Source organism: Polyodon spathula, chromosome 5 (genome assembly GCF_017654505.1).
Source record: "Polyodon spathula isolate WHYD16114869_AA chromosome 5, ASM1765450v1, whole genome shotgun sequence".
Taxonomy (NCBI): domain Eukaryota; kingdom Metazoa; phylum Chordata; class Actinopteri; order Acipenseriformes; family Polyodontidae; genus Polyodon; species Polyodon spathula.
In genome coordinates, this window is record NC_054538.1 from 35,270,903 (window position 1) to 35,792,834 (window position 521,932).

The window sequence follows — 521,932 nt, forward strand, 5'->3', positions numbered from 1 at the left end:
TCAAAGACGCAGTACATCACACATGTTTTCTACTATTATGTACAGTGGATTTTACGGACACAAAATTTTGCTTGTCCTGTAGGGTTTTGCAATTCAATCATTCATGTTTTAGGTGACCCTTTGGTACACTACACTATTAGCACCACAGTCTAATCAGCATGGAGTATTACACTACTGATGATCACTGGGTGACATAACTGGTATTATCACCAGAACATACTGCATCACAGTGCAGCACAATGCAAGTGACATCTAGTTTCACTGCAGTCAGCTTCATTACTTTAGATCTCCTGATATCTGGTATCGACATGCTGTATTGCTGATAGAACAAAAAGACTGGCTAAGGACCCTTACAAGTGCATAAAATCAAGTACTTTGTTTCTTTGGCATTGACCTTTAGAGGGCGTGTCTTCACTGCAGCCTCACATTTAGTGCACCTTCCCAACACTTAAGCAGTAAGTACATTTTCTCATCTATTATGAAGATCCATAAACTGCAAGGGACCTTTCTTTTTTATAATGGTACATGCAAAGTACAGTGTCCCTTAAACAAAGATACAAGACTTCATATCTCAACTGGGAACAGATCACTGACTGTACTGTATTTATACATCGCAAGAAAAGATCTCAAACAATTGTTTTCAAAGGACACCAAAAGCGTGGTCCGTTGCCTTTAATGTGGCATGCATGTGAAAATCAGGTTTGTGGATTTTTAACTTCATGAACACAATCAAGTCAGCATGGCTTCATCATTTTTTCCCTTTGAGTATCCTAAAAGTAAGCATTGAAATGGTTCCCTGAAGAAAACTCCACTTTGATACAAGGCATTCCCACATTTTTACCAAAGGGTTTTTTTAAATAGGCGCTCTTTACATGTTATCAATAAATGTCAGTTCCAATGCAGGCAAAGACTCAACTATGTTTTTTGGGTTTTTTTTGTCTTTGTGATTTTAGTAGGCATCTGTCTCTTCAGTTACTTAAAACATTACTTCCACCTCAGCTGCTGTCTCTGTATTAGATTTAGGTATTTTTACAATTCATCAACCTTGATGGTTTCATATTGGCAAAAAAAAAAGTAGGAATATTTGACTGGCATAAAATATAGCACACATTTACATCAAGGTAAAGGCACTTCACAGTCCAAAAGAAAACATTATCGCTAATTCTTAGATGCACTTTTCAGAGAATCCCTGCAGTATAACTAAAAGAGCACTAGGATTATTAAATGTGACTTTATTTGTATCAAGTCACAATTTGTAAAACCAACATAAATGTGTAATAACTGTTAAAAATTGAAAAATGTGTATAATAGGGCCATAAAAAATACAACATGATTACTAATGTAGTAGGAAACTGAAATTCTGTATACTACTGTGAGCAAGGGCTAGTGAGCAATTATAACTGAAATGTGTTTGAAACAGTACCAAAGTTAATAACCTTTAATTGACATTTATCCATGTCATGTAAATAGCCGTGGCAGTCCAGTCAAATCCATACATATATAATAAGGCAAAACCTGCGTTAATTTTTTTTTTCTACAAAAAATATAATATCTGGTTTACAGATACATTCACTCGTCACAGTTTTTTTTAAACTTTTTTTTTAAATTTGATCTCAGCTTTGTATTTTTTTTTTTTATTTGATCTCAGCTTTGTATACATTTGGAATTTTCTTTTTGTTTCTTTTCCTTTAAGTTACCTGTTGCTGTGCTAAATGATTTATGCTGAATTAACATTTTGCCTTTCACGCTTTTTATTATTTTCTTTAGAAAAAATTGGATGTTTTTGTTAAAGAAAACATTCCACAGGAAAAAAAAAACACTTTAATATATGAATAATATATTAATAAAATAGTACTACCTAGAAAGAAATGATACTAGACTAGCACATCATTCGTCAATAGGCCTCTAGCACTTTGTAAGAGGAGAATGGCTTCACAAAGTGGTAATCTAAATTCCCGCAGTGTGGACACTGCTGTACATTGCTGTACTCTGAAAAATACTGCATCCCCACTCGAACGTCTATCACAGGCTTCCCACAGTGCTTACAGTTTAGACGGGCCTGGGGAGGGGGGGAGCAAGAAAGAAGAAATTTGTAAATATCAATAACAATACATAATGAGTAAAGACTACATGCTTAGAAAATGAAGAAGATAACACTGCATCATTTCTTGACAGTACAATGAGGTGCTTTGTACATCACCTCATAACTCTCTTTATCTGGATGTTTCTGTAACTAGGAAACCGTATGTACCGTGAATTAATATGAATTATGTTGAAGTTAAAATACAAGAACTGGTAATAAAAATTTAAACTAAAACATTCTTAAGGGCTATTCACACTATAGTTTATTCGCTGCGTTTTTTACACCCAACTATTCACTGCTATTTTTGTACTCAAGACTCTCGAGTCAAATATCGCAGGTAAGATGGGGGAACGTCTGATTATAGCAGTGCAGCAACAGCCTGTTCTTTATGATAAGCAGCACAAGAAATATCTTGATAAAGAATACAAACAAATTGTATAAGGAAATCCAAAAGTAAGCCCTATTGGTATGTTAAAATAAACACACTGTTTTAACTGCAGGTTTTTGTTAAATGCCTGGGTATATAGCTTCTAGAAAGTGCATGCCATGAGATACAGCAGCCCATTATTAAAAATAGACTGAACTACAAAACAAAATCACATATCTAATTATATCCAGTAGCATACGCAGGTAAGTGGTATCGTATTTCCAGCAAATTAAATGTCATATAACCTACTATATGTGAATTTTTACCCAATAATGTAAAACACTGTCTGTGCTGTCTGATGTTAGATCTCCAGTTCACATTTACCAGCATTTACTGTATTGTTTATTTAAAAAAAACACATCAGGATGCATCAAAACGATTGCGTTTGGTCCTCTCTGCACTTACCAATAACATTGTTGAGATTATTTGTTGCCAATAACAATTATAAATATATAAATATATACAGTATATTGCACAAAACACTGGTACTCCCCTAGGGTTTCCCGTTACTTGGTATTATAGGGTGAATCCACATTCTTCTGTTGCTTTCTCTCTTCTTCTTTGGAGCAATAACCATAAACAGCTTGCACACTATCCATACTGCCTTCAGATTATATCCTAATTTAGCAGGACAGAGTATTGACTGCTGCACTTCGTCCAAAAATGTAACCGACTTTTGTTTTTGCCAGCGAATTTCGCATTTTTTTTTTTTTTTTTTTTTAAGCGATTACGCTCTAGTATAAGAGGTAGTATTCAATTCCATAGGTTCATTTTTTTACCATAGAAAATGCAGTGAATAAACGCTAGTGTGAATAGCCCTTACAGTGGCTGCGTACAAAAATATACATTTGGAAAAGATTATTCAGTTAATGCACAAGACTTTCAGTTCTGGGTTAAATGGCAATCATTCACTACTGCTACCACAGCCACTTCATGACCACCAAAAGAAAAAAAAGAAAAAAAAAGGAATGTTAGGTTATTATCATAACACTGGTTCACTGAAATAGAAATGTATCCATTACATAATGCCATCCGTAATGGGTTAACTTTGCAGCATTATAAATGTCAGTGACAGATGCACCCTGGCACAACGCCCAAGATGTATACTTCTTGTGGAGTGACCAGTGACCTTCACAGGAGGGGGCAAGTTGGCTTGTTTATAAGCCATCTTGACTGTCTCTGCAATTCAGCCGGACAGCCTCTGCTTAGACAGGGCTTTACCGTGGGCCTTTGCTCCATAGCAGATGAACAGCTGTTCAGATTGCCTCCAACTTTTTGTTATGTCAGCATAATACGCTAAGGCCCTTATGCTTACGCTCCCTATCCAACTGAAAAGGAGGGGCTTGCAAAGCCTCCAGCTCCACCGACTGGTTGACGTGGAAGGTAGAAATACATCTGGGCAAGAAAACGTGACCTTGGTCCTAGACTCTGCGAAAAACAGACAAGCTTTCGTCACAGAAAAGGTTTGCATCACGCTCATTTGGCTGCAGTAAAAGTCAGATGGCAGTACTACGTCAAGCTGCCACTGAGGAACCTTGTCCTTAAGCCCCTTTCAAAAATTGCCTCGCCACGAAGTGAGCTCCTGGGGAGACCAAGTCGATTTTAACATGGCAAGCAGAAATCGCTGCCAAGTACACCTCCAATGTCGAGGGCGATTTCCCCTCATGAAAGAGGTTTTGCAAGAACTGCAGATTGGTCAGCATGGGACACGTAGTGGGGTTGAAGTGTCACGGCAGACACCAGGTCTGGAACACGGCCCACTTATACCCGTACTGTGTACGCGTAGAAGTAGCCCTGGCATTCTGAAGAGTTGAAATAACTCTCTCAGATAGCCTTAGCTGGCTAAAACGCAGCCATTCAGGGGCCAGCCCCAGAGTTGCAGGCTTGATGGGTCAGTGTGCCACAGTGCCTGACTGAGCAGGTCACGGCGGAGATGCATTTGCCAGAGGTGGAAGTACAGTAATTGCGATAGCGCCAAAAACCAAGTCCTCCTGGGCCAGAACAGGGCTACTAAGAGCACCCTGGCCCTGTCTCACCTGATCTTCTCCAGGCACATCGGCAGTACTGCTATCGGTGGGAAGGTGTACAGTAGAGCCCTCAGCCACATGTGGGCCGTGCCATCTACACCTAGCAGAGCCTCACTCTCCTGAATGGAGAACCAGAGGGGACAATGGGCTGAGAGGCGTCGGTGGTGATCACCTCCCTCCTGGTAACCGTCCCCAGAGCCACTCCCAAGTGCAGATCAGTTGTTTTCACCAGGATACGGTCACCATGCAGTCACGTGTCACTGTAAATAAGCAATTGGGGCTGAAAAACTTTGCGACTGAAACACACCTGAATAGCGCTCATTTGGAGGAGACCCAGGCAAAGTATCTGGAAAGCTGCTGCCATCGCCCAGGAGCTGCTGGAAGGTGGACCCCTTCAGTCTCTTGCAGAGCTGAAAAAGCACTAGGCAGGATGAGAACCTGTGAACTCTTTCATCTGGCAAAGTGGCGATCACATTGCTTGAGTTCAAGCAGATTCCCAGGTAGGTGACAACCTGGGACGGAACTAGCTGGCTTTTTGGTATGTTTACTATAAGACTGAGCTTGCCTAAATGCTCGATAACTAGAGCTGTGTGAACTGATTCCCTTGGGTGCAAGGAGTGAGTGAGAGGCCGAAAGGCAGCACACAGAACTCGTCGAAAAGTGGCTCAGTGGTAATGCAGTATTTTTGGGTACTGTCACAGGACAAAGTGCAATGCACTGGACCCAGGTCTACCACTACTAAGTCCTGTGCATGGGTGATGCACGGACCGGTACGGTGCACGACTCGGTACCAGCAGATGTGCTTGTGCGGTACCAGCTCGGGCAGTACCAGTGTGGCCGCGGCTCGGTGCAGTACCGAGGTTGTTGCGACCTTGTGTTGTGCACAGGCACTAGCGGTGAACACTGCACGGGCCGGCACGGTACCAGTCAGTGCTGGTGCGGCAGCGGTTCGGTTCAATGCACAAGCCGGGTACTGGTGAACAATGCACGTGCCAGTGCGGTTGCTGGTGGTGCAGCTGTGGCTCGGTGCGTTGCATGGGTGGGGTACCGGTGACCAATGCACAGACCGGAGCCGCTGGCGCAGCCAGTGGTATCAGGCGGGGCTGGAAGCAACCGCACAGACCACTGGCAACAACAACAGGGGTACCGCAGCAGAGCCTGTGTGTGCCCACTTGATAGCCTGAGCTAAAAAGCCTTCCCTGCGTGGTGCTAAAAGCTTCCCACCACTGCGGCATAAACACAGTGATAAGCTCTCCGATTTGGAAGGCTCCTGCCAACGGATCAGTCGGTGTTCGTATAGGAGCATGAATCAGCAAACACAACCTGGTTCCAGAAAATGCTGCTAGCTGAAAAATATCAGCAACTCATGTAGTGCACCTGGAAAAGAAATACAGTGGAGAAAGCAGCACACAGGCAGTTCCTACCACTATACAAATAATTCAGTAACAACAGACACTGTACAAAATACTATATACTATAATACTATATATTATGTACAATACAAAAGTGCACACACCAGCCTCAGCCCAGACTAGGTAGCACTAATACAAGACTACCTGGTCCCAGACAACTTGAAAAATCTCCTCACAAGGCCACGTACGGACTCACAAAGCACAAACAAAACCTCCAGGAAAACAAGCTTAAATTATAAAATTATTCAGCAATTAATTCTGCAAGGAAACATACAATCAAATTAAATACGTTTTTTAAACAAAAACTTAGCTTTTGATGAAACCATTTGAAACGATGAATCTCTCTGCAGCTTGCTCGAATCAGGCTGAAAAGAAAATGGTGCTGTCATCATGGAGTCTAGTGCCTTCCAGGAGGGGCAAAGACTGGTGTGATGACATTGCCGGTGACTGCGTGACAGCTTTGGTAAGTCTCTGAATTTTCCGGTAAACAAAGTTAACCCACTATGGATGGCATTATGTAATGGATACATTTCCTACTTGAAAGGGAACTTAAAAAAATTCCCTGGGTTTGTACTTTATGTGTGATTGTAATTTCATTGTGGGACAGAATATTCCAAGTTATGGATACCAATAAGCCTTACCCCACCCCTACCAACACTTTCAAATACTTACTTGACAGCACGGAGAGGCAGCAAGTATGTCATAAGTGTACATTGTTCCCAACTGGTGCCAGCTCCCGTCCCATCGGGATTTGCATTTAATGCATATAATTTTATGAAACCCCACTAAGCAGTCTACACAAACTGCATACAGGTGCATCAGCCTCCCTTCAAAAAAGAAAAAAGAAAGTTATTTCATACAAGTACATCAGCCTCCCTTCAAAAGAGAAAAAGAAAGCTATTTCATACAAGTGCATCAGCCTGCCTTCAAAAGAGAAAAAGAAAACTATTTCATACAGGTGCTTCTGCCCTTCAGTTTAGGTGGAACATTTCAGGTTATATTTAAACATTTTCATATTCAATGCTGCTGCAGTCAACATTTATTTATTTATTATTTTTTAAACTGGACCTCATTTCGGACTCTATCTTGTATTAAGTAATCCAACAACAGAACAACCTGGCAAACCTCATTGTTCTAAATTACGTCACACTACTAACCTGATGCAGAGCTTCATCTAAAGTATTTCTCCAAATTCAGCTGTTAAACACATATCATACATTACACTTGGGATACGAGGAAAGCAGTAAACAACCTCCTCGCCTCATTCATTGAATGACTACACTACTCAATGAAAAACAGTCTTGTTAAAAAAAGTCTGGTCATATTTGTGACGCACAGGAAACAAAATTCAGTCCAATTTTAACATATGGGATTGTTCTTCTGCTACATTTGGTGACACTATTACCATTTGCTGGATCTGAGCAATTAACTCTGATGTCACATGTGTGTGTTTGTAAATCACACTGCTGCACACACTGGCCCTTTACAGTAAAACCAATTGTAACTTTGCTAATCATAGAAGCATTTGGTTTCTTCTGTGGTCATACTAAGTGATGTTATTTACATGAAGGTTTACGTTATCAAGGTGCAACAAAGTTGTATTTAAAAATACCTTTACCCGTCTGACTCAAAGCACAAATACTGCAGCTATGAAATATTCAATCTATTTCCGTATTATACTATCACCTGCTATGCAAAAGCTATTGCATCAAATAAAATAGGTGTCCAATTAACCAGAAAGAACAGTAATTATATTTGTGCAGCAGTATAGTGCAGTGTTTCTGCAGGTCTGAAAAGGGTTAACAATGGTTTCATAATTAGGCCATTTTGTTTATGAATGCCACTGTTAATTCACTGTTGTCATAAATGGCAAACTGCTTTTATGATAAACAGGAAAACTGTCTCTACAATAGAGTACTGTCTATGCCTGCTAATCATAGTTTTCATCTACCAATTGTTTAATTTTAGATAATGTTAGGTGGTGCATGCACACAATTAAACTAAAAATGATTGCCAGGTAAAAACAATACAATCAATACCAAAAGTTCTGTTTCTGCAAAAGTCTTGAATTAATTCTAAAACACACACTAATGAAGATAAATAATAATTCTGTTGGACAGTGTACATGTAATTGAACATTTTCTGTTGATTATTTTGCTTCACACAGGCACACAAATAAGACAGTGTAGATTATTCTGAAAGGAAGTTCCCAGCGATTAATAATTGTCCAAGTTTACTTTTTCTACAATTCTGCCTGCCATGTTTTTATATTATTGGTTTAGCAATAGAACTACATAAAAGGCCAAAGGCCACGTGGGAAAAAAAATAAAAAGTACAAATTTCTACTTTGAAACTCCAAATTTTGACTTTAAAAACTCAATTTCACCATTCTACACCTAGACCTACACTACAATCTGGGTCTGGGGAAAAGCCGGAACAGACAGAACTTTGAAATCTTGCAGACTTTTCCCTCTAGGCAATACACAGTTGTTAATAGGGCTGCTACGATGAAATCAAAAATCAATTCCATTCCTCGTTATATACAGCGATATAAATACTGGATAATCGATTCAATAATTACATTTTTGTAACACGCATAGTTAATAACATTATTTAAGTTCATCAATGAAACTGCACCGAACGCCCTGCCTTGCTATTTACAGTATTTCTGCCAGACAAGCAGTGGGAGTATTCTTCTTTTCCTGCTCGTGTTAACTAGTATCTGATTTACTGGTCCCATACCAGAAAATGCTTTGTAAGTATGCCCATCTGTGTATTTAATGTAAACAAACAAAACAGAGCTTGGCACCTTGAAAACAGAGCAGGACGACAGGCAAACTGGCAAAATATGGAGCACCATTTCTGCAAAAACTATCCAGCTACTAATTTGTCAATTCACTTGTCAATTGGTTTGTCAATTCATGAATTGGTCCATTTGTCCAGAAATCCATCCATTAATTCATCAATTCATACAGTAATTCAAAAACTTTTTTGTTAATTCATTCATTAATTTGTGATTCATTAATATGAACGGCTGTACTTTAGAGATTGACAGTTGGAAGTTTGTCTGTTTGTTGGGAAGTTTGCAGGGAAGTTCGTCTAGTTGATTGGAAATTTGCAAGTCAAGCGCCGAGCAAACACTTCACACTAAAGTCCATACAGCCTTTCCTATTAATGAATTATTAGATGTATTAACAAATAAGTTTATGAATAACTGTATGAATTGACAAATTTATGGACTAATTACTGGACAAATGGACCAATTCATGAATTGACAAACAAATTGACAAATTAATGGCTGGATAGTTTTGGCACAAATGGCGCTCCATAGCAAACAGCCTGTAAATAAATTGTGCACATTGAAGAAAACTGACCATATATAGCTTGTGCTGTTTTGGAGTTTCAGAATGAACTGTTATATAATGAATATTTAACAATATTCAATTAAAAAAAAAAAAAAACGATCAGTGATGTATGCATGCTGTGGTAAGTAAATCAATTTATTATTATTATTATTATTATTATTATTATTATTATTATTATTATTATTATTATTATTATTATGTTTTAGGCAGGGATTTCTGCACTGTGTGTTTATGTGGTACAGTATTGACCAGATCCAATGTGTGATGCTGCAGCTGTCACTCAATAAAAAAAAGATGTTTTTCATAAACTCGTGTCTAATTTATATAGATTACATTCCAAAGTACTGTAATCTGCCTGGAATAAATATTTTAGTAACACTCCTGTAGTATGTTAAACTTGCTTTAGGCTTGTTGTGAATGTTGTTGTACTTTTTTTTCTTCCCCTGACGCTACCAAGTAATTACCCAATTAATCGATTGCTATTTGGAGGCTTAACTGACAACCCTAGTTTTTAATTAAGGTTGTTTTCTCAATTAACAGTGTCTTGCCCCACCATAATTGCTTATTTTTATACTGCATAGACAAATGAGACAGCAGTGGTGTCAGCAAACATTTCGAGTTTCGCCTGTTCCAGTTTTTCCCCAGACCCAGCTCATAGTGTAGTTCTAGGTGTACAATGTTGAAATTTTGAGTTACGTTTTTTTCTCACATAGGGCTGTTCCATATAGAACAGACTAAAGACAACAAACATTTTATATTGTGGAACTGCATTTAACATCTGAATTTGATTGCATCTTTAAATTTGTCTGCATCCCTGGACATGAAAAATGTGTACTTGTGAAAGGGAATTATTTGCACAGAAAAAGTGCAACAAAACGAATGTTGCAGAAAACCTTTTCATAAAAAAATTAATTGCACAAGAATGTAGGTACAGTACATCCTTCTAGAATAAGAATTGTCTACAGCACTGTACAACTAACAAATACTGGTACTTATGCACTTTAAACACTTTATCAGTGTTTGTTCTAACATTTTCAACAGTATTAATGCATAAGTACAAGGACACACTGCAGACAAATAGAAAGCGATTACCTTCTAAGTGACAGGGAACATCATATTCAATCTCATCGTGTCTTGAGGGGCTAAGGAAAAGAGTCCCGTCAACGAGTGGGAACTGCTCGAAGACAGGCAGTGTTCTGTGGCACAGGGCACAGTTGACCACGTTCCTATGGCTGGCACTGAGTGCTGCTAGGATAAACTTCCTGAGGTCTTCCCCCTGGCCAGTCTGAGCATCGTCCTCCATGCGCACATGGTAGGTGTTGATCTTGTGGCGAGGGATGTGGGCCAGGAGCTCGGAAAGGTCGAGCCGACGGAGGAACTGCACAGGGGCATCCCCAGAGGTGAGCCGGGGCATCTGCAGTCCTGCCGCATGCTCGAAATAGGCATTCCTTATCGCCCCAGCGCTAGCGGACAAGTTCTTCCGGTGGCTGTCCATGTGGACGGCATTCTTGAGGAACTCGCCTAAGTGTCGTGAGCTGCGAGGCCCACCAGAGAAGGGTGAAGAGAAGAAGGAGAAACCCAAAAGTGGGGACTGGCCAGGTGAACCACAGGGTGAGCGGCGGCCCAAGTTGTTGCTGCAGCAGGAGCCTGTTGCACCTTTCTCCTGTGAGTTCTGTCTGTCTATGGATTGTCTTCGCGGCAGTTCAAGTCCCACAGGCCTGTGTGCTGGTTTGTTCCCTGATGGATGCTTCCCTTTCTTGGGGACCTCAGGCAACTCTCCATCAACACTACAGTTAGGTTTGCCAAGGCTCTTCTCAGACAGCACCTTTTTCTTTCTGTCATCTTGCACGCGCTTCACCTGGTACCAGTCTGTGTCTTTCTTAAGGTGGCCCTGTCCACAGCGGCAGGAACAGAAGCGGAAGGCCAGGTCATACCCCTTCTTTGTCCACATGTTTTGCCTGCACTGCTTTTCGTTCCAGCTGCGTGCCCGGCCAATGCAGTTAAACTGCACCAGAATACTACTCTCCCACTCGAAGAAGCACTGCAGGTGCATCCAGTTTCCGTAAGGGCACAGCTCACTATTGCAGACCACCCTCTGGTAGTCATCCTTCTCCAGGTTGATAAGTCCACCCAAATTGCAGATCAAAGGGGTGGCGCAGGGTGCTTCTGTAAAAGCCAAAACAGTTACATAAATCTACAGTATACTATAAACAGCTTTCTCTCTATCAGTCAATCCCTGCAGAGGATACAAATATAGTACACTCCTAAACCAAAACAAACAATTATCTTCCCACTTGCTTCTTAAATTCATTAGATTTTTGTGCTCTTCTGAGAAAATTCAGTATTAAAAAAAAATGTTTTCAAAAAAAGTCTATGCTCTAAAAATGGTCTCACATTCCAGCAGTACACATGATATGGGTATCTGTTTACAGTAATTATTCAACAGATGCAAAAACGGACACTATTAACAGAAAGTTATAATCTAAGGAGATATCAATGATAATCTGTCTCACAAATAAAATGATGTTTTCAATAGAATTAACTGCCTACTTACACAAAAAATGTGCTTAACAGTTTCATCCTTGTTATGGTCTTATGTAAGTATTAATCAAAATTAGCAAATTTGGATTTTTAATTTAAAAACTTTAAATCATTCAATTTATGACACTGTTTCAAACAAAACATGCCTTTAACTGAACACTGCATACACTCATACCCTGAAAATACATCAAAACATGCCTACAGTAATCTTCTATAACAGATGGAAAACAACTTTCAGTGGAGTATGGGATTGCTGAACATACGGTTCATGAATTAAAAAAAGAAGGATTCTTCAAGCGGTTTGTCTAAGAAATCAATGGAAAAATCAAGGATAACTGACTACAGTAGAGTATACGGCATGTTTTGGATATGTTTTTATAGGCTTTGCATTATCCATGTTTTTGTTTTGTTGTTGATAGCACTTTGAGCCTCTTATTTCACTTACAAACAAAAGGTTAGCTTCAATTTTACATGTTTAAAAATATATCAAGTTGGTTCCCCCTCAAAATGTATATCTATTCAAGGCCATTATGGCAGTAGTGCCCTTTCAGCTACAACAGACGCCTGTAGGAAGTGTTGGATCCATGCATGATTTTGTGGTTAAATCGCATCAGCATGAAAAAAACAAACACAAGCACAGGGATTTCTACCATGCTAAATAATGCCATCTCATAAAAAAAGTCAGGTCAGTAGTTTAGAAATGTTTACAATACTTACAAGTGATTTTCTTTCAGGTTTTTAAAAAAAGTATTTACTGTAACTAACTTTTTTTTTTTTTTTACCACAACAAAACCATAGGAAATCATATTCGACACTGTATTACAGTGTTTATTACCATTATTTGTCCATTTCATAATAAATATAAGTTTCAGTATTTTCAGTTCATCCATAAAGCTACCAACCGTCCCGATTTTCCCAGGACAGTCCCCTTTTTATGTAGTACGTCCCAGTGTCCCCACAAGTCTTACTTTTGTCACGATTTTGGCTAGTTGTCCCATTTTTCATGACTGTCTACAGTATGTTTGGCCATAGCTCAACAGTAATTAAGCACCACCCTGGTGGACTGAAGTAAATCTGAAGCTACCAACTGGCCCCATAATCCCATAGACGGGGCAGGTTTTAAAGTTGCCCCTAAACTGAAAGTGTTAAACCTTTATAAACTTAATTACTGTGAGGCAGCATGATGACACACCTTGAATATTTTTATTTTCATTATGTACTTTATATCGGAGCTCAGATATAGAATAAAACACAGAAGAACAACTACAAAGAGTAAATCTTAGTTAACTTCAGCACACAGTGCAGCTCCACAGCACTCGTTGCAGCTTTCCAAAAAAAAAAAAAAAAAAAAAAAAAAAAATCTGCCTAACTGGCCAGCATTCTGTTTCCTGACAGTCAGCTGACAGTGGCTCTTGTAAGAACATAAGAAAGGTTATAAACGAGAGGAGGCCATTCGGCCTATCTTGGTTGTTTGGTTGTTAGTAGCTTACTGATCCCAGAATCTCATCAAGCAGCTTCTTGAAGGATCCCAGGGTGTCAGCTTCAACAACATTACTGGGGAATTGGTTCCAGACTCCCACAATTCTCTGGGTAACAAGCTCCGCACACAAAATATTATTAGACTGAGGTTTACTATCCTTGACTGGGCTAGTGTGGAAGAGTTTTCATTGAAAGAACACTAGTTAACCTGTGCAAATTATGACGTCCTGGATTTTGGACTCGGAAAATTGTTAGCTTTATCCATAAATGCAACACAGCACCTCAGCATTTTGTATGTTACGTGCAGGAACGAGATTTCTGAGTTTAGTTTACCGGTATGTTGAACTGAGTAGAATATGTGCTATTAAAATTGAACAAAAACGGCCCCATGGATTAGCGATAAAACTAATGCCTAGTGCTACATACTAATGCCATGTCCTTGCAGGCTCAACTCTACAGCTATGTTCAAAAGTTTTGCATCACCCTTTAGAATTAACTCATCTTGCTTCATAAAGTCGAATGTTATGTTAACATATTGAATTACATACTGCTTTGCAGTTTTGCACAGTACTTAAAAATTGACATTTTGAAATCTAACATGAATACTACTATTACAGCTTCCGGTAGACTTTTGCGATATCATTTGTAGTTTTTTTGATTTCATGACGTTAAATAAAAGATCTAAAATTATGTCTATATAATTTTTTGTTTTTGGTTTTTTTATTTATTTATTTTATTTTAAATTGCCTCAATCCTAAAATTCTAGGCGATGCAAAGCTTTGGCCACAGCTGTAGGCTGCTGGTTGACAATACATATATATATATATATATAATTAAGGCTCAAAGTCAGTAAAGGGCATAACCAAGACGGCCATTTGGCTAAAACTACATTGCCATGATTAAAACACATTTGATGAAATAAAAAAAAATGTAATTTGATCACTACTATAGTATACAATGACTTTGTCTCTATAATATGATTTGTCTGTGCATCCGATTTTGTTAACCGTAGTCATTTATTTTAAAAGAAAATATTCATGCAATAAATTATTTGAAAAATCTGATATATAAGGTGTAGACTGCATAACATCACAGACCACAACACAGTTTACAAATAAATCAAAACACCTTTTAGCTTGTATGCAAATAAAAAAATTACAAAAAACACCACAACCTAAACAAAATTTAAATAAAATCTACTTGCATGTCTAGCTAATAATCTCCAGAACAATTACCTTAAAATGACACACTACTGTATATATGGAAAACATGACTACATCAAAGAGCTATTTAAAATAAAAAAATAAAAAACTTTAAACAAACATGCTACAATAATGATATATCAGAACTTGTACTTCTTGTCAAACTGGATGCGTTAAAGCACCAGACGTCACTCTGGTCTTGACAGAACACGCTCTGCTCTGAGAAAAACTGCATGGAGAATCCGCTGAATGAATGGCACTGAATGAATGATGATGATTGCGATTGCAATTTCAGATGATTTATGAGTGTGAAGGGCGCTCAGGGCCCGATGACTTTGGAGGGCACCAAGGGCCAGAGTGAAAGATAAATTTGGCCGGAGGTCTCGTCCTTGGGTGCCCAAGGGCTACCTCTGTGAGGCCGGCTGGAAATACATGAACAGTTACATGCATACCAGTGCCGCAGATAGGAAGTGTCTGCGGCCACCTCCCCGAAAATACGAGCCCACCAAACCATGAATGAATAATAATAAATAATTAACACGCTCCACAGTGGCACCCTGTCACCTATCCCCCAAATACTGAATTTAATGAAAATCAGCAGCTGAGACACAGCCCATCCCCCATAGCATGACTGCACCGAGGGAGAGAGCCTAGCCTCTCCAACCCAACCACGCACCCCACAGAACTATATATGAACCGCTCAGCACTCAGGTAAGGAAAAACCCCCTACTCACATAATTTTTATTTTTTAGGGGGAAACCTCAGGGAATCCATGCGTAGGGCAGCCCTTCCTTCAGGCTCTCAGCGGTCAACTCCCGTTTCAGCTTCCCAGCGCTTGACTGAGCAGCCGAAACAAAAAGAAGCAACATGAAAGAATAACACAAACAGCTTTTATGCGCTTGCTGATTGCGTATTGGTTAAGGGTGGATTCTCCTTCCACAAAAGCAACCAAGTTTACATTTCTTCAGCGGACCTTTTTTGGTGCACCAGGAAACTACATCAAAGGAAAAAACTGCAGTTTACTGCAAAGTTTGTTATGCATAGTAAAGAAAACTGGGGTGCCTGGGTACAAGGGAGGTTTACAATCATTTTAATGTTCCAACAGCAAGCAAGAGACTAAATATTACATCCAAAAAAAGTTGAAACATGCACAAAACAAAGATAAGCACAACAAAGTAAACTGTCATACTTATCCATATTTATTTTAACCATATGTGTGTGAAAATTCTATAGGCCTAAGTGGAGCTTTGCGTTTAATGAAATAAGTCTTAACTTAGCCCCCAAGCCTACCACACAATTCATCACATTTGGAACCAGGCTTATGTTACTGTAAACTGACTTACAGTATTATTGTTTAATGTGACAGCAAGATGTTTCAAATTTGACAACAGGGGATTATCTGTGTATTTGGAGGAGGGTAACCCTCTCCAGTTTTCTAAAAGCTGTTTTCTTTTTCTTTTTGTTTGTTTTTTTAAGACAGATGAACTGGATTTCAAATGGTATTTTGTTTACAGTTACAAATCCTTTCATAAAATAACAAAAACAGGTGTGAAAAGGTTTATCCTTTTCAGATACCCAATTCAGTATTATAGAAAAGGAAATTCAAACTACAATTTTTGGAAGTGCCCATACATAACCACAATATTCTAGATCCTCATTATTGTTCAGCATACACTGCCCTTTAGAGTTAAATGTTGTGTTTCTAGGGTTAATGGGTAAATAATCTGGCTCACTCCCTTGGAGAGTGGAGAGTGAGCCTGTCCCCGCCCCTTCAGGGCCTTCTTTCCTGTTATTAACCAACCAGAAGCTTCCACTACAAACTGCCATGCTTTGCAGCCAAGAACATGCTGGGGTGAAATGACACTGTAATAGGCTTCCTGAAAGGCAAGGCAGGCAAACTGAAAACATACTTGACTTAAACTCGATTTAAAAAAAAAAAAAAAAAAAAACATGTTTGCTATGCCTGTGTTACTTTACACTTATAGTAAGACCTACATAGTGAAAGGAAGTACACATAGAGGAAGATTTATGAAATTATTAGCAGTAGCTACAACAGCATCACGGAACTCACATTGGAACCCAACTATGATTGGCTGCTGATCAGGGCAAACACTCAGACTTTAGGAAGCTGTAGTCAGCGTTCCAGATGAGCTGCGTACCTTCTGGTTTTTTACACATTAAAAAATCAGAAATAAGCACTAAATTTCGATTTAATGCGTAACAATGGAAGGCTCTTTTTTTAATGTCTGCCGCATTACCATTAAAGACTGTACAGTATTTATCAAGATTACTCACGACTTCATGGTAATGTTGAATTTTACACCCTGAAAATACATTTTACTTTCTCAGTGTTAAAAGTAGAGGGTAAGTTACTCCCAGGTGCAAAACCTTACCTGGACTGCTGCCTGTTGTAAGACTGGTGGCTACACTTGTATTATGGGTGGACAATAGAAGGTACAATAACAAAGGAAAGAAGTTGGAGGATTCAGAACTGTACTGTACCATTACTGCCATGTTGGCACCACCATGGTATACCAAAATGTGTGAAAGGATGATTAAGAGAGGGGGTGCTGGTGGGTACTGATGATAGTAACCTATCAACAATTTTCAAGTTAAAATTCTGTAACATTTTTTTCATTTTAGTATTAATTGTAAATAATTCATAGCATGCACTTGATTTAGCCTGCAGCCACACCACTATGGAGTCTGAAATTGTCAGATAAGCTCCATTATGGAAAACTATTTCCCCTAGGTCAGTGCTAACCAATTAATGACATTAAGAGATAGTGTTTTAATAGGTTCTGTCATACACAATTTTAACCAACGAACCCCCCTCCCCCAAAAGTAGCTAATTTTATAAACAAATCTTAATGTACTGTAAATGGGGGCTGAATTCTGCATAAATCTCTTCAAACAAAACATACTGAATATTCAGCGCCACTCTATATTATATGCATATGTATTGCAGCAATAGTTCTGTAATGGTAGAGATTTTTTCTCGTTTTGATTTTTTTTCATAAAAAAAAAATAAAAAAAGTTATCTCGTACCATACTAGATTAAATAAAGCTCAGTTTGCATGATTACTTGCAGGAAGTGACCTACTGTTTCACTTCCTATACCAGGCTCCCAATGAGTCCAGGCCAAACCCTTGTCTCCAGGGTTCAGTAGCTTTGTACCATCCGATGTATGAGCTCTGTAAAGGGATTAGAAGTGCACAGCAGGTGCGGTTTGTGGAACTATTTAAATTACCTATTAGCTGTTACCACGTTTAAATAATTATGCACAAAATTTGACTTTTTAGTTCCATAACTTCTCTACAGAATGCAATGTTGCTAATCTATGAAATGAATCAAGTGCAGTTATGTTAACACAAAACTACTTGTTGAAAAACTTATTTGAATCCCTAAATTCAAGGATATAGTTGAGCACATCCTTCAATTGTTAAACTCTGTGAAAAAAAAAAGCTTTTCCAGCAGTCATACACAATTAATTAATGGCAGTTTCTTGAATTATTTTGCTGTGACATGTTTCAGCTTGTCTAATATAAGTTATTCTTAAACAGTTAGGCAATCTAGCATCGGGATGAAATCTGCATAAATCTAATATCGTTGATTATGCCAATATAGAACACCTGGTTCAACTGGAACAATACACCACCAGTGGCGGAGAAAGAGGAAGATGGGCCCCGGTGCAGGACCTTATTGTGGCCCCCCCTCCCAAAACGTTAATTTAACCCTTATTTATAAACATCAAACACACCAAATCAAGTGTTCAATATTGAACTGTATTTAATTGTCAGAATGTTAGCATGTATGAAACAGTATGTAATGATAACGGTTTCCACTCACCTACTTTATTTTATTTTGCGTACATCTTTACATCCAGCACTACACTATTTTTTTTTTTTTTTTTTTAAATCATAAACAAACAGGTTTAATCACTAACCCTACCAGGATTCCCCAATTCTGCGATCACAGAAATTATTACAGAATTCACGATTCTGCACAGACATTTGCAGAAATTGTCTCACGTAGGAAATCGTTTATTTATAATTATTATTTTTAAATCAGAAATGCAGGCATGTTTATTCGCTGTAGTTTATTTTGGTGCCGGCAGCAGCACCCAACAGCTTCCGACTAAACTACAGAATTTGTATTGAATAGTACCCCAACACCTTCAACGTCCCTCGTACCAGCCTCCGGGGGGGGAGTTAGGATAATTAAGACAATAGAAATACCTGTTGAAGAGAGGGAGGATACAATCTGAATTACTGGCACCACACACCGGCAGCTACAGAGATACAAATATGTAAAATCTGCAAATATAAATGCGAAGGATATTATCATTGTTCAAAAATAAATAAATAAAAACTTTCTAACCCCTCCGGGGCCCTCTGAGCGCATGGGCAGGAGTGCAGCTACACCTGGTATTCATTAGAAGTCAGGGTTGTTGGATCACCTTGCTCTTGTATGAGACCTTGTATAATTATACTGAATAATTTTACACAAGTTGTTTTATGTACTGCTGATTACCATTTCCTCAAAGGACCCTCTGGAAACTGCTGTATTTGTTTACGGGCCCTTACACAAAGAACTAATAGGTGAGTTATTTTTTCGTAAAGTCTGTTTTTTTTTTTTTTTCTTCAAAAAAAGACTGCACTGTATCGTGTTAAAATAAAGCCAACTTCAGTCTAGATCAGTTTCACAAATATCAAACTGTTCCTGTCCATTATTTTGTTACTCTACACCGTTTTCCAATTACGATTTCCTATCAGACAGTTACACGGAGGTTGTTTTAATAAAAGTGCACAAAAAAGGTTAAAAAGTAAAGCAAGTCCCTGTACAGTCCAAGCATGTTTGGCAGATTTAAGAAATTAACACATTTTTGGATGAACAGATTCAACCTCACCATCTAATAACTGATACATATAACAGATGATTTGCATGGTTGCTATTATTGTAAAATAATAATAATAATAATAATAATAATAATAATAATAATAGACCAAAGTACAGAGTTTTTGAATACTGAGATGTTTTGCATCAGTGGAGTACTTCTCAAATTAAACAATTACGATCAAATTTAAAATTGCTTTGGTGGGAGCCGAAACAAAATGTGAGCAAAAGCTTAAGGCAAAACAAAATAAACCTAAGTCAAGTAGATAAACGTTTTAGCTAATGCCTTCCATAGCGTTAACTATGCTTAAGCCTCAAACTTGAAAAGGATCTACTGCCCCGGAACACATGCAATATTACAGTACCGTGACTGTATGTGCTCACATGAATTGTCATTGCTGGCATAGCACAGACACTACTCCATACTGCAGAACTTTGCAAGCCTATTCTTTCCGCTTTCTCTTTACTGAAAGCATGTACTAATATATACTGTACTTATCTTTAAAATTATACATTTCCGAACAGAACCTCCAGTTTGTATTCTCCAAGCAGTGTTGTTGGTCTACAGATTGCTGTACGTTAACAGAACGCTTAACACACAAGCTGTACAGATGAACAACCACAAATCACGTTCATTGCACAAAAAATGTGAGTTAAATAACATCACGCAAGTCGAAGTACAGTATGTTTGCTTCCTTCCTTGCTGGGGTTGTGAATGTAAACCGTCCACTTGTCATTCCCCTTCAAATGGGACGACCCGCACACACATAACAATAATTAAAGCAACGATATCGCTCTTACCATTACTGTTTTCATTTTGAGGTGCAGCTGTAGCCCCTAATAATGGTGTAGTTACCAACAGTGCTGCTGTTGCTGCTGCACTGGCTCCATTTTCCTGTTCATCTCCACTGCTATTAGAGCGCTTATTTCTCTTCCCCCTGTTGTTTTTCTGGTTGGGCATGGCGTTTTTGTTTGTCCGATGATTTTAAAGCTCTTTTAGCAGAAGCTAATGGCGATCATTTCCTCAAAGGATATACGATGTTTATAATCTCTATTACAGTAATTGTCAGTACTCCCATCCAGATCTGAGCAGTCGATTATACATGCCATGAAGAAGGCGTGTCTTGTTTTGATTCCGATTCAGAATCCAGAAACCCGACTGAAGACGCTGTTTTCTTCCAGTCTCAGTGACGAAACGCATGTCCTCCCTCCGCCCATTAACTGAACGTTATAAATAGGACTGGCAGGGGAAACCTTACAGTGACAGTGACAGTAACTTTATTCGTATCAAGTTGATTAACTGTTAATAGATTAATTAAAGTAGTTTAGCACATATTTGTTTTTCAAGGCTGCTATGGTAGTTGATAGACAACTTAAGGTGCTACGTAGGTTACTTTTTTTGAGAGTCAATAAAGTCGGCAAAAAAAAATAATGTTTGAACGGTATGTAACGATATGGATGAGGTTTGGTGCATTTTAAGTGTTGAAATGCATGTAAGTTTTCCAGATAGACCATATAAACATAAAGACTTTTACCTAACCAGTTCAGTTTACCAAACACCTATGTAAATGTCAATGATGGAACCATTAGCATTACTTTCAATAAGAATGACCAGAATAAACCAGTGCACAATCATACTAATTAAACTGAAAGGGGAATGCCTGTCATAATTTGTTAATGTGGGTATATAGGTATAGAGAACCAAATATGGCATGAACTGAGTTTACTTCATGTTGTAAAATATGTTTAAAAAGACCACATTCACTCTTATTTATGCTGAAGTGTACTATATCCTTAAAAGTATCCCAATACAATAAGCTCAGCAGTCTATCACCATAACTGGCAGTATAACTCCTTTACTACTTTTTCTAAATCTGGGATTACAATTGATCTGCGTCAGTAATCTGGATGTGACATTAAATCTCATGCATTGGTAGACCTGAACAGCACTACTAATGCATTTGCTATGTGGCTTATATACAATGCTATACACATAGCTGGGAAACGTTTAGATTTTAATGGGAACAGATCTTTTAGTCTGTATAAAACTTTTTAATCATTATTCCTCAATAATACAGGTCATTCTTGAAAATGAATGTATGTGTAATTGCACCTGGGATACTAGTACTTACCCAAAGTGGAGTCTATGAAGTGCAAAATAACTCCATCATGTTTTTTTTTTTTTTATTATTATTATTTTTGGAGCAAACAAGCATTTATTAATATTGCACACAGTCTGGAACAGTGGTTGTTGTTTTCTCAAGCCACCAGTAATAAGCAAATAACGTAAGCATTCATAGCAACAGTAATATTTTACAAAAAATATAAAATATTTGAAATCTTTGAATATTAATCGTTTAGAAATCTTGGGAGTTGTTACAATAGAAATACAGTACACCTAATTGAGAACTGTGTTACCTACAGTACCAAAATGTTAATAGCACCTGGTTAATTTAAAGCATTATCTTACATACACCTTAGTTGTTTCTTACTAGTTTTGTAACGTTGACAGTTTTCGGTGCAAACAAAACATGGCAGTAAATGTTTAGTTAATATAGCCCTTAGTGTTCACATTGAGATTCTTGATGCAATATTTTCTTTGTGTATCTGGTTTATATAACGTAAAAAAAAATCAATGAATTTCACAAATGTTTATTATGTCGAAAATGGTTCTTTTCCTAGCTTCAATGCGGACGGTATTTATTATTGTTCAATAAACTGGCTCACACGATGATTAAAAAATATTTTGGTTTAATCTGTAAAGACATTAGATCCACACAAAATCAAGGGCGTTGGAACTAGGGGTGCTGGGGCTGCGGGAGCACCCCTTGGCTTTGCATGGCTTCCATCATATACAGGGGTTAGTTTTGTTCAATGGCTTTCAGCACCCCCACTTTAAAAATTATTCCAGTGCCACTACACAAAATATATCCCTACTATAAGCAATATAATACAAAAAGGCCTGCAACATTATTCAAGCTTGTACACATAAACCAGGTTTGCTTGGCCTCACTGTCTTACAGTGCTTTGTTTAACCCATTAACTAGATGTGCAATTTCATACAGTGACATTGTAACACATGATTATCTCTTTGTTATGGTTTCTTACAACATTACTCACAGATAATATATATGACAAATACATATTTGTACAGTATAAATGTAATGTGCGCTTTCCTCTTTCAACATTATACACATTTTCACTGTATAAAATAGGTGACATTAAAGGAGAAAACATTTAAATACTGCTTTACAAAAATGCAAACTGCCATATATATAATTTTTTTGTATATTTAGTGGCAAAAAAGTTCAATTATTGTGAACTGCATGATCTTTCTTCAATGCAAACTGGCTTTTATTAAGTCAATACAGAGCACATTATGTGCAGTATGCCTTATACTTGAAGCAGTACAACATCCACATCATCATGGACACCTTGCAGGAGCAGCTCTCCCTGGAAAGAGATAATCTTCTTGCGTTTGGCAGCCTTTAATGTTCCTACCATTGCTTCAAAGAGGTTTGCACATCGGTCATCTCTAAACAAGACTCCAAACTTCACACTGATCTTTCCATCGGCATCTAAACCAGAAGGTAGTACATAGTCAAGAAATGGTCATCCTCTGGCACGGTCGTAAATATAAAGATCACCATGACCTACACCCCCTATATGTGCATGTAAAAGTTTGACAAACATATAACCCCTGACTGCAAACCACATTTTGTCGCAATTACATTTTTAGATGTAAAAATGTAAATGTGAACAGATAGGGCACCTCCAGATAGGGCACCTCTGTATACTCCCTGATTCTGTTAATAACTTGTTGTAAAGAATGGCCTATTCATCACAACTGAAGAAGTGGTTCTAGCGGAAATGTAAATGTGACATACAGACCATGGTCAGGCAGACAATCAGAATGTTTGGGTCATGACCAAATCTCTACTGATCCCCCTGCAATTCTGAATCTATTCTGGAATTTGGCATGGTTTGTGAGTCTTGCCTGCCTACAACTGATGTAAATATGATTGTGCAGTTTGGCACCAAGTTATTTTTAATCAAGTATGTTTTATTAATATGCACATGTCCCGCATGTATGTTACAGGGTTTACCTGGATAGTATTTCTACTGAATGTACCTTACTAGAGTTTTCTAGTGTCAAATATTTTTTTGGTTTTGTTTTGTTTTTAGGTACAATATTACATGTACTTCTATAAACTACTGTATGACCCTGTAAGTAGGTTTTACTGTATTTGGGTTATAAATGGCAAAAATGTTTCAGTAAAACTTTACAGAACCACTAAGGGTTTCAATCATGATATTCCATGTACAACTGCTGGCAAATTACATTACAAAATTGAGAGTTCTGATAGTTGGTCACAATGTGAATTCCCCCTGGAGTGAATTACTGAGAGTTTACTTAATATGAATTTACTTACTTGCGCTGCCAAGTCGCTGTATCTCTTCGACTAATAACTGTACTTCGTGCTGCACATTCATTTCTTCTGGTAATCTGAAATTCAGGAGGTGCATCAGCATACAATCTTGAATGAGTTATTACTTGGTATACTTTCCACTTGCATATCTGTTCTCTGTGAAAAAAAACATGCCATAGCAAACATTTTAAAACAGGATGGGATCTAGTTAAATTACGTACTCCAGGGGTGTCAAACTTCATTCCGTTGGCTGCAGGGTCTTCTGGTTTTCATTCCAACTTAAGCTCTCAATTAACATAACTGATCTAATTATTCCATTAATCAAATAATTTGACCAATTAAGTAATTGCAAGGTCGGGTGGAAGAAAAGCCAGCAGACACTGCGGCCCTCCAGGAACTGAGTTTGACACCCCTGCTCTAATCAGTGGTGGATCTTAATACAACTGCACTATAATTTATTGCTAATGACCTACTTTCATTGTAATTTTACTGCAATCAAATATTTTATAAGTGGGTCAATAAATTATTCTAGGAGAAAAACATCAGAATGTTTAATAGAGAGTTACAGAGCAGCTGTATTTAGATCCTTCCTCTGTCATTTCACATAGCAGTGTCTTTGGGTCAGAGCATGTTACTGGTGGTGTATGACAGGGTAAAAGGATTTAAAAGGAGTGTGGATACTTTCACTTTCCAGGTGAAATGACCTTGAACAAGATAACCTGAAAAAAGACTTGCAAACAGAGATTTCTCTAACCAAGTGTTGCACATGTTCTCACTGGCTAAATACAAAATCCATCACAATATCATAAAATATAAGATCCCCACAAAGCCATCATCTACTGGCTGAACAAGGAAACTGAGATGTTGACAGGTTGATTCATATATAACACAAGATTTAGGGTGGTAGAAAAAAGATAATTTCAAATTCCACTATACACATTGCCAGATAGTGTTGCCTGAAACATCCACCTACGAAAATATAGGAACCTGTATCTGTATATATCCTACACCTGGTCGTGCCTTATTCCTTACTTAACCAGTGATTTCTTAACAGTACAGTAGTCTCTGGCTAAGAGAACACCCCTCGGGAATCAAGCAAAGTGTTCTCTAAGACAGAGTAAAATAAAAACAATAGGCAAGTGTATGTTAATAAACTATAGTAATAATGTACCACACAAACTGACGTCAGTAAAACTAACGCAAAACAACACGGTCAAAAAGCGTAATCGCTATGTACTATTTAATCAGCTGGCGGGTGAGTTTCAGGCTAGTATCACAATGTCAGAGGCCAAAATAATGGGCGTTACTTATGGAAAAACTAACTGTCAAACTAAATTACCACAGCACCAATATACAAGGCATGCACATTATTTAAAATGGGGAAGCAACTCATCAGAACAGGAAACACCAAATTGCTCCGCAACTTATTTCTGATTCAGATTTTTTTTTTATTTATTTATTTATTTATTTTTTTTTTTTTTTTTTAAGAGCTCAAACAATTTCCAACTTTGTGTGGCAAGAGAAACAGCGGCGCATGTTACCGTTCGTTTACATGCCATTTTGTAACGTTTGAGGTGCACTCGTGGAAATTATAATACAAAACAATTCAATGACAGAAAGATTTAATAAACCAATCGGTGTCACTCAAGACACTCGCAATGACAATTCGCTTTTTTTCACAAAACAGTTCTGTATCCACTGTGAAAGAATCGCTATCGGTGCCAAGGTGGTGTTCTTTTAAGCAAAGTTCGTGTTCCTTAATATTATTATTATTATTATTATTATTATTATTATTATTATTATTATTATTATTATTATTAGTGTATTGGTGTTTTATCGGGTTTTATTAGTTAAAACCAAAAATCGTATGTATGTATTATTGTGTATGTGTATAAATGTGCATTATGAAAGCATATATTAAAAATAACATTATAAACCTGTATGCTAGGGGTACGCAGACAGTTGATAGGTCTGGAAGGGGGTACGTGACAATCAAAACTTCGGGAACCGCTGCCTTAGGCGAAGTGTTCTCTAGGCGGTGTTCTTATACGCGGGGACTGTTGTACCAGCAGTAAGATAAGTGAATAAAAAGTAAAACAATAAACATATTGGGATTTTAGTCTCTGACTGGAATTAACAGCATGGTCATGATAAGACAGTTTTGGCCACTTGCTGTAAAACTATAATCGAAAAATTCAACATCCCTTCCCGACTTCATTCCGGTATGAAGCTGCCGGTTTAAATAAGTTATTGGAACAAGATAATTTCTGTTTATTTTTCTTATTTTGTAGAATATGGTGACTTCAATATAGCATAATAGTCTTAAACTATGACATCTTCAAAACAGTACGTGAAACCATTATCTGATTTATAATAATTAAAAATAAATAAGTCGCATTAGAATTATCTACCCAACTGTATATATTGTGAAACACAATATAACCGGAAATAACCTCGATCACGACACCCAAACCGCAAGGGGCTCTATCAAATAATGTAATTTTATTTTATTTTTTTTAAAATGTATAAGCTCTGTATATTAATGTGTATTTAACATTCAAGTAATTGAACGGTAGCATCTGTGTACACACGAATAGTCACGAGATGGACTACAAAGACCGGGATATGTTTAATTGTTTTATTTTTATTTTATACAGTTAATAATTCTCAAATCAACGATGTTTTACAAACGATAAGTAAAAAATGCAAGTCTCTTGTACTTACCTGAGTTAACCGTTTTTTTCTCTTGGTTTTCAGCGCAGGTGCTGGTGGTTCTCCTGTTAACAGGAAATGGGTGAAGTCTGAAATGAGAAAGCCTTGCCATATAGCGTGTAATGAGCAGTACTGCTCGTCATGACGTCAGTATATTGCAGTATTGTGTTTTTGCACCAGATTTTTACCTATCTCACACCATGACTGCAAAAGAGAATCTTAAACGATGACGTGGAGGTGGACACTTGTTGCACAAACAGTACATAGCTACAGTATAATAAAAACACAAATGCATTAACTAGTATTAACTTCAGAGTAATACAGGGCAGGAATTCAGTTGCTTGGCTTGGGGATTTGCAAACATGCTGTGGTATTCCTAACCGATATAGAGTGCTGAATTTTGGTACTGCTGAATTTTGGTACTTTTTAACTCTAATAAGCAACTATAAATATGTGTGTTCATATTACTCACCATTAATTGACTGTGGAATTCAACAAGGCTTCTGTGGTTGTGTTTATTGCATCATTGTGTTCCCATTGCTTGTTATTGGATAGTACACAATTTCAACCCTCTACCAAATTTGCACACCTAGATTTGGAAATAGTTGGCCATTTTTCTTTACAAAACTGTTTAAGCTCTGTCAAGTTCCTTGGGGAGCGTTGATGGACACCATAGATTTTAAATTACTGTGGAACACGTCTGTATATTGGCACAGCCAACAGAAAGAAATTGGAGCAGAGACCTAAATAAGACATGAAGCATTTATGGAGGTATACTTAACATTTCCGTGCTCTACATTTCAGTTACACTATTCCCTTCTGCTGTCAACAAAAGCATTTATGTATCAGCTTTAATGGGTCAGATGGATAAAGTTTCTTTTTAGTATTTGCAAAAATAAGAATGCCTGATTTGGACCTCCTTAGAGTCAGGAAGCTGCAGTGGAAGCACTGTTGCACACATTTATTTACAACCAAGAATAAACAAAACAAAGAAACAAGGCACAGGGGCCAAAAATAAAGGGTTTAAACAAAAACACAGACCTACGCAGAAATAATAGTCACCTTTTAGGCTGGCCATTGGCCAAACTCTGCACAGGCATAGCAGATGGGAGCCTTTTCTTCTTCCTGCCATTGCTGGTTGTACCAGTCTTTCATTTATTTATTTTTCAACTGCAGTCCCACTCTGAGTCTGTAGGGGTTCCCACTCCTGACACCAGTGTGAAAGTACAGCATGAGAAATTAGACTCCGAGTCAGGAAGATGCAGTGGAAGTGCTGTTTCACACGTTTGTTTACAACCAAGAATAAAGAAAACAAAGAAACAAGACAGGGGCAAAAATAAAGGGTTTAAAAAAACACAAGAGCTGCACAGAAATAAATCACTTTTTAGGCTGGACATTGGCATTCACTGAACTCTCCTTCCCCAAAAACAGTATGGGACTTAATTAACTCCACTCCTGCCAAACCTAAATACAGAAATATACAATTTATATATGCAGGGCTCCTGCCCTGTTACACACCCATCTTTGTGTCTCAAAAGAAGGCACGTCCAACAGCCCAGCCCCACCCTGACCAAGCTGAAGAAACATTCTTAGCATGAAAGTTTGTGGGGAATAATAGCCATTTTCTATACTTTTGAGGCATAAGCAATTAGGAAATAACACTTACTACCCAGGAACAAAAATTGTATTACATAGTGTTATCAACAGCTAGAAAGCAGCTGAAGAGACAGTGTGTCAATGTCCTTGCAGCAGCACAGTCCTCCAAGTCAGAATAAGAAACTTTTATGGTTAATGCAACTCTCATGCCCAGAAACAGAACAGAACAATCTTTCTCCCTCTCTCATTTTCATCACAGTTTTCCTGTGAGTCATCTGGTTCAGAAGCTTAGCTTTGCGCTCTAACAACAATGAAGTTGACTTATCGTCTCTCTTTGTTCTGCCCTTAACCATGGTCCAATAAATAATATTTACCATCTGTCTCAGAGAAAACTTGTAAATTAACAAAAGTACCCATTGTTATTTGAGGCTGGTACATGTTGACCTGATTCACTGCTGCAGTTACCCTTATTAAATGGCTATGTAGTGGCACTACCAGTGGCGGAGGAATGGTCGGTGAAGTCAGGGCAGCTGCACAGGGGCCCACGCACTCTGAGGGCCCTTGAGGGGTCCAAAAGTAGAGGAAAAAAAACTTAACAGTGATATATATATATATATATATATATATATATATATATATATATATATATATATATATACACAGTACTGTGCAAAAGTTTTAGGCAGGTGTGAAAAAATGTTGTAAAGTAAGAATGCTTTCAAAAATAGACATGTTAATAGTTTATATTTATCAATTAACAAAATGCAAAGTGAGTGAACAGAAGAAAAATCTACATCAAATCAATGTTTGGTGTGACCACCCTTTGCCTACAAAACAGCATCAATTCTTCTAGGTACACTTGCACACAGTTTTTGAAGGAACTCGGCAGGTAGGTTGGCCCAAACATCTTGGAGAACTAACCACAGTTTTTCTGTGGATTTAGGCAGTCTCAGTTGCTTCTCTCTCTTCATGTCATCCCAGACACTCGATGATGTTAAGATCAGGGCTCTGTGGGGGCCATACCATCACTTCCAGGACTCCTTGTTCTTCTATACACCGAAGATAGTTCTTAATGACTTTCGCTGTATGTTTGGGGTCGTTGCCATGCTGCAGAATACATTTGGGGCCAATCAGATGCCTCCCTGATGGTATTGCATGATGGATAAGTATCTGCCTGTACTTCTCAGCAGTGAGGAGACCATTAATTCTGACCAAATCCCCAACTCCATTTGCAGAAATGCAGCCCCAAACTTGCAAGGAACCTCCACCATGCTTCACTGTTGCCTGCAGACAGTCATTCATGTACCGCTCTCCAGCCCTTTGGCGAACAAACTGCCTTCTGCTACAACCAAATATTACAAATTTTGACTCATCAGTCCAGAGCACCTGCTGCCATTTTTCTGCACCCTAGTTCCTGTGTTTTCTTACATAGTTGAGTCGCTTGGCCTTGTTTCCACGTTGGAGGTATGGCTTTTTGGCAGCAAGTCTTCCATGAAGGCCACTTCTGACCTGACTTCTCCGGACAGTAGATGGATGTACCAGGGTGCCACTGTTTTCTGCCAATTCTGAGCTGATGGCATTGCTGGACATCTTCCGATTGCGAAGGGAAGTAAGCATGATGTGTCTTTCATCTGCTGCAGTAAGTTTCCTTGGCCGACCACTGCGTCTACGGTCCTCAACGTTGCCTGTTTCTTTGTGCTTCTTCAAAAGAGCTTGAATAGCACATCTGGAAACCCCTGTCTGCCTTGAAATTTCTGCCTGGGAGAGACCTTGCTGATGCAGTATAACTACCTTGTGTCTTGTTGCTGTGCTCAGTCTTGCCATGGTGTATGACTTTTGCAGTAAACTGACTTCAGCAACCTCACCGTGTTAGCTGAGTTTGGCTGTTCCTCACCCAGTTTTATTCCTCCTACACAGCTGTTTCTGTTTCAGTTAATGATTGTGTTTCAACCTATGTATTGAATTGATGATCAGCACCTGTTTTGTATAATTGTTTAATCATGCACCTGACTATATGCCTACAAAATCCTTGACTTTGTGCAAGTTTACCTAGAAGAATTGATGCTGTTTTGAAGGCAAAGGGTGGTCACGCCAAATATGGATTTGATTTAGATTTTTCTTCTGTTTACTCACTTTGCATTTAGTTAATTGATCAATATAATCTATTAACATGTCTATTTTTGAAAGCATTCTTACTTTACAGCATTTTTTCACATATATATAATATATATATATATATATACACATATATATATATATGTACACACACAATGTACAAAACATTAGGAACACCTTCCTAATATAGAGTTGCACCCCCTTTTGCCCTCAGAACAGCCTCAATTCGTTGGGGCAAGGTGTCGAAAGCGTTCTACAGGGATGCTGGCCAATGTTGACTAGAATGCTTCCCACAGTTGTGTCAAATTGGCTGGTAGTGGATCTCTACTCCGAATAGCTTGTTCCATCTCATCCCACAGATGCTCAATTGGATTGAGATCTGGTGACTGAGCAGGCCACTGCAGTACGTTGAATTCACTGTCATGTTCGTGGACTGTCTTTGCATGAAAGCTGGTATGAGTCACTGTTTTGTTGGCGTGACTTTTTTGAACTCCGTAACCACTTGTACTTTATCCTACTCGTCTCTCAGTTCTTCAAAACAGTTTCCTACTGTCTTCATTGATGGCTTTGGGGTACTGTTCAGCAGTCTTTTGCAGTTATATTCATCCTGTAGTTTAGGTGGAATCTGTTGGTGCTGCTGGGTACCAAAATAAATGAAAGCAAATTATGAAAAATGTATTTTTCATTGAAAATAAAAATAATGATTTTCTGTGCAAGAAAATATCTGTGAATTTCTGTGGAATCCTGGAGGGACTAGAAAATAAACTTCTTAGATTAAAAAGAGTTTAGTATTGGAAGTAAAGACATGTGCAAAATGCAATGCAAGTAGGTGAGTAGAAAAGCTTCTTATTACATGTAGTTATAGACTGTTTCGTGCTAACATTCTGAGAATAAAATATTGTTATAACACTTGACTTGGCATGTTTTATGTTTCTAAAAGTATTACATGAAGACGGGGCCCACAATAAGGTCCTGCACCAGGGCCTATCTTTCTCTTCCTCTGCCACTGGGCACTAGAGTGACAATATAATGGTTTCAATACTGAAGGCAATAGTAGCCCAAGGGCCACTACAAACATGATACAGTCCATTGGTAGAATAATAGAATGGTACTGTGATAGGGAAGCCAGTGTTCAGGCAGACAAGCAGGAGTGTGTGAATTTCAGCTAGATATGTGCAAATAGTTCCTAAGAAAGCGAGTACCAGAGTCCTACATTGAAACCTATGAACCGAATATTATGTGAAGTATCCAAAATCCCTGTCAGACAAAGTACAGGTTTTAGTCTTATCCAATGTGTGTCACCCTCCCCCCTCACCAGCCTCATCTCACCAATGAAAACAATGGGTTAACCCAGGGGTGTCAAACTCCAGTCCTCGAGGGCTGCAGGGCCTTCTGGTTTTCATTCCAACTTAGCTCTCAATTAACTTAATTGATCTAATTATTTCTTCAATTGGACCTTTTTTTATATTTTATCAAGGTATTTTTGTGCAGGCTACACTACCTATAAAACATTTTGAGGCCTGGAGAGGTGTTAAATGTCCAATTAGTCTAATTCGACCAATTAAGTAATGGAACTGAGTTTGGCACTCCTGGGTTAAACTAATACACACTAGTCAAGCATATTTCCTTTTCAAACCCTAACATTTTGCAAAATTAAACATTAGTAGGATCCCCTCACTGCTGGAGACAGGCAAGGAAGGAAACTACCACTAACATAGAGGCAGGGCAATGTTGGAAAAAGAATTGAAGTAGTAACCTGGGATCAAATGGTCACACTTCCTTTTCCTGTTTGTGCCAGCACCCAGTTCAGTTCTCTGAGCTTCATACTGGAATAAGTCAATTCAAGTATAATAAATCATTACATATTTATTTTAATGTGAACAAATGTTGCACAGCGGACATAAAAATGTACACCCACAAAATGAATAGGATTATAACATCAAGAAAACATTGAAATGAGATGGCCGTGACTAGGGCAACTAGGTTAATCCCTGGGCTTTCTGTTATAACTGTGACGACAGGTTCAAAGACTCTCTTCAGTGTAAAAAATCTATGGGTAAGAGGGGATTAAATTGGATTTGAAAAAATCCTAAATGGCTTAAATGAAGTTAACCAAAAGTCACTATTTCAAATTTAGCACAGATTGTAGGGAAACTGGGCACAAGCAGGACAAGAGGGCACACATGGAAGCCAAGTAAAAGTAAATTCAGAATACAAAGTAGGGAGCACTTTTTAGTTTTTTACACAGTTACAAATTAATTAAATTACTTACCAGATATTGTTGTAACAGATAAAACATTATGAACATTCAGAAAATAATTCAATTCTGCCAGTGCTTTAAATGCCAGTAAATTCTACACTGAGGCAGATTACGATGTTGCTACAGTTATCTGTGTTAAAAATATTTGCATAGTCATTAAATCATTTTCAGAAGATATATACCAAAAATGAGGAGCACATAAAAGTGAGCTAAATGGGACTTTAGCGGACACTAAAAATGCGACATATGTAAAGAATGTTTTTTCACCTAGCATTCTGCACCCACTATCAAATTAGCACTTCAAATTATATTGAAAAGTATTCAAATGAAGAAAAGAGCATGGGATTAGGTGGGGATCTGGAATACTAATACAGTGCAAGCATTATAATGAGATGTAAGGATTTTGCCTTGCACTTGGGCAATTGCTGACCCTCCAAAACTTTGCACCTCCTCTTACAAGGTGCAAACCATTGCAGAAGCGAGTAGTTAAGAGCTGTATAAAACCACACACCTTCAGAGACCTGTCATTGATCTCAGGTTGGCTGCTGTGGTACACTTCCTGATGCAGTGACGCTTGACTCTTGATGAGGACAGGCATATTAAAACTTAGGGTCACTTTGTTTATGATGGTGGAGAATGTGTTGGTAAAGCATTATCATCTCACACCGCAGGTCATCCTATACACAATAGCTGAATTGCACTTTTCATCACCTGGTTGATTGTCCTCCTGTTAACACTGACAGCATTGACTTTCTCCACTATAGAGGGCCATATGGACTCTTTGGTAGTGTAACTGATGTTGGCTGTGGCTTTTCCAAATAGCCGAGTTTATGTTGAGTGACCCCAGCCATAAGTACTCTGAGCTCCTCAGAAATATTTTATTTTCTGCGCACCATTAGGACTTTGCTGTCCTTGCTCTGATATATATATATATATATATATATATATATATATATATATATATATATATATAATATATATTTGTGGTTTGATTTTGTTTGGTTTGATGAATGCAACTAAACTCTGTGCTATACAAGCACTTTTTTCCTGCTGTGCACATGTTTCTTTTGTCAAAAAGCGAGGGGGCATAGCGATACCAATTGTAACACTGACAGAAATACCATGTCCAACTAAGAGTTACTAAAGTCTCAACTTGCGCTTTCTAAACAGCTTCAGCTTCTCCAGAAACAGGTGGAGACTGGGGGAGTGGCCTCAATCGTGATTTATTTCAGTTGTGAAATGACTTCCGTTGTGTTGTGAGCTTTTTGTATTTGTGTTTTTCTGTTTTTTTTTTTTTTTTTTTTTTTTTTGTTGTTGTTTATATTTATTTATTTGCGTTTCCTGCTTTTGCTTTTGTGTTTAGTTCTGTTGTTTTTTTGTATGTTTTCAGTTTTTTTTTTTTTTTTTTTTTTATTTGTATTTGTGTTTTTCGATTTGCATTCGTGTTTTTTTCTTAATTTGCATTTGTGTTTTTCAATTTGTATTATATTTTGCCCTTCAGGGCCACCGTAGAGAAAGGCTACAACGGTAGTAGGTATAGCTGGGAGTTTGCAAAAACACTGTTAGTGAATTTACATTGTACAACAATTAATGTCGCCAATCTGACATCAAGATAATTGCACTCAGATTGTTATATTTGAGCGCCACCCATTTACTTTTAGGCATAGTGTTACATACTTTATGGGCCATATAATTTACCACCATATTAAATTTGCATCTTTGTTTTTGAAAATTAATGGGTTTCTTAAAAAAAATGTATTGTATTTTTTTCTGAAAATTTAACATAAATAAATAAACTGAAGGTAAAATTGTTATGCATACACCAAACAGGGTGGAAGCTTTAAGGACAATCAAAGGTTGAAATCTAGTTCTGGTGTTTTCTTGTGAATATGTCTGAGTATATATTAAGTACAGGTGTACTGTTAGAAAGTGGTACATCGTTACAATGTGGCCCTTGTAATGTCAGAAAGTAGTACACTGTAACATTGCAATCGGTTGGGTGTTTTCCTACTGTCCAACAGAGGTACATTTACCATGAATTACACATTATGTTTTGCAAACTTAAACTGGAAACAGACAATTGATTTATCTAAAAAGAAAAAATAATTCATGATGAACAAGACAAAACGAGAAGTCCACGGCAAAGTTGCCGAAGTAAAAAAATTGTACAAGACCCAATGTATTGCATTTGATAAATATTTGCATGCTATTTTTTAATGGTGGAAAAATATAATAAATTCAATTTAAAAAAAAAATGTAAAAGACCTTAAACAGCATAACGTACTAGAGTTGAATGGGTGCTTCCCTGCTTTCTTAGCAGAAGTTGTTTTAATATGGGTTTAAATACTGGAAAGGCAAGGTAACTCTTGAGATCATTAGAATTGTTACCCTGAAGGGGCAATTCTGTGTGGGACGGGGTGTGCAAAGTACAAGATAATGATTTTTATTTAAAAAAAAAAAAAAAAAAAAAAACATGAACTAAACAGACGTGATCATCTGTTTTTCAGGTTTAAAAGATAATAACTGTATAAAAATTATATTTACGGTATTTTATATTTTTATCCCCTTCAGTCAGTTTAACAAACCATAAAAAACGAGGCGGGGTCTGAACTAACACTTGATACTTTGCCTTTCGTGCAAACGCGAAGAGAATGTAATGTATTTTAATTTAAACCCAGGGCAGGCAGCTGCCCTCTGCAGCTGTTGTACTTCTTGGCATAGCTGGAGCAGTCAAGGCAAGCACAAACTTCAGCTGTCAGTATGCTGTTAGCTGTGGGCCAGCCAAGGAAAGAAAACAGGGCGGACCATTGCTGAGCTTAGCTCCATCCGGGTCCCTCTTCCTCCGCCTTCCCGATGACTGACTCTCCTGTCTGTGCAGTGACGTCACGGAGCGCAGGAATGGCGGCTTTGGCTGTTAGAGGAAGGAGCCCGCAGAGCCTCAAACTTTATTCCTCCTATTATTAATTACAGAAAATAAAAAAGACAACAAACTTTAAACTGCTACAGAAAGGAAAACCGTTCATAACTTTAATCAGACACAAGTAGACTGTTGCACCAATGCTAGAAGCCGGGGCTCACTTTTAAAATAAATTATTTTTTTTGTTAAATTCAATTTAAAAGTTTTTTTTTTGGTTTTTTCCCCAGACCTTCTGGTATTGTGTTTCGGTTTTTATTTCCCCGTGCTCTGCTTTACTTTTCATATTCTTTTTATGTTACAATGGAAACTTTAACGCTAAGTGATGTGGAACAGAAATACTACTCGGATTTATTCACCTACTGCGACACGGACAACACCAAGAAAGCGGCTTCCAACGGGAGGGTGCTGGAGCTCTTCCGGGCGGCCCAACTACCCAGCGAGGTGGTACTGCAGGTAAAAAAAAAATACATTCATATTTTTTATAGAAAATATTATGCACAGCAGTGAAACTTTCTACAACATTGCTTGTTTATAAAAATAAACATTATGCAAGTGACTGTTCCTCATTCTTCTGTGCAATGGTGATGCTATTTTTGAACTTGTAGCTTTTGTTTTCCCATACATAACATGTTTTGCATTGTATTGCCACTATCTGGAAGAGAAGGGAGCTCTTCGATAGATCTCTCACATTTAGTAATGGTACAGTGTCACTGATTCTGCGCCTTTTTTTTCTGAAAAACGTTTGTTTAGGCTTTGTCATTGTGCTTTTTTTCTCACTGATGTATATTGATACAGACAAATGGGAAAATGTGTTCTCATACAACAGCACAGACGTCTCACTGGTGTGGTTCAATCGCTTAGATTTCTGTGTATTTTGTCTTTGTCATGTGTGGATCTCTACCAACGCGTCAGAGCGTCAATAATATACGCAAATATCATTGGTATACCAGACAGCATGGGATATTTAAGCATTTAAAGATGAGTGACACAGAAGGAATCCGTTTTACTAACAGGCTATGTCGTGATATTCAGCCCTCCGTTGTATCAGACACACAACAACATCCAGCAACAGTCGGAGAAAAATAAATCGATTCTGTTTATTGAAACTACCTGTGAGTACATGTTATTCAATATATTGTCATTTTAATTATGTACATATTTTAAAAATGGACGAATGTTGTAAACGCCCATGTAGATTTATATACTTATTTAGAACGGTTTGCCTTCATCTATTGTCTTATAGTAGTTGCCAGATTTGGTCCCTTATGCACTCATTATTGACCTACAGGTTTGTAAGGTATGTATCAATTCTGACTGATGACTCATACATTCCATTAGGTTTATTTATTTATTTATATTAATTCTTTGAGCATACTACTCTGTTTAATTCTTGGTTATTTAGTTTTTAAGCCGTGCCTATGTAAACATAATAGGTTAATCAGATTTGTTACGTTTATAAACTAAAGTAAGGCTACGAATGACGAACTGAAATAGATGCTCAGTTATTTTACTCTAGGACTACTGTCGTGTTTTTTTTTTTTTTTTTTGCGGTTTTACACACCTTATCTACCTGGGCCAAATGATTGTAACTGTACTATAAGTAGTCCAGGTTGTGGTTCACTGGACCCTTATTTGAAAAAAAGAAGAAAAAAAAACATAAATAAATACAAATTTGAAAGACAAAAAAACCGATGGGTAGTCTGCTTTTCTTTCAAACATGTATTCATATTGGCTATAATGTGCAACATACCACTATACCCAGTTGCTTTGCATCTTGCAAAGTGATAGTGCTCTGGGTCTGTGTTTTTAGGTTGTGTTTTTTTTTCTTTCTAAAACAAAGGCACCAAACTGCTCTGGGAGCACTGAAAAAGGTTGGATAAAGGGATTCTACCTCATTAGGTTTGATGCTGGTGGAATTTGTGAATATACTGTCAATGTACAATTTACTTAAACACATTTTAAATCGATCCAAAACTAGATTGATGGAGCTTTCTAATTGAAAATGTAAGTGAAGGATTGATGTCTGATTTTAAATGAGAAAACATAGAAGACCTAATACTCTCCACAAGAACTCTTGACTTGAATTTATGGGACTCATTTGCCCTGTGATATGTGTAAGTAAATACATACAATTAATTTAACAGGTGTGAAGTTGAGGTTTTTTTTTTTGGTTTTTTTTGCAGATAGTACTGAGCAACTTCATTTTTAATAGCAATAGAACCCATGCTATTCTCATGAAGTCTTCTGCTATGGATTTCAGTTCACAATATGGGGAAGCAATTTCAGCTCCAACACAGATAATAGGTGTGTGTGTATAACACATATAATTGACAAAAACATTCACATAAATGATATGTTATACTAAGTACAATACCATCTCAGGGCACGAAATTGCTGCTATGCCTCTCAAATTTTAAAAAACACAGCAAGTTGCCGTTGGTGTCCGTCGGCACCAGCACATCTGATCTACAACCCATTCACAAACTTGCTCAGCGTCAGCTGACCCGTTCTGTTACAATTCTATTTAATTCTATCTAATCACATCTTGCGAGAAAATGACTCATTATCATAATGTATTATTGTTGCCATTCTTTTTACTGTGCACCTCCCAGCATGAAGCCACATACCATTGGTTAATGACTGGCAAACAGGGAGGGACACTGATGTTAGACTGAGCTCAGTATGACCGCACTTCCTGAATTTTCGATCACACGCGCTCACTGGCAGTGTCTCTGTGATTTTAGTAGGCCCCATGCAAACTCAAAGACTTTTCAAGAAGGAAGAGCTGTCTAAAGCTGCAGCGAAGTGTTCTAGGATTTACGTAATGTTCAGGTAAGCAATGGGTGCACAACAATTTGTCCCCGACAATAAGAATAATAATGTGAACTTACAGTTAAGTACAGTACTGCAGAAAGGACAAGATTAGACAGAACAGTCTTAAATTTGTACGACTTTAAAATGCAGTGGTGCAATACACATTAAAACTCCTTTCATGTCTTCAGTGTATATAAATTGCTTATTTATATATACATTTCAGTGACAGTTGCTGTATTCCCCCTCAAAATACCAATGCTAAAAATGTGCACACAGTAGGTAGTTAATTATTAGTTTTGCTCAGATTCTTACACAAAAAAAAAATTGAAACTGTCAAGTAGCTATGACATGGTTCAAGTAGCAGCAGCCCCATGCATTATGAAATGAGTAAGAGAGATAACATAATGGTGAACAACGCACAATCTTGAAGTGCACTGATTTCTGTTTACATTTATTTTTGTGTAATACATTCTCACTACTTAGTTCTGCTTTTTAACTAGTAAAACATGTGCTTTCAGGAAATAGGTTAGAATGTGGATGTATAAAAATAGCATACTGTTTTTTTTTTTTCCTGTGTCCTGCAATGCACCATAACAAAACTATATCCTTTGCACTGTACATTTCAAGAACTGTGAAACTATGTAGTGTCTCAAATGTAAACCTGCCACTGACTGACTCACTGCGTGACCCAGAGCAAGTCCTGCAGATGAGATGTTAAATCAGTGTCCTATTCTAAGTGACTATGCATTTTATGCTCAGTTCACAGCCTACCTATGTACAGCACTTTGTGATGGTGGTCCACTATGAAAGGCGTTATATAAAAATAAAATTATATTGTTATTACAGCCAGCTGTTCATCATTGTGATGCAGAGCACTCTCCATTGCCTGACAGAAGTGTCTATTTCTATTTTTTTTTTTCAATGCCGAGTTGTTTGTACAGGTTTTGTAACAGAGGTTTGCAAACTGCAATTGCACAGTCGCTGCAGACTGAACAACTGCTTTGACCAGTATTGTTATTAAACTCCAGCCATGAGTAAATCTTCAGCCAGTTTGCCTGAAATGCTATCTTTGTTAACTATCACTTATTTGTGCTGTTGTATCGCTAAGGCTGTATCTAAGCCTCTAGTCTAATCTATGTTTTAGTAAGTGGTGTGTGACCGAGCTTAATAAAAAATACCTTGAATATTTTTTTTTTTGCCAAATTCTTTTGTGTTTTTTCATTATGAAAGTTTGTTTTTAAATTGGATTTTATTTTTGTAACAATTGTGTGTGAATCACTCAGAAAACATTGGTTTGTGTTTGTTTAAATTCAAATTTAATCAACATAATAGGCTCTCTGTATTTCTTTTTTGTTGTTTTACGAATGAGTATGAAATCACCCTGGTGCCCTTGGGTTGGATTTATGTTTTGCCTTTTTGCCCCATAGAACTGCCTTGATGCCCCTGAATCTTTACACCCAGCGAAGGCAACGTTGCCTTGCTCTTTATGATGTTAACTTCATGGCCTGCTGTCCTCATTTAAGTGTAATCTTAAATTAAAAAAAGACAAGCAAAAAAAAAACATTTATTTGTATTTTGACCTTGTAATGTGTTTAAAAAAAAAAAAAATTCTAGTTGATATTTCAGTGCAAAAAAGCTAAATTTGGTTTACTGTACCTTTCCACTGTTAAATTTCTTTAATAATTACTACGGTATGGATAACTTATGTCTTTGGGGTAACAAATCCTATTCCTTGATCCCTTGTATAGTCATTGTATAGTGATTTGATCATGTTTTGTAGATGTGCTTGTGAGAGATGCAGGATGATAAGAAAGGAAAAAATGCCTTAATGTGGTCTTTATCAATATTGCCGTCACAATTTAACATGCAGGTGTATGAGTAAATATAAAATCTCTGCATTATTAAAGACAGGTGCTTGGACTTATACCTGAAATGTAAGGAGTAACTGCATTTTTGGCATTAACAATTTTCCCTTTTTATTATTTGTGCATTTTTTTCTACATGGGACACATTAGGTGTAGGAAATTATTCTCCCATCACCCTTAAAACCAAAAAACCTGTCCCAAGGAGGATACATTTATAAATGTGAAGAGTTCCTGCCAAATACATAGGACTGGTTTGGACTTCATCTAATATGAAAGTAAAAGGGATGTGCTTATTTTTATCTGGTTTCATTTAGAGAAAAATGGGTAGACCTACTTATTGTGATTAAACTATTTTGATTTGTTTTATTTGAAGAGTGCTTGCAGTGCTATTTACTAAAGTATTTATTCATAAGGTGAAAAACCATAAAATAATATAATTTATTAAGCAGTTAGTGTGTGTTTGTAGAAAACCAAAATGAGCAACAGAAAATTCATAGTGATCGGTAGCCTAAATGTTGTTAGTTGTTTAATTTTTAGTACTAATGTACTAATAAGATGTAATAATACATCTTTTGAAGGTCTTTAGAAAATATTTTAAATTCTGCAATAACATTTCAAGTGTTTGTCTTTCAGATTACAGAACTTTGTGGAGCAAAAAGACTGGGCTATTTTGGGCGTAGCCAGTTCTACATTGCTTTAAAACTTGTAGCTGTAGCACAGTCTGGACTGCCGCTGCGGGTAGAAAGCCTGAACACAGGTGAGTGCCATTACCTTTATTCTGCAAGGGATGATGCAGCGTAATGGGAATTGTTCCATAATATATGGAAAAGCATTGACTTAGTTCTTACAGTAGGTGTTGAAATTCTGTAATCCATGTTTGACCCATGTGCATGTTTTTTTGATAAAACATACCATTTATTTAGGATAACAGGTTTTTTTTTTTCTTAACAGTGAAGGACCTCCCTCTGCCTAGACTTGTAGTGGCAAAAAATGAACAAGAATCTAGACACACAACAATGTACTCTTCAGATTCTGAAAATCAAGGCACATACTCAGGGGTCATTCCTCCACCTCCTGGCAGAATACCAGTCAAGAAGGTCACTGGAAGTCATGAAGTGATTCAACCTCGTGCACCTACAGCAGAACTACAGGTAATGGATAGATACATGTTGTGCTCTCTTAAAAATATTAACACATCAGTCATCAATAGACTATTCTCCTAAACCGAATAAAAAGCAAGTCCACCTGCCATGCCCTCAAAAATGCAGCATGCCACCGTTCTATTTCATTTGCTTGCTTAGAGTCAAAAACATTAAAGTATATTGACAAAAAATATAATATTTCCCAGTATTGCTTTGATGCTGTTTTCCATCAGATTTACCCTGCCCTCTAATTATTTAAGTTGAATGTTCCATCCTTCTGTCTTTCCGCAGCCTGATTCCACATCTCCAGTTGTCTCCCCACACCAGTCTCCTCCAACCTCTCCCCACTCCTGGACAAAGCACGGACGGCATCCCAGTGGAGGAAATTCGGAAAGGCCGCCTGCAGCCACTGGGACAGTCTGGACACCCTTCAGAGAAGCACAATCAGGTATATAAGTTAGCTTTATTGTTCTGCATATATGTAGAAGTAAGGCTGGTTTTGTGTTCTGCTGTAAGCCAGTGGCTGTAGTGACTTCCATTGAAATTAGTTTATATGTGGTATAGTGTGTTTTTTTTTTGTTTGTTTTTTTTAAACAAATTAAGTTATTTGATTTAATCACCATGCACTTATTTTGGTAACCCCCCCCCCCTCAAAAAAAAAAAAAAAGCAAGATTTGGTGGCAACTATTGCATTATTTATTTAAGGTTTCATTGTATGTTCCTTTTTTGTAGGGAAATCATTTTCCGTGTGCATTTAATCTTCACTATACTGCCCTATAGTAAATCCAAACAGTATAGAAATTACAAATTACAGCAGTGATATTTTAGGACATTTCAATCATATTAAAAAGCTATTGATTTTGTTTGGAAAAAAAAAAATCATCCTTAATATTGCTGCTATATGTCACTTTTAAATTCAGGATGTGTTTGAATAATGGCAGTGTGTTGTCTAATATTTCCTTTTCCATTTGCTCTCCTCTGGAAGGACAAGTCACAAGTGATGGGATGTGGCCCACCCACTCTCCTTCTCCTCTTCAAGAAAGCTGGGTCAGTTTTACAGATACTCCCCCTTCCAGCACACTTCCAACAATGCATCCTGCATCACTCCAGGTAGTGCAGCACATGGTTCAGCAGACTTATTAGCTTTTTTAAATAATGGCTAAAAAGTCTTGAGCAGTTGCATTATCTGTAGTTTATTCGTAGTTAGGTTTCCAAAACCAGTAGTGCCACCGTTCTATATCAGTCTATATCATTTGTTAACATTCACCTATGTTTGCTTGGAAGTTTAGAATTTGCTTACATAATTAATATCATTGTACGCTGAACTGATAGGTAGCTTTATTTTAGTAATATTAGATCACTGGACATTTTAACTACCACTTCCTAAAAAAAAAAAAAAAAAAGAAGAAGTTAGGGTTATCTTCGGTTCATATAAACAAGATATCGAGTTTGACTCGGATCAGATGATACAGACTGCACACTGATTGATTATGCTTTCCTGTTACGAAACAACCCCTATTTTTTAGACACTGCAAGAGCTTGTAACTCTGGCACCATTTTTTTGTATTGAACATTTTAATGCTATAGTGCTGCTTTGGATGTTAATTTATTAAGGAAGACAAGCATTGAATTGACAACAGAACTGGTAGAAGACACAGATTTTGTTGTCCATCCATCAGAGGTCCAAAGCACCTTTGACCATTGTTCTATAGTCCCATTTCTGTGTTCTTGTGCATAGTTTAGCCTTTTAGTCTTGTTCCCATATGTATTCTTACTGCAACACATCCTTTAAGTCCTGATTTCAACAGTGACTTCCTTTCATTTGATGGACAACATCTCTGCTTTCTGTCAGTTATGTTGTAAAGTCAGCACTTTCTATTCCTTAAGGAAATTATCGGATAGCTGCAAATACTAGTGTTCTAAAGTATTTTTCATATTTTTTCCAAAAAAAAAAAAAAAAAAGATATCACATTGTGTCAGGTAGGATGGTTCTTATCTTTATATACTGAGTGTACAAAACATTAGGAACACCTTCCTAATATTGAGTTGCACCCCCTTTGCCCTCAGAATAGCCTCAATTCATCGGGGCAAGGTGTCGAAAGCGTTCCACAGGGATGCTGGCCCATGTTGACTCCAGTGCTTTCCACAGTTGTGTCAAGTTGGCTGGTAGTGGATCTATACTCCGAATAGCTCGTTCCATCTCATCTCACAGATGCTCAATTGGATTGAGATCTGGTGACTGGGCAGTCCACTGCAGTAAGCTGAATTCACTGTCATGTTCGTGGAACCATTCCTGGACAATCCTAACCTTGTGGCATGAGGCATTATCCTTCTGGAAAAATCAATTAGCAGATGGATACACTGCTACCATGATGCACCTGATTGGCAGTGATGTTCAGATATGCTGTGGCATTCAAACTTTGCTCCACTTTTATCAAGGGGCCCAATGTGTGCCATGAAAACATACCCCACAATCATCACACCATCACCAGCCTGCAATATTGACATGCGGCATGATGGATGCATGTACACATGTGGTTTTCTTCATACCCTAGTCCTCCCATCAGCGTGAAACAGCAGGAACCGGGTTTCATCAGACCAGGCAATGTTTTTCTAATCCTCCAGTGTTTTCGTTCCTTAACCCACTGCAACCGCAGTTTCTTGTGTTTTCCTGAAAGAAGTGGAACTCTGTTAGATCGTCGGCTGCCATACCCCATTCGTGTCAAGGTACGACGACTTGTGCATTCTTTTATGGGTCTTTCGGGACCAGTGTTGTACGGGACTGTCAGTTCATTAACTGTAGCCTGTCTGTTGCACAATTCGTGTCAGCCTCCTTCGGCCTCTTTCATTAATGAGCCGTTTTCGACCACTGTACTGCTATTGCCTGGAGATCCTTTGGGTGGTGGACCATCCTTGATACACACGGGAAACTGTTAAACGTGAAAAACCCAGCAACGTTGCAGTTCTTGACACACTCAAACCGGTGCGCCTGGTACCTACTACCATACCCTGTTCAAAGGCACTTAAACCTTTTGTCTTGCCCATTTACACTCTGAATGGCACACGTACACAATCCATGTCTCAATTGTGTCAAGGCTTAAAAATCCTTCTTTAACCAGTCTCCCCTTGATTGAAGTGGATTTAACAGGTTACATCAATAAGGGATCATAGCTTTCACCTGGGTTCACCTCGTCTGTATTTCATGGAAGGAGCAGGTTCCTAATGTTTTGTACACTCAATGTCTGTGTGTGTGTGTGTGTGTGTAAAAAAAAATATATATATATATATATATATATATATATATATATATATATATATATATATATATATATATATATATATATATATATATATAATATATTATATATATTTATTTAATAAATATTTCTATACAACTATTTAGGAGAGCACAACAGTACGAACTGTGGCCTCTGCTGCAACAGGAAATGAAATCCGAAGGCAATCTAGTAGTTACGATGATCCATGGAAGATCACTGATGAACAAAGACAGTATTATATTAACCAGTTTAAAACCATTCAGCCAGATTTAAATGGTTTCATTCCAGGTAAGTAAACATGCCTGCAAGAGAATTGTCATCTTTATACTTTTGTATGTATCTAGAGAACCAGTTGTGATACAACTTGTTAAGGATACAGCTGTCCCAGTTCTTTAGCACACATAATTAAGAGTATTTGAATATGACGATATTTTGAGGTGCCCTGTGGCTGTATTTCACATTTGCATTTTTGCATGTATCTAGAGAAACACGTATTCCATTGTGATAAAAATATTGTCTTGGACATTCTTTAGCTGAAGTTATTAAGAATATGGATATAGCTGTACGTAGGTCTTTATCGCATTCCTTCAAATTTTTAAGATGCCCTTTTTAAACCAAAAAATGACCGTGTCTTAAATTCAAATACAGTACAGTGATGCGTGTATTAAAATCGCCAACAAAAGATGACTGCCAGAGTACACAAACAGCAACGTAACTGACTGGCAGTTGAAGGGTTCCATAGTAGTTATCATGCAGAACGGACTCTCTTCTTTTCGATGTAAACAAAGCAAGCTTTCGCCCAGCGACCGTCTGTGTAGTGGCCTCGAAATGGAGCTGCTGCGTTCTTAAACAGGCGTTCCCCGGGCACATCCCCCAGCCAGTCGGGACAGCACACAGCAGCAGCGTAGCTAAACCAGCAACAGGGTCCTCCCTGCCACAAAGCGTCATTAGCTTCCTGAGGAATTCAAAGAGGAACTTTTACAATTTCAGTGTTTTGTTAGTAGGCTCAGTTCTAATCAGACCCCGCTTTTTTACTTGCCAAGCAATACCACAGTTAAGAAAAAGGGAGAAAAACATGTGCAAGTAATTGCAACCGGAAATGTGAAGCAGTGCATAACTGTAATGCTCTGTGTGACAGCAGATGGTTGTAAACTGCTTCCATATGTCGTTTTCTTATACAAGTAAATGCATTTTTATTTAATTTTTCATTTTTTCCTCAAGTTGAGGGTAGGAAATTTGGGCAGTGTCTTAAATTCGGAGGAATACTATATATACTTTTTCATGAGCTTTACATTTTTAATTTATAGCTGTGGCTAGGAATGAATGTCACTTTTATTTATTTGTTCATCTCACCAGGATCTGCAGCAAAAGAATTCTTTACAAAATCAAAACTTCCTATTCTTGAGCTTTCTCATATTTGGTAAGTATGATAAGTTAATAATTTTAACCAGTCTCAGTATATGCTATTAAAAATCTGTTTACAACCACTACTTAATAGACTGCCAAATTTAGTTTAAGGGAGCTGATACGAGTTTGTGAACTTGCCTGCTTTCCTGCCTCACCTACTACTGCTAATATCCAAATAAGCTAGTAACATCAAGTTTTCAGTGTTGCAGACATCCTTCACTTTTACCTGCGGCCGCCACGCTTTGAGATATTGCCTTCGTACTCGGGACACAGGTGTATTCTGTGGTTCTCTGGTCTAAGTCTGATCGTGGGTTTCATACAAAAAAAAAGCCATCCTGACAGTTTGTTTAGCAAAGTTGCCACCAGCACAGTGCCAAAGCCTTATCTCAGAAACTATTTGAAGTGGTGACTTCATATTTACAGGGTTATATAAACCCTTCAGGTTAAATGTGTTGCTGGCCATGAAATTGACTTCTGCCATAATATGACTACATATATGGTGACATTTAAGCACCTTTTTTATTATTATTATTATTTAAAGTTGGAACTGAAACTACAAAAGAGAAAATATTGTGAATATTAAAAGTTCATAGGAATTATTTTCTGTTGTGCAAGGTTATACTTCAAATTTGTTAATAAATATTCAGAAACTATCGATTTTCTCTTTTCTGCGTTTATAAAAAGTTGGTAAATCCATTTTATAAAAGCTGTGCCTCGTACCTAACAACGCACCCAGCAGTGACAGTATCCACGATAACCCATGCCCTCTCATGCCTTATTGCCTTATTATTACTGTATGTGATCGTCTCTGTATAATCCTGTATAAAAAGGAAACGTAAGAAATATCTTGCTAATTAATTTCATACATGATAGCTGTTACTTTTTTTTGTAAATTGCAGGTTATTAAATAGGTTGCAGTTAAAGCTGAATTACATAGTTTAAGATAAATAGTTACTGTAAAAAAAACGTTGTTTATTTTCTAGCCGTGTTTTGGGAGCCCTAAAAAGGGGACTGCAACTAATACAGCAATAATATACCAATGAGATTACTACAGCCATGGCTATGGCTCACACAAGCTTAACTGTCAACAACCCGATTTTTTTTTTTTTTCAGGATCTGTGGCATTTGGGTCATGTTGCTAGGTATTCTAACCGTTTTGATGGAAACACAGTAGAGTTTCTATTAGCATTTTAACTAAAAACAGAGACCACTTTAAAATGATTAATGGAATAATGTTGCAAACAAGGGTTATTTCGAAACTAAACGTGTGTTTTTCTTTATCAGTGTTGAACATGTAGGAAGAAAAAAAAAAGTATTTTTAAACACAAAAAAGATGTTTCAAAAAGTGGGGGAGCAACTTTTACGTTCGTGCGACCTATACATTTTTACGGTAATACAATGATTTTTACTAATAAGTATTTTTAGTTTAACTGTACGCCATTTCATGTGTGAGAACAACAACCTAGACAGTCAATTATAAATTTTGGACTTTTTCTGTTCAAACACATTTTTATAACCAAGTAATTCAGCAAGATGTATTTATTTCACTTTTGTGAGTCAAATAAACAAATTGTTGAATTGATTCACCCTAAACTGAATGAATCAAACAAATCGAGTGAGTAAAAAGAATCGAACTACAGATCACTAGATTTCAAGCCAGTAAAAAAGAGGTTTATAGCATGCCTTTCAGTGGTTGAAGCCTGGTTCCCATACTCACTAATAAATGACCACTTTATGCGTGCACTAAAACTAACGCTAAAATTTTAGTAAATATCATGTGACTACAGCTCATCTCATTATTCTGAGCTGGGTGCTCATTTAAGTACAACAGCATGCATTAGTATAATCACAAATTCATTCCGATTACCATAGTGTGAAGCACTGAATTTAGTGCAGACCTGGTTACAAGCCTGTTTCTTTAACCACTGGACCACACAGCCTCCTATAGAAGCATGTTTTGTTCCTCCATAATTATTTGTTTAACACAATTAACTGTATTATTTTGACAAATCAAAGTCATACCATTGTTAAACCCATTATGACAAGTTTATATGAATTTGTCAGACTGTATCAATATTATTCACTTTACATTTTGGGGTTAAAATATTTACTTTGAAGCTATTCTCTGAATATGTGATCAAATTAACTTCCAAATACTTAGAATGCCATAGGCTTCCAATATCCTAAACTAGTTTTGAAATCAGATTCCTCCTAAATATAAAAATTACACACCCAGCTAAATCCAGGATACTAACTTTAAGTTCTATTACCAGTGCGGTCAGGAAATTAACTCTTTCACTGCCGCATTGCTTTAAACTCTGGCCATATCACATAGACCACATGCATTAACATATGGTCTTTATAGTTGGGATCTCTCTATAAAGTCCTTTACAGCTCACCATTAAATGTTTGAATGCCACATTTTCACATTTCTATTGTACTTCATGTTTACAAACCTGGTATGACGTGCCCCTTTGATTATACTCCAGGGGATGCTTTGTTTTTGCGTTTTTGTAAACGGTGCAAAGCAGGGGTATACTATGTATTTAAAAATTCATTGTACTACACAGTTAGATCAGTAGTACTAAATTCTTACATTAATCTCCAAAGCCCCTGATACCTTAGGACAAGCTCTTGCTTGTTTTGGCAGAAAACTTAGTGCTGTTGACTTAAAACAACCTCTGACATTATATGGCTGTCATGTAAATTATGGATTTCACAGGTGATTAAGAAAAAACACTTTTGATTGGCATCACATTTGTATCTTTGCTATATTTTATGTGGTTTGGTTCATGGTTAGATAAAGGAAGTGTTTGACCAGGAGGAATACTTCTATGAAGTTTACCAACATATACTGTATTATTAAGCTTAACTGTTATGTTAGAATGCCGTGCAATTTGAGAAAATAGATTGGGTACTGTACGCAATTGTGCTGTAATTTACTTGTAACAAATACTAGTGGCCTTCGTGCTTATTTTAAGTAGCTTTGGTGCCATTGATTCAGGTAATATTAGCATGTTAAAACTAGGCTATACTTTCTATTTTCTATTGTGTTTTTAAGAGATTGCATTAATGTTTGTACTGTGTATTTCAGGGAGCTTTCTGACTTTGATAAAGATGGTGCATTAACGCTGGACGAGTTCTGTGCTGCATTTCATCTTGTAGTAGCCAGAAAGAATGGTTTTGACCTACCAGAAAAGCTGCCAGAAAGCCTCATGCCAAAACTTATCGATCTTGATGACTCTGCAGGTAAAAGTATTTTTTTACTGGTTTGGGTTAACATATTATTAATAAAAGCATACAGGATTCAGTATTCCATATGATAGGACATTTTTGCTAATATTAAATTTGGCAGATTTGGCACCTTGGTGAATTTTGACAGTTTTTGAATTGCTGTTTTTCACTTAGAATGTTTACAAAGAAATGCCACACATTTTTGCATTTATACTTTTAATTTAAACACGCAAATACATGTTTACTTAATTCTGTCTGCTAAAACGGTATCCCATTTACGGTAACTTGTTATAGCACAACAGATGTCACTGCGGCAACTTGGAGAACAACAAAGGCGGCCTTCCAAAAAATGTTACAATATTTTTTGTTCTATATGGCCCTTCATTTTAAGGTACCGGTAATTGGAAAGGATTATTAACTGCAGTAACTTTAACGAAGTGGAAGATACAAGCCAGGTATGAAACCATCCAAAATATTTAAGCTCAATGATGAACATTTCCCTGAGATACACCCCCTTTTGTAAGGGGGTGGGGGTAGTCATATTTGAAACGCATCTCATTTTGGAGTGATTTTGAGGATCGAAAAATGATGTTTAGATATTTTATTTATGTTCAGTCGCCCTATGAATGCTTCTGTACAGATAGCCAGGTAGGTCTTCTGTAGAATTCATGCAAAATAAGTACTATAACTTTAGTATTTCTGTGTTGCTGGGGGCCTTAAAATTGTCCAATTGTCAAATTCCTGAGTGATTTTTAACTGCATGTTCCTTATAAAGTAGAAGAGATACCACTTTCAAATTGCTTAGGTGTGCTCATAATTTAACTGCCTTTCTATATATAGCTCTGCTACTGTCTACCTACTTTACTGTCTGATTTAATGACAAAAATGCTTCAGGATGAAAGTATCAAAAATGGCCCCATCTTTGAAGGGCGGAAACCCCTTGTGGGACACAAGTTAACAAACTGACCTTTGGTGGGCTTATAATGAGGATTTGAAGAACTTGTGGTAAAATAATTTACCTGTCTCCTTCACAGTTCAATAAATGTACAAACAATGAACAACACGCATTGTTTTGGGTTCTGTTGTACAATATCAGCAAATAGTTTGAGATTAAACCAAGATAAACCATTAAACGTGTATAAATAAATAAATCCATAAAACTAAAACCATAAAATGTGTATAATCTTTATTAGCAAGTGATTTGTCATAGGGCTGCATAGGTACTGTTGACGTACCTCTTCTTACGCTTCTTCTTTGTTGTAGATTCTTGCAATTAAGGCCCCCAGCAACACAAAAATACTAAAGCGTTGGTACTTATTTTGCATGAATTCTACAGAAGGCCTATCTGTATAGAATGATTTATAGGGCTACTGGCATTCTAAATATAATTTTTAGATCTTCAAAATCACTCAAATGAGACTCGTTTCAAGTGTGACCTTAAATATTTGGACTGGTTTCATACCTGAACTTCCACTACACAAAATATAACAAAATCTAAATCTTGAGGTGGAAAGCTCTGGTTGAGTTGACATAGAATGACCCATTTGCTAACTCAGATTTAAAACGTAGCTATGGATCACTAATATAACACAGTGGAATGATCACAGTGTCATTTAGTAATTGTAGGACAGTATGTAACAATAAAGCCAAAAGGAAATGCTTTAAATTTGCTTCAAAATCATTTTAAACTTGTTAACACACTAGCAAGCGCTGGCAAAATTTTATATGGTGCAGAACTAATTTATTTTAACACATTGTTTATGGATACCTGCATGGTGGGTGTCTTAATAGTAATATTTACAACGTATCGGCAATAGCAATTCAAAGCACCCTTGTGTTGCAGACTTTCTAAGTAAACAATTTTGGCTGTTAATTAACACCTTGTGAAAAAATAACACAAATGCTTAAGATAAAGAACAGTCCTACAGGTACCACAGTATCAGGCGCAGTTTACACTGACTCTTGAGTTTCTGATCATGTCATAAATTCCTGATTTTGTTTTTGTTTTGTTTTTTTTAATCCATTGATAGAAATGTCTGGTTTTATTTTAAATGTTTTCAAGCAAATTGGCTTCATCACCGCCATTCTCATATCTACTTTGACACCTGCCATATTCTTTCCCTCGCCCAGCACTTCTTAAACCTGTGCTGCATACCAGACTGTCAGAGGGCGGGATCACTCACTGTATGCAATCTTCTGATTGGTGGAAGTATTATTGGCAATCCAATCAAAACCACCAAGATAGCCAAAATTTCTCATTATAGAGTATATCGTTGTGGTGTTACAGGAAATTGGTAGACTGTGGGGAGAAAAAAAATAGCTCTTGCTTTTACTGCACATGCGCACATTTCTGAAATTAAAAGGAGGGTTAACGCCAGTTGGCATTTTCTATCTGAACTTTAATCGTTGAACATCGGCTTATTTTTTTTATTGGTTACCATAAAATATAGCAAACTGTTTTAAACTTTAAAAAAATGGTCAGAATCTGTGTTGTATTTAGAATATTATTGTAATTTATTTAGTGCTTAAATATAATTTAATCAAATAGAATAGCACAGAATGGAATTTGATCCTGTAACACACTCTGAATGTTAACCATGTATTTCATGGGAGGACAACAGATGTGTCATAAACTGGAAATTCCCATAGTGTTTGTATGTAAGGTAGAAGATTTACAGTAAATCCTGGCCTTGAAATCACAGCAGAATATTGTTGTTAGTGATTGGTACGGCAGATTGTTGAGAAGCAAACCCATTTCTGCATGCTATTTGGTTAAGCATTGACAATGAATAAACAAAGCATGTTCCATGAATAACAAATGTATTTATAGATGTATTTTCCACTTGTCTTTTAGAAGTTGTTGACCAGAGTGCTGAAGTGGGCTATTCAAGCTCCCCAGTAGACGCACCCCCCAGTAAATCACCGTCCATGCCGTCATTAAATCAGACTTGGCCTGAGCTAAACCAGAGCAATGAGGTTTGAGATTTTAGTTTGTTGTTTGTTTTGACGTATTATTTAATATCACAAAAAGTAACACACTTTTTGCAGAGACACCTCGCATAGAATAGGTCCATTTAAAACTACGAGCACCTCCATTCTGTAAAGGCCAACAAAGACTTTCACTATTGTTGAGGTTCAATATAGGGCGTTTCAGAATATGATCTGTTTCCTGTACTGTATTACTTTTGGATATATGCATTTGAAAAGCATAGGAGCTATATGTCAAAATTATTTCTAGTTATCAATGCGAAAAGTAGAGGCTAAGTGGGAAAAGGTTATTAAAAGGAAGCTACATTGACAAAATGTAAAACCAAATTACTGTATTATTAATTCCAGCATGTTTGCACTAGAAACCAATAAATATAACAAGTGCCTGGATGCATGGCTGCTGTTTGCATTGTTCTTGCATCTGAAATGCATGGTTTGCAGGTCCATGTACTAATATTTAATGGGTTTTTTCAGTTTCAAAAATGAAATTTAAGTTCTGTTGTTAATACAAAAATGTGTACAAGCTTGTGGTGCATATTCCCAGAATATGATATTAGTACCTGAACATGTATTAGAAATGTAACTGGACTAATTAAGGGCAAACTGCAGTGTCTTGAGAAAGTATGCAGACATACTTAACTTTATGACCACTGAACTAGGTGACCGGGGTTAGGTGGCGCCTGGACTGGATTAGGCTGAAAGGACAGTTGAATTATGTACAGATAATTCACAACTGTAACAAGACGACATAAAGTATCAAAGTCCAGCAAAAAAGAACATTAAAATATCAAAGGTCTGTGAGTTTTAAAGAGGCAGGATACACAAATGACCTCATGAAAGTGTCTACTTAGTAGAGTGAAAAGACTAAATATCCAAGCAAAACTAAACATTTTGCACTCCATTTTTCGGTCACATTGGTAAACGAAGCTGCAACTCCGGGACTGCCTGACAGCAGGACCCAAGAAGAGAAAGCAAGCTGCAAGGGAGTCAAAGACCAAATGCGACAAGATTGACACCCAGCTGGAGGACTGCCGTAAAACAGCGACTGGATCTTCTGTGTTGCTAAGTTACAGTATCCAAAAAGAAACTGTGCCCTGCTACCTGCGTAGCTAAAGATTGAGTGAAGAGGACAGAGCAGGCAGGCGCTGTTGTGGATCCTGTTGGAGGATTGAAGACTTTTGCAGCTGTTTGTTGATCCTAATCGGGGATTGAAGACTTTGTTGCTGAATTTCTGATTTTTATCAGGATTGAAGACTTTGTTGCTGAGAGGAGAGCTTTTTTACTGGACACTGTAACAGATTGGGTTTCCAAACTAGCCAACCAAAAGTCCAACCATCAAGGAACCGTTGAGTGTAACTCCAGTTGCATTTTCCCATTATGAAACTAAATTGATTAATTGTAACACATTCACATAGAATTTAACTATTAAATATTTAGTTTGAACGCTTGGTGTGTGAAATAACTTTGTGAAACTTGATGAAGTAGCTAAGTAATCTACCTCATGTTGTTGTATGAAGAAATTATTTTAAAAGTAAACTTGCTGTATCCTTAATCTAATATACCATTAATAAGTTTAATCTGATATATTCTAGGATTGTCTGCACCATTTCAGTTTAGGGGGTGCGTGTTAGTCACTAGATATGGTCTCAGCCTGCTGCTGCTGGGTGTGCTGGTGGTGTTTTATTTCACTTCCCCTGCTAGTTGTTTGACTGCAGAGTGAGAGCTTTGGCTTGTGTTTTTTGCTTAGAAGTAAGATTTACTTCCTGATTTTTCTGATTGTTGTTTAAATATTTGTGTACTTAATAAAATACTACTATTGATTAAACATTCCTTGTGTGTAGTGTGTAAGTGTGTTCCTAGTAAATCCTCAATCTTGTAACGCATCAATTAAATATTTGTATGAAGAACTAATCAACCCAGATAAACTCTCAAATGATCAATTACAGAATTGTTCTTACAGAGTATCGAGAATGCCATGTTCCTACTCTTTGTTATTGTCACAATGTTATGTACTTACTAGGTTTTTAAATAAGCCTTCATTCTGACAAGTTTTAATTGTCATTCTGAAATCACACAAGCAGGTTCTAGTCTGCGTCATGTTTTGGTGATGGTTTGTAAGTGTTCCTTTTTGCTAATTTATCAAGCAATAAATCAATTTGTATCAAGCATAAATATAATATAAAATATTTCAATTTTTTTATATCGCTATATAATTATAATATATATTTCAGTTATTTACCTTTTTTCATCAGCTGCTGATATAAGTGAAATTGAAGATTTACTAGAAGTTCGCTTTCAGAGCAATTTTGCGATTTAGGATGATACTTGCAGCATAATGCCTGTACTGTTGTTATGATGTAATGTATCATAGGTTTTATGTTCTCTGAATTTGTTTCTTATTTTTAATTACTAACAAAGTTCTGCTATAAACCCCTTTTCCCCACTTTACTAATAGTACATTTTGAAAACTGCATTTTTGTTTGTTTGCGTGGTGGTTTTTTTTTTTTTTTTTTAATATTAATTTTGTATTGGACCTCAATCTTATCTGATGAGCTTTTCTGTAATTTGTGATCCCATGCTGATTTGTCTCTGCTCTGTCTGTTCAGCAGTGGGAGACTTTTAGTGAACGCTCTTCAAGCTCACAAACTCTGACCCAATTTGATTCTAACATTGCACCAGCTGATCCTGTAAGTCAATCACTTAGTCTGCCTGTAAAGTATTAATTATTTTATTAACCATAGATTTCTCCACTATAATTCTCTCTAAAATGCATGGGCTTATGGTAATATGCTTCTGTGGTGGTGTCAAACATGATCTTGCTTGCTTTTTGCCGCTTAAGTTAGTGAATCAAACAGTGCTCCTAGTGATCTGTGCTTGATTATTTAGTCATGACCGATTTTTTAAAAAATCACGAGAAATTACACAAACAGGAAAAAGTTAGGTAGAATCCATTAGGTTTTTATAAAATTATAAAAAACATATACACATTATATAATATATATATATATATATATATATATATTATATATATATACACATAATATATATATTTTAGATACCACAAAAATCTTAAAATTATCATAAATTTAACTAAAATACATTACTGGAAATATATTCTTTTTATCTTTATGCAACGCTGTTTGTGATGGTATTTAAGGCATCTGACTTTTTTTTTAATGACACATTCTTGTGAAATCTTTAAATAGTAAAAACAATGAAATATGCTTGTCAAAATAAAAAGCTTTTTATTTGTGCACGATCAAAGGAAAAACTGTGAAATGTGTTTTCTTACAGGACACAGCAATTGTTCATCCTGTTCCCATTCGAATGACTCCCAGTAAAATTCATATGCAGGAGATGGAGCTGAAACGAACTGCTAGCGGTAAAGAAAAAAAGTTTAAATGTCATGGTTGACAGGCACTATACAGGAATTCTCGAAGGGAGTGACCTACATAGGGTGATTCAGAAGTCACTGAACAAATAGGACAAACACATCTGAATCTCAGAAGTCACTGTCTAACTTCTGTGCTTATCCATCAATAAATGTATTAATATAATTTGTCTGGACTTTTGAATTGCCCTGTATGTTCTCATACCACATTTGTTCCCAAATATGTTTAGGTGCCCATCAGAAATGTAATTTAATTATATTCCAGGTCAAATGTATGTCTAAGCCTAAGCCTTACAAACCTTTTCACATAACGAAAATAAATAAAAGTAAAAAAAATAAATAAAAAAAATTCTGAGATGATGGTTTTAAATATAGGATAACCCAGGCAACAGGTGGCAGCTCTGTAATATCCAATTTCAGAATATAAAGTGAATACAGTATACTCAAAATATGAACTTAATACTATTCTTAGTAACACTTGTACAATGTAGAAGGTTTTATTGGTATAATATGTGTAAATGGTGATACTTCTTTTTTCTTTATTTTGTGTAGATCATGCGCATCCTACTAGTCCTTTACTTGCAAACTCTCCTGAACTTTGTGAAGAAAATAAACTAATAACCCCAATACAATTTGTAGCTGGTAACACTGTAGGTAAGTAGCAATGGAATTTCTGGGTCTACAGAACTAAAATTGAACTATTTATCAATATAAAGCTCTTGATGGGAAGCTTTTCTACTGCCTTATATTAACTTACACTATTTTGTATTGGCACATGTAGGAAAACAAACATCTTATAATGCCAACAACAACAACAAAAAAAACCTTAGAAATTATCATTAAAATATGTTGTGTTGTCACTGTTCTTTTAAGGACAATATCCCACTTAGAAATTTAAGTTTCCTGTTAAAACAGAATATCTTCAATAATAGTGAAATGCATACAGGCGATCCTCGACTTACAACGCTTCAACTTAAGACACACGGCATTTCCGACTCTCTTGCATTATTACCCTGCTTCGACTTTATGACATCGATACGGCATTTACGACACGGCGAGACGTGAGCCATGTGTCACGTGCACATGCTCGGCATCCGAACTGCAGTACTTGTAGTCGTCCTGACTTAGTCTAGCGTTTTTTGGTGTTTTTTTTTTCTTTTTTTAATTTATTTGCCGTTAACAATGTCTGATAAGAGCAATTTACTCAAAACGAAACCTAAGCTGTGAACTCTGTCACATGATGAGGGGTTTAACTTCAGGCGATCGTATTTCCTACTAGGAATACCGCATATACACACACTGAATACGTCTTTGAAAAGCCCTGAGTCTACTTTTAAACAAGCCAGGTAGGTGTCTCAGTAATATGTGCGTAATCACCGGGCTGAGTGTAAAGAGTTAAAAATAAATTTTCATGAATACAATATAAAGAGTCATTTTTGTAAAACTATCTGGCTGAAGAGTCAGGAACGTAACCCCAATTTGTAACGTTGTTCCTATTGGAAAATGTGCTTCGACTTACGACGCTTGACTTACAACGCGACTTTCAGGAACCAGTTGTGTTGTAAGTGCGAGGACTGCCTGTACCTCATTAAGCTGGTAATTGAGACATTGTATTGAGTATGATACTTATTTTATTTATTTTAGTAGATGGCTACAGTAGTTCGGATTCATACACATCAGATCCAGAACAGATTGGAAGTGCAATTACGCGGCAAAGGTTGGATATTATTTTGTTGTTGTACAATTAATTTAATATCTTGTACTTTCTTGCAGTAAAAAAGAGGTCGGAGTATTATATGTGATTTGTTAAAAGTGAATCTGTTGAAGCCTGTTCATATTTTACAGGTTTTTTCAAATCTTTTTAAAAAAAGAAGATAATTCCTCTAGAGGAAAATATACTTGAACTTTGACCCATTCGACTCCTTGAGACCATCACTTTCAATTCAAACACAAAATGTCTCGTTTTCAATCACTCGACAACACCCACGGTACTGAAATGTTCATTTAATGATCAACAAAATGGGAATAATATATTAATAATACTAGCATCACAAGGGTATCCATGTATTATAAAAAAAAGAATAGATGGGCCTCTTAAGGTTTCTGTGACAGTTTATAAATTACTCAACCTTCGGTCTCGTAATTCATGACGTCACAGAAACCCTAGATGGAATTATTTTCCTGTAACTCACTGCCACAGAGACAGCTGTAGTGGATGACGTCAGACCAGAAACAGGAACCAGGAAATAAACAACAGAGAGGTGGAATTAGGTGGAGCTGAGCGGTTGGTTTCGCTCAGCATTTAATGAATGAACAGAACAGTAAATGAAAAGGTTGTAGCAAACAAAAAACACAGGCACGGCACTTTTGCCAAATTAAAGAGACAAACAAAACGGACTACACAGACAAACACGGTGAGCTGATATTTTAACTATTATTATTATTATTATAACCTCCGTCTCCAATCCCGTTCTCCACTCACCCAACACACAACCCCGAGTGAGTGAAAACATGCTGCTTTTATGCAGCTGTTCTGAGACTCGATTGCTAATCAATCATTCAATTGGAGTCGCGGTACAACTGCACGTGAATTAATAAAGTGCAATTTGCATAATTACATTTTATGCACGTGAATGTGCAATCCTCGTGCCTAAATACAAATGTACATTTTAAACCACTTGTGTTACACAGACCCGTTTTATATCCCATGTACCAATGACTATACAGCAACATTAACACACAACATACAACACAAAATACACACAGGGGCGGGCACTTTGTCACACTCACTCACTGAGGACTCGCTAGTCCCTTATATATATATATATGTATACCAATATTAATATATATATACATGCAATAATATATTGGTTACCCTCATTTCAAACTGATGCTCCAGCAGCGTGCCGAACTGAAATTATATGTTACAGCCACACTTCATTATATTCCATGATCCAGTTGATTTCATACTGGAGAACTGAAGCACACATCACTTATTCCAAAGCAATCTCCACAATGCATTGTAGTAAGTAATGACAAAACCAAGAAGTGAGTGTGAATGTATGTGTTTCTGTACATTTGTTATCAATTTTGTGCAACTGTACAAAAGTGATGCCAGACAGCGAATCATTATTTGGAAGATTCTTTGAGACAAAGAAAAGAAGAAAGGTGATGGCTGTTCTCAGCATGATGGTGGAGACTGGTTGCTTCTCTGGGCGCTACCATGATTGATTCTGCTGGGAACAGGTGATCAGTGTAGCATTGTGGGACACACTTTACTCTTTAACATATGTGACATTTGCATTAAGTACAGTTCACTGCTGGAGCGCCATATGAAACAAGGTGCACCAGAGGCAGTCAGAGTGGCAGAGGAAGACACGCTAGTGTCAAAAGAACGTCAAGGCTACTTAATTGTTTCAGACGCCACTCTACTAGTGTACTTAATGGGGGCATAGTAAATATTTTGTGTTTGAATTCAGTTCAGCACGCCGCTGGAACATCGGTTTGAAACGGGAGTTATTTTCCTAATTTGGCCATTTCCATTGAATCTAAAGCTTATAAATGGAGAATGTGGTACAGTACATTGTTTCTGACGTCTTCAAAGACTTATTAGCAGTTGTTGTGGTGGTACGTATTTATGATCATTAATGAAAGCAAAAATGTTATTTTTATAACAGTTTGTGAAATAACACTGAAAGTGCAGAGAATACATAATATGGGGCAAATAGGTAAAAACATTTTACAGGAAACCGGTTGGAATGTCAATTATTTGACTGGCACTTACTGGTTTTATTATTATTGCAGGTCACATTCAGGTACCTCTCCAGAGGGACTAAAAGCAGTAGCTCCACCTCCACCCCCACCAAGACCTCATGCCTCACATTCACGCTCCTCGTCACTAGATATGAACAGGAGCTTTGCTGCAGTAACCACAGGTGGGTAGCTTGTAGTGTGAGCCATAGATTATGGCAGTATGAAGAGCAAGGTAATGAACAAAATGTTGTTCTGGAGTTAATTTCAGTTTAAAAGTTTACCTTTTGCTTTTCTCTATTGAATTGAATTAAGTTTATTTTAATGATTTGTTAATAGAATTTTTTTTTTTTTTTTTTTTTTTTTGGAACAGGACAACAGCAAGCAGGTGTAGTCGCCTACCCTCCTGCTGTGCCTCCAAGACCTCAGCCAACACAGGTAAATGAGTTCCAAAGCATATATTAACTTTATTGCCTAGACTAATTCTGGGATAACATTAAATGTGCCTGAGGGGTGGTTGGGTGTACAATAATAAATACTTTTATTATTTTTAAAAATTATAATCTCTGCCTAGCAGTATGTAAAATGTATATCTGCAATCCTTTCTTTCTGTAGGTTGCAGGGCCCCATATGCATCGGTCAGTGGATGGCGATGGTGTAGTGGTTCACTCTAGTACCTCACCTCAACAAATACCTGAACAGCCGAACTTTGCAGATTTCAGCCAGTTTGAAGTATTTGCGTCAGTGGCAACAGAAGAGTCATCTGATGAAGGTGAAAAACACTCTGATGCCATACAGGTCAGTGTCAAACATGACCCTTTGTCTGCTGTGATGCGTAGGGCTGTAGCACAAATCCTGTATGATTTCCATTACATGAGTAGATGTTAAAACTTCATGCTGATTTGAACTCTGCTGTCGCCAAGATAAGCTCTAACTAACGCGTAGCTTTACAGTAAACTAATGTGATCCATCTGCATCTCCATCCATTTGCGTTTCTTTTCATCTGATGATGTAGATATCCTTCTGTCTGGTGTTGATGGCTGAAGTGTAATACTGGCTCCAGGGATCAGCTTATTTTGCCTCCCAAGTGCATCAGTACACACAACGGCTGCGATGCTGCCTCCGGGGATCAACCCAGTGCGGTCTCCCCTGCGCATCAACAACCGTCTGGATTGAGCTAAGTAGGGTACACCTCTGGGGTCTTCAAGTGGGCACCTTCCGTCCTCTGTATTTCGTCGACTAGCCCACGACACCTCAAGAGGGCTCGACAATGATTCTGGTGTCCCAGCATCCTCAGCCTTTGCATCTTCTACGGCTTTCTTTGCCGCCCAATTTCTTCCAGTTTTCACACATGTTCTGCCTCCCTTACGCATTTGTTGCGTTAATCTAATGATATCATTTTCAGTTGGCGCATTTAAACTCCTTGGTTAGAGCAGAGACTGGTAGCTGCAGTATTCCTTTACTATAAAGTCCCACCCTGCTGAGGCAGCATGCAACTCCCAACCATTTCCTGACGTATGAACTGATTTAAAGCTTCCAGTTTCTCAACTGTTGTCAAAGAAACCTCATACACAGTCAGTGGCCACAGCAGTCTTGGCAGTAGACCAAACTGAAAGCACCAGTTTGTTTGCCTGGTAAAGCGCTGCTGTCTATGCTCTTCACCCTTCCGCTGCTTGTTGTCTAACATCTCCCACACAAACTGTGTCCTTTAGATCCCTATCGAACCATCTCCCTAGACTTTTCATTGGCTTCTCAGGCACTGTTGGTATTGCCTCACCATTAATGTAAAACTTTTTATGTACTACATTTAATTACAGAGATGTGCCTTGATTTAGTGGGCTTGAATTGCATTTGTAGTCTTGGTTGTCATGTCATCCATGTATGCTGTAATTGGTGGTTGTCTCATTTCAGAAGTCAAGTGCTCTCCTCCCACTACCCATTTTGATGCCCTAATAATTAATTTCATTGCCATGGTAAAAGCCAGTGGAGAAATGGTGCGTCCTGCCATTATTCCAACTATTAGGCATAGCCGTGTTGTACTGAATAAATTGAATAACGAAATTGCAAATCTCCAAAGTAGGTTTTTACTAAATTTGTTATTGTCATCGGTAAAACTTCTTAAATCAAACGCTACCCAAAGAAGTTCATGTGGCACTGAACTATATGCATTAGACAAATCCAGGAATGTCACATGGAGCTCCTTCCTCTCCTTTTTAGCTGATTGAATTTGTTGCCAGATCACACTGATGTGTTCTAAGCATCCTGGGAAACCTGGAATGCCCACTTTTTGTACTGACATGCCAATGAAGCAGTTCTTTCATAGGTGAGTTGATAATCTCTGAGCAGTAATGCTGAAGAAAATCTTGCTTTCTACATTTTATAGGAAAATAGGGCAAAACTGACATTCTTGTAAAATCTTTCTTTTGGTATAACGACTCTACCTGCTTGGCGCGATGCTCTTGGTACAACATGTTTTTCCTATGCTGCTTTCATCAATTTCCACAGGATTTGTTGAACTCCAGAAGCACTCTTGTGAACTCCATTAGGCCCTGGAGATGATAACGCCCTTGCTTTTTTCACAGCTTGCTCTATTTCTTTCCACTTATGTGCACAGTCCTCCATTTGGTATTCAGGTGAATTGATAGGTGGGATGTCTGAAGGAATTGACATAGGCTCCTGCCTTTTTTAATCTGTATGTGTTTCCTCCAAATATCTCTCCAGCTCAAATTTAGACGATTTTAGTGTGCCATTTTTTTCTTACTGGTGAATAGCTTCTTTAAAAATTTGAATGGGTCTTTTAAAAGTTAGTGCTGGCATGCTGCTTTTTTGTAGCGTTACCGTAGGCACTCAGCCCTGTGCAATGTTGCAAGCTTATCTTTTATGACCTTTTTTAACTGATTGAGTCCCTCCTTCTGACTTTGTTCTGCTCTTCTCCATTGCTTCCTCAGCGGCATCCTTTCTCTAACTAAGCATTCAGTCTCCTGCTGTCGTCTAGACTTTCTAGGAATAGTTTGTACTTTTTCCAACTCCAAACCTCTCACTTTCATATGCATCGGTGATGTCCCCAAATTTATCCAGCAGCTTTTCAACTGTTCCACTTAAACTTTCCAATGCGAAACTGAGAGCCATGTTTACTGTTTCCCATGCTTTTTTATCACAAGCTCTTGGCTATTTAACTTCAGGCTTGTACCCGTTGAAGTTATTTTTTTACGCTGGTTCGTCTGACCAGGTTCACAAGGATCATTAGGTTCATCACTAGTTGTATCCATACAAGTCCTCCTCAGGTCTATGGCAGGGGTGCAGATATCTTGAACTGTGGTTTGCTTCCTGTCGCTGGACATTCGACTGACTTCGTAAGAAGTTCTGATCAACGCGAGGCCCATGTCCCTTCTCCCTCAAGCGTTTCATTCTCCCTTGATGAATCTTCAAACCCCTGACTGTCGTCACCTTGCTCCAGCTGCAGGCACAAACCTGGACTTTCGTGTCTTTGCTAACCTCAGATCTTGAACTAGTCTTTTGTAAAGTAATCTCCATTCTCATATCCGTTTCCATTCCTAAGTCGTTAACCGCGTTGTCCAATGTTGACTTATCTTCCGCTCAGGCTTTCTCAGGGTATTGTTCTGTTTAATTTCTTAGAAGCCTTGGGCAAGTTTCTCCAGCATCCAGTTTACCTCTGTAATACTTTTTAAAAATATTTCGTAGAGATATTTTATCCAAGCCAAATATGTCCTGTAAGCTAAAGTATACAAAACATCAAAGAATTGATTGATACCTCTGTGTGTAACTCAGATGTTTTCCTGTAGATTTGATAAATGGTATGAAGAGATTATGGTCTTTCTTATATACAGTGCTAGACAGTTGTATCAGTTGTGTGTGTTTTGTGTAGCATCACAAGAGGCACAATATTATGTTTTTATAAATAGTTAAAATTCAGACATTCTGAACTTTGTCTGACCCAGTGGTCTTAAATCCAGTCCTCAGCCATCACCACCCTCCAGGTTTCAGTTTCAACCTGCCAGTGGTTCAGTGTTGGCAAATACAATTATGTACTAGAATAAGGCTGTGTATTATGGTACTTGCACACCATGTCCTGTTCCACAGATGTAACAGCATTACTGATTTTAGTCCTGTTCCTGATTTGTATAGGCTGACAAACCCATAGAATCTGCTGGTACCCTTAGAACTGCAAAAGCTGATGGCCGGGGAGATGATAAAGCAACTGTTACTGCAAACACAGTATGTACAAATTAAAAAAAAAAAAAAAAAGAAAGTGTAAAGAAAAAAGTATACGAGTATCATTGCCTTTAATTAAAATCATAAATTAAATGTTGCTTTGATTTATGAATTTTAATACGCTCTGTTATCAGGCTAAAGGTTCCACACCTCTTGCTCCTCCGCCAAAGCCTGTTCGCAGAAGATTAAAATCAGAAGATGAACTGAGACCAGATGCAGATGACCACTCACAGAAATCAAATGTCATAGCTGCTGTTCTAGCTACACAACCTTCAATTCCAAGGTAAAATATATATTTTAGTCTTAATGTTACAAGTGTAATAAGCTTTTCCACTTTTTTTAATATAATTTAGTGACCTATTATTTTTATAAACTTTCCCCAATTTGGAATGTCCAATTTATGTTTTCTCTCCTCACCGCAGCAAGTCCCTACACAGCACATGCATTCTGAGGGTGTGTGAGCGTCCTCAATACTCCTGTTGTATTAGATCAACAGAAGGTGCAGGAGACAGAGAAGACGAGTGGGTACACAGAATATTGCAGAGTAGGGAGGAGTTAGGGCAATTCCACACGCTCATTGGTATAGTCAAGTGCTGAAAATTACACCATGGGTATTGCCTCAAGGAAGTATGCACAGTCGCCTTGGGTACAACCACTTCCCATTAAAGTAAAACATAAAATAAGAACATGATATGTATCGTTGATTACACCATACTTCATATGACGATATTCTATAAATTATTATTATTATTATTGTTATTATTTTAAAGCAAAAAAGCAACTACAATAATCAGACTGAAACGTCTTTATGGAGCATATACGTTGTGCTTCTGCTATAATTATACATTAATGGATGTTACAACTAAATTATAACAATTAAAAAAACAAACAAAAAAAAAAATCCTTGACATATACTAGAACCAGTTTTCTGATGTGATGTTCTGTGGAGGGCAGTCTTCTCTGTAGTAAATCATTGCAATGCCTGTATTTACTGTTTATTGTGTTTAAAATATTATATAAAATAACACCAGGTAGGTGATGGTGTTACATTTAATACAGCCCTGATTGGCCAGAAACATTTATTGATATTGTTGTAGCAGGAAAAAATCGCTCTGAAAGCGATCAAAACGATAGCTATTGTTATCGTTTACAACAGAGTTGTCCAATCCTGGTCCTGGAATGCCAGTGTTCCTCCTGGTTTTTGTTCCAACTGTGCCCTAAATTACTTAATTAGAACAGTAATTGGTAATAATTGGTCCAATTAAGTAATTTAGGACACAGTTGGAACAAAAAACCAGGAGGGACACTGGCAGTCCAAGACTGGGATTGGACACCTGGTTTACAGACCAGAGGTGGTTGAGCTACTGATCATGGAGAACAGAGATCAGCCCTGCTTTATATCTGCTTTGAATGTGCTCAGTGTCTGGCCAGTAGGATTCACTGTTGCGCGATGAAGAGACGCAATCCCTGCCGGTTTCCCATCCCCCCCACCCTGGGAGTCTGAGCCAATGTGACGCCCCCTTCGGAGTCCCCAGCAAAGTTCGACCTCTTTGCACAGCCTGGACAGTCCAAGCTGTGTGACTCATCCTGCGCTCCCAGCGGCAGCACTTTAACTGGATGAGCCACTCTGAGACCCCCTCACTTTCTTTTAATGCCCTTCTAAAGTCAGTACAGGCTTAAATGGAAAGCTGTTTGTTTGCTTGCATCTGTAACCATTTTTTGTAAAGGACTTGTACACTTCCTAGATTTTATATCAAAGTAGACAAAAACAGCTTGTTGGGATTCAGTAAATGCTGTAGAAATGGTTTACATCCTCCTTTACATAGCCCAGTCTTTGATGTTATTCCACATAGCCATTATTCTCCTTATGGTAAGCTAAATGTATATCTTAGAATTTAATAGAAAATAAAAACTTACCAAAATAGTAAAACAAACTGATCTGGTATTGCATTGTGCTAGAACAGTGTAACTTTTTTGTTATTTTTTTTTTAAATTAGATTTTCAGTCTGGATTACCTAAATCAGGGCTTCTCAAACTCGGTCCTGGGGACCCCCTGTGGCTGCTGGTTTTCATTCCAACCAAGTACTCAATTACTTAACTAGACGCTTAATTGAAGTAATAATTTGCTTAATTAGTCCATTTAACTTGTTCTCAGCTCTTAAAAATTGCAGTTCAAGTTACTTATAAAATGTTATAGCTAACTTGAAATCTGCAACTGTTCAAGAGCTGAAAATAAATAAAAAGGTCTAATTAAGCAATTTATCAGTTCAATTAAGGGTCTAGTTAAGTAATTGAGAGCTCAGTTGGAATGAACACCAGATGACACAGGGGCTCCCCAGGACAGAGTTTGACAAGCCCTGACCTAAATGTACCCAAAAAACATCAAGATTACAATCATTTGTGTAAAACAGTGGTTCCCGAACCGGTCTTGAGGATCCACTGTGTCTGCTGGTTTTCATTCCAACTGAGCTCGTACCCTTAATTGAACTGATACTTTGTTTAATTAGTTTATTAACTATTTACTTGTTTTCAGCTAATTAAGTAAATTAGCAGTTCAATGAAGGGTCTAGTTAAGTAATTGAGAGCTCAGTTGGGGAACCACTAGTGTAAAACATGTTAGTATGACTACAACATTTTGCATGGACATTAGTTATTCCACATACTGCGATAATACAGCTGACAATCCCACATACTGTGAATGTATGGAAATGTGACCTACCTTTTGGGTTCTTTCACCTGTAATGTGTCCTTGGCGGGGGCGGGCGGGTGCATGTTCTTGACTTATTTATTTATTTATTTTATTCACAGATCTGTGGGCAAGGACAAAAAGGCTATTCAGGCCTCAATTAGAAGAAATAAGGAAACAAACACAGTCTTGGCCAGGCTCAATAGTGAATTACAACAGCAGTTAAAGGTAAGGAAAGGTACTGGATCTTTAACCTCTGAAATTCTTTCAGCAAAAATCTGTATGCAGTGGCCAATTGTATTTAATGTCTTCCCTCAGAATGGCAAAATAATTGACTAGGATACTGTATCTGAGCTGTAGTAAGCCTCCAGATTTCTGGTATAGGATGCACTGAAGCAATAGATTACAAAACTTCTAGTATTGTTTTTTCAGGTCAAATGCACATACGTTTTCAAAATTGTATTGCCTGATCCCTGTTGAAGTGAACTGCACAAAGAATGTTTCTCGCACAATTAACATGTGTGAAAAGGGTGTTTCATGTAAAAGGTTTAACGGGATTGTTGTTCTACACCAGGTTTAACAGGAATGAGAACCGGGATGGAGGTTGAATAATTTTATATTTTATTTTTTTAATTTCCTGCAGGATGTGCTTGAAGAGCGCATTTCCCTGGAGGTTCAACTGGAACAACTGAGACCATTTTCACATTTATAAGACTGAAAAAAAAGAAAAATCACTAAAAGGCATAAACTGTCCATACCCTTTGCTGGACTTTCATGTTTAGCTTTGCCACTACCACCAGCACTAGTTTGTGGTCGTCTGTTCCATATAACTCTATATATGCAAATGTTTCTTAAGTACAGATCATCTGCATACAGAAAATAATGGAAAATAACATGTTTTGTGGGGGGTAGGGGAAGGAATGTTAAAAATGGTTGCACTTTTAATTACAATAAGGAAATCTAGGTTATTGCGTCAGCGCCTTACCTTAGGACACGTTCAACTGAAATTGACTTAACAGGCATTAAAGCTACGTGTTTCCAGTATTGTTTGATTAGGAGCTCTGTGATGTGGGTTAAAGCCGTCCTCAGACTTAATCAATAGAGCACATTAAAACAAACTGTAGATGGCCCCTTTTAACTTGGTATGCATATGCAGACAATTGTTTTGTCAGAATGTGAGGAGAGTGTGGTTAAATAGGACAACCCAGATTGATCGGCTGCACACAATTACTGTTTTATCTTGTAGTGCCATGGTGGCTGATTTTTACATGCCAGTTAATCATTCATAATTCTCAAATCCTACCTTTGCTGCAATAACAATAGATGATCAATCCTGATGTGAAACAGATCACCTGTTACTAATCTTGTGATACTTCCACCAGGCTTTTTAATTTTATTAGTGAACCACAGTAACTGTTACAGCAGATTGTCTACCTTGTACAGAATGTGACCAGAGGCAACTGCAAATATATTTACTATGTTTATTATTTTGTTTTTCCCCTCATGTAGGTAGGTACTCACACACTCCTGTGTGTACTTCATAGAGTTCACAATTAGAGTCCTTAACCAAAACGGTTCTCCCTTAAAGAGTAACAGCTGTAAAGAAGGCTGTGTGGTCTGATGGTTAAAGAAAAGGGGCTTGTAACTAGGAGGTCCCTGGTTCACTCACTGACTCAGTGTGACCTTGAGCAAGTCCATTAACCTCCTTGTGCTCAATCTTTCGGTGAGACGTTGTAAGTGACTCTGCAGCTGATGCATTGTTCACACACCCTAGTCTCTGTAAGTCGACTTGGATAAAGGTGTTTGCTAAGTAAACAAGTAGAAAAATAAACAGTTTTGTATCTATCTCCACTCTACTACAGCTTCACTTGTGATGTTACCTTATTTGTATAATTGTCGTTCAAAGTCAAATCTTTTCTGTACCTTTTTGGGTTACCTTTTCTTCACCTCTCCTCTAAGCCTTACTCTTAATTTCCTGGTTTTTACTTTAATCTGTATTCTCACTGTATTGAACCAAGGAGAGCCTTTTTCCTGCTTTCAGGTTGATGTACTGTATAAGGGGTATGTTGTATATTGTATGATACACACCTTTTGATCTCATATGTAAATTTGCATCAATTGCTGCCTAACAGCAAATGTTGTATTTAATTGCTTATATTCTGGCTGTGGGATCATAAATGTTAAACTGCATGGTTGTATCTGCAGAGTGAACTATCAGCTGTGTGATTTTTACACAATAAAAACAGCACACTTTTATTTGCCTGTTTTTAACTTGTCTGTTAAGTGGTCTAAAGAATCATAATTAAGAATTAATGCATATTGCGATAATACAATATTTGGAGGAGTCTTGATTTTGAGTAGCTTGCAGCATCTTATCTTGTCAAGCGCATTTTGCTTTGCCAAAATATGTAATCGTTGGCAACACCTGCAATGTCTAGTTAAGCTTGCAGTTGGTCAGGAGATTATATTGGTATTACAGTTTTCATATTTTAATGTTCCAGATTTCACATTACTACTGCATTTGCACCAATTTATTACTTTTGAAAAAAAAAGGTTTTTCAATTCTTTAAACATGATCAAAGTGGTTGTAACAAGTGAATAAATATGAAAACGTTGCTGTATAGGTCTTGAGTGTGCAGTTTTGAAAAAAAACATGTTTTATACTTTACTTTTTTGATGCCTTATGGATTTTGTCAAGCAACCTTGTAAAAAAAAAAAAAAAAAAAAAAAGAAAAGTAGATACCTGTTTATATTAAATCCAGATGTTTCTTCTAATCATCATTTTTTGCCATCAATTGTCAGCTTGTTCCACTCATAAAACCAAATTGTTTATCCAGTAGATGGAGATATATATATACAGTTCCTTGCAAAAGTATACAGACCCCTGACCAATTCTCTCATATTACTGAATTACAAATGGTACATTGAAATTTCGTTCTGTTCGATATTTTTTTTTAAAACGCTTAAACTCAAAATCAATTATTGTAAGGTGACATTGGTTTTATGTTGGGAAATATTTTTAAGAAAAATAAAAAACTGAAATATCTTGCTTAAGTATTCAACCCCCACACATTAATATTTGGTAGAGCCACCTTTCGCTGCAATAACAGCTTTAAGTCTTTTGGGGTAGGTATGTACCAGCTTTGCACACAGTGTCAGAGTGATTTTGGCCCATTCTTCTTGGCAGATTTGCTACAGGTTGTTCAGGTTGGTTGGACGACGCTTGTGGACTGCAATTTTCAAATGGTGCCACAGATTCTCAATGGGATTGAGATCAGGACTTTGACTGGGCCACTGTAGGACATTCACCTTTTTGTTCTTGAGCCACTCCAATGTTGCTTTGGCCTTGTGCTTGGGATTATTGGCCTGCTGAAAGGTGAATTTCCTCCCAAGCTTCAGTTTTTTTTAGCAGAGTGAAGCAGATTCTCTTGCAGTATTTTCCTGTATTTTGCTCCATCCTTCAATTGTAACAAGATTGCCAGTCCCTGCTGATGAGAAGCATCACCACAGCATGATGCTGCCACCACCATACTTCACTGTAGGGATGGTGTGTCTTGAGGTATGGGCAGTGTTAGGTTTGCGCCACACATAGCGATTTGAGTTTTGGCCAAAAAGCTCTATCTTGGTCCCATCTGACCACAAAACCTTTTCCCACATCGCAGCTGGGTCACTCCTGCTTTCTGGCAAACTCCAGACGTGCTTTCAGATGATACTTTTTGAGTAACGGCTTCTTTCTTGCCACCCTCCCATAGGTGCACCATTACTCCACTGCCAGCCACTGAACTCTATAGCTTCTTCAAAGTGATTGTTGGCCTCTCTGTGGCCAACAACAATAATACTAATAATGCACACATAAAACATTCTCTAATATAAACTTCTGATTCAAGGTTTGGTAAAATCTGAGCAAACTATTTCCAGTTGCTGTGCCATCTAAAGAAGCCTCTTATTTTTCACCAATTGCAACACTGATTGCACTTTGTAGTACTGACAACAAAATACATTTGTGGTCTTCCCTTTCTGTAATGCAGATCAACTGACGTTTTGGGCCTTGAACAAATGCATTCTTTGTTGACGTAAAAAAAAAAAAATATATCAGTATTCATTTATAAATAGAATATTTGCATGCTAAAGAATGGGTGGGATACTAAGAGGTTAATATTGCATCTGTAAATATTTTACTTTTCACATACATCTATATTGAGAAGAGATGCAACATTCATTAATGCAATAATCAATTACATTAAATTACGTGTGTAAATATAATCAACAGATTTAAGAAAAAAAAAAATCTTCTCAGTACTCATAAACAGACATCCTTGATGTATGTCCAGAGTAAAACTGGCCAAGGAAGGATGGGAATGAAGTGCAGTACAGTTGGTAAACAAAAAAAATAGGCAGTTCATAAGATTTACTGTTAAAGTCCAGAACATGATCCAATCCAGATGTATGAAAATTAAATATTGCTATACAGATCAAAACCCAGGATCTGTATGCAGGGGTTCAAATGACAGTTGAATTATATCATGATCTCACACTAGTGGTTGGTAAGCATGACAATGAAGTTTGCAAGGCATTAACAGTGAAATTTAGCTTGTTAGAAAACGTAGTTATCTGGAAGATTGAACTGCATCAGATCTGTGACCATGCAAGGCGAACAACAAGTGGGCCATTACCCAGTAACTCAAGGATTTTAATTGTTTTCATGATTTAATAATTATGCCTTACATGATTTAGGGGTAGTATCACTAAGAATGCAGAGACTTACACTTTGTGTCTGGAATGTCCTCTTTGAAAATCATGTGATGGGCCACTGATGCTAAGAAGCAGTGAGTTGTCTTGCAAGTGTGTTCAAAAGGCACATGAGAGATGATTATCGAGGTGATAACCACTGTCCTGAAGTTACCAAAAATAATGGTATTTGATTTGGCAGTTCACTGAGCCAGGCTAATTGAAGAACTTGTATTTCAGAAAGCCACCCGACTATTTAACATCAGGGTCTTCACACAATACGTATAGTAAATTTGAGTGTTGTTGGGGGTGGGTTGCAGACGTATTGTTTAGCACTTCTTGAAGTGCATAAACCCCAATTTTGTTTTTGGAAAAGTTGCACCATGCATTCGCTTCCTCACCAACAGAGATTTAAGAAAGTTCAGCCACTGGGATATCTTTTTGCAAATCCTGTGTGTAATTCTTTTGAAATTTCCCAAGGGAAGTGTTGACTTCCACACTAGGACAGCTTAGCTGAGACGCATCTTGTACCTGAATCGGATATCTATTTGCTTCCATCAGGTTCTGTAAATCGCATGAATTAAATACTTAATTACTTATGTAAATATTCAGATTTGTTTAATTGAAAGTATAATGAAGGCACTGTATGTTCTTGATTCTGGTACCTCTCAGTGGCTGGTTAAGAACATTATAAGGGTTGGGTGATTTAAAGATCTCAAAAAACATACTGTACATTTTTTTCAAATATATTGTATATTAAATAACCTAAGTCTTGCTGCTGTTTTAGCTCAGATATTCACTTTTTTACCAATATTTTTAAATAACTTGGGTTGGCCCCAGTAAATAAACTCTTTCAAAGCCTTATTGGGCTATATATTGTATGAAAAGCAAAATTAGGTAGTCAACATTAGTACTAAAATGGGTCTGTGAAACTAGCCATAAATTAATGGACTGATTAGATAGTCCAAGCTTAATGCTAATTTGAGTCTATGAAGCCAGAATACATTTTCCTGTGATAGTGATTTAAGTCTTGCACATTCTCAAACAGTCCCAAGCTGAAGAATGGAACACACATTATAGTCTGAATATATTTACTATAAATAAAATATTACTATTGTTTCCATCGTGTCCGAAATCACTACACTTACACATTGCATTGTGCACCAGTTCACTCAATTCTGTAGTCCTTGATACCGATTCAAGATTAGTGAGTTCCTGGATCTCAGATGCACTGACATGGAGGCTATCATTCTTAACCTATCATTCTTCTTGTAGAGGGCTGAGTAAAGAATGGAACATGCTATATCCTGCACTGATTAAGCTTCTGAACCAGGAAACTGGAAAAGTTAGAGCTTGATCAGTATCCTGGTTTGTCTGCACCTCTGCCAAGCCCATTGAATCAAACATAAACTGCCCTGTGTGCAAAGACCACAGTTAAAACGCCATAACTGTGAGACGGGGTATCCTGTAGCTTTCGTGAGAGACCACTGGTTAACATCTAAGGATGAAAAATACAGTGCTTTAAACAGCTGGCAACTACCACTTAAAACTCAGGAAATTCATCACAGACTACACCTATCATAAATTTTGTAAAATGGTATCTCCAGCTTATTTGTATTTGATTCAAAAGAGTAACATTTCATACTAAATTTTTGCTAATCCTTGCTTTAACAGAACTAGCACCCTTTGGCCTTAATCACTATCTGGCAGGAAAGGAGGTATAAATTACCACCTTCTTCCCCAGGCAGTCAGTAAAATGCTTCCTGGGTATTCTGCCAGGGCTAGTCCTTGCAGTTTGGAAGCTTTGTTATTACATTCTTGTCTCAGGGATCTCAAATGTAGGCAGTTTGTTTCAAACTGTGGTGCTGCAGATTTTGGAGAATTGTTTTTATATTGCACACTTTGCTGTGGTTGAATTCCTGACTAATCAGTTACTGCAGTAAAATGCCATGATTCCATCATTCTTTTAATTTATAGTACCTGGGAATCTAAATCTAAAGATCTTTAGATTTCTTTGAGGTGCTACTTAGAGGAGTACAATAAGAATGATTTTGTTGCTATTTCAATAAAAGCAAGGTCACTGGTGGTTCTGTGATGTGGACTAATGTCCACTGAATTAGCTGAGACCACCATATTACATTTATTTTGTGACCTGATCTGAATTCACGTGAAGACTTATGATTTACCCTGCTGCATCACCTAGCCCCTGGTGCTTTGTAGTATTTTATCCTAGTTACTACCACTCGAGAGTTTTGGAGGTTTGGGTTGCAGTGCAGTCTTACCAATAATTCTTCCACACACTTCCTCCTGCAGTTCTTGGAGATAAGGTTTCATGTGTTTCCTGTTGGTCTTCAGAGCTTTCCCCAGAACATCCACCAGCCTGCACCGGGACTGCAGTTTTGCTTCAATGAAGTATTTGACACACGGAGACTGCTTCAGGTTTTCCAAGCCACTCGCTCCAAACTAAGAGGAAGATGAATATTGTAGAAACAAACCTCACATACTTGATATTGTAGAAATTATTTCAGAAACAACTTTAGATATCTCAATACAAATATTCTGTCCTCCTGTTTTGCTCCAGATCCACCACAAATCTTAACTATACTGTTTCAGAAATCATTTTTCTGAATCAAACCACAATAGAAACCAATAGATCTCACACTGCATAGAATTTTTTTATGTCTGCTGCAGCTGCAGAGAATGATCTGATACATACAGATGGGGCCCAAAGTCATGGGAGGACCCAAAACAAAAAGTTTGTTTTAACAGATAAGAATGTATGGAAGCGTATTAGTGCCACAGAGAAAAACAATATTTATTGAGTTATTGCAAGATAACTTATTTCTTAATAATAGTCTCAGTTGGAGTGTCTGTATCATGGATGTGCGCAGGTCGGAAGTTTGATTTGATGCAGATGAGTTGATGTAACCAGGTAAGATTTCATTCATTTTAATAGTGATATGTAATGATCACCAGTTTCACCAAATGCAGGAAACTAATGCAGGTTTTGAGGTGATTATGTACAAAATAAATTTACGTTATCTCTTGTTGATAAACAGACTGCAAAGTCCGACGGCTTAGAATTATACCAAGGTTATGGGCCAACAAGACAAAATTTGCTTTTGTCCTAACCCAAGCTCAAAGTATTTCTTGATGAAGTCTTCGTGTGTCATTTATGGCTGTCTGTTTATCAGAAAAGAGTTGTTCCAAAAACCTGCAAAATTTGAAAAATAAAAAACAGAATTCTAAGCTATCCGTGATAGAGACACTCCTACTGAGACTATTGTATTGTATGCAGCTACAATGATCCAACATTACTGTGAAATAATGCATTAAATCTTGTATTTTCCGTGGTGCTAATAAGCTTCCGTAGAATTGCGCGCAAACTGGAAGAATTTCACTCACTGACATTTTAACCGAGGCAGTGTATCTCACACAAAATAAAACAGGCTGACCCAGAACTTACTGTCTCGCTCACTTTCACGATGACACAAGTGAATTCAAGGTCAGTCAGTTCGATTTTGCTTGAATACAGCAAACAATGTCTCTTTCGCAGAGTATAAACATGAGAAACAGGAAGAAGAGGAATGCAAGTGGCAAAGGGGGGCATTAGAAATATTTTTACAAATCGGTGCTGAACTAAACCACTGAAATCCCCGACCCTGGAGAAAGAACATTTTCTGTAACGAAGCGTGTCAAAAACCATCTCTGATCAACAGCAAAGAAAGGAAAGCTCACTACGTTTGCTTTATTGGTGATTGAGAAAGAAGTAAGCCACATTAAACTGCATTTAAGGCCAGTCAGTAAAACAAATCACATTTTGACACGAAATCTGATTTTGGATCGACATTACTACAGTATCTTTTTTTATTGCTTTACGGCTTTTCCAGTCAGCTCGAATGACATACCAACACCTTATGTGATGGCAGTGAAAAGTATCAAAAGAAGAATGCCAATTAGCAAATTAGTATATATGTTCTTCAACCAAGTAGCCAGAGCACAACAAGCTCAGGAGACATCGTCCAGCTTTTAACAGATTGTTCTTGGAAAATATTGGATAGCTTAGATCAGGATAGTCAGTTATTGTGAAGGTCTGAAATTCTTAGTTACATCAAGGTGAAGGTCTGGAGCACATTTTAGCTGACCCCTATACCCATACCCACAAACAAACACATAACTACACAAAATATAATTATTACACATTTTGTTGGTTTTAGAGTTCTTCATTTGGTTTATGAGATTTTAGTCTGCCTTTTTTGTCGACTTGTTTCAACATGAGTTCTTTCCCTGCCAAACTATAGAATTATATAACTTCTGTATGTTTCTGTGTTAGGAGACCCAAACATTGTGTTTCATCATTGCAAAAACAAACGTGAAGCACAAGATGAAAACAAAAAGTTTAAAAAAGACTGTGCCTTCTCTTTCAAGTGAATTAAAATAAAAATATAAAAACCTAGAAACAGCACTCATGATAAGGTTTTAGTTCTGGGAGTAAATTACCCTCTAATTTTAACACAGAGAGTAAAATGTATTTTCAGGGGTTAAAATGCAACATTACCTTGAAGTCATGAGTAATCTCGATAAATTATGTACGCTATTTAATGGTAATGGTTGCCAACTTTCCATTTTTCCAAAACCGGACAAATCCAGCTATGGAAGTGAATCAGCCCCAGGGTGCTTTACTGAGCACAAAACCTGAGAATGCAAGTGAAGCGATCTGCGGGGAGGGGGGGCCTTGATAACAGCCACCTCCTTCCCCTGTGCTCTCAGACTGCCGCGGGCCAATTTACTGTTTACAAAGTTTCCAACCTTTACCTCTTGCATTAAATAACATAGATCATCCAGCACGTAACAGTAGTAACTTTAGTTATTTGTATTCACAGATGATCACACCCACAATAAGTTATAAACAACCAATATATTTATTGTGTCATTAAAAACAAACAGATAAAACTGTGTACTTTCAAAAATGATAAAATGGGAGAATTAAAATAGCAATACAAAACAATATAAAAAAAGGAAACCCTAACAAAAACAACAATTGGCGCAATATTCCTAGGGACAGTACTGCAAGATAGCAAACTTTTCTGCTATTATTAAAACAAATACAAATAATTGCTGGTTTTCAGCTGCTGCAAATCTGTAACTTTCCCTATATCTCTTCCATTTCAATATAAGCCTTGTGAATGGCCAAAAAGCTTTTATTCTTCTTCACACCACCTGGAAACATGTATTTCTATTCCGATAGGCTAGTGAGATAAAGTGACAATTTTATGTTCCTAAAGGCAGTATTCAGTTGCTTTTGGATGTTATATTCTCAACATGTTATTATCAACTTTTTAATTTTAAAATCCTTCCACAGAGTTCTTTGTTTGCTTACCGACATTTTTTTCCATTTCGTTACACATTCATGTACACCCCCCCCCCCCCCCCCCCGGCTCTGGGCAGCTACCGTGCCTTGCAAGTATCAGGTATGAAAGGATGTTGGCACGGTATGGGTTTTTACAAAAATCGTGGAAACATTGTGGCACACTTTCATAACAGTGACAGAACAATGGTAGCACGGTGCTGGTGGTTCGTGAAAACAAGTTATCTGCGTCCTCTTTGAGAGGTGTGGCATGCTACCTGTATATGTTGCCAGTAATTAGACAGCGTTGGTCTCACCTGGGCTTCATCTGATCATTAATTCTCTTTACTTTTTTAGACCTACTACAATAAGGTATGAAATGTGTATATAAATTGTGTACTTAAAAAAAAAAAATTACTAATGACAATTATTGGCACTAGAGATGGGAAAGATTGATGCTTGCAAAACAGGCGACAGCAGCCAACACACACAGTTTCACTTCATTTTAGCTAATATTGTTGTACATTTTGTTTCATTCATGCCGTTCACTGTATCTGCTACTTACTATCACAGCAACACCTACTGTACCTTCGAGCATCACACTCTCATAAGAACCATGTTGTCTCACAAATGCAAGTAAAAACACAGATTGGTGGGACCATCGGGAAAACCCTATGGAATTCCATGGGGGATTCAGGGATTTTGGGTATAAACTTTCTGACAGGGCCAGGTGAGGGCCTTGCCTCCCGGGGTTACCTTCATGAGAAGGGTGTTGCCATATCCGGGGGTGCTATAACTAAATATCACTACATAGCCCATTCCCACCCTGCCCAATTTGGGAGATTCACAGTGGATGGACCTGGGGTAGCGGTGGCAGTTACCCAGAAAGATGAGAAGGTACAGATTCACAAGTTTCGACTGTAAATAGTCTGTTCCTGGTCCCTCTTCTCCTTCAGGCTTCACTCGATATATTGGATGGCCCAGGTAGACAAGTGCAATGACAACTGAAACGCCGGGCCCCCCTTTCAGAGCTATAGTGGCTCTCAAAACTATTCACCCCCCCTTGGACTTTTCCACATTTTATTGTGTTACAATATGGAATCAAAATGGATTTAATTAGGAGTTTTTGCCACTAATCAATGCAAAAAAAAGTCCATAATGTCAAAGTGAAAAATAAAATCTACAAATTGTTCTAAATTAATTACAAATACAAAACAAAAAATAATTGATTGCATAAGTATTCACCCCCTTGAGTCAATATTTGGTAGAGGCACCTTTGGCAGCAATTACAGCCATGAGTCTATTTGGATAAGTCTCTACCAGCTTTGCACATCTGGGACTGCAATTTTTGCCCATTCTTCTTTGCAAAATTGCTCAAGCTCCGTCAAGTTGGATGGGGACCTTTGGTGAACAGCAATTTTAAACTCTTTCCACATATTCTCAGTTGGATTGAGGTCTGGGCTTTGACTGGGCCACTCCAGGACATTGACATTTTTGTTTTTAAGTCATTCCGGTGTGGCTTTGGCTGTATGTTTGGGGTCATTGTCCTGCTGGAAGATGAATCTTCTCCCAAGTCCCAGGTCTCTCGCAGACTTCAGCAGGTTTAGCTCCAGGATGTCTCTGTACTTTGCTGCATCCATTTTGCGCTCTATCTTCACAAGCGTTCCAGGCCCTCATGCAGAGAAGCATCCCCTTAGCATGATGCTTCCACCACCATGCTTCACTGTAGGAATGGTGTTCTGAGGATAAAGTATGGTGTAAGGCTTGCACCAAACATAGCGCTTAACGTCGAGGCCAAAAAGCTCTATTTTGGTCTCATCAGACCATAGAATCTTCTTCCACTTTCAGTCTCCCACATGCCTTCTGGCAAACTCTAGCTGAGATTTGGTGAGTTTTTTTCAACAATGGCTTTCTTTTTGCTACTCTCCCATAAAGGCCAGTTTTGTGAAGCACCTGGGCTATTGTTGATGCATGTACAGTGTCTCCCAGTTCAGCCTTGGAAGACTGTAACTCCTTAGGGTTGCCATAGACCTCTTGGGGGCCTCGCCCTTCTCGCCTGGATACTCGTTTTTTGAGGATGGCCTGTTCTAGACAGATTCACAGTTGTGCCATATTCTCTCCATTTCTTAATAATGGACTTTACTGTGCTCCAGGGGATATTCAATGCCTTGGAAATGTTCTTAAATCCTACCCCTGATTGGTGCTTTTGAAGAACCTTATTCCGGATTTTCCTTCATCTTCATGACGTAGTTTTTGTTAGGAAATGTACTAACCAATTGTGGGACCTCCCAGAGACAGATGTATTTAACCTGAAATCATATGAAACACCTTAATTGCACACAGGTTGATTCCATTTAACTAATTATGTGACTTCTAAAGACAATTGGTTGCACCAGAGCTTATTTAGGTGTGTCATAGTAAAGGGGGTGAATACTTATGAAATCAACTATTTTCAGTTTTGTATTTGTAATTAATTTGGAACAATTTGTAGATTTTATTTTTCACTTTGACATTATGGACTTTTTTTGTGTTGATCAGTGGCAAAAACTCCTAATTAAATCAATTTTGTAACACAATAAAATATGGAAAAGTCCAAGGGGGGTGAATACTTTTGAGAGCCACTGTATATGACACTTGAAATCGGGTGAATAGACAATTACATTATCCAAATAAATCAGCAAAGATTCACTTACTTGACCTCTGAGACAGCGCTGCATCAGTCACTGGAAAGTAGCGGGGGCATTGCATAACCATGCGCTCAAATTCGTATAGGCCTAGTGGAGTCGAGAATGCATTTTTCTCCCAGTCCTTGTTGTCCACTTCCACTTGCCAGTAACCACTTGCCAGGTCCAACATGGAGTACCATCAAGCCTGCTTCAGGCAGGTAAGAGATTCCTCAATGCGGGGCAGAGGATATGCATCCTTATTGGTGACAGAATTCAGCTTCCTGTAATCCATGCAAAAGCGCCAGGAACCATCTTTCCTTTTCACCAGGACCACTGAAACAGCCTATGGACTCGCACTTTCCCGCACAACATCACCTTCCAACATCTCAGCGATTAAGGTCCGAAGTTAATAGAGTAGAGGGGGAATGGTTTGGAACCGTTCTCTGATAGGAGGGGCCATAGCAGTGGGGATTTGATGCATTACAATATTAGTTCTCTCGTAGTCCATCTTGCGATTGGAGAACACATCCTCCCACTTCCTAAGCAAGATGGCCAAACGATGATGCTGCTGAGGGTCCAATCCTACTCCTTGCAAATCCACCATCAGGGCCTCCGTCAGTATGGACAGGCTCACTTGCTGCACCTTTACTCGGATTATCCCAGGTTGTTCAGTCGACAACATGACCTCCTTCTCCTGTATTTCCAAGCTGTCCACTCACAACATCTTGTCCCTAAGGCACAATCACCGACCCCTTCACTTTGGCCCACACCATCATCTCACTCTTCGGTGGTACCCGCAGAGATTCCTCCTGATGCAATCTGGCAATCCTCAATACTCGACTGCCCCTCCGCCTTCATTCCACCTTGTCGCCTTCAGGATAGGCTCTGATCTGTAAATACTGGTTACACCGCAAGTTGGCTATAGCCTCAGTTAAACACACAATTGCTTTCCAGCAAAACACTAGTACTTAACTTATGCAGCTTATAGCCCAGCTTTGAGGTACAACACCCCGCTCCTGCTTTCCCTGCAGATCTCCCAAGGGCTTATCTCCTCCCCTGGACTTTGGCAGCACACACAAGGAGGATTGCTGAAAAACACAACACACCAAGCTCAGCACGGATTACTTCTCAGCTAGGTAAACACTGGCATTTAGCAGTGTAATTAAACAGTTTATCTGTGAAATGTTCAATGCATGAATCGTGCAATCGTCCTTTTCTGGCTGTACGTTCTCTTCTCTGGTTCTTGGTGTGTAGCATGTTGTGGGCTTCCTGCGGCTGCTTGCCTACATTTCCCATCCCAATACTGCCTCTCTGCTGCTGGCAGCAGGCTGCCTGCCTCCCCAGTCTCGCTTCAGTCTTCTTGCTCCATCTTACTCCAGGCTTCAACCTGACTCCTGATCCCTCCTCCCTCACTCCCTTTGTCTTACTCTAGAGCTGCCTTTTTATAGCTCTCCTCTTAATAACCCCTTTCATTATTACTGTTTTACTGGTTTTGTGTTTCAAAGCATATACATATTTTTGTTACTGTCCTTTCTTTTCATTCTGAGCATTTGCCAATATTGTGTAAATAAATAGTCTTTTGAGTTTAATACATTTTCCTGTTTCATTTTTGCTGTTAGCAGTTCTATTTTCAGTGAGGTATATATTGTATCTCTCTGTTATTGGTCTTCTCTTATTTAGAAATAATAATTGAGAATGTATTTGATTTATAGCGCTGTTTGTTATAAATTGATGTCGCTAGTTTTTAAAATGACATCTGAATTGTTGTTGATTTAAATCTGTATAGTTGCTTCTCTTAAAAATGGAATACGTGTTGTTGAATAAAGCAATGAAATATTCAAAAATATACAGGGGTTGCTGATTTATTTATTTATTTTACCTCCAGTATATTTTAGTAGTTGTATTTCCAATTGTTTCAACATTGACCACCTAGTCTTTGCCCGGGCAGTCTTGTTATTTGGATCTTTATGATGACATTGACCGACAAAATTGGTGCTGTTAGGATCTGACATGTCTGGTTATTGACATCTTTGGCCGACTTCAAATTTGGCCGTAACACACACACACACACACACACACACACACACACACACACACACACACACACACACACATATATATATATATATATATATATATATAGTGATGGAGTGGACTCTTATCAAGTCTATGGAGGCTTTAGGACCTTGGAGATTAGGAGATGACACTTTACCATCTTGGTAAAACTGAAGTTACCAGGAGGCCATCTTGTTAAAGGTCTCCTATATTGGTTAATTTATTATTTAATTAAAGATAATGAGAAAAGGCTAATCAGCCTCAATTTATTGAGCTGATTAATAAAGTGTTCTGGTGCTTGGGGGTTGGAGACAGTGTTTGTGTGTGGACTGGGAACAAAGAGAAAAGGGTATGGTGTTAGTTACACTTGTGTATAAGTGTTTGTGACTGGTAAGCGGCTTAGGCGTCCAGCCTGGTAGTGAGGGATTGTGGCTACTTTAGTTAGCACTCCAAAACCTACCTCCAGTTTGTTTTGTTTATTTTGTTTGTGTGAAAATAAATAAATATACATCCATTGCTTTGGGAGTGCTGTTTTACAGAAAAATAAGTGAAGTCTGCATGTGGCAAATATACCCCTGCATTGTCACAACAATTGATTTTATTCTTAACAGAAGGACGGTAAAACGCGACTGACGTGTATCTGGGTATTGTATATCCGAGTACTGACTGTAGATAGAAAATTAGTTTGGGAGCTAGAGAGAGATGAAAACATATAATAATGTATTCTGAATACATTGCGTTACAACCCTGTACCTCGTAAACTGGAACCATGGATGATACCAAGATAAGAGTTTTCTTTGGTGGACGGTTTTAGAATATCTTCCTACAGATTCAGATTTGCTAGATATTTTCTGCACACACCTTAATGACGTCAACACATTTAGTCAAGGTAAAATGAGACATCAAGTTAAAAAACTCCTTTTTTACGCTATAATAACTGCATACATGAAAGCTAATTAAACTGATGTCTAAAAACTATATGCTGGGCAGTCTTTGATTCAGCTTGAAAATCCTTTAGGAAAGTCTGTCCTGACTAATACTAGAATATATATATCTTTTTTGATTCAAGTGCAAAAAAAAGGACTGATCACACACAGCTGTAATATTAATGACTTGTACAACAATGCTGACCTGTGTCTGGAACTACCAGTTAATTTGATTGAATACTTCTTTATAATATGCTAGCAGAGCATGAACAAGTTGCTATACAGTATAAATACATTGTATTAAATTCACGCCTTTACCACCAGTCTTTTCTAAACACAGGGTAGCTCTCATGTGCTGATCCTTGGATCAGAAGGCCATGGCTTATGTCTAAGCTGTGCTTATCAGATTGCATTCCTAACACAGATTGAACACAAGCCTGCTGTTTGGCACACACATTTGAGTCAATGTTGGTGGCTATTTATTTTTTGTACAGTCCCCTTTTTAGAAATCTGATCAACTTTTACAACTGCTATGAGTATATGACAAGGGATATGCCCAACAGAACCTTCAAACACTTAAGCACCACTAACTTTTGTGTTCTGATACTCTCAAATTCTTATTCTAGCTCGCTCTGTCTGATCCACTTCCTGCTAAACAAATCTAACTGACTTATACCCAACTATTAACAGACTGATGATGACAAGTAAAATAGAAAGGAGGGAAATGTCTAGGAATTTAAATGTACAATGTTAGGAACAATGGGCCCTACTTTCCACTGTGCTGTAATGAAAAGGAATGACTTATTTAAAATTAGTAAGGGTAAAATATGGTGTTAAAATAGCACTATCGGTAATTACAACTGTTTTATATTTTTTATTTTACTCAACAAATATATACATTTACATAATTCATGCCCCTTAAACACAAAATCCGGGCCATTATATGCTGGCAAAAACATTAATTGGAAAGCTTGTTTAACATTTCTAATAGGAGAGTATGAAAAATGTGTATTATTTTCACACTTGGGTAAGAAAGAATTCTTTATCCCACTGGTCAAGCTTGGCTTTAAAGCACTTTAATACAATCCACTACAGATTAGGGCACTGAGCACCGAGTGACTAACACCTGGTTATGTTGCTACAGTCAGTTATTATGCAGTTGCCTCAGATTTTACTTCTTGAGAATCAATGTAACCAAATACACTTTAAAAGGGGAATACATTACTAATACTGCTTTATGCTGAGAAATCCAGCAGAGTAAATCATATGAAGAACTTCCAGTGCCATCTCACTTGGGTGGCAATGCACAGCCCTTTGGAATTGAGGAAAAATGTATAGGGATATGACGTGTGGCAGAACTGTAGTGAAGTCCAGTTTGGTAATGGGAATGACCCCTGTGAACCAGTCCCTAGTAAACCTGCATGAAACACCCATGCACACAAGTTAAAACCTAGTTTTTACTGTAATACAGGCAGAAGTTAAAATTGTATTTGAACTGGAAGAAGAACCTAAATACCTTGGAGCATAAATTCATGTCCTTTATTCTAATTAAGCATCCCTAATAGCCTCTATTTCAACGGTCTGCGGCTGGAGCAAGGCGACAATGGTCAGGGGTTTGAAAATTCATCAAGGGAGAATGAAATGTTTGAGGGAGAAGGGACAAGGGCCGAGTATTGATCAGTACTTAGGAAGTCAATCGAAAAAAATCCAGCCACAGGAAGAAAACTACAGTTTGCAGGATATCTTGGCATAGACGTGAGGAGGACTTGCTTGGATACAGCTAGTGATGAACCTAATGATCCTTATGAACTTGGTCAGACAAACCAGCTCAAGAGAGAAAAGAACCTCAAAGGGCACAAGCCTGGAGATAAATGGCCAAGAGCTTGTGAGAAAACTGCATGGGACATGGTAAAAACGGATCTCTGTTTTGCATTGGAAAGGTTAAGTGGGACAATTGAAAGGAAGCTAGATAAATTTAGGGGCCTCCTTTTATGTCAGGTGGCTGGGCGCTGATTGATCGTTAATTAACCTAATCAACTAATCAACCCCAGCCACCTGAACATAATAAACCCAGGCAGGTAGGAGAAATTAACCCCATCCCTGCCAATTTAAAAAGGGCAGAGCTTTGCTCTGCCACAATCACATTAAGAAAAACTGAAACAAATGGGTGTTATTTTACACAGTACACACTTTAATATTCTTGGCACTCTAGTATACCACAGGTGCAGATTGGATGAAATCAAACTTAAACAAAAGATAAAAGATTGTCCAAAGTCATTGTGCATAAAATAAGAACATGCATGTTAAAAGGCACACTTCACAGGTACTTAGCAAAAGAGAATAAAAAGAAGAAATGCTAAAAAAGAACATTTGTAGTACATTTTTTGATAAATGTTGATGGGAAGTATTTATCAATGTCTTGTGAGGTTTATTTTTAGTATTTCTACTAAGGCTGTCAAGCGATTAGAAACACATTTGAATCTTAGTTAATCTTGGTTTTAATTGCATATTTAATTGATAGAATTACTGCATGCATCTCATTCGTTTGTTTTACTACTGATGCTATTATTGTATTATTATTATTTTAAGTTCTTATTATTACCTCCTATAATGTCTTGCATTGTCTTGGACCCCACTTGTCTTCTCCCATGTCCCTGTCCCTGGTCGTTCCCCGAGATCAGAAAATGCTAATATTCTTAGAGTCCCTATAATTAGTTTGAACTCTGTCGGAGATAGGGCATTTAGTTGCCCTCATCTTTGGAAATTGCTCCCGATTGATATCAGGAACGCTAGCACAATTGAGTCTTAAATCCTGTTCAAAAATGTATTTGTTTGGGTCTGTTTATTTGTAGCTGGATTACATATTAGACTCAGGCTTTTTGCATTTATTTTGTAAAACACCCTGGAATGGAGCACTATACAATGGAAATTTGTACTGCTGCTGTATTATTATTATTATTTCCAAAAAACAACCCAGCATAAAAATAACCTGTTGTTTGAACCAACTGCTAAAATCACAACAGAACTTAAAATTGTCTAAACAAAACAAAAGCATTCATTAACGGTTTTATTCTCCTTAACTGTAAACACTATTATACATTGCTCCATAATGCAGTTATATGACTAAATTTCTAAGCAAACGCTGACTGCATTCATTGTTTTGCATGCACTTGAGTATATTATTAAAATGGTGCTTCAGGGTGTGAATGCTAAGAGGGTCAAAACAGGAGTGTGATTAACACACGTTAAAAAAAATTAATCTCCAAAGAAATTCACGCAGAAGTTAACTGATTAATTGACAACCTTAATTTATACATATCTTGTGTTCATAGTAATGGATGCACAGAGATGAATAACGAACTGAAAGTTTTGATAAATGAATTGCATTATGATAAAAATGCTAAATTCAATACAGGATTAAATATGTTTACATTTTAAAACATACTGTAGTATTTAGTCTGTTTATTTAGCTACAGCCTTAACCTGAAATTTTGGAAAGTGTGCCATATACTGCACATGCTCTTAATCAGATGAGTTGGTGCTGATGTGATAGATTACTGAGGTGATCTTTCTCCCAGGATTATGTTCAGTACAAACTTTGTGTCCGTAAATTCAGATGCTGGAGGTCCGGGGCACTTCCTGAAAATCAGCCAGGTTTAAATTTTGTCTAACAAAATAACCTGTTAAGGATTTCACCCAATTCAAACAAAGATCTGCGACAGAAGAAATCAGTTAACTGAACAGCTGTTTAAATGAAACTAGGTAGTTCAATAAAATTGTATTTATATAATTTTAATAGCATTAATATTTACAGAAAAGTTTGTATTTTATGTAGGTAGAATTTGTGTTCTAGGAAGAGTCTGAATTTTAATTAAAAAAAATATGTAATGGTTTTCTTACCTAACTCTCTACCTTAGCATACAGCCATCATATTGATTGAACATACTCCTATGCATTCAACGCAGGATCAGAAACACACAATTTACAAAGGATACATTGATGAACTGAGTTCCTCCAGCTGAAAAAGAAACAAACCCGTGTTAATGACAAAAGTATGTAATGCACAACAAAGCTTAAATTACTATACTCACAGAAAAGTCAATGCAACCGATGTCAGGTTTCTGATTATGTCCGACCCCTGTAAATGCACACAGTATGCAAAAAGTTTTTACACGCAAACTAACATTTGACATCAACTTGTCCAGATTAGAGTCACTGGCCCCCTTTCTTTGGTCCTCTGGCAACTCCTCAACTTCCCCGTAGAGATCAAAGTTCAATCGAGCTAGCTTCTCCTGCATCTCCTGCACATGCTCCATCTGATCGATTGAACACTCGTTACCTATAGAGGGGAGGGAGAGAGTAAAAACAATACTACAAGATGCAATTGCAATAACCTTGGGACTGATTTGCAACATTACCGGACATGTTCAAAGTTAAATAACCAAGTCCATTCTGTTTACCAAAGGCCTGGAGTTTGCCAGAGTGGAAGTCATTGAGGAGACTGAGCAAGCCCTTTTCCATCTCTTGAACGTCAGACACGTCAGTCAGAAAGGAGTGCTGGATCGGTGCAGATTGGGTGTTTTTTCGTGCTGCACCCTGGGATTGTGTTTTCTCTCTCATGCCCCTAAACAAACACATAATAGGTCTTACCAGCGGTCCAAATAAGCTGAATACCTGCTGTTTTCACGTGCTGACAAATCCAAAATATGCACTTAATTTTAATTTAATATGTAAAAATATGCATAGTGATTTTGCTGCACAGCTCGTCTGCCTCCCCTAAAATTTCCACTAACAACTATAACTCCCAGAATACAGTGTCTTCAGTTACTAGGAAACTGTACACTAGAAAAAACAACCCAACAAACATTATCCAACTTCTGGCTAGCCCTGTTGTCTTTGCAGCCAACCGCAGTAAGAATAAGACACATTTGAAGCTACACAGGTTGAAGCGTAAACACTCCAATCCAGCTACAAATCCAACTGGAACCACTGTCAGTGGCAAATGCTAACAAAAGGTGCCTATAATATTAAAACGGAACTGTTTTATAACTTTATTAATGCATTTCCCTATTTATTTGTACGGCTTCATACTGAAGTTTTAACATGTTAACTAAGAAAATAATATAAAATATAAATAACGTAAATAATTTGCAGAGTGAGCGCGATACTGAGCCGATAAAGAACCTTGTAGAACACGCACATTGTTGTACAGTAGTTCGAAGTAACACTGCAGTTAAAATGGAAGATTCTTTTTTAATGCCTATCGAGATGACTTATGACTTCAAGGTCAAGTTGTGTTTTTACCCCCAGAAAATACATTTTACTCTCTCAGTGTAAAAAATTAGAGAGTAAGTTATTCCCACACCCAAAACTGTATCTGGAGCACTGGGTCTTACTATCCCTTTGCATAAAAATACCTATCAACATAATAAACTGTATAACAATGTATAAGACGCCAGAGTTTATATAACACTTTACTGAAACTATGATAGCTTGTATCCCCATAGAACAGCATTTCCACACACTAACGTTTAACAAGCTCATAGACGAAATCAAAAGAAAATGTATTACTGTACCTTTTAAATTTTCTTTTTTGACTTGATGTCTGTGCTCCCATACTGGTGAAGGCAGTGCTTCTGCTGGCAGGCATAGCATTTTTCTTACTATTGCCAGTAGGAGCTGCCTGGCTGGTGGAGGTCTTGGGGCTTTTTCTTTTTAACTTCTTCTCCTCCTCCATTTGGTCACTCTGTTATTGCACAGCTCCCACCTGCCTTGAAACAAAGGCACAACTGACCAGCTGGTGTTGCTTACACACCAAGCAATTACACAACAAGCATGAGAAATTAAGAAAGCCAACAATCCAACTAAACTTGGAAAACGGTAGCACACTCTGGCTGAGTTCAGACAGAAAAACAAATAGCTAATCCTATCAAGAACAAATACAATTAAACTCAAGCATGTTAAAGCATGATAATGGATTAGCATCCACATCTAGCCACATGTTAATAGAGCACTATATTTTTTTATTTTTAAAAGTGAACATGGACAGGTTGTAACTGTTCTTTCATAGTAATACAATTTGTTGGAAAACATGGATTGAGAATTGATTAGCAGGTTGCTACGCATGTGGACTGGCAGAGCTATACTGGTGTTTTTTTCTGAAAAGAGACTAATATTGCAGATAGCAGACTGTTTGGTTCAAATTGCATGTACTGCTTACAGTTGATAGAGACATTGCGTCTACAAGTTTCTTGCCCAGCATTGACTGCAAGCTAAAAAGATAACAATGCTGTGGACCAGAAGGGGTCAGGCTCTAAGACTTTGGAATGCAAAGCATAAAGGGGCTAAAAGGCTCCCAGGGACTGGCATTGGACCCAGAGGTTCTCAGAGAGATCAAAAGAGATAATGCCACTGGGATCAAAGGGGCAGATTTATGGACCTTATTTCTCCAGGAGTGTGAAGAATGCACTGAGTTCAGAGGTTGTCACACTAGACTACACACACACACACACACACACACACACACACACATACTAAATTAACAGAATAATGTGTTGTACCTTGACCATTGGTTAAGTGTCAGAGAAAGGGGAGGTGGACCATCTATACAGAAGGGTATTTAATGTCATGTAAACATTGTAATGTTGAGTATTCTGTTTGTCCTGTACCTGGGACCAGACTCCCTGCATATTTCAATAAACCTGGCAACTGATTGAAGAAAAGGACTCTGTGCATTTTCTTGAATCTACTTACTCACCATCTATTTTTTGTAAGTTACTTCACAATTTAATAGTGTTATAACATTATTATATGTAAGGTACAAACCATGAGGGGCCGTGCAGTTCCCATGCTATATACCATGCCTGAGGTGTTGATAAGGCCTGAGGCTTTAACCACCCCAGAAGTGGTATATATCATTGGAACCGCACGGCCCGAAGTGGTTTATACAGTTTATAACACGGCTACCTGTCATTTGTTGGAAGAAAAATGATTTAAATAATTGAAAAACATTTAAATTAAGACAAAATCAGAAACTTTTATTGTGTATACATCCACAGTGTAATATAGGCCCAAATTTAATTCAATTTATTTCACTTTTCGCTTATTAAAAATAAATCGCACATTAGTTTATTGTGAATTTCTGCATCAAAAGTGTCCTTTCACTTGAATCTAGAGGGCTGAGCACAAACTGTGATGATGGGCGGAGTTTCAAATGACACTAAGGAAGGAGAACAGCTGTGATGGAGACCGAAGCCGGATCTTGAAGTGAGTTTGTTAACTTGTTATATGAGGCACACATATTCTAATACGTTTTCATCCTTTCGGATCTCAAAATGTTTTTGTTAGTTGTCGGACAACTGCCAGAGTAAGTCGACGATCGAACCAGACTTTATGCACTAATCCAGCCGCGGTGTCAGGAGACAGTACCTCAGTTTCCTGCAGACACTTAAAATCCAGGCCGGTAATTCAAACCCGTCTCTGAGAAACCGGGTTGTAGAGTGTGCCACAAATCCTCGACAACAAACCTCCACTGGGTAAACTCGGACTTGCCATCCTCGCTGTTCCGCTTCAGCAGCTAGTTGAGCATACCAAAGTTTCTTCCTCTCATATGCCTCATCCACAGCATCTTCCCATGGCACTTCACTCTACCAGATGAACAAGGCGTGCTGATTCAGACCACAAGACAATGTCTGGTCGAAGGTTAGTGGTGGCAATCTCAGGTGGAAAAATAAGCCGTTGACCAACATCTGCCAACATCTTCCAGTCTCTAGCAGCTTCCAGTTGTCCTGGGAGAGGCTTGGTTTTAACACCTTTTCTTGGTGGTTGCTCTCCTGGACAGAGGAATATTGTCTTTTGTGGGTAATGCTTTGATGAAACTGGTGGAAACTTACTGGTCAGGTTATGCTTGTCTTCCAATGCTAAGGCCAAACATCGCAGCACCTGGTCATGGCGCCAAGTAAACTGTCCTTGGCTAAGACCCATCTTACATCCTGTCAAAATGTGCCGTAATGTTGCAGGTGATGAACACAAAGGACATGAGGGATCCTCACCCACCCAGAGGTTTAGGTTCTGTGATTATGGGAGAACATCATATGCTGATCTGATGAGGAAACTGATCCTGCTCTGTTCCACTGTCCATAGGTCTTGCCAACCAATCTTGCATTGTTCCACACTCTCCCATCTCATCTATTCTCCCTGCTTGGCCTGGGAAACTGCCTTTACACACCTGATCCTCTCCTCCTGCTTTTGCACCTCATTGACTACCAGCTTCCTCCGTTGCGTTGGGGTTGCCTTGCGCCATGTAGGAGGAGCTGAACTGAGACCAAAACCCCCTCTTCCATGCTGAACTTGCCCCATAATAGCTCCGATTCGAAGGGCAGCCTTAGCATCTTCCACATCCATTTTCTTCCAGTTTTCAACACAGGCGCTGCCTCCCTTACGCATTTGTCATATATATATATATTATATATATATATATATATATATATAGGTGGAAATAGACGGTATCGCATCGCAATTTGCCATGATAAATGCGATGCACATGTATGTATGACTTGCTAAAAAGCGAAACAGCTATTTCAGTTTATCTGCTTTGAAACACACGTAAAATACAGTACTGTAGACAATGCAGCAGTACTTTTTTTCTTGTCTTTTGGAAAATGTAGCGGTACTTATGTCTGAAAGAGTAGGGTGCCAATGATTTAATTCATAATACTTGTTCGTGATTGGCGAATAAATGTTTAATTGATATGCACTTCAACCATTCCCGCTTACCTCGCTGCCAATGAGCTTCGTGTCAGTTTAAAAGACGAGACGAGAGACACGCGTCAACAGTAAAAACAGAATTGTTTTTTTTTTTTTTTTTAAACACCAATTTAAATTGAAAATGGCAAGCAGTAGCAATTGTCCTCGGGTTTGTACTGTTAGAAATTGGATTTCGGAACTCTATGACGGAAATTTATGGCTGAAGTACAGAAGCGCTGATGGGAAGCATGTTGATTCTATATATGGTCAACTTTGCATAAAATACAAAGGCACATTAAGGGGCTTGTGGAATTTTAACGATTCTTTTATTAGAGGAATACAAGGCAGTGCTCTAAAAAAGGACAACATCTTAAAGCACTCTAAAACGGACTGCCTTATTCGGGCAGGGAAGTTACAGAATAGGCCACAGTCTGCCGAAGAGATATTTAACACCACACCATTAGGCCGTGCATGGCGTACTGTTGAGCTGCAGGACAGGCAGCGAGTTTCTCGTTTGATTGGCTTAGTTTACACGCTTGCAAAAGAAGAACTTCCCTTTGAAAAATTCAAAAAATTTGTGGATTTAGAAAAGTAACATGGAGTGGATATGGGTACAGCCTACAGCAACAGACAAGGGTGCAAAACTTTTTCCCAGACAATCGGTGAGGTTCTGGAGCAAAATCTTGTAGACGAACTAAAAGAAACAGATTTTTTCTCTCTGCTGCTTGATGGAGCAACAGGAAACACGGAGTTGTTTTTTGTGAAGTATATAGCATCGGACGGCTGTGTGAAAACCAGGTTATTGGGGTATGTTTACTTTAATTTTTAAAAAATTACAATATCGAATGATGTATTTCAATGTAGTCGATTATAAAAGTGATTGTGTAATATTTAAGTTTAATAATTAAGTACTGTATGATGTAACTGATCAGACTTCCTATACCATTTTACAAACTTAAGGATATAAAATCTGCAGCTGCGGAAGGGTTACACAGGGCAGTTCTCGAAACATTTAGAGAATTAGGATTACAAGGGCAGTTGGAGAGCAAGTTAGTTGGCTTGTGCGCTAATGGTGCTGCAGTGAATCTGGGTGTGAAGAAAGGTCTCATTGCTCGTCTAAGGAGAATCCGTGGCTTGTAGCAATTCATTGTCTTAATCATTGGTATGTATTTTTCAGACAAGACAGATCAGATAGTACAAATGTTGGTATTCGGAAACTCTTCATAGCCGTTTTAATTTGTGTTTTACAGACTAGAGCTAGCTGTTAAAGATGCACGAAGGGAATGTACTTTGAAGTGATCGACGTTTTGACAGACCTCTTCTATCTGTTCCAGAGGAGCCCCAAAAAACAGAGAGCGCTGAAAGAATTAGCTGACATTTTAGAAACAGGAGTTGAAAAACCCAGCCATGTTCATGGTACACGATGGCTGGAACATATACGCAGAGCAACTAAAATTCAGTCGCGGTCTTACAGTGTCATAGTGCAGCAAATAGAAAATGCAGCTGAAACTGGAAGCAGAGAGGAAAGTTCAAAATCCCTTTTCAAAACATTAACATCTGCAAAGTTTATTTTGCATTTAATGTTCTTTGATGAAATTCTCTCTCTACTAGCCAGGTTATGTCTAAATTTACAAAGCGACAATGCTGATTTTACATACGGTCTGTCCTGTGTTGAAGCAACGCTTGCACAACTCAGTCTTAGTCGTGGTGATAAACCTGCATGCAAAGAACTACGTTTGCTGTTGGTAAATGTGAGAGATGAGAATAGACAGTTGGAATTCAAAGCAGTTACTCTTAGAGATGTCAGAAGGGGTATTGAATTCTTTAAATCACACAAGGACGTGTATGTAGACGAAATAAAAAAATGTATCACAGACAGATTTGATGAATTACTGAAAACTAGACATCCAGTTCTGAGCTGTTTGAAGTTGCTGGACCAATCAGCATGGCCTAGTAATGCAGAGCAATTGCAAGTGTTTGGTAATGAGGAACCGAGCACTTTACTTGATCAGTGTGCAGAACTTTTAGGTGTGCATGTAAATGCTAAGGAAGTAATTTGTGAATGGAACGAACTTAAACAATTCAGGCTTAGGATTCTAGGGCTTCTAGACAAAGGTGAATTCTGGAGGAGGGTGATTGGCATGTATAAAACACACTTTCCAAATTAAAAATATGTTCTGCAAGTGCTTCTAGTGATCCCAATGACCAATGTCCCATTAGAGTGTTCATTTTCAGTGTGTTAAAACTGACTGGAGAAACAGGCTAGGGGAAAAGATACTGGAACATCTGCTAAGAATAAAATTGGAAGGTCCAGACCCTAAAGATTTTGATCCCACTTCAGTCAGAGAGATTTTTTGCACTCTCAGTTAGGCGACCTTCTACAAAGCCTTCTGGGTCTCAAAAAAACCCTCAAAAGAGACCATCAACAGAGGTTTTACACTTTGATAGTTCAGATGAGTGAGAAGCTAATAGTCTAAACAGAAATTTACCTGGAAAGGGTTTGCCCACAAGCAGTGATGTATAGTGATGTAACTTAAAATTAAGTTCAGCTTAGTTAAAAAAAAGTTGAGTTGTTTAAAAAAAATGAACACAAGTAATAAATGAAACAATTCAAATAAATGTTTGACAATTTAAAACAAATTTTAAAGTGTCATCACTGAGTCTGTTGCCATTACAATCAGCAGGGATCAAAATAATTCTCCCGTTGCATAGCAGTTGGACTTATTTTGGGTTTTCTGACCTGCAGACTCTTGTTTTGTTTTTTTTCAGCTTCATTTGGGACTGAACCAAACTGCTATGCATTAGGAGTCTTATTTCTAGCCCTGCAATGAATAAACAAAAAATAAAATAAAAATAATAAATAATTGCTACACAAATCCCAAGTTTTGCTACTCAAATTATATTTTGAGTTGCAGAATTGCTATACAAACAAAAAAGTTATTTCCACCCCTGTATATTGTAGCGATCTCGGTTCCCGCTGGCAGGGGCCTCACACAGGGCGAAGCAATCTCCACACCGGCAGAGGGCGGGCGTGAACCCCGGGTTCTCTCACACTAAAGCATAGCGTCGATACCGTTGTACAAAAGAGCCGGCTCCTTTGCAAGGAGTGTACATCAGGCTTATGTCTTTGTATGTGATTACATTACCTACCAGCCCTGCTGCTGCTTTCCCCCGTGCACACTACACTCTCCCCTGCAGCCTCAAGTCTGCCCCGGACTTGTTCACCAGACTACAGACAGTCTGACGAGTGCGTGCCGGGGTACCTGCATCCACTTCTGTCACCAATGTAGCGATCTCGGTTCCCGCAGGCAGGCACATCACACAGGGCAAGGCATATAATTTTTGTATGGTGTATATAAATAGTATATGTCCCGTTCCGTATAATATATCTATATATATATATATATAATATATATTTATATATACATATATATAATATATCATATGTGTGTCAATATTAGTTTATCTAGATCCAATATAGATCATCTCTAGTTTATCCACTTTTCTTAACTCTGTCTATAACTTTGTATCCATTTTTTTTTTTTTTTAAAGATTTGTTTTTAATACAATTCTTTGTTTTACATAGTCACTTTCTTTAGAGCATATTCTTCGTATTGTTATTCCTTGACCCTTTGGGATTGCCCTTTTAGTGTGTATTGGATATGCAGAGGACATGAGAAAACACTGGTGCATGTCAGTAAGTTTACAGAAGAGTCAGTCTCAAATGAACTTTCTTCAAGTTTTACCATGGTATCTAAAAATTATATTTCCTTTCTTGTCCATCGAAGGTCCACACACACAATATGTAAATAACATTAACAGCAACCTCTTCCAAAACAAAAAGCAATTAATTAATATTTAACACACAAAAATATATTCACTACGTAGACAGAAACAACATAAGCGAAAAAAGAAATGTCGGAATGGCAGCATCGACCAAACCCAACTCTAATTTAATTCTTCTAAATAGACCTATGTAAGCATTAAACTATTTATTTACATCAATTTTTATTTTTTTAACTTACATTTCCATTTACCACGAGGGCTTTACCTGCTTATTTTCTATCTCCCCATCTCACTTCCGTATTTGCAAGCTCGGCCTCAGTTTATCAATGGTGGGAGTTGTAGTCCTTTAGCAAAAAAAAAAAAAAAAAAAAAAAAAAAAAAAAAAACTCAGATTGCAGCAAAAACAAAAAAAAACTACAGCTCCCAAAATTCTATGGGGATTTTAACAGCAAAACCCACGCATGAGACAACACATGCCTCATACGCCTTTTACATGAAGCTAAACATCTCTACAACATTAAGTCGTTCGAGTCACGTTGATTCTTGCAGATCTGCTGTTATGTGCATCTGACCGATCGACTCGACCAGTTGCATGACGTACAACGCAGACCCAGTTTGCAGCCGACAGTGCTGTTAGTTGCGAGTTACAAACTATACGGTGCAAATCGTTTTGAAAGTTCAGCACCTGTAGGATCTCAGATTCTCCCTTCTCTATATATATTTTGTGTGTGTGTGTGTTTGATAAACGGTATTAGACACTATCGTGTGCTGTATATTTATATGCATAACCACTTACGACCAAAATTGAAATATTAATATGAAACCGAAGACGGCAAAACCTCAGCAACCATACTTTTGACATACTAACAAAACAATAGCTAATTAATTCAGCCACACTCGATAGTTACAAAGGAAGCTGTGCACATTGTTGATTAATTTTATTGACGGATCAGATTTACAATTAGCTGCAACAACTGATCAGGTTGTAACTTAAATCCGTAATTATATGCATCTAATCAAACCATGGTGATTTTTAAAATCAACAAAATATATTTAACTTTTGCGGTGAAATAAAGAGAATTGAAGCGGAATCTGGAATCTAGCGCCACAGCACCAAATTTGCACCCCTGTGTAAATGGAAGGGACGGGGAATTTCTGTGGTCGGCGCTTGTGCAGCGTACCAGCTATACAGAGTGAAGCAGGGTTGTCAAATTTCTGACAGAAAAATAGCGACCTCGTTATTCAAAACAAGAGCAAAACAAATAACCCATGTTAGAGTATGGGCGTTTATGCATCTTTCAACCCGCGACTCTCAAAAAAAAACTAGCTCAACCCCGCTTATTATAGGCGGACCTGGCAACTCTGGAGTGAAGAAGGCATAGAGGAGGCAATCAGACATGATTCAGGTCCAAAGTGCAATTCTTTTATTCAGTTGACATAACTTTTACAACTGTTCAACAAGACTCACTCCCCTTAAGTAGCCCCTTGCCGGCCAACAACATTACAACAATGTATCACTTGATCCAGACAAAGGCGCAGCCCCAGCATCAAGTCAGAGTAGACCCCTTTGTGTCCACCAGGCCAGGCACGCAACACAGGCACATCTAAACACCCTCAGGGTTTCTCGAGAATAGGTTGTTCTAAAATATGTAAATCTTGCTGTACTGTTAGTCAGTGTTCAACAGTAAAAAGTCACAGACATGTAAAAAATAAATAAATAAATAACACAATCACTGTAGGCAACAGTAGGTGGCAGGCATGAGCTTTAGTGAGTGTTAGTTAATACAAAAACAAAAACATGTTTGAATGGAATACACAGAAGCAGCAAGATGAGGGAGAACAAACATACAATAGTTTATGTGGAGAATTGCAGTAAATGAGGAAAACAAAGAACACCAAGAAAAAAAAGCTAGGTTAGGCTCAGCGATTTGGCACCTGCCTTTTATTTATCCAACAGTGGCTCCCAAACCCGGTCCTGGGGACCCACAGCTTCTGCTTGTTTTCATTCTAACCGAGCTCTCAGTTACTTAACTAGACCCTTAATTGAATTGACAATGTGCTTAATTAGAACCTTAATTGTTTTTAGCTCTTAAACAGTTGCAGAGCTCAAGTTATTTCTAAAATGATATAGCTAACTTGAAATATGCAATTGTTAAAGCTAAAAACAATTAAAAGGGTCTAATTAATCACATTATCCGTTCAATTAAGGGTCTAGTTAAGTAATTGAGAGCTCAGTTGGAATGAAAACCAGCAGACACAGGGGGTCCATAGGACTGGTTTGGGAAACACTGCAACAGAACTAATGGAAGTGTTCTCTCTTTTGGTTGGGTTTTTGGTTGACAGATGTGGCCACAGCAATTAATTTGCACTGTCCCTGTTGTCCCCTTTTTCCCCTCACTGTAAGATATCTTGGAGCATTTGTGCATTATACTACAAAATTGGTACACAACGACTGGTTGCAATATTTGTCCTTCATTTTACCCCCCAAAATGGGTTCCTGCAACGTAGACTGCCAAGACAGGGTTTACTGAAATTGGAAAGCATAAAATTATTTCCTGGTAAATTTATGGAGTCCATTGAAAGGACAATAATGTCCAGTTGTCAGGGTTAATGTACCATAACATTTTTAAATAAACACAACTTAAAAATGGGTTGTACTGATATTATTACATTGAAAGGGCATGTGCATGCAAGAGTGTACACTTACCTCATGTCATTACCTAGTTTCTCTACTTCTATATTATTAAACAGTTACTGCAATGTGATGATAATATAAAGCATGTGTCTCGTTTAGATTCATTACTGCATTCAGACAGCTGCTTTTGTTTTCCTAATGGCCTTAGCTACTACCAAAATAACCCCACTGTACTTTTTAATGTTAGTGGTGGTGTTGTTGCTGTTATTGAATTTCCCTTTCAATGTTTACCCTTTTACATTTTGCTCAGTAATTCTGCAGTTTACAGTGCTATAAATGTACCTTGCTTTACCATGATTAATCATAAGTTTAATAATGTTTCGTCTGATGCAACAACAACCCCACTACTACTAGTACTAATAAAACCACTACATCTCCACGTAAATACTAAAAAAAATACATCCCAATACGATATTTTCATTCTTATTATCATTTATTTCAAACCCTATGTATTTAACATGTTTTACAGTTACTCAGCTGACTAATTTTTTTCTTCAGTCACCCTGCAACTCCCGCTTCAGTTTAAACTCGTTGGAACTGTAGGTAATTTATCCGCGTTTTCTTCATGGAGAAAATTCCTTGCGCGCAGCTGAGTGATAGAGCTCCACCTCCGCAGTCTCAGGTGTTAGTGTGTGTTCCAGGCTTTCCATCTCACTCGCAGCACTAGTCTCAGTAGTTTGGGTTTGAGACTCTTTCCTGACTGCAGAGTTTGGCAGACTTTCTTTTACACAACACTAAATGCTACATTTTGCATCCTTTTTTATTAGATTTTTTTTTTAAAAGCCATGGAGGGACCTACTGTGTTTATATTACAATCTGCATAAACCTGTGCAACTTGCACTTACAATTGGACTGCATTTCACATTTATTACGTTTCATAAAGTTTCTGGAAAATGCCTTTTCATCAGAGGACAGTGGAACCCCAGCGGGTAAGCAGGTTGAACGAGGAGGACTACAGGGTAATAATAGTAGGTGATCGCGGTGAGGGTGACAAAGTGCTTGTGGATCGAGTTAAAGTTAAGAAAAAACTAATGTTTACAACTTTGGAGGAGGTTTGCTGTAACACTTTGACCAATGTCTTGCGACAGCTCTCTGATTTGTCGCGACATGCCAGCAATATTTTTCTGGAGATTGAGAGAGAAACCGGATTTGTACGGGAGAAATCAAACCGAATACAGAACCGCCTGGAAATTTTACAAAGTACAGTCTACAAGACTGACAAGAAGAAAATCAGAATCCGTAAGCTGCATTTTTATTTATTTATTTATTGCACTGATTTTGATCTCCATAAACATTTCTCTTGTTTCTGTTAGGGAAATTACTCCAATATTTTCTGAACACGTTTGTTTTTACATTTACTGTGTGTTGGTTTTGCTGTAACTGTATTTGTTGCTCGTTTGTCCTGATAGTGGTGTTTGCGTTTTGCTTGAATTGTCTAACAAATATTTAATGAAAGCAGAACACCACGGATGCTGTGCTATTAGCTGTGTTTGATTACTTTATGTTTTGATAAACTTTTGACATGAAGCACTTAAAATGAAGCACTTCGTAACTGTTTAGTATCCTTAAATTAAGGTGTCAGTGCTACTGTGCAATTTTTAAGTTGATTGGCAACCTGGGTCTGCGTTGATTTGGTAGATCGCACGGTGCCTTCTGCAGGCAAATTGCGTTTTACTTGTAAAGGCGCTGCTGTCCTAGCGAGTGCTGTATGTTAATGCTGTTTCTTTAAGGCTCTCTGAGACCCGTCAAACTTGATAGATCTTCAATCCTTCATTGACCATCTGTGTGACATAACAGCTTGAGGGCAGCTTGTCCGAAACTTTGTTTTTTTTCACACACTGGCTTTATTTGAAGCCAGCCCTGTTCAACATAACATTTAGATACTGCAGTCAGCCAACTGAAAAGCTCCCTCAATAGATGTGATACATGGCAATTACGTTAGTATTGAACATTTTGTAATGCAAACATGCTTTCTAAAATCTACATTCCCCCACTGTATGCGTATGTCTTTGTATTGTAGAAAACGAACTGTATTTCATTGTCAGGTAATATGTTTACAGAAGAACACTATATTGTTTTATGTTTGTAGTTTGTTATTAAATATTGGGTAATGAAAAATAGTGGTTTGGCTTTCCCCAACCTGTTAAGGCACTGGGGTGTTAAATCTTGTCAGAAGCCTCAACATTCACAGAATTTATGTAAAGTATACCAACAGTATACACTGCCCAATTACTCTAGGATTGTTGTGTTCCCGAGGGCTGCCAATATTGTAAGGGTCATGGTGCAAACCTGACAGCATTCCCAAAAGTGTGGAGAAACCAGTTATATCAGCAAAACAATCAACATGTGCTGTAGTCTACCTTGCAATGTGGTATAAGTCTTGAGTTGAGTATAGCCCTGACTGACAACTTAAGGATGGAAAGAAGTTCCACTTTTGCTTTGTGTACAGTGACATGTTCTTTCTTTGAGAATGTTTTGTGAAAGGAGGAGTGAGGGAGTTGGAAGGATTGCAGAACTTCTGTTTGTGTCTGAGGCACAGCTAATATCAGACTGTTGCTTTTTGCAGCTTTACAGGGGAACAGCAGGCACACAGCCTTGATTAATCACCTCAGGGCAAGGACTAACTAGCAGGTGACTGACTGGCAAACTTACAGATCCTGTACATGATCTGAAAATATCTCTGTGTTGCAAACCATCTGTACAACACTGATGTCTTCTTACTCATTGGCCTGCTATTTGTTAAACACTTAAACCTAGTGTCTTGTTTTAACATATGCAGAATTAAGCAGTTTATACATAATTAAAGGGGGTTTAATATTGTTTTCTGTAAATGGGTTCGATTTCAGAATTTAAGCTCAGTTTTCCAAAACTGACACCATGATTATATACTGTTCTCTAAATTTATGGGACAAGTATGAGTAATCTCTACCTACCAATTTGTTTCAAAGTAAAAATTGTTTGTGAAGCAAACTTTACATGTTTTGTAGCACATGTTACAATTGGTATCGGTGGCATTTACTTGTTCTGTCTCTTAGTATGCAAATTATTGGCCAGTGGTAATGTTTGTTAGATCACAAATATAAGTGGTGAATTAACTATTTATTTGGTGTATATGTGAGGTATAAAAACACGAGACAATCCTCTTTATTTTTAGTAAGGCTGATTTAAAAAAAAAAGATTTTAGAACATGCAATGCCAGAAGTGGCTAACTGCAACTGTTGATCACTTGTTGGAAATTACAGTGTAGTGTTCATAAGGAATTACAACATGCCAACATACCACACAAGGCCAACAGTATGTAACAAAATCTATTCCTAATATTTTAGTGATAGCCCCTCCAAGCGTCATGTTGGCATTTGACTAGCAAAATAAGCTAGTACAGCGGGGTTATGTAAAGTTCATAAATAGTCTCACAATTAAGATATAAGGGAATGTTCAGTATGGGTATACTCAGGAAAAGTCAAAGGCAAAATCAGAAAATACTAGTATCATGTTTTTCTTTTTTACATACAGATTATAGGTTTGAATGACAATTGCTCAATCTATTACTGTATATGCTGGTCAAAACTCGAGTATCATGCTGTGTAAAAATCCGGTAAATAAAAACAAAATAATAACATTTATATTTGTGGAATTTGACAATTATCTAACAAATATGTAGATTTTAACCTAATTTTGTACAGCTGTATGTTTGAACCTGCTGACAAAAAGTACTGAAGTGGGGCTCGTGACCCGAAGACGTAAAGTAAATATCTATAGGCAGGTGGTTTGTGGTGCGTGAATTTAATGTTTTGATAAGGCATATCAGACTTCCTATTTTGGTTGATTTAAGAAGTGTTTTTCAGCTATAGACAGAAAAAACCCTGTAAACTAATTTAGATGGCATTTCAGCCTTGAGAGTGCAATAAAATGAAATAATCACAGATTGGGTGAATTCATTATGCATGATTGTCTTCTAATAAAGTGTTAGGCAACAAGTGGATTGCCTGTGTACTTTGGAGGTGTGCTCCTAGCAATTGTCATGCATTGTACTAAAACTTGCAGTTCCGCATACTAAGGTTTTGATGCATAGTGCATGGACTTAAATATTATAACTGTTTCTTTTAATACAAGCAAAGCAGTCTCGCTTGATAGATACAGTGCCTAGAAAAAGTTTGTGAACTCCATAGGATTTTCACATATTTCAAACCTAAAATGTTATTAGATCAATCTAAGTCCTAATAATAGATAAAGATAACCTGATTAAACAAACACATGATACTTTTTCAACATATATTTATCCACAAATGATTCAGAGCAGCAATGACTTCAACTAAGCGTTTCCTGTAACTTGGTCAGTCTCTCATCGGTTTTGAGGAACTTTGGCCCATTTCTTCTTACAGAACTGCTTCAACTTGCTGACATTTGAGGGCTTCCTTGCATGTACAGCTCGCTTCAGGTCCTGCCATGGTTTATGTCCGGACTTTGACTAGGCCATTCTAAAACACGGAATTTCTTTTTCTGCAGCCATTCTTTTGTAGGTCTGCTTGTATGTTTAGGATCATTGTCTTGCTGGATACTGACTTTTGTTTCAGCTTCAGCTCACGGACGGATGGCATGACATTCTCCTCTAGAATCTTCTGATACAATGCAGAATTCATGGTTCTGTCAATGATGGCAAGCTGTCCAGGTCTTGAGGCACAAAGCAGCCCCAAACCATCACACTCCCACCACCATCCTTGACGGTTGGGATGAGGTTCTTCTGTTCGAACGCAGTGCTTGGTTTTCGCCAAACATAACGTTTCTCATTGAGGCCAAAAAGTTCTACCTTAGACTCATCTCTCCAGAGAACATTGTTCCAGAAGTCTTGTGGATCATCTGTGTGCTCTTTGGCGAACTTAAGACGGGCAGCAATGTTCTTTTTAGAGAGCAGTGGTTTCCTCCTGGCTATCCTTCCATGAACACCATTCATGCTCAGTTTTTTTCTGATAGTTGAGTCATGAACACTCACATTAGCTAAGGCGAGAGTGGCCTGCAGATCCTTGGATGTTACTCTGGGGTTCTTTGTGACTTCCTTGATGATTTTCCGGTTTGTTCTTGGAGAGATTTTGGAAGGACGACCGCTCCTGGGTAGAGTGACGGTGATCTTGAACTTTCTCCATTTGTAGACTGTCTGACAGTGGATTGGTGGAGCCCCAAATCCTTAGAAATTGTTTGGGAACCCTTTCTAGACTGATGAGCAGCGTTCCCTCTAAGGTTAAAATGTGTGCATTTTTTGAAGTAACTGGCAACAACCTTTGCACTCAGTTTACTAACTTTCGCATGTTATTATCATAACTATCAACCTCAATCGAGACTCCAGCTTCTGAGGTAAACCTATTATTTTGAGACCATTCTTACAACGCATTAACATAAGCATATTTTTTGTCTGTCTTGCAGCTGATTATCTGATTTCCCTCTGTAGAAATGAACGTCACATTAGTGCAAAGCTCGCTCGGTCACCAGCGCGAATCTACAGGGTGGGCGACGCAGACATCTGGCGATTCTGTCTCTACAGAGTGCTGCTTATGAACTTTACAGTTTTTAATTTGTCGTATAATTGAATGCTAAAATAAGTGAAGCACAATCTTCTGGCTTTATTTAGAAGTGTAAATACTCCAGTAAACATAAATAAAAATGACAGTACACTTTTAAAAAAACGACCATTTCATAACGTTTTGAAACTGGTAAAAATGTAATCAGCACATTAGTCGAAAATACACATTTAAGTGCATAGTAATTGAAGAAGACGTACCATGTCCATTTTTTTGCAAGTTTATTCATCATGTGACTTCAAAGACTCCATGTCTCTGCTGAAACTCAACATGGTGGCTGCACCAACGAAGAAAAAAAAACAATGTTTCAGTAAGACAGAGCTAAAAGAAATCTGATTATCTATATGAAGATGGTGCGATAGTATACTTAGTTTTGCTGTAATTTGTGTGATCATGTACGAGTCAATACCATTAGATATGATAATGCCATTCGTAAACACGTAGAGAATAAGAAAGCAAATAAGACGGCAACAATGGCAAAGCACTGCATTCTTCTATGCTGAAAAAGTAAGACCTAAGGTACTGCGATCAAGTTTTCCCAAAGTAAGCTAAATTAACTGCATATTTAATTATTGTTTAGTTTATTTCTTTCCACGCTACCTACCTTTTTTAATGAAGTTATAATTAGTAATTTTAAACCATGGCCATTTCTTAATTGAATTATATGCTCTCTGTTTTTCTAGCTATACAATCCTTAAAGGAAATTGATCACTTTACTGTGTAAAGGATGTAGTCACTACACTACACACTGTTGGTTTCATAAAGTCATTCTGTCTGGAGACATGACTCTCTTTAAATATTGCAAATAACACTGCAGAATTTGGAAAGAAACAATTGAGAGGATTAATTGTGTTTACATTAAAAGGGGAGCTATTTAAATTACAATCGGGTAATATATAGCAGTGAACCTGTTTTAGAGCAGCGAGTCAGTTAACATGCCTTTATCAGTGTTTCATTTATCCTGGTTATTATAATGCCAATAAAACGCTAAACTTTGTGGAATGTTGTGCATAGGATTCCTTTCACATGACATTGCTGGACTGTTGCTAAACTGTTTCATATTTTTTATTGTTATTGTAAATGACAGCAATAAGCTAAACAGGTCTTTTCAAAACATCTTTATTTGTAGACTGAACTACAGTGTCAGTGGAAGACTGTAAATGTGCCTCTCACAACTGTGCTGGACATTTGGTTTTCTGAACTGTTGTAAAATAATTCTTAGGTTTTTCTGCTTATTTAATGCCAGCAATGAGCCAAGTGATGTCTGTAAACGTAATGACAGGTTTGAAGTGTCTTCAGGTGCTTTACTTATAATTACAGCAACAAGAGTCTAATTGAAAAAAAAAAAAAGAATTGTGGTAATATTTATTAAATGTACTTATTTTAACAAGCAACCTTAAATTTATTTTCAAATTCCATATTTAATTTTTAATACATTGATAAAAAGTGGGAACTAATGGAATTGGCAATTTTTGAAAAACAGAATTTGGTATTCCCAAGAATGGAACAATTAGTAGTCCTAAAGATAGTTACAATTGAAGGCAGTGCCAGTGTTTTATGCAGTAGTATAAAGTAATTTTACACAGGCCACCAGTTAAGCATGCAGTCTGTATCGCAAAATTGTTGAGGTACTTGTGTTGGAATATTGTTTCAAAATTGTATAATACAACAAAATATATTAAAAGGGTTAATGTATAGCCAAAGGTTTCTCTTTCTAAAAAGCTTAGAGGGAACGCTGCTGATGAGCATCAATAACTTGTTTTTCTGTGGTCCTCGGAGATTTCTTTTGATCGTGGCATGACCTGTTTCCACACACCTGTATGGTGAAGACCAAACTCACAAAGTTTCTGATCTTTATATAGGATGAGGCCTCCCAGACTCACCCCTGAAGATCTACCTAATTATTTAAACACCTGACTCTAATTATCCCCTTAATTGAGCTGATAGAACCAGGGATTCACTCACCTTTTCACAAACCCTGAATTGCTCATTGTTTGTCTAATTCATAGATTGTCATCATTTTGTTTCAAAAGACATGGAATTGGTTAATATAAACACTATTGGATATTTAAGAAAAGATTTTTGGTTTTGATTCAAGAAGGCTATCATGGTAAAACTATGGAATTTCCATAATTGTCATTGGGGTCCACAAACCTTTTCTCGGCACTGTAGTAGGGAAGCATTTCAGCGGTCAAATCAAAAATACATTTTGCTGATTTTATTCCAATATTGTCGATTTAGCTTTGACTTTTTTTTAATTAAGCTGGTTTGGATAATACATTAAAACTATCTTCTCAACGTAAATATGTTGGTATTAGTGGACAGGGACAGCTGCAAGCGTGAGTCACAAATACACAAACTCTCTTATCATGTAATAATATACCATTGTAAACTTGAAAAGAGAATGAGTTGATCAGTAGCTCTTTTTGACCCTTTCTGTCTGTAGTATAGGTTTAATGTCAGTGTCTGGCCATATGGAAGGGAGTTAAAACAGACCCAAGGCCTTTAAACACAAATGCTGTGCATCTGTTGTAACATGAATTGATTTTCTGTGCATTAAATGAGAAGTGTGCAGATTGATATGGGGATCAGCTGGTAGGGAATGATGGATATTCAATAACAGAAAAGAAGAAATAAGCCACAAGACATAGTAACAGAATATTTGAGTAGGTACCAGATTATATGAGTTTTGAAAATCATTAGCAAATTGTCTCCAGAACTTTTATTGTGGTAACTTATTAGTTTCCAAATTGTTTAGGCTGTAATAAAAAACAAAAATAATACCAAAAAACTAAAACAAAAAAAGGTACTGTGTGCACCTTGTATATATTGTTAAACTTGTAAACTGCGTAAAAACAAGTGTTTTTGGCTGGTCAATGACTTAGCGGTCCAGTGGGTTAGTTAAGAGTGAAGAAAAGTTTACTTAGCACTCCAATGGGAGTTAGGTTTATTTTGGTTGTTTTTGTTTATTTGTGTTAATAAAAGTGCACTAAACTTAGTTCCGATGCCTGGGTCACCTATTTTAAAGGGTGCAAATGAACATTGTCCAAAGCTTATTGTTACAAAAAACCAATGTAAAGTCACTTAACAGGGTGTTGGGCCAGTACGGCCTGTATGCACCATGGCATCGAGTCTACCAGCCCCTGGAATTCTGCAGCAAGGGTGCGGCACCATTATTCCATGAGAAAGTCAATCAACTGATGCCTGGTTGATGGAGGTGGAAAATGCTGACTCAGATGTCATTCCAGAATATCCCATAAATGCTCGATTGGGCAGATCTGGTGACTGAGAAGGCCATGACATATGGATAACGTCAGTGTCATGCTCATCAAACCATTGGGCGATCTGTGGATGGTGGCATTGTCATCCTGGAAGACAACCCCCCCCCCGGCAGGAAAGAAATGCTGCAGCACGGTGTGAAGATGATCACTCAGTACCATTAAGTAGAAATTAACCTTGCCTTATAAGGATTTGGGAGACACCTTCCTATTTTAAAGATCAGAAACTTTGTGAGTTTGGTCTTCACCATGCAGGTGTGTGGAAACACGTCATGCCACGACCAAAAGAAATCTCTGAGGACCTCAGAAAAAACAGTTATTGATGCTCATCAGTCTAGAAATGGTTACAAAACAATTTCTAAGGATTTGGGGCTCCACCAGTCCACTGTCAGACAGTCTACAAATGGAGAATGTTCAAGACCACAGTCACTCTACCCAGGAGCGGTCATGCTACCAAAATCTCTCCAAGAACAAATTGGAAAATCATCAAGGAAGTCCCAAAGAACCCCAGAGCAACATCCAAGGATCTGAAGCCCGCTCTCGCCTTGGCTAATGTGAGTTTTCATGACTCAACTATCATAAAAAGACTGAAAAGAATGGTGTTCATGGAAGGATAGCCAGAAGGAAACCACTGCTCTCTAAAAAGAACATTGCTGCCCATCTGAATTTCGCCAAAGAGCACATAGATGATCCACAAGACTTCTTGAACAAAGTTTTTTGGACCAACCGTTACAGCAAACAACCATTTTTTAAGGATGGCATTGATGATTATCCTTAACCTTCCTCACAACTTCCTTCCTAATAGTTTTTTGCTTATTGTGAAACACTGCTGATCCAGGATGGGATTTATTGTACACTATGAGTGAACACTTCATATATTCTCCAAATCCTGGCCTACACCAGCCTTTGCATAACAGATGGGGTCTGGCAGCTCAGCAGGACCCATAGAGAACTCTCTCTCTTTCTCGCTCCCTGAGCTTTATTATTAACACCTTTTGTTTCTGACAGACCAGAGAGAAAGATGAAGGGGGGTAGGCGCTGTGATGCCTCAGCTCCTGACAATAATGACACTCTCAATTAGGTGGATGGAATCACATAGAGTGCAAACTGATCTTGAATGATGTGTTATTGCAGCTGGGCATGTAGGCGGTGAAAGTCTATTTTTTCTCTTAGAATCAGAAAAACTAAAAGCAATGAGAATGCCAACATACAGTACTTGATTAACAGTGCTTTCTGAAATGAAGCTGTATTAGGGTGTTTCTGCTAAACACTTCTCACTATCCGTTTCCTGTCAAGTTTGAACTTTGGGGTTCGTCAGGAATTAATATTAGAAATAGAACATGATAATACCGTTTTGTTTTTTTTTATTATTTTTTTCACACTACTTTAACCTGTTACTCTAGTTTCTAAAGTTTTTACCAGGTTAATATTTAATGAAGAATACATTTATCTTTTGTTTTCCAAGTTGTTTTACATGCAAAATGTGTTACTAAATTCTAATAATATACCATTGCACACAAAACAAAACAAGTGGGACAGATGTATGCAGGCCTTGACTTTCCAGGTGCTGAGTTTAATGTAAGCAGAGTCAGAGCAGGAACAGGCTTAAATAGTAGCACGTTTGTCCTCTATTGTTTTTGGATTGCAGTGAAATCTCTGGGTACTGAAATCAGTGAGAGTCAGGCACAGTCTTTTCTCTGAACTACAAGTCCTAAATCTGAAAAGGTTTTGATTACTGTATTAGTGTGTGGGGTGCTCTTTGGTAACATACTTTTTGTTTATCAGGACTTGGTTAGTATGCTTCTTCACTTGCCTTGGGATGTGTGCATTTGGCTTCTGTTGACTTGGGTCATTTTCTGTGTTTCTTAGTGAAGATTTTAGAACTGTTGTTATTGAAGGCAACAATTAGTAACAGCAAGTAATTTGACATGTGGTTCCCTTCGCATAAAAGTGTAATGTAGTCTCTAGCTGTGAGACTTCTGTGTTAGTATACTGTGGGAGTCTGCAGTAGGAGAGAGGATGGGACAATGTTGCGCATGCTCCTAGTTCCCACAGGACATTTACTGTAGCAGCCCTGTCTTCCAAGTCATCTGGGAAGTGCCAAAACAGAGCCTAAAATGAGTGGACAAATACAACTCTTTTTAAACCGGTGCTTCCCATCAACTTCAGGGACAAATCTAGGAGAAGACACTCCCAGGATAAGTGCATCACTCTTTTTCTTTCCGACTGTAATGCTACTGGTTTCCTCTTTACTACCTTGACCTTTCCAGCTCAACAGGCTTCTTTAGCTTTTCACAACCTTGCAGACTCGCTGCTAGTCTTCATAAGCTACAGTATAGCACCCAACAAACTAAACTGTCAATTTTAGATTTTTAAAGTAGTTACTGACTGCAAACTTTCTTTGTGCGATTATATTTTATTTGCTCATAAACCTGTATAAATTTCAATAACAATAAACCGGAGTTATTGTACTTAAAAGTTTGATGCCTTTTTGTTAGCTTTCTATGTCATTTAAAATCTGTGCTGGAAATGTACCCTAGCAAACTCCAGTATGATGTCATATGATATCATAATTTCCTGATAACTCTGTCTAATGAATCACAGAGTTAAGAGCCAGACATCCATTTAAAGGAGTGCCATTGGGATGAGATTTTAAGTTCCCTTGAAGAATTTTTGCTGATATAACAAGATTCGTAGCTCTTTAGTTACACATGGTGTGTCTTTCATAACTTCGAAGCAAACAAACTAACAGGCTAGTGCTCGGCACTTGCCTGCTGAAAACAAACAAATTGCTTTAAGGTAGATTTTCCTTTAGGCTTTGTTTATTTAAAAGGAGTGAAACAGCTAAATTACCATCCTAGCAATTAACAGCTTATGTTAAGAGTGTTTCACAACCTTCTACTTTACACTCTAAAACAAGGTTAATGTCTGACAGTAAAAGAAAAACAAAACATTAAAAAATATTAAGGTATTCATACTGTATAGCCAAGGGCTTGTTGCAGCAATGTTACGGGTTTGGGTTTCTTCTGGATTAAGTTAACTCCAGGATAAATAATTTAATAGCTTGTGTCACGTACTGAAAGGTAAAAAATTGGACGTGTGCCTTTTTGATTAGTTTTCTTTCCTATACTACTAGAGCAGTCAGCCTTTGTGAGACCTATTTATAAGGCTTCTACTTGGCTCAGACTTTGCTATTTGTACACTTACAAATAAAGCCTAAGCATCATATACATTAAACAGGTAGAAAGTCATAGTGTAAAATATATATTCAAGTGTCATTATGGAAATAGATAAAAGATAAGAGGTACCTAATAATAATTACTGCCTTGCAAGCCCTATTATTTAAATTGCAGACAAGAAGACCTATTTATATTGTTTAGTAAGAACATAAGAAAGTTTACAAATGAGAGGAGTCCATTGAGCCCATCTTGCTCATTTGGTTGTTAGTAGCTTATTGATCATCAAGCAGCTTCTTGAAGGATCCCAGGGTGTCAGCTTCAGCAACATTACTGGGGCCATTACTTGCAATTCCTTGTTGCTAATTAACAGCATATCATTGATTTATAGTTACAGCCAGCAGTGCCACTATAGAGCATGAGAAGCTTACTGCAACATGCTGAATTAACATTAAAAAGCTGAAGCTGCAAGCTACTTTTTGCTTATTTGTGGGTAGGGCTGAAACGGAATACATACTTTCACTTTTGTAACTGTCAGATATGGAATGGGCATGTTAATCTTGAATTGGGGAAGGGGCATAATCCATGCTCAGTGTGACTTCACAGTACCTGTAGAATGCCATCTTCATTATTTAAACAGGTTGAAGCAGATATATTTGGCTGTACCTTATTACCACCCGCGGGGGTGTACTGTGCAGAATCTCTTGCGGTAGGAATACATTGAAATAATTCTTATATTATCATTAATTAAATTGCACTCGTTGAGTACCTGGTCATGTGGACTTCTCAGTTTTATTAAAACATGCATTGGCATTTGCCATGGGCTGACATTCTTCATGCTGCAGGTGTGCTGTAAGAGAGTTGTGGTAACCTTTTTCTTTCATGTTCATGCTGCTGATACACCTGACCTTTTTTTTTTTTTTTTTTTTTTAAACCCGATAATTGTGAAAGTCAATGGTAGTTGTAATTTACAGACCTTTATGTTAAACCTTATTTGTTTCATGATTTTTCACGAATTACAAGTGTTTTTATATATATATATATTTATATATATTTATATATATATATATATATAATATTATATATATATATATATATATATTATATTATACACTAGTGTTTTTGCTTTTTGGCAAGTAGACTAAACCATTTAATGAGATTTAAGGAAGGAAAATAACCAACTTACTCTGTTAACCCACCTGAAATTGCACTGTAAGTGCAGACCTGCAAATTATGAGTCTACTGTAAAGACAAACCCTTAATGATCTCTTGCTTTGTAAAAAGTTTTTGCTTTAGCCTCACAAGTTTAGCATTTATGTTGAAAATGATCTTTAAAACTAATTTCATATCTCCCCTTATTGCCATACTGAAGAGCAGTCAGCACAGTGATTTGGCCTAATGCTTGTAATTGTTCTCTATATCCCTCCTGAGCTCTTTTTTTATCTCCATCTATTTTCCTGGTTTTCTTTTGCAGGTCCTACTTCTGCCTCATCCCAATCACAAGTTATCAAAGGACAACTCAGGGAAGATGGGTCACAAAATGACCTTTGGGAAACAAACCCCCTATTTTAGAGATGCATCAGGCTGCTGAAGCTATTTGGTCGGTCAACTTTAATTACCAAAAAAAGGTTAAAAAAAGCAGCAATTTCTAAAACACAAACTAGCTTTTAAAGCATGACCTTAAATAATGTATTTAGATCCCTCCAGTGTTTAAAATTATATATTTGTCTTTGACAACCAAAGTTAATCTTACAATGGGGCTGATTTGAAAATAAATTATTTGATAGGATTTTAACTTAATAATGTGTGCTGCCCTCCCACAGACTCTGGTGCCTCCTTGGCTCTGTATCTTCGTAGCTGGTGGTAGAGACGTTCCTCTCATCCTGTATGACAATTCTATTATCTTCTTCATACTTCTGTGCTTCCACACCAGCCTCAAAGCTGCTGGCTTTAAAACCGACACATCACAGAATAAAAAACAGAAACATCAGGTTTGACAGCTTGAAGCACCTTGTGTGTGTTTTTCAAAGGGCTTGATTCAGTATTGCCTTTTAAGCTTCTCTTAAACCAGTTGGAAATGCCTAATAGGCATCTCCAAATTCATTAAAAAACCAGAAGGTTTTTTTCACCAAGTACTATGTGTTCCATGTAGTATAATCTGAATCAATTGTGATGTGAATACGTAAAAGTGCTTTATTTGTACATTTTATTAACTTAACTAGGTGACTAAGATCAGAGCAGAGCACACTGTCCAGATTTAAAGTGTCTCTGCAATGGTTTATACTCCCAAGTTTTTTTTTTTTTTTTTTTCCCTCCCTTAGAACAAGCTGTCTGTTTAGCAAAAAATGAATAATTAAATAGTGCACTTAATGGAGTCTTAAACTTCTTGGGAGTCTTGCTTCGTTCCTGTTTTTTGATGAGGAACATGCAAAAACACATCCGGCTTAAACAAAATCAAGGCATGTCGCCAATTCGGGGACAAATCATCCATTCTTTCTGTCTCAGCATCCTGCCAACACTTCTCACTGGGGAAAGTGAAAAGCCTGACTGAGATCCCAATGCTTTCAGTAAATTTACTCCCTGACATCAAGAAGGCTGTTTGAAAACGATTGCTCGTTTCAGTCTACTCCACTTTTTACATGCTTAAAAAAACAAGTTTGTAGGCATAAATGTAAATCTTTTAATGTACTGTAACATGAACTTAAATATTTATTTCAAAGTACACTAGATTCAGTAAATGAATATACCTTTATGATTTGCAACCTACTGGTCAGATTTCTAAACATGAGACCCCACACAGATCACATAAATTTACCACATTCAGGACATGTAAGCATTGTGTATAGATTGAATAAAACTCCTACAGTATTGAAGTTTCAGATGTGTTCAGTATTACACTTACAATGGCTTGTCCCATCCCATCTCTTGAACTTGCTGTAAAGTATCCATTTTATAATAATCATTTGGAGACTACCCATGAAAATATAATTTAGCTAGAGTTTTACAATTTTCCAGAAAAAGTTGCACAGGAGATCATTAAAAAAGTAGTGGAGGGGTGTCATGATATGTCATCAAACTACCATCCCTATTCTGAGAGATATAATTAATATTTGTCTTGAGTGCCTTTCTGTTGAATACTGAAGAAAGCTTTGGTGAATGTATTATACTGCAATACCCGAGTGAACAGAAGTTTAATTTATGTGGACCATTTCATTATGCTGTACTTAGTCCTCCTGTACAGATGTGGTTTCGTAACTGCTACAGATCTATTTAGTAACTATATATGCTGTCAACCTTTGGCTTACCTGATTGATCATGCTCTGAGATGTAGAACATATATGTATATATATATATATATATATATATATATATATATATATAATAATATATATATATTATATATATATATCTAGGAGAAATCTCGAGGTCATGACACTTGAAATAATGCTGCAATTTACTTGACTTACTCCTTATCTGCTTGTTTTTATCTTCTTGGAAGACATGCTATCACACAGCAGATTGATCTGGAAATGCATTGGGTTAAAAGTTTAGCTGTCCACATCCTTTTTAGGTGTGCAAGCTTTCTTTTTGGCAACCAATTGAATGTGGAACAATATATATAATTTCCATATAGTACAGGACTGTACGCTGACTTTACTACATAATTCAGCACTGCAGCTTTATGAATGATCAAATTGATCTCTTGGTTCAGTGGGGAGCATTGGATTGGCCATTGCAGTTATCTCCCTTCCCCTTGATGGAGACTCCTTGTTAGCTGTGCCTGTTATGACCCGCCCCCCCCCCCCCCCCCCCACACACACACATCTTATCAAGAGAAGTTGCAGTCCTCTGTCTGAAACTGGATGGATCTTTGAAGGGGCTTAAGAATAAGCTGAAGGTTCCTGCTGTTGCTTGACCAGTGTGTAGTACTTTAAACAAAGTGTTTAAAGGTTAGCGCTGCTGTAAAATTGCAGGATGTTCCTCTCATCCTGTATGACAATTCTATTCTCTTCTTCATACTTCTGTGCTTCCACACCAGCCTCAAAGCTGCTGGCTTTATAACCGACACATCACAGAATAAAAAACAGAAACATCAGGTTTGACAGCTTGAAGCATCTTGTGTATGTTTTTCAAAGGGCTTGATTCAGTATTGCCTTTTAAGCCTCCCTTAAACCAGTTGGAAATGCCTAATAGGCATCTCCAAAATCATTAAAAAACCAGAAGGTTTTTTTCACCAAGTACTATGTGTTCCATATAGTATAATCTGAATCAATTGTGATGTGAATACGTAAAAGTGCTTTATTGGTACATTTTATTACTTTAACTAGGTGACTAAGAACAGAGCAGAGCACACTGTCCAGATTTAAAGTGTCTCTGCAATGGTTTATACTCCCAAGTTAATTTTTTTTACACACCCCGATTAGCATGAGTCTTGAGCTATAGTTACCTAATGTTATCTTAGGTAAGGTAATCCAAGATTAGGCCCAGTTGGGGTCTTTGAAACCAGCTGTATGTGTCAGATGTTCTCTTTGAAAACTGCTGGACACAATAATGCCTCTCATTTATCCAAAACTATGGATTCAAAATCAGCTATCTGGAAATGTTTGAGTATTGAGTCCGATGAATTTTCTAATAGGATATGATGATCAATAGGATATGATGAATTATCTAATATTATTGTGGATTATTTTCTGATTGAAACATTATAAACAGGTCCACATTTTGACCTGCCATTAACACAAACAGCTTCCCAATTTTCATCATTTGTTTTGCTACTGTATGATATTTAGGGCAGTTGGGAAGTTGGTTTAAAATGTGGTCATAGGTATTCAAAAAAAATATGCTTTTGTCAGAGCTTAACATAAAAGCAAACAATAAAATGTTTTAACAGTGTTGGCAATTTGCACAATATTTACACGATGCAGAGTACACAGACTTAAAGTTTTAAGTTACAATTTAACACTACGCAAACACATTTCTGTTGACTTTCGCTAAGAATCAATACACTCAGGATACACATATATCTTAATTTTGTTTTTAGTTGACGTTGGAGGTGATGACCATTGTAGCTGTAAGGTTGTTTAAATAAAAATGAAAACATTTATAATTGTAATGCAGACATACTATAATGTTTTTTTCCCCTTCTAAATACATTGCTTATGGAGGGTGCGGCAAACCACTTCTGTTTCTGTGGGTGTAATTGAAAAGCCCTTGATTGAGCTATTACACTTTCCTAATGTTCATAACAATGGTGAAATTGCTTGTCAGACAGCAACAGTTTCAAGGACAAACCCCATTTATCATGCCAATCAGTGCAACGGTGACCTCGACTGTAGTTGTAGGATTGATTTCAATAGCCGGAACTGGGAAATCTCACAGTGAGTGTGATAACAGTGTGCTGCTAAAGAGGGACAATGCTTCAAGATGAGCTGTCATATAAAGTGATGGTAGATTCAGAGCAGGTGAACAGGAACAAAAAGCGACTGTCAGATCAATAAAGGCACACCGTCGAGGCCAGAGAAGTGAGAGTGCAGCGGCTGTCCCAAACACTTAGTATTCATTTCATTAGGTGTTAAGCAAATATGCATATGGGAGGGTGTTCACTGCTGAATAAAATCCCAATGTTTTCAACATGTTATAAAAACATGTTTAATCTTCAGTAACAGCCCTGGTTGCAGAAAAGTGTTGTAACCTGCAAAAATATTCATTAATAATTGCAGTAAATTCTGGCTGCCTGTCTAAAACAATAACAGCGCTGCCATGGTTTTGCAGTTGGTAGAAGTGCTGCCTTTCCAGGAAATAAGTATTGTCTAGCAGGGGCAGTTAAGAGAATGGCGTCAGTTAGCAGTGCTTCCGAAGTGAGAGAGATAAAACAAGCCGAGGTAGAGTACCTTGTGGGAGGGAAGTTTAAATCAACAGTGACTGTTTCCTTGGCAATGGGAGATTGGCTGCTGTGGAAGTGACCTTTTGGGGCTGAACACAATGCAGACAGTTCTCCGGCTGAGGAAGTGGGATAAAATTGCAGGACATATGTTTTTTGTTAATGAGCGTGGATCATGAAAATGACTTTCGTTTTTTTTTAAACAGTCCGTATTTGGAATATGTACAGCTATGTTTATTGGTAGTGTTTTCCAATTTGTTTTTCTCTTTTTTTCTAATGTGTACTGTGCTTCCTTTCCAGACTAAATGGTCTACCATTGAAAATCCTGCCAAACATTTAAGTCTTGACTCCAGAAGGAGGTAACCAAAATAGCAGTGGTTTGGAAGTTTACAGAACTACATTACAAATTTATTCCATTAATCAAATTTAATAGCCTCATTTTTAATGTTTTCATCAATTCATTTTGCTTAATGATATTGATAACAATTTAATCGATTGTGTACCAATGTTTTGGTGAATTTGGTGTACTGTTCGCTACAGGTCTACGGTAGAAAATGGATTTTTGGGGAAGTGTTCGTCAAAATTAATTTGATCTGTTACCAATGGAATTTCACAGGGCTGATTTTTAAAGGCTGGGACCTGTGATGTTTTGCTGCCTGATATCTTTGGACTGTATTCAAGTTGTTTATTAGCTTTCTATTTCAGGACTGAGTGTGATCAGTGGAAGGGTCAGGAATGTGAACTTGTGACCCTGGAATGCACAAGGTCAAGGTGAATAAGGAGATATGCCTAGTTTAGCATATCACACAGTAGCTGTGCAGGACTGACATGATTTTTTGGAATTGGTAATTATTTTTTCTTGTTTTCTCCCCAATTTGGAAAGCCCAGTTATTGATTTTTATTTCAGCCCGGCTCACCACTGCCATTGACGCGCCGAATCGGGAGAGACAAAGACGGACACATGCCTCCTCCGAAACGTGTGCCGTCAGCCGTCTGCTTATTTTCACTCTGCAGGCCTGCCATGCAGCCACCTCAGAGCTACAGTGTTGGAGGACCACGCAGTTCTGGGCAACTTACAGGCAGGCCTGCAGGCACCCGGCCAGTCTACAGGGGTAGCTGGTGCACAATGACCCGAGGACACCATAGCCTACCTAAGCCCTCCCCACCCGGGCAGTGCTCGGCCAATTGTGCGCCGCCCCCTGGGAACTGCCATCCATAGTTGGCAGTGGAATAGCCTGGACTTGAACTGGCGATCTCCAGGCTATAGGGCATGTCCTACAGGACTGACATATTGCTGAAGCCATCCAAGTTACTAAAAAAAGTTAATGTAACCATGCTGTTGTGGACATCTGGATTGATTTTCACCTGTGGTTTTAGAGGAGTTACTGTACAAAATGTTTGATTTTATTTTAGACCGCACTCTACAAAGCACACACTGTGCTTAGGGAAGTGTGGCTTTGTAAGAAAATGGAACGTTTTAGACAGGGTTGATGTGAATCACAGTTTTGTGCTGTGGCCAAGAAAAAACAACAGGTCTGTAATTTAGATCTTTACCAAAACAGTTAGAAAGTGATGTGGAATGGAAGAGATCATCCTCAACACCTGCGCTAGATTAACCTGACAGATTGCAGCTCTTTAAATCTGGCAAGATTTATTGGCCGGACGTTAGTTCTGAAGTGTTTAACAATTTTTTTTTAGCTGTAATAGCAATGTGTGTAAGTCAAGAATGTTTTGCAAAATGCTTGCAGCCTTTATATTCATTCATTGTAATTATGTGTTTGTGGCACTTGATGTAAAATCTGAACATTGATTAAAATAGACTTTATAGAACTGTATTTTTAGTTTTCATTGTAGTAAAGAACTATTCCTTTTCAGCTTTTCATTCAGTTGAATGTTCATTGTTTGCAGTGAAAACAGGAATAGTTTAAATGCTTGCTTAGGGTTGGAGCTATTCAAGGATTATTTAAATTGTGTCTTCAGATCCCTCGCCCAAGAGGTCAACAGTGTATCCTGGGAGCAGGGGGATGCAAAAATATATTGTCACTTAATCCTCTAGAGTTAACATCCCATTGACGATGGCTGTCCCATTTTCTTTCCATTTAATACATGCTTGTTAGCTGAGGTGACAATGATGGAGGTATTGCATCACCATTTTTTTTTTAAATACCATCAACTGTTGTTTGGAAAACAGTATGTTTAACAACAAAATATGCACACATGACATTGAGTCAGCAGAGCGTTATAGAGAGAGCAACAGAGGTTGTTAACTGCATATTTCTGTCATTGCATAGACATGTAAAGCTCTTCTATTTCCATTGAAAATGCGCTAACAATAGAAATGTTGCACTGGATTCCACAAAACCAACTTTTAAATGTAAAAGCAACCTGCATAGGAATACAGGTTTGATATACAGCGGTTTACAAAAAAAAAAAAAATCACTAATTGTCGAGATCATTTTGGATACTGCTGTGTACCGCGTTGGCTACTGTTTAGCTCTTTCTGTACAATATGGTTGTAGCTGTTGTCAGAGTTTTTATTTTTATTTTTGATATTTAATAGCCAAGTACAATTTTAACTAGTTTTTTCTATACTGTTCAAATAAAACAATAAAATACACATTTTAAAAATACTGTTTATTATATCATATTGGAAAACTTCTTAAGTGTTGTAGCACTTGCTATACCACATCATTTTGATTGCCCTGATTTTATGAAATGAACAATGGGTTTACAACATATACTGTACTGCAGGGGTTCTCAGCCGGCAGTCCGTGGCCCCCTAGGGAACCTTGAGGAGGTTTCAAGGGGTCCTCCAAAAATAAACCAGAGAATGTGTTATTTTCCCAGTATGCTTATGACACACTGAAACCTGTTAGCTTCAGTAATGAAGATCGCCTGGTTGCAATCGGCATGATTGAAGGCAGCCTGTCTGTGAGAGAAGTTGCCCGGAAACTAGTCCTGAGAAACCAGGAAACTGGCTCTGTGAGGGACAGGCCACGTCAGGTCACCACACCAGCCCAGGACCATCACATCCGACTGATCCATCTGTGTAATCGTTTTCAGCCTGCAGCGTCTACAGCACGAGAAATTCCAGGAAGACATAACCCGCGCATCAGCAGATTGACTGTAGCTTGCCGTCTGCATGAAAATGATTTGCATGGTCGGAGGCCTTTCAGGGGTAACATGTTGACAGCTGAGAGACTAAATCGCTGTCTTATCTGAGGTGGCGGCAGAGAGAGCGATGGAGTGTTTTATTCACCGATGAATGCAGTTTTGCCCGTGACACACTTGACGGAAGACAACGTGTGTGGAGACATCGTGGTGAGCGTTATGTTGATTGTTGTGTTGTTCAAGCCAACCAGTGGGGCGGTGGAAGTGTGATGATGTGGGGAGGAATCTCCGCACATCATCACTCAAGAGTGCCTTTGGTGCAGATTGAGGACAACCTTACTGCTCAGCAATACATTGACAAAGTCCTTGAGGCAACAGTTTTTTCATTCCTGCGAGCCAATCTGGAAGTGTCGATTTTCCAGCAGGACAATGCAAGACCACACAGTGCTAGAATTACAAGTGCATGACTTTAAGAAAACAATGTCGAGGTCATGTCGTGGCTAGCTTTTTCTCCTGACCCAAGTCCAATAGAATATTTGTGGGACCAAATCGCCAGTGTCATCCACAGGAGACAACTGTGACCAGCCAACCTTCGCCAGCTGGCTGCAGCTGCACAGCAAGAGTGGTGGAACATCACACAGAAGTCTATCCAGAGCTTGATCAGGTCTATGTGTCAACACTGCCAGGATTGTGTTAATGCTGTGGTAGGTCTTACCTAATACTAACTTTGTAATGTTTTCATTTTGACTGTGTGTCATGTTTCATGTGGAAAACTTATCATGATTCTTTGATCTGTATTTTTGTTCACATTTTCTGTGATTTTTTGTTTGATAGCTATGTTTAAAATATTTGATTAAATCCAATTGGACGGCATGGTGGTGTTGTGGTTAGCGCTGCTACCTCACAGCACCATGGTCCTGCGTTCAATGCCGGCCTAGGGATCTGTCTGTGTGGAGTTTGCATGTTTTCCCCATGCCTGTGTGGGTTTTCTCCAGGTACTCCGGTTTCCTCCCACAGTCCAAAGACGTGATGTTCAGGTTGATTGGTCATTCTAAATTGTCCTCTGTTTGTGTGTGGCGTACTGTATAGGGTGTAGTCATGTGTCTGCTGGGTTAGGCTCCGACTCACTGTGACCCTGTAAAAGGATTAAGCAGTTAATGATAATGGATAGATTAAATCCATTAGACCTGAGTGTTATGTTTCTTTGTGTGTGTGTGTGTGTGTGTGTGTGTGTGTGTTGTATATATATATATATATGGTGGGCCGTGGAATTTTTATAGCTATCAGAAGCAAAAAAGTTGAGAACCCTTGCTCTACCGTATTTATTTACTTAATAGAACACCTTAGTTCAATTGAACATTCTAAGGTCAATGTAGAACATGACTCTGGACTACTCAATTTGATAATAAATGACCTGGTTGGAACATAATCCTGTACTGAAACAGACTGAAAGAATCACAAAAGCATGCCAATGAAGTACAGTACTGTAGCTCAGACTGGAAGAGGAGATGTGAAAATCATATGCTGTTCCAGCTTCCCAAAACTTCTTCCCGGCACCATTGTTTATCCTGCCAGCTGGGGACTCTAATACTTTCTTTCAGCTTTTTTTCCTTCAACACAAGTGCTTGTGTTGTTACCGGTGGTGTCTACATCATAATGTATGACACTTAAATTGCACTTCGCATGTTTGCCTAGCAGTGTTTTCCGTTGTGCAGTAATTAGGTAATGACTATTTTATTGAGTCAAAACTTATACCAGCATGAGGCTTTGGAATCAATCCTCAAACTGAAACTGGCGGATAACTAGACATCTAGTGAAAAACAACACTATGGTTTATGATCATTTATTTCAGTATTTAAATTATTTTAATTTAGTTTCCTTTTTTCCCCCATTAGTTCAGACTCCATTCCCCTGGGTGTTTATAAAGTATTTTTGGTGACTGAAGTTGAAGTGATAAAACACATGGTTCGTTGAACTTTCTGACCCTCTTTAACTTTTCAGCAGCTGGTAAAGCCATTGCATCTATCTGCATCCATAATGCCTCCCTTTTTAGTGTGAAGTAATTGTGCTGGTCTCCAAAGAATTCAGCTTCAAACGCAACCAGGCAGCGATTCTCTGGTGTTTTTCAAAGAGAAGATCAACATTTCCTGCTACTGTGCTCCATTATATTATCCCTCCACTCCATAAACAGCAAGCCCTTAGTGGGGAGGTTGGCTGGCAGAGGTGAGCAAAGTTGAGGCAGGGAGTGGAATTTAATAAGCCTGAAAATCATCCCAAGTCTGCAGGGACCAATGGACTAGAGAGAAAAAGCTTTTGTCATTTAAGCCTGGCATTAATTTAGTACTCAGTGTGGTGGCAATTTTAACACTGGCCCTTTAAAAAACACTCACAAAGTACTCCTTGCTTTGCAAGCCATGCAGTGCAGCAGTTCTGAACTTGCAGAAGTCATCATTTAATTGGTTTCATTGTGTGGACTGTATATGCCAAAGTGGTGTGTTTTATTATTTATTTATTTTTCCTTCTTCACCAGACTTTAAAATAGGCGCTGTAACTGTTCTCATGCTTGTAGTAGACAGTAGCTGATACGTTGATACTTTATTCTGGTAGCAATAAAAACACTTTTTGTATTGTAAAACAACAGCCAATAACCAGCTTCATATTAACAGGGACCGTAAATGGAAATCAGATTGTCTTTCTTAGCTTGGGAGAGTGTTGGTATTGTTCCTTTTTCTCACCTGTTACCAGTAAAAGTAAACCCTTCTGAATATATCTTTCCCATCTGTGCTTTTCTGTTTTGATGCAGTCAGGTAGCTGTTTATAATAGTGACTTTCTGAATTTATTGTAACACTTTTACCATCTGCTTAAAACAAACAAACAAATAAAAAAAAAAACTTGAATTGAAAATTAAAGCCACTTTGATTTGAGGAGAATGGAGGAGATAATAAATAGTAACATTATTTAGCAAAATCTGTGTGTGGCCCAATAAAAATGCATTAACCAATAAAAACTGGATGATTGCATTACAATACATCATTACTGTGTGCCACAAAGGAAAAGTAAATGAAACCGCTGCATTCATACCATGGAGGATGGGTGCAGAAGGCATGGCCTTGATAAAACTATGGGGTCATATGGCCTGATCCTGTAATAGCCAGCCTTTTGTGCACTGGTTAGTACAAGCAGCACAAGCCTTGGTGTTTTTGTAATAGGACTCTTTCATGGGATTAAATGCAATTTACTGTAGAACAGACTGTGGTGTAATTTTACCATTTCCCTGCTCCGAGGGCTTGGTTGTTACTGCACAGTTTGTGGTTTTGTCACCATTAGTTCAGTCACTGAATGAGTACAGAAGTACTACGAAGAACAATTTAAGCATGGCCCTATCTGCAAACACCCTCTTGCACACCAGCCTTGTAATCTTAGTTATGTTTAGAGAAAGTTGATATTATTTCCAAGATTTTAAGGAGTCATTTATTATCACCCTGGGATGTGTTTCTCCTTTTATACAGTATTTAAATGTGCTGCTCCAGTGAACTCCAGAGATATTGCCTCCAGGCCACAATATTATCACTGCCAGTTTGTTGGTGATATTCAAAATGCACCCAGAGTTGAAATGTCCATTAAGATAAATATAGCCCTGCAGATAATATTTTTTGCATCATACAGTAGTTGAATCCTCACACCCTCCAAAACTCCGGAGGAGAGATACTGCTGCAAACATTTCAGCATCCCTTTTCAGGGCTTGTTAAATCAAAGCAAGATGGGACAAAACCTGTTTGTTAATCTCAGTTCTGGGAATTCTGAAGACACCCAGGATTCTGAGCTCTCTCTCTCTCTATCTCTCCCTCTTTCTCTTTCTCTCTGGCTCTTTTTTGTTCTGGGTTTTAAGTCAACTGCTTTAAATGTGTGCGTCTTGCCAGTTTTGTAAGTAGCGTGACTGGTTTAAGTGACTGCCAGCTGGCTGTCAAAGAACAAATATTATATATAAAAGAGAGACAATGGGTTTGCTTTATTGAACAACAGATGATGAAAGCATCAGGGAGCGGTCAGCACTATTGTAAGTGACTGGAACCTCCCATATTGTTTGTTCTAGCTTGGCATTCCAAGGTTTAATTTTAGTTTTGCATATTCAGATTGTTGGTCACAATGGAGTTTCAGTACACACTGTTTTCCAGTAGTAGAGCTGGTTGCAGAACGTGGGAGGAGACCGAATGCAAACTCTGGATTTCCATTTGTTTATGTTGATGTTAGTCCCCTTACTAGGGCTGCTCTGTCTAGACTTCATGGCAGGTAAACAGCGATCTCCATCTAACCAAACCAGTGAGGCTGAGGGACAAACTAATGCTGTGCATACTCACTTGATTGAGCTGACGAGCTGCATTATAGTGTTTGAAGGGTGTTTCTCTGTGTACACCTCAACTTACAGCACTTAATCAAAAACCCAACCTAAATGAAATACTGCAACAGATTTCTAGTATGCCCTGCTTTCCATATCTGAAGTGACATCGTATTGCGTGAAGACAGTACTGATTGCTGCCCTGTATCTTTATTTGCATTTCGCTGCAAGGTTGGAAGAGACAGAAAAACAATCTGTCAGGGTCAGGTCATCAGGCATTATATTCCGTGTCCTAAACTGATAGTGAAAACCAGAGCACAAAACACCAGGTCGCAAAGTGTGATCTCTCAATGCAGGTATCTTAAGATTTGGTCTCCAAGGTTCCAGTTGAAACATCTGATAAAACATACACTTAACCTGGCTGTGTGGGTGTCTACACCTAGGCTGTATATCCTATATCTTATATGTATATTGTGATGGAGTGCTGCAGTACATTAGCAGACCACCTATAACCGTATACTGCTGCTGTACTTCTAGCGGCTTCAGAGTGTTATTGTATGAATATGATAACCTGATTAGTACCGAATCCTCTCCCCATCTCCCTCTTCCTTAGAATGTTAAACAGACAATCCAGATATGATTGGTTTAGATTTCCTTGCCATGCCTCTGGGTACATATTAACATTGTTATTTGGCCGAAAGAGGGATAATCTTGAGATACCATTTTAAGTATATACATTAGTTTAATAACAGTAGGTCATTATTTGAGTAGTTTACATTTCAGTTGTTTTATATTAAAGTAGATTTGTTTATATTACACAAGCTGCTAACAACTGATCGATACAGATGGAAACTGATCAATGCACATTTTAGTAAAATTGCTGTAAACGTAATAGACGGCGCTCATGGGAATTCACTGTCACTTTTGACATGCCATCATTTCACATAAAACAAACTGCCCAGTTTAATTGTGTTCATTATAAGAAAGAAAGGAATTAATATAATTTATTAGCATTAAAAAGCTCATTCAAGGTTTTTTTTCGCTGACCTCCAAAGCCAGTTTGTGTGCGCTTTTTTGTTGTTGTTTTTGTCTTGGATTAACACAAACAGTGCAAAACGAGCTGTCTGATTAGTCTGTGCCAAAGTAAAGCACAGAACGAACTGTTTTTGGAATGCTGATTTGTATTGCGAAGTACTGTAATACAGAGCTTTGTTTTCTAATAATTTTCACTGATTTTCCTGGAATAGGATAGGTACAGTACCGTACTTTGGTGTTGTAGACACTCATGTTAATGAAAACTACAATGTAGTATAACGACTCCCTCTGAGATATGATATTTTTACATATCTGATGGATTCCTTAAACCAATAAAATTGGAAAGGCCAGGTTCTTCTCTAATTACAAATCAGTTATAACAATAAAACTAACAAAATGGTATAAAACTACAGGAAGTTGAAATGGTTTTATTCCTCTGAATTTGCCTTTGCCTTTTCAGTGGCTTCACAGGTGTGCAGTCTTGTTTTCCCACTAAAACATACCCAGGCTAATCGTATACATTTCTACAAGGAACAACCACATCTATTTACATACCAAAATGGACTTAAAGAAAGGCCAGTCTGCCAACAGCTGTTTTGAGTTATGAATGGAATCCAATAGTGTATCCGGAACTGGGTACCGCCGTGTTCCGTGTTATTATTGAGGTGCATTTGCCTCATGCTGTGTGTTATTGTTTTCTATAAAACATTGATATCCCGTCAATTAAGAAAAGGCTTAATGCAACGTTGTCTTTATTACGCCTCCCAGAGACCCGCGCTTACAACTGTATTGTCGTATTTTCTACATTTTCTTTAAATTCTGAAATTAATAAATCAATACTTAGGTAGTAAAAGGTATATAGTAAGCTTGTGCACTAGAGAAAAGTTAGTTTCATTGCAGGAGGAACGACTTACAGAAGATGCTCATAAAAGCCCTTAAATGATCGTTGTAAGTTTTCTAGTTTTTCAAAATTTTCTGTACATTTACAATTACTTTCGTTTGCAAAAGGAACACCAGACGAATCATAATGAACATTGTTTTGTGGAATTAACTGCAGTTGTTCATTTTCTCCCCGTTCTTTCTACTCTATAACTGTGAGACTATTGTTTCTCTGAATTGTGATTTGGTGGATATTATTATGGGTAATTGTTTAAGTGGATATTAAAATCATTTACCTGTATCTAATGGGTACTGTGGCCTTTGTTTAAACAGTAACTTTTGATTGATCTTATCTGTCCAATCTAACAAAGGAATGCACTGTCTGCAGCAAGATCTCCAGACTTTATAACAGCCAGACACAGGTCTTGTGGCTGTGTAACTGAGCCACCTCAAATTGAGCCTCCAATAAAAATTATACTAAAATGGGAGTGGCTTTGGGATAAATCTGTGGAGTGTTTTGTGGCAAAGGTATCGATGAATTATGTGTGCGTTGAGCCCGGAAAAATAATATCATTGAATATTTAACTTTTTTGTTAATTTTGTGACTGGCCTGTATTCATTTTTTTACATAGGTAAGCAAAATGCCCTTTAAAGACACTGCATGTCCATCTACAGTTGGGGAATGAAATGTCAATATAAAACAAAATCAAACAAAACCAAAAAAACCTTCAAAATGCTGAAGATGAGAGGAATACAACTGAAATTCCATCAAAACAATGTGCTTTTATTCTCGAATGCTTTCTCCCTCTTACGGTGTGGAGACAAATCCAGTATTGTTCAGTGAAAAGGAGTCTGTACATAATTGACTTGCATTCAGTACAGTGCAAACATAAGGGGCTATGGCTAAGTTTGCTGCACCTGCACCAGCACCACCTGATTATAGTCCTTATTACTGTGGATCATAGTTATTTCAGTTCATTTGAGATAAATGCATTTCAAAACATCAACAGTTCTGTTCTTCTGCATCCTACAGTTGGACCACCCTGCCTTCAGAATGATCAATCTTATTCAAACCTTCTCAGTCTGCAAAATAAATTAATCACAGAATTTCTACAAAGTTAATTTATTTTCTTTAAATACAACACAGGTCTTTTAAGGAGTGTCTGCCCTTGCTAATGTACAGCATACTGTGTTGCATAGCGTTTTGTACAGTATACCAGTACTACAGTAAATGCTCTTGCAGTATGTTACACATTTACATTTTTTCTATTCAGAGCCATTCATCCAGCTGTGTTGAAACTTGGTATGGGCATTCCTGAGGGCATGGTAATCTACAGTAGGACTCCATTACTTCCTACTAGCCTTCTGTGAAATCTAGTGTCTGTTGGGGGCGATTTACAGTTATTCTTATATTATTATATTTTGGGAACTGATGCAGTAGATGAAATGTATGTGATGCGTGTGGTGTGCTATTCTACATGCTGTGGTTGAAGATCATGGTGGCTTACCTTTTCTGGTTCTGATACTTATTTTGTTTTACAAACAACGGTAACTGGTAATTTTGTATTTCTGTATAATTTTACATCCCGATGACTTCAATTGTTTGGGATTATAGGTATTTAAAGTGAATAGAAACCACAACTGAGGTGTTGTACTTGTGCTGTTGTACTGTAACATTTTTTAAAATTGCACCTTACAGTAAAACTGTTAATTTACACATGCATAACATTTTATTGCTTAATTAACTGTTAAACTATTGCAACATATGAACATAAATTGGAGATTTCTTCGAGCACAGACGTGTGCTGTGCTCAAAGGGATGTATGATTTACAGTATGTAGCAACATGCCTATTCTGTGACCGGCTGAACACAATTGTTTTTGTTTTCTGAATAACAAAAATGCATACAGTACCTTAAACATTTTGAGCTGAGTTTTGCTTCAGAAAGTGCTGCCACATTTTCTGATCGAATACTGTAATGGAAAGTTACAGCAGACTTTTGCCTCTACAAGACCAGAGGTAAGCTAATCCCCTGGGGAAATCGTTGGTTTGAAAGCAATTCAGGAGCAGGATAATCATGTTTTCAGTAGGATCTTGGCAATGCAAGTCGTGCTCCTTACTGGGAAGTTCATAAAAGAAAAAAAAAATCTAATAAACCTCACCACGAAATAACATAGAACAGTGTTAATTGTAAATTCAGTTTGCTTAGGAATTGCTTGTCAATCCCATTTGTCTAATAGATTATGATTCAAGGTAAGGCCAGACGAAAGGACAAAGGAAGTCCACCAGACTAGACAGACAGAGCTCCGAGAGAAACTCAGTCAGAGGCTTTGAATGACTGCTGTCCATCAAACCCAGTGCAAAATCCATCATTCAAGGTTTACTTGCAGCCTTTTGTGTTTCCTGCATAAGGGAATTTCCTGAATTCGGGTTTGTAATTTTAATAGAGTTTCTGAGTGAGAAGGAACACAAGGATTGCCCTGATTGATATCAGTCTGCCTGCAAAATGCATAGCCCAGCTGCTTTACTCTTAACACTGATGTTATCCTGTGCTAAAAGTGCACAATAAGTATTTTTTTTTGCATCTTGTCATTCTAGAGCTGAAGACTGTATAATAGATTTTCAAAATGTGTGTGACTGGCCCAGAGAAAAGGATTAGTACAATACAGTATGTAGACTACGGACCAATATAACATAATACAGAATACATACAATCAGAGGCATGTCTTGTATATTCTGAGGATGAATGGGGAGATCTGTTGGAAAGATTGTATGTGTGTGTGTGTGTGGCAGTTCTGAACCTCGTAGACACCAGAAAGATTGAACTGCTTTAATCCAGTTTGCTTGAGGCATTCCCTAGTCAGTCTTGAGATGGCAGTTAACAATCAATATTTGGACAGGTGGCACCAAATTAATACTGCCCCCATTAATTTCAGCTCAGTGAATACATTTTTCAAAGTCTGTAGACCAACAATTGGAACAAGTTAGAATCTTTTGTAAGGTAAAACGCTAGTAGCTGTTTAATCCACTCAGCCTCCAGAACAACTGTTGGGCCCTGATTGGCTTGTAAAATTGAAGATGAGAGGCGTCAGAAAAGCTGAAAACCAGTATTGCCTGTTACAATTATATGTATTAAATTGAGAATGATATATACTATATTTACAGAAGTCAAACAAAGGCATTTGTACACCAACATTAACAAGTCTTCTGCTTGTCTACTGTATCTGGGAATTTCAACAGATCTACCCAAATTCTTTCCAAGATGCAGCCTTTCTCTATTGTGATTGTGATGGTCACTTGTTTATGGTTTGGGAAGACAAAAACATCCGATTCCCTGAGGTTATGCCATTCACAATGTTGAATCAAGAGCTGGTCTCCAGAACGGTCTGGAATTTAGAATTTCACATTAGTGTTGCAATTGTTAGAAAAATTTGTCTGCTTGCTGCTAGTGTATTCATTGTACTCTACCGAGATGCAAACAGCAGTGCTGTGCTTCAAAACTTAAATAAAAGGGTCTTTTATTTGAAAAGAAATTGAAAAGGTTACTTTTCTTCATACATCTTAAAGACATTCTTTAAATAGGAAAGGAAAGGCAGTCACAAGAGAGTACACCATTATAATTCTTTCCAAGCGGTCTAGCACTGAACAACATTTAATGAGAAGGATTATAATAGGATTTAGGATTTAATACAGCAGGGTCTAAGACATAATAACCTTATATTACCAGTTGGATTTCAACAGAATACTTGAGTTGCAACAGATGCCTGATATGAAAAACTTTTGCAATCTGGTTAGCAATGCAGTGGTTGTAGGCTGCTTTTATACTTCTGTATGACACCTAGATTGAGGCACTTTAGAAGTACTTAAACATAAAAAAAATGTTAGGTATATTTACCTTATTTATGGTTATTATACTTGCATTACTTTTCTCCTGCAAAACAAACTAATTTGCATAATACAAAATTAAAATTGTCATAATGAATACCCATTGCATTATAAAAAACAGTAGACAGTTCTTTTGTATTCTTTTGTAGTTGTGCAGTTTATCTTGAACCTTGAATCATGGACAATGACAAGCTAAAAATCTATTTTAATGCATTGCAATCAGTTCTATGCTGGAACAAGACAAAAGAAAACAAGTTTGGAGTTTTTATAACCCCGAAACAAAAACGTACTTTTAACTCTATGCATTGATTGAAGTTTTTGTATCTGATTATTGAATTGTACCAATTGTAATGGTGTAAGCATGCTTTAAAAAATAAATAAAAAGGCATTCAAGCCTTTATGGAGCATTACTGCAAGTGCAGAGTGTATTGGTAAGTCTTTTAATTCATGTCCTGTTATTGGCACTGACACACTGTACAGCAGACTACAAGCTGGTGTGTTTTCAGTATCTAATTTATCCTTCCCAACCCGTGGTCTGTGGACAAATCCCAGGTGGCCCGTGAAAAATTTCCCATATTAGGCAACTCCTATTCAAACAAACCTCAGCCATTAATCAGAAACACTACAGGTAAGACAGCATCTCAACAAACAAACTGCTAGAATTAATCAGTCACAGGTAAAATGGATCATACTGCATTGTACTTGTAAAATGTCTGCAGTTTGTTTTTTTAGAGATTTGCAGGTTGAAAATTAATGTTATTTCATAGCAGGGTACAGTAATTTTGTCTCTGGCATTTGTCAAAAGAAGGATAAAAACATGAGATGGAAAAGTAAAAAGAGAGGTTTTTGCACATACTCTTGCTGTTTACCGAACTGAACCTCTAGCCCTCCACACACATGCCCCCACAGTGGGCTGGAAGATGGATTGTGTTGGTAGCTTCGTTTGAATGTATTTGAGTGGTGGAGGTGGAAGCCGTCAGCGCCTGTCTCTACCGGTCCTTGTAAATGGCCTGCTCCCTATGGGATGCTCCTTTTGTGCTTTTAACTTGTGCAGCCTAGCAGGACAAAGATGAGTGCAGAATCCCGAGATGTCTTCCTATCCTGATTAGTATTCATACAAAGCAGAGCAGAGCAGAGCAGCGCAGCGCGGGCTGGCTGAGGAACAGCACACTCTGGAAACGATGCCGGTGAGAGGGATCAGCGTGTGGAGCTTCAGGAGGAGGAAAAGTCCATACTCAGGTACTGCTCGTCTTTTCGATTATTTGTCATTTTCTGTCTGGCATTTTTTTGCAAAATTCAAACCTGAGGCTCATTCGGAGTGTTTATAGCTCCTTTTAAGGATGTGTGTTTTCGGGTAAATTTCTCTTAAAACAGTACCTATTCCACTTTGAACTTTTTAGAATTCTATTAACTAAGAAGTTACAGTATACCTTACCTGAATGCAAATAAAAAAAAATGAAATCTACTGTATTGTATGGCTGTATTAATTTACAGTACCCTTCTGCGGCAGAACTGGCTATATGCAGTAGTGTGAGTTTTCATAGAGTGCTGTAGTCACTTTAAAAGGGCATATTGTTAATGTATTGTAGAAAGGCAGTTTACTTTTTAGATGTACAGTATGAGGAACAAACCCCTAAATGTAAATGTAGATAGCAGCCAAGCAGGACAGGACATTTGTATGTATAAAATGTCCTTAGGCAGCACCCTGGAATGTTCTGTGTGGAAAGGGCTGGATTTATCACCACAACAGGTTTGGCGTGTACAGTCACAGTGCAGTCATCCACACTGAACACTGCCCCTTCTACTGTGCCTTGACCCTGCCCTGGAGGCAGTCTGAGGTGTGTTCGCTCTCAATGCCCTGTCGATAACTCGCAAACCACTGAAAGGTTGCTGCCAAATGATGCCAATTAGACCGCGATTTTTGAGTACAGTCCTGTCGAAAAGGCCTCCAGCAGCAATCAGATATAAATTACTTTTTAATCACTATGAATCTAAATAGTATGTGGAAAACTGGAGGTGAAATATTCTGCTTGGCAATCCACTGAGCCCCCCAGCGTCTTCTCTATTGAGGATCAGCTTTGAAAGGAAATTCCATTGACGTCTGTCCAGTCCACAGCTGAGCAACCTGCTTTTAGCCATTCACCCATTTACCCCCTTTAAAATACTCTAACTGTTGTTAGAGACAACACAACCAAATGCATTTAATTGTAGTCTTGTAAATTAGTTAGATATGTGTATTCTTCTTCATTATTGGTTTTTGTAAATCATCTGTGCTGTAATCCACCTGAGATGTGAAACTAGATCTGCTGCACAACCCTAGCTTTGTATAAAGTAATCTTTCAAATAGTGCCTAAATCACTTCTCTGTTGATCTGTAAACAAGAGGGAGCATTCCATTGTGTGGGAGGTCATGTTCTGCCATTGTTTCAGCACACAAGGCTTTGACCTCCCTCGCAACCTCATTAGAAGTGAGTGTAGTTTTAGAGTAGTGTGTACTATGACACATTTCTGCATAGATTTGTTTTTTTTTGGTTGTGAATTGGAGGGCAGTAACTACTGCCATCAGAAAAAAGTGTACTCAAAATAAATTTCATACATTTAACAAATGCGTGAGTCCACACTGAGAAAGGGGATGTCTGTACTAAATTGTCCATGTTCCTGATTACAGGGCTAAGGCAGTCCTACTCAGAAGGGCTTACACATTTCTAAAAGCGCAAAGGTCATTTAAATACAGCCTGCCTGACTAATTCTGTTCTGTTCTGTTTTTCAGTTCACATGTCTTGAAGTTTAGAGTGCTTTGCTGGGTTAAGTCCTTTAGTGTAAATGTCTTATTTTTTTATTATTATTTATTTTCAAACTGAGAAATACAGACTATGCAGTAAAATGTTCTCTTTTTAATGATGCCATAATGTACAATATTAAACTGAATAGAGAAGCAAACTATTCCAAGTACAGTATTTAAAACTGTTCCACTACAAAACACTTTTCTTGCAAATGGAGAATGTCACCCTGATTCTCGTTTCCTTTACAGATAATTATTTATATTCGTTTAATCTCACCCTTATCTGTGTCTGATAATTAGCATATACATTATAGAATGCAGACAAGTCTGAACTCCATAGTCTCTTATTGCCTGGAGTCATCTTTTTTTCTGAAGAAGAACTTCAGATGTTAAAGCCTGGACTATTTTCAATGCCTTATTAAAACATACTAGATTTACATTCAGAAGTTGCGTATTTGTATGCAAGCATGCAACACTGGGTGCCCCAGTGTTGCAAGTTTGTTTGTGCATAGTATGGAAGCTTGCAGGTTCAGAATCATATTTTAGTTTCCATCCAGCCATAATGAAACTACAGTTTTATAAGCATCTCGCTGTAAGTAAATGTAGCACATGAACTGGAATATAGTAATACTTCAAAATTTAAATACACATCCTAATCAACATTGACAAGGGTTAGGGCGGTGTGGCTACTATCACCTTCTTTATAATAACAGGGAGTGGTGAGATCCCTTGAAAAGAAAATGTTCACTAATTGCCATGGCGCCCGGCCGAAGCTATGCCAGATTTCATGATCCGATCGTTTCCGCTTGACACTAGTCCCTCTGGGAGTATCCTTCTTTGCCGAACCGCAGCCTGGCTGAATCAGTGTTCCTTAATTCCTCTTAATTATCACAATTTTGCTGTGCGTGCAGGTGAATAATGAGACCCCCAAGAACTGGAACTGAAGCTGGGTCAGAATACTGACCCACCCCAACCACACCAGATTGAAAACACTTTGTTTTCACCACAGAAGGAGAGACAAAAGCATATTGCATTTGGCATGTACCATAGACTTGTAAAGAATTTCGAACCGGGCTGCTGAAAATGAAAGAGGGGGAGGGGGAGGGAGGCACCTTCGGGCAATATTTAAATGTATACAAAATCGTAATTTTGTGTGGATTTCACCAAAAATATGCACAGACCGGCATTTGGTAGCAACTGTTACTAATTAATATAGGGTTGGTAGATTGTTGCATTTATTTATGTTCTCTCTACCTGTATTTGAAGCTGTAGTTGGCATCGTTTAACCATGGGCTGGATTAAATCGAGCTCAAATATGTTGTAGCTGTATATTCTTTAATGAAAACTGGTGGCTTTCCTCTCACTGTGAGGAGGATGTAGTCACTACACTACACACCACTGGTTTTCGTAAAATACAGATATCCTGTCTGGATACACACGGCTTGTTAAACTTAACAAATAACAAAATGTCGAATCAACAAAGAAAAGTCTTAATTATCTTATGTGTTTGTAAAAGGGCACACTATTTAAACTGCAATCTGGGGGATACAGAGCAATAAACCAGTTAGCAATCAGATAGTCGCATTGCTTTTATCTGTGAGTAGTTCTTTAGAGTGAAAGAAAGATTACAGTCAATATCGTTGTAAATCGATTTGTTTAGATTTTGTTTTTATTTGAATTGTTTTATCTCTTAGTAGTTTCACCCACTCACTCCTTAGAAATGTCTTGCATCCTTCCCTGCCTTTCTTTTATATACATCTTGCATTTCTTTTTTTAAATTTTGTAACCCCCATTACATTGCGGTCAAACGCAAAATATTCAGCTCAAAATGTAACAATCAGCAATGGTCATGGAAAACCTATTTTCTACTGGAAGCTGAAAATGAAAATGACAGTATTGTCATGCCGTGGCAAGAAACACAATTATACATCCATTAAAAAAATACGTAAAGTTTACTTTAATAATCTACTTTCCTTAACGATTGGACTTCTGTGAAGCTCTTACCGAAAACATAAAATGTCACTTTGTCTATGGAAATTATCATGCCTCACTGGCCTGGGCTATTGTAGTAACAGTTATAAAAGAGCATAGTGAATAAAAGAGAACACGACAGAGAAGACAGCACCACTAAAAATACAGTTTAGGGTACGATTTATTTGGTTTAATTAAATTAAATTAAAAAAAGTGGCATACAGAATGTGGACTGGTTCTTACTACTAATAAAAAGAAACTCAGGAAGGTTATGATTTGTTTATTGAGAAATATATTGACACATGTTAACAGTTAAAGATCCTTTATTCTCGACTGCTTAAATGTGGTTCTGGAAGTTACAGAGATTGATTTTCAATGTTTTGCCATCCCACATTGTTAAACACACAGTTATCACAGCAAAACCAGCTGCTAGGTCAGGACACATGCTTGGTGCTGATGCTGATACGATCAGTGATAGGTTGGAACAATGAACATTGCCCTCGCATAGCAATGCTGAGTGCTAATTGGTTGAAACACTAAATGACAGCACGCACACGGCAATACTACCGGTAATTGGTTGAAACGTTGATTCATGACTTTCTTGGAGGCAGTGCAAATGCTCATTCATAAACTAAAGCTAACAAGAAAGGTTGCTGGTGCAGCTAAACCGCCACTGCAACCCACTGTCGCATGAGGGGCACGGCCACACCCCCAGCACCCCCACTTCCCTCGTCCCTGGCATGTACTTAAATTGATAAGCGTTGCTCTGAGAACTGGTAAAAGGGCAGCATTGTGGTTTGTATTACAGAAGAAATCAATAAAGTGGTTTAATACAGTATTCTGCAAATGAAAAACGTATTGTTACTTTTCATTTTTACAGATCAAAAATTTTACCGTTTCCCAATTCATGTCAGAATTTTAGAATCTAATAAATGTATCAGACTACTTTATTGGAGTGTATGCTGAAACATTTGTCCGCATAATTTATGACTATTTATTTAAGAGTGTTTTAAACAAGTTGTTACACGATTGAGCCAAATATATTATGGTGGCTTCTGTATAGTTCTTAGTGAACAATATATTCACACAATACAGTAACTTGTATACAGTACAGCTGGCCTTAATGTGTGTGTAAATCAGTAGTCACAGAATATGCAGAGCATTTGGTATGCATAACAACTGAACTGTGAGGTGGTAAGACGGTTTAGTTTACATTCGTTTTCTATAAGAAGCCATAGAGTTTAACTGCCCAGTTCTGTATGGTTTCTGAATTTTTTCTATCTCAGGGTTTACAATATGATTGTTCCTTCCAGTAACTGTTATAGTACTGTGATAGTAACATAACCTTTAAAGGTGTGCAAGGATAGTCAATGGAATGTAAACACAATTTGGATTGGCAATGGTATTTAACATTTGCCCTTACTGTACCTCATAATGAAACGTTGAACTAATTAATTTGCTTTCCCTCAGGTGTTTTTTCATTTAGTATGCAAATTCAGTACCAATTCACATGCACATAATTAATATTTCCTTATAAAAAAATAAGGAAAATTAAGACAAAGACTTTCTTTTGCAAGAAGACTTTCTTCAGTAGCCCCAGCAAGCAGATTTTGGCACTTCCTTTTTTTTTCTAAATCATGTCTATAAACCTAATGTTTACCCTACTAAATGCTTTAATTGGTTTGCCTACTGGACTGGAAGAAAATTTTGTCTAATTTTATTTCAGATGTGTTTGAAATACACAACTCTCATTTAACATGTATTCCAATGGTAATTAGGCTATACAGAGAAGACTAAACATTTGAAATATATTGTGCTAAGATATAACCTATTTATTATAGAACACTCCATTTGTACAGTAGCATAGCACACACAATGAAACACAAGATAATTAATTCTGAAACTAAGATTCAGCATTAAGACTTTATTGAGGTCTGTAAACTGTCTACTGAATGACGAGCCTCTACAACTATACTGAGGAATTCTGATTAATTAAAAATCCCTTCAGGGCCTCTAAGTGGAGATTTAAGCAATTTGCAAAAAAAAAAAACACAAAACAAAACAAAAAAACTTTGAGTGTGAGTCCTCTCTTTTTGAATTACTAATAGCCATGGAATCTCAAACAAGAGTGGAACAAATGTTCATGCCACTTTACCATTGATAACTTTATAAGTGAGTTCTAAAAATGAAAGAAATTACACGCCTGCTGCTTCTAGCATTTCATACAATGCACAACAGCTTCCTGTTCAGATCTATATTACAGTGGTCAGTCCTACTGTAGCAATTTACTCTATATAGTCTTGAAGTGTAGCACAGTCTTGCAGGTGGGTACCCTCATCCAAGATCCTAGTTCTGTATCTATCTTTTGGACTTTTAGTAAGTTAAGCTACAGTAAAAAAAAAAAAAAAAAACATACAAAAACAACAAAAACAAACAAAAAATGTGATGGCTGGGTCAGTTTTCTAAAATACCACAATTCATAACGTCTATATATGAAAGCATAATAACAGATCATTTATCTACATGTTTAATGTAAATTGGTTATAACCTTCGGAAAATGTTAAGTTCTGGAAGAGCCTAATGGGATAATTAATTGTCAAATAGAATGTAACTGGCTGTGACTGCTTCCAGCAGAGGCTACTTTAAGAGATAATAGAAATACAGATTAGCTGCTTCTGTTTGCTTTTGTTTCAAAGATACCCCTCCGTTCTAAAAATATAACAGAACAAACAAAAAAACAAACATTACATAATTGAAAAACAAACATAACCAGTGTATTCCTTATTATTTTACCAAGAGCCGCTTCCATCCTGGTCCCTGCAGATTAACCACTATTGTAAAGGATGGAAAATTCATTACCTAAACAGCTGCTGCCCTGTACACACAAAGGATACCATACAAACAAAAGGCTTAGTCGCTTTAGATAAAAAGCTAAAAGAAAAAGTGGACATGGATTCCTTTTCCTGGACAGGCTTTTTTTGAAACCTATAAAGTAGACTGCTATATAAATGATAAGGCTCCATGTTGCTCTGTAGGGGTACCTCAGACCTGCCTTGCATAGGGGTGGAATGATCAATCCATTTTGTGTCCGTGAATCATAATACAAGAGATGAAGCCTCCCCAGTTGTATTTCTGTGCGCTGCCGATGTGCGACAGTCGGAAACAATAGCTGACTTTCCATTTATTTGAGCATTGGCTTTATTTAATTTTGCTTTTAAAAAGTCAATGGGCTAGGCTCCCAAATTGTCATTACTGCAATTTTTATCTGGAAGGAAAAACACACCATTACAATTCTAAAACAGATAAGAAACAACTTTTAAGACAACTTCAAAGTCTTAATTTTTTATATCTGTCTTGGTAACTTTTTTTTTTTGGGGGGGGGGGGGGGGGGTCTCCTTTCTGAAACTTGCTACTAATGATTTGAAGTAAATATCTTTGAGAGTTTAGCCTATTGTTTAGTTATGCAAAAACAATAGTTACGGAAACGCAAGCAGAGTGAATTTCTACAGTGTTGATTCTTTTGACTTCAGGGGTAAATCTCTGGGACAGGTATTCTGTGTAAACGATCCACCTCAGAGGATGTTTGTGGTTTTCATTTGCAAAGCAGGTTTGGGGAGTTTTTGATACAGGTTTGTAACAGGGTGTTTGTTACATGTGTGGGTATCTGCTGATATACGGGAGAGACACAGGTTGCCGTTGCCGTTGAAACATCACTTAAGCGTCCAGGTTTTATTTAAAATTATACAGAGGCAGGTGCAGTGGTAGGTGGCCGCCACTAGGGTACCAGCAGTGCTAGTCCTAGTGTGGGAGGACATACACACACAGTGTATATGGAAATAATAAATACAAAAAATACAAAACAAAACCCAGTGGGAAAACAGCTAATAAAACAAAAGCTGGCCAAACACTGTTCTCACTATAAGGGAAGACCCACTCCAGGAACCTTCTACACTAACGCAACTAAATTTAACTGCTGTGGGATTAAAGACCCCTAAATGATTCCTTTTTGTAAACACTAGAACCCCGGTGTACTCAGACCGTCGTTTCTTTTGTTGCTCACCCTGGCTATACATGCAGTCATGCGGAATCTCTGCAGATTTCACAATCTTTCATCTTTGGCTTGTGGAGAACCAAGAGCAAAGACACTGGCTTTTCAGCCCCTTTTTAAAGGCATGTGGCCAGGGTTAATTGATCATCAAATAGTCAATCAACACCTGGCCAATTGCTGCACATAAAACTTAATTAAGCAGGGAGGCAATTCTAACCTCCCAGCCCTGCCATATCTAGCACAAACTTAGTTTTCATATTAAACACTTTTTATTTAGAAACCCTGCCACAAGGTTAAATGACACCTCATGCCATTGTGAAACAGTGACTTCCCTAGACATTGATAAGATTGATTTGATTACGTTCTTTAGTTACAGTGTACACTAGTTCTTTACAGTTTTTGATTAACATAATGGTTATTTTTTGCAAAGCAAACTCATAAATCTAAATCATTTGAATAGGGTCAATCACCTGTGATCACTAAAAAAAAGTGAGTTGAACAATCTTAAAGAATCTTTTCACTCGGCTGTGAATTCCATAACCAGTGCAATTATTCCCACAGTGTAGTTGGTATGTAAGAATACATTGTCTAAAATACAATTATTTTGTGAATAAGCCATTAAGAATAAAAGCTAGAAGTTCCTTTTAAGTTACGGAAACTATTATTTTATTTTTTAAGTAATGTGTTCACTTAACGTTATCTAGAATAACTTACCACAGCATTTAAAAGGATGGATTTTTTTGCAGACCCGACCTACGTACCACACTTTAGTAATTTATGGGTTAATTAATCTGAAAGGGCAAATAACCTGAAAATTCCTCACATGGTGTTTCATTGACTCTGACCTTGGTTACCATCCTGATAAGGTGCAATAGACAGAGGCTCTTGAAATACTATCAGATCTCTGAAAAAGAAGAAAATAAGTAAATTATGTAGGATTTAAGAGGTCATTACTGACAGAGGCCCCAGCAATTACAGAAGTGTTCTGTGGGACTATCTTAAATCTACAGTCGCTGAAATGCCACAAGCAGTCCAAGAGCTTAACTCCTCTACTCCAGTGTGTTCTCTCATTATGTTGCTATTATCCAGGGAAAGACTGAAAGCTCTCTGTATGGTACAAGGCTGTTAGGGAGAAGGGCATGTTCAGTGGCAGACAGAAATACCAGATCCTTTTTGTACAAAGAACTGCTTGATGTCAGTGTTGTTTTTCTTGTTATTTCAGAAACTAATGATTTAGTTGCTGCTTTATAAGACTAGTCTGTCAAAGACCAGATTTAGTCTCTTTGATTTAATTTAATTTGTGTTTCTGCATGCAGAATACTTCCTCATATCTCCACAGGTTTGGATTGGATATTTTTGTAGTTTGAAAGTACAGCCCTTGTATTTTATGGCTGAAAAAAGGGCACTCTACAACAGATTTACTACAAAAGGGAAGTTTGAAATCCATGCATGGTTAGTTAGTAAGGTTGTGGCCTGTCTGGAAATCCCTCCAGTTGACAAGAATTGTAATTCTTGGAAGAGATCTTATGAGCCAGCAGCTCCTGGTCAGTTTGTTTTGTGAGGGGAGACCCCAGCAGCTGGTGTCTGGTGTGTGTGGTGAGTCAGGAAGGAAATTCCTGGTGGCTGAATAAACTGGGAAAGCATGTCGGAGGATGTTGCAGAGAACTCAATCATTTAGATTAGGAAGATGGTCATTAGGCTCCATTGTTCATAAACAAAGCCTGGGTGGATGGACAGTGAGAGGGGTGTAATTGAGTATAAAATGTACATACACATGTAATCGTGCATCAATAGGCTACAGTAACTGAGCGATCCAAACTAATAAAAGCAAAGTGTAAAAAAAAAAAAAAAAAAAAAAAAAAGATGGCATGTTTTCTTATTTACACAAAAGATGATTCTGATCTGTGAAAAGGTGGTGAATCATTTTCAGTTAAGGCACCATATGACTGGAGTATGAGTATGTACAGTTTACAGCCATTGGTTGTGCAAAATTTACAAATAAGCACAATCCAGGGGCCCAAAATGTAATTGAGAATTATAATGAACATTTGGAAATTGTGTAATTAAGCTCCATTGTTTAAACAGAGCTCTGAATTTAGTAACAGCAACACGGAATGTAATTGATTCACCTGTTCAAGTGACAACAAAGCAAATGGATAGTGGTTTAAACCTGAACCCAGATATTCTTTAATGTTATATTTTCTCATGGGCTTTATTTACCACCTTATTTTCAGCCTTTGTAGCACGCTGTGGAATCAATGCTCCACACACCTTTTTCATTAACCAGTAATTCGTTGCTGTTGTCCTTTTTATTATTTAAGGTTACTCATACTTAATAACAGTTAAAACAAAATTGTTTTGATTTTGTTCTCATGCAGAAATCAGTATTCTAAAAATCCCACAGAATATGATAGTAGCTCTTTAAAACTGGTTACAGTACTAAGTGAGATCAGGTTTTTGTGAGATATGAGAAACCCTCAGGGGCAATAATTATAAAGAATTATAGGTGTGTGTCTATAATTATATGACAATTATGCTTCACCTTTAGGTTTTACAATGGTACCATATGCCAATTAATAGCAGTTTACTGTATAGAGAAATGCACATGATTGAATGATTCCTATTAATATATGAATTATCATATTTAACCGTGAATCACACAAAAAAGGAGGAGTGGCCCATTTAATAGAAACATCTTGACAGGTTTCAGAGCTTTATCTGTTCTGATCACTCACTTGTATTTTTTTTCCTTTGATGGTAAAGGTTCCAGTCCTTTTTAAGTAAGTTTTAAATTTAGAAACTAATACAAAATATGTTCTGCTATGTAGAGCCTAGTACTGTAATGAAATAAAACAAACCCATAACACTTTTGGCTACTCTTATGTGAACCTAAACATGTGATTTATTTATTTATTTATTTTTGCATAACGTTTCTCTTTGATCCATCAGTAACTCAGCAGTTCAAAAGAAACAAAAAAAATGTGGAATTGCCCAAAATTCTTCATTGCCCATTTTGTCAGGAGCTTTGAAATGTGTACTTTTGCCCACTGCCAGTGATGCAGTATGCTAAGGAACAGCAAGGGCATAATAAATACGAGCAAGCTCTGTATGGCAGGATCTACTTCAAGTCTTTTGTTGCCAATTTCTTACTAGTTTCTGGGTAACCAGATTCAATATATGATATCAGTGTTGGCATAGCAAGCACCCAGTATGTTGACTATGGATTACCACAGAATGAATTGCTAGTCATGCACTTCTGGGTTAAATGTCAGTATATATTTGATATTTACTCTGATATGGTGCCTTTCTAAATGAGAAAAAAAGAGACTCTGTATTCCTTGTTTACAATAACTGATATATTTTACTGGCAGGATGAAATTAAGTGGCACTAAGACTGAAGAGCATGGTCCCTGTGTTTCGGGGCTGTTGCAGAATCAGCAGTAGGGTCTGCTATGAAAAGCAAAATGAGTAAACAAATATTTCATTTACTGTAATTCCTTTATTAGTGTTATAGAACGCTAATTACGTTTATTCAAATCTATTTGGAACTGAGTGGTACAGCTGAGTATTCCATGTGTTACTGTTGTTCAGCTATGTCTTTGTTTTGGTTTTAAAAAAAATTGTGTTTTATTAAGTTTTCTGGTACTATCGTATCTTGGTAAACACCTTGTGTATTAAAGCTGGCTGAGTATTGCTGGTTTTCCTGTAACAGACCTCTCCAAAGGCCCTAGGAACACACATGTAGTGCATCTGGTGTTAGTGTGGACTGGGGCCAGAACAGTTATCTAAAATGTTTGTGACTAACCAGAGGGTCTGCGAGGGTGAATCAGAGGTGAGTCACCCTCCTTTACTGCACACTTTGTAAACTGAGTACCTTCTTATCTGGCTCTGCTGTTCTGATGCGTTTAAAGTGAGTGTTTTAATAAATCTGTGTTAATTGCTGAGCAAAAGATATTCAGTTTGCGTCAGCCGACAGACCGCTGTCTGGAAGAAGCTTCCTTTGTTCAGGGAAAGACCAAGGTTGGGTGTTGCAGACAGGAAAGCCAAGCCACCACCTGTTTTAAATCTTCAGATGTTCCACATGAAATGTAGAAGTGAAGTTGATGGATTTAAGAAGTAAGAAGTGAAAGCCATAAATGAAAAATGCACTGTAGTGTAAGCTTTGAAATATATATATAAAAAAAAAGAACAAAAGAACAATGTACATCTTCTGGCCAAAATGCTACGTCACTGCAATCCCCTTGCTTGTTAACAAGAATTTCCACCTGCATTTAATACCACTGGCTAAAATGTTGAAAAAACTGCAGTTAGACAATGTTGTCAAGAATTACTGTACATTCTCTGCAGATTAGATTGCTTTGCATGATATGTTCCAACAGTTGAAACTACTGCACCATATTTATTGGGATAAATGCTACTTTTATATGGTAAGAGAGTACAAGGTAAATTATAGTACACTTGTTTAGGGTAGTTTATGTTGGAAGTGTTTTATGAAGCAGTTGTTGAAGGTTTACACGGCATGGGTATTATGTAAACAAACGATTTGGTAATCTGTTCTGCGTTCTTTACAGGGACATGACGGGATACGTTTTATGGTGCTGTTTTATATTATCTTATTAGCAAAGATACAAAGTAGCAAAATGCTGGACTACTGTATCAGTTACTCTGTGTACTGTACATGCAGTTCTCTAGAACGGGTTTATTAGCTCATGTTTTAACAAACAAGAGCTGCCATCTACTGCACATTTGAAGAACTGCGCCTTCACTTCCAGCTAGATTTGAGTACAGTAATGGCCTGTACTGTACTTACTCTTATGGGATATTATTTTATTATGTTAGATTACACTTAGTTTTGCATTTTTATTCTTTATGCAGAAATATGAATATGCCCTGTGCTTGTGGTGTTCAGTGGTCAGTTAAATAAGTATTTCAAATCTGCATTTCACTTTGGAAACTAGAAAGAAGTGTGTTGTGTGTGTTATTATTGTCAAGCTCAAGAAATAGAATGTATTGTTGTTTGAATCCCGGTTTTAATTGTGTGTTTTTAAGTGTGGTTTTTAGCATCACACCTTGAGCAGATCTGCATGAGAACTGACTGAGTTTAAAGTGCCACCTTGTGGCAAAAAAGAGAGCCCAACATACTTGAGTTGTGTGTGTGGTGCAAATCCGTACTGGTATAGATCATCTACAATAAGTTCACCATTCCTCACAATTCAGCAGAATTATTTTAGGTAATTTTATGAAAGTAACAACAAAAATATGTTATGTAACAATTACTGTGTAAAGATCCAACAGTTATTGCCTTAAAAGTAAATATTTTAGAGTTGTCAGACTTTCTGTAGTCTGTGTTTTTCTGATGTAAAAGACCTTTTTGCCTGACGCTTAGAAAGATTTGTTTATATTGTGTCTACTAGGGTTTGGACCATTTAAATAATGTATGTTCTCTGCAAATCAGACTACTTCACATGCATAATGTGCACCATTGCTTGAAACTACTGCACCATATTTATTTAGCTAAATGCTACTTCATACATTTCATGTAGCAGGCTGTAGAGTTCCAGTAAATTACAATACAAGCACATTTTGTCCAGTTACCTTTACGCCAGAAGCTTTTTATGAAGCAATTGTGGAAAGTTTTGCAGTGACTAGTGCTGGGTAAATACATGGTTTAGTAATCAGGTAATGTCCTACAGTGTGTTCTTTACAACGGGTTAACAGGCTATGCGTAAGGTTTTTGATGTTGTTATATATCATTATCTTATTGGTAGAAGAAAAAAGTTAGAAAATTGACTTTCATTATATACAGGACAGCACAGAGTTAAGGCAGAAAAATGAAAGAATTAGCATTGGGATATCAATAACAAACAGAGGCCATTAAACAGTTTGGACCATTTGAAATCCGTTCACAGCTTTCACAGAAAGAGACTGGAGTTTCCACAAAGACTGCCAACTTCTTGCTCTTCCTGTAAGGGAACAATGTTTTACCAAAACATGAAGTCACTTATTAATTTCCATGATTTCCGTGGTGATTGATGGACTAAGCTGCTTTTCATTATACAGCCTATTCTCAGAACAGGCAGAAATCTTCAAGTGGGGTCCTGATTCAGAATCTATTCAATCATTACAGCTGAGGCTGACTTGCTGTCAGATTCAAAAAATACTGAGGCTTGGAAATAAAAACTTTAGGTACATGGAAGTAAAATGTAAGTGCAAAAGTAAGTATGAAATATCCTGGACACTGAAACTGTGAGAGTATTGTTCTCAGTGGTATGCTGCTAGTTAAGAAAGCATAGACTTAGTAAAACTCTGGAAATATGTCCCTAGGTGACCTAAATAATCAAAAGGTGTACATCATGAGCATTTATCATTGTAGTAATCTAAATAACAAAGTATCCATAAGAGCTGGTCTCTAGTTAGTCTAGCCAGGAGCCCTGTGGATTACAGGGAGAGAAAAAGCACTTTCTGTACATCTGAAGTCTTTCTCAAATCGCTTGGCCTTTGTTATGTTCTATTACTTTGCTAGGAAGTCCTTGAGTCTTTACCTTCAACCACAGAAATTGAATTGCAACTCCATAAGCTGTCAATAGGCCCTGTTAGAGAAGTGGATGAAAGGCTGTTTGTTTTCCTTAGTTCAGTTGAGTGTTTGTTTTATGGTTTTCTGTGCAGCTCATGTGCTTGCTAGAACAAGAGCAGCAGCAGCACCACCACCACCACCACCTGTGCTGAAGACACCAGCTTTCCTATATTTTCAGTGTAGGCTCTGATTTGTCCTTCTAAAACATTATCAAAAGATGTGAGTTTCCTCCTAAAATTTATAACTTTGGTAAGTTTCTTTGTTTTTCTTTGTTTCTTTTTATGATCTTACATGTATAGTACGTTTCACTGCATTGGTAGCTGAATTGGAAATCCACAGTATAGTCTTACAGTAAAAGCATCAATTTTGACAGTATTCCTCTATATTCACAGATTGCCTTTATTGATTGTCTTTATTGAAAAAGTATGTTGGGCTCAAGACATGGCCAGAATTTTTTTGATATAATATACAGTTGTAGTCAAAAGTTTACATACCCCAAAGGAAATTTATAATTTCTAGAAATTTCTCAAAAACAAAGAATTTTAGGAAATAATCTTTTGTAGCAAAAGCATTGCTTTTGTGGATGAGGATTTTTTTTTTTACAAGAAATAGATGTCTACAATTATTTATTTCAGCAATTTTTTTGCAAAACTCCAAAAATGCTCATTCAAACTTGAGACTTGAGGGAGGGTGGTGGAGTTTTATAAGAGGAGGGAGAAGCGGCCTTGGAATGGCCAGTGTGCTACACACAAAGGGGAGGTAATGTGACAGACTAGGGGGAAGAGGATTGAAAAATGAAGTCCAGAAGGGGCTAAAGGACTACATCCCCCAGAATGCCACAGAAGAAAGCCAGGATGAGGTCCGCCTGGCCTATATAGTTAACAAGTCTCACATCCTTTGATTAGCAGGCAGATATTTAAACATGGAGCAGTGTTTGCTCAGGTCTGTGTGAAGGGAGAGGCTGTCAGTGCAACGAGACCTGTGTTGTTTAGAAAAAGCTAATGTGAAACCATTTTTTTTATAAGTGTTTTGTTTAATCGGTAAACTGCGTAGCCGTCCAATGTTAGGTAGTGCTATGAAAAAAAAAGTTTAGTTAGTGCTCCAGAACGGAGTTAGGTGATTGATTTTTTTTTTTTTTTTTTTTTTAATGATCTAAGTGCAGGAGGATGATGGGAAATGTAGTTCTGAGAGGTCCATGGTTAGAAGCAGCAGCATGATTTCTTTGTGTTACCTACTGGTAGGCTAAAGTAAGAAGAAAGTGCTGTAAAGGTATTCATTTGATTTTACTGCTGTATTTCATACAAAATTATTATTATTATTATTATTATTATTATTATTATTATTATTATTATTATTATTATTATTATTATTACTATCTTTTTGATAGAGCATATTTTGGATTTGGTGGTGAAGGGGTGGAGAACCAAGAGATACATACAGTACATCATGTAGTGCTATAGGTACATGTGGGTAACAGAACAACTGATGAGCAATCAGCTCAGTGAGGAAGAACTTAATGTGTAGTGTACTCATGCATTTTCAGAAGAAGCCTTAAAAGGACACAAATTACTGCCAACAAAGTCTAGGACAAACTCCAGCTCCAATTTAAGAGGTGCTTAACAAACATAAACTAGACTCTCTCTTAAAAGTCTAATCTTCTTGGCGTTGAGTAGACAAATGCCAGATGCAAGTCTGTTTGGCAGGAGATCATGGTGTTATTAATATATCTTAAGAGCAAAATGTTTTACCTCAGACAGTACTAGAATTATCTTGATTGATATTTCCTTAAGAAAAAAAAATTTAATTATTACGTTATGTTTTGATTTAAATTACTGGAAATTAATACCAGATGTTATTAACCTTTGGTTTAGTACTAAATTACATTGTGCTTTTTACAGATTCAAACTATTGAATGAAGGTGCCAGTAATGCTTAGTGAACACAGGATAAACAATAAGCAGATAACACAGATAAACACAGATAAAAGCAATACTTGTAATGACCGCTCACAGCAAAGTATTCATTTGATTGAAGTAGGTACATAAGTCACCAAATGTTTTCTATCTGGTATGGTACTGAAGATATTTTACATGCATTCTTTTTATATATCTATATATCAATCAATCAATCTATTTTATATAGCGCCTTTCACAGTGGACCACCATCACAAAGTGCTTTACAAGATGCAGTAACAACAAGAAAATCCATAATACTTTAAATACAGAGAAATGCATAGTACATAATATACAGTAAAAAACAATGCATATAATACAATACAGTGAAAATGCATAATACATGATATTGTGGTATAATACACAAAATAGCAGCAACAACATAGCAGGTAATAGCAGATATCAGGCTTAAAGAGCATGGAAAGCAAGAGTGAACAAGTGGGCCTTGAGAGTTGATTTAAAGCGAGTGACGGTGGGAGCATGACACACCAAAGCTGGGAGAGAGTTCCAAAGAGTCGGAGCCTTGAAGCTAAACAAACGTTCTCAAAGTGTGGTGCACTTTTGGTTGGGGATAACAAGCAGGCCAGAGTCGGAGGACCTCAGTTTGTGGTCAGGGACATAGCGGGTCAGCAGGTTGAGGAGGTACTCAGGACCTGAGTGATGAAGGGCATTGTAGGTGAGCAGGAGAGTTTTGAAAGTAGTCCTGAACTTTACAGGTAGCCAGTGCAGCTGGGCAAGATGGGAGGTGATGTGTTCATGTTTTACATCTGGTAAGGATCCTGGCAGCGGCATTCATGGTTTATGGTGTGTCCCAGGAGACCACCATGAAGAGAGTTGAGAGGAGACAAATGCATGACAAAGTATCTCCGCATCCAGGAGGGAAAGGGAGCAACGGACTTTGGAGATGTTTTCGAAGATGGTAGAAGGAAGATTTGACCACGGAAGAGATGTGGGTGTCGTCAGCGTAGGAGTCAAACATGAGGCTGTGTTGGCGGATGAGGTGACCCAAGGGAATCATATAGATATTGAAGAGAAGCCCCAAGAACAGATCCTTGGGGTACACCACAAGTGACTGGGTTTGTGACACCACTGCATCCTGCATGTGTCCGGATAGGTAAGAGGATATCCAGGAGAGATGGTGTCACAAGCGGCTGTTAGGTCAAGGAGGACACACGGAGTATAGGAGCACCAGCATCAGCATTAAGCAGGAGATAGAGCAGTTTCTGTACTGTGATGTGGCTAGAAGCCAGACTGTAGAGATTCTAGCAGATTGTTATCCGTGAGATGTGACTGACTACAGCCCATTTGAGAGTTTTGGAGAGAAAAGGGAGATTGGAGATAGGACGGAAATTAATTAAGTCAGCTGGGTCGAGGGAGGGTTTTTTTCAGTACTGGCATTACTAGGGCAAGCTTAGGGGCAGCAGGAACTGAGCCAGAGTCAAGGGACAGGTTGAGAGTATGCATAATGGAAGGAGCAAGATCAGAAATACAGAGACAGACAAGGTTAGTCAGCCAGAGGTCCAGAGGGCACGTGGCAGTAGTTGATTTCAACAGTAAGCTGGAGACATCAGCAATGGAGAGAGGAGAGAAAGCGGAGAGGGCTGGAGGGGCAACTGGAGGAGAGTCAAGATGGCTTGTGGTAATAAACTGGGTTTGTGATGAAAAAGAAAGTGGAGAAATCATGACAGGTAAGAGAGGCAGATGAACGGGAGATGGATCTGACTGTGGCTGGATGTAAGATTTGGTCAATGGTCTTAAAGAGAACATTGGGTTATGATTTCAGAGAAGTACTTCACCCTGGCAGTGGCGAGCGCACACCTGTAGCTACCGAGATGATCGGTCCAGATCTCTGTGAACCGTTACTCCAGACGACCTCCACTTGCGCTCAGGCTTGCGGCAGGCAGACTTAAGCAGTCGAAGTTCAAGGGCAGTTTCGATCTTTTTTGATGGTTGTGGTTGTAAGTGGAGCAACAGCTATTTATTTGTTATTTATTGATTTACTTATGCTGTATCAGCTATACAGAATATACAGTCGTATTTACTATCTAACCTTGTCTCACTTATTTTCTTGACTGATTCATATATTAAATATGTACTGCAGACTCAGCCATAGTGGACAATTAAATGGTCCTCCAGCGCCATTCTCCTGCGACTTCAGGCATTCTAGCCCCCTGTCGGTAATAGTAGTCTTCACTGTTCAATAATTTTCCACTATAGCCCTCCTTTTCAGACCATATTCTCTCTCCTCTCTCTCTCTCTCTCCAGATAGGAAACTATCAGACTATAGGAAATAAACTACACAGAGGATAGTAAACTGAGAGTATGATACTGTTATTGCTATAATGATACTGACCTATGAAAATAAGGTTTTCAGCTAATATTTTTGTATGTTAAGTATGTAAAACATTGGTGAAAGAAGAGCTTGAGTTAATTTCTTCACCTGAGCAGAATTTGGTGAGAATGTAGATCTTATCTAATTCATTTTTCAGTATAGTTTTATACCATATTTGTGTTTCAGTATTCATGGTGGATTCAGAAGTTACCAATGTATTTTATAATTACTAGGCTTAAGTAATTAATTACTGATGTTAAGTGATATATATATATCTCTCTCTCTCTCTCTCTCTCTCTCTCTCTCTCTCTCTCTCTCTCTCTCTCTCTCTATATATATATATATATATATATATATATATATATATATATATATATATATATATATATATATATATGCTTACCTACCAATTTGATGGATGTGCCTGCTTTTTATCACAGATTTCAGTAAAACTACACCCTGATTAGTAAACAATGCAGGTTATTTAAAATGAACCAATAGGACTTAAAGTTACAAAAAATTTTAAGTAGGTCATTAAAATAAATAAATAAATAAACAGGACTCTATTTGCTCTATCAGAAAGCACAGGGAAGAGAGAAAACAGATGGGGCATTTTGCATAAAATCTATTTAAAATTTACAAATACAGGCATCTTTTTAAAAAAATCTGGTAGCATGCAGAACTATGTGAATATTGAATAACACATTAAATATGTTTATTTTTTAATTGATTTAACTCGAATGTTATGGTTTAACACTTGAGCTGGACATTTTAAAATGCTATGTGTGTCTTGTGCAGTATCCAATCCAGCCAGAATAAGCACATTGTTTTGAAGTGAATATTTCCAAAAACTAAATTTGATTAAAATAGAAAGGTGACATTTATATCACTCAGTCAAAAATGACTTTTAGCAAAATGCTTACATGTTAGTGTTTAGTGCAGTCGTCTGTTCATGTTAATCAGCTGCCAGACAGCTTGTTGATGGGCACACGCTGTATGATATGAACACACCCAATAGGTCTGGAGCAGGGAATCCAATTTCAGACACTTCCCAATCCAGGAGTTAGGGATTGATATTATTATTATTATTATTATTATTATTATTATTATTATTATTATTATTATTATTAATAACTATATTATTTATTTGTTTATTTATTTATTTATTTATTTTTTTAAATTCGCGATTCCGTTTTTGTAATAATAATAATACTGTGCTTTTGCTTTTATTAGCCTAATAATTAGCGGCGTACATGCGTAGGCTAATACAATTACTCGACAAAGGAACGAATTAGTCAAAAAACACATAAAAAATTGCAAGTAAAGATTACACACTCGTGTACGCTCCAGCTCCAGCTCAGTCATTTCACTGTCTAAGTAGGGCGGCACAGCTGCCTGCTATATACCTAATAATACTGTTATTTAAAAACATAAATTTTGATAAAACACGCTGAACTGATTACATTAAACTACAAATACTTTAACACATTTAAACTTAAGAAAGCAAACGTACCTAGTAAATACTACACAATTTAAAAAAAAAAAAAAAACGTCATACAATGACTATTATTTTGTTCCTTTTTAGCCAGCGCTGCAGACTGCAGAACCACCGCCCTGCTATTTAAATATGCAATTTAGCCATGTGTGCGCTGCTCAACGCTCACTCACTGTCAGCAGCCGGTTGGGTGTTTATAGTTAACCTCGCCCAACAGAAGGGAAACGTACATCAGTACGGCTGTGGTTTTATCTGAAAGGAGATTCAATATTGTTAATTCGATTGCTAAATCGCGAAGTACTACAATGTGGTAAATAAATAAATCATTAAATAAAAATCTGTTGTCCACCATTACAGGATTTTTCTCCCATACTCCTGTTTGAAAACTGCTGTAGGGAAGAATACAGTAGTTCATTGTTGTTGCTACTGTGCATAATCAACGGTTTTCTTCAAGACAGTAAGAGTTTTAGAAAGCCCTAGAAAAACATAACTACAGTACCGCTGAATCAACAAAACAGTAACGATTGAGGGAACTGTAGGGCAATTACAGAGGCCTGGGTGCCAGGAACCACTGCCCCAGTTCTGATCTGTCTTCAAAGCTTCCAAGCTAAAACTGGATAGTAGTTGTATTTTGTGTGGCTTACCCCAAGCCTGAAAATAGCAAGCATGGTGGACACACAAAAAAAGAAATGAGCTTGGGTCCCAGAACAACCTCTTTATAAGCAGACCCTTTTTTTCCACTTAAAACTAAAAATAAAAATGGGAAGAGCCAGCCTTTAACAACTTGAACCTCTTTTTCAATACTGTTTAATAACCCAAGAGCTTAGTGGTACTACAGGTACAGTATACAGTGTGCTTCACTCTTGTGTTGTGTACTTTTGCAACTAAATACATGAATATTGCACCATTTTCACCACAAATGAGATTTGGATTAATTTTAGCAGTGTTTTGAAGTTACCATCTCTCCAAGTACTGTAGGTGTGGTACCTTTAAATGTTTTTTTTTATTGAAAAGATAGTGAATGTGTAATAATGTGTTTCTATGACACACATTTAGACCTTCTAGTACAAAAACTAGTTGTGTTTCATTACTTACAGAGACTGTTTTCAGAGAAAACTTCCAAAAAAATAAATCATTTCCTTAACAGTTCCAAAGGGCCTTCTGGAACTGTAAGTAAACAAACTTTTCAAAGAAAATGTATTAGACACAGACTAAAACATGCAAATGCATTCTTGTGGCTACACAATAACCTTATCTTGTTTTGTAACTCGTCCTTTATGCTAGACAAAAGCAATGTCCTAAACAGAAGGTCCAAATCATGTAGACAGAAGTCTGTCAATATTTTACCTTCAAAAGGCATTGCCAAAACAGTTCTCTGCATTTGTCTAGTTTCAGTTAATTAAACGAGGGTCTTAAAACCGTCAAGCCTAGAAAGCAATACAGCTGCTCTTGTTTTAACTAATTATTTATTTACAGCTCATATCTGTGGAATGCAGTGAAAGCACATATATAGTAGTCCTAGTTGGTTGAATCCAGTGTTTAAAAATAATTATGGATTGAATACTATTATCTTTTGTGGCTATTTGGATAAATGTTAGTTAAACACAGACAATAATTATCATGATCATAGCAAAGGTTTTATGGTGTTTTGAAGTATTCTTAAAGGTAAAGTAGGTCTGTCTTGCACCTGATTACTACATCTGTGGAAATAAATGTTTGCTTGACAACTGATTAAGTCTTTTGCAGTCAGTTACTGGGTCTGTGACATTCAAATTGAAACTATACTGTACATAATCTATAGCATACCCTGCAATGTAGCCTTCCAGTTACTGAATAAACCACAGTGTATGTTTATTATGCATCTCCCCCCCATACAGTGCACACTTACAGTTTGTCCACAGTTTACCTCTGGTTTGTATCCTGGAATGCCCAGAGTCATCACTCCAGTTCATTCCGCATAAATGTTTCTCTATTTAAACACTGTATACAGTAAATAGTGTTCATGGTTTACCGCTGATTTCACAGAATACTTTACCTAAGGTAACATTAAGTAGTCTGACATTAGTGCTAATCAAGGTCAGTGAAACCTAGCCTATGAGTTTTGTTTTATGTTTTGTTTGCTTAACATAAAACATTGCATATTGCATAACAGATCTTTCTGTTATTTCTGTGAGGCAATAGATACATCTACTTATAGTGAAGGCGTGAAACAAACACATCCTGTATTTAGCTCTGTGATTTACTCCCTAAATTAATTTACATTGTCTTTACAATTTTAAGAAGTTTAGTTATCTGTAAAATACTGAAGGTCACACATTTTGGGCTGATTTTTATTGAATGGTAAACCTCAGCGTCAATTTAGAATACATATTAGAACTGGGGCTTAACATCACGTAAAATGTGCAGAAAGGATTTTGTTGCCTTCAGTATCTTTCCAAATATGTTTCTAATACATTCTGCAATCTAAATGATTTTGTTGTTGGGCTTCTCAAGCTTTGGTATCTATGGTTTGGTGTGAGCAACTACCCTGCTCAGCTTACTTTGAAACTTAATCATGGTGACATCTCCTGACCTTTACAAAAATCTTTAAACCCCTATCACCCTTTCTTAAAACAAGGTTTTATATCTAGTAGGAAGGAAAATCAATAAAGCTGCTTCCACTCAGAAAATTTGTGAGAATGAAAGCACATGTACTGTATCCGTGGAACTCTCCTTTAAAGCCAAGCTACTGTAGGAACCGTCATTATTGTAATTGAAAATATTGACATGTCTAATGCAAAGCAACAATATCCTTTCTTTGTAAAGACCTCTTTAAACAGATACTCGTTGCAATAAAAAATGTTGCTGATATCCTCATTCCAGCCCTTTATCGTATTACAGTGTTTATAAGACATGGAGAGATCTTAAACCTTTAGTAAGGCTCAACTGGCTCAACGCTGAAAAAAAGCCCAAAGGACAGAATACTAGAAGCAGAAAACTGGCAGCACGTTTTAGCATCAAAACACTTCCGTTGCTCCTGTGTATTGCTTTTTGAGTGACATATTTGTGGTATGCTATTAGCTCTGGGGCTTATTGTGTAGAATGCAGTGTTTATAAATATGTTTACAGCCCTCCCTACAAGTGAAATAGCATTCTGTATCTGTCTTTCTTCACAGGGAGCTTCTTTATTTGAACCCCCTGGCTGATCAATTATTAACAAACCATGACAGTTGGTGCACCCTTTTACCACTTTCCACGAGCCAAAGGTCATGTGGATGTGGCTGACTGATTCAAAAGGTAATCTGATAGTGCTTTATCAGTCACTTAGCTCGAGTCAGAGGGGAAAGCTTAAAATGGGCACAGTAATAAAAGGGACGATGGGTTTGTTTGCGATGATCACTTTTTTGAGGTGGTGCTTTCTTTGTAGCACGTGCTCTGTCCAAGCACGGGAGAATTAACCATTATTGGTATGGCCTTGATGGTGAGGAGGGAGAATAAATGCACTTTTAAAGTATTTCAAATATAAAAAAGGAGGACCACTTCTAAACTGTCATGCATTTCTAATTCAGACTATTTCAGAAACTGTTTTTGTGACACTACTAAATTGCTGTCTGTAGAATTCCAGGATATGTCGTAAAAGAAAATGTTGAATAATAGTTTCTAAAGCACATGATGAGCTTATTGGAGTCACGCTGGTGCGTGTACAGTACATACAGTATACTGTAATAACAGGGCATTTTATTAGCATTACTGGAATTCAGAGAGTGCTCTTGAAATATTCAGTTGCAAAAGAATCTTTCAGTGTTTGGTTAAGTTTAATTATTGGATCTGGATTTTACCAGGTATCCTTTTGGCTGTTTATTTTTTCTAAAATGTTATTGTTATTTGTTTCACTATTAAACGAAGTAAATCCTGACTTTAATTTAGTCCAGCCTTGCACAGAGATTGACCCTGCATCCTCCAAGTATAGTAAAATAAAAAATAATAAAATGTCTAGACTGTTTGTCGCTAGTAGAGTCCATGCAATTGGGGTCATTCCATGAAAAGGGTGCGTTTGTGACACTGATAAAAAAGAAACCAAAATAGACAGTACTGTACAACATTCAGCGTATTTAAATACCCTACTGGCAACATTTTCAGTTTATCCCTGACCTTACATTTTAAGAATATTGTCTTGTTGTTGGCAGAAACTGAAAATCCTTTCAACCAGTTACAATTCTCTACTGAAGCTGAAGCTCCTCTGTTTTTCCCCTGCCCTGTCTGTCAGACTGTGGTTCTGCAAGAGCCTGTTGGGTGTATTTCCACTGTACACAAAGGAGGTGTGGTGGTAGCTGATTTGGCAAGTCTCCTGTGCACATTGTTAAATACAACAAGTGAATAATATTCCCAGGCACCTGGCTTCAGAGAGGAGGAGTTTCCAAGCTCAGTTGCCATGCCTATGGACAGGGGAGGGTGTGGGGGTGTTAGTGAGAGAGACATATCATATTTCAATAGACCGCTTACCTCCTGGTAATTGTAACCCAAAGCCACTCAACCTCCCACCCTGTTGATCTGTCACTGGCTCCTAATGAGGGACACCACAGTGTCATGGACCACAACTGACAAGCAAGAGAAGAGTGGGTTGGATGCAGCTTCAAAAGAGACGGGCACAAGGCCTCCTGAGATCACTATTTACAGCACTCTGGAGAGAGGCATGTTCGGAGAACCCATTTTTCAGCCCTGCTTGTTGTAATGCAGTGAAACAGCAAAGATAAGACCCTGCCAGTGTTTTGAGTGTTTGCCAGAGCACCAGGTATACAAATAGAAGGCATACAGGAGGAGGAGCAGCGCAGACTAAAGGTGGAGAAAAAATGAAGACCTTTAAAAACTAGAGGAGAATCGTTGGTACCTCCTTAAGAGGAGCAGGTCACTTGGTGGAATAGTTTTTTATTTATTTTTTTGGTTTTGCGTGTTTTGTTTTGAATATGTAAAGACAGACAAAACAAACCAAAAGTGTGGTCTGTGGCAAGGGTGTGAACAGAACTGAGATAGGATGACTAATCTGAAACTCCCGTTGGCTGGAGGAAAGTTGAGACTGAAGTTAGGGTACTATCCTTTGTTGTTTGCATGTAGCAATACCAGACCTCCCATTTAAATAAACAGCTTAAGAACTGTTTAAACTGGACTTTGAACATTGACAACCATACCAAACCTTTCTGTGGATTGTCATTTCGTTTCCAGGTTACCGTCAGCTGATTACTTTAGTTTTATTGAATCAGACCTACAATTTGGAAACAGTACTTCTTTGCCATAAAACGCCCGAATCCAAAGCTTTATACTAAAAGCGAGATGAAGCAGTTGTGAATTTCACATTGGAATACAGTTAGTGCTTTTTGAACAGTGGCTGATTTTACTAAGTGTATTACACATACATCACTGTGTTTCCTGTGTGTTAAGGAAGCGAACCAGCACTAGGGGTTTGTCCAGCCAAGCCGCATTTTCCATAAGCGTGTGCATACAGTAACGCAACATTTACTGTGGCTGCAATTGTACAGTAGTTGCCTCTGAGGATGAGAAGAGAGCGCAGTTCAGGCTCCTTCAGAAAGGAGAGGAAGGAGAAGACGGCTTCTATACCCCGTGCCCTGAGCTGGATCAACTTTTCCACACTGACCCGGCAGACCCGCCGCCTGTTCCGCAGCACGACGGAGCTGTCGTCAGGGAAACGGGGAGAGGGGGAGGATGACGAAGATTGGGTTTATGCCCCTCTGCACCGGAAAGGTAAGGACGGTGGGGGGGCAGAGTAGGCTGGGTCACCACCTGAACATCAGCACCTGTAACTGTTCACAATGGTTTTGCATAACCAGACAATGATAAATTATTTATTTATATGTAATTCTAATGTGATCATTGTATCCAGACAGAAGAACATTTGCAGTACAGAAATCGGTAGTAACAGTGACACCCCTTAAGTACTAAAGGGAGGAGTGAGAGTGTGGCTTCAGTGGGTCACTTTAAGAAAGATACTCTGCTGTATTTATTATTTGTATTGCTTTAATTTATAGGGTCGAAGTAAGTAATAAGGTTGCATTCTGAAAAAGCAAGTACTGTGTCATGGAAACTGAATTATCCATCTGCAAGAGTGGCAGTGTTGTGAAGCTATCTACCATATTTAATGGAGATAATCAGGGAGCATTGAACCTGCTTTGTTGAAGTAACCTAACAAACCTCGTTTATGTGAGCAGGTGCTGGCTCCCCTGCTGTGTTTAACTAGTGAGAGGGTGTATGTGTGAATTAAGGCAGTGCTGCAGGGATGGAGTTGAGAGGTCTGTGTGTTTCCTTGTCAAGCACATTCTTACTCAAGTGTGCGATTACAGTTTTTTTTTCACTACAAAAATATTTGGGAAAGAACGAAGTGATAATACAACATATAAAACTATGCCTGTATTGCATAATGTATGCATAACACATCAGTGTATGTCCCAGTGCTTTGTGTTGGGGAGTAAAATGCAGTAGTATTAACCAATGGCAATGCATACCCAAATTGAATCAGCCTCTAAAATAGTGTAACAACTAGTCTGAGCTACATTGAAAGAAGTTTTGGTAACTTTAACACCACCTTCCAGTGGAATTTGATTATTTCTCTACTCTGCCCCTCACCAGGTCTTTCTACCCTACTGTCTCCCATGCTCTTTCTGTCAGTCAGAATGTATTGGAGTTGATTGTGAAAGATACAAGCCAGCACATTGTAGAGGTACATTTTGAGAACCTCCTATTAGTTTTAACTTTTACTAAAAAAAAAAAAAAAAATCCCAGTTCTTCTGTATCAAAAGAGATGTTGTACTCAGAAGTAAGCCTGAAGCAGTTATTGTTGCAGACAAGTCTGGGACTTATTAGCCTTGTTTCTCACAGCAGGACACGAATCTTCAGCAGACAGAAAAGGGTTATTACTATGTCGAGAGGAAACATGGTATTTCAAACAAAGAAATATTTTGTTTTGCTCAACTCGTCATTGCTATAGTCTGGTCTGGTATTTGAAAGGGACATTATGAAAGTAATAAAAAGCTGCAGTATCAGAACATTTAGAATTTTGTATCCTAAATTATATAAGGATGGATGGATGGATAGATTTGTTGCTTGTGTTAGTGTGCCAAAGTCAAACACGTTCATGTTTTTGAGGGAAACATTTATTTATTTATTTATTTATTTTAATTTAAAGTACAATTTACAGTGTAAATCTAGTTTTGCAAGACAAATGAGTGACTAATAGAAGGTGCTGTAATTTTACAATAGCAACTACTAACTATTACTATATTGCCCTGAAGGTCAGAAAGGCCAGAATACTGTCCACTATATACTTGTATTGCCTGATTTTCAACCTACAACCTCTAGTTTAACTAAAGCTTTAGGCCTTTCTTTAATATTTTTAAGGAATGAAAACATGTTTGACAGTCAAATGTGTTCTTTAATGTCTCTCCTGCATATGGTGATATTCACTTGTGAAAGTGAGGACAGCCAATAAGCTTTTGTTCTCCTGCCTGTTGTATGCTGCAGTGTGAGAATGCCAGAGTACAATCAGGGGTAATTATGGGATTTTATTTGCTAATGGACTTTGCTCTTCACTTCCCCCAGTGCTCCATTTTAAATCCAAACAATAAATGAGGGTGGAGGTGCTTTTTTTCCAACATTCACAAAAGATGCTTCATATTGTCAGCTATTTACATACTGTTGAGGGGTATACTGTATTTTAGCAGGCACACTATTTTCAGCGGCCTTTTTATCACAAGTAGTCATACCACAGCTGGCTGTAATTATATTTTTGTAAGTCTATTTAATGCATGCTACTCATTATGCCGATATTTATTTCTTGAAAACGCAACTCTAAACTGTGGGTGGCAGAATGTTGAGGTTTAAAACATAGAAAAGCCACAATGGCAGGAGCTTTGAATAGCAGCTGGTCATAAACTAAATATAAAAAGTAGGGACCAAATGTCTCCTCTTTTAAAAAATAAAATCAAATAAAATAAAACATGAAATGATCTTTGGTCTGGCTGTACATTTTTTATCAAGATCTAACTTGGCAAGGTTTTTTCTTAACATTTATGAGACTTTTATTTTTGATTTTATTGTTTCGTTTTTGTCACATCAAACACCCTTGATTTGACAGAAGACCTTTTATGGAAAGGTGTACTACCTGTTCATCAGCCAGTAAATTCAGAGACTTACTCAAGATGAAATCAAACACATGATGTGCTGTGAATTAAAACAGCAAAGAGGTCTAATTGTATGAGACGGAGTCCTGCTATGGCACACATTAAAGAGTGTGCATGGTTTTCAGGGGCGTATTAGAAATCACCAAGGACTAGGAATCTGCCAGGATGCTTCCAGGGAGTGTGAAGTGGAGAGCTGCTGGGCAGACTGATTCAATGTAGGGCTCCTTTGTGCTTGGTCCCCCTGCTGGTGTTCAGCTCTTCAAGACTCAGTAGTGTACTCTACTAGATTAACTGCACCTGCCCACAGTCTTCAGGGAAAAGACACTGCAGCTCCCCAATCTGAACACACACACACACACACACACACACACACACATTTTGTCTTTTAGTTTCTATTGGCTTGTCTGATATTTTATTAACATGCCCGTTTGTTGTCTTTAACTCTGATAATGTGCGATTGTTTCAGATTCTTGCAAAAAGGATCAAAACACAAGTGGCATTTTTCAAATTGAAAATAACAATAAAAGCCTTTCTAACAAACTTATCTAAGTAGGAAATAATTGAAAATGTTAATGTCAGGCATATGTATCCAGGTACATTACTATACCAGCCCTTATACAAGTTTATCATGGTATTATTACACTTTTCCATGGTAATATCATGTATTCACCATAATTTACCCTGGTTTACCATGTTTATTAATATGCTTTACCATACCTCTGTTCTTGACAATGCTTTACCATGCTTTCACTGTGATTTATTATGCGTTGCTTTTACTATGGTAAACTTTTATAAAGCAGGTCTACAACAAATACCGTCTCCTCTCGGGTAATGTATATAGTACATTAGGCTCATTCGGTTGTTCGAGACTTTTCCTGTTAGTTTGTATCCTTTATTTTGTAAGGAAATTTGGGTGGTGCATTTGAATTGCTGTAATACAGCAGTGTTTCCGCTCAGGAAAGCTGCCTTCAGTCACAGTGAGAACACGTAAAAACCAATACAAAAATATAAAAATAAGCTGCACTTTCATGTCAATGAACACACAAGGCACAGTCAATCAGAATCATCATGGATGAAAACAAATAAACAGATCCTCCCCTCCGGGAGGAACAAAAAGAGGGAGCGTGGATTCAATCTGTGACTTGCTTTGTTAACAAGTATGCGCTAAGGCAGGAACTGCTAAATCACTTCCTTATTCAATTGCATGTGCCTTTAAAGGGCATAGTCTAGAGGCGCTCTAGACTGGCACACTGTTGCACATTGTTAGCACAAAGTCGATTGCCTGTCGAAACGAAGATAGCATGATTCCGGAATCTCCTTTTTGCTTGGTTAACTTTTGAAAGGTGTATTGAGGACTAGTGTTGCTGCCACATACATTAATTCTAGGTTACCAGGTGCTGATGTTTGTAATGCAACCGCAATGCTCTTTTTGTTAAGATACAATGTGGGAAATAAGTAGTATCTCATGGAGTGTGCTCACACAGTGCCAGTATGTCAATAGCTTGCATGCTTGTTTCTATCAAAACCTTGTTTGTCATAAAATTTGGTCTTGTTGGATAATTTCCATCAAAACGTACCCAGTGTGCTACGAATACCGGTTATTTTGCATTTAATATCAAATGGTCCTCTACATGGTATTTAGATTAAACAAATTTAAAAAAAGAATCAAAGCAAATGTTCGAGTCCTTTCAGCGGTAGTTTTACTGCCTCTGTTTATTTTACTTCCAGTAAAATGTCAGTGCACTGAGATCTGTTTCAGTTTTAATTTGAAGTTTACTGTTATTGAATTTCATATTCTAATATGGAGCTGATTACAACATTATACTCGGATAATCTTGGGAAGTGGTAGTGGGAGAAATGAAAATAATTGTAATAAAACAAAATATAAAAATCAGAAATGCATCAGATTGAATAGCATCTTTGTAGAGGCCACGGAAGTACCCATTTGATGTGTTGAACATACAGGAATGTGAAGCTATCCACTTTCTGTTAAGTGTTACAGACAGCGACACTTGATAACAAACCGTTGAGTGTGGGGATTAAGGGATTTATTTTGATCACTGACCAATTGATGGGAATAAGCTGTGTCCACTGCACTGGGAAATGCTGACTCCCCAGATAAACAATTGCATGCAGAAGTGTGCTATGCAACAGGGTTGCCCAGAGGACCATTCTATAGAGTGGAGTTGGGATTCTTTCTTTTTTTGGTGGGGGGTGGGGGGGTGGAGTGGGTGTCAGCAGTCTGCCTCAGAAAGCAGTGGATTGGATGGCAGCTTCCTGTAACAACATGAGCTGGCCGGTTGCCACGCCAAGTGGGCTGTATGTGTGTGCTGAGTGGAGCGGAGCAGGGCAGGGGAGCTGCTGTACCTCATGCTGCAGGAACTTTGCAAGGAGTTCTCACTTCTCCAAAGGGAACACTCACAAGATGTTCTGTGTGAAAGGTAGGGGGTCAAGCCTCACTTTTTCATCACAGCTAGTCTCTACAAATGCTAAATGTTATGCATGGTAGTGGGTATGTGGAAACATTTCTTGGAGTGGAAAAGCTGTTTTTCAGAAACAAAGGGAAAGGGATTACCGTATTACAGTTACAAACCCGAAGTCAACTTCTGTATATAAAAAAAAAAGTCTGATCTATTAGCCAGGTTAGTATAGTTTTCCATTTACTGTACGCTGTTTGCAATTCTCATTCGAAACACGGAACTTGAACTGTTTGGGATTGGAACTGTTATTACTGTGGAATTTCAAGAAGCCAGGTTTTTACAATTGTACATCTGTGGTAAAGATGTATATACTAAATATTATTTGTAAAATAAACTAAGAAGGGAAGCAAGTAGTGTATCAGATTGTGAAGTTCAAGTTCATGTGTGCACAGTAGTTAATAGCAGTAGTGGAGTTGTTACAATGAAATATGAGTTTGTAATGGAAAATGGACTGTAACTTGCCTTGGTGTTAACATTACCTGTAAGACAATAATCTTATCTCACAAATGTGCATTCGTGAGGTCGATTTAGGACATTTTTTGTAGCTTTGAGTTCTGCAATATATACACTGTACGGTAACCAGTTTGGTGAGTAAATTGGTAATGGGGCCCACAGGCAACTCTGTCTCCCAGTGGCATTTAGAAATCGAATGCTATTTAAAAAAAATGAATAAAAAAATGTTGTCTGTTCCATTAACAATTTAGCTGGCTGCCATATGACTGGAGGGAGTGTTTTTTAAAATTGACAGACTTGCTAAAGAAACAGCACTTACTGTCTGTATACTGTAATAAGATGGAATTATAAAAAAAAAAAAAAAAAAGCATTTTGAATTTATTTTCCTTTGAGTTGAAATTTACCACCTCAGCTGTTCTTTGAGCCTCTTTCTCCTTTAAACGTTTACTTGAGGAATATTTATTGCTCTCTGTCAGAAAGTCTTACGGGGTCCGTTCTGTAATTGCTGTTGTAGTCTGAGATCAAGCTCACCGGGACCAATGTTGATATGCATGTCTTTAATGCGCTATTCTTTGAGGGACATGATAATTCTTTAAATATGTGTTTAAAATGGTATTCTGGTACTTTTTGCAGAATTGGATTTCATGTGTATGGGCCTTTGGCTTATGAAAAGTAATGATTGTTGAAGCTGAAATGTGTACCAAAGGGCAGCACAGAAACCCTGGTTTGCAGATCAGTCTCAGTGCCTTTTGTTATCTGCCAGCATGTCTTCTGTAACAGTGCTAGAAAGTACATAGTTAATGCTCATTAGCATCTCAGTCTCTGTCTGGACTAAAATGTCTGGCCACAGGTGGAATGCTGCAGTGGCTTCTAAAATTTCTTAAAACTGCCTGATTCACTGCAGTGCAGTACAATATGCCATTATTTTTCAGTGCAACAGTGATACACGAGAGCATCGTTGTTCATTACAGTGATTGTGTAGCCCCTAAAGAACGGAAAGTGAGTTTCAGTTCTTGCCTAGAGGATTAGCACCCTCCATTTTTCCTTTCACTATATTCTGAATAAAAAGAAAGACAGATACTGGTCTAAATGCAGTAACCTTTTTATTTGAATATTTTAGGTAAAGAGCATGTCCACTTAGAAAGTGTAGTGGCCCTAGCCAAATTAAAGTCTGTGTTAACCAAAAAATTCAAAAATCAGATAAACATTCCTGAATCTGTAGTTAAATTCTTAAGTACTGTAAAATTAAAGATGGTTCTGAAAGAATTGCTTTTAGCTGAAACATCTGTCAGTTTTGCCTTAATGTCTTAACACACTGCTTCAATGTTTACACTACACTACAGTTATTTTAGAAAAGTATGTATTTGTTCCTCCAAAGTTACCTAAAGTACCTGACCGAACACTGGTGGGGCATTTAAAGGCTCAGCAGTATGCTATGCTTCAAATGTGTGATCCTCTCCATTGTCCACTACCCAACTTAATGTCAGTGAGCCTGGTTAATACAGCTTTTAATACTGATGACATCAGCGAGTTTGAACCATGACTGTGGTTTAAGGAGCATGGTAAGTCTGTCACACTATTTGAGAAGTTGGTGCTTGACTCCTTAGTGCAGCGAGCCAAGCTTCTAGGGAATCTTATCCAAGGTAGAGTAGCTGACTGTAGAACAGTTCCACTTTGGACTTGGAGCCAGGAGATTCTGGCTTACTATCCCTGCTCTGCAACAGACTACTTGTGTGACCTTGGCCAGTTTACCAATGTGCTTCTTTGGCACCAAGCTGTAAAATTTGATTGAAGCACCAAGTTTGAAGATCTCAAATAAACAATATGGCTATATTAAAATTATGACATTTTAATTTGATAGCCAAGTCATGACTGTAAGAGCTGTATGTAACATTTTGTTTACGTTCCCCTGTATTTAGCTTTAAACTCACGAATTGTTTTTACAAACTTTCAAAATTAAATTACAAAAAAAAAAATGGGGGTAATAAATATAACAGCAGTTTGGTTTACTGTAAATAGAGAAAACTATAAACATCAGACTTACCCCAGTGTTTTCAATGTACTGTCTATTAAGTATATGTTCCTTTTTATTTAAAGTTTGTTTTAGTACTTATGTGCTTAAGTGGAAAGTTAGCAGTTATGCAGCATGAACTAGAGATATCTGGAATGCTATGAAGTGGGTGTGCATGGTTTCCATTAGCACTTCAAGTGTACTCCCCAACCCATCCCCACCTACACAGCTGCTGCCCCTCTGAAACATCTCTTTGGTCTAATATTAGTCAGGGCAGGGATCATGGCTGACCTGTCTCCTTGCAAATCCAGAACATTTGTTAAGGCAGTGGTTCCTCACATAGCTCTGGTAGATATATTTTCAAATCCCCAAGCCTGTTTGCCAGTTGTCTTGCTTGTTTGCCCCAGTGTATGTGCATTCTTCAAATTCTGTTTTTGGCAGAGTTCTGAACCAAAACAAATGTACGGAATGCGAAACAGATTTTGCGCTGAGCCGAGCCTCGGCATCATGTGTTACAGCTGAAGAGGCTCCTCCAGTTTAACTGCTTGGGGCATGAAGTCTGTACTGTTTAATTTATAAGAGGCAGCCTCTTATAAATACAGCTGTTTTCTGTATACCTTACAGTGTTGTTACAGGCCTCTTTGAATTGTGCTAAACAAGAACCAAAACGTGATTTTTCCCTCTTCGTTTTTCAACGCTATTTCCATCATTGTTTTATTTGAAGTGTTTAAAGTTAAATTTTTCAGTTTTCATTCGCTTGTTCAGCTACAAAAAGATACAAGTAAACCTATTATTATTTTATGAAAACGTGTCGATGGCCACTGTTTACTGCGAAGAAACGGCAATGGCAAGGAATGAAAAAAACAAAAATGTGGTGTCAACTTTATGTAGTATTTATTTTGGGAATAAACAAAACAATGTTTAACTTGAACTGCTATTTGACTTCCTTTCTTTTGTAGTTAATTCACTAGGGTAAAGTAAGGCCTACACAATGCATTCTTTACTCCTGGGATATTTTTCTACTTTAAAGTATAACATATTGTCGTCTTGCTGTAAAATAAAGGCACACACACAGGGGCCACGCCCCCCTGCCCGTGCTGCTATGCTGTTTCTTCCTGTGTTCTGAGCGATATAATGTATTTTATTACTTTTTGAAAACGAACGAATATTTAAATTGAGCGAATATCTGAACATGAAAATCCTGTGTTCGTCCCAGCACTAGTTTTAAGATCAATAGTTGTCATCCTAATGCCATATATTATTATTTTATGACCTCAGGCAAAGTGACAATACAAGCAGAGCTGTGGTATTTAGAGGTGTAATTATGCCATGCCATAAAGGCAGGGATTGAATCGCCGTGCTTAAATTTGACATTCTCTATTAAAGTTACAGGAGTTTGCAAATTAAATCTGAAACACAGGTAATACTCACAAGGCCAATATTTCACAGTAGATCTGGAGCAAATACAGTAAGGTCTGAGCAGTAAGCCCCTACAGAGTCATAAAACTGTATTGCTTTAAGGGGAGTTTCTGTAACGTTGAATAGTCTTGACAAATTATATTCCCTACAGATACGTTCAAGGAATTTTTTTAAGCCATGTCGCACCAGAAACCTGTACGTAATCCTGTCTGTTTCAGAGATGCATCTCTTGTCCTGCTTTTGTGGAGCTGCACATCAGTGAACCATACAATACAGGGGCATTGGAACTAGGGGTGCTGAGGGTGCGGTAGCACCCCATGGATTGAAGTGCTGTGCACCTGTTTCCATCATATACAGGTTACAGTTTTCTTCAATGGCTTTCAGCACCCCCGCTATAAAAATGGTTCCAGCCCCACTGATGCAATATAGTGTACTGCAAAGAAATTGTAGTTACTGTAAGAGGTAACTATTACTGTAAGAGGTAACTATTAGTGAATTTTGCAGGCAAGGCTGGAAAAAATATTTGACATACAGTATAGTAAGTATGCAGGAAGAAATGACAGGCTGATATATACAGTACAGCACTGGCATGCTGTGACAAGTACTTTGAATGCAACATTTTACAGTCCACTAACAAGAAGCAGGTGCAACAGGGCAATACTTCAAAAAAACACATAACCCCTAAACATCAACATCACATGCACACAGGATTAAAAGAGAAATTCAATTCACAAGAGGAAAGGAACTACACACAAATTACAGTTGAACAAGTCAACAAATTGAAAAGTGAAAAGTGATTGCAGATGCCACTGTTTCAGCAGGTGTGGTCCAAATGTTTTTCAGTTTTTTATTTTCCTTTTTTTAATCTGCACTTTTTGCTCCTGGTAATAAAATAGGCAGTGACTTTTTAAACTTTCTGTGTGTATTACTACTTCTGAAGGAGAAAACCAACAACAGCTTAGCAAGTGAGTTATTATAATGGCAATTGTTTATTATTGTTTACTGTATGGCTTTTTGACAATATCATTTACTGGTGTTGGACGTTTCCTATACTGTAGCAGCTATACTACATACTGTGAGTTTTAGGCTGGCACAATGGTTCATTCTTATGGTGTTACTGAGTTATTTTGTATCCTATGAATGAACCTGATACAAATCACATGGGAGTACAGTAGCCTACATTTTCCAGACACGGTTGCTGAAATGTTTGTGGAGAGTCTCCATTACTTGTTCATCTGTCTTAAGCAATGTGGTGCAATAAATCAGTATGCTACTGTCTAAGCTGTGGATTGTAGATGTATGTTTCTGTGGGTTTTACATTACAAGTGAGAACCATTATGCCTCAGATAGAAAGACACCTAACCTTTGAACATATTGCACAGTGGCAAAGCCCATGAATAAAACCCTAAAGGGAATCAGGTTAAAAGCAACCGTAGATTAGGAATTTGAGTTAAGCCCACCTGTAAAGCACTATGGATAAAAACATAGTAATTACTGTAATAACATATTAGTGTGTTTTGTGAAGTAAAGTTTGCCCTCTCTTGTGCAGAAGTAGGTGGGTCTGATAAATAAAACGTAATACTCTTTTCTACTACAGGTTTCCATTTCAGTAGCAGGTGCTTCTTCTAGTACCACAGTTTTTCCAGTTCTAGATGTGTCATCATGTTCACAACTCATCCCATCCTCACCCTTCTCAAGTGTGAAACAACCACTATGATTCCTTGTACGCTTGTGTAATCCAAATTATTTTGATGCCTATATAGTTGTCTTTCTGTAATTCAGTTATAGGCATTTTAAACTACAGTATTTCTCCAGTCACTGTCTGGTCAGGTTATTCACTAGAGATTTAAAACAAACTTGTTACTTGTTTTCTTAAAGCCTGCATGGTGAGACCAGGACTGGAAAATGGAAAACATGTGTGCAGCCTTGAAAACATGGAACTTCTTGCAGGATTTGGATATATTCTCTAGTGCTCTTTCTTAATCTAGTTTGCTTTGTTTTTTGTTTTAAATTGCTGGTCAGCAATTTTAATGAAAAAGATGTCTGGACTTCTACAAGGATTAGCTCCAGACTTTTGAAGTGTTGTTTTAGATTGTGTAGTAGGAAGTGACTAAATCTACCCTAAAATTGGGTTTAACCCTCATACAGTCATTCTGTGCCCTCTCCAATGGGATCCAGTTTAGATTCCCATGGCAATTAGGAATTATCATAACCCCTGCGATGCCCATGGTTTTTTCCCCCCAAAATACACATTTTTGGGCACCGAATAAGGTCTTAAGCAACTTTGTTCTGTTGAAAGCAACTGTGCCTAATATCAGCCACTAAACGTGTTTTGCTAATAGTATAGCAAGTACTTTTCAAATTCAATAGATTAAAAAAAATAGAAAGAAGCTGACCTCCAATAGGCCTACATTTTAGTAAAGCATGTAATATGGGTTATAGTACCAAAATAACCTCCCGTATTGGGCTTCTGGGAACAGTATAACTGCTTGTATGGGGATACCCCTTCTTGCTGTACTGTAGCAGTGGCTTACAGTATGTATTGCATAATAAAGGTTAGTAAAGGAAGGTAGTCTCGAGGGCTCACTGAGGGTACATTGATGGGGCAGTATTAAGAATAAACAGAATGCTGTGCAATATATCTCTGGTTTACATCAAGTACTTGAGCAAGTGGAAGTGACAATTTAAGGAGGTTTTAGTTGGGTGGTGATTGTTGACACACTGCTTCCATGCATGGTGTATGTCTGCTGACAACTTGTCAACCTACTGTAAGTGAGCTGGAGACTAAATGATGCTTCTAAAAGGGCGGGGCCCACCAACCCTAAGGTTATACCAATAGATTTATCTTAACAGGAAGCAAAACAAACCGGTCGCAAGCTGTTTGAGGTAAAATGTTTAACATCCGCAGCGGGGTTCCAAAAAATCTAGAGTTAAACGTCCTCATGTGTTGCTTATAACTAAGGTGCCCAGACGTCCTGTTTTGGACGGGACAGTCCCACTTTTGGAACACTGGTCCCAGTGTCCCGAGAAGCTTATTTGGGACGCTAATTTCGTCCCTTTTTTTTTTTTTTTTTTTTTTTTTTTTTTACCAGAGAATCGTAGCGCTGGTAACAGAATATTTCATGCAGGCTGCTGTGTTTCTACCATACCTAACTTATTACAGTACAACACTAAAGGTTGAAGGACAGGTAGCATTAAAAAGCGGCTGTACAGCGCCATGCAAATAACAATAACGGCTCATAGAGATACCATTGTATTGTGTTGGAAATATTCTCTTGTCATGTCGTGTCACATGACCTTTCCATGTTTACAACGCAGTGCACTGAAGTTTGTTGTGTTTTGAACACGTCTTTGCTCATCAAAATAGGCCATCACAACAATAGGAGGGGTTGTAACATGACAAAAGTATTTGGAAACACATTTTCTATTGAAATAATCCTATATTCACTTTCAGTTCACCACGGTACCCTCTAAGAAATGTATAGTCGTGAATAATGCAAAATAACTTATAACTAGTTATTTTTCACACTTGTAAAATGCATATTATAAAAATATTTTACAAGTTTCAGAACATTTTTTATTTTTATTTCTTTAAGTATACATGTTATGTTGTTTTTAGCAATAATGAAATACAATGGTGTAGGTGTCCTGGTGCCAATGTAATTTCTTGAAAACAAATATTTACATTGATAATTAAGTACTGTATATGATAGAAATAGTTTAAAACAATTACAAAAAAAGAACCACATCCTTGTTTCATTTTACCTTTGAAAAATATTTACATTTACATAGGCTTATATTAAGGGAGATTAAATAGTATTCTTTTCGTAAGTAAAGAAGCGAATATTTCATTTGATCAGAAAAAGAATATGATTTAATCATATTACAATGAACAATGACTAGAAGAATCACACGTATGTTATTTAAACAGTTGTAGCAACATGTGGGGACGTGTAACACTATTTTGGGAACCCCGCTGTTTACTTTTTCAAGTCCAATACCAATACAGTATTCTTTGCTCCGGAGGAATACTGTAGCGATAACAGATGGTCTGGAATGGTCTTTTGCCAGGCTTTGACTAGCATCAGAATTTCTTCTTTACCCTGATCCCTAAAATAAATTCCTGCCTACACTCCAAATTGAGTTACTTGCTTTTTAAACCTTGGATCGCCAGACCATCATAAATCAGGATTGATGCATTTAAAAATAATGTGAGGCAGGGTAACCTCATGTAGCTGTGTAAATACTCAATACAATACTACTTCAATGTAATGTTGAAAGGAAGTGCATTTATTTATTTTATTTCTGTAAAAGACTTCACTTGTGCAAAATTTCTGACATTATTTATGACAGTATTAATAGTGTGGTCATTTTCTTTGGAACCATTAGAAAAGTACCATGTTATTCCTAGGAACTGAGTCATGGGATGTGGTTGTGTATTACTGTATTGTCTTCAGAAGTTAGCTGTTCATAGATATAAATAGACATACATAGATTCAATAAATTAGGAGTTTGACTGTAACTGGAAATCCAAATGACCACTGTATTGCTTCTTTTAAGGAATTTGATAAATAAACTACCCAAAAGGCAAGTTCTGTACTAATCAGACTGGTAACTAGCTGTAGGATACTGTGACATTGTGCAACAGGTCAGTCAGTACAAACAATAACCTAAACACTGAATGCAGCTAATGAGCATCTGGTGCACTATAGAGGAAGTTACACAAGATGGATTTCCACCCAGTATTGAGGATGTAATGATGGCCACTTTATTATGTAAAAGAATAAAACTGATAACAGTGGTAACAATAATAATCTTATGAGTAGTGCAGCAGTTAGTATTATTATTACCAGGAGGCTTAGAAAATAAATTAAAAAATCTGTATTTTGTAGAACTGTTGAGGTTGTTGCCAGGTTATTATCGTAGATTTTGATCTTCATTTGGCAATATCCTTTACACAGGGAGATTAATGAATAGCCTGAGATGGCTTGTGTTAAACAGCAGCGTAATCTCATTGAAGAAGAAAGCGGGACAATAATAGCCATTTTTTTTTTCGATTGTCAGCTCTGCAGCAGCTCAACGCAGCTGACTGGAAGTTGCAAGCTTGTGTAAATGCTTACAGATGTAAAGTGGCAGGAAAGAGGGTGTGTTCAATTTGACTTGCTGTAAATCTTGCCAAGATTGTTCGAGCCATTGTTTAGCAGTGTTTAGTCTGCTCCCTGCAGACAGTAACGAGCCTGAGCTGCTGCAGATATTAATATTCTAATATTCTGCTTGATTCTGCTGGACACATCACTGCTTTATTCAATAACTGAGTTAATACAGTACCTTATTTGTGTCCCAAAACTAGAGTAAGGACTCTGCAGTAGAACTATTGTAGCAGGTCTTATTTTCTTTAGTGACGTGGTATTATTTTAAAATAAGCCTGTCAAAAGGCCACTGTTTAAAGCCATTAGAAGCTGTAATTGTGACTGCAAGGTCACCAGATGTATCACTGTATCAGGGTCACACATCTTTGTTGGAAAGGGGAGACGAATTCAGAGCAATTGTAAATACATTTTAAAATAGTCTTCTAATGGCTTTGTCTTCCTCCTTGTTGTTGCAATAAGATATAAGAAAATCAGTTTTTAGTGAACATCAAGCAGAACTAACTATTTATATTCACACTGTGGTTATAAAAGGCTGTCTTGGGTGAGGATCCCTGGTTTGAGGTAAAAGCAAAGTACTTATTCAAGCCTTTGCTGCCTGCCACTAACCTTTTATAAAATATCTTTATTAAGCTCTGTTTGGCATGGTTAGCATCGGAAAACAGCTTTAGCTGTTGTAGTTGTGTACTGTTGGCAAAGTCTCTACAGTTTGTGTTAACACTAGTCAAACATGAGCAATGTTACAGTATGTGACTTCAAAGAAAAGCTTGCCTGGTTTCTGCAACTCAATAACTTGAACCTCTGGGTTAACCGTTTCCTTAAGCAAACTATCATAGGGCTGAAAAGCCAAGCCCTAGTGAGTTTTCCCAGCCAGGTTACATTTTCAGTATACTATGAAGTGTGCTTTGTTTTGAGGGCGCTATACTGTGATTGCCATTTGTCTTTTAATGTTCTTCTAAATATAGGCTGCTTTGGTAAGGCCGACCACAGTGTTGATCCTCAGGGCTGTATGTCGTAATGACCACATATTAAACAGCAAGTGAAAAAAAGCTAGTTTTGCTTTTTTCTGTTCAAAGTCTGTGAACTTGTATGGCTCTTTTAAAGGCATTGCCATGTCTGTAACATTGTCTATGTCATTTCTTGTAAAGAACAGTACTGCAGTATTACTTCACACATGGACAGGAGACGGCACTCTTGCAAATACAGTAGAATCTCAGAGTTACAAACACCTTGGGAATGGAGGTTGTTCCTAAGTCTAAAATGTTTGTAACTCTGAAAACTGAATTTTCAGTGGTGTTATTAAATGTGGACACCTGCTGTCTACACCCTCAATCTGTTGAATAATAAAAGGATACAGCACAGTAATACAATACTCATATTGTTATGGTTCTAAAGTCTTTAAAACAGTACTATAAATTGACAAAAGGCTACATTTGATTTACCATCGAAATTGTAACTGTAGCAAAAACACAGATTTAAACGTCCATGAAAACCTGGGTTAATGTCATGCTTGTTTTAAACAAAATGCATTTGTGCAGCTTGCTTCCTTTTGGCTTGGGGGAGGGGGGGGGGGGTCTGCTTTGTTTAAAACTAAAATGCTCCAGTAAAATTGCCTGTACTTGCTTTGTAATCTCCCCCACCTAATTTTGCCTTCTCCTTGACCAGTATGCCGCTTATTGTATGCTTGAGTGATTGTGTACTTCCGGTTGAAAGTGGGGTGTTCGGTAGACCGGTCACTTCGTAACCTTGGTGATCATAACTTTGGGGTTCTACTGTATTTGTTTTTCCTTTGATAGTTTAAGCATGTATCCTGGTACAGCCTGATTAAAACTGGACCAGTTGTAAATGAGTCAAAATACTAAATACTGTATTTTTGAAACAGTGCTGCTACTACAATATGGATGGAGTTTCTCAGGATTAGAAGGCAAATGATGGGTTTCCTCATTGGGGTATGTAAACAAAGTGGCATGTCAATAATGGCTATGAAGAAAAGAATGTATTGGATAGATACCAATAGATTTCGGTTTTTAGTGTGAAATGATTGTTGATTGTTCGGCACTGCATATTTAATAAACCGAAATAAATTTAAAATGTAATCAATACATCTTTGTCTTATGTGTCGACTGGTTCAGTATGGTTGACTTCTAAAACAAAAACACAGTTAATTTAGTCTATTTTGTCCAAACCAAATACAGTAAGAGCTTTCAAAGTTTTTATTTTAGTTTTAATTCAGAGAATTGCACGCCCAAACAAATTTGAATTGGTAGGGTTGTTGTCTTAATTGGCTACAGAAAGACAGCCACCTGCTCTGGGGAGCCCAGTCTGGCTCATCACAAGCGCTCGTGGGATAATCTGATTTTAAGGATTAGAAGAAGCAGCAGGAACCTAGCTGAGGCACGACACTAAGAAAGCTGCTTCAGACCTGTTCAAAACACACTGAAGACGACGCAGTTAACTTAAGGATCTATTTTATGTCATACCTCAGAGGCAATAGTGGACTGTTTTCCATTCTTTATCTGTTTTTCAAAGATGTTAAGCTTTCAAAAGACCTTTATTTTACTCATGGCATATGGGATATTGTACTTCATCAAATGTGTCTATTTTTAGGCTTGCTTGCAATTCAAGCATTTGGCAATCCAATTTATTTTCTAATGCTGCTTGACTGGAACCCACGCCGTTTTTATTGGAAGAAAATCAATACCATTTTAATAAGGTATTCAGGCCTGCCCTTTCATTTAGTAAGCCATAGGGGGTGGTCTCTGTGGTCCCAAGGTAAAAGGACAGCCCCTCCTTTTGCTGTGATCTATCCACTGGGGAAAGGGTCCACCCCCACCTCAGCCAGACAGGACCAAGCTAAAAAGATGATTGCATATGTGCATTGCCTGTCTTCAGAGCCAGTGGTAAGTTGCTGGTGTAGGGCCTACCATGAGGATGAGGAGGAACTGGTCCCCCTTTATACACACAAAATGGGGAACATTCAGACCAAACCACAGGGCTGTACGCGCAGGAAGCTGTTGCAGGATAGAACCCAGGACAAGAACTCCCTTTGGACATGTAAGTCAGAACCAGGTATACCTATACTTCGCACCAATACAATAAACTGATTACTGGATACAACTGGGTAAATTGTGAATGCTGAATACTTTTGACATTTTGCAATACCCTTTGACCAAAAATAAAAAAAAAAGTCACAGTTATTTATTTCTATTGTACTCTTTCTAATATCTAACAAACTCTGTGATAAAAGTGATAGAAAACTGAAGTGATTAAGTTTCTTGCAGTTTAGGCTTATAATGTGTGGCTAGTTGTGGTTGGTCAACCCTGCTTTTTTTATTTATTTATGTTGCTGCTCTTAGTACTGTTCATGAAAACTTACAACAATGTAAAAATCCACCTGCAAAATGTGGAGGCCTAGTGGCATTTGTTTGTGGTTATGCAGCTGCTGTATAAACAGGTCTTTCTAGTGGGAATGAATTATATCACATGTAAATGGCATTCCCTTAAAACTACTGTGCAGAAGCTAGCAAAGTCCTGATTGTATTTTAACGAAAAATGAACAGCCTACAGTACCTTTTTAAAAAGCAGTAAGTCTAGACTACAAATTCCTGATCACTGTAAGCTACTTAAGATGATTAAGATGATCTAGAAAAAAAAAAAAAAAAAAAAAAAATTAAGAAAAAAAATTATGTGATTTGATAGCACTGTGTCGTTGTCCAATGTAGGATGTGTGCCTCGTGAGTGTTTGAATGTATGTCTGGCAGTGAGACAACCTGTTTTGAATTCTCTTCTGCAGATATTCAGGAAAGGAAACCATTACATACTAAAAACTGAAATGGTGTACCACAAATTGGCAATCCAGTATTAAAATTCCAATCTATTTTTTTTTTAATTTTGTACAGTAACTAAAATTGAATAATGTTTTTTATCCTGAACTATGAACAAAGATATTTTTTTCTAATGATAAGTGGGCTACTCTTACCCCTCAGACCTACTCGCTCCATTTCACTCAGTGTAAAACATTAGCAGGATTAACTTCAGACAGTAAGCTACTTCAAAGTTTTAATTACTAAAAGAAACTTAAGCTTAGCTACAATAAGCAAACTATTCAACACAACTGTGCTCTCTTAAGAAGACTGTTTGGCAATTGTTTGTTTACCTAAACGTTTTCTTTTAGTCATACAAACAAATGTTGTGATTGGTTTTTTGACGTTAGGAATAACTTCAAAGTTAGCTGAAAGTGATGAATGCACTTTATGTTTACAGAATGTTACTTCAAATTACTGGCTTATCAGTAATAAGTGCAATTATTAGCCAGGCAGTGTGCATGTGTGTTGAGGAGGGTGCAAGTGGCTCAGCTGGCTTTTAATGTCTGCTTCAGCACCACTCCCTTTTGATCCCCCTTGACACAGACAGCCAGCTGTGCACTGAGTGGATGCTCATGAAAGCATGAGAAAATCATGCGCAAGGCAGAAAGGGCTCTCCATATAAAATGCTGCTGTGCTGCTGGGACCCAGCTTTGTCTGAATGGAATCAACCAATTCATTCAGTATCGGGGGTTTTCTTTATTTCATCCCTTATCACCCTAATGCCCTCGTTGATCCTTTCCACTGTAGGGAATATATCATACCTCTCAAGCTGTTGGACTGTATTAGCTTTCGGTGGGGGAATTAAAAATGTGCTTTTCCTGCATCTAAGATTATTTATTGATTTCTTTATTGATTTCTTTATTTTGCATGTAATTCCCCCCAGTGAAACAACAGCATTTGTATAGGGTAAAAAAAAAAAGAATTTGAGATTTATTGTATTGTTAAATGTATTGGTGTACAATTTAAACAGATTTTTCCATTTTAGATTTTTATTTTTTTTTTACCTTCCAGGTATAGTACCTCATCAGAGATCTACTGTACATTTAACTGCATATTTTCACCAGGTTTAAAATTCCTCTGAAATTGTGTTGTTGATTGTATAGTACAAGTACTGCATGCAATGTCTGCATGCAATGTTGATGAATATTTCATGTTGGCACAAGATCTGTTTTATTAGGTTGAAATGGAACCTGCTTGTTCTTGTTAGCACTCCAGGAATAATATTGGAATAATTAATTGCACCATGCATACAGCAAGGATTAATGCACTAAATAGACTGCTGCTTAGTGCAAGATAAAGATAACTGATGGATGAGAATCTAACAGATTTTCACTTATTTCCTTTAGTCCTGCAACATAAATTGCATTTTTAAGAAAAATAAAATGCTAATGATTATTTTGTTAAAGACTTGCCAAAAATGATTATACTGTGTCATTGTTAAAAAGGCAGCAATAAACTTATGCTGCCTGTAACCAAGGTGTTGTAAATGATTTCTAAGCATGTGTCTTTCTCTGTAGGCTGTTTTTTGTTTGTAGGTGGAGAAGACAATAGAAATCTAAACAGGGCCGAACCTGCTGAATAAGCTCTAGAGTCACTGAAGCAAGAAGGTTTAATCCAAAACTATCGACTTAACTTTACCGGGAAAGTTTTGATCTGTTTGTCCCAGTTGTGCATACTGTGCACCACTCGCACTCACCACTCGTGAGAAAAGGACACATAATAGACAAGGGAGCAAGAAACACGCATGCATGCACATGAAGAATTTCTTCTTTGGTGATTCGGCCAGGGTCAGTGACATTGCACTGTTGTGATGCATACTCTGTAATTGTAGATGTCCACAAAGCAGGTAAAATCTTGGCTTTGATTACTCATCCAGAACTTCAAGCACTCAATCATACAACCCACTGTAATAATACTGTAAAAAAGATTAAAAAAAAAAAGATAAATGCTTTAAGAGGTTTTTATGAATGGCTTCAGAATTATAGTGTCTAACAGAGTTATTTGCCTGTACAGATAGTTTGCATAATACATGTAAACTATAAAGTTATTTAGTTAATCATGCATATTTGCCAATGTAGTTCTGTGTCGAATGTTCTTGAGTGACAAAGTATATCCAAAAGTTTGCTGAGCACTGTAAAATAACATTTTGTATAATTGTAGGAATCATGAGTGTCTAAAAATCACATTCTGCAAAATCAATATTAGGTCCAAATGTACAAGCAAGTTCATGGAAATAAGATGCAATTATCCCATAAGATGCAGTCGCCAAACTGTTTTTTAATCAACATTCTTCAAATAACTCATGATTTGAAGCATTGGGAATAGGGCCCTTTGTGCTCAGCCTGATAAAGAGGGGTGGCTGCTGGAGCATTTGAATGGAGAAGATTGATTTTTGACACGAAGACAAAACCATTGTGATTGATGCTGTGTGAGGTTTGGTCAATAATACTTAGATGGGGAAGTTTGATTTTCAGATACATGTAATCAAATCATGTGCACTTTCTTAACATGATTAGACTTCTTTAGTGTCTGAATCAAGGAAATAACAGTTTGCCAGCAATATGCCAGCAGAACGCTGCTTCCTGTGCCTGTTTGTTGAACTCGTGTCATTGGACAATTGGATTAGATAGGCTAGACTACTGCAAGACATTTACTGTGCTGTACATGTTCAAGTTTTATTTTGAGAAGGTATTAACCCAGCTTAGACCAACACTATTCTGTGGGATGTGTAGAAAACATTAAAACAGTAAAGCATTCAAAACCACAATCCTCCTGGCTTGCAAACAGTGGTCGGCTTTAATCGCTAGGCCACATGACTCTGTGTGCTATAGTTTGACACAGTAAATCAAGGCATATGATTCTGCACCACAGTATGTGCATTTTGGTTTGGTTTTTAGATGTGTACATGTAAAGTACTACTGTTTAAGACTTTGTTCTTTAGGAAGGTTCAATGATTCCTTTGTCTTGGTTACCTCTGCGGTCAGAGGTGTTCTACAATATAGTTACTATACACCAACTGGGGGTTCTGGAGGTTGGAATATGTTAGGACATATGACATTAAATCTTTTTAACCTTTAACCATTTTTTCTTATGGGACCCCTTTAGATTTAGAGTTTACATGATTGTTTTTTGTGATTTGATTTATTGCAGAGGGGTCAAGAGGTATTGGGAGGCGTTTGCTCCAACCAAATAGTTCCTAAATTAAATAAACCATGGATCACCTATGTGACTAGCAGCCCTGCATAAACAAAACCTCTTTAGTTTCCTCCCTTCCATCATTCTGGTTAGCAGGTAATTGAATTGCGGTTGCCAGCAGAAGCTAATAATGGCAATATACTTTGAAGCCATTTCATAGAGGAGAGAGGGACGCAGGTGCTGAAGAGGGGGCTGGTGTTATTTGCCGGGGTTTTCAGTAAAGGGCTGGATGGAGTGAGTTGACCCACCTGAGCTTTGTCTTTCTTTCCAGCACCGGGTGTACAACCACAAATTGCAGTGTAGCAACCTTTGAAGTATACTCAATCAAATTCATTGAGAGCCATATAGATAATATAGGAATGAGTAGGACTGTAGTTGACCTGCTTTTTAAATAAGACAGAAAATTAAATTAAATTAAAAGGGCATTTACACTTTGTTGAAGTTGTATTGCATGTATCCTTCAAAAACCATGGAACAAGCATGCATATGTTCAATTAAAATCCTTTTTCTCACCTCATGTTAATTCTGTCAAATAATTAACAGGCTGGTATATCAGCAGGAGAGCAGTGAGTGTCTGGCAGAAACTGGGGATTCTCTTCTGCATGAGAAGAAATGACTGATCTCTGGGGCGGGAACAGAAGTCAGAACCTTCAGTTATCTTCCTTGATGCTCAGTACTGTACTTGATCTGGAGATACTGTAATTGCTTAATCAGATGTCCATGCACTAAATAACAATGGACTAGTATGATTTATTTGCTTTTATTTTTCACTGTATGCATTATTCTCACACTTCTGTGAGCATTGTTAATGTGTGAGATAATGACATGTTCATAGTAGGAAATACTGTATGCGATATAACCATGTGACATTTTACACAGTACAGTACAGTGCCTGAAAACAGTCCATAAGGCAAAGTCAACTAGGCTAATTTGACTTAATTTGTTTAATTACCTTCCAGTAGGCTTTATGCAATCACCAACTGTCTTCTTTTACCAGGCACAAATACTGTACAGAATCCTTTACAGCTTTACAGAAATGTAGGTTATAAACAGGGTTCTGTTTAAAAAATCACGTTCATGGTTTTCATTTGCTTAATATTTTTAATGGTCCCAGTTATTGCTGAGCTGCTGTTCCTCGTTATTAGCAGTAGCAGATGCATCTGGACTCGACAGTCGCTTTAGGCATGAAACCCGGCTGTTGTATTGTGTCCGACAGGCAGTAGAAAATATACTTGCCAACAGAGTAGCTGTTCTGAAACAGTTCTAAAACGTAGTTCTGTATGTACAGTGTGAAACATCATTCTTTCAGCCTGTAAAAAAAAAAAAAAATACTATCAATCGTGGATGTTCAGCGTTTCTTTTAATTCTATTCTTCCAGCCACGCCTGAATTTGAGGGATGCCCTAGATTTTAATGTAGGTTTTAATGATACTGTAATTAAGTTAAAATGAATTAAGGTAAAAGCAGCAGGAACAGTTTAACCAAGCCAGATTTTCAAAGCGATATCTTGAAGATTTAATAACTGAGCTGTGTGCACAAATCATTTGATTAACTGTTGAAACTAAAAGGAAACTTTGTCTAATATTACCTGTCCTTTCCATACTGTAGACACATTATATTGAATTGAAAATATATTTCAAGGCTGCTCTGATAGATTTAACACTTGAAGAATATTAAATATATTCACCAAGCAAAGGCTTATGCTTCTAGACAAAATATTGCTTTTTAAATGTTTTTGTGTGCTCCTGTAGGTGGCAGTATATGGCCAGAAGAAATAAGGTAACAAGCAGTTAAGTTTCTTAACAAAATCAATTGCATGTCCCTATTTCAGTCTGTGGAGCTGCATGTAGCTGTAGGTTAATAAATTAATAAAAACAGGAGGAGCTATTAAGACATAGGGCCATATTCAATAAACTTTGCCACTGTGCTAAGTTAACACTATTTGTTTCTAAAAGGAAAACAATACCTTGATATTTAAAAGTTTAAAATAAATAACTCACAATGTTAATTTACGAGCTCCTACAGTACATGCACCGTAGTTGTTTCTTTCCAGTTCTGTAACTTTAGCAGTTTTGTTTTTCATTTCACAGTTGTAAATGCATTGTGAATATGCCCCATGGCCTACATGTTTGGAATACCACTTGATGTTGCGTTAATCAGAGGAGCATAATATGTACTACAATGCCAGTCAATCTTGACCCATTATAAAGCAGCTAAAATGATGGTAGTTATGAACTTATTTTAAGACTGAGCAGTTGTAATATGTACATCAAGTATGTAAATATAACTGTATTTGTCAAAAGGACATGTAATTATGGTTTAAATCTTATTTAACTTTTTTTTTTTTTTTTTTTAAACAAAAATGAGACCTATTTCAATGCTAAATATAAAAAGGCCAAGTGGTTTACACTGCTAATTCACTTCAGTATGTATAGTCCTTGGAGTGTTCTGACTCCCATACGCTGTAGCCATGCAATGTGCGTTTTGTCACTTAAATTGATGAGAGGCCGAAGTGCATTACTGCGTTTTGCAAATGGGCCAGTGAGGTTCTGAGAGGAAGATAAACGCGCTTAATTACGCTCAGATTGGACAAGGCTGGTCCAGCATATGGCTAATAATTTAATTCTGCATTCAAGTAACGAAGCACTCAAGTTCTACTATATTAACCTAATGACAGCTACAGCTGTATCTTCTGTGAAAGGCTTTAACCCTCCCAATAAATTGAATAGAACCACAGCTGCCAGAAGTTGAGTGTGTGAAGAGCATCACATATTTATGTGACAATAGTGCTATGGTATTCAAACTTGCATGGTATAGTATGTGCAAATAGCAAGAGGCAATCTGTGCGACCTAGTGTATTGCAGGGAGGCCTGCCTCTTCACACATAGAGCCCTGCTTAATGTTAGATTTTTCCATTTTTGTCAGTTTTCATAAGTGTATGGAAAACTACAGTACAAAGTGGTATGTAACTTAATATGTGAACGTAACATTATTCAGCAGGTTGCATTTGACTTTATGAAGCAAAATCTGTTAATTCTATAGGGTGATGCACAACTTTTGGCCATAGCTATAGTGTGTGGTTCTTTTTTATTTATTTATTTATTTAGTTAACTACCTATACCTCACGCTACAGTATGCATCCAACCTTTAGAGAAGGAACTGTATAGTATAATCCAGGTGTAAACGTTCTTAGCCATTCCCTCAGTGATAATTCTCGTGAGGGAATCGATACTTCTTTTATAAAGTAGAGGATCACACTCTCAAAAAAACATGTTTAACCTTGGAAAAGGTTTTGGAATTGAAATATCGAGCATCTGGTGGTAGCTTGTCTAATTATCACTGAATACTATAGAGATCTGTGTAACGGCTCCCTGGCATAGCCAATGTGGAAGGCATTTTTCCTGCTGCGTGTGACTGATCACATCACCTCATCTCGAGAGGCAAGAAGCAGCACCTTAACACCATGAGTTAAGCTACTTATGGCTTCAGTACTGTTTTACAAATGCAGTCCAAAACAGCACAAACGACACACCACGTTTCTAGTATTTGGTGATGTATTGCAGTTGAGTGGACAGCTAATAATTTGACAACTCCAGAATACCCAGCTTGTGTAGAAACCCCAGCACATGTTTACAGTAATTAGTTTTATTCAAGAGCATGTCAACACCTTTCAACAGTTTCTAGAACATTTACTGTTTACTAATGTTGTTTTGACTGTTTATTTTTCTTTTCTTAAAAGTCTTTTGAACTAATGTGGCTGGTGAAAAACCAGCGCTACCTGCTCTACAATGAGTTCAGTGAGCTTGGTGGCACTGAGGATTTAAGTGATTAAACACTACTTTAAGGACATCATGTAAAAATGTGTCTCCAGATGGTATTTGTAATCAGAATCTCATGCTATTATATGGATCTGTGGCAATGTTGCCCCGCCCGTGTGTATTTCTGTGTTATATGTTGCGTGTTTTGTGTTAATGTTGGTGTATTGTAGTTGGTACACGGGATATCATATGGGTTATGCGCACGAGTGTTTAAAGTGTATATTTGTATTTTGGCACGAGGATTGCACAACGCTTCACATGCAGGTAAAATGTAATAATATGTGAGCATGGGAAATTTGCAGTAAATTCACGTGCATTTGTACCGAGACTCCAATTGAATGATTAATTAGCAATCGAGTCTCAGTACAGCTGCATAAAAACAGCATGTTTTCACTCACTCGGGGTTGTGTGTTCAGTAAGTGGAGAGCGGGTGTGGAGAGGAGGTAAAAACTAAAAGAAACAAAGTAAATAACAATTGCTACTACGTGCTGGAGAACCAGTACGGTACTTGTTTGAGTTTGTTCGTCCACTCGTTTGTCTGTCTGTTTATTGTCTGTTCATTTTGGCTACTGTGCTGTTTTATTTTACAAAGTGTTTTTGTTCAAACCTTTTATTTTTCCTTATTTAATAAACCACGCAGCAGCACATTCATTTCACTCATCATGTCCCCTTGCAGTGCTGTGTGTGTTCATTTCTGGTTTGATGTCACCACACACGCCATCCTGTTACAGGAACCCATACCTCTTCACTACTGTAACCACATTTACAGTAAAGTACAATAAGGTAAAAAAAAAGAAAAAAAACTGCTTCATAAATTAGCCTTTTGTACACTTATGTAATGACAAATTCCGCATGTCCATTTCAGTGTTTAGTGATTAGTGGAAAGTTGGTTAAATTGCGTTGAGGGTGAAGTGTGAATATGATGTACGTAAGCATGGAATCTGGTGATGAATTTGATCTGATTTATTATTGTACACTACATTATGAATACAGTATACTGCTTACTAATCTGAACGGATGGAATTACAATCACAGTTACCAAAGTGTTATACAGCTGGAGTGTGTACTGTAGTGGGATAGTGGAGTAAAGGTACAGTAGTAGTTTAAACCTTATTCCCGAAGGATCAAGGCCAGTCCATGAATCCTTTGTACCAATGGGTCTGACAAAGAAAAGCATGCTGCATTGCTCAGCACCTTTTTCTTCTGCTGCAGCAAAAACTTCAGTGTGTCAGGCAATGGCAAAAGCAATGGAGAGCGCTCTGTTTCACAGTGATGAACAGCTGTTAGGTCTCCTGAAAGCAGCTTATTTTAAAGCAACACCAGTTGCTTTAAATATATATAGTTATTTATGTGTAAAAGTGCCTTTTCTTTGCCATTCACCCCTAAAATTTTGGGATCCCCCCTCCCCCATAGACTGGAGCATAGGGGGGAAATCCCCTCAGCACACAAAAATGAAATTCAAGCCCTGAGTGCTAAATATAGAAAAACTAAAAGAAAACAAATAAATTCAATGACAAACTTTTTTTTTTTACTGGAACTTTCAGGTTAGCGATTCATGTCAAAAGCCAAATATAAAGGCTGTGTGCCATTCATGAAGAAGACCATACACCATGATTAATGAAGGGGGGGGGGGGCACTATTGTGAGTTTGAGGGAGCGAGACAGGAGATAAAAGGACGGCCAAATACTGTAGGTTTCAGGTTGTGGACATGTCTGATGGGAAGGTCTTTTGTCAGTCAGTACACATCGTAAGATGGTCAGCGATAATGTTAGCTTTCAAACCCAATCCCTATTCGAAACTGCTGAATCAAAATGAGCCTCCCCTCTCGGCTTTGTCCCATTGCAGAATGAATCGTCTTTACAGACAGAATCACAAGACGGAGTGAAGGTTGTTGAAAGTTGTATTTAAGGCTTGCTGCTTGGCTACATCTAGTTGTTAGTTAGGGATTAAAAGGTTTCACGTCAGTGTTTGGGTTAAACAGGAACATACTATAATAAGGCCAACTGAAACAGGATGTGGAGCCGTATTAGGTTTTATAAATTGTGCTCTAAAGTTCACAGTTGTTCCCTAAAGGACATAAATCCTGTTTTTACATAGTTTATATTTAAGATGTTACAGTATGGTGCAACAGTGTTACTTTGAACACATTGGTGCTGTTGACCTGATATGGACCATAATGTAGTAAAGCATACAGTAGTAATGTTTCTATTATTATTATTATAATGGGACTGAATTAGCACTGGCATTTTATTCTGATTTGCTTTTCAGCCCTATGCATTTAAACACATTCTATTGCTGATGTGCTGCTATATTTAGTCATTGGTGTATGGAAATGAGCTGGGTGTTACTTCACAAGAATGACATCTTCCCTTGGAGTTAGCCAGCCTGCAAGAACATCTTCTCAGCCATTTCAGTTGACTGATCTGCATCTGTTGACTGTGGTTGGTGTAGCCCAAGGAACATTGTTGACTGCAGGCATAAAGTCCAGACAGTTTAAAGGTTTCAAATGACCATCAGAATGTCTACTGGGTATAAAGAAACCTTTTTTTCTTTTTTGGCCAAACAATAGGGCTAAAATCAATATTAACTTGAGATGGGCTCACTACAGCTCAAAATATGGAGTGGGGTTCTTGACAGCTAATAACTGATATTACTTGTACACTGTTGCGTTTTATACCACTAATACTGCAATAATAACAATAAATTATATCTTGGTATCTAAAGTGGGTCATCTCAGTAAAACACATAAACATTGCTTTATGGTATGTAATTTTGTTGTCCAAAGGGTTAACCTTGATTTTTGGGAGAGGAACTCTGAGCTCCATGCTGACACTCTGGTCTGTTGGAATGAGACGTGCAATAAAGGAGGGGTTAGATTTGTTTTATGGGTGTTTGGGATCCTGTGGTAGCTAAACTAGCTGAATAGAACAGCAGGGGTGGCTCAGTGACCTCAGTGCCCTTATCAACTCCTTGCCCCCCCACTGCCCTCTATAAACATCACATGAATAACAAACCAACTTTTCATTCCAACATTAACAGAAGTTAACAGGTGACTGTGTTTAAAATGGGAAGCACTTTTCCATGCAATAACTGAAACATGTGTATCAATCGACTTTAAAAATGGACCCATCTTTTTTGTGGGTTTATTAGTCCTGTTTATGAGCAGAGAGACATTTTCAGAAATGACAGACCAGCAGTAAGGGACGATAGAGTGAATTTTCCACTTCCCTTATTAAGTTAAATATAGCAGTATAAGGGACATATGACAATAAACGTTATTTAAAAAGTAAAGGGGGTAATTTACCTTACTGAATTAAATAGTTATGCCTTATCATTACAGCACAGTGGAAAATGAAGTCCCATGTTTCTCTTACAAGTGCAACAAAATGGGTTGTGGAATGATTTCATATTTATCTGTTTATTTTAAAGTAAGGCTTTCACTCTTTAAATATGGTTTATTCTCATTAGCCTTTGTTTTTTTTTTTCCTTCAGCTACAGCCTTTTTTTTTCCTTCAGCTACAGTATACAGTAACAGTTCAAAGTAATAAACTAGATTATTTTAATAACATCCCACAATGTATCTTTAGAAATCATTTAAAACGATATATTTGCCCACTTTGTCGTTTCAGATATAATACAGTTAAAAAAAAAAACTTTAGATGTCAAAGTTAAAGTGTAACCTTATTAACATTCCTATTACAAATAACCCTACTGTGTCACCAGTTCTGAAGAACGCCCTTCACAGCCACAATACAGTCTCGTTACTCAGCTGGCATTCAAAGCCAGAAGTATTTGCTAAGTAAGTCAAGCATTACCAGTACAGAAATTATGTTTTAGTACAAATATGCTGCAGCTGTGAGCAACCTTTGTTCACAAGTTCTGTAGCAGTTCATCATGAAATCCAATAAAAAAAAGAATATTTAAAAAAACAGGACAACAGAGGTTTTATTTGATCAATGTTGCTAATGTTAACTGGGCAGATTTTACTGACTTGTTTCAAAAGACTAGCATTTGTTCATATCTGTATTTAGAAACATTCCTAACTGTCTAGTGCAGCAACAGTATAAATGTATCACACACTTTTATAGGTGTAGATTATTTTTGCTGTTTCTGCAGAGCTGGTCTTTTGTTCCGCTTTGTCTCAGGGACTAAAGGCTCCCGGACAGTCACAGAATGGCTTCGCATGCAGGCTTTTTTGTTCTCAGTGCCGGCATCTCATCATCCTTGATTGTGCTGGAGTGATCGGCTGATGTAACACAATGAAGCAGGTCAGTCAGAAAGCTAAGAAGTGCAAGCTGGGGGGGGTGGGGGTGGGGACAGGATCTCCAGATCTTAATACATCATTTCAACTGCAATCCATCAAACTTATTTAGAGAAAAATATAAGGGGCTTATAAATGTATTTAGTTAAATACTGTTACTTCAAACCTTTGAAATCGTATTCATATTACTCCAGTAACGCTAACATAATAATTGACTGTTAGTGAAAATCATCACATTATTAAATCTGTGTGGCCAATTGAAATATTGTTTTTAGTCAATTTTATACCCAGATTGGGTTGAGTTTGTTATTAGAATAGTTTAGATTCTGTGTGAGTCTAGTTTATGCATTTTTATTTACAAGTGGCTAACATGCTGTAAGTTGTCTGGGGACTGGTAAAGCATGTGGGTTATATAAAAAAAAAAAAAAAAAAACCTTGCTTAAAATGAAATTAAAATTGAAATGTGGTGCGGTATTGCAATACTGTGCAGTAATAAAATGTAGTGGACTACTTTGCTGTTTTATTTTTGTTCCTGAAAAAAGTGAAGTATGCAGCAAATGAATGGTTCCTAACATGCATGCTCAGGATAAGAATAATGAAAGGCTTCAGTAATTGTTGGTCAGTGCCTTTCAGCTGCAGGAACTTTTAACAGTCAAAAATCAGGAAACCCAGTTTTACACATCTTAAGAACACGTTAAGACCTGCTTTCTTTGTAAAGGGCCTTGTTCTCCCCAGGGATGAAACATATTCCACAGTGACATGTGCAGAGCTTACTGGTTTAAACTTTACTGAGCTTAAGTGAAAGTTCCTTGGCAAACATTTAATATTGTAGACATTTGGGAAGTATTTAAACCCCAAAATCCTGTGCACATTCATCCTGGCATGGCAAGTGTACAATACCACTGTGTAGCCTTTTGATTCCTTTTTGTTTTACATGTAAAGGCATTAAAATATGTGTGGTTTCATGCAATGGAAACATTTCTCAATGTCTTTAGCACTGTGAGTTGAAAATATCCAGTGAGATCTGTATTGAGCATGCTGGAGGTGTTGGATGAAGTGTTATATTCACCAGACTACGTACTGTAAAGGTGTTAAAAAAAAAGGATTGGCTCCTTATAAATGCATAATGCATAACTCAATTAAAAAGTGTTAACTGTAAAAATGAACAAAACTACAGCTAGAATTGCAGTATGAAAATGGTGTACTGATGAGCCCACATAATTAAAAGGGATTTTTTTAATTGGCCTGAAAAAAAGGTAGGATAAATTTCCACTTAAAATAAGGGACCTACACAAAGGTTGCTTTCTTGGTCTTTTATTCCCAAAGAAACCTGACCTCCTCAAAAGGGCTTTCATTTCAAAAGGTAGGCAACCCAAAGCTCGTGTTTTTATCTGATTATGTATAGTTTTCTTTATTTTTTCTCTTTCATTCATTTTATTAATTAGAGCTATGCAGGCAACCCCTCGATTTCAACATGCCTGACTACAATAAGCTTGGACATGCCAAGTCCAACTTGTTGGTTGTTGGGTGCATTTTACATCCATTGTGCTAGCAAATGAGACAGCATGTTAGGAGCAGTTAAAGCCCCTGCTTCAGAATCCGTAAGGGTCTGAGGAGCTTAAAATGGTCCGACAGGGGGAGGTGTAAGCTGTTACTCTCGCACTGAAATTCATGGATCATTTACAACTCCACTGAGTTTCTATTAGAAATTCTCTTCTTCCCATAAAAGAACTCTGCACACCACTGGGGTGGGGGTGGGGGCATAGTGCTTGTGGAGGCTGAACAATGGATAGATTGTAGACAGTCTATTCTATTCCAGTTAGTAGGGTCTGTAAGGGACTCAGCGGTGTGTGTATTTGGAGATTGGAATAATACTGTAGAGGCTATGCACTTTTTAAAGGTTCCTCTTTTCTGCAGCAGGAGAAATAGAAGCTAAAAAAGAAATAATGCAGTAGTTCTGAAACTACAAATGCAGCTTGGGTCACTTTTAGCTTCAGTTGCTGGATTGTCTTCTCTGAAGCCTTTACATCCACTTCATTGTGTTGTCAGGCTTTGCTAGGCAGTGCTGGGATCATGTTGCAGGGAGCCACAACTCTCCTGTGGATTGCTAGCAGAGTGCAAAGTGCCCTGTGAAGCATTGTCACAAGAACAGCTTTACCTCAGGGAGCAAGTACTGTAACAGTGCAGTAACAGGACCAAGTGTGAGGATCAATGCTCCAGTGAACCTTTACAAACCATACCTTTGGAGATATAAAAATAAATAATGGGGTTTGTTAGCACAAAGCTGAAATCGGTGATTAAATACTTCAAGAGAAAAGGTAAGCATTCTTGCTTCTTATCATAGTGGATGATCTCAGGTGATTTTTTGTATTGCTCAAGGTCAGAATGTATGGATTTTCTTTACTGTATTTATTTGTGGAATTTCTTGTCTTCCATAACCAAACCCTCTACCTGTATATTGAATCATTTTACAAGTTCTTGTGATTTGTTTGCATTTTTGTACTTTTTGATATTTTTAACATTCAGTTTTTAATCGTGTATGAAGTAGGGTCAAGACTATGCTTGAACTCCAGATACTTCATCTGAAAAGCAATTTTTAAATTTCAGTAAGATTACTGATGGCGTCTTTACTATCTGAACAATCCTGTCCTGTGGTGCAGCACAGTAGAGCTCATTTTACTTCACTGCCTGTGCAATTCTGCTAACTTTGTGAGGCTAGACTGTATTGTATGAAATTACCAAACATCACACTGATCAAACGCGCTAGCCAAAATGTTTGTCTTTTTTATTATTATTTTTCTATTTAAGCAGCAGATGGAAGTTAAGTTTAAAATTGCCATAAGTTATCATTTTTTTAAATTACAATATTGCATTAACAGTGAACTGTATTTTTCTTGATGAGTATGTTACAGTACTTGGTACATTAACAAACTCCTACAGTCTTTTACTGTAATGGCCATTTCAGTTTAAAACTGGTTGTACCCTGACAACGCCTTTACAAATAGTGTGGGACATTTTACTCTATTGTTTACCATAGGATGAAATACAATTGATCAACATGTTATAAAGTGGCTTTGTTTACACTTGGGAATGAGAATGAAGGCAAGGGGTTTTGTGGTCTTTGAAAACCAGGGTGTGCTCCCCTCTCACTGCCCAGAAACAGTGACTTTAGTGAACATAACCATGGTGCACCTATTTCTACAGAAAAACACAACCTCTTGTCGTTTGTAAAACTGGAAATGCACAATTGTTTTTACTTATGTTTTCAATTGAATGATTTGACTGTTACTGTTTTACTTTTAGGTTTTATAAAGCGGACTGAAACTCTTTGTTATGTCATGCACATGTAGTAGTTCAGAGGTGTAACTTCTGACTACATAGCGAGTATTCAAGCTTATTTACCAAAATACTGTGAAGTCAGCAACTGTTCTCTATCATGCTGTTACAGGTGGAGCGGTGCATTTAATAGAAAGAGCAGTGCTTGATGTGGTGCTTGTATGTGCTAAATTGTGCTGTGGGAAATTGTGTGCTGTATTTAATAAGATCTTTAATTCGACTACATATGCATTGTTTTTCTATTGTGACGGCACTGCAATAAACTGCTGTTAGTTCAGTTTTCAGATCATCCCCTATATTATTATATATATATATATATATATATATATATATATATATATATATATATATATATAAATTCTTCACTTTTTTCATTAGTAGTTTTGATGCACATTATACTGATTATAAATCACCAGTTTGCTGTGAATATTTTCTTTTTGCTTGAAAATGCCTGACCTCAGGGAACACATTTGGCTTTCACTGACTGGGTCTCTTTCTCAGGCTCTGTAGAACCTAATACAGTCCTGCTGGACAAAATCACTTTTCTTTTGAGAACTGAGTGTGGGATGAAAAAAAGGTTACACTGAACAAGGAGCTGGGAATGGAACTGTATTCTGAATAGGGACTTTTCAGAACAGATTACTGGAGTCCATGAGAGAAAGGACACAGGTTTTATCATGTGGTTAAATAATGAATGCTGGGCAGCGGTTATAATAGACCCCCCCAACCCCTGTTGAAACTACTGGAGCTGGATTAATTAAGATTGATTGGGTAATCATTTTCGTCTCTACAGATTGAGTGAGCATAATTAATTTTGACATTTGTTTAATGATTCAAACAGAACTTGTGGAACTTTATTGAGCTTGCCTGAGTGGGTGTGGGTGTGTGGGCAGGTGTTACTATCAATTTGCGGACAAAATTTGAGAAAATGTCCCCACAAAGATACTCCTGAAAATACAATGTTGTGGGGATGTCCCTACTTTTTATAATACCTTTTTAAGAACTAAATATCCCTTAGAAAAAAAAAAAATTTAAAAGTGCCAAAATATTTAGTTTGTTGTCGACTTTCACCCTGTGTGGAGTTTTGTCTGACTGAAGTTAGAAATATTAAATAAAATTATAGTGAGAGTCAATGAGAAGTCCCTACAAAAAGCGGACTGCCATGGTAATGAAAATGTATTTAGGTTTGACATACTGCAGCAGGTTCTGGTGGTAGTGCAATTTTAATAGCCACTATAGTACTGTGGCAAAGTGGGTTGCAGTGTGCATGTGTAAAAGTGATGCAATGCATAACAGATGACAGACAACAAAGTTCACGGTCTAAACAATTCTTTATTGGTTCCCATTTGTAATCAAGGTCGTTGTGACCGTAAATATTAGACCCAGGCAATACACAACAATGTGTACTGCACAGTTTTAAAACACAGGTTACAGTCCCAAAGTAATAAACACAGTATAAACCCACACCAAGACACAAACATGATCACAAGTCCAGAGTGAGTGCTAATGTGCACAGTGGGGAAGTGCAGTCACGCCCCCTTGGTTAGCGAGTGCAACCGTTTTTCTCTAATCTGCGTTTGCCACGTTGCTTCTACTCTGGGTTGATGATTTGGTGTACCGTGGCTTCGACCCCTTTCTAGATGGCCAACTTTCACCTTTCCCTGGAATGAATTGCCAGACCATCCAGTCTGGGGCACACTGGCACACTGTTCGCTTTACACACTGTTCCCTTTACACATTGTTCCCCTCACAGGTCAGGAGGGAGATCTATAACCAAAACTCATTCTTTCTCTGTCACAAGGACCTATCCACAAAGTAATGTTTTACTGAAAATTGGCCCCTCCAGTACGCCTTTTGTGTTCCGGCCCACAACACATTTAACAATGTTCCTTGGAGCTTTTCAATCTAGCCTGTTTCAGGGATCTAGTGGGATCAGAAGCCAATAATTCAGTGGAAAAGAGGCTTAATATGGTGATATTGTGTGCATTAATCCCTCTTTGGACTGCCAAAGCAATGTTCTACAACAAGCATATTTTTGTAAATTGGGATGATGTCAGGATTGTCTTTTTAATAATGTGATTTTGTGAAACATAAGCAAATAAAATAATTTCTAACATGGAATTTTCAAGTTGACTAATGCAGTGTCTAGCTAGTACTCCTGGTAATGAAACTGTTCAAAACAAGATTTGTAGGTCTGTAATTGAGATATATATATGTAATTAAGACATGAACAACGTATTTTTCCTACTTTATACCATCTGGTAGATCATATGCTTTGTCCGTTAAGATCATATGTTTTGGCAGTTTGTTTACTCTCACAGCAAAAACAACAAGTAGAACAACACAAGCCCTGACCTGTCTTGTTTTCTTCTTGCAGCTGTGTCTAACTTGGATGATGAAAGTAAGTGGACAGTCCATTACACGGCCCCCTGGCACCAGCAGGAGAACGTCTTCCTGCCCACGAACAGACCAGCCTGTGTGGAGGACCTGCACCGGCAAGCCAAGGTCAATCTGAAGACTGTGCTGCGAGGTGAGTGTCTGGGGTGATTACTACTGAGGATAATGTATGCAATGTGTTTTTTCCAAGGTGAGGCAATTATTTACCCAAGAGAGCTTCTATAAGTCTCTAGGTCTTCCTCTTTAGCTGTATAATACTTATCAGGGATGTGTTGTGTGCATGCGCATGTACAACTTTACATACAGTACATGTTTGTGTGTGCACACAGATACACACACACACACACAAACACACATTGCATTTCGGTACCTCTTTGAAAACTAATAATCAAGCCGGTTGACCCAGCAGTATACTGTAATCAAATAACTGGAGACAAACTGTACCGTTGCCTCCTACAACAAAACTGGGGCAGAAAAACTAGATTTACTCATAATTTTGTGGAATTGCCCATTTCAAGGTGACATAACCTGAGAAGGTCATGGGAAGATTGGATTTCCAGGTCTATTTCTCTGGTAACCATAGGGGCTGTCATCAGTAACCTGATCTGCCATCATAGCCTTAAAGCATTACTGATATTGCAGCGTGGAGCTGTGGGTTCTGAGCCCTTTCTCCCTGTATTTCACAGCCTGTGCCCCTTGGTTTTGCTGAGCTGTCACTTTAGTATGCACCATAATCAGACAGGAGCTGCTCTTCTAAATCTGGTTCAACTTAATACCCGCTAGAATGTTAAATGAAGTTAGTCTGTCAGTTCACAAGATTAGCAGGTGGTCCATATGCCCACCTCCCCTTTTGGCTGCGCCTGTAGATTTAACAATACCTGGAAGAGCAGGTGTCCTCCATGTTTACTGAAGTGCGCTATCTTTTTGTCTTTCTAGCTTTTGAGGTTGAATTACTTTATTAGCATCAATAAATGTACTGCATACAGTACAGACAGACAACTAGTTAAACTGCTATAAAGTAAGTTATCCTTGTTCTATTTAAAGGCTGATGCAGTATTTAACTTATAGATTTACCAAAACATGCAAGGTGCAGGTGACAGTGACAGATTATTGTATTTGCTATGGTAATGGCAATAAATTCAATTGCATTATCTGTTAGAAATATCCAGAAGTGGGCTCCTGAGTGGCACATCCAGTAAAGGCGCTCCACCTGGAGTGCAGGATTCGCCTTATAGCTTGGAGATTGCCGGTTCAAATACAAGCTATGCCAATGCCGAGTTCCCAGAAGTGCAGCGCACAATTGACCAAATGCTGCCCGGGTGAGGTAGGGGTAGGTCAGCTGGGGAGTTCTTGGCTGTAGGTTCTGGATATGGCTGCACGGCAGGCTTGCAGGGTGAAAAAAAGCAGACTGCTCAGACAATCATTTTGGAGGACAGCTCTTCGTCTCTCCCGAGTTAGTTCAGGGGTTGCAGCGGTGAGCCAGGTTGAATAATAATTGGACATTCCAAAATTGGGTGAAAATTAATAAAAAATAATTGTTAAAAAAAAGAAATATCCAGAAGTGGTTCTCAAGCGTGCAAATGTAATCAAGAGCAAGATTCCTTATTTTCCAAGTCAATAGCAGCATCACTTTACTGTAATACTGAGGTAATGTCATAGCAGCAGCCAGAATGTCTGAGTAACTGTTGACAATTGAGATGATTGTTAATGGATTAGTACAGTAGGTGGCACAGTTACATTGGGCCACAAGGATTACAGGTTCAGATCCTGTTTATGGGAAACCCTGAACACATTACTGGTCTCTCTGTTGAAAGTGGCAGCTTGCAATTGACCTGGAATGCCAAAGAACTGTCTGCTTTAAAGATTCTAAAGAACCCATCCTGTAATAGATAACGAGTATGGCTTACTGTTTTATTTAGTTTTATAGGGACAAGATCTTGTCGGAGCGAGGCCATGTTTCCAAATAAAAACATTAATAAAAATACATATGCACTTCTCTTTATCTAGTGATCAAGAAAGGACTGGTTCAATACAGAAAAAAACAAAAAGAACAAAAGGGAAGCGGTGATTATTTATTTTGATGAGCAGCGTTTGATTTAAGTACATTTCCCTCAGTGAATGCTAATCAGAAGTTTGCCATATAAATATTCGCAACAACGCAGTCAATTGCTCAATATTTACTAGCTGCAAACAAATCAATATTTAATCAGACAGCCAAGCCCCCTGGGGAGTGCACCACAATTTATTTTGCTTTTTGTGCATATATATGTATAGTATGTATGCTGTATACTGCTGTAATGTATAACGCAAAATAACAGAATTGTTTTTTCCATCTTTAATTCAACATAACCTACAAAAGAGAAGTTATTTGAAGTGGTTTTATGGAAGTTGTGGTAAAATCTATCTAGGTCACAAGCAGGATGTCTATACTGGAGTTTCTATGAAGTCCACCAGGGATCCTGCACTTCCTGTACAGACTGGCTGGATCAGACAAAGATTAGAGAAAATATTAAATAAAATATGTAGTTATTATTATTATTATTATTATTATTATTATTATTATTATGCAAATTGATTACATAAATATATTAAGCAAACATAACTGATCTTTTAGTTTTATATCTGACTACACACTGTAGTGACTGGGGATGTACCATGCTCTGCATAATTCCAACCTGTGTGCTTGTGCTTTGAGGGATTTCTAATCACTGCCCGCATCTCTGCAATATTTCATCAGAGCTGGAGAGGAAAATGTCATTTCAGGCAGCATTTGATTTGTAATAGCACTTTGGTCTTCTCTTTAATTTGCATCACATTTCCCTTACATTCCATGTTGGAAACTTGATGTTACTTCCTTGGTGCAACCCTAATTGGTCTGTAAGGCTATTTTTATTATGACCTGAGATTGTTAAATCCCCAGAATGTTAGCGAGTCTGTGAAATCCTGGACTTGCACCTGTCAGACTGGAAGAAGCCAGTTAGCAAGTATAGTTAATAAAGTCTGCACAGAACATCAGCAACACCCATTAATACTGGAATTCCTCAGGGTTCTGGTCTGGGTCCTCGTTGTCTTTCTATCTTCATGAATCATTTTTCTATTTTTCATCCAGTCTATTAAACAATATATGCAGACACCCCAACCCCAGATAAATCACCTAGCATTGTTTTGCATAGATTTCTTAATTTTAAGCTAGTTTGCAAGTTGTTTCATTTTCTTCAGAAAGAATTCCCATTGTTTAAAAATTCTGTACCCAAATGCATCAAACACAACAACATAGTAAGGTTATGATCCTCCCTCTTGTTTTATCTTGTGCAGTGTGAGCTTTTTGACAGCCCTTTGAATGAGGCCCCTCAAGTGCTGTATAACTATTTTGAAATATTTAGAAAAAGTACATCTGTTTAATTCCACAGGTAGTGATATATTCTTCATTAAATCTCTGTTTTGTTTTTTAGGTTAATGTTATTCAGAAGATATCTTTTAGAATTGATGAGGCTAATTACCTTCAAAACTGCGCTTTATCACAGAAGACAAATGAGGTCTTTGAGTTAGAATCTAATTAGCAAATGTTGCTGTTATGCTCATCTGTTTAAATGAATTGGATGATCACTAAAAATTGACGAGCTGTGCCTGGAATTTGACTGACAAATTGTCAATCATGCCAATGAGATTTCCTTTGTGTCTGTCGAAACTTCACTTATTAAAAATACAGAACACGTATACGTGCACACATGAACACACACGAACACACACAGATAGATGTATCTTTCTCTATCGCTGACAATAATCAATCATCAGTCATTTCCCTTGAAATCTAAAATCAAGTGGGATATAATAAGTTGTACAAAACGTGTCCTCCACAAAATGCTGAAATGCTTCATCAGAGCTCCTGTGTGAATAATTAATCTCTAATTTTAATATATCTGTTCAATTTCTCTGCAACGTCAAATTAAGTTTACTAATAGCTGGCTGGTGACTGTCCCATCTATAGTATCATACATCTCTTGGACCAAGTGCAATCACTGGACTGTATCAGGGACGTTTTTCATAATTAGTTTTACACAAACTCCCCAGAGGGAGCATGTCTCTTCCAGAGTATTTTCATTTAAAGTTCTCCTCTGTATCAACATCTATCAAAGTCAATACTTCCCAGACAGAAGGTATATTTTACCACAGTCCTGTTTGGAAAGGGCCTAATAAATAGACATTTTATTAGGCCTCTTTACAAGCTAGCAACTGTGCGTCTGCTGCAAATACATTCTAAAGAGCTTTTTGCAGACAAAGTATAGTCAACCTCATTTTAAGTGTCCTTCATAAGTTGTACTGCGTGGCTTAATTTCTCAAAAAGAGATCTAACATTAAAATCAGTCTCCTGCTTGATTGCTAATGTTTTAGCTAACATATGTTTCTGAAACATGCAGTGATAGTTCTCTTCCTGATTTTGTTTTGGATGAAAAAGGTGAAAAGCATCCCTTTACCGCAGTACTTGTGTGATACACGTTTGAATGATTATATTCTTATTTTAGTGTTGGTTATCCTTTTACTGGTTATTGAACTTAATCGTACAGTAATTGAGTTATTTTTTATGGTTAAAGTATAATGGCCAAACAAATTTTGTATACAATAGCACTGCTTTCAACCCTGACCTCCATCACTGCATAAAGAAGGACAATAAACACTTTCTATGGCATCTTGACAGCAAAGATTGATTCTGCCCTGTATGCACTTTTTACTGTTTCACACATTCATACAATGCATGCACATTGATTGAAGTTCCTATCAGTGCAAACTTTTCAATGGAATGAAAATGGCTTATATGCCCAGTGTAATTGGATTATGAATGTGTTCACAACAGTTGGTCAGTGATGCTTTAGTGTGTAATTGCTGGTCTACTTCAGGGTGGTGTTACCTCCAACAGGATGTTCACACACCATTAGCATCTTGAGCTCCCCAAGCAATTGTTGGGAGGGTGGACATAGGAAATGGTGTCAAAGTCATGATGTGTTCCCAATCCTCCCTTTGTCATTGAAGTTCACACCTCATTTAGGAACCATACTATCATCCATTACAACAGAACTGAACCAGAGGTTTCCACCTGGGCACTGTAGTTGTATCATTATAATAACAGCACAGGAGTTTGAATAAGAATGGCTTAAACGAGGCATCAAAAGGATAAAGAAGCCAATCTTTGATGAGATGACAAACCTATATTGCATTTTTTTCGTAATTGAAGTATACAACTAAAACTAAGGTCTTTTGAAGGCTGAGTACTATTTTCTTTTAAGGAATTATCATTGTAAGAATTGTGCACTTTATTGTTTGTAGCATTTTAAGGAGTAACTATATATATATATATATATATATATATATATATGTGTATATATATATATATATATATATATATATATATATATATATATATATATATATATATATATATATATAAATGTATTTTAATGCACCTTTTTACATTTGATTAGATGAAGGTGTATGCTACTGTTGTCTTTTAATTACAGGTCCATCAGTGTAGAAATCTGCACTTATCAACCCTGTATTGTTAGCTGTAACCCTACTCCACAGATCAACAGTGCAGTCTTCACAAGAATAGAGAGGCAATTTACACCCACTTTATGGAAGACTAGGCCAGCAGTGAGCCCCCGCATCCCCTCCCAACAAGAAGTTACCCTAAGCCAATTCTTCAGGCAGCCAATTCCAGCTGTCAGCATATCACAAGTCCAATTTTTCCCCTCTCGTTTAAAGAGAGAAGGAGCGCTCTCACTCTACAGACAGGCTTTTCATCCGCGTGCCTCCTTCGACCGCTCTCAGCACTCTTCTTTACTTCGCCATATGCCCAGCTGTGACACTGAAATCTGATGTAATGCAGCTTCGGGTTGAGACAGCTGCTCAGTTTGCGAGCTCTGACAACCGATACTACCCAATTGGTCAGTAGCTGCTTTTCTATCCTAGAATTAGCCATTACTCAGCCTTGACACAGTCAGGTTTGTTTTGTTTCTAGAGCTTCATCAACAAGCCCTTGGGTTTATAGTGGTTTTATAATCCCCAATCCAGTGCAATATAATAGCAGTAAATTGCCTTGCAATACAAAAACCAATTACATTTATCATCTAGTTATTATGGTTGTCCAAAAGAGTAGCAATGGAATGTTTCTCTGGTTATTGTACAAAACATCTAAGGGTGTTTTGAAATGACTTTAATGCAACTGTAGCAATATATTTTCCTATTTTAATCCAGAGTAAAACTGAGTAGGATGTTGGTTATTCACCACATTGAAATTATTTAAAACTGCGCATTGGCGCCCCCTAATTCTGGGTTTATTAAATTGGGACCACATAAAAACATTTTTTAAAATCTGTTTGCTTTGTTACTCAAGCAAAACTATGCGCTCCAGTTATGACTGTGGTCTCAAATCCCAAGCGATTTTGGGGTGGAAGCCAGACACCCTAACTGTTTCAGGGGGTGAGAGAAAGGCCAAACACAGAGTTCAGTTTCTTGGGCATTACAAATGTGCACACATAGCTACAAATATTTAAAAAAAAAATAAACTCCCTCCTTAAAGGGATATTGCCACACACCTAACTTACATACTGAAATGCTAACTAACACTTCCATGAATTTAGCTATCACAGTTCAGCAAGGATTGTGGAGTGAAAAAGGCAGCTCTGCAGAGGTTTGGGTTGAGGTCAGTGGGCATTCCTGCAATGCAGAAAACACAACACTTCAACTAATCTCTGCCAACCCACACACTGATGTGCTCAAAAAGAAGCTTGTTTGTCTGAAATGTTGAGGTGTTGTTTCTATAACATAGTAAATAAATACATTAATAAATTAACATGAACTTATTGCATGTTTTTCTTTATTTTTAAATCAATTCACCAGTTGGTTAATACAGTCTAAATTCCAAATCCTCTAGTATGGCCTTGATTCAATGTGGATACCTTTGCATTATTTTTACAATAAACCTGCTAAATTCCAGGAAAGCCGTTTAGCTGTTAACATGACGTTTAGCTCTACCATCTGGTCTGAAGCTTTATTTTGTTTGATTTGTTACTGCATAGCTTAATCTTTACAGCTTTTCTTAGCATGCTCAACACTGTCACTGAGTAAATGTAAATGTAACCTGGACTGACTGCATTTGGCTTAAGAACGAGGACACATGTTACTCAATAGTAAAAAAACTAATAGACAGTACAATACCTTTAGTAATAAATAACATTGAAAATGAACAAAAACATTATGGCTGTTCCCCAAGTGATAATAATAGCTATTAAAAAAAAAAAAAAAAAAAAAAAAAACTGTAATTAAAAGACAACAGTGGCATACCCCTTCATCTAATCAAATATATATATATATATATATATATAATATACAGTGTAGCATGTAGTTGTATTTAATTGTAGGTAGTTTAGCACTGGCCACTCACAAGGATTGTAAATTATGTACTGTAACTTCCGGATTGCTTTTTCTATTGTGGAATAAGTACACTGAAGTAGGAGACTGTTAGGTGAACTCTGTGAGGATTTCTGTTGACATTGATCTTTTTATAGTCAAAAGGTAAATGGAGGTAAATTTCCTTAACGTGAACAGCTCCATCGCTGATGCCTTGTGTGTTTGTGTCTCCTGCCTGCCAGAATGTGACAAGCTGAGGAACGATGGATTTCGCAGTTCTCAGTACTACTCTCAGGGCCCCACCTTCTCCTCCTCCAACCTGTCTGACGGCAGCCTGTGTGAGCAAGACGACCCTGATAGGAAGGTAATTCACAGAGCCACTGCACCAGCCTGAACTTTAAAACCAGAACAGGATTGGTTATGGATTACTTTTACACTTGCCTTTAGTCCCAGATATTATCTGCATTCACGGTCATTGGCACGGCTTTAACCAATTTCTCAGATGTTGTTCACGCAAGTCAAACATTTTCAGAAGAAAGTCATTGAGTTGCTGACTGTGTATAGGTAATACTGTATGTGATACAGCTGCTGAATAATCCTTACCAATTCAGTTAGTGACCTTACCAAGATATTTTATTTAACACAGCTTATGTTATTAGTTATTATTGCGGGTTATCAAAAATTCTGACTTGAAATAGCTTTACTCTTAATATTATGAAGTCCTAATTCAATTCTTTAAGTTTAACTTCTGTTGTTTTACTGCCCTCTAGAGTTAGACATTTAATTTGCACAGCTTGGTGGGCATCAGTGGGTTATGTTATATAATAATAATAATAATAATAATAATAATAATAATAATATTTGCTTATTTAGCAGACGCCTTTTTCCTAGGCGACTTATAGAGACTAGGGTATGTGAACATCAGCTGCAGTCACTTACAATATCTCACCCAAAAGACGGAGCACAAGGAGTAACCATCTTTCAACACGCAAAATCTGTTGGCTTTTTTTTTTTTTTTTTTTTTTTCAGTTACCGGTTTGTATTCCAAGCTGCCTACCAATGTAGTATCAGTTTTACATGCTTCAGTTAAAGATAGCAGAACTGTGTCTGAATATACTGTATATAAAAGCAAGTAGTTAACAGTGAAGATGTTTCTAAATAGTTGTTATGCTTAAAGATCTACAGTAATAAAAAAAACAGGAGGAGACCCATTTCACCTCTGCAACTTGTCTGATATAACAAGATCTTTAAATCAGATGCACTTATGCAACTAATTGTGGCAGTTAAAACATTCCAAAATTTAAAAAAAAAAAAGACAGTACTATGTGTGCCTTTGCATGTGACAGTGTGGGTTTCTGCTACCAGAAGCTAACCGCAGTGTGCTGTTATGAACTACATGTTGTTGTTTTGTTTCACTGTTTTTGTGTTTCTGTTCTTTGTTCTGTTTTTCTCTCTTATTTAGCAGTCTAATCTATTAGACTCTCTCAGTCAGTCTTGCCTTAATGTCTGCTGTCACTTGACTTCCTGGAAACACAAGGTACCTGGCCTGACACCGGCTGCCTGCCCGATTTTATGCTTGTTTGTAGCTTGACGCAGCCGTGCCTTGCGATTCTACGTGGTTTTGTACCCCAGTGCTTCCTTCATCTCTCAGTGCCTGAATACTTCCAGTACACCCAGTTAGACTTTACTAGGGTTATGCGTTTGGGCGCTGTGTACCCGTGTGGAAATGCTTTGCTGTGTTTTATGTTGTAGTGCTCCAAATTATTTTATAAAACATCTAGAATGGAGTAAATCCTGTCGTACTCCTTATCCTAAAGACTTAAATACTGATACATAAGAGAACAGACATAGTGACGGTATTGTTTGGTATTACAAATTACCATTTTTTTAAAGCTAATTTAAGTAGTTTAGCAAGTAACCCCATACTCATGCTTACAGCACTACTCATGTGCATTTTCAAGAACACTGCCTAAACTATGAATGGCCTTTTTAAATACAGCAAGAGCATGCCATTTGCTTTGCCACTGCAGCTTGGCAATAATTCATAAACATGACGTTCACATTGTTTTTTGCTTTTCGGCCATTGTCTGTCTTTATATCTGTCTGCTTATTGAAAAAATCTACCTGTTTATCTGTTTATACCCCTTACCAGTGTATACATTGAAAATATGTGTTTATTTAACACAACTTAGTTATATTTTATACAGTTTATTGTTGTCTATATTGACAGGAAGGTTTTCTTCCGTGGATTATCAGGTTGTTTTTTTTTTAGCTGCAAAAACCTTGCAGAACTAGCTAAAATTACACGTGATAAATTGCTTCTGACACTCAATACAACAGAGCAGCTTTATCAGATGGTGGAGCTCTGTGCCTCAAGAACAGACCTACTGCAAATGGAGTGACATAAATGTCCATTTAATGACAACTAAATAATCTTAATTCTTGTAATGCTATTGTGTGTACTTAAGCTATTGATTATGATGATGATGATGATGACTATTATTGGTTTATTCGATTGTTTTCTATTTAATTATTCTTCTGTTGGCCCTATCCGCTTTTTCTCTGCAATGCAATGATGCTGTAGAACAGATTCTGTTTGCCCTGGCACGTTACCCAGTCCCTGGTGTCAGCTGTTTAACAGCTGAGTTCCTCAGCACTGTGCACTGCGACCCTGACAGTAATGCAATCTGACAAGATCCGCAAGTTCAAAGTAAAGTAGGATAGTGGGCCTTAATGGCACCAGCTTTGAGAACACAAAACCACAGTTTTTTAAAAAAAAATATGTATATAGTTTCCATTGTCGCTTTTATATCCTTAATAACTAATGACGAGGTATCACGTTCCCGTATCGCAAGTACAAATTATTTTGTTAATCTAGTATTGCTAACACAATCAAGTGCTCTTTGAGAAATACAAGTAAGTCTGTTGCATTTAAACTTCTCCAATGCACTATTCAGTGATACTGACTGGATTTATGATTTTATTTGTTTGTGGTTCAAGTTTAAGATTCAACTTATATGTGTGCCTGTTTAAATTAACCTTTGCATAAGTAGAAGTTGATTTATTTTGCAAAGGAGGTGATACTAATCAACTATAATTGCTGTGCTGCAATAGCAGACCTTGAACTTTCTAAGGCTGCTCTTGTAAAATGAGTTGTGTGTTAGACTGCTACATAATCTTTTTATTAAAAATCCCAAAGGGATACCTTAAATATATGGATAATTATTGTGCTTCTTTACAAGATGCATTTGGTACTTTGACAAGCTCATAGACGCTGTGTAGCCTTGTTCAAAATGAGTTAAAGCACACATTCCTAGCTTTTCGTTTGTTGTTTGGTGTAGTTAATACAGTATCTCTGTGTTTACTAATTCTTAATTACAGCATGTTGTAGTAAACTACTGTTGCATGCTCCTTTGTGAACTGGTTAGCTCCATATACACCCACCCCTCCTTATATCGCCCGTCGCTATACTGTGGATTCGGATATATCGCTGGCCTGGAGTTGGCTCACCATTTTTACTATCTGACTGCATATGCCTTAGCTGCACTACACATAGGCACTTAGTTACTGTTCCTTTTATTTTGTACTGCACATCACAAACAACAATTAAAAACAAAGCATTAATATCGTACTGTTATCATACACACACACATTGCACAATAACACAAAGCAAATTAAATATCTACTTGCTGAAGCGGTTTTTATTTTAGCCAACAAGGTGTTCACGTGTGGCAGCAATGCACTAGCAAAAGTCACAAGGCAGTGACGTCAGCTCCCTAGCAACAAGCCTCCTATTTCAGGAATGGATTCTTTCATTGCAGCGGGTTTGTGCATTGGAGAATGAAGTTGATGAGAAGCAATTGCCCTCTGCTGTACGAATTAAAATGGTGTGCTGCTTTTTAGACGAAAAATTAGAAAAAGCAGGTTGCGTAGAGGATTTCTACGGGACCCTTATGTCCACGATAAAACGAGATTGGTTGTACAGTGTTTTTCAGCCTATTTGTTTTTCTGTGGGTCTCTTTATCGTGGCCTGCGATATTTAGCAGATTTATATTGGACCCTGACACCCATGATATATCGAGTGGGTGGTGTATTTTGTTTACATGTGTCTTGATTTAAGGTTTAACCTTTTATAACAACGTCACAGTTTAATTTTAGCCTATTAAAGTTAAATTAGTAGTGCTTATGTATAGTTATATAACATGAAGTAAAAATAATGGTCCACATGATAATGTGATAAAGGTCATATAAAGTGATATAAAAATCTATAGCATGGTCAAGATTAAATGAATTGATTTTATTTAATATGCAGTATCCCAATTTTAAGGGTCATAGTCAGAATTTGATATGCTGCAAATTGTTCAAGATTAATTGTCTAAATGAAAGTAACATATGGTTACAGGATTCATGTTATGTTAATAGTCCCTAAGGTGAGGTGTGTTCATGTGAGTTGCAGTACTACGATTAAAAGGGCAGTGCAATTACAAGTTTGAGTTCAATCTTAAGGTAAAATAGCAAGGAATGTTTAAGGTTAGCAACAGCGTGAATTAAAAAAATGGTAAACGTTATACACAAACAGTAAAGAGTCATACATCTTAGATGTCTTAAGTGCAAAATGTAATACTATTAATGTTGTCACAGTAAAGAACGGCAGGACATTTAATGTCAAACTGATAGCCTTCCTCCTTTTCCCTGTCATTAAAATCCCGCATTTGCTTCTGAAGTCTACAGTTTCGTCGACTGAGGATGAGAAGCTAATTTTTTCTGTGAGGCCCAAAACCCCGATACTCGGTGACATTTCTGATATTGACATCCAGACCAACTGGACCAAGTCTCTCCCACTGCCGACCCCTGAGGAGAAGATGCGCCAACAGGCCCAGGCTGTGCAGGCTGATGTTGTCCCCATCAATGTAACAGGTAGGCTTCTGGACCAAGGCAGAGACTACCTATTGAAATAAGTAAAATTTGAAAATCTGTGTTTGTGCGCATAGCTGGAAGCACATTGGTCTCTGAATGTTGAGACCAGGGCTCAATCCTCGTTGTTTTGATTATATGTTAAAGACACTGTTTTTCCTGCACTGCTACATGACCTGGATAAGGGCATCATTAGGCTCAGGGAAGAACTGTTTTTAAAGTAGGTGGAGTATACTGTAAAGTATGTTTCAAACTATATTCAGCTGAGCAATATAAAGGGCTGTGTGACTGCTATACCAAATGGAACATGGCTCTTTGTTCGCTAGTTGCTACCTTTAATATTATATTAAGGCTGCTGATGTACCTTCTCAGCAGTTCTTTACGCTACACCAGAAATATCAAGAGTTGGTGGTGCAGTGAATTACTTCTGGATGTAGTGAAGTGACATAGACTTAACTAAGCCCTCACAAAACCACCATTCTGAAAAAGAAAGTACAAGGATTGAATGGACCTGGAGACTAAGGCATGTTTGAGGGGAATGTGAGGAAACCTGAACTGACCTGTGAGAGAGAGAGAGAGAGAGAGATGCATACAGTATATATCACTTCAGCATCATTTTCTTGTGGTGTTTTGTGTTGCATTTAGCATTTATAATACTTCTTAAAAGTTGTTATATTATTTTATATTGACAAGGTTGTAAGGAGTGCTTCAGTACAGCTTAAGAGAAGCTCATGTTAATACACGATTATTAACCCCCACATCAATTGAAATGGGTAAAAAAATATATTTGCAGTTCTTTAGGAGAAACTTCTGTCCTAGGTCAAGGGCTCTTATTTTATGTTATCTCTTATTCATCTAATTTGGAATGTATTCATTATGTAAACCTGATGATGTAAATGATGTCCATGCTAATAAAAATGTTTTATGTATGACCTGTAATTTCTAAACGACTGAAATTGAGTTTCAATGTTAACTGAAATTAAGTTTCAGCTATCAAACTAAAAGTTTTAACACGATATGATAGGTGATGTGGTACTAGCTTGGGATTTAAATGTATTCAGGTAGCTTTAAAGCGGTGATATTATGCACTAAACGTAAAAATAAGTCTAACAAACTGCTTTGATAGACAATTTAACCAAGCATGTTGGGAATTTTTCTGTTCTTAATGTTGTTATTGTGAGCTTTGTATTTAATTTTATTAACATATTAATTTTTTAATATGGTAGACCTAACCCAAGTCACACCTTATTTACACAGATAATTGAACTTTCAAATGAGAATTAGTTTTTATTACAAAGATCACGATAACAGTTGTTTGCCCTTTTAATCCCGTCTTAATGCCCTCTTATCCTCTGAGCTTGAACACATTCTTCACTTAGAATGTTCAGCTGTAGTCGTGCACTAACAGACCATGTCAATATACAGTTTGGGCATATTTTGTATTTGTCATCACAGCATGAACTCTGCATGCTTGTCATTAACCACTGGTTTGTTTGCTTGCTCTGCTGCTTTACATCAGGGAAGACTTTTGACCGTCAGGCCGTCATCCGGCGGTCCTTAGTTAACACTGACACTGTGGTAAGATGTCCGAAGAAAGTCAAAAGGAGAAAGACAATTACAGGGGTTCCCGACAACATCCAGATGGAACTAGGTATGGCTTATCAGTACTGTATTCTATCCCCCCACCTTCATTAGCCTCCTATAATTAATTCATTTCATTTATCAACCGTCATACAAATACAGTCTGATAGCCTCTAAAGGGGGTTGCAATAAAGCAGAGTCCATTTTTTTCTGGTCTTACACAGGGTTTGTATTAATGATATTTTCAGGGTTTGTTTATCAATTTACCACTTGAAGTTGTGTGATCAAGGGAATGTTTAATTGAGTTCATATATTATGAGAGGTTAATGGGTGGTAAAAGTCACATTAAACATTCCATTCAAAAGTGTTTTTTTTTTCTTGTTTTTTTTTTTATAACAACCCTGTATGTTGAGAAATGAAAAAAAAGGCGTCTTCAAAGGTGAGAGAGCGGGCAATAGGTACTTGTGAGCTACCCCCAATAACTTGCATGTACCACACAACAGCATATACTATACAGTATCTCATTGTTTTGTGGTGTAAAACGATCCATAGACACGCCCTGTTTGACAGGGGTGAGGGTTGGGTTCAATTGTGTTTTGTACCCCCTGGCAGATTTTTCTAGACTAGTTGTTTGCTAGCAAAGAGACAAGATTGAGTAGGTCAGTGTTAAAATGCCCAACACATTATCATGCACTAATATTGGTAAACAGTACGGTTACAACTAGGCCATTTGGGAATCCAGCTTCATAAGTTATTTCGTCATTATTCTGCGTCTCTAGTATACTGTGATGTTTCAGGCCATCTTATCATTTTCATCCTGTGTTATTCTTTGGTAATAATTTTAAAAATGCATGCCATAGTTTTCTGTATGTTACTAAATCCTCAGGGTTAAGCCATGGTTTGCATTTGTAGATCAGCACATACCCATATATTATTACAGATTGTATTATTGCATTAATTTAGTCTGGAGTGTGGGTTAGGAGGGAAGGGCATCAGCATGGGGGACAACATTGCTAGAAAATGGTGCATGTTGTTTTAAAAGCTCTTAAGTGTCAGGTATCAGACACCATTACAACATTTCTGTGGATTCCTTGCTTTGCAGCTGTTCCTCAAGCCCTGCTGGATGAGAGCCCAACTCCCACGGGCTGGTAGAATTGAGTTATCTTCATGTGTAATTTCCATCAGGAGTATATAGTGTGAAAATTACAATTTGATGGTGTTTGTACAGCTTCTGCCTAACCTTTCTGTTGTGGGTGGTGTTTTTTGTCAGCTGTTCTGTGTCTCTAAGTTGATGACTTCAGACAATTATTTGTCCTGCTTGACATCTGACTATCTAACTGCCCTGGTGACTTTGTCCCTTGGCAGTTTAAGAGCTTGGGTGACAAGGAAAGAGTTCTCATATATGTACATAGAGCTGCTACAGAACATGTTTGGAATGCAGAAAAAAACATTTTAGAAATGTAAGAACACTGTTCAGTGCCATCAAGATGTTATTTTCCATGCTCCTTAGAAATAACAACTTTTAAATTAAGTCTTTTAAAAAAAAAAGTGCACTTAAGTCAATAATTTGTTATGGTTAATATGTTTCTTTGTTGTTTTTTTATCTGATGTACTTATATAATGTAATGTGATGGTCTGTAAAATAAATCTCTTTAGTTCAAAAGAAGAAAACATATGCCACAGCTGTTGTTTATTGGCTCTTGGTAGGGTTTTCCATGGTAGGCACCTTCTGAATTAGGTTGAGCATTTGGTGGGTTGCCCATTTGCTTATCTCTTTGCAGATTTACGGATGACCAGAAAACGATGCTAATTAGGTTGTCAATAAATCACTCCTGGGATAAAAGACCAGAGGGATTTCTATCTTGTTAAAGGACTATTTAGACAATGGTATTTATATGGGGTTAACCAAGGGAGTTGAAAATACTTGTACAAATATATTTTCTCTCTCTTTGTTTTTTGCAGCTGGGCATAATGAACTCCGGGGTTACTCAATGTACATCCCAGGTCAATATTCTACTTTAGGTAGAATAGGTAGTGGGCACTCTACCTTGCGGAGATCAGAGACGAGAGATTCCAGCTGTCAGACAGAAGAAATAAAAATAGTGCAGCCATCAGTGAGACGAATTCGCGCACAGAAGGGACAAGGTATTGCTGCTCAGATGTCCCTGTCCAACTCTTCTGGGAACATGTCTACGGTCAGTGATACTGTGGGAGTCCTATGTGTTCCACAAGTTAATGGTGACCTGCGTTTCCATAGCCTGCCAAGATCTGGAGCAAGGGTGTCCTTGCAGTCAATGGAGAAACCTGATAGCGCTGTATATAAATCTGAAGAGACCTCTTGCAGTACCTTGCCTCGGCAGATCAGCAAACTTCAAGTGGATGAAAGCGTGATCCATTTGAGAAATACATCCATGACAGGAATCCTACCAAGGCCCAGGTCCCAGAAAGCAAGAAGCTTCCAAAGCGACAGAGTGACAAGCCCAGCCTGTGTGGTGTCCCCTCACGCAACTTACTCAACAAGCGTCATACCCAATGCCACTCTATCCTCATCGACAGAGGTGATAACCATTCACACCTCTCAAAGTTCAAGGAAATCAAATAACCAGACAAACCTAGCATCTGCATATGCACCAGCAAGGCCCATGAGTACTATATCCATGAGCAATGGGATTGACTTGAAGGAAGAACACGATTCTTCTTTTACCCCTGCAACAATGTCACCTCGCTGCGACTCAGCTGTGTCCTTGAGTACAGGAAATAACACAGAGACAGGATCACAGTGCAGTACTTTGGATGGAAGAAGCGACTGCAGCATGAAGGATGCAAGAAGTGATTCAAGCTACTCGGAAAGCAGTTTCCCAAGCAGGAGCACAATCCCTGCTGATCAGTGGATATATGACACACCTGAGAATGTCCTGCCTCATAAGTCTTTGACATCAAGCTGCTCCACGACGATCAATCACATTTATAGTAGCTTAGAGAGAAGTTCTAATAAAACTGACACAAGCTCCTTGTATTCCATGGACAATGATGGTTATTACACCTCCATGCATCTCGACTCTGGGCTTAAAGCCAGAAGCCAGTATGGAACCAGTGGTATGGGGAACTCGAGACACAGTATGTATGAAAGTAGAGCCCATCAAAGCCAGGATGACAGGTTGAGCATGAACAGCGATAAGTCACTGTCACGTACCATTTCTATGAAGAAGTCAAAGAAGCCACCTCTGCCCCCTTTTAGGACCGACTCCTTAAAACGTAAACCAGGGAAAAAGTCTAACTCCAATGATCCTATCTTGAACGAAACACTGATAGATACCTTTGCGCAATCGCTACAGCCCAACCCGAAGTGCAAGAGTGGGTCAACCCCACAACAGAGCCCCTCCAGTGACTATGATGACCCCTGGGTGTTGCGCTCCCGCAGCCAGAGCACAGTGAGTGCCAGCAGCAGTGGCATGTCCACCTCCGGGCCAAACATCTACTCCATTTGCCCTGTCACTCCTTCTCAGAGTGATACCAGCAGTATCAGGTCAGAGTACGCTGATGCCTGGGGATATTACATAGACTTCACTGGGGTCCAAAACGACCAGCTCAGGTCGGAAAGTGCTGATGCAGTTCCTGGGGATTATGGCGATGGTGGCAATCTCCCCAGTGGGTCAAGGGTTTTCAACCCGCAACAAGGACCAGGAACATCCGTAAAGACAAATATGGACACCTCTCCTGATAAGGTGCACAGAGTAACCTCGCCATCCAGCGGGTACTCAAGCCAATCTAATACCCCCACTGCTGGCACTCCAGTGCCAGTCTTCTTGAGGTCTATATCACCTGCAGGTGGGAAATCCAAGCCAAAAGTGCCTGAAAGGAAGTCATCCTTGTTATCATCTGTCTCCTCCTCTTCTACATCCTTGTCATCAATCACTTCTGACACACCAAGGAATCATGCTAACCCCATGAATCCACCCCCTTCATCACCTCCATTAACTCAACCTATGGCTCCTCCTGTCCCTCCTCCTCTCCCTCCTGGCCCTGTCATGGATCCTTCTCTTCCCTGTGGTCCGCCAAAGGCCCCTCCACTTCCCCCAAGCTCTACCATGGTAACTCCATTGCCTGTCTTTACTGCAACTCAACTGTTTCCTCCCCCACCTGCACCACCACTCCCACCACTACTCCCACAAGTTTCTGCAATAACCTCTCCAACTGCACCCACCGCCTCACCTCCACCCCCCTCTTCTCCCAGCTTCCCTCCTCCTCCACCGGAGGTCCTGTTGGATCTTTCCTCTACAATTGATGTTCCCCACAGTCTGCCTTCTCCACCTATTTTTCCTGTTCATATTCCTGTTACTCCCCCTCCTCCTCCTCCTCCTGCACCCCCTTTACCTGCTGTGGCTCCACCACCGGCTCCACCACTCAACCTGAAAGCCCTAAAATATGCCATTAAACCTACACATCCTCTCAGTATCTGCAACAATCAGCATCCTGCTTCCAATGATAAGGGAAAGAGGCCTACTAATCAGCCTGAATCCAGTAAGACAATGATGCCACTCATCACACCAAAAGCCCTTAAGATGGTGCAGTTGAGGTCTGTCAGGAAGCCAGAATTAATAGAAGTTGAAAAGACTACCCAAAATCATCAGGTAAAACATGAACTTATTGATTCCCAAAATCATTCATCACCGGAAAAGCCTAAATTACTGGAGCATCCAACTTCATTGCAAACTAGTTCCAAGGTAAATGGTTTGAAGAAACCACCAACAGTGGTTAAGAACTTCCAGGTAATTATTGCTAAGGATGACCAGATCTCTGAGGCAAAATTGGGTCTAGCCACTAGCAATAGCATGTCTGAAATGCCAACAATATCGAATAAGGCGGATGTCTTCTCAGGTACAACAGATGAGCTTCAGCCTTGCACTAACACAACCTCACTTCAGGAGAACGAAGCATCTCCAAGCAAAGCAGGCAACACCACCCCTCCTGAAAAGATACTGCTTGTCTTTTCAAAGAAACCCAACCTAACCCTTATTGTGCCGCCTGGGCAGACATTGTCGAGCAAATCAGAGAATCAAGACTTGACCAAAGTATGTGTAACAAAGGTCCTAAGCCCTCAGAGCAGTGTTTCAATTACTACTGGAAACAGTGAGGTGGAGAATGGCCCACTCAAGGTGCTACCGAGTGGAGAGGAGACAGATTCTGGTAGCTCCACTCCTGTAGCCAGTGACTCTCTTTCCAGTGAGAGTACTGCAGATGGCTTTTGGAAGATTCAGACCTTTCTTGTCCAGCAGGAGGAACAGACCCTTTCAGACAACAAAAATATTTTGGATGTTGATGGAGGCAGCAGCGCGTCAGGATCCATAAGCTCCAATGAAGATGAAAGTGGTAAGTTATTGATATTATTAATAGTGTTAATGTTCAGAAATTATGACGAAAGCAGTGTGCAAATAGTAATTATATCCGTTTACTTACTTTCTTTTGTTTCTGTGTAATGTATAGTTAACAAAAAAGGATAGAAAAAATGATGCACACAATGCAATATTTTGTTAAGATATCACAGCTACCAAACAGTTGTAGCAGTATTACTACCACCTGTTATATACAGAATCAAGATAAGTTTATAGGCCACTCTGATCTGTGCTTTAGAACAAAGAGACAAGTACTTTCTCAAGTACTCGTCAATTTAGTGCTGCACTGCTAAAAAAATCCACAATCCTACTGGGCAATGCCAGCTTGATTTCTATTAAACTACCGAACAGTTAAAGGGATGTGTGGAGGGTGATAATTTCTTATCTTTGCTGCGTGCTGAACTGAATCATTCCATTGTGGCCAGTGTACACTAGAAAGCTCTTACTGTTTTCTGTAATTTATTTTTATATTTTATGTATCTTACTATTTATTTAGCTTGTATCTATTGTGACTGGAACTAAAAGTTCTTTCTTTAACAAGGGTAATATAATTCATCAAGAATTGATTTTGCCTCCAGCTGAATCCGACCCTCGATGCACAACATTGTTCAGGAGCCCAAGCTAGCCTGTTTTGGAAGAATGCAAATATTCCATTCTCTTACAGTGTGTGCTGTAAGGTACCGCTGGCACTGCATGTGTGATTACCTCTAGGATCACACTTATTTTTTCTTGTATTTTCTCAGCACAGTTTCAGACCAGTGATTTGATTGCTGCAGGATTACAGCCCTCCATCCTTTTTAATTGGAAAGGGCAAATGTCCGACATGAGTGGAGGAGGAAAACTGGAGAGAAATCTGCACCAGCCAACCCAAGTGGGGCTGTTATGAGAATACAGGGGAGGGAATGGAATGAAAAATTGGGCAGAAATATGGGATAGTAAAATACTTGGGCCTTTGCCCTTAGTTTATCATTAGTATGTTTTTTTGTTGTATTTACAATACACAAACCATATCTTTCGCAGGTGAGGTTTTTGAAACAAACACAGCTAACCTATCTCCAGTATCAAGTACTTGTGGAGAAAGTTCTGAAGAGATGGTTACACCAACTAGACCCAGAACTACAGATGATCTGTTTGCAGCTATACACAGGTAACTGTCTTGCTACATTTTCTATCCTGTTTTCCACTCCTAACTGCACGTTTTGAAAAACATTCTTCTACTAGAGCGGCAGTACATCCTGAATAAAACAGTGTAAAGACCAAGCCATGCACCTAAACCCTGGTCTTTTTTCCTACTTGCATGTTAAGAACATAACAAAGTTTATAAACGAGAGGAGGCTATTTGGCCCATCTTGCTCATTTGGTTGTTAGTACCTTGTTGATCCCAGTCTCATTAAATAGATTCTTGAAAGATCTCAGGGTGTCAGCTTCAACAACATTACTGGAGAGTTGGTTCCAGACCCTCACAATTCTGTGTGTAAAAAAAGTGCCTCCTATTTTCTGTTCTGAATGCCCCTTTATCTAATCTCCATTTGTGACCTCTGGTCCTTGTTTCATTTTTCAGGTTGAAAAAGTCCAATTGGTCGACATTGTCAATATCTTTTAGAATCTTGAATGTTGAATCAGATCCCATCATATTCTTCTTTGTTCAAGACTGAACAGATTCAGTTTTTTTAGCCTGTCTGCATATGACATGCCTTTTAAGCCTGGAATAATTCTGGTCGCTCTTCTTTGAGCAGCAATATCCTTTTTGTAGCGAGGTGACCAGAACTGAACACACTATTCTAGATGAGGTCTTACTAATGCAATGTAAAGTTTTAACATTACTTCCCTTGATTTAAATTCAACAATTTTCACAATGTGTCCGAGCATCTTGTTGGCCTTTTATATAACTTTCCCACATTGTCTAGATGAAGACATTTCTGAGTCAACATAAACTCCTAGGTCTTTTTCATAGATTGTGTCTCCCAGTGTCTCCCATATGATATTTATAATGCACATTTTTATTGCCTGCGTGCAGTACCTTACACTTTTCTCTATTAAATGAAATTTGCCATGTGTCTGCCCAGTTCTGAATCTTGTCTACATAATTTTGAATGACCTTTGCTGCTGCAGCGGTGTTTGCTACTCCTCCTATTTTTGAGTCGTCTGCAAATTTAACAATTTTGCTTACTATACCAGAACCTAATCTAATTAATGTAGGAATAGCAGAGGACCTAATACTGATCACTGTGGTACACCACTGGTTACCTTGCTTCATTTTGAGGTTTCTCCTCTAATCAGTACTTTCTGTTTTGTACGTTACCATTCCCTAATCCATGTGCATGCATTTCCTTGAATCCCTACTGCGTTCAGTTTGAGAATTAATCTTTTATGCAGAGCTTTGTCAAAAGCTTTCTGGAAATCTAAATAGACCATGTCATATGCTTTGCAGTTATTCATTGTCGATGATGCATCCTCAAAAAAATCAAGCAGGTTAATTAGACATGATCTCCCTTTCCTAAAACCATGCTGACTGTCTCCCAGGATACTGTTAGCATATAGGTCATTTTTTCTTTTTGGATGTTATAGTTTCCGTAGGTTTACATATAATGGAAGTCAGGCGTTTTGATCTGTAGTTACCTGGTTTGGTTTTGTGGGAAGTGGTGGTATCATTCACCTTTCTAGAGTAACTTACTCCAACAGTTTATAGTTCATTTTGATTGTCCTTTTGCTATAGCAAGTCCCTAGATCTAATGAACAAAAGGCTTGGACCCCAACAGGTTTGTTTTAGTGTATTTTACTGTATATATTATGAAATATTTATCGCAGTTCTTTTTTTTTCAATAGCAATAAAGATGTTAATATCTTGATAGTGTAATTCAGCTTTTGAAGTATTAGTTTAGTTCTTTAAGAGAAAATCGTGATACATCGCAGTACTCTCCTAACCCTACAGTGCCAGTGTTCATTTTCTACGCTTTCAATTTTTGGTATTTCTAATTTAAAAAGGCATAAAGCATTGTTTTGGATTCAGGATAATTTAAAATGTTAACATTGTGCTGCATCAGATTGTGCCTCATGGAAGGCGTGGCTTAAAACAGGCAGTATAAAAAAAATTAGTTTGTAAATAATGTTTTTAATTCCTTTTAGAAATGCTTGCACTGTAGCAAAAGCTTAGTAACTGTGCTAGTCTCTTCCAAGAATAGTGTCTATTCAATATATCTGGATCCAAAACTATAAATAATACAGTTTACTCCCTAATGGATGCTAGAATACATTATAAATAATGCTGTTTATGAGTATTTATTTTGTTTTTATGAAGAAAACCAAACGTCTCCCCAAAAATGATTGTTTTGTTTCCAATTCCCAGATCCAAAAGGAGAGTTCTGGGGAGGAAGGACTCTGAGGAGGACCATGCGCGGAACCACTCCACATCTCCCCCTGTCACGCCCACCTGTGGGGTCCCCATCCTGGCCTCGCCACACCGTCAGACAGGCTCCATCCAGCGCAGCATACGCAAATCTGCCACCAGCAGTGACACCTTCAAGGCCCTACTGTTGAAGAAGGGCAGCCGCTCCGAGACCAGCTTCCGCATGTCTGCCACAGAGATGCTGAAAAACACAGCTCCCAAATTCCAGAGGACATGCTCAGAGTCCACTCTGGATCTCCCTGACAGCCCTAGCAGTTCCCCTGGGAAGAACAAGTCAGCCCAGGATGAATGGGTCAAGACCGAGGGGCTTCTACCCAGGAGTGCCTTCCTCTCAGGCACCAAGTACAGTCGCTCACGCACGCCTCCATCGGCTGCCAGCAGTAGGTACAATGCCCGGAACCGCATTCTCAGCAGCCCAATGACAGTCATTTGTGAGGGAGAAGGTGAACTGGCAGAATCAATTCACTCACAGTCCGCTTCCAGCTTGGGGAATGTGAATGGAATGCCCACAAGCTGGAATCAAAGCAGCCAGAACTCAGTATATACTTTGCCATTGAAAGAAGAGACTAGTCCCCAAATAGACTGCTCTGAGAATTCAGAGAAAATGTATCCCCCTGAGAACTGCAATGGCACTTGAAGGAACAAAGCAGTTAAGGGCTGGGGGACATTTAAATTTGGACATTTCTGTGAGAACTGTTGTAAGCTTGAGACTTTAAAGAGAAGCAAGCTTGCTTAGGGCCAGGACTGTCCCGCACAAAGCCTAATAGTAACTGCTTTAGAGAGGTAAGGCTCTGGGAGAAAATGAACTGTAAACAGAAGGAAGAGCTTGCCTGCAAAAATGTACTATTTTTCGTGTCTGTTTTTTAGGTTAAGGATTTCAAATGAATTGTGACTGCAATGTTTTTGTTTATTTTCATAAATTACTTTGCAGGAAATGACAGTAGGCAGAAATAGGTTGTAACTGAGCAATAGGTGGTAAAGGGGTGTACGTTTTCAGGTAGTGTCAAGTTTATATTTGTTTAGGTTGAGCTGACATGAGTGGTGCTACTGTTTGAAGAAAGTAGCCGGGCTGGAACTGAAGGCAAGCTGTTTCTTCTAGAATTTTGACAAAAGGAAAATATTGAATTACTTTATGTAAGAATGCACAAGCAAAGGTAACAAGATTGTGTTTTGTGGTTTTTTTTTTCATTGAATTGTGAGATGCACTGCAAAGCTGCTTCTTAGAATAGATGGTGCAAAATACTACATCAGCCTTATTTTTTTTTTTTAAAGAAAATATTGCTTCCCAATACTCCACCATGGAAAATGTAACCCCTTCTTCCTTCAAGTGGTGTATTTTTGTAGTGCATAAATATTTTGATAACAATGAATACTCTTGCAATAACACCTGTTGATGGCTCATCAACACAGGCCTCAAATCCGGCCTCTAATCATTTTGTAGCAATATCTAAAATGGAAAGGGTTTAAACACATATTGTAAAAGTTTTTAATGACCATTTTTTTTGGTTTCCTGTCGAGGCGTTTTTCGGTACTCCACAAAAACAATTTTGTTATAATACCGTGACGGTCTCACACTTTTGTGTAAATCCATTTTTAAACTTTTTGGAAAGATCTATTCTAAATCAAATTTTGTCTAAACGTGAGGTTCTTAAAATATTGTTTTACAAATTGTTTATATATATAGATATATATAATAATTATGCTATATATATATATTATATATAGATATATATATATATATATAATATATATAGTATAATCATCAAAATAACGCCATTTTAAAAGAACTTCTTAATTTGAACTCGAAGAATGACTGTTTTGTTTTGATCTAAATTGAACTTTGACCAACTGATATGACTTGCTAACTTTTTGAAAACCAAAGATTCTTTTTATTATTTTTTTATTTTTTTTTTTTTTTTAAGCTCCCTATTTGTGAATGTTAAAGGAGTCAAACATATTTTATGTTAACAGTTTTTCTTTTGGCAAACCTGTTAATGAAAACAGCAACAACAAAAAAACAATTTGTGCGCTCAGTGTTTTTACTTTTTTACGAGTGACACAATTGGACATTCCTGTGCAGTTTTATATTGTTTGTAAATATATAGAAATTGTAAAAGTACCTTTTGACTTTACAGAATTTGTACATTTTAAGAACCTTTTTTGAAAGAGGGGAAAACCTTTTGTAGACTATTTATTTTATTATAGTGAAAACTGGTCGTGACTTTTTCATTTGCAGTTGAACATGTTGGTCTTCATTACAAAATTCAGAAGCTTTTACGAGAGCACCAAATGCTGCGATTACATGCTTTAAATAAAGCAAATCTGCTGAGTTTGTCTCTGTTTCTGTAATAAAGGTCGGCACAGGGGAGATAGCGGTGAGCTGAGCCTAAAATACAATTGAATATTTCAAATTGGGCGAAAAACTGTAAAATCAATTGGTGACTATTTAAAAAAAAAATCTACTGTATTTGTTTCATAAGGGCCCTTCAAGCACATATCTTCCTTTTAAATATGTATTAAAATGAATGAGTCAGAGAACCCATGCCATGAAAATGCCATAATGGGATTATGTAGAGATACCAAGATTCAATGAGCTTCTCATCTTACACTGGAGATTATACATTAGTTATACATTACAGTTCTAGGAGGTGTTAGCACATTAAGGGGTTGCGTACTGGACAGCTTAAAATGAAAGAAAGAGGGAAACCATCAACACAGCTGTCAGTGTTTACCTTGAACAACAAATCACCTTGATGGTAAGTTGATATATTGCCCTGTTCCCATGTTATGCATAATCTATAAAATATAACCGTATCTCAGTGAGGTGGATAGCTTTTCTTTGCTCGTTTTAAAACAGCTGGTTCAGGCTCATAAGTAAATACCAAAATAAAAGCAGTACTAATTAAGTTGAAGCTTCTAAAAATGCTGCACCTATGATTAAGGTTTTTTTTTTTTTTTTTTTTTTGCTGACTTGTCTATTTGATATATTTTTGTTAAATATTGAACCAGTACATGAGCTGCAAACTACCAAAGGCACAGTCTCACATTAGGCTTCCTTGGATGCACAACATTTAGTGTTAGTTAGTGATTCAATCAAGAAAATAAAAAAATCCCTTCATATAAAATTTCTGACAATCAAAACTGCACTAACCACACTGGCATTTACGCTTCTGTTTTGACGTCTTCGCCGGTCTTCTTAATCAGCCAAACCTCATTTTTTCTGTTAAATAATTTGAAGGGGCTGTCATACCCAGCTGTGTAATACACATTTTCCTCAAATTGCTGCCCATCTCGTTGCAAACTCTGAGACAGCTTTATGAGTTCTCCTTGAGCCTTCTGTGCATTTGTAAACCCACCGAATACTCTGAAATGGAGAACTTGTGTTAGTATACAACAACAAAAACAGCAAATGACAATATAATATTCTGTCACTCTTATAGATTGCTGAGCTTCTGTTAGCCAATTGGAGCGCAATTTTCTCCTGCTTAATTCCACACAATTGAACTGAACCATATACCTCAATATTGGTCACCGGCTTTGGTACAACTGATACCACCTACCACTTAACGGTATATGCATTACACTATGTAACACAATTTTTCGTTGACTACAAAAGATTTAGAAGTGAGTAGTTTTCGAGATTTACGATTATACTCTATTTACAGTATAATCGTAAATCTCGAAAAACTACTCACTTCTAAATTTTTTTGTAGTCATTTTTGTATTACTTTAGTATAAATACATGTTAATTTGGATTCATATGTTGTTTTTTTCTGACTTTATGTGAATGAAAAGACACACATTTGCCCGTTTTCCCATTGGAAATAGTGATATTTTGAAATATCACTGTCCTGGTCACAAAAGCAAAGTCTGTGGGGAATAATAGCCATTTTCTATACTTTTGAGGCATAAGCAATTAGGAAATAACACTTACTACCCAGGAACAAAAAAATAAATAAATAAATTGTTACACTGTGTTATCAACCTTTTCCTTTTTTCAATAAAAATGACAATTAGCTAAAAGGTTGGTCATGAATAATACATTTCAAAATACCAGAACAATATAAAAGTTAGTTGAATTAATACAGTCACAGTGAGTTGTTTGGGGAAGTTACTTGACATCCTTTTCTGACTTACATTAATCGTAAGAAATGTCTTACTACACACTTCTAATTGTGTTTTATATATTACACACATGCTGAGTTCTGACATGTTAGAATACAGATTCTACTGGGCATATACAAAAATACTACTTTTTACTTTTATTACAACATACCTGACAAACACAGTAAGCTCAGGTCTTTGTTCAATAAAGACGTCTGGGTCAGACGGTTTTACAGGATCAGCCTGATGTTCTTCAGGTATATAGAATGAGGTGGTAAAGGTTGTCTCACAGAACGGTCCTGCACCTGGGTCCACCAAGCAGGTCACTGGAACGGTCATCTCTATTTTCACCTCTGGGGGGGGGGATACAACTTTAATCTTACATGGGGAGCGATGTATAACTGGTGCAATGGGTTAATGCACTGACCCTTCACTTTAGTTAGCTTGGTTCCACACATTTTTGGTCCTAATCTTTAGTGGGCAGTAACACAATTACAACATAACTTTTTTTCAAGCAATGGGTTGGTCAAGATATAGCCTAAATTAGCATAACTTCAAGCCAGGTCACCAGCCAGAACTAAATTCCCCCAAAATGTGTTGTATGACATTGTAACTTGTAAATATGGTGGCTTCTGCAATTCGAGCACTACATCAAGTTCAATCTTTACTCAGGGATGAATGATATTGTTATTTTCTTCTGATATAGATTAACATCCCAACGCTTTAAATCATGAGCTTTTTATTTCTGAAGTGTGTTTTGATGCATTAAAAAAAATGGTATTATGAAACTTGTCTTGACTGTGAAGATGGCAACTATAGTCTAGAACAGTAGGGTCCAGTCCTGGTCCTGGAGGGCAGGTGTCCCTCCTGGTTTTTGTTCCAGCTGTACCCTAAATTAATTAACTGGACCAATTAAGTTTTTAATAAGCACTTATTTGGTCCAATTAAGTAATTAATAGTACAGTTGGGGGAAAAAAAAAACAGGAGGGACACCAGCCATAATAAAAAAAATAAAAATAAATGCAGGGTTGTTAATCCAGTTGATGTCTATAGAGTTGGGTTGATAGGGAGGGACTTGAAGAGATCAATGTCCTTCTGTACTGCAACCACAAGACTTTTCAATGCAACTGTATAAATTGTCCCATGCATGGATTAATAGGGCCTTTAATGAATGCAGCTGCCACTGAATTCTTTTTATTTTATAAAATGTGTATCTGGCCCCATCTAGTGGAATAATACTGGAACTTGCTTTCAAACACAAACGATTTAGTTTAGGAACTTAATTATATATATATATATATATATATATATATATATATATATATATATATATATATATATATATATATATATATATATTTTTTTTTTATAAAATTGTTTTTTTTTTTTTATTTTATTATTATTATTATTTTATTTTATTTTTTTTCAAAACCTGTTGAAATCAGTATTAACTGTGGCTGTAGTTTATTAAACACTTTTCAGGTTTATTCTTCCAGACAGACACACAAAGATAGATCAAGTGCAAAATACTTTTCTCATTGTTGCCTTGTATGTAGTTGAAGAGTCTCGTAAATCCTTTGCTGATGGCCGGATCTAGTTCCATTCCAACTACTTTAGTGCTGGCCCACTTTGTGGCTTCATACTTTCGAACTTCGTAATCTGTGGCCTTAGAAAGAGTAATGGGTTTCATTACGCACCATGAGAAAGCATCTAGAAATGTGCAGTGCATGGATTTGTTGCACATGCTGTACAAGGCAGCCTAGTAACAAAATGCATTACTATAGTACTGAAAGGGCTGCAAGCGACAACACAAGCAAGGTGTTGGGGACTATATTTTGCATAACATATATGCAAAATAATCTAAGATTACAGCATTTTGATACTGGGGAAACTCTGTTTTTACCTCACCTTATTTTCTACAGGTTCCCATTTAGGCAATTGTAGTCCAGTGGAAAACAATGCTTGCTGAACAGTCTTAAGCATCCTGATATTGTTCCCTAAAGAACAAAGATGAGACAGCACGGTGAATATCTATTTATTAATGAATACTACAATCCTTCATTTGTTAAAAGAAAAATATATTTAACTCCTTACTTAAACCTGATTTTAAAACAACATAAATGCAAATTTCAATAGTACACCATAATAATGAAGCAAACTCAGTCAAGATGGATTTTCTATTACAGTACATCAGGGTATATCTGCGCCATTGTTTTACTAAAGAATTAAACACAATGAATGTTATGAAAACATTAAGAAACTAGGAACATGTGCATTCCGTTTTTACAGGTATTTCTTGTTTGCTTAGAACACAGGGGTTTCCTAGTGTTCAACATCTACAACAATTTTTAACTTTGCCCCCAACACACTTTTTGAGTTTTGGTACCTCTACAAACAGATATTAATTTCCCGTCACATAAAACAACTGTACCTGCTACAGCTGAGCAAGTAAAAAGCGCTGCTACGACCATATGCATTTTCTATGTCAATCCCTGTATTTATTTTTAGTTGTAACCAACTGGAAAAGTTATAGAGTACCTTAATGAAACAGTCTCAACAACCTCGTTAAGATTTGCATTTCATTTGAGAGATTGACGTTTAACTGATGCCGTTTAGTATAAAGGCGGAAGTTTAAAAATATAAAGTCCATACCTTAACTAAGACAGTCAACCTGTTCCCAAGAAACCAGCGTCTGTGTTTAATTAATTGGTACATTACACAACACATCACTTGCCTGTGTAAACACGTGACACACCCAATTTTTAGATGCGTTTCCTATTGGTCGCGATTACTCTCATGACACCCAGGAGGGTGCGATTGGTTTATTAAGTTGTTGTTATAAAACCTACATCGACTGTACACGTGGTGTATTACAAAACCACAAGAGGCACCGATATATAACAGTATCTGGGCGGAGTGTAGTGGTAGATTTTCAACTTGCATAACTGTTTTTTTCTTAATAAAAGGGTAAAAATGATATATATTGTGTTTTCATTATTGTGCATTTAAAAATATGTTATAAACTGATGGTTCTTTTTCCATGATGCAGTGCACAAATGAACATTATCCTGACGGACAAATGTGGAGGTGTTGAAACAAATAGATAATGTACCACAGTAGAAGAAAAAAGAAAGATGTTGCTGCAGATTTCAACATTCCCGCAAAAACTTTCTCAGCCAGTCAAAAAAGCTGGGATACAATAATACAGGCCTATGAACAGCAAACTGGATAAAAGCGTCCACGGGACATGCAGATTTCAAGTGTAGTTCATTTCCAGTGTATACTTTTACATCCATATTTTCAATAAAATACACAGTACTTTTAAATGTATAATACTTTTCATTGTACAGTAATTGAAATTTGATTTCAATGTTTATGTAAATTTACTGGACTGTGCTCAGATAATCGCATTTATTATAATAATTATAGTATGATCATTTGCTGATTTTGTTAACATAGCTTTTTTTTTTTTTTTTTTTTTTTTTTTTTACCATAGTGAAAATCTGCAAAACAGCAGCAAAATTTGAAACTGCTCTATTGGCTCAAAAGAACATTTTGTACCAGCTCTCTCTCTATATTCCACAACCCTTGGCACGCAGCGTAATGGAAGTAAAGGCGGAGCCAGAGCAGAGGTCGCCAGTTTTCTGAGCTGCGCTCTGGAGCCGAAGCTGGGGATGTTAGAGCTGGAGCTGGGACACTGGAGTGCGCCTGAGCATGGAGCCGGAGCAGAGGTTCCATAGTAGCTCCAATATTTCCTGCCTTTCACATTTAAAAAAAAAAAATCCTTATTCATTTAAACACTTGAATGAACAAAATAAAGTAGTATATAAAAAGCTTAAATGTAAATTGCTGAAGTACTTTAATGTACATAATATTTCTGTTGCTGTAAGAGAAAGTCCAAAATAATCAACTTAGAATCATGTATTCTGGTATCTGCATCATGCCTTTTTTTTTTTTTTTTTTTTTTTTAATGAAAACCAGTGCAGGCACATAGAGAGGGTCCTCATAATCGCATAGTAAGAGGACAGTGAGTGAAAAACAGCAAGTGATTATATTTGGTAAAAATGGTATATAAACCCCCCCCCCCCCCCCCCAATATCTACAAAAAAAAAAGTGTTTGCACAATAAACTCCTGTCCAATATATGTAAATCCTTAGCAGGTCATTGTTGCAATAGTATTTTTTGTTCTTGGTCAATGGTGAAAACACAGGCTGTTTCGACCTATTTGTCATTAGGATTTACTTCAGTGTAATAGGAACCAAGTTTGTAACTGCTCCCTGCTGCAGAAAATTGTACGTGGTGTACAGAAAAATGCTGACATCAGAAGCAGGCTCTATGTTTTCAAACTGTAATTACAATAGTTATTTTAAGTTAAATTATATTTTATTTTTTACTTTATTTTTTACGTGTTATCTTTCTGTACCATTTGCCATTCAAATGATGACCCATGATATACACTGATATTGCAAACCACATTACACCAGAAAGAAATCTGATAGGCTTAAGAAAGGTTTTAAAACAGGCACCCTTGTACAGCTGGAAACAAACATTAAGAAAAAGTAAAATGAATTGTGACAAAAACTACATCTCGGCTGGTTATAGTACTTTTGTAGGAAGGCATGGGAATACTTCAAGCTATATAAAAATGTGATACTTTATTTATTTTAATCAAAAAGTGTACACTGCCCCTGATTTGTGCAAAGCCTGTACATGTATTTATCTTTTAAATGTACAACCAGCAGAAAACCCCCATTAAGTTGGCACAGCCAGCTTGTTGTCAAGCTGCTACGCAAGCCAACCCTCAGAATTACAACAGGGGCTCTTGTAAACTTATGGAAATGGTCTGCTTAATGCAGAGGTATTATGTCCATGCAAAAACACAAAAAACACATTAACCAAAAAACACTTACGAAATGACTCACAGCATAATAGCAGTTAAAGAAAAATAAAGGACAATCCCATCTAATACATAATAAAAAGACAGTTTATTAAAAATAGGTTGCAAGTGAAATAGTCTAAATAAACTACAGCAGTTTTTCAAAGCTTTCAGTAATAAACCCACTTAGAGAAAGCACTCATACCACAACAGACGTTGAAAGTCCTACAAAATCCAGACAAACTCAACTTGTCCTTTTATTAAAAACGTAAAATACGTATGCAGTACATGGAGGAATGTATTACAGAAACAGGTTTGTTATTTTGAGAACTGCTAATATTTTCTCACATAACTTCAGTACAGGCTGCCCTTCATTTCATACAGATGGTAAAAGCACAATTTTAAAATTGAACCTTCCAATAAAAAAAAAAAAAAAAAAGCCTAGTTAAATAAACAATTTTTGGAAACACCTTAAGAAACTTGTAGTACAGCAGAAAGAAAAGAGAAAATGGTATGAGGGCCATTTCCCTTGGTCAAGAGCCACATTGATCTGCAGATACCAGGTGAAATAGATGAAAAGATGTGTGTTACAAATTCTACAGACAATTCAGCTATCTATCTATATATATATCTCAATCTATATCTATCTAATATATATATATAGTATATATATCTATATATATCTATATTATATATATAATATACGCTTACATGCTGAATTTGTACAAACATCTTTTCATCTAGTTTCACCTGGTATCTGCAGATCAATTAGCCGATCGAAACTTCTCATAGACAATAAATGAGTTACTCAGTTCCACTTAGAAGTCGTCAAGTTCGTTAAGCATTCGAATTACTTTAAGTCCCATATATATATATATATATATATATATATATATATATATATATATATATATATATATGTATTTTTTTACTTCCAAAATCCTCATGTAAAACAAAACAGTTTAGTAATTAAAAGACTGTTTAAAGCAGTTGTAAACACCAAAAGAAAATTTTAAAAAAGTGTTATCAAATGGATAGGATATGGGGAACATTTTCCTTGCAAGTAATTTCAGTCATACTATAAACTAAGAAAACAAGCAGACTGAAGACATATTTTCAAAACAATTGTCGACTGAGTGTTAATTATGCCATTTGCTGTTTCCATCTACACCATGAAACCAGATTATAGCTTTGATATGAAACTGGAGCTGCCACTAGTTACAACCACGGTACAATCCAATCTTCAGCTGTGCATTACATTAAATGGTATGCATCACATTTTCATATAAATCACATTTAAAAATATTTTTCACCGACCTCCAATATTTCTTTAAATATATTTAGGGCTTCTGATTTTCGGTTTTAACCGATAAACACCCCTGACACCAAAAAACAAAAAATAAATCGATGGATAGCCAATAAACACTGTAAACCACCGGAAAAACAGTGGAAATGATTAATCAATTCAAGTGACATCACCCCATTCCCACTGAAAAAATCAAACCTACTATAAATGAAAAAATACATTTTGCAGCGCAGCTGGGCAATGTCCCGCCTTCCTGTCTTGTATCTATCATTGATTCGTTCTGAAAACTTTAAACCCACCCCAACTACTGAGTGACAGCACATTCCTACATTTCTATTGGAGACTCTGCTTGCGAGATTTAAAACAAGATTACAATCAGGAATGCAGGGTTGTTAGCAGGATTTAAAACTGTATTACAGTTAAGATACAGTGGATTTAAAATAGAATTGCAAATTGTGGCAAAATGTAAAAAATGCCTACACACAAAAAGCCCAGAAGAATGTGCCCGTGACCATAGGGATTTCACTGTGGCACACAGCAAAGGAAAGAAGGAACAACTTAAGTGTGCAAATACTGTCGAGATACTACTATACAGATTTTGACAGAAAAAAAAAATGCTCAAACATTTTGGAAAGTAGCTGAAAACACTAATTTCATACAACATATCAAAAATGAAAGCCCTGAAAAAAAAGATTTACATAAAACTTGAAAATAGCTGAAAATAAGCACCGAAAAATAAAATGAATAAACACCAAAACACAGAAGCCTTAAACATATTTTCCAAAAAATTAACAACCCTTTGTCCATTAATTAACCACCCTCACAAGGAGCTGGAGACTGCTAGCCCACAAACCTAGGGTTGGCAGTGTTTAAATTTAAACCAGTTTCATCTTGGTCCATGGAAACATAAGGACTGATTTCAGAGTTTATAAAATTCAGTCCCATTGGCAGATAGAAGTGTGGAATTAGACTCGGCTCTAGAAATCTGGGAAATTTAGATGTATTACAGTATGTACCAACCTGCTTATATACACTATTGTTAATGACTTTCCCCTAGCTTGTGCCTTAACACAAATACATTACACGATCTGAACCACACCCAATGGAACCGACCCAGACTGCTTTACCGTTAAGAAGCACAACAGGATTTAAAAGATTTATTTATTTAACAGAATCATCTTTTAACTTGGAAATTCAGTTTACACCAACAGAGAAATTTAGAAATGTTTTCTGCAACGACAGCTAAAAAAATAACATTGGTGGTTTAAACTAGTCATTATAAAAGATTCCACATGACCGTAAGCTACTTCGGCTCTTTCTTTCTTTCTTTTTTTTAAACTCCAAAAACTATTAACCCGAAACCATTAAAAGAAAACTAAAATATACCACCCTTCATGTGATTCATTTTTCTTTTTATAATTAAAACATACTTTACAGTGCTTTATTATAATATATCTTTAACAGTTCTCACTGAAAGTAAGCAAAATTGTCTCTCTTGCTATTGCAATATACCTAACTCATATTTAACAGTCCAATTATTAGGGAAATCAAATTCACTACACAAAAGGAGCACGGATGCTCTCCTCTTCAATTCGGAGGCATTGCGCTCAATCCTGCTAAGGCTCCAGTTTTATTTTATGTTGAGTTCGTTCTCCAACTCCATCAGTTTTCTTGATGCCTTGACTTTATTTGACACATCTTGTCCATGTGAAAACAATCGCTGGCGTTCTTTGAAAGTCATACTCTCTGGAGCTTCACCAGTCAAAGAACCATCTTGACCTTGACCACTGTGGGGGGAAAAATAAACTGTTTAATATACCTTTCATAAATAATTTGGGAATTTAGTGCACACACTGCATCTGCCCAATACCGACAATTTGCTAGTGCAAGTGCCACTGTACTTGGAGAACTCCCCTAGCTTTACATTTAAAACACATTCAATTAAATCTAAAGATTATCTGACAACACAGTAGCCTTGGTAACCTCAGAATTGAAGCACAGTTTCCGGCAACGCATGTGCTCATGTGGAAACTGCTCGTTCGTTACCATTTTGCAGGTATTTTAGTAGCTGAACATAAAAACCACTTTGGACAGAACATGGAATACAACATGCTTTGCTCAGTCTGTTACCTTTTGACCCATCTATCCCGCGAGTCCCTGTAAACTTCATTTAATCCTACAACCCCTGTTGTAGTTCCAGTGTACGAATGATATCCTGTTTGAAACAAAGACAAATAAATACATAATAAAACAAGCAAACAAACAGGACTGCAGGGCACAAAAGGCGCTGTATAAAGAAAACTATCCTTTAGTGCTTTTTTATGCTGGATGGGATATTCTGAACAATTACAAATATTTGTTCAAATAAACAATACATTTTAAGAAGTTATGCAATTCAGCGTGAACATAAAAAGCAGTCTTTTCAAAACGTGGGGATAAATTTATTTTCATACTTGTAACCTAGCTAATAGTTTTGAACTAATTCTAATTTAAATTTACAATTTTCTTTATTATACAGCACCTTTATAGTTGCATAAGAAGGTGCCAAAATCAGAAGTAGAAACTTGTTGACAAGCCAGCTGGAACACCAATTTAGACAAACTGCTTCTTTTTTCTTGTCTCAGCTCAAGTGACAACTGCTTGTTCTTCCTCTGATTCATTACAATATCACAAATCAGCACTTCGGTAAAAAATTAGGCTCACAGGGTGGAATGTGTGTTAGCTTGGGGGGAAAAAAATTAAATAAAAAAATGTGTGTGTGTGTGTGTGTGTGTGTGTGTATGTGTATGTATATATATATATATATATATATATATATATATATATATATATTATATATATATATACATATATATATATATACTATTCATAAGTGTTTTATTCACAAACTACTTACATTACTGTAAATTATGTTAAATTTAGGTTACTTAGGATATTGAACCAATACTAATAAAACTAGATATGGATATATATATTATTATATATATATTTAATATATATATATATACGGGTTTGATTATATTATATATGCCCAAACTAATGAACATATATGTTGACTCAATCAACATATCAACAAAAGAAGAAAAAAGATATAACACCATGACCAAACTAATGTTGACTCAAGAAAAAAAAAAAAAATTTGTTGAGGGTTTGACGTATAGAACCTTATCTTTGCAGAAAAAAACTAACAAAAAAAACCACACTTGATTGTGAGCCTAATGATCAACCAATGAGCTGCTCGCCTATTCCACTGGCAGATATCTTTAGATCTGGTTTTGAGCACACTGGACTACATTCTGGTATTCAAACATGCTTACGAAAATAAGGCCTAATTTAAGGCTTGGCCTAGTTTCCAAACTGTTTTCCAACCACAATTTGAAAAATGTGCTGCTTATCAAGGCTGGTTTTCCCGATTTATAATTTAATTCCAGAGCCAAAACGGAATTTAACAGCAAATTACCACAACTTGCTCACATTAAAAGCCTTTTTGAAAAATAAACTTTTTAATGACTTTTCTTAGGCCAAGTCTTTCAATTTGTGTACCTTGACATTCAAATGTGTAATATCCATTACTACTGTATTTGCATCAAACATTTGAATACAATAGAAACCAGTGGAATAGCTGTAACACAGGGCTACAATTATAAGACCAGGTGACTGTTCCAGTGATGTGCAACTGGTGCGTTCCTTTCTGCAGACAGTTGGACATACACCTAAAAAACAACAAGGCCCTCATTGGCCCAAGAGCAAGTAGCCTTGCTTTAGATGCTTGCTGCAGTCATGGAAGAACAAAACAAAGAAAAGGGTGTTCCAAAATGCAGCAGACACATACAGGTTAAGGCAGACACAAATGCCATAGGAAAAATAGAAAACTGGTGAAATCCCCAAGCCTAGGTTAGGTATGATCACCAGTTCATTACTTCTGACACAAACCACCAGGGGCATCCTTTTTATGCCATACCTTTCTGAATAACTCATAATATGCTCTTTCATTAAACAGAAACCAATATAAAAGATAGTTTTGGAGATACAGTATGGCATAAGAAAGTCTCAGCATTTAAAAGAGGAGGTCAATCAGATAAAACAGCACAGCCAAAGTTGTAGGGGGAAAAAAAAAAAATCCAAAAGGAGGAGATCAAGGCAAAGCAGTGGCAGGAAATAGCAAATCGACAGGTTAGCTGAAATTAGCCTTGCAACTATTCGCCTTAGCAATTAGCTTTGTGTGAGGTTTAGGTTAGTCACTGTTAATCATCAATTAGAAAGTATGAAGCAACAGGGACTGCAACACAACCTGAATTAAACAACATGAATTTAGTGGGATGTTCCTGCAAGAACAATATATTTCCAATTGAGGCCTACACAGTTACAAAACAAAAATGAATCTTAAAACTGCTACCAGTCCATGTTGCACCATAAGCATTTCTGTAAATGGCTGTTGAAGAACCTTTGTTTTTCAAAAATTGTATTTCTAACCTGTCAGAACCCCATTTGCACAATTAATCCTACAACTAAGTGTTAACATGTTATTTCATACACTGTAAACACTGCTTAAGTTGAACTTCAATGCTTTGTCATTAAGTTTTATATAATACTACTACTACTACTACTACTACTACTACTAATAATAATAATAATAATAATCAGTGTCTGTATGAACCATTATGGTCTCCACAATGAGAACAGTTGACATGGGCAACCAACAACTGTGGCCATTTGATCAAAGTCCCAGGTCTAGCATTTAAGTAAATACTGCAACCTCAAACTCAATTCCTCCTGTTTAGGTGTTTATTAACACTAAAAATGCAGAAACTTTACTTCTCTGTTACAACATTTTTAATAGACGTTTTAAAACAACATTGCATATCAAAGTTGCTGTACAAATTTACTCTGGGGGGATACTTTCAAATTGAAATATATTGCTAGTCTACTTACTGTGGTTCTCAAACTGGGGGGCACGCCCCCCCTAGGACTCTATCCTGGGGGATAGTTTGAAGTTTCAGGAATTGAATTTTAATGTATTTTAAAATGTTTTAAATTATAGCACACATCTTAACTTAGGCTAAACCATATAACAGGTGGATAATTTATTTGGGCTTTATTTGATTGGATCGCCTATAATACTTCCACAAATCAGACTGTAGCGATTTTGTCCTATAATAAGTCAGATGTCAAAGTGATGAAGCCAATTTGCTTGAAAACATTGAAAGTAGACTGGACATTTCCATCAATGGATTTAAAAACTTTGGAATTGATGATGGGAAACCCAGAGGCACTGTAGGACTGTTCTTTATGATAAGCATTTTTGTGCTCTTTTTTTAGAAGGGTTTAAGTAAGTAACAGCCAAAATTACTGTGTCAGACTTGTTGAAAGTCTGTAACAAAATGGTTGATTGTTATTGTCGATACAACTATTAGTTTAGGCATCGAGCAGGTATCTCAAAGTCCATAAACAAAACAAAACGTTAAAATAAAATTAGTTTTTCATCGTATAAAACTGAGCTGATTTTGCCAGTGCTTGCTAGTCTACTAACTAGTTTGAAATGATTTCGAAGCAAATAAAAGCATTTCTGTTTTGGCTTTACTGTTAAAGATTTCATACGTGCCAATACTGCCCTACAATTACTGCGTTATAGTACTGTAATCTTTCCACTTTGTTATGTTGTGAACCATAGTTTTAAAACTGAGAGACAGCAAAAATCATAAAAGTTTACTGGTTCTTGAAATTAAGGGCCATATAAGAACGCTAAATACTGTAACTGATTAGAAGGCCTTCTTTGTTTTTCTCCAAGTTGCTAGAGTTACATTGTAGATGCAATAATGAGTTACTGTGAATGAGATACTGTTTTAGCAAACATATTTAAGTAAACATTTATTTAAATGTTTTTGGAATTAAAAGTACAAATGCAAAACTGACTTTTTTTTTGATCGTGCTAAGTGGGAAAAAAAAAAAAAAAAACAAGGTAGCAAATCCGCCAAATTTAATACCAGCTAAAATTTTCCGTTATACAATATATATCAACTTAAAACAAATCTTGATCCTGCGCCAAGTACCACAGACAAGAGGAAGTTTGAGAACCACTGCTTTAGACTATTGTTTTGCTAATAACCAGTTGCTATCAGTAGGTGGAGCTGGTGGACTTAATGGTGGTTTTAATTTGTAACTATCCTGTTGGATTTTCAAGTAATTCTGTGTTTTTTGAGCTGCTTGAGTATTTAGACTTTCGTTAACAATGCTGCTTCTACCAACCGTTGCCAATTAGATACAATTCCTTTTTACAGCCATTTACTAATGAAATGCTCAGTTTCGGTCAGATCAGTTCCCCTTTGCCAAGTGACCACTAGAAACAGACGATCTGTGTACCTCTGGAAGCCAAATAATATTTTATTTTCCCTCATCCCAAACCTGGACAGGCTACTAAAATGGGTGAGTTTCCCAAAGCCACACCAAACCAAGCAAGCAAAAAAAAAAAAAAAAAAAAAATGGATGAACACCAAAACCAACAGTACTCTGATTTGAACAAAGAATAACTGAGGAAGTTACCTATCTATTGCTTTTACTTGGAAGGGTGATTGGTAAGGACAGAGGAGAATTTGGGACAGAATCTCAGAGATTACCATTGATTAAATCACACTGACACGAAAAAGAAAAATCAAACTTGAAAATCAGGCACTGATTGGTAGATCTACAATCTACTAGACTAATAAAAGGTAGGGGTGGGGGAGAAATCTCACCCCACGAAAAAAAACACAGAAGAGGAGGGACACACAAACAATAATACAATATAAGGATGTTCTTTTTTTTCCTCTTGTCTGTCACTACCTTTGGAGTTGCCGGGTGGGTTGAAGCTGGGCTTGCTGGGAGGGGGAGGGGGCCCTGCCTTAAAAGCAGTACTGTTGGCATTGGCTGGTGGCTGCTGGAATGAGTTGGAAAGAAATATCCCATCAGAGACCGGGCGGGGCGGGCGGACAGATGGCTGGTGAGGCTGCGGCTTGGGAGCAGGAGGAAGGTCGCCATAGGATTTCCTGGTGGCGGAAAACTTAACCTGACCTGCTAGGCTCGAGTCCTCCTCCTCATCATTGTATGAAACGAACTTGGCAGTGTACACTGTGTCAGGGGAGAAGACCTGCGTTTTGAGGTAAGAGGTGTTTCTCTGAGGCGGGGGTGGAGGTGTGTTAGCTGAGGAGGGAGGGGGAGGGGGTAGCTCGTAGTCCCGGGGGAGGGGAGGTCTGTACAGACCAGGCTCGTCAGGTGTTAGCAGCTTCCGTTGAGCCTCATCGTGCTGTCGGCGCCTCTCTGCTTCCAAGCGGTTGTAGTACTCCTCTTCCTGTCTCCTCTGCAGGGTGGATGAATAAAGGAGGGAGCACACATGGACCAGGTTAGGATCAAAGTGGTGTATTTTTATTCTACCTAAGTAGGCAAATTCAGTAGAGTGGTTGTGAATGATACCTGGTCAATCACTGGTTCATTTTTCATCATACCCAATTGCTACTGATTTACCTTAATGCTATTAAAAGTGCCTCTCTCTCATTTTCATCGACACTCATGACATGATAGGTTGCACATATTTGCTCAAAACCTAGGCACCTCAAATCACCCCGGCAGAGCATTATAGAAGACAAACAGCTGCAAAAAAATCCCCAAAAAACAAAAAAAAAACCTCCAAAAACCTACATAACCACAGTATGAACATGTTTGCAATTAACACCGTGTAACAATTTTTTTTTTTTTTTTTGTTCCTGGGTAGTAAATGTTATTTCCTAATTGCTTATGCCTCAAAAGTATAGAAAATGGCTATTATTCCCCACAAACTTTGGTTTTGTGACCAGGACAGTGATATTTCAAAATATCACTATTTCCAATGGGAAAACGTGCAAATGTGTGTCTTTTTACTGTATTTACAGTATAATCGTAAATCTCTAAAAACTACTCGCTTCTAAATCTTTTGTAGTCATTTTTGTATTACTTTAGTATAAATACATATTAATTTGGATTCATATGTTGTTTTTTCTGACTTTATGTGAACGAAAACACACACAATTACTTTGTGATTTGAAACATGTTTTATGTAAATAAAGTCACTAATTCAATTTGAACAGCACATGCTCTAAAGTGTTATTTTGTTCTCAAATTAAATAAGGCCTGACCAGCCTGACAGGGTCAAAATAATTGGACTGCAAAGGGTTACAGTTATAAGTGTAAAAAGCTGTCAGGATGTCAACAATAGAAAAACAAAATTGCAGGTACGGTATTTGAACAGTTTTAGCACTATGTGGAGATGTGCAACGCTATATTTTTCGGAACCCTGTTACTCACTCTCTAGGAAGGAATTTCAAGCTGTGGTGCTGAATGTTGCTAAAGTAACAGTGTACAGCAATTTGGTAGTGTTCATAAAAAAGCTTTTTTGCTCATAGTTATGTAGTTGATATAAGCTTTTTGTATTAAAGTTGAAGAATTTTGGAAAAATAGGTCTCAAAATGTAAGGGGACAACATAAGACACTTCATTATGGGGCATGTGAAGGGCAGCCTATCATAATTCCAACATGATAAGCGCATTGATATGGTTATATTTTAATTATATGATTCTTTCATCTGTATGGGTTCAACTGGGTTGTTATAAAATCTAAATGCTGAAGTCACTGCAAAATGTTAATTTTTTTTGGTGAACCACTTTTATGAGCCCTGGTATGGGTATGGAAAATACTTTCTACAATTTTAGTAGGTAAACAGTAATTATCTTAAAATGTCTGTGGATTTTGCAATAAATGCATGTTCAACTGCCTGCTGTACAAAAACACTAATTAAAACGGTGAGATACAAAAGTCTGGACTACGCTTAAATTAGGCAGCATTCTTGGAGAAAGAAACAGAAGTGCTGAACCTAGTAGCTGCTGTTTGCTGCCTAATAAAAAGAAAGGAAACACACTCTTATTTAACACTTCAAATCCAGAAGTGTGACACTTAATTTAAACATTTTTTAGAGCTTAATTTATTATTTTTTGTACTGACAACATCCAATTCATGAGCACACACTTTTAGGCAAGTCTATCCCATTAATGGTACCTAGTCGGCTTAGAGCATAAATAAATAAATAAATAACGAATACCAGTATATGGCAGAGTAAACCACACCTGTGTGTTAACAAAATATGTGTTGCCAATTGGTTTGCAAATAATGCATTTGCTTTCCAGATAAACACAAAAAAAGAATGAGTGCCAACCAGAAGAAACAATAAAATACTATCATACCAGGATTGTATTTTTAAATAAGTATGTTGCCTCCTATTGGAGGACCACCTAAAGGCAGCAGTTAAAAGAAACAAGATCAGCACCTTCTCCTCGGCCTCTCGCCGGTTCCTCTCCTCTTCTCTCCTGCGGCGCTCTTCCTCTTGTTTCGCCCATTCTTCTGCCTCTCGCTTGCGGATCTCTTCCAGCTGCTGTTTGCGTCTGCGTTCCTCATCCTGCAACTGGGGAGCACACAGGCCCTTTAATTAGCTCTCTCTGGAAAAGGCACCATCAACGCTAACTAGCACGTCATTTCTCCACCATGGACTGGAAAATAAACCATAAAAGCAAACCAAAAACAGCAGGATTGATCACAAGCCATAAATTTTTTGGCTTCAGAACAGGACAGAATACAGTATATTTGGTAATAAAAAGGCAGACAGTATGGTAGAAATAGCAACCCCCCCAATATTGTTGCTTTACACATTTTGGGTGGTGCTTTTAATAAAACTATAACCTTAACTTATAATGATATGAGACCATGTTATGGTTAAGTGTTCACAAGTAACCCCACAATGAAGTTCACAAATGTAACATTTAAATGAAGTATTAACATGCAGCAATTATGCTATGTGGAAATGTAGCAGTGGAGCATTTCCTCACAGCTCGGTTTTCAGAAGCTTAATTGCTGTAGTTCAAAGTACACATGCTGTCTTTCTACAAACTTGTAATATCGACAAGAGCAGCAAAACTCTTTTACAAGGACTCTGGAGGGTTACCTTATGTTTATATTGACTTACTTTTACCTCACAAGCTCACTGCAGAATTTTCTTTTTTAGTAATGTTCCCACAGCAATACCATGCTGGCCTGAAGGAAGGTTCTTAGCTTCTGTGGACCATAACCTGCAGTAATTTCACCAGTCCTTTTCTGCAGCAGCAGTTTATGAATGTATTTAACAGGTAAGGAACCTCTACACTACTTGAAAGTAAGTCACATCTAGCGTGCATACAGTTTAAATTAGGCACTACATACTATATTAAAATGATACCATAATAGAAAGGAATTAATCCTAAGAGGACTATTAAAAAAAAAAAAAAATAGTATGTTTAATCAAATACTCACTCTCCTTTTTAACAGAACTGTAGTCGTATCCTTTGAAAGGCAATACCAATAAAAAAGTGAATAGTTTTGTATTGCTAAAAAAACCTACTATATATGCAGTAGAACAGCCAAGAAATTTCCAAGCAAAATAAAATTACTTTTCACACCCTTTTTTCAAAGTCTGCATTATAAAAGGGTGAACAGCTAAAATTCCAAGCAATGCACATGCTGGCCGCTATAACCAACAAACAACTGGCTTCCCTGACAATTTCCTCAAAGTTGGCTTACAAACAGCTATAAAAAGATGGTTTGAAAATGAAGTGTAAGTGACGTTCATTTCATTGAGTTAGCCACTTTTGACTGATGCATTCACTGACAAGGGAAGGGTTTAACAATTTAGAGGTCTAACAATTTTGTATTTACATTGTTTGTTTAATATTCAAATGTAACCAGGAGGGGCTCTGCTTCAGGCTTCAATTGCAGTGTGTGGTGTGAAGCTCAGACAATATCAAAGGAAAGAAAGAAAGAAAAATCACAACGCAAGTGGCAAATCGAGTAGGAACAAATACTGAAGAACATACCAAGTCTAGAACAGAGATTGCTGGGACAGCAGTCTGATGCAGGAAATAAAGAAAGGAAAAAAGATAGGGAGTGAAAACATCACTTCGGTTTGGCTCAGTGATCTGGCGCCAAGAACATTCCCCACAAGCATGGGATTCATTAGCGTAGGCGAACCTATTCCCATCAGTAAACACTCGGCTGTAACTGAAGTAACGCATGAGGTTTAGAAAGGAATTTCTACATCATTCCAAAGCCTCTACTCTATCAAAGACAATATTTTTCCTTTAAAAAGCCATAGGTAATGACCCTATATATTTTTTCTAACTCTTCTAAAATAGTAACATTGTGTTTAAGGAAACTTTATGTTACAAATCAACTGGAATTACAACACAACACCCCTGGAATCCAATGTACATGCCTATCGGTTCACATAAATAAAGTTTGAATGAATGGATAGGAGCTCAGATACTATATCCTTTAATCTGGTAAAGCTTCAAAATGGTTAATAACTAAACAGTAACTGTTCTGATTAACTGGCACTGTGTGCAATTTAAACATCTCTTAAATGTTTTCACAGTAACAAAGCAATATAAAACTAAAGAAAACTAAAGTTATAGTTATTCTCTTTGTGGGTTTTCTGAATATACTGTTGGTTCTGTTTGAAAGAGAAGCCATTAGTAAGGGGGGGAAATAAAGAAAAGCAGAAACAGAAGCAGACATAGAACATAAGATTTTATGATAAGCTCCCAAAGACATGCCACGCGACCATCATAACAATAAACCTTGCAAACAGCCGCAATTCTAGCAGTAGTGCCTTAACACCCTCAATGCCCAATATCTTTAGTGTTTAAGTTGTACCGATGCTTTTTTTTTGTTTTTTTATCTAGAGAATTTTAACTTGGGTATCTACCACCCTTCCCTTCCCCAGTCTTACCCGGGCTCTCTTCTCAGCCTCCAGGCGCTGCATGATCAGCATGGTGTCCACGTCCTCATCATCCTCCTCGTCCTCTTCGTTCTCCTTGGACTCCTGCAGCCGCTTTTGAAACTGCCACTCCAGCATCAGTTTACGCAGCCGGTCGTTCTCCTCGGCAGTGCGCTCCGGCTTAGCCTGGATCTCCTGGATCTCCTTGTTCAGCATGTCCACGATGTGCAGCTGCTGCTGCTTCTCCATCTTCTCCCGGGCATCCCGCTTCCAGGGGTCAGGGGACAGACTGTCCCCAGAGGTGAGGTCCTCCTTGCTGACGATGTACTGCAGATCCCGGCGCTCGATGGTGCGTGGCTGCTGCTGGGGGAGTAGCTCCCGGATTACGGTGTCCTGGCGGGAAGGGGGTGCACGGGGCAGGCTGGAAGGCTTCTCAATCCAGGGAGGCTGCTGGGGCATCATGGGAGGGGGATGATACTGCTGCTGCTGTAGAGGCATAGGTGGTGGTGCCTGTTGGTGCTGGATTAGCATTGGCGACAATGGAGGCTGATGCTGCTGCTGGTGGTGGTTGGGATGGGGAGGGACTCCTGGTCCAGGAGGGATGTGGACCTGGCCCAGCTTCTTGTCCTGCTCCCTCCGTTTCCTGTCCCTCTCTTCCTCTAACCGTGCCTTCTCCTTCTCGTACCAGCGCTGTTGCTCGTCACGCTTCTTGCGGTCAGCTGCTGCGGCAGCTGCAGCCTGCTGCTGCCTGCCAGCAGGGGGTGGAGGAGGGAGAGGCAGGTCTGCCTGGGACTCAAAGTCATCTGTGTAGTGTACTGGAGGAGGGGGAGGGGGTGGGGGCGGAAGGTCTGAGAGGACAGGCTGGGAGGCAGCCACAGCGGTGGAATTAGGTGGCCCTGGTGTCTTCCATCGGCCCGGACCACTCTTGTGGTTGTAGACCTTGGAGGAGGAAGTGGAGTAGTTTAGGTGCTCCTGGCTGGATGTGCTGGACTCCACAGAGGAGGAGACCTGATGGTTCCAGTGCTCACCATTGCCCCGCAGATACTCCATCTCCCGCTGCTGCATCTGAAAAATCTCTTCCTGCCGCATCCTCTCTGGCTGGTAAGCCACTCGGTCGTCACAGAGCTCCTCCTGGGAGCGAGTTACCCGCTAAATGATGACAAAAAAGCGAGAATGAAAACAATTTCTTTCACTTGGGTTAAATTACTGCTTTAAAATGAGCTCTTCTTGACAAAAGATGGTATTTGTAAAGGTGCAGATAATGCAGACAATTGCAATTGCAGACAAATGCAGACAATTTGATCATTGCCCCATTTCTGAGTTAATTTGAATATAGAATCAATTGAAGTTGATAACATATTATTAGTTTGGTAGAGCACGACTAAACTAAATTAACACAGTCATTTGATAAATTAGTTATTGGAATGTTGGATTCCATTCTGAATGGGAAGTTGAATTAATTATCGCACATTTGAACGAGAAATGGGTACTGAAAATACTAATGCAAAGTAGATACTTTGTGTGATCAGCCGTAATTTTCAGTGTATTTACCATGTATGCATGTGGTCGTTGTAATCGTTTGACTAAGAAATCAATAAACTGTATACTACTCATGCATCTCTCTAAACAATTGCCTTTGTGTGAATGTTGATTATTGTTAAAGGAATTCGGTAAGGTGGTAAAAACACACAAATGTCTGACTACCTGTCCATGTAGCAGCATTGCATAACTCATCTAAGGAGGCTGCATGAAGGAAAGCCCACAAAGTTGCCTGGCCCCTGGTAGAATGGGCCGTAATGTCCCCCGGTAACGGGGAGTCTGTCTGTTCACACGCTAAGCGTATCGCATCTGTCACCCAGTGCGCTTTAAGAAATTGCACTGCCAGGAAATGTGCCCCCAGGGACACAGAGTCAATTTTGTCATAGCACACTGATATTGCTGCCAGGTATACCTTCAAAGTGGACGCTGATATCCCTGCGTCAAGAAGGTTAATATCGTCTCAAATCGGGCAAGTCACCGGATCATGACCTTCGGCAGTGCACCAGCTGCGTTAGGAAAGCCCGTTGATTGCGAGGGGCGCTAGGCCCTAGCTGTTTTTTTAATCTTTTTTTGGTCGCTGTAGCCACTGTAGTCCTTACAGCACCACAACAGCTCTCACACGATGTAACAACTACACAAGGCCTCGTGAAATGATAAGAGCAATGGCCGCTCGCTACTCTCTTCAGAGGGGTCGAAACCAGCTCTAGCCAGAAAACTGATGCAAGAATAAAGCAAGGGCACTCTTTTAGACAGGCTTGAGCACAATTTTTACAGTGAATTAATCTTTAAAAATTTGCGGATAAATCCAACAAATTAGCCAAATTCGGTACATAAAAGCAAAAGCAATGTACGACCTGTCTCAGAGAGATGAGAGAGAAAATGGCAATGTGCTACTGTGAGGACGTCCTTCAGCAGGAGGTGGGCGGGACTTCCCCCTCACAGCAGGGCCCTGATAGGGCAGCTTTTGTATATTTGCTCAGAGATTGACGATCAGAGAGGCTCTTCCCATTCGGTCCATTAGTGGGCAACTAGAGACTTAACTTATGTTTAAATAAATTGTATACCTAATTCACTACATTGCTAATAAGGTAAATAAAAAAAAAAGACTCTTGGCCACTATCCCTGTAGCTATTGTGGAAAAACATTAATTGATGAGCAATTAAACGAGGCAGGTGAAAGCACAAAATAATGGGCGAGACGATAAGATCACTACCACCACAGGTCATAAAAGCTGCCTTTTCATCTTACTGTAATGTCTCAAATTGTTTCCAGGAGGTAGTTGAAAATAGGTCAGCATTACTTTTACAGGTACATACAACACCCCACAAATGCTGACGGACAGCATCCTCCAAATGGGTAAAGAACATTTGTATAAAGCAGACTCAATTATCACCTTCCGTTGAATTTGAAATCATGTCTGATGAGTACTTGTATTCTCATAAGACATGGCCTTCCCATTCCAAGTGTCCTACAGTCTTACCCTTACCTGAATGGACCTATTGCCAGAGTGGTGATTATCAGGCTGGCCTGGGAGCCTGTCCTCATAGTTCTGCCACTGCTGCCCGGGGCCAGGCCCCATCCTGTCCTGAGACTTCGAAGCAGGGAAAGTAAAGTACTCCCTTGTGGAGGTCTGGGTAGGGATTGGATATGCTTCGGGTCGTGGTGGGGGCTCCTGTTCCTGAGAAAAAGGAAAAAAACACAACAATGGTTAAGTTGGCTATGCAGATCAGCTTAGCCTTGAAGCTTTTTACACGTTTTACTTTACATGTACACTGTTGTGGCCAGACAGTTATCAGGGCCTAACCCCATTGGTTCATTTGAAGTTGCATAGTGGATATTTGAAAGGAGTTTGCACAGATCTATACTTACATCACTGTAAAGGTTTCCAGTTGAGACAGATGTGATTTTTGATGTTGGGCCACCTGAATTAACAGGCTTTCCTCCTGGACTGTGAGCTTGGTCTGTAGAACACATTAAACAAGTGTTAAGTAGCAGCCTGAAGTGTTTCAAATTGATTAAAGTGCACACACCCAAAGGCAAAGTGAACGATGGATTTGTTGCACTATCATTACCTCCAATAAACCTTTACCACAGTATTTTGAAAAGCTGCCTATAGTGACAAGATTTTTCAGTCTCTTCACACATGATGACCGCAGTAGCGAAGTCCGATACATAAGCTGCATTGTCCAGGAGACTTTAATCCCAATAAGCTGTAACCAAAATTTCAACCTCCTTGTGCTCACCATCCTTGTCCATGTATAATTTAATTTAACACTGTCCTTTCTTAAAGAAATGCAATTTTGAAATTTATATTTTTTAAGTACTGGTTGAGTTATTAGTGACCAAAAACACAGAAAAATATGTTTCTTTCAAGCTGTGGATAATAAAATACACTTAGATTTACATGAATGATACAACCATTCAGCCCTGCTTGGGTATTGCTATCTCACTTACTGGCAACATTGGGACTAGAGCGGTGGTCGGCCCTGTTCTTAAGTAGTCTCTCCTCTCCTGATGTTTTGTTTGGTTCAGGGTACTCCCCCCACGGCATCTGTGAACTCTCAGGGGAGCCGTTCTGTGCGGAATTATTGTAGAGCTCAAAGCCTTCACTCTTTGGTCTGGGTTTACCTGAGCCACGGCCACGGTCTGAAGCTAAAGGGGGAATAAACCCACAATAAAATCTTTACTGCTTGTAGGGCATATCGCTTAGAAATTTAACACACATACACAGAGAAAAAGGACATGTGCATGCGGTTTTTCACACTAACCTAGGAAGTGTGGAGACAACATCAAACAAAACACCTACACAGCCTGATATTTCCCAATATCTATAAGGGTTTACTTTTCAGTATTTCTTTCAAGTCCTATGTCAACCCCTTGCTCAACATTTTTCTGCCCAGTTTGAAATTCCCACTGCCAATCATGTCTCCTCGTCAGTGAAATACACTACCATCAGGAGGTCTGATGCATGTGAGTGGAGTGGAGCGCTCATAAACGCCGCTCCTCGCTCTCTTCTTCTTTGAAACCACTCGCTCCATGGCTTTCATTTCCCCTGTCCGCTCCACTGCGGTGCTTCTAATTCTGCAGCCAGCTCCACTCACGCTCCACTCCACTACTAGTGTAAATCGCTTCCAAAATGTAGCGATGTGCGAAACGGTTCCTTTGAAATCAGGTACCCGGTTCCAGCTTAGGTCCCAATTAACTGGATACAAATATCAGGTACCGGTTCCAGTGAGTACTGTTATGTTTTTAGCAAAACTGATTATTAAAACATTAATTGTTGTCAAAAAATATATATAATTGACATGTTCACACTTAGGGAAAGTCTACAAAATATTTATTACAGCAATAACAGGGTTTTAAAAGTCTCAATCACTAACAAAACGCATATCTCACTATCCCATACTTTTTCACTGTTCCCTCTTCAATTTATTTTTTAATTATGGATTATTACCCGTTTTGTATGTGACACTGAGGGGTATATTGGTAATTCAATTTCATAAATTAGTAACAGTAAGACTCACTCGCTCTACTTACTAATAGTGTCACACAGAGAGTGAGTCTTCTGATCAGCCTACTAAAATTTATGATCTAAATTTTAAAAGCAATTCAGCAGTCAAGATTAAAGAAAAGTTTAACCATCTTTATTAAACGCTACATGAAAACTTTATTTAAATTTTGCATGAAATAAAAGAGTTATATAAAAGTTGGAGCTGGCGTGGCATGGGAGAGATGCCAGCGGCTTTTCGCGCTCAGGCACTTTACCCACTCAACACCTCGCTCTTAGCAAAATGGTCCCGCTCCGCTCCGCTCACATGCTCTGCCGAAGAGCAACCTTGATTTCCTCTTTCAAGACAATTGCCTCTTTACTTGCACTGAAGCAAATTACATTACCAAGCTGGTTAACACAAGAGTCAAGGGCTCAGTTTGGGAAGTTTCTACCCAGACTGAGGTAATCTATCCTAAACCAATATTCCTCCCCAATAGACTGGAGCACAAATAACAGAGTAGCAACCCAGCCAATACTAGGATTCAAACTGCAATCTCCTGATCACTCACCCTGCACTGCAGTAGTGCCTTAACTAAATGAGCCACTGGGGCCTTTTTTGCTGAACTTTATTTCTACCCCCTATGCATCTGTTTGTTCAGATGGCCACCCAATGTGATCACTTTGTAACTAAAGAATTGCATATTTGAATGGTTTTAGTGATTAATTGCATAATTCCTCTTGTGGGCTATACTGGACATTTAAGAGGGAAATAAATAGCCCTTACCTCTCTGCATCATAGGGGACGGTTGGTTAAGTAGCGTGGCCAATCCGTGGTAAATTGCTCCCTGTTTTGCTACTTCTAGTGTTACTACCGATCCTGTCCGTGTCATCAATTCTGCAGCCCTAAAAGCAGAAAAAAATTGTGGGTTTTACAGTCCTTCAGTTCACCAGTCTTTAGATTTATAAAAATCATTTCAGTATTTCCTTCTAATTGCTGCTACTGACCTTGTTTTGAGAAATACTAGGAGGCGGTAGAAGTCTACTTGTATAATAAGCGGAGGACACCTTATATATGACTCTTATAATTAGTTTACTTCGTGAAAATGGGAGGCACAACCATTGCTCTTTATAACAAGTTAATGGTTGCTAAATAAGGTTTGAATGAAGGGGTACTTTATTATTCTCTCGATTAAGTCACAGTAAATATGTTATTACACTTTTAAGATGTATCCAAATGAATATATCTGCCAGCATATCTTTTTTTAAAGAATTAAACTTCAGACACGTCACACCGCAGGAATGTATCGTTACAATTTCATACGAACCCATATAACTGGTAAGCTCTGGCCAAAGCTACAACAATTTTACAAAATAATTTCAGACATGTTTAATAATCTCACACTCGGCCTTGTCAGAACTGCTATCCAGTTTTTGATTGAAATTAAGAGATAATCTACTAGGTAATAGGCTACAAGTATAATTCTCAAGGCATCCCTGAAATGTCTTCTGGCATTTGAGCAAATTATCTGTGTCCTTGTGACAAGCTGTGGTCTTGGATGTAATGCTTTTACTTGAAAACAAAAGAAATATGACATTAGTTCTCTATTTTATTACTTTTCTTGGGACAGGCCCACTAAGTTGCGTCCATCTACACTGAGCAACTGATCTCCTGCTGCAAGCCGGCCATCCTGCCGGGGAAAAAGAGAAAAGTGTTAAATAGGAAAACGTTTTTTAAATGTATATATAATAGTTTCAACTTGCTTTTTAATATCCATTTTAAACAAAACAGGTATAATAGTAAACATACATCCCAGGTCAGCTGTAAATACAACCTCTGAGCTGTCAGTGTCTTGAAGAAAAAAATTATTATAAAAACAGAACCTCTATAACATTAATTTTTTTTCCCTACTCACTGTATCGGCAGCTCCTCCTTTTACCACAGATTTGACATAGATTCCCAGCTTCTCCTGCCCAGCACCCTTAGGGAAGAAAGCAGTGGTTCAATCAAAACATGCAACTTGATCCAGCTAATGTTGAAATTCAAGTTTTTCTTGGACCTTATAACCATGATAATGAAAATCGAAGCAGCCAATGGCACCTTTTTGGTTTACTTTTAACATTCTTATATACCAGTAGCGGTATGTGAATTGGATGTCTTGCCTTTTCCTTTTCAAATAGGCCCCCCTCTCCATTCTGAGATGAAAATGTAAAGTCTTATAGGGATAATTTATTATAGCACCAGAAGCAATAACCACAGCCTGTGTTCATCAGTTAGACAAGGATATTGCTTGTCCACTCTGTTGGCAGGATGGAAAACATTTTTAAGTCAATAGTTCCCCCGCAATCCATAGTTGTAACTGTTAATGTGTTTACTAGGTTAATGACTCAAGTTTTTACACATCGGCATTTGTACTTGGTTTTATCATAAAACTTATTTTGCATCCTTGCCTTGAGTAACAAAGCTGCTGACCATCACTTTCCACCAGTATTCCAGATTTATCACAATAATAGAGACAGGCTGACCAGCAACAAATCAAATGACAGAGCAGTATTTCATCCTTTTAAATCGATACTCAAGGTAAATGAAACAACAACTTAATTAAAAACACACTAGATTGTTGCAACACATTTTCCTAATATTTCAACTAGCAATCTATGATATTTCTGAACAAATCTACAAAGCCAATCTTAATTTGAATTTTTCACAGCTTTATAAAGAGGGATCACTGCCTTAAGGAGTTTGATTTTTTTTTTTTTTTAAGCAAAAATATTGGTTTGACTTTAAATACATTACACGGTCTACTTGAAAAAGCCAGCAACAGTGAATTTTACTACACACACACACACACACATTATATATATATATATATATATATATATATATATATAATATATATAATATATATATAACATATATATATATATCAATGCACTGTATGTAATGTTTCACATTTTTTTAAGACATTGTTTCTGGAATAATCAACCTTCCATTATGCACAAAACTGTGATGTATTTTTGAAATGACAAGGGGGCATCCTGAATAAATTACTGTTCTTAATATTAGAAAACTTCACATTGTTACCTTGCTCCCCCACCCCCACAGATCACCCTGGAACTGGATTTATCTAAAATATCGGTATTGGAGATGTCAGGGAACACTAAACCCTCCTTCTGGGTTTTGCACTGTAGCTATGATACATCTGGAGCAAGTGTTTTCAGCCCACGTAAAGCCCTAAATCCAGATAAACTAAGCAGTTTCTTGGATATCTTTCTGCGGCCACCTGGAACAACACACAAAAAAAAACATTCCACTATTTCCTTTGGAGTTATGGGGGTTCAAGACCATTTGAAAAACAGTTTCTAAGCTGGACTGTGGCTCCAAGAGAATAGCTTTTGTTTCAGGCTCAGAACTGTCTGGAAAATAGCTGGACCTGCTCCAGTCATACAATACCACACTATAGCTTAAAACTATGAAGGATAAAGAAGCCAAAGCAACCCAGCCCCAGCAAAGGTAAGCAGCATTTGGAGGAGTAGATCCGCTACTGCAGTTAGTCTATACAGGCAAGATCATGAGCTAGCATAACCAGTTTATGTGAAAAGGCATCAAGGTACTTGAACGCTTGAGTACAGAAATAAAATAAGCCAACTTAACAACCACTGGATTTACAGTACCAGTCAAAAGTTTGAGTACACCTGCTTGAAATCAGGTTTTTCATGATTATCTATGCTTTTAACTGTATAAACAACTCTATAAACACTTCATATTTCATTATATGATGTGTACTTATATATAATCATATATAAACTCTGATAATCATAAGTGAATTGCATTAAAAAATTTAATTTTTAAATGAAAAGGTAAATCTTGTCAATTTCAATGAAATGGTCAACCAAAGCAAGGGGTTTTCAGTCTGAAGCCCAAGTCAGTAGTTAAAAGTCTGAAATGTGTATAAAACGGTGTTAGAACACTGGCCTAAGTATAAAAGTGTATTTGTTAGATGTTCTCTGAGTTAACTAGCATGTTACCTAATTAACCTTTTGTCACCAATTATTGTTAACAGGTGAGGTCCATGATTACTATAAATATAGGTAGCATAGGCACAAGTTTGTCATTCCTGAATGTAAGGGAGCAGAAAATAGCAAAATATGCTCAGTTAAGCAAAGAAAAAAAAGACAGTCTGTAATTACTTTAGGAAATGAAGGTCAATCTTTAAAATCGCAGAGAGGGTGAAAGCATGAGTTCTGCATGTGTGGTTTCCACTGTCAAGAATGGAGGAGGCAGTGTCATGGTCTGGGGTTGCTTTGCTGGTGACAGAGTTGGTGATCTTTACCAAGTCCATGGCAAGCTCAACCAGCATTGCTATCATAGCATACTTCAGAGGCATGCCATTCCATCAGGATTACGGCTAGGTGGGCAGTCCTTCATTCTTCAGCAAGATAATTACCCGAAACACACCTCAAAGTTTTGCAAGAACTATCTAGCGAAGAAGAAAACTGAAGGACAACTCAATCTAATGACCTGGCCTGCCCAGTCTCCAGACCTCAATCCCATAGAAAATGTATGTTGAACTGGACAGAAGAGTCAAAGCAAAGCTACCCACAAGTGCCCTACATCTCTGGGAATTTCTGCAGAAGAGCTGAAAAGACATGTCGGGTGATTTCCTGCTGAAACTTGTTAACCGAATGTCTCGTGTTTGTGAGGCTGTTATTAAGGCAAAGGGTGGCTATTTAGAGGAATCCAAGATTTACAGACAATTTTCAATTTTCTTGAACATCGCTTTGATACTCCTTATGTTTTGAATATTGTACCATGCATGTTCATTTTCAAGTATTTACAGAAACGTATATGACGTAAAACATTGTCAATTATGAAAAAAACCTAGTTTCCAGCAAGTGTACTCTTTTGTGTAACTTTTGACTGGTACTGTATATTGGTCAAAATCCTTAGTGCTGTTTTATTGAACTATGTTGACTATCATGCTGCAGTAAATTGTAGAAATATTAAATTAGGCATACAGATGAGTCAAAAATCACAAAAAAGCCAAGTAGTATCTTCCAATACTTAGCAAAGGTCACCAAGTAAGGTTAAAACCAAGAGAAAAGTAGCATGATTCTGTAAAGTTATCAAATGTCAATAAAAAACACCCTGGGATTGGTGAACTTGCACCAGTAATCTTTAGAAACTGCACTACCGTGTTCCCAGTGGCTCACCTAGTAAAAGCCACAGCACTTGTAGTGTAGGGTGAGCTATAAAAAGGTAGTTTGAATCCTGTTTAATCCCTTAAGGTACACAAGGAATTGAGCAGTTATTCAAACATTTCAGAGTGACTCCAGTATCACGAGGAAACTGACAACTGGGATGACCAGATAAAATCTGTCAGTTAATTGCATCTCGTTGCAACATTAAGAAATTTAGAATCATTATTTGTGTCTGTTGTACCTTAAAAGTGTTAAAGGCTGGGGGCCCATAGGGTGCACTGCATTAGCCTTTGTGGTCCTGTGGGTTTGGGAGGAAAATTGGCTGGCGATAATTCACCCTACTGAGCTTTAAAGACCCCTTCTGGTCAGGCACATGATGGTCTAGCCAGGCTGAATCTTGCCTGCAATCTGTTTTAAGAGTTGAAAAGAGGCGATAATTAGGTTACATTAGACTTGACAAGTAAGGTAGAAAAATGAGTCCAAAAATTTGCTAACATTTCTGGAGCTTTCACAGGTCCAACAGTGTGAATTAATTTGAACTGGGTGCCGAGTTGTCTGTGGCAGAGAAAGCGGGGCAGACGGTAAGGCTGTAGACAAAGAAGGGAATAATACATTTTTCAAATTCAAACCGTATTTCATGATACACTTTCTGCACACATACATACTGCATCATACAATACTTTTACATTACACAACAGTAGAACTTCAGATATATGAACACCAAACTTATGAACTGACCGGTCAACCGAACACCTCAGTTTTAGCTGGAAGTGTGCAATCACTCAACCACACCTACATTTCAAACTAGAATCCAGTTTAAAAAAAGCGCAAGGTTAACCTACTGAAATGGTAAGAACTGGGAAACATTGAAAATATTTTTAAAAACTTGACAGCGGTATCATCCTCAGCAATGTGCACATGGTATCTGGAAACAGTCAGCCATACTAAAAAGAAAACAAAAGAAACCCAAAAAAAAGCCCCAGCAATTTGCAAAGGAGACTAAAGATAGCAGAGCATTAAAAACAGATGCATCACCCACAAATCTGATGATGACGATTGTGATAAAGCACTCCATAAGCGCCGTGCTGGAGAAGGCAAACTTACTGTACCAACAAATGTATCCAGACAGAGGTGATGCAGATTTCAAAGCAAGTGGCCCATTTTTTTCTCAAAGGAGTCTAAACAACTGAGCAAGCTGCACCAATGCATTTAGTTTAAAATAAAATAAAAACAAGCACTACTGTATGTTAACCCAGGTTTCCTGGACATTTTAAATCTGTGTTTTTGCTACAGTTACAATCTGAATAGTAATTAAAATTTAGCATTTGTCAATGTAGAGTACGATTTTAAAGCCGTTGAAACAATAACAATGAGTATCAAATTACTATGCATTATCCTGGCATTATTCACCAGATTAAGACTGTAGATTGCAGTTGTACACATTTATTAAATCCACATAAAACAAATGTACATTTCTGACTTACAAACACCCCCAAGGTGTTAGTAACTCTGAGGTGCTACTGTAATTATGCATTGTCAAGAATTTTACATGTAACAATTGAATACAAACATTTTGGTCTAGTTCACTGCAATGCTTATACCATTAAAAACTTTGGCAGTCATTCACTCTAATCTTTGCCAAACACACACACGAAAACCCCCGGGAGACCAACAATTTATTATTAGATGTTTAAAAGAATGTATTCATTTCAAGCCGGCATAAAAAGGGAAGGGCGGTGTACTAAAACGTTTGAAGAATGTATATCTCTCCTTCCTAGGAAATTTAACTCTGTCCCTGTTAAGTTGAAACCAGATGGGGCATCACAAAGAGTTGAGATAATATGGCTATTTGTAGGCAATAGAAAATTGTATATGATGAAAGTGCAGTTTTAGAACTATTTGTATAAAGCAGCTGAAGGATGTTCATGGACAAACATGCAGTCATATAAATGAACCTTTTCAAATTAAAAAGCTATGCTGAAAAGAATGGAAATTAATCTTTAAGATTTAATCATAGCATACAAATCAATCAAATAAGATTTGCAGTTAAGCATTCAGCGTTTCTTCTGATTTTCCCAAAATACCCAAGAAACCAAGAACAGTTGATTTCATACTTTCTGACAGGTCATTCTAGAAGCCAGGATCCATTTTAAGGTCTTCCAGATTTTCTGCCTGCTGTGCTTTGAATTAACTTAAATCTTAGGTTTAAAACACATTTAAAAAAACCTGATACTAACTGCTGGATAGAAGACAGAACTCAACCAGGGTCTATCATTAAGTTTATATACATGAAAACAAAAGATCTTTTTGGCACTAGAGTAGTTAAGTTATAAGAAATAACAATGATCTCTATAGCTTACTTGCAATTCAGTTAACAAGACTGTATACCATACTTTAAGAGAGACAAAACATACAGAAAATGCTATAAATAGCACATGTATAAATTGTACACTTACGGCTTGTATGTAAACCTTTCAAAATAGACACCTACAGCTTTTATCCCTCAGTGGTGAGCACACCCAGAGATTACAGTGCAGACAGCAAGTCTTATACAAGAAGTCAAAACAGTGAACCTCCCTTTAAAATTACCCCTCACACTGAACGCAGAAAGATTTCTGTTAGATGACACCAAACTGCTGGCATGATTCTAATCAGTGTGACTGAGAGTCATTGTGCATCTATAATGTGAGTGGGTGGGTGTGGAAGGGGTGTGTGGATGGACAAACCTAATTATCCCAATTCTGGACCCCAGCTTTATTTGAGATTGAAATATTACAGATGCTAGCAGCTGTTGAAAAGGAAATTGTTGAGGGATAAAACCAGATACTGCTTCTGTGATGCACAGGGAAGTGCTACACACATAGCTAGAGGATCACTATTTCAGGATTCTAAAAAACAGAAACACTGTTATAGTAATCAATTGAATCATTTAATTTTACCAGATAAAAACCCTACAATCTCTTGTCATGACAGACCTGTGGTTTGCAACACCAATTAATACAAAAACATGATGCCACTTTTTCAGCACAGAAAACTGCTAGGGTTCAAATGTTTGACAGACAATGGTGGCTAGCAATAACGTAACTTGACAGCCAGCAAATTAATGATGACAAACATTTGCTTAACCTACACTCACTTATAGTTGCTTGGAAAATCCATGAAGTACAGCAACTTAACAGATTCTATGGATTAAGAGCAAACTTGCTGCAGTAACTACCAGTTTGGACACTGACAAGTAACTTGTCAGAAAATCTTGGCATGAATGTGCAATTACAGCGTGGCGATACTACTTGATAAACACACTTGTCTCACTGGCTCCTTAGTTCTTTATACTCTGTACATCACTTGTATTCACATGCAAGATTATGTGAATACCTCAGAATATGTGCATCTTTACATATGCTTGCACAGTTCAGATGTATTAGATATCCCCATAGTAACAGACTCAAGATACAAATATATTCAGGGTGGAGTGGGATTCCCAAAAAACAAACAAACCAGTTTTAACCAACATTTCTTAACTTGCACTCTACTAATTGCAGTGTTTCATATAAATACAGTGCAGTCCGTTTAAGAATCACATCCATCCCGGGTGTTGATTCTTGTAAGCAGATGATTCTTAAAAGCAGACCGATATGATTGCTGTGGTGCAGAATCAAACTTAGTATGAGAATGATGAGAGCTTGTTCCCTGCTGCAGGGTAATGGATTGACCACTAGATGTCACGAGTTCCAGCATGTATGCACGCCCACGAAAAATCCACAGCTGCTTTCCTTAACAAATTATGGATAATAGTCAATTGGTTAACTGCTGGTTAAAGTTAATGACACCTCGATAGAAATGGCTTAGCCGATAACTTTGTGATGGGTAGAGGTGTAAGGAAGCAGAAGCAACAAAAAGAAACCAAAAATCGAGTAAGAGATCTAGTGTTTGTTCCACACGAAGCACTGTTATGCTCCAGCTGAGACCTAGGTTTATTTTGTTTGTTTTATTAGCGTTTCTTTTGCCACCATAGTATATGAAAAATAAAACCAACACCGGCTTAAAACTGTAAATCAAGATTCCAGCCTGATAATTTACTCTGTCCTCAGCCACTCTATCACATTACAATTAGCAAAAGCGTGCCATCAGTTTAAATACAGTATACAGATGTCAATGGTACTCAATCGCTGGAGGACAATACATCAAAACAAGTCCTCGTGAATAAGCAGCTTGTTATACTATTACGGTTATGTTTACTCAAGGCAGCAGATTCCTATTTTACTACAGTATACTTGAAAAGTGATTGTCTCGTGAGGGTGCCTAGTTTAACTGCCATGCAGCGTTACATGTAATGTCCTTTGAATTAAAATGACATTACAGTACAGCACTTTACTGTCAGGACTACCACTGCATTTAATCATCTATGGCTTGCTTATTTTCTGTTGCGATGCACATTTCACAGTTTTTCATTAAATGGAGATGCAAGGCACTGCAATCCCCCCACCCCCACCACGCTGCTTCGTTTACATGCATATGAACACAATAACACTGCTGTACTCAAAAGTGTATTCACTTTATTGAAACACATTTTCACTTAGAGAACACAAAAAACATACCTGCACAATGCAGTGGCGCAGTCACATTTGATTACAAACAATGCAGTGTTTCCTGCATCACCGAGATGTGATCAAATTCAAAAACAGCTTTTATTGGCTGTACAGATCATTGCACTCGATCAAGTACTGTATTACATGCAGTCAGTTTGCCCCGAAATTATTCTTATAAGCGGATTGCTTGATTCTTACAAGCAGATTATTTTACATTGGTTGGTATAGGAATGATTTGGTCCCAGTGGCTTTGATAACTATGCGGTTGATTCTTATACTGGTGATTCTTATAAACGGACTGCACTTTAATTTTATTGGTCTGCTCTTCCTAAAGTGTACCTTCTGCTTTTCTTCAAAGCACTGCATAAGCACACTCCAATTAGACATGTCATTCTTGCAATCTTAACAAATCCTCAGGGAAATGCCCAAAATACTATTTCACTAAATTTAAATAGAAAACACTTTTTAAAAAAAATTATTATTATTATTTTTTTTTAGCAGCGCTCTCTGTCAGCATGTACGTCCCTGTGTACAGAAGCCTCACTGTCAATCGCTGGCTTCACAATTAGGTAACTCTGGGCACTACAGTGAGTGGTTAAGGATTGTGTGGGCTGTTTATAACCAAAAGTTCTGAAGCGTATCAAACTGTTACAATAAAATCTACAATACTCTTCTTGCATTCCACTATACTTAACTGATAACAGAAATCTACAGTCCAAAGTCAAGCATACCCGGTCATGTTATTGAAACATGATTATTTTTAAACATCCCTGCAATATGTATTAATCTTGTGGTTAGAAATTGATTCCAGCTGGATTTAATAAATTCACAATTGTTTGCACAAAACAAAAAGCCACATCTCATTTAGTTTACCAGTTAAAACTAATATCTGAATCATGCTAGATGGGGTCTGGATGGACTATAATGGCCATTCCATGTATTTTATTTGGAAGAACATGTTGACTGTTTGCCAGTTATGCAGAGGTAATTTTACTGTTTATATAGCTCTCAACCATCTGATCTGCTGGTATTGTGTTTAGTCTCCACTGCATTCTTCTTTTATGTTTTGTGTTCCCATATGGCAGTGGTTCTCAAACTATTTGGACGCGCCCCCTTTCCTCTTCTGTGGTACTTGACGTCCCCCTTCCCCTCGTCTGTGGTAAAGATGTGTGCAGTAATAAAAAAATAAAAAATAAATACTTAACCACTGCCCCCCCGGATACATTTTGCGCCCCCTAGTTTGAGAACAACTGCCATATGGCATCCAGTTACTGTTGAAAAATCTTAATAAACTGAACTAAAGGCAACCAGAGGGCTAAACTCATTGAATAATTTAAAATGTGTCTGCATCTGTGCATGCCTGTTATTCACATACAGTTTAGGCTGGCGAATGAGGAATCTAGCAATAAACAGAAACACACACACAACAGCTAATCGTCACATCTGTTTGCAAAGAACCTAGCTGCTGCAAAAAGGAGATTGGGATCAGAACCCGGAAGAGGGGTCACACGTTATTACCGCCTTTAAAAGGTGGTGTCAGATGCGGTCAACATTAATGACGTCAACATTTTGGCGTGATGCAAGTCAAGCAAAAGAAATTCCTTGATCATCAACAAAGGCGGACTGTTGTGACCACCAAATAATTTGGGTAAATGAGTCCAGTCACCAAAAAGGACACGTAGTCTGTAACATTATCTGCCTGAGAGAGGAGTTCTTCACAATGGGCTGCCACAACAGAAAAACTATTTCTTTGATTTAATTCACAGGCAAGTCCCAATAAACAGTCTGCATGCTCAAGGAGTGATACATAACAAATGGAGATAGACTACTACTTGTTTGACTCACTTAAATCTAGGCCTGTTCTTACAAATACTATTCTCCTGCCAAACAATTTACTTTGTTTGTAAAGGTGAAATACAAAAAAAATAAAAAATAAAATATAAATAATAAAATAAAAAAAAATGTATATATTTTAAAAACACAGAAACGACAATTTAATCCCAATTCATCATCAGTTTTACATTAAAAACTACATAACATCTTACTGGGTGTCATAAAACGTCCTTGTTGCTGGCAGACTACTGGAGTACAAGATCTAAAAATGACAACAATTTAATAACATCGGATAGAACAGCCACAGTGATTAAAACCAACAGGAACTCAAGTGTATATGTGCAGTGCCTTACACATTTCTCTATTAAATGCCATTTGCCAAGTGTCTGCCCAGTTCTGAACCTTGTCTAGATCATTTTGAATGACCTTTGCTGCTGCAATAGTGTTTGCCGCCACTCCTATTTTTGTGTCATCTGCAAGTTTAACAAGTTCGCTTACTATACCAGAATCTAAATCATTAGATTAGGAATAGCAGAGGAGGACCTAATACTGATCCTTGTGGCACACCACTGGTTTCCTCGCTCCATTTTGACGTTTCTCCTCAAATCACTACTTTGTTTTTCACATGTTAACCACTCCCTAATCCATGTACATGCATTTCCTTGAATCCCTACTGTGTTCAGTTTGAGAATTAATCTTTAATGCAGAACTTTGTCAAAAGCTTTGTGGAAATCTAAATAAACCATGTCATATGCTTTGCAATTATCCATTACCAATGTTGCATCCTCAAAAAAATCAAACAGGTTAGTTAGACATGATCTCCCTTTCCTAAAACCATGTTGAGTGTCAGAGGGCAGTGAGATGGAACAGTCCTGAAGTTTTCCGGTAGCTGGTTCCACCGCAGAGGACATGGAAGAGAAGGAGCGGGCACGGGAGGATGGAAAGTGGAGGGAAGGCATTACTAGTTGGCCTGTGGAGGAGGAGCGGAGCGCCCATCCAAAGCGGAGCGTCCTTTGAAGGTATTTTAATAGTCACACCAACCTCTAATCCTGTGCAAATGCAGTTAGGTGGTCTGGCAGATATCAATACTGCACGTGTTTATTGGTAACATAAAAAAGTACATTTAGTTTGTAGATTGCTGCCATGAGGTATAAATAAGGTATATTAAAAGAAAAAAAGGTCTTTAAAAAAATTAAAAGAATCATGTGATATCTGGTAATAGGAACAGGCAAGCTACTTGCAAACATGTTTACAGCCTTTTAGCATAGCTTAACTTTAACAAGCAGGCTTCTGAAAATTGTTCGTACAAAGCAATGGTGAGTATAATTGAAAATTGTCAGTAAATGAACATTTACTTGCCTTGGAGGGTGGGGGGGTTGGCAAGACATTTTAACACCTTGCGCCTCTGCCTCACATACTGTAGAAAGACCTAAGGAACTGGTCAGAGATTTGTATTGTAAATGTTTTGCTAGAATATTTTGCACTGGCACTGTGAACATACATATTGTACTATAATCATAGCAGGAATTTCAAATTAAATTAAAAAGGATACGTTAACTTTCAATTGTAGATATATAGCAATGTTTTATAATACAACAGTTCTGGCTTGGGTAAATATGAACATGCTCTTCTATAAATAAAAAACAAAGCTATTCTGAAATGCTGCTTTGGCTTTGTCTATTGTAAATGCAGCTGTGGCTTTCATGTGGGTCTCAGTTTAACTACCGATTTGTGGTAGAACTCCAGGGTAAAAAAAGCAAACATCTCTCCCTTTTTGGTGAACCTCAGAGGGCCAAGTCTTTTTGCAGAAAGAAGGAAAAGAACAAAACCAGTACAATTTGGACATGATAGACCAATGTCTTCCTGACTGATGAACAATTACAGGCCAAGGAAAAAAATCTGTACACATTATAAAAACACAGGAACAACAATTTAATCCCAATTCATCGTGTTTTATTTTAAACTACAGAAAATCTTACTGGATGTCATAAAAATGTCCTTGCTGCTGGCAGACTATTGGAGTATAAGATCTAAAAACGACAAATGTAACATCAGATAGAACATCCAGTGATTAAAACCAACAGGCGCTCAGGGGTGAACTTTGCTTGATCATCTTTTTGTACACTTATGACCAGATGGAGTGCCACTGTAAAGTGTAATGTATCTAGTAATCTGTAAGGTAACCTATGGACTGCAAAGTCATTTTCACTAAATGCATGTTTCAGTACAGCTGTCAACTTTCATCATTAAGGGTGAAACTCAAAAACAAGTTGTATTTTTCTGCGATGAAAAAGAAAACCTTCCAGGACTGGGGCATGATGTCTCCTTATTGGTTGCTAAAATGTATCCTCGTTAACAGCGGTGTTAATAAAATATAGACCACTCAGACAATTCAAAAGAGCAACAGGAAATCAATATTGGACTTTTGAAACAAATGGAAAGGAAAGTACATGGAAGCCATATTAATCAAATCAAGAAGTAATCACCTCAATAAAAAGACAGAAAATCAGGAGGGCACTCCTTTTGTACCACCAGTGAAGACTTAAGCAAAGTTCGTACTTAAGCAAAACCATTAACATTGTCGTAGAATGTTACAGAAGAATGTTCTCTGTAGTAGTTACTGAACTTCAGTTTTGGACTAATACTGAAATATTGTGCTAATTGTTCTTACTAGGACTTAAGTTTTCTAAAAACGTTGATTTAAAAAAAAAAAAAAAAAAAAATTAACGTTAAAGCTTTTAAACTCAACCTTTTACAAAAAGCCACAACTCATTTACTTTAACAATAAAAAAGGGACATACATATGATAGCTCAGCTCATTAAATTCTGTACATTTTCCATAATTGTAGTAATTTCTCTTTCAGTAATGCAGCAAGTTTCATGTTGCACTGCTCTGCTTCAGACCGCAGTCAGACAATAACTAACATTACTGTTCAAAGGTGGTCTCCAATGCTGCTATTCTAGCTGTGGCTACGATGTCTCAATAATATGAGCCAGTGTACACAGAGGAGGCTATTCAAGCGATTACACAGGGACTATGATAGTTAGACCCACTCTCTGTTCTGAATGGGCTGCCTGAGAAATGCACAGGGAAGGCATCCGACTATAGAAGCTCATTTGTAGTGGTCATATATGTTAATAATAATAATAATAACAGACGCCTTTATCAAAGGTGACTTGCATATTAGACTTACAATGCAAAATTAATATTTAAATACAGTATAGTTTACAGGATGTGAAAATAATATTACTAAAATACAATCTGAAATTGGACGCAACAAGATTTCAATCTACAATGACATATTAGTAGTACGGTAGTGCAAGGACAGTGCATCAGCTAAGGATTCAGTAACGTGGTGCATAGGTCAGGTGAATACAGTGCATAGTAGGAGGGGTAGATCAAGAGATCTACAAGTACAGTTTAAACAGGTGGGTCTAGAGGAGGCGGTGGAGGGCAGTGAGAGGCAGTACAGTCCTGAAGTTTTCCGGTAGCTGGTTCCACCTCAGAGAGGACAGGGAAGAGAAGGAGAGGGCATGGGAGGATGGAGAGTGGAGGGAAGGCATTACTAGTCGGCCCGTGGAGGAGTAGTGGAGCACCCATCCAACGCTGATCGTCTTTTGAAGGTATTTTAATAGTCACATCAACCTCTAATCCTGTGCAAATGCAGTTAGGTAGTCTGGCAGATATCAATACTGCACGTGTTTATTGGTAACATAAAAAAGAAGTAGAAAGAATGAGGTATAAATAAGGTATATTAAAGAGAGTCTTAAAAAAAAAAAAAAAAAAAAAGTCTTAATTTATAGCCTTTTAGCACAGCTTAACTTTAACAAGCAGGGGTACACCAGTAGTGATTGAAATTCCAACTCAGCCACTTACTTGCCCTAGGGGGGGGTGGGTTGCTAGAATATTTTGTACTGGCACTGTGGAAATACATATGGTACCTATAATCATAACAAGAATTTCAAATTAAGAATTAAAAAGGATATGTTAATTTTCAATTGAAGATATATAGCAATGTTTTATAATACAACAGTTCTGGCTTGGGTAGATATGAACATGTTCTTCTACAAATAAAAAACAAAGTTATTCTTAAATGCTGCTTTGGCTTTGTCTATTGTAAATGCAGCTGTGGCTTTCATGTGGGTCTCAGTTTAACTACTGATTTGTGGAAGAACTCCAGGGTAAAAAAAGCAAACATTTCTCCCTTTCTGGTGAACCTTAGAGGGCCACGTCTTTTTGCAAGAAAGAAGGAAAAGAACAAAACCAGTATAGGCCAATGTCTTCCTGACTGACGAACAATAACAGGCCAAGGAGGAAATGAGAAATAAATGTTATTGGTTTAAGTCCAGTCTTCAGTGGTTATAAGCTGACAGAGAGAGAACTAAAAAATGTTGCTCTCTTTTTATGGAGAAGCGGTGCCACATGCTTTTTCGTGGTTATTTTAAAGTACATTTTAGCTTTCTGTACGTGAAGTGTCTGAAATGGACTTAAAAAAAAAAAGAACACACACACACACACACGTTTTACTAAATGTAGAAGAACCATGTCTCACCTGACGCACAGTCAATACTAGATCAACTTTCACAAGCACCACAAATTTGAGCTTATAGCTAATTTTTAAAATACTGCATGAATAATTTGAAAAACAGAAAACGTGACAATTTATCTAGATTGTACTGGAACAGAGGCATGTTATAGTATGTTTCATAACTGACCTAAAACAAAACTATTCCATTTTGTCCTTATCCAAACGCAGACAAGAGGCAGACCTTGCTAGGTTGTTGTTGCAAACTATTTTCAAAAGGCAACTTAAAATTTAGGGTTACAATCACAATAAAAATATCCAGTACTATACGGATTCTAACAACAAATTGACAACAGGGCACTTCTCTGTATGGAATTGATACATTCATCTCAGCACCACCACAATGGACTTGAAAATTCAACTGGAATGTTATGGGAATTTTTACTGTGGCACTGTGAGTTCAATACATAAGACTCTTTACATAAGTAAACTAGTAAAAATGAGTTCTGGGTGGTGTAGCAGATTTTCAAGTTTGCATACACAATAATATAATTGCTCCCTCACAGTGCTACTGTAGATACGGAATCTTTTTAACAGACTGAATTGTAACTCCATGCAAAACAAACAGTGATAGTTTTTGTTTTTTTCTTTTAGAATGTCAAGGAAAACCCCTTTGCACTGGCAAAAAGCACAGTCCCAACAGGATTACAGGTAAGCAAAATAACGCTCAACAAACTCTGTGGGTAAAAACAAATGAGACCTTGTGCACTAAATGAGGTGTTCCAGGCATTGAAGCCTTTTTTGTTAATATTTCCTTGCCATTACTTGACAGAACTTTAAAAAAGACTTGCCAGGTTATTAATTATTATTATTATTTTATTTTTTTTAAATGCTGATACCAACGTGCAAACATCAAACATAAAGTCACACCTCAGCACATTCCTTTAAATGAAATGTCAGCTAGACCTTTAGGAGTAAAGCCTGCAGAAGCCAAGCACACACAAAAAAAAACCCCAACCAACAAGCAAAAGGACTTTTAACTAGCTTACCGACTCGCTTCTTCCGACAACGGAGAACCACATTGTGCTCTCCTTTTTATCACAACTGATCTTTCAGGCACAGAGGCTTGTAAAATCACTACTGCAGAGAGGGCTGAAAACAAGAAATGAAAGGGCTGGCTGCCTTGCTTCCAAGACACCAATCAAGATAATTCTCCACTATATGCTATGACACCATATGGTATTTATCAGCATAGGCCACATAAATACCATATTCTTACGTAAATTCAACAGAGCAGCTTTACTCGATACTCCGCGACAGTTTCCTTCAACTTCCAGAGCTCTCTACCGCTGTGTTGTTTTCTGTGCAAGACCTATTATTATTTTTATTTATTTTCTTGGAGGTTTAAAAGCCTGCCCAAGAATGAGTATAAAAAAATAAATAAATAAATAAAAGTGGTCCAGCCGCCTCCTAATACCTACAGCCTTCTTTGAAAATAAACATTATGCACTCCCCAGCTTCCCAATCATCTGGATTTAATTTTTAAAAGAGGGCAACCACGATGTGGATCATCAGACATCAAAATATGCACAGGGGGTTTAAGTGAGTGACGGAATTTACTGCTTAGCCTGCCACTTGAGCACAAGGCCAGAGAGCAAAAGTAAACAAAACGTGCGCCAGAACCGACAACAGGAAAACCGACTCTGACCTTCATTTATTAACACACAGATATGCAAATAAGTAAACTACAAACCACATATAAAAACAACTCGCCTCAGTGAATTTAGTGTTTGAGAACTTTCCGCACTAAGTAGCATATAATGAATTCAATACTTCCATGTTCTTAAACTGTATTAAAAAAAAAAAATAGCGGCATCCTTCTACAACTCTTCAGAAGTCTGCAGTGTTGAAAGATAATGTTCACGAAAAAACAAAATGTGACACTATCTACAATGTGTACCAACTGTGAAGGCTCATGTGAGCACCTGTCCATTGGGAATTGATCAGAGAGCTGAAGTCAAACAAAAACAGATAAATAAATAAATAAATAAATAAAAAAAAATTGCCTATTATAGCAAACAACATTCAGAGTTGTGTAGAATAATTGCCTACTGAACCATCTGGCTCCCTCCATACACACTCTACCCACAGTAGTTTTTAGTTGGTACGAAACACAGTCGGTGCACTACAATGAAAATACACAGCCCATTAACAACTAACAGTCCCATTTCAAGTAATTAAGAGGTAATTAAGTAATTAAGTAATCAAGTAACCACTTGGCCCTCAGAGACACTGTGTACAATCAGGCCCTCATTTAGAGTTGAGACTATAAAAAAAAAAAAAAAAAAACACCTTACCTTTGCAGCCACAATACTGAGACCCATTCCATTGTGCTTCTTAAGAGTCACAGTGACAATTTCTGGATCCTTCGGCATGGGCTAAAGAAATCAGTACATTTAAATTAAACCACTGGCAATGGACAGATTTAATCAGAATGCATCTATCAGGAGTAATTCCGCTCGAAAGGCACTAATTGTGGTGGTTTCTTTTAAAATAATCCCTTTAAATTTCCCTTTAATGTATTTAGCTTTAGCTGCATGTAAATCATTCCTCAGAAATTGCTATTTTTCTAAGGAAAGTTTGCGGATAAGAAATAAAATACCTACCAACTCAGTGCTGTCAGTGGAAAAGTGATGTTCGTAGTCTGCCCCTTCAAAGTATATGGTCCAGGTGCCTGGAGAGCGAGGATGAGGTGTCAGCCTGCAGTAGCCTGTGAAAAGTACGAAACATAATGCCTTACTGAACAGGTGTGTCCACTGACAGCTCAAGCTTGTCGTCATAAAAACTTGAGAAGGAAAACAAACATACTGTGCTACCTGCAGCAGCAGTGTGCCCTGTTTTTACACAACCAACAAGGGTTTACCTGAACCTTTTGACCGGCACATAAATACGACGTGTCCTTACTGCAGGGTTCATACACTTTTTCCAGACTTCGATTTGTTTTTCCCAGACTTGTGTTTTAGTTAGTTTCTACCAGTTTTTCGATAGTTATCCACATAGGTGGGTAGCCGCAGAGCATTATAGCTTTTTGATCCAGAGCAGAAGTTGCATCTGGTTTCGTCAGAAACTTCTTTATACCCTCTGTCAAATGTTGAACACTATGGGAGGTGAAAAATAACAAAAATGAAACAAATGTGCACGCATTACATATTAAAATGTGCAAGTGTCATATATTAAATATACAAATCAAATACTAAATACAGTACACCCTCGCTGTAACAACCCTGTTTGGGTCCAAAGCCTTTTACTCGCTATAGTAAAAGGACAATCCAAAATGAACAATATAAGCTGCTGGAGTAAGTTAAGGAAATCACCTTGGATAAAGGCATTAGCTAACTTAATAATTTTAGTACTGTTTTTGTTCTTTGATTTTCTTTATTACTACAGTATGTGTCACTACTACCACTAATAATAATAATAGCAATGAGATTGTGAATAAAAGCAGAATTACAAGTACAGCAATCCAGTATTCATTGAAGAACACAGTACAACACCCCGCCCGCCCGTCCCACCCCCCCAAAAAAAAAATCAATTTTGTTTCAATTGCAAAAATTATTTTAACTCTTGGTTCCTTATTAAAAAAAAATTAAAAAACACAATTTTGCTTTGCCGTGCCAGTTGCACAGAGCTGTAAGAGCCAACATCAGCAGCAGTTTGATTTGTTTTTTTTTTAAATCAATATTTAAATCATACAATGAAGTCCATATAGCGAGCATGTAAATAGTATATCACTCGGCTGACGGTTTAGACCCGAGACTTTTGCTGCACCATACATTTATACACACCATAGGGGCTACAGAAAGTGTTGTTTTTTGTTTTGTTTGTGTGTTTTTTTTTTTTTTTTTAAATCCGACTCAGTGATAATAACTATTGTATTCAATTTTATTTTTTTCTGGGTTGGGAAATAATGTTCCAATAAATAAAGGTAACAACAAGACAACAAAATGTGAATCTTGGTGAACAGAGAACAGTAGCTTGTAATAAAAGTCTGTAACTGTTTAAAAATAAAATCATAGCCTTCAACATAAAAGTATATACTTTGGGTGTCGTAGTGTCCGTTTTACCATATGTTTCACTGAAGCAGACAGAGTCATGTGACATATAGCAGTGCACTGACTGGATAGGATTGCTTGCGTTGTCAGGGGTGTGTTACATGGGGCAATCCTTGCGGGATTTGGTTGCAAGCAATATAGTTGCTACTAATAAATTGCCTAGAGCTGCTGACCTGCTTTCCAGATCAATTAATAATAATAATAATAATAATAATACTAATAATAATAATAATAATAGAATTATTTTCATTCTCCATGACACTAGTAAAATTCCAGACTTTCAATACTTTCATAAGGGAAACGTGGTTTTTCAAGCATTTTCAAGCACTGGAGATCAGTTTGGCATTTTTTCATAGTTTTTCCAGACTAGCGTACGAACCCTGTTACTGTGACATAGTACAAATGGCACTTCTAGATTGTTCTAATAAGATATTTGTTAAAGTGTGTTACAATCACTCCTAGCTTTTAGATTCTGACAGGAAACTGGGGAGTAACTGATGAGCTAATGACTGCATGTTACATTGAGGGCCACACGAAGGTCACAAAGTCAGAGTGCCTGCAGCTGGGAACTACATCTCAAAAATCCCAAACTAAATTTAAAGTTGCTGTAGATTTCAGATTAATTAAAGCGTACATACATGGAACTGGAGCACTTACCTCTCTGACACAGGGGCTCCAAGAACTCCTGGAAGCCGTTGGGAATGTTGCGGACGACATCACATGAGTAGCCATCTTCAGGCAAGAGGAACGGCAGCTGCAGGTCTGGGTCCTCCTCCAGTTGGACCTCACGGCTATCACTGCGGGCAAGCTCGTCTGCCGTGTTCTCAGCCACTGCCACCACTTTCTCCATCAGGTCCTGGACAGAAAGACAGACAGACACAGAGTTAGAGACAGAGAGAGAGACAGAAAGCGCACACACAGGGCATTGAGAATAAGCAGGAACACAAAGTCTTCTACTTACACACAAGAGTGGTGGGAACAAAGGAAACCACCCGTCTGGTATGGAAATGTGTTTGTTTTTTAAAGGCTTTCTATTACACATTGTCTTTGGGAATAAGTTTCCATTGGATATCAACACATTACCAGAAAGCCATGGAATGCTCATTGGTGCTGCAAAAATGTATTTCAAAATCACAAGCCTAGCTATGAAGGTTGTTAACTGGTCACATTGAATATTGGACAGAAATGGACAGGAAACCAAGAGAACTGCACAACTTTCCTTGGTCATGAACCTGCAATGATACAGATTCATGCATTCAACTTGTGCATCTCTCATGGCATGATGGGGAGTGGTGGTTGAAGTGATGTGCACCAGTTAAGAACACAATGAAATGGAAACAACCTGACAAATTCAAGTCTTTGTTTTTTTAAATCATTAAAAGGATATCTTTTTTTTTTCTTTTCATGTGCCCTGGGTAAAATATACACAGCGGTCTTGATACACGTGCACTTTGACAGATGGCTCTAGATCTAAACCCCCCTAAAAAAAATGAAGGAAAAGGTGCTGCCTTAGAAATTAAGTCTATTTACAGCTGCATGATGGCGAAGAGCTGTCACTGTGCTGCCGTGCAAAATGACCTCAGATTGAATGACCTGCTGGTTGATTTTATAAATTAGTCAACGGCTGCTTGTGATTTCAAATGCCACCACTAAGGCGAATCGAAATTAATATAAAACCTATCTTAAAACTGTGCAATTTCTATAGGACAGCGGTATAAGTGAATATTGATGTTGCCACATATGTATCCCTCATTTTGCAACTGTAAATTGTATAACAGTAGACGGTGTGGTATTGTGTGAAGGATAGCTCTTTACGGTGGTTTTATACTAAACCACTGGGAAACCATTTACATGCATCTCCCGATGGTATGTAAACATGTTTGTGATAAAGAGCTTTGTCAAGGCTTCTTCTATAGAGCGTGTTGTAATGTGTCAGACTGTTTGACCGAATACAGAGCCCTCGGTCACAGCTGCAGAAACTGTTCTCAGGCAAAACTCTAGCAATAGTTCAGCCATAAACATTTGACAGCATACAGCATTTAGGAAAATGTTCCTGCAGACAGAACTTCTCAAAAACGGATCACTAGCCAAAAATGTGTTGTCAAGCATGCAGGGGGAGTAAGAGGCAGCTTTAATTTCTCAAATGTATGAATGTGTGTATTATTTAGATGTGCCACTGTTTAGTTTAACTTACAGGAGGAATGTTTGGCTCATCTGGGGCACAGTGGTAATTCTGCAGCAGAGCCTGCAGCTGTAGAGAGTTCAACTTGAAGCAGGTATTGTTAATGTTAGGAACGTCCTGCATGGAATATTTGTCCATGGTCAGAAGTGTTGTGGCCTAAAGGGAAATAAAAAGAAAAAAGAAAAACGGTAAGCATTTGAACAGAACAAAAAAACTGTTCCTCTAAATAAAACATACTACAGTATTCTATATCCTTACCACAAATATGGTAGGGTGGAAAACGAGTAATACTAACAGGTGAATCCCTCCCTCTAAGCAATATGGGATGTTTTTGGTTTCAGTGTACTTTAGTTTGGGAGTAAGAACCTGGTTGTTTGAAGTCATTAGCAGCTCTCCATTCAAGTTGGCTTCAAGGCAATGGTATTCGAGCCCTCAAAGAGCTACTAACAGATCAAGCCAATGAACTGAGGTACTTTGATGCTGTGGTCAACCACACCTTTTTTTTTCTAAATCGCCAACACAAAACACACTCAGGCATATAAACAGTGCCACTGTTTCCATAGCAAATAGTAGATAACACCCAATACCAAGAAAATATGAATCATACACAAGAAAATAAAAGCAAAACAACTGGAATATGCCAAAAAAGAAAAGACTCATGTACTTAACAGTAAGAAAACTGAATTGGACAGTGATGCATGTAATACAGTACACATCTAGTCATTACAAGCTATTAATTAACAAATGTGTAAAGAAAAAGTAAACTTCAGGCACAACATTATCTTACTATAGTACAGTAGCTATAACAAAAGCCCTGCATTATTTAACAATGCACTCTAAGAACTGGCAATTAAGTAAGAATGAAGATACTAAAAATTGAAGCACATGTAACACTTTCTAAGGTTCATCTCACAACTTATTTGTGAATCAGCTTTAAATCAGAAATGAATAAGTGAATAACTCTAATAATTAACAGCAGGCTATCTGGATGAACAGATGTACACTGGAAAAGTATTATCCTCCAACAGTTCATTTTGACAAAAAATGAATGCGGTAAAACGGAAAAAAATAATTAAGAAGTGATGCTCTCTATACCTGCAGGTGTACCCAGAATGAGCGGTTTTATAATCCTGCTCCTGCTTCAAGTAGTGACTGGAGCATGTCATTTGAGATACCCTAGAGCTCTCACAGATGAGTGTCTGCAGCTGAACAGTTGGAGATTGGAAACAAAACTGGACTGTGACAAGCTCTGCTGTCTACTAAAGTAAATGGCAGGTTACGCCAATTAATACAGTAATTATATAGTGAAACTGAACCGGAAAGTGATTCCCTACAGATTTTAAAAACACTCACCTGAACTATTCTGCTCAGGTGGCAGTCAGCTGCCAACTCCAAACCCTGTTTCTCAGCCCAGGCCTCGATATGCCCCAGCTGCTGGCGGAGGATGGCCCCCCAGTAGTGGGAACAGAGCTCCGAGTCAGGCTCAGTCACCAGCCTGTTGAAAAGCCACATGTTGATGAAGTGGAAGAGCTGGGAAAAGAGCTGGATGGTGAGAGCGGCATTCACTCTGCAGCGGCGCAGCAGCGACATGGCTCCCGTCAGGGTGTGCAGGACATCCTCTGTTAGGGAAGAAAAATAATTTGAGATCACTTTAGAAGGCCTGTTATTTGGGCACAGGCCGGATTCACTTTCAGGAGTTGATACTGAATTACACAGAAATATGTAATAATTAGTTATTGCAGATGTGCACAACTATAGATTGGACACTATTACAAACTGGATTCATATTTAGGTTCCAGGTATGATTTGGTAGTCATAGTTGAGACAAGTTTGATGCATATGCATCACAATGCAAAAATTCACAATTCAAAAAATTCACAATGAAAAAAATATAACAGAAATATCAGCTGTTATCCCAGAATAGATAAACACCTTTACATTTAAAACACTATGGCATGACATTTCATGTATTACCAATAAAAACTGCATAACGCTACATGTGATACATAAAGGTTCCGAGTGGGTTGCAAATAAATCACAAAGAAAACATAACCGACAAGCATCCAGAGCTGGTTACATCTGTCCTTACAAATTAAGCAGAGTGTTTTCCCTCTAAACCGGTCTGCAGTGCTGAATGAGTTCAGGTGTTTTTATAATTGCACCTGTACGAACTGGCATTTTGTGACTGGCACAGAGCTGTATTTGCATCTGCTCAAATTTTCAAATTACAGCGCACATGCAGTATCATTTTAAAATCAGCATGCTTTAATTTAGCCTTGTTATAACTTGAATCTATTCATCTTGCAAAATCTAGATTGGTACTCCACTACTTTCCAGCTATCTTTCTATATTTGTATAGTAGATACAAACTTTTCCAAGTTTCTCTATCAAACCTGCATTTCACTTTTAATTGTATTTATTTTTTGGTCATTTGAGTTGTGTTGAATATGCTTCTACTTTTCTGAGTAACAGGAGTCAGGATCTTGGAGATATAGTTCCTTGAATTCAAAAGCTGTAGTATTTGGTATCATTTGACAACATGTATTTGATGTCTGTTGTTTCTGTTATTAAACAGTTATTGTATCCGTTGTGAAATTTATGATTACAAACCTCTGCACTTTGTGAAAAGAAAATTCACACAAACCTCTCAAACCCAATGTTCTCACGATATTGTATTCAAGTCACAAGTTCATATAATTCAGAATATCCCTACAAGTAGTAAAATTAAAACAGAAGATTTGAAAAAGACCAATACGCGCTTGTTACCTATTGTGGGCCGTTGTGGATTCTGCTCCTCTGGGTCCTCTAGGAATGCTGGCATGTAGTTGTTGAGATCAGACTGTAGACAGTGGACCAGGTACCTGGGGGGAGACACACAAGGTTGACTGCACTTCAGCTGAGGAACTGGTGGAACTTCTCGATGCTTCAGGGCACTACAAGCAAACATGATGTAAACCAGCGGTTACCAACCCTAGCCCTGGGGACCCCCTGTATCTGTTGGTTTTCATTCCAACTGAGCTCTCAATTACTTAACTAGACTCTTGAACGGATAATTAGGTTAATTGACCATTTCATTTTCAGCTCTTAAACAGTTGCAGAGTTCAAGTTACTCATAAAATCTTCTAAGTAACTTAAATCTCCAATGGTTTAAGAGCTGAAAACATAAAAAAAAGTCTAATTAAGCAATTTATCAGTTCAATTAACCCTTTAAGGACCAGGATCGTGTTAACATGATCATACTGAAGTGTGCTTCCTGGACCGCGATCGTGTAAACACGATAAAAAAAAGCAGTTTGTTTTGATGACTTACAGGGCCATCGTACTTTGAAGTACAGGCTTGAAAAACATATCAATGGATAGGTGAGGGACTGACGTTCACTTCCTGAGTCGTCTCCCCCCCCCCCCCCCCCCCGCCCCGTGCCCCCCCCCCCCCCCCCGCCCCGTGTCACCGAGAGGGGCATTTGGTGTCTAAAGGGTGGAGACAGTTTACAGCAGCCCAGTAGACACAAAAGCAGAAACAAAACATCACAGCAGAAACTTGTTTAGAGAGAATAAAAACAGGGAAACACTGTAAATCTGATGTATTTGACTTATAATTATATCTGAACATGTATTCTGTCTCATGTGTTTTAATATAATATTTTTACAGCATTTATAAACATCAAGAAATGCGTGGATATAAGCATATGATAATAATGAAATGAGTAACTTATTTTATTTATAAATATTTATTTTGAGAAAATAAATCGAGAGTAGTGTCCATTATTGTTTATAAAGACCCTGAGAATAAACACGTCAAGGGTGGAAAGTAACAAAGTAGAAATGTTTCGTCACACTAGTTAAATATTTGTTTTGTTTTCAGGATCTGTATTTAAGTACTTTTTTGGGGATAATTTTACTCAAGCACATTTGTTTAAAAAATATTGCATTTTTTTTTTTTAAACTCCATTACATTTCCCAGAAGCATCTTATGGCTCGTTCTTTCAGCACGCTGAATCTACGCCGGGCAGGATTCCGATTGGGTAAAGCAGAGTGGCATGAGCAAGTGGCTGCTCGCTTTGAAGACATAGTATGGGGATGGCGAACCTACGGCACATGTGGCACGCCAAGTCAGCAGCTGATTGCTGGTTGTTGTCCATCCCCCTGTCCCCCCCCCAAATCACAGCTGAGTAGCACTTTAGAAAACCAGTCAGTTTGATTTGCAAGGACAGCCCCGCGCCTGAGTAATTGAGCAGTGCTAACTGTACCCGTTATCTGAATGTTTCTGGTTTTACTATGGCTGTTTTATGCAGTTGTGCTGCACTCTGGGGCTAAGAGGAAGCAGACAGAAACAGTAAATCTGTATGTAATTGTGGTCAGCTATGGATGTGTCAGAGGGACTCGCGGGGTCCAGGGAGAAAGAACTTTGCTTACCGTTATCTCCTTTACTATTCGTACTTCACACTCTGACACAATTTAAAAGAGTAGGGGAGCCTAAAAAACCCTGAATGACAGAATCCGAGTGAAAATATATTCACTGTCACATACAGTATCTCAGATGATGTTTGATGCTCTGTTTTTTTTTTTTTTTAAATGTAATCTTAACACGCTGCGGGAAAAGTAGGTGTCAAACTATGCTGAGAAAAATGAACAGCCTATTCACAAATGTATTCACATTAGAGGCATAATCAATTTGAGACACTGAGAATTTTATACAACCTGCTTTTCCCCCACTGTATGAAGACTGCCAAAGCTATCTTTTTCCAAAAAAAACAAACAAAAAAACAAACCCACAATGCCACAAAGTATATTACCTACTACTAGTTATTTTACAAAATGTAAAAGCAGTAGATATAAAATAAAATAAGTGACACTGTAATGGTTGTGTGCAACTGCAAACAAAAAAACGAACACTATGGCCAGGGTTACCAATGAAGCCAAATAAGCAAACTCTTTATACGTATTGCATTGTGATGGTTTCTTTCAATGTAGTTTAGCATTAAAATTCTCAAACAAGATTAAATGTGCACTTCACTGTACTGTCACAATACTGCAATATTAAAACTTTTTTTTTGTTTGTTGGTATTTGCTGAATAAAAACTTAATTACAAAAAAAAAAAAAGAATGTAATATTGTTTAAAAAGTTACCGTCTGCCAAATCCTGTTGCCTCTAATGAGAGTGAGAATTAAGCATCTTTCCAGATGGATTTGGATGAAAAGTCATAAGAAATATTGTCAGTGTTTTTATTGGTTTCCCTTTCTTCATCAAATGCATGCTTAATTGTGTTTCCATGACGACCCTGTACAGCTAAACACGTTTAAAGCCATTCTGTTTCCGACACATTACATTAACGAATAAAACAAAGTTTTTTTGTTGTTGTTTTTTTTTTTTTTGTCAGCCACACACAGTGTTAGAACCTTATGTTAGAACCAAAGGCACATTTGAAAAATCAGCGGCAGAAATAAATGACAAAAATAACTTGCAATGACAGCATTAAGACAAGACAGTCATCAACACTAGAGGGCAGCAAAACCTCAGATAGGTTTTACTGTTAAGTGACCGACAGTACATGCAATGTGCAGAGGGAAAATTACAATAGATTTTTACATGGAAACACTTAATCTCCAATAATAGTTTTATTCAATGTAATGCGTCAGAACTAGTTAACTCTTAATTGGATTAAGCTTTAAAACGTGTTTTCTTTTTTTTTTGGTGCCATCTCTAAGAACAGTCGCTGTATATGTTGTTAAATGTATTAACAACTTATAGAGCAATTACATTTGATGTTATTAAAACCACTGAGGAACAGCTTAATGGACCAGAACCCCCCTTCAAACTGGTACAAAAGATTAAGTACAACAATTATTGGAGGTTAAGGGGTTCCACTTTTACATTGTTGTCTGTCAAAAACCAAGCAACAACAATATCATCACTCTGTAAAGCCTCCTGCTTGTGCAACTTTAAAGTTTTGCTCAGCTTAATGATGGTATGCAATTCTGTGGTTTTAACAGAGACGATGGCTGACGTTGGTAGAACTCCAAGTTACAAGTGGGTTATGCTTTTGTACATACTTTAATATACTGGCCATCTGCACATAAGATAGAGAAAGACACTTTGGAGCTAAAATAAGAGTCACGATAGCCCTCACGCTAGACTCAACGCTGACCCCGCAGGAAAATCAGCAACCAACAAAATGTTACTGCAACAGCATAGGCCTGCTTAATAACAGAAGCAGAAGCAAACAATTTGTCAAACCAAATCCCAACATGCCTCTGTATGTTGTAAGGGGCATCTCTTTCCTTTAATGACTAGAAATAATAAAACCAGATGGTTTGATTAATTGAATTTATCACTTGATTACACCTTTTGTGGGGAAAAAAATATATACAAATCAACACTTTTAGAATCAGTGTTACTTGCTACAAAGCCTAATATGACATTTAACATGGACGGGTGGGTTGGGATTTTTTTTTTTTTATTAAATCAATTTGCTTTTTCTTTCACATATTGTAATCCAGATGATGTGCAGAAATCTCATCTTCATGCAAATGGAACTGAATTTTTTCTCTCCTCGAAAAACAACTAAAGACATAGAATTCTCCTTATGATTATAATTTAGAAAAACATATCCACTCCAGTTCATAGGGATAATTGTTTATTGCAGGAATGAATTTTGAAAAGCAAAAAAAATGTGGCTGATTTGGCTTTAATTTGGGGAGACAATATCTTATTAGCAGTAGATACTGTAACTCTGGAACAATTTAGAATATGTTGAAATTTTTTAAAATGCAACACATTTCAATTTTTATTTAGAGTAGTTTTAACCTGATGGAAACAAACATCAAAAAGCCCTACACCCCATAGTATGCTGATGGTTTCTTACTTGAAGGCCATTTGTACTAAATGAGCCAAGACGTCCTGAGCATCCAATGTGACTCGGCTGAGGTCTTTATCCTGCTTAATGAAGTTGAGCAGCTCTGAAGCGTTTGCCATCCAGAAGGCAAGAGCTCCTGCAATATTCTTCTGTTTCTGTGGAGATGAAAGGCTGCACGTTACGGACTGTATGAGTGCGCTAGTGAAGTCACCGCCAGCATGAAACATTCCAGGGACAGACCAGCACCACCACTTACCAAAAACCTCAGATACCAGACAAAATATCCACAATCTGATTTATTACAGGGGTGTTCAATACCGATATACTGTATCCTGCAGACAGATCAGGAGTATGGTCAGGTCTGCACTTGGTTTAGATTTAGAGTACCCAACTTATACTGATAATGGCAGGTGTCAAAAGAGAAGAGATCAAAAAAGTAAATTTGTAAAGTTGTCTACTAACTAAGAGAGTACAGAGTTCCTGGTGAATTAAATTCTCTACACAGTGCCGTCCGTTTATAATAATCACATCCGTCCCGGGAGTTTTAATTCTTATAAGTGGGTGATTTCTAAAAGTGGATTAGTATGATTACTGTGGTGCACAATCAAACTTAGTATGAGAATGAGAAGAGCTTGTTCCCTGGCTGCAGTGTAATGGATTGACAACTAGATGTCACGAGTTCCTGCATGTGAGCATGCTCACGAAAAATCCATAGCTAACGAATTATGGATAATAGTTAATTGGACAACTGCTTATTAAAGTTAATGACACCTTGATAGAAATAGCTTAACCAATAGCTTTGTGATGGGGGTATAGAGGCGTAAGGAAGCAGAAGTAACAAAAATAAACTAAAACTTGAGTAAGAGATCTAGTGTTTGTTCCACAAGAAGTACTGTTAGTTAGTGCTCCAGCTGAGAGCTAGGTTTATTTTGTTTGTTTTATTAGCGGTTGTTTCACCACTGCAGTGTAAGAAAAATAAAACCAACACCGGTTTAAAACTGTAAATCAAGACTCCAGCCCTCTGCCACTCTGTTGCATTACAATTAGCAAAAGGGTGCCATCATGAGTTTAAACAGTATACAGATGCCATTGGTGCTCAATCACTGAGAACAATACATCAAAACAAGTCCTCGTGGGTAAGCAGCTTGTTATACGATGACAGTTATGACCTATGTTTACTCAAGGCTGCAGAATCCTATTTTACTAAAGTATACTTGAGAAGCAATCACTATATGTGGTTGATTCTTATATCCGTGATTCTTATAAATGGACTGCACTGTATATCAAATCTGATTTAATGTGGTATTCAATTTTTTTTTCTATTGACAAAACCCATAATAAAATGGTTCAATGATAAATTAGGAGTTCAAATGCATAACCATGTTAGAGAACTTATAACGATTAAGTATCCTTCCAACGATTGAAGATTTAGGCATTACAGTACATTAATACAGGTTTAACCAATATTGGAAAACACTTAATGTGGATTCTAACATCCAGTAAACATGGTTCTATGCTGCTGAATACCACCATAAAGGACTGAATGGTGTGCATTTAATAGAACCCCTAGAACAACCAATCAGAGAAATGGCTGGAAATGGATCCAATATTCATACTAGCAGCCAATCCATGTAATAGCAGAGCCCCAGTCATTTAGCAACTTCTGTCCATAGCTCATCTTTGTGCTTAAAGTTGAACAGATTAGAAAATATGTAACTTTTTAATTTAGTCTTTAACATGCCAAACCAGTAGCTATAGGTACCTTTTAAACCGAGCACCTTCTGACAATGTGAAAAGAAACTGCACTAATCTGTCTTTTCATACAAAATGCTGTAACAATAGCAATTTAAAAATGCCCAATGACTTGCAACATAGCAGGGTTTCTTTATGTGATCTTTTTCACAGTATTTCAATTCGTATTGAAAACTGCTTTCAAAATTACAATATACTGCACATTTAATGTCTTAAATCATTTCTGATTCTTTCAAGCATGATTTTTTTTTCTAGGTTAGGATTAGAGGCTAAGGATTATTATATGCTTGCACACCCCTTGATTGATTAAATCAAATATATTTTTTATATTTTGAATGGTTATGTTGTATATTACTGTATCTGGTAAATCCACATGTTAATATCCCAATGCCAAATGATATACAGACTCTGGCTTTTTAAACAGAAAAAAAAGCCAGCCTCCGAGTATGTTACTGATCCATCCCTACACAGCCCCCAACTACACTATGCATACAAGATCCAAAAAGAACAGGAAACACAGACAAAATTAAATGAAAAATAAAATGCAAAAGAACTTGGGTTGTGCCTCAACCACACTGAAGTGCATTAAGCAGAAATACATGGAATGCTGATAATAAAGTTGCACAGTCAAGGTTTTTAGTACCGCATGTACCAAGTTGTGAATGAGGGTTATGTACTGTTTCAAGTCCAGCTGCTGAAGGGGTTTACTTTTGTTTGTTTCTGACATGGAAAAAAGCATGAGAAACTGAGCAAAGCTGACCAAGCTAGGTTGAGTTCCTAGAGGCAATATCCTACCTGATCCCCCTCGGGTATCTCCTGGAGAAAAGGGTCAGGAAAACAACATTGAGCAGGACAAAGAAAGAAACCATCAACAGTCATGGCATTGACAGAGATCTCACAAGCATACACAAACAGCTAAAATAATCTACTGTAAAAAGAGCAAGGCTTTCTGTATATTATCACTAATGCTGTCAAAGGGATAGCACCTCATTAGCTTTAGGTCAGTGCAGTTCCAAAGTGGCAGAATGCCTCAAATGTAAAATAATAATGACCACTAGCTGCATCAATTTGTACTAGATTTACATACTTTTGAGATTATCTATTACAATGGATGTAATATGTATATGCAATTTTTTTTAATTTCCCCCATTCAGAAGTATTACAGTACTGTATATACACTATGAATAAGCTATGTGTGCTAATTTGTGCTATAATTGAAGTATTTAAATATAGCACCATTGCACACAACTTAATGACTGTCAATAAATAAAATGTCAGAAGGAGACTGAACAGACATATCAACTATCATAAATCAACTGTTATTCTGTCTTGTTAAAAAAAAATACCGTTGTACTGCTGTGCCAGACAGGATAAATACATTTAAATCTACTGTAATTCATACTGTATATACTGCCAACAAATCATGACATGCTCCTTCCATGCAGCAGTGACCAGTGTAACAAGTTTTTGTGCAAAAGGAAATTCGGCTAGCCGTGCAACACCATCCAAGCGCTTTTTTAGCTCAAGGGTGTCTGTAAGGCTCTTATCAGTAAATCTAATAATTTTAAACAGGATCCAAGAAAAAATGTTCTTTTTACATTTTTTAAGCAGACAAACTGAATTTCAGAATCAAAGCAAAAACTTGATACACTGGTACAACTTAGTTCACAATGGCAACTGATTTCTGAACTACATATGTTCTCACACACACACACACACACACACACACACACACACAGCTTATCTATGTTTAAAACCGTTTATTGTGCTTGTTTACTGTGGGATACACTCTGACTCATTCCATCAAATTATTTAAACTTATGATGGCTAAGGAAATTAGTTAATCAGTTCTAGAACATTCTCCTCTTGCCATTTATGTTAAAGAAGGGCTGACTAAGATTAAAAACTTATTGTTAGCACTAGCAAAAAATACTGTTGGTCTCCCTTTTTTCTATTAAGGATCTTTTGGTTATTAGTTTCGTGCAGTTAAATTTGGAATACAGACCAAATTTTCAGTTTGCATTCCAGAGTGTTTATATGACTAAAGGGAGGATAAGAGTGAGAAGAACACAACACGATATCTGATTTCAAAAGCAGGAATGTCACAAACATATTATTAGCATTACAATAACAAACTATGACAACATAAATACAAAAAAAAAAAATACTGAATCCCACTAAAGAACAGGCGTGCAAAATGTGTCAGTCTTGCACACAAGGTCAGTTCAAAACTATCAGCAATGAAGATTCGTGTACCACACATCAACATACAGGTTTTGAAAACTTCCCTAGCACGTCAGCTTAAGCTGTGGCTGACCAACATGGTTACAGAGCTTTGGGAAACCTGAAGCTGGATGAAAAAAGTACTGGCTAATGCCAGGTTTAGATTATGTCTATACAAACACTGCAGCCACAGACATATGGTAGTGCAGTTCAGGAGTGAATGCTGTACATAAGGTGGTCAATTAAACTGGTGCTCATTTAGTGTAGAATGCTCTGTGTTTATCTCAAAGGGAATACACTACAGCTCCTGTGGGGTACACCACCTAGTCGTGTTTAAGTGAACAAGTAGGCACTGGGAACTCACCTGAATGACTCCCTCCATCGTGCTCACCATCTTGTTGACTATGGCTATCACTTTATGCGTGCGCTCGGAGGGACTCATCTCGGGCCGGTACTGGCTGGACAGCACGTAGCGACAGGTCATATACAGGACGTAGGTGGGGGACAGCTTGAAGTACACTGTAGAGCTGTTGGTGTAGTTGATAATAGCGGACAGGAATGCATCTTCGGCTGAGGAGGCAATCAAAGATGCAATTATGAGCAGTAAATAGAGCAGAAGTACTATAAGGTGTTACCAGCACTTCTGCCGCAGATATTTTACATAGTGTGGCCATTTAAAATGACACAGTATAGACAATGAACGATGCAAACTGCACATTTCTACCACAACAGCTTGCATTATTGTACCTGTGAAGGCATTATCTTTCCAAATATACGACAGGTCAGAACATAAGAAATGGGGGTGAGAGACAGTGTTACTTACAGCTTTCCCGGAACTCTATGCTGGCTGGCAGCACCAGCTCTGGTCTTTGTCCATCCTGAGATCTAAGGAGAGAAAGCTGCTTTTCAATAAACCAGTTTACATAGAGCAAATTAATCCCACTGTCTACCGATGCCCACCTCTCCAGAGGCTGTGCTTTGGAACACTTGTATAACATTCCTTAGCAAGGTGTGAAGTCTAAACTGGTGCAGCCAGCCCTTTTCGCTTCTTTCCAGTAGTTTCTACTACTCGCAGTGAGGCAGTGCAGATAGAGCTTATGTCTGGACTATTGATGAGGACATGCTTACTGGCATTGTATTCAATCAGCTACAGTATGTATTTGGTTTTAAAGAGCCCCTGAGCACCTGTGAGCAGAACTGATCAAATATCACTAGCAATGAGCCATGTTACAAGGTTGAAGGTGTTGGTGGCTCAGTTGCTGTGCATAGCAATAGCATTTAGAACAATGTTCACACATGCCAGCCTTCCAAACTCAGTCAAGAGACTTACTATGGTAGCTTTAGTTCCACCTCTTAATTTAAACCCCCCCCTCTTAAATTAAGAATGGTTAGGGCTTTAAAAAGCTCTATCCCATATTGTTCATTATTTAAAGACTACTTTATTAAAGGTTGTTTTAATAGACTAAATGTAAACCGAGTTATTAATTTTGAAAATATTTTTCAGAAAACACAAGCAAATGTTGCTTTTTCACAGATTCATTTAAAATGACATTCTTCTCAATGTATTACTCATCCGTAATAACAATTAACTTTTAAACTCTCCGTCACAAAACTCCAAGAGAAAGGACATTCCCAATGGTCGAGCATAATATAAAGTGTCCTGGATGTGTTCCCAGTGACATTTTCATTGACCGTCACAAATTCTGACAAAAGGATGTCAGCACCTCACCTAGTGCCTCACTATAGCAACAGACATGGCTAAATGGGCCTTATCCTGTCTATCACATCACTACAATCACACTGTGAAAACATAATGTTACTAAAGGAGTTGCTATTTTCTATTTCCTTTATATACTGATGTGACGCAAAGTCACTTTCAGCAGACAGGGAAACACATAACATATGAGAGATGAAGGTGAACAGGAGAAATCAAACAACTAGAAAGTGAACAAAAAAGAAGCATCATTTAAAGGAAAGTGGTCAATTTGTACTGGAAAATACCAGGAACAGAACCTGACTGAAGAAATCATAGAAAATGTTAGGCTACACTAATTAGACAATATCAAGTTAGGTCTGTCCACAGCTGAAGGAATTTACACTGTGAGCTTTCTTAACATGTCCTTATTTTGTACTGCTCCAACAAAAACTACAGCAGTCAAGCAAAGCCCTCACTAAAAGGGCTCATAACTGGTATTACTGGTTTTTCCCCCCTCAGGGTCCTACATCATGCATTTGTTTTGGTAGGCATTCCAATGCCCATGTTCGAATAAAGGATGGAGGAAAATTACTGTAATTGCATACAGTGCCTATAGAAATCTACACCCCCTTTCAAATAATCACCTTTTGTTGCCTTATAGCCTAGAATTAAAATGTATTATTTTTTTTTTTTCATTTATCTACACATCCTACCCCACAACTTCCAAGCGAAAAAAATATTCTAGAAATTTGTAGAAAATTAATTAAAAATAAAAACAAATAGCTTGGTTGGATAACAATCCCCCCCCCCCCTTAAGTGTCCAATAGCAATACTAAATTAGCTCAGGTGTAACCAAATCGCCTTCAAAATCACACACCAAGTTAAGTGGCCTCCACCTGTGTTAAACTGTAGTGATTCACGTGATTTCAGGATAAATTCAGTAGTACCTATAGGTTCCCTCTGCTGGGTAGTGCATTTCAAAGCAAAGACTCAACCATGAGCACCAAGGAGCTTTCAAAAGAACTCTGGGACAAAGTTGTTGAAAGGCACAGATCAGAGGATGGGTATAAAAAAATATTAAAAGCCCCGAATATCCTTTGGAGCATGGTCAATACGATTATTAAGAAGTGGAAGGTGTACGGCACCACCAAGATCCTGCCTAGATCAGGCCGTCCCTCCAAACTGGATGACCGAGCAAGAATGAGACTGATCAGAGAGGCCACCAAGAGGCCAATGGCAACTTTGCAAGAGCTACAGGCTTTTTTGGCCAAGACTGGTCAAAGTGTGCATGTGACAACAATATCCCCAAGCACCACAAATCTGACCTGAATGGTAGGGTGGCAAGAAGGAAGCCATTACTCAAGAAAACCCACCTTGAATCCCGTTTGAAGTATGCAAAAAAAACTCAGGAGATTCTGTAGACATGTGGCATAAAGTTTTGTGGTCTGATGAAACTAAAATGGAACTTTCTGGCCTAAATGCAAAGCGTTATGTTTGGTGCAAACCCAACACAGCTCATCACCCAAAGAACACCATCTCTACTGTGAAGCATGGTGGTGGCAGCATCATGTTATGGGGATGTTTCTCATCAGCAGGGACTGGGGCACTTGTCAGGATAGAAGGGAAACTGAATGGATCAATGTATAGAGAAGTCCTTGAGGAAAACCTGCTGCCCTCTGCAAGAAAGCTGAAACTGGGACGGAAGTTCACTTTTCAGCATGACAACGACCCAAAGCACACAGCCAAAGCTACACTGGAGTGGCTAAGGAACAAAAAGGTAAATGTCCTTGAGTGGCCCAGTCAGAGCCACAACTTAAATCAAATCGAAAATTTGTGGCATGACTTGACGATTGCTGTCCATCAGCGCTCCCCAAGGAACTTGACAGAGCTTGAACAGTTTTGTAAAGAATGGTCAAATATTGCCAAATCTAGGTGTGCAAAGTTGGTAGAGACCTATCTCAACAGACTCATAGCTGTAATTGCTGCCAAAGGTGCTTCCACCAAGTATTAACTCAGGGGGTGGAGACTTATCCAATTATGATCTGTCAGTTTTGTATTTTTAATATATAATTTTTTTCTCAATAAAAACTTTTTTCCTCTTAACAGTATGAAGTATGGTGTGTAGATAAGTGGAAAAAAATTCATGAAACTCTGCATGAAATGCATGAAACTCTGAGGCACTGACCCAACAAAATGTGAAACAAGTTCAAGGGGGTGTATACTTTCTATAGGCACTGTATACAGGACCACACGTTATAGAATGTTTAAGGTAATGCTTCAGCGCCATTCAGTTGATTTACCTGGAAAACTTTAAAGCACTCACTAACATGACATATAAAACAAGGCTGGTACATTTTTGGACAGTTCCTATTGTTTTCACTTATATTCTGTTGTTTTCCGTTTCAATTTAACTTCAGCTGTGTGCTCTAATACAGAAAACAGGACACAGAACTTTAACCCGTGGGGCTCACCTGGACTCCTGCTTGCGGTAGTCCTGCTGCTGCTCTCGCACCACGGGCTTCACCATGCTGTGCTCGCTCAGGGTGGATCTCTCAACATCCAGCCTGCTCGAACTCTGCAACACAAAAAAGACACACCATGCAGTAACACAGACGTTATAAAACCATTCCTGTCCTCAGCTGTCTGCATTGAAAACAAATGGATCAGTATAAACAGATTACACTTCGCTCCTTACAGCCTAGTGTGGATTAACAGCTCATTGTGATCCTAAAATTTTGGGTAGAGACAAGTGTATTTTATTTAGTTTTTATAATCTGATTTACATTTTGTGTTAATGAAATATTTAAATGTTTTAGCAGGAGAGACTGAAGTCCTTTCTATGTATTTTGTTGAGGACTTGTTGCAAGAGCACCAACAATGTGAGCTTTATTCATAAGCAAACTTCAAGTTAGAGGGACCAGCAGGGGGCAGTGCAGCCCCATGCCATTTCAATCTGCATCCTTCCTTAACCGACAAAGCCATGTAAAAGGGAGGTTGTTTTTGAATGTGTATCTTTGTGTCAGCTACCATTTCCAAACACACCCACAGTGATGTTTATCATTACCTTGCTTGTCTGCAGCGCTGTCCCACTGTGGATATCCCCATCCAGTTCAAATGTTGTTTCAGGAACGCTCCTGCATGAAATGAGATGGGTAAAATAATCAGGCACTGACATACAGACATGCAAATGAATTATCCGCATCTGAAATCTGAAGAGAGTCAAAACCAGCCATCCAAATAATTAACAATTATTTGCTTTAAAGTGCATATGTCTTTTCTTATCCCTATAGAATTAATTAATTTTGCTTCATAAAGTCGAATGAAACCTGCTGAATAATGCTATGTTAACATATTCAATTACCAACACTTTGTACTTTTCCATATACTTAACAAAAAACTGACAAATTGAAAAATGGGACATTTCGAAATTGAACATGAAATACTGTACAACTATTATTATGTACTATTGCACTATAAGTTTCTATGATTACATGATAATAAAAGATCAAAATTAATGTCCATAATGTTTTTGTTTTTTTTTTTAATGTCCTAAAAGCTATACTTTCCACACCCTCCCAATGTGTTTGAGTTTCTCATTAAAATCTCTATTCTAAGAAATGTATTCACATTTTTAACAAAGTAAATACTACACTAGCACCGCCTTACATAACACTAAATGTATCCTTACATAAAAGTCATAAATAACTTTGCCCTGCGTTCATGAACAAGTCCAAAAGATCAGCTTTGGCAATCATGAATCATTCATTAGCCACCTCCATGTTAGGGAGACAAAGCAGCCAATTTTTTTATTTTAATATCTAGCAGCACTGCTGACTGGACTGTGCTCCACTAATGACCACCAACCATAGCATCAAATGCTATTACTGACTCCCCCAAATAGGTTATAAATTACAAAATATGAACATTTTAACCTTGCACTGGAATGACTACAATAATGTGCTACAATAATAATCAATTTCTAATTTGTCTTTCTGGAAAAGAAAGTCCATCGGCATTCAATTCAATTCTTTAATGTTTAAATGATGATAACCCATTGAGATCAAATTGCAAAGGGGTCCTGGAAGACAACAGCAGCACAGCCAATCTCAAGTACAAAAACTCCAACCAAGGCATATCCAATAACAGAATCCATAACACCACAACTCATGTACATACATTAAGATCACAATTGTAATAAAAAAAAGAAAGTGCTATTTCTGTAACTGTATTGAGCTCATCTCCCCGTCCTATGCAAAAGAAACCAAACATTGCAAGCAGAACAGCTTGCACCAATCGTAGTCTCTTGTTTGGCCCTGTCTGCAATAAATATTAGCTTCCGATAACCCCTGCAATGAAATGAGATGGATGGATTGACGGAGGCACCACTTTTTAGGATTCCCAGCCTGAATTGTTGATTACAGTTCAGATGCAAAAAATTGCACTCCTGCGTCAACCAAGATGATGGCCTGACGCATTTATTGGAAAAACCTTTCAAAATCTTCTTTTTTTGGGAACTGGTGAACCAATTGATCTGAAACTTTGCATGTGTCATCAGCAACCAAACCCGCTTCAACTTTGCGAAGCTGCGATACATTTTACTATGAAACTGTGTGCCACCAAATTCACCAAAACACGCACCAAACAACTAACTGCTTCTGTCAAAGTTCCTACAGTAACAATTCCATTTCCTTTAATCCCCAGCGTGAGAGCTGTTCTCATGAGTGCATTTCTAAAATTCAGACATGTGTTGCAGTTGTACTGGTTTGATGCTTTCAGTGACATCCAATTCTGGATTTCATATATCATTATGAAGTTAGATTGGGTAAGCAAATGTGGGCAGATGAAAGCTATGTTTTTAGTCAGCGAGTATCGGAAATGAATAGTCCAATTGCACAAATAACTGCATCTTGCAACCAAGTTAAGCTTTTACTAAAGAGCAGACTGTACCATGTCATGAGGACTGTACAGGAAAACACACACATATTAAAACAGATTTACATTGCAAAAATATGAAATTTAGGCCAGAGCTGTCCTTACAACCTTTCCCCAAAAAAATTATAAATAAATAAAATAGCAGCCAAATAGTTGCAGCTACACCAATATGGCTTCACTAGGTTTTTGCTAATTAAACATGTTGCATGTTTAAAAAAAAACATTAGGTTATTATTCTAACATTTCATACTTGAAAGAGAAACATTAATATCCAGCATTTTGCCCATATATGGTACACCGACATATGCACCCTGCACCATCATTATTTTTCAGTGACATGCATGACACTTACCCTGATTTGTGCCGTTGTCCTTTGACCATAGGGCCAGTGTCCATGCTCTTTTTGATCATCCCATGGTCATTGCTGGGATCCACAAACTTGAAAACATAAGACCCGAACTGGACCTTCATGCCACTTCTCAGCAAGGTGGTCTCAGCAATTCGCTGACCGTCAACATAGGTCTCAGCATCAAAACTTTGCGGTGTCACAGTTACCATATCGTCCATGTGAGTGAGGTCACAGTGGTGGGGCTGGATTCCTGGGCCAAACAGCTGAGACAGAGAGAGAGAGAGAGAGAGAGAGAGAGACAGAGACAGAGACAGAGACAGAGACTTAGCATATTTTTGGATTATGAAGTAAATGTTCTAGAGCAGTTCTTGCAAAAGGGAGGTCTGTTTAAGACCATAGAAAAAGTGCGAGACCCAACTGTTCTAGAGTCATTTTTCTCAAACCTAGACCCCTAACAGTCAAGGAACCAAAAATGTTTTTGTGCCAAAAAAATGTTTAAAATTCCAGCACACTTTCTGAACCTACACTGACATCTGATAATCTATGGCTTTCCCAATGGGGCCTCAGTCTGTCTTCATAGAAGAAAAAATGAATGGCCATGGGATGCAGTGTTTGCAACACACCAAGTCAGGGAGGAGATGGGTACCTCTGTGGGAGACCAATGAATCTCAGGAAAGATGAACAGAAAATGTGCTGTACTTAAAAAGATTACAGAAAATTCAAAATCACAGGCAAAAACGACCAGGATTAAACCAGAAAAGCCGCAGTGGCATTTAGGTGGGTGGCATAGGTAATTTAAAAGAAGATAGCCCATATAAATCAGATTGACTGCCTATCTGTTTTGATACGGGAGCTTGGAATTTCTGCTGTTAACCATTCTTGCCACCTAAAAATCATCTACTAAACTGGGCGTATTTAAAAATCATCTACTAAATAGGGAGTATTTAACTCAGTGCAGCCAATAAAACCCTGTGTCACTGGAACGCCTTGAGCCGAAACAACCGTGGAATGACTGACTAAAAACGTGGTGGTGGCTGAAACTAAAGACGGACAGGCACATAATGCAGAATAATGAGGATAGTTATAAACTGGGCAGGTGGACAGGTGACTAGCATGTCTAGGAATTGCACCCACCACCTCTCGTAGCAAGAACGAATATTCATTTTGGTACTACTTAGGTTAAATAATTCCTTCCACTAATTCATTCATTTTGTTCTTCAATCAGTTTTTATTCATTTCAAGTTCAGCACATCTCTTAAAATTAATTTTAAAATTTCTACAGTCTCTGTCCCTGAATAAAAGGTATTAGGCTGCATACAAACCACTTCCCTACAGCTTCAAAATAAAAACAAATTTCTTTTTCAGGTTGCAAAGGCAGGCTGAGTACATATTCTGAAAGGATGTGCAAGGAGGAATGACTTGCATATAAAAGAGCTACAATGTTACAGGGCTGACTGAAGTACATCCAATTAAATGCATTAGCCTCGAAAGGATTAGTTGTGCCAAATGATAATTGGATCATTAAAGCTTTCGCGGCAGAAATGAAGCAAATATGCACAGCAATTCTTTGAAGTGCCAATGTTTCCGCTCTGTTATTTTCCACTGAACACCTGATTACACACATTTCCATTTTTAACCACTTTGAAGAGTGGCCCCTCACCTGGATCGAGTTTTCCTCCGTTTTATCTGAGCCAACCTCTGTGACACGCATCTGTAACCGATAGAGCTTTGGTTTATCCCTGGAGTCTGAGCCATCTGCAAGAGACAAACAACATTTACCTCCAGAATTGGGGTGCTGTCTTCCATACATGTGGTACAGTATGTCATGTGGTAACATATGGCATTTTAAAAATCTCAATATCAGAACAAGTGACCTAAATCAGACAATACAAGTCACAAATTCTTAATACTCTAGTTCTGGAAAAACATTTTGTAAATAAAAAAAAAAAAAAAAAAAGACTGCATAGGCAGGACTGGTGTTGGGGTATGGGTATGGGTCTTGGGTAAAACATAATTTTTCAACAAGGGCATTCAGGATTTGGGTTTGTAGATTGGAGTGAATGTGTTTTGTTGTTCTTGTTTGGCAACATGCATTCACAAATCAGACTACTCTACTTAGAAATGGTTCTCATATACAAGGCCTCCCATTTTAAAGGAGTTGGATCTGCATGTGTCTCATTAGCTCATGAATAGGTGTTATTTCAAACCCTGTAGTACAAGAAACATTAGTGTTTCTTTTTCAGTTTAAAGGGGCTATTTAGGATTTGTTATTTACATTAGTTTAAAAGTGAGGCAATTTTACCAGAGTGTAATAAAATAGAATATTTGTTTTCACCATCCCCACAATCTGATTGCCAGATGATAATGGAGTTATTGCTAGTAAAAATTAACATGTGAATGTGTTTTGCACTTAAGTTTATGCAGATTCCAAAGTATTATCGTGAACAAAAGCACAAATTAATACAATAAGCAGGGTTATATACACAAAGGCTTGAACAGGTTCAATGTAGAGCAATCATTTCTTGAAGTGTACAGTATGCAGGGATTAGAACCTCTTCTTTTGAAACCCTCAATTGCATTAATAATTTGGAATACTATCTCAACTGTTTTTTTTTTTAATTTTGAGTAAGGAGTTTGTTGATTAATTAGTAAATCCTCAGGATGGACCAAGGTAGCTCTGTGGACTGGGCATTCTCACACCGACGGCCACAAAGGTAAAATGATCTAGTTTTTATAACAATTGGATATTCTTTATATAAAACTAAATAAATAAATACAAAAATAAATAAAGTCTGCCCTGTTTATAAGAATCACTGATATAAGAAACAATCACATACTCATCAATCAAGCAATCCACTTATAAGAATCATTTCGGGGCAAACTGACTACATGTAATACAGTACTGTATCAAGTGCAATGAGGTGTACAGCCAATAAAGCTGTTTTTGAATTAGATCACATTTCGCATGATTAGAGACGTATGCAGCATCGATCTGTAGCGTCTCTTTGCAATAGATAAGTGCATGTTTGTTTTTTCTGCCTTCTAGGAGAAATGATGTTAGGAATATATTAAAAAGGGCACCTGCACGAATTGTCAAACTGATTTATATAGGGAAATTAGCTGAGCTCTTGCACTTTGAGATATTTATCAGCAGAAACAAGTTCTAAAAAGCAGATGTGGTTTGGTGAACTATATAGACATATCATGCTCATGCATGTCAGAGGATATCACCGCAGGATTTGCATCTCTACAAATATTCTAAAATTAATCTCTTTGGCTTTAGCACACAGAGAGCACTGCAGGGTGTTGTCAGGTTCCTGCTGTGACAGGGTCCGAACTGGGAGCACTGAGAGATACATGGATGCAGGAAACCGCAGAACTTAATGCTCAACATTTAAGCCACTTGAGACTTTGATAACTTGAATTGAAAGCTTCACTTGCCTCCAAATCAATCAGAATTGTAAAGACATTTTCTTTTACTAGCATTCAACACCACTGACAAAGCTTTAATATTTTAAGGTTGTTTATTGTCCATTAAGCAGTCCATACTACACCCAACAATCTAAAACAATGCCTGTATTAACTGTATTCATGTAATTAGTAGACTTTCAAAAACACTCTTAAATAACTCTCCAGTCAAAGCTCAGTGAATACTGTAGAGCCGAATGATTCGTAAAGTAAGCGTCAGCAAACACAGTATCCTCTTAGCGCTCATAGACTACTTGGTAGCAACAGGGGCAGTTTTCAACTGTGGGAGGATAGTGAAGGGTCTTGGGGTGAATTTAGCCAGGGTGTAAATTCAAAGCGAGCTTCCACCAGCATCATCGCATGGGGTTTATTTTGGTAAAACAAATCATACTAACAAAGTTTCGTACAAATATATTGACCACCGGGATACGCTAGTAATTAAATAATTCTGGTTACGGTACCTTCTTGCTGGCGACAGCTGTAGTAGGTACAGTGATTCCCTCTGCCTAGGGTTAGGAGACAAGCACAGGAGCCAGGTACAGACAGACCAGCAGAACAGACAGCGGACAGAAAATGCAAAGGAGGGCGGGAGAGAAGACAGGAAAGAGCGAAAATGCAGTAGCAAGATACAGACAACATGCACGGCACACTGTAAGTAACAAAGCCTTCGTATCCCCCTCTGACTCTGGTCAGCCAAAGAGACTTATTGCCTATCACCCAATAATTAAGGATGATTTACACTAGTTTTCATTTTTCAAGTGTCATATACAGAAACCTTTTGGGAGAGGAAAGTCTGCAAGTTCCCCCACATCCTTTAACCACATAGAGACAGTGGGGTGAGTCATTGCAATAAAATGGTTTCACTTTTGGATGTTTCCCTCTACACTCTCTTGCTGCCAATCTGAGGTCAGACCTTGCACTTATGCAGGCCACCATTTTATCTGGCTTCCCTGCTGATAGCTGAAAATTACTGGAAATATATTTAAGCACGGCTGAATTTTGAGAAGTAGCTTCGAAGCCAGCTGAAGGTCTCAATTTGATCAATGAGTTAGAGATTGGAAGGATAGATAAAATGTGGCAAAAAAAAAACAAAACAAATTCAGCAAGGAAAAACCACACCATCGTCACCTTCAGCAACTTATCTTTCTGACAGAACTTACAAACCCCACAGTTTGTCTCTTGACAAAGACAAGATTACATTTTAGAGTGGAATATTAGTTGCCGAGTCCTTCAGCCACATGACGAGGGTGTAGCAAACCAGTTAAACCAATATTAGAAATGATGTGCTGTTCATCTCGACATTGGCATGCACATTACATTCAGGCAGCTGATCTCTCATTTTTAGCATTCACTTTGCTCAGGGGGTATTATCTTGCCAAATTATTGTGAGACTGGATTAAACAAAACAGATTTATTTTCCACTTCAATAACTTCTTACAGTGCCTTATTTTCAAACTGCAAATGTCTTGAAAGAAAGTATACAAGAAGAACAAAAAAAATTTATAGTTCTTATGAAGCCTCCCATCTTTCAACAACTCTTGAACTAGTGATATTGACAAGGTTTTTTAACAAACTCATCCCCAACTGCCCCTTACCACAAACACATTCAAGAGACGCCTAAAAAAACCTTTACCAGCTGTTTTCACACCATGCTAACCATGGCTTCAACCTCAGTGATGAAGCACTAGGGCCATGATGTTGAAACCACAATGTTGCAAATCGGGCCTGACAAAGTAAAATACATTTTACTTTAAGATATACTGGTTTAAATGCTTGAGGAATGGTTAGTTCATTCACATCAGGTCAGTCAAGGTGGGGATGATGAATTAAACTACAAGCAGCTTGGAAACAGTGCATGTTAGAATCCAGGTCAATCGTCAAACAGGCAGTATTAGCAAGTGTTTTTTTAAAATATATAATTAAAGAAGAATAATTAAAACAATATCATCAGTTAACACAAAACCATTTTCATCTGATAGAAGCCGTCTGTCACAGGCATTTCAGATGGCTATATCACCTCAATACATAAATTTATACCTCGGTATCTAGAGATCTCTCTATCTCTATACCTTTATATCTGCAAAGTAAAGAATATTCTGTAAAGAATATCCTGCTACTATTTGACAGCCTTATTACAGCAAGGCTAAATTATGCAACACAAGTTCAATTGTTTTAAACATTTTTTTTTTCCTAGGTTGGGAAATAACGTTAACGATTTAATAATGGTAACAACAAGATAACAAAATGTGAATATTTGTGAGTAGTGTACAGTAGCTTGTAATTCCAGTCTGTAACTTTGTTTAAAAAATTATAGCCTTCAATATAAAAGTACATACTTTGGCTGTCTTAGTGTCCATGTTACTTGTGACATATACCAGTGCACTGACTGGATAGGATTGCTTGAGTTGTCAGGACGTTGTCAGGGGTGTTACACGGGGCAATCCTTGTGGGATTTGGTCACAAGCAATATAGTTGCTACTAGTAAATTGCTTAGACAGTTGTCGCTTGAGCTGCTGACCTGCTTTTGATATCAATTATTATTAATAAAAAATGAATTGCGGAATTATTTTCATTCTTCAGTGATACTAGCAGAATTCCAGACTTTTTCTAGACTTTTATAACAGAGACATGTTTTTTCAAGCATTTTCAAGCACTGGAAATCAGTTTGGCATATTTCCATACTTTTTCCATACTAGCGTACGAACCCTGTTGATGTCTAAGGCAAGTAGCTAATAACACCCAGGCAGAAGAAATTCCTGGCTTTAGGGACAAATATAGCTGGGTATCATCAGCATAGCAATGGAATGGATTATGTCACCCAATGGTAGCATATATAATGAAAACAATAAGAGACCTATAATGGAGCCCTGTGGAACACCACAGACACTTCTGATAATGCTGATTTTACCTCCCTAATAGAAACTTATCAGAAAGATAAGATTTGAACCAGGATAGGACAAGGCCAGACACTCCTACTGTGCTTTCAAGACGATTCAGTAGGATGGAATGGTCTACATATCAAAGGCAACACTTAGTCTTGGTGCAGCACAAAAACCAGACTGAAACTTTTCAAATATACCATTAAGAGTTATCAATTTTTGTAATTGAATTGCAATAACTCTCTAGAACCTTATCTTAGCATGGTAGGTTGGAGAATGGCCTATAGCTATTGAGGATAGATGTGTTTTGGATTTACTGTATAACTTTTTTAAATGTATAATATTGATGGAGCACTAAACACTTTTATTTCAGGGGTTACTTGAAGACAAACTCAGAGATGCAGCAACTTGAATGCTGTACATTTCCAGTCTTCGAATCCAGGGCTAACTGCTTACCTGGGCTCAGCTCTACCAGGTAGGGCAGCTTCTCAGGAGGTAAAAAGCCAAGGAGAGACCCGTCGACAGATTTCCCCCTCGGCACTTTCTCGTCAGGCTTCCGAGCTTTCTTTGAGACATAGTCTAGTGGTCGTTTCTTGAGCTGGAAAACTAATGTTTCTGAAAGAACAAAGACGACCATTTATGTACTTAGGATCGAATGAGGCTTGACAGATTTAAGCTAAACATAAAAATTAAACTAGGCACTAATCTTTTCCTTGCCACACCTTTGTCGCCCGGCCACTCTCTGAAGATCTGAAGGGGACACTCAGCATCTTCAAGGATAGTCTCCCAAGCCCTATTGTCATCGGAGTGCTGAGATCCAGGAGGTGGCAAGACCTGGCAAGCAAAGAAAAAAAAAAAATCTAAAATCAACATACTGTTTAGATAGGAAACTGGAGATCCTTCCCGCCAAGGAAAACAAATAGAAGTGGGTAGTGGAATAACTTTGATAGCATAAGAACATAAGAAAGTGTATAAGAAAAGAGAAGGTCATTCAGCTTATCAATGCTAGTTCAGTTCCTAGTTGCAGATTGCTCCCATACTTTGTCAAGTGCTAAAGGATCCAGTATTAAAAATGTGACTGTGACCAATTCTATACCCTCATCACTGTGTAAAAAAAAAAAAAAAAAAAAGGTGTCTGCACTTAATTTGCAACCACACACCCCCCCCTGCCCCCCTTCAAAAGTTTTAAGATTTCAAGGGCTTCTGTTCTAGGCTTGATAGAGCGACTAGCTGACATACCTAAACTAAAAGCAAAATGAACATAGATTTCAAAACCATCACAAAAAAGTATATTAAATATTTACTCTCTTGAGTTAGAAATAAAATAAAATGGAACAGAACTATGCAATTACTCCAGTAGTGTACGCATGTCAAAGCAGTTTCAGTCAATTTCATTTGAGCTTAGAATGTGCAGATGAAACTGCCACAGTCAACATGAAGAACCAACAGTGCTGAAATATAATACTGTAGATAGGCCTTCCACAGTGATTCAACATATATAAGAGGTATCGAGTTCCCCTCCAAAGTATTTTAATGAGATTGAATGTGACTGGGTCTGTCAAGCTCAGGCAATTTATAAGCGAGATGTTTGCCACACAGTGACATGCACAATTAAACAGAGCGATGCTTTACAGAAGCACTCGTTCACCAGCAGAACTCTTCCGTCTTTGCTGCCACTTTTGAAAATTGTAATTCAAAAGTCCACTGCTAACATATTTTATTTTTCAGGTCTTCTGTGTAACAAATTGAACACAGAGTCTCTCTCTCAAATTGCTTGTAACATTTTTAAAATGCAGTATGACTGCAAGGAAACAACTGTATGAGTGATTCAAGAAAGTACAGAAGCTTTCAACACAACTGCCACCTGATTATCTTTAAAAACAGGAAAAGGATGTTCATCTGTATGGCACTATACCAATAACCCTTAATCGGAACCTCCTGGGTAAAAAAAAAAACAAGAAGTCAAGCTAGATAATTCATCAGGAGAAAACACCTTGCTTTCTTAGCAGCATTCCCTCCAAGGCTAAAATGCATAAATATCAACCTCAATCAAGACTCCAGCCTCTCGAGGTAAACCTATTCTTTTGAGACCATTCTTACAAAGCATTAACATAAGCATATTTGTGCGTCTTGTATTGATTCTCTGATTTCCCTGTAAAAACGCACGTCACATTAGTGCAGAGCTAGCTCGGGCACCAGCATATCTACTGGTACAGGGTGGGCGAAGCAGGCGTCTGGCGATTCTGCTTCTATAGAGAGTGCTGCTCATGAACTTTACAGTTTTTAACTTGTCGTATAACTGAATACTAAAATCAGTGAAGCACAATCTTCCTGCATTATTTAGAAGTATACAGACTTCGGTAAACAAATAAAAATCACAATACTCACACTTCGACAGTTTTTGTTATTTCCCTTTTAAAAAAAACACCATTTCAGAAATCATCTCAACTGTTTTGAAACTGGTAAAAATGTAATCAGCACATTAGTCGAAAATACACATTTAAGCGTATAGTAATTGGATACCATGTCCACTCTTTTTTTTTGTAACTTCACTCCATGTTTCTGCTGAAACTCAACATGGCAGCTGCACCAACAAAGAAAAAAAAGCAATGTTTCAGTAAGACAGATTTAAAACAAATCTGATTATCTACACGAGGATGGTGCAATAGTATTCTTAAAGTTTTGCTGTCATTCGCGTGATCATGTACGAGTCAATACCATTAAACATGACAGTCATAAACACGTAGAGAATAAGAAAGTAAATAAGACGACAGCAATGTCAAAGCACTGCATTCTATGCTGAAAATCTAAGACCTAAGGTACTGCGATCAAGGCGGTGCTTTCCTGAAGTAAGTAAGCTAAATTAACTGTGTATTTCATTATTGTTTAGTTTATTTCTTTACATGCTACCGGTCTTAAATAAAGCTATAAAATTAGCTATTTTAAACCATGGCTGTTTCATAATTGAATTACATTTTCTGACGACAAAGAAGTTAGTTCAAAAGTATTTTTCTAGCTAAACAATCCTTAAAGGAAATTGAACACTTTACTGTGTAAAGGATGTAGTCACTACACTACACACCGTTGGTTTCATAAAGACATTCTGTCTGGAGACATGACTCTCTTTAAATATTGCAAATAACACTGCAGAATTAGGAAAGAAACAATTGAGAGGATTAATTATGTGCTTACATTAAAAGGGGCGCTATGTATATCACATTCAGGTAATAGTGTCAAACCATCTATTTTCCTGGTACAGAACTTGACCCCTGTCACAGATTTTTGTACTGCACCTACAGCTGAAATGGTAAAACTATTCATTGGTGTTTTTGTGAACCAATGGTACAATGACCATATTGGAACTGCGTACCAAATGTGAAGCAAATACTTCAAAGTGCACTGTCCCGACACAACAGAAACATAGAGAGACACGTGGCATCAATAAGGCAGCCATGGAATATAGAGAGATAAATTTCTTCTCAAAATTAGCAGCACGTTTCATAGGGCATCAAGCGTTAGCAAGAACACTAGAGTTAAATTGTTTTAGGTGGAAGTCGACAAACTGAGAAAAAGATCAATAAATATAATAATCCATGTATTTTAAATGACAGATAGCTCCACAAACTGAATAAGAATAACTGTACAACGAGTTTCAGTTGTTCTGAAGACCACTCAAGTTCTAAAGCCGGACAACGCCCAACTGCTTACCCGAGCGATACAGTAGTTACTGGGGTTTTCCTTTTCCAGGCCATACTTCTTCAGCGCCTCAGCGACGGCAAAGTCTGCTGTGTCTGTGGCGGACAGAAGGATTGTCTTGTACGGTATATTTGGTTTCAAACTGTCTGCATATATCTTCAATGTCCCCCCTGAAAGAAAAAAAAAATAATTATAATAGTGATAACGAACAAATGAGTATATAAATGTTTTCAGGTATTTGCAGCCCTCTATTTCGGAAACCAAACCAACTGATTATAAAGCGTTAAATAACTTTATTTTAATTATTTTGCCTGTTTTATGAAGTTACCAATTATTCTGAGTGGATCGGAGTACTGATGCCACAATACTGACATTTATTTATTAACATCACTATTTTTTAAAAACAGCTGTCTATAAATGTCATTGGACGTGCTGGGTCTTTTTGATAGACAGAGCTGCCACAATGGCACAACTTTGTCTCATAGCTGAAACTGCTAGCTATCATTCAGAGGTTTCAATCCATATGTTGTTCCAATCGATTCTTATTTGCTTCAATATTTTCATCTGTTCTTGGCAGGATGTTGTAAACGCTACATGGTCCTGGTGGAATTCTTGATTCCTGTAATACTCTTAAAACTGCAGCACATTGCTCTTGTTGGCATAATAAATTGTTTCTCAAAGGTCAGCAAGTTGTTTGTGCTGCACTTGGAGCATTGAGTAAGCCCGTTTACGATACATACATCAGCAATTGATTATAATGCTGGCAGAAGTAAAAGTTCAGGCAGCTAGCTGAACTCCTAACTCATCTTGCAGGTTTGTTCAAATCCCTTCTTCTCAGAATAAGACTGGGGAATACCAAGAGATGAGCTTGTTTCATACCAAATCTTTACAAAAATAGCTGCACGTTCGGGAGTATCAGAGAATTAAATTGACTTTTTATTCACCCAATATCTAAGCAGCATTATAATCAATTGCCATCTAGACAATGTGGGGAAGCTATAAAAAAGGCTAACAAGATGCTCGGATACATTGTGAAAAGTGTTGAATTTAAATCAAGGGAAGTAATGTTAAAACTGTACAATGCACTAGTAAGACCTCATCTTGAATATTGTGTGCAGTTCTGGTCACCTCGCTATAAAAAAGATATTGCTGCTCTAGAAAGAGTGCAAAGAAGAGCGACCAGAATTATTCCGGGCTTAAAAGGCATGTCATATGCAGACAGGCTAAAAGAATTGAATCTGTTCAGTCTTGAACAAAGAAGACTACGTGGCGACCTAATTCAAGCATTCAAAATTCTAAAAGGTATTGACAATGTCGACCCAAGGGACTTTTTCAGCCTGAAAAAAGAAACAAGGACCAGGGGTCACAAATGGAGTTTAGACAAAGGGGCATTCAGAACAGAAAATAGGAGGCACTTTTTTACACAGAGAATTGTGAGGGTCTGGAATCAACTCCCCAGTAATGTTGTTGAAGCTGACACCCTGGGATCCTTCAAGAAGCTGCTTGATGAGATTTTGGGATCAATAAGCTACTAACAACCAAACGAGCAAGATGGGCCGAATGGCCTCCTCTCGTTTGTAAACTTTCTTATGTTCTTATGTTCTTAAGCAGGAATAGCTTTGAAGATTAAATCAGGAGGAACTGACATTTACCTTAAAAGAAGGTTATACAATTCAGGAAGGAATAAGGTCTAGCAATTAGAGAAAACAAAGTAGCCAGAATATCTAAGAAGCAAATACAAAAATCAACCGCAGAGCATATATCATGATTACTGAAATCAATGACCGAGAATACTTTCCTCCTGTTGTTTGATCTACCAGGAGAGAATGTTTAATAACTTCAAATGCCAATGCAAAGTTTGAGCAATTTCAGTCCAGCAGTTCTCAAAATACTTTCATTTAAAACCAAATGCACAACAGATACTGTATCATGTACAAAAGGGTCACTATCACTATATATTCTCATAAAGAGCATGTACACTAGGCACATATTGAATTTCTGTAAAAAAATTTATTCACCAGCATTCTTTGTACATTATTGGACATGTTAATTGCTTTTCCTTTTTCAGAATCCAGGAGGGGGGGGGGGGGGGTCCTAGGTCGGCCAGGGTGTCCTCTTGTCAAAGTTAGTTAGTTTTCACTGAGAAAACTGGTTGTAATGGGGTAGGTCTCTGTTTTACAACAGCTGTTTAAGATTAAATTTGGAACATTTGTTAAAATCGGTTTTAAAGTTCCCCGAAATAGAAATGTATCCATTACACAATGGATTAACCTATTATTACGTCCAAGTCAACCGAACACTCTACCAAAGCTGCGTCTTACACCTGCAATGTCAGCACGTCTGTCTCCGCCCCCACAGGAGGCAAAATTGTGTGCAGGACGGCGCTCAGTGCCATAAACTTTCTTCAGCCTACTGCACAGAATGTACGGGGCGACCAAAGAATTGTAATGGATACATTTCTATTTCAGGGAAGCAGGGTTATGATAACCAGGGTTATGAAAACATTCCCTTTCAAGTCCGAAATGTATTCCAGTACACAATGGGTAAGTACACCCAAGCCGTCACAAGGACATGACAGGGTTCAACATTAACCATGGCCTGGGGCCGGTAGTTATGTAGCATCACAGGCCAGATTGAACCGGTTACATTGAACTAGTATTTTTTATTTTATATATATATATATATATATATATATATATATATATATATATATATATATATATATATATATATATATATATATATATATGAATGTGAGACTACGTACCAAAGTGCTGTGTTGGTACTCGTTCCCGCGGAAAATCTTTTACAAATCGGGTTTTCTACAACTAAGCAACCAATAAACCAAAAGGAAAACGCTGAAATCAATAAATCATAAAGAATGTAATTATGAAAAAAATGAAGACAAACATTTAGAGTGGAGGCTTCACTATGACAAAAAAAAGTAACGTTTTGCCTTGTTTGGCCTCAGTTTCCCAGACTTACAGATAAAACAGCAGCTTTATTTGTTATGAATTCAACATTTCGTTTACATCATACTGAGTCTCACAGTAAGATGTCCCGATGGATATCCAGATACACAATCGAATTGTCAAATTTTTTGATTTGGGATCCGATGTGTTCAGGTCAAAAATGCCATTCACAATCTTTCCAGTACTCGCTGGTATCACTCAGCAGGATTGGCGCTGACTTGGGAGAGGCTACACAAGTGACAACGCTCTGAGAAGTGTTTATTATTAGGATTAGGGTTGGGAATTTCGAATAGTTTCCTATTTGAATACACAGGGTGCAACATTTTTGTGTATTCAATTAACCGAACTCTGGTCCCTTACGCTACCGTGTGCACAAGCAGACACGCATAACAGTGTAAGCCGGTAAAGTTTAGCTGGGTTCACAAAGTGTTCAAACAATATCCAAGACGAGATTACTTCGCTCTGTACCCTATTTCCTTAGGCATAGGTTTTTTTTTTTTTTTTTATTGAATTAAAATACAGAACTCAATGAGCAACAACATCACAGCGCGTATCTCTTCCAATTAAAGCAACAGTAGCATAATATTGCGCAAACCAAATAATTTTTGCTGTAGAGTATTCAGAATAAAATAACACCTATCACACAACCACCTAAATAGTCTACTTCTGTTTAATTCTAACAAATAACATATATAAAATAATCTTAAGTGTAAATATTGTAACCTGGCCAAAATAGAAAATACATTCCAACATTACAATAGTTTAACTTCACTAATTACAACTAGCTATCAAGTGCCTACATCAGATGAATCGAGGTCAAGTTACTATGTTTATTCAATAACCTGTAAATTCAGAGAAAGTCAACAGTAGATGCTTTACATTGAACTACAGTCCAGAGATAAACAACTCCTTTCCAACTCCAAGTATCTTGCCTTTTCTTATAGTTGCTGCATAGTTGTGCTTAGCACTTAGTATGTCTTTATATTCGTTAAATTACCTTTCTAATTTCAATGTTACCCAAGTTTGGATTACCGTACTTCTTATAGCACTTGCTATACACATGTTAAGTGGCTGAAGTAACATATATTGAAAGGCTTCGTTTAGCTGATTTCTTTTGAGACATGGGCTCTCTTTGTTTACCATACACAGTTAGAAAAATACTGAAAATAAAAACCATGATGAAAATATATATAAATATATTGGGCCAGATAAAATTGCACCCAGGCCAGTAAAAACAGTAGCTCAGTGGCCCAAGGGGCCAGTAGTTAAAAATCTAAACTTAGAGCCCTGCATGATTTGCAAAACAGCCAAATTGGCAAGATTGGCTTGCTCATAGGCAATCTTGACTGTCTCCACTATCCAATTGGACAGCCTCCATTCAGAAAGGGCTTGACCTTGGTTCTTAGCTTCAAAGCATATAAACAGCTGCTCGGATTGCTACCAACTTTTTGTCCTGTCAACGTAATATGCTAATGCCCTAACCGGACAAAGCGTATGGAGCTGACGCTCCTCGTCTGACTGAAATAGTGTAGGATGAAAGTCCTCCAATTCAACAGACTGATTGACATGGAAGGTCGACAGGCATTTGGGCACAAAGGCCGGATTCGTACAGAGCATGACCTTAGTCCTAGGCTAGAAGAAAAACACTGAAAATGCTTGCATCTCACTCACGCGTCTAACGGAGGTGATGGCAAGTAAAAATTCTGCCTTCAGAGACAGGTGTTTAAGCTCTGTAGGATGCAGGTTCAAAAGGTGGTTTCATGAGTGCACGTAGCACCACATTTAACTGCTACGGAGGAACTCTGTCCTTCAAAAGGAGGCCAAAGCCTCCGTGCCCCTTTCAGAAACTGGCCAGCCAGAAAGTGAGTCCCTGGGGACACCTAGTCAATTTAAACAAGGCAGGCCGACTTGGTCGAGGGGCACTTAACCTCATCAGAAATGTCTCTGGGCCACTCAACAAACCGGAATGCTACCCAGCAGTAAAGCAGCAAGGATCACACACACACAAGACCTGGCCTTTCTGTATTTAGATAGTTACGGTAGCAAGACCGCCCTCAAGCTGCTGGAGAATTAAACGACTAGTTCACTTAATGTAATTGTCCTTGCTATTTTATGGTGTTTGCAATTATTAGGATTGATTCTGGATTATGTTTCTCCAATATTAAGTTTAGATAACTGTTCTCTAATAAACTTGCATTTAGCTTGTCTATAGACAGAACAAAACAGACTTCCTCTTTCCATTAAAATCATGTGACAGTGAGATAGCTCCCTTGTAACCTACATGCTTTTCTGTCTTGTTGTCATTGAAAATTCACTACGTCATACACTATGCTTTACAGTATTCACCTGATTATACAACCCCCCCTTGAACCAATTAATTTGGATAGTAGAAGATTTACCACAATTGTTACGACTAACTTATTAATACTTTTTTGTGGTATTAATTAAAGAATCTACAAAACTGTTAAAATCTTTCATATGTTACAATTTAAAATGACTATATACCCTTTCTTTCTTGGATACTACTGCAGATGTAACTTGTGTTACATCTTTAAAGCAACTGCTCCACTGTTTATATCTTAGATAATACCGATCTCATCTTTTGTTGAAGTATCCAGGAGAAAAAAAGGGTTAATTATTTGCAATAACGAAGTGTTACTTGCAGAACGGAGTAAGTATTTCTATTAATTTGCTGAAGTAATTTTCTGTCCTTGAGCTCACAGCCTATGGATTAGTGAACCTGTTCCTGCTCTGTTACCCGAATCAGGTCGGCCGAACTCCTGCATCCTCTGCTCCAGTTTTTGTTGCCGCCGGCGCTTAATGACCACATCAGGGTTGGATATCGTTCTCGTGAAGCTGGTTTCTGGCATGTCCTTGTAAACCTCAGCAGCCAATCGGGAATTCTCACTGGAAAATGAGGACATTGTTTATCAAATTCAAGTGCCTTCAGGAATTGCGGACCGTACATCTGATAACCAAACCATTAATATGATCAAATCCAGCATATTTCACAGATATTCTCTGACGCATCTAATAGCCAATATACTTTATTGTATCAGTCAGATAGATATTTTATGTATCTTACAAATAACGTGCATTTTCATTTGTCAGAAGGACCATATCTCGTCACACACATTCCCTTCTCTACTGTACGGTACACTCATTCATTGTGACATTTATAAATCACATTCAAGGGCCCAATTTTGCAAGGAAGTACAAAGGCAAACAGGAATATAAATTAAATATATATATTTACTATAATATAGGGTATTACTGTATGTCCCTTGGGAATGGCATCCCTGATAGAATAGCTTGCAGACACAAAGCAAAATCGATAGGAAAAGTTGAACGGTAAGAAAATTAAACAAACAGCTACAGATTCAACTTTAAATAAATCTAGTTATTTAACCGCAAGCCTATACTTGTGATATAATTATTAGTTTAACTTCATCTCATGTCTTGGAAATCAGCAATCCTCATCTCGTTGCTGTTGACAATTTCACCTATAACACATACATCTGCAGACTTTGTAGTCTTACTATGTATCACATTACATTTTCAAGACCTACAGAGCAGAAGGGTCACCTCATCACAAAGAAACACAACCATCGAGCTTTATAGTCTGAGCATTGAAAACGGGCTGTATTCTTATCAGACTGGCTCCGTCATTAATACCAAAACTCACAACAGTTAGATCAAAGCATTCTGGGTGTAATTAGCATGAGCACCGAGTACTTTGTACTTTAATTATAAATAGCCGATGTAGAGTTTGCTACAACCTTGGATGCAGGTACCTGAGTTAGCCCACACACAGTAGATTAAGGTTTCGTTGTACAGGACACTGTTGCTAATAACCTCCAAGTCGCTAAGCACTCACCCATCCTCCTTGTGCAGAGAATGCTCGTCCCCGTCCTGCAACCTTGGAAAGCCCTCTTTGTCCCTCTTCTTCTCTTTCTTCCTATCCTTCTTGGAGAGCGTGCGCTTGAAATTCTGAATCACTCCTTCCTTCTCCTGCTTTTCAGGCCCGTTGCTCTGCACTTTCTGAACCAGTAAAAAAAAGAGGAGACGGAAACGCAAAGCCTCCTGGTTAATACGATCAGTGAGATTTACGCGCTTGCAGAGATGAGGGGGACAAACCAGCTTCTTGTGGTTCAGTAAGAGTTTTACAATAGAGAAAGGCGGCTTTTGTTTGGCTGATTAGTTTAATCTAAGAGCACACTAACATTGTAGTTTGGTGACCTAGTGCAGAGGCAGGGGCAGCTATTGTAATGCTACAGTTGTGCATTTCCATTTGCTATACTGGTCTCAAGTGTGAAAGAAACACATGTAAACATGTATTTATATTTTCAAAACACATCAAATATTACACTTGGTTAAATTCTTAGATAGTGTTGCAGTTTTTTGGTCATTTCACCTGCAGGGTGAAAACTGTTCCCACCCCTTCATTGGCTTCTTCCCATCATTAACCAGCTGCTCCCACTTGAGTGACCCAGAAGACACTGGTGAAGTGAAACTGTGCCAGTTAAAGCCACAGAAACCGAGAACTCTTTTGAATGTAGTACTAGATACCACTTTTTAAAATTAAAATGCATGTTTGCTATTGTATGCATTTCAAAACCACACATTTGAGGCATATGTAGCTAGAAAGATTTGTGGGATTATTCTGTTAGCTACAATCACATTCATTATAATTTACAATTAATAAATAGCTCTTTCTTCACTTAAATTAGAGAAATTAGTGCTGGGACTAACACATGATTTTTTGATGTTCGGCTATTCGCTCAATTTAAATATTTGTTTGGATATTCGTTCGTTTTTCAAAAAAAATAACACAAGCCATTATATTGCTCAGAATGCAGGCAGAGACAACATAGCAGCAGGGGCAGTGGGGCGTGGCCCCAGTATGTGTGCCTCTATTTTACAGCAAGACCTTACAATATGTAACACATTAAAATAGAAAAATATCCCAGGAGTAAAGAATAAGTTGCTCAAATTACTTTACCCGAGTGAATGAAATACAAAATTATGCCAAATAGCAGTTCAAGTTAAACGTTGTTTTGTTTATTCCCGAAATAAATACATAAAGTTGACACCGCATCTCTTTCTTTATTTCATTCCTTCCCATTTCTTCACAGTAAACAGTGGCCATAGACACGTTTTCATGAAGTAATAACATGCCTTTTTGTAACTGAATAAGCAAACAAACTGAAATTTAACTTTAAAACACATCAAACAAAACAAACATGGAAATGGCTTTGTAAAGTGAATGGGGAAAAAACTCACCATTTTGGTTCTGATTTACTCTTACATTCCACACAACAAAGTCAAATATAATATATTCAATCTATGCAAAAATCACTACACAATTTTCTGTAAGTTGGGTACTGTTTAAGCAAGGCATTTCAGAGTGACGTGCTGGTCTTTTTTTTTGTCCCATGAGCAGGGCCCTTGAAATTCATTCTGCACCATGAAATCTGGTCCGTTTTGTGTACTGTACGGGCATTCTTGGCGGGTTTAGTATGACCTGCGGATCTCAACTGGTAGTACTTAGACCTAAATTTTTAAATGAGTGTCCAAAATAAATTATAGTGCCACAATCATTACTGCAGCAGATGATGAAAAATTATTTGTTAGCCAAATATAAACCAAGTAGTAGTATGAGAAAAAAAATACATTAAAAGTACCGCAGGACAAAAAAAGAATAAAATAAATGTCAGTAATTTGACAGACTTTGTTTATTTTTTTTAGCCTCTGGATATATTGACCAGCTACAGACCTGTCCCTATCTCAGCATGTCTGTCAATTCCAACAAATCCCATGGATGCAGAGACAGCCGTGTCTAAATATGGACAGGTATTTACACCGCAGAGACAGGGAATGAATAAAAAAAAAACAGCACTTGTATGCAACAGAGTTACTGTTGCAAAAAAATGACTTTTAAAAACAGTTTTTTAAAAATTTTTATAGCAATAACAGAAACACAACAACCATAGAGTGATCCTCTTTAACCGTTTCTACTTTGTTAGTCACATGCTTTTGTTAAGGGCTTTAAATGTTGTTACACCACCATGAAATCTAAGATTTAAAATAGCTGAAACCGTGAAATTTAAAGATTTTTAAAATGTTGACAGTGAAATTTACGAAAATGTACCGTGAATTTGGTAGGGCCTTATCCATGAGATTCTGGCTCGCTCTAAAGCAGCACAATGTGTTTTTGTCACAGATGGCTTTCCACAAAGATAACTATGCGCGTGATTGCTTTTATATATATTAATCCCACATATAGTATCACACTGACCTCTTCCTCATTTGACATTTTTTCACACCAATTTGTAGCTAATATGAACATCTGATTTTTTTCTTTTTTTTAACCGAATACATGTCAACTTTCTTTTTTTTGAATATTCAGATGTTTGTCCCAGCACTAAGAGAAAGGATATTCACCTCAGACACATTCGGAGTTGAAACATCCAGGAGAAAAGGCAACATCATGTTTAATCTGCCTGTCACGGTATTGGTATTGGCACAACACTTAAGGCAGTGGAGTTCCTATTTCACTACAAGACAGGATCTTGCCCTGGCTAAGAGAGCAACTATATCAACAAAGAGCTCTTTACTGCTCCCTGGACAGATATAAAATCACCTCAAAGGTCAAAGCATACTCACCCATCACAAATAGGAAACATATCCACCTTCAGACGCTTATCTGGCGTAACACTTGGGATTGTGGAAATTGTTTTAAAAGTAGGGATCTGGTGATCTACAGTTGCTAACTACAGCAGATTGAGATTCTCTGCAGCAAAAAGCAGAACTTTTAGCTGCAAGTATAATACACATTTTAGTACTTCAAAGTATATTATTAAAAGAAAGGGTTCAACTGTTATTGACTAATGTGTCCTGATCCAATTTAACTTTAGAAATCAAAAAAATTGCTTAGGGAAGATCCTGAGATTGTGTACTACATTTTTAACCCTTTGCGGTCATATGTCGAACCAGGTCAGACATTACAATTTTCCCTTTCCTGTCCGACATCATCAAAAAGACAAAGCACAGGTCTGTAGATGTTTTTTCTCTGGAAAAAGCCAAGAAAACATTTCAATGGCCGAGTGAGATTGATAGGAGCAGAATGAAACCGAAAAAAATAAAGGGCCGTATCTCATAGCCCCATCCACTACAGAGAGAACACGGACATAAAGGAGACAGCTGCTTTAAACAGGGTCTTTCAAATGCAATTCCAAAGGATTTAATTCCTAAGTATTGGCTACTGCTTTTCAAGATGAACACAACTGTCATCGGAAAAGAGATGTATAATCCTGTTTCAGATGAAAGTTGTGTACATCTTGAAAAAGGGTCAGTGACTACCCTATCTGACATTCTGAATTTGCGTTTACATTTTGTATTTCACAGTGATATTTATGCACACATGGGCTTCAAAAAGTGCATTTATGGCAAAAGTACCATAGTTTCCCTTGGTTTATGCTAGCCCTGTATAATTATTTCACAATAAGTCATTTATAAAGGGATTTTATTTTTAAGGCAACTCCAGCCAAGCGACTTATGCTCAGCCCACACACTGCTGCATTCAATCTGTTATCCTGTGTAAAAGAAAGCACAGTAATTTGCGGCAGGCAGAGAACATTACCTTAGGGAGTACGTCGTTCTCGTTCTTCAGTACAAATCTGCCTTCCCTGTCATCTTTGTTCCAGTTCAGCTGCACCACCAGAGGTTTCTCATCCAGATCCAGTCTGCGTTCTTCTACCAAATTAGGAATGAAACACATTAACCGAACAATAAAAGGCTACAGAAACTTATTCAATCAAGTTCACCCATTTGTTCCTTTGTAGTTAAGCTAAACGTCCACTTCTGTTATTTATTTCCATTTAAGAGAGAACATTTTTTTTTGTACAGCTTCTCTTACAGTACACTTGCATCCATTTTGTGCTTTGATCACCACAGAGCCTTTAATTAAGACAGCATTTAATTAAGACAGCAATAAAGTCAGGTGTGGTTTAAATAAATAAATAAATAAACAAATAAACAAACAAACAAACAAACTATTTGTTTCCATTTTAAACTCACCCCCGCTGACGTGCACTTCATAAAGGGAGTATTTGGGAGACGAGAGCATCCTCATGTCAGGGCGGAACTTCTCAGCCAGCGTCTCAATCACGTCCTGCGTGGTGGCTGTGCTCGACACCCGGATACATTTAGTGGCAAAGTTTCCTGCAACTCGATCTTGAAAGTAAAACCGCATCACCCCATGGAACTCCAGGTCCTGTCAGCAAAAAAAAAATAAATAAATAAATAAAAAAAACACACAAACTGTACACTACACAGTATACTTGACTATGTAATATCAGACAAACAGTTCAGTTAATCGGGTGTCAGTTTATGTGGGGGAAAAAAAAAAAACATTCTTATTTCATTGAATACCTTCTTGTAACAAATGCCCACTCAAAAGTTTCATCACATTAACCAGATAAAGGCCACAAAAATACCCTACAACAGAACTAAAGATAATAAGCAACTTGCTGGGTGATAAAATATAACAAACTACTATAGTAGCAAACTACTATGTCAAGTGTCAGTCAGAATAATGACGACAACGTTTAGCAAAGATCTCCAACAAAATATATCAAATACCAGGATGAAGGTAATGTAAATATCCTCAAACATTTATTTTTTATAACCTCCTGCTGGGTATAAATACACAAGTGACACAAAGGACTGGTCTCGATCAAGCAGACTAAACAGAGACATTCAGAACCATAACAAAGCGTCTTGACTTTCTAAAGTCTTGATAAAGTCTGTCCAGGTCCTTTCAGCTTTTGCAACAGCCATGTCCAGGTGTTCTGAAGATGCAGTCTGGGTCAGTAGAACAGTAGTCTACAGGGAGTGCTATTCTCCTGGGTACTTTTGTGTTGTTTCTAATTGATTGTTTCGTCTTAAAATTAACAACATTTCAGATACTAATCTGTGCAGACTATAAGAGAGAGACATCACCTGCAAACAAAACACAAATCTTGCCTGTCAACATTCTGAATCTTGAGTGTAGAGAAAATGCCATCTTTTTTTTTTTTTTCAGGAAAGCTTAGCCAGCAGCCCCAACAGTGATATTTGAACAAAACAAGTATGTGCAGTACATTTCACATCAAATATAAAATTTGAGCTAGCATGGTGGTCAGCAGCATACATACAGTGGCTTGCGAAAGTATTGACCCCCTTTGGCATTTTTCCTATTTTGTTGCCTTACAACCTGGAATTAAAATTGATTTTTTGGGGGTTTGTATCATTTGATTTACACAACATGTACCACTTTGAAGATGCAAAATATTTTTTATTGTGAAACAAACAAGAAATAAGACAAAAAAACAGAAAACTTGAGCGTGCATAAGTATTCACCCCCCCAAAATCAATACTTTGTAGAGCCACCTTTTGCAGCAATTACAGCTGCAAGTCTCTTGGTATGTATCTATAAGCTTGGCACATCTAGCCACTGGGATTTTTGCCCATTCTTCAAGGCAAAACTGCTCCAGCTCCTTCAAGTTGGATGGGTTCCTCTGGTGTACAGCAATCTTTAAGTCATACCACAGATTCTCAATTGGATTGAGGTCTGGGCTTTGACTAGGCCATTCCAAGACATTTAAATGTTTCCCCTTAAACCACTCGAGTGTTGCTTTAGCAGTATGTTTAGGGTCATTGTCCTGCTGGAAGGTGAAACTCCGTCCCAGTCTCAAATCTCCGGAAGACTGAAACAGGTTTCCCTCAAGACTTTCCCTGTATTTAGCGCCATCCATCATTCCTTCAATTCTGAGCAGTTTCACAGTCCCTGCCGATGAAAAACATCCCCACAACACGATGCTGCCACCACCATGCTTCACTGTGGGGATGGTGTTCTCGGGGTGATGAGAGGTGTTGGGTTTGCGCCAGACATAGCGTTTTCCTTGATGACCAAATAGCTCAATTTTAGTCTCATCTGACCAGAGTAACTTCTTCCATATGTTTGGGGAGTCTCCCACATGCCTTTTGGCGAACACCAAACGTGTTTGCTTATTTTTTTCTTTAAGCAATGGCTTTTTTCCTGCCACTCTTCCGTAAAGCCCAGCTCTGTGGAGTGTACGGCTTACAGTGGTCCTATGGACAGATACTCCAGTCTCCGCTGTGGAGCTCTGCAGCTCCTTCAGGGTTATCTTTGGTCTCTTTGTTGCCTCTCTGATTAATGCCCTCCTTCCCTGGTCCGTTAGTTTTGGTGGGCAGCCCTCTCTTGCCAGGTTTGTTGTGGTGCCATATTCTTTCCATTTTTTAATAATGGCTTTAATGGTGCTCCGTGGGATGTTCAAAGTTTCGTATATTTTTTTATAACCCAACCCTGATCTGTACTTCTCCACAACTTTGTCCCTGACCTGTTTGGAGAGCTCCTTGGTCTTCATAGTGCCGCTTGCTTGGTGGTGCCCCTTGCTTAGTGGTGTTGCAGACTCTGGGGCCTTTCAGAACAGGTAGATCATGTGACAGATCATGTGACACTTAGATTGCACACAGGTGGACTTTATTTAACTAATTATGTGACTTCTGAAGGTAATTGGTTGCACCAGATCTTATTTAGAGGCTTAATAGCAAAGGGGGTGAATACATATGCACGCACCACTTTTCCATTATTTATTTTTTAGAATTTTTTTAAACAAGTTATTTTTTTCATTTCACTTCACCAATTTGGACTATTTTGTGTATGTCCATTACATGAAATCCAAATAAAAATCTATTTTAATTCCAGGTTGTAAGGCAACAAAATAGGAAAAATGCCAAGGGGGGGAATCAATACTTTCGCAAGCCACTGTATGTGCACGAAAAAATGTAGTGCGACATGCAGACGGACAGGTCCCTTTTTATAATGCTACTGATTCTCATACGACCTAACTTGTGATAAAAGAATGTCCTTATCAAGTTATATCTGAATTAGATAAGTAGTCCTATATAAAACTCCAGTGTTCCATAATGTTTAAAATTAAATAAAGTTGATGGGGAACAGGGTTAAAACTATGTGAATAACGTGGGGGTACAGTAAAGAAACTAAAATGTCTAATCTTTCCTGAGAAACTAAAATCAGGATACTTTTGCAGGGTGTCCAACAGTTTATGCTTTTTATACGATGTTTACCAAGCTGAACATATTTTTATCAGATTCCCCAACACGGAATTCATTAACAGTTGGGTAGCCACCTTGAGTTCACTTGGCAAGGAATAGCCCAATGCTGCATGGTATCCATAACAACCAACACAACAGTTCAAAGAGTAGATCTCCTCCTAGTTTCAGAATTACTGTACTGTAGTAGATCTCTCATGGGATAAAATACAAATTGTGAACCAAGTATAATCTGAGCTATGGCAGGTTCAACCGGTCACATTGAAAAGGTACTGCAAACAAATATCTTTACCTGTAACAAGGAAATGTGTACTGGAAATTATAAATGCAAGAAAGGTTCTACTGTCCTACTAATTTCCTGCAACTGTTTTCCTGAGAACACTACATTTCCATCGTCTACTGTAACTTTGCTGCCAATGCTTCTCTTATCAGATGTTGCTTATAGCTAGTAATTGCAGGTTCCCTTAAAAACACCACTGCCAAGTGATAGCACTCTTAATAATTAGGCTTCCTAGCAAAAGGCTGGGAAGCCTATTGTTATTGTTAAGTTATTATTATTTTTTATTTATTTATTTTTTTTATTATTCTTATTTTTTTTTCTTCCCAAAACTTTAAACTGCGCTACTTCGAAGCTGTGTGACTGATCAGGTTCTGACTTGGCAGCTAACAAGCTGGATACTTTGGCTGTCTGATGTTAAAAAACTTTTTGCTGCTGCGTCCTTGCAATTGGCGCCGTGACGCATTTTTCGATAAAACCTTTAGAAATCTTCTTCTTGGGAACCGGTGAAGCGATTGATCTGAAACTTGGCCTATATCATCAGCATCCAAACCTGCATCACGTTTCCGAAGTAGAAGTTATTGTGATAAATTTTAATGTCAAAATGGCTGCCACAAATCTTATCGAAACGCACCCCTAAAAACAAAGTGCTGCTGTTTGAAAACCGTTTGTCCAACAAACTCCAAACTTGGTAGTTATCGTCCCTGTGATAATGGGATACAAATATGTGAAAATGGTGATGTTTTATAAAACAAGATGGCCACCACTTATACGTTTACATTTGAAATTTAAACCTGTGTCAGTTGACAAACGATTTATTTGACTAAGTCCAAACTTCACAAGCATCTTCCCTGATACTGTATCAATACAACTGACTTTTAAAAAATTGTGTTGACCGGAAACTAAAATGGCCATTTGACACATTTTTTAGAAACCTTTCGAAATCATCTTCTTGGGAACCAATGAAGTGATTGATCTGGCACTTGGCATATATCATCAGCATCCAAACCCACATCAAGTTTGCAAAGCAGAAGTTTCTGCAATAAATTTAATGTCAAAATGGCTGCCACAAACTTTAACGAAACGCGCCCTTAACAGCAAACTGCTGCTATTTGAACACTGTTTAACCAACAAACTCCAAACTTAGTAGTTATTGTCCCAGTAACAATGGAATACAAATATGTCAAAATGGTTATGTTTTATAAAACAACATGGCCGCCAGATGTACGTTTACGTCCGAAATTTAAAACTGCCTCAGTTGACAAACGATTTAATTGACTAACTCAAAACTTCACAAGCATCATCCTTGACACTGTAGCAATACAACTGACTTTTAAGAAACTGGTGTTAAAACTGAAATGGCCGTGACTCATTTCTTCTTGAAACCTCCCAAAATGTTGTTCCTTGGCACCACTGAAGTGTTTGTTCTGACACTTGGCAAATATTATCAGCATCCAAACCTGCTTGCAAAGCAGAAGCTGCTATGATACAATTCAATAGTAAAATGGCTGCCGCAAATTTTACCGAAACACGCCCTTAACAGCAGACTGCTTTTATTTGAAAATCGTCTAACCAACAGACTCCAAACTTGGTAGGCATTGTTCCGTGGACAGCAGAATACAAATATGTTAAAATGGTTATGTTTCGTGAAACAATATGGCTACCACTTTTACATTTTCTTCTTATATTTAAAACCGCTTCAGTTTAAAAATGGTTCACTTGATTAACGCCAAACTTGAAAACCGTCGTGCCTGTGTTGGTAAAACTTACATTTTCAAAAATGGCATTTGTGCGTTAAACTAGATGGTCGCCCGATAAATTTTTGGAAAAAAAAACTTTCAAAATCTTCTTGTGTGGAACTGTTGAAGTTGCTGATTTTAAACTTGGCATATTGAGAACTAAACACGCTTAGACGGGTACTGATACTGGGGCTTGGGAGCCGTAAAACTGCCTTGCAGTTCAAGTTACATTTATATTTGAATGTACCTGTATTTATTAATACAGAGCGGTATTCCATTGAATGCAAGAAAGACTTAAAAATAAGAACCGGTAAAAATAAATAAATAAATAAATAAATAAATAAATAAATAAAATGTCATACAGCAGAAACCACTACAGAACGATGTGAATATTTTCTTCACCTCAGCTTCTGAGTGCTTCAATGTTACTGTGTTTCCAAACACATTTCCTGTACTTGTACTCTCTTGAACCCTCCAAATCCAGCATGCGTCACAGTGTGTCATTTGCATATGGATGTTAGTTGTGTCTCTTCCTACTGTAAAACCAGAGTAACTGGGGCAAAGAGAATTATCTTGGAGTTCTAGTTCAAGTTGATATCGCTATTCTGCTGATGAAAATGTTAAGAGGAGGAGATTTGGATCTCATCACCCAATAAAAAGCAGTCACCATTTGATATTTTCTATAGCGTGGAATGAAATAAATATACACCTACAGGTAAGCATATCTACTCTTGTATGACAGTCAATAAAACACTACAGTAAATGCACACTGACAAACAAGCCTGCATACTATTTAAACAGGGCTGTAAGTACTGTACCACTTGCTGTATATTTAAAAGGGATAATTAATTTCTTTATTTTACTTCATTTAATAATACTACTTTTAGTACAAGGTTAAATCCTCTGGCCTATAGCAAGGCAATGCATCCATAAAATCACCAGTTTCACTTTAACACCTTGTAAGAACACAGCTGCTGATTGACTGCTGATCTGGGATCAGTTCCACCCTCGTCACCACATTTTTTTAGTTTTTCTTGTTTTCATTAAGTTCCTTGTTATTTGCTATACTTCTTTCATATAATTATACGTGCCCTTTCTCAGATCATTTTTGCTCAACAGGCATTAAGCTTAAAAAGGTTGAAGGGAAACCCTAGAAACAGTCGGTGCCTAGCAACAATATGGAACACTTCTGAACAGTTCACTGTAGTACTGTACTATTCATTTATATATTTTTAAATTATTTCAAATGTTACAATATTTTCAAGAAACACATACCACTGTGTAGTTTCAGTTTTTAGATGTTTCAAGGAAAATGTCTATCAAAACTTATTCAGATACACCACTCAGAAGTTCATTTTTTGCATTCATTTGTTCATGCATGCATACAATAGCTCTTTTGCACCTTTTGAAAAGATACTCAGTTTTTGTGAAAAAAGCAATGTTGATTGTTTTGCTGCTTCTTTGTATGTATCAATAAAATGTAGTATAACAGTATTAAATTTGCCCCTAAATACCGCCCTCAACTCACCACAAAATATCCCCACAATTTTTGGCAAAATATTTCTGCAATTTTCCATTGGCCCTGATCATTACCATACAACACTTATGCCATACAGTGCTATGCAGATAATCACCTGCTGGACAACAACAGTTATGAAAGCTAACCGTCCAGCTCAGCAGAGCCCTCCAGTTCTAAGAAGGCAGCTCCCCCACATCTGTGCTCATGCGTCACACAGGTTAAAGACCAGAATGTTCTTCTTATAAGGCACCCAAGTAGACTGAGGAATGCTTTGAAGTACAATGTGCCCAATCTATCAGAGGCTTTGAGATACACAAGAAGATGAATTCCCCATGGACAAGGTGGCCGTTATCTGCTCAAGATAATCACAGTGTACAGTGCTACCCCCACCCCCTCTCCCCCCAAAAAGAAGAAATCAACGTTATTCCAGATAATAAAGACAGTTCCCTTAACAGACCGTTTGTAATGCCACCCCCAGGAGGACATACAAAATCTGGTGTTGCCTAAAGAAAAAACAAAACAGCAAACTGGTGGTTTCACACAGCAAATTAACATGTCATATAAAAATCAGGGTAGCTGCTGCTGATCTGTCTTTTAAACACATTTCAGCACTCCTGAAATCCCTCTGTCTTACACAGCTGTTAAGACAGTCAGTCATGAATGAAACAGTTCAAAGTCTTTGGCCCTAGTCTAATTGAACTGCATAGTATTGCATACTGCTTTATTTTCCCCCTTTTTTATCTAACCATAAATTAAAAGCCTAATTAAAATCTTCCAGTACTACAGTAAATAACCTTTCATAAAGAAAAAGTCTCATACTGTTGTTTTGAGGGTGGCAGCAATCTGATTATAAATTGGAACGACTGCTTCTTATAAATTAAACCAAAAAAGTTCAAATTCAATATCCATGGGTTTAGGGGTTTAGGAAACTCTGTGTAAAGAAGTGAAGGGGATCAAGAGTAGCTCCAGAGAAGCCTGGGTCGTCACAAGCGCTGCTGGCAAGGCACAGGTCTGTCAAAGGTTTATATTTGCTCAGCAAGAACTTTCAACTGCATAATAATTTCATCAAGTTGAGCGCAGAATTCACAGAGCACGTTCCAGTACATTCCTTATTCAGAAAAGCTGATCCTCTAGCACCCGAGCACAAATGAGAGAGGCTTGACTGATCTCTTAAGATTGGCTAGAAGATTAATCAATCACATATCTCCAAAGACTGGTTAATCTAGGCATCAACTGCAAGATCTCATAATTATTACATTGCTATGCTAATATAACTTTGGATAAAGATGTATTAAAATGTAATCGCTCAAGGAAACATACCTAAAGGCACTGCAGATAGAATAGCACACTTTTTTTTTTTTTTCTTGCAGGCTATGGTACAATTTTAATCGTAACTTATTCTACATTCCAGATCTGCAGTGCAGTGCTCCACTTAACAGAACCACTTATCCTTTACTGTATAAATTTCAGTAGTAACATTTACTCACTTACTATTTAGTTCATTTTTTAAAGTTTTTTGTTTGTTTGTTTTTTGTTTTTTCCAGAATCAGTTAAATATTTGGTTTGCTGCTAGTGTGAAATCATGACCTAAAAGTAATAGTACTGTCAGGAGGTCTGACTTTCATTTTAATTCTAAACAAAGATGTACAGGCACAGGATTGCAGCAACTTCGCAGCAAAGCAGAGTGTGTTCACAACTGTAAAGGACTGGAAAGGCTTGCATTATACTGTTAACATCAAAATGAACATAGAGGTGGCTAGGATGCAGATTACACCTTTTTTCATGACAGTATTTTTATGACCGTCTACTTACATGGGGTGTACACGGCACCAAGAATTGAAGCGGCACTCTAACAGAAAACTAATTAGGGTTAGTCTAATGTATGTACCAGTACCAATTTAATTCAGCAGATGAAAATCAATGATAGAAAATAGGGCTGCAACGAAGGGTACATTTTGACCTTCGAAAGTTCAGAACACATTACCAAAGGAAGGTTCAAACCTTCAATGGCACTCATTTGCATAATTTACTGGCGACATCACCATAGCTACTAGTTTATATTTGACTGAAAATCCTATTTTACTGGTAAGCCATATAAATGGAATAACACATTCACATGTAGTTTAAAAATGTGTTATATAGAACAGTAATCATGTTGTTATAATTTAAATAATTAATATACATGTTTATGTACATGTAATTGATGCTGCTTGCAATATACCTATACACATTAAGCTTGCATTGCAGCTGCACCAACTGCAGCAGACTGGCAAAAGAAAGCTTTAACAATCACCGTTCCAAGCAGGTCATTAGTCAGTCACACTTTACTACTACTACTAAACTTACGCTTGTCAAGTGACCCTAGGATACATGAACAGTTGCTTGAATAAATTGCATTCAACTTTTTTTGGTCGTCTGGGCATTTAAATAAGAAATACAGTATGTGAATGCCACCTAACAAACTTTTGAAGGTTTAAAACAACGTTCGAATACATGGCTAGCAAATAATTACCTTGTGAAATGGGACAATGTCCTATTGTAAGTGACTCTGCATATAACGCACAGTTCACAGCATTCCTCTGTAAAGCGCTTTGTGATTGTGGTCCACTAAAAAAAGCACTATATAAAAATAAAGATATTATATTATTATTATTATGGTTCAGATTATACAAAATGTAGGCGAAATAGCTGCTCTTAGGGCACTTGACCTGTGATCTGTTATAGAACCAACACATCATACTCCAGTAAGAGGACAATTTATCTCCCAATGCATTAATCCAACATGTTTATATCAGTAAATAGTGTGGACTTAGGTGGTCACTTCTGTGAATTGGGAAGGTACGGAGGCAGTTTGCATGTACGTAACAGTGTAATCTCTGCTTTTAAAGAAGTAACTGGTGTAGAAGGGAAAAATCTAATTTACAGCTGATTCGTTCTGTCACAACTTAATAGCAGATGTCCTCCTCAGTATTATAACTGGAGATGTGATAGTAAATGATTAATACAAATACCACCTGGGTTAGCACGTCAATGTATCCTGGCCCACTTTCTATTCAACTTAGATTTGTTTTTCACACACTTGTCCTCTCTTGCTTTCAATGCTCTTTAACCCAAATCTGTTGTTATCAGCCGTTGTCTAAATTGCTATTTCAGTTTTTTTCACACTATCTTATTCATATGATTCTGTAACACACGCATCCACAATGTTTACAATTCACATCCTAGCCTTGTGTTTAATGTATTTGTATCGTTTGGTTTTTTACTGTTTGTATTTAATGTACTATGCCCTGTATTTCATGTATTATGTATTGTTCCTCACTATCTTGTAAAGCACTTTGTGATGATGATGGTGGTCCACTATGAAAGGCACTATATAAAATAAAAACTGGATTGATCGATTGATTACAAACATATATAGTTCAAAGAAGTCCAACTCCAAATCGAGAATCTTAGCCAAGACAACATCTCACGCCACCAAGGTATTTTGCATAAACTGGGCCACTATTTGTTTCATTGCAGTAGCAGATTCCCTAATCTGCAGAGAGACAACAATGCTTTTTTTATAGTGGCAATGTGCGTGCCGGGTATTTGAAGGTTAAACAAAATCAGCTGATTGGTTAGAAAACGTGGTCACAGTAGTGCTTTGCATTAGATCCAGATATTACACATTACATCAATCCCCTGCAGTCACAAAACAGACAGACATGAATGTAGAACTGAGATGTTAAAAGAAAAACAATAAAAGAAAAAAAAAAAAGAGAAAATGTATTCTAAGCCACTTTACTCAGGAATTTCAACCTACTATTTTTTGGTCACCATGACAACTTATTGTGCGAAGGGTGCAGACTTCTTTTAATACCAGGGACTAATGTGATCAGTACGTAAAACCTGAAAATTAAAACTCAGAGCTCAGTGGCAATATGCTTAAACACAATCATTATTTCTATATATTTATACTAGGCTCTGTTTGCTATATTTACACACAGACTGAGATCAAATCACTAATTAATTTGTTCCCATAATACAGTTACATAACTGTGTACAGATTTATTCACATTAACATAAAAGCTGGTAATGTGAAAAACATTGAGGCTTACAGTGCATACAAATAGAACCAACCCGGGCTAATCTGACCACTAGAGCGGATAAGAACAAAACAACCAAAACTAGGCCATTTATTATGACCTCATAGGCTGTGTTCTTTGCATGGCCTCCAACAAAATTGCTTGGATCAGCTAGGATTTTAATGAAAATTTTCCAAGAAAGCTAAGAAATGTTGAACAAAAGTCCTCGATGTCAAGCAGGAAACACCAAAGTTGTTGACACTCAAATCTGAACTCCGTTTTAGTAAGGAAGCAAGTACCACTATTTTTAGTCTTTTATAGAAATAGTATCTACTTCGGTTTATTTAATGTTTAAACAGGTCTGCTGCATCAGGTTTTAAAGCCAGTCTTCTGCGCCTATAAGGGGCTACTAGGACACCTTGGCCCAGTCATGCCTGACATTCCCCAGGCACGCAGGAGCAAGGCGAGTGGTGGGAAGGCATAACAGTTGCCCGAACCTCTTCCAATGAGGCTCACCACAGAGGTCCGCCACCCAGTTTATCACCCTGGGCAGATGTACTGCCAGCAGTGAGAGGAGATTCTTGTGTGCCCAGAGCAAAAGCTTGCGATTAGGTTGGATGACCTGAGGCCGCCCTGGTGGTTGACCTAAGCCACCACTGTTGTGTTGTCTGTATGGACAAGCACTTGTTCCCCTCAAACCTTCTACAAAAAATGCTGCAAGGCTAAGTAAACTGCCGGCAGCTCTAAAACATTTATGTGGAGACTTACTATTACATACATCACCCCAGCCCAGGCTGGATGCGCCCGTGGCGACGACCTCCCTTCTGTTGACACTGCCCAGCACTACAACAAAGCGTAGATGGGCAGGCTGTTTCCACCTAGAGCGTGCCTTTAGACAGTGGCGAGACTGTCAATAGGCGGACGCGGGCTGGAAAACCCTGCTGTTGAACCAGGCTGCAGAAGGCGTATGTGCAGGAGACCCAAAGGTAGGGTCTGAGAAGCTGCTCCCATCAAGCCCAGAAGTTTCTAGAATTTCACTACCGTGAGTGCTCTGTTGAACTAAAATAGCTCTAAACAGGCGACTATTCTCCGCACTGCCATCCAACAGAGTGGACAGCATGGACCTGGAGTCCAAGCACACTCCTACATAGGAGGCTGTCTGAAGGCATGAGATGTCTCTATGCATGATTCACCAAAGACTCAACCGTTGAAGGTGGCCGGTGACCAGTTCCATTTGAGCGTCTACCTGAGCTGGAGACTGGGCACAAATGAGGCCAACAAAATAGTGAAGCATCCTATTTTCTGGGAGTCACTGGCTGGTTTCTATGAATGCACAGAGCCAATGTAGAAGAACTAAAGAAAGGTTTAGACAGAATATTTAGTATTCAAAGGAAACACAGTAATCTGGGTTTGTCCAAGATTTGTTTCTTTCACTTCAGTTATTTAGAGCACAAATATGAAGACCTATCGTTTATACGTGTGTTTTTGTTAAGGTTCTTTTCAGCACTTCAGTTACAATTCGGTGTTTAAACATTATAGAGATGGTGTTTTATTTTATAATGCAAGCTCCCTTTATTTAAAACCTTTTTATTTCATTTCACAAAAAAAAAACCTACAATCAAATATATTTCATAAACATACTACTTAAGTACGAAAACCTTGGTTAAAAGGTTGCAGCATTAAACAAACATCAGTATCTAGTCTAATGTCTCTCTGCCCGCTCCCTAAAGACTTCCAGCTGCTGCAGGCAACCAGAATCAAAGAGCACCACACAGCCACTCTTCACTAAACACTTGGGAACAATTTGGCAACAGATCTGCATTCCGCCACTGCCTCACACAAGCATCTGCAGCTTAGACAGACCTTCACAGTAGAACTGCTATAAGGAAATGGTACAGTACAATCCACTTGCACAACAAAGAGATCAGACTCTAATCATGCATACCAAATAGTATATAAAGTATCACCACTACACTGGGGGAAACTGTATTGTTCCCCATTACGAACTAGAGATGAAGCTTAAAATCATGGTTTTCTCTGGCTTTTATATTTTTGTATCCTTAAATCCTTTAATCCTTAAACTAAATCAATAAACTTCTATCACTTTAATTCAGTAGGCACTACTGGTACAAAAGTCCTCAAGGAATGTTACACATCCTGTTTTTACTCCACCTTAAATTACTAAAATATAGATAGACATATACTGTACATCCACTGTTGTGTAATAAATTACTTATGCATCATAATGTATTTTGCTTTCTTGTTTTGCAATATAACAGGGCAATAAAACATATAACATTGCACTTAAAAATTCCAGTACAATTTTTATAGCCTGCCAAGTGCTTTTCATATATATATATATATATATATATATATATATATATATATATATATATATATATATATATATATATATATATATATATATATATATATATATATAAAATAACACTTCTCCATTGATAAAATTAAAAAAATTATATACAACACGTGTTTTGAACAACACACATGTACTGTCTGGGATAATATACATTTGCTTCATCATTCCAGCAATGAAGAGGATTTTCAACAGCTCTGAGATACATTCAAACCATAACCCTGCACTTTTTGTCATTGCACCAATATTGGAAAGCCTCATCAAAGGCAAATTCAGAAATGTTGTCAAGATTTGGCGTGGCCACAGACATCTGCAAGTGCAGTTTTACACATGTTACTTTGAGTCGATTTCTTAGATCTGTTTTTATTACATTGTAGCGGCTGAAAACACACTTCCAGTCAACTATTGACGTAGGTACAACTTGGTCTTTTGTACAGCTGTTTTTTTGTTAAATTATCTTAAAAAAAATATCTCGGCAGCCTTCCATAAATGCATTCTTTCTCTTTGCTGCAATGCAATAACTACAATTCATTAGAATATTTTCTGCATCACAGAGAAAACAACCCATGAGAATAGAGATTTCCAGTACATCTGAAACGTTGCAGTTTTTTTTTTCTTGTTGTTTTGTCTGACGCATTTAAACTGTTTTGAAGGCCTCAGGTTGCACTGTCCCCTGTAACTGTAGTTCCAAGTTTGCATCTTTTTCAGGTTCTTGAAAATTACCACTGGCATGCTTAAACAAATTCTCTGTGACATTTTTTTAGAAAGTGCGAACTGTCTGCTTGTACGTTTCCTGAGAGACAGAGAGAGAGAGAGAGAGAGAGGAGAGAGAGAAATAAATTTATAACCACAGATCTATGGAAGACTAGTAGTGACATTTTAAATCCCTGAAAAATGAAAAAAAAAAAAGTCATTATGCAATTGTGTTTAAGCTACAAACAGATGATTGATAACACAGTGTAACAATTTTTTTATTTTTATTTTTTTTCCTGGGTAGCAAGTGTTATTTCCTAATTGCTTATGCCTCAAAAGTATAGAAAATGGCTATTATTCCCCACAAACTTTGCTTTTGTGACCAGGACAGTGATATTTCAAAATATCACTATTTCCAATGGGAAAACGGGCAAATGTGTCTTTTCGTTCACATAAAGTCAGAAAAAAACAACATATGAATCCAAATTAACATGTATTTATACTAAAGTAATACAAAAATGACTACAAAAGATTTAGAAGTGAGAAGTTTTTCGAGATTTACGATTATACTGTATTTACTGCAACCCAGTTCACATTTGCGTTTTTTTAAAGAGCCTTTGCATGCACATATGTGACTGAAAAGCAGGCCTAAAAATGTGGCAAACTGCTTGGTTTTTTATGGAATGATAGTCTGCACACAGAATGGAAGAGCTACCAGGAAAGTAATCCTTTAGTAGCAGATGTTTCTTATTAATTTTTTTTTTTTTCAATGCAGCACAGTAGCAATTTTATGGTATGTTTTAAAAAAACATATTGACTATTTTGACGGTTACGGTGTGTAACAGGGTGACGGTCCGAGTTTACCCCCACCCACAATCACATTACTCTCTCCAGAACAAGGAGGTATTTAGAATGCAGGAAACAGCAGCTTGCTAGGGTTATCAGGTATAAACATTTATGTTCTTAATGGATACTTCAGACTGCAAATGACAATCAGGTACACAATGACTGACATTTATATGACAAACTCAAGACTGACCACCTAATAGTACTACAGCTCACTCCTAAAGCAAAGACACAGTATTAAATAATGTTAAATACATTACATGGTTTATCTCATTTATACGTATTTGTTTAACCTGCATAAATACCGTTTTTGTCTACAAACACGATCGTTAAACTATTTTATCTTTGACTTGTTATTATCATTGTTATTATTATTATTCTCTAGTCCCTAACCATTACCAGTAAGGACTTAACATTAGCATTACCCCTTCTCTTGGAAGATTACCGAACATATGGCTATGTAACAAAACCCTTGTCCCACATGTAATAACTTCATTAAGGGAAGCGCCATAATCTAAATACAGCAATACACCATCACATATCAAATACACTTTGCTCAACAACATGCACGATACCAGTAGAATAACATTAACAATAATAATCACAATAACAGACATTGACTGTGAGGGTCTACCCTCAAATGGTGCATCAACGATCTCAATATTTGTGGATGAGAACAGTAAAAGCAAGCAGCTAAAAGAAATGATTGGCATGCTAATGTAGACACACACTTCTGTAGCTTGGTATATCGTTAGAGTGCAAAATAAACAATGGTTGCTGAATATGCCAAGTCGCCAGCAGTTTGTATATTTATCTCTTAATTACTAAATAACAACGGGAAGAAAATGCAATTGTGACAAATTAAGCAGAATTATGAATGCACTACAGCTTGTATATTATGTGAAAGAAACAACCTAAACGTTAACCCGCTACATTTTTTTATTTTATTATATTTCATATTTTAATTAAAGTTGATGTGATGTATGATGTAGAAATAATTCCATTATCTTTAATAATTCCATTATCTTTTTTCAATTGCTCCTTTTCATTAGGCCAATCTCTGTTTGTGTCAATGAAATCCAGTAGGGGCTACCTGTTGATGTTTGTTGAGAGATGGAGAGTGATTGGTTAAAGAGACAAATGTACGCCCGATCACACAGAAAAATAGGACAAGGTCTATTTTTGACGAGGTCGGTTTTACACGACACGCCAGTGTAAATGCATCCATAGGATGTATAGTACTCTAAAAAATGAAGTTTACTCTGGGCTTTGACGCGATGCGCTCAGTGTGAAAAGACCTTAAGTCCACTGCAGTTCATGCTGCTGCAATGCAAGCTTACTGTATTGCAAGCAGCATCAATTGCGGGTAAATAAACATGTATTTTTATTTAAATTTTAAAAGCATGATTACCGTTCTATATAAACATATTTTTAAACGTACAATAGGATTTTCAATCAAACATGAACAAGTAGCTATGGTGATGTCACCAGTAAATTATGCAAATGAGTACCATCGAAGAGCCGAACCTTTGAAGGTCAAAATGTACCCTTACTTGCAGCCTTGACCGAAACATATAAAATTGGATAGCCTAAATATAACCGAAATTGGACCACAGATCAGTATTTTGTAAAGAAGATGTAATAAGTGTGAACAGATTACTGTAGGATTACTGTTGATTAAATCCACTTTTGTTCAGCATTAAGCTTGCACCACTAGTGCCTCATCATCACAAAACGCTTCAAATACCTGAGGGCTGCGATACCCCGCATACTTGGTCTCATCTCTTGCTGACTGGAGAGAAAAGGGCATCAGGCAGGCCATAACAGGTCCTGCTAGTTTTGTATTGTTTGTTTGTATTGTTTCGTCTGGCCCTGTGCCTTCACATTATCTGTACTGTTCCAGGGTGGGACCATACCACTAGTTTCGGTAGTGTGGGTGTGTGTGGGTGTGAGCCGCTGTTGGCTGTGGACCATGTCATCTAGAGCCCCCCCCCCCCCCCCATGAGAGCAGTTTTTAGACAAAAAATGTTAACAGTAATGAACAACTGTTCAGATAGAAATTACTTCTGTTAAATATAGTAATTTTATAAATGTTAAAAGGGACATATGATGCAGACGCACACATATTCTTTTCAGTTGTTAAATAGTTGTTAACGTCCTTTGTACTTTTTTTTTTTAGATAAATAGGAAGTGTTCGAATGTGAATAGAAGTCGTGCCTTTTTAGTGTTTTTAGTTACTGGATGTTCTGTTTAAAAAAAAAAACGTATCGTTGATAAAATATATATATATATATATATATATATATATATATATATATATATATATATATATATATATATATATATATATATATGATAGATAGATAGATAGATATATACACATACACATACACACACACACACACATCCATATCCATATATTCCCCTGGACAATTCATTTTTCATGTGTATGCTGGGCTTACGTCTCAGGAGAAGAGCAACCCACACAAATCCAAGCAGCTATTTCTTCAGCTATTTCTCTTGAAATGGCAAATGACTGCAGCCCAATGAACATCAATCCCCCTCACTTGCGGACAGCTCAATCTGAATAATCAAATAAAAATCGGTCCATGCTGCTCTAGGTAATACAATGGAAAAGATGGAACAACTGAGTTTTAAATTGCCAATGGACACATATAGTTAGATATTGGATGATGGTGGAACGGAACAGACAAATCAAGAGGGTTTTTCAGCCAGACAAAAATAAATTTGAAATACAAGGAAACAGGTACTTTTTAATAAACTTTCCATTCTTAGAAAACTCAGGATAATCTTTATCCGTGTCCTAACAAGGTCAGAATAGCCTAGACTGAAACAGCCAGACAGGTTGGAAGATGACATGAAGACAAAACTGACAAACAAAAATGATTTAAATAAGACAAATAATTTAGCTGCTTTCTCCTCCTATGCCATCCAGCTGACATCTTGATTGACTTGTTTTTCTTTCATCTCTCTTCCTTTAAGTCTCAACTTTGCTTAAAAAATGGGTCAACCCATCAGTGTTGTCCCATGAGAATGCCTGAAAAGCTGCTGAATCATACAGATTCTGACAGCTTGATTGCCAGCTCTTGTGAGGCTGGAGACTTGTCCCTTTAGACTCTGATAAAACAATATTTGTAATATGCCATTTATTGATGGGAAATTAGGTATGGGGATTTTGAAAATTAAAAAGATGACCAACGCATTTCTTCCTTTCATATAAAAAATAAAAACTGTGGTTTTCTAAATCTTGAATGTATTATTTTATTCTATTTTTACTTGGTTTGTCTCATCAAGTCCCTACACATTTTTCTGAAGGATGGTTGTCTCTGGAATCAGGAGTTCATTTTTATTATAGATGCAATTAATTGTTGATTAACAAGATAAAAAAAAAAAAAAAAAAAAAAAAATCAGTCCACAAACCCTGTTCCGACACTTCAGAAACACCTGTTACTTATATTAGGGAACAGTCTTGCTGCATACCTTTAATCTCATTTGAATATTTCTGGTACCTTCAGTACTGTACTGTATGTCTCCCTTATTAGTACATGGACACTTCATATTGCAATACTCCACAAACTAATCTCTTTGATGCTGTGATGGATTAGTACAATCAGTACATAACTTGGTCTGGTAGATGCAGAAGTGTTATTAATTATTGTTGGTTACTTCTGGAGAGAACTATAAAATGGTTAAATGGCCTTGGCTTAATGTAATTCATGGAAAACTGTCTCAAGCTTAGGAGGTACATTAGAGGTCAATATTCTCCAGAACAAGAAGAAAAACAACTTGTTTTTGCACTTTCTGCATGTGCTCCCATTTTCCCTACACAAGGGGGTTTACAGATGTCAACTTTCAGCTACTCCTCTCTATTATTTGGCTGTTTTGTTTCTGTAATCATTTACTGTTGAGAGCGTGTAATCCCACCCCTCCACCCGGGAACTGAACAGGGAACAGGAGCCCTGTGCAAGCAATAAAATCCTTTATTAGACAGTTAATTTTATGTTCTGCCTGATTTTGATTTAAAGTTATTTTATTAATACAGCTAATCGTTTGATTCCCCTTTGACATCCAATCATCTGGGTAAATCTCAGGGTGGAGACGGGGGAAGAGGGGTGAATGTCTGCCTTGAGGCTACCAGCATGGAAGGAAATTAGAATCATTTCATTACCTCCAGGATAACCCTATTTCCTCTGCAGTTCTTTGATGAGCTGCTGAACAATATTGGAAGACAAGGCCAGGGAAGGGGGGCACCCACTCTCAAATCCTTTGCTCCCTCTGGGACTGTGCTCAAAGTTATTAGTAGTAGAATTTTTTTTTTTATGTTATTACAATACTGTCTGGAAAACAGCAGAACACAATGTGAGAAAATATGACACTAAAAGAACATTTAACCAAACACGTGGTTGATTTAAAACAAAAATCCTCAATATCAAAGTGCTTTCAAATTATGTATTTTAATTAAAAAAATGAAATTAAAAAAACAACAAATTGATAAATGGTTTTATTTGTTAGCAACAAAACCGAACAGTGATATTACTGTCGATTAACTAAAGCATAAAAAACAAAGCAAAAAACAATGCTTTCTGAGAATTTGCACACAAAAATGATATTTTATATATTGTTGCACCAAGTCCTGGGTTGCAGAACTATCCTCAATTAAGTATTTTATTTACAGATAAACCGAAAGACTCATGCAAGACGTACTAATGCTGTGATAAGTGTGATTAATTCAGATTCAGCAGAGGGATGGGTTGCTCAGATTCCTGGCACCTAGTCATTTAAAGATTCTACAAAACAAGGTTAAAGTAGGTAGGGATCTGTACGTCTTGTTTATCATACAAGACAATTACAGTATTGAGCACAAATCCATCTGACTGTCAGACCTGAAATACAGCACCTGCACTTCTTTCTCTTTCAACACTGTGCTGCACACTTGGATAACATTGAGTCACTGCAGAACAGCATATGATTAGCTCAGAAAGCAGGTTTGTCCGCCCAGTCACACGTGGGTTAGAAAAAGGTGTCATTTTTGCCCAGCTGACTAAACCGGTTAAACCTGATTAGAGGTAGGTAGGAAATGGAAGCTGCTTCTGTTGCCATAAGCAGAAAAAGAAAGCTAGGTGTTAGCATCAAATAGTACATTAAATGCTGTATTGAGGCTAGAAAGTAGTACATTTTCTGTGATATCTGAGAGATTTGTGTTTTTACAATTTCTCATGGTGTGTACACAACAGAGTTGTGTTGAAACTGCAAGTTTTATGTAAATTATGTAAATTCCCTGCAACTACACATTTTAATGTTTCAGTTAAACCAATTACAACCAACAGCTATTTAAATTATTTACTGTGTGGCTGGATTAAGGTAATTGCTATAGACACACAGGGGGGGGCTGTAAAATAAAAAAGGATTTCAGCATGTACATTACCCTTAAAAAGTATTTGCCCCCCCCATCTGATTATCTAATTTTTGAACATTTTTCACATTGAATTTGGTCTGATCTTTTTGTGGGTTGTAGTAGTATAAATTTTGGTGCTTCTTTCATTTGTTTGGTGTGCAAGGTAATCAAACATGCAATCTTTAGGTGTGAAAAAAGTTATTGCCCCCCTACTTAGCGCAACCCAATTAAAGGGATAATTAGGGTCAGCTGTTTGAATACTTTGGTTAACACAATCAGGCCTGATTTGGGTGAGCCCTGCCCAGTATAAATCTGACTAACTTTGGCCCTTACCATCAGAGTGAAGTTGTCAGCACACAGGTCCTAGAGGCACATCATGCCACTATCAACAGAAATTCCTGAAGACCTCCAGGAAAAAGTTGTTGATGCCTAGCAGTCTGGAAAGGGTTACAAAGCCATTTCTAAAGCTCTGGGGCTCCACCAAACCACAGTCAGAGCCATATTGTCCAAATGGATTAAGTTTGGGACAATAGTGAATCTTCCCAGGAGTGGCTGTCCTGCCAAAATCTCTCCAAAAGCAAAGTGTAAAATCATCCAGGAAGTCACAAAGAACCCTAGAACATCCATTGATTTGCAGGCCTCTCTCGCCTCGGCTAAGGTTAGTGTTCATGACTCCACCATCAAAAAGACACTGGGCAAAAATGGGATTCATGGCAGCGTAGCAAGACGGAAACCACTGCTCACTAAGAAGAACATGAATGCTCATCGCAAGTTTTCCAAAAAGCACCTGCATGATCCTCAAGAGTTCTGGAATAATGTTCTATGGACAGATGAGTCAAAAGTGGAACTTTTTGGCCAACAGGGGCCCCATTATGTCTAGCAAAAACCAAACAATGCATTCCACAGTAAGAACCTCATACCAACTGTCAAGCTGTCATGACTTGGGGAATGCTTTGCTGTATCAGGACCTGGATGACTTGCCATCATTGAAGGAACCACGAACTCTATTCTGTATCAGAGAATTCTACAAGAGAATGTCAGGCCATCCGTCCGTGAGCTGAAGTGCAGCTGGGTCATTCAGCAAGACAATGATCCAAAACACAGAAGCAAACCTACATCAGAATGGGTGAAGAACACGAAATTTAAAGTTCTGGAATGACCTAGTCAAAGTCCAGACCTAAACCCCATTGAGATGTTGTAGCAGGACCTGAAACTAGCAGTTTATGCTCGAAAACCCACAAACGTTACAGAGTTGAAGCAGTTCTGCATGAAGGAGTGGGCCAAAATTCCTCCACTGCGCTGTGAGAGACTGATCAACAACTACAGGAAGTGTTTGGTTGCAGTTATTGCTGCTAAAGGTGGTGTAACCAGTTATTGAGGCTAAGAGGGCGATATTTCACACGGGGGCATTGGGTGTTGCATAACTTTCTTTAATAAATAAATGAAATAAGTATCAAAAATGTAAGTTATCTGTTCACTCAGGGTCCCCTTTATCTAATATTAGATTTTGGTTAAAGATCTGATAACATTCAGTGTCAAATATACAAAAATGCAGAAAATCAGACAGGGGGCAAATACTTTTTGATGGTACTGTAACTGCTCTGGAAAGGGAGCAGAGAGCTGCACCTTTGGTGACATTGTGGTTGAGTAAGTAAAAGTAAGACCAGCAGTGTTACAATTCATGTTGTCAACGAAGGGACCTCTTATGCGTGACCGAAGGCTGCAACCTCGGCTGCTGCTGGAAAGAACCCATTAGCCAGGCTTCCTGTTTTTAGCTGGCAGCAGCAATTGCAGTAATTTGATTTGGCACTTGCATCACTAATCCCAAGATCTGCTTTTCATTTAGCAATTTTTTTTTTTTTTTTTTTTGTAGTTTGTAGTTAGGGAATAAATTGGTAGAATTTAAATTCTGCAGTTGTTAAATCCAGCTAACAGACGTGAATGCCCTAGTAGGACGTCTAATTTTCAGGTTTTACCCGATTTCTTTAAATAATTCTACCCGATTTTTAAAAAAAGCATTCATCCAAATTTGGAAAAAAAATTCACCCGAAAATCAGCGCCCTATTCTTCATGAACCATTTGTCTTTTTTTTTTTTTTTTTTTTTTTTTTTTAATTAAATTATTTTACGTTATCTTAACTCAATTAAACTGTGAGACTGGTCCAGTAAGCTGTGTTGAATGTTGAATCCTGAGATTCTGCAGAAATTTGATTTTTTGCCCAGGGTCCTTGACACGTCTTCATACCACTGAAAATCAGTGAGGTTTTGAAAAAATCTTATTTAGTCAAGATGCGTGCAGTGGGGCTGAACCCCATTGTTAGCTTAACTCCAATTTTTTACCCCATTTTTCTCCCCAATTTAGTGTGCCCAATTATTATCTGTACCCTCGGCTCACCGCTTGCCGCTCGCAACCCCCCCCCCCCACCCCCATCAACTCGGGGAATGGAGGCTGGAGAACGCGTCCTCCGAAACGTGCTCAGGCCAAGCTGTCATTTTTCGCACTGCGGATCCACAGCGAGCCCACCACAACAGAGATCCGACGGCTCCACTGCAGAACCACAGGCGCCCTATCGGCCACAGGGGTCGCTGATGCGCAGCGAGCCATGGATTCCCCTGCTGACCTAGGCCCTCCCTACCCTGGCAGCGCACGGCCAATTGTGAACTCCTGCACTCCACGTGGAGTGCCTTTGCTGGATGCACCACTCGGGAGTCTGCTCCCTTTAGATTTAACTTACAGTGGCCTTTTCACAAAATAGGGAAGGCTCCTGGAAAACACAATCCATTTAGGAGAGATTAAAAGCTTATCTGTGGTTTATAGAAAAAAATGCCTTATTGCTAGAAATAAAGTAAGACCAATTTCCAGATACAGTGCAGAGCTGAAGATGTACAGGCACGGGCTAACTGTCTTTTTGCCCTCCACAAGCCAATTACATTTTTGCCAAATGAGAATAATAATAATAATAATAATAATAATAATAATAATAATAATAATAATAATAATAATAATATCTAGACCTTGGTGTATAAACATGGATTTAGAAGTTAAAGGTTGTAACCAAAACCTGAGAAAAAAAAAAAAAGATTCCGGAAATATACAATATAATTTTTTGGTGAATTTAGAAACTTTCAGCAGCCGCATTTCAAACAATGAAATTCAAAAAAGAAGAAATAAAATGTAGAATTAAACAAAACTTTCTCCTTCAGTGTCTTTGGTCTCATTAAATTCTTGTTAGTTGAAGCACAGCCATTTCAACTTAGCCATACATGCAACTAGCTCCAATAAAGCTCCTGAAAGGAATTTACCCTTTTTAGTTAATAATTACCTGTATGAAAACAATACATTAGTTCTGCAAATACTTTCCTGGGAGCTGTGAACAGTCCAAGATACACCTATCCCCACCTACTGAATAAGAAAATATTAAACCCAAACCCTAAAATGTATGTGATTGGCATAAGTAATATATAAAAAAAAATATTTTGCACAGCACATTTTTGGCAATTTAATGTGGGTCACATTTCATTAATAAAATACTATATGTATAACATAAAATATACTTAATGTTCAGTTAAACCTAGAGCATGGACAACAGAATGCAGAGTCTTAGTATCATCCCTCAGTAGTTCAAAGAGATCTGTATTTTCTCTTTCACAGCGAGGTCACACAGATTTAATCCCTTCTCCATGTACTGTACCAGGCTGTGATAGGAGCGGTGCAGGAATGTATGTAATAGAATAGCTGGGGAAAGACTGCTAAAAACGTTAAGTACCATAATTGCTTTCACAGGGAGGAGCACATGTTGGGACTGTCCACAATGAGTCACATGAGTTCTTAACAAATGTATTTGTACTTTACAAATATCAGGCTACAGTGTAGAAGTACAGGTGACACTGTATGCAGCACTTGTGCTCATTTCAAAGTGGCCACTTTATCAATGAAGCAAACTGGAGCAGCTTCAGAAACGACAAGTTTGCACAATGTGAGCCTCAGAAATCTGAACTTCTCAAAAATAAATTGACAGAAGCGAACAACCAAAGAAAAGAGTAAAAGAGTGTGCAAGAGCATTGAGGTACCACAAATCAATCAGGCCTCAAAATATCCTAAAATTAGAATAAAGCACAAGACCGTATAGCAACCAGAAACACATGCAAATAGTTATTGGCAGTGGTAGCCACTGTACAGTAGTTTTTAACTTGCCTCTTCCAAATACAGTAGTTGTTGCTAGGTAGTGGCATCCTGAAAAAGCAGAGATGGAAAACATCCCACCCTCAATCATAAACTACAGCACCCAATCCATCAACACCCTGACAAGAAATGGCAACCCATAAACATGTGCCAAACACTGCTTCAGAGACCATAATTACCGGTCTCAAGCTCACTTTAGCCATTGATTGTCTAGCACAGGGAAAACTAGCAGCAAGCTGTCTGCGAGACTCCTGGCAGTCTTGCTGAAGATGTTAAAATGACTACTTCACTGCCTCACTGCACGAGAGGTTAAGCGCACACACCCTTACAGTGCAGGATAAGTAGTACTGGAACAAACAAATGTATTTCAAACACTCAACAGCTGTAAAATCAAGAAAAACAACAAATCCACAACCTGTGTACCCTCTCTCTATTATGCTCTACTCCCCTTTCTTCACCTGTTTCCTGTCACCAGCCAATCTCTTACCGGAAACTATATCCCGTTTTCAGAAAGTGAGCGCATCAACTAATTTTTTTTTTTTAACTCTTAAAACTCTAACAAACAAAAAAAAAAAAAAAAAAAAACAGGAAAATCGGCTTAAATAATTCGATGTATATTTTTTTTTTCTTCCATTCAGACAGTGCTCACAAGATACCGAATGCTATTTGCATGCTGCATTAAGTACAAATGGGATTAATTAGAGATATGCGCACACTTCATTGTGGTTCACTGCATTTTTTCCATGCTATTATTTATATTACTAAGCATGCGCCTCTTAATCTGGTCTGTTTATTTATTGTTATTTTTTATTTGTCAGACGCCTTTATCCAAGGCGAACTACAGTTGTTACAGAGCAGTACAGGGTTACAATGCAAGAGTAATATTTAAATGCAGTATTAGTTTAAACTGCAAACACAATATGGCCTAAGACTTCTTTCTGTCTAAAATATTAAAATAGAGTGGCAAGAACAGGTGTGCTGATTATCTGATTTTTAAAAATATATTAATGTTACACATTAAATAGAGCTCATTCACTTGCCATTTAGAAAGTGTCGCACAAATTCTGGCAAGGTGGTATATCAGTGCAAGGCAAAACATATGTTTTTAATTTCTATCAATTATATAATTTCTGGACACAGACACAGATTTCTGCCTTCAGATACATGTCAAGAAATCTGAATATCTGTCCCAGCACTAAGGATAAGAACACTGTATTTTGGAATCAAAAGCCATTTGTGGCAAGGATGGCGTGGGTGGTGACATCAGCGACCAGGAAGCAGCACATAAACAACTAAAAGGTACGGGGCTGAAACAGCCGTTACCAATTATTTATTAGAAAATAAAACAAACACGTTTGGCCAAAACAAACATTACTTAAAACGAGTACCTTTCAACCTTGTATTCGTGATAGCATTCGCTTTCTCTTTCTCCATGTCTTTCTCCTAAGCTCTCCATTTAATGAGCCCAGAGTTATTAATCAAATAATTACCTTATTAAGGCTCCAGCCACATTCCCACAACAAGTATTGTTATTACCTGCCGGAAACAGGCGGGTGTATATATTTTGTGTAGTGTTATTATGTATTTTTTTTTTAATATATATATATATATATATATATCATACCATGTGTGTGTGGGTGTGTATTATTATAGATATATATATATCTATATATGATTATATATATATAGATATATATATATATATATATATATATATATATATATATATCGTGTTATATAGATATATATATATATATATATATATATATAGATATATATATATATATGTTATATGTATATGTATACTACACATATATATATATATATATATATATATATATATATATATATATATATACATATATACATACACACATATATATATATATATATATATATATATATATATATATATATATATATATATATATATATATATATATATATATATATATATATATATATATATATATATATATATATATATATTATAAGGCACACACACAAGGGGTGGGCACCCCGTCACACCACTTCATTCAAATAACATTCTAGAAACTGCATTACATACATTCAAAAATAGTTCTACTGTAATCTCAAAAGGTCTGACTTGTGGAAGTGGATTTTTTATTATTATTTATTTATTTGCTTCTATATGTCATATTAACCATGGTAAAACATACCACAGCCATAGCCTCTGGAGTATTTTAAAAGGCAAGTCAACACTTATCACCTGTTGGTGCTAATATGATGTTTTTATTATTGTATTTAACAGATCATGAAAGCCTTAAAATGGGACACCATTTACTCTTGCAGACAGAGTCCATTAACAGCGCCACCTTGTCATGTCTGCTGTAGGAGCATTTAATGACCTCAATATCATTTGGCACCACTACATACTTTTAATGCTATTGCACTGAATGAGAAGCATATCTGCTATGTACGCCCTTTCTTCTCATCCACGCAACTTGAAAGGAGTCTAGAAACAGTAAAGCTGGAGAATATATGCCAACTCTCTACACTTCAGTGCTGCCAGCTCCGAGTCCCTGCTCTGAACTTAACTTGTGAAGTAGAATGGCGCCACTGGTTTGTGCATCTTCCCCCAGCATCATGCTGGTCTTGGCAGGACACCTTCCTTCCTCATTGACGGGAAGCAAAAATGTTTCTTACGATACATCCAGCAACCCCAAAGCTATGCTGCCGAGCCACAAGCAGCAGGCAGCTTTACTCCACAAGGGAACTTGTAGCTGCTGCTGCGCTGGTCCCAGGCATATAAGCAGGGTACGCTCATTGTGTTGAGGATGTAAGCAATTAAAAATAAATTAAAAAAAAAAAAAAAGTCTAAACATGACACACAGTATAAAATACAGCTCTGAATCCACATATCACATCTGTCTCCCTAACAAGTCAAGATACCTCAAGGGGCATATGTATTCCAGACCCAAAATGTATGGGTCATTCCTTACTGGTGGCTAGGAGGTAATATTCTAGTTTTGAATGGTTCTTGGGAAGGTGCAGATTTCCTTATGTTAGTCTTGCCAATTTTTTTTCGGTCTAGTAATTTGGCACAGGCATGTATAATAGGTGTTTGAGGGGTTCCGGGATTAAAAAAAAAAAAAAGTAATAAAACAAGGGAAATGGTTTCAAACACAAGCCCCACCCCCAAAAAAATCAAAAAGAAGAGATACTTTTTTCTGAAAATTCTACACACCCATATATAGATTGATTATCTAGTGGTTCTCAAGGGTGTATGGAAGACAGTCACCACAGACGTCAGCCTTTAAAACAGCTCCAGATAAACAAGCCAGACATCTCTTGAGAACATGTAATTAAGCTGTGTTATTTTAAGACAATTAAAATCACCTAAAAGCCATTCAATTCTGTCTTTCAAATGTCACTTGAGACAAGAATGCAAGAGACTGCCTGAAGCCAGATCAACATTAAATCACATGATGAAAAAAATGATCCGGGTTATCACTGCATAGCAGCTAATTTATTTATTTACAGTATTTGGTCAAACAAAACATGCTGTATTGAAATTATCTTCTGTCAACTGAGTGGAAGATGGTAGGAGACAGTTTTTCAAGGCTCCAGCACTAAAGCAGATCTGCAAAACTGTATTCTTTCCACAACCCACCCATCTTTACAAACACTGGCTTCCTAACTTGCTGTCCATATGCACCACAAATGAAACACCCTTTCCATGCTTAATCCGAGTGGAACTGCAAACTCACACCACCACCACCACCACCACTCCTTCTAGATACCATGTTCCCACATCGCAGTACCGGAGATATACTTGTGAAAACTGTTATCAGGCTGATAAGAAGCCCATGCCTGGCAGCCCATCAAAAAAACAAGCAATTATAATTATTGCTGGTTCACATGGCTTTTGTGAATGTGTCACTTCCGACAAACAGTACACACTGATGATGAAATTTATGTATGTATGTATGTATTGATATATATATAATTTCTCCCTCATACAAAGTAAGAACCAGCCTTTAAATTGGTGGCAACAGGTGAACCAAAGTTCTTTGTTCCCAAAAATTCTAGAAGGGCATTGGTTTTATTTATTATCTTTGAAGACACTGTTTGGAAACATGCTCTTTGGGGACACAAGACAACTGAACTGATTTATACCGATTTTCCTGTCACGTTGGCTCACTTCATTTACAAAGAACAAAACTGAAGCAAATTAACCAAATTAAATGGTTATGATATTTAATTTAAAAACTCCCTTGAGGGTTTTCTAAAGTCAAAATACAGAACATTTTTCACAGAGAATGTATGATCTGCAATGTCACTTTAAACAATTGGATTGTTTCATTAAAGTATGACACAAGTTCTGCAAAAAAATCAGGTTGGGTGAACCGATTTTAACCTATAAAATAACTGATACAAAGCCAAGCACTATTCTGAAGCACAAAGGCATGGTTTTACAAGATGGTGGCTTGAGTGGGGAAAATTAGCTTGTCTTGTGTTGTCTACTTTACAACCACTAAAACAGCTTGATTGAGGATTAAACATCAGCATTGAAACCAGCCAGCATACTTCCTTCACAAACAAGCAGACAAGTCATTTTATTTTCTGTTACAGAGAGTTGATCCTCTGCATATGGGAAACTTGCCACGCAACAGCATTATAAATCACCTCGTTAACAGGCTGCAAATCACTAAGAATTAACAGCAACTATGCACCTTGATATATTGCAAGGATGTGACAGCGTTCCCTCTAAGCTTTTCAGATACAGAAAAACTTGACGTTTTTACTGCGAAAGGGTAAATTATCAGTAGGAATAACGCATTAACCCTTTCAATACATTTTTGTTGCATTATACAATTTTGAAACACACAAGTATCTCAACAATTTTGCAATTTACTTTAAATTTAAACAATAAATGTATTGTGGCTTATTTTGAAACATCCTCTGATCCTCCTATGCAGCCCTGTCAGTTGTTATCATAGACACAGACTGCATGATTAACTGGGGGCCTGCATAAAATTGCTTTACTCTACTGCATAAAACACTGGCGTCTGCACTGCCTTCAATTGTAACCATCTTTAGGGCTACTATTTGTCCATTCTTGGGAATACCAAACTACGTTTTTCAAAAATGACTAATTCCATTTGTTCCCACATTTTATCAATAATTAAATATGGCATTTGAACATAAATATAATGTTGCTAGTTAAAATAAGTAAATTTAATAAACATTATCACAATTCTCTCCCCCCCCCCAATCAGACTTGTTGCTATAATAAGTAAAAGCACCTGAAGACACCTCAAACCTGTCATAATGTTTACAGACATCACTTGGTGCACTGCTGGCACAAATAAGCAGGAAAACCTAAGAATTATATTACAGCAGTTCAGGAAACCAAATGTCCAGCACAGTTGTGAGAATCATATTTACAGTATTCCACTAACAGAGTAGTTCAGTCTACAAATAAAGGTGTTTTGAAAAGACCTGTTTAGCTTATTGCTGTCATTTACAATAACAATAAAAAATATGAAACTGTTTAGTAACAGTCCAGCAATGTCATGTGAAAGTAATCCTATGTCCAGCACTCCACAAATTAAGTTTAGCGTTTTACTGGCATTATAATAACAACCAGGATAAAATATGAAACACTGATAAAGGCGTGTTGACTGACTAGTTGCTCTAAAACAGGTTCACTGCTATGTATTACTGGTACCTGACTGTAATTTAAATAGTGCCCCTTTTAAAGTAAACACACAATGCTCTCAATCGTTTCTTTCCAAATTCTGCAGTGTTATTTGCTAGATTTAAAAATAGTCGTGTCTCCATACAGAGTGTCTTTATGAAACCAACAGTGTGTAGTGTAATCTTACTGTTTTGACAGTAGACCCTGGAGCCGCTGCCGTCAGTCGTATTTTGTAAATGCCAAGCCAAGTCATAAAATATTGGAACCATCGCAAGACTTTAAATGACCAACTGCCGCAAACATTTCAACTGCACTGGTGCTGCTACTGGTTGCTATGGCGACAACCTCTTCCCAGCTTTGGCCAACATTCTATTGGTTGGCCTTTTGTTGTGTGTAACTACCTTCACTTTGCACCGAAAGAAGATTTGCCTGAAACATGACATGCTGCATCAGATTACTGCTGATGGCAGCTGATATTACTGCGGGCAAGGATTTGCCCGATTGCACCAGATCCGGTGCCTTTTTCTCTGACAGGCAAAAGTTATACAATTTATATATTTTTTGTTGCAAAAATGAACTATGTAGCTACATAGCATGTATGCCTACAATAAAAAAAAAAAAACACTTTCCTGTTCCACGAACTGAATGACAAGTGTTCTATAACGATACTAATATTTAGCAACGATATATACTAGTCAGAAATTATTTATATTTTTCACAACCCAAACTTTAACAAACTAGCGCCTGTTGCTCTTGTTCAAATTAGTCGCCATGCCACTGGTATTGTTCAAACCTGAAGATTATGTTAAAAGATGGTTAGGCAAAGGTCGCAATGCAGCTACAAACACTAACAATGAGGCATGAAACAAACAAGCAGATGAGAACTTCAAGCATGTGGAAGCTACTGCAAATCAAGACCAGTACATTTGGTTAAGAAACAAAAAACGTATCCATCTTCCTCAATTATGATCCGGTACGTTTATTTATACAAATGAACCTCTGACTAAAACTCAGAGATTGTCAAGTTGTAACTTGTTCATGTTGTTTTAAATTTTAATACAAAGGTCACCGTGAGAGGGGCGTAGGGGCGCTGTGTTAATAACCACTGTGTTAAAATGAACTCCCGTATCCATAATTAACGTTAGAGCCACTGCTGAATTTTTACTGTATGCGGAGGTGCTTTATTTAATTTTATTAAAGTTAGTTTATTAATGTTAGTTTGTCAGTCAGTTTATCATTAGAGTTTATTAACATAGACTTGCCTATTACTTTCCTCTTGCTTATTCTGTTCATTTCGTACGTTGATGGACACAAGTAATAAAAACATTTGTATTCATTGATTCATATCGTGACTGGCCTTGGCATAATGTGCCCGGTGGTCAACTCTGCCTTAGAGAACAATTCCCTTGCTTCTCGAGGGACATTCTCCTAACCAGGGATTTCTGTATTTTAAAACAGTCCTATGGTTTGAGTGGTGGATGTTGCCTAGATAAAATGGAAATACTGGAATTGAAAAGGAAAGAGACTGCAAGGTAGGGCTGCAGCCTGTTCCACCTCAGGAGTTTCCATGTGGCACTGTGAATCAACCAATGAGAGTAGAGGTGTAGCCTAGCAATGGTGCTTTGTTTACTATCAAGGTCTCCACTGGTATGCAGGTTGCATAACAGGGTATTTCGAAACAGGTTAAAAACAGTCACACTTTAGAAGCTGTAGTAAAGTACAATGTGCCAACTTTGCATTTGAACAGGTACCTGTGCTTTATGAAGTATTATTAAAATAGGGTTTGCCAATACTTTCCCATTTCATAGGCCACTTTTAACATGAGGGCCATCCATGACTATTAAACATTCAACAGTGTTGATGGTAGAAATACTAAAAGAAACTTAGTAAGTTTAATTACAAATGTTTCAACTAGAAGATTTCTCTATGTCTTCAGACTTCAGGGTCCGACTTAAGTTTCAGCATGTTACATACCACATTTAAATTCTCTTAACTGGAACGTATATCTTCCAAATGGTAACTCTCCGTGGGACCAGTTTATGTACTGAAGATAAGTGAACAACAAAATGTGCTTTTCTTTTGTAATTTCTCTATAAAATGACCCTACTACTTGGATAGATACAAATTAGCACTGGAAACCTCTGGCGTGTGTAGTTCACATTTATAAATGCCTCTTCACATGCAAATGGAAAACTAGACAAACTGCCTATTGAACAAAGGCTTCATCTTTCCTGTTGCTAGTCACATTTCCTGAACAGTGCCAACCTAGCTCCCAGAAGCAAACACAGTTAAAAGTAGCAATTTATTTTCCAGGATTAATTTATTATATTTTATGTATGGAACATAAATTTCACAGGTATTACCAATATACCGCATATGTTTCAGACACATCATAACAAAATCCAATCCTTTCATTAACCAAAGCATTAATAAACACGAGTTACTAGAATATGAGACAGCAAGGGTACAACAGGAACACTGGGAAGTCTTTGGCAAATGGGTGGGGCTCTGTGTCACATGCTTAGTGCCACAGTCACACATGTATGCCTGCAGGCTAAGGCAGGGTTTTACATTCCTTCAGAAAGAGGAAAAAAAAAAAAAAGGCAAAACTTCCTACTGACACAAATAACCTTAAATTGAGCTTTCCAGAGCTAAAAAAAAAAAAAAAAGTGTGTTATCTGCAATATTTTAAAGCCATAAGTGGTACATGAGAAAGGCTTGAAATACTTTTTCAGTGTTTGCGTGCAACACTTACTCTCAAGGCCATTATATAAGATGTATAAAGACACTGTTAGAGTAAGGGCAGAGATAATGAAGTGTGTGAAATTGAGTGTCCTCCTGGCTAGGGTGCATTTCCTAAGACCAATGTGTTGTTATGCAACTAGCAGGCATCCATTGCTCCCCAGACTGCCGATATCAGGTCACTTTCTACTGCAATTTTGGAATCGTTGCACAGTCCTTGCTTTGTTTAAAGGAATTTAGCACACTATTTACCCAACTACTTAATAGTACACAAAACAAAATAGCTAATGTTGCTGCATTAACAAGGTACGATACCATACGGTACCTTACATATACTGCAAACAAAGAAATACATCAATTTTAAATTTACATAGAATGATTTATTCTGCATGTGGGTGCAAGAAAAACACAGCCTACCTGCTATTTTCTAAAATAGTCCACAATTGTTTTCTGTTGGTATGATAACCTTAGTGTAGCATATTTTGTACATGGGGCACCTCCATTTTCCAAGAATAAAGAAATAGATATTGAACTTTTTGTTTTTCATTTTTGTTAAGCTGTTTTGAAAGAGGGTGCTCACTGCTGCTTTCTCAATGAAACCTCGCAAGCGCCTCACACCCACTGGGTCATCGTGAGGGTGGAAGCAGTGGCTGCTCCAACACACAAGACTTATTAATTCAATATTACTAGAACAGATGGAATATTTGGAATTACTTCTGGAATAATTAAAAAAAAACAGCATAAAAATTTCAGCCGTCTTTAAAAAAGATGAATATAATATTATCCTTTTTTTTTTATAACGCAATTTTTTTTATCATGACTTCTGTTCGATATATTACCGAGCTATCGTAAATCGTCCCAACCCTAGTGTAGATATCCTAAAGCCAGAAATTCTAGAGCCCCACCAGAGATTAATGGGGACTGACAGTTCAGGGTTCTACACTCCTTATTATAAGATTAATCTCCTTTCATTTATTGTTGCACTAAAACAACAGGAATTGTGTATTGAGAGTACTGAACTGTAATGACCAGACAGCAAGATTAAAAAGAAGCCTCAGATCAGGAAAGAAAGAGAAACTGTCTGGCTTCCAGTTCTGGAGGCCTAGGTTCTAAACTGGCTTTGGTTACAAGAGAATTTGGCCACAGGGACTCCACATCACAAAATGTATCACCATACAACTGGCTGAACAGAAGGGTGGGTCCTTCAGATAGACTGATTGGCGCTGGTGGATCTTCGTGAGCAAGTCTTCACTGCACCTGTTCCATAGCTGCTGCACTCTTAACTGGGCCTGACCATTCACTGTGCAGGCAATTCAGGCTTTGTTGTAGTTAGTTTTTTAACATGAAAGTACATTATACAGAAATCCATCGTTTATCCACCCTAACCATTTATCCATCATCACAGCGTGTGCGAGTGAGCGAGTGAGTGAGAGAAAACCAGAATCAGGGTTGGATACCGAACAATGCCAACAATGTTTATCACTGAACAGAGAAGATAAGTTCAGAGATTAAAGTTTTAAGAATGACTGATTAATATTCTATACCTAACCAGCAGTTTGTCAGTCCCAAACTGTTGCAACATAAATTATACATTAAATAAATTTGGGAAAAAATTGTTAATCTGATTATTCCACCTTTAGTTTTATTGCAACTGTGGTACCATTCAGTAGAGCGAAAATTGTAACTGGGTACTTGAGCTGAAACCTCCAGACAGAAGGGGTACAGTTTGAAAAAAAAAAAAAAAGAAATACCGATCAAGGGCTTGTACTTTGATTTCTCTCATTCTTACTTAATCAGTTAGCAATTGGGATGTGAAAAGCACAGCAAGCATGCAATACATGCTACCGCACACAACTACAGTATGCTATTGTGTATGAATGTTTCCAAAAAAGAATGAGTTCCCCTTACGGGAGACTGTTTCTTTCCGTGTGCTTGTATTAACAGATAATTTACGCCACTAGAATACTTTGAGGCAACTAGAATAAACCCTTTAACCACCTGAATTTAAGTTGGACCTTCATTTTCACACTTTAAAATAAAATGAGCCAGAGTGCTTTGTATCAGCTTTCAAGTGGAAATGAAATCTGCATCCAATTTATAAAACAAACAGCAGGGTTTTCTTTGACTGTTAAAGGGATTATTTTGCATTCAGGACACCTTGATCATAAACCAAAGATTTCATAAAGGCGTGGTGCAAAAAAAAACAAAAACAATACTGTACAGTACACGAGTCATTTTTTTAAACTATGTACAGCAGTGCCCTTGTCTGTGGGTTTGATCAGAGAAACACAAATTTTACTGTTGACTCACTGAGGCTTAACAAAAACAAAAAGAATGCACACCAATAAATTCTCTCTTCTGTGCCAAATAAAACACAAGGCTTGTCAATTGAATTGAAAACTGCAATGCACTAGGCAGACTAAGCCAATTCACATCTGTCAGTTTTGTTAGTAGGTGCTAATGCTGGAATTGGATGAATGAGGAAATAGCATGACATTACAAACATATTCAAATCAATCAAACAAGTTGTTCCCAAGTTACAACAGTCACAAGCTTTCATAGTTCAAATATCCAATCATCTAAACAAGAAAACACAAACTTTCAAACATAATATAAAAAAACCCATTTATTTTTAAAAAAAGGAGACAAATTTATTTGTGCAGCGCGTTACTAAACATCAGGTACAAGAGCCACACAATTGCCCATTTGTCCCTAGCATTGTCAGTCACTGAAAATTCAAAAACACATACAGTCCTGTTCAAATTTTTCACAGCTGAAAGCGAGGGCACATTAACTAACCTCCAAAAGGTATTTTACATGTTTGCATTACATTGGATTTTCTATTTTCCTGGCATTAGTATTACTTTATTAATTTATTATGATGCAATCTTGTTTTGGAGGCAAGTCAGGTTTTCAATTTTAGCTTAGTTTAATTTGCTCAGCTAAAGTCTCACCTATACATACTGAGTGTACAATAAGTTGCCTCAGACAATTCATTAGCAAGACAATGCATCATTCTTTTCTACCCATGGACCAATTGTCCTGGAGCTATAAGCAAAATGACATCCTGGACGTATCTGGTTGACTAAAGCTTGTGCCAGACCCTGGGTCTTCCCAGCTTGAATGGCCATCTATTCTACAAAATACATCCCTACAAGATGGCTCTTGTTTGGCCTTTGCTCCTACAAGGCACTGTGTTGCTTATGAGCAAAGCCTTTTGTTGCAGCTGTAATGAAAATTAGGAAAAACAAGAACAGCCGGCAGACTGTCCTTTGCACTTCTGCAGAGCAAGACGTATTGATGGCCAGTTGCCAACACAGTCTTAAAGTGCCTCTGTACATATCTCAGACAAAAGCACACCTCTAAATAATTTGGTAGGCAGCCAAGTTTAGAACTACAGTAGAAGGCCAAGGCAGCAACTCCTAGAAGCTGCAGGATGACATGAGAAAGAACTAACAAATACAGGTACTCCCCCTTTATAGCTATTTTGTTATTGTGTCTTAAGACATATCGAGCATTTACCGCACATTTTGTAACATGTAATAAAAATAAGTTGACTACAACAGCCTCAGGGTGATAAAACTGTATGGTAATAAAATCTAAATATTATTTGGACCTGACTCCATGCAGTAATCTTGAACTAGTATTAGTTTGTGGGTTTTAGGAATGTGTACTGCTTGCTATTGGCTATTGTGGTAATCAGCTTATTATCAGATCCTATCTGCAATATATATGCCCCTTTAAACATTATTTGGTACACTCGGTAGAACTTGCTGCACTGCAGCAACAGTTACACCCTTTTTCTTTTTTTACTGTTTCAATTCTGAAAAGACCATGTAAACATCTAGGAAATCATTCAAAACAGTATTGACACTATCATATGCCCCTGTCACTCCACATAAAATTAAGCAATTTTATGTTGATTGTGTTTTAAAAATACAAGACAAAAATAATTCAGAAAACCTGACTAGACACACTGATTTTGTACAACTAGTAATTAGTATGTAAGTAGCAAATGCTGCTGTGCTGAGCAGAAACAAGTTAGAGGGGTTACTAACGCAACTGTATTAATTTTAAACTGACGCTCTCTCCAGAATGTTGCCAATTAAAAATGTGAAACCCCCAAACCACTCTTACATTAATTCGTGCCTAAATCACAGCTATCTCAATCTACAGCACTCCAAGAAGCGCCAATTTTGCTTGCTGTTTTGTTAACACAGAACGACATGCACGAAAACCAGCTACACCAGTCCCACACTGTCATGATCAACTCTGACAAGACACGCACTGGCCACAAGCTCAAACCACACAACAGAAGATATTTTTATTTTGGACTTTTAGGTCAACTGCTTGCTTTGCTCGGAGTAGATCATTTAACCTCCCCTGGCAAAAGCCACCCATATGTTTACTTTTTCCTCTCCAAACTTGGCAACCTCGCAAAGTTTTGAAACCAAATGAGACAGAAACTAGTCACACTCTTACAGGCAAAGTATCATTTTTACGAAATGATTATCAACCCAGATCATGGAATCAACCTAAAGAACACACGTGTGATGCATCTTTAACACCGAAGGATAGCGTTTGCATTACAATGTTCACTCGGTTAGTTTGTGCATGACCGTTTTTGTGTCCAGCGCTTTATAGGGAATGTTAGGCAAATATTCCGGTGTAAAAAAAAAAGCGTTGATCAGAACGAAACACTGTACATACTGCTGCCTAGCGTAAAACCAACCTGTACACGAACGTGACTAGCACTGCCGATGTAATACTAGTGTTTGTAGTGATGGACCATGCAAATAAAATTAAACAAAATCACGCACTTGCTATAGTGGCAGTAGTGTAATGGCAATACAAAATGAATGCCCCAACCTGCACACTATCTTGTTTACCATAAACCCTAATCCAACAGGTATTAATCGATCATTCGTATCAGTTTGCACCACTCCTCCCATTACCCCCTTAAACTGCTTCTATAAAGATTTTGGGGTGATCCCTATGCGGCCTGCAACTACAGCAGGTCCGGGGACTCACCTCGGTGGGCTGACTGATCTCGAACAGGTCAAGCCGGTTAGCATTCCAGTGGTTAATGATGTCTGCGAGTTTTCGCCGCTCGTCCTCCCGGCTTCCCGACATTCTGAATCCGGAATGATATTTTATTTATTTATTTATTTTAAATAACAATAATATTATTTTTTTTTTTTTTCAGAAATAAAATCTTGGACGAAAATATGGTAATTTGTGCTGTAGTTCTGAAGCGGTTCTGTGCTGTCTCTCCTCTACACCTCTTCTCACTGCTCCTGTTATTTCCGTGTTCCCTTCTATGTCTGTGGTGTGGTTTGGTTTCTATTACCTCTCCCTCTCCCTGGGAAGAGCTAAGTCTAATTCCATGCGCGCCGCCGTACATCGTTACAATTCGTGACCGCGCTTTCAGTAAACTGGTTGCAGCACTCACAATAACGCACAGGAGCCTGAACCTTGTTTATTTTGTTTGTTTCTTCATTTCATAGTAGTAGAGCTAAATATGTTTTTTTTTTGTTTGTTTCTTCAAAATCAAAAGTTCCCATCTAATTTAACTTGTTCTGATACTGTACGATAGAATAGTGTTTAAATGTACTGACTTCCAGAAAACAGTATTTTCCAAATTTCCTTTTAAGACAGTGTATGCTCTATGTAACTTCCAAGCTAAGTGGTTACTTCAATTTATAGGCAAGCAAACTCGCTTTTCTGTTTTTTCACATCTGGTACATTTCTCTTGGGCCATTGAATATCATAAGAGAACACTTACATTTATATACTTTTTCTTATTACTGTAAATTGTGAGAGGGGATTGAACCCATATCCGTGCTGTTGTTTATCAATCATTTTAACAATGTATATATAGAATTTACTGTATATAGAAAACGTGTATATAAACTGTACATGGCCTCAATTAATTGGATTTTAATATCAAATAAAAAATAGTCCTGTGGCAGCAGTGAAGTGTGAGTGCTGTGATTTTGTACTGTTTTGCAAACTTTATAGTCAAGGCAAATGCCCAGCCTGTTTTGTTTTGTTTGAACTTTTTATTTTGGCCCTGTGATGGGGTACTCCCCACCTCTCTGCCTATATGTTTTATTTTCTATTACGTATTTGCAGAATGAGCGAGGTGTCGTCCGTCATTATTTGTTATTGATTTGTATTTTTAAAAAAATACCTTGTGAGAATGCACGACTGTCGGCTAGTAAATATTGAATTAGCTGACAGTCACGTATCTTTAGTAAACCTGTGCAGAATGTGGCTGAGGGGTAAATAAGATAATGAATAGCTAGTTAATCCCTCGGTCACCACTATAGGAACCTGTAGCTTCGGCTGCAGAGAAGAGGTGTTCAGGAGTAGAGAACGGGAGTAGAGGAGGTATAATAATAATAATAATAATAATAATAATAATAATAATAATAATAATAATAATAATAAACAATTGCTACACGTGCAGGTTCAGTACCAGCACGCTACTTGTTATGATTATTATCTGTGTGTCAGTTTGTTTGTTTTGGCCCACGTGCCGTTTGTTTTGTGTTTTGTTAAATATTTTATTTGGTTTGATAAATACACACATCAGTGTGTTTCATACCCCAGTCTGGTGTGTGATTACCATTCATCTCACCCTTCATCCAGGTCTGATGTCACTGCTCAAATCAGCCTGCCACAGGCCCTCATGCCGTGTTTATTTTGTGTTCCTGTTTGTTTGTTTAATAAAGTGTGCAACGGCACTCCACTGCAGCTTCTTTCTGAGTCTCTAGTTCCTACTGGTGACGTCTTGTGCCACCACACTATCCTGTCACAGGCGGTGTAAGAAGTAGGATAGAGACTAAGAGCAGGACTGCAGTTTAAAAAGTTTAAGAAAATGTAAGACTGGCACGACCAGCAGCAGCTGATGGAGGAAGAAGGGGCTCAATGGTATGGAGCTTGTGGGTAGTTAGTGCCCCACTCCGCTGCTGGATTTCCCCGTCCTACTGCCAGCGTCGCCACTGCCTGCATTACCACTACCAGAGGGCCCTTCTCAAGCGATGATACCAATAGCAGTGCCTATGAGTCAGAGCCCTCGACTCAGGCTCCTAGACACTTGGCACTTGTGTTGGGGGACCTTTGGTCTGGCCTGGTCTCCAGCTGCGCTCCCCCTGGTGGCCCAAACGTCACTCCATGGTCACTGGGGCTTGCACCTCTCCCAGTTGGTCACCAGCCTGCGTTCCCGATGCCCCATACACGTTGCATGGGTCCCCTGTCATCGATCTTCGGCCTCCAAGGGGAAGCACCAGAGTTGGGACCAACCCACCCGCCAACCCGTCCACAAGAATCCAGGGGGAGAAAGATGAACAATGTGGAAGGGGGTTGGTGTTTCAAGGGGGGAGGTGGCTGTTGGCAGCATTGTGTGCTTTGCACAAGGAGTGAGGCAGTGTAAAGTGTGTGTGTGGGAATGTAAGGTTGGCAGGGATGGCAGGTTAAATCTGTCCCTGCCAGCAATCAATTAGGTAATTGGAAAGTGGCCACATGTATAAAAGGAGCCAGAAATCCTTTGTTTGTTGGAAGAGTTTGTGGGGCTATTGTTTTGCCAACTTTTTAGTGAAGGCGAAAGCCCAGCCTGTATAACAGTGCTTTAGAACTGCAGCTTTCTGTCTCTCTGATCTATTTCCTGCTGGTAGCTACCCTGAGCTGCGATGTTACCCTGTCACAAGGCCATTAAGTAGTTCATTATATTCTGTTTAGCCAAAAAAGGAAAATGATCCAATGGACATACGTCATGTACTGTACCGCCTCTGCTATAATGAAGTCTTGAACCATTGACATTCTGCAGTATGACAGATACTGCACAGAAGCACTTTAGTTACTGTTATTTGATCTTAACCCCAGTAAGAAAGAATAGCAGGAGAAAACATACCTGCTTAATGTACAGAGGAGAGACTCTAAAAATGCTTAAAAGCAGACTTCATTATTCACAAATCAATTGTATAGTTGTGGTTTTATAAACATAACAGCCTTTGTAGAAGAATGACTTATGACACACTACAGTAGCAAATCTAGATTATACACTCTTAGAGGAAAGGTTGGAATATAAATATATTTTTCTTGCGCACTGTTTGTTGCTGCAAGTTTCAGCACAGTGTGTCTCTGAGAAAATTACTCTTTAAATGAATGCTGAGAGAGAATGTAATGTGAGTATTTCCAGAACAGTCTGTTTCATGAAACCTGACTTTTTCTTTAGTAAAAGTGGAAATTTGAAGCTGAGTCACTGAAATTGCTGTCCTGGAAAAGATAGCATAAAACCAGTGACTCTTAGGCCTTTGAGGAAACATAGTGTCTCTTCACTAAGAATATAAAAGACAAAATCCTTACAAGAAATACTAAGACCATAATCGCTCATACTTAACTTGTACTATTAAGGGGTAATAACCAACACAATGGTGTTAGCAAAGGTTTTAAAATCAAGTTCTCTCCTCATTAGCTATTTTTAACATTGTTAATTGTATAACTATTTTAACTGCATTATTACTATACACTGTCACACGTGGTCTAATTACATCTGTCCACTGGAGTGAATTGGAGTCTCAACACATGAGGTACCAGATGTAGCAACAATTCAACTACGTACATTTAAATGATAGAATGTTCCAATATTTTTGGAGGCTGCTGTGTTTTCAAAAAATTCATTTCCATTCATCTCAAATTCTGGTTCCAAGTCAAAAAGTAATAAAGTTTGTAGATAAATTACTTTGACAACGATGTATAATATCAAATAAAAAATAGGCTTGTGGCAGCAGTAAAGTGTGAGTGAGTGTGAGTGCTGTGATTTTGTACTGTTTTGCAAACTTTATAGTCAAGGCAAATGCCCAGCCTGTTTGTTTTGTTTGAACTTTTTATTTTGGCCCTGTGATGGGGTACTCCCCACCTCTCTGCCTATATGTTTTATTTTCTATTACGTATTGGTAGAATGAGCGAGGTGTCGTCCGTCGTTATTTGTTATTGATTTGCATTTTTAAAAAAATACCTTGTGAGAATGCACGACTGTCGGCTAGTAATTATCGAATTAGCTCACAGTCACATATCTTTAGTAAACCTGTGCAGAATGTGGTCGAGGGGTAAATAAGATAATGAATAGCTCATTAATCCCTGTAGCTTCGGCTGCAGAGAAGAGGTGTTCAGGAGTAGAGAACGGGAGTAAGAGGAGGTACAAGAAGAAGAAGAAGAAACAATTGCTACGCGTGCTGGTTCAGTACCAGCACGCTACTTGTTATGATTATTATCCGTGTGTCAGTTTGTTTGTTTTGGCCAACGTGTCATTTGTTCACTGGTATTATGGGTCAGTTAACGACACAATACAGATTTATGAATCAGAAGAATAAATACTAATGAGAAAATTGGTCTCTAAAGGGCACGTTACTCAAACGCCATGATGAGTGATGTTTTTTTAAATTAAATGGCGTTTATGCATCACCCGATGAAATACTGTCATGTTAAACACTATTACTGGCATGATAATGGAGAGGGTAACTTTTATGAATATGGGTCTAAATGTATAAAATAATTATTGGCTAGTGATTCACATGATTTCAGGATAAATTCAGCAGTACCTGTAGGTTACCTCTGCTTGTTAGTGCATTTCAAAGCAAAGACTCGACCATAAGCACCAAGGCGCTTTCAAAAGAACTCCAGGACAAAGTTGTTGAAAGGCCTTGAATATCCCTTGGAGCACGGTCAATAAGATTATTAAGAAGTGGAAGGTGTATGGAACCACTAAGACCCTGCCTAGATCAGGCCGTCCCTCCAAACTGGATGACCGAACAAGAAGGAGACTGATCAGAGAGGCTACCAAGAGGACAATGGCAACTTTGCAAGAGCTACAGGCTTTTATGGCCAAGACTGGTCAAAGTGTGCATGCGACAACAATATCCCAAGCACTCCACAAATCTGGCCTGTATGGTAGGGTGGCAAGAAGGAAGCCATTACTCAAGAAAGCCCATTCTGAATCCCGTTTGAAATATGAAAAAAAAAACACACAGGAGATTCTGTAGCCATGTGGTAAAAAGTTTTGTGGTCTGACAAAATTAAAATGGAACTTTTTAGCCTAAGTGCAAAGCGTTATGTTTGGCGCAAACCCAACACAGCGTATCACCCAAAGAACACTATCCCTACTGTGAAGCATGGTGGTGACATGTTATGAGGATGTTTCTCATCGGCAGGGACTGGGGCACTTGGCAGGATAGAAGGGAAAATGAATGGAGCAAAGTACAGAGAAGTCCTTAAGGAAAACCTACTGCCCTCTGCAAGAAAGCTGAAACTGGGACGGAAGTTCACCTTTTCACGACCCAAAGCACACTGCCAAAGCTACACTGGAGTGTTTAAGGAACAAAAAGGTAAATGTCCTTGAATGGCCCTGTCAGAGCCCCGATCTAAATCCAATCGAAAATTTGTGGCAAGATTGCTGTCCATCAACGCTCCCCAAGGAACTTGACAGAGCTTGAACAGTTTTGTAAAGAAGAATGGTCAACTATTGCCAAATCTAGGTGTGCAAAGTTGTTAGAGACCTATCCCAACAGACTCATAGCTGTAATTGCTGCCAAAGCGGGGTGTAGACTTTCTATAGGCACTGTATATAATTAATTTAGGCTTATAAAGTTAAATGAAACCTGCCGAACAATGTAACGTTAACATACTGAATTTCATACCGCTTTAGTTTTCCATATACTGTACTTAACAAAAAACTGACAAATTGAAAAATGACATTTTGAAATCTAACATAAAATACTGTAGTACTATGGCTTCTGGTAGACTTCTGCAATGTCATTTTGTAGTTTCTTTGATTACATGATGTTAAATAAAAGATGTAAATTATGTTCTTATAGATTTTGGTCATAGCTGTATATTTAAAACTACATATTTGTGTCAAACGGGATTGTTAGTTAGTTCAAAAAGTTGTATTTAGTAACTACAAATAAATTGCAAGAAATATGTAACGTTTTCTAATCTAATATCGCTGTACCAAGTATTATTGTATGACAGGCAGGATTTTTCTATTTGCATTGATTTATTTTAGTTTTAAAAAAGGTTTCTGTATGGTAAGGTGTACTGTATGAGAAACGCTAGGTTACTTACCATAACCCTGGTTCCCTGAAAAACAAGACAACCACCAATGACATTATGTATGGGATATGCCTGCCCATTGGGTAGGTATTACTGAGCTCTTTATATCAGAGCTGCTGGTAGGCCCCTTCCAGGGGTGACGCACTCGGTCCCGCCCTCCGAGGGATTAAAACCGTCATCCTGAGAAAGCCATTTCTCTTTTTCCATTGAACCCGTGAAGGCGACCGATGCGACCTAGCGGTTGGTGATTGTCTTCTCTTTCAGTGAACCAGGGTTACGGTAAGTAACCTCACATTTCCTTTTAATTCGATGACAACCACCAACGACTTTATGTATGGGATCATGTATACCAGAGCCGTCGCGAGGGAGAAGGAACTGCAGCATATGAGGGACACATTAACGATGTGAGCTTACACCCTCAAGGACCCTCGTGCCTAATAAAGGCAGGGCAGGATCTACCACACTAAGGCAGTAGAACCTGAACAATAGCTCAGCTAGCCACAGTACAAATATCGACAGAGGACCCAAGATGTAGCTGACCCTCTAGTGGAGTGTACAGCTACCCTTCCAGGTGGGGGCAAGCCAGCACCATCATACGCAGTTGAGCTTGTGTCCACAATCCAATGTGACAAATGGTGCTTTGAGAGGGGCTGTCCTAGGGTCCGTGTCACGTGACAGACAAAGAGCTGGTCAGAATGATGCAAAGCTCTTGTCCTATCCATGTAGCATCTCAGTGCCCACAATGGACAGAGGAAATTCAATCTCTCATCCTCCTCCGAAGAAAACAGGGGTGCGAAAGGACTCCAGTTCCACAGACTGATTAACATGGGAGGCTGTGATCACCTTGGGGAGGAAATCAGGGTTTGTATGCAGTGACACCCTGTCACCATCGTCCCAAATATGCATGCAGGAGCTGTGCACTGACAGCGCCTGCAGCTCAATGACACGCTTAGCGGAGGTGACAGCCACGATGAAGTCTGTCTTCACAGACAGATACTCTATGTCGTATATGGGCTCAAATGGGGTAGTCTATGTTTTTTATCTACAACTTGCCTGTGCCTAATTCTGGTCCCCTTAATTTTATTTCAAACAGATCTGACAAATTACGTGAGTTGTTCATCACGATCCTTCTTTTAACTTGCATTTAATATTTGCAGTCGCTTAATTTAACGTTGTGCTTTTGTTATTTTCCCCACTAGTTTAACAGTAATGTCGTGCCAGTTTTTTTTTTTTTTTTAAGCAAATATGAATACACATTGTGGCATGTGCACTGATAGCAAGCCCAAAATAAGCGCACCCCATGTTAGAGTATGGGCGTATGTGCAAATTTCAACCACGACTCTCAAAAAAACAAGCCCAATCCTGCTTATTATAAGCGGACTTGGCAACTCTGATAGCAAGTCCTTCAGGCGCCAATATTTCGTCAAACATACCACAAAGCATTTTGGGATATTGGAGGATACACAAAAAATGTTGTACAATATTACAGTGTCCACACTTCTGGTAAACTGCACTACCTGATGCAATCTAATTAGAACTGAACTTAAGACTACCCCCTGAGGTGGGCTCGCGTCCGGTTCTTGAGTATGGTATTAAACGCTGTGTAGTGTGGACACAAACCGTATTTAACACTTTAAGCCGGTTTAAAGGCAACTAATACGGTTTAAAGGCATAGTGTGGACAGAGCCTTGATTAGAAGAAAATTAAATAGGGAATAATAATAATAATAATCTGTGACTTTAAATCACAACTAAACCGATTACTGGCCGGTAAAATAACCAGGCAGTACTTCTATAAATTGCGTGTTAAATACTGACAGTTAATTTTTTTAAATGGTTGGAAATTACCTCCATCTTTTATGAATATGGCCCACTATATTGCTCTGCTCACACAGAGGAGTCTATTCAGTTGATCTAAACAGTGGCATAGCTGTTTGAATCATTAAGATTGAACATTGTTTAGTAAATCATACATCTAACAGTGCATGTGATTCTATTGTGTAGTCCATAAAAATATATAGGACCCTATTTTAAGGATTTGAATGATGGTGGTATTTAGATGCACGTCTGTTTAGATAAATTTTTACAGATAAAAAATACTGTTGAAAACTGTTTTCATGAACAGCAAACTTGATGTAATTATTAAAATGAGCCAATTGTCTCAAAAAATAATTAATTTCAAATCATAGTTTTTCACTGGTCTCCTGTAGTTCACAGATTACTGCTGAGGTACTGAGTTAGATTGCCTCAGTGTGTATCATTGCATGAGGGTAGAGGACTGCATGGCTGGTGTTAAATGCAATCATGAGAGGGGATCTGCAGGAGAATGGCACATCTGGCACTTTCCAATCAATCATTTTGGACTGAAAAAGTAAGAAACCATATAAAGTACATTCTTGTGAAAGCACCCAGTCAGTCAATTCAGACATTTGTATTAAATAAGACATTGGGGTATATTCAGTTGATCTAAATGCTTCAACTGAGATAACGAAAACTGGTGTTATGAACAGGTTCTGTAAATCAGACATCTGACACATCTCTAGAGCCTGTCTTATTTTTTTCATTTAGTAGTCGCCAATTGATTTTGACCCCGTTTTTCTCCAAATTTGAAATGGCCAATTGTATTGTTTTAGGCACAGCTCACCTCTACCACAATCATAAATAATCTTGCAGTCGCCTAAGTACTGTTACTGTATTTATAGCCATCACTGTGGAAGCTTTTTCAACAGGAGAGCACCGGCCATAAACCATATTGAGGCACCGGCTGACAAACTACAGTATCAAACAATGCTAAGGGCATCTTTAAACTATTTACTGTATATAACACTGTACACTTTCAGCAATAAATGTATAACAAAACAGTAGTCAAAGATTTATAGTTGTAAAGCAACAATAATACCCTTATACAAGTGTACTGCGGTATTCCATGATAAAATCATTGCAAAGTGTTATAAATTACAGTAACAATGTTACAGCATTGTAAAAAAAAAAAAAAGGTAAAGCATATTAATTACACTAATAGCATGGGAAAAGCATGGGAAACTGTAATGTTACGTTAACCTTTGATATCACAGGGTAAAAAAAAAGGTATTCTGTTGGGCCAGTAGACTGTAGGGAGAGAAGTATGATTCTGTGGTTAACATCTTTCAAGATAATCTGGGGAATTCACTTTAATTAATATGTATATCTGGCACTCCACTCGATTTTGAGGTTAATATAGCAGAAGTGAAAACCCCAGAAGGAAACCATATTACCATGTGCGCTGTGCTCTTCCATGACTTTGGTTTTGTTATCTCAGCATCAGAAAGTCATTAAGTCTCAATAACACAGCCTTTCATTATTTACAGTACATTAGGGTTAGAAGGTGGAAATTTGCAGCAAATATGAATAACTATGCAGCATTCTACAAGCAATATGAAATCGTGTGGTTTATATAAAATAGGCCTTTGCATTAAGGGAAAATTAGAGAGTGAAGAAATAAGAAAGGTGGGAGGTTGTAAATTGGGCTTTTGTGTTATGGTATAGATGGGCGATTTTTTAACACCTCTAAAACAAGCAGGGTTATGCATTCCACCTGTCGATGTAACTCTAAGCTCAGGTTGTACTACACAAGTTTGCTGGAAAGATACATTTTCTTCTTATTCAAATTTAAATCATCTCAGCGAGAGGAAGGGAAGCTCTTCCCATTGAGTTTACTGGAGAGCCGACAGGCACCACACGGTACATACTGTATAAATATCTGCAAACCCCCCCCCCCCCAGCTAATCCCCAACACTTTCCAACTGGCAAAAAGAAGAGATTGCCAGGGGTAATGTACCAAGGATTGTTTCAGTGTTTCATTGTTCTTTTTAATTCAATGAACTTAAAACAGAATCAGCCATGCAAAAATCAGTTAGCATTATCTGAAACTTCCCTCAAGTTTAAAAATAACATATAAATTGTTTGACTAAACTGTAACGTAAATATAACAAATTGATAAATAAGAATAAGCGCTTTTCCTTTACAAAAATACTATCAGTACTGGTGGATAGTACATGGTGATTTTATGTTTCTCAAATGTTCCATTCTAATACTATAATCAAAGTAATATATAGTCCTTAAATTATGATATTTGTTTGCTTGCCTGGGATGTGAAGATAAGAGTGTATTTATAATGACAATAATTTAAAGTAGTTATCTGTACAGGCAAAGGTTTAGATTTTGAACATTGAACTGTTACATCCAGTTATATCACACATGTCAATTCAGTGAATTGTGTTTGAAATGGCTGTATTGAATTGGTTACTTGCTGTGAAGATGTCCTCCTGTCTTACCTGTTATCTCTACAGAGCAGTGCTAAGTCACACTGCAGTTCATATATCCTGCTAATAGCACTAAACGCTGCCCTGCAAACGTAAATTGTGAGCCACAGATTGTGGGAGATCTATAGATACACTTCTGTGTTTTGCTAGAATAAGAGAAAGTGCCATCTAGTGCTCTGTCTCTTTGGAATACATTTCTTTATGTTTCTCATCTGGCAATACACTACTGTTTATGAAATGGTTCTCACACAAAGGGCGCCATATCTATGGCAGGCAACTCTAAAACTAAACAGCAGTTACTAAACTCATAGTCAAAGCATCCTACATAATTGTAAACATGTAAGGGAATAGTACAACAAGACTCAGAAAGTGTATTTTGAAGCTATTTGCCCTTTAATAGTTATTGTCACCATCTCTTTAATATCTTGTCTACAATTGCAGTACATTTTATGTTGATTTATGATAACAAATCTAGCATTGGTAAATACAACCATGTCAACCATTGACAGTGGTGACCAGACAGCAAAAAGAAGGGAGGTCATGATTGCTGGGGACTCCATATTGAGAAACACAGCAAGTTCAATTCGCAGTTTGGACCCCCTTACTACAACAGTGTGCTGCCTTCCGGGAGCCTCGGTCAAGCACATCACTGAGAACGTGGACAGGCTCCTAGAACGAACAGGAGACGACCCGGTAGTAGTCGTCCACATCGGTACAAACAACATTGGAAGAGACAGACCAAAATCCCTGCAAAACAAATTCAGAGAGCTAGGAAGGAAATTAAAAGAGAAAACCAAAACTGTGGTATTTTCTGGTGTACTACCGGCACCTTGCAAAGGACCATATGGACAGCTGGAAATAATGAATCAAAACGCATGGCTGAAGACGTAGTGCACACGGGAAGGCTTCACCTATCTTGATCATTGGACCACATTCTACAACGAGGACTATCTGTATAGACGGGATGGACTGCATTTAAATAACAAGGGAACCAGTCTACTCGGAGAAAAGATCTTCGAGCAAGTTCAGAAGCATTTAAACTAGAAAGGAAGGGGGGAGAAATCAACAAAAAAACAGAAGGGAGACCGCATCAAAACAAGAACAACAACTCAGGTAAGACAACCATTAAATGTATTTATCTAAATGCTAGAAGTATCAGAAACAAAATTCTAGAACTTGAAGCTACTGCACTAACAGGTAACTATGATGTGATAGGTGTTACAGAAATGTGGTTGTCTGAGAGTGATGGGGACGAATATAATATTTGTGGGTATACACTGTATAGGAAAGACAGGCAGGACAGAAGAGGAGGAGGGGTAGCGCTATACATAAGAAACAGTCTTGAAGCCCAGGTGTTAAACCTGGACAAAGAAAATAAAACTGAATCAATATGGGTCAGAATAACGGACAAAAATTCAAAGGGCATAATAATAGGAGCATGCTATAGACCGCCAGATTCAGACGGTGAGCACAATAATCTGTTATACAATGACATTAGAAATGCGTGTAGCAAAGGAGAAGCCATACTAATGGAGGATTTCAACTTCCCCCAAATAAAATGGGAAAACCCGGTGGGTAGCGTGAAGGATGAAATAGAAATGGTGGAAATGACAAATGACTGCTTCCTAACACAATTTGTCAAGGCACCGACTAGAGGGGAGGCATGCCTTGATTTAGTCTTTTCAAATAACGAAGACAGAATAACTAAAACAGAGGTCAGAGAACCACTGGCAAACTCAGACCACAACATGGTCTCATTTGAAGTGTTTTTTTAAATCCCCAAAAGTAATGACTAAAGCTAAGGTTTACAATTTTAGAAAAGCAAACTATGAAGGTATGAAACAGAGACTAACAGAAGTAGATTGGAGTAAAATAGAGAAAACACCCACAGAAGAAGGATGGTTGTTCTTAAAAAATGTAGTACTAGAGGTGCAAAACAATTATATCCCTAAAGTAGACAAATCTAAATGTAAAACTAAATTGCCAAAATGGTTTAATAGATCAATTAAAAAAAAATATTCAGCGAAAAAAGGCACTTTACAGAGCATTAAAAAAGGACCAAAAAGAAAGTATGCAGAAAGAGTACACAGAACTGCAAACACAAGTCAAAAAGGAAGTTAGAAAGGCCAAGAGAGAAATAGAAATGAACATTGCTAAGGGAGCTAAAACCAATTCCAAAATGTTTTTCCAATATTACAACAGCAAGCGAACATTCAAAGAGGAGATTAAATGTTTAAGAGATACAAATGGCAAAATCGTAGATGAAGAAAAAAAAAATAGCAAATATATTAAATGATTACTTTTCACAAGTTTTTACAAAGGAAGATACTGACAACATGCCCCACATGTCATCCAGTTCCTATCCAGTTTTAAATAACTTTAGCATAACTGAGGCAGAAGTGTTAAAGGGACTAGGAGCTCTTAAAATAAACAAATCCCCTGGGCAGGATGAGATCCTCCCAGTAGTACTCAAAGAAATGAAAGAAGTAATTTACAAACCGCTAACCAAGATCATGCAGCAGTCTCTTGACACAGGGGTGGTACCGACAGACTGGAAAATTGCAAACGTAATACCAATCCACAAAAAGGGAAACAAAACTGAACCAGGTAACTACAGACCAGTAAGCCTGACTTCTATTATATGCAAACTTATGGAAACTATAATAAGATCCAAAATGGAAAATTACCTATATGGTAACAGGGTCCTGGGAGACAGTCAACATGGTTTTAGGAAAGGGAGATCGTGTCTAACTAACTTGCTTGATTTTTTTGAGGATGCAACATTGATAATGGATAATTGCAAAGCATATGACATGGTTTATTTAGATTTCCAGAAAGCTTTTGACAAAGTCCCGCACAAAAGATTAATTCTCAAACTGAACGCAGTTGGGATTCAAGGAAACACATGTACATGGATTAGGGAGTGGTTAACATGTAGAAAACAGAAAGTACTGATTAGAGGAAAAACCTCAGAATGGAGTGTGGTAACCAGCGGTGTACCACAGGGATCAGTATTAGGTCCTCTGCTATTCCTAATCTACATTAATGATTTAGATTCTGGTATAGTAAGCAAACTTGTTAAATTTGCAGACGACACAAAAGTAGGAGGAGTGGCAAACACTATTGCAGTAGCAAAGGTCATTCAAAATGATCTAGACAAGATTCAGAACTGGACAGACACATGGCAAATGACATTTAATATAGAGAAAAGTGTAAGGTACTGCACGCAGGAAATAAAAATGTACATTATAAATATCATATGGGAGATACTGAAATTGGAGAAGGAATCTATGAAAAAGACCTAGGAGTTTTTGTTGACTCAGAAATGTCTTCATCTAGACAATGTGGAGAAGCTATAAAAAAGGCTAACAAGATGCTCGGATACATTGTGAAAAGTGTTGAATTTAAATCAAGGGAAGTAATGTTAAAACTGTACAATGCACTAATAAGACCTCATCTTGAATATTGTGTGCAGTTCTGGTCACCTCGCTATAAAAAAGATATTGCTGCTCTAGAAAGAGTGCAAAGAAGAGCGACCAGAATTATTCCAGGCTTAAAAGGCATGTCATATGCAGACAGGCTAAAAGAATTGAATCTGTTCAGTCTTGAACAAAGAAGACTACGTGGCGACCTAATTCAAGCATTCAAAATTCTAAAAGGTATTGACAGTGTCGACCCAAGGGACTTTTTCAGCCTGAAAAAAGAAACAAGGACCAGGGGTCACAAATGGAGTTTAGACAAAGGGGCATTCAGAACAGAAAATAGGAGGCACTTTTTTACACAGAGAATTGTGAGGGTCTGGAATCAACTCCCCAGTAATGTTGTTGAAGCTGACACCCTGGGATCCTTCAAGAAGCTGCTTGATGAGATTTTGGGATCAATAAGCTACTAACAACCAAATGAGCAAGATGGGCCAAATGGCTTCCTCTCGTTTGTAAACTTTCTTATGTTCTTATGTTCTTATGATACAGAGACAGTTCTATAAATAAAAAGAAAACTACCATGTACATATGAAGTACTTAATCATGAATGTGTCTTCAGTTTTTGATGTGTTGAAACATGTTAGACTCAATTTAACACCCCTGATGTTACTCCCTGAGATTACTAGTAGCTGAAAGTCTGACATAAATGATAATGTTCCTAGAAAATATGCAAATATGTAAGTATACTTGAGTTTTTACCCAAAACTTCCACCACAGATATGTGTCACTCACCAGTGTGCCATTGGTGTTGTGAAATGGGATAATTGTAATACATTCTATAATTATGTACTTCCAACCACCAGAGGAGGATCTTACTAAGTCACATTTCTTACTTCATCACAGTTATTATCTGTCACTAACATTGGGTAACAACAATGACATCAATTACAAGACTTGTTTTCATCCTAGATCTAGGGATCTGTGGGTGGCAGGAGGTGCTAGATTACAGCAGATGATGACCCCTCTAATTAGTACAGTAATACCTTCAAATCTAATATTGAGAATTGTAGAAGATATAAGTGTGCTATGAGATTGCAATGTCTATTACGGTTAGTTTAAATGATTTTGCAGTCTGATTAAGGTATTTCCAGCCATGTTGGGTGATGGTTGCATGTGCCTTGATCCTGATCCTTTTTAAACTTGATTATGTCATTCAGTCCCCCAATTCAGTTAAAAAATAATTTCTTAGGTAGCTTGTGTGATTTAACGACATCAAAATGTGTCAAAAGGTATTTTAACAAATCTGTGTGTGCTTGAAACTAAACATCTTAAAAAACGGGTTTGCTTTAAAGAAGGATACTTAATTAACTGACTGCTGTTGTTCTTGTAAATCAAGGGAGGGATTCTGAAATTTCTGAAATACACTAACAGAGACACACCTGAAAATGTGCACTGCCCTCAATTTAAAAGTAACTTTTGCTTTTAGTTTAGGTCACAATCTAGTGTGCCTTTCCCCTAGCCATATCTATCCTTACCCTTCTAAAAAAATTGCCATAGTAAAAGCATATTAAACCAGGGAATTTACTGTATGGTAAATGCATAGTATAACCATGGGAAAAACATGGCAATCCTGCCAAAATACTGTGCAGAAATACTGTGGTTATTTTATAAGGCTACTCATACAACTTCCATGTCATGTCAGCTCTCCTCTCTAACCACTAGTTACAGTACAACAGCACATCATTCACAAATAAAAAGACAGTAGTGGGGCAAGTATGAACCCTTAGGGAACCCCCTACAAATAGACACCCTGCTGCACCTGGTATGCATTGTTCTAACTTGACAAGTAGACTCTATACACTATGACACAGCAGTGATTTGTAAGCACACAGCTAGAAGATTATTTATGATCATGGTATGGCCTACCACGTCAAAGGTGTTCTGTCAAGTACTGCTCCAGTCACCATACCACTCTTTGAAGCATGACAAGAAAGAAGCATTATGAGGGAATATGATGAGCTGGCTGTGATTCATAGCCAATAATCCACTTTTTCCAAGCCTTTCTTGGCAGAAGAAAAAAACAATGGTATTTTGAATATTAAAAGTGACCTCTCAACACTGATGCAGGCACACCCATTGAGTGGTTTTCTATACCGAACTAAACTTGTTACAGTGGAATTCCAATAAAGGTGAACACACTGGGCTCTATTAATAGAACTAACCCATTTAAATAGGTTTATATCAATTCCCTGTACATAAAGTTTAATACTCATAGTAGTCATGGTATTTATTCCAACTACATCTGTTTATTCTTTCTTACAGATTCACAGACAGTGAGGTTTGAGAGGGCTTCACTGGCATTGCTGAAGTAACTGAATTTTACTGACAGTAGCTGTGCCAACATTCCTTGTTTGACACAACCTTGAAGTTGTGGAGTGTCCGGCTTTTGTGACTGTGAAGTACTAGAAAGTTTGGAGTTACAGTTCATTAACACTTTCAATCCATATGTGTGGGACTTTATCGGACTGCAAAATTTAATAATTAAACTAACCGTAATAGACATTGCAATCTCATAGCACACTTATATCTTCTACAATTCTCAATATTAGATTTGAAGGTATTACTGTACTAATTAGAGGGGTCATCATCTGCTGTAATCTAGCACCTCCTGCCACCCATATATCACTAGATCTAGGATGAAAACAAGTCTTGTAATTGATGTCATTGTTGTTACCCAATGTGAGTGACAGATAATAACTGTGATGAAGTAAGAATTGTGACTTAGTAAAATCCTCCTCTGGTGGCTGGAAGAACATCATTTTTGAATGTATTACAATTATCCCATTTCACAACACCAGTGACACAATAGTGAGTGACACATATCTAGTCAGACTTTCAGCTACCAGTAGTCTCAGGGAGTAACATCAGGAGTGTTAAATTGATTCTAACATGTTTCAACGCATCAAAAAATGAAGACACATTCATGATTAAGTACTTCATATGTACATGGTAGTTTTCTTTTTATTTATAGAACCTTCTCTGTATAAACATGGTTGTACTTACCAATGCTAGATTTTAAAAGAACTGCAATTGTGGACAAGGTATTAAAGAGATCAAAGATAACTTTTTTTGTATTTTCACCAGTGGGATCATCAGTACAGTACCTAAGCCCCTGCTGATGTAGATTTTTGATTTTCGGACTAAGTTATGGTTAATTGTGGTGGATATCGTTCTGCTGCAAAATTATATAAAAATGTGCATGGTTTAGAACAGTAACTTTAATGTCAAACCATCCCATCTGACAATCATTAAAATCATTACAGTTCCTGTTAAATATACAGCGAAAGAACCCACAATCTGGGTTTCATGAATTATACCATACAACTGGAATGTAAGTGAATGGAGAATCAGTTGTCTGACATCTACTTATAAACCACGCACATTTACAGTCAAAGATATTCCAGATATATTTATCACAGTAAATTTGCACAGTAATTTTGCACTTCAGCAATGTTTTTCCCCAAGTTTATACTCTATCATGGTTTGCCATGATTTTTGATATCCCTTAACTTTGCTATGCTTTTACTCTGGTGAACCTTTATAAGAAGTATCCTGAAGAAAAAGCTTTTGTGTTACTGGAGCTGACACTATGTAACTAGTTTATGAGTGCTGCAAATGGCTTGGGTGCTCCCATAGCAGGTAGTTTATATATTCCCTCACAAGTTCACAATGATGTGTGTGTGTGTGTAGACGCTCCTGGAGCCTTTTTTACTGGAGCAATCGGAAACCTGTCTTCTACTAGAGTCTCCCATGAGCCACCAAGCAACCAGAAAACCTGAGAAAATGATGGGGCAAGCGGGAAAATAATCTTATGAGGCAGAATTTTCCAATGCAGTGGGGTTCTTTCATAATTAACAATTTTGAGATAAGTATAAGGAATAGCACATTTATTAATGTAAGCCCATTTAAATTAATTTATTAGCTTTGCCTCATTTACGATTGAGGCGTCATAAGGCAGCCAGACTTAACCTCTTTTAAACTTGTAAACTATAAAAGAAGAACACAGCCATATGACATGCACTATGAAAACTAAATTAAATCAAGATTCGAGCTTGCTAGTGTCAGGGTAAAATTCATTTTTGGCTGAGATCAAAGCACTAAGGGTGTTCAGCTGCTGTACAGAGCATAAATACAGATGTGGAAAATGGGGAGCTTCAGATGGAATGTTAAGGACTCATAGCGCACGCACACTCCCCAGCCTGTCAATCAAAATATGTCCATACTGACTGCGCAGTGATGGAAGGATGGAGGTTGAACAAATACAGGTGGAGAGTGTGATTGGGAAAGAGAGTGAGAGAATGATCAAGGCAGATCATTTAAAGAGAACTGTAGATGTTGCAGATACAGCGTGGTGCTGAAAAGACAGAAGAATGTTTTGTTTGTTTTTACGGTATGTGAAGGAATGCGACAGTGGTATTTATTTATTTTTTTTTGCAGTTAAGGCAGTGTGAAATATCCAAATAAAGTCATATTACTATGGGTCAGTGTGACAGGCTGGCGAGTGGATTGAGGCTCAGAGACAGAGTAAAGGCAAAATAAAGTTATTTATTAAATAAAATAATCAAATAAACAGGCACAAGGGCCAACAAAAAGAGGTTCAAAAATAAATAAAGTGAACTTACAAAAATAAATGGTCAAGTTCCAGGTCTTTAAACAAGATACTCCTTTCTTCTTAAAATACAAAACTCTCTAACACAAAAGCAAACTGAAACACAAACACACCCCAAACAGAAAACTCTCACACACACCCTCAGCCAGGGCCTCTCCCCTGGCTTTTATCCCCTGTGGCTGGAGCCCAATTAATCAATAATTATTCAATTAGAGCTCCAGCCACATTCTCACATGTTTTTCTGGCAGGGAGGAATTTAACCCCCTCCCTGCCAGTTCCAAACATATTCATATAGACGGGGAGTTCCCCGTCACAGTCAGACTTGAACCATTCATTTTTAGATAAGAAAACTAAAGAGTCCTACAAAGCTTCCAAACCAAAATCTATCAATCTAAGATTTTTCTTTTATATAAATTGGTTAAAATGTAACTTTGGTAAAAACAAAATGTAACTTGATAAATTCTGTTATGATACTACTTTATCTGGGCAACTGCAATTGTTATTTCCTTCACATGCAGACAGGGGATTTCAATAACAGTCTGGCTGTGGATATTTGCTTCAGTACCGATATAATATACCAGGAACATTGATTAAAACTTTTTTGAAATAAATACATTTTGAAATCTACTGGGATTTCTAACATGATGCAAAATATTCTGGTTTCGTATGCACTGTCTAATAATATAATATATTACTTTCCCATTACTGTCAATTAAATGTTACTGTTGTACATTATGAAATAATTTTATGATGTTGTTACTGCTCATATAATCCTTTTCCCCAAAGACTCATGCATTCTTCCAAAGATGGTGCATCTGTTTGACAGCTTTAATGGTGTTGGAAGGGCGATGAAAATCTCAGAATTATGTGCATATTGTCTGTACTTTGCTGTAATCCCTGCAGATGTGCAAGCTTCATTTGAAGCTGCATCATTGTCCTACATGGTAGTTGTGGTGACGCATTCTGTTTCTTAATTAGAAACCTACTTCTTGTTCCTCAGCTAGGGTGACCAGATGTCTCGATTTTCCATCAAAGGTCCTGGTGTCCTGACATTACGCTCTAAATCTTTAAAAAGTCTTGGTTTTCAGCCACTTCATGTAGCGTGACACACTAAATATCTTTTTGTCAAAATAACGTAAACAACTGCTTTTAGTTTATGGCACCTGCAGTGAAAATAAAATAAAATAAAAAAAGTACTAGAGTAATCAAGAACATTATTTTTATAAAGTGGGTAACACAGGTGTACATGCTTATTCCTAAAAAAGCTAAACAAATAAAAACAGCAGCTGTAACTGCTTTGACTGCACGTTGTGTCCTGTCTATTTATTCCTGCCGAACCCATATACTGCCGTTCTCTACACTGGTTTCAGAAAAGGAGCGGGATTAGAATGGAGTGAACAGAAGATGCACAGCGGGACCCAAGAGAGGAAAGATCTTTCTCCACAGCCTGCAGCCTGCACCACTGTGCCACCAGGTTCACCTTGCTGGCCTCTGCACCTTGAACGAAGCTGTCCACCATGCCCTGGCCATGGAAGCTGATTTCCAAAATGAGGGCCCGCAGCAACACCAGACTGCCTCCCGGACTGTCTGAGCTGTCAGCCCTACTGATGAGAGCAGGGACCACTGAGAATATATGCCTGACTTCTCTTCCAGAACGAGAGCTGTCGCCCCGAGTGACTGAAAGAGTGTGTAGGAGATGTGGGTTACCTGGACAGGTCACTGGGAAATGAGCCGCGTAGAAGGGGAGACGAGGTCTTGTAGACTTACCCCACCACTGCCGCATTCCAACTCACTGATGCTGCAATTGCTGGACGTGCAGGAGAAGGTACCTGCCTCCAGGCCCTCATCCATGTTGAGGGGGTACCCTGCACTGCATTGATTGACACAGGGTCCTGCATCACCATAGTCTGGCTGGACACATTGAAGAGGGCCACTCCTGACAGGAGGAACCGGCTTCAACCGACATCGGTCCAATTGAAAGTGGTCATGGGGGGAGCTGGCGCCTATAGAGAGAAAACGATGGCTGCAAGTAGATTATGGAGGAGTCAATAAGCGCAACGAGATCTGACTGGCCACCATGCAAGACCCCTGCATTCTTGACGTGGATTTCCTGCAATGAGTGGGCAGGCTGCTCAGTCTGCACCGTGGCAACACACAGCCCCGTTCTGGCGATCCCGCGGTGTTGCTACCACCAGATTGCCCATAGTACCAGACACCAACCGTTCACCTGCCAGCCCAGCAGCTACTAGTTCACCTGGGGCCCTGTCAGTGGTAGAAATGGTCTAGCACAATACCCCTTGCTGCGCATTGATGAGTCCATGGATCTGGTGGCTGACTCTGCCTGGTTCAGTTCATTGGACCAGTTCACCCGGGACCATCTCCAATTTGCAAGATTCAAACAGAAGCGCAACTATGATGTACAGGAGAGGGGACGGCACTTCACAGCTGGTGAGTCACTCTGGGTTTACAATCTGAAGCAGAGGAAATGGCACTGCCCAAACCTTGATAGCCCATGGACCGAGCCTTGTCTGGGTCACAGAGATCACCTTGTACCTATCATGGCTGTCATTCTCCGGGTGAGTCCCCTCACTCATGCAACTCGTGCCTGCCGGGTCCCGTCCCTCTCTCCTTGCTTCCCGTTCCAGACCGACCAGAAGACAGTGCCGCGGTTGGACAAAAGCTCTGAGCCCAGATTCCCTGCTTCCCTGCTTCCCCAAAATCAGGAGCAACAACACTGGGATGCATTTTCCACCCCAGTCACACCTCCAGTATCCCCATCTCAGTCGGCGACCAGAGCTGCATCTCCCACCCCGATCCCCAACGGTGGGTCAGCCGCAACGCAAGCGACCACTGGAAACATGGACTTAATAATGTACTGGGGACGGGGTTGGGAATTTGCTGTATTGGTATGTGTTTGTTCTGCGTTGCTGTAGTTGTGTGCCGGCATGAATGCAGTTCTTTAGCTCTCCCTCTCTCTCCTTCTTTTGAGCAGGCCACTCCTGTCAGCTCTGACCCTATTTTTGTGACAGAAATGTTTTATTTATTTTTGATCAGTTAAATTATTGTATCGGATTGTTTTATAATTATTATTGTTTGTTTTGTTTTCACTTAAGTTTGTCGATTTGATTTATTTACTTGCAGTGTGTTATAGGGGAAGGTTGCCTAAAATGGGATACTCAGGTAAAACGGGGCACCAATGTTTTCACCACTGCAAACTGCAGCCATCTGCTGGAAGTGAATGTAAATGATACAGCTGCCTGCAACTGCACAGGGCCCCACGCACTCAGAGGGCCCCGGAGAGGTCCGAAAGTTTTGAAAAAATATATATTTAACAGTGGTAATATTCTTCACATTTATATGTGCAGATGTTACACATTTGTAGCTGCCGATGTGCGTGCTGGTGTGGACAGTGACAACGACCAATTCACCTGTGAACTGTACTTGTAGACTAAACCTAGAATGGCCTTAAGCCTTCAGCATATATTTTTTTCATTTTTTGTCACTTTTTTCCTCTAGCTATAACTATGAATAAAGGTTATGCATGGTTGTTTATTAACATGTGTGTACCCCATTTTACCAACATAGTGAGGGTAAAATGGGAAATTGCAAGGGTTTGAAAAAAAAGGTTTTTTTACCCAATTAATACTTTTTTTTTATTTTGCAATTTTATTATGGTAGTACAATACCCTCTTGAGTTTTATCAGAAATTGTAAAGTGATTGGTGTTCTAGGCTGACTTACAGAAATCTCCATACATTAAGTATCCCGTTTTACCTATCCTTCCTCTACTGACCTGCATACAGGTCTTTTTCTTTTAGAGCCCCTAAACTATTAAATGCACTACCTCCATGTGTTAGGGAAGCTGGGTCTGTGGGTATTTAAGTCTAAACTTAAAACACATTTTTATAAAATGGCATTTTTATTTTAATGGTTTTAATACAACATAATTGCTAGCTTTTTACTGATTATTTTTATTATTATAATTTGTATATTTTATATTTTATTGTATTTTTATGTATTTATGTACAGTGCCTTATGATACTCCAGTATTAAAGGTGCTATATAAAAATAAATAAATAAATAAATAAATAAAGACCAGCTTTCCAGTATTGCTATTCATTCATTAAAAAACAAACAAAAAAACAAAAACTGATATCTTGTTTTCATACAATTTTTCTGTAATAAATAAACCCTGTATTCAAAATTCTGACCTGGTCTCTTATGACTTCCTTTCCCAGCTAGTATAATCAAGGGTTACCCTATCGTACATCAGTAGCCTTTACAACCTTCAATTCACTTTAATACATAAGTCATATACATTATTAATACATCCTGGTTAGAAATTAAAATTAATTCTGATGTATAACCCATTTTCCTATCTCACCATTTTGGGCACAGAGCGTAGGCTATTACTTGTAATATATAAGTTTACAGTCTATGATCAGGGGAAAATATTCTATTAAGTTTATACATTAAAACTGTCCAAGAAGTATAGGAAATATGGTTCACAAAAAGATATTAACATTGCACACTAATATCACTATATAGGAGATACAAGATGTCTGGTAAGATTTTAGATTGCTTAACTAAAAATACATACTGTACAAAGCACATGCATACATACAAAAAATATAAGCCTGCATAAACGAATAATGTAATTATCCATGTTAAAATACATAGCGAAATTACGGCTAAAGACAAAGGTTCTTTATTTTAGAACACTAAATTATTTTTTTGTTTTTTTTTAAAAGAACAGTAATTACATTTTGCACTTATACAACACTAATACAATATCAAATGAAAGCCCTATTGCTCATTAATATACTATTCTATTACAGTGGAAACTATTTACAGTATTCAATTACAGAATGCCTCGTCTCACTGTGTTTGTCTGCCATGGAACAGATCCTAGTGTTGATGTAGGTTTTGAATTCATCGCAAACTGCAAATACTGGCATGCTTGCATTTCCTCCCTGATTAGGCAAGGGATTCATAGCCCTGACTTTCATTCATTTTCTCCCATAACTAGACTGGTGACTCACTTGAGTGTTGAAGAAAATTGTACAAGCAACAGATTGCTTTTAGCACTCTATCGACATTTTCAGTGGAAAGCTGGAGATGCCTCTGATCAATGTTCCACCTGGAAGAAAAAATTCCAAAAGCATTCTCAACAATGCGGCGAGCACCAGAAAAGTCTGTAGTTAAATACCCTCTTCTTTTCATCAGTTTGCAAATGTACTGACTATGGGCTCAGTATGTTGGGCTTCAAAGGGGAAAGCCTCATCAGCCTCAGTAACGTAAGGCATTGGATTATCTGTGCCAGGTGTCAGAGGGAAAACAGAGGGTCTTCTTTTCCATATGCTTTCCAAGCACAGAGTCACAGAATATGCCACCATCACTGCTTCTTTCATACCCTCCAGCATCTACAACAATTTATCAATATCTTGCATGCACTAATGCAAGGAGCACTGTGGAGAAAGTTCCCTTGTAATTAAATTAAAGAGATCCATTCATTTTTGGCGCCTGGGTGGTGATGTGCTTCTCATCCAGAGCACCAATGCATTTTGGGAAATTCCAAAAGGTGTGGAAATCACTTGCCACAGACTTTCACGTTTCCTCTGTCGGCTCTGGCATCACCTTCGGTGGTAGTTGTTTCCACAGGGCATCACACACCTGTGCAACAATGTTCCCAACAGTTGATTTTCCAACTCTGTAGCTGAAAGCTATGGTTTTAAATGTATCTTCTGTTGCCAAAAATCTAAAGAGAAAAGAGACTTATTTATTCTTTTTCAGTTGAAATCTGCAAAACCAGGTGGAAGAGTCTCCATGATTGATTCATTAGGAACAGAAAGATGATAAGAAGGAAGAAGAGCAGTCAGACTACACAAAAAACAGTGCAATGGAGATATGCAAAGGAAACTGAGTCTTTTGCCCTTTGCTAGCACAAGAGAGTAAAAAAAATAATTGCTTATATCTAACTTTAAATTATAAAATGCATTTGATATTTTAGGACAACTACAAATCTCCAGGATATCAGTGATGCTGAAGATAGCACCATGGAAAGCACGATGTCTGACAGAGATGTAGAAGATGAGGGGGCATGACTGAGGACATTTGTTCACCAGACCTACCATGTGAACCCAATGAGCCAGCTTCCAGCTGCAGCGCCAAGACCAGCAAGACCACCAAGAGAAAAACATCACAATTTGACTCAATTTTAGAGTATTTAGAAGAAGGGAAGAGAGAAACTTTGAAAGAGAGAGGCGTCAGCAAGAAAAGAATCCTCAGGATGGAATAGAGACCTTCTTCTATAGTATGGCCCAGTGTTAAGGCAATGCCTCCACAGCTACAGGCACAGGTTAAAAATGATATATGCCATTTTGTGACAGAGGCTGAATTAAATTCATTATCTGCCCCTCAATGTAATTTGTATTTTAGCCATGCTCAACAAACCTCTCAAGAAACCCCTTTGCCCAATCAGTGTTCTTTCCCCGTGCCCCCCTCAACACAATTTCAACACGATTTTTCCCCTTCTCTCCTGTCCACTTTTACTTCTTCCACTTCCTTTCCTACTAACTCTGAAAAACTCAAGGAGACGACCGCACTGTTTTGATATGACAGCGAGAGGGATATTGTGGCAGTGCTGAATCCCTTGTAAACATGTGTAAATGTTTACAGGGGCAGGGATTCAGCAATGCCAAAATATCTGTGTCATATATATTGAGTAGATTTATTGATGTGATGCTGTCGACAGTACATTCATTGTGTTTTGTTAAATTTGATGAGCTTGATGGAAATTTGTGTTGTATTTTGTAATCTAAAAAAAAATACAGAAAAAAAGAATTCTATGTAGAAATGGAAATATATTTTCTTTTACAACGTTGCCTTTTTTAAAAGGCATTACATGCATAGGCTTGTTTTTTATTTTTTGTTTGCTTGTTACTTTTTTGTTGTCAAACAGCCTTTGTTTTTAACAGAGGTTTGATGCATTTTGACTATTTTGCTTCAATAGCAATAGTGACTTCAAAGTAAAATATAAAAATATATTGTAACAAACCCAGAGCATGTGTTAGCACCAAAAGATTAGCATAAGCTCCCATTTAACCCCTGGTTATACTTTTAAAATATTCACATGTATATACATTTTTATATACAGTATAGACATATAATCAGTCTCTCTCTGGGACCAATAGGTTGTCTTTAAGTCGTGTACTTCATTATTAGATCGTCTGTCACTAACTCCAGCAGTAACTCAAAAGTATGTTTTGACATCCTGAAGTAGTGCTGAAAATGTTCCTCGTCAGACTCAAGTTCTTGTATCAATGTATGATACTCCCCCAGCTCTTTCCTCTTCTTCAGGGTTTTGTGGACCCACCATCCTTCTCCTCTTTCTTTTTTTAGATATACTGCTTAATAATAAAATAACCTCTTCTTCTTCCTCCTCCTCCTCTTCTTCTGTTAAGGTTTCAATGGGGTCTTCTAAAAAAAACACATACATGTTTCTTTTACCAATTGGATAGTTGTTTTTTTCGCTCGAAATGTTTGCTTGGTGTTTTTTTCACTGGGAAAGAAAATTGATGATTGGGTATAGACACATTGGTGTGGCACTGTCTATTTTGTCTACTGTCAAATAGAATCAAAGTGCAGTGACACGCTGGTGTGTCTTGGGCTTTACTCTTCACTGATGGTGGGGGGGCCTATTTACAAATCTATAGATTTTGAAGGCATTTTTAAAGGTATTTTTATATAATACGATGCTGTACGTATGCCACTGTTCCAGATTTCATAAATATTAAAAGTCTTGGTAGCATTCGCACAGGAGCATTCCACATGAGAATGAGGGTTTGTCTTATGACCGACAAAGTGTATCCAGATCATGATCCTTCCCATAATAATGCTGGTTGCTTTATGCCCCCACAACAGCTTTTAATATCATTCAGCATTTTTGCAGGAGGGAGTAGAATCTGCATACACTTTGAGACCCACGAGACAAATCTTCCTTATGTTTTAGGGTTTTTATTCCACAGATGATTTATGGCTCATGGTGTGAGGGAAAAAAAAAAAAAGAAAATATTTAGTTGAGATACTTACAACACATGATACAAAAACGCAATGCCTCTGTAGAGGGTGTTCTGTAACCTTTTAAAGCTTAATAGAGACTATAGCATTTAAGGTTAGTATGGATTATAGGATGTATTATTAATCCCCTCAAGTTTTTAGAGAGAAATCAAAAAGAAAGGCAAACTATTCACAACAAGGCCTCATATAATTAATTTTAAATATCATTATCTGAGCTTTTGCCAGGACACTATTTTGCCTTAACACTGCACATTTGCATTAAATGTGAGGTACAATGAAAGTATATGACTGAGCACCAGTTTATTCTGTCAACTGAGCCATTGAATACATCAGAGAATTGACAACACATTCATGGAGGACTGTATCTGTATTTTTTGCTTATTAAACAAATACAGCACATAATCTTAGGGTAAATAGGGCAGCTGCACTTTGTCCTGTGCCAGAATTCAGAAAAGAAAATGCAAAAGGTTGTAAGCATTTTACCCAAGGCACATAATGAGTCTATAAACAAATACATTCAAGTGTCCTCGTTGTGAAACAGAATAAAAGTGCCCACTGACATGTTCATGTCATCCAGCCTCTGGATATAGGACTGGTTCAGCAATGAAAACTAATTTAAAAGGGCAGACGGAGAGGGCCAACAGCAATTTCATAGAATAGAAAGACACAATTTTATTTATTTATTTTTTCAGATGTTTGGCTGAATTTATCTAAATGCACCAAAAAGCAGAAGCTTTTTTTCAGACTGTCAGGTGGGAAAAAACAGTATGTACAAGTAGATGACTGAACTTTGTCAATTTGGATCCCAGTGATTCAGCATCAGCAATGTATTCCATACCCTTACTCTGTGTAAAGTGTCTCCCACCCTCTGTTCTAAGTCTATCTCCACTTAATTACCAAATGTGTCCTTTGGTCCTGGTTTCTGTGTTGGTTTCACTGGTAAAGCACAAACAAAAAAGCAAAACCAGTATTTATCTCATAAGCACAACAGACGGCCTGGAAAAAATCCTTTTTGTGTACACTGAGGAGGGTTTGTATGATTCCATGCTGTGCATAGGTGCCGGGTACAGCATACACTGTGCTTTCATTGCTGTATTTGGAGTTAAGCTGTTTATAGGATGCCTTCTTGGGAAGATTGTTCAAGTAACTTTTCTTATGGTATAACATGTTAAAAGTGTTACAAATTAAACACTGAAAAGAGAAATACATAGGAAAGAAAAAGCAGGAGCAATATGGGTTAATTGGTATCAGGTATGTAGCAGAGAGCCAGGAAAAAAGGGACGTCATTTACAAAACAACTGTCCGTGTTACCCCTGTCAACTCTTGTTTTTCCTTTTAAAAGACTGAGGGTGCTCCAAACGTAGCTGATGCGTGATCCTGCACTGTGCTTTGTGCTCACCCTGGACACTCTTGAGAAGGATGCGTTCCATCTCAAGAGGTTCTTTCTTTGTATAATAAATATAAATTAAAAAACTGGCAGCACCCATCTCTCCTCCAGTAGCGTACTTGCAGGGAACCATGTGGTTTCCATGGTGATTTCTTTAAAACATGCAGGAGTCACTTCCAGCAAGGGTTTAAACCAACTATCTCTTTACCTTGGCAACCATGTTATTTTTGTTTTCCACATTTTAATCTAACTTTTAACTCAGGTGAAGATCATTTTGCATAATGCTATCACTTTCTGTGCTACAGGGAGGGCCCCATATGAGCCTTGTCCAGTACGCCCAGCCTGTCTCCCAAATTCAGCACAAAGAAGCATTTATAATGGGAACAGTCCATTTAATCATTAAATAATAGATAGAAAACAGCAGCACTTAGCGGATGGTGTAACAATTTCCAGTATTTCATCTACTACAAGGAAATTAAGATTGTAAAGTCTTAACATGCGGCTGTCAGTGGCAGTATGTACGGTGCATGTATTACATTTTCAGAGGATGAGAAACAGAACCCAAAATCTGAGGCTGAGTCTGCCATTGCAAAGTGAAAGGTGGCGATGAGATGCTATCCTTCAGAGCAAAAATAAATAAAGTTTGCCTCTTCATTGCTGTACCTGAGGGTTCTTGAGTAACATTGACAATAGCAGAGAAGCTTCTATTTGCAAATACTTTCAATAGAAAGCATGTCAGTGACATTCATCTCTTGTCACGACTTTAAATAAAAAATGAGAGCAATCAGTAACATGGAAAAATTGATGTGGTTTAGGTCGGCCAGGGTGTCCTCGGCTCACCGCGCACGAGTGACCCCTGTAGTCTGGTCGGGCGCTGTAGCTCCAGGGTGGCTGCATGGTGAATCCGCAGTGTGTAAAGAAGCAGTCGACTGATGGCACGCACTTCGGAGGACAGCGTGTGTTCATCTTTGACGCTCCCGAATAAGCGCAGGGGTGATAGCAGACAAACAGGGGCCTCCAGTATGCCCCCAGATTCTTATACTCTTAAAAACGACCCCCCTACAACACAATTACATAAAATGTTTCCCTAAATACTGTATATTAAAAAATGAAGACGTGTGACATACTGAAAGTCAGATGGACAGACAAACAGCATCCATATACCTCTGGATTATTATACATTCAATAATGTATTTTTTGAGAATTGGACAAGCAGTTCTCTGTGCAAAACTCTCAAATGACAAAAAGATGAAGATTATGATACATCATATAACTTGTATTTGATAACTGCAGGGGATAACTAAATAAAAATAAAACTCACACAACAAACTTTTCCTAATTGAGTGCAGTGTTAGTTTGCATAACAACCACTTTCATTTTACTTTAATTAACATTTAATGAAGCCCACTGTAAACAATTATAACTGCCACACTTCCCGATTGCACTGTGAATGCATTTCGGTTCATAAATATGCAAAGTACCCCAACTTGATGAGTGTTGTGCAAATAAATACGTTCTTTTTCGATTTTACTCCCGCGTGCCCTGCAACCCAGTCTCTGAAAATACTGATATTAGAAAATACCTCTAGACTTTACTTTCAAACCTATGTAAGCTATTGTGATCTTGACCTCACCTTTAAATTTGTATTGGTACTAACATAATTCTTGACTATATGGATACGTTTTAGAAAGCTGGTAAATTCTTTTTATGGGTCAAGTGAGTTGTATATCTTAAAATTTGGTTTTGGATACACCCAATTCAGTTTGTCATGCTAGCATGTTACTATTGTAATGTGATTGCTGTCGATTGGTTACATACACTAAATTGTTTAAAGAAGTAATTTCTAGGATATATACCATGGTCTTAAGTATCATAAATGGTTCCCTGTCATCTGGTGTTGTTTCCAGTTCCTTTAAGGTCGCTGTAATAAACCCATTACTTAAAAAAACCAACCTCCAAACGTTCTTAATAATTATAGACCTGTCTCAAACCTCCCCTTTTTATCCAAAGTTCTGGAAAGAGCAGTGGCTAAACAACTGAACGTATTCCTTGCAGTACATAATTTACATGAAAAATTTCAGTCAGGCCTGTGCCCCTACCATTGTACTGAAGCTGCCCTTATCAGAGTGGTAAACAATGTGCTGATGTCTTCCGACAGGGATTCACCCCCTGTTCTAATTCTTTTGGATTTAAGTGCAACTTTTAAATTGTCGTCCATTCAATTCCGATTGGACGTCCTGAGAATCTTGTTGGACTGTCGGGTAGTGTCTTGTCATGGTTTAAATCTTTCAAATAGGTTTCAATGTGTTAGAATTGAAGAAGATTCCTCTTAAATGTGGCGTCCCACAAGGTTCTGTTCTTGGGCCAGTTTTGTTCTCCCTCTACATGCTGACTTTGGGTGATGCTACCTGTAGACATGAGGTCAATTTTCATTGCTATTTATCCCTTAAACCAGGTGACACCACAATCGCAAATATCCTTACTATGTTAAGCAATTGCTGTCAAAAGCTATTTAATGTTAAACAGTACAATTTCAGATTATCAGATGACAGCTTCCCAGATCTCTCATTCGAACCTCATATTAAAAAAAATAACTAAATTGTCTTTTTTTTGTTTAAGAAACGTCTCTAAACTAAGACGCTTCCTTTCCATGGAAGACGCAGAGAGTCGCAGTATAAACAAATGGTAACCACATTACTATTGCTTCCTTCAGATGACATTACCTACAGGGTAATCAGCAAATCCTTTAGAATTTGCTGTAATCACATATGAAGACAAGTGGGCTGAACCATCCACTGTCCCTTCCCCAGCTGCTGCGACCTGACAAGTCAAGATTATCTGAAGAAAACCAATATTTTAACAAACAACTCAAAGAAACCCTGAAAGCTCTGAGCTAAACCTGCTACTTTGGTACAAAATAGATCTCTCACTCACATGCATGCAGGCTTTTGTTATCTTCCTGTTCTACCCTTGTTCTGTACCTCCATGGGCTGCATTGGCATTCCTTTTTTGGCACAGTCTTCAGTCTCTGGAATGTTCTCTTTTTGGTTTCTATGCCTGGGGTCATTTTGTTCAAGGTTGCAATTCAGGTTCTTCCATTAAGGGAAGTTTTGTTTTAGTAACAATAGATTTTTCATTCTGATGCGTTAACCTCCTTGTGCTCCGTCCTTCGGATGAGATGTAAAACCGAGGTCCTGTTGTAAGCAACAGTTGTGGTGCATAGTTCAACCCCTAGTCTCTGTAAGTCGCTCAGGATGTAAAAGTGTCTGCTAAATGACCAATTAATAATAATAATAATAATAATAATAATAATAATAATAATAATAAATTGGCTTTAAGTCCCATTCATTTATTTTATCTACAGAAAGGTCCTGTTGTATGTCATATATGAGTCTCTATATTGGCGTTTCTATATCTGGCACACGGTATGCTCACATAAATCCATAACCTTAAACACTCAATCATGAATTTGAGAAAAAAAATTAAATAAAGGTTCAACTTGAACTTCCTTACACACACATACACAGGCCAAAGCAACTGCAGCTAACAGGGACCAGACTGTAGCAATTTACTTTTATACTTTTACACGCACATACTTTCCTGTAAAAAATATCCCAGAATATGCCTATAAACCTAAAAATTACTGGCTGGAAATATGGAAATATTTAAATAAAAGAGCATGTTAAAATGGCTCTTAAATTTATATCACTCCCTTTTACTGTGTGGTTGAACAGAAAATCCCCTCAGGGTTTCCTTATGCTGCAGACAGAGGTCTATGAGTAACAAACTATCTATGATTAACAAAGGAAGAACAACTGCATACATTGTTATTTCTGTCATTACTATATGCAAGATGATAGCTATCTTGTGCACTTTCAATTGCTATATACTGTAGGTTTCACCTAAGATGTTTTGAAAGAAACAGATGCTGAAGCAAACAAGTATGTTCAGTTACTACCTTAAGGCTCATATCCGGAATACCACCAAGGTTTACTGCCTTAGACTAATGCCCTGTTTCATTAAATCTGATGCAGATTTAATGACTATGATTGACTATGACTATGATTGATGCTTACTAGCCTACCAAACTGGAAAGATTACAAGTCATACAAAACTCTGGCGCTAGGGTATTGACAGATGTCTCAACATGTTACCTTTGTTCTGGCCTCCTGGATGGATTTAAAAATTACATTTACAAGGCATAACAGAGTCTTGCCCCTCTTTACCTCAAGTTTATTCATATTGTGTTAACATGCATAAAAAAAAATAAAGAAATGTAATAAAATTGATCCACTACAGCAACCTGGGATTGCTTGTGTGGTCCCCCACAGAGGGAATGTGCAGTGATAGAGTGGAAACCCCTATCATTGGACAGAAGTAAGATAAAAAGGAGTGGAGTCAACAATTGTTTACAAAGGTGTGTCAGTCTTTTCATCTCTTTCGAATTGACTCCATGGATATCTGTGCTTTCTAATATAAACATATGCACTGAGCTGTACTGAGGCCTTGTCCAAAATCAGTTTAAATCTCGTGCTTATATGATTGTATTGGAGATATACCTTTCTTGTATACAAAGTCTTTTTGAATCAAAAACCATTTGTCAGCTTAATTTTTTACTACACACTAACTTAATAATTACAGTAGAACCCCAGAGTTACGAACTGACCGGTCTACCGAACACCCGCTTTCAACTAGAAGTATGCAGTCACTCAGCCATGAGTGGAATGCAACCACATAGGCGCTTCTATAAGCAACATGCTGGTCACGGAGAAGGCAACAAATGTACCAACAAAAGTATCCTGAAAGGTGAAGCAGATTTCATAGCAAGCACAGGCAATTTTACTGAAGTATTTTAGTTTTAAACAAAGCACTTGTGTAAAACAAGCACAACATTAACCCAGGTTTTCATGGATGTTTAAATCTGAGCGATGTCAATGGTAACGTAAATGTAGCCTTTTTTTCCATTTATAGTATGTTTTAAAGACTTTAGAACCATAACAATATGAGTATTGTATTACTGTGATGTATCCTTGTATTATTCAACAGATTGAGAGTGTAGGCAGCAGGTGTCCACATTTAATAAAACACTTTGCGACCTAGTTCTTATTTTGCCCCTTTTGAAAATCATGCTGTTTGTATAAACCAGTGAACATAAGCTGCTAAATAAGCACCACATTCCTGTGAATGTCGAAAGAAGAAATATGTAGCAACGTTTTAAATGACATGTTTACATAGATAATCACGAACAAGCTAGAATAAAACAGGGTGACGTCTCCCTTTCATCTTGGCAAATTTGTCAAAACCAGCCTCTCAGTCTAATTTTTTTTTGCTTTGTCGGGTTGGCTCACAATAACCAAAAGATTGCTGAATCTCTCATCCACAGTAGCTGTGCGCAGGTATGTTAAAGATCACTCAGTCTCTCATCCACAGTAGCTGTGCGCAGGTATGTTAAAGATCACTCAGTCTCTCATCCACTGTAGCTGTGCGCAGGTATGTTAAAGATCACTCAGTCTCTCATCCACTGTAGCTGTGCGCAGGTATGTTAAAGATCACTCAGTCTCTCATCCACTGTAGCTGTGCGCAGGTATGTTAAAGATCACTCAGTCTCTCTCAGTAGCTGTCTCATCCACAGTAGCTGTGTGCAACAAACATCGACACAAACTCTCCATCCTAATGTAACCAACCGCTAGCCTTCGCAGAGTATTAAACATCGATAACGCAGTTTCTGATCCATTGATGTTTCTGTAAGTATTTTACAGATGCCTCAGCTCCATCGAGCACTTTTGACCCTTTTCATGCACAAAAATAACCTTTAATTTGCCTAACTAATACCAACCTTTGCATATGGCTAAAACATGTTAGAAAAATAAATCCATTGATTTTCATGTATAACATTGCCTAATCATTTCTTTCGACAAAACTACATATGTAAGCAATGTAACATTTTAAACCAATAAATGTCAACCAGAATATGTCTAATACTGTAGTGTACCATCTTAAATAGAAATTTCTGACCCATAGCAAATTATGGCCCTGAAGTGGATTTTTTTAAAACTGAAATGTAATGTTCTGTTTTGTTCAGTGAAGTTATGTTGTTCATGTAAACATGTCAAATGTGATTACCTTTTTTTTTTTTTTTAAAGTTCCAAAGCTTTACTGTTAGAGATTTACACAGCATAAATTACCAAGCTTTGGAAAGCAAACCTTAAATATCAGGCAGAGCTTAGTTTATTGACCTGCCACTCAATAGTGCAAGTAGAGACCCAGTTACAAATAAAACAATACAGTCTAGAAAATTATTACTAGTTACATAACAACAAAATGTATAAAAATACACGTCAAGGAATGAAAACATAAGCAGTAGCGGTATAACTGAATATTGCAGACAGTACCATAGTACAGAGTTATGTTACTGAATTACCTGGTCTATCTGTGTGTGTGTGTGTATATATATATATATATATATATATATATATATATATATATATATATATATATATATATATATATATATATATATATATATATAATTTTTTTATTTTACATAGCAGCTTTCATATTGGACCACCATCACAAATCACAAACAGAGATACTACACAGCCTTTCCACTTAATAATTCTAGGACTAGTTGAAAACTGGTTCTCATATAATTCGTTCGTACATTTCTTCTCATTTTGTTCCATATGCTGTGACATACTAATTTTTGCTTTCAAATTACTTTGACCTTGATATGCCCACTCTTTGTTTCCACGCATCACATCTACAATTACCACCCCCGGCCAGCAACTCTACATCCTTCTAATCGGCTTGGTTCTGTTCTCTCCCTCACCTCCGTCTATTTTATTTAACTGCTAATGTACACAATTGTCTTATCTTTAGTTTTCCGCCTATTCTCAATGTTCATTTCATTGGTATCTTCTGCTGTAAACAAACCTGTCATATTTTTATTTTTTTTTAAATGCAATGCTTGTCTTTTCCAAAAATGTCTTAGAAAGGTTTCAGCGGTATTCTCCACCCTTTCACAAGATTTACATTTACAAGCATCAAATTGTAAAAAAAACTTTTTTTTTTTTAAATGTGGATGTTTCAGAACTAGAAATAAACTTGGGTGTAGAGTAGGATCCTTAAATTGCCATTCTATTTATTAAATGAGGCTTGTTTGCCCCTGCAGTTTATTTTATCAGCATTCACAGGCATAGCAGCTGTAAAGAATTAATGTGATGGTCTCACAGGGATCTTGGAAAAATCCTTTAAAACAAACGCTGTGCTGGAATGTTCAACTCTTCATCGTTCATTCCACACTCCCTTTGTAAAGGTTCTGTGTCATGCTAATCCTTTCGAATTGTGAATCTAAAACACGTACAACTTTACAGGTCCTTGGAAATGTTGAATACCCTGGGATGACCATTGTTCAGCACAAGCGGACTACATCTGAACATGCATAAGAAATAATAAATGCCATCAGATTGACAAAATGTTTTCTTTGACAATAAAAGATTGCAAAAACCTTTTGTAGCACTGAACTATGCCTAAAGCTTATGTAGGTACTTGATTCCAAGTAGCATTTACCATACAAATCTGTTTCTGAAATTGCAATTTAGAATATCTCTGCCTCAATACAGATCAGACTTACAAAAGGGGTTCATATTGATTTGTTTTTTTACAATCCTGATTTTGTTCGTTTAAAAAAAAAAAAGATAACCCTATTCTTTAGATTTCAGGTGTACATTTTAGGGAGTGGAAATCTGTCTTTATCAGGTTTACTCCTAAGACCAGAATTCTTTTATATTTTCAATACAGCTGGTACCAGATACCTTTACACTGCCTTTGGTGGATGTAAGAGATGCATCAGTTCAAACACAAATGTGGTAGTTATTACATTTACTGGGGGCAGATATTTGCAGGGGGGATGGTGGTGTAATGGTTGCACTCTTGTGTACTAACTATACTTGGAGATTAAAAATGCTAAGAATACTATCTGGCTATCTGTTGCTTTTCACAATACGTTGCACAGATCTGCATGTTCCTTGTATTGTGTGCATTTGCTGCTGCACATCCTTTAAGTTTTCAGAAATCATCTAGTACTCTGTATATGACTTACAAACTCTGGCCTATTTTAGTTATTTATGGTTTGAAGATGGAATCATTCTGAATAGCAGGACAGTCATTCCTATTCAGGGAGGAGAAAAACAATAGGAAACTTTTTTTAGACCCTTCAAGATTCGTCTCAGTAAATTACCCATGACAGTGCTGATGAGACGTGTGCTCTGGCAAGCTCCAGTTCCAAAGGGTCCTTATAGCTATTCCAGTCTGTCCTTTCTGAAGAGGCAGATTTTATACTTCAAATTTAGAAAATACTTTTCATGGGCTTTTAGGCTGAGCTCAGATCAAGTATTCTGTTTTTACAATAGAGAACCAGTAATTACATATAGTTATATTTACAAATTATTATTTTAATATACTGTACCTAAGAGGAACAAGATTTGAACATGCAGGACAAGACACATAGATGAATTAGTACAACACTATACTGATATATGAAATACGATAGGGAATAAGGAGTATCAGAGAACTGGTTGCTGATGTTTTACTGACCATAAATGAAAGGGACTCACATGCACTGTTTAAAGTAAATGTTTGATTGCTGACTTAATGGAAAAGATCCCTGACAATAAGCGAAGTGCATCTGATTTCATGTCCTTTGGGTGTGTGTCTTATATTACATTAATCCAGTGAAACAGATACAATTTCTGTTTTGACTACCTTTGTTGTCCACATGATACTGATGGGAAATATATATCAATGCAGACGTCACTTTATACTGTATGGTTATTTAATCAATTTTAACAGTTCATGAAGAGCTATGAAAGTAGCATCTGTGTTTGTGGTCAGTAGGGGAACACTTTATTCTGTATTATCAAGAATATAAACTCATGTACCGTTTTTTAAGGTTGTGCTTATTCATGAAAGATGAAGAACAACAAGTCGAAACCATTAAAAAATATTAAAAACAACAATAATAATGTGCCTATGCTATGTGTAACTTAAGAAAAAAAATAAAAATTGCAATGGTAAGGGTTTATATGTATTCAAAGCCTTTGACATCTTTTCATACCCCTCCCCTGATATGTGCCTTTCCATAACTTTATCCCAGAGTTGTTTTGAAAGCTCATTGGTCTTCATGGTAGTATCTTTGCTTTGAATGCAGTCATCAACTGTGGAACCTTACAGAGACAGGTGTATTTAATCTGAAAACATGTGAGCCACTTTTATTGCACACAGATGGACTCCATTTAACTTATTGTGTGAATTCAGAAGGCAATTGGTTGCAGCTGAGCTTATTTAGCATCTGAGCTTATACTTATCTAATGAAGAAAGGACATCCAGCCAACGGCAGGCCAGTGGTCGAAAACGGCTCATTGATGAAAGAGGCCAAAGGAGGCTGACATGAATTGTGCAGAGCAACAGATTGGCTACAGTTAGTCAACTGACAGTCCAGTACAACATTGGTGCCAAAAGACCCATAAAAGAATGCACAACTCGTCGTACCTTGACACGAATGGGGTATGGCAACAGACAACCTAACAAAGTTCCACTTCTTTCAGCAAAACACAAAAAACTGTGGTTGCAGTGGACAAAGGATTGGAAAAACATTGGTCATGCTGATGGGAGGACAAGGGTATGAAGAAAACCACATGAGTACATGCATCCATCATGCCGCGTGTCAACATTTCAGGCTGGTGGTGGTTGTGTGATGGTGTGGGATGTGTTTTCATGGCACACGTTGGGCCCCTTGATAAAAGTGGAGCAATGTTTGAATGCCACAGGATATCTGAACATCATTGCCAATCAGGTGCATCCCTTCATGGCAGCACTGTATCCATCTGCTAATGAATTTTTTCATCAGGATATTGGCCCATGCCACAAGGCTAGGATTATCCAGGAATGGTTCCACGAACATGACAGTGAATTCAGCTTACTGCAGTGGACTGCCCAGTCACCAGATCTCAATCCAATTGAGCATCTGTGGGATGAGATGGAACAAGGTATTTGGAGTAGACATCCACTACCAGCCAACTTGACACAACTGTGGGAAGCATTGGAGTCAACATGAGCTAGCATCCCTGTGGAACGCTTTCGACACCTTGTAGTCCATACCCCAACGAATTGAAGCTGTTCTGAGGGCAAAAGGGGGTGCAACTCAATATTAGGAAGGTGTTCTTAATGTTTTGTACACTCAGTGTGTGTGTTATATATATATATATATATATATATATATATATATATATATATATATATATATATATACACACACACACACACACACACACACACACACAGGCATATTGTGAAACCAGGCATTTCGTGAAATGCCTAAAACTTTCTAAAAAATTTCACTAACTGCCTGAAAATAGTAGTTAGGTATTACATGAAATGCCTAATCCCTGGTCATTTGGGATTATTAACGCAAACATTTTTGCTGCATTTAGCTGTATCCAGTACGGTGTTAAAGTTGTTCCTACATCTTCCCGATGCCATATGTAAGGACCAGGGGTCACAAATGGAGTTTAGAAAAAGGGGCATTCAGAACAGAAAATAGGAGACACTTTTTTACACAGAGAATTGTGAGGGTCTGGAATCAACTCCCCAGTAATGTTGTTGAAGCTGACACCCTGGGATCCTTCAAGAAGCTGCTTGATGAGATTTTGGGATCAATAAGCTACTAACAACCAAACGAGCAAGATGGGCCGAATGGCCTCCTCTCGTTTGTAAACTTTCTTATGTTCTTATGTTCTTAATACAATAAAAATGATATGCATCCATGTATTCTATTTCCTAAAATTAAAATAAATTTAAAAAAAATAAAAACACACAAATGCCTTGTATTGGGAATAAAAACCTTCTGAGATAGGTTGTCTCACCAGTGAATTTAAATCTGAGATAACTAGTGTTACAATAATGCATAAAATAACTTATTACAAATATTCTGTTCTTTTGTTGAAGTTTACTGCAGTGCCTCTGAGTAAGGTCCTGTGCTTTTAGTTGGTTTTAACAGCAATTAATGCTATACATACATTTTCATGAAAAAAAAAAACAAAACATTCATCACTTCATAAAATATATATGTACTGTGGGAAGTGGCCCTTGTGAACCTTCTGGTATAAGAGACACATTCTGTGTAGTTTGGGTCTATAAAGTTCTGGCTGCCCAAACTGTCCTTACACCTTAAGAGAAGCATCTTTCATTCTAATCATTATAATCAGGGGTTCACATAACTGGTACGCAGGTACACATGTGCACCAATAAGAAACAAAATGCAGACTTCCATATTGTTTTTAACACGCAAATGCATACTGTCAGCACATGTTTAAAAGGAAAGCATTTTTCATATAGGCAGCGAGGGTGCTCACCGCTTACAAGGTCAAGCATATTATCTGGCTGTGACCCTGTGACAGGGAAAGAATTAATCTTGGTTATAAATCTCCCTCCCGACCTGAGAGGGCGCTGTATAAGGGAAACCGGATACCCCAGACTGGATGGCTTGGCAGTTCATTCCAGGGTCAGTAGGAAGCTGGCCATCCGGAAAGGGGGCGGTGGCACAATACCAGAAGTCATCGCCTTAATGTGGTAGGCGATGTGTCAGTCATGGATTGTAAGATCCGTGATTGCACTCACTACCAAAGGGGGCGTGACTCAAGGTATATCAGGGGGTGTGATGAAGCAATCTGTTCCTTTTGTAGTGGTTATGAAAGACAATCGCTAAAGGACCAAAAAATACCGTGAGTGTTTTGTGTTTGTTTGTCTGTCGTTCTAATTGTACTTGTTTGTCTTTGTTAGACGGCTAACCGGATCCAGCAGCCGTCGTTAAAGGCCAGCACCAAACTTGGACAACACTGCACTACTGTTCACTAATAATTATATTTCACCACTAGCACTTAAAAGCACTCACTTTGGACTTGTGACCATGTTTGTGTTCTGTGTGTGTATTTACTGTGATTATTATTTTGGGACTGAACCCCATGGTTTTTACTGAGCAGTACACATAGCTGTTTTGTCACTGATTACTATTTATAGTTGTCAAATGACTTCTGGATTATAAATAAATCATCATTTCACCTTGAACTTTGTTGTTTGTCATTATTAGAGCACCACATCACATCTACACCTGTGCATTGCAAACCACTTTTGCCACAGACCCATACCTGCCTAACCTTCCAATTTTCTATTGAGTCTCAAGGTCCCTGGGATCTGTCAGCAATCTCCTGGTAACTGAGCTTATTATCGCTGACCATAATTAAATACCAGTCCCCATATTCACTTAAGGCCAGAAGGTTCCAATTCATTAAAAACTCCATTCCCGCTAGTGCTGCCATTGGATGCTTCAAAGTTTTATTAAAAAAAAAAAAAAAAATGGAAAGCGATAGGTGGAATCACTCTAGTTCATAATCATAACATCAATCATTTTCTTTTAATGGAGACTTGAAACAACCAATGATATTAGGGATCTCGATTTATTTGTCCATTCAGAGAAGAGGGATGAAGTTACAATGAGTGTCATTGTAGAAGCTCACTTCCCAAGCACAGATGAGAGTGTCGATGCTTGAGAGCCATTACGTTTAAACGTGAGTTTAAAAAAATACATTTACGAAAGCGTTTTACTTAAAATAATATTTTCCCTCAGTTATATCCGTCTATAAATACCATTGTGCCGTCAAGCTAATGTGTTCAACAAGTGAAGAAATGTTTAGATTTTTTGCTTTTGACTCCCCAGGGCTGGAAGTGGTAGGCTATTGAAATAAATAGAGAATGGGTGATGATTTGTTAAACATTATAATAACCAGGAACCCGGACTCCTAATTAAACATTCAGAAACTTGTTTGTTGTCTCTGATACTGCCATTAAGCAGTGCTGCTTGTGAGCGTGGGTTTCCACATGTCAACATTTTAAAAAACAAATATCTATCCCGCCTGCCCTGATGCATATTCATGTGTAAGATGACCACTGAAAATTTTTATCCAGAACCCAGCATCCTTGACAAGGCTGCAAATCATTTTGAGACATGGTGCTAAGGTGAAAGTTTAGCAGCAGAGCCTACTGGTGCTAAATTATTAAATACCATCCTAATCAAGCACCCCTTACAAACCATCACACGACACGAACCTTCTCTCCTTTATATGTGCACAAGTGTGGGTAGGTCATTTGAGTAGTCCAGACCCAATAAGAAAGTATCATCATCTATGGTTGCTAACAAATAGAAAACAATTATAATAACAATAAGTTAAACATATCTACTGGCGCCAAAATCTAATGTCGCTCGTGCTATATGAGGTACCCTGGTGCTAGAATCTAGCTCCAAATTTCCACCCCTGATCCTTGACATCCCAATTGTTTGAACTGTCGGAGGAGCAGGAGGAGGAGGTGGAGCTAGACAGTGATCAGATGATGATCCCTAATTTTGCTGCGTACCAAACCATTTCTGCTGGTACTCATGAGAGAACCTAATGATAAAAGTTATGTGAACCCCTGATTATAATCTCTCATTATAATCATATTTTATTAGAAACCACAAGAAATGCAATAAACATTCTGAAAAGTTGACATTTTAAAAATTTGTGTAATCAATGCTAACACAAAAATGACAGACTCTCCTCACTTTTAATTAACCTATAATCGGTCTAACAGTGTAATAGAATGCCCTTAACGCCAGTCATTTCTTGAAATGCAATTAATCTTTTAGGCAAACATGTAATAACCGAGTGAAAAGGTCATTTCACAAAATGACTGAAAACCTTTAATCAGTCAAATGTTATAGAATGACTATAACGGCAGCCGTTTTGCAAAATGCTTAAAATATCTGAAATATATCGTTTCTTACAGTCCCTATGTATGTCAGCACTGCCTAAGTCCTCATGCTTATGATACACGAACTATATTAACCACTCGCTCTGTTGTATCCAGGTGCCGTCCAGTGCCAGCTGAGCCATAGAGACAGCTGTGTGTCCTCAACTAACCCTGGAGGCACCCTTGCTATGACACTGCAGAGCATGCAACTGTTTGTCATGGCAAAACTGATGATATCTTGCACAGCCTGATTCTATTACTCTGCAATACTGACCTATGTTTTACCATTCAAGTATGATTCGACTATTACAATTTTGCATTTTACTTCAGACATTTTCCAAATAGGTTACTTTTGTTATTAATTGTTAAAAATATGCCACTGCTAAGATGATAAAACATTAACATTAAACAAATATGATTAAGGAAGACGGGCATTTCAATATTCATAGGCACCACTGTAAGTTAAAAAAAATGATGTAGAACAGTGACTTCCTCTCCAAACTTTTGGTTAAATATATAATGTATAGTATGTTGAACCTTTCAAAACTGCAGGCATTAACAGTTTTAAGAGAAATAACTGAATATAACACTGAAGCTACTGAATTCTAGTATGAGAGAACTACGCTTCATGAAATTAATATTTGATTGTACGGTAAAAGGACATTCTTTTAATTCAACAGCTTCATCGGAAACACTTTCAGTTTGTCTCATGCTTTGCTGTAATCATAGGAGAGTCATCTAAAAATGTAACTCAATTACAAGGTCCATACAACCAGCAAATACAATAATGCAGCACACATTCATGTTGTCTTTTCATTTTCATTTCCCACCAAAAGATGGCTTTACCATACCATATCATATTAGTATGATGATTCAATATTTGTCCGTTGTGTTGCTATTGCTGGTAACACTGGTCCGCTAATTCAAAAGTTCTCACACCTTTTTGTTAGCGGGACCCCTTTTTAAATTGGGACCACCACCTCAAAACTGAGGTAAAAGTAAAGGAAAATCACAAAGAATAAGCAATAGCTGCACTGCAGTAAAAGTAATGTTTAACTTGTCTTGTCTGTATCACAAGATTCTCACACAACAGTAAAAGACCACTTTCTTCATTTGATATATGGATTACACTGTGTAACAAAAAATTATTATTTTTTTGTTCCTGGGTAGTAAGTGTTAGTTCCTAATTCCTTATGCCTCAAAAGTATAGAAAATGGCTATTATTCCCCACAAACTTTGCTTTTGTGACCAGGACAGTGATATTTCAAAATATCACTATTTCCAATGGGAAAATGGGCAAATGTGTATCTTTTTGTTCACATAAAGTCAGAAAAAAAAACAACATATGAATCCAAATTAACATGTATTTATACTAAAGTAATACAAAGATGACTACAAAAGATTTAGAAATGAGTAGTTTTTTGAGATTTACAATTATACTTTTTTCTTTCTTTTTTTTTGTAAGTTCAGACTGAACACACACGCTTAATCACTTGGTGTAATATATTAATGGTGAGGCAATACCAACAGTGTCCGAGAAGCCAGTGAAAAGTCTAGGGAGATGGTACGACGGGGATCTACAGGAAACAGTTCGTGTGGGAGATGTTAGACAACAAGCAGTGGAAGGGTTGAAGAGCATAGACAGCAGGGCTTTACCACTGAAACTCTGGTGCTTTCAGTTTGGTCTACTGCCAAGACTGCTGTGGCTACTGACTGTGTACGAGGTTTCCTTGACAACAGTTAAGAAGCTTTAATCAGTTCATACGTCAGGAAATGGTTGGGAGTTCCACGCTGCTTCAGCAGAGTGGGACTTTATGGTGAGGGAATACTGCAGCTGCCAATCTCTGCTCTAACCGAGGAGTTTAAGTGCGCCAAAGTCTGACTGGAAATGACATTAGTAGATTCACATGACGAATGCATAAGGGAGGCAGCAACTGTGTTGAAAACTGGAAGAAAATGGACGGCAAAGAAAGCTGTGGAAGATGCTAAGGCTGCCCATCGAATCGGAGATACTATGGGGCAAGTTCAGCATTGAAAAGGAGGTTTTGGTCTCAGTTCAGCTCCTCCTACATGGCACAGGGCAACCCCGGCTCAACGGAGGAAGCTGGTAGTCAATGAGGTGCAAAAGCAGGAGGAGAGGATCAGGTGTGTAAAGGATGTTTCTCAGGCCAAGCAGGGGGAATGGATGAGATGGGAAAGTGTGGAACAACGCAAGATTGGCTGGCAAGACCTATGGACAACAGAACAGAGCAGGATCAGTTTCCTCATCAGATCAACACATGATGTTCTCCCATCAACACAGAACCTAAACCTCTGGGTGGGTGAGGATCCCTCATGTCCTTTGTGTTCATCACCTGCAACATTAAGGCACATTTTGACAGGATGTAAGATGGGTCTTAGCCAAGGACGGTTTACTTGGCGTCATGACCAGGTGCTGCGATGTTTGGCCTTAGCATTGGAAGACAAGCGTAACCTGACCAATAAGTTGCCACCAGTTCCATCAAAGCATTACACACAAAAGACAATATTTCTCCATCCAGGAGAGCAACCACCAAGGAAAGGTGTTAAAATCAAGCCTCGCTCAGGACAACTGGAAGCTGCTAGAGACTGGAAGATGTTGGCAAATGTTGATCAACGGCATTTTTCCACCTGAGATTGCCACCACTAACCTTCGACCAGACATTGTCTTGTGGTCTGGATCAGCACACCTTGTTCATCTGGCAGAGTTAACAGTGCTATGGGAAGATGCTGTGGATGAGGCGTATGAGAGGAAGAAACTTTGGTATGCTCAACTAGCTGCTGAAGCGGAACAGCGAGGATGGAGGGTCCGAGTTTACCCAGTGGAGGTGGGTTGTTGAGGATTTGTGGCACACTCTACAACCCGGTTTCTCAGAGACGTTGGGTTCAGTAGCCAAGAGTTGCGTCACACAGTGAAGAACTTATCTGAAGCAGCAGAAAGGAGCAGCAACTGGCTGCGGTTGAGATGGAAATATTCTGGATGCAAAATAGAGAGAAAGCAATGCTGATATACAGGTAAGTAAGCTGGGCTGAGCTGAGTGGGGGATGGAGGGGGGTGATGCTGGGACGCCAGAATCACTGTTGAGCCCTCTTGAGGTGTCAGCGAAACACAGAGGATGGAAGTTGTCCACTTGAAGACCCCAGAGATGTACCCTACTTAGCTCAATCCAGACGGTTGTCATGCTGATGCGCTGGGGAGACTGCACTGGGTTGATCCCCGGAGCCAGCATCACAGCCGTTATGTGTGCTGATGCGCTGGGGAGGCAAAATGAGCTGATCCCTGGAGCCAGTATTACACTTCAGCAACCAACAGATGGATATCTACATCATCAGATGGAAAACAACGCAAATAGATGGAGATACAGATGGATCACATTAGTTTACTGCAAAGCTACATCTTAGTTGGTGCTTATCTTGGTGGGAGCCAAGTTCAAATCAGCATGAAGTTCAACATCTACTCTCATGTAATGGAAATCAAGTGATACAGTGCAAATATCTGCATTCAGTAAATGCTAACGATTCTCAACTACCCAAAATGGCAATGTGTCATCAATTGAATTCTTAATAATTAAGCTTGTGGTGTTGTAATCCTTTTCACTGTCTCAGGCAATTAGGCTTTATATTGTTTGTTTTTTTCTTTTATAATTGATTTATGTGAAATGCTTTAGCCGCGGTCTGTAAGGAATGTATCCACTCCCTAACAAGCCCTTTCTCAAATGCTACCTCTGAAAGTATCTCTGCACTAATACATGTGTTTGACTGTGTATCTGATCATCATAATGTCAAACCAAATGTCTACCTAGATTCATCACAGGAGAGTTGATAATAAAGGCAGTCTAATATGAACAAGTGCTAATGTCATGCACAATTCAATGGCCAATTAAAGATGGCTTTAACATTCCAGTAACACTGACTGAATCAGGTTTGTGCACATGAAACAACAACGCATTTAAAGTAAGACATCTAAAGGGCCATGTTGCAGATACTAGCAGGGGTACTGCGTACTTCACTAGGTTAAAGAAAGTTTTCAGTTTGCTTGCCTTGTCTTCCAGGAAGTCTGTTCCATGAGGTCATTTCACCTCATCCATGCCTGTCATTAGGGGCAACAGCTAGTTGTTGACTGGAAAGAAGACCCTGAAGGGGTGGGGACAATTTTACCCTCATCGGGAAAGGACCAGAAAAGTACATCTGAAAGCAAGGCTTGCAAACAGACAGATCTACTGTGGTACCACATATGACGTTTAAAAATGAAAATACATGTTTGCTAAAACATAGGCTTCTTTCAAAACTACACATTTGAGACCTATACAATGAACAGATGTGCATGACATGGAACATTAGTGGAATTATTTTGTTAGCTACAGTCACTTGAGGAAGGGACTAAATAAAGCAGAACGCAGTATTTCACAGAAAAGCACCTAGTAGCATAACCCTCAAGTACAGGTTGGTTATAAATTCATGATTTTGTCTCCAGAGCTTTTGTTTCCATTTGAAAGAAATGTAGTGGTGTTATAGTTAATGGTATTGTTTAAACCGCTACTCAACGTTTTGTTGAATACACTCAATCGGATCTTATTAAAAATTTATTGTGCTACTAAATTAAAAAACTGGATACAGTAAATTACACAGCCACATTTATTCAATGTGAGATTTAAACAGCTGCACTCATGAGGCCAAGGCAGGGAACATTACCCCAAATAGGAAAATAAACACTAATTGGCAGGAAGGTCATTGCATGGGTCATTAGTCGCATTCCCAGGACAGAAAGTAAGCGATGGCAAGAGACAACACAATATGATGGTATAGCTCAGCACTCTTTTGTTAATGGGGACACAGAAAGACACATGCATACACTTGTGAGCAGATAACTGGGTGCCACTGGAATTGGCACACGCAATGTAAGCTTAGTTAGCATTCCATAATTATTTTCATTATTTACATACTTTTCATCACAATTGCCTCCTAATTGGTTCTTCAAAGGCAAGAAGCAAATATAAAGTTGCATTAAATTTCCAAGGAGGGGCTCATCTCAAAGAAAGTGACTAAAAATGTAACAATTGAAAAGCATTATTATAGTAAATTCCCCCCATGTGACTGGCTCCATGTAACAGCCAGCTCAATGTCTACGACTTTAAAAAGCTTCAAACTTCACTTACAAAAATGTTCTTAGTCTCCAGGATTTCTATTATCTTGTACAAACCCTAAAATAAATCTAAAATAAAAATAAAACACATATAAATACACACAAATGCTTTCAGTTAGTTCGACATAGCATATTTGGCCCTCCTCAGCAGGAATTAATGGGTAGATAATTAATTAATAATTTTCTATTTGGTAGTGCCAGCTTTATCGGATATTAATGCCTTAGAGCAAGACTGTATATTTCCCAAACTAGACCCTCTGTGTAATTATCAAATTTCCTTCTGAGGAAGCAAAGCCATGCATTACCTTTGAATTGATTGGTGGTGGAGTTACCAGACAGTTCAGTGACCTCTGTTGGCTATCTTCTTTATCATAGGCTTTACTCACAAGGATTAAGTAACTGTTAAATGCCTGTCCCCAAAGTGAGCATCTGGCTTAGAAATACCAACTGCTTACAGATGTATGACAGCAAACACTCAGCGGCCATCCTCACAGGGAAGCAAAGCAAAGTTACAATTATAGTCACATCTTTTATTCTGTATCTGTTATCATTTCGGTAATTATAACTCTCATAAAAAGTAACCATTTTATACAGCATTAAAAGCATATTTGCCCTACTAGTGAGAACAAACATAAAGATCACTGTGACAGAAATACAATAATTCTTGGTTGTAAATCTCCCTACCAACCTGTGAGGGCGCTAAGCAGTGAGAACAGAGTTCTTTGGACAGGCTGGTCTGACAGTTCTTTCCCAGGGTTGGGAAGTCGGCCAGTCTGGAAGAAGGCGAGACTCCATTGCAAGAACATATTGACCCGGATGGGAAACAACGTGGCAGCCGTAGATTGGAGAGGCGGTTGCACTCGTTTACCAAGGGGTCATGTGTGACAGCATAAAAGGGGACAGAGAATCGAAATCTGTTCCTTTGCATTTATTTACATGGAGAGAACCGAGAAGGACTGAAAACAAACCAGTGATATAGCAAACGAAAGTGTAACAGACGGCTAACACAATTCTGGAACTGTCGCCAAGGGCCAGCACTAAAGCCGGAACAGAACTGCAAACTGTCACAGAAATTAACTGTATCAGTACTGGTGACGGTGTATGTAAAATTGTGGGGAGGATACGTGTAGTTTATTATTGTTTGGGTGTGAAAACCCATTATTGTTTTGTTGTTATTGTAATTGGTCACCAGACCTGGGAATACAAAATAAAGAACCTCTTTTCCAGACTGGATTTAATCTCTGTCTGTTTCATTAACGCACTGCATTCACGCCGCCACTTTGTCACAATCAATTGTTCCAATGAAACATTGATATTTAAATACAATATAGTTTACATTAAGTCCTATAATACTTATTGCACATTAGTGATCATATGCGAAAAAAATTACATTAGTTGTGACCTGTAATTTAGATTTTGCTACTGTTTTCGCAACCTAAAAAGCCACGTGCCCAGACAGCCTCTGAATCTTCTATCTTTCTTATCAGCAGGATCCAATACAGCCAGCCAGCAGGCAACATCGTAACTAAGTGGCTGAGCTAGTACAGAAACTATACACAACAAGCTTTAATATGTTATATTCATTGCAAATGTGAATAAACTCTACACATAAGTACAGCTTTGTAAATTGTTTAATATCATGTACCACTATATCAAAAAACAATTCAGCCTGCAGATAATTGGCAAATATAATTGAATATGTTAAAACCACACATCACATTTTTAGTTACACTTTATGATGTAACCCTACTTACATTTTAAAATTGAAGTGAAACATGAATCATTTACTAGTGAATTGAAACCAGACTTCAATGAGTCAACTACCTATAGCATTTATAGGTGGCCCTACAAATAAACAGCAAAAAAATGTCATACTTGGGGTCTTAGCACCGGCACTGTTCAGTTCTTTGTAGAGATTTGACATTGTAACTACTTTAGCAAGAAGATTAAATATGTCTAGTTCTTTAAAAAAAATGATATAAAAAAAGAATTAAAATTATGGTGATGTGAAGCTTTTGAAAAGTTTTGCTTGCACCACAGTGAGGTTTGCCATTTGAACCAGTAGACCCTTATTCACCAACTTTAACTCATAAGCTACTGTCAGAAAGTCTTTTACCTTGATTTTATACAGTTTGTCTTTCATTAAACTTTTCAAGATTTGTTAAAAGCAACAACAGCAGTAGCTGAAAACTAATCACCAGCGTACCTAACACACCTGTTTTTAACCCAATGCACAACAACATCTCACAAGATCATTTTTTTTGTAAATTACACACTGTTAAGACCTATACTTTAACAAATATGTATAGGACAAGACTTCTTGACATTAGCATGATCAGCAGGGGCCTCTAGTCAATAGCACTAAAGAATTAAATAACTCATGAATTAAAGCAGGCAATTTCACTGTTTCTATGGTGACAAAACACACAAGGAAATTAGACATTTGAATATATATATATATATATATATATAATATATATATATATATATATATATATATATATATATATATTGTTTAACAACAACTGTTGTCAGGTGGTTTCCTAAAAATAACATCGACAATAATAAACTAATTGGACATTTCTGTCAGTGACGAATAGAAAACAACAGGGTGCAGTGGCAAGCTAGTTATGCAACAGTGACAGCAATGTTGATTGTATAACACCACCACCTCTAGTTATACCATGGAATAGAAGTAAGATCAAAACATTTTGAATAGTTAAATTTACTTTCTGGAAAGGCTTAAAATACATATCAATGTTTTACTTCTTATTAACATTAGCAATATAATCACTATCTTATGTTTTTTTTTGTGCGTTGAAGACATGGGAGTGAAGAATAGGCTTAAACTAGGCTTAAAGTAACTTAATGGAGATAACAAGTACCTATTGAAATCAAAGTAAGCACACGCTGCTAACATCCATTACCTAGGAGCTGTTGAGCAGCTGTTAAATCTGCATACAACAGGGTCGAAAAATATCTCCTGATGAGGATGACACCCTGCTTAGGGTTACAGAGATCTCTCTGAAAATATAGTTCAAAGCTGTTTTTATTTAACAGTTTTAGAGAACAGATATGCATGCAACACTTATTTAGATAAGGACTGCATTAATGGCAACATTAGACCTGTCTGGCTTGTAACCTGACTACTTTTTGAAAATCTCTTGAGTAGCTTTACTAAACTGCTTTGTGGCACTAGCTTTTCTTCATCTCTTTTGGGCTTTAGCCAGTTTCCATAGACACAGACATTGTTTCTCCTATCTTGGTTGCACAGTATCATAGACATATTTTACAGTGGTATTTGGATTACTTTTTATAATGATACCTCATGATATATATTTTTCACAATTTCACTCAACTCTCTCTCTCTCTCTCTCTCTCTCTCTCTCTCTCTCTCTCTCTCTCTCTCTCTCTCTCTCTCTCTCTCTCTCTCTCTCTCTATCTCTCTCTATATATATATATATATATATATATATATATATATATATATATGTTTAAACCACACTGAAGTGATCTCCAAATTTCATTGACGATATCTTCAAACCCATTGTCGAATCACTGCCCTTATATGTCAAAGACTACAAATTTCCTACACAAATCGGATCATTTCAAAGAGCAACATCATTGTGATAACCCTATTGTTTTTACAATGGACATTAAAATCCTCTACACAGTTACCCCCAACAGTGAAGCTTTAATTACCTTAAAACTCTTCCTCAAGTAACGGATAGTGCAAGAGCCCCCAACAGATATCCCCTTCTGAGACTGGCTGGATTTGTACTCACTTTGAATTGTTTTTCTTTTAATGGGCATTTTTACATTCAAGTAAGGGGTATTAGCATGGGAACTATAATGAGACCATCATATGCCTGCCTTGGGGGATCAGTTTGTAAACAGATTTTTGCAGCATTTTGACAACATCTTTGGAACTAACTCTTGTGAAGATTTAAAACAGTTTGTTCAGTCTGTAGCAAACTTTCCACCCAGCTCTGGAATACACATTTTAGAAACAAGTACCAGTATATCATTGCTAGACGTTTCCATTACAACTTTGAATTCCACCATTAACACTACTATCTATTATTACAAACCTACGAACTTTGGAGCCTCTTAGAATGAACATTCTTTTCTTATTTTTCTTTCTTTAAAAAAGAAAGATGGTTCGATTTCCTGAAATCAGATTTTACAGTTTATAATAAATAGTCAATATTGAAAGAGTAATTACATGCATAGATATTATATATATATATATATATATATATATATATATATATATATATATATATATATATATATATACACATAGATAAATACAAGTAGCTTTCGAGTTGAGGTGGTAGAAAGCAGTGACTATAGAATTATGGGTAATCAGGATATTCAAATGTAAGCATTACAACAGCCAATCAAATTTTTTCGCTGGTCATAGTACAGTTACATTCCAATGATGAGCCCCAAACAGGACGAAACATGCATGCTGTGCCTGTATTTTGACTTTTAAAATTCTGTAAATGCAGAAGCCTTTTAGCAACTTTCACTCGCTTTGATTGGCTCTTGTAATGTTGACATTTTCATATCCCGTTGATAGATAGATAGATAGATAGATAGATAGATAGATATGCATTTCTGGACTGTATTGCATTGATGTAATAAAATCCTGAGGGAAATTCTACCCAAAAAGCTTGGGCCTTTAAATACAAAACTTTAAATACTATACTTACTAAATTACATTTCTCAGAAACCCAAGAAGGAAGACCAGACAACTGATCATCATAAAATAAGGGTTTACTTTAATATTTAGTACTGTAGTTCATTCACTTCCTGTTATCATTAGGTAAACCATATTGGACAGTGGAGTCTATCAGTGCAAATTTAGAAAGGTCAGTGTTGTTCGCTAGAGGCCAAAATAAATACATTGCTTGGATTGTGTGGGACACAATGCAATTTTATACTCTTCATTACTGAGAGACATTGTAAAGGGCTGACATCCAATTAAATGAAAGTTACATTTGTTGAGATAACTAAGTTAAAGAGAACTAGGATCAGATCTAGAATTCCAGTATCTGAAGCCATTACCTTACTTGAAAACCAACGCAGGCACATAACGATGGTCCTCATAGCTGCGTAACAATTACACAGTAAGTGAAAGATTACAGTCAAATGCAATCCAAAACCTATATAGGAGGCTAGGATTGAATACAAATAATTAAAAAAAAAAGTTTGTTGAAGAGTGGTACGTACAGTAATCAAGGCAGTCATCATTCTCACCATGTAGAGTATGACAGACATGTGCGTCAGTGAAATAGTTAAATAAAATGTACAGTATAATGTAAATGATAGTAACATTAAACATAAATCAAACACAAGTCATACCCTACTGTACTTTCTGTTTGTGTAACATTTTTAACTTCAATGTATTACATTGTTATTTTACAGCTATTATATTTTATTTTCCTCACTGAAATGTATTTTACTGTACAGTTAACTGTGTTATATATTATTATTATTACACCACATTTGAGAAAATTCACCACAAAAAGGCATTGCATATAAACCTGGGTATCTCAGTAATAAAAAAGACCATTAAAGAGTAAGCAGCGGGGTCCGAAAAATATAGTGTTACACCCCTCCACGTGTTGCTACAACTGTTTAAATAACGTGCCTGTCATTCTTCTTTTCATTTTTAACATCCTGACAACTTTTTACACTCATAACATTAAAGTCTGTTTCAAAGCTCTTTTCAGAATGCCCACTGTAGTGCATTTTTAGTGGAAAGATTATTACCTACTTTGTCAAACATGTAACATAGCAATAACGATTCGTGATCTGGTACAGAACAGAAAAGCCAGAGCACTTGTTATGTTTTATTTTATGTTTTTTGTATCTCTTCCTGCAGTGATTTAGAGGACAGATCTCAAACCCCAGTGCACTAGAGCAGCCATTTTGAAAACAGCTTTGAAACAAACTTTAACGTTATAAGTGTAAAAAGTTGTCAGGATACATATTCATTTAAAAAAAACAAAAAACAAACTCAAACTCTGTTCTGTTTCTTGTTGCCTCAACATGAATGCAAACTTTTTTTCTGAGTTGGTTCTGTCACATTAGTGCCTCATAAGGGTAGACACAGGGCAGGCATATATTCTGGTGGGTTTGGTGAATTACGTACATTTGTGTTCTAGGCCCAAGCGAAACTATTTTAAGCAACCCAATAAACCTTTTAAAAGAAACAAAAAAACAGTCACAACACTAATAGGATACACATTGCCTTTGTTCAGAACACATTCTCAATTTAAAAACATTTTTTAGTTTATACATAGTTCTGTCTTTCAAGAACGTCATCCTATTTTTAAGCTTTTGGAAAAAAAAAAAGTAGCCTCCTTCAGAGAGATTAGGTTTATGAAGTTTAGGCCCTTGATTCAAAAACGGTAAGTTTAAAACAATAAAAAATTGCTCCTGTAATGTATTGAAACTTCCTCTGTGCCCTGTCTACACTGTATACATTCTGAGCTTTCAGCAGCTGCCCATCTTATGTGATTTTTGCACTTCAGACAAGTTGCCCTCACTATCTCTTTTCCATCAGGGATATGGATCGGCTCTCCTGGGCTAATTCTGGCATAAGCATGGTACCACTTCGGAAAACAAGCTTTGCAATCTCCCTTGTTAAATGTGCCAATTTCTCTTCTGACGTCTGTCACAATTACAATTTTTGTGTCTCTGAGAGGCCCGCATCTTCCTGGAACATATTACTCCTGTACGTCTCCATCTCAGTCTGTTCACACAAATACACCATTTTGGGTACTCCATGAACCATTTTAATGCTCTTAACATAATATTGACTCACTTTCATGTCTCCAAACTGCCACACCTCAGAATCGTAGTTACAACCAGCATTTGCAGCATTAAATTAGACAATGACTCTGCCTGAACACCAGTGTTTACTTTGTATATTTTCCACACTTGACCGGGCCTAAGAGTCGTAACTAGATCCTGGACAGATGTTTGCCCATCAGTTAAATGTAATAGTCACTGTGCCCATAATAAAACATATGTAACGTTGTAAATATTATTGATTCCAAATTGGAATTTAGGTCTGTTGAAACCTGTGCTGTATGTGGTGGTAGGTACCAAATTATTCTATTACCAACTTAAAGTAATTGTAGCAAACAAAATAGTTCCAAAAATGTTCCCCGCCACACACATGAATTTATTATATAGGTCTCAATTGGGTAGTTTTGAAAGAAGCACATGTTTTAACAAACATGTATTTTTTTATTTTAAAACATGATAACTGGTACTACCCTAGGTTAGAGAAATCTCTGTTTGCAATCCATGCTTTTAGATTGCCTTGCACTTCCTGGGTCATTTCACCTGGAGGGTGACATTGTCCCCACTCCTTCACTGGCTTCTTTCCTGTCAATAACCAATCAGCTGATATCCTTTTAGCATGCTTAGTAACATGATGTGACCCAGAAAACACTGCTTGGGGTGAAATAACCAATAAGTAAAGCATTAACAGATTTCCTTGAAGCCAAAGAAAGCAAACTTGGAGCAATATCTTAAAACAAAAATATGTTTGTTATTAAGTTTCTTTCAAAACTACACATTTGTGACCTATGTAGGTAATGGAAGTGCTAAATGGGTGCGATTATTATTTATTGCTAAAAGAAAAGTACACAAAAATACATCTATTGTACTGATTGACAAGCACTTGCTTTGAAAAATGTACTTTCACAACAAAATGAAAGGAAAAAAAAGCTTTCCCAGACATCTACACTATCTAGGCCCAATATTTGTAAAACTCTTTGATTGTGCCAGGGGTGGTCAACATGGCACTCTAGAACTGGTTGATTATCGGTCACTGTCTCTTTGTGCCCGAAGACGCTGGAGCATGGAATCAATATTAAGGTCTGCCTCTCACCTGAATCCAGTTTTTTGCAGGGTGTGGGCTCCTTCGAGTTTCCAGTCAATGTTCTATGGAGGTGTGGGTGGTTCAGGCAGTGTGTTAATTGTAAACACATTTCTTCAACTGGGTGGGATTGGGTGGCCTTTTGCAGCTGCAAGGCAGTTAAAGACCTCAAGTCCCACAAATTAATCACAGTGGAATTCAAGCCCACAGTCTTGTGGCTCCAAATACTTAGCTCTCCATTAAGCCTACTAAAAAGGAACTGCAAAACAGCAAGAATTTAACTTCAGTTTAATTCTCTTTGGGTTATATAGGGGAACATGGTTGTCTACCAGATGCCATATGTAATGTGTTAGAGAACAAAGAAGGCTTTTTACTATGCAAGTGTAGTAGACAAAACAGAATTATTTTGGGTAAAGTTGAACAATTTATGATGCTACAGCAGTATTTAGAGGTCAATTTGAAGATGTCACCACCACGCGTCATGGCAGAAGTGCTCTTCAAAGAAAATATTTCACACCAAAAATATTACTCAAATCTAGTTGACCAAGCAATACAGAATTCTGAGGTAATTATAATATATAGAGTAATAGGTGGGCTGCATAAAATTACAAAGTTATAATTCCATCAAAGGGTTCTGGTGTAATAAATAAAGACAGCGAAACTACATTGATTTGTGATAAATTCACCAGAATTCCGGTGAGATACAATTATAATCTATAAAGTAATACAACGCAGCCCATTTGTGATTGTTTATTTTATATACAGATTTCACAGCTTTCACGCTTTCTTGTGTTTTTTTTTTTTTTTTTTTTTTTCTTGGTCTCCGATCAACGATTCTCTGGCTTCTAGTCTGGGAATTTCAATTATTATTTTTTTTTTAATAAAAGTAATAGTCAGAAGCTTTTTAAAAGTTAAAACCAACCTGGTTCTTTGCTAAAAAAAACACAAAAAAAGCAGCAAAACAGTTCACCCCTGTCCTCATACAAGTGTCTCAGGTATTCCCAAGCACAATCAGCTGCTGTTTTATTTCCTAAATGGCTTTTGCCTCCAGACACATGTTTGCTCTCAACAAAATGCATCAATTTTAGCTCATTACTTTAATAGCCACAGCACATCAGTGTCTAAAATTAGTTGTTTGCTTTTCCTAAGAGCGGGTTGAGCAAGATAAACAAAGCATAGGTATTCACTTCTCACTGCGCCACCTTGTGGAATGTTTAAAAAACTTGAATTTGTTCTAATGAAAACTACTTAGGCTTTTGCCGTGGAAAATCAGTAATTCTGCAACCCAGGGTGTATTCCGCGAAATCGCAACGTGATACCCGATCGCATTTTTAACGGGGGTATAAATTGGGGTTCAGACCAACAGGTATTGTATTTGTTCACACAAGGGTAATATTCTTTTCAAAGTTCAGGACAATAATGTATGTATGTATTTTCACGATGTCTAAGCCGTTTCCCTGACGTAAACAAAAATATATTTCTACCCCATATCAAAATATTATAGCGTTTTGGCTTCTTTTTGGGGCACTAATTCAATAAAAACTAAATAAAATCATTAAGTGAGGGAACGGGAACTGACAGTCGAAATGAAAATAAATGATTGCAGTAGTTTTTCTTTTACGCTATCCTTTCTCACTCGTATCTCTTTGTATCCCAATAACACAAACTTCTCTCATACAACGGTCCCAGTAGAACAGGTCCCGCAGTCGGTGCAGCGTCTTTGCCAGTGCCTGGGCTCCCATCGACCTCTTGTTCCCGTAGTGCCTGGAGAACAACCAGCAGCCAGCGTCGCTCGCTGTCGAGTGGCTGGACGGATACGGGCTCAGTGGAGCACCCCCTCTCAACTCCAGGGCATCCCACTGTGCACAAAGCACCTTGACCCCTGTCGAGAGCGTGGAGATCTTCACTCCAGATCAGCCACTGCTAATGCCGTGGTGCACACTGTTGACACTCTATTATATATTCAGCTTAGATTCTCTTCCTTGTCTTCTCCTACTTCCAAAGCTCTCCTACACAACCCACATGAGGCTATCACAGAGGGTCATTTAGCCAGGTGTACACGTTTGTTAACAAGTAGTAATTTCTCAATTTAACCCATCAACCATTAATTGGAAATAATGCTCTTGTCATTCTGAGACTGACAAATTTGCTTTGTAGCTTTTTACCACAATATAGTGGTGATATAAGGATATGCAGAAAGTGATTTGAGGAGTGCGTATGTAAAAAAAAAATTGTGTTTACCTGCAGTTCTGCACCCACTATCAAATTTGCTCTTTGCCATCATTAATCCATTACAATAACATTGAAATACATTCAAATGAAGAAAAGAGCATTGGTCAGCATCTGATTACTAAGCAAACATTATAATGTGATGTAAGGATTTTGCCTTGCACTTGGACAATTGCTGACCCTCCAAAAACTTTACACCTCTTCTTACAAGGTGCAAACTAAGAGCTGTATAAAAACCCACATCTGCAGAGACATGTCACTGGCTTCAGGATGGCTGCTGTGGTACACTTCCTGGTGTGGTGACACTTGGCTCTTGTTGAGGAGAACATGTTCGGTGGAGAAAGGCAAGATGAAGAATATTAGTATATAAAAGAAGCACTAACACATGCTGAAAAAGCCAAACATCCCCGCCCCCCCTAAAATTACAGAAGTTGGCCACCAGGCACCGCTGCATCCTTTGCAAGACTGACTGTCAGAGAAAGGTAAGAGATTTGTACCAAATTAAAGTCCCAATTAAATACATACCAGATGCAGTTTCAGCATTTTGCCACTGTGTCCAAAGTAAAATTCCCATACCAGCCACGAAAAAGTGTAGTATCTTCAGCAATCTCGCTCAATATGTGGGTATCGGCATTGTTGCTTCCCTGTTGCGCTCAATAAATTCAAAACAAAAAGTAAAAAAATAAAATTACAATCCTTGGTTTACACACAAATGTCTCAAACAAAAAAAAAGACAATTATACATAAAAAAGGGAACAATTAAACAATACAAATAATTATAAAGATTAACCATACAAATTGTGCTGTTTTTGAAAAAAAATCTGTAATGTTCAATACCTCCTGGCTCCACAGTGTGGTAGTATAACAATTCCCCTCCAATGAGTCTTTAAAATCCATTCTCTCACCTCTTACTAGCATTGCTGCTGTTTGTAATCTATTATCCATTCACTTTTCTCTAAACTCACAATAAAATATCAATAGTTATCTTTCTTCTGCCCTGATGGTGTTAAATGACCAGCACTGGTTTCTTTTTAGAGGGGTATTTCTTACTGGCAGTAGAATTTATACTGGTAATAAAAAGAAGAAACCCCAGAAGTAATGCTGCTGGTAGATTTTTTAATACTGGTTCCAGTCCCAGTAGATCTTCAACTAAAATATGCAGTAATATAATTAATTTCAGTTTCAAAATGAGGTGGTTTCAAAGAGCCAGTCTCTTCACACAACACTTTAAGTTATTTTGACCATCCCCCAAAAAACCTCTTTCTGGTTAATATCAATCATTCAGAGAGACACCACCTTTAATGTGAGTAATTCTAAACCTTTTTTCACCCAAGTTCAGGAACTGTTCTTCAGTTCTAGTTGCCTGCACCACAGACAAGTGTAAAACAGGCTAGATCAGCCGAAGCATTTTTATAAATGTCAGCGGTAGTGACATCTACTGGTCGGCCACTTTTGATCAAATTTTCTGTCATTATATACTGGCAATACATTATGCTGTGCACTAGATGGCACTGGTGCTTAGTAATATAAAGACACTTTGGATGATATAGCTTACACATAAAAATGAATGGAGAGGAGAAACATTTTTTTGCATTTTTTGTGTTTATTTTTTTAGATTGTCGATGTAAAGCAGAGGGAACACAAAGCCACTTTTCAGGCACAGCGGCTTGAAACCTGGTTCCAGGAGACCAGGAGACCTAGTTTGAGGTTGCTGTATCATTATTAAGCTCACAGTAAGAATTGATGTAAAACCTGGAATGGCTCACACTTCTCTGGAATGGGATGGATGAGAAGGGGATCTGGCAGCTGAAGACAGCTCTTGACCCTTTTCGCATAGAGACGTAGAGATGTACGGGAGGGGAAATCGGACGGTAAGTTCGTGGAGGAGAGAGAGGACGGGGGAGCGAGGATGAGATAGGGGGAGGAGAGTGGATAGGTATGGCACGGACGTGGGGGGAGTGGACCTGCCCCTACTGCGAGGGGACGGCCCCCCCCCACCCCCTCTCACCTGCTCCTGCCCCTCCCCTCTCCCCCATCTGACCACTGCCCCCCCCACAACCTGCCCCTGCCCTGTCCGTTCCAGCAGTGCTCCTCCTTGCTCAGGTCCTCCCTGAATCTTTTATCATTGCAGAGCATGTTATGTGTGTGACATTCTCCCTGTCTGTATGATGTATACGGTAAAATAAGATATGGTAACAATTGGTACAGTAATCCGTCGCATATTCATCAGTCAACCCTAACCCTAACCCTAACCCTAACCCTAACCCTAACCCTAACCCTAACCCTAGCCGTTTATCCTCTTCAGCAACATTAGTTTATTATTGAACTGATATTCAGATATTGTAGATCCTACCAAAGTTTCAGTACACTGTGTTTTATGTACTCTGTGTGCTGACATTGCTGGTAGCGTCGTGTGTTGATATGTAAATAAATCCTGTCAACGCACCCACATGGCCAGTCTAAACTAACAGTCTAAACTGTCGAGAAGTATTGTGGTGGACTAATGAACTTCTTTGACTATTTTTTATTTACTGGACAGTTGCACAAAATATTATATTTTTTCTTTTTCTTTTTTCCTTTAATACAAGAAAATACAAAAAGAAATGTCATCCACATACAGTCCATGTTCCCTAGTTTAAGCAAAGGTAAGATTATGTTGTATTTTCTGTGCATTACAATTGTATGCATAGCTCGACATGTGTACCAGGTGTGTTGTATTTTTGGATAAACCTCAAACGAATGTAAATACAGTGATATGAAAATTATGTCTTATATTTTCCTATTAAACTTGTTGTACATTTTAACTAAGAATACTAGCAATTGAAATAAAGATACACACAATATGACGAAATAAAGTACAAAAATAATGAAGTAAAATAAGTTTTGAAATGAGAACAGTCAGAAAAGACACCTAGTATTTTTTAGAGTTTTTTTTTTTCTAGCTTACTCTAGTTCTAACCTTAACCATGAAATATTATATTGCATTCTGCAGTGGCCCTTTAGTTCTTTTCTATATTATAGTGTTCACTAATTTGTTGTTTAATACATCAAATAAAGATACATTTCTATGAAATTGTATTACACTGTTCTTAAATGTGATATAATATGAAACATGTTTTTTCACTTTATAATTGTTTTTGGTAAGTTTCAATTCATTGCATTTGCTTTTAGCTAACTGTTTACCTTAGTCAACTCATACTATTGTGAGTACACTAGTGTATCAAACTAGTGTGTGACATCAGTTACAATGTATTTTCCATCACCACGAGGTGAATGCTTTTTCCACTGCTCTCTCTATCTCTATGGGAATGGTTACCAATGAGAGAAATATTTTCATACTGGCTAATATGGCTATAGGTCATTCATCTGAAAGGTACATTCCATTCAAACAATAGTGTTCTCCTTGGAGTGTTTGTGTTAAGGTTGATCATGATTTGTGCTGTAGATATAAATTACTGTTTATGTAACTTTGACAGTTTTATTTTAGAGCTGGACTTGCCCTTCACTCAGTTAGACAGCCACTCACCTTACACAGGCCTAGAGCCAAGAAAACGCAATGCTAAGTTATATATGTCACATATGTTATATATGATATGACATGATTTGTCAGAACAGATCTAGAAAGAAATATATAAAATATTGGCCTCCATCCCTGTCCTTTAGTATCTGTAGTAGTATCCTGTTTGAGATCTGCATAGTCCATTTGTTCCTTCCACCTTTAAATCTGTTCCATTCAGCAATGTGGTAGACCCGAGAATGTTTTTATACCTTGAAGGTTATATGCAGCTATCTCCAACCAACTAGTGCAAGTACAGCAACATTCTAAAACAAATTCCAGACCACAAGGGATTTAAAAAAATATATAATAGTCGTACAGAGGCACAGTTCATTCTTATGTGGCTCTATAACATAACCATCATCAGAAAACACAACTCTTGTACAGTATGCAGTCATTCTGCTATTAAAGTAGGTGAGATTGGTAGTTCCCATGTGAAACTGTCTTGGAACAGGGAAATGCAACCTTTATTTTGCAGAATAAAGGATGCCATTTTCTTTGAAAATAAATAATTCATCATCACTTTTAAACAACTAATTATGTGTGGTACATATAGAAGGAGTTTCTGAAGAAGCGTGTGGTTATTGGGTGCACAAACTTTAAAGGAAAATTAAAGAAAAATCACCAAATTAAAAAATGAATGAAATTGTGGCTGAAGAAGCTGAGAACAATTTCTTCAACCATTAACACTACTGAGACTAAATACGTGCTTTGCATCCTAGCAACAGGAGAAACCAGGGGTGGAGCGACAGATCATAAACGTGCTGAGAACAAATAACTTTTGGACAGATACCGAGAAGAAAGTGAAAGTTGGCACAAAGGAAACGGAGGCGCAAGAGGAAAACACGAGCGCCTGCAAAAAGGACAGCAGGAAGGTAATTATGTAGCTGGTAACTGCTTTTTTCCCCATACATTTTAAATCAAACGTTAAATGGGATGTCGTATGATTAATACGGCTTCCTTGAACCAATATAACATACTTAGTTATTAATGTAAGGTACAACGAATGTCACCGACGCCGTACACATTTTAAATCAGAGAAGGAGATGTAAAGATGCTGTGTTTTTTAAAGAAACTTACGATGCAGGTCTATAAAAAAAATAAAAATAAATTTAAAAAATCTGTTATTTATTTGTTGAAGTGTACAGTGAGGACATGAAGATTCTCAAATTAAAAAGAAAAAAAGATAGAACAAATGCATAAAGACTAACCCAAATAATCCTAAAAATTCTGTTAGTAAATTAAACCTGATTTGTGGATTATTATTATTATTATAATATATTAATAATCATTATTATTGACGATCATATATCATATAGTAGTAGAAGTATAGTAGTAGTGGTATCATCATCAATATAATCTCTTATAACGAGAATATTTATTTCAAATAAAGTACATTCATGCACTGATTATATATATATATATATATATATATATATATATATATATATATATATATATATACAGCTCTGGAAAAAATTAAGAGGCCACTGCAAAATTATCAGTTTCTCAGGTTTTACTATTTATAGGTATGTGTTTGGGTAAAATGAACATTTTTGTTTTATTCTATAAACTACTGACAACATTTCTCCCAAATTCCAAATAAAAATATTGTCATTTAGAGCATTTATTTGCAGAAAATGACAACCGGTCAAAATAACAAAAAAGATGCAGTGTTGTCAGACCTCGAATAATGCAAAGAAAATAAGTTTATATTCATTTTTAAACAACACAATACTAATGTTTTAACTTAGGAAGAGTTCAGAAATCAATATTTGGTGGAATAACCCTGATTTTTAATCACAGCTTTCATACGTCTTGGCATGCTCTCCACCAGTCTTTCACATTGATGTTGGGTAACTTTATGCCACTCCTGGCACAATAATTCAAGCAGCTTGGCTTTGTTTGATGGCTTGTGACCATCCATCTTCCTCTTGATCACATTCCAGAGGTTTTCAATGGGGTTCAGGTCTGGAGATTGGGCTGGCCATGACAGGGTCTTGATCTGGTGGTCCTCCATCCACACCTTGATTGACCTGGCTGTGTGGCATGGAGCATTGTCCTGCTGAAAAAAACAATCCTCAGAGTTGGGGAACATTGTCAGAGCAGAAGAAAGCAAGTTTTCTTCCAGGACAACCTTGTACTTGGCTTGATTCATGCGTCCTTGTCACAGAGACGGCCGAAGTGGGCGGCGTCAGAACCAGGAAAGGTAAGGCAATACACAAAACACAGGACGGATGAAATGAAGTGATGAAGACGCCTGTTGGCGCCGGTTTAATACAAAATAAAAGGTTTACACAAACACGAAAAACACAGGACACGGCACTCTACGCCAAAATAAATAGACAAACGAAAACAGACTAAACTTAACACAACGGTGCACGGACAGACACTGACAAACACGGTGAGCGGATACTTTCTCCTCTTATTATTACTACTACTACTGCTTATTTCCTCCGTCTCCAATCCCGTTCTCCGCTCACCGAACACCCAACCCCAGTATGTGACAACGTGCATCTATATATACTATTGTGCTGGGATTCAATTACCAATTAATTATTCACTTGAATCCCAGCACGTGAATTAATAAAGTGCAATTCCCCGTGCTCACATATTACTACATTTTACTTGCACGTGAAGTGCTGTGCAATCCTCGTGCCTAAATACACATATACATTTTTAAACACTCGTGTTACACAGACCCGTTTATATCCCGTGTACCAATGTCTATACACCAACATTTAAACACACCACACGCAACACATAACAGATAATATACACAGGGGCGGGCACTTTGTTACATATACCCCCTCCTGTGCAAAGCACACATGGCCTCAATGGCCACCTCCCCCCTTAAAAGCCCAAAAGTCCCGCCCAAAGTCCTTGGCCAGGACCAGAGGCTTCCAGGGGCCCACAGGTCGTAATGCTGTCAGCGTTCTTCCTGCAGGGAAGAAACTGCAGAGGGAGCAGGTCTCCGGACCTCCCCCACGATCTCCGGCGGAGAAACTGCTGCTGGGGTTGGTGGTCTCCAGACCTCCTCCCCCTCCTCCGGCAGCGAAACTGCTGCTGGGGTTGGCGGTCTCCAGACCTCCTCCCCCTTCTTCGTGGCCGGCAGCTCCCCTTCGTGGGGTTCCGGCCACAGTACTTCCGGCTGTGATGCGGAGCGGCGGGCAACCCCAGGCGATGCAGAGCGGCGGGCAACCCCAGGCGATGCGGAGCGGCGGGCAACCCCAGGCGATGCGGAGCGGCGGGCAACCCCAGGCGATGCAGAGCGGCGGGCAACCCCAGGCGATGCAGAGCGGCGGGCAACCCCAGGCGATGCAGAGCGGCGGGCAACCCCAGGCGATGCAGAGGCATCCTTGGGCGAAGCGAGGCTGGCATCCTTGGGCGAAGCGAGGCTGGCATCCTTGGGCGAAGCGAGGCTGGCATCCTTGGGCGAAGCGAGGCTGGCATCCTTGGGCGAAGCGAGGCTGGCATCCTTGGGCGAAGCGAGGCTGGCATCCTTGGGCGAAGCGAGGCTGGCAGTCAGGACAAGCTGGGGTGCGGGTGTTGGCCCTCTTTTCGGCCACTGCAGCCGGGAGGTTCTTCCCCGTGCTTCCCTCAGCAGCCTATGCAAGGGCTGCTGAGGACCGCCAGCATCTAGTCCTGGTCCTTCTGGTGCAGGGAGAGGCAGCTCCTGCTCCTCTCCCCCTGATGGAGGTGGAGGCAGAGGAAGCTCCAGCTCCTCTCCTCGTGATGGTGGGGGAAGTGATACCAGCAGGCATTCACCCTCTGCTGGTGGGGGAAGTGATACCAGCAGGCATTCACCCTCTGCTGGTGGGGGAAGTGATACCAGCAGGCATTCACCCTCTGCTGGTGGACAGGGACCCAGCAGGCATTCACCCTCTGCTGGTGGACAGGGACCCAGCAGGCATTCACCCTCTGCTGGTGGGGGAAGTGATACCAGCAGGCATTCACCCTCTGCTGGTGGGGGAAGTGATACCAGCAGGCATTCACCCTCTGCTGGTGGACAGGGACCCAGCAGGCATTCACCCTCTGCTGGTGGACAGGGACCCAGCAGGCATTCACCCTCTGCTGGTGGTGGTGGAGGCAGAGGCAGCTCCTGCTGCTCTGCCCCTGCCGGTGGAGGTGGCGGAGGCAGAGGCAGCTCCTGCTGCTCTCCCCCTGCCGGTGGAGGTGGCGGAGGCAGAGGCAGCTCCTGCTGCTCTGCGCCTGCCGGTGGAGGTGGCGGAGGCAGAGGCAGCTCCTGCTGCTCTGCCCCTGCCGGTGGAGGTGGCGGAGGCAGAGGCAGCTCCTGCTGCTCTGCGCCTGCCGGTGGAGGTGGCGGAGGCAGAGGCAGCTCCTGCTGCTCTGCTCCTGCCCATGGAGGTAGGAGCGGCGTGTAGTCTCCTGGTGGTGGAGGTGGGAGCGGTGTGTAGTCTCCCCTTGATACAGGGGACTGGTGCGGCTCTCCCTCACTTGCAGGGGACTGGTGCGGCTCTTCCTCCCTTGCAGGAGACTGGTGCGGCTGTGGAGACAGCGGTGGGACCTCTGCCTTCCTCTTCCCCTTTCCCCTTCTCTGCCACCTCCTCACCTTCCTCTCCTGCGGCAGTTCCTCCTCTCCTTCCTGGTAGGGGCAGCGCACCACCGGGTGCCCAAACTCCCCACAGGCAAGGCACCAGCCCTAGTCCTCCAGACCACCGAGGAACTCCTCCAGGTCCTGGCAGCCATCTCTCCAGTCCCAGCCTTCCATGTTTATTTTATTTTATTTTTTTTTTGTTGTTGTGTTTTTTTTTTTTTGACAAAACACCTCTCCTGGTCTGACGCTTGGAGGCGCTGTTATCCCACGCAGGACACCACGTGTCACAGAGACGGCCGAAGTGGGCGGCGTCAGAACCAGGAAAGGTAAGGCAATACACAAAACACAGGACGGATGAAATGAAGTGATGAAGACGCCTGTTGGCGCCGGTTTAATACAAAATAAAAGGTTTACACAAACACGAAAAACACAGGACACGGCACTCTACGCCAAAATAAATAGACAAACGAAAACAGACTAAACTTAACACAACGGTGCACGGACAGACACTGACAAACACGGTAAGCGGATACTTTCTCCTCTTATTATTACTACTACTACTGCTTATTTCCTCCGTCTCCAATCCCGTTCTCCACTCACCGAACACCCAACCCCAGTATGTGACAACGTGCATCTATATATACTATTGTGCTGGGATTCAATTACCAATTAATTATTCACTTGAATCCCAGCACGTGAATTAATAAAGTGCAATTCCCCGTGCTCACATATTACTACATTTTACTTGCACGTGAAGTGCTGTGCAATCCTCGTGCCTAAATACACATATACATTTTTAAACACTCGTGTTACACAGACCCGTTTATATCCCGTGTACCAATGTCTATACACCAACATTTAAACACACCACACGCAACACATAACAGATAATATACACAGGGGCGGGCACTTTGTTACAGTCCTTCACAAAGACAAATCTGCCTGATTCCAGCCTTGCTGAAGCACGCCCAGATCATCATTCATCATTTCACAGTGGGTGCAAGACACTGTGGCTTGTAGGCCTCTCCAGGTCTCTGTCTAACCATTAGACGACCAGGTGTTGGGCAAAACTGAAAATTGGACTTATCAGAGAAGATGGCCTTAATCTAGTCCTCTATGGTCTAATCCTTGTGGTCTTTTGAAAACCTCAGCCTGGCTCTTCTTTGCTTCTCATTGATGAAGGGCTTTTTTCTAGCTTTGCACGACTTCAGCCCTGCTCCTAGGAACTTGTTTTGAACCGTCCTCGCCGTGCACTTCACCCCAGCTGCCGTTTGCCTTTCTTTTTGTAGGTCACTTGATGTCATCCTGCGGTTGCTGAGTGACATTCGAATGAGTTGGCGGTCATCCTGGTCAGTGGAGAGTCGTTTTCGCCCTCTGCCGGTCTGTAGCTTTGTTGTCCCCAATGTGTGCTGCTTGACCCTGTTCTTATGAACCGCCGTCTTTGAAATTTTAAGGATCGAAGCAACCCGACACTCACTGTATCCCTCTGCCAGTAAAGCCAGAATTGAACCCTTCTTTTCCTCACTCAAAACTTTCCTTTTCAACTCTTTGGGCATGGTCAATAGTTACTTTTTGATTCCAATTACTTTTGAGGTACTACTAGCACTGTTTTACCATCCAGCTGGTCCTATTGCAAGAGGATAGTGATGACCACAGGAGTGGTTTTTATACTTTTCCTCGTTAAATAAGATTTGGTTCAGGTGATCCCCTAATCAGTACCTCATTCAGTAGAATGAGGTGTGCCTGTGTTGGAATTCAACAGACACTGGAATGGAATGGCTGCCATACATGTAGAGATGCTGATTTAAGAAAAATTTGGAGTGGTCTCTTAATTTTTTCCAGAGCTGTATGTATATATATATATATATATATATATATATATATATATATATATATATATATATATATATATATATATGTATATAATCTGTAAATAATTTATTGTATGAGTCTAATATAACAGAATTGTTGGCATTATTAGTGCTAAATGTGTTTTTTCAAGTAGTAAGGGAATGTTAACATTGACAGTCAAACTCCATGGTTGCTGAAATACATTGGTGAATAACACCACCCCTTTGCTTTTGTTCTTTGACAAAGAAAACCCCTGAAGCAATTAAATATTGTTGGCTACAACACATTTTCTTAATAACCATAGAGTGTGAAGCTAGAGTTGCTAAGAAACCATTCATTACATTTGCACTATGTACAGTATTGTGGGTAAACAGCAGGATATTTTAAAACTTGCTGATATTTAAGACTGTGAATTTAAATCTTGCAATAATGCCTTTAACTTTATTTGCATTTTATAGTCTACAGAGGAAAGCAGTCGAAGCATGGCTTCGGGGGATGCCTCAGAGGTGGTGGAGAAGCCCCTGGTGTTTCGACTTCATGAGGGAGCACCTGAGGTGGTGCGTGAAGTCCTCTTGGAGCGTGGCTGGGTGGAGTATAATGAGCAGGAGCAGGAAGAAGGCGACTGGAACCTTTACTGGCGCTCCTCTACATTCCGGAGCTGTGACTTTGATAACATTTTGCCATGGCAGAGACTGAACCACCACCCTAAAACAATGGGAATAACAAGAAAAGACAATTTAGCAAGGAACCTAAAGCGAATGAAAGGGATTTTTGGCCCATCGCTCTATGATTTTAGCCCGATTGCTTTCATCCTGCCCAATGATTATACAAAGTTTGTGGCAGAGTATACAAAAGACAGGTATGCAAATGGTGGGAAGCCAGGGTACTGGATATGTAAGCCAGTAGATCTCTCTAGGGGAAGAGGGATATTTATTTTTGAGGACATTCAAGATCTGGCTTATGATTCCTCTGTCATTGTGCAGAAGTACATAAGCAACCCTTTGCTGATTTCTGGCTATAAATTAGATCTCCGTATCTATGTTTGTGTCAGCAGTTTTCACCCTCTTACAGTGTACATGTACCAAGAGGGCTTGGTGAGATTTGCAACAGAGAAGTACAAGCTGACTTCACTCAACAACCTGTTTGCACATTTGACCAACACAAGTATCAACAAGTTTGGGCCAGCATACACCATGGACAAAGAGCGGGTGGGCCCAGGGTGCAAGTGGACAATGAGTAAATTCCGTTGCTTTTTGCATAGCCAGAACATTGATGAAATTATTTTGTGGCAGAGAATCAACAACATAGTAACCCTGACCTTGCTTACCATCGCCCCTTCCATTCCACCGACCCCTAATTGCATAGAACTCTTTGGGTTCGATATCCTGATTGATGATAATTTCAAGCCGTGGCTCCTGGAAGTGAACTACAGCCCGGCACTGTCTTTGGACTGCCCAACAGATGTGACGGTAAAGATGGGACTGCTGTATGACCTGGTCGATCTGTTGAACTACAAGAAGATGGATAGCCAGAGACAAAGTGGTTACTTGAGACAGTGGTATAAAGGCCCCCGTTATTTAAGTACTCAGTCTTTGGGTTCAGCAAATGCACCGATAGTTCTTCCTAAAGCTATGTATAAGCCCAAGGAGCATATAGATCTGATTCACAACAGACGTTTCAGTCATTCTGGTATGTACAACCAGAATTCTAATAATGAGGCACAGTCAGATGAAAAAGAATCCATTGCAACCAAGGGCTCCAGTACGTCATGTGATAGCAGAACCCAGATGTATGCATACAGCCGAGAAGGTGGCACTGAGGCATCTAGACCTAACATGCATTGGGATACTAAGAAGTGTCCTGTTCTTTCAAAAGAACCAGCACAGATTCAGTGGACAATAAGCACCACCAACAAGAAGACCTCTGCAGTTAGTACACAGGCTGTATCTCAAAACAAAGAAAGGTTAGGAGCAGCTAGAAAATGGCCATACTTGAAGGAGTCGTCTCTTGGCTTTTGTAAGCTACCTTCAATTCACATACAAAGGTACAAACCTGCATCTTTTCCCAGGAATTCAAAAGCTAATGAGAATATGAGGCCGCAATCCCGAGTGGGAGACTTTATTCTGACGTTTCCTTTTAATGAAGCCACGTACAAGGCTTCAAGAAGCACAGTAAATGTAAAAATAGCAGTCCAAGAAGTTCAGAAGCTCATAAAAAGGCTTGTGTCTTCTGAGCTTCATAAAGTAAAGCGACGAAAAGCAGACTCTTTTTCAGACAGCATATGCAGTAGCAAAGAGTGTGTTGGGCCGTTCCTGTGGGGCCCTAAAGACCCTCCTCTTCTCAGTGAGTACTGCTCACACACATGATTAAAGATTCACCCCGATGTAATACCTGCAGATGTTAATCAGGACAAAGTACTTAAAAAGAATAGAGCCTATCTCAAAATGTTGTGTGAAAATGGTCTAATGCTAAAACCAACACTAGTATTTGTAGTTGAATTCATTTTTTTATGTCGACACCTACTATTTCACGAAGACTACGTGGCGACCTAATTCAAGCATTCCAAATTCTAAAAGGTATTGACAGTGTTGACCCAAGGGACTTTTTCAGCCTGAAAAAAGAAACAAGGACCAGGGGTCACAAATGGAGATTAGACAAAGGGGCATTCAGAACAGAAAATAGGAGACACGTTTTTACACAGAGAATTGTGAGGGTCTGGAATCAACTCCCTAGTAATGTTGTTGAAGCTGACACCCTGGGATCCTTCAAGAAGCTGCTTGATGAGATTCTGGGATCAATAAGCTACTAACAACCAAACGAGCAAGATGGGCCGAATGACCTCCTCTCGTTTGTAAACTTTCTTATGTTCTTATGTGCTTATTACAAATTTGTATCCTTGAAATATTTGAAATATGTGGCATTACTGTTATCAGTACATTTGCATGCTATATAAACAGTACATTGTGATTGCAATTGCATGTGCAATACAGTAGACCCCCGTTAATTTGTGCAGATTGGGACCAATTTGAGCCTGAATTATTGAAAAACATGGATTAGCCAAAATTGAGTTTACTGTTTGGGAAATCCCTGCACTGTTAATTGAAGACTCAAAAAATGCAAAAATACAAATAAAATATAATGTCCCGACAACGGTCAAAATATATACTGTACACAGTCAGTGTTCTTCAGAGGCAGAAAGATCTGGTTTAAAAAAGTCACTGACCTTACTATCAGTCTTTATTGCCGTAACTACTCTTCATATTCGGACCGCCAGGTTAAGAGAGTCTTAAGTCTGCTTTCTGCTTACTTGTCACTGGTTTCAGTAACTACAATACAGTACTGTCCATAAGCTTGCACTACACTGTACCCAATTTAATTGAATTAAATGATGACCGTCTGCTTCCGCAGATACGCTGATTTCCGCAGTGTGAATAAGTGTGTGACTACCTGCTTCTGCATAGATCAGATGATTTCTGCACTAATAAAGTGTGAATACTTGCTTCCGCATAGATCAGATGATTTCTGCACTAATTTTTCCTCACTGCGGCTAATAAATCACACATCAAATTGACACTCATCCAATCGACAATAGCTGTGATTCATTTTCTGTATTACTGAGTGGTAAGAAAATATGCAACAAAACCTTCAATTCATTTTTTCATTTATTCAAATATTTACAGCCAAGTGGGCCCACCAATCACAATAAATTTATCATATCTGAATACTTTGTGGTGGCACAATGTACAGTATATGCAAAAGTGGGCAGAGCACCAACATCCATTCATTTATTACGCAGCAACAGCCCAGATCCGACACAAATCATTTAAATTTACTCATGGCTATGCAGTTATACAGTACTGCTAAATATGTAAGCATAGCCATATAGTGATCTTATACACCAGGATGTATTAGACATATGCCCTGCTTCAGCTCAAACCAAGCACATTGCATTTTATCCTCATACAGTACAGTACAGTAGTTATGTTGGTTCTTCCTTCAGCGGAGTAATGAAACTAGTGACACTATCTGCAGACTTGTATCAAATGAACATTTTTAGATAATCCTTGTGTATATATGTTGGTGCTAGATATTTCCAGAAAATTATATAGATGACGATTGAATGTAATTTTGTTACCTTTATCAAAATCCATGTTTCTTGGATGCGTTCATCAGCAAAAAACAAAACATGAAGTATCACATTAAAAACACAACTACTTTTTCATTCAGCTTAATTAATAAATAAATTGTAACTTAAAGCATCAGCTCGTAATACCAGTCACCTTAAGTGACTCGGCAGACACCTAACACCAATATAAACAAACGTTTGTATATGTGCATTATCTAATTGATAAATAAATGGCTATCAAGCATTGAAACAAACGGGAAAACAAGCCAGTAACAAAGCACACTTTATAATCATATTTATCTAATTATATTCAGTGCATATGAAACTGTGATAAGCAATCCATCCATCCATCCATTATCATTAACCACTTAATGACTATGTTACAGGCCACTCTAAGGTCGGATTGGAGCCTGTGTCCCGCGTTGATGTGGCACCTGCCCTGACGGATCACTATTCGTTCTTAAAAAAAATTTTTTTGTAAAAAACACTTTAATATATATATATATATATATATATATATATATATATATATATATATATATATATATATATATATATATATATACATGCACACACACACACACACACACACACACACTAATTCACACACACACACACACACACACACAGACTACTAAAATATATATTATTTTTACAAACTGGTATAGAATTTTGATTACAGAACATTTGGTTTGTATAAAAACACTGACAGTAAATAAACTTTAACTCATGTTACATATGATGTTATAACATTTCAGTGTATTTACTAAATCCTTAATCTTTCGATGAAATGTTATCTGACCGAGAAAGTACCAGGATGGCAATATTAAATGGAAAAGTACATAATAAAGTATAAAAAATCTTATTTACATGCACATTTAAAAATAAAAAATAAACAAAACACAGAATAAAATGGCTTGATGATACAATAAGTTATATTTACACTATTAATAATCAATTTAAAAAGTGACCATATTTGCAAATGTGAAGAATTATTAACATACATGAATAACAATGAATCTTTTTTTTTTTTTAAACGGTTTAGGTTAAAACGTATGATTTACATGCAGGTGGTCTTATATGATATAATTACTTGATGTTGCAAAATTAAAAGCTGAGGAGCTACTTCATTTTTTTTCAGCATTATGTGCTTGTTCACATCATTTTTTATCAAGGATAATATTGCCTTCTTTGTCTTTTATCCGAAACCTTCCAGAAGAATACTTTGTTTCTTGTCGACCATTAGAATAAACTGTCTTGATAGTTCCATCGGGATACTCTCTGCGCTTGTACTGTGAAGTATGGATCTCTCGCTGCCCATTGTTAAATATAACAATCTTTTCTCCATTCCTGGAAATTAAACAGATAGTACAATGAAGTAGTGAGTTGCGTGTATGTGTTTCCTAATGAAAAAGCTATACAATCTGCAGATTATAGAGAAGACAATTTTAGAACAGCAATCATTTAAAAAAAGATACAGGGCCAAATATTCAAAAGATATATGCGAGTTAAGCAAGGGCAGCTGCAGGGATTTTTTTCACCTTTAATTCTATCAATTTCTTAATTGATAAAAAGTTGTGCCTGTGGCTGAAATTTAAAACAGGAGTTGTGGGGGAGGGGTGACCTTGCTTATTTTTCCTTAACTGTATGAATAGTCATGCAAGACAAATTCAAACAGTATGTTTTCCGCAAATCGCAGGGTTGCGGAAAAATGTGTTTCACGCGTTTGACTTCACTTAAATAATTTGCAAAAAAGATCAAATGCTATTTAAATGCCATTTCCTAAGCTTTGTTTAAATTAACTTGAGTTCTAGTTGTTCAGAGCAGTGCGAGAAGTGAAAAAAAACATGAATAGATACTGCTTATTATACAAAGGTGTATTTTATTTTCATTATTAAATATATATATATATATATATATATATATATATATATATATATATATATATATATATATATATATATATAAATTGAATATCTCGCCCACAGTTCTTAATCCTATTGATAGCTTATATTTAAAATCATATATTCTATCATGTTTTGCATTTACCAAGTGAGATTGGTAATGCTATTATGTAAACACTACTAATCATCTACTGTATAAAAAATATATACTATAAGTTGGCCACACCAAGGCTGATATTTATAATTATCTTAAAAGGAAAAATCTACTTTGTTTTCCACAAAATGTGTTTTTTTTTCATATAGCACATATCAAACTGCAATATAAACATATTTGTCAGCTTACTTCTCAAGCTTCACCACAGTACCGTCAGGAAAGACACTTTCTTCACGGCCATCAGTATAAAGGTGTTTAACTGTCTGATCCGGGAATATTATTTCCTTTGTACCATTCGGGTGATGCTTTTCTACAAAAAATAAACACAATGCAGTGCTCCCACATTATTTAATAATTTGATAATGTGGCTATTCACAGTGTACTTTGCTATTAAATAAGAGGTTTACCATCTAATAAGAGGAAACATTACTGAAAAAAATTATGGTTATGAACTCAACAAATCAGCTAAAACAAATGCATCAAACCTCCATATTTGAACATGCAACTTTGCAAAAGAGAAAATAATGTATTTATTATTCTTACCAATCTGGTTATTTGGAAATTGCAATACCTCTAGGCCATTGGGATACATTGTATGAGTTGTCTGGGCATCAGCATAGTAATAAATCTGTAATAAGAAAATACAAATACAGTTTCATAGAAAATGTCAATAAGCCTTACAACAGCAACTGTCGTGTTCTCTTAGAAGAATGTTACAAACTGAATAATGGTCCTGTCGCAGAACTTCAAAGGCCCTTTAATATTGTTAGTCAGACAAGTTAAAGCTCAAGTGAAAAGCACCTATTGTATATTTAATTCTTGAGCTTGAACTACAGCATTAAAGTAGTTTTGTACTGATTTGCAATCGAGTTAATAACACGTGCTAAAACATGGCTTCACGTACCACCCTCTCATCAGACATCATTTTTTTCACATCCCCATTGAAGAAAGTGACTGTAACTGATTTGCCATCTGCGTCGATTTCCTTCTTTGTTCCATTCCGGAAGGTGATAATTCGATGGCCACTGGCAAGCACCTGCTCAGTCTTCCAAAGAATAACATCATTTAAAATGTCAGCTCAACCAAATACAGACTGGCAAGTGCATTATATAAATTGAAATTGAAATATTCATCAGAACAACATGCTTCCATTAAATCTGCGCAGATCCAGATGAAGACCTAAACGCACTGTTGCACTCTAGAGGCTATTTCTCAAAAAACATTCCTCCAATCAGGGCTGAGTACAACTGCATTCAAATGGGAATGCAAATAACTGTAAATCTTACAAATACAAATACATGCCCCTCAGATACAAATACAACTGAGACTTCACAAATGTTATACTGCAACTCCTCACCAGTAACTCCAAAAGGAACATCAAAACATGGAAGCTTTTCTCAACTCAAACTACTCCCTGTCATAACAAATCATTTTATCACGCTCCTCATGTAATTAGTTATGTTATGAAAGTTCTCAATTAACCCTGTGATTACTTTAACAATGTAAAATTACTAGCTGTATCATTAATTGCAGGATTTTAGACAATGAAGTGCATTGTTCCTCCAATCGCATATATGTGATCAGTTTCCTCCGCTATCTAGCACCCGCCCACTTAAGTGTTCCATTTCTGTTTTCAAGGTTATTTCCGTTTTGGAATTTGTTTGCACGTTGCTAACTTTTTATTTCCTTGTGTTTTGCAGTTCAGGGTCACCGTAAATATCAGTACTAAAGAAATAGATAATAAACTGCAAACAAATACAAATATTCTTGGTACCTTTCCATCTGGATAGTGTGTTTCTTCTCGGATTTCACTGTCATTGCCCTTGCTGCTCACATAAGGTGATGCTCTTCCTGACAACACTGGTTTTGGTCTTACTTCCTGAAAGCAAAACAGCATGTGAATAGATTTAACATGCAAAATGGAAAGTAAGTATTGTGTATGTAATATGTATTTCTATTTGTGGATAATTTTGCTGTCAGGCTTTACAGGGTGAACACAACAACTGCCTTGATTTTGAACCTTTACTAAACTTTATCATTCACTCCTAGCCTCCCATAGACATTTCAGATTGCATATGGCTAGAATCAGATAAACTCATATCCCTCCTAGTAGTTTACAATATACATAGTTAACCTTTCAGGTACAATCAGGTTATTATTACTGTTTAATTTATTTGTGATTCAAATTATTAGTTGACAATCTAGACAATTAAGTGTTTGGTCTTCCTAAAAAAATACTTTTTTTTTTAAACCACAAACTCGCGTATATAATAATAATAATAATAATAATAATAATAATAATAATAATAATAATAATAATAATAATCAAGTGGTATAAACAACTTTAAGTTAAGAAATTTATCTTGGTCTTTTTTTTTTTATTTCTTTCTTTGTTCCAATTATTTAAGTCACAAGAAAACTCTTGCAAATGTTTTATGATTTGTTTGTTTCTGGTTTGGTAACTTTATTGGTTCGTTTTCACTATCAGAAAAACAGTAATGATGATTTAGAATAAATAACTAAGAATCTAGCCCAATGTTACAACTGTTAAGCCTTGTGACACTCTAACTAATTGGTGAAATTGAGACTAATATATAAACCTTATACTCAGCCTCAAGAGTCACTTTTCCAGATGATGGTGTCTTTCTGCCACTCGGAGTTGCACTGCGGCTTCTGCGTTCCATTACACATGCTGGCCTCTCTCGAGATCTTGACACTGTCTGTTCACAGCATTAAAGAAAGATGTAACTGTGACCAACAGTTATTACATACAGGTACTATCTTTACTGAACAATGTCCTTATAGGTCAGCTTCTGTTCATGCATGCCACAGAACAGTAAAGACAGTCAAGGGAATACATAGATCAATGAAGTAAATTTAGCGGATGGTACATTGGTCTTACTATAAATACATGTATAGCAGATACTGCACTGATCAGTGTTTAACTAACACATTTTTTAAGTAAGAAAAGCCAGGCATTTGTGGTATAAGGCCATGCTCACCTCCCTACATCTAAGTTAATTGAAAGTAAGAATAAAACAACTACAGGATCTTTCTTTCAGTTACCCCTGCTTCATCGTTGCTGCTCTGGGATTTAGAGTTGTGCTTTTCTTGATTTCTTGCACGTGTGTCTGGAGCGTCCTCTGAACTTCCCGAATGCGAAGAAAGCCTTCCTAAACATTGAGAAGAGTCGAGTTAACAAAAGCGTTCTGACGTGGGAATGCTTTAGAATGGCATGAAAGTAGATGCTTTAGTTCTACATTTCTTTTGCACTTGCGAAGCACTGACTTTAGATGAGATTAAATCAGAGCCATCCTCTTAAATTGTTCACTGAGAATCATAATAGATATATAGTGTTCATCAAATTCTACCAATCTGCAGTAACTAAATGGAGTGTCCAGTTTATGTAAAAACTGTCAATCATAGAGTTTGCATGATCCTGAAACTCTGACAAATGTCAGGATTAATGTGTTCCAGTTTACATGGGGTATAAAGTCAGACAACAAGGACCAGTCAGGATTTATGGAGGAGCGACATGAAAGCTTGGGCCAAAGGGTTGCCACACTTTTATATAATTTTATAAGAACTGAAGTGAGATGAAAGGTATATGTAAACCTGAGTATCTTGGCCACAGACCAGTCGCACAAGCCTCTTGTTCTGGGACTGATTGTACCTTATCCCACCAGCAGTGGTTCTGTCAGTAGCCAGGTTAGTTTTGTGCATTGGTCAGTAAAGACAATCAGTAAATAAATACTTGATGAGTAAAAATAAAACAATTGAGATTACTATATACAGTACCAGTCAAAAGTTTGAGTACACTTGCTGGAAACTAGGTTTTTTTTCATAATTGACAATGTTTTACGTTGTATACGTTTCTGTAAATACTTGAAAATGAAAACATGTTACAATATACAAAACAAAACATAAGAAGTATCAAAGCAATGTTCAAGAAAATTGAAAAATGTCTCTAAATCTTGGATTCCTCAAAATAGCCACCCTTTGCCTTAATAACAGCCTCACAAACACGAGGCATTCGGTTAACAAGTTTCAGCAGGAAATCACCCGACATGTCTTCCTAGTTCTTAGATGTAGGGCAATTGTGGGTAGCTTTGCTTTGACTCTTCTGTCCAGTTTGTCCCATACAAGTTCTATGGGATTGAGGTCTGGAGACTGGGCAGGTCAGGTCATTAGATTGTCCTTCACTTTCCTTCTTCGCCAGATAGTTCTTGCACAACTTTGAGGTGTGTTTCGGGTCATTGTCTTGCTGAAGAATGAAGGACTGCCCAACTAGCCATAATGCTGATGGAATGGCATGTGTCTGAAGTATGCTATGATAGCCATGCTGGTTGAGCTTGCCATGGACTTGGTAAAGATCACCAAAACTCTGTCACCAGCAAAGCAACCCCAGACCATGACACTGCCTCCTCCATTCTTGACAGTGGGAACCACACATGCAGAACTCATGTGCTCACCCTCTCTGCGTCTTACAAATACTCGGCGGTTGGACCCAGATATTTCAAATTTTGACTCATCGGTCCATAAGACCAACTTCCACTCCTCAAACATCCAGTTTCTGTGTTTTCTGGCCCAGGCAAGTCTCTTCCTCTTATTCTGCACTCTTAACAATGGTTTCTTTGCAGCAATTCTTCCAGTTAGGCCAATTTCACGCAATCTCCTCTGAACAGTTGATGTTGAAACATCTGTACTTCTAGTAGCATTTAGCTGAGCTTGTATTTCAGGGGCAGTTAATCGCTGGTTTCACATACTTGTGACTGGAAAGAACTTGGTCTGATTCTGAGGTCACCCTTGGCCTGCCTGACCTTGTTCGGTCCTCATGAGTGCCAGTTTCTTCAAATCGTTTGATGGTCTTGGCCACAGCAGTTACAGACACTTGCAAAGTTCTTGCGATTTGTCTTAAAGATTGACCTTAATTTATTAAAGTAATTACAGACTGTCTTTTCTCTTTGCTTAACTGAGCATATTTTGCCATTTTCTGCTCCCTTACATTCAGGAATGACAAACTTGTGCCTATGCTACCTATATTTATAGTAATCATGGACCATCACCTGTTAACAATAATTGGTGACAAAAGATTAATTAGGTAACATACTGGTTAACTCAGAGAACATCTAACAAAGACACTTTTATACTTAGGCCAGTGTTCTAACACCGTGTGATACACATTTCAGACTTTTAACTGACTTGGGCTTCAGACTGAAATCCCCTTGCTTTGGGTGACCATTTAATTGAAATTAACAAGATTTACATTTTCATTTAAAAATTTTATGTTTGAATGCAATTCACTTATGACTATCAGCTTATATAAGTACATGCATCATATAATGAAATATGAAGTGTTTATAGACAAGTTTATATAGTTAAAAGCATAGATAATCATGAAAAACCAGGTGTACTCCAACTTTTGACTGGTACTGTGTGTATATATATATATATATATATATATATATATATATATATATATATATATATATATATATATATATATATATATATTTATTACAAAGTTTAATAACTGTTCAGTGGCAAAAAGTTGAGCTTTGTCCCTGTTGCTGTCACTTTTAAATATTGCATACAGTACTGTGACCAAGGAATGGAATTCATTTTAACATATTTCTACCATGATGTGCTGCTGGCAATATAAATTACAATAAAAGAAGGCTATTGAAATATGTTCAGGTGTGAAAACAAATACACCTATGGCCAAAAGTTTTGCATCCCCCTATAGAATTAACAAATTTTGCTTCATAAAGTTGAATTAAACCTGCTGAATAATCTTACGCTAACACATTGAATAACATACTGTTTTGTAGTTTTCTGCATACTTAAAGAAAAACTGACAAAAATGTTAAAAGGTGACATTTTGAAATCAAATATGAAATACTGTACTACTATTATGGCTTCCGGAAGACTTTTGCAATATAATATTGTAGTTCCTTTGACTACATGATGTTAAATTTTATATATATATATATATTTGTAATTCTTTTGGCCAGAGCTATTTATACGGTTCGGATCATCTTTTATTTCTTTTTTTTTAAGTTGACTGTTGAGGATACTTCAGTGAGTGAAGCTGCTCTAGACCCGGCTTCACTAAAGTTATTGGTTAAATGAAGGCACAAAAGTCTGTAAAAGTAGTAAAATGATGTAAAAAAAATGGCTTTAAATACATGCAGAGGGTAATGTTTGTAAACAGGGTCAGGCTAAAAGACTGAAATAACCAGCTTTAAAAAAAAAAAAAAAAACCTAATGGGCATGACCTGTCATGTACACTCTAAGCAGGTTAGACGTTTCAGAGAGTTGCGACTTTTGAGAACATATGGTCAAGATTCTGAAGCCTAGCAATTTTTGATACGACTTTAGTTTCTAGACCTGGTGTGACCTTAGTGGCATAAAAATGTAAATAGCTCTGCTGAAATATACAAACTCAAATTCACTTCCAGTAGGTAACTAACTCCTTATACAAGCAGTTCTTAAGCTACATGTATTTTTTTTTTTTTTACTTGCTCTGAACACAGATTTGTTTCTTTGTCTATTTTACTCAACTTGACTTGAATTGTTATCAAAATCTCTAATTAATATTTTGTGAAACAGCGGACATGTCAGCAATGAAATCTCCTGTACCATTGAAATGGTGACTTACCTTTAGCAGAATTGTGTGCATTGTTCTGCCTTCCAACATTTAGGTTTGGCACAGGTGACATTCTGTCCTTTGATCTTAGAAGACTCGTTACAAACCGATGGACTGCCTAATCAGATGCAGCAAAGAAAAATAAGCATATTAAGATAGGTAATTTCCATAGAAAATTTAGCTTGCAATTACATTCCATACAATCATTTAAATAGTTAAAATAGTAAACAGTAACTTACTTAATGTGTATATACATTACTGCAGCTTATTGCAGTAATCTAGGCATTTACAAGGTTGTGGCTTTAGATACAAGTTTAGCCACGTTATAGCCGCAGAACACAACCTACTCTACATCTCGAACCTGTTAAGCATTTTTCAGCAATTTGTTGAAAAATGCTTATATTGTGGTGTTTAAGCTTTGTTTTCCAGATAGTGAAAACTGCATGACATTTTCTTCACAATAGGTTGCTTCAAAAGTTGCAAGAAAAAGTAACCTTTCGCAAAACGGAGGTTGTTAAGTACTTAGAAGCATCCTACAGTGGAATATGCAGGGCATAGTGTTTGTGATTCACAGCAATGGAAGATTAATAGACATTAGGCACTGCAGTTAACCAGGGCTGGAACTAACAGATGATGAAGAAGATATTGCCTCATTGGAATCAATATTCCTAAGAGCTTGACCTGTGGTTTTTGAAGAGCGCACTGTCTTCTCTGGCAAAAGATGTATTCAGACACTGGCTTTCACACAAAAACAGTCAAAACCTCATTGGCAACCTCTAACCTGTCCACCCTATCTATATTTGATGATATTCTTACAGTTTTAATGAGGCTTTTAATGAGAGAGTATAGAATTCCAATTTTGCATACGTTTTGCCATTAATTATTGAATCCGAGTTCATAGTGCTATTGAATTATATATGAAGAGGACAATGAAAATGTGAAATCAGATTTTGGCCCCTAATTGCCCTTAAACTGCATTGAGTGTATTTATTACAGACAGTTACAAATAGGTAACAAACAATACCAGGCTTGGTCATAAGATGACAGTGATACAATGAGAAAATGAAGTGGTATAAATTATTACTGGATGCTTAAAGAGGACAAGAGGGCACATTTCATGCAAGGATAACCCAATGTGCATCCTTTCAGCTTATCAACAGAATGCAAGAGACTCCCACCTGCACATACTATGTTAGTTAAGAGCAGGGGTGTGGACCAGTAACCGTTGGGAAATAGCCCCAAGACATGTCATGTTGATGTCTCTAGAATGCTACCCCATAGCAATCTATTAAAATGAAACACCCACTTACTGCTTCTGTGTCCAAAGGCCTGGGTTGGGGAGTCCTCCGTCCGGGTGGTGGAGCACTTTGCGATTGAGAAACATTCTTATCCCTTGAATCCCTGACTGCTATTTTCACAATTTCACTCTTTTCTTCAACCTAGAAAAATCATAACATTCAAATAATGACCCATGGCTTGTGATAGACTTCCCTAAGGAATCCAAATCAAACTCAGTTGATTTGAGTGTTTGAAATAATAAACTACTGATTCGTCACATGCTCCCTAGTTTGAAGGCTGTCAGTATCATACATACCTCATCACAGCTGTAAATTCAAAATGAGATCAGTATAATGAAAAATGGCAACCAATGACGAAAATTGGATGAGTGGTATTTCAGACCTACAGTATATCATTAGGTAAGAAAATGAGGTGTTAGTATATTAAAATGATTGATTTATAGTATGATTAATAACTTCCTGTGTTCTCAAGATACATGTAAAAATATAAGTGTGACATACAGACACCTCCATACACCCCCACAATCAGATACTCACAATAATTTATGCTAAATAATGTTAATAACAAGTCATCAAAATTGAATAAGCACATTTCCAGATATTTTGAAAAATGTAAATGTGACACACTGATGAACAAATAGACAGACAGACAGACACTACCAAATATCCAAAGAATTTAACACTCCCAAAAATTGTTAAATAATGCCGATACCAAGTCCATCACGACAGTGGGAGCAGTTTTCCAGATATATGGAAAAATGGGTTACACATCTATGCACATATGACTGCCTTCACTATACCTCTGTAGCCAGGGATATCATTCCCAGCGGGGAATAACTCAACTAGTAAAGTACCATTTGGCAGGCTTAGGAAGGTATGAGAAGGCCTGGCCACTTCATATTGTCGTAAAGATGTGCAGACATTAATTGTCTACACACTGACCACAATGCAATTTGTCCTGCGATAAAAATGTTATTTCGCTGCGACACTACCTTTCTCACCAGTGGCAACAAGCGCACGCAATATACAGCTAATAAAAATGTTGAATACATATTTAATAGCTTTTCAGAATACTTATTTCAGTAAAGGTAAATGAATCATACACACCAGCTATATCCAGTTCCCTGGAAATGGACTGCCAGGTGCTCTCTCTCATTGCCGTGTCTTTATAATTTGAGTCCTTTATGTACAGCTCCGGGTGTTTTGATACTGCAATAATTATTTTTTCTTCTGCCATTGTTTACTGAAAGCGCGCAAGGGAAGCTGTTCCTCATTGGTCAGTTCCCTAGCTGGCATGCGACAAAATTGCATAGTTTCAGTGTTGCTTCAGTGTTTCCCGTCGCATCACAGGCAGTGAATGGCTTGTATCAAAAATACATTTTTTTGTCGTGGTGCAGTGTATTGTATGACACAATCCCTTGTCTCATCTCATCCAGTGTGTAAAGGCCTTTGGGTATGACTGCTTTAAAACCAAATAATTGCTAACGGACAGAAGTGACACTTAATCCGACTCAAGCTCTATGGGATGAACATGGTCACTGTTCATTAACAGTCTGTTTTAATGCAAACTGTATTTCCTGTTCTATAGCCCTTTCTGATCCTGTTGGAATATACACTGTTCAGCATGTTTATTAAAAAAAAAAAAAAAAAAAAAAAAACACAATAGGCATCAAGGACCGACTGTTTATACAAAAATACAAATCAAACATAAAGAGTCAGGCTCAGCAATGCCTTCACTGACTTATGAAAAAAAAAAAATAAACACGACAGCCAGACAGACAGATAGCCAGACAGCCAGCCAGGCAGGCAGACACAGACAGACAGACCGACCGAACGACCGACCGACCGACCTTCCATGTGGACTCCCCTCTCCCAGGCAGTTCCTCCAACAATGGAGCTCCTGCCTCTCTTAAAGACCATGTGGACGGGATTGATTGACAATTGATAATTAAATCAACACCTGGCCACATTCTGCACATGTATTTGGAAGGGATAGGAATTAACCCTATCCCTGCCACCCACCACCACAAACACACCCAAAACAACTACAGCTGAAATCTTAACTTCCAGCCTTGCCATATGTAACACATACTTTTTTATATAATATTTACACATAATATTTACAAATTATACATTTATTTATATGTGCAGTGCTTCTGCACTACCACAAGTATAATAAAACAAATTGTTTGATCTGGGTCCTTACCTTTGCCTGAGGCTCTACAGCAGCCTGTCTCTCAAATGGTGTCTTCCTCCCAACAGGAGTGGAGCTGCGACTCTTATGGCCAGCTGGTGGCCTATCTTCCCTTCTCACATGAACTGTGCCCATCAGTATTGCTTCAGAAACCTACACACAATAGCAGGGTAAGTCCTGTCATGTATTTACTTAATAAAACTTTTGGTCTCCAAAACACAACTGAGATGAAGAACCTCCCATTGTCAGAGTTCTTTTCTTTCACAAAACAAACGACCAACATTTACAGTTAAAAGACATATAACTATAAAGACTAGAAATGAGTACTACAATTATGGATAAGGAAAGGCCAGATTGCTCCAGAATCTGGGACCAATGGATGAAAACGCATGATCATCCATAGTTTGCAAGTAGTAGAATCCTGAACTCAGTTCACTGACAAATTGGAAGCCAGTGAAGCTGGAAAAGGATTGCTGTGTGAATATCAAGACACTATGAGTAAGCACAGGCACAGGTGGAGCTACGATCAAGGATCCACTGCTGGCTTAGCTTACTGTAAATGGGCCTGCTTTGTAGACACTGATGAAGGGACTGGACAACACCAAGCCTGTAACACCTGGGCATGCAAGATGAAGAAGAACAGTTCCAGGCACTATTGGGGAATATACTGGCAATGTGAATATCACATGTTCTCTTACCTGTGTTTCTGACTTCCTGCTGGGGATAGAGGTCACCTCCACTTTCTTCATTGCTTCCCGCCGGTGTCTCTCCGATAGCTTGAGCTCGTCTCTCAGCTCCAGGTTCTCCTTGGCCAGGGCCTCCACCTGGTCTCTCAGCCGGCCGTGGGCAGTGGACCAGCGAGTCTCCTTCTTTTTAAACTCTTGCTGCAGTGCGGTAATCTGCTGCTTTAATATCTAATTGTTACCAAAATAAACGCATTCATAAACAGGGGTTTAATAATGACATTTTCTTTTGAGTGGTTAATTCCAGATCAGATCCCATATGACATTGATTAAAATAATAACTTTTTGCACTGAAAACTGGCTCTAAATACACAGTGTAGTATTGGCATTTTACCCCTTCTTGCTTATTAAATATCTTGGCCTCCCAGAATATAATCATTATCACGAAAGAGCTTCAAATGCAGAACTAGCTCTGGTGGATAGTTTTTTTTCAATTCTACCCAAAAATGGGAATCTGCCATGCTTACTGCCCTGTACAACATTAATTCACTGTGATATCAATCCATCATCACTGGAGAAAAAAACATTTTTACCATAAGCTTGTGGGACAAACAGGGAGACAATGATTTATTCAGAGACACCCAGGTATTTAACAAGAGCGGTAAAACAAACACCTCATCACCAGCACAGCTTTTTAATTGATTGTAAGAACTAGAGAATTAACACATCAGAGTAAACGTGTAATGGCTTCCAGATTTACAGTATGAGAAAAAACTAAATAGACAGACTTCTGGTACAATTTAGCTGTGTAAAGAATTCTGTTAGGCAGACACTTTATTTTAACTTACTTGGAATTCCTCGTTATCATTTTTCTCTGGAGTTGGTGTGGCTGACAGTTTTTTTAAGATCTCCCTTTTTTTCATCTCTTGTTTCTTGCATTCTTCCAGAGGATGTTGTTCTTCACACTTCTCCAGCTCAAAATGATCCATCTTACGTCTGCCATTACAAAAGTGACACTCTTACACAGCCCAGCTGTGTACAACATGCTCACCCAATAGCTATATCCAGGTCAGTAATTGTAAAATTAGCAAAAATAGCATTGGTTTAATGCACAACATTTTATAAAACATTGTCATATCTTTACTTACCATTAGGCCGAGAAAGATAAAACATGCTAATTCCATAAACAAATGCAGCAATGACCAACCACTGATGATGTGTTAATTCAAAATAAGTGTTTACTGTATATATTTATGTTCCCATGAAACACCTTCTCTCTGGGCTATATATAGTTGTAGTCACAAGTTTACATACCCCAGTGGAAATTAATTTTTTCTAGAAATGTCTCAAAAACAAATAATTATAGGAAAAACCTTTTGTAGCAAAAGTTTTGCTTTTGTGGATGAGGAAAAAAAGTTACAAGAAATAGATGTCTACTGTTTTGACAGAACAAAACACCTTCATTCTGCTAATCGGCATTTTAGCTAAATGTAGAGCATAAATCAATGCTTGGAAACACCACCAACAGTATAGTAATATAGGCATAACTTACCAATTCATATTTTAAAGTACTACTAAATAACGTATCAAATGGAATACCTCAGGTAGACTGAAACCCTAACACAACACATGATTGATCACAGCACTGAAAATATAGGTCAGCACACTTCTGTGCAAGACCACATTAAAATAAACAATGAAGGAAAGGAATAAACAAACAAATAAATAAGTACTTAAAAAGTAGAGAGCTAGTTTTCTGTAGTGGAGAGTTTAGGCTGGCATTCTTAAATCACATTGAATGCTTCTATGTTTCTGCAATGGCAACAGGAACAGCTGACAGCTAGGACATGCCCAAACTTGTCATTACTCAGTTTTGATTGTTAACTTGAAAGAAGTCTATGTAAACAAACAAACCCCCTGCATGTTTAATAAGATGTGCAGTCTGTCCAGTTGGTTAGATTATTGACATGGGTTAGCAAACTTGAAAGAGAATCCTACATCTTTTAAAATATAAATGTATTGGACGGGTGTCATAGGCCCATTTTCTGCCTATAAGAATGAAAACCGTGCATACTGTACAGGAAACAGACAGTTCCCCTGGGCAGACAAGGTTGTGTGCCAAAATAGGCCTTTATGACTCCTGACACCTTCAAATTGATAGCCCCACTACCGGCTACTGTATGTCATTTTGTGTTTAATATTTTTGTAGAAAACAGTTAAGAGTTTACTGAACCTGAGAAGTTGCATTGCTCTCTCCTGTTCCTCCTTCATGTTGTCCAGTACAGAATTATTACTACGGTGGTAGTCCATCTCTGAGTGCCAAACTTCAGTGTCATGTTCTGTAAATAAGGTTCAGTGAAAGCTACATCTCAAACTGGGGGGCACAGACTGTATCCTGGGGGGGGGGGTGTCAGGATTTATTTATTTCTTTTATTTCTTTTAATTACAGCTTACATCTTAACCTAGGCTATAACGTGTAATAGGCAGATAATTTATTTCGGCTTTATTGGCGGTTTTGAATGGACCGCCAATAATACTTCCACCAATCAGAGGGCTGCATACAGTGAGCGATCCCGCCCTCTGGCAGCCTGGTATGCAGCACAGGTTAAAGAAGCACTGGGCAAGGGAAAGAATATGGCAGGTGTCAAAGTAGATATGAGAATGGCAGGGATGAAGTCAATTTGTTTGAAAACATTAAAAGCAGACCGGACATTTACATCAATGGATTTAAAAAAAGTTATTATATTATTATTATTATTATTATTATTATTATTATTATTATTATTATTATTATTATTATTATTATTATATATTATTATCATTATTATTATTATTATTATTAATTAAGGGTTTAATTACGTAGCAGCTAAAATTGTCTGTGTCAGGCTTGTTAGAAAGTCTGTAACAAAATGGTTGATTGTTATTGTCGATATGTTGTAGATAACGGCTATTAGTGCAGGCATCGTGCAGGTATCGCAAAGTTATAAACAAAACAAAACGTTAAAATAAATGCTTGTTCTGTCACTGTTGCTGGAAGGGGGCTCAAACTTTATCACCTTGGTTTCACAGACCTGCCTGGCATCCCGCGAGCCCTCTACTCTTTTTTCACTCATATAAAACTGAGCTGATTTTGCCAGTGCTCGCTAGTCTATTAACCACTTTGAAATGATTTCGAAGCAAATTAAAGCATTTTCGTTTCGGCTTTATTGTTAACGATTTCACACATGGCAATACTGCATGATAGTACTGTCATCATTCCACTTTGTAATGTTGTAAAAATGCTAATGTAAAAGTGTACCGGTACCTTAAAATTAACAGCCATATAAGAATTATGAATACAGTAACTTATTAGAAGGTCTCTTTGTTGTTCTCCAAGTTGCTGCAGTGACACTGTAGATGCTATAACGAGTTACTGTAAATGAGATACTGTTTTAGCAGACAGATTTCATTAAGTAAACATGTATTTGAATGTTTTTGGAATTAAAAGTATAAATGCAAAAACGTCTGCTATTTATTTTTTATTTTTTTTTGTGAACGTGCTAAGTTAAAAATGCCAATTCAAAAACCACGAAAATCCCCCAAGGCAGCAAATCTGCCAAATTTAATACCAGCCAAAATTTCCCATGATATGGTATATATTAACTTAAAACAAAACTTTCTGCTCACACCTCCAGGCATGTCAAACTTTATAAATGGCGCTGTGCATCTGACTGGTGCCTTTTACACTTGCATATTTTTTGGATGGAGTCCGTTGCCATCTGATAATGGATGCTGTTTGTAGGCTTACTATGTGCTGTGCACTTTAGTAAGCATTGGTCACAATCGGTGAACTACAATTTGGTAAATTTGCTCTTAAACAACACAGTGACATACAGTATATGTACATACACAGTATGTGTGTGTGTGTATGTGTCTGGGTGTCTGGCGGGGGGGGTGGTGAAGCACCACAGACAAGAGGAAGGGGGGTGCGGCCCGAAAACTTTGAGAACCACTGGCTTAGAACACAATTTAGTAAAGAACTGATAAACACCACACAGGCTGTGGTCTCTACATTTATGTCTTGTCCGACATCATCAAAAAGACGTAAAGCACACATCTCTAGATGTTTTTTCTGAAAAAGCAGAGAAAACCTTTCAATGGCCGAATGAGACCTGAAAGGAGCCGAATGAAGCTGAAAAAAGGGGGGCCTATTTGAGTAATACAGATAGTCCCTGCATCACAGAGATAACACGGACACATAACAAAGAAAATAGCTACTTCTGCATCCAGCGCTCAGAGAATATCACAGACATTTGAAGAGCTTTCCGAGATGTTACAGTAATAAGATAATGAGTTGGATCTCATTATTTTAGGAGTTTGGTGATAAAACGAGTGATCAAGAGAGGATTCATCGGTATGTACGTCTATAAATATACGTGAAAAATACAGCGAACAAGGGGTGTGGCTTGGCTGGAGATGCAGTACTGATGTCGTTTTGCCATTCAGTGCCTTTTAAACCTGTTTTACTTGGAAAAAGAAAATATTGTAAAATAAACAGCGTGTGTGAAAATAAATTGGACCTGACACGCCTGACAAGCTCTGAATAAATGGACTGCAAACGGTTAAATATGGACATACATTTTTATTGGAATTACTTTGCCAAATCCCTCGGTAGCCGGCCAAGAGAGTTTTTGGTCATTTCAAGGTAGATCTGGGTGATGCTAAAACCAAGAAAATGGACAGCATGAAGTTTTTTTTTTTAGTTTTTTTTTATCTAGCATCATGTTTAGTCCAATGAAACAGTTAAAGGGTGTTTTTTAAATGCAGCATGTGAATTGGGTGTTTTGTCTGCATTATGAACTGCTGTCAATAAATTAATTTATAAATGTTCTACTTACTAGAGGCATTACTCTCAGTACTCGTGGACTCCACTGCAACGTTGCTTTGGGATTGTACCTTTGCCTTTGTTTTAAAACCAGGGAAGAGGTTCGCTACCAGATCAGAAGTAGACGGCGGTTGCAGGTATGCCTTTGCACTGGTGTCGCTCTTGTCCTCTGGCATTGCTCCAATCTTTCCTGCCTTCTCCTTCCCTGCTGACCTACTGCGCTGATATGAAGATGCTCGAGATGAAGCTGTGGTCTTATTCCACTGAAAGTTCACCAGTTCATTGTCGCTGTCCTCACTGCTGCTTGTGCTGGAGGACTCAATTAGGAGTGTTAAATTCCGGGGGGTGTAGTTTCTGGATACTACATCTTCTAATCCACTAGGTGCGTCACTGGCATAGTCATCATCAGACAGGTCCAAGTTCCGATCGAGGTGACCCAGCGTCTGTGGAATCTCCTTGGTTGGAAGCTCATGGCACTGAGACTTGGGGTCATCCTCGCTGCTGGTTCTGTCACTGTTACTGGAAGGGGGCTCAGACTTCATCACCTTGGTTTCACAGACCTGCCTGGCATCCTGCAAGTCCTTTACACTTTTCTCACTCCCACTTTCACTTGACTGAGCTGCTCCATCAGCAACCTTGACAATCCGGTCATTGATTTTCTTGAACCCAATGTTTGGTCCAATTCTGTAAGGCTGAGTACCATAACTGTGATCAGAACTCTGTTTCTCTGTTGCTAGACCCTGGCATCTAACCTCTTTTGTGACAGACAGCTGTGCTTTTGGTGACTCTTTCGAGGTTTTGTGCTTGTCCATTTTCTGTTTGTTCTCTTTTTCAGTCAAGCAGAAAACCAAGCTTTCAGGGACTTCCAGGCTAAAACTTCTGGACCTCAGGGTTCCTCTACTAGCAGGTTTTTCATCCATTACTTTATTATTTATGCCTGCTTGGTTTTGCGTTGTCTTTTTATCCTTCAAGTGCTGTGCAAATTCCTTACTTGAATGCTGATACTCAGTGTCCATGGCCTCTGCTTTGTAATCATGAGTGGGGATTACCCTTTTCCCTCTTGAAACCATCACATTTGGGCTGCTGATTTGCCTGATCAAAACAGGCCTCTTCCTCACCTGAAACTTCTCAGTGTCTTGTAGGGTGGGCAAAGAGTGCCGGTGCTGGTTGGTAAAACCCACTTGTTTAGGTAACTGGGCTTGGGGGGCTCTCCTCTGTTCTTTCAGAAGATTTTCCTTGCTTTTCTCTATCCGGGATATGCCCTCTCCCCGCTTCAGGAATGACTTCTTTGGTAACACTTTGACTTCTTCCAAATCCTAACATAAAAATATTAAAAAGTTTATTATTTTTCTTTATTTGTTCTAACACTATATTTGCAAAAGGATTACAGAAGTGTATTCTGTGAACCTGGAGATGCTCACATAAAGTATATTCAACACTAAGGCATGGACTGGATGGGTATGGTGGCTGTTTTGTCCTCTCACCTGTCCTACCAGGGCAGAGCTGAGGGTCCAGTCATCTTGGGAGGGCTCACACTGCGACTGCCCATACTGCAACTGCTGTGTTGATAAATGAAAGACTGGCGTTTACCGTGCCTCTCTCTGGCACTGAATAGGCCTTAAAGTGTTAAACAGTTATGTGGCACCATTAAAACTCTCTTGATACAAGATATGAATTATTTTCCTGAAGCTTGCCAACTTGTTCTGTACCAGAGCTTAAAGGTGTGCTAACCAAGGTTTTCAAATCTATTTTGGGGCATGTTATTTACAGTAATATCCCTGGTCCCTTTTCTTGTACTTTGTTTATAAGAGGTAAGGAATGGTTTTTATAACCTTAGTGAGCACATCTTTAAATACCAGTCGAATGCTTTATGTAATTTACATTGGTAAGCATGTTTCAGGGGTGGCAATGTGGACAGACAGTTGGTTCACCTTCCTTTTGGGGGGCGTGAATGTGTGTAAACTATGTATAAATATAACAAATAGACACCAGGGAATGTGGGTCAATTAAAAACAATATACTGTGGTGGTGGGATACTGCATACTATTTAAATATAATTACCTTTTTATCTTCAGAATCCACTTTAATCTGCTCTTCAACAAATTCTTCAAACGTTTTCTGCCTCACCCCAACTCCTGGTCTAATAGGTCTAAAACATTTAAAGAGGAAATTGCATTTTAATTTAAAGTGGTTTTCTAAGATCAAGCTGCACCAATATCAGCAATTCATTGCTAAAAAGTATTTATACGGAAATCTGGATTCAATAACTCACTACTATGTTCTTGACTGGTAACAGACTCTCATCATTAAAAATAAGAACATAAGAAACATAAGAAAGTTTACAAACGAGAGGAGGCCATTTGGCCATCTTGCTCGTTTGGTTGTTAGTAGCTTATTGATCCCAAAATCTCATCAAGCAGCTTCTTGAAGGATCCCAGGGTGTCAGCTTCAACAACATTACTGGGGAGTTGATTCCAGACCCTCACAATTCTCTGTGTAAAAAAGTGCCTCCTATTTTCTGTTCTGAATGCCCCTTTGTCTAAATTCCATTTGTGACCCCTGGTCCTTGTTTCTTTTTTCAGGCTGAAAAAGTCCCTTGGGTCGACACTGTCAATACCTTTTAGAATTTTGAATGCTTGAATTAGGTCGCCACGTAGTCTTCTTTGTTCAAGACTGAACAGATTCAATTCTTTTAGCCTGTCTGCATATGACATGCCTTTTAAGTCCGGAATAATTCTGGTCGCTCTTCTTTGCACTCTTTCTAGAGCAGTAATATCTTTTTTATAGCGAGGTGACCAGAACTGCACACAATATTCAAGATGAGGTCTTATTAGTGCATTGTACAGTTTTAACATTACTTCCCTTGATTTAAATTCAACACTTTTCACAATGTATCCGAGCATCTTGTTAGCCTTTTTATATAGCTTCCCCACATTGTCTAGATGAAGACATTTCTGAGTCAACAAAAACTCCTAGGTCTTTTTCATAGATTCCTTCTCCAATTTCAGTATCTCCCATATGATATTTATAATGTACATTTTTATTTCCTGCGTGCAGTACCTTACACTTTTCTCTATTAAATGTCATTTGCCATGTGTCTGCCCAGTTCTGAATCTTGTCTAGATCATTTTGAATGACCTTTGCTGCTGCAACAGTGTTTGCCACTCCTCCTACTTTTGTGTCGTCTGCAGATTTAACAAGTTTGCTTACTATACCAGAATCTAAATCATTAATGTAGATTAGGAATAGCAGAGGACCTAATACTGATCCCTGTGGTACACCGCTGGTTACCACACTCCATTCTGAGGTTTTTCCTCTAATCAGTACTTTCTGTTTTCTACATGTTAACCACTCCCTAATCCATGTACATGTGTTTCCTTGAATCCCAACTGCGTTCAGTTTGAGAATTAATCTTTTGTGCGGGACTTTGTCAAAAGCTTTCTGGAAATCTAAATAAACCATGTCATATGCTTTGCAATTATCCATTATCGATGTTGCATCCTCAAAAAAATCAAGCAAGTTAGTTAGACACGATCTCTCTTTCCTAAAACCATGTTGACTGTCTCCCAGGACCCTGTTACCATATAGGTAATTTTCCATTTTGGATCTTATTATAGTTTCCATAAGTTTGCATATAATAGAAGTCAGGCTTACTGGTCTGTAGTTACCTGGTTCAGTTTTGTTTCCCTTTTTGTGGATCGGTATTACGTTTGCAATTTTCCAGTCTGTCGGTACCACCCCTGTGTCAAGAGACTGCTGCATGATCTTGGTTAGCGGTTTGTAAATTACTTCTTTCATTTCTTTGAGTACTACTGGGAGGATCTCATCCGGCCCAGGGGATTTGTTTATTTTAAGAGCTCCTAGTCCCTTTAACACTTCTGCCTCAGTTATGCTAAAGTTATTTAAAACTGGATAGGAACTGGATGACATGTGGGGCATGTTGTCAGTATCTTCCTTTGTAAAAGCTTGTGAAAAGTAATCATTTAATATATTTGCTATTTTTTTTTTCTTCATCTACGATTTTGCCATTTGTATCTCTTAAACATTTAATCTCCTCTTTGAATGTTCGCTTGCTGTTGTAATATTGGAAAAACATTTTGGAATTGGTTTTAGCTCCCTTAGCAATGTTCATTTCTATTTCTCTCTTGGCCTTTCTAACTTCCTTTTTGACTTGCGTTTGCAGTTCTGTGTACTCTCTCTGCGTGCTTTCTTTTTGGTCCTTTTTTAATGCTCTGTAAAGTGCCTTTTTTCGCTGAATATTTTTTTTAATTGATCTATTAAACCATTTTGGCAATTTAGTTTTACATTTAGATTTGTCTACTTTAGGGATATAATTGTTTTGCGCCTCTAGTACTACATTTTTTAAGAACAACCATCCTTCTTCTGTGGGTGTTTTCTCTATTTTACTCCAATCTACTTCGGTTAGTCTCTGTTTCATACCTTCATAGTTTGCTTTTCTAAAATTGTAAACCTTAGCTTTAGTCATTACTTTTGGGGATTTAAAAAACACTTCAAATGAGACCATGTTGTGGTCTGAGTTTGCCAGTGGTTCTCTGACCTCTGTTTTAGTTATTCTATCTTCGTTATTTGAAAAGACTAAATCAAGGCACGCCTCCCCCCTGAAGGGAAACGTTAAAAAACTAACAAAAAAAACTTATAAATGGTCAATTTACTACTCTGACAAAAAGGAATGATTTTCTTTTTTATATATTCCATTTATCTAGAAAAGTCTCAAATTTAGCATGTAGTAGAAAGTGATAATGTACAGTTAAAATTAGTATTCTTGCGTCAGACTGTATACACCGGAGAGATAAATAAATCTAAAAATAGGAAATAAGGCAATTAGTTACACTGATAAGAAGTCAACTAGGAAGTACTGGTTTTACTGTAAATTCATGGAACTAATGTTCACACATCTTCTTGCTTGGTCAGGCAAATTTCTTAATCTGGAATCTGACTATAACAGACTGTATCTTACATACTGCCCACATTGTTGATAGATTATATGCAGGAACAGAATATGGCTGTCTCTACCTCTCCTCTGGGTTTATAGATTGTCTTCTTCTCATCCCAAAGGGGCTCACAGGACACTGCTCGTCAGCTTGTTCTCCACTTTCTTCTTTAATAGGTGACAGATTCCGTGGCTGGGCCTCCTCCTTTTCTGGAATGTTCTCATCTGAAGCACAGTACGAGCAGAATGACAGAAAGCACAACACATATAAAAATTACACAAATTAGAACTATAGGAACGGAAACAAAACAACCTTCAGTAAATTCTGATGAGGAGTAAACAATCAATAGAACTACATCTGTTTTGCATGACAATGTAATTTAATATGATAACGTATCATTATACAGCAGGTTTCATTTGACTTTATGAAGCAAAATTTGTTAATTCTATATGGTGATGCAAAACTTTTGGCCATAGCTGTAGATTTAAAATACCACTATTGTTTAAATGGATCTAAATACAGTACCAGCATTTAAATATTAACAATAGGTGCACAACTGGCATTTCACTTTTAGTTTTAATTACAACAATATTGACAAAAATGCAATACGGGAGCTGCAACCAATTAAGGGTAGAACTAAACAGTAGACAAATCAAACAGAGAAGTGACAGTCAACCTCAGAAACTGGTGGTAAACTAATCTCACTTCACAGGAAGTAATTGTAAAGCATGCAGTTTTCAGATAGACGGAAGTGCAGTTGCAATCCATTAACATCTGCAAAGGCAGTTTAATGTAGGGCAGTCCTCCTTCCGAAGAAGAAGAAGAAGAAGAAGAAGAAGAAGAAGAAGAAGAAGAAGAAGAAGAAGAAGAAGAAGCTGTTTGGTACATAAGCACCTCTTTATCTGATTGGCCAGAAAAAATGTCCTGTTTCCTTAAGCCTTGGTTCCAAGGACTAGAAACAGACCAATACCTAACGAATACAATGGTTCCAGATTTATATCTTATGCTAACTGGACTCAGTTAAGTTTAGCATAATGGAAACAACAGGAAATAATGTCAGAAATATTCTAACTGTGTTTATGACTGGATAGTTTCTAACCTGTGGTTTGATCCAGTGGAGAAAGTTCTGTTGATTCCAAGGGACTGTTGTTTTCTAAAGAAGGTGGAGTTGCCAGGCTGGGTGTGTTTTCCTTGGAATGTGTGGTGGTTACTGCTAAAGAAGTGGTGCCTAACCCTGGAAACAAGCCGGGTGCCAGGCCCAGTAACTGTGGTGACAATGCTGGGGACAACACAAGACCTTCATATGAAGGCCATACAGTTAGCATTATTCACAAATAATATAAACCAAAAGAACAGCAATATAAGCCTGTGTGCAATGAACTCAGCTCTGTATTCCTGTTTCAATTACTTCATATTTCTGGTATCCTTTTAACTCTGGATAGACACACATAATTATCAGGGTAGTACTTTCATCAGCTACAATGCAATGCAAATGAAATGCCTTTGTGTACTTTATTAGTCATTATGGGGATGTTTAATCCATAGGTAGTAATACTAAAATAAACTAATACAAATATGACAAATGTTTTAACAAGAAGTCTGTATCAATGTCTTGAATGGTGAAAAGGGTTTTAGTAAGTGTTTGGTGTCGGCTCCACTCCCGCGATTAATAGGAAATGAACATGTAGTGCTGGTGTGCACGTAGCGAATTGTGTGAATTGATCAACATTGCTAAGTACTCTCAAGTCATGAGGGAAGAGGATTTAGAATTACAGTAAGACAAACTATAAAGTTAGAAAATGAGATAAAAATAAAAGCAAGAAAAATTAATGAAATGAACAGGACTGCCATTCCTTTCCTCATACTGGTTGCTAATTCTATCAAGTTTGAATGAAATCATTCAGAAATAAAGTATTTGTACAAAATGCTAAAGGCTACATGGTCAAAGAACAATACTAATGATTCCACACTGCTAGGATTTGTGGCACATGCTACAACCCAGTTTCTCAGAGATGTCGGGTTCAGTGGCCAAGGGTTGCGTTGCACAGTGAAGAACTTATCTGAAGCAGCAGAAAGGAGCACCAACTGGCTATGGTTGAGACGGAAAGATTCTGGGTGGATCTCAAGCACAATAGAAAGAAAGCAATCCTGATGTATGGGTAAGTAAGCTGGGCTGGGCTGAATGGAGGATGGAGGGGGGTGATGATGGGATGCCAGAATCACTGTCAAGCCCTCTTCAGGTGTTGTGGGCTAGTCGACAAAATACAGAGGACGGAAGGTGCCCACTTGAAGACCCCAGACATGTACCCTACTTAGCTCAGTCCTGATGGTTGTCATGCTGATGCACTGGGGAGACCGCACTGTGGTTGATCCCAGCATCACAGCCGTTGTATGTGCTGATGCACTGGGGAGGCAAAATAAGCTGATCTCTGGAGCCAGCATTACACTTCAGCCACCAACACCAGGAAGAAGGATATCAACATCATCAGATGGAAAGAAACACAAATAGATGGAGATGCAGATGGATCACATTAGTTTACTGTGAAGCTACGTCTTAGTTGGTGCTTATCTTGGCAAGAGCCGAGTTCAAATAAGCATGAAGTTTTACCATCTATCTCATGTAATGGAAATGATAATAATCTGATCAGCAGCTACTCCAACCCCTCTCAATATACCTGACATGTGGGACTGAAGCGCGGACCTAGTGTGGGACCAGAAAAATTATTTCACACTGGTGCACACTTGGGTGCAGGTCGGTCTATTGAAGGTATGGATGTTGAAGGAGCTGGGTGGCTAGTATATTCACTTTTCATTATAAAAGGGCAATTATTACATAGGGTGAACCTTGCCACAGGCACAGGACAGCCTGTAACAAAATTAATGATCCCCAAGTCTTATTGGACCGAGGTCATGATGGTTGCGCATGATATCCCTTTTTCGGGACACCTCGGAGTCGATAAAACTAGGGAACGCATATTGGCCTGATTTTATTGGGTAGGACTTTATAAGGATGTGTCGAAATACGTACCCCAGTCTGCCATTGAGTAGCGCTGGGTCTAGTGCGTCCCGCCCCTTTGGTCCCACAGCCAATCATTTTCACGCCATTTGAACGCATTGCGATGGATATTGTAAGGCCTTTGCTACCTTCTGATTTCGAGTATATGCATATATTAGTGGTGGTAGATTATGCAACGCGATACCCAGAAGCAATTCCATTAAGGTCTACTAATGCATCTGTGATAGCCAAAGAACTAGTGCATATTATATCAAGAGTAGGGATCCCCAAAAAGATATTATCTGATCATGAAACTAACTTCTTGTCTCAAAGGTTATAGCAGGTACACAAAATACTAAAAATAAATCAAATCCGAAGCTCTGTTTATCATCCACAGACGCATGGTTTGGTGGAACATTTTAATCATACTTTAAAGCAGATGCTGAGGCACTGTGTGATTCTAGAGCAAAAACATTGGGCAACACTTCTTCTCTATCTCCTTCATCTCCTTATCGCCTCGTCCAAAAATGTAGTGAAGCATGTGATCCTACTTAGATATCGTTTGGATTTGGTCAGTCGATTGGAAAATCTAAAAACAAAAATGCATGCATTCAAATTTTTTGGCCAGGAGACAAAGTACTCTTGCTCCTTCCCACATCAGAATCGAAACCGTCTGCTAAATGTCAGGGGCCATATGAGGTGATTTGGGCTACAGGAAAGGTAAATTACGAAAAGCCCTATCTATAGCCCCAGGCGAAGTAGTTTTTTTTTTTTTTTCCTTTGGAAACCCCCCTCAACTAAATATGACTGTATATCGAATATTATTATTATATAATATATATATAGTAATTTTCGTAATATATTATATATTATATTATACAATATATATATAAGATATAGTATATATATATATTATATATATAAAAATATTCCTCCCAAAAGGACGCATCCCAAAAACGATTTGTTGGAGTTATTGGACTCAAGTTTATTTTTCATTTGCTTTTAATATAAACTGAAACAATAAAGAATAATGTTTTCTATCTAATATATAAAATTGTGAAAATATGAGTGAAATTTGCTATTTATGCTTCAGTTAATTAGTTCTTTTTTTTAGGCTGTATCATATCTGTGTTTTTATACTAATTTTATACACTAATGTTACCCAATGCATTTATATTATACTCCATATAAAATTAGACATTTACCTATTGACAGCTGTCAATATTTCTCCCCACGTTTTGTGTTTTAAGTAAGTGGTTTTATTTTGAGTAATTCTACCAGTTATAATTTCTTCTTTTTCCCTATAATCTACAGCTAACGACTCCTCCTCCTCCTGGGAAGTCCACCTTCTCAACATTTTGTTTAGTCTGCTCCCACGCAAAAAACACAGTGACTGTATAGTTACCACCTTAGTTACCACACACGCTACTTAAAAATCGGATCAGTGGAGCCAGATCCTGATCCGTTTAGTACAACGCCATTTCAAGATCCAGCTCCAGATCCGATCCTGTTTTTTGATCTCGTTAGTACAACCGGCCCCTGGGCCTTAGCACAGAAGGGGTTAACTTTGTGATTTTAAGATACCTGAAGCACAACTGGGCAGGTGTGGGTGTAAGTGGGATACAATGGTGTTCCTGCATAGCACTTCCTTCCACCAACTAGGGGTCTGCAGGAAGATAGGCATGCTCACATTGGGATATATGCGTGGCTAACAGCCACTTTCATTGTGGCTATGTCCAAATGGGATTGACTTCACACACTTCTTGATTTGGCCCTGCAAAGTCTGTTTGTACCAGTTAGCACCTTTTTTTATATTGCTCTTGAATATACATTTGTAGCAGGACAGAAGCCATGACAGTGTAAATAGTGTGTATGTGTGTGTGTGGGGGGGGGGGGGGGGGGGGGGTATTTGTGTACTTAAGTTTGGCAAGGATGGGGTTCATTCTATCCCTGCCAAATACACATATGAAATGTGGCTGGGTCTTGATTGAATAACTGATCATCAATCAAGTCCCAGCCACATGGTATAAAAAGGGGAAAAATACTTTGTTTGGTGGAGGAATTTAGGCCCAGCCTACATGTATCTTTTATTTTGAACTGTCTGTGTTATTTAGTTTGAACTGTTTATATTGAACTGTCTGTGCCATTTCTTTTGTTTTTGTGTGTTATTGTTAATAAAAGTGTACGCAGTGCTTAAAACTACAGATTCTGTTTGCTTTCCTGCCGCTGGCTAGCCTTGACTGCAACGCTACCCTGCTACACTGTTCAACTGTACAATTACCTGGATTTATAAGTGAAATAAGCTTGTTCTGTTCCTGAACCAGTCTCTGGAGGTTTTCTACCTGATATCTGATCAGCTGCTCCTGCTGCCCAGGGTTCTGTAAATCACAAAGCAAACAAATATGAAACCAATCAGTCAAACGCTCTAATTTGTTCTTGGATATAGTGCTGTCAACAATTCAACAGTTTTGTTATCAGTTCCAGTTAAGTTGGGAGTGGCATCGACAAAAATAATGATTTATCACATTTACTCTTTGCTCTAGGATGTTTTTAAGGCAAAAAATTGTTGTTGATCACAGATAATAACCACATATAGCTTACATGCTCATATGAAGTTTGCACAACAGTTAAAGTATACATGTTTTTGAATAAATAAACTGAAATGTATTTATAGGGACATTTCAATACACACTGGTAGTCAAAATCATCTATGTCACCTGCATTGAAACAGAATGACCAGGGATGGGACATTTATTCACTCTTTACCCTCATTAATAAATAATCAGCTCACATTTTTAAGACTCTAGAACGAAGAGGGGTGTGACTGTTATGGACCAGTTTTTTCCCACTCAGGCCCCTTGTTCACTAAATATCTTGGTATACCTGAATAGATCATTTTCTCCTCTTTAAATATCTGCAAAACATCTGCCCCACTGGTGTACAGATACCACAAATATTATTAATATACTACAAATGTGTATTTTGGCTCTAATTTTATTTAACAGTTTCAAGAGTCCAAATATCACATACATACATACATACATCTACAATAACAGCACTCACAATCCACTTAAAAACTCACAGACTTTTATCAATGCAAATGCCCCCCCCCCCGTCCCCGTCCCCGTCCCACCTTCCTCCACTCTTGAGGATCCAATGCAAACAAATGGTTTCTTTAGCTCACATTCGTGTGTACTTGAATATAGTTGCTGATTAAGTCAGCTACAATATTCAAGTACCACTAATATAAAACATTCAGTAGTACAACCTTTAGAAATACTAATTCAAACATAATACAGTAAATTAAATAACAAATGTTTCAACTGTTCAATGTTTAATGGTTTTTTTTTTTGTTTTTTTTGTTTTTCTGAATGTGATAAGATGGAAGATGATAATGCAATAATCCACCATGCTGGGCATTAATTACACTGTGTATTTACAGTATAATCGTAAATCTCGAAAAACTACTCACTTCTAAATCTTTTGTAGTCATTGTTGTATTACTTTAGTATAAATACATGTTAATTTGGATTCATATGTTGTTTTTTTTTTACTTTATGTGAACGAAAAGACAAACATTTGCCCGTTTTCCCATTGGAGATAGTGGTATTTTGAAATATCACTGTCCTGGTCACAAAAGCAAAGTTTGTGGGGAATAATAGCCATTTTCTATACTTCTGAGGCATAAGCAATTAGGAAATAACACTTATTACCCAGGAACAAAAATTGTGTTACATAGTGTTATCTGCCTTGGCCAGCAATCCAATTGAGCATCAACTGTGAGACTGAAGTGAATGTCCCACATTCACAACCTCAATCTGCTTACCTCACAGGTCCATTTGCAGGGCGTACTCACTTGAACACAACGTGAGGCCGTGATAGATGTGCCAGCACAATATTAGGAAGAGGGTCCTAATACACTGGCCAATGAGTGTGTAAGTGTACTACTGATTCTGACCAATCACGTTGTCCTAATCGTTTAATACGCTCTAGACAAGATAAAGTTACAGAAACGCTGCTTGCCGAGCGAGCTGAGCCAAACGACCCTTATTGAAGACCTGGATTAGTTTGTGTAACTATTTTTACACCACAATGCACGTTATCATTACGTTTTTTTCATTACCTGGAAATATTACCAATAAATCGGTTTTAAAAGGCAGTAACATACCAACATGATCTTCCAATGCCAACAAACAACAAAGCCGGCATTTACAACTTAATTAATATCAGAGAACTATTACCATTCTTATCAAACATGGGCATATCTCTAAAACCGTCATAACACTTAACATATATTTTTGTTTTACTATTGATTTGATTTATCTAATAAACATCAATACTTATGACTTGTTTCCTGCATGTCATAAAAATCGAAACACTGCATTTCTTACCTGTAGCAGGGCTCTGGACAAAACTGCTTGCGGACCACTCTGATTTTGTGCCAGGGGTTCACTTGCAACATCAGACTGGAGCTGTCCTTGGATCAAATTAGTATTTAACAGAAGAGGGAAAAGAAGAGGGTTTGTGCTAAAACTGTTTGATGATGAATGTTGGACAATCCGACTGTTATCCACATGGTTAATGCCACTGTTATCTGTGTTCACAAAATTGTTGCTTGTAGAGTGATTGACCACCGGGATTTGTACCGTGTACGCATTGCAGTTGTCTTTTTGTGATTGAGCGTCGGTGTCAATCATGTTACGTGAATTTGGCTCTAGCTCACTTGATAAATCCATTGACCAGTGCCTTAATAGTTTTTTATCCTTTGGAATATCTGCAGACATGTCCTTTTTTAAAATTTCCAGTAATATGCTGCCCACGAGACTCTTGCATGTAAGTGCAAGTGTTTTCTTTTTGTCCTATCAGCATTTACATATTCACCTTCATTTTTTATTATATTTCTTCATGAAGATATCTAAAAAAAGGGAAATCACGGTCAGTTTTGAGAATGTACACACAGTAATCAACGGTTTTACAAAATATAACAACAGCTGAATTTTAAAATGAAAAGGCCTCCACGCGACTGAATGTTAAACATCTTTAAATTGTGAAAGTTACGGTAAAAGTTATTGTGTGTGGTTAACAAAACAGTCCAGGAATTTAAACAAACATGTATTCGCCTCTTGCTGGGCACCCTGTAGGTAAATAATATCCCAGTCAACAATTATAGCAGATTCATTAATCACAGTGTAGACAACTTTGTATGCATTTTTGCCTTTGTCAGTAAAAGCTGTAAAAACTATTTAAACGTAATATCCGTGCATTTTCATGTTTAATCTTCCACATCAAAGGCTGATATTCTGAAAAGGTAACCAAAGCTTTGTTTTTACTCCAACAGTAACCCGTCCTGCAAATACATTAAATGGCATAAATCATGTCCCTACAGGCAGCATATGAAACAAATATATTTGCATTAAATGTACATAAGCTTTTTTTTAAATCCTTGTGAAGTTTCTAGCTGAAAATAGTCTTGAGTAAAAAGTGTTAACATCGTCTAAAGTTAAATACATGAACAGTATATAGTAATAATAAACATTTAAAAAAAAAAAACTTACATATGGGACCTCGTTTAAAAGAGCAGGATCTTAGCAATTTTACTCGTAGAAATGTATTTTCCTGCGTTGAATACAATGATTAAAAAAAAAAAAAAAAAAAAAAACATCGCTTTTAACCTACCAACGCGTTCACAACGTCGTTATTAGTTACAGTAACTGTAAACACCAACTGCGTCAGGTGCACTGACTAAAAAGTTAATATTGCTTTAAAACGCAACATTATAAAAACATTATAAATACGCCGCTTCTATTTGTATGTACTCACCTAGAATTAAGTGATTGCTATGCTACAGTTATTTATTTATGTATTTATTTATTTATGTATTTATTTATTTATTTCTACCAATATGAACTCTTGGTTAATTGCGGTGAAAGGCATACTTCTAGGGTAGAAGCGCCAGTCAGGGCAGTTTTCAGCGCCACTAGCTGAAGTCAGTCACTGCTGCAGTAAGCAACGGGCAATGCTATGGGGACCTCTACTGGTTTTCTGCTGTGTGGGGATTTAAGACAGTGATAGATTTGTCGAAATCGATTTGAAATTAAAAAGCTGGTTCTAACTACAAGTTTAAATTGATGCATTAATTTGTTTTCCATTGCACGTTTCACATTTTCTGGTGCGCTGTTTGAACACGGTCTGTGGCCTGTGCCAGCTCGTATTGTTTTTTGCGTGTGTGTGTTTGTTTGTTTGTTTGTTTGTTTTAAGGATAGATACATAAAGGGACATTTTCACCACAACAGTAAGAATAAGGGAGCATTCCAAGACATCGTTACATACATAATACATGCAACTAATACTGTAATATAATAGCATGATGTAGCTGTTCGTGATATTTTAAATTATTACATTTTGCGTTTTGAAAACTCCAAGGTTATGTCACTTGTAAACACTAAACAATACAAGGTAGTATTTCAAAATGTTACCACCTAAATTATCTTGAATCTGTTTGTAATGTGTTATTTTATACTAAAATATTTAAAGTAACTGCTTCGCTGAAATGTAAATAAGACCAAGAAACCTACATTTGAGACTTTGTCTCTCAAGTCACACTTTGGTACCCCAATTGCGGAGATGAATGAAGGTCTGCTGTCTGCTGCACACATGATGGTGTATTCAAGTGCAACCTGGTTGTACATCAGAAATAATGACCCTTATAAATAACACAGTAAATCAATGAATTGTGTGTACTTTAGTGATGAAATTCTAGATCATTAACATTGCCCCCACATGTACAATGTACAGACTACAGAAGCTCAACAGAAATATATTGAACGTTGAAATATTACTTTATTCAGAAACTGAGCAAATAGCCTTTATTGGTTTAAAGTTCTGTTTTGTGTGTGTGTGTGTGTGTGTGTGTGTGTGTGTGTGTGTGTGTGTGTGTGTGTGTGTATATACAGTATCAGTCAAAGGTTTGAGTACACCTGCTTGAAGCCAGGTTTTTCATGATTATCTGTGCTTTTAATTGTATAAACTTGTCTATAAACACTTCATATTTCATTATATGATACGTATACTTAAATAAGCTTCTTTCCAGGGAAAGGTGGAATTCAGCCACCTAGAAAGGGGGCGGAGCCACGGTACACCAAGTCATTGGGAAGAGATGTGACAACCGCAGGTTGGAGGAAAAATGGTTGCACTCGCTAACCAAGGGGTTGTGGCTGACGGTACAAAAGGGGACGTGGCTAAGTGATCTGTTTCTTTGTTATGGTTGAAAGAGAAAACGTTGAAGGAGAATAAAACAACCATGAGTGTTTAGTGTTTGTTTTGTCATTTTTAATTGTACTTGTTTGTTCTTATTAGACGGCTAACAGACATCGTTTAAGGCCAGCACCAACCCGGACAACACTTCACCACTGTACACGAATAAATTGTATTTCACCATTTGCACGTTAGCACTAACTCTGGATGGTGCTCGTGTGTGTGTCTTTGTGTGTGTACATACCTTGTTTGTTATTATTTCTGGGCTGTAACCCGTGGTTTAAAATAGTGCAATACACATTGCTACATTGCTGCATATTGCCTGGAATTGTTATTTATTGTCGCAACGACCTGGATTACAAAACAGGAACCAATAAAGAATTGTTTGGACTGTGAACTCTGTTGTTTGTCATCTGTTTACACATTACATCACTTCTACACCTGAGCCCTGCAAACCACTTTGCCATATATCCCTTTAATGGTATATGCATTTGTATCATAGGTAACAGTCAGCTTGACAGGAATCTCAGGTTGGATGGACACAGCAAGTTTGAACTTTTGTCTTTGTCCTTGCTTGGACAATGATTGACTATCAGTGGTGTCTTTTTGTTTGCCAACAAGGGCCAATAAAAAGTACAAACATATAAGTGGTCCTGGAAGTGCTGGATGTCAGTGTCAAAATGGTTACCTGCAAAGTAGCGCTTTTACTTTTCACTGCTCTCCATTCAGGTATGTACCTTGAAGAAATGTGATGCATTGTGACCATTGTCAACAAAATACATTGGGGTTTCATTCTATTATAGAAATGGGTACTGCCACAATTGATGGTATTTTATTGCATTTACAAATGTATTTAGGAAATTGTTCCTGTAGAAAGATATATCGGATATAGTTTGCGTTGAATTAAACTATGTTGTATTACAGTATACGCAAAGACCAACATTCCCTGTTGATCCTAATGGGAACTAATTAAAGTAATTAGGTTATGTTTCTCCTGTAGAATGGGTATTGATCTTAAAGCACCAGTTTTGATTTATCTACATACCCATTAATTAAGAAACTGCAACTACTGTAACAGCAGAATTTAAATGGAAGCTACAATTGAAATTAAATAATTTGTGTTTAATAATTCACAAAATAATAAAAATTGAATACGATATGCTTTCTTGAAAAGTTAAAGAAAATGGGAAGATTGATAGTTTTTCATGGTCTGCATTATGATAATGGATCAAACTACTAAGTAACACCAAAACAACTCCAGTTTTTGCTAGTAATGCGATGCTGATTTTTTTTAAGGAAGAAAAACAGATTTAAATGTGTCTTAATAAAATGGTTTCATTCATTAGTCATCCACCACTATGTTATCTTTAGGATGCTAGGATTACATTGTAATTATGCTTTTGCAATATCCTACCAGAACCAGTTAAAACAAACAACAACTGTGACAAAGATTTGTTTTGCTGTTTTATGCAGTAGTATAACATTCTTGAACAAAGTTATCATCATTTTTGTGTACTTTTAACAGCAGCCTAGTAAAAATCACTGTCATAATTGAAAAGCACTCAGCTTTTAACAGAAACATGTATGTTAGATAGTTGCATCCTATTCAACATATTGTACTGTATATACTGCATGTAGCTAAGGAAGAGAATCAAGGAAATCGTTACTTGTGTGTTAACTTTTTTTTAAGTGACGGCCAGCATTTTGGATGACTATATCAAAACTGAAGGGTTCTGGATATTTGCTGTCCAGAAAAACTATTACACAACAAAAACGAATCTCGAATGTGCAGAAAAATGCAATACTGAAACAAAGTTTACTTGCAGGTACAGTTTATTTTTGTATTTATAGTATTGTATTTTTTGTATCAGTAATGTAAGGTATTATAGTTTTGACTTCAAGGTTTATCTAAATAGATTACTATTAATAACAAGCCTGTCCATATCAATATGTTTGAAAATACCCCATGGGTTTTATATGCTATGATTAAAGAATACTGTACATACCCTCAAATGTCATTTTCACCTTTCTTAATGAGTTTTAATCATTTTCCCTATAGCTATCATAAACTTCTGGAATCTCCAACCTCATTGTTTTTTATTTCTTTGTCAGAAAGTCATGTGAAGATGTGACCTTTCAACTCTATCCTGCCAGTAAAGACCATATACTGACTTAAAAAAGAAGGCCATGTCCTCATTGAGTAACTACTCCAGAGGGTTATGGGTTCTTGTCTTACCCCAGTTTCATTTCACATCATGCTCACTTGATTTGTGTTTTTTAATTCACGTGTTACCACGGTAACACAACCCCACCAAGCCCAACACACACTACTGTATGCGTATGACAGAAGGCAAATGTAAGGGGGGGGGGAGTGTCACAATTCTGGTGGCACAGAAAGTGAAATGTTACAGTTGTCGGGGATAAAGGGCTCCAATAGAAATATTGTAAATTAGAAATAAAGTCTGTGGACTACGTAGAACAGGCATACATCTATAGTGTACATCTTTTCTAACTCTTTGTTTATTACCAATCATTAGGTCTTTCAGATACACTAACAAAGATCAGGAATGTATAACACACATAGACAACAGAAAAACAGCACAGATGTTGCAAAGGAGGGACACAACTTTCTATGAGAAGAAAGGTAAGTGGTATACGAATATGAATATAATTAATTAATAATTATAAAAGTGTATAGTGCTATTTCTTATTTATGTAAAACTTTTATGCCTGGATAAAAAAGTTTTGCAACGACAGTCATATTTCCAGGGAGAATTTTGATTTACCCTCTAGACAGACATCTAATAATTTAAGAACTATTAACGCCTAAACATCATTTAGTACAGTTTGTGAAGATTGCAATTACTAACCTTAAATGATTATTATTATTATTATTATTATTATTATTATTATTATTATTATTATTATTATTATTATTATTATTATTATTTGTATTTATTTATTTGGCAGACACCCTTAACCAAGGCAAATTACAAGTGTTACAGGGCAGTACAGCGTTACAATGCAAGGTCAATATTTAAGTACAGTATAGTTTACAGTAAGTGCAAATTATGCTACTAAAGTACAATATGAAGTAAGATGAAACAAGTTAGGATTACAACAATTTATACCTACAATGACATAGTAGTAGTGCAATAGTGCAAGTCTAGTGCATCAGCTAAAGATCCGGTAACGTGGTGCTTAGGTCAGGTGAATACAGTACATAGAATGGGGGTAGGTCAAGAGATGTAGAAGTGCAGTCTAAACAGGTGAGTCTTGAGGAAGCAATGGAAGGCAATGAGAGATGGGGCAGTCCTGAAGTTACATATACATAACTCTGGTTGTCAGTAAGTTAATAAAATAAAAACACTACTCCATTTTGGATTGAAGCAAGTGCAAAGGGAAAAGGCAATGGTGCAGTGAGAAATTAAACACGTGTAATGGTATAAAACATGCAACAAATTACTGTTTCACAAAAGAACGCCTAATATTCTCTGAAAATGTGCCTTTCTTTTTTTTTCTTGATTCAAAACTGGGGTCAAAGTCTGTATCATACATTTTTTGGTACGACTTGCCAAATTGTATTTCAACATCCAGTAGTGTTTGCAAAAAAGCTCCAGGGAACTGAGGATCAGGGGGTCAAAAAACATCTGCAGAGGGAGACAGCTGGATTTTGTTTTGTTAAATTCAGATTTTGTTAAATTCAAGAAACACTCCAACTGTGCTGTACACCCTATGGATGGTCCTGATAGGAAGCCTTATAAAATACCTAACACTTAAATGAGAAAACAGAGATTGAAAGTTAAACTTTGAATTGAACATGATTTGTTTCCAGAACTTTCAAACAAACTATTTAAAGCATTTGGAACCTGAATATTCAAGAAATTCTGTTTGAAACAAACCAGAAACTAAAAAATGTGTTTAAATTAGCCAAACCTGTGTACCCACTTATTATAAAACTGCAACCCTGCTCCTGATCTAAATAAGGATATAAACAAGGAGTCCATATTAGTTTTAACTGTGGAGAGAGCAGGTGATGCTACAATACTGTAGCGTGCACAGGGGAAGGCAGCAGCAGGGCAGGTAGGTGATGTAATAATATACGAAGACATAAGCCCAATATACGCTCCTTGCAATAGAGCTGGCTCTTTTGTACAGCGGTATTGGTGTTATGCTTTAGTGCGAGAGGTCCCGGGTTCATGCCTGACCTCCGCCTGTGCGTGGATTGCCTTGTCCTGTTTGAAGTGCCTACCTGCGTTAACCGAGATTGCTACAATAAGTTTGAATGTGATTGGTATTTGTAACTGATTGAGTGTGATGATATGCTTCTGCTGTGCTCATGCAAATGTACATATCATTATCACCCATCCGAGTTAAATAAAATACAAATGAAGTGAAGTGAATTAAATTGAATTAAATGTTCATATATATGTGTGTGTGTGTGTGGTAATGGAAATTATGTTTCATTGAGTGATTGAGGTGTGATTGGAAAGGTGTGGCATGTGGCCAGGTGGTAACTGAATGATTGAGTGTCCAGTACATCGGGTCATGCCCTATTATAAAAGGGAACAAAGAATGAATGTTTGAAAAAATGAGTGTGTATCCTGTGTGGAGAAAACTAAAATGATTTTGATTTAATGTTTTTAGCTAGATTATTCTATTTGCATGCCTTTTTCAACTTGTCTGTCACTATCTTCTTTTCTTTTGGAATTGGAATACTGCATGAATGTACCTGAAGTTTTGTGGATGTTGCTTTTCACTTTATAGTCCGTGATCTTGACTATAGAGCCGGTGTTGTGTTAGAAAGTGGTTAAGTGCTAACGTAGTGTACTCACTCACTAGTGCTGCAGCAAAGGTATTAAACACTGCACACCATGCACTGAGTACCGTGGGCACCTTGTGCTCAGTGTACCATGCAGCACCGTATGTACACTAGTATAGTACCAATTGACATGTGCCCCATGCACCATGTACACCGCGTGTGCCGCAGTACTGCAGCACCGGGGAGGCCACTACGCAATGTGCCTACCCTAACCGCGTGGTCAACACACACCTGGTCAGCGCATAACGTATACCAGGGGGAACGCAGGGCCGAAGCCACGGTGAGCGAATTGAAGCAGACAGCAAAACACGGCAGAAAGACAGCAAAGGGAGAGAGAGTACAATGTTTGTTTACCAGGCCCGACTCACCGAGGTGGTGGGCCTACGCGGCTGGCAGGGTCTACTCAACAGTGGGGATGCAGAAAAGGCCTAGCCCCGTGGAGGAGAGCGTGGTTGGAAGAGTCACTCGACAGCGGGGGTACGACAAAGCCTAGCCCCAAGAGGAAATGTGTACTTTCAGGAAGAATAGACAATCACTCACGGATGACTGCACAGGCAGTCGCTCTCATATGACAGACAGATATAAAGAACAGCCTACCACGCAAGCAGGGAGGCCGCTGAAAGACAGAAAGGCAATAAAGGCTTGGTCTTTTTTAAGTCGTTGATTCCAGGAAAGTGGCAAGCCGGCTTTCAGTATGAATGTAAGGAAAATACAATCTAATCGACTCAAGAAGCTCTTTTCTATCAACACGCTCAGCTCAACACAGAGGTCTTACCGTGCCGTCTTGAGAGGGAAAAAGAGGAGGATCTTCCTGTGAGTGATGGTTTTATTTCCTCGGTGGGCAGGACAGAGTGTGTCATCCCAGGAAGGGGCCTGTTGGTAGCTTAGGTATAGAGAGCTCAGCAATACCTACCTGAAGGGCAGGAATATCCCATAGAATGTCGTGGTGGTCATCTTTGAATTGAAAGGGAACCACATATTTTTCAAGGATGGAGTTTTAGAAATGTATTTCCTCAGTGTTTAAAGTTTAACTTTAAAGTAGTAAAGAGAAAGGATTGTTAAAAGCCAAATCATTACTTAGTTGTTTACCATGCCGACATTATTTATTCCTTATAAAATATAATGCAAAAGAGAAAAAAAAAACTTCATCTGTGATTTGTGTGAGGCGGGGGTCTACGCTACAACCTAACTCGCTTCCAATATCTTATTCTTACTATGATTGGCTGCAAAGACAACAGGGCTAACCAGTGATTGGATAACGTATTGTTGCACAGTTTCCTAATAACTGTAATATTGCTCGTGTAGTAGAAAATAAAAAGGACTCATCGTTAATATCTTCGAGTCACAGAGTCCGAATGTTCGAGTCTGAGTCTGAGTCCGAGTCTTTTGTGGCCGTGTGACAGGGTACACCCCACCCCTGTGTGCATATGTATTATTTTGTATTTGGATTTGTTGTATTATTATATAAAATGTATTGTTTGTGTGTAAAAAACTTCTGTTTTATTGTTATTGTTTGACAGCCAGGATGGGGTTAAAATGCCCCATCCAGATAAAATCTCGAGAATGAGTGATCAACAGTGAGTGATTATTGACAAACTGGCTGTTGACCATGAATATGAGAACCTGTGCCGAATGTGGTCGAGGGGTAAACTAGCTAATTGATAGCCAGTCGATCCCTTGGCCATAATATAAAAGACCTGCACCTTTGGCTGAACATTGGTGTGTTCAAAGAGAAGGAACAGGATAGAGAAGGAGAAATTAAAAACAAATAATAATAACAATGCTACGTGTGCTGGTTCTACCAGCCCGCTACTTGTTAAAGGTCAGTGTTTGTTAGTCTGTCTGTTTTGGCCATAGTGCCTTTTATTTTGTTCAGTGTTTAAATCTTTTTATTTATAATAAATCGGTGCAACAGCTCATTTCGCTCACCAAAACTGTTGCTTGTCTATTTCCTGGCCTAATGTCACCACACGAGCCATCGTGTTACAGGCTGAGTCCGATCACGAAACATCTAAATACAACACTTCACTTTTATGGGCTCCGTCAATTGTTAACCTTACTGGTATTTGCTTTTTCAGTTAAGCTTAAAGTTGTCTAGTAAACAAACACAAGATATGAGAGGTTAAACACACTCTAAAAGGTTTAGGCAAACAAGAAGAGGTTGAATCGGCCCATGTCAGGATGTTGCTTGTTGCTCTGCATTGGACAGTCAATTTCAGTACAAAGAAAGTCCAAAGTTGTTTTTTTTGCCAGCAATGGTAAACGTGACACACACACAAAATCCGTCATCTAACTAAATTCAGTGATTTCAGGTCAATTTGCCATTGTTATTTATATCTTTGTTTATTTATTTTACAGTTGGTATGAATTATATATTTATATTATAAACATATAGTTCTATTTCCTGGTTTCCTTTTTAAGATGTGTACCTTTTTTCAGTTTACCTGATAGAGTGCAAGAAAGACAATGGAGTGGACTATAGAGGATCCTTATCCAAAACCGCTTCAGGAAAAACCTGCCAAGAGTGGGCATCCAGCACTCCACATATACCAAAGTATGCATTTCATTTTTAATAACCTATCTGTATGAAATTTAAGACACGCATAGTGTGCTGTATATTTCACATGTTGCATATACTTCAATGCTAGAAAAAAAAAAGGTAAAGTAATCTGTCACATATCCGACTGCGGTGGGCCCAGAGTCAGGGCGGACATGTAGAAAGTCGAATGAATGAATCCTGTTTTAAATACCATTATACACAGCTCTAACTATTACTATATTCACACAATTATTGTTTTGAGATTCATCTTTTATTAGGGAGCTCCATAAATCCCTTGTTTAGAAAGATACAGGGTATTAATGCATCTGCCATGTGGGTGCGTTGACAGGATTTATCTACATAGCAACACACTGAACAGCTCACGTGGCACTACCAGCAATGGCTGCACACAGAGCACATACAGCACAGTGTACTGAAACTTTGATAGGATCTACAGTATCTGAACTAATCTTCTCTGTTCAATAATAAACTAACGTTGCTGAAGAGCTTGATCATGGAGGATATGTGACAGGCAGATATGCAACGGATTACTGTATTTAAACTACATGTTATGCACATCTTCTCTTACAGGAATACCAACCCTTTCTATTGAAATATATTTAAATAACTTATGAACTAACTAATTTTACTAAGCTCACAGGTATTTTTTTTATTATTATTTTGATCAGTATGTGGTTTTACATCTTATTAAAGTCATTGTAGCTAACAAAATAATTACATAAATATTACCCCTTTGTGCTTCCATTAGCTACAGAGGTCTCAAGTGAGCAGTTTTATAAGAAACACATTTTAGAGCAAACATTTATTTTAATTTTAAAACAGACATCTGGTACTATACTAAGTTCTCAGTTTGCCTGCCTTGCAGGACATCTGCTACAGCATGGCCATTTCACTCCAGCAGTGTCTATTGGGTCAAATCATATTACTGGCTGAAAGCATGTCAGTCAATAGGAGAAGCAGCTGATTGGTTATTGACAGGAAAGAAGCTAGTGAAGGGATGGGGACAATTTCACCCTCTTGGTGAAAAGACACAAAACGTGCAAGAAAGTTTCTTTAACCTAATATACTGCTAGATATCATGTTTTAAAAGGAAAATGCATGTTTGCTAAAACATGTATGGAACTATTCTGTTAGCTACAGTATAATACTGGCATTTGCCAGCAATAAGACCTTGTATGACAAATAGTCATAGGCCTAGAATTTTGCTCCCTGGCATTATTTTTTAGTACAGAAGTAATTCGAGGTGATCCCTCCTTATGTGCCAATTATATAATACTATAAAATAATAGTTAAAATTGTTTACAGTGTCACACCAACAACACATCCACATGCAGATTTGGAGTCAAACTTCTGCAGAAATCCAGACAAGGACCAACAAGGACCATGGTGCTACACAACCGATCCAGAGTTGAGATGGGAATACTGCCAGATACAAGATTGCAATGGTACTGTTTTTCACACTGTTTTTTTTTTCAGTCTGTCTGCTTGCCATATCTGCTTGTACTCGTTATGGTTTTACATCCAATAAAAAATGTTCTATGCTACAACAATTTAAAACATCAAAGAAAATATAACTGAAAAATGTCTTTTACATAGTGCTTCCCTAGAATTGACCTTCATCATACCTTTACAGAGGAATGCATCCACTGCAGTGGGGAGGATTACCGGGGGAAAGCTGCAAAAACAGAAAGTGGCTACGTATGCCAGCGCTGGGATTCTCAAACTCCAAATAGCCATGGATATCTACCAACTCTGTAAGTGCTAAGGAATGCAACTGACCGCAACTATAGACTATAGAACTGTGGATACTATAGACAGTATAGGCTCGTGCATAAACAGCTGGGCTGACTGGTATTTTTTTGTGAGAAAAACTACTAAAAAGTAGTAGTTGTCTAGTTTATCTTTATTTTGGAAATACAGATTACGTCAGTGATAAATCTTTATGAAAATAGAAAAAATTGACAGTAAAAATTTCTGTTGAATAAGCATACTAAAATTCTTGATTTTCCAAAACCATTAAGAATGTATTAGAATCGCACTGTCCAAAGCAGAACCAGTGATAACCAGGCATGTTTCACAGTTTGGTTAAATTCCTGATGTTCAGCTGCATTCCTGTGGCATTACAATGGCAATGCAATGGTTTTGTGCTAAGGGGCAATAGTAGCACAAGTACCGCTACAGTTGTGAGTGAACCATTGGTAAATTGTTATCACACTTGACATGACAAGCACTACCGAATGGGAAGCTGTACCAAAGCTGTCGTGGCTCCAGATTAGAGACAGTACAGTACAGCCTCACGGCGATAGCCTCAGAGCCCATATGACGCCTAAGGGCATGCCGCCTGCAACACCCTAGAGCCCACAGAGGGTCTTGCTCGGTTTGCCACATCAAGGCAGTAGAAACACGCAAATGTCTGACTACCTGTCCATGTAGCAGCATTACAAAGCTCATCTAAGAAGGCGCCATGAAGGAAAGCCCACGATGTTGCCTGGCCCCTGGTAGAATGGGCCGTAATGTCCCCTGGCAAGAGGGAGTCCGTCTGTTCATACGCCAAGTGTATAGCATCTGCCACCCAGTGCGCTAGACGTTGCTTCAATAGGGCCTGACCTCTAGAGTGGGACCCATAGCAGACAAACAGCTGGTTGGAATGTCTCTAGGACACCATCCTATCCAGGTAACAATGCAGACCCGAACTGGGCAGAGCGTGTGTTGTCTACAGTCCTCCTCCAACTCGTGCGGGGGAGGTCTGAAAGTTTCCAAAACCACTGGTTAGTTAATATGGAATGAAGACACCACCTTTGGCAAAAAGGCTGCATTTGTTCTTAATGTTACCCGTGAGTCATTTCCAGTGAAAGCCATACATGTGTCATCGATGGACAGTGCATGAAGCTCACTTACTCATCTGGCAGACGTAATGGCTGTTACAAACACCACCTTCAAGGAAACAGGGCACAGTTCTGCTGACGCCATGGGCTCGAATGAGGGACCCATAAGGACCTGCAGTACCAGTTCTAGATCCCACTTGGGGATCATACTTTTCATGGGAGGACGAAGCCCCCCAAGCCCCTTGAAGAAATTGCACTGCCAGGAAATGTGCCCCCGGGGACACTGAGTCAGTTTTGTCGTGGCACACCGATATTGCTGCCAGGTATACCTTCAAAGTGGATGCTGATTTTCCTGCGTCAAACAGATGTTGTAAGAAGGTTAATATCTTCTCAATAGGGCAGGTCATAGGATCGTGACCTTCGTCAATGCACCAGTCTTGGAAATCTTTCCATTTGTATGAGTACTGGGCTCTAGTGCTCGGCGCCCTAGCAGATTGTAGTGTTTCTACTACTGCATCTGGCAAACCACGTCTGAATAGACAGCTCCTTTCAACAGCCAGACCCAGAGTTGGAGCTGGGCTGGGTTTGAGTGCCATAATAGCCCCTCCGCTTGGCTCAGGAGGTCCTTGAACTGCGGGAGCTGCCACGGCTGACCCGACAACATGTTGGAGAGGAACGAGGGGTTCCTCAGCCATCTGGGTGCAACCAGCAGAACCTGTGCTCTCTCCATCCTGATCCTTTCTAGTGTCAGGGGTATTAATGGTAGTGGAGGGAACGCATACAAGAGCCCCTGTGGCCAGGGGTGAGCTAGCGCATCTACTCCCAGGAGACCCCCGTCTCTCTCCATGGAGAACCATAGGATGCAATGAGTGGACTCGGATGTGGCAAAGAGGTCAACCCGTGCAATACGGAACCTTTCCCAAATCTGTTGCACCACTTGGGGTTGCAGTTTCCATTTTGAGCTGTCTGGAGCTCTTCTGGACAGGAGGTCTGCTGCCTTGTTGCCCTGATGGAACACAGGACAGGAGTCTGTGCGCTGTGTGGTGAAGGCCCCGCGAGCACAGGCCGCCTTGGTGGTTTATATAGGCTACCACTGTGGTATTGTCCGTCTGGACCAGCACATGTTTGTGTGCTAATTGCTGGAAAAAATGAGATAATGCCATGATGACTGCTTGCAGCTCTTGGGCATTTATGTGAGCTTGCTGCCAATGTCTCTTCCACTGACCTCTTATTCCTCTCCCATTCCAGACCACTCCCCAGCCCAGGCTGGAAGCATCTGTAGTGACCACTTCTTTTCTGTGAGGGGATCTGAGGTGCAGATTGTCAGGATGGAGCCACCACTCCAGTGTCTTCCAGCATTGTCTGGACACTCGCACCAGCCAGTACCGATATCGGACTGGGTGCACCATGAACGTATTTACCCAGGCTTGGAGCGGGCGCATTCTCAGCAGCCCTAGTGGAAGGATTCTTGAGGCGGCTGCCATCAGCCCCAACAACCTTTGATATATTTTGACCTGTAGGAGAGCGTCCTCTCTGAATAGGGAGAGCGTGGCCTCTAACGACCGAATCCTGTCTTCCAGCAGTGAGGCAAGATAGTTCAGGATCCGAATACCCCGCAGCCTGAGTGGAGCCAGTGCTGCAACCATGCACTTTCAAAATGTGCGGAGCGCTAGCGAGAGGCCAAACGGCAGCATGCAGAATTCGTACGCATTGCCTTGAAAGGCGAAGCGCAGATAATAACACGGTCAGTGCGGGGCTGTAGACGACTCCGAAGCTGTTCATCCGTGATGAAATCAATCGGTGCCGGGATCGGTGTCGAGGAAAGCGATGTTGGTGCCGAGTGGTCGGTGCTGAGTCAGTCAGTGCTAAGGTCAATGCAGATGGGTTGCGCAGTCGGTGCCGGGCTGTAGACGTCTCCGAAAAAGTTCACCGTGCCGAATCAGTTGGTGCCGAGATCATCGCCGAGGAGAGCGCCGTCGGTGCCGAGCGGTCGGTGCCGAGCGGTCGGTGCCGAGAGGTCGGTGCCGAGTCAATCGGAGCCGAGGTTGGTGCTAATAGGTAGAGCGGTCGGTGTCGGGTTGTAGACGGCGTTGAAGGTGTTCAGCGCTGCTGAGTCAAGCGGTGCCAGGATCAGCGACGAAGAGAGCTCTGTCTGTGCCGAGCGGTCGGTGCCCAGCGGTCAGTGTCGAATCAATCGGTGCCGAGGTCGGTGCCAATGGTGGGCACAGTCAGCTCCGGACTGTAGGTGGCACCGAAGATGATTACACCGGTGCCAAGTGCTGGGAAGGCGCTGTTCCAAGCCTGAGGTCGGCGGGAGAACTATGGTCGATACCGGGCTATGCAGCCAATTCAGTCGCCGTGGTCGCCGAGAGCAAGAGCAGCCGCGCTAGATGAGCACGAGGCTTGAGAAAGGTACTGGGCCCGAGCTGTTTTTTTTTTTTTTTTTTTTCCATCACTGTGGCCAATTAAATCGGCATAGGACAACGACATGAGCCCGCGAAGTCTCCTTACAGCACCAGAATAGCTCCCAACACGGTATCTGAAAACTACACGAAGCCTTGTGTAGTAGAAAAGAGTAATGGCCGCTCACTAAAGAGGTGTCGAAACCAGCTCTAGTCAGTAAACTAACAGGAGAATTAGGCAAGAGCACTCTTAATAAAGCTCGAAAGCGTGATTTTACCGTGGATATAAAGAAATTTGAAGGTATAAACCAACAAATCAGCAAAATTCGGACAAGAAAGCACAAAGCAATCTGTGACCTGTCTCATTGAAGTGAGAGAGAAAATGGCGATATGTTACTGTGAGGACTTCCCTCTTCAGCAGTTGGGAGGGACTTCCTCCTCACAGCAGGGCCCTGATAGGGCAGCTTTTTAGTAATGGTTGTCATTCCATTGAAAGGGAACCAAAGTTACATTTGCTCTACTGTAACAGGACCATATGTTCCAAACCCATTGTGTTGCTATTGCAGGTTCTGCTAATGGTATCCCACTAGTATGTTCTTAACTTTTCTTTAAAAGCAGATGTTGGTGTTTATTGCTTAATTAAATAATAAGTAAATACATTACCACGGTCTTATGCTATACTGTAAATATGTCAAAAATGGTAAGTCCTGCTGAGTACTCAAGGGTACTTGTTTGTTTCGTCATTAGATTCAAAGATAAATACTTAGAGGAGAACTACTGTCGGAACCCTGACGGAAAACCTCGGCCCTGGTGCTTCACAACCAACCCTTTAAAACGTTGGGAGTCCTGTTCCATCCCCCGCTGTGGTAATGAATATCTTTTCACACATTCCAGCTCTATACCATTAACAATTTGAATGTTGTTGGTGAACTCCAACAAAAAAATTTAAAGGATATGCTACAGTGTAAATGGTTATTTACAGTTGGCATGTTCTCTGGTTATGACAGAAGGTCTCTGGTGTCCTCTTGTGAGCACTTTGGGTAGGGAAAAGAACTACAAAGCTTCTGAACAGCTCTGCCCCTCAAGCAGTTCTGCTGTTGCTTCAAACGGTGCTTGTATATTTAGACAGCCCCATTGAGAACTCCAAAATAAACTGACATTGTAAAATTTAATAATAACATATTTTCTAGTTACTGAGCCTCTTACCATCATCCCAGAGATGACTTGTGCAACTGGAGATGGCAGTTCTTATCGAGGAAACATATCTGTGACAGAGAGTGGAAAAACATGTCAGGCCTGGGATGCTGACATTCCACAAAAACATTCAAGAACTTCAGAGAACTATCCTTGCAAGTAAGCAGACTTATCAAATGAACCCTTTCTTTTAGCATAGTCTCTGATATTGCCCAGCAAAAACTTACTGTAGAAGAGAGCCAGCTTATGATGTGTTGCAGCACTGCATGTGGAATTAATTAAATCACCAATGGCCCAGAAACAAAATTCACTTTAAATATTTAAGGAGCAATTATAAAGGAATCATAATTCTTGATGGAGGCCATTTAACAATCATGCTTATTCATGGTAAAACCTGATCCTTTTGATTTCGATTCATGGGACAGTTCATTCATTGGACTGCCTTGAGTATGCTTTTGGATATCCCTTGTATATTACAAAAAAATGCAAGTAAGCTGATTCAAGAAAGATGAGTTCTGCACATAGTGAATCAGAATCAATGGCTTTCATCAATGTTCAAAGTAGAGTTCTCAGGCATGAAATAGGTTATATCTAAATGAATGATAACTAACACTTTAAATGCAATGTCTTACTTATTAGCATGAGCAATCTTTTTACTATTCCCCTTTTGCATTATGATACAGTGTTGGTTCATTAAGGCCACATGGCTTAATTGCAGCTAGACCATTGGATAAAAGTTGACAGTTAGTTCTGGAAGTGTTCAGGAGCCCAGAGATTTTGAAATGAAAAGGTTTATTTACAGGTGAACAAATGAGATATTATAATAAAATAATATGCTGTGCTCTACTTTCAGAGGACTTGAAAAAAACTATTGCCGAAACCCTGACAATGAGAGAATGCCTTGGTGTTACACTACGGACCCGTCAACACGATGGGAATACTGCAAAGTGCCAAGGTGTGATGCTCAGCCTGAGACAGGTATGGACTCTTTATTTATTACATTTTTTTACTGTGAAAAACAAAAGAAAAACATGCAATAGAGGATATGTTCATGGAGTGCTGTAGTCGAATAACCAGCACACTCTTATAGGGGTTGTATCGGTGGTTTACAGCCGCCCTCATAAGTGGAGTTAGCACAGGACTCAGAAAATGACTTTATTTAGATTAAGCTGCTCATCTATTTAGCAATGTGGCATAATATAGAACAGTGTTGATTTGTTCAGGTATTCTGTCATTGGATTTGAAAAAATGCAAGGTAGATTCTAATAAGATTCGATAGAATACAAAAAAAATCCCTCAGGAATGTGAATGCGAAAAAGTTAATCAAGGCTAGATCTCGCAACTCTTGCTGTATAATATAAATGTATCCCTTGTTTAAAAATATATAATTCCTTGTATGGATTTTTTTTCATTACGGACAGAACCAGTTGTTCCTCCTGTTTTGGACTGCTACGTAAATAATGGGAAGACATATCGTGGCATAACATCAGAGACAACCAGTGGGAAGAAGTGTCAGCCCTGGAGCAGCATGAAACCCCACAGTCATAAAAAGACCCCACAGAGCTTCCCAGATGCGTATGTTCTTTCACTTACCAAATACCAACCTGTTAAATGTGACTGAAATTCAACATGATGGCACACAAATACACATAGGGTTACAGCAACTAAACAAATACAGTACAGCTGGACAAACCAGTTATCCAGAACCATGAAGGAGGTCATTATCTATTGGGCTATCTCACATCTATTGGTCAAGGCTGAAAGAACACTTCAAACTATAGGAACATGGTCCTTGTATACTATAGTTCAATCAGGGAACTCATGCGATAGAAAAAATATTTACAGCAGATTAGACACGATAACACATTTAAGCATATTGTACGTTCTTGGATAACATATTTAATATATAATACATCTTTGGCTTTTGGCCTCGCCTCAGGGAACCCCTGCCCATACATTTTTATGCTGATAAGTGGAGAGGCTGACTGTAGGACAGCCATGGGCAGGGGGCAGGATAGCTGCCCTCCCCCTTAAACTAAGTCATAAAGTTGGAGGCTGGGGAGGAGGTGGCAAACTCTAACTCACAGGGAGGTAATGGATCAGGCAAGATTTGGATCCCTTCTCTGATGCTCATTGAACAAGTAATTATGTTGTTAGCGATAAAGTACTACTATTTCAATTGACAAGTGTCTGGTTATCGACACTTAATAAGCTTGATTTGATTGACTGATTAAATGTGAGTTCACTGCCTGAACCACCGCTTTCTTCATTTCTTTTATAGTTATCTATCATCCAGACCATCAAACAATCTCGGGTAAAACTAATAATCAAGAAGAGTGTTTTCTTAGCCTGGCAGATCCCACAATGTACTGAGTTAATACTTTGTAGACAATGTCAACTCATGCAATTTGAGAGAGAGGTTCTGGCTGCTCAAACTGTGTGAAATGACTCTCTTATACAATATAATTAGTATTCATTAATGACGCAAATGAAGATTTTATTCAGGAATAGCTTTAAAATTAAAAATATGTGGCGTAAAATGGTTTTGCTTTTGGACATCCTTTGTACATTACAAAAAAAAAAAAAAAAAAAAATGCAAGCAAGCTGAATCAAGGAAGTTGAGTTCTACACATAGGGAATCAGAATCAATGGCTTTCATCAATGTTCAAAGTAGAGTTCTCATGCATGAAATAGGTTATATCTATATTAATGATAACTAACAATTTAAACGCAATGTCTTACTTATTAGCATGAGCAATCTTTTTACTATTCCCCTTTTGCATTATGATACAGTGTTGGTTCATTAAGGCCACATGGCTTAATTGCAGCTAGACCATTGGATAAAAGTTGACAGTTAGTTCTGGAAGTGTTCAGGAGCCCAGAGATTTTGAAATGAAAAGGTTTATTTACAGGTGAACAAATGAGATATTATAATAAAATAATATGCTGTGCTCTACTTTCAGAGGACTTGAAAAAAACTATTGCCGAAACCCTGACAATGAGAGAATGCCTTGGTGTTACACTACGGACCCGTCAACACGATGGGAATACTGCAAAGTGCCAAGGTGTGATGCTCAGCCTGAGACAGGTATGGACTCTTTATTTATTACATTTTTTTACTGTGAAAAACAAAAGAAAAACATGCAATAGAGGATATGTTCATGGAGTGCTGTAGTCGAATAACCAGCACACTCTTATAGGGGTTGTATCGGTGGTTTACAGCCGCCCTCATAAGTGGAGTTAGCACAGGACTCAGAAAATGACTTTATTTAGATTAAGCTGCTCATCTATTTAGCAATGTGGCATAATATAGAACAGTGTTGATTTGTTCAGGTATTCTGTCATTGGATTTGAAAAAATGCAAGGTAGATTCTAATAAGATTCGATAGAATACAAAAAAAATCCCTCAGGAATGTGAATGCGAAAAAGTTAATCAAGGCTAGATCTCGCAACTCTTGTTGTATAATGTAAATGTATCCCTTGTTTAAAAATATATAATTCCTTGTATGGATTTTTTTTCAGTACGGACAGAACCAATTGTTCCTCCTGTTTTGGACTGCTACGTAGATAATGGGAAGACATATCGTGGCATAACATCAGAGACAACCAGTGGGAAGAAGTGTCAGCCCTGGAGCAGCATGAAACCCCACAGTCATAATAAGACCCCACAGAGCTTCCCAGATGCGTATGTTCTTTCACTTACCAAATACCAACCTGTTAAATGTGACTGAAATTCAACATGATGGCACACAAATACACATAGGGTTACAGCAACTAAACAAATACAGTACAGCTGGACAAACCAGTTATCCAGAACCATGAAGGAGGTCATTATCTATTGGGCTATCTCACATCTATTGGTCAAGGCTGAAAGAACACTTCAAACTATAGGAACATGGTCCTTGTATACTATAGTTCAATCAGGGAACTCATACTTAGTATCCATTCTATATTTCAACTCATGAAATGAGAAAAATATTGTGTATTACTTATACTATATACAAGAACCTATATTGTGTAATTATTCCTGTCTTATAAATAATAATATATATATATATATATATATATATATATATATATATATATATATATATATATATATATATATATCTTTAAAAAAGAGGATACAATGAAAGAATTATAGAGACAGAGTTAAAAAAAGTGGATAAACTAAAAAGAGATGATCTACTAGATTATAAAAATAGAGATAAAAAGGTCAAGAGAGTCCCATTAGTAATGACATACTCTACACTTTTGCCCAATATTTCTAAGATGGTGTGGAAACACTTGCGTATTCTACATAATTCAGATAAATTGAAAAGTATTTCTTAAGGCCCCAGTTGTAGCATTCAAAAGAGAAGCTAATTTAGGTGATATTTTAGTTCACAGTAAACATAAAAGAATAACTGACAGAATAGGTTCTACAAATACTTGCACTGGTACATGTAAAGTTTGTAAATACATGGACAAAAGTATAAATATAATTAAACATAAGAACACCACATATCCACTAAAAACTAATACCTACTGTAAAAATAGCAATGTTGTTTATGGAATAGCCTGTGAAAAATGTGATGAAATAAAATATGTTGGAGAGAATGGAACAACTTTATATAAAAGAATTCAGAAACACCTTTCATTAATTAGAAAAAAAAAATGAATGAACCAATAGTACAGCACTTCACCAGTCAAGGACATGACATAAATGATATAAAGTTTGTAGTATTAGAACAGCTGAATTTAGATAATGCGATGTATAGAAGAATAAAAGAAAGTAAATGGATAAATACACTGAACACAATTATGCCAGTGGGACTCAACAGAAAAGAATGAACTAATTAATTCCAATAAATATATAGTAGTTAAAAATAATTAAATAAACAAAATTTATTCAAAAGTTGTGCATGCTGATGCGCTGGGGAGACCATATCAAGGGTGATCCTCAGAGCCAGCATTACATGATAATATAAATATAAGTTTATATAAAATAATGTTAATTAAAATTAATATAGGTTTAAAGATATAAGTAAAAGTGATGTCACATATAGAACACCATTACATCATGTAAGAATAAATCATGGATTTGAATATAAACAATAACAAGTAGTTGTCATGCCGTCAAACACCTATAAATACCTCCAATGTTTTGATTCAAACACAGGCTCCCTTGAGAAAGATATGTACAACATATTGAAACGTTGGGCACCTGGCTCTTTGAGCTAATATATGTGTGTGTGTGTATATATATATATATATATATATATATATATATATATATATATATATATACCTACCACAAAGGTACCAAGGGTCTTTTTTTGTTTTCTTTTGATTTTTGAATATTAAAATTAAGTGTGGTGTTCCATGCACGGCTTGACTTCTGTACACAGGATAACATGTACTGGAATTTTGGCAAATACTGTACTTCACAGTGATTCATTGCTTTCAGGTAGGCAATTTATAATACACCTGCAAATTATTTATGCTATAGATCTAATAATAGTCAGCAGGTGGGTTTTGGGGTATTGTGGATGAACGGCTTGATGTAAAAACATAACTCTGCCTGTTTTGTTCACCAACCACCCAGACAAACGTTTTGGCACAATCACAACACTGCAGTAGCCATTATTCAAAAAACTTGTCAAGTCTCTATTAATCTTGTAGTGAAGACTGAATTGAAACCATTATAGCAGGCTTTACTGATCAATATCTGACAACAGTTGCCAGCTAAGACGAGGTTACAGGGAGATTCTAAAGCAGTGTAAATGTAACCAAAACATATTAAAAATACATTTTCATGTTAACAGGGATCTGAGGAGAAACTACTGCAGGAACCCTGATGATGACACAGCACCCTGGTGCTACACCACTGAACCCAGCGTGGAACGGGAATACTGCAAAATTGACAAGTGCCCAATTGTGCCATTTAATGCCGCCACCACCAACAGCAAGCTTTCTGTTGAGCCTTCAAAACCAGAAGTACCTCCACAAAAGCCAGGTGCTAAAGGTGATGGCTCAGGTGTTGTTTCTCAACTTCACACGTTTCCTATGGATTTTAACAATTCAATCAGTACTCCTGCATACATTCCTTCACTGCAGGTAGATAATGGAAAACAGGAAACGCACAGTATGTTTAATGCATTCAAAAGTCTTCATGAGGCATATTCATTAACATTGCCACTGTTTCCATTAAATAATGCTTAATCATCCTATTGTACTACAATATTATTCTATTTTAGAATGCATAGTTGGTAATGGAGAAGATTACAGAGGGACAACGTCAGTTACTGTGCTTGGGGTAACATGCCAGGAATGGGTCTCCAATACACCACACCGTCACGACAGCTTCACTCCTCAGACCCACCCTGATAAGGGACTTGACTCAAATGTAAGTGTCTAAATTACAAGTGAACTTCTCTAGAAAGAGCACAGGGAAACAGCATAACAACAAGTAATTCAGTAACATGCATCCTCGCTACGGCTGTAAATTCAAAATTAGATCTATTAGAATGATAGAAAAGTGGCCATGCAGCCTATCAACAGTATGTCCAGGATCGTACAGAATAAAACAGTGGCAATGAATAGGTAAGTGGATTTTAGACCTAGATGTCATTAGGTAATCCAAATAAGGAGTTAGTGTCATGGTAAAATAGATAATAGTCCTCAGTAATCAATCGTTATATTTTTATTTACCCAACCAAATCTAATGGTTTGATGATGTTTTTTTATTCTGCTAATGAAGTACACTTCACAGATAATAATGCACATAACAGCAAGATGGCAAGTTTACCACATCACTGATATGGTGCACTGATGTGGTAAACTTATATTCTAATCACCCTGTATGTGACGTGATTGAAAATTTGCGATGCAAGTTTAGCATTGCTGAGAGTTTGAAGGGTGCCTGCTTTGAAATCTATCACACAAAAAATGATTTCTAAAAAGTGTTATGACTGCACAATTACTTTTTGCACAGTTATTATAATACTGCAATGATATAATAAAAAATATATATTATATATACCTACATAATGCTGCCTTTGGAAAAAAAATTATAGTGTTGTAATTCTACAATTTTAAACAAACAGTTGTTATTTTGTTATTTAAGTTCTATTGAAATAATATATTTCCGTCTTTCAAAACAACAATAAAAAAAAGTGTGTATTTTTTAAAATAAAGCAAAAATTGTTTTAAAAACTGTACAAATTGCTCATTAGGCAATTTTTTACTTGAAAATTGTCAAGATAAATGGGCAGCTGGGTGGTAAATAGCAGAATTGTGTAGAAATGCTTAAAAAAGCAATTTGAGAACAGACAACACGATGGTCTGGAATCGGGCAGATACAGTTTCTCAGTAGTAAAACACCCTCTTCTGTTTCTTCTTCTTCTTGTTTTAGTATTGCAGGAATCCAGATGGCGATGTAAATGGACCATGGTGCTACACTACGGATCCAAACAGAAAATCGGACACTTGTCAAATCCCCAAGTGTGGTATGGAGATTTTTTGTTTTTACCCGCCTTTGGAATATTACAAACTAGCAGACACTCTCCTAGACATTCAGTGTTTTTTTTTAAGGACAAAGGGCAGGATTTTCCCCTCTATCTTTATTAACACAGGTTTTGTTTGGTAAACGCACAGATTTCCGTCACCTGTTCACATCTACTATTTCAGTACAATGTACTTGTTCGAAATTAAGGGCTACACCCTCACCATTACGAGTTGGTACATTGAGCAGGCTAACACGTTTTTTGCAAAACGCTAATTATTATTATTATTTACCGTGAGATGTCCAACAAACAGGAACAGCACTGCATAGCCCTGTGCAGCTTTGAAATGTTACTGCTGGAGGCTGGCTGCGGCTGTGAACCAATGGGACGATGCAGAGATCATGAGTGACCTGCTAATCGTTATGCAAATAACCACTAAAACTACTGCTGCCACCTTGTAAGGGAGGTGAATTTTATCATTATACAATGAAGCCATGAACAGCCTTGTCAGCACTATATTAAATAAATAAGTAAATTATCTAAACACACATAATGTACTAACTCTGTGTTAAGTGATGTATAATTTTACAATAAAGTTAATGTTAACCAATTATATTAAACTGACTGTTGCTAATCCAGGCAAATGTAAATATAGCATGTTGAAAATGTGTGCTGCGCTGCAAGGTTTGGAGAAGGCGTTTCTCTAAAAGCTGCGTGTGACATCAGAAAGACATCGGCCAAGAGCAGCTGGCGCAGCAAGCTCTGTGTAACAGAAGGCAGCAATTGAAACATGTATTTTGTGTTGTTGACAGTTTCCTTCAAAACCATTATCAAATATACAGTATCAATTCACAAAAACATCTTTCTCAGACACTTTGTTAAGGCTGCAAGTACCATCGCTTGATTTAGAAGAAGCGTGTTTGCATTTGAAAAATATGTTAACTTTTGTATAAAGGAATTATGATAATTGCGGTGTAGAATAAAAGGAAGGGTATTAATATCGTAATGTACCTAAACTGCAGTAAAGTGAAAAACCGGTATACTGACCTATCCCTACTGTGTACTCCTTTCTGGCCTGACGTCACCTCTACAGCCAGCCTGTTCGCAGTGCTACATTTATTTGAAATAAATAGATCGTTGCCCTGAAAAATAACATTGTGTTTTCTCACAGTTGGCCTTAGTACATAAACTCAAATAAATATCTATAGCTATAGGGTACTTTCTTTATACTTTAGCGTATAGGCTACTGGTAACAAAAAATACATGTAATGCTTTGTTCACATTTCTGTACAGTGCAAAAAAATGTTGATTTAAAATGGAAAAAAATGTTTTAAGCACTTTTTTTTTTTTTACTGTAGTCCTACTTCGTACACATGTAACAGATCATGGTGCATTGTCACGCTATGATACTGTAGCGTTGTGTGAAAATAAAGCAGACTCATACAAGCAGGGTCTTTGCTTTCCAAAATTGACGGTTTATAATTTTTTTTACAACAAACAGAACCGCTGTCAGCCACAGTCCACGCCAAAATAATAAACCCCTTTAATTAGTATTTCTCTTAATTTGTTATCGGTTATTCTCTCAGTCGTTTTCACTACACTTCTCATACACAATCCTCTTGCCAGCTCGCCGGATCGTTACAATACTAAGTGCAGTATATATATATACGGCACACACTTAAAAAAAAATACTAAGAATTTTTGGTTGGTATATGCTACTGTAGTCCATATGCTGTGGGTGTGTGTGTGTGTGTGTGTGTGTGTGTATGTATATATGTATATAACTCTGTTATCCTGCATTGGCCGTTAGGGCGTGCACGGTCTAGTCAAACCTCCTACCGGAGGGGCTCACACCAGGGCCGCGATGATGGAATCCACCGGTGGAAATTACGCTAGACCCTGCACTAGGTGGCCAGCGGGGCTGCAAGTTTGGAGACGCTCGGCGCTGAGGCCGGTCGGTGCCAGGAAAACTGTACCTCCTCCAGAAAATCCAGAAACACCGGGAAGGGCTTGGGGGTCGAAGCCTGCCCCATTCTGAAAACAGAGCGGCGCTGTTCAGGTACTGTCGTTGAGGGAACCTGAGGAACTTGGAGGTTCGCTCAATAAGTGCCCGAGCTGAGCTTGAGGGAGGGGTAACACCAGTCTCTGAGGCAACCTCAGAGCTGTTGCCCATCTCTTGGGTTATCTCATGCTGTGCGAAGAAGTCCCCATTCTAGGAAGCTGGGATGCTGCACAGATTGAGCAGAACTTCTCATCTTCTAAGGCGGAGGAGGCGTGTTGCATTCCCAGGCAATTGACACAAAGAAGGTGTTTGTCCTGAGGGAGAAACATCCCTCCGCAGGACGTGCAAGGGTGGAACTTTGACATCTCGACAAGGAAATCTGTGCAAGGCAAAATGCTCTGTGATAATTATTTCTATATTTATTTATCAGCTATGTAATTTATGGCAGACACTGACGTGGATATTTTTCCTTCAAATTCTAGTGCAGCAATGGATGTTTGAATAGTCACATAGCTTCTCTGCACTTAAGAAAATAATAATTACTCCATTCCGCTGTTTTTACATCACACTGCTAAGGCCTTCTCTCGTTGATCAACCAATGCGCACTGACACAAGGTGAAAATGGGCAGAGATTTATGATGCATGCCAAAATTAAATCTGATCAGAATGAAAGCTCTGTCAATCAACATGCAGAGTTTATACTGACATTAATGGCAGTCAATAACAGCTAACAGAAGAAGCATGAACTGTGCTAAATGAAAGCGTATTTGAGAAATGATGCATTAGTGGACTGCGTGAGTGGATGGAATGCATCCGCATTGGATGAAAAGCAGATTAAATAAGTCCAGGTACCTAGTACTAGCATTAATAGGTCCCGGTACAGAGTACCAGCAGAATTTTACCCCTGCTCTGAATGTAAAAATGTAAGTTACAAACTGAGAACATTGTACATGCATTTTGGGATTGTGTTAAAATGTATGCAATATGGCAACAAATTAATTAAAATGTTGTACAAATGACAAGCACACAGTGATACATAGCTTCTGCATGTTGAGTGTGACATCTTGTGGGATGCCATTTAATAGAAATTATGTTAATATTGTCTTAAGCTACAAAAAAAGTTAATCCTTAAATACTAGAAAGGAAAGAACTGTCAAACTTCCACAGAATGGAAACATCTAATGCTGTATGAATTGCACATGGAGAGGCTCTACCAGACAGAGAGAAAGAGGAATTAAATTAGTTCCTTAAAATGAATAACAAAAATAGATATATGATAAATATTACTGTTGGCTTACTACAGTGATAAACAACCGCTTTTAGTTTATGGCACTAGCAGTGAAAACAAAATACAATAAAAATAAAAAAAAAAAAAAAACACGGTACTAGGGTAATCAAGAACATTATTTTTATTAAGTGATTAACACAGACATATAAGCTTATTCCTCTGTGCGCCTTGCGTTTTCATTTGGTTCATATATTCAATATGAATCTACAATTGTGTATAATAGGGTAATTTAATAGCTGTTCAGTTCTGGCGGAATTTAGCCCAGACATAGACAGAGCAGTGAGAGGTTGCAAGCACATCAACAACATTAATAAATAGAGCCTGGCTCAGTGAGCCAAAAAAAAAAAAAAAAAAAAAAGAAAGAAAAATGCTAAAGCATATTGTATTTTAACGATTTCATTAATAATAATAATAATAATAAATAATAATAATAATAATAATAATAATAATAATAATAATATAAAAGTAGCAATACATATAGTGTTCCCCCTTTATAATGCTGTAGTCGGAAGCCATAGTTAACATATGTGCTTTGTGTTCTGCCTTATAACGAGAATGCTAGTGTTAGTGTAATGGCATTATGGGACAAATGGGAGCCATGACAGTACCACTTTATAACCTGTTCCGCAGTATAAAGGACCTCCTTATAAAGGGGTAGCACTGTATTTGACACAATATGCCTAATTAAACTAATTACCCACAAATTATACACCCGGGAGTGTATTGAAATTAACTAGCTGTTTAAAAAAAAAAAAATACTAAGAGTGAGAGGATGGTTATTTAAATAACCATTACAATAGCCTGTATTTAAATGGTTTTATATATATATATATATATATGTAAATGTCCTCTAAAGTCAAAACCTCCTTAAATGCTCTCTTTCAGATTTAAATAGATTACCCAGGGTCTCTACATACAATATGAAAAGTAGGATAAATGCGCCTGCGACTACTGAATATATGCCTTTTGTTTCCACCATAAACAGAAGCCATGGAATGTGGATACTCTGCTGTGGAACCCAAAAGATGCTTTGGTAGAATCGTTGGGGGTTGTGTTTCCAATCCATACTCATGGCCCTGGCAGATTAGCCTTCGCACAAGGTGATTTAACACGAAGAAACAACATACAATACATATATATAAATATTGTATATATATATATATATATATATATATATATATATATATATATATATATATATATATATATATATATATATACACACACACACACACACACACAATGAACAAAAATATAAACATGCAACAATTTCAAAGATTTTACTGAGTTACAGTTCATATAAGGAAATCAGTTAAATTCATTAGGCCCTAATCTATGGATTTCACATGATTGGGAATACAGATATTATCTGTTGGTCACAGATACCTTAAAAAAAAAAAGGTAGGGTTGTGGATCAAAAAAACAGTCATTATCTGGTGTGACCACCATTTGCCTCAGCATGACACATCTCCTTCGCATAGAGTTGATCAGGCTGTGAATTGTGGCCTATGGAATGTTGTCCCACTCCTGGGGCCATGCATTATCATACTGAAACATGAGGTGATGGCGGTGGATGAATGGCACGGCAATGGGCCTCAGGATCTCGTCACCATAACCCCATCGCCACCATGCTGTCTGCCATCTGCCCGGTACAGTTGAAACCGTGAAGAGCACACTTCTCCAGCATGCCAGTGGCCATTGGAGGTGAGCATTTGCCCACTGAAGTCGGTTACGACGCCGAACTGCAGTCAGGTCAAGACCCTGGTGAGGATGACAAACACGCAGATGAGCTTCCCTGAGACGGTTTCTGACAGTTGGTGCAGAAATTCTTCGGTTGTGCAAACCCACAGTTTCATCAGCTGCCCGGGTGGCTGGTCTCAGATGATCCCGCAGGTGAAGAAGCCGGATGCGGAGGTCCTGGGCTGGCGTGGTTACACGTGGTCTGTGGTTGTGTAGCCGGTTGGACATACTGCCAAATTCTCTAAAACGATGTTTGAGGCAGCGAAATTAAATGAACATTTAATTCTGTGGCAACAGCTCTGGTGGAAATTCTTGCAGTCAGCATGCCAATTGCACGCTCCCTCAAAACTTGAGACATCTGTGGCTTTGTGTTGTGTGACAAAACTGCACATTTTAGAGTGGCCTGTTATTGCCCCCAGCACAAGGTGCACCTGTGTAATGATCATGCTGTTTAATCAGCTTCTTGATATGCCACACCTGTCAGGTGGATGGATTATCTTGGCAAAGGTGAAATGCTCACTAACAGTGATGTAAACAAATTTGTGCACACACAAAATTTGAGAGAAATAAGCTTTTCGTGCATATGGAAAATTTCTGGGATCTTTCATTTCAGCTCATGAAACACGGGACCAACACTTTACATGTTGTGTTTATATTTTTGTTGTGTGTGTGTGTGTGTGTGTGTGTGTGTATATATATATATATATATATATATATATATATATATATATATATATATATATATATATATATATATATATATATATATATGTGTGTGTGTGTGTAAGTACATATGTTGCAACTGATCCTATCTAAAATTCTTCAAAAATCTAGGTCTAATGTTATAGCCAATTAGAAAGCATGTCGTGATCTCTTTCTGATTTGATAATGAACCTGAGCGCCAAGGTACTTATTAAAGAATTGTGCCGATGAGGCCACTTGTAATGTAGGAAAGGCAATACGCACATTTATTAAAACACACATTTTGTTTTCTTTCAAGATGATAGGAGCCGCTGGTATAAACTGTTGGAAAACACCTTCATTTATATACTCATTCTTTTTGTTACAGTTTCAATGTACATTTCTGTGGAGGTACTCTGATACATCCACAGTGGGTTCTAACTGCTGCCCACTGCCTGGAAAGGTAAGTGAACACATGGAAAACCACACAAACAGGATTCTGTTTGAAATACAGCTACATTAACTTCAGCTGGCACAAAGATAAATGCTGGACGAAGGTTCAACCTGTGCTACAACACCATGTTCTATGGGTGCTTCAGTTAAAGAACATGCAATTCCTAGATCCTATTTTGAATGCCCTTTAATGTCTGACAAAAAGTAATTGAACAATGTTCTATCGATCCACTGAATTTACTTTTATTTTGAAGCTTAAATGTACCTATCATATTGTGTTTATTAAATTTTCTTGCGTTCAGAGAGATAAAACTGAAACCAAAAAGTTCCCTAAAATGAGCAAGTCTTACTCCAAATGAGTGAGACGCCATGCCTGGAAGAGTTATTATTTGTTGTTTGTTACGTTAATAGTTTTATTTTTGTCACCTTGATAAATCGGTTCCATTATATTTGCAACCCAGTATCAAAATCCAACATGTTAGATTTACAGAAGAAAAAAAAAAATTGAGAACCAACAAAGGAAGAAAATGTATGAACAGACATGAATCAGACAAACAAGCAAACACTTTACACAATAACATTATTGGTTCTGAGTAGAGCAGTCATTATCCCTCAGGTAAATGTCCTCTAAAAGCTAACATGACTTTAAAATGTTGAAACCAAAATATAACGTGAAAAAACTTGTGAAAAAAAGTGTCTTCATACACAGTATAATGTCATGAATTTTGTCCATAGCGATCCTGCAGATAATGTAACCTCTCCTTTGGGGACACCTAACAGTCCCTGCTATGAGTAATCCAGCAGAAATGCCTCCTATGTTGAATATTAATGCTTAAGTAAAATGAAACAAACTAAACGAGGTACTGGTGTCTTTCACAGATCATCAAGGCCTTCGCAATACAAAGTTTTCCTTGGAATCTTTACTGAAAAAGCAGATGAGCCATCAAAACAAGTGAAAGATGTTGACAGACTGGTTTTGGGACCTACGGGAACAGACATTGCATTAATTAAATTAACAAGGTACTGTATTTTATTTCTCCTCTTGAGTTTAAGTACATGTGCATTTTGGTTTTGTTCATGTGAAAAATAAGACACAATTTTACTTGCTACAGTGAACCTCAATCCTGGCTTGACCCCGTGCCTCTCCCAAACAAGACTGACTAAACTGTGTGGTGCCTTTGCAATGTGCCAGATTCTAACCCAAAAGATGAAAGGCATGAGAGTTAGAACATTATGTAGCTGTACCACCTCGTGCCCTGTAGGGTTGATTCTCCAACTAATAAAACGTTAATATCTATAAAGGATGAAGACCATAACAATTCTAAGTGTGGTAATGTAAAACTGGTAAAGTTTAGTAACTCACTATATTAATTACTTAGAAACCGGCTAGTGGAACTGGATGTGTCATTTTACGTTTTGATTCATGACAGCTACCACAGTTAACCATGCTTAATTGAGATATCCTAATTTAAAGCAATACTTACAAACAGAAAAACATTAACCACATGGGGCTGTTCTGTGTGTTTCAGTCCTGCATTACTTAACGATAAGGTGCAGCCAGCCTGCTTGCCAGAGAAAGATTATATTGTGCCAAGTGGAACAGAATGCTATGTGACAGGTTGGGGTGAAACACAAGGTATAGTATTCTCTAACTGCTTATTAATCTGCTTGTAGTTTACATGAGCTATTTTTTATTTACAAAACTGATCAACCATTGGACACAGATCACCAAGGGTATACAAATACATATTAAAAAATAAATTGAATTTAAGCAGGTTTACGTTACTTTATAAAGCACAGCCGTCCTACTTGTTTTGTTGGCTTTTGAAACCGTGTACATGCAGCAGTTGAGCAATAAAATCCATTGTAAATATGATACATTGTAGTCAGTGGTACATTACAGTCCTACCTGTACAGAAAATGTAAAACAGAATATGTGTTTTTTATACATATATATTTTAACTATTTTATTAATATGCAGATACTGGAGGAAAAGGTGTACTTAAGGAAGCTGGTTTACCAGTCCTTGACACCAAAATGTGCAATCGTCCGGAGTATCTCAGTGACAGGGTGAAGGTGCACGAAATGTGTGCTGGAAACCTTGAAGGAGGCACAGACAGCTGTCAGGTATGGAATGGATTCCATTTTTTTGTTTTCTTCACTGGTTTATGCCATCAGGTTTATTTCTAAGCCCAGCAAGACTGTCACTTTAAAGGATGTAAACATCTCAGTTTATTTTATAACTTTATTTCTAAAAACTATAAACTGATATTGAGCAGATAACTAGTTTTAATTATAACAGCATTTTGCGGCTGACAGAGCTTTGTTTAAACTCGATTTTTTTTTGAGGGGTATGTTATCTCAGCCGTCTCAAAATGGATCAGGACGGCATTTCATATGCTCCGTGTCCATGTTTTGTAAAAATCCGTATGGTAGTTTTTAAATTATGCAGTCTTGACATTAGTCAGTTTTCTTTTTTTCTTTTTTTTTTTTAGCTAAAATAACTCAAACGACTGCCCATTTAAACACCATATCTGTCAGGCGGATAGTACCCATTGGCTAGGAGTGCCTGTTTTTGGAACTGAAAAAATAGATAAAATATTTATAGTTATTTTAATTTATTTTAAGTAAGTTAGTGGGTATTCGTCAGTTTAATAATTCTCTGCGGGTAATTTAATTTAAATTCCTTAGGTCACTTATGTCTTGTGGTTCTTGTGGATCGTGACTTTATCCATTTAATTTTTAACAACTTAGTTTAAATTTTATATATTCTTTTAAATGCTTCCGACCTTAACTAAAGCCCCTTTCACACTGGCATGCTCTACCTGGGTCGGAACCTACCCGGGTCAGGATCCGGTGTCATGTGGGTTGGCTATGCAATTTCACAATGCTTTTGATAAAGCAGGGTTGACCTGGGTGACAGGCGCTAGTAAACAATGCGCATAGCAATGCCCTGGAAGCAGCTTGTTACTGACGCTAATGGATTGAACCTTCGGCCCAAATGTTGATTAGAGCAAACATTTCTTCATCCCAATCTGGCTCATGGTGTGTCTCAAGCATCAAAAATATGGCTAAACAGAATAAACAAAGACAAGGTTGTTTGTTTTTTCATCTGCCGTTGTGCATTTTGTCTCACTCAACCCAGGTCAAAGCTTGTTGACTCGCATACTGGTGGGTCGCTGGGACCTGGGTTAACCTGTATAAGACCCAAGTAAGTGGTTTCACGATACGCCACACTATGACCTGGGTAGCCAGAACCTGGGTCTGGACCTGAGTAGAAGTGCCAGTGTGAAAGGGGCTTAAGTCTGTGAAGCTAAACCCAGGATGCAGTACCATGATTATGACATAGTTCTAACCAATGGGACTCCAAGCTGATGTAGCAACAAATCTCGTTCTCATTGGTCAGGTCCGAGTGGGTCGGCCACTACTGGCTGTTTAAGAAAATCGGTTAATAAATAAATATAAAATCCTGTCGATCCATGTCAGGTTTATTTCTTCTTAACGATGTGTATAGTCAGCAAAACCACAGGGTTCAGTCCCGAAATAATAACAAACACAAACTTTAAGACACCTATACGTTCACCAGTCCAACAGAGAGTGCTCCGGGTGCAAGTGCTGTTGTGAATGTGAAGTGAGTGCTTTACAGTGGTACAGTGCAGTCCGGGTTTAATGCTGGCTCGACAGCGACTACTCCCAGATCTTTAGCTGTCTGCAATGACAAACAAGACACAGTTAAATAGACAGACAGTACAACACTAAACATTCACGGTTTCTCTTTATTCCTCACAGTCAGTCCGTAACCATAACGGAGGAACAGATCACTGGGGCCACTTCCCCTAAATGCCCTCCACCACTCCTTCTTTCGGTGGTGCAGCCAATCACATCTCCTCCAATCCGTGACTGACATATCGCCTACCACATTAAGGCACTGAATTTGGGTATTGCGTATGAATATCATGTTTTAAAATCAGCCTTCTAGTGAAAAAATAATAGATATTAAACACAAAAACACTATGTTGTACTCGAAGTAAGAGCTGACAATTCCGAAAAAGATGAGAAATTGTCAGGTAAGGCTGCCACTGCGCCCTTACCAGATCCATATTCTGACACGGCTTTCCAGCACACACTGCTTAACTGGCACAGTAGGCTGGTTCACTTCAGACAACATATGTAGACACCAGTGGGATTCAAAAGTTCTCTGAAACAGCCTGATATCCTTTAGAAGTTTATAAGAGTCGCTGTCATAGATAGATAAGAAAGATCTATACATTTCATGGACTGATTGGTTGGAAAATACCTGTGTAACATATTATTTGTCTCCTTTCAATGATCTCATTACTATGGGACCCCTAATGGATATATGCATATAATTATAAATTAAAGAGAAGCTACACTCTCGTTCACACGACTTACTAGCTCGTCAGCATGAGATATTATAGTAAGTCTTGCACACAAGATATCATGTCATGCACATGAGATATTATCTTTTGCACAAGAGACAGTACCCTCACATTTTAATTTTTACACCATGTACTTGGAGAGGTTCCGTACAGTATGAGCCACACATACATGAAATCTATTTTCCAGCATATCAAACATATGTTTTTGTGTCCTTCATAAACAAAACCAAAATCCCCAAAAAAAAGAAAAAAGCTGAAATGGTTATGACAGTTGTAAATAGTTCTACACTTGGAAAAGTACACAATAAATAACTTGTCTCACTGCTATTGTGTTAATATTCCAACTATTCTAATTAGCTTTTCCAATTCACATATAACCGGGGTTGTTCAGGTTTGAGACCTGACCTGACCTGCCCACTGGTGTCTACACGTTGTCTGAAGTGAACCCACCTGCTGTACCAGTTAGGCAGTGTGTGCTGGAAATCCTTGTCAGAACATGGGGCAGGTAAAGGCACAGTGGTGGTCTTACCTGACTGTGTTTTTCGGAATTGTCAGCTTTTACCGTCAAGTAAAACGTAGTGTTTTTGTGTTTAATACTAATATTTACAGATGATTTCTGAGTTTCTTGTCAGTTACTGAATGGCATTCATCACCAGTATTACACACCTGCAAGTTTAATAATGACAATGTGTTAACCCTATATTAAATCTGTCAGGTAGTGGATTGACTTACAATTTCACCATTCCTCCCTCAGAATGATAGCGGTGGTCCCCTGGTTTGTTATCAGGATAGGAGTTTTGTTCTTCAAGGAGTGACTTCATGGGGGCTCGGCTGTGCCAATGCCATGAAACCTGGAGTCTACGTTAGAGTGTCCCACTTCATTGACTGGATTGAAAAAACCATGAAAATCGATCCATTAGCAAGCTAATTTGTGCTCTGGGAGATTCTGAACCTACAATAACCTTTTACATTTTTCTTTGTAATTAATACTTTCCTTAATGTTTTGTAAATACAGCACTTTGAAACAGTTACAAACAAAAGAATAAATAAAAAAATAACTTATCTGCATTCTTTCATTCTGTTTTGGTTTGTTTTTAGAAAAATAAAAAAATGTTGTGCTGTTATTCATTAACTTACTTTGTAATGGGGATAGTCAAAAGGCGGACCGTGGTCCAAATCCGGACCACTAGTAGATTTTGAACGTACTGCAAAGTCATATGCTAATCTATGTTTTGCTTGCATTCACATTGGAAATGCTGTGTATTTCTGAGACTACATAGTTCTTGAGAGAGTGTTGTACATTATGTGTCACTGTGATAGTAAATAGTAGACACACAGTGGACACAATGAATTAAACAAACTGCAACAGCATTGCAGTTTGTTTTTTAAGAGTCAACCTCTCCTTTCTTTATGGCTAATAAAACAACGGTCACTAGTATACTTTTTGCAAATACACAATTAAGATTCAATTTTCATATCTTCCATGTGGTTCGATTTGGAAAATCGCAAGACAAAGCTCATTTTTATTAAGCAGCTTTTCCAAAATGATAAAATAAATTATTACTGCCATAAAGCTATAATATAGTGCTCTTTTTAATAACACATATGCAGGACTGGCTCTAGGTGGTGCGGGGCCCTAGGCGGTGATGATTAAGTGTGGGTCTTGAACATCAAATTAATGCGACAGTAGCAACCATATCTTAAAGTTAGTCTAAGGTGCATCTTGTAATCATATGCACCTACATACACTAACATTAAGATACAGTAAATAATATTAATGATATTAAAATGTTAATGAATGCTTATTTCATTTAGTTTGTTAGACTTAATTTTATATAATTCACAACTTCAAAGGAATTCTAATCCACTTCAAATATATCACATATTTTTTTCTAAAATGACCATGCCCCAATAGGCTTATTGAAAAATAATGTAATGCCCTACTGTAATCGGGTTCGACAGATCAGCGGCAAGAATAAGCTGGAAGAAATAAATACATAAATAAGGCATAATAACAAAAAAATCTCTCTTTGACACGTGACGCAATGCCACTTTTCACAAAAAAAAAAAAAAAATAACAAATGAACCCCTGGGCATTATCTAATCTTTTTTTTTGTCATTTTACGTTCTAAATTATGTAAGAACATAAATTACAAATACATTTTCCTCGCTTTAACAGCAGCAAAGTCCTTTATCAAATCTGAGTATTCTAAACTAATGGCACTCTCAATGTACCCTGAGGGGTTCCGTACATTAGTAAAAGGAAATAGTTTGTCTGAACCACTGCTGTATAACATCAACTAGACAGACTAATGGGAGCAGCCTGATTAACTGATTATTTGCAACAGTCTGCCAGAAGAAACTTTTTCTGCCCGACTAAAGCTAAAGTAGTACATCAAAAAAAAAGGGTTACTTTGACAATCTGGTACAGTGAATAGATATTATGACATATATACATATATATATATATATATATCTATAATTATATAATATAGATATATATAGCAGATTTGCAAAGAAGCAAAAAAGGCTAATTATTAAAATACCGCCTTCTGGTAAGAAGAATCAGTAAACTACAGTCCCTTTATATAACTGTTCAATAATTCACAAATTGGATTCTTTCACGGTTAGGCCAGGTTGACAGTAAATATTTGCTTTACTGCATAATCACTTTTCACCATTTGATGCCATATTTCAAGATTTTGTCAGAAATGCATGACTGCTGTTTTTTTTTTTTCAGAAATAAACTTAACACTAAACATTATTTCAAAAATGTATGTTTTAGTTATAGACCAACATGGATATAGAAACAGGGCAAAAAGAACTTAACTTGTCATAAATTAATCTGAATAAAAACTCCCTTATAAAGGTTTGCCACAGTATTTTTGCAGTTTTACCAAGCTTTCCCATGGTTATACTGTGCATATACCATAGTTTAACCTGGTTTGCCATGTTTATTAATGTGATTCACTTTACTTCACTATTCTTTGCTTTACCATACTTTCACTGTGGTTTTATTACAATTTTTTGTGCTTTTACTATGGAAAACTTTTATAAGGGATAACACAGATATTGATGAGTAGTACAACTATTTTAAACATACATGTTCAGTAACAGCGTAAACACAAGTTTTTCTACTGTCTATTTTTTCTATTTTTATAAGAAATTAATACAACAGAAATTGATACAACAGATAATTATGAACACCTACTGCTCAATTTTGATAATGACACAAAGCACCAATGCTAGGACAGAAGTTGTGTGTGTGTGTGTGTGTGTGTATCTATAACAAAAATATTGTCAATGTAAAAAAACAAGTTAGAAAAACGCAACAGCCATTTAATCAAATCATACACAAATGCCCAAGTTAGGAGAAGCAATTGGAGCAACCTTGTCAAACATGAAGCAAACAGGCACACTTGGAAAGGTGCTGGGGCCCAACATTCACACTATTTGCTTGATGTTTGCCAAGGTAGCCCCAATGGAAAACACCATTAAGTAGGGTTGGCATAGCAAGGGAGATGACGAGAGGTTTCACAGTTCCGATCGAGCACTCTAAGCATTATTTGTGAATTGTGGCAAAGTGGTACTTTGGCTGATGTAACCGAGCGAAGGAAAACGATATATGTTACCAATGACAATTTTTTGAGAACGCGCATTCCCGTTACACAATGTGAACGGAGTTATTTACTTTTTTTATTATTTTTTTTAAGTAATGATTTCGATTTTACAGTTCTGTAAGTAGGCGTTCATATAACCAGTTTACAGCTGGTTACACAATATTTTCTTTTGAAATGTTTATTTTATTATTGTTTTCATTTTTTGAAGTTGTACTAGTAGGCTAATGTGGAAAAAAAAGCTTTTTGATATTTTTGTAAATAATTACTTCGTTTTTATAATTTTGTATGTACTTATAGCAGTTTACACATGTTTACATAATATCTTTTTTGAAATGTTTATGTTTTTATATAGTTTTTCATTTTTTTACATCATGCATTATATGCGCGAATTTCTAAAATAAAGCCTTTTATGTTTACTTTTTCATTTAGTGTTTCTGAGATGCAAATGTTAGACATGATGTTCATAAATAAATATTTTGAGTTGTATCTGATAGTTTGCATTTCATTTTCATATCGAAGCTGTTTAAAATGTACCCATCAAAATGACTACTGCTGCCGGTTTAGGTAGTAGCATAAACCCGGTGGTTCTAGTGTTAAACGAGGAACTACATTCTATCAAACATGAAACCAGATATTTTCAAACAGGAAATAGAGCATTTCTAGAATCGAGCAGCACCTTCGTTTTTAGCAAAAGCTGATCAGGCATGGTTGTAAGCTTAAAAAAATTACGCATTTCAATAACTGCACAGTGGTGCAGTGGACTAAAGCCATTTAGCGAGCGAGCCTTAAATGTAAAAACATTTAAGATTTTTGGTACAGATGGTAATTCTAAGTGATTTAGTTTTGCCGCTGCAACATGGTGAAAACATGTGGCAAAACTCTTGGAGCTGTATAGAGACTCACGGTAGTTTCAAACAAGTTTTTCTAACTTGTACTTCAGTTCCTCTCAATATGTACTTGGAAGTGCTCCCCATAGGAGCAAAAATAGATTTAACTATTGTCCTAACATCCCTACACCACAGGGCAACAGTCTCCCTCTGATGTGTGATTGGTTCACATCACTGTCAGTCCCGCCCCTTTTCAAAGGAACGCACCACCATTCACTGCACTCCTCACAAGATAAAATGTCTGAAAGTGAAAGAACTGTTTAACAGCAATTCTGTGAGTTAACAGAAAATGAATTACAGAACATACTACAAAAGAAACATGCTCCAAACACTAAACTCATTACTGTCACTGTTTTCCGACATTCTGAAATTCAAACAAATTCAAGGACGGAAACAAATATGTCGGCCAGGATCTAAACTCACTACTAACAAAGCATTATGCAGCACATTATGTGTTTAGTCTTGAATATTAATTTTAGTGAAAAATGATTATCAATAATCATATTAAATCATTGACAATCAAATTTCTGACTAGGCTCTGCTAGTGAGATGTTTTGTTCCTCTTTCAATTTGTACTTAAAGGTATGTTACTGTATGTATAATGTAATTAAACTGGGCATCTGAAAATGTATTAAGTCCACCCAATTGTTATTTTAAAAAAGGTCAACAACTGAAAAGCAGAGAAGAATAACTAGGGAGTCACAATTAAAACATGATTTAGGTTCTCTTTCAAGTAGGGAATATTAACCATTACAAATGGGTGTTTCCCTTTAAGACACCCGAACCTGAAAATTTGTACCAAAGACTCTCGTCAAAGCAGTGTGACGTGGCTGCTGCTCCTCCCCTGAAAGCATAAAGGAGCTACGTACACAAACAACGCTACCATTTTCCTTTTCAGTGTCTCGACACTGCCTACAGTCACTCTTTTGGTGGAGACAGCTGGCCCATGTGCGTCTAGAAGTGGCGCTGGGCAGCATCACCAGGAGAGGTCGTCACCACGGACGCGTCCAACTCGGGTTGGGATACCGTGTGGAATGGCCAAGGCATGCAGGGTGTGTGGCAGCCCCCATGGAAGGGGTACCACATAAATATTTTAGAACTGCAGAGAGTGTACCTGTCCTTGCAGAATTTTTTGGAGCAGGTTCGGGGGAGACATGTGCTCATCCATACGGACAACACACCTGTGGTGTCCTACATCAGCCAATCACTCAGTCTCCACCATGTGGCCCACAAGCTTCTGCTGTGGGCACAAAAGAACTTCCTCCCTCTCCGGGCAGTTCACCTACCTGGGGTGATGAACTGGGCTGCAGATCTCTCAAGTGGGGTCCCCAGCGGTGCAGCGTTTGGACTCCATCCCAAGATCGTGAGTCTCATTTGGGAGAGATTCGGGAGAGCAGAGTCAGGAGTTGTGGTTCTCCATAAGAGGAGATGGGAGACCTCTAGGGGTAGATGCACTGGCACACCTCCTGCACATCTACTCTATGTGTTCCCACCGCTCACACTGCTCCCACTATGTCTGGAGAAGGTCAGGCAGGACTGGGCCAGGGTGCTCCTAGTAGCCCCATACTGGCCCAAGAGAGTCTGGTTCTCCTTGATGCAACTCCGAGCAGCCAGCTGTGGGAAGGCGCAGGGCACTTTGTGGCACCCCAAACCATCGAGCCTACAGCTCTGGATCTGGCCCCTGACCGGCTGCATTTGAGCCATTTGGGGTTATCGAACAGGGTGATTGACACCCTACAAAATGCCAGGGCAGGCTCTACACGTTCCCAATATGGGTACAAGTGGGGCGTGTTCCAAGCATCGTGCTTGTCTTGTGGTTTCGAACCCAAGAGATGTCCTATGGCAGTTATACTGCAATTTTTGCAGGACCTTTTCAATGAGGGGAAATCCTACTCTACTTTAAAGGTTTAGTTGGCAGCCATTTTGGTTTGCCATGTGAAAATTGATTCAGTCTCCCCAGGAGCTCACTTCCTGGCGGGAAATTTTTTGAAAGGTATAGGCCGCTGGTGAAGACATAGTTCCTCACTGGAGGTTGAATGTAGCGCTAATGCACTGATGAAACTTCCATTTGAGTTTCAAGGCAGTTTTCTTGCTTGCAATCACTTAGGCCAGGATGAAGGTTACCCTTCATACTAATCCTGCCTTTTTGCCAAAGACCATCTTGGCTTTTCATGTCAACCAGTCAGTAGAATTGGAAGCTTTCCACCCTCCCCTTTCCCCCATTTCCAATCATACAAGGAGCACCATCTCCATACGCTTTGCCCAAAGCGGGCATTAGCATATTATGTTGACAGGACTAAAGGTTGGAGGGACAAGGAACAAATGTTTTGTCTATTAAGTCCCAGGGACAGGTCCTGTCTAAGCAGCGTCCATCTAAATGGTTGACAGGCACAGTTAAGACTGCTTATGAACTGGCTACCACCAGAGAAGCTCACTGGCCATTTCACCAGGGGCCAGGCGACTTCATGGGCTTTGTTCCAGGGTGCATCTGTCCAGGACATATGCAGTGCAGCAGTGTGGGCTTCACCCCATACCTTTACAAGGTTCTACCGACTGAATGTCGTGGATCTGCAGTGCCCTGTTTCATTCCAGTCATTTCTGGGATATTGATTAACAAGCACAAGGCAGTTTCGGCTCAACAACCATGTTCTTGCGACAGCTTGTGTATACTCATTTGCAATGGTTAATATTCCCTACGTGAAAGGAAATGTTAGGTAATTATCATAACTGGTTCCCTGATATAGGAATATTAACCATTAACTTTGAAGTTCAGGTGTTCATGGTCGCAGTTCTCAAAGGAAAATGACAGTGTTGTTTGTGTAACTCGCTCATTGATGCTTTCAGGGGCAGAGCTGTGGCCACGTCACACTGCTCTGTCGAGAATTCTTGGTATAAGTTTTCAGGTTGACAAAGGAAACATCAATTTATAATGGTTAATATTCCTATTTCAAGGAACCAGGGTTATGAGAATAACCAAACATTATCCACGATTATTCCTTTTTTTGTTTGGAAATAATGGATAATTGAATCAAGGATGGGCACAACCAATTTAGCACACAGTAAAATCTGTAAATAGGGATGGTGAAGGATACAGAGATAAGACTAAACAGTTCAAACAATCATTATAACAGTTCAAAAACAGTTTAAGCAACTAGTATTTGTATTTTAATTAAGCATTAAAACATTTAAATTAACACATTAAAAACAAAACATTAGAGAAAGTACAAGATTCTTCCTTTTGAACTTAAAAATAAGATACACAATAAATAATTTTGTTGACAAGTTAGGCGGTTATATATTAGAATGAATGCTGATAGTTAAAAAAAAAAAAAAAAAAAAAAAACATTTATTTTTATAGTGGCATCCTATAACTAAACAAGACAAGGTTCTATAAATAAAATAACCTATTTATAAAAACAAATAAAAAATACTTTAATAACATAACCCTTTTAAAATGTGTTTGGCAAAGTAGCAGAGAAAGTGTAGTAGAGTTGCAACATGCAACATGGACTGACTGATTGGAAAAAAGTTCAAATTCTTAAAAAGGAAACGTTACACATGCACAGCAGGCCAGCGCCAGGCATTTGCAAACATGCAGCACACGTACTCTAAACCTTTGACAAAATGAATTGCATCATAGTAAGTGAAAAGCTGAAGCTGAAAGTTTTTGAGATAAGTTAGGTCTGTTGCACTTGTTAGTTATTATGTGTAGACCCCATGTATACCTTTAAACTAGGAAGACATTTTAGGACTCTATTGCAAATATTTGTCTATTGTTCAATAAACAAACCTATGTGGATGCTTGAACTGTGATCAAATCAACTTAATATAATCCAGTTGCCTTCTAATGAAATCAGCCTCAACATTCTCCCTGTGACTATGTATTGATCCACTATTTTCCTTGGGGTGCTGAAACGGAATTCAAACTGACTCATTTACTGACTAGACTCATCTAGTTTACTAGCCCGCTACAATTTAGCAGGTGGTTGATCTGTTTGGTGTCACTGTCAGTCATTTTTCTGAAAAATGAAGGAAGAAACAAGCGATTTTAATAATGGTCAGGACTCATCAGGGACTGTACATATGTTTACACAGACAAAAAAATGGGAGGGCGGTAACAAGATTGTGCATTGTTAATCAAGGACAACACAAACTAAATTAGATTTCACCTTTAAGCAACATAATAAGCTTGTACTTTCATTGGAAAACTGGTACCTGAAAGCCTTAAACCTTTAAAAAGCATGGGGCGGTTATGATCATGATGTCTCAATCCTAAAATTGGTGATGCATAACACTGGGCCATAGATGTATAAGTTTTGCAAAATATGATATTTATTGTACAGAAAAAGAAAAAAAAATACTTTGGTAACTCTGCATCACATACAGAAACATATATGAGAAACCAAAATTCTGAATGCTGGCAGATTGATAGGCAGGTTTAGTCATGGCAGAGTACAAAAAAAATGTAACCACTATGATCCTGGGGCAGCTACTGTACAAGGAACAAGAAGAGACAAACAACAGGTCACTCCACATCCACTGACTGTTCCTAAATAATAGTTTTACTAAGATACTTGTGCGTAATAACGACAGTAACCTGGATTTAGTTTATGTTCAAAGTTTTCTCTTGCTTTGTGGTCATATGCAGGAATCTCTAGTCTTCGACTTGTTTCTTTTAACTTTAGCCTTGTGGCCCCTGTGAAAATAAAATAAATGCTATTAATGGCAAATGAAGAGCTTTGTGTTACCTTACCTTGTAACCATGGTTCTCTGAGTCATCAATTCCACTTATGAATCGTATTTTCCTAACATTAGTCTTTCTTAATAGGTATATCCGAAACTCTAACTGTGTTGGCTTCACAAGCCACTCCCATGACAGGAAGTCTAGCAGAGGAAGTGCCCAAGCAGCGAACCCTCACAATTTCCCTGTCGCCCACTGAGATTAGACGACCGACAAAGCATGTAAATTCCATACGAATGAGTAACCCATTCTATATATACATATACATGCAGTGAAGGATTTCACTTGTTCTCAGGTCCATTTGCCCCTTTTAGCAGACACAGAAACGTTTTATGCTGTTGCACGCTTTTATTAAACACAAACAAAATAAACAAAACAAAAACCTAACTCCTCATGGAGTACTAACTACACTTTCTTTCTCACGGCTAAGCTGTTTACAAGACACTTTTTTACACTTTACAGCACCCGCAAAGGTTTACACAGCGCCACCTTCTTTTGCCTACAGCCTCTCGCCTTCACACAGACTGCCCAGTACAAACATTTGGTTACTGTTTAAATTCCTGCCTGCTGATTACAGGCAGGTGACATTAATTAAATTAAACAAAACAACTACACTTGTAGCTATGCAAACACAGCCACACACCCACAATTATCTGGCAGGGATAACCCTATCCCTGCCAACCACCAACATTTTTTCCAAGCAGGGATTAGCCTAGATATATATCTGACAGCCAGCTACCCATATATCGTTATATCCATATATCATTTATCGATATTGCTGGAAACTAATTTTTGTTATTTTTTTTAAAAATAGACTTACGTAAATAGCCAATATCATGTATAGTAGGCTAACATTCTGCAAACATTAAAGTATGTTTAATAAATGCTAACTTTACAGCTATAAACCACTGTATCAAATCAGTGATATCCTGGCTCAGGGGGAAACTTTATAGTTAGGATACTAGTGTCCTTTCTGATTTTACCTTTCAGATGCTGTGAAATGTAGGTTTTGGAGTTATTATACGGACATTTTGAGGTATAGAACTATAGTTAGTTTGTGCAATTTCTGGAGCCAATTCCTCAAGGCCCTACTCATAGCACAGTTTCTTAAGTCTTACCTTCCTAATGTTTCTACATCTTGCACTGTCTCAGGTAAATCAATGCCGTTGGTTTCTGGTAAAAGCATTACTAGCCCACCACACAACACAGCGATGACTCCTGTAAGAGCATAAGGAAATTGAATTGAATTATGATTTGTATATCGGACCACAGCTCAAAAGAGAGATGTACAATATGCAATAAGTAATTCCAGCATCAAAAGAATGCGGTAAATATTGCTGTTTTGTCTTTTTAAATAAACAAAAAAGCATATTATTCTGCAACAGAGTTGTTCAAGATTTCAGTCTAGTGACTGAATTTCAACACTATATCCTGTGAGGGTCACATAATGAGGCAAACATGCAGACTTGTGGGTCACAGAACAAACAGTGCTTAGAGTAAAGCTGCTGAGTTGGAAAAGGGTATTCCCAACGTTACTAAGAATCTGCAAATCATTTAACAATCCCACTTTATTTTAAAGGGGCACTTGTTTTGTTTAATAACTAACTTAACATACAGTATCAACCAATGTTGTCTGTTTTTACCTTAAACAGGGTACATTTAATAATGCAGCATTGCTAATGGTTTTGAATACACTTAGGTGGGATACACATTTAAACGGCATACACAAGTAGGTAGACTGTCAATACGCAGTAACCTGTTCATGAACAAATAAAAAAGGCAAGCTGAAACTTCAGAAAATAGCAGATACTTGAAAAGGGGTTACAAAACACTAGGAATGTTTAGCAAATGAGATAATGTTTGATTTATGCTTTATAAAGAAAACCGGCCTGGTGTTTCAAGGGCTGAAGCCTTTTAACTGTCAGATCCTTTGCAATTCCTTGATGCCTTCTCTGACCATCCCGATTCAGTTTATCAGCATAATATAGAGCTTATAAATATACACACATTAGGATACTCACCATACAATATCAAAGGTAGTTCTAACCATATACTTGCTAGTCTGTATAGCAAAAAGGGGGCTACAATCCCTCCCACATCAGAAAGGGACGAGCATGCAGAAACTCCAAGGTTCCTTAAAAAAGAAAAAGAAAGATGCAGCACAAAATGCATTATGGTACGTTGCTATGCCTGTTTAAGTTGCATGTGGTGAATAATGCAAAAAAATAATAAAATGCTTCTTTTTCTATTCAAGGTTCAACCACGAATAGAGGGAATTACCGTCAGGAAGGTAACCATACAGACAAGACCAAGAACAAGATTGCGTTTAGCAACTGGTAACCAGTGACATTTGAAATTTTCATTTTCAAAGCTTCCTGACTGGTGGAAGAACGTTCTGAAGGCTCTAACTGTACTCATGTTTTGATTTTAACTGTCAGTTAAAGAGTAAGTAGCAGGGGTTTCGAAAAATTCTAGCATTGTCATCCCCATGTGTTGCTACAACCGTTTAAATAACGCACCTGGAATTGTTATTTTCATTGTTAACACCCTTTTTACACGTAACGTTAAAGTCTGTTTCAAAGCTCTTTTCAAAATGTCCACTCTAGTGTAGCAGCGCGTGGAGACATGCAAGACTATATTTTTCGGAACTCCACTACTTAATCTTTAAACTTGCCCTGTAAATCCAGTAAACTAGGAATTTGAATGTCCATTCTCCTCGACACATTATCAAGCCACAGTAATTACTTTAGCCAGCTCCAAAAAAAAGCTTTTGAAAGGGGTGTAAAAGCAGATGTTACCAACTTTGACATTTTGTTTAAGGAGGAGTCTTAGTTTGCTTCAGCAGTTTCTAATGTGGGAAGGGTTATATAAACACCTGTTAAATTGAAGTACTACCTTATTGATGTGGGATACAGCTCAGAGTTTACAAGGTAAACAATTTCATACGCCATTGTTATCCCAAGCCTGCCAATAACTGCAAGGGTTGTCTTTAGCCAGTTTATGTCTAAAACAAATCAGATACAAAAATATATAAAACAAATACAATTATAGTTTTATTTCTTAATTGTTACAGCACAATTCTCACACTCCAAACATTATCAAACATTTAACACAAATATTGAAATGGTTATGTAATTCGCAAAAATGTGCATGCGGTTGCAAAATGAAGTTCCAAATGTATTTATACACCTGGAAAACATAATATTCTTATCAGTACATCAATCACAGAGTTAAAATAAAATACAGACATATTTTTTAAATGTTTCAGTAAAAACAAACACACATGATCAAATGTGGAAGCACCATCTGCTGACATTTAAAAAGCTTTGTCATTTTTAATTGATGCTAATTGGCAGCAAACATTTCTATTATTTTGACATTATTTTAAAATAATTAGCCATAATGGAGCCATTGCTGCACCTGCATGACTAAAACTGACATTTAAAAAAGTATTGGCTCTCCTTGTTTGCCACATTCTCAGATTACTTCTCTCAGATCATGCAGTGTTGCAAGTAGATGCTCAGTAAAATGGGCCACAATCTCACTTTGGAATATATGGCAGTGAACATAGTGACATTCCCTCCACATTGACCAGATACTTCTACAATGCACACTGTCTGTTTTGACCAGCTTCTACTCAGCACCTTTTGCACAGGTCCAAACCCATCTCATCAACGCAGATGTACTGAACAGGCCAATGTACTGAACAAGCCTATATAGGAGGCTGTGTGGTCCAGTGGTTAAAGAAACAGGCTTGTAACCAGGAGATCCCCCAGTTCAAATCCCAGCTCAGCCACTAACTCAATGTGTGACCCTGAGCAAGTCACTTAACCTCCTTGTGCTTCGTCTTTTGGGTGAGACGTTGTTGTAAGTGACTCTGCAGCTGATGCATAGTTCACACACCCTAGTCTCGTATCTTGTAAAGCACTTTGTGATGGTGGTCCACTATGAGGCGCTATATAAAGATTATTATTTAATGTTCACAGAGCAGACGTTAGCATGTCTCTTGAAAGACAGCACTCATCTAGACAGTCTCAATGCACTATTTTAAATAAGCTTACCTTCTGGAATTAAAGTGGTAATAAGACATGCCACTCCTGCCACCATGTTAGCAGTGGCAAACGGAAGACGTCTCCCCACTCGGTCAATAGTCAATAAAATAATGAATGCTGCAGGCAGTTCCACAATCCCGGAGATAAAGAACCCAAGGTATAGGTTACCTCCTACGATTCCTAGACGCATAATAAGCCCTTGGTAAACCACTGCACTTGTGAACCTGAAACAACAAATACAATCTCTGACAGGCAATTAACTGAAATTATAAACAGATGGTCTTATCCAATCAGATTATGTGTTGAGCGGTCATAATCCCACCGCTAGGTTTTCCTCTAAAAAGCTAACTTACTAGAATCTTGAAACTCGCTTTAAATGATGTCAAATTTCAAGCAATTTCAAGCAAAATATTAGTATTTGTAAAATAACATCTAAAAATATTTTTGTAAACCAAAACATGTGTTTGGTTATAATAGCTTTAATATCCTCCTGGTCATTACATGTAGATAACCAACTTTCGTTAAATGGCTTCACCTTATCCATGACTTGGAACTCATGATAAATGATCTAGCACCACTGTACATTAATGCTTAAACAGCTGATTCTCAAATATGGGAATATAAAGAAATGCCCATGTTCTAACTACAAGGCTTCTAAAAGAGCCTGCTTGACATCCAGTAATACTGCACCTCAAAGCCAACACATACATGTTTACTGTACTGTGAATTTGGCAGCAGGTGAAATGTTCCTGATGTGGACTGGTCTTAGATACCTCATTGAAATGGGGTGCAGTACACCTCCGCCTTTAAAAGTGCTTCTTTGTCAAGGTAGTAACAAAAATGAAAATGTTTTTTCATTGCCTCTTTTTCCTGTTCAGAAGGATGTTGCATGGTGCAACTTTTGCAAAACTAAACTCTGAAATCAATGTTTTCAAATTCAATTTTAACGCAGAGCTTCAAAAACATAAAATACTATGCCATTTAGGATTTTTATTTTCGTTTACTGTTTAAACGTTTAAACTGTTACAGCCTTAAACCAGTCTATGGAGTCAACTGAAGTTAGTAAACATTGATAATTCCTGAAATAGCTTAAGAGTTTTAAGAGTGTTCTTACCAGGCATACATTAGAATGAGTGTCTGCTTCCTCATCTGTGAGGTCCTAAACAGATCTAGAAAGGATGGGTTACTGAAATCTTCAGGGTTTGGCTCTAAAAGTTTCATCTGAAAATGAGAATTAGAGCATCCATTTCCACAATCATGACCAATTTTACAGTGCAATATCATTTCTAGGTGCCTGTCTACACCATTCTAGAGTGTAGTCTTCAGTGACTCTCTTTGATCAGAAATGAGAAATGTTGTTGTTGGTTATTTATTTATAATTAATTCTGGACATTAAACAAATATAGGAACAAACTTAAGGGGAAAAAAATGGAAATACAAAAATCATAGAAACAACACTATACCGTGTAATTAACAGCAATATTGACCAGCTCAACAGAGCCACTGTTATTTTAGCTGAGGATGCATTGCTAGCCTTCCAACAGAACATGTTCTACTTTGTATTAGAAGTGTTCGTTCATTAAGACAAAGTTGAACTTTAGAACCCTGGTACCTCTCTGTACTTTTCTGGTAATGATCTTCCATTTTGCTTGGCAATGTCCCCTGCAATTTTCAAGGCTTCTTTCATTTTTTGCCGATTCAACAACCACCGTGGGGATTCCGGAATGAGCCTTAAAAAGACAACTTTAGATTCATACCTACCAATCTTTGATGAAATGTGCAAGTTTCAATACTAAGATGTAAAGCAGTACATACAAAATGAATATTGCAAATAAAATAGGTGTGGCAATAGAAAGGTGTCTCAGTATGAGAATAGTACCTACATTGTGCAAATAAGCAATGGAGGATCACCCCAGCTACTGTATTTGGTGGTGAGTCCCATCAGACCATCAGAGCGGTACTCTTCCCAACTATTAATCATTGACCTTAACAGTAATAGGTTTAATAGTGGATTGTCTGGATTTGTTTAAAAAAAAAAAAAAAAAACTGCTTGTGTAGGTTTAGAAAGATGATGTCTACAAATTTTGACCAGGACATTTTGTTTTTCAACTGATTGCTTTGAGTCTGTTTATAAAATGGAATACATGGTGGGCCATTTATTTATTAAACATATAATATCACGTACCAGAAGTATACCAATAAGATGAAGGTTGGCAGTGTGATGGTCAGTTGTAAGGCCTTCCATGAGGGGATGAGATATGCGATTCCGGGAAAGATTACCACCCCAAATGTAAAAAATATCTGAGCCACAATAGAGACAACCCTCCTGTGGTTTGATCCAACTATTTCTGTTACTACAAAATAAAAAAAAAATAAACAAATTAAGGGTTAATATCGATGTACAGGTCAGTAATTGCAGTTTTGCCAGTTTATATTATATTTGTAGATATACATAAACCATGTTCGTGGTGGGGCGAACATGGTTTATTTATGTTTGGATATTCGTCCGAGATAAATATATTAGTTAGGAAATTAGAAAAAGCCATTCAATGAAAAACATTAATTTAAGCAGAGAGATACTCAGTATATTTATTGCATATGACGTTTAAAGAAGAAAATCTGAAAAACACAGCACTTAAGTATACTACTGACATTACAGCAGTACTTCAGGCCTTTTTGTAACTAACAAATACCAACCAATCCAAAACCCTCTCTAATGGAGTCTATGGTGCTGGTATGCAGAACATTTCCCTTGCAAATTGGGACAGTGTTGGAAAACTGCAAGGCATGTTGCTTTCACCATGTGTGTGCATCTTCGGGGACAGATAAGTTTGGGTTCTTGCAAAAAAATATCGTACTCAGATCGGAGGTCCACTGTGTCCGGTTCCTATTCTACACTGAACAAAAATATTAACGCAACATGTAAAGTGTTGGTCCCATGTTTCATGAGCTGAAATGACGTGTAACCACGCCAGCCCATGACCTCCACATCCGGCTTCTTCACCTGCCGGACTGTCTGAGACCAGCCACCCGGACAGCTGATGAAACTGTGGGTTTGCACAACCGAAGAATTTCTGCACAAACTGTCACAAACAGTCCCAGGGAAGCTCATCTGCGTGCTCGTCGTCCTCACCAGAGTCTTGACCTGACTGCAGTTCAGTGTTGTAACCTACTTCAGTGGGCAAATGCTCACCTTTGATGGCCACTAGTACGCTGTAGAAGTGTGCTCTTCACGGATGAATCCCGGTTTCAACTGTACCGGGCAGATGGCAGACAGCATGTATGGCGTCGTGTGGGTGAGAGGTTTGCTGATGTCAACGTTGTGAACAGAGTGCCCCGTGGTGGCGGTGGGGTTATGGTATGGGCAGGCATAAGCTAAGAACAATGAACACAATTACATTTATCAATGGCAATTTGAATGCATAGATATACCGTGACGAGATCCTGAGGCCTATTGTTGTGCTATTCATCCGCCGCCATCACCTCATGTTTCAGCATGATAATGCACGGCCCCATGTAACAAGGATCCGTACACAATTCCTGGAAGCTGAAAATGTCCCAGTTCTTCCATGGCCTGCATACTCACCAGACATGTCACCCATTGACCATGTTTGGGATGCTCTGGATCGACGTGTACGACAGCGTGTTCCAGTTCCCGCCAATATCCAGCAACTTTGCACAGCCATTGAAGAGGAGTGGGACAACATTCCACAGGCCTCAATCAACAGCCTGATCAACTCTATGCGAAGGAGATGTGTCGCGCTGCATGAGGCAAATGGTGGTCACACCAGATACTGACTGGTTTTCTGATCCACGCCCCTACCTTTTTTTTTTTTTTTAAGGTATCTGTGACCAACAGATGCATATCTGTATTCCCAGTCATATGAAATCCATAGATTAGGGCCTAATGAATTTATTTCAATTGACTGATTTCCTTATGTGAACTGTAACTCGGTAAAATCTTTGAAATTGTTGCATGTTGCGTTTATATTTTTGTTCAGTGTACCTCCTCAAATAAACTGCTGTAGTTGTGTTTTGCTTTCTGTTAGCCAAGTTGGGTATTTTCTGTGGTAATTTTTGCTCTTCTGTTGATCTTGCACATTTGGTTCTCCATTGTCAAAACTAACTGTCCTAAGTATACTTCTTCAAGCCTGATCCCACTGACTTCAATTGTCTGTGGAGTGGTATATTTATTGAACATGACTTCAGTCTTCTTCAGGTTAATTTTCAAACCCACTTTGATGCTAGCCTTTTGTAGTTCTTGTATTATTGTTTGTAATTCTTCTGGGCACGTTGTAAATATGAGGATGTCGTCAGGAAATCATAGGTGATTCAAGTAGGCTCCATTGATCTTCAACCCGTTATTTTCCCAATCCAGTGTTTTGAAAAAGTCTTCTAGGGTTGCTGTGAAGAGCTCTGGGGAAATTGTTGCATTCTTGTATATGGTGCTGATCAAGTTTCTGTATATATGTTCTGTATGTCAATTCCTTTTTTTTTTTTCAGAGAGCTTAATTCAGATCTTGTGTAAACAGAGTCAAAGGCTTTATCATAGTAAATGAATCCCAAGCAGAGTGGTAGTTTGTACTCGATGCTGGTTTGAATCACTTGCTGTACAAGTTGAAGATGATTCATTATATTAAATCTGCTCCTGAATCCTGCTTGCTCATTTGATTGTGCAGAGTCAAATTTATCTTGAATTCTGTTGGTGAGTGTCTTAGTAAAAATGTTGTAGATTATAGGAAGTAAGCTAATAAGGCTGTAGTTCTTGAGGTCTTCTTCATGTCCTTTCTTATGTAAAGTATCACCAATGATTGTTCCAGTCATTGGCACTTTCTTTTGCTAATAAAATCTGTAAAAATAAGCAACAGTATTTTTGTCAGTTCTTCACCTCCTTCTTTCACGACGTCAATCTCCAGGTGCCTTTCCTGTCTTCATATGTTTGAGAGCATGTTTCACTTCTTCCAGTAGAACGTCTGGAACTTCTTCCCCGGGTTGCGGTTTTTCCATCTCGTCTTATTCATCTGCTACATTGCTCTTTTCATCTCGATATAATTTTCTGTAAAAGTCTGCGACTCTTCAAAATCAATTTGCTGTTCTTGATGACAGTCCTATCCTCTTGTTCAATTGCTAAAATCAGTTTTTTCCTGACGATTAGTCTTTTTCTTTTCTCTACCAACCTACAGTTGAACGTCCGTATAGCCTCAGTAATGCACTTTCTTACTGTCTTGCAGAATTCAGTGTATTCAGTCTTTGACTTCTGAACTGCTGTTTGTTTCATTTCCCTTCTTTTCTTCATGCAGTGTTTTGTCTCTTGCGTAATCTTCTGGTCACATTTTGTACTCTGTGTTCCAGCAATGTTTTTTGCTGTTTCTGCAATTACTTGCATCACTTCCTCATAGATTTTATTTACCTTGATTGCTTCATCTTTTTGCAGATCTTGAAGCACGCTGAATCTATTCTTCAGTTCCAGTTGAAACACCAGGCTATGCTTCTGGAGCATTTCTACGTTGATTACGTTGGATTTCATCATCACAAGTTTCTGTCTCTCTGTTTCAAGTCTGTGGCATCCTGTGTTAAAATTGTTTAGTACTGAGACATCTTGTATAGTGTGTTTCTTGTTGGTGAGTATGCAGTCAATTTCATTCTTCACTCCCTTGGGTTCTCTCCATGTTCATTTCCTGATGGGTTTCTTCTGGAAGAAGGTGTTCATGACAAGCAAGTTCTTGTTGTCTCCAAATTCAACTAGTCTGTCGCCCCTCTTGTTCCTGACACCATGATCAAATTTGCGAACTGAATTCTTGTCTTCTTGCTGTGCTCCTACTTTGGCATTGAAGTCACCGATGATGAACTTATAGTGCCTATTCCTATTTTTGTGTAGTTCTTGTACTTCTTCATAAAAATCTTCAACTTCTTCATCCAAATAGCTTGTTGTTGGTGCATATACTTGAATGACCTAAAGTTCATACTTCCTTGAAACATTCAGTGTTTCGGACCTCTCTGAGGTGCTGTCAATCTCTACTACGTTATTCTTGATTCTCTTGGATGAATCCAATGCCTCCTGTTCATCTATCTGTAGTGCCTCGGTAGAAGAGAAGATGTCACCTCTTGAGTTCTAGTAGCACTTCGTCTTTTTGCTGTACTTCGATTAGTCCTACGATATCCCACTTAATTCTGCCAAGTTCTTCTTCCAACTCTTGAAGTCTTGAAAAAAAAAAAAAATTCTAGAAATTTGTAAAAAATTAATTAAAAATAAAAAGTGAAATAGCTTGGTTGGATAAGTGTCCACCCACCTTGTAATAGCAATCCTAAATTAGCTCAGGTGTAACCAATCGCCTTCAAAATCACACACCAAGTGGCCTCTACTGGTATTAAATTGTAGTGATTCACATGATTTCAGGATATATTCAGCAGTTCCTGTAGGTTCCCTCTGCTGGGTAGTGCATTTTAAAGCAAAGACCATGAGCACCAAGGCGCTTTCAAAAGAACTTGTCAGGATAGAAGGGAAAATGAATGGAGCAAAGTACAGAGAAGTCCTTGAGAAAAACCTGCTGCCCTCTGCAGAAAGCTGAAACTGGGACAGAAGTTCACCTTTCAGCATGACAACGACCCAAAGCACACAGCCAAAGCTACACTGGAGTGGCTAAGAAACAAAAAGGTAAATGTCCTTGAGTGGCCCAGTCAGAGCCCCGACCTATTTGTGGCATGACCGAAATTTGTGACATGACTTGAAGATTGCTGTCCATCAACTCTCCCCAAGGAACTTGACAGAGCTTGAACAGTTTTGTAAAGAAGAATGGTCAAATATTGCCAAATCTAGGTGTGCAAAGTTGGTAGAGACCTATCCCAACAGACTCACAGCTGTAATTGCTGCCAAAGGTGCTTCCATCAAATATTAACTCAGGGGGGTGGAGAATTATCCAATTATGATCTTTCAGTTTTGTATGTTTAATATATAATTATTTTCTCAATGAAACTCTGAGGCACTAACACAACAAAATGTGAAAAAAGTTCAAGTGGGTGTAGACTTTCTAGGACAAGGCACTGTACACATATATATATATATAATATATATATATATATATATATATATATATATATATATATATATATATATATATATATATCAGGAAAAAAATGAAATGCTTGCCATTTATTTTCTTTAGTAGAACTCAAACTCCAACAAGTAAAACATGTTGGCCTGGCTGTGAGTACCAATCACAGCTTTTCCTATGACTTACAGTAGTTCATGTAATATCTCAAAGTTGAAAGGAAGTGTAGCATTGAAGTATCTGCAAGGAGCATTCAATACATTTTCTTCACTAACAGCTCCAGACAAATTAACATTGATACAATGTGTGTGGTTTTCAATGTACAATATATTAGGTAAGATTTACTGGAATTATTTTGTTAGCCCCGTTTTCTTCAATGTTCTTACCCAGCACATATGAAGCCATCCATGCTCCTTTCCCAAAGACACCTTGAATTGTGCGGAACAGCAGCATTACTATGTAGTTGGGTGAAAATGCCACTGCTACCCCAGAGAGCCCCAGAGAGCCCCAATCCAAAACAGAAATAAGGATACACAACTTTCTACCAAACCTGCAAAACAAAGTGAATTAGGAAAGCATAAGAAAAATAAATAAATACATTAATTAATTCATTCATTGATTACATTTTCAAAGTTTAGATTGATGGCTCTCAGAAACAGAGGCCCTTGGGTGTCAAGGAAATCATCCAACACCACCACTCAAAAAGCCTAGTGAGTTTTTCTTAAAAGAAGATTCTAAGAATCGTTCTTACGTGGGGGGGGGGGGTTGGAATTGTTAACCTCCCCCCCCCAAGGGGGGGGTTTTTTTTTTTATGAAATTTTACTTAAACAATTTTTTGTTTTAAACTTTTTTTATTATTATTATTATTATTATTATTATTATTATTATTATTATTATTATTATTATTATGATTTACAATGTTAGTGTCAACACTTCAATTGTTCTTTGTTTTCTTCAAAAAGTACTGCTGTTTTTTTTTTTTCTACAATATTTGTTATCCACTGTTGGTGTGCATTGTGAATATTGTTGTTATTATTAGGTACAATAAAAATGAATGCTTTTTAAGGGTGTTTTCACAATATTGTTAGTCATTAGCCTTACAGTATGTACAAATGTTGCAACATCTTAGTCAGCTGGTTAATGTGTAACTGTGGAGGAGCTGGGAGGCCAGGTTTGGGTTATAGTACTGGGTTATTCTGCCAAGTCAACTTGTTGACTCAAGACAGGGGCGAAATTACAAGCACTATTACTGTAATATTTTTAACATTAGCTAAATAGATTACGTTTAGAATTAGGCATGTTTAAAATTCAAAAGTCACAGCACACAGTTACGCTAAAGAATCAAGAAGTTTTGTAATTTATGGCAGAAACTTTTTGATCAGAAAACTACAAAGCAGCCGCAGCTCAACCTGGATTCTGTGCTACGCTGAGTGGCACGCGCAAGAGAAAACATGTTACTTTCGTTTTAAATTAAAAAATTAAAAACGACTCTCGTTTTTACAGTAGTGTGTATATGTACCTGTTTACAAACTAGTTTCTTTATTAAATGTTTATTTTAAGATAGCATGAAACCCGTAAAACTAGAGGCATCTGCAAAGTAAACATGCAACACATGCCGACAAGTCGGTAGAATTTTTTCACTGAAAAGTACTGAGCAAACAAATAACAATCCCAACAAAGGCACTTCCAGTCGGTGTTGGACGAATTTTTCGAGGAAAATGAACTTGAAATTGAACTAATGAAAACAACAATTGCCAATCATATCACAAGCCTCGGCACTCAAAGTATTTTGAGGATTTAACTCTTGATAATTATGACTGGATACGACAGCCTTTTGCAACTGCTGCTACCAGCAAATATGTCATCTGAGGCAGAAGAAACCCTCCTGGACTTGTCAAGTGACCGATCACTGAAGACCGTATTTGCTTCCACCCCAGAGTGAGTTCTGGCTGTCAGTCGCTGGGGAGTATCCTGCATTATCGGAAGCTGCAATGAACGTTTTAATTCCTTTTGCTTCTACTTACTTGTGCGAAAAAACATTTTCTGCCGTGGTTTACATTAAGAACAAATACGATCTTGTCTTCAAGTAAAAAGGGATCTTCGGATTGCTGTCTCAGGCATCCAGCCAAGACTGGAACTCCTCTGCTCCACAAAACAAGCACACCCATCGCACTAATCAGGTAAGCAGCTTCACTTAAATTATTCTGTTAGAATCCTTTTCAAGCTTTCAAGCTTTCTTTAGAGGTATGAATGTGGTGGGAATGGGGGGGGGGGGACACAGACCTTGTTTTTCTCCATGGATATTAATATACTAAGTTAAAGTAAATGATTATTTTTTGTTATGTATATGTTAACGTGTGTGTGTGTGTGTGTGTATATATATATATACATATATATGTTTCATATTGCAATTAAGTTATAATAGTTTTCTGTATATTGGAAGACTTCGATATTATCAATATCGAAATACGTGCATGATATAGATTAAAAGTATAGCATCGGTTGCCTGATTTTTCTCTTAAACAGTTACACACAATTTAAAAAGGCAAGCGAAGCTATACATATATATATATATATATATATATATATATATATATATATATATATATATATATATATATATATATAACATATTTATTTATTTATTTATTTATTTATTTTTTAATATATAGAAATTTAGAGGTACAAACCGATCTGCTCCATAGCCAGTGACCACCGCTCCGATTAGTAATCCCACATTCAGGAAAGCTTGGGTAAGGTCTACCTTCCATGCATGGTCACATACAAGGTCATACTGAGGAAAAACACAAAGCACATAAGATAGTTAATTTATATTCACATTAGACATGGAAGGGGGTGGTACTACTGCAAGGGAATGCTATTTTCAAAATCGACATGTTTTCTTGCAAAAATGCCAGTGCAAGTTTCTTCAGTGTAACTTTTAAAAAAGAGGAACAATCTGGCATCAGACAAAGCATCTTGAAAAGAGGAAGTGATGGTTACTACTACCTGTACATACATGCCAACAGTACCTATATGGTCGGGACAGTCCCGATTTCCAAACAAATGTCCTGCGTTCCGATGCAGAGGAAGAAAGTCCTGATATTTACCCATAGGAAAAAAAAAATCATTTATTCTGCACAGTACAGTTAGTGAAAACCACACGTTGTGCTCTTGGTGTGGCTGACACATCTGCTGATCACTAACTTATACAAAGGTAAGAAAATTTCATTGTGTCTATTTTTACTGGCATGATGGTCATGTGGTGTTGAGTTGAGGGGCTAAGTCTATTATATAATAATAAGTGCTTTTTTGTGTAAGACCCCTCCCATGTGTATGATGCTGAACAGTTTCCAAATGTTGACAAGTATGCCTGTAGGCGGTAAGCTGGGCCACTTATCAGAGTTTTCATTTAGAAAACTGCTCACTCAACTGGGATAGCATTTGAGATGGTACATTATGACTATGGTTATACAACAAATGTAACACAACCACATCACCCCCTCATTGTACAAATGCAACAGGATTAGGCTACGCTACACACAATGTTGTACGAAGGTGACATGGAACTTTATAAAATACATAAAACAGAGTACTACATTACAGCTCTAACTTATAACACAATTAATAAATAAATACAAAATGCAAATGCCAGTTCCTGTGCTTTTCACTAGCCTGCATTTAGCATCCCATGTGGGCTTCTGTGCAAATTCCGTTTTGCACACAACCCTCGGAGAAAGCCGACACTAGTTGTATTTCAGTAAAATGATGTGTTCTCTTATTTGGCTACTCTTTCAGTTTCATGGAAAAGCTTGGGGCCTCTCATGGGGCCTCTCAAGATGCACTCACTTTTTCAAAAGCAGGGCAGCTTGTCAAGCCTGACACAATTGTAAAAGCAAAGCAGTGCTTTCTTTCTTCTTTGCCTTTTCAACACTGACGGAACAGCATAATGATTATCCTGTTGAATTTCTGCAGACAGTTTCTTCCTTCTGTCAGGACAGTTTGTGGAAAATGTATTGTCCCTATTTTAACTCACTTTTCTCTTGACAGAGATTAACCCAGAAAATGTGCCAAAAAAGACAAAACAAGAGACATGTTATTTGATCGATTAAGAAATGCTTAGGTGTTTGCACTGACGGTCATTCACCCTGAATGAAGGCAGCAGTTATGTTGTGTTCTATGATAAAAGCAGAATACAAAACTTAGCAGTTACACTAGAGCCCTAATTTGCCCTTATAAAAATGTACAATGGTTTTAAATAGTTTGTATTTCAATAAGGTTTTTGTTGTATGTTATAAATCAATATTAAAAATATAATCTCTGTAAGTGTAGTAAATTGTAATAAATGTAAAAAAAAGCTGTTTAGAAAATAACAAGAGCCCCTGTTTTGTTTTATTATCCACCTACTAATTAAATATTTTTTGGCTATGTAATTACACACACATCAGGTGTTATACAACATAAGTGCTTTTTTTAAATAAACTCAACATTTACCGTTCTTTTGTGCTGCCTATTTTATTAAAAATGCATTTTTTAGAAAGCTGGGAGACTTAGCCAATCTTTAAATGCATAGATGCTCATGTCAACTTTGGATTAGGTAAAAGTAATGCTTCCCCCTGGAGAAGGGGACCCAGGTGATGTGGACGAGGTGTCAGGAGCGCAGGCTGGTAGAGGTGCGAGCCCCGGCGACCGTAAAGCAATGTCTGGGCCACTAGACGGAGCAGAGCAGGAGATCAAGCAACCGACTGTGACTAATGATGCAATGACCCAGGAAACAGGCCCACCGACCAGACATCCGGACGCCAATGTTGGGTGTCTGGGATCCCAGGTCTGTACACAGGGGTGGTGGTCGGGGTTGTGGTGTCGGTGGTCCCCTCTCCTACTGCTTTGGCCAAGGTGGTCCTTGGTCTTCTGTCAGGGGTGCCCATTTATCCCCTGTGGTTACCCCTTAGCTTTTCTAAGGGGGCACCCATTTAATCCCCTTTCTACCAGGAGCGTTGGCACTGGTCACTCCGGCAGGGGCGACATCGTGATTATTGGCAGAGATGAAATTAAACCCCCACCCCTGCCAAACTTACATTCAAAATACACTTCTTTACATCGGCAAGGACCTTACACTATACTGACAGGATTCGATTTTTTCACTACCCCTTATACCGGTATATGCAAATTTTTACAAAATACAAACCAGTCTGGAAAAGAATATGTGAATATGTATGCCTATAAACAAAAATAAAAAAGAAATACACAACATCATTAAATAGCTACAACTCTTTTTTTTTTTTTTAAGAAAAACATTCTTATTTTGTCCTAAAATAACAACAATTCAATAAAGAACAATGTATTAAAATACGGAACAATTTCTAATGTGTCAATAAAATTCTTATTTTGGAGCCAGGTAAGAAATTATTCTTGTTTTAATGTTATTTTTGAAAAATATAAAAAAATGTTCTTATACTGTAATAAGTAAAAACTAAACCCTTACCTCACTGACAATTGTGGTTCTTGAAGTATCAAAGTTCCAGCCATTCTTACAGGGAGTAAGAGGTATCCCATCTGTAGAGTAGTTAGTAGACTGTGACAGTGGCTTGCCGCAGCTAAAGTCAGTGCTGTTCCAATGTATATCGTATTGCTCACACTGGCTGAAGGAACCCTCAGTCCCTTTCAGCTGGGGAACTGTAAAGTTCCTCTCTTCCTCCCAAGTCCAGCCGCATTTTTCTCTGATTTCATCCACTGCAGGGCTCCGGCACCAGTGAGCAGGAGTATCCCCCAGGAAAACTATCCCCACAAAAACAAAGCTGAAAAGTATACCGGGAACACACGCTAGCAGAAAAACCCTCTTCTGGTATGAACCAAACTCCCCAATGTCCACCAACAACTCATCAAAGGTTGGCATTATGTCCAATCCAGTTGTAGTGAGAGCTCTTTCAAAAGCTTCAAATAACTGAGCAGCTGAAAGCTTTCCAACTTTAAGTCCTGTCGTTCTGCTTCCAAGCTTGAGCAACTAGACTCACACACTAACCACTGCTGGCCAAGACTGGTGAAAAAAGTTCCAAACATATATTTCTGTTTAGAGATAAGTGGCTGAGCTTTACAAAGTGGGCAGGCACATTCAGTAATCCAAGAGCATTCTTATACTACACTTGAAATCAGAAGTTCACTAACCCTATAAAAACACTGCTTGTATTTGTTCTTCGTTAATAATTTCTTTAATGCTTAAGGTTGAACTGCCGGTGTTCATTTTTTATTTAGTTTTGTAAGATTCCAAAAATGTTCACTCCTCCTGATCACGACCACATTTTACACTCGAGCAAAAGTGGAGCACATAAACATTAAAAAGAACAGCAGTAAAATAAATAACTACATTTAAAACAAAAATCCTACTTACCCACACTCATTACTGAGCAGCTGCTGTAATTGTATGAAGACCATACTTTTTCTCTTCCTTTTTAAAAATGTCCTCTTATAAAAGTCTTGACACATTTGAAAGTTGTAAAAATTGAACACCCAGGACATCAAATCTAAAATGTGATCTTTGGAAAGAATCACATGGTTTAGCAAACAAGTATTTTCATTTTAAAGATATCTGATACTAAGTTAAATAAATCTATTTTTGTAAGCACTTCCTTGGGTCATTTTCACCATGTCCCCACAACTTTTTCTGATAATAATACACTCATTAATTATAATACATTATAAAGTAAACCCGTGGAAATACAAAGTCACCACCTCAAATCTCCACTTCAGCACTACTAGAACACCACCAGTGTTCACAACAAACAAGCCAGTCCTTTTTTCCACACACTTTTATTTCCCATTTATGAGTCTGACTGTAAATATAGAAATGCATCTGTGATGAGTCAAAGGGTTTTCGGTCTGTGATTCAGCCTCCCGACAGTAGATGGCATCAAACCAACTCGGGACTTCCCTTACCAAGATCTCGTGACCATGGCAAAAGTCATCTTTTGAGGGGCGGCACCTTGGTGAGGGGCGGAAGTACGAGTATGTAACTTCCAGCCACTGGAGTCAAGTGAAGGAGAAGGACACGTGTCGGTTGGGGATTGGTGTTCCACTGACTACAGAGGCGGGACATTACATACTAAAGGGAACGTACTACTGTGTTCGGGGTTGGTCCGAAAAATAAAGTAGGAGGAGTAACGGGTGAAGGGAGAGACTGGTTTTGTGCAGCGGGATTTTTGAAACACTAACATTTCTTTTGTCTTTTTTTTGTTTATGGTCACCACGAAGACAAATTAAAGACGAGTCATCAGTTTGTTTTGGATTTCACCCCTGCACTCCTTCCCTCACACCATTTTGTTTTTTTGTTTGTTATTTAATCCTTTTGTTGTGTATAGAAAATAAAAATAAATTATTTTATTTCTGTACACATAAATTACTGTCTGGACATTCCATTTAATACACTCTCGCCTCACAGCATCTCTCCGATACAGTTACTCTTTTTGGTAAAATTGTTCATAGTAAAAAAAAAATAATGGCTGTACAACAACACTAATAAGGTTAAATTACAAAACTAACATTCTAGAATGGTAGTTTTATTTTTGTTTGTCTAAGTCCTGAGATTGTGCTTCACAGTGAATTTGGTACAATCACTATAAATCGAGTCTAAGTTTAAATAGTACAGATTAGTTTTGTTGTCTTTCAATCTGTGAAGTGCAATATTAATATAAAATATACCCAAAAGGTCTGTATTTCATTCTTTTTTCTTTTTTTTTTTCTGATGGGCCCATATTTATGGTTTAACAAAATTAGACGTTTTTTTCTGAAAGCTGCACTTTCAGGCCTTTTAAAATTAACAGCACTACATTGATTTTGTAAAGCAAAGCTCATCTGAGAAGCAACGCCAGGTTTACAGTGGGGTCCTGCGTCTCATATTGCAAAGAGGGCTCAGGAGACTTGCTTGAGATTGTACAGTGAAAGCTCTGATTTAAAGAATAGGGTATCCTGTGAGTTAGTAGTGTGGTTCTCTAACCACCAAAGCAAGTAAAAACTGCCTTTTTAAAGCTCTGCATGTTTAGTTATTTTTTGCATCAATTCTTACATTCCAAGCAGCTACATTTATTTGGGGTGGGAGTAACAATTGAATGCTGCTGTTTTTATTACTGATCTCAGAATTAGGTCAACATTTTAGTTGGATTAGTCAACATTTGCAGCTCAACAAAAGGGAGCTTTTAGTTTTTTGAAAGCAAAGTTCGTCTCAAACTGCAAATGTAAATACTAAGGTAAATATTGTACTAACTAGTGTGTGAAGCAGCTCCCTTGAAAGAGAGGTCATCATCAACATGTGATACAACATCTTCTAATGAATATGGCAATTATGTCATAAATAGTGCTCCACATAAGGTTTTGGGTCTGGGAGTAACTTACCCTCTAATTTTAACACTGAGAGAGTAAAATGTATTTCCAGGGTAAAATACAACATTACCTTGAAGTCATGAGTAATCTCGATAAACACTGTACAGTCTTTAATGGTAAAGTGGCAGGCATTAAAAAAAAGAGCCTTCCATTTTAACTGCAATGTTATGTTGAACTACTGTACATCCAGGGTTTTCAATCAGTTTTAAGGTGTGTGGCACTTACCAGTTAGTAGGGAGCACTGATCTCATCATGACGCGTAGGGTCGATGGGGGAGTGTGTGGGAGGAGGGATTCAAATGGTGCATTCTGGCACAATTTTGGATGGTTTAAGCATGTGCTAGACTAGTAGTGGTCTGCTTGTAGTGTCTGACAAAGTACTCCATTAGTACAATGAGGGGGTTTTATTTCAGCACTGCAAACAGCAAGGCAAGATCAACAAGACAAATTGACATTTGGAGCATCAAGGTCCCTGCAATACAAGACTGGCTGAAAATGTGAGTGGAATTGGTGACCGCTCCTTTAATTGTGTACAGTTGTAATATGGGAAACAGCATGCTGCAGCTCCCCCATGGTCTGCGTTTGTCAAGTCCTGACCTGACAGCATGTACTGTAACACAGACAGCTCTTATAAAATTACATGTTGTTGTATATCTTTCAGTAAAAACAAGTTTAAATTACAGCTTGTTCATTTTTTTCAATAAGAAATACACGGCAGCAAGCGCATTGTCATATATTTCACTTTCATTACTGTAGCACAATCTGAGAGCTAAATTTTGTGAATGTCTGTTTATTTGACTACAGTCAAGTTAGCTGCAGTACTTTTAATTTCTAATTCTATCTATCTATCGCCAAATGGAAATTCATAATTTCTAGAAATTATAATTTGTAGCAAAAGTTTAGCTTTTGTGGATGAGGAAAAAGTAAGTACAATAAATAGATGTCTACAATTATTTATTTCAGCAATTTCTTTAGCAAAACTCCAAAAATGCTAATTCAAAAGTATTCATACCCTTTGATGGTATGACAGTGTTGTCTACAAGGTGCTAGAAATTTAAATATGATGATGCAGAACCTAATTCTAGAAAATGCTGGATTGTAGGTGAACATTCTGAGAGAGTAAAAGGGTTAGGTGTAGGATGTTTGCTGTCATTACCAATAAATCAATATGGGAAAAAGTAAAGAGCTAGCTGAAGACTTTAAGCAGAAAACTATTTATTGTCATAAGGCTAGAGAAGGATACAAGAAGATTTACAAGCACCTGAGTTTCCCAATTTCAACTACTGTTTCTATTATCAAGAAGTACAAAATGGTATTCTGACAACGCTCCCTCGGTCTGGAAAAGGTTCTTTCATCATAGTTGAACTGGAGTTTCCATTTCAACCACAGATCGAGTATTGCACGGTGAAGGTCTCAATGGTCACAGGCCAAGGAAAAGCCACTCTTAGGAAAACGTCACAAGGAGAATCGCTTAAGGTTTGTAAAGTGGCATTTGAATGATGGATATGAGTTTGTTCGAAGGTTTTGTGTAGTGTTGAAACAAAAATCAGACCTGATCTGGTTACACTGATAGTCGTTATGTTTGGAGAAAGTCTGGTGAGGCGTACAAAGAAAAGAACACCATACCTACTGTCAAGCATGGAGGTGGTGCTATCCTTTAATGGGGCTGTTTTTCCTGTAATGCAGGGATTCTCAAACTCAGTCCTGGGGACCCCTGGTCTGCTGGTTTTCATTTCAACCGAGCTCTCAATTACCTAACCAGACCCTTAATTTAACTGATAATTTACTTAATTGGATGTTTTTACTTGTTTTTAGCTCTTGAACAGTTGCATATTTCAAGTTAGCTATAACATTTTATAAGTAACTTCAGCTCTGCAACTGTTTAAGAGCTGAAAAAAATAAAAATGTCTAAGTAAGCAAATTATTATTCAATTAAGGGTATAGTTTGAGTTTGAGAAGCCCTGCTCTAATGGCACAGGAAATTTAGTTCCAATGGATAAATGAATACCACAGATACTGGCCAATCATTTGAAACCCTTCGCTACAAAACTTGGTTTAAAACGCAATTGGACATTTCAATACAACAAAGATCCAAAGCACACATACAAATCTACTTCAGAATGGTTAAAGAAGAATAAAATCAAGGTTCTGGAATGGCTTGGTCAAACTCCTGATTTAAATCCAACTGAGTACGAGTTGAAGAAGGCTGTGCACAAGAGAAGTCCTAGTTAAATGAAGTTAAATGAACTGGAGTAATTTTGCGTTGAAGAATGGTCAAAAATTGTTTGCCTCCATGTAGCAGGGGAAGAGCTGTGCTGACTCTGTTGGCGTGTTCACGGTGCTGCAGGACGAGGGCAACCGCCTGTGAGTCATGGCAGTGCAGGCCAAAAGAAATCATTGCGTCAAAATAAAACTAGGCACCTGTGCGGTGTTTTCAAGTTCACCTGTCTGTCTCCTGAGTCAGTGAATTACCCACCACCCTTCCACACTCCAGTTCGTTACAGTTGGATTTGTAGCTGGACTGGGGTGTTTACGCTTCAACCTGTGTAGCTTCAAATCTGTCTTATTCTTACTGTGATTGTTTGCAAATACAGCAGGGCTAGACATAGATTGAATCATGTTTGTTGGGTTGTTTTTTTTATGTGTACATGGGTGCATACCTAAACTCAACAGTAGTTTTTTAGTAGTCACTAAAAGGTTAACATTTCGGGGTATTTAGGAACACTTTGTTGATTAAAGATCTGCAGCAGCTGTCTGTGATGTTTTAAGTGGAGAAAGAATTCTAGAAATATCTGACAAAGAAGACTCTATGATGGAAGCTGTGGCTATAATTTCCATTGTAGATAACATAATTTCTGCTGGCTTGTAATGCAGAATAGTACAAAGCCATCAATACCTGTTTAATTAAACATGCTGTACTACTGTTTATTTTTCCAATATTTTACCAGGGCTAATATGAATAAGGTCAGACAGTTAAGACTGGGCTAATTCGACCATGTACTTTATGGTAGTTCCTTTTTTTGCAGTTTGCACTGTTTTATAAATTAAAAATGTATGCTTTGTTTGTTTGTTTGTTTTTAACATGTACCAATTTGAAGCGATCTCCATCTATGGGTGCCACCATCTTTTTGTTGAGTAGCTCACCAGCTGTTAGAGTCGGTGAGTTTGCTGAGTCAGCGTTGAGTCAACGTAACACGTCACTAGGCCTCATCATTGAAATTAGGCACGATTTTTGGAAGTGTTGCTTCTCATTGTTGAGTTTAGGAACGCACAACCCTAATACGGAAGACATTGTATTCTGGGAGATGTAGTTGTTAATGGAAGTTTTAGGGGAGGTGGGAGGGGAGGCAGCAAGCTGTGTAGCAAAATTGCTATTAAATTTAAATTTAGTGAGTATTTCTGATTTTTTAATGCGGGGAAAATGGCAGGTAGGCAGCATATCTGGACCACTGAGTCACAAATATGTAACACTGCAGTAATGCAGCCTACTTAATTACATGAGTAATTGCAGCTAATCTTACTAGCTAGTCTATTAACCAGTTTGAAATTATTTCAAAGCAAATTAAAGAATTTTCGTTTCTGCTTTATATTTTTTAAATTTTCACACATGGCAACACTGTATACAATTACATGATACTGTGATCATGTCACTGTGTTATGTTGTGAACCACAGCTAAGTTTTAAAACTGACAGACAGCAAATGCTTATTGTAAAACTTTACCAGTACCTTCAAATTATGGACCATATAAAAACAATAAATACTGTAACTGATTAGAAATCTTTTTATTTTATTTTTGTTCTCCAATTGTGACATTGTAATTGCTATAACGAGTTACTATAAATGAGATACTGTTTATCATTAAGTAAACACTTATTTGAATGTTTTTGGAATTAAAAATATAAATGCAATACTGCGTTGAATTTTAATTTGTGAACGTGCTAAGTGAAACACGGCAATTCAAAAACTGTCAAAATCCCCCAAGGTAGCAAATCCACCGAATTTAATACCAGCCACAACATCCCGCCATATGCTATGTTCCTGCGCTCTACAACATTTTTGATTTGACATTTAGTGATGTAATTTCCTTCCAACCCGAATTCAGGCCAGCCTGAGGAGTGAAATCAGACCAGAGAATTTGCGCCCGAATTGGGAGCTAGCTCGAGGCATTTAAAAACATGGAAACAGAGGTGGGGGCAACTCAAACATGTACCCAGGTTATGTGGTTCATGGAAATGTGGTATAAATAGCTTTGATCCCAGGCTTCTATGACTTCTAATCCAAAAGGATATGCTATCAAAGGTCAGGGGGTTTATTGTGGTATCCCAAACCCGTCCAGTCTACTTTTTTGAGTAGGTTTGTTGAACAGTTATTTTGTAGCATAAGGCTCTCGGACTGAACAGGTGCTGTAGCAAAATTCTTATAAAGATTTCTTATAAGTAATTTGGTACGAGCATGTTCAAGATATCATATTCACACAGAACTATTTAGAATGAGATGCCATTTTCTTTGGTCATTAAAAAACACAAAGAGATTAAAAAAAAAACATTTCTAACTCTCCAATCTACAAAGAGCATATCACATTTGCAGCATATCACTTTGTCTAAACAAGGCTGTCTAAATAAATAACAGGCTACAACTACACTGCAAGTCAAACTGCTCATAGTACAATGCTTATTGCAGCATGTCACAAGTAACGTTGAATCAGCTAGGCTGGTCAGTAAAACATTGAATTCCTTTGTATGGAGAATCTCAGTAGCTAAGGCTCATGGTTCATCAACAGATTCGGATTCAGTTGTATTGTGTCTGCCAATTGATGATGTGAGGCAGAACAGTAATTGGATACCAGAAAATATGAATAACAGTGAGTTTTGGCCTTCTTCAGTATTCTGGATGGAAGGCATACCTTTCAAAGTGACCTTGTGTGAGCAGAAATAAATGTATAGTAACAATGTGTACAGATCCAGAACTATTGTACATGGTGCAGAAGTAACCCTGACACATAAATTAAAACATAATCCTCTTGTTAATTGTGCATGTAATATGTGCCAAAGCAAGTCATCAGCGACTGGGCCCAGACTTTGTCCGGCATGCAGTCATTTGGCTAAACGCTGTAGAATCTTGTTTGAATGCAATGATTCTACAGGAGTTTCTTTCTCTTATTTAAATGTAAACCCAAAAGATATTAAGAGGATTGAATGCATGAGTTGTGAAGGAGGTCACTTAGTAAAATGGGCACATCTGGGAAAATTAGAATGTGAGGAAGGTGTCCCTGCTAAGCGTATACAAGTGTCTTGTAGGTACAAAGTCAAGGCCATGGCGACTCACACCTGTGATGCGAGACGATGAATTTGAGAGCCCACTGTCGTGTTCGCTGAGCCAACCCGAGCTGAACCAGAGACTGAAGTGGAATCCTGCTGGGAGCGAGGTGAAACTCTGGACATGGACTGGATGATTTAAAATTAAATGTATTAATGTAATAATATATGTTATAATCCTTTGTAGTGTTTGTATAATCTTTAGTTTGGAAAAAGTAGTGTTTATATAATCTTTAGTTTGGAAAATTATGTAAGTGTGTAATCAAAAGTAACGCTTAATCCTGTTTTAATCAGTAATTGTGAAACGTATGTATTTTCTTTATATAAAATTATGCAGTAGAAACTGGTACAGTTTGATATAAAATCATGCAGCAGAAACTGGTATAGTTTGATACGAGTGGCTAGTTTTGGGCAGTTTCTTATCAAGATGGGCTTGATTCCCAGAATTGAATGCTAAGTTTCTACAGCACCCTTTTTAACCTAAGAAAATTTTGTTAAATGTTGAAATAAGGTTTAATATGCTTGTTTTTTTACTAAAAACAATGTGTGTGTGTGTAAGACCATATGCTTAACACTGCCTGTTACAATAATATACATGAAATTGTTTCTCATTAAGATAGGTTCGCATTTAAAATAGTTAATAATTGTGTTCTATAGGGAGTAAACTGTTTAATTTGACTTTGAGTTAAAAAGATGATGCAGCATAAAGAGATGTTGTTTGAAATATAAAATAAAAAGATTAAACAAATAATGAAAAATAATTTTAAAAGTAGAGGATAGGTTTTGAGAAGGTAAACTTTATGTGACCTTTCTTCCCAAACTTTCTGTGAGCCTGTTTTTTAAGACAAAACCATGTCTGGTAAGGGAGGAATATTTGGCACGCAGAGCGGGAAAGGATTATAGCGTCAAGGTTGGAATGTAACGAAGAAAATTATCTTCTCACCCTAGAAGAAAGGGGAGTTAATTTAGAAATGGACTTAGTCCGTTATCTTTTAGGAAATTAGTTGCCTGGAAAGAATGAGCTAGTACAGATGGGAATCACTGCTCATCGCTGGAAATTAGGAAGATTGTTGTGCCACTAGCAAACTGGCTGAAAAAATAGGAGGTCGTCCGTAGTTCAGCCGAATTCATGCTGTCAAGAAACTAACAGGACAGAGACATTACAGTCTTACACTTAAATAAAAAACAAATAGAATATCCATGAAGAGAAACTCTATATTGGAAAAACATAAGATGGAATGATATGAGGGAATATATACTTAGGATGATATGAGGGAATATATACTTAGAAACCAGGTACATATGGTCAATATAATTATAACTGATAGTATTGTATGTATTTTAAACAACACTCATATATTCAAAATAACATTATTCTTTTTGTATACACATATAAAATAAAGGAATAGCAAGGGTCTTGTGAACTATGTTTCACCTAACTTTTTAGATAGAGGAGGGGTCAAGAAATGAGAGAATGAGATCATGGTCAAGTGTTTGGAACAGGTGTCATATCTTGGAAAGTTATTGGCATATGGCCCTAAATGTTTAGGTTGTTGCGTGCCAAAGAAAGATTGTCTAACCAAATTAATGATTGGATTTGATTAAGTCTCTCCATGTATGTCAATGGAGACCAAAATCTACAAAACCTCATGTCTTTTACAATGAGGTACCACAATCAAGACTCAGCTTGGCAGAGTGAAGTGGTCCATCATTTGCAGATCTCCACAAGACAATTCTGATTCCTTTGTTCACGCTACTTTTCCTTATAATAGGAGGTAAGCATATAATCTACAATATTATATCTCACATGTATTGGTTGTATTGCTATAAGGTATTGAAACTATGTTTTAGTTTTTGAGAGAGTGTTATATTGAATGAACTGAAATATAGAAGTGGGTGCTTTTAGACCACGTGTATAGCTGGCCCGGTGGCTGCACAAATACATATAAGTGTATTAGGTCATTGGCGTGTGTATAGCTGGCCTGGTGGCTGCACTGATGCACGGAGATGTATCATGCCAACTGAAGTGTTAATGCTGAACTTTCAACTAACTTAGAAATGCTAATTGTTATTGCATGTTTATGGATTTTGGTGGTGTGCGCAAACTGCCTTTCCAATATTAAAAGCATTTTAATAAAGCGAAGGAGCATTGCTCCGATTTGTAAAACTTCAGATGAATGAGTCTTGAGTGTTTTTCTTGATTACAATATGGGTTATATGGACATACATGCAAGCTCGCCCTGTGCTCAAACATAAACCACTAGGAGTTTGTAACATCTCTGTCCGCCTAACGTCTCCCCTGAAAGTTAAGAGTGTGTGCAGAGTAAATAAAAAAGAGTACGTAAAAATCTGTGAACGCAGCAGACGTGACAAGCACCATGGGGTCTCTTTCAAGGGGTTTTCATGACTGGCATCTATAATGCAGCAGTATAAAAGGTTAGATTTTATAGCCTGATTGTGGTGGACAGGACCTAGCTTCAGTTCTAAAAGTTCTACAAAGAGTTCAGGTGAATGAGCCATATTAGCTAACATGTATTATATAAATATGAACAATATACTAGTTATTATAGTATCAACTTAATTCCTTAAGCCCAATGTCAGGTACCATACAGTCCAGTTATCTGCGACCTACAGTAAGTTTAGAATACCATGTAATGAATATAAAGCATCACTTACCAATATCTAGTTCACATTTGTTTCATACATGCATACATGCATACATACATACATATAAATACATACAGTGTCTATAGGAAGTATTCACCCCCTTGGATGTTTTCATAGTTTGTTGTGTTACAACCTGAAATCTTGATGCATTTACATGGGATTTATTCCCTTTGATTTACACAACCTACTCAACACTTTCAATGTGTGAAAAAATGGGGGGGGGGGGGGGGGGGGGGGACAAATCAATTAAAAATAAAAATCTGAAAAGTCTTCATTATATAAGTATTCACCCCCTTTGCTATGACACTCCTAAAGATGCTCAGGTGCAACCAATTGCCTTCAGAAATCACACAATAAGTTAAATGGCATCCATCTGTGTGCAATAAAAGTGGTTCACATGATTTCTGATTAAATACGTCTGTCTTTGTAAGGTTGCACAGCTGGGTAGTGCATTCAAAGTAAAGATGCTACATTGAAGACCAAGGAGCTTTCAAAATAACTATAGGATAAAGTTGTGGAAAGGTACAGATCAGGGGAGGGGTATAAAAAGATTTCAAAAGCATTGAATATCCCTTGAAGCACAGTCAAGTCGATCATTAAGAAGTAGAAGGTATACGGCACCACCCAGAATCTGCTTAGAGCAGGCTGTCCTCCCAAACTGAGCAGCCACGTAAGAAAGGCATTGGTCAGAGAAGCCACCAAGAGGCCAATGACAACTCTGAAAGACCTACAGTGTTCTATGGCTAAGATGGAAGAAACTGTCCATGTGTCAACAATAGCTGAGGTACTCCACCAATCTGGCCTATATGGAAGAGTGGCAAGATGTGGCAAAAGTTTTGTGGACCGATGAAACAAAAATTTTACTATTTGGCCTAAACACAAAGCGTTATGTCTGGTGCAAACCCAACACAGCACATCACCCAGGTAACACCACCCCTACTGTGAAGCATGGTGGTGGCAGCATCATGTTATGGGGATGCTTTTCATCGGCAGGGACAGGGAAGCTTGTCTGGGTAGAGAGCAAAATGGTGCTAAATACAGGCAAATCAGTGAGGAAAACCTGCTTCAGTCTGCAAAAGACCTAAGACTGGGATAGAGATTCACCTTTCAGCAGGACAATGACCCAAAGCACACAGCCAAAGCCCAGACATGAATCTGATTGAGAATCTGTGGCAAGACTTGAAGATTGCTGTCCACCAATGATCCCCATCCAGCTTGACAGAGCTTGAATAATTTTGCCAATACGAATGGGCGAATATTGCACAATCCAGATGTGCAAACCTGAGACTTACCCCAAAAGACTCACAGCTGTAATTGCTGCCAAAGGTGGTTCTACCAAGTATTGACTCAGGGGGGTGAATACTTATCTAACCAAGACATTTCAGTTTTTTTTTTTCATTGACTGTTGTTTCACAATAAAAATTCTCTTGCCTCTTCAAAGTGTTGAGTCGGTTGTGTAAAACAAAAGAAAAAACCATTTAACCATTTAAAGGCATCAAGATTTCAGGTTGTAACACAACAAACTGTGAAAACATCCAAGGGGGGTGAATACTTACTATAGGCACTGTGTGTGTGTGTGTGTGTGTGTGTGTGTGTGTGTGTGTGTGTGTGTGTGTGTGTGTGTGTGTGTGTGTGTATATATATAAGTAAAAATAAACAAAACAATATATATTTATTCTACTGTTGGAAGATGAAAAAGAAAATAGACAATGCAACATTTTCAATTCTTCTCTTTATGACAGACGAATAAGTACTGTGTTTAGTTTCCCGTATTGTGAGATATCAAAAACAGGACTGTTACTTTCAAGGAATGTTTGGAAGTTGAACACAGTAACTACAACTAGGTCCAGGCATTGCTTTGGGGCTAATGTCCAACTCAGAGAGTTTGCGTCTCAAAGGCAAAGCCAGAGAGTTATTGCTCGATTCCAGCATTCTGTCAGGCTAAAATGAGTAATGCTGAGCTTCATACTACTGCCTGTCTCATGTCATAATAACAGGCCACTTTCAGTAGGCAGTCTACTATAGATGATGCAAATGAAACGCACAACATTTACAAAGTGTAACCATGATTAGTGGCCTCGGTAGATTGACTAAGCTATTGATTGACTGAGCAGACAGTTATTTCTCTAGGAAAGATTATACTTGCCACATTTGTTTATTGGCGTGATCCGACTGCAGTCTATTCATCATCCAACTCCAAACACAAGTCACCTTGTGCGTCATTTATTTTATATATACAATTCTGTTACTTTAGTGTCCTGTTAAGCTAACATTCATTTCTGAATCTCCTGTAACGCTGGTAGAATGTATACAGGATCACAGATGTTTGGATTTTCAATGTTATTTAGGTCTATGTGGTTAGCTCAACCATGGGGTTGTATCTTTTTGGGACTGACTGGAAAACGTTCAACAGAAGGGAGTAAGATTGTGTGCGATTGTGTTTTAGTGTGTGAAAATTTATTGTGCATGAATGGTGAGGGACAACTGCACAATGCAACACGTGCGTCCTTTCTCACTGTAGGTCTCCAAGTGTACCTTAATCTGAACCTGAACATCCCCTGCCATTCAGTCCAGGACCATTTTATAGTCCAGGACTATAAATTCTGTTGTATTGTTCCGAATTGTGTGGCAGTTTTGCAATGCGGACTATCTGTGAACCCAAAACTAATTCTACTAGTGAAATGAGATGGTTTTGAATACAGGCCTCAGAAAAGTGTTTTTTGTTGTTTCTTTGTAATGTATTGATTTAAGTTTGCCTGCTTTGGCCCAATGTAATTGTATTGGAATTTAAAGTTTGTAAACATATTTACTAACCTTTTGTTAAAATGTATTCTTTTCTTCATTTCTTGTAAGACAGGACATCGGTGAATGAATTTCAGCCTGAACACTTCCCTCAAGCTTCCCTAATGCTGAGTTCTCCTTTTAAGTTGGATCCTTATTCACACATGTCAATCACTGTAGCTGTAATAAGGATGTATCACAATAGGTCAAATCAATAAGTGGATAGTATATGTAATAATATTAATAACATTACCAAGCCATCTGTGACAATTATTTATGCCTTCACTAGTTTTCATTAAGTTGGCATATCAGCTTCTGTCAATATCACAAGATGTGTGTCTTCAGAATACTATCAGTTTTTTGTGCTCATTCTGAATTGACTGCTGGACCAATTCACTGTTCACAGCATCTTTGCACCAACTATAGTACCATCTGCAAAAGTGTCTACGCCAGCTGTTCCCAATCGTTTCGAGCTTGAGTACCACCATTTTGAAAATACACAATCAAATCTACCACCTCCAGATTTTTCATTTACCAAATTAAATGATTTATAATTAATACCCTAAAAGGGAAAACTCGCCATTCCATGCTTGCTTAACAGAACACAGCTGGTGGATGTCGGTTGACATGGTAGTTAATTTAAGTCAAAGATCTGGTTCCAAATTTAGTTTCCTCCTGTACTTGGTTTTGATGGTCATCATGGTAGAAAATCCCTTCTCGCATATATAGGTTGTACAGAATGGTGTCAAATATTTCAGTGCCCTGTCAGAAATGTTGGGGTACTCCTCTCTTCTTGACAGCCAAAAATCACTGAGCAGCACTTTCTTGAACTCCAGCTGAAGCCCACCATCACACAAAAGCTCTGTGAGAGCCTTCCTTTCTATAGTTGAAAATTCATCATGGAGGGTTTTGTCTTGAAGTTCAGCTGAAAACTGGTCTCTGATTCAGTTTTGCTTTGGATAATACTCAGTGAAATCTGAGATCAGACTGCTGAAGTGGTCTAATGTCAGCAATCAAGCCTGGGTGAAGCTTCAAATCGTTTTTGGCGAGAAAACTTTCTAAAGTTGGAAATGACTGGTAGTTACCCTTTGCACGTCTGTTGTCATGAATTGAAGCTTTTTTAGAAAACCTCTTGTTTTGTGATGAACAGGAAAAGCAGCCATTTTCAGACCTTGTAAACTCCCCATTCAGTTCATTTAGTCACGAGAAAATGTCTGCCAAATAGGCCAGTCTTGACAGCCACAGCTCATTCGTGAAACAACTGGCAAAGTCAAAAGTAGTGTCACTGAGAAAAAGCTGCACCTCTGAATGCAGTTCAAACAGATGGGTCAAAACCTTTCCATGAGAAAGCCATGTCAATTCTGTATGGAGGAGCGTCTCATGCTCATTCCCCATTTCACTGCATAAAAGTGAAAACAAATGCGAATTCAGTGGTCGTGTTTTAATGAAATTCACCACTTTTACTGCTTGATCTAAAACCACTTTAAGATTAAGAAGCATCTTCTTGGCTGCCAGAGCCTCGCAAGTAGACTACAGTGTGTGAATTTGGCAGCAGGAGCTACTAATTTAACTTTTGCAAGATCACCTTTCGACTTACCGGTCATGGCTCGAGCACAGTGAATGCACACCCCGATGCAGTTTTCCCACTGGAATCAATTCACGGTTATGAAGTTGTCCAGTTTTTCAAATATCTCCTTAGCTGTTGTGCAATTTGACAGAGCTTCACAAAACAATAATTCCTCCTTAAGAGACATATCTGATTCAAACATGACATATTTAAGAAGTTATGCAAAATGTGTTGCATCCGTGCTCTCGTCTAATTGTAATGAAAATAACTTACTATGCTTGATGCTTTCGATAAGCTTCCCTTTTACTTGAAAAGCCATTTCTTCAATTCGGCGTGATACTGTGTTGTCAGATAAAGGAACAACATCAAGCTGTTTTGCTGCTTTTGATCCAAGGAGTAATGAAACAATGTCTTTTGCAGCAGGCAAGAGAAGACTCTCACCTATTGTATGCGAATTCCCAGTCTGAGCAATTCATAAACTCGCTTTGTAACACGCTTCCAGAGTCTTTATTGTTTTCCTATTGCCTTGAAACTGAATTAGTTTTCTTTTTAAAAAAATCAAGCGGTTTGTCTTTTAGAGAGTTGTGCTTTGCATGCAGGAGGCACTGTAGAAGGGGACGTTTAATGCAATGGTTTGATAGGATCTTGCAGCACATAACGCACTGAGGAACTGGTTCACCTTTCTCCCCACTTGAATCCAAATGCTAAATAAGCCGGATCGTATCTTCATGTAACCTTGCATTTACATGTACTTGAAGTTGCAGGTTGAATATCATAACTACCACAGACATCTTGGCTTTTTTCACTTAAGTTGGCGGCATTAGCATGCAAATCGGCAGCTTCTTCGTTGAGGTTTGATTCAACTGATTTTTCAGTAGGCTGCTCCTCAGTTTCTGTATGTTTTCTCTTAAGTGTACCAAATTTCAACCACCTATTCATTGTAGATAATTCAAAATTAATATCTTATCCTCTGAATTCAACACGAACACCGACACGGACATGTGTCAGCGTACAGGACGTAAGCGTGCCTCAAAAATGGATTAGTTCCACTCGATATATGGAGGTGTCCGCTGTGTGAATACCCTCGCCCTGTAACTTTACTGTTATAGCAAACTGAGCTTTTTATATATGTTTACATACTCATGAACATGGTTTAGTCACATTAAATACATAATAAATATTTGCTTTGTTCTGATTATATGTTGCACACAAATAACCCCCTTTTTAAAATGGATTTATGGATCTATTACGTTTCTGCGCAGGGCTATTATTACTAAGTGTTTATCTAGTCATTTAAAAAAAAAATATATATTTAAAATATATATATATATATATATATATATATATATATATATATATATATATATATATATATATATTAATTAATTAGTTTGGCATGTCTTTAGCAGGCTGATTGCATACTACAAGTACATTACTCACGTACCACCAGTGGTAAGCGTACCACAGTTTGGGAATCGCTGGTCTACACCACATGGGTTTCAGTTAAATATTACTATAAATACAAAAATTCAAAGCTTGCCACAAAACACTGCAGTACCTGTACAAAAAGATGGAATGTGCAAGTGAGTGCTACAGAAAACAGAATTCATCTGCTGAAAATATTGTAGTTTTTGGTCAAATTTGTACTCACAACTTACTAGAACTCTGTTGATGCTCTAGTACTGGCAACCCACATTAACAGTAAAGCCAAAGTTTAGAAAGTAAGGAAGGGTAGCTAACAGAGTCTGAAATTATACCTTGTTTTTTTGCAAGAGCATTATCAATGTATTACACAGTGTGTGAGATTAAAAGGATTATTGGTGCCCGGGAAGACATCCTGTGGGAACCTCTCAAAACAGGGAAAACCTAACCCTAAAAAAAACAATTGAGCCTATTTTTTTAAGATTCACTTAGGTTGTAGGGATAATCCTGAACTTCCACAGATGCTCTTTACTATTAAGAATTTTATGAAAGGGACCCAGCACCAGACACTGTACATTCCACTACTGTGAAAACATACATACATAATCATAAATGTTATAATACTTTTAAAGAGATCATAGTAAACTTAATCAGCACCATCTGTGAATACAAAATGGGGCCAGGAATTCAAAACAAAGTGGCCACATGTGGTTATATGTCCTTGGTTGTACAAATAATTTATTACCTCAGGCTAAAAGGCTCTTGGAGTCCAAAACAATGAGAAACAAAACAAAATATGAATTGCTTTAAGAATTATCCCTTTGTATAAGTAAGTCAATCTAAAATCATAAATGCAGTGGCCTTTTTTTTTGCTGTCACTTGCTTTCTGTTTTTACAGTGAATGCAGAATTGTATTGCACAAACAGAAGTTATAACAGACTGTGACAGAGACATAATTATTCTTGGTGATACATCTCCCTCCCAACCTGTGAGGATGCTGTGTAAAGGGAACAGAATACCTTGGACTGGATGGCCAGACAATTCATTTCCAGGGTTAGGCGGAAGTTGACTGACGGTATATAAGGGGACGAGGTGAGGTGATCTGTTCCTTTGTTATGGTTAATGCTGAGCTGGAAGGAGAACCGTGTTGTTATCATGAGTGGTTTGTTTGTTTTGTCGTGTCTAAATATATACTTGTTTGTTGTTATTAAAACGCTTCCATTTACTCAGCAGTCCCAAATGAATTGGCTGTGGACTTTATATTCACCACAGAAACAGGTAAAGGCAGCTGTGGTAAATGTACAAATTTCCGATGTGGTAAATGTACACATTTTTCAAATACACGTAACACCAAACATTTTAATCATCCACATACAGGCAAAAAATATATTATTAAAGAATGTATTAATTGTAATACCACTTGTGATTTATATGCTTAAACGTTCGTGCGGATTAGCCTATATAGGACAAACAAAAAGGAATTTGAAAATACACATTGGTGAACATAAAGCTGCAATTCAAAACAACAACATGGATTACGCTATAGCAAGACATTATAAAAAATGGAATCATGGCTCTACGTCAAGCTTAAAATATATAGCGATTAAAAAAGTAACACTCCTTGAAAGAGGAGGTAATATAATCAAACAGCTTTTGAGAAGAGAGTCTTTTTGGAAACAATGGAACCACAAGGGTTAAATGAAACCTTGGATCTCAGTTCTTATCGCTAATAGAAACTGCATACTCTGTCATTATTAATTAAGAATTTAATTGGATTAAAGATTAAGTCAAATCTAGCTGATGATGTTTAAGTATAGGAGTGTTTAAGGTATAACTATTACTTAATTGTAATTGATTAATGCATACATGAAGATTATCGTGTGCATAATTTCTGATAATATGAATTGTTCATGTATTTTGTAACTTTTTGCTATTGGCATTATTTCGTTCATATTGATGGTTGTAGGCTATACATGATTTTAATGGATTATACAAATGACAAGTTATCTCTTGAAGTTTAGGATAAATAGCTTGTTAACTTTACACACATTTTTATAAAGGTTATTTAATTGTTTCATGAAATTAAAATACACAAGAATTGTTCGCTTACCTATTTGTAGAATCTGGAATTACTTTAATGATTAGAGATAACTTGTTGTTTGGTGGTTCAAGTATAATTAATTATTAACATTGAAACTGTTGATTGATGTTTTAGATTTAAATTGTTTTTGAGGCAATGATTATTCAAAGTTTATTGATTAAATTGATTAATTAATTGACACAGACATAAGATTAACTAATTCATATAATTAGTATAAATGTAACACCTACTTTCAATTCAGAATTAATGTGAACCTGATGAAGACACGGTAGTGTAGAAATGCGCTGTTTGTTTGTTTTTCTAGTCATGTTTTAACTAATAAAGAGATTTGTTGTTGAAGAAAATAAATGAGCAATAATTGATCCGTTTGAAGTAAAGTAACAAGAGTGTAACCATGAATGTCTTTACAGAAACCCTTTTGGTAAGCCTTCTAAATTGAAAGTTGGGCTGAAAGAATTTTGAACTTTGGCATTGCCATAGAGACTTTACTTTTACTGCATGTAATTACCTTATACTAGTCAGCACCTTGTTAATATTAAGCATTGCAGTGCACAAATTACATTTCTTTTTATATACTATTGTATTGTATTGGTATAATATTCCTTATCTATTCCTGATAGTTTAAACTGTAGGCTTTAGATAATTTTCAAACAGTTGGACTAAACAAATATACTGGCTAAATTCTAATTCAGGCACTTACAATCTGGTCTACCTAAACTTCCCCCTGTAGTTCAATAGGCTAAGCAATTCCTCACTTCTCCCGCTTTAACTGCTGTGTCAGTGTACTGGCACAGATTAGCTGCCACGTGTAAAGAGCTTTGATATCCTATAGGATGAAAGACACTACGTAAATCCAAAGTATTATCTTTCATTTAAATAAAGAGCTTTTTAAAAATAGGGGTTTCTGTAATTTTGAGTTCAAAGTGTTTGAAGACTCTGGGTCAATCACCCTCAAAATTGTAAGAAAGGGCAACCTCTCTGGTACGGTGAAGGAGGTTCTAAACCATCCAGGGTCTTGAAATGTGGTACCCTGGCAGCATAAGCAGCTCTCCAATTGCACTTGGAGTTTCAGAACCCTCCATTTGTGTGAAAAACTTGACATTACATTGATTATCACTGCCCACTTTCTTATTTTTATTTAGCACGTTCTTATCTCAAACACAGCTGTGCGTAAACACAAAACACTAGACAGGTTGTTTGTAATTAGGCTTGCTACTCTCTACCTGCCTTTAAAGCTGTAATTAGCATTGTTAAACCATTTCAATTTCTTAATTGCATCACGGAAATCTGATGATGAAATGAGCTGAAACATTACTAGCTACACGTTCCTTGAACAAAACCGATCACTTTACACTCACTGCAAGGAAGATGTAGTCACTACACACCACTTGTTTCATAAAATAAATACATTCTGCCTGGAGAAGGTAACAAATGCAGAATTAGAAAGAAACAACAGGGGGGATTCATTAAGTGTTTGAATACAAAAGGGCGCAATATAAATTTGGTGATATGGCACAATGAACCTGCTAGCAGGGGTCTCCAATCCTGGTCGTGGAGGGATCGGTGTCCCTCCTGGTTTTAGTTCCAACTGTACCCAAAATTACTTAATTGGACCAATTAAGTGCTTATTAGAATTTTAATTAGTCTAATTAAGTAATTTAGGGTAGAGTTGGAACAAAACCAGGAGGGACACCAGCCCTCCAGGACCAGTATTGGAGACCCCTGATCTAGACAGTTATTAGTTGGCACAGGTTGATACATTTAACCTGTGGCATTCTATCAATATCAGGATTGCCTATGGTCTGTTAGAAGTATCAAATACAATAAAGTATCAATCTAGGCATTAAGAAGGTCATACAGCTTGATACAATTAACTTGTGTTATTCTATCACTCTTGCAGTTAACCCTTCTATGGCCAGTGTAAATGTTTCCAAGTGGGAAGGACTATACAGTAACTGGTTGAGGGGCACATTTTTACACATTACTTGTACTTTGCACAAGAGTGTCAGTAATCTCTCACCGGATGCAATTATTACTATTGTACAATGTATTTAATCTGTATTCCATTATATTTGCACAGTCCAACTGTTTAAAGAGTATTTATAGCCTGGAGTTTTAACTGTCAAGAATAGTTGTTGAAGGGCACTGGTCTCCTAAACCCAGAAGGTCTGATAAACCCCTACACATGACTACATATTGATGGACATTACATAAGCATATGAGCCGTGCTTTTTTTGGAATACCATGTTCCTTCCGAAATGTGTTTTAATATAACCTTTAATAAAGGAAGACACCTGCTTTAATTAATTTTCATGTACCTATTTCAGTGCAATGTAGTTTCTTCATTGTAATAAATAAGCTTTTTATTACATTTTAGTTCTGTTTCTTCATAAAAGAAACTAAACTAAACTTTCCCCATCCCTAATTACAGCTGGATGGCTAAGCCACTTAACAGCCAAAAACAAAGCACTTTCTCACACATTCACAGTACCTTCTTGCTTTAATCAGTCTCTTCAGCAGCTGGCTTGACCTACATCATTCAGTCTGCCTCTAGCTGCTACTTCA

General features: G+C 37.8%; 11 protein-coding genes across 30 annotated transcripts; 4 read left to right on the forward strand and 7 right to left on the reverse strand.

Moving 5' to 3' along the window:
- Window positions 1-1,894: 1,894 nt before the first annotated feature.
- LOC121315892 (headcase protein homolog) lies at window positions 1,895-20,593 on the reverse strand. Its single transcript, XM_041250464.1, has 4 exons — window positions 20,234-20,593; window positions 10,407-11,480; window positions 6,622-6,776; window positions 1,895-2,059 (listed from the first exon to the last, which is right to left on the reverse strand). The coding sequence occupies exons 1-4, from the start codon at window positions 20,391-20,393 to the stop codon at window positions 1,895-1,897; spliced, it is 1,554 nt and encodes a 517-aa protein (XP_041106398.1). The 5' UTR covers window positions 20,394-20,593.
- Window positions 20,594-22,068: 1,475 nt separating this feature from the next.
- Window positions 22,069-26,685, reverse strand: LOC121315893 (costars family protein ABRACL). The gene is made up of 3 exons (XM_041250466.1): window positions 26,587-26,685; window positions 23,866-23,939; window positions 22,069-23,010 (listed from the first exon to the last, which is right to left on the reverse strand). The coding sequence occupies exons 2-3, from the start codon at window positions 23,924-23,926 to the stop codon at window positions 22,826-22,828; spliced, it is 246 nt and encodes an 81-aa protein (XP_041106400.1). The 5' UTR covers window positions 23,927-23,939; window positions 26,587-26,685; the 3' UTR covers window positions 22,069-22,825.
- An 8,724-nt stretch (window positions 26,686-35,409) lies between these two features.
- Window positions 35,410-67,928, forward strand: LOC121315894 (ralBP1-associated Eps domain-containing protein 1-like). Of its 6 annotated transcripts, none has more exons than XM_041250467.1 (20): window positions 35,410-35,915; window positions 40,775-40,898; window positions 41,093-41,292; window positions 41,575-41,731; window positions 42,269-42,393; window positions 44,687-44,849; window positions 45,918-45,981; window positions 49,063-49,217; window positions 52,057-52,178; window positions 54,797-54,877; window positions 55,485-55,572; window positions 56,134-56,235; window positions 57,226-57,298; window positions 59,386-59,516; window positions 59,705-59,769; window positions 59,947-60,129; window positions 63,478-63,567; window positions 63,699-63,847; window positions 66,373-66,478; window positions 66,894-67,928. In XM_041250467.1, exons 1-20 carry the CDS (start codon window positions 35,763-35,765, stop codon window positions 66,960-66,962), a joined length of 2,400 nt encoding a protein of 799 aa, XP_041106401.1. In that variant the 5' UTR covers window positions 35,410-35,762; the 3' UTR covers window positions 66,963-67,928. The 6 variants fall into 6 exon arrangements, with proteins under 6 accessions (XP_041106401.1, XP_041106402.1, XP_041106403.1 ...); XM_041250468.1 differs by having other exon boundaries at window positions 57,229-57,298; XM_041250469.1 differs by having other exon boundaries at window positions 52,060-52,178.
- Window positions 67,929-84,142: 16,214 nt separating this feature from the next.
- LOC121315895 (coiled-coil domain-containing protein 28A-like) lies at window positions 84,143-94,868 on the reverse strand. Of its 2 annotated transcripts, none has more exons than XM_041250475.1 (6): window positions 94,769-94,868; window positions 87,549-87,743; window positions 86,433-86,596; window positions 86,157-86,311; window positions 85,968-85,990; window positions 84,143-85,639 (listed from the first exon to the last, which is right to left on the reverse strand). In XM_041250475.1, the coding sequence occupies exons 2-6, from the start codon at window positions 87,707-87,709 to the stop codon at window positions 85,585-85,587; spliced, it is 558 nt and encodes a 185-aa protein (XP_041106409.1). In that variant the 5' UTR covers window positions 87,710-87,743; window positions 94,769-94,868; the 3' UTR covers window positions 84,143-85,584. The 2 variants fall into 2 exon arrangements, with proteins under 2 accessions (XP_041106409.1, XP_041106407.1); XM_041250473.1 differs by having other exon boundaries at window positions 94,743-94,847.
- A 3,002-nt stretch (window positions 94,869-97,870) lies between these two features.
- nhsl1b (NHS-like 1b) lies at window positions 97,871-214,235 on the forward strand. 3 transcript variants are annotated; one of them, XM_041250476.1, is made up of 8 exons: window positions 97,871-98,437; window positions 190,036-190,188; window positions 197,702-197,823; window positions 202,184-202,376; window positions 203,893-204,024; window positions 205,917-209,324; window positions 210,368-210,494; window positions 212,694-214,235. In XM_041250476.1, the coding sequence occupies exons 1-8, from the start codon at window positions 98,092-98,094 to the stop codon at window positions 213,388-213,390; spliced, it is 5,178 nt and encodes a 1,725-aa protein (XP_041106410.1). In that variant the 5' UTR covers window positions 97,871-98,091; the 3' UTR covers window positions 213,391-214,235. The 3 variants fall into 3 exon arrangements, with proteins under 3 accessions (XP_041106410.1, XP_041106411.1, XP_041106412.1); XM_041250478.1 differs by lacking the exon at window positions 97,871-98,437 and adding an exon at window positions 160,059-160,114; XM_041250477.1 differs by lacking the exon at window positions 203,893-204,024.
- Window positions 214,236-214,644: 409 nt separating this feature from the next.
- hebp2 (heme binding protein 2) lies at window positions 214,645-219,616 on the reverse strand. Its single transcript, XM_041250479.1, has 5 exons — window positions 219,510-219,616; window positions 218,766-218,854; window positions 218,388-218,523; window positions 217,030-217,210; window positions 214,645-216,117 (listed from the first exon to the last, which is right to left on the reverse strand). Exons 2-5 carry the CDS (start codon window positions 218,838-218,840, stop codon window positions 215,916-215,918), a joined length of 594 nt encoding a protein of 197 aa, XP_041106413.1. The 5' UTR covers window positions 218,841-218,854; window positions 219,510-219,616; the 3' UTR covers window positions 214,645-215,915.
- Window positions 219,617-224,425: 4,809 nt separating this feature from the next.
- Window positions 224,426-339,127, reverse strand: LOC121315898 (afadin-like). Of its 9 annotated transcripts, none has more exons than XM_041250486.1 (33): window positions 338,826-339,127; window positions 301,215-301,410; window positions 300,778-300,890; window positions 297,013-297,176; window positions 295,894-296,042; window positions 290,176-290,333; window positions 287,190-287,301; window positions 286,924-287,082; window positions 281,781-281,875; window positions 280,124-280,383; window positions 277,904-277,973; window positions 277,311-277,414; window positions 273,967-274,028; window positions 273,508-273,713; window positions 271,716-271,736; window positions 269,178-269,323; window positions 265,082-265,176; window positions 263,669-263,934; window positions 262,328-262,471; window positions 260,791-260,989; window positions 258,688-258,791; window positions 258,379-258,459; window positions 241,788-241,853; window positions 241,489-241,562; window positions 240,659-240,777; window positions 238,839-239,036; window positions 238,254-238,345; window positions 237,871-238,062; window positions 234,858-235,994; window positions 232,368-232,502; window positions 230,276-230,372; window positions 225,170-225,254; window positions 224,426-224,826 (listed from the first exon to the last, which is right to left on the reverse strand). In XM_041250486.1, the coding sequence occupies exons 1-33, from the start codon at window positions 338,925-338,927 to the stop codon at window positions 224,670-224,672; spliced, it is 5,358 nt and encodes a 1,785-aa protein (XP_041106420.1). In that variant the 5' UTR covers window positions 338,928-339,127; the 3' UTR covers window positions 224,426-224,669. The 9 variants fall into 9 exon arrangements, with proteins under 9 accessions (XP_041106420.1, XP_041106415.1, XP_041106416.1 ...); XM_041250481.1 differs by having other exon boundaries at window positions 229,859-230,372; window positions 300,778-300,887; window positions 338,826-339,126; XM_041250482.1 differs by having other exon boundaries at window positions 229,859-230,372; window positions 232,368-232,496; window positions 338,826-339,126.
- A 61,139-nt stretch (window positions 339,128-400,266) lies between these two features.
- Window positions 400,267-408,406, forward strand: ttll2 (tubulin tyrosine ligase-like family, member 2). The gene is made up of 2 exons (XM_041249325.1): window positions 400,267-400,331; window positions 406,324-408,406. Exon 2 carries the CDS (start codon window positions 406,348-406,350, stop codon window positions 408,229-408,231), a length of 1,884 nt encoding a protein of 627 aa, XP_041105259.1. The 5' UTR covers window positions 400,267-400,331; window positions 406,324-406,347; the 3' UTR covers window positions 408,232-408,406.
- A 2,569-nt stretch (window positions 408,407-410,975) lies between these two features.
- Window positions 410,976-441,310, reverse strand: si:ch211-140l13.3 (centromere protein J). Of its 2 annotated transcripts, none has more exons than XM_041250491.1 (21): window positions 441,240-441,310; window positions 440,076-440,599; window positions 437,966-438,062; window positions 433,789-433,986; window positions 432,772-432,913; window positions 429,799-429,886; window positions 429,222-429,296; window positions 427,751-429,053; window positions 425,107-425,212; window positions 423,722-423,869; window positions 422,889-423,104; window positions 422,203-422,343; window positions 420,009-420,137; window positions 418,711-418,816; window positions 415,116-415,222; window positions 414,650-414,769; window positions 413,824-413,928; window positions 412,954-413,094; window positions 412,593-412,677; window positions 412,239-412,359; window positions 410,976-411,341 (listed from the first exon to the last, which is right to left on the reverse strand). In XM_041250491.1, the coding sequence occupies exons 2-21, from the start codon at window positions 440,466-440,468 to the stop codon at window positions 411,152-411,154; spliced, it is 4,011 nt and encodes a 1,336-aa protein (XP_041106425.1). In that variant the 5' UTR covers window positions 440,469-440,599; window positions 441,240-441,310; the 3' UTR covers window positions 410,976-411,151. The 2 variants fall into 2 exon arrangements, with proteins under 2 accessions (XP_041106425.1, XP_041106424.1); XM_041250490.1 differs by having other exon boundaries at window positions 429,159-429,296.
- A 2,116-nt stretch (window positions 441,311-443,426) lies between these two features.
- Window positions 443,427-475,831, forward strand: LOC121315901 (plasminogen-like). 3 transcript variants are annotated; one of them, XM_041250492.1, is made up of 21 exons: window positions 443,430-443,667; window positions 444,629-444,764; window positions 445,476-445,582; window positions 450,200-450,314; window positions 451,626-451,765; window positions 451,954-452,074; window positions 456,295-456,413; window positions 456,738-456,900; window positions 457,595-457,719; window positions 458,163-458,316; window positions 459,705-459,829; window positions 460,264-460,426; window positions 462,549-462,748; window positions 462,981-463,129; window positions 464,138-464,231; window positions 468,504-468,618; window positions 470,328-470,402; window positions 471,272-471,412; window positions 471,922-472,028; window positions 472,374-472,519; window positions 475,547-475,831. In XM_041250492.1, the coding sequence occupies exons 1-21, from the start codon at window positions 443,619-443,621 to the stop codon at window positions 475,718-475,720; spliced, it is 2,718 nt and encodes a 905-aa protein (XP_041106426.1). In that variant the 5' UTR covers window positions 443,430-443,618; the 3' UTR covers window positions 475,721-475,831. The 3 variants fall into 3 exon arrangements, with proteins under 3 accessions (XP_041106429.1, XP_041106427.1, XP_041106426.1); XM_041250495.1 differs by lacking the exons at window positions 459,705-459,829; window positions 460,264-460,426 and having other exon boundaries at window positions 443,427-443,667; XM_041250493.1 differs by lacking the exons at window positions 458,163-458,316; window positions 459,705-459,829 and having other exon boundaries at window positions 443,427-443,667.
- A 7,495-nt stretch (window positions 475,832-483,326) lies between these two features.
- On the reverse strand, window positions 483,327-501,255 carry LOC121315902 (solute carrier family 22 member 3-like). The gene is made up of 11 exons (XM_041250496.1): window positions 500,627-501,255; window positions 497,832-497,935; window positions 495,528-495,691; window positions 490,278-490,446; window positions 489,705-489,822; window positions 489,207-489,313; window positions 488,102-488,316; window positions 486,936-487,044; window positions 486,062-486,174; window positions 485,159-485,258; window positions 483,327-483,995 (listed from the first exon to the last, which is right to left on the reverse strand). Exons 1-11 carry the CDS (start codon window positions 501,035-501,037, stop codon window positions 483,938-483,940), a joined length of 1,668 nt encoding a protein of 555 aa, XP_041106430.1. The 5' UTR covers window positions 501,038-501,255; the 3' UTR covers window positions 483,327-483,937.
- Window positions 501,256-521,932: the final 20,677 nt, after the last annotated feature.

Coding starts and splice junctions, on each gene's coding strand:
- LOC121315902 (XM_041250496.1), bottom strand. CDS start 501,037: ATGCCAACCTTTGATGAGTTGTTGGTGGACATTGGGGAGTTTGGTTCA. Junction 495,692..497,831: donor ACTGGCTATGGAGCAGATCG/GTTTGTACCTCT, acceptor TTTGTTTTGCAG/GTTTGGTAGAAAGTTGTGTA. Junction 488,317..489,206: donor CTCATTCTAATGTATGCCTG/GTAAGAACACTC, acceptor TTGTTGTTTCAG/GTTCACAAGTGCAGTGGTTT.
- LOC121315893 (XM_041250466.1), bottom strand. CDS start 23,926: ATGAATGTGCAGCACGAAGTACAGTTATTAGTCGAAGAGATACAGCGA. Junction 23,011..23,865: donor ACAGCGACTTGGCAGCGCAA/GTAAGTAAATTC, acceptor CTTCTGGTTTAG/ATGCCGATGGAAAGATCAGT.
- LOC121315895 (XM_041250475.1), bottom strand. CDS start 87,709: ATGGAGGAGGAGAAGAAGTTAAAAAGAAAAAGCCCCAAGACCTCCACC. Junction 86,597..87,548: donor CAAAAAAGAAAATTTAAAAG/GTACAGTAATAC, acceptor GTGTTTGTTTAG/GGGCATGAGAGAGAAAACAC. Junction 85,991..86,156: donor TGGACAAGTTGATGTCAAAT/GTTAGTTTGCGT, acceptor TTTCTTTTTCAG/CTGGAGGAACTCAGTTCATC.
- si:ch211-140l13.3 (XM_041250490.1), bottom strand. CDS start 440,468: ATGTCTGCAGATATTCCAAAGGATAAAAAACTATTAAGGCACTGGTCA. Junction 433,987..437,965: donor TATTTCACTTATAAATCCAG/GTAATTGTACAG, acceptor CTTCATATGAAG/GTCTTGTGTTGTCCCCAGCA. Junction 415,223..418,710: donor TGCACACAATTCTGCTAAAG/GTAAGTCACCAT, acceptor CTCAATGTTTAG/GAAGGCTTTCTTCGCATTCG.
- LOC121315898 (XM_041250480.1), bottom strand. CDS start 338,927: ATGTCGGGAAGCCGGGAGGACGAGCGGCGAAAACTCGCAGACATCATT. Junction 277,415..277,903: donor CAGCGCTGCAGACAAGCAAG/GTAATGATAAAC, acceptor TTTGTGTTGCAG/AGTTCGAGCAGGCTGGATGT. Junction 265,177..269,177: donor TTAGTACAAATGGCCTTCAA/GTAAGAAACCAT, acceptor GTCTCCCCCCAG/GTACCTGGTCCACTGTCTAC.
- hebp2 (XM_041250479.1), bottom strand. CDS start 218,840: ATGCTTAAGACTGTTCAGCAAGCATTGTTTTCCACTGGACTACAATTG. Junction 218,524..218,765: donor GGGAACCTGTAGAAAATAAG/GTGAGGTAAAAA, acceptor ACTCTTTCTAAG/GCCACAGATTACGAAGTTCG. Junction 217,211..218,387: donor ACAAGGCAACAATGAGAAAA/GTATTTTGCACT, acceptor CCCCCCCCCCAG/AGGTGAAAATAGAGATGACC.
- ttll2 (XM_041249325.1), top strand. CDS start 406,348: ATGGCTTCGGGGGATGCCTCAGAGGTGGTGGAGAAGCCCCTGGTGTTT.
- LOC121315894 (XM_041250467.1), top strand. CDS start 35,763: ATGGAAACTTTAACGCTAAGTGATGTGGAACAGAAATACTACTCGGAT. Junction 42,394..44,686: donor TGCATCCTGCATCACTCCAG/GTAGTGCAGCAC, acceptor ACAACTATTTAG/GAGAGCACAACAGTACGAAC. Junction 45,982..49,062: donor CTTGAGCTTTCTCATATTTG/GTAAGTATGATA, acceptor TGTGTATTTCAG/GGAGCTTTCTGACTTTGATA.
- LOC121315901 (XM_041250492.1), top strand. CDS start 443,619: ATGGTTACCTGCAAAGTAGCGCTTTTACTTTTCACTGCTCTCCATTCA. Junction 444,765..445,475: donor GAAACAAAGTTTACTTGCAG/GTACAGTTTATT, acceptor ACCAATCATTAG/GTCTTTCAGATACACTAACA. Junction 468,619..470,327: donor CAGATTAGCCTTCGCACAAG/GTGATTTAACAC, acceptor TTTTTGTTACAG/TTTCAATGTACATTTCTGTG.
- nhsl1b (XM_041250476.1), top strand. CDS start 98,092: ATGCCTTTTCATCAGAGGACAGTGGAACCCCAGCGGGTAAGCAGGTTG. Junction 98,438..190,035: donor CAAGAAGAAAATCAGAATCC/GTAAGCTGCATT, acceptor TTCTTCTTGCAG/CTGTGTCTAACTTGGATGAT. Junction 210,495..212,693: donor CTGTTTGCAGCTATACACAG/GTAACTGTCTTG, acceptor TCCAATTCCCAG/ATCCAAAAGGAGAGTTCTGG.
- LOC121315892 (XM_041250464.1), bottom strand. CDS start 20,393: ATGCCCAACCAGAAAAACAACAGGGGGAAGAGAAATAAGCGCTCTAAT. Junction 6,777..10,406: donor TGTTCCCTGTCACTTAGAAG/GTAATCGCTTTC, acceptor TCTTTTTTGAAG/GGAGGCTGATGCACCTGTAT. Junction 2,060..6,621: donor CTGCCTCTCCGTGCTGTCAA/GTAAGTATTTGA, acceptor CCCCCTCCCCAG/GCCCGTCTAAACTGTAAGCA.